Source organism: Myotis daubentonii, chromosome 7, assembly GCF_963259705.1.
Source record: "Myotis daubentonii chromosome 7, mMyoDau2.1, whole genome shotgun sequence".
In the NCBI taxonomy this organism is placed as follows: domain Eukaryota; kingdom Metazoa; phylum Chordata; class Mammalia; order Chiroptera; family Vespertilionidae; genus Myotis; species Myotis daubentonii.
Window position 1 is genome coordinate 77154981 of NC_081846.1, and position 513631 is coordinate 77668611.

General features: G+C 41.5%; 3 protein-coding genes, 1 non-coding gene and 3 pseudogenes across 21 annotated transcripts; 1 reads left to right on the forward strand and 6 right to left on the reverse strand.

The window, feature by feature from the left end:
* Positions 1–5610: 5610 nt before the first annotated feature.
* On the reverse strand, positions 5611–48127 carry UBXN4 (UBX domain protein 4). 2 transcript variants are annotated; one of them, XM_059704601.1, is made up of 13 exons: positions 47953–48127; positions 39214–39316; positions 38094–38122; positions 37097–37215; positions 36311–36473; positions 29007–29100; positions 22669–22723; positions 21770–21934; positions 19656–19783; positions 15102–15204; positions 12522–12653; positions 9906–10105; positions 5611–7909 (listed from the first exon to the last, which is right to left on the reverse strand). In XM_059704601.1, exons 1-13 carry the CDS (start codon positions 48032–48034, stop codon positions 7771–7773), a joined length of 1512 nt encoding a protein of 503 aa, XP_059560584.1. In that variant the 5' UTR covers positions 48035–48127; the 3' UTR covers positions 5611–7770. The 2 variants fall into 2 exon arrangements, with proteins under 2 accessions (XP_059560584.1, XP_059560585.1); XM_059704602.1 differs by lacking the exon at positions 47953–48127 and adding an exon at positions 46934–46955.
* LOC132238684 (small ribosomal subunit protein uS12-like) lies at positions 10112–12515 on the reverse strand (annotated as a pseudogene).
* Positions 16844–17007, reverse strand: LOC132238988 (U1 spliceosomal RNA). Its single transcript, XR_009453950.1, has one exon. It is a non-coding gene; the product is annotated as a U1 spliceosomal RNA (small nuclear RNA).
* A 19449-nt stretch (positions 48128–67576) lies between the features above and the next one.
* Positions 67577–253417, reverse strand: R3HDM1 (R3H domain containing 1). 17 transcript variants are annotated; one of them, XM_059704582.1, is made up of 27 exons: positions 253249–253415; positions 180114–180322; positions 178529–178739; positions 169475–169516; positions 168923–169012; positions 164174–164288; positions 162602–162680; positions 155860–155919; positions 155631–155771; positions 153465–153575; positions 152073–152181; positions 151886–151981; positions 147163–147200; positions 147028–147078; positions 146718–146926; positions 144338–144406; positions 141390–141541; positions 135046–135354; positions 129523–129646; positions 108233–108387; positions 102170–102321; positions 86919–87022; positions 84499–84671; positions 76021–76165; positions 70160–70242; positions 69645–69729; positions 67577–68892 (listed from the first exon to the last, which is right to left on the reverse strand). In XM_059704582.1, the coding sequence occupies exons 3-27, from the start codon at positions 178697–178699 to the stop codon at positions 68531–68533; spliced, it is 3225 nt and encodes a 1074-aa protein (XP_059560565.1). In that variant the 5' UTR covers positions 178700–178739; positions 180114–180322; positions 253249–253415; the 3' UTR covers positions 67577–68530. The 17 variants fall into 17 exon arrangements, with proteins under 17 accessions (XP_059560565.1, XP_059560560.1, XP_059560564.1 ...); XM_059704577.1 differs by having other exon boundaries at positions 144152–144406; XM_059704581.1 differs by having other exon boundaries at positions 146700–146926.
* LOC132239010 (U2 spliceosomal RNA) lies at positions 228902–229070 on the reverse strand (annotated as a pseudogene).
* A 598-nt stretch (positions 253418–254015) lies between the features above and the next one.
* On the forward strand, positions 254016–475113 carry ZRANB3 (zinc finger RANBP2-type containing 3). The gene is made up of 21 exons (XM_059704593.1): positions 254016–254345; positions 281713–281880; positions 344323–344341; positions 383376–383554; positions 384908–385139; positions 386701–386786; positions 397034–397205; positions 398321–398437; positions 423077–423196; positions 425591–425710; positions 428851–429030; positions 429784–429936; positions 446238–446625; positions 451356–451553; positions 454138–454229; positions 456796–456897; positions 458031–458173; positions 466945–467055; positions 468080–468482; positions 472313–472444; positions 474346–475113. The coding sequence occupies exons 2-21, from the start codon at positions 281720–281722 to the stop codon at positions 474442–474444; spliced, it is 3207 nt and encodes a 1068-aa protein (XP_059560576.1). The 5' UTR covers positions 254016–254345; positions 281713–281719; the 3' UTR covers positions 474445–475113.
* A 95-nt stretch (positions 475114–475208) lies between these two features.
* LOC132238685 (MICOS complex subunit MIC10-like) lies at positions 475209–476046 on the reverse strand (annotated as a pseudogene).
* Between the last annotated feature and the right edge of the window lie 37585 nt (positions 476047–513631).

The window sequence follows — 513631 nt, forward strand, 5'->3', positions numbered from 1 at the left end:
GGAACTAAGGTGACTTACTTCAGAGAAAGGGCTGGAGGGGCAAGTGGTCAGGAGAGAGGCTTCTTTGCTCCTTTGCCAAATGCTCCTCTGCAGTCAGCAGGCTGAGACAAGCACCAACTCTGGGCTCTCCATTAACCAGGCTCACACGGGTCGCCCCGCCCAACTCACGCACCCTGACCAAGTCTCTACCAGCGGCTTTTCCACACAAGTGGCCTGCTTCCATCAGCACTGTGGACTTTCCCAAAATCTCTCTAAGGGCCACAAGCCCCGAACAAGCAGTGGCTGGCCTCAGCGTGCCTTGTAGCTCTTGCTAAGTAGCTCCAAGTCCAGCACAAGCAACAAGTGGTCTCAATTTGCACTGCTACTCCTATCCGGTGGTACCAAGCACATGCAGCAGCTAGTTTTGGCCTAGATCAGTGGTTGGCAAACTCATTAGTCAACAGAGCCAAGTATCAACAGTACAACGATTGAAATTTCTTTTGAGAGCCAAATTTTTTCAACTTAAATTATATAGGTAGGTACACTGTTATTAACTCCTAAGGCTTAGGCAGAGCCACACTTAAGGGGCCAAAGAGCCGCATGTGGTTCGCGAGCCGCAGTTTGCTGACCACGGGCCTAGGCCACAGCTTCAACTAAGCGGCCCCAAGCCTGGTACAAGCGGAGCTCACCTTGGCCTACCCTCAGTCCCTCCCAAGAGGCTTCAGAACCAACACATGTGGTGGCCAGCTTCACACCACACCAGAGCACCACCCACGGGCTCCACAAACAGCACTCCTGAAGGGCCTGGCACCAAAGCCCCGCTAAAGCGACTCCTGCTCTGTGGTGTCAGCCCCCACACAAGTCTGCTGCAGTCACAGCCTGAAGGTCAACCACACCCACTAATGTGCCAACATTAATCAAGGCTCAACTACAACCTAAGGACACACACGACCCACACAAGGGACACCCACGGAACAACTGGCTCAGGTGAATAGGGAGACTGCACCATCGGGCCCCACAGAACACCTACTACATAAGGCCACTTTTCTAAGACCAGGAGATGTAGCAGCTCTACCTAATACACAGAAACAAATATAGGGAGGCTGCCAAAATAAGGAGATAAACATGTTCCAAATGAAAAAACAAGACGAAACTCCAAAAAAATAACTAAATTAAATGGGGGCAAGTAATCTACCAGATGGAAAGTTCAAAACACTGGTTATGCCCTGGCCGGTTTAACTCAGTGGATAGAGCATCGGCCCATGAACAGAAGGGTCTCAGGTTTGATTCTGGTCCAGGTCATGAACCTTGGTTGCAGGCTAGATCCCTGGCCCTGATTGGGGTTTGGGGCACGTGTCGATGTTTTTCTCTCTGTGTGTCTCTCACACTCCCTTCCACTTTCTCTAAAAATTAATGAGAGCCCAGCTGGCATGGGTCAGTGGTTGAGCGTTGACCTATGAACCAGGAGATCACAGTGCGATTCCCAGTCAGGGCACATACTGGGTTTGTGGGCTTGATCCCCAGTGCAGGACATGCAAGAGGCAGCCAATCAACGATTGGCTCTCAGCATTGATGTTTCTATTTCCCCCCCTCCTTTCCTCTCTGAAATAAAATAAATATATATATATATATATATATATATATATATATATATATATATATATATATATAAATAAATAAAATAAATCAATGGGAAAAATACCCTCGGGTGAGAATAAAGAAAAGAAAAAAAGAAATGATAGGTTAAGAGACCTCTAGGACAACATCAGCATACCAACATTTGCATTATAGGGATACCATAGAGAGAATAGAGAGCAAGGGACTGAAAACTTATTTGAAGGAATAATGACTGGCTTGGCCAGCGTGGTTCAGTGTTGACCTATGAACCAGGACGTCATGGTTGAGTCCCAATCAGGGAACATGCCCAGGTTGCAGGCACGTTACTCAGTGTGGGGCATGCAGGAAGCAACTAATCAATGATTCTCTCTCATCATTGATGTTTTTATCTCACTCTCTCCCTTCCTCTCTGAAATCAATAAAAATATATTAAAAAGCCCTAACTGGTTTGGCTCAGTGGCTGGAGTGTCAGCCTGCGGACTAAAGGGTCCCAGGTTCGATTCCGGTCAAGGGCATGTACCTTGGTTGCAGGCACATCCCCAGTAGGAAGTGTGTAGGAGGCAGCTGATCGATGTTTCTCTCTCATTGATATTTCTAACTCTCTATTCCTCTCCCTTCCGCTCTGTAAAAAATCAATAAAATATATATTTAAAATATATATATATATATTTTTTTTTTTTTTTTAAAAAAATAATGTCTGAAAATGTCCCTAACCTGGCAAAGGAAATAGACATGTAAGTCCAGGAAGCACAGAATCCAAAACAAGATGAACCCAGAGGCCCACACCAAGCTGGATCATAATTAAAATGCCAAAGTTTAAAGACAAAGAGAAAATCTTAAGAACAGAAAGAGAATAGTAGTTAGTTATGTACAAGGAAGCTCCCATAAGACTGTCAGCTGATTTCTCTCTCAACAGAAACTTTGCAGGCCAGAGGAATTGGCATGAAATTTTCAAAGTGATAAAAATCAAAGACCTACAACCAAGATTACCCAGAAAAGCTATCATTTAGAATCAAAAAGAAAGATAAAGACAAGAAAAAACGAGAGTTCATCACCACTAAACCAGTATTATGAAGAAAGTTAAAGGGGCTTCTTTAAGAAGAAAAGATAGCCCTAGCTGGTCTGGCTCAGTGGATAGAGGGTCGGCCTGCAGACTGAAGGGTCCAGGGTTCGATTCCAGTTAAGGGCACGTGCCGGGGTTGGGGGCTTGAGCCCCAGTAGGGGGTGTGCAGAAGGCAGCCAATCGATGATTCTCTATCATCATTGATGTTTCTCTCTCTCCCTCTCCTTTCCTCTCTGAAATCAATAAGAAAATAAAGTTTTCTAAAAAAAAAAAAGATAAAAAATATGAATAAGACAATATAGGAAAGAAAAAAATTCTCACTGACAAAGGCAAACACTTTATAAAAGCAGTGAATCAATTATAAAGTTAGTACAAAGATTAAAAGACAAAAGTAGAAAGATAATGTGTAATAATAAATTAAGGGATACATACAAACACACATGAAAAAATGACAAAAACATAAATGGGAAGGGGTGAGTGATTTTAGGATATGTTGGAACTTATGTGACCATCAACTTAAAATAGACTATTACAGCCATGGCCAGTGTGGCTCAGTTGATTGGGCGTCATCCCATGCAACAGAAGGTTGCTGGTTCAATTCCTGGTCATGCCCCTGCCACAGTTGTAGGCTCAATCCCAGGTAGGGGGTGTGCAGAAGGCAGTCAATTGATGTTTCATTCTCACATGAATGTTTCTTTAAATTCTCCCTCTCTCTTCCTCTCTAAAAATCAAATTTTAAAGAAGTCTTTAAAAATACTGTTACAAATATAGCTTGGTAATTATATGTAGCACATGGTAGCCACAAACCAAAAGTCTACAAGAGAAAAAATAAAGGAACACAAAATTGTAGAAAGTTATTAATATATAAGAGAAGGAGAGTAAGTGAATAAAAAAGAAACAGAGAGCCAAATTTTTTTAAACTTAAACTATACAGGTAGGTACATGGTTATTAACTTAATTGGGGTACTCCTAAGAAGCTGGGAGCATCCTCAGACTGATTGAGGTACGTTTGCTGAGGTCGACCCATTCCTTACCTGAATTGTTGTATCTATAGAAAATTCCTATGCTCCCCTGCTGTGGACCCCAACTTGGGAGTCAGAACTGTGGTACACAAACAATTTTCTCCATTAATAGATAGGAAAGGCTTATTAGATAGGGTGAAGGTGGTTCTAAAATTAATATTAAAGATGTTTCTAGCCGAAACCGGTTTGGCTCAGTGGATAGAGCGTCGGCCTGGGGACTGAAAGGTCCCAGGTTCGATTCCGGTCAAGGGCATGTACCTGGGTTGCAAGCACATCCCCGGTGGGAGATGTGCAGGAGGCAGCTGATCGATGTTTCTCTCTCATCGATGTTTCTAACTCTCTCTCTCCCTTCCTCTCTGTAAAAAATCAATAAAATATATATTAAAAAAAAAAAGATGTTTCTTAGGTAGCAAAGACTCAGTATTATAAGCTGTCAATCACACCTAAATTAATTTCAAAACTTAACCTTTTATTTGGGGGATGAGGACATGAGCAAAATATAAACTTTCATATTAAATAAACTTGTAAGAGGAGCCAGGATAAATTGGGGGAGGGGAGGAAAGAATATTAAAACATCATATAACTAGTTATAAAAAATAGTTTGGTAGCAGAGAGAGAATAGAAAGATTAACAAAGGAAAAGTAAGCCTATGAGAATAAAGTACGTGACAAAGGTGACATGCCAAATCAGTGGGAAAGATGGATTAGTCCATAAATGATGGTAGGTCAACAGATTAGATCGTGAGGATGGCAGCCACAGGCATGGGGACAGGAGCCAAAGCCCTTCCTGGGATACCAGATTTAAATGTAATAAAACATGGAAGCAGAGTGGTGCAGCAGAAGCGTGCTGGGCCCATAAATGTAATAAAACGAAGCCATGAGAATACTAGAATAGAAGAGTGAATTTTTAAGAATTACTTCCTGAAGTGGGAAAGGTATTTATAAGCAAGACTTAAGAACCAGCAGCCATAAAGGAAGACACACTGCCCTAACCGGTTTGGCTCAGTGGATAGAGCATCGGCCTGCGGACTGAAAGGTCCCAGGTTCGATTCCGGTCAAGGGCATGTACCTTGGTTGGGGGCACATCCCCAGTAGGAGGTGTGCAGGAGGCAGCTGATCGATGTTTCTCTCTCATCGATGTTTCTAACTCTCTATCCCTCTCCCTTCCTCTCTGTAAAAAATCAATAAAATATATAAAAAAAAGACACTGGTAATACTAGTATGACCTCCTAAATACTGTGGCAAAAATTACCAATAATATATTCATGGAAAGATAAACGGGAGAAACTATTTATATCACATGCTAGACAAAGGGCTGATTTTCTTAATAAACATGGAATTCTTATAAATCAGTAAGAAAAAGATGGAAAAAAACAAAGTAAAAACTGGCCAAGAACAGGTAGTTCTCAGAAATCAAAATGACCAATAATATTAAAAGATGCTAAACTTCATTTGTGTCCAACACAATGCATAAAAAATGCAGTTTTTCATCCATCATATTGAAAAAGATGAAAAGGTATAATACAATGTTGGCAAGGATATGTGGGGGTGTAAATTCATAGCGCCATAAGAGAAGGCAATTTGGTAGGATTTTTTAATAATCCAAACTGCAAACATCCTTTGTAAGTTATACAAACCTACAGGTACATTTTCACACCTAAAAAGATACCTTCACAAAGATATTCGTACCAATGTTTGTAATAGAAAAACAAAAAGAAGCAAAGAAATAATAACCAATGGCACTAGAGCAGTGGTTGCCAACCTTTTGGACCTCGGACCACCAGTTGGCGACCGCTGCATTAGAGCATGAATAATAAGTTGGGGTACATTTATCAAGTAAAATGCTATACAGCCATTAATAAGATGACGTAACTATGTACTTATAGGGAAAGATCTTCAAGATTAAAGTAAAAAGCAAGCTGCAGAGTAGTATATGTAATATGATCCCATTTATTTAAAATATAAAGATTACATATTTGCTTATTACGCATAAAAATTTTCCGAGAATTACAAAAGAAACTGTTAATAGATTAAGGTTACTTCTGGAGAATAAAACTGGGGGTGAGATTTCATTTTCATTTTATAGCCTCCTATACTACTTTGAGGTTTTCTTTACTATATATACTTTTTAAAATATAAAGTTGAGGAGGGATCCTCTTATTCAAGGATTGTGAACCATTCTTTTATGTACATTTCTTTAAGATCTATATTTGATTTTTTTCAAGGCAAACTGATGAGGTTCTCCAAGTTTTTGCAAATATATATCTAACCAGAGGCCCGGTGCACAAATTCGCACTCAGGTAGGGTCCAGCCAGCCCACCCTGATTGGGGTGGGGTGAGGGGCCGCTCAGGGTTGGCCGGAGGGGGGTAAGGGCTGTGGGCAGTTGGCCGGCCAGCCCCGCCCCCTAATCGAAATCCTGGTCAGGGGACAATTTGCATATTAGCATTTTATTATATAGGATGGGCTCACACCCATTTGCCAGGTGTTTTTTGTTTTTAAATCACATATTGCTATATTTTTTAAAATGACAAACCTTTACTAAAATGAGATGCTTCAATTTTTCTTTTTCAAAATCACTTTTTAAATTAATTATGGAAGTAATATGATCATTGCAGAAAATAGAGAAAACATATAAGGGTGCAAAAAAAAAAAGAACTAAAATCACATTTGACCACTCTTACCACAGTTAATATTTGGTGTGTTTTCTTTGCATTATGTTAATGCATAGTAGTGTCTATATTTAAAATATGTGTACAATAACTGTACCTACAGGTGTATATCCTACCCCTCCCCCCCAATATATAACAGGTACTCAATAAATATATTAAAAATTGAATTGAATTAGTATTGTACCATTTCTCCTCATTGAAAATTCTTTCTACACAAGGGATTTAGTTGATTTCTAGTTCTTAGGTAAAATAAATAACACTTAATGAATGTATTTATATCTAAACTTTTTCTGCATTTATGATCATTCCTTAGGAAAAATTATGGGATCAAAGAGTATGAAATATTTGTTACTGATGTTTTTCAAAAAGGTTATACCAGCTTTTACTTGAACCTCTAGCATAGCCTGTCTCACTATTTCCTTGCCTAAAACATTACTATTACCATTTTTAAAAGTCATTGTTATTTCATGGTGAAAAAGTTTGCTGAGAAAATTTCTCCCTCCCATTACAAAATAAAGTCCTTCTACATGTTCACTCAAGAGTGGTATCTTCCAACCTAAAAGCAGGTTAAAAGAGGAACTGTTGAGCTTACTCCCTTTTTCAAGCATTATTCGTCTAGTAGGATTCTGCTATCAAAAACATATGGATAAAGTAGCATGTAAGTCAGATTAAGAACCTTTTTCACATTATGCAAAATGATGCCTCACTGATGTAGGAGACAGTATCATAGCATCAATGTGTGTCAGAAAATTACTTCCTGCAGTGATATTTAAGGTAAGGTGGTCAGTTAACTTTCCTGAGATAGCTCCAGAGCAATACTGATGGGAAATCAGGCACATGACCTCAACAGAGCGCTGTGCAACAAAAAGATGCTAGGATAATAAAACTTAAAGCAAAAATAAGATCATTCTGATTTTTGGAAAAGATTTTTTATTCAGAGTTTAAGATTAAAAACTACAAGGATTTACTTGTAGCTGGTGAGCAGAGAGAAAAAAACATAAATCATCATCTGATTGGCTAGTTAAAATGCTCTGACTCAGAGTCAAATTACTCAGGGACATGTAGTTACTCTGTGTGGGCTTAGGAGTTCTGGAGCAAAATAGTTCTAAACAAAACGTATCATCTCAGAGCACAGGGCTAACGGGATCTGAAATACTGAGTAAGAAAGCTAACAAAGGGAGGTTGCGAGACCTTTTGATTCTTTTAGGCTTCTAGCAGTTGGTTACCATATGCAAGGACCTAGCAGCGAGTTATTTTATCTCTTGACTTGTCTGGGTTAAACAACTTCAACCCACTAAGCAGGAATAAAGAGACACTTTATCGATCAAAAACATAAAGTAGTCCCACCTCTCCAGTAGAATTTTAGTTGAATTAAATCATAAGAGAAACAATGATTATTGCACATAATGTACTTGTCACACTACATCTGTTGAGTAGAATTTCCATTCCAAGTGTTGTTTTCATCTTCACCATCATCTTGAGTCCTCAATCTATATATCTTCCCCTCTTTTTTAAAGTCTTCTCCCCGTTTCTCCAGCACTCTTTTTCTGACAGGTTCCCTGATATAACAAAAGAGGGAGAAAAGAGAAGATGTCATAAAATGAAAACAGCAGTAACACAAAGCTGTTTCCTTTATAATTCTATTAATATAGGCAACTATATTTTAAGGAAAGTTCATGGGAGATAATTATATCTACTATTACAGTACATTTTATATGTTTTTGGAAGTTTAACTTCATCTGTTCTCCAAGATAAACCAGCTAAATTGTAGTTTCTATTTCCATGTATTTCTTGATGACTTACTAAGCTTTAGAAGAGTGTGACTATCTGCCACCTAATCTTTCCTTTATTTATGCAAGCTGACATATTTACTAAAACATTTATAACTTACACAGCGCCCTAGAAGCTATCCAAAGCTCCACTCATAGCCTAATTTCCAGAAATGGCTAATTAGCAATTTTAATCATTTTATAATGTTTAATAATTTATTTGTGCAATTAAGAACAAACAGGATTTTATCTGAAAATGGGAAGGAAACAGGTGAAATTTAAGGTAATTCATTTTCCAACACTAGAGGGGAACAGAGAGAGCAAAAAGAAAACAGGAAAACTAACAATAGAACACAAAGTTTTGCCTCTTAGATATACACTCATCCCATCCGTTTCCCCAACACAAATCCTGTTCCCTTATTTGAAAAATGTTTTTAAAAACCCACATAGCAAGGTATCAAATATTACAGTACCTCGGGATTAAATGCTCCCACCTATTGCTCAGTAAGAGTTCTAAAGTTCAGCATTAACAAGGCCTCGTTTGAATGCTGTTTTAAGACAGAGAATTTTCCTTTGTCCCCTCCTTCTGAGTAATATATTAAGGCTATAATTGGTCTTCCTGCCTAACAGTTAAAAAAGAAATAGGATAAAAGCTAAATCAGCCCAATCACAATATTTACACAAATCTTCATCTAGAGCAGCGGTTCTCAACCTGTGGGTCGCGACCCCTTTGGTGGTTGAATGACCCTTTCACAGGAGTCGCCTAAGACCATCCTGCATATCAGATATTTACATAATTACTCATAACAGTAGCAAAATTATAGTTATGAAGTAGCAACGAAAATAATTTTATGGTTGGGTCACAACATGAGGAACTGTATTTAAAGGGCCAGAAGGTTGAGAACCGCTGATCTAGAGAGTCAATAAGACTAAGAATCTCCTTACTGAGAGCAGACAGGCAAGAATTTTCATTACAATTTGCTATAATGGCTATTAACAGCCTAATAGAATGTTTAACAATAATAGATATATATTAAAATAAATTATGGTATTATTAGAAGAGGGTATAATCTCACCTAGGAAAACTTTCTGTTAAACCTTAATATGTAAAACCTTAATCATTAGTGGTATCTATTAGTATTACCATTCTGACCTTGACCATCTACAATAAAAGGTAGGTCTCTTGGTTAAGGAACTAGTCCAATTAACTCTCTGAAGGAGGCACCATTTTAAGTGAATATCCAGTTTCCTCGGTTTGGTCCTTCTCTAAATGACCCAGAGAAGATAGTCAGCCAGCAGATCAAAGAACCACTAGGCTTAATATTCTCTAGAGCACAATCTCGCTAAAGAAATTATGCAAGATGACTGTGAGAAATTAATGGAATCAAGTATGTTGTCAGATTAAACATGGCTAGCAAGAAAAAATATGACTATTTAGACCGGGGGGGGGGGGGGGGAATCTGTTTTTACAGTTATGGGATAAAGAGAATCAATAAATAAAACAACAAAATGAGCAGAGGTGAAGTAGCTTTCCATGGACTAGGTTTTAAAAAGATGGCTGAGGAAACTCAAGTAAGTTGGCTTCCCAGGAGAGATGATATAATAAAATATTCAGAACATTTAGTTTTGTTCCCATATACAGAAAGAAGGCAAAGTACCTTTTACAATTTTTTTCATTCTGAATAAGGTATTGGGCATTACTAACATTTTCCAAATGGGAAAGACAAAAAATAAGTAATAAATAAAAAAGAAACATTTTGCAAATGGGGAAAATACAAACAGATACCTTTTCTCTGAATTGCTAGACGATGCAAGGTTTGAGGATTCCGAAGATGATCTCACTGAGGTCTGTGCAGGAGGAGGATTACTAAATAAGAAGTTGCTAATCAATCTCCAGATGGCAAGGAATGGGTAAAGTACTGTCCCCAACAAAGTCCAAAAGTCTCCACTGGAAGAATGTGCCATAGATGTGGTTGGTCTTCCTGCCTAAAAATTAAGAAATAAACCTAGATGAAGACTACCTCAGCCCAATTACATCACAAGGTTCTAGGTGAATCTTTTATCTGAAAAACAAAGTCCTATTAATTTTAGTTTATTGCAAGAAGGGAAAATTACCAACTTTGCTGTGTTGATATTTTTTTTTCCTTAAGTTTTTTTTTTTCCTCTTGAAACACCTCAAACTCTACTTTTTTTCTTTTTGTTGATCTTCACCCAAGGATATTTTTTCCATTTATTTTGAGAAAGAGGACAGAGAAACACCAATGTGAGAGAGAGACACTGATTGGCTGTCTACCACACATATCGAGCCTGCAACCCAGGTCCATGCCAGTGCTTTGACCAGAAAGAATGGAACCTGTGACCTTTCAGTCAACAGGCCAACACTCTATCCACTGAGCCAAACTGGCTAGGGCTGGAGCTGTACTTTTTATTTTATTTTATTTAGGCATATGAAAATTTGTTACTACTGTGATTTCACCATCAAAACTTATGATCTTGGTCTTTCCTTCTTGCCTTTATATAAGGCCAAAATAGACACATTGGCTACTTTGATAACCTGAAAGCGAACTCCAGAAATGTCACCAACAGCATGAGCTTTGTGACCAAATTTAGCAACCAGAACTTCGTCATGTTCCTCAATAAAATTGAAACCATCATCACTGGGTACAAAGTCTGATTATCTGCCATTCTTGATCGGCTGGACCCTAACACACTTCCTGATGGCAGAATTTGGCTGTTTGGCTTCAACCCCTACTTTTTCCAGCACAATTCACTTTGCATGGGACACGCCTCCAAAAGGGCTGGCCTTCGGGGCTGTGCCCAAATGGACTTTCTTGTACTGTTTATCATGCCCCTTCTGATCTCCCCGGTGGCTCCAGAGCTTCCGGGCAGTACAAAGACCGCCAACACTTGCCCATCCTGCTGGTGCCATGGGCCTTGTGCTTTTAATTTTTTAAAAATATATGTTTTTATTGATTTTTAGAGAGAGGAAGGGAGAAGGATAGAGATAGAAACATCGGTGAGAGAATCATTGATCAGCTGCCTTCTGCACACCCCACATTGGGGATCGAGTCCACAACCTGGGCATGTACCCTGACTGGGAATCAAACCAGTGACCTCATGGTTCCTGGGTTGACGCTCAACCTCTGAACCACACCAGCCGGGCTGGAGCTCTACCTTTTAAAGGAGTACTCACTACATAGAAACCAGAAGGTAGTTTTTGGTAAAATGAACCAATTATTCTTAAGAGAATGAAACTTTTATATTGAATTTATAACTTTGATAAGAAAGGTCTTTTTCTTTTTTTAAATATATCTTATTGATTTTTTACAGAGAGGAAGGGTGAGGGAAAGTCAGAAACATCAATGGGAGAGAAACATTGATCAGCTGCCTTCTGCACACTCCCTACTGGGGATGTGCCCGCAACCAAGGTACATGCCCTTGACTGGAATCGAACCTAGACCCCTTCAGTCTGCAGGCCGATGCTCTATCCACTGAGCCAAGCTGGTCAGGGCAGAAAGGTCTTTCTTGATTATTAAAAAGAAGATGGGAAGGTTTTAAATCTCAGTGAATACAACTAATCCTGATTATTGGAGGGCTAACTGTTTCAGGGGTGGGGACACTAGTTCAGAGCAGGAAAAACTGTATTAACCCTGACACAGAAGACCCAGTTCTCATCCCACTTTTGGCATGTAAGGTGGCACCTCAGCAAACTCATTTAAGCCTTCTGAGCCCCTTTTCTTCATCAGAGATTAAAATATTGTTGTAAGGATCAAATGGAATTATATTTAACTTAAAATGTTTTTTAAAAACTTGGTGAACAGTAGAGTAGTACACAAATAAAACCCACTAAGTCTGTAAATTAGACACTCTGCATTTCTTATTTTCTTCTTCCACTGGTCATTTTTTGTCCATGAAAATAGGCGAGGAGCCATGGTTTATTTGGCTCAGTGGATAGTGTCAGCCTGTGTACTGAAGGGTCCCGGGTTTGATTCTGGTTAAGGGCACACGCCCAGGATGTGGGCTTGGTCCCCAGGAGGGGGCGTGCATGAGGCAGCTGATCAATGATTCTCTCTCATCATTGATGTTTCTATCTATCTCTCCCTCTCCCTTCCTCTCTGAAATCAATAAAAATGTATTTTTTATTTTTTAAAAAAAGTATTTTTAAAAAAAGAAAAATAGGCAAGGAAAAAAGTTGAAAATTAAACTGGTGCCTCACCAGAAATAAAAATACATAAAACAGAGGATAATGGAGCCATAATACTGATTTAACATATTTGGATAATGTGGATTTTAATTATCCATAATACACCATTCACCTTCCCTTTCTGTAATTATAAGAAACAATGAAGAGTAGAACAAACAGGTCTGTAAGAATAGAATAAATATATATGTATATACATACTGGCAACAGTACCACTGAAGCGCTTGGGGCAAGTTCCAAATCCAATAATTTCTTTTTATAATCTTCTTTGGTAAATTCTCTCCTGGGAAACATGGTTGCTAATGAAAAATTACCATATGTGTTGCCAACAGTCTGTAACATAACAATAAGTTTTAAAACATTACATCAGTGCCTTTAAAAAGATATTACATACTCATATGCATCTAAAATGACTGCTTTAACTAAAATTACCTTGATTTTAAAAGTTCTTTTAAATGTAAACTCAGAAAATATTTCTAAAACCTTGGCATAGCTGAAAGCTGTCAAATCCAAATAGTTTTAAAAGCTTTCATAACTCAACAATGACCATAAAATAGCAAGAACATAGTTCCTAAAACCATATGAACAAACTGAATAAAAATGAACAATTAGGTATCTCTTAAATATAGCTGCAGTTCGCCATGAGAGTTCCCACTCTCCTTTACAAACTTATATTAACATCTCATAAATACATTTGGATTATAGGTATTCCCCATTAAAAATTTGGAATAGACCAGAATTTCCCCCATATTTATCACATCAGAAATTTTTGTCTCCTCCTCTCAAATAACATAAATGGTCCATAATTAACCCACACCATACATATAATCCTAAATCCAGGAAATTACAATGAGCAGCATCATAGCCACCCTCACACTTTTAGATCACCCATACTTGTAAAATCTTAGCCAACTGTTTATCTAGAAGATTCCAAAGAAAAGGCTAACACTTTTGTGTGTGTTTTTTTTGTAATTTTTCATGTAGGTCTTATACATAGCTTTGTTCTCACTTTAACATAAGGACATACACAAATACAAAATCAGGTCATTCTGCTGGGGAGAAGTTCTAATAGGACTGATGTTATCAAAGATCTTTTTCCCCCTCTCATGGTGCTCCCCCTTTTCACTGACTTGTGGCAGAAGCAGTAAGGCTCTGGCAAGGGCACCCCCTCTTAGGAGGCGAGGCCCCAGGTGTGGATTCAAGGCAAAAGAAGAATGAAAGTGGCTATTTGGGTTGGTTCTACTATAAAACTTAGGGGGAAAAGTTCTTAAAGTAAGTTTTTATATTGTCCAACCCAGCTCACCAGTAGAGGGAGGCAGATAGAAGGTATAAGTGAGGCACCAGGCTAAATGCAGAAAGATCTAGTGGAAAGATCTGAACTCTAATTTTAACAATGAAGTGATACATATGACAAATACTGTACATATAATGAGCCTAGATCAGGGGTGGGCAACCTTTTTGTGAGCGCGCGCCAAAACCAGCAAAATCTCTGACTCAAAATTCTTCTGCGTGCCAACCCTAATTTTTTGAGAACATGTTATGCCTACTTGGTATCTCTTAAGGTGTGCATATGTGAAGAATCTTGAAGAAATAATATTCATTAGAGCGACAAAAACACAGTATGTGATGATGAAAAATACATTCATTTTTTAATGTATACATGTACACTGATAGTCCAACAGAAAACTTTATGACTCCGTTTGATATTATCAGTGGGACTTTTGCTGCTGCATCACTGATGACAGAGATTTTATATCAGGTTTATATTTCGTGACCTTCAGAGATATGCATGAGCTACTACTTTCATCCGTCAGGCTACTCCTATTACGAGACTTAACAAAATTCATCACTGAGAACAAAGATTCACAAGCGTATGTGGATGAAACCAAAACACTGGTCGGATCTAGGAAGGCGGGGAGAGTCAAGGCACAGGTATAGAAATTGCTCTTCCCCTCTCTCGTCAATCCATGTCTATGGTCTTTAAGATAAATTGTTACGGAAAATTATTTACTTATCTAAGATGCACCTACACTGAATTTATCTGAAAAGGAAAAAAGTCGATATTAAGAAAAAAATTGTAAATGGAAGATTGTAAGAAAGGGTTTCGCATGCCAGCAAAAGTTACTGGTGTGCCATGTTTGGCACGTGTGCCAGGGCTGGCCCACCCCTGGCCTACAGGACATCTGATGCCTAGAATCCCATAAGATATCAATCAGAAAATAAAAACTAATTGGAAGCTACTCATCTTATACGATACAAAATTTCAAACCCATGCCAATTTTAGAGTAAGGCCATGTTTTGGAAGTAAATTCCTAAAGAAGATACTTGTTGCCAAATAAAGATTAATGGTCTTTAGGCTTGGACAACTGGTAGGATGGTAGGAAGATGGCCAGCTCAAAAGCATTCTAAGCAACCTAAAGGAAATGTGGAGAGGACCAAGAAATACTGCATCCTTTTTACTGGGTACAACTCCCTAAGATTAGACCTCTGGAAAATAATTTAATTTTCACTCCTCCAGTTGAGTATACTAAGCAGTGAAAAATTTTCCAGAGCTTCTTGTACAATATCAGGAGATTCCTATTTCTGCACAAGGAGATACACTATTCCCATGTGGCACTAATTCACAATGGCAGCTCCACACACCCCAGAGTTGTCCTGTGCCTCCCTCCCGGGGATAAGTCATGACTTGTTCACCTTCTTCAAATCCTGCTTAAAAATGTTCCCCTCCTACATTTAAATAACCTATTCATCTATCTTTAGTACAACTCAGGACAAATTTACCTGTGCAGCAAACTGCCTTGCCTCTTCTAGAGGAGCATCAGAAGGGAACTGATTTGTAAAGGAAGAACCATCAGGAAGACGAAATTGAATTCTTGCAACAGTGCTGTGAAGAAAGAAAATGTAAGTCAGCATCTTACCTCTACATATTCCCAAACAATATCAAAAGTTAGAGAAAAGCTGAAGTGAAAATGTACAATGAAAAGAGGGTGTTTTTTCCACAATGTCAGGTCTTTTTGTTTCTATTTTTTAAAGCTTTACTGAAATATAATTCACATAATGTAAAATTCACCTTCTTTATGCATACGATTTAGTCATTTTTAATAGTCAGAATTGTACAATCATCATAGATTTCTAATTCCAGAACATTTTTATCACCCCAAAAAGACACCCCAAATCCATTAGTATTCCTCTCTCACCTAACTGGCAATCACTAATCTACTTTCTGAATCTGTAGGTTTGCCTACTTTTGGCATTTTATATGATGGAACATACATGTGACTTTTTGGTGACTGGCTTCTTTCATGTACCATTGTTTTCAAGGTTCACCCATGTTGTAGCATGTATACTTCATTCCTTTATATTGCCAAATAATGTTCCATTGTATGTTTTGTTTATCCATTCTTCAGTTGATGAACATTTGGGTTATTACTACATTTTGGCTATGATGAAGAATGCTGCTATAAATATTCAAGTACAGATTTTTGTGTGGACATTTATTTTCAACTAGAGGCCCAGTGCACAAAAATTTGTGCACTGGGGGAGGAGGGGTCCCTCAGCCTGGCCTGTGCCCTCTCGCAGTCTGGGACCCCTCGGGGGATGACCACCTGCTGGCTTAGGCCCGCTCCCCAGGAGGATTGGGCCTAAGTTGGCAGTCAGACATCCCTCTGGCAGCCCGGGAGCCCTTGGGGGATGTCCACTTGCCAGCAGGGAGCAGGCCTAAGCTGCAGTCGGATACCCTTAGTGCTGCTGAGGAGGTGGGAGAGGCTCCTGCCACCACCGCTGTACTGGCAGCCATCAGCCTGGCTTGTGGCTGAGCAGAGCTCTCCCTGTGGGAGCGCACTGACCACCAGGGGGCAGCTCCTACATTGAGCATCTGCCCCCTAGTGGTCAGTGTGTGTCAGAGTGACCAGTCATTCCCAGTCATTCTGCTGTTAGGGTCAGTTTACATATTACCCTTTTATTATATAGGATAGAGGCCTGGTGCATGGGTGGGGGCTAACTGGTTTGCCCTGAAGGGTGTCCCAGATCAGGGTGGGGGTCCCGCTGGGGTGCCTGGCCAGCCTGGGTGAGGGGCTGATGGCTGTTTTCAGGCTGGCCACACCCCCTTTAGGGTGGGGGGTCCCCACTGGGGTGCCTGGCCAGTCTGGGTGAGGGGCTGAGGGCCGTTTTCAGGCTAGCCAAGCTCCCCGGCGATGGAAGCTCCCAGCCTCTCTTTTTGTTCTTCTTCTTTTTTTTTTAATTCTGGGATTTATTTACCTTCTATAATTGAAAATTTGTTGCCTTCAGTGGAGCTCAGAGCCGGCCACAGCAGGCGGGAAGCTTGGTTTTCTCCATCACTGGAGCAATCAAGCCTCCTGCTCGCTCCAGCTCTGTGGTTGCCGGCCGCCATCTTGTTTGGGTTAATTTGCATATAGTCGCTCTGATTGAATGGTGGGCATGGCTTAAGGTGTAGCAAAGGTATGGTCAATTTGCATGTTTGTCTTTTATTAGATGTTTGTTGTTTTGTTTTCTGGGGTTTTTTTTAGGGGAGAGCACAAACACAGTCCCCCACTACCACAAATTATGCAGTCGAGTTTCCCACATTGGGGGAAATTGCAGGGGTCAGCACATCCGGAGTGCAATGAATAAGCCTCGCCCTGGGAAAACCACCTTCATGATCATGGTATTTCCCCTGCCAGGTAAGTATATTCTTTCTTACTTTTTTAAATATATTTTTACTAGGGGCCCTGTGCACGAAATTCGTGCACTGGGCATGTGTGTGTGTGTGGGGGGGGGGGGGGGGGTGTCCCTCAGCCCAGCCTGCCCCCTCTCACATACTGGGAGCCCTCAGGCGTTGACCCCCATCTCCCTCCAATCGCAGGATCGGCCCCTTGCCCAGGCCTGACGCCTCCGCCAGAGGTGTCAGGCTTGGACAGGGGACCCCCATCTCCCCCTCCATCACTGGCTCTGGCCCCCGCCCAGGCCTGAGGCCTCTGGCCCAGGAATCATGCCTGGGCAGGGGACCCCCATCTCCCTCTGATCGCTCGCTTCACCCCCCGCCCAAGCCTGACGCCTCTGACCCAGACTTCAGGCCTGGGCAAGGGGACCATCATATCCCCCCAATCCCCGGCTCAGCCCCTCGCCCAGGCCTGATGCCTCGGCCAGAGGAGTTGACCCTCATCACCCTCCGATCACCAGTCACCGGATCGGCCCCTTGACCAGGCCTGAGGCCTCTGGCAGAGGTGTCAGGCCTGGGCAGGGGACCCCCAGCTCCCCACGGTTGCAGGCTCCGCCCCTGCCCAGGCCTGACGCCTCTGGCTGAGGCGTCCGGCTCGGGTAGTGGGGACCCGCAGCTGCAGCGGCCCCACGATCGTGGGCTCCGCTTTAGGCCCAGGCAAGGGACCCCTAGCTCCCGGGACTGCCAGCTTCGACCGTGTCCAGCTCCCATCGCTGGCTCCACCCCTACTTCCTGCTATCACTGGCCAGGGCGGCAAAGGCGCCTGATTCTCCGATCATGGCTGGGGGGCAGGGCAAAGGCAGCCCCAGGGCCGCCTTTGCCCTGCCCCCCAGCTCTTAGCTCCCCCCTGGGTTTCCAATCACTGTCAGTGGCAGGGGGCTTCTTCCTGCTTTCCCTTTCGCCTCCCTGCATTGTGCCTACATATGCAAATTAACCGCCATCTTGTTGGCAGTTAACCGCCATCTTGTTGGCAGTTAACTGCCAATCTTAGTTGGCAGTTAGCTGCCAATCATAGTTGGCAGTTAATTTGCATATAGCCCTGATTAGCCAATGAAAAGGGTATCGTTGTACACCAATTACCATTTTTCTCTTTTATTAGTGTAGATTAATATCAGAGAGGAAGGGGGAGGGAGAGAGATAAACATCAATGATGAAAATCATTGATCGGCTGCCTCCTGCATTTCCCACACTGGAGATCGAGCCCATAACCCAGGCATGTGCCCTGACAGAAATTGAACCATGACCTCCTGGTTCATAGGTTGGCGCTCAACCACTGAGCCACACCGGCTGGGCTATTTTCAATTCTCTTGAATATATATTTAAAAATAGAACTGCTGGATTATATGGCAACTCTATGTTTAACATCTTGAGGAACTATCAAATTGTTTTTTCCAAAGTGGCTGCATCAGTTTATAATCCCTTTAGCAATGTAGGAAGGTTCTGATTCTACACATCCATGCCAATACTTGTTGCTGTCTCTTTAAATGTAGAAATCCTAGAGGGACTGAAATAGTATATCATTGTGGTCTTGATTTGTATTCCCTTCTGACTAGTGATGATGAGTATCCTATCATGTGCTTATTGACTAACTTCTCTGGAGAAATGTCTATTCAAATCCATTCCCCATATTTAAGTGGATTGTTTGCTTTTTATTGTTGAGTTATACGAATACTTTTTATATTCTAGATCAGCCGTGGGCAAACTACGGCCCGCCTGCGGGCCGGATCTGGCCCGTTTGAAATGAATAAAACTAAAAAAAAAAAAAGACAGTACCCTTTTATGTAATGATGTTTACTTTGAATTTATATTAGTTCACACAAACACTCGATCCATGCTTTTGTTCCGGCCCTCCGGTCCCGTTTAAGAACCCATTGTGGCCCTCGAGTCAAAAAGTTTGCCCACCCCTGTTCTAGATATAAGTCCTTTATCAGATATATATGATGCAAAACATCATCACTGATGTTTCTATCTCTCCTCCCTCTCTGAAATCAATAAAAATATTTTTTAAAAAGTTTTTTTTTAATTTTGGTGAAGTCCAACTTATCTATTGCTTTCTTTTGTTGCTTGTACTTTTGATGTCATGTCTAAGAATCCATTGCCTATTCCAAGATCACAAGATTTCCTTCTTTTCCCTAAGATTTTATACTTTTTTTTTTGCGTTGCTTAAAGAAAAAAACTTTAATATTACACTAGTAACTAGGGTGGGACACCAAACTTGACAGTTGTAGGGCCAATCTATGTAACAGCACAGGATAGACATCTTTGGGCAATAGCCCTCAGGGTCAAAGCAAGGGTGGGAAGGAACAAGTATTAACAACAGGAAGTGCAAGAGGCAGCTTTGGGTGGTGCTGACTCAGTAGACACAGACAGTGTGCAGGAAGGTGCAGCCACTGAAAAATCCTAAGTCAAACCATCATAAGTCAGGGACTGTCTGTATTTAGTACTATCACACTGACCATTCACATTCAAATACCATTGGCAGCTGCCAAACTCATCAATATGTCCTTCTGAAACTATTATAGCCACAGCACACACATCAATGTTAAAAAGCAGCCCACAATCACTGTTCTTCTCAGCTGCTACATATACAAAGATGTTTAAGCAAAAAAATAAAGTACCTTCTTTCTCTTGCAGAAGCATCCCTCTTAACTTCCATTTCTGCCTGTTTAACCAGCAAGGCAGCAGCTTTAGCAGCTTCTACTTCTTCCTTTGTCTTTGCGAAACGAGCCGCTCTCTCTGCACGATCCTTTAAAACAGTTAGATGCTCAGTGTCTTTCACTGCCAGAATTCTACTCACATATTTCCAAACACAAGGAACATACACACACATGCATGAAATCCCTTAAAGCCATACATGTAACTTAATCAGTCTGGATCTGGTACTCTTTAGTTTTATCAACTGCCAGGGACCAGAGCTGTTATTAAACAAACATGGACTTGATTTTGGTCACTGCTGTATCACCAGAGCCCAGAACAAGGTCTAGCATATAGTACATATGTATCTGTTGAATAAAGAAATAAGCAATATAAAGGTAGACGCAATTTTCATTTTCATGTGTTACAACTACTCAATTCTAAAAGCAATTGCTGCTAAACCATCCTAAGCTTCTACTTGATGGTATAAATTCTTTGAATGTCCCAAAAAAGAATGCTCGTGACTAGAGGAAACTGCTGGGTAACCAATTCTTAGCTTCTTTTCTAGAGAATCTTTGAAAATTACCTTTTGATTACTGATAAAATTCATAACACTGAGAAAAATTAATTTGAAAAAAATAATCTCAATTTAAATATTCACTGTACAATTTCTATAAAAGGAAGCTGAGAATTGGTACTTCTTATCAGTTTTTTTTACTTCAAGAAAAACAATTTTAAATATAATGTTACATGCAATAAACCTTAATATTTCAAGAAAAACAATCTTAAATATAATGTTACACTAGTAACTAGGGTGGGACACCAATATAATCTTAAATATAATATAAATATAAACCTTAATATCTCAAGAAAAACAATTTTAAATGTTACATGCGATAAACACCAATTATTCAAGAAAAATGACGTTACATATATTACATGCAATAAACATTAATATTTCAAGAATAAAAGGATTTTAAGTATAACACCAAAACTGTACTAACATAGTATATCACAAAAGTTGTAGGAAATATTAAAAATCTGCAAATAACAGGATTACTTCTATTATATTCTAGAATATTTTTGTTCCCTCTGGCTCTACTTTTTTTCATCAGTTTATGTTGTTCATTATATTCCACAAATGAGTGAGATCATATGATATTTATCTTTCTCCAACTGGCTTATTTCACTTAGCATGATGCTTTTAAAGTCTATTTTGTCAGATATGAGTATTGCTACTCCAACTTTTTTTTTCTTTTCCATTTGCATGGAAAATCTTTTTTCCATCCCTTCACTTTCATCCTGTGTGTGTCTTTTGTTTTGAGGCGGGTCTCTTGTAGACAGCATATAGTTGGGTCATGTTTTGTATCCATTCAGCTACCATACACCTTTTGATTGGAGCATTTAAACCATTTACATTTAGGTACTTGTTTATAGCCATTTTAACTCTGTATGGGTAGGTTCCTCTGTTTCTTCTTCTCAGCAATCCCTTACAGCAATCCCTTTAGTATTTCTTGTAATGCTGGCTTGGTGGTGGTGAACTCCTTTAGCCTTTTTTTTTGGAGAAGCTCTTTATTTGACCGTCTATTCTGAATTATAGCCTTGCTGGATATAGTAATCTTGGTCTCAGGACCTTTCTTTCCATTACCTTGAGTACTTCATGCCACTCCCTTCTGGACAGTAGAGTTTCTGATGAGAAATCAGGTGTCAGCCTTATGGGAACTCCTTTGTAGGTAACAGTTTTCTTTTCTCTTGCTGCCTTTAAGATTCTCTTTCTTTAATTTTTGGCATTTTAATTATAATGTGTCTGGGCGTCGGTCTGTTTGGGTTCTTCTTCTTTTGGGTTCTCTGTGCCTCTTGAACTTGTGTGACTTTTTCCTTTACCAGGTTAGGGAAGTTTTCCACCATTATTTCTTCATACACCTTCTCTATTCCTTTCTCCCTTTCTGCCTCTTCTGGCAGAATTGGTACTTTTTGAGCCACTAAAAATCTACTATTTTTGTGTACACTGTCTGGTAATAAAGCAAACCATTATGCATGGAAAAACAATTTCATAAATGTTCTACAGTCAAGCAGTAAAAAAAAACTTAATACTCACCAATGCAATCTGCTGTTTTATACGCTCTCGAGCTGCTCTATCTTCTGCCTTTTCTCTGTTTCTTTCCTCTAACATTCTTTTTGTTAATTCCTCTTCTTGCTTTCTTTTATAATCCAACATTTCTTTTCCAGTTTTTCTCCTCTCAATTTCTTTTTTAATCTCTCTCTGAATTAAAGAGAAAGTTTTATGAGCTCAAAACATTATTTAATAATCTGCCCTAGATATTATTCTGTATATAGCAGGTTGTAGGTACATTTACTTCATAAAATATAAGAGGTCAGTAGAATCTATTAACAGCATGGGATAAAGGTCAAATTTATACATCTTTGACAATGGTTCTATTAAGAGTATGATGTGGTCAATGTAATTTGAAAACAAAGAATTGCAGGTCACTGGTTCTGAGATGAATATGTTACCCTTCAAGGACAACAAGGCAGTCATTTATTTGACTTTACTATATTAAATGATAACTTTCTTATATTAAAACGCTAAAGAGATGATGCAGATTAGGAGCGCACGGTGAGAAAAATGGAATGCAGCAACACGACAGGAAAAATTCGGCAAAATGTCTACAATTTTTTTTTTTTTTACAAAAAGAAACTAAAATTTTGATCTGTATCAAAGCAAAAATATTTTAGTTCAAGTCCCTTTATTCTTAATATAAAAAGACTCATAGCAGAGAGAGAAATAATGAGCCAATTTACTCCTAGCTATTTACAAAAAGAATACTAAAAAATTGTATACTATGATCCTACTACAGAAGACAGATAATTCCCTTCACTATGCTCCAACACTGAACTATAACCAAAAAGCCATCCTAGGTCTGCCAACTGAATAGGGAGTCAAATGTTCCCTCACTTAATGGAAGAATAAAACAATGCTAAGTGTACAAACTTTACCTGTTCTTCCTCTTTCCTTTTCTCTTCTCTCCTTTCTTCAAGTTTTTTGGTTAGTCTGTATTATAAAAGTTTTTTAAAAAATACATTAACTGAGACACATCATATTAATATAAAATATATTTAGATGATTTCTTTAGCTACAAACAACTGGGGAAATATAGAAACAACAAACAAAAAAACCTCCTTAAGACAAAGCAACAAATTATTTGCCTTGCCCCTGGCCACTAGAGAAATCCATGGTGAGTCCGGGGAAGCCCAATGGGAAGCTAGCTCTAGCTCTAAGCACCTTACCTCCTACTTACCACTGGTTCCCTTTTTATCCCCCCTGATTTATTTGATATTGATTTAAAATATATACATCTAGGCCTGGCTGGCGTCGCTCAGTGGTTGAGAGTCGACCTATGAACCAAGAGGTCACAGTTCAATTCCCGGTCAGGGCACAAACCTCAGTAGCGGGCTCGATCCCCAGTGTGGGGCATGCAGGAGGCAGCCGATCAATAATTCTCTCTCATCATTGATGTTTCTCTCTCCCCCTCTCCCTTCCTCTCTGAAATCAATAAAAATACATTAAAAAGTATACACACACACACACACACACACACACATCTACATCTTCAAACAAATATATAAATCAATGACTTACAAATGCTTTACCCCTTACACAGAAGTAAACAGCAATATGGTACAAAATTGTTAAAAAATAAAAGCAAAAAACTAAAGGCTAGCATTTATAAAAACTAATAACAAGATTAATTCTCAACTATAATAAATTCACCAATTAAGAAACTAATGATTCTGAAAGCAGACAGTGGTAATGGTTTGTACAATGTGAATATATTAAAACTCAATGAATTGTAAATTTTGAGTCTTACAGTATATAAATTGTATTTCAATTTTAAAAAATAAGGGAACTTTCTCTGAGAGGTATTTAGGTTACACAGATATATGTAGTTGCTAAAACTCAGCTGAACAACTTATGCCAGAAATCAAGGGAGTGCTCAAAGAATGATGAGATGTTTGTCCAAAGAACAGAAGACTCAGCATGAAGGGGTTCTACTAGCCAAATCTGGGCATCAAAAAGAATAAGAGAAATGAACTGTAATACATTAGAGGGGAAAAAAAAAAAAAGGATTTGTGAACCATCTTACTGCTGAGGGGAGTTATAAATTGGTATAACCACTTTGGAAAATGGCCAGTACCTATGACCAAGAAATTCCCATTCCCTACAAATTCAGCCAAAAGATATGTTCACCAAGGCATGTACAAGAATGTTCATAGTGCCCTATTCATAACAGCCCCAAACTGAAAACAACTCAAATATCCATCAACAGTAGAATGGATAAATTATACAATAGTCAAATAATAGAATACCATACAGCAATGAGAGTGCACCAACTACTGCCACATGCAACAGCACAAAAAGGCCCCACAAATACAATGCTGAGCAAAGTAGTACATGTGGTTGGTTCCATTAGATTCAGGTTAGTGGGCTCAATGCCCAGTTGGGGTGTGCAGGAGGCAGCCAATCAATGACTCTCATCAATGATGTTTCTAACTCTCTCTCCCTCTCCCTTCCTCTCTGAAATCAACAAAAATATATTTAAAAAAAAGAAAGAAAAGAAACCAAACAAAATTCAATGAATGATCCTTGAATGTGGATCTTGAATTGAGAAAAAAAGTTATAAACGACATTATTAGGATAACTGCAGAAATATGTACATGATCGAATCCGATCTAATAAAAGAGAAACATGGTAATTAGCATACGACTGCTACCGTTCCCATTGGCTAATCAGGGCGATATGCAAATAAACTGCCAGCCAAGATGGCGGCCAGCAGCCAGGCAGCTTGAAACTAACATGAGGCTTGCTTGCTTCAGTGAAGGAGGAAACCAACGTTCCCCGCTTGCCTTGCCGGCCTCTGAGCCTGCAGTTTGAAACATTGTAACAAATATAGAAGCTAAACAAAACCCCAGAAACCTGCTTTCAGCCAGCCAGGATCTCAGAGCTGGAGTTATACATTGTTTCGATTATAGAACCCAAATAAACCAGATACCTGCTTTCAGGAGCAGAAGCCTAAGAGCTGGAGCCAGAGCTAAAGCTGGCCCAGAATAAAAAAAGAAAAGAAAAAAAGGAGCAGTTGGGAGCTTCAGCCATCAACCCCTCATCCAGACTGGCCAGGCACCCCAATGGGGACCCCCACCCTGAAGGTTGTGTGACCAGCTGCAAACAGCCATCCTCCCCTCATCCAGCCTGGCCAGGCACCCCAGTGGGGACCCCCACCCTGATCCAGGACACCCTTCAGGGCAAACCAGCCAGCCCCACCCATGCACCAGGCCTCTATTCTATATAGTAAAAGGGTAATATGCCTCCCAGCAACGGGATCAGTGGAGCCGCGAGGCCTCCCAGCACCAGGATCAGCGTGACGGGGGCAGCACCCAAACCCCCTGATCGCCCTGCGGCTCTGTGTGTGACACGGGGCGGGGCCACAACCCCCCTATCCGCCCTGCTCTGTTCGCGACAGGGGAAGGCGCCCCAACCGCCTGATCAGCCCTGCTCTGTGCCTGATACGGGGGAGCTCCCCAACCCCCTGATCGCCCTGCGGCTCTGTGTGTGACAGGGTACAGTGCCCCAACACCCCCCCCCCCCCACGGGCCCTGCTGTGTGTGTGACAGGGTAGAGCCATAACCTCCCCATCGGCTCTGCCCTGAGTGTGAGAGTGGCGGCGCCCCAACCCCCTGATCGGCCCTGCTCTGTGGGTGATAGAGGGTGGCGCCCCAACCCACCCCCTCCACGGGCCCTGCTCTGTGTGTGATGGGGTAGAGCCATAACCTCCCCATCGGTCCTGCCCTGAGTGTGACAGTGGCAGCGCCCCAACCGCCTGATCGGCCCTGCTCTGTGGGTGATAGAGGGCAGCGCCCCAACCCCCTGATCCGCCCTGCTCTGTGTGTGACAGGGGGCGGTGCCCCAACTCCCCTATCGGCCCTACTCTGTGAGTGACAGGGGGGAGCTCCTCAACCCCCTGATGGGCCCTGCTCTGTGCGTGACAGGGGGGAGCTCCCCAACCCCCTAATGGGCCCTGCTCTGTGCGTGACAGGGGGGAGCTCCCCAACCCCCTGATGGGCCCTGCTCTGTGCGTGACAGGGGGGAGCTCCCCAACCCCCTGATTGACCCTGCTCTGTGCATGACAGGGTACAGAGACCCAACCCCCTGATGGGCCCTGCTCTGTGCGTGACGGGGCAGCGCCCCAACCCCCGGATTGGCCCTGCTCTGTGCATGACAGGGGGTGGCGCAGCAACCTCCCCATCGACCCTGCCTTGAGTGTGACAGGGGACGGTGCCCCAACCCCCCAATCGGCCCTACCCTGAGCGTGACTGAGGGTGGCATCGCCACCCTCTGATCCGCCCTGCTCTGTGCATGACAGGGGGCGGCGCCCCAACTCCCCAATCAGCCCTGCTCTGAGCCCGACCAGGGGCGGCACCTAGGGATTGGGCCTGCCCTCTGCCACCTGGGAGCAGGCCTAAGCACGCAGGGTGTTCTCTCCCAAGGGGTTCCAGACTGCGAGAGGGCACAGGCCAGGCTGAGGGACCCCCCCCTTCCCCCCGAGTGCACAAATTTTTGTGCACCGGGCCTCTAGTATTAGATAATATAATTTATAATTTCTTTAGTATGGTAATGGTTTTGTACTAAAATCTGAAAATGTCTTTATTCTTTCATTACATTATCACTTGCAGATGCAATTTTGTTCTAATTTGGTTGAAAAGCCTACTGTATCTTAATGACAAATGAACTATTTCATCACTTTTGCAATCTGGGAATCTACTACTCAAATGGTTTTTTAAAAAAATATTTTTCTATTGATTTCAGAGAGGAAGGGAGAGGGAGAGACAGACAGAAACATCAATGATGAGAGAGAGCTATGCCACCTCCTCGCACCACTCCCTACTGGGGCGAGCCCATAAACCGGGCATGTACCCTGACCAGGAATCGAACTGTGACCGACTTCCTTGTTCAACCACTGAACTACAATCACCAGGTTCAATTGTGTTATTTTGTGTTTTTTTAATTGACCTGAGGGATGGGGCAGGGCATGGGTTGGTGGGTGTAGACCCCAGTCTCCAAACTAGGCTGGAGGCCCTGCTCAGAGCCAACAGAAACTCAGCTAATTTTTTTATTATTAAGAGATACACACTCAAGCATTAAGAGTGAAATGAAATATCTGAAACTTTCAAATGAATCAGCAAAAAGGTGGTTGTTATACTATTCTTTAAACTCTTTGAGGGTGAAACCTTCCCAAATAAAAGGTTAGAACTGATGGTACTATATATTATCCTTCCCAAAATAATAGAAATAATAGGAGTGGATTGAGGGGATGGATGAAAAAGGTGAAAGGGATTAAGTAGTAAAATAGTCATGTGGATGTAAAGTACAAGTACAACAAAGGGGATATAGTCAATAATATTATAATAACTATGTATGGTGCCAGGTGGGTACTAGATTTATCAGAGTAATCATTTTGTACATAATGTCTAATCACTGTTGCACACCTGAAACTATTATTGTATGTCAATTATAATTAAAAATTTAAAAAAATCAAAACTTCACTTTCCCACTGAATTAAATAGCACCTGACCAAACCCCACAATAAAAGGCCACCTGTCATATTTCTTCTCATTCTCACCAAGTCTCCAAATCCTTTTCTTAATTTTTGATTTTCCATTTCACCCCAAGTGGTCCAAGTAAGAGTGCCCAGTGGTAGGTTTGGTGTTAGCAAAACAGAAGGAAACAAAAGAGGATTCCTTGGGAACTTCAGTTTCCTGCTGCTGCTCCTCCAGCCTTCCACCATTTCTCACCACTGTGAGGATCTATCCTGCTTTTCACATCAAGATCCTGACCATGCCCAACTCTTTCAAGTACAATTAGGCCCTAACTGGTTTGGCTCAGTGGATAGAGCGCTGGCCTGTGGACTGAAGGGTCCCAGGTTCGATTCCGGTCAAGGGCATGTACCTTGGTTGCGGGCACATCCCCAGTAGGGGGTGTGCAGGAGGCAGCTGATCCATGTTTCTCTCTCATCAATATTTCTAACTCTCTATCCCTCTCCCTTCCTCTCTGTAAAAAAATCAATAAAATAAAAAAAACAATCAGAATCTAGGTTTTTCTGCAAATAAGCTGATTGTTAAAAAATATGTATTTATTTAATTAATTAATGTATTTTAAATATATTTTATTGATTTCAGAGGGAGAGATAGACCCATCAATGATGAGAGAGAATCATTGATCGGCTGCCTCCTGCACACCCCTCACTGGGGATTGAACCCACAACCCAGGCATGTGCCCTTGACTGGAATCGAACCTGGGACCCTTCAGTCTGAAGACTGACGCTCTGTCCACTAAGCCAAACCGGCTAAGGAATTTTTCTTAATGTTCATATAACACTAAGTGGTTTTAAGTCAGGATTAAAAAAATATCCTGCTTATCTGTTTACCATTAACTCATATAACTTTTAAGAATCATAGTATAAAAGACTATGATTTACTTTTACTAAATCATTGAAGTATTAAACTAGAAACCACAAGCCAGACATTTGTATCTGATTATGAGACCAACCAATAACACATGACATTTAGTAGACACCCACTTATGCAGAACCCAGGCTCAGTATACAGCCATAAAATTAGCAGAAATTCTTGCCCATCTGGAACTTATTATCCTATGGTATAGAGAGAGAAAGGCAGAAGTGACAGACGGAAACCTTCTGTTACAAAATGCCAGTGAAGCCCTAGCTGGTTTTGCTCAGTGGTTAGAGTGTCAGCCCATGGACTGAAGAGTCCCAGGTTCAATTCCAGTCAAGGGCACATACCTCAGTTGCAGGCTGGATCCCCAGCCCTGGGTGGGGCATGTGTGGGAAGCAACCAATTGATATCTATCTATCTTTCTCTCTCTCTTTCCCTACCCCTTCCACTCAGTCTAAAAAAAAAAAATCAATGGAAAAAATATCCTCAGGTTCGGATTAATAAAAAACAAAATAAACAAAACCCCCCACAAAATGCAAATAAAAAATGATTCTTTGAATAGTCAGACCTAAAGCTGACTGATGACTTCAGAGATACAGAAGAACTTTACTTCCAGAATTGATCTTTAGAGATACAAACAAGTAGGTCAGATAATAAAAAGTTTTCAACCCAGAATTATTACACTTCATTTGTACAATTTTAGCTTTTTCTCAAATTAAGGAAATAACTGAAAACCACTGTCTTTTTAATAAACTACTATTCCTTAACTAATAATAATAATAATAATAATAATAAATAAACTACTATTTGCAAAAATAAAAGCAAACCTTTCCACTTTGACAGTGAGGTCCTCTGAGGGTCTTGGATTTGAACATCCTCTAGGCTCCTGAGATGAAGTGGCATGGTCTGATTTTTCTCCTCCTTATTTATTAAATATAAAGAAGAAAAATATTTCATTTAATGCCAATTTTTAAAAGATATACACTTTTTTAGTTACAACATTTGTTAATCTGGTTTCTTAAACATTACATATTTTCTCTAAGAATGGAGCAGGAGATAAAAAATGAATTATTACTAATTCTGAAGTATGGATCTGAATACAATCCTACATAATAAAAGGCTAATATGCAAATCAACCGAACGGCAGAATGACAGGTTGCTGTGATGCGCACTGACCACCAGGGGGGTGCCGCACAGCCAGATGCTGGGCTGGCGAGCGCAACGGTGGTGGTGGGAGACATACCCCGAGGGTTCCTGGACTGAGAGAAGGCACAGGCCAGGCTGAGGGGACCACCCCCCCCCCCAGTGCACGAATTTTGTGCACTGGGCCTCTCGTAGTATATAAATAAGGAAATAAGGCAGTTACCCAGTTGACGTTACCAAGGTAAAAGTTAGAAGTAAAACATGAAGAAATATTAATCTGCCATGAGGGGATATAACAAAATAAAGCATGCATGCCTGGACATGGGTAGGCTTCACTCCAAAGCAGTGGTTCTCAACATTCCTAATGCCGCGACCCTTTAATAAAGTTCCTCATGTTGTGGTGACCCCCAATCATAAAATTATTTTCATTGCTACTTCATAATTGTAATTTTGCTACTGTTATGAATCGTAATGTAAATATCTGACATGCAGGATGTATTTTCATTGTTACAAATTGAACATCATTAAAGCATAGTGATTAATCACAAAAACAGTATGTAATAATATATGTGTTTTCCAATGGTCTTAGGCGACCCCTGTGAAAGAGTTGTTCGACCCCGAAAGGGGTTGCGACCGAAAGGTTGAGAACCGCTGCTCTAGAGCAATGTTGTCCAATATCTATGGTGTCCAGTACAGTAGCCACTAGCCACATGTGGCTAATGAACATTTGAAATAAGGCTAATGCAACTGAATGTCTAAATTTTTCATTGTATTTAATTTTAATTAAAATAGCCACATGTGGCTGGGCCTACGATATTCAACAGTGATGCTCTAAAGGCCAATTTCAATCCTGGTTATTGCTCTAGATTTGCACTAGCCCAATGGATGCCAAAATGTATACCAAAATTATTCCTTAGAGGAGCTTTTTGTATGTCTCTATACTAATATTCTTTTAAGAATTTCCTGAAGAATAGAATTTTGTCCTGGCCTGTTGCAGAGGATAGTTATAGTCTGGCACTTCCTTTTAGAACCTCTACCATTTCTACCAACTTGATAACCTTTTTTAAAATATATTTTTATTGATTTCAGAGAGGAAAGGAGAGGGAAAAAGAGATAGAAATATCAATGGAGAGAGAGAATCATTGGTCAGTTGTTTCCTGCATGCCACACCCTGGGGATTGACCCCGCAACCTGGGCATGTCCCCTGACCAGGAATCGAACCTTGACCTCCTGGTTGATAGGTCAATGCTCTACCACTGAGCCATGCCAGCCAGGCGATAACTTCTTTTTTTTAGAAATTAAAAAAAAAAAAAAGTTTTTACTGATTTTAGAGAGAGAAGAAGTGAGAGGTATAGAGAAATAGAAACATCGATGAGAGACATATCAACCGGCTGCCTCCTGCACCCCCCACACTGGGAAATGAACCTGCAACCCAGGCATGTGCCCTGACTGGGAATGGAACTGGGGACCTCTTGGTTCATGGGTAGACACTCAACCACTGAGCCAGACCCGCCAGGTGCATCTTCCATTTTGATCTTTGAAAAAGCAAGGACTATGGAGCAACAAAGTCTGGGTTCAAGTCCTATCCTGGCACTTCAGTAAGTTACCTAATCTCTCTGTACCTCCTAATCTGTAAAATGGAGACAGTAACCTTGTAGAGTTGTTTTGAGAAACATTTTAATAGAAGTAAAATGTTTAGACTTTTACAAAGACTAGAACATAGTGTTTTAGTTATAGCCATAGTGGAAATACTAGAATTACTAAGTAGAGCAGTTGGTATGTTTCTTCCTACCTCTGCATTCACCTAGGTAGCTAAATCAGCCACAGTAGGAGTAATTATACCTTGAAAATTAGCAAACACTACAAATAGGGCTTTTTTTTCCACTCAAAGGCCTTTTGTTAAATATTTATCAACACACTGCTAAATGCATCCGATTCCAGCCGCAGCTCCCAGTTAGACATGCAATCACAAGGGTAAACAATAGATACTCTACAGTGTACTGCATTGCCAGTGTTTTTTGATATTGTGTTCTGAGCACATTCAAGGTAGGCTATGCTATGTTATGTTGCTTTGTAGGTTATGCATATTAAGTGCATTTTTAACTTATATTTTCAACTTCTGAATTTAGTTGGACATAACACCTTTTGGTTATGTCCAAAAGAGAATGAAAAATTTTGTAAATGATATTCAGGTAAATGTAAAACATAGCTATTCTGCTGTATACCGAAATGGATTACAATCATAATAGAGTCCCTCAGTCCTATCTGCATCCAGAATTTGAGTGCTCTATGCATGTAAAACCTTAAAATTAGACTACTAAGAAGGGACCTGATAATTTTCCCTCAAATATTTCAAAAACCTGTTATGTGTAACTCCATTAGTAGCACTAAAGTTAATGGAAAATTATATGGCATCAAATTTCAGCTCAACATTAGAAGAATTTTTCTAAAATCTAGGGCTTTGCCCTGGCTGGTGTGGCTAAGTGAGTTGGGTCGAAGTCCCATATACCAAAAGGCTGTAGGTTCAATTTCTGGTCAGGGTACATACCCAAGTTACGGATTCCATCCCTGGTCTGGGTGCATGTGGGAGGCAACTGATCGATGTTTCTCTTTCACATCAATATTTCTCTCTTCCCTTCTCTCTCTCCCTTCCTCTCTCTCAAATCAATAAACATATCCCTGGGTGAGAAATTTTTATTATTTTCAAAATTAAAATAAGCCCTAGCTAGTTTGGTTCAGTTGGCCCTCAACTGAAGGGTCCCAGGTTCGATTCCAGTCAGAGGCATGTACCTCAGTTACAGGCTCAATCCCAGGCCCAATTGGGGCACATGTGGGAGGCAACCAATCGATGTTTCTTTCTCTCTCTCTCTTCCCCCCCCCCTTCCTTCCACCCTCTCTAAAAATCAATGGAAAAATATCCTCAGGTGAAGATTAACGAAAAATAAACAAACAAATTTAAAATTAATAAAAACTAGGGTTTCAACAATAGACTAGGCTTCCCAGGTGAAATAATGAGCTTCCTGTCATTAAATGTATTCAAATAGAGGCTTGATGATTATCCAGGATCATCTTTTAGGATACTATGTTCTAACTTCTTGGTTTATCTAACTACAAAGCTGCTATTACACCAAACAACTCTGACCACAACCCTAATGGACAGTATAAAATTTATTTTGCCTTGTCCAGCCAGTGTGGCTCGGTGATTGAGCGTAGACTTATGAACCAGGAGGTCACAATTCAATTCCCGGTCGGGGCATATGACTGGATTGTGAGCTTGATCCCCAGTGTGGGGCATGCAGGAGGCAGCTGCTGAATGATTCTCTCTCATCATTGATGTTTCTATCTCTCTCTCCCTCTCCCTTCCTTGCTGAAATCAATAAACAATTTTTTTCTTTGCCTTTTCTATCAACCCCTCTTCAACTGTACCTCTTATTTCTGTAAGCGCTATTTTACAGTTATCTTTTCACTAGTAGCCCATTGAAAGGGAATTAATTAGAGGAACGTAATTTGGACTCACTATCTAATATCAATAATATGTGAGCATGAGGCAGTATGCATTTCTGAAATTCAATGACATGAATTTTAGTTATTACTTTGCCAAATAAATGGACTTTACAGATTATCATTTAAAAGAGCATTCAGCTTAATATTAAAAACTCTGGCTACCGCCCTGACCCGTTTGGCTCAGTGGATAGAGCGTCAGCCTGTGAACTCAAGGGTCCCAGGTTCAATTCGGTCAGGGCATGTACCTTGGTTGCGGGCACATCCCCAGTAGGGGGTGTGCAAGAGGCAGCTAATCGATGTTTCTCTCTCATTGATGTTTCTAACTCTCTATCCTTCTCCCTTCCTCTCTGTAAAAAATCAATTAAAAAACAAAAAACAAAAAAAACCCACCTCTGGCTACCAAGTCAGGTCTGTTTTCAACTTTTTGCCAGCGTTGTAAATTGTTAGCAGTATCTGCCCATTTGGGGTTGCATGTCATGGTTATGAATAAATCGGGCTTGCCATACTATAGCATCCTGATATTGCTGCTGCATATTTCTGGGACTACCCTAAGATGATGGAAGTATTATCATTTTACCAATCGGCACATTGTCATTTTCATATCTAGATTTGAGATAATCCATCAAACCACTATATTTTTCAACTCTCAACTTAGATTGGTTTGCTTTGATGAAATTTATCCGATTGGCCTCCTTTTTTGAATATGAATCCATGACAAACTTAACTTTCCTGCATTTAAAATAGGATTGAACATGTCCCACACAGAGAGATGAAATCCATAATACTGCATTTGTGTGACTCGTGTCCTTACATTTTGTCTAGTATCATTGTCGATTACAGTTGTCTTTGAATCTTAATGCAATATTTGTTCCCCAGCCTTTTTCACCGTGTGGAAAAAGAATAGGATATGTCATTGCATCTAGTGTAGGAAACAGTATACTGATTCGTTTCATTTTAGTGGCATTTGGATTATTGGGGAACTGGTTTACAATGAATGAGTCCCTTTCAAAAAAGGAGGTTCTCCATCTTCGTTCCTGAATATGACAGCAACCTTGGTTACACGGGGAGAATTGTATCTACCTGGGTCACTGTTACGCTCATATTTAATTGCCATTGTTACTTCTGTGGGAGCAATACCTTTTGCTGCTGCTTCAGATTGGGCTTCCTTTTCTACCTCATGTAGCATCTTGTACGATTTTGTTAATTCACTTATTTCATGCATGAGGTTGTTGATGTTGATCATGAGTCTTTCTGAGCAGCCCTGGTTTTCTGGCATTGCTAATCTTTTATTTGTAACTTCTGCTGTATCCAAAATATAGAGTTGAGCAAACTTCTGAGAAACACCATCCGCAGGATGTAAAGTTCCAATACGATAATAAACTTGTCCATGTATTCTAAAACAGTATGGCCCATAAACTGATGGCGATGCAGTATTTGCACTTATGGAAGCAAAAGAACTTTTTATGGAATGAATATTTTCCATGAAATTTTTACTGTCAGAATCTTCTTTTGTCATTAATCTTTTTAAATATGCTGGGTAATCTGGAAAATGTATATCATTTGGACAGACTTTCCTTTTGCTACAGCATCGAGTAAATTTCCCATCGGATGGTTTTTCATCAGAGAAATTTAGTGAGAGGCAAAATTCACATCAAACAGTCATTCCACCACGACCATGTTTGAGAATTGCATACTTATGTACTCCATTTTCGCTGAGAAGGCAGTTCCTACCGGTATTGGTAGTACTTGTTGATGACTGTTCTCTAGACATATTCTGTCGACACCACCGCCTTCAACTTCAAAGACATGTTGGTCTTTAGACATTTTCTGTCGATAACGCTGATGTTTTTTGGCATCAGAGCAATGTTTTTCCAGTAGCTGGTGTTCAGATACATCCTGTCGCAGGCGCCGCCTTCTTTCAGGATCAGACGCACGCTGCTCTGCAGACATTTTCTGTCGATAACGCCAGCATCTTTTGACTACAGAGCTACGTTGTATCAACAGTTGTTCTTTAGACATAGTCCCACCTCTCTACTGTCACAGTCTGAAATGCCGGTGAATGAGAGTCCTGGCTATCAAGCCGCTGAGAGCTGTCTGACCAATGGCTGATTCTGGCTGATTCTGTGGGGGTGGGACTTCCTCCTCCCTGCTGCCAGTTTCCACAGCTGTGATGAGGAAGCTGGGGTGACAGAGGGAGCCGCACCCTCCAAGCCGCCCTCTCTCTCACTCTGCTCTATGTCCAGTGGTCTCCTGCTCTACCAAGTCCTCCAAACTTCCCGCTCTCCACTGGCAAGGTCCCAGGAGCCCGCAGGCGTGGCTAGGCGCGGGTGGCCTCGGCTCCCTGACTGGCGAAAGTCCCGGAAGCCCACGGGCGTGGCTACGGCCTCGCCTCCTGGGCCGGCAATGATCCCAGGAGCCCGTGGCCGCAGCGCCGTCGCCTCCTGGGGCGCTTGACACCTATGTATGCAAATTAACCGCCATCTTTGTCAGGTTAATTTGCATAGTCACTCGGATTGGTTTGTGGGCGTGGCTTGAGCGTAGCAGAGGGATGGTTAATTTGCATGTTTCTCTTTTATTATATAGGATTCTAATTTTAAAAATACTAATATTATTCTCTTTAATATGTATTGTATTTTATTGATTATAAAGACAATTCCAAATACATTAGCTCATTTGGACCTTTCAAAATCCTCTGGCTGGAAAGAAATTTATAAAATAGCTGAGTTTCACCTGCCCGTGTAGCTCAATGATTGAGTGTCGACCTATGAACCAGGTCATGGTTCGATTCCTGGTCTGGGCACATACCCGAGGTGTGGGCTCGATCCCCAGTAGGGGGCTTGCAGGAGGCAGCCGATCAATGATTCTCTCTCTTTATTGATGTTTCTATTTCTCTCTCCCTTTCACTTCCTCTCTCTGAAATCAATAAAAGTATATATTTAAAACAAACTAACAAACAAAAACAGCTGAGTGTCATAATGACAGTCCCTGAACCACAGCACAGTAGTAGAAATTACAAATCAACTATTCTGGACTGTGGCCTATTTGGGTTTGAAGGGCTTATTCACTGACTTTATCCTCTTCTGCCACTAAATGACAAACATATGTATTTAAGACAACCCTTAAATTTTAAGTTAGATGAATGTGAGGGGGGGAAAGGCAATGTTTTTATTTTTAATGATATTAATCTAAGGCGTTTAAAATGAAGTGAAGGAGCCCTAGCTGGTTTGGCTCAGTGGACAGAGCATCAGTCTGTGGACTGAAGGATCCCAGGTTCGATTCTGGTCAAGGGCACATGCCCAAGTTGCAGGCTCAACCCCCACTGGGGGGCATGCAGGAGGCAGCAGATCAATGACTCTCAGGTGAGGATTAACAAAAATTGATGTTTCTCTCTCTCCCCTTCCCTGCCTCTCTGAAATCAATTTTAAAAAATTAAAACGAAGTGAAAGAGTACGCCTACTGTATCAGAAAGTACACTGAAAATTACCTGTTGCGGTATCAGAAGTGGGTGATGCCTCACAAAGTTCTACATTGCTTGACTGAGTGTTTTCAGAAGTATTGTTAGGTTCAAATGAGGTGGATGGAGTAGAAAGTGAACTTTCTGACTGGCTGCCATTTGCCTCTGATGTTTCACCTTTTAATGAGTGCATCTAGAAAGAAAAAACATTGAAATTTAACAGATAAGAATCTAGATTTACCATGGCAGATGAGACCAAAATAAGAGCGAGTCAAAGTATATTCTTTCTAAGTAGATAAATCTAATATATATAATCCTAAACATGACATAATCATGTTATGAAATTCTACTATAAACTGACAGGAGCATAAAAAGATTTTAAAAGTAAAATGTTACTTTTCCTTCAAATTACAATTCAAGGGGAGAAGTTAGAAGCTATCTTAGTCATTTGCTCAAAGTGGATACAAATGAGATATTGAGTAAGGTCCTTAAAACATGTCAAGCAATATACCGTTAGATATCTTAAATGTGACAGGAACTTTCTTGCAACAAAGAGTCATATACATTATGGGGCTGGGTGAGGGGAAAAAAAGAGAAGAGGAAACAAAAAGTCACTTAAGTATTAGGTACAGGCACCTCTAACTTCATAATGCTATTTTCAAAACTAGTCCAGGAAGAGAGTATTTACTATCTTTCCAATTTAATGGCATGGCAGGTCCCTGAATATAGAGAGCACTTACAAAAATACTCCAATGTCAAGTTCCTGGCTAATCATTTTCATATGTTTACACAAAGAACAATTATGTTCCTTCTCACCTGCCGGACTTTGTGAATTCTGGTAACAAGTTCATCTGCAGAAACACTTCCTGCTATTACTTCCAAAGGAATTCCACTGTCTCCAATAAAGAAACTGGATGGAACACACACTACAGGATCTGTACAGTTTAATTAAGTCTAACAATTCATGGAAAACAAGGAAATAATTTTATGAAACACTACTGATAACAAAGCAAAACAAATGATCTTTGTGAATTCCACAAAATAATCAGCTAACATGTTTACAAAATAATTTCAATTACTGCTTGTGACATGGGAATTGATTTATGACTTATTTGTATTACGTATCTGAGTGGAGAACATCTACTACATTCCCCCTTATCATAACTCTTACATTTATATTGCCTCTTGCAAACTATTTCTAACATGCCATCCATACTGCTCCACCTACTTTCTATTTTTTTTTTTTTTCCACCTACTTTCTAGATCAGTGGTTTTCAACCTTCTGGCCCTTTAAATACAGTTCCTCATGTTGTGACCCGACCATAAAATTATTTTCGTTGCTACTTCATAACTGTAATGTTGCTACTGTTATGAATTGTAATGTAAATATCTGATATGCAGGATGGTCTTAGGCGACCCACAGGTTGAGAACTGCCAAAGGGTCGTTCGACTGCCAAAGGGGTTGTGACCCAAGGTTGAGAACTGCTGTTCTAGATGCTTACAATAAACTCCCTATGATTCTATTTGCTACAATGTACTCTCAAAGGACACTTAGTAATATAAAGTTCCCATCCTATATAATAAAAGGCTAATATGCAAATTGTCCCCTCGACCGGGAGTTTGACTGGGAGTTTGACCAGGGGGCAGGGCTGGCTGGCCTACCGTGCATGAATTTGTGCACCAGGCCTCTAGTTAACAAGAAGGCATGAGTTTGTAAATAAAAATGAGTAACTTATAAATTTCATGAAATAACAAAAATAAAAGGTAAATCCTCAAGCAAATATGTAAAACCAATTCTTCATTGAAAGGATACAGATTTGTGAAAATTGTAGGCAGGCTTCACTGTAAAAAAAAAACAAACAAAATAAAACAGAAAATCACCAGATGAATGCATGTTTCCCAAATACTGAGTTGCTTTTATAAAAACTTACTATACCAATTACAAGCAATTTTCTAAAACTACTAGTTCCTTTCATAGCCAACAGCTGGAAGGGGAAAAATATAAGTCTAATTTCTTTTTTGTTTTATAATTTTCAGATTAAAGAACTTACTCTTGCTACCCACAAACTGGTGGCTGGATCTGGTGGCTAAAACTCAAGTTATTATCTGCCATGTTGCTTCCTCAGCAACAAGTATACCCAAATACAGTATCTTGTAACAAGATATTAATGCCTATGACTTACTTGTGCAAGCGACAATACTATACCGTAATAACAAAGAATTGAAAACAACCTAAATATCAACCAATAAAAACTGATTAGTTATGCAATCATAAAAAGAAAAATGGTGCCCAGTGACATGGCTCAGTGGTTGAGTGTCAACTTATGAACCAGGAGATCACAGTTCGATTCTGGTCAGGGTTGTGGGCTTGGTCCCCAGTGGGGGGCATGCAGGAAGCAGCCTATCGATGATTCTCTCATCATTGATGTTTCTTTCTCTCTCCCTCTCCCTTCCTCTCTGAAATCAATAAAGATATATATATTTTTAAATGCTAGATAAATAAGCCTGTATATATTCTCAAGAATTCTGAAATTCCTCCTTCTTCCACATTCCCAATAAAGCCCCACATTCTTCCTGCATTACTGACACTAAAAGGTGCTTCTGGAAGGTAATGGACAATATAAATGATATAATATACATTAAAATGATAGATTCTTTTAAAAAAACTATTACAGCTCAATAAATATATAGTTCAGTAACTACTGTGAAACAGACTGCACTATAATTTGCTTTATGCAGTTTGTTAATAAATCACAACCAAAGACTACAGTTGAAATGTTTTTTAAAAACAAAAGATTAGGGCATGCAGAAGGCAGCCGATTAAGGTTTCTCTCATCAATGTTTCTCTCTCTCTATCCCTCTCCTTTTCTCTAAAAAATCAATAAAAGCATATTTTTTTAAAAAAACCCAAAAGATTAAAACATTAAGCAAACCTTTTGGTATCGATTTTAATAGCAACAAAACTGTTTGAAGATGCTTCCGACACTTTCTCATCTTCCCAACTTGCAGCCATCTGTGTAGACTGCTCATCATCACCTATAAAACATTTCAAGGATTCTTATTACATAAGGCCAGTATCTGCTGATTCTTTTTCCCCGGAAATCTGGAATTGCAAACAAAATATAATCCAACAAATATTGTTTTCCTCCAAATTTGAAAACTGAAATTTTTCCATAAACTGAAAAGTATGACTATGCATTTGTTAATAAAAAGCAATAAAAAGCACAATATTGCCATTTTATATCTACAATAATTACAAACCATGGGTACAAATGTAGTGACTATTTTGGCTTTTCAACATGACTTTAGATATAAAGGTAAATTACTCCTCCTTTATGTAGCACTTTTCTGTTGAGTTCAATATCCTTCACAACATTTATTCTCCAAAATTCCTCCAAGGTAGATAGAGGCAGGTACAAGTCTGTTTGTAGTCTTGGACTTGCTTTTTCTTATAGGTATGCTAATCATAAAAGTTATGCTGACCCCAAACTAATCTATGGTGGAGGTGCTAGGAAAAGAACATGAATAAATCTGGGCTGCTGAAAATGTTTGTATCTTATCTGGATGACAGTTACACAAGTGTACTCATATGCAAAACTCCATGAAGCTGTTTCACTTAATATATCTCAACTAATATACTGTATGTTATACCCCAATGACAAAATTTTAAAGGTTTTACTTATCAAGAGATTATTTCCATTTCAATTAACATAACCACTTAGGGCTGGACAGAGGTAAACTTACCTGAGCAGGCCACTGAAAAGTATTTCTGACATTAGCAGAGCTAAGCACTTAAAAGGTGAGCAACTTTTTCCAATTTACAGATTTAAAAAAAAAAAAAAAAGTTTTCAGGCTACATTTTTCATTTTACAAAAATGAGATCATTCTACACCTGTTCTTTTGTAAGCTGCTTTCATCACCACCACCCAATTTATTAGCCTTCCCCATCTCAGTTATCTGTTCATGGTAAGTCCATCCTTTCAGGTCTCAGGCTAAAACTTTAGTTACCATTGACTTCAGTTGCTTCATCTCCAAATAGTTGACCCTTGAACACAGGGGTTAGGGGCGCAAGCCCTCCCCTCATCCCTTAACCCCCCCCTCCCCCCGCCACAGCCAAAAACCCGCATATAACTTTTAACTCTATGTATTTATTGAAAAAACACCATGTATAAAGGGACCCATGCTGTTCAAGGGTCAACTATATATCCAGAGCGTAATTATCTCTTACCACACTCATTGCTACTACCCTGACTTATGCTATCACATCTCACATAGATGATTGCAATACCCTCCTAATTGGTTTCCCTGCTCAGTCTATTCTTAACACAACAACTTTCCTTAAACTTTCAGATAGCATCAACCCTCTGCTCAAAATCCTACAATAGCTCCCTATTTTCCCTCAAAGTATAAGTCAAAGTCCTTACAAAAGTCGTTATCTCTGTCCTTATTTCCTTTTACTTTCTTGCTATTCCTTTCCTTTCTATTCCTCAAATTATGAAAGACACTTTCATTAAGGTCTTGGTACTAGTTATTTCCTCTGCCTAGAATGTTCTTCCCCCAGTATCTACATAGTTAACTATCAACTACCATATGTCCTTGCTCAAATACTATATTCTCAATAAAGCCTTTCCTAATCACCACTTTAATAAAATCATACACTCTTCAGATATTCCCAAAGATTCCTTATTTCATGTGCGTTTTTTTCTGCAACATATCACATTTTAATAGAGTATTTTTTATATACCTTATGTTTACTGTTTATTGTCTATATCTTCCATGAAAATGCAGGCTTCAGAAGGGCAAGGATAGTTTTCATTTTTACTTAATGATATGTAAAAACTCAAATGCCTAAAACAAAACCTGGCATATAAGTGGCATATAGCAGACTTTCAATAACTATTTTGCAGAATAGGTAAGTTTTTGGTACAGTAAGTATCTTGGATATTTATCATACTTGACTAATGCTGCACTTATGAGTATACTAGAGGCCCGGTGCATGGATTTGTGCACTGGTGGGGTCCCTCAGCCTGGCCCGTGGGGATCGGGCTGAAACCGGGTCTCCCACATCCCCCAAGGGGTTCTGGACTGCGAGAGGGCACAGGCCAGGCTGAGGGACCCCACTGGTGCACAATTGGGGCCGGGAAGGGACCGTGGGAGGACTCCGGGGCGTGTCTGGCTCATCTCGCCCAGTCCTGATTGGCCAGAACCCATCAGCAAGCTAACCTACTGGTCAGAGCATCTGCCTCTGGTGGTCAGTATGCATCATAGCGACTAATCGAACGGTTGAACAAACGGTTGGACACTTAGCATATTAGGCTTTTATCATATAGGATTTTGTGTGAGAAGAAACTCAGAAATATCAGGAAAAGGGGCTCGAGAAATCTGGCCATGGGGAAAAAAAACCACAGGGACTTTAATGTATCCACAGATACACACAAGACCAAAATGTTGAAGCACGACTTCTGAAGGATCAGAGATGGCAGACTGAAGCGTTCTGCGGCAAGCCAGCCTTTGCGCTGGGTGGGCGGTGGGCCAGCTTCTGGCCAATCCAGCACTTTTGCTGGTTCATGCGAGGAAGAACATTTTCCTTGACTTTTAGGTGCTTTTATATTCATCTCGAAAAGAAAAAATTCTAAACTCAAGATTTGGCAAATATTTGTGTTGTCTCCTGGGGTGGGGAGTTCTGCTTCTTTTACCCAACTACTTTCCATAATCTTGAAATGCAGATATCCCTCCTCTATGCTTTACCTCCATGATTTGGGTTGCAAAAGGCTGCTTTTCTCCCCCCCCCCCCCCCCCTCAAATTTAACACAGAGAATAGGATGCCATCATCCTGCCAACTTCTCCAGGAAGAAAGAACAACTGACATGTTTCTTCTGCCAACTGCTTACTTGTAAACAAATTATTTTGCAAGCTGAAGAGTGATGTTTAATTTGAAACTGGTGCTTAGATGGTGATATTTGTGAATTCTTTACCTTTTATTCCCAGCAACAAGACTATATAAATACCAAGTGTGGGTGTGAAAAAAATAAAAGGTTGAAGCAGCAGATGGAAAAAGTATCATTTGTTGTGACATCATTTTGAGCACCTCTTAAACGGGGAGGGGGGGGGGGGGGGGGGCGACACTATAGGCTATAGAAAGATGTAAAATTCCAAATCAATGGCATTCTCACTACAAACACTTCTTAGAGAAGACTGTGAGGCATGAGGGACCCTTTTCATTCATTCTTTCATACATTCATTGTTTTATTCCACATTTATTGTGTGCTAGGTATTGGGCTATAAACTAAATATAAAACAAGCCCAGTCAGCTTGCCTCAGTGGTTGTCTACCTATGAGCCAGGAGGTTGAGGTTCGATTTCCAGTCAGGGCACATGCCTGGGTTGAGGGCTTGATCCACAGTATGGGCATGCAGGAGGCAGGCGATCAATGATTCTCTCTCATCACTGATGTTTCTCTCTCTCTCTCCCTCTCCCTTCCACTATGAAACCAATAAAAATATATATAAGTAAATAAATAAAACAAATTAAACACTGTCTGCCCTCGGTGGAAATTAAAATATAATGATACAGAAAAAAGTATTTGTTTAGAATAACTATAAATCCTATATAATAAAAGGCTAATATGCAAATTGTCCCCTGACCAGGAGTTTGACTGGAATTCAACCAGGACCAGGGGGCAGGGCCAGCTGGCCAACCACCTTTGGCCCCTACCCCTGGCCAGCCCGGCCCAATCAGCCTGGGCCGGCCAGACCCCACCCATGCATAAATTCGTGCACCGAGACTCTGGTAATCCTACATAATAAAAGCCTAATATGCTAAGTGTCCAGTCATCCAGTTGGCCATTCAACCAATCAAAGCGTAATATGCTAAGGCCACTCAACTGCTCACTATGATGTGTGCTGACCAAGAGGGGGTAGATGCTCAACCCAGGAGCTGTCCCCTGGTGGTCAGTGCCCTCCCACAAGGGGAGTGCCGCTCAGCCAGAAGCTGGGCTCATAGCTGACGAGTGCAGTGGTGGTGGCGGGAACCTCTCCCACCTCTGCAGCAGCACCAAGGATGTCCGACTGACGGCTTAGGAGCGGGCCTAAGCCATCAGTCAGACATCCCTCGAGGGCTCCCAGACTGCAAGAGGGCGTAGGCCGGGCTGAGAGATGCCTCCCCCAAGTGCACGAATTTCATGCACCAAGCCTCTAGTTAAATAATAAATGTTGTGAGAAAAGAACCCAACTATGAGAGAAGATAATGAGACCTCCTTATACTGGTCAGGGAAGCCCTCTCTATGGTGACATTTAAGGTAAGACTTGCCCTGGCTGGCGTTCTCAGTGGTTAGAGCATCAGCCCACACACCAAAGGGTCTGGTTCGATTCCCAGTCAAGGGCACGTACCTGGGTTGTAGGTTCAATCCCCAGCCCCAGTCGACCTGTGTGGAGACAACCAATCGATGTGTCCCTCTCTCATTGATGTTTCTCTCTCCCCCTTCTCCTTCCCTCCCTTCCACTATCTCTAAAACTCAATGGAAGGCAGCTATCCTCAAGTGAGATTAACAACAAAAAAGGTAAGACTTAAAGGATGAAAGAGCTGAGTCACGCCAAGAGCAGGAGGAATTCAGGAATTTAGGTATAGGGAAAGTCCTGTGTGATAGGTGGTGTCATGAATAGGGAGCATAAGATAAGGTAAGACTGAAGAGTTAAGAGTAAGGGTTTAGTCAACAGGATATAAGGCAGTACCATTTACTTAGAGGTAGCAGCACAATGGGGGAGAAAACACAGGTTCAGGCAGTAAATATACTTTTAGGCTTGAGAATCCTATGAGGCATCCAAGGGGGTTGTTAAGTAGGTAGCATGTTAAGTAGGATCTGCTACTTCTGAGGTTGATGCTTTGCACTCTCTTATTTATGTTGTACCAGATGTCACCTCCCCACTAACAAAATCTGTCCATGACTCAGTCCAGTAGCAGCAGCTGCTACTGAACAGAATTATTAATTGCCAACTTCAAATCTTCAGTTTCTTAGTTTTAATTACATTATGAACTATGCCAAGGAGTTAGATGGGCCTAAGATTTTAATGAGAAAACAGTGTCTCCTGGTAGTATCAGCAATATCCAAAGTAAAGGTACTTTAAAAATTTTTTTTATTGATTTCAGAGAAGAAGGGAGAAGGAGTGATACAAACATCAATGATGATAAAAAATCATCAATCGGCTGCCTCCTGCATGCCCCCTACTGGGGACCAAGCACACTCCCGGGCATGTGCCCTGACCGGGAATCAAACCATGACCTGGTTCATGGGTCACCACTCAACCATTGAACACCAACCGGGCCAAAGTAAAGGTACTTAAAGAGAACAGTACAAACTCAGAAGCAAAGAACTGCAGACCCTAGTAGAGCCAGCAATTCCAACTTAGAAAACCTCCATCTATTTTAACCCAAAAAGGCAGTAAACAGTAACTGTCAAGGAAATTTTAGCTCACTAGTCAGTGAACTGACACCTCAGCTTTAGGATCCTTGTCAAATTATTCTACCTTCCCAAGAACAGAATCAAAATCTTTTTCACTTTTTAAAAAACATTGATTTGAGGCCCTAGCCAGTTTGGCTCAGCCGATAGAGCATCAGCCTGTGGAATGAATGGTTCTGGGTTTGATTCTGGCCAGCAACACATGCCCAGGTTTCAGGCTCGGTCCCCAGTAGGGGGCATGCAGAAGGCAGCCAATCAATGATTCTCTCTCATCATTGATGTTTCTATCTCTCTGCCTCTCCCTTCCTCCCTGAAATAAATTAAAATACATTTTAAAAAATATATATTTTTTAAAAAATTTGATTTGAGAGAGAGGCAAGGGGGAAAGAGAGGCAGGGAAAAAGAGAAACATTGATTTGTTGTTCTACTTATTTATGCATTCATTGGTTGATTCTTGTATATGCCCTGATAGGAGACTGAACCCACAACCTTGGCATATCCGGGGTAGGTTACTCTAACCAAATGAGCTACCTGGCCCAGGCCCAGTTTTCCTTCTTTCAATTTACATAGCTATAATACTTTGAAAATCCTTGTTAATTTGTTGGCTGAACTAGTAGTAATCTCGCCAGTCTCCTAACATCAATCTCTTAATATTCTTTAATTCATACATGAAAAATTCACTAAACAACTTGCCTAAAATGTTTCCCATTTGAGTAGTTACATGAACCAAAGTTACCCTTAAGACCATTCCTTCCAGCTATAAAGATTTTTAAGTTTTCTACTGAGTTAATGTATTATTGTTGAAGTCTCGGATCTAAGGTAATCATGAATTCTGGCTGTATGCTTCAGAGTTATGAACAAAGGTCTAGGCCAGTGGTCGGCAAACTGCGGCTCACGAGGCACATGCGGATCTTTGGCCCCTTGAGTGCGGCTCTTCCACAAAATACCACGTGCGGGCATGTACGTACAGTGCGATTGAAACTTCGTGGCTCATGCACAGAAGTCAGTTTTCGGAAAGGAGATAGACGAAACAAGTATACAAGACGAGTGTGGATGGGAGAGTTGGAAGGGGTCGACCTCAGCGAATGTACCTCAATCAGATTGAGGACGTTTTTAGCAAAGGCCAGCTTAGGAGTACCCTAATTAAGTTCATAACAATGTGCCTACCTATATAGTTTAAGTTTAAAAAATTTGGTTCTCAAAAGAAATTTCAATCGTTGTACTGTTGATATTTGGCTCTGTTGACTAATGAGTTTGCCGACCACTGGTCTAGGCAGTTCATGAAAGTATTGTCTACAAACTCCTAAAAGGACACATCTTACCTAAAATGCTAGAAAAGCCAACAGTATTGTGAAAGGGTCAAGGGACAGACTCTGACAGACTGCTAACGGTATTCCTGCAAATATTCAACAGTCATTGATACTCTAAAAGCATAAAATACACGCTCATCAGTAAAAAATTAATGGAAAAGGGAATATATATACACACAAAGCCCCCAAAACCTGTAACTTTATTTTACTATTATAATAATTAGCACTACTGTTTCCAAATGGATTTTCAAATGTTTGTTAATTAAATCTAGCAATATTTCTTTCAAATTAATTGATTAGCCCAAAAGTGCCTTCTAGCAACATTCAGACACCATCAATTGTGTTTTTTGCTTAAAACCATGACTACCATAATCCTAGGTTTCCTGATTTCTACACCAATTTCAATAATCACGTCAAGTGTACAATTGTTCAGTTTTTTTCTTAAGAAACAAACAACTAAAACCACTTCCTTTTTAAGCTGCTAAAAAAAAATATTTTGTCAAGACAATATGTAAATCCTTTTTGTGACCCTGGTGCATGTACTTAACCCCTGCATACATAAGTTTCCTCATCTATAAAAGAAGATAATAAAACCTGACTCTACCTACCACAAGAATCAACAGAGACTTTATGGAAAGAACACAACTTCAAGTGTCATAAAACTATTATTGTACTCTTAATAAGCATAGTATCTTATCATTTCACTTTCCCTTTTAATCTACTTTTTTTCCCTTACAGGATGACAGCTGGTATTTTATGTGAAATATAAACTGTGAAACAGCGTAAGAGAATACGGACTCCTCTAAATTAACAGCATTAGAAATTTACCTATAAATCTAGCATAACAAAACAATGATAAATTTCACGTTTAATGTTAACTGCAACTCACACTTGATCTACATGTTCTCACTGCAGTGCATAAAGCAACAGAGCTATTATGCAGTCTCCCAGGAGTCATGAGTTAACAATGAGGAAAACGTTATTAAACACAAATAGGTGAAATAATACACTTCCAATGAGCAGCAGCCACAAACACTGATTTGGTTCATGTAATGAGAATCGGCAACTCCCCAGAGGCATAGGTTTACGGTAAATCTAGAAGATTTCAGTAATAAAATAGGGGAGTAATAAAATACGGAGCACATTAACCCAGAGCAACCCGGGGTAAGTGAGTTAATACACATTCTGGAAATTGTAGCCATTAGACAAGAAAGACAACAACAACAAAAAGAACCAAGAACTGAGCGTCTACTCCTAAACACATGGTTAAAAACAAACAAACAAATAAATCGACTTGCAACAAGGCAATTAGTGCACATGAGACCTCCCCGCTATCATTTTTACAAGTCAAGCCTGTGTCCAGCCCCACAGTCTGCGCCTGAGGAACACGGGACGCCAGCGAGCGCGCCCGCCAGGTGGTCTCTCTTTGTTGTTGTCGATGACACAGCTTTCCGCCCGACAGTCGGCACCGAACTGCCCGCCCAGCTGCCGGCCTAAGGGCCTGGCCGTACCCACCGACACCGGGGAACTGCGCTCGGGCCTTACGGCATCCGAAGCGGGTCCCCCGGGACACAGAGCCCTAAGGGGGCGCCCGGGAGGGGCCGGGGGGCTGTGGCGCCGGCCCCCGGGAGGCGGGCGAGAGGCTGGGCGGGGAGCTACCAGGGCTGGGCCGCTCACGCGCCTCCTCGCCTGGGGCGGAGAGGGGTCGACGGGCTCAGCGCTCGGGGGCGAGGCTGGGACGGGGCCTCCCGCCAGGGCGGTGGGGACCAGGCCCGCCGTGCCCCGAACGGGCGGGGTGGCGCTGAACGCCGAGGGACGGGCAGCCCCGGCGCAGAGGCCGTGAGGGCCCGGGGTGGGAGGTAGGCCCGAGAGGTGTCCGGCCCTATTTCGGGCCCCCGCCCCCTTCACCTGCCACGAACACCACGAAGACCGCGCCGCTCCTCTTGGCCGACGCGATGGCGGCCGGAATGGCGCCCTGGAACCACAGCATCTCTCCACTCTGGCCTGGCCTCCGTGCTTTCTGGAAGCGCTGTCTTCGCGGACAGGAGCTGGCCCCGCCCTCCCCTTCGCCGGACCCCGCGGCCCCGGCAGCCCCAGCTGGCCCGCCCCCCGCCTCCGGCTCCGCAGGGACGCGCACACTCAGCGGTCTTCTGGGACACGCGCCAACGCGCGGGCGGGGAGCGCGTGGCGTCACGTGATGCCACACGTCGCTGTTGGCATGGAGTCCCATTGCCCCGTCTGGTTGGCTAGCTGGCGCGTGCGCGCGCCCGCTGGGCCTGAGGCCCGGCAGTCCCGGAAGTGGAAGGAGCCCGCGGAAAGGATGACTAAACTGCTACAGTTGTAGGCGGCGCCTTCGTGAGGCATGATGGGAATTGTAGTTTTCCTAGGCTTGTTCTCCTTCCGCGATTTCCCGGCACGGCTATGGGGACAGCAGTGAGAGCCGCTTAATCTTTAAAGGGTAGGAGAGGAAGGGGCATCACTGATGCTTTGCCCTTGTCCCTTGAGAAATTAAATGTGGAGGAAATAGTCCCCACTCCGCACGGAATCCTGCTTAGTAGGGGTCGATGTCATTCTCTGTTGCTATTAGTGGCCTTTGTGGGTTGGGGTTGGATGTCTCCTCAGTATGGAGCTAAATTGGCTTTGTAGGGGCTCAGTGAGAAGCTTTGATTTCTGAACTTAACCATTCCAACCTTGAAGAAAAGACAGGATAAAAAACCACCACTGCCGAAATCGGTTTGGCTCAGTGGATGGAGCGTCGGCCTGCGGACTGGGAGATGTGCAGAAGGCAGCTGATCAATGTTTCTCTCTCATCGATGTTTCTAACTCTATCTCTCTCCCTTCCTCTCTGTAAAAAATCAATAAAATATATTTAAAAAAAAAAAAACACAAAAAAACCCACCACAGTCACCTTCTGTCATACCATACAGCCCGTGTACCTCGAATGGAAGCCGGAGCAATTTCCTAGTCAATGACTAGAGCAGTGATGGTGAACCTATGACACACGAACTCATTTTTTTGGTTGATTTTTCTTTGTTAAATGGCATTTAAATATATAAAATAAATATCAAAAACATAAGTCTTTGTTTTACTATGGTTGCAAATATCAAAAAATTTCTATATGTGACACGGCACCAGAGTTAAGTTAGGGTTTTTCAAAATGCTGACACGCCGCGCTCAAAAGGTTTGCCACCACTGGACTAGAGCGTTACACAACCAAAAAACAACTAGCTATACTTTCTATGGCTGCTTTTTAAATAATGATTTATTTTCCAGCTACTTTCCATGGTAATATGAAAGAGAAGAATAGATAATGATTTTGTTTACAATTTTATGTAAGAATGTTTTATAATCAAGGTATGGCACTTTAGCCCTAGCTGGCTGCTCAGTGGTTAGAGCGTGGGCCCATGGACTGAAGGGTTTGATTCCTGTCAAGAGCACGTACCTTAGTTGGGGCAACCAATCCATGTGTCTCTCTCATCTCTCTCTCTCTCATCTCTCTCTTCTGCCCCCCTTCCACTCTCTCTAAAAATCAATGGAAAAATATCCTTCCTTGGGTGAGGATTAAAAATAAATAAATAAATAAATATCAACTACAATCCAACCTGCCTTTAAAAAAAAAAGGTATGGCGCCCTAGCTGGTTTGGCTCAGTGGATAGAGCACTGGCCTGCAGACTGAAGGGTCCCGGGTTCAATTCCAATTCCGGTCAAGGAAACATGCCTGGGTTGTGGGCTCGGTCCCCAGTAGGCAGCATGCAGGAGGCGGCCGATCAATGATTCTCTCTCATCACTGATGTTCTATCTCTCTCCCTCCTCCTTCCTCTCTGAAATCGATAAAAATAAAAATATATTTTTTAAAAAGATATGGCATTTTGTGGTTGGTGCCATAAAATGAAAACTGTTCCATATTTAATAATTTCATGAAATTGGCATGGTCTCTAATAACTACTAGCTAAATTCTTGTATGGTTTATTTAAAGTTGCATATGCTATCACATTATACATTCTACATCAATTAAATATCTTCTCTAGCAGTACAGCCATTTGATAATCTTTGCAAGATTAAGGAGGTGCTACATCTGAAACGTTCCCTTTCCTGCAAACAAATAGCCTAAAAACAGCTAACAGATTGCATTTCAATTTTTATTTACTTTTTCCAATCAGGTCTTTCACATAGAATTCTTATAAACTGATTATAGACAGCTGCTGCCTGTACAGGACACCTTTCCTCAGGAAGAATTCAAGTTAGTCTTCAACATCAACTTTTTAAGTGGATTTCTTAAAATTCGATCAACCTATATATTCTTTCAGTAGAGCAATTATTTTAATTATTCCTAATGTTTTAATTATTCCTTAACTGTTTTTAAGAATCATAGCCTTTCATTCATTCATCAAATGTTTATTGCTCTCCTACTATGAGGCAGGCATTGTACTTGGCACTGATAATGAAGTGAGGCGATCAAAGGCCCTGCTTTTGTGACTTCAGACTGTTCTAAAGAGGAAGCAGACATGGAACAAGTGATTGTGAATGATGATGACAGCCACAAGAGGGGTCATTTTGAGTGCTTCAGAGGCGCGATAATGCGACCAAACATGGAGAGTGGGGGTGGGAAAGGCCTTCTGAGAAAATGACATGCCAGGAGAAATGTAGGTAGGCGAAGGAGAAGACTGTTCCAGGTGGAAGAAACAACAATGTAAAGCAGTGATGGCGAACCTTTTGAGCTTGGCGTGTCAGCATTTTGAAAAACCCTAACTTAACTCTGGTGCTGTGTTACATATAGAAATTTTTTGATATTTGCAACCATAGTAAAACAAAGACATATTTTTGATATTTATTTTATATATTTAAATGCCATTTAACAAAGAAAAATCAACCAAAAAAATGAGTTCTCGTGTCACCTCTGACACGCGTGTCATAGGTTCGCCATCACTGATGTAAAGGCTGTGGAGCAAGTGAGAACAGTACACTGAAAAATGGGGAAAAGTCCAGTGCAGCTAGAACATAGGAAGAGGAGTGTAGTGTAAACGAGGCTGAAAAGATAAGCAAGGATTAGATCAGGGCCTTGGAAGTCATGTTAAGAGTTGCAGACAGTTTTCTAAAATCTGTAGAAAGCCATTGAGCTTTAAACACAATGGAGGCATTACATATAAGACTTGTGTCTTCAATATGCAGCTGTGCTGTAATCTAAATGGATTGGAGTGGAAGTGGAATGGGTGAATGTGAAGAGGGCAGTTAAGAGAATATTGTCTATGTATAAGGGAAGTGGAGAAGTGGGTACTTTTGATATTTTGGAATCAGACTGAACAGGTTTTGTTGATTGATTAGGCATGGAATTTGAGGAAAGAGTAGTCAGGAAGGCCTAGCTTGTTTTGCTCAGTGGATAGAGTGTCGGCCTGTGGACTGAAGAGTCCTGGGTTCAATTCTGATCAAGGGCACATGCCTGGATTGCGGGCTCGATCCCCAGTAGAGGGCATGCAGGAGGCAACCAATCAATGATTCTCTCTCATCATTGATGTTTCTATCTCTCTCTCTCCCTTCCTCTCTAAAATCGATAAAAATATATATTTTTAAAAAGAGTAGTCAGGAAGACATATTGGGTTTCTGTCTTGAGAAACTGTATAGAAGTGGCAGTGAGGTAGGGAACATTAAAGAAAGGGCAAGTTGATGGGGAGGAGTTCATGAAGATGTGAGTTCAATATTAGACATGTGTTTACAGTGCTGGAGAGATATTAAAGTGGAGATGTTAAATTAACTAGGTAGCCTGGCTGGTGTGGCTCAGTGGTTGAGCATTGACCCATGAACCCAGAGGTCACCAGTTAGATTCTGGGTCAGGGCACGTGCCCAAGTTGCGGGCTCAGATCTCCAGTGGAGGGGGGCGGTGCAGGAGGCGGCCAATCGATGCTGTTTCTCATCAATGTTTCTATCTCTCTATCCCTTTCCCTTCCTCTTTCTCTAAAAAACCATACTTTTAAAAATATGCAGAGCGATAATAGATTTGGAGCTCAGAAAACATTTCTTACCTAGAGAGAAGAATTTGAGATTTGTCTCCATGTAAAGGATAATTGAGGCTCTGGAGGATGCTAACACAGAGTATGCAGTGAAATAAGAGTATATGATTGAGGTCTTAAGACCTCCCAACATCTACAGGGTTGTATAGAATAATATAAACCAGAAAAAAGAGACTCAGGAAGGGGGGGGGCATGTATGTGGAGGAAAAGGGGAGAGTGTGATACCAAAGAAGCCAAGAGTAGAGAAGTTTGATAAGAAAGGATGAGAAGTAGCTATGCTGGCCGGGTGTCTTGATTGGGCATCAGCCTGTGCACCCAGAGGCTGTGGGTTTCTTTTCAGTTCCCAGTCAGGGTTGCATGCTGATCAATGTTTTGTTCTCACACCAATGTTTCTCTCCCCCTCTCCCTTCCTCTCTCTCTAAAAATCAAATTTGAAAAATCTTAGATGTCCATTGTTTTTAGTAGCATAGAGGTGATTAACACCTTAGCAAGAGGGGTTTTGGTGGGCTCTTCTGTGTGGAACCCGAATGGCAATGGGTTGAAGGATGAGGGGAGATAGGGTAGGGGCGGCAGTAAGTGTAAATGGAAAAAGGAAGAAAGGGCATTTGCTGGACAGGGATTTGGTCTGGGAAAGACAGTCTTTTTAAAGATTGGAGAGACGTGCACACAATTAAGTGCTAGTCTTGGAGAGTGAATACTCAACCGGGAGGGAGTCTTCTATGAAGACGGGAGGGAAAATGAGATATATGGCATATGTGCTAATAGCCCACTCAACAATCTTTTTTTTTTTTTTTTACCGCACCCCCCCCCCCTCCATTATTTCTTACTGGCAGAGAAGGAGAACGTCTAGATACATGTTTTATTTTGTTTTTAGCCCACCCTTGCAGCCAGTAGCACCTCTGGAAAGTAGGGGTTGACACCTCTAGGATAAGATTTCCAAGTAAAGAGAGTCATGTGGAAGAAAGCATAAACCTTCTCTCCTGGATGCGGTCATGGGCATATGAGGCCTGGTACTGCTGCTGCTATCTGTGGCCACAGGAACGACATCGCCAGCACTCTGAGGATGACAGAATAGGATGTGGGAAGCGTGCTGTCTATGATGATACAAGTCCTGTCTTGTGAGATAATAACTGTCCTCACTGGGTAGGCTGCTGTAAGCACCACCATCCTAACAGGCTGGACTGGGATCGGAGCACAGGCAGACAGAAGAGACACCCTTTCCAACTTAACAGGAAGAAGATGTGAAGGGGAGAGGGAGAGAGGAGAGAGAGAGAGAAACATTGATTTGTCCCCTGACTAGGGATTGAACCCACAACCTGGGGTATCAGTTGGATGCTCTAACAAACTGAGCTACCTGGCCAAGGCTCTTTTGTGTTATTTTCAATCCTTTTAATTTCAATGTAGTAGGAATGTGGTCCCCCACCCAGAGCCCTGCTTCAGAATCATGGCACTCATCCCCCAGCTGCTGGAGTGCTGGTGGCTAAAGGCTCAAAGCCACATGCTTCTCCGAGAGTTGCGCTCAGCTCAGCCGAGGGCACAAAGGCCTGGGTCCCCTGCCTCGTTTTGGCCTCCAAAGGGCCTCCTATCTCCAGCCCTCCCCCTGGGGTCATCCTAGGCCTCGGTTACAACTGCATTTTACTAATGTTGTTAGCCACGCAGTTCACTCCCTAATAAACTTCTGCAGCAGATCTTCTCTGCCCTTCTGTGAACCCAGATGAGACAGAACCCTAATCACTCGAAAGATTCATACAGCTTTCTTTACTCTTTCTGCCTTCTCTCCAGTCCATCCCACAAAATGATGTCATATCCATCTTTCCCCAAAACTATTTTTAGCGTCTTAATTCCTGCTTAAAAAACTTTACTAGCTCTGTAATGCCTTGAGAAATAAAGTCAAAATTCTGTAGCCCAACATTCAAGATCCTCTACAATTGGGCTCAAATGTGTTGTAGGCAGTAAGATAGACATGAGCAGAGCAAGGGTGATGGGCCAGGCACAGAAGGTTAGCAAGGTAGAAAAGCCCCAGGTGCCTAGCAATAGCCAATCAATTGTAGGATGGGACCTCACCCCCAGGGTGACTCCCCCCACACCTAGCAGATCGCTGGGTTCAGACCAGGACCCACTGACCTTTCCTCCCTGGAGTAACATCTAGGCTTCAAGTTGTATGTCAACTCCAGGCCCAAATAAGCCACAAAACCAGCCTCAGGGCCAGCGGCATTGAGTAATGACCCCCTGCTTTGGTGCCGGCCGGCCCATCCATCAGTGGAGACCACAACCATGAAAGGACACACCCGGAAAACTGCTGAATATTTCCCTGGGCCTCCCCTAAGAGCTCCACCCTTAAACCCTTAGGACAGAGAGCCCAGCGCTCTCCCTCCTGGGAGCATGCCATTCCCTTTCCAAGCCCCTCTCCCCACCCCCAGGCAGGTTACCATTAGCTTCCTCACTCCCAAGCTCCAGGGGCCCTTCCTTTACCCCTATAACTTGTTTCCTAAGCCCATGTCTTCTAGGAATTACTTCTTCTACCTCTGTGATTTACCCAATAAATGTCCTCTTACAGTTTGGGTCTCGGCTCTGAATTCTTTCCTAACCAGAACCCAAGTACCGAGGTTGCTGAACCCAGGTTTGGCCTGACCCCATGGGTCTAACGCCCAGTGCCAGTCCAGCCGCCTACAACAAACCTACTTCCGTTTCTTCTACTTCCCCACCTGAGCTCTCCAAGCTTAATTTACTCACTGTCCACGCCGTAGTCAGAAAAGTCACTCGCCCTCCGGTTTGCCACAGCCTCTCCCACTTCTAAGCTCCACTCCTTTATTTACTCTCCGGCAGTATCAAGTGTTTGAGTTTGCCAACCCTGTTGTACGCGTTTAGTTGCCATCAGACCGACGTAAGTATACAAACAGCTTTGGCCGGCGTTTCACCAATCTGCTCGGTCCCCGCTCTCACCAGAGGACCTGGAGGACAGGTGGTCAGGTAGTGTGGGCCTCTGGAGGAAGTGCAGTTTCTCACGGTTATTGTAGCCTGTGAGCACTTTATTATTTTTTAAATATTTTTTACTTTTCCATTGATTTTTAGAGAGAGTGGAGAGGAGAGACACAGAGAGAGAAACATAGATTGGTTGTCTCAAGCCTGCAACCGAGGTACATGCGCTTGACCGGAATGGAACCTGGGACCCTTCAGTCCGTGGGCTGACGTTCTATCCACTGAGCCAAACCGGTTGGGGCCGAACACTTTATTTTATACAGTTATTTAAATTTCTGGGTTTCTGTCTTTTTTCCTCTAAAAGGTGAAAAGCAGCACCTCTACGTAGTCTTCTCTCTATTCCCCACAATGCGCTGTTTCCTTTGCGAATTGAATGACTTCGTGTCTTGACAAAGGGCCTACGGCGTTTCAATTTGCACAGGTAAAACCCCTCACAACCCACATTCTTAACTCTGGCCCTCAAGTAGATTGCAATGTTCCTAAGAAAGTGAACACTCACCAAACCTTCACCACTGCTTAAAAGAGAAAGAAAAGGGCATTTCTTACTGAAGCTGGATTGGTAATATCACCTTGAAATCAAGCACACCATGGTTTAAAAAAAAACCCAAACCATTTTTTTGTTCTGTAAATATTTGCACCTGTTTACCACTAGAGGGAGCGATATGACTTAAAATATTGCATATATACACACACACATATATACCTGTAAAGAAAAAATAGTATTCTCTGCTCTTGTTTTCCTCTTGAGTGAAAAGCGTGAAAAAGTAAATTGATGACACAAAGTATAAACACTAACCTACCGACCAGTAAGAGAACAGGTTAGATACTGTACTAGTATAAGACTCATGGATACATATAATACTTTAAAAAGAGAGAAGGGACACTTGACTATGTTGTAAGCTTCACTCACAACAATTGAATCTTCATCAGTAAAGACAGGATGGTATTCCTCTCCTATAGACCCAGGTGCATAAGACAAATAAACGCAAGGTAGTAAGTAGCTGAGAGTTAAGCCCATGGACTCTTAGAGTCAGCCTGATTCATGTATGCAGACAAAACTAGGTCTGTGACTGTGGGTACATTTCCTCTGACAGTTCAGTTGCCTCACTCCTAAATTGGCATAATAATAGAACTTACCTTTTAGGGTTATTATAGTGATTAAATAGGGATCTTTATAAGTGCTTGGGCACATAGTACAGATGACCCTTCAACAATTCGGAGTCAGAGGCACCAATCCCTCCCACCTCCCCATCCCTCACTTTCCTGTGCAGTAAAAAATCTGCATATAGCCCTGACCGGTTTGGCTCAGCGGATAGAGCGTCGGCCTGTGGACTGAAAGGTCCCAGGTTCAATTCTAGTCAAGGGCATGTACCTTGGTTGCGGGCACATCCCCAGTAGGCAGCTGATCGATGTTTCTAACTCTCTATCACTTTCCCTTCCTCTCTGTAAAAAATCAATAAAATATATATATTTTTAAAAATCCGCATATAATTTATTTATTTTTTTAATACATATTTTATTGATTTTTTACAGAGAGGAAGGGAGAGAGATAGAGAGAGTCAGAAACATTGATGAGAGAGAAACATCGGTCAGCTGCCTCCTGCACATCTCTGATGTACCCGCAACCCAGGTACATGCCCTCGACCGGAATCGAACCTGGGACCTTTCAGTCTGCAGGCCAACGCTCTATTCACTGAGCCAAACCGGTTTCGGCTAATTTATTTTTATTTTTAGCAAAAGTAAAGTTTTATTACAGAAAAGCTCCCTGCTGAATGAGGGAGGGGACCCAAGCCCGTTGCCCCACATATAACTTTTGACTTCCCCAAAACTTTACTGCAGGTGAAAGGAATTTTTAGGGGTGAAATAGGCAGGTTTAGGAATTTTAAGAATTAAGGGGTCCATGGAAAAAGCACAGGGCTACAGAGCTACAGAGTACATTTCCATAAAATAAGGGAGCTGGGAGTAAGAGAAGGTACATTTCCATAAGACAAGGAAGCTGGGAGTGGCAGAATAAAGGGAAGGGAGCCCTTCAGTCAGAGAGGGAGGAAAAAAGACCAGAGGGCCGAAACCGGTTTGGCTCGGTGGATAGAGCGCTGAAGGGTCCCAGGTTCGATTCCAGTCAAGGGCATGTACCTGGGTTTCGGGCACATCCCCAGTGGGAGATGTGCAGGAGGCAGCTGATCGATGTTTCTAACTCTCTATCGATCTCCCTTCCTCTCTGTAAAAAAATCAATAAAATATATTAAAAAAAAAGACCAGAGGGAATAGGGAAACAATTAGGGAAAAGACGGAAGGTTTGAGCTCAGGAGTTGCTATAGTGACCAAATCAAAGGGGGATAGTGACCAATCAGAGGGGATAACGAGGCACAAAATACTGCAGTCTTTATAAGCCGTGGAAAAAAGAGATTCAGTGGACTCTTCCCCCTCCCCAAGCGGGAGTCTGGGCTTGTTTCTCAGTAAATTTCCACCTTTTGCTATACCACCTTTCGTCTGTGGTTTCATTCTTTGACTCCACCAGACAAAGAGCCCGGGAAGCCGTCCTGCCCAGGGGAACACCGCGGGTTCCAGTCCAATTTTCCCACATCACAGGCATCCCTCGGAATCCATGGGGCTTGGACACCCCCATGGACACCCAAACCTACAGGTGCTCAAGTCCCTTACAGAAAGTGGCATAGAACAATGCATGCAGTCCGAGAATGAAGGTTCTCATCATTGATGTTTCTCTCTCTCTCCCTTTCCCTTCTTTTCTAAAATCAATTAAAGAACATATATTTTTTAAATACTGTCTTTGATCTGCCATTGGCTGATCCCTGGATATACATACGGAGGACCAACTGAATATTTATTGAAAAAATCTTCATATAAATGGACCTGTTCAATTCAAGCTCCAGTTGAGTCAATTGTAATTATTAACTGCTTTATAAATGTTTGCTATTATTTCTGCCTGCCTACTAAAATTATTATACATATACATACACACACACACATATATGCCTTTCAGAATTCAAAGCATTTAGCTCAGCCAGATCATTTCTTCATTTAATCACTGGACAAATATTTATTGAAACAGGCCTAAGGCACTGGTGGGAGCTCAGGATGTGTTAGTAAACAAAAGCAATAGGCATTTTTCCTGCTCTAAAGATGGATAATAAACATTAACAACTAATTGGCCAATTACTCATGTAATTACCATCTTGATTAATGCTTTGAGGAGAAGGTACAGGATGTTAGTAGTTATTGCGGCGGAAATGACTTCATCCGGAGGACTGAGTAGGGAGCTCTGGAGGAAAAGCAGGCCACCTGAGGCAGTAACATGAGGTGAAATCTGAAGGGTGAGGATAAATTAACCAGAAGTTGAAGGGTAGGGCGGGAAGAATAAACTTCCAGGCAGAGGTAAGTTACATGCGGGGAAAAAATGGCCCTCAAATTTGAGTGGCAAGAAAGGTTTATTTCTCACTCACTTCACAGTCTCATGCCAGGCCAAGGAGGAAGGGCTGTTGGTGCAAGGGGCTCGGCTCCATACAGTCACTCGGGAACTCTAGAATCTTCCCATCCAGTGGCTCTTCCTTGTTGTGACACCCCACAGTTCTCCATTAGATCCTCTCTGCATGCAGCCTACAGGCCAATTTCAGTATCTACAGATCACCTGAAGATCCTATTAAAAACAGAGATTCTGCCGAAACCGGTTTGGCTCAGTGGATAGAGCGTCGGCCTGCGGACTGAAAGGTCCCGGGTTCGATTCTGGTCAAGGGCATGTACCTGGGTTGCGGGCATATCCCCAGTAGGAGATGTGCAGGAAGCAGGTGATCGATGTTTCTCTCTCATCGATGTTTCCAGCTCTCTATCTCTCTCCCTTCCTCTCTGTAAAAACTCAATAAAATATATTTAAAAAAAAAAACAAAAAACAAAACAGAGATTCTGATTCAAACAGGTCTGGAGTGGGACCTGAGATTCTGCATTTGTATCAAGCTCTCTTGGTGATACTGATAATTACTGGTGTCTAGCCTTCCCCCCTACTCTGATTAGGAAGGGCAGGGGGAATCTCTTAGAAGGTTTTAGGCGCCAGGCACAAAGGGGCATGCATCATTTCTTCTTGCATTTCATTGCCTAAAAATCATCTAGGTGCAGGAGGTGGAAAACCTTGTCTGACATTGGGCAAGGGGAGAGATACACCCACCTGTTTCTGGCAGAAGATTGCCACTGTGTAGAACCTGGAGTCAAGGCAGCACGGTATGCTTGAGGGAGTCCAGTGTGACCAGAAGCTAGGAAAGGAGAAGTGGAGTGCCTGGGTTGTAGGTAGGCAAGGGTCAGAGGATGGGAGACCTGGGAGATACTGTTAAGAATTTTGGACAGTGGTAACTCATTGAAGGGCCTTAAACATGAAAGTGACATGATTCCATTTGTGTTTTAAGAAGTTCTGACTGCAGAGTGGTGAGTGGATGGCAAGGGAAATGTGTGTGTAAAGAAAGCATTCAGAACCTATTGCAGTTGTCCAGATAAGAAATGATGGGGTTTTAGACACCACTGCTCTCCTTTGCTACCAAAGATAGGTAAGGTGACAAGTTGGCCATTCTAGCCCATCTCTCGGCATCTTTTTGAACTTGTACCTTGTTTTCACTATTTTTTTAATTAAATCTTTATTGTTCAGATTATTACAGTTGTTCCTCTTTTTCCCCCCCATAACTCCCCTCCACCCAGTTCCCACTCCACCCTCTGCCCTTACCCTTCCCACTGTCCTCATACATAGGTGTACGATTTTTGTCCAGTCTCTTCCTGCACCCCTACACCCCTTCCCCCTCCCCCCAAGAATTGTCAGTCCACTTCCTTTCTATGCCCCTGGTTCTATTATATTCACCAGTTTACTCTATTCATCAGATTTTCTATTCACTTGACTTTTAGATTTACTTGTTGATAGATATGTATTTGCTGTTCATAATTTTTATCTTTACCTTTTTCTTCTTCCTCTAAAGGTATTTAAAGAATACCTTTCAGTATTTCATATAATGCTGGTTTGGTGGTGATGAACTCCGTTAGCTTTTTCTTATCTGTGAAGCTCTTTGTCTGACCTTCAATTCTGAATGATAGCTTTGCTGGGTAAAGTAATCTTGGTTGTAGGTTCTTGCTATTTATCACTTTGAATATTTCTTGCCACTCCCTTCTGGCCTGCATAGTTTCTGTTGAGAAATCAGCTGACAGTCATGTGGGTACTCCCTTGTAGGTAACTGACTGTTTTTCTCTTGCTGCTTTTGAGATTCTCTCTTTGTCTTTTGCCCTTGGCATTTTAATTATGATGTGTCTTGGTGTGGTCCTCTTTGGATTCCTTTTGTTTGGGGTTCTCTGTGCATCCTGGACTTGTAAGTCTATTTCTTTTACCAGGTAGGGGAAGTTTTCTGTCATTATTTCTTCAAATAGGTTTTCATTATCTTGCTCTCTCTTCTTCTGGCACCCCTATAATTCGGATATTGGTGCGCTTGAAGTTGTCCCAGAGGCTCCTTACACTATCTTCATATTTTTGGATTCTTTTTTCTTTTTGCTTCTGGTTGGGTATTTTTTGCTTCTTCGTATTTCAAATCTTTGACTTGATTCTTGGGATCCTCTTGTCTGCTGTTGGATCTCTGTATATTATTCTTTATTTCAGTCAGTGTATGCTTAATTTCTATTTGGTCTTTTTTCATATCCTCCAGGGTCTCACTAAATTTATCGGCGGTTTCTAGAAAATTCTTGAAAAACCTTATAACTGTGGTTTTGAACTCTATATCCAGTCGTTTGCTTTCCTCCATTTCTGTCATTTGTGACCTGTTTCTTTGTCTCTGCATTTTTTTATGCTTCCCTGTGTTGGTAGAGTGGCTTTGTGTGCTAGGTGTCCTGTAGGGCCCAGTGGCTCAGCCTCCCCAATTACCTGAGGTGGACACTCTTGGTGCACCCCTTTGTGGGCTTTGTGCACAGTCTTGTTGTAGTTAAGCCTTGATTGTTATAGGTATCACTGGGAGGAATTGACCTCCAGGCCAATTGGCTGTGAGAATCAGCTGTGTCTATGGTGGGAGAACTTCTGTGCTGAAGACACCCTACTGGGGCAAGACTTGCTTCAGTGGGGCTTTGGTGCTGAGTCTGCCCCCTGAGTGTGTCCCTTATGGATCTGAGGAGTTGTAATCTGGATGGTCCCACTCTGACCACTGGGTACACTGGCTCTTGGATCTAAGGAGGTGCTAATTTAGCCTCTGCCTGAGGCTACCCAGCAGGAGCTACCAAGAGATCTGCAGATTCCCCTTCCTTGTTTGGGGTTTGGAGGTTCCCAGATGAGGCCCAGCTGTGAAGCAATGCAAGCTGCTGTGGGGCCTTGGGCCTTCTCTTGGAAGTTCTGTGTCTGTCTGGCCCAGCTGCACTTTGTTAGGTAATTTTCAGATTACAAAGGGCCAGGGCATTCATATGCAAAAGCCTCTGCCGCAGCTTGGGTGGGGATGGGTCTCAGGGTATCAACAGGGCGGAGCAAACAGCTATGGCTCATCCTCAGCCCTGCCCTAAGAGGCCCCGAGTCTCAGTGTCCCGGTAATCGCTGCAAGCACCTCTGAGGGAAAGCCGCCCTCGAGTTCCGAGTTCTGCCCACTGCCAGACAGTCCAGTTTTTCTCCGTATGAGTCTGGGTCCCCAGAGACTCACCCGGAACTGGAGTTCAGAGCAGTCAGGGGCTTGTGACTCCCTCCTGATTCAAAAAGACAGCCGTGTCCTCAGTTGCCAGCCCTTGCCGCATGCGCCTCCGTACCTCTGCACTTTACTTCCGCACCTCCTCTGAGTCTCAGTGTGCTTTTCTCTTTCCTTCTAGTTGTAGAATTTCCACTCAGTCAGTCTTCCTGTAGTTCTGGATGATGTCTGTTTTGTCTTTTCATTGTATTTTTGAAGTTGTTGTGGGAGGCAGCAATTTCCAGTGTTTACTTATGCTGCCATCTTGGTTTCTCTCTCTGATTTTCACTATTTTTGTAGTCTTTGTTAATCAACATGTATTCAGAGTACATAAGATTCTATTGGACATCAAAGATATAAGAGACGTTATCTCAGTTTTCTAGGACAGTGCTGTCTGATAGAACTTTCAAAAATAAATTGTTTTTTTGTTTGTTTGTTTGTTTTTTAGAGTACACCCTCTATTGCTTGTGGAGAGGATATGAGAGCTCCAGCTCCTGGGGTGGCTCCAAAGGCTCATCACCCACCAACAGTGAAGGAAGAGTTCTGTACCTGCTCTGTTCCATATGATCACATTAACTATATGGGGCTACTGAGCATTTGAAATGTGGCTATGCAACCGAGGAAATGGATTTCCATGTTATTTAATTCACAAATTTATTTAAAATTTAAAAAACATTTAAAAATATTTTTATTGATTTCAGAGAGTAAAGGAGAGGGAGAGACAGAAACATCAATGATGAGAGAGAATCATTGATTGGCTGTCTCCTGCATGACCCACACTGGGAATCCAGCCTGCAACCCAGGCATGTGCCCTGATCTGGAATTGAACCATGACCTCCTGGTTCATAGGTTGATGCTCAACCATTGAGCCACACCAGTGGCTAAATTTATTAGAATTTAAATAATTTACTAGTTATATATGGCTAGTATTACCATTTAAATTTATTTTTATTATTCTTTTAATGTTTAAAATCTTTATTGTTGAAAGTAGTACATATGCCCCCCAAGCCTCCCATTGACCAGTTCTAGCCCACCCCAGCCCCTGCCCCTGGCCTTCCATACCCCATTGTCTGTGTCCATGGGTAATACATATATGCCTACAAAAATTTCTTTTGAGAGAGAGAAACATCAACTTGTTGTTCTGCTTCTTCTTCTTTTTTTTTTTTTTTTAATATATTTTATTGATTTTTCACAGAGAGGAAGGGAGAGAGATAGAAAGCCAGAAACATCGATGAGAGAGAAACATCGATCAGCCGCCTCCTGCACATCTCCCACTGGGGATGTGCCCGCAATCCAGGTACATGCCCTTGACCGGAATCCAACCCGGGACCCCTCAGTCCGCAGGCCGACACTCTATCCACTGAGCCAAACCGGTTTCGGCGTTGTTCTGCTTCTTTATGAATTCATTGGTTGCTTCTTGTATGTGCCCTGACTAGAGATAGAATCCACAACCTGGCATATTAGGATGACACTTTAACCAACTGTGCTACTGGATCAGGGCCTATATCTACTACTTTGGATAGCACAGCTTCAAGAGTGGGAGTAAAATGTTTACATGAGAGGATAACCAACAATCTCAATAGTATGTGATCAAAACCAAATATCCCACATAGTATAGTATAAATTGTGTTTTATGCAATTAAGAAAGGGATACAGAGTTTAGGACATAGTCTTTGGAATTCTAAACTGATCAAATGACTTATTAGCTTGTTATTTAATCTCTCCAAGCTTCATTAAAGTGCAGCTAATGATATTAACATCAATGGATTATTTTAAGAATGAAATACTGCCTGGCCAGAGTGGCTCAGTTGGTTGAGCATTGTCCTGTGCACTGAAAGGTTGCCAGTTCAATTCCCGGTCAGGGGACATACCTGGGTTGCGGGTTCAATACCCAGTCGGGGCACATATGGAGGGCAACTGGTTTCATGAATAACAGCCTTCAGTTTCCAGGAAACCGCCTCACCCAGTTTCCAGTGGACCACCTACACCTGGCCCCTCCTGCACTTGTGCTGACCGGTTACTCTGAGTGACCCTTACAAGAGACATAAATATCCCACTCCCCTACTCTGCCTCGCTGATGCCGTTTTGATCTCAGCCCGTTGTTTTGATCTTGTCAGCCTGGGATCAAAAGACCTTGCAGATAACGGAGAGGAAATCGCCCAAAATATTGTTACAGTCCAGGACCAGAGAGGTTCACTAGCAGCAGTTACTCTCCAACATCGAAGAGGACTTGACCTCCTCACAGCTTAGGAAGGTGCCTATTCCTCTTCCTCTCTAGGGGGAGGACCAGTCTGGCATAGTAAGGGAGGGGCCAAGAAACTAGCTGACAGGGCCTCAAAGTCCGACCACAACTTTGAGAACCCTGGGGCACCTGGCCGCAGAATCTTAACTGGAGCTCCTGGTGTCTACCTGTGGCTGGACCCTTCATAATGCTCTTCCTTGCACTCACCTTTGGTCCCGTGCATCCTAAGAGCCCTTTCCTCCTTCCTCCAAAAAAACTGCATTCAGGCAATTACCCAGAAATCCATAGGGTAAGTGATGCTATTCAAGACCTACACTGGGTATCATCCCCTCCCTCAATCACCGACTAATTAGGGATGTCTCTACACCCCACCTAAGCACGAAGAAGTTACAGAAGAACGAGATAGGCCTCCCTCATCAATCCCAGTTTGCAGGAACCCCAGCTTATGAAGAAAAAAGAGAGAAAGAGGCAGAGGGAGAGAGAGAGAGAGAGAGAGAGAGAGAGAGAGAGAGAGAGAGAGAGAGACGAGAGAGAGAGAGAGAGAGAGAGAGAGAGAGAGAGAGAGAGAGAGAGAGAGGAATGTTTGGCACATTCTTGTGCTCCATTATGCCCACTTGGGGGTTTGGCTCCTCCCAGCCATTTTCCTGTTATTCTCATTATAGGTTTCACAATTAACGGCCTTTAGTGTCCAGTAAACCACCTCACCCAGTTTCCAGTGTACCACCTACACCTGGCTCCCACTTGCATCTGATCTGACTGGTTACTCTGACTGACCTTTAGAAGAGACATAAAATCCTGCTCCCTCACTGATGCCATTTTGGTCTCAGCCCTTCTGCTCATAGATGTAACAATAAATTTATAATTCTTTACCACTTTTGGCCTTGTGCATTCCTCCTTTGGTGACCCTATCAATAACCACCAATCAGTCTGTTTCCAAAAGTTTGCTTTTTTTTAAGATTCTACATGAGTGAGATCAATCAGATCATACCATATTTGTCTTTCTTAGACTTAATTTACTTATCAGCATAATGTCCTCAAGGTTCATTCATGTTGTCTTCAATGGCAGAATTTCCTTGTCTTTTTAAAAATATATATTTTTATTGATTATGGAGAGAAAGGGAGAGGGAGAGAGAGATAGAAACATCAATGATGAGAATCATCAATTGGCTGCCTCCCACATGCCCCCCACTGGGGATCAAGCCCGAGACCTGGGCATGTGCACTTGATTGGAATCGAACCTGGGACCCTTTAGTTCGCAGGCCAATGCTCTGTCCACTGAGCAAAACCAGCCAGGGCTCCTTGTCTTTTTAATGGCTGAATAAGAAAAGGCCTCTTAAAACCTGATGTTGGAGTCCCAGAATGTAATTTCTGATGCATTCTATTGTTTTTTTTTTTAAAAAAGGTATAGGGCCAATTCACAGCAGAAGAAATAAATTACACTTCTGTTAGGTCTGATCAAATAATTGAATCAATACCCCTCATCCTGGGAACTGACCTTCAGACAACTTCACAAACGACATTCCCTTTCTCGTAGACCACATTCCACTTGCCAAGACCATTATCCTTCCCCTCAGGACTTTCCCAGGATCCGGACACGCCCAGAGAATTCCCTGCTGAAAAAGCCCGCCTAGAGTCCTTTAAAACCTCTGACTCCCCATCCCTGGCTGCTGGTGCCATTTTGGGGCTCAGCCCCTCTGGTATCCAGATGACCTAATAAATTTTTATTCCTTACCACTTTGGCCTTGTGTGTTCCTCCCTCCGTGACCCTAACAGTTGCCAGGGGTGGCGGGATAGGGTGGGGAGCAGGGGCGTAGGGAGGGGTAATGGGTGAAGGTAATCAGAGTACAAACCTCCAGTTATAAGTTCTGAGGACCCAGTGTACAGCATGGTGAGTACAAATAAGCCCAGGCCATGCTGTTAGAGGGAAAAGCCATGTGGACCTGTTAATGGCGAATGGCACTAGAGGTTAGACCTTGGTCCTTGAGTTTGGCTAAGAAAATAATTTAAAGCCAAGGAACTCAAATACAAGCGAAATTTATTTAGAAAGTCACAGAGGTAGCCTGGCCATTGTGGCTCAGTGATTGAGTGTCAACCTATGAACCAAGAAGTCACGGTTCGATTCCCAATCGGGGCACATGCCTGGGTTGCAGACTTGATCCCCAGTGTGGGGCATGAAGGAGGCAGCTGATCAATGATTCTCTCTCACCATTGATGTTTCTCTCTCTCTCACTCTGAAATCAACAACAAAAAAGGTCACAGGTGGGGGCATTGGAAACTAAAGAGAAAATAAACAAATGGGACTACATCTGTGCTGGTCTGATAACACCTGCTCCTCCTGAGCGCCCCCACTCTGGGCTGCAAGCGAACCAGGCTCCAGGCAAGTTGTATATGGCAGACCCTCCCAGCTTTTGTGTTTCCCAGCACTTTGCTTGGCTAACAAGTAGGGAAGGCTTTTTTTTTTTTTTAATACATTTTTTATTGATTTTTTTACAGAGAGGAAGGGAGAGAGATAGAGAGCCAGAAACATCGATGAGAGAGAAACATCGATCAGCTGCCTCCCGCACATCTCCCACTGGGGATATGCCTGCAACCCAGGCACACGCCCCTGACCCGAATCGAACCCGGGACCCTTCAGTCTGCAGGCTGACGCTCTATCCACTGAGCCAAACCGGTTTTGGCAAGGGAAGGCTTTTGATACAGCATTTGAGCTAATCTGGACAATCAGATGATCAATATATTGGCTAAGAACACAAATTCTTTAACCAAACAATATTCTATTTTTAGTTATATAAGTACTAGAGGCCTGGTGCATGAATTCAAGCACGGGTGGAGTCCCTTGCTCAGTCCCGATTGGGGCCAGCCGGCTGGGGGGAGGGACTGAGGGAGGTTGGCTGGCCGTGGGAGAGCACTGACCACCAGGGGGCAGCTCCTGCATTGAGCATCTGCTCCCTCCCTAGTGGTCAGTGTGTCATAGTGACCTGTTGACCAGTCGCTTAGGCTTTTATATATATATAGATGTTCATACTCAAATTGTCTACAATTGATTGGCATTTTTTATAAATATATTTAATCTTCACCCGAGGATATTTTTCCCCCATTGTTTCTTAGAGCGGAAGGGAGGGTTGGAGAAGGGTTGGAGAAGGAAGGAGAGAGAGAAACATCGATTGGTATGCACTGGAATGGGGTCAGGGATCTGAACCTGCAATTGGGGTATATGACCTTGACTGGGAATCAAACGTGTGACCCTTCAGTGCACGAGCTGGCGCTCCAACCACTGAGCAACACGGGCAAGGTATCGGTATTACATTTATGAGAGAATGAGGTGACATGAATTGTACCCACTAAAATCACTGCCACAGGGAAAGTGATGCTTTGTAAAACGTTTTGTAAGATGAGGGGTTTACTACACAATGCAATATACAGATGATGTATTATAGAATTGTGCCCCTGAACCCAACCTATAATTTTAGTAATCAAGGTCACCCCAATAAATTCAAAATAAATGATTAAATAAATAAGGAAAAAAAGCAAAAATGAAGGGTTTACTGTCTTTCATCTTTAAGTCTGAAATTAAAATCTGCAGGACAGATTTAAAAAAGGTGATTTTAATTTACAAAAGACAAAGTGAGTCTACATTTGTAAACATTTATTCTCTTGAACTGAAAAAGGCTTGCATCAGCACACATTGTACAGCCTTTCAAATTACACAGAATTGAAAAAAAAGGTTCCTTGTAATTAGTGCAATGAATCTTTGATGTCCAGTGATCTGCTGCAAACAATGAAAACAAACTTTAAACTGCTTAAGAAGTTTCCAGCACTCATCAAATGCATTTCTGTAAGTGACAAAAAATCCACGAGGAGGGGAATGCAAATAAGTGGCATTTAGTTATTGGAAGGACTTGAAAAGTATTTTCCAGCCTAGAATGATTCCTATTCCCCTTTGAGTCTAAGTGGTTTGATTGAGAGGCCTTAAGAACATAATTTACTTCACACTTAATGGTCATACTACCTAAATGAATAAGGAAAGAACCCACTGAGGGAATTCTGTGTTTTCTGGAAATTGTTTCTGTGTTTAGATACAGGGGAAGAGTAATCTGCTTGTGGGCTCTCCTTAGTCACCCTTCAGCCCCTCAAAAGGACAGCAAATGGTTCTGACTTGGTTATTCTATTCCTGTATTCTTTTCCCCCAAATTCTATGTTGGATCACACCGTGCTGGCTGCAAAAAAGAAATACAGGTTGCAACTAATTGTAATAATTTTGAAGAATAATTTGCTGTACAACAGAGCTTTGGATCTGATACAAGAATTCAGAAATATAAAACAAAATAACTATAAAAGTCAGGAGACATTTGAACAGCATTTCCTCAGAAAAAGCTGTATGACTCCGATGTGGATTCCTAGTCACTGGGGTGCAGTGTGGATCTCCCTGCTTTGCTGGAACACCGGCCTGTCTTCAAAAGCTGTTTCACCCTGACCACACCCCCTAGGAGTCTCTATCATGTTAACAGGAGCTCTGAATACCAAGCCAATTAAAGATGGGAGAGCACAGGGGAATCATAAAGGCCCAGGGTCCAAGGTGACTGTTACTGAGAACTTGCCCTTTCCAAAATGTGAAAGTCATAGTGCTTCTTGCTTGTTCTCAGCTTAAATTTGTTAACTGAGTTAATTTGTTTCTTCAATGCATTCTGTGCAGCTGAGATGGAGGGGAATGTGGCTAGGACGGTGTACGTGGAGGCCAAGTCAATGGGTTTAGAGCGTTCAGAATTGATAGTGCTGTCCCCGCTGCCACAGCAGAGCGGGTGACGACGCAGCTGGGACTGGGACTGGGGGTCCCGCAGCCACCGGATCTTGGCGCCAATTTTAAAGAGTTCCCCAAAGAGCTTCTCGGCTTCCATGCGAGTTATTCCATCTGGTAGTTCAGTAATTTCCAAGACTTTCCCAACAACTAGAAGGGAAAAGGTGTAGGATTAACAATCCCTGTTACTGAAGAGAGGCAAAATTTACTCTAACCCCAATATGACATAGAAAATGAACAGAATTTTCTAAAACCATTCAAATCCACAAAAGTATAATTGTTATGATAATCTTTCAATCATTCCTAAGTACCCCCTGGCAAGGAGTACAGAGCTAACAGTGCCAACTACCCATTTCAGTCTTCACTGACAGCTGCACACACACAACACAGCATTGCACAGTGGCTCCTCCCAATGAGGTGTGTGCTTCTGGGCAGCTCCCTGCACCTCACGTTCCCAGTGTAAAAGGAAGATAGCAACACTTGCCCTACGCACCCAATGAAGCTGAGTAGAAAGTTCAGGTACATACTTGACAGCACTTTGCCACAGAAGGTGACATATTTGTTCATTCACACTGCCTCCGTATGGATGTAAGGGCTACTTCCTTTCTCAAATAATAGAGGCAAAGAGCTCATTCTACCTGTACTTGTCACACACATCGTTTCCCTTTGGTCCCTTCATCCCTCCTAAACCCAACCTGTACCTTACTATGCTCTCCAACTTGAGATGAAATAGCACTGAAAGAGCATATTCAAGCACCCTATATTATGGACGGCATAATTCCCTAAGACCTTTCAGGACTCCAGGGAGAGGAAAACCCATTTCTGTGCTGGGGTACAGTTTTAAAGACTGGCGACGTGGTCAACAGTTTGTAGAAGCACATCCAGCCGTCTCAGGGACACACCTGCTTCTCCCGCACCAAGGTCAGTGGATGCAGCTTTCTTAGCTTGTTTCCTTCCTCGGTTTCCATGCCTGTTGCCAGACTGACCCTGAAAACCCACCAACAGATGAGAAATAAGGTTAACAATGCTGACAAATATGTTTGTGATGTTTAAACACTTAATACCTAACCATACTCAGTCTGGGTTTTGTATTTCAGCAGAAAAATTCAACCCCAGGCCTCTTGAATTCCACCTTTGTGGCAGTGGCCCCCCGTCCCTCACTATGACCAGTCACTTTCTGGGCTTTCCTGAGCAGCATGCCCTGCACCCAGCCCATCCGGGATACTGCCCAGCCAAGCAGCACGACTGTCCCCTGGCTCTGCCCTCGATGAGGCAGTGACAACACTAAGAAATCCACGGCTGAGGCAGAGAGCTCTCCCTGTGCAGTGCCAATAGGAAGGCCCAGGCCCGCACTCAGCCACAGACGTATGATGGTCTGCCAACAACGCCTACAAGATCTGACGGCCGGCACTCTCACCTGTTGGGGTGGCAAGTGTCCATGCAGAACAGTAGGAGGGTTGTACTGCAGTGGTTGGCCAAGTAATGGATACCTGGCATCTCCTGAAAGTCAACAGAAACATTTTTATATTTTTCTCTACTCAGTTATAATATACTTCCTAGAGTTTTCTAAATTGTCTCAGTTCAGTAGGTACTGACATCGTTTTAAAAGTTCTAAATATCCTTTAAAAAGTTGGTGTAAACTTCTCAAAGGACTAAGAACTAATAAAAGTGGTTATGAAGGAGGGTAAGTGGTGGGAACTGGGGTGACAGGATAGGATGAAGAGAAACTTCTCTATATACCTTAACATTCCATATGAAATCCACCAAAATGACTATAAATACCTCCTCCAACCACTTGAGATGCTAAAATCCACATTTTCTCTAATGATTAACAATGACTATAACTTACATTTCAGAAGGAAAAGACCCTAAAAAAAACATTAAGCTCCCTAGTTCCCCAAATTCACAACTACTATAAATATTTGCATGCATGTATTTACATATATGCATACAAACATTTTTAGAGTCTTAACCAATAGGAGTATTTACACTATAAGCTCTCTTTAAAGTTTGTATTTTTAATTTTCACTTGCTTAGAAAGAGTGGCACAGTTCTTTACGGTATTCATGAGCAAGTATCCTCTTCCTGAATCAACGAGTGTGGGCTAGTCAGGAGAGAGACCCTCCAATTATTGTGGTTCACTCAAGAATGCCTGAAGTATCACATGGAAAGGGCTTAATAAATGCTGACTGCAAAAACCTTGTCCTGGAGAAGAATGCTTTCATTTGCTATATTCTCTTCTTATTTTAACCACAAATCCCCACATTTAGCACACTCCATGTTTGGAAGAGGGTGATAGGCAGGTGCTGGAAAGCCTCTTCAGGAAATGATGCATCCCCTTTCTTGACAGTTTCATAGCAGAGAGAAGCAGGTGTGAACTCCCTATCCCTCTATGGGCTCTTTTCTGATGTTGCTTGGGCAGCTCTCTGGCAGAACACACCCATGACATACTTGCTCCTTCCCAAGCACTAGCTGAAGGGCAGGTATGACATAGAGGCTTAGCACTGAGACAACATGCACATGTGAATTGTGAAGATGCATAAAAAACAGCTGTAAAGAAGTCAGAGTTAAGTTTAGGCCCATGGAGCAGTATTCTTTTCAAATATGGAGATGAGGTTGTAGTCGGCAGTAACCAAAGATTCATCCTTATAGACCGTGCTCTGTGCTCCTCTTGGGGCCGTGGTTGGCAAACTGCGGCTCGTGAGCCACATGCGGCTCTTTGGCCCATTGAGTGTGGCTCTTCCTAAGCCTTAGGAGTACCCTAATTAAATTAATAACAATGTACCTACCTATATAGTTTAAGTTAAAAAAAAATTTGGCTCTCAAAAGAAATTTCAATCGTTGTACTGTGGATATTTGGCTCTGTTGACTAATGAGTTTGCCGACCACTGTCTTGGGGCATTCATACTAGACGAGGCATCTCAATATTACTATATTGCCATATAGTTTCAACCCACATGCTATTTCAATTTCTTCTTTTATTTATTTTTAATTGTTTGAAGTAATACATATGTCTTTTTCCCCCATTGACCTCTCCCCAGCACTCCCACCCCCCAACACATACCCTCACCCCCTACTGTCTGTGTCTATTGGTTATGCTTACTTGCCGGAAGCCAATTCCAACATGCCATAATTGCAAGAGTTTCATCAAAAGGTTGATGGAACTTGGGGACTCACCAAGGGCTGAGTCACATATGTTGTCACCTATTGGGAATGGCTGATGGCATTTCCCCAAACCTGAAAAGGGATGATTGTTTGCTGCCAGGCAGCTCAGGGCATCTTAATCTACATGTTATTGCCTCCTACTGGCCAAACACCTGAACAGCCTAGGCTAATTCCCCCAATCTGACAATGGACGCTGTATATGAAACCCTGACCCTTTGAAGTGTATATTTCCACCTCGCCTCAGGACAATTTGTGTTAATAAAAAGCATGGGGTCCCGAGACGAGGAGATCTTAGTTCCTTTTAGCTAAGCTCCTCTGACCCCCATATGCCTTTCAAAATTATGCTTTGTCTCTGGACTCTTAAAGTTATACACGGCCCCTTTTCCAGATTGCTGAACCCTTCGTAATGCCGGAACAAGAACCCCGGCACTTACTAGTATATGCATGCATACAAGTCCTTTGGTTGATCTCTTACTCCCTCCTCCCAGCCTTCCCTCATAGGTTGGACAGTCTGTTCCATGCTTCTACGTCTCTGGTTCTATTTTTTGTTCATCAGTTTGTTGTTCATTATATTCCACAAATGAGTGAGATCATGTGATATTTATCTTTCTTCAACTGGCTTATTTCTTTTATTTTTTATAAGAGAAAGCTTCTTTAGAAAGTCACAGAAGTGGAAGAAGTCAGCTGTAGAAGAAATGGGCTCAGGAAACCAAGTTACAGAGGCAGAGAAGGGCCCTTGGAGCTTGGGAAAAAGGTAAGGGTAACGTGCCCGGGGGAAGAAGAGCGGGAGGGGAAAGTGTGAGTGTGCTCTTGGGAGGGAGAACTGCCTCACTTTATAACATGCTTTATTTTTCTGGGTTAAAGTAATTGGCTTTGTAGAAAATTTGGAAATAGAGTATTGTTTACAAAGGAGAAAATAAAAAGCACCTTAGTAATTCCATCATTTCTAACATTTTGGTGTGTACCTTTCCAGTCTTTGTTCTACATGTGTATGCTCACACATGTGTATATGTTATTTTATAATTCTTTTAAAAAAATGGAGACATAATTACTATGCTGCTCTAAAAAGGAAGGAACTTTTACCATTTGCAACGGCATGGATGGAACTGGAGAGCATTATGCTAAGTGAAATAAGCCAGTCAATGAAGGAAAAATGCCACATGATCTCACTCATTCATGGATAATAGAGACCATTATAAACTTTTGAACAATAATAGATACAGAGGCAGAGCTGCCTCTAACGGATTGTCAAACTGCAGCGGGAAGGCTGGGGAGGGTTGGGGGGCAGGAGGTAGGGGGGTAAGAGATCAACTAAAGGACTTGTATGCATGCATATAAGCATAACCAATGGACATAAGACACTGGGGGATAGGGGAGGCTAGGGGACTGTCTACGGCGGGGGGATAAAATGGATACATATGTAATACCCTTTGTAATACTTTAAGCAATAAAAAAAAAAAATAAAAAAAAAATAAATAATCTCCCCCCCCCCCCAAAAAAAATGGAGACATAATTAACACAAACCAAAATGCACATCTTTAGTGTTAGGTTTGAAGACTTCTAACAACTTTAAGAGTCCATGTAATCATGCCCCAGAAAAGATAACAACCATTTCCATTTCCTAAAAAGTTCCCTCAAGCTCGTTTCCAGTCAACTCCATATCCCATCCATACCATAATCTGATTTCTAACATCGGTTTAGTTCACCTTTAGTTGGAGTTCATATAATTGGAATCATATAGTATGTCTTCTTTTGTGTGTCTGGTTTGTTTTTTGCTTATGTAACTCTGAGCTTCGTCCATGTTGTTGCATGTCAGTAGTTTGCTTTGTTCATTTTCATTGCTGAGCAGGATTCCGTTGCAAGGATAGGTGACAACTTGTTTATCCAGTCTCCACTATTGGATATTTGGGTCTGTCCAGTTTGGGCTATTATAGGTTGTTATAAATGTTCTTGGACAAGTCCTCATAAACACGTTTCCACATCTCTTGGGTAAATACCTAGTAGGGCAACTGCTATATTGTAAGACACTATTAAATCTTTTCTCAAAGTGCTTTTACCATATTACACTCCCACACCAATGTGAGAATCTTAGTTGTTCTGTATCTTCACCAACAGTCGGTGTTGGTAGTTTTTTTTTTATTATAGCCATTCTAGTGGGGGCAAAATAGTATTTCACTCAGATTTTAATATTTCTTTCCCTAATGAATAATGATGCTGAGCATCTTTTCCAGGTCTTCTTTTTTGAAATGTCCATGGAACGTATTTTTAAAAATCACCCACGTTTTAATGATTTCCCCTTTAAATGATTCTTTAAAACATGATTTTTAGAAAACTGCATAGTATTCCTTATATATGGATATACTATAATCTAATTCTTACTAAAGGACATTTATGTTGTTCTGAAAAGATGTTTTGCTATAGAATAAACTCTTCTGTACACAAATCATTGTTTGCAATGATTGCGTGCATTTATCCTTATAGTAAATTCCAGAAAATAAAACCAATCGTTTCCATATTATTTTATAACTAGAGGCCCGGTGCACAAAAATTTGTGCACTCGAGGCGGTTCCTCAGCCCGGCCTGTGCCCTCTCGCAGTTTGGGAACTCTCGGGGGATGACCACCTGCTGGCTTAGGCCCGCTCCCCGGGGGATTGGGCCTAAGCTGGCAGTCAGACATCCTTCTGTCAGCCCGGGAGCCCTCGGGGGATGTCCATTTGCCAGTGGGGAGCAGGCCTACGCTGCAGTTGGATATCCTGAGCACTGCTGAGGAGGCGGGAGAGGCTCCCACCACCACCACTGTATTGGTAGCCATCAGCCTGGCTTGTGGCTGAGCAGAGCAACCCCTGTGGGAGCACACTGACCACCAGGGGGCAGCTCCTGCATTGAGCATCTGGCCCCTGGTGGTCAGTGTGTATCATAGTGACGAGTCATTCCCAGTCTTTCTGCTGTTAGGGTCAGTTTGCATATTACCCTTTTACTATATAGGATAGAGGCCTGGTGCACGGGTGGGGGCCGGCTGGTTTGCCCTGAAGGGTGTCCAGGATCAGGGTGGGGGTCCCGCTGGAGTGCCTGGCCAGCCTGGGTGAGGGGCTGATAACTGTTTTCAGGCTGGCCACACCCCCTTTAGAGTTGGGGGTCCCCACTGGGGTGCCTGGCCAGTCTGGGTGAGGGGCTGGGGGCCATTTTCAGGCTGGTCAATCGCCCCGGGCGATGGAAGCTCCCAGCCTCTCCTTTTTTTTTATTCTGGGATTTATTTACCTTCTATAATTGAAACTTTGTAGCCTGGAGTGGAACTCAGAACGGGCCAGGGTGGGAGGGAGGGAAGCTTGGCTTCCTCCATCACCAGGGGCAACCAAGGCTCTAGCTCCATGGCCACAGCCGGCTGAAAGCAGGTATCTGGGGTTTATTTACCTTCTATAATTGAAACTTTGTTGCTTTGAGTGGAGCTCAGAGCTGGGGCCGTGGCAGGTGGAAGCTTGGCTTCCTCCATCATTGGGGCAACCAAGCCTCCTGCTTGCTCCAGCTCCGTGGCTGCTGGCCGCCATCTTGGCTGGGTTAATTTGCATATAGTCGCTCTGATTGGCTGGTGGGCGTGGCTTACGGTGTAGTGAAGGCACGGTCAATTTGCATGTTTGTCTTTTATTAGTGTAGATCATTGCTTTTGGGTGTATTTCTCCAATCAGACTGAGAATTGATGAGGATGAAGACTTCATCTTATTCATTTTTGTACACCAGGGGGATAGCAAGTTCTCAATAAATGTTTAATAAATTTTTGAATAAACTCTTGAGATATATTATATTATAGTAATTATATTATAGAAATTAGAAATATAAAACAATTATAGAACATTTTTTATGGAGGAATGGAGTCTAAGGATAATAAGTTAACACCATTTTAATCCTGTCATGTAAGTAATTACTAAATTAGTAATTAATTATTAATTAGTAATGAAATATTAAAGTCAGAAGAGTATATGGTAATAAATACGCCTGGTGAAGGTGGAAATGTAGTCCTGTGGAAAACTGGAAGGTAGCAATACCATGATAAATCACAGATATTATGATTGATATTTTAAAATTCTTGAGGCTGTGATTTGTTGCGTGCACACATACCTTGCCCAGGGATAAAAGGTCTAGAGAATGGGGGGATGATGGAAAGTGGTGGTCCAGAAGAACGAACAGTTTTCAGGGTGGATAGCTGAGCTGGTGCTGGCGATGGAGCTGGTGAGATAATGGGACTACTGAGTTGAGGGCTGTGCTGTAATTACATCAAGAAAATGGAACAGCACTTTAGTCAGGCTTTTTTCAAGTTTCCTTTGGACAAAAACTTTTATTCTTTTTGATTATAAATATAATACTACAATAATATATACTTGTTATTACAAAAATTAAAACATTATGGAAATTTATAATTTCCAACTCCCGAAGATAAGCACTGGTAACAGATTGTTTCTATGCATATGTATCCACACAGCCATGTTTTACAAAAATGAAAATAGACTGTACACCCTATTTTTGAATCTTTCTTTTGTACCTAGATGATAATATTGTAGATACTTCTTGATGAGAGAATATTTACATCAACCTCATTCTTTTTTTCACATTAACTGTTTTAACATTTCATTTTAAAACAATTCACCCCTGAAGAACAGTTGCAAAAATAGTACAATTCTCAGATTTTCCAAAGGTTAATATTCTATTATACTGGATTTATCATTTTTTTCTGAGCTTTTTGAGATCAATTGCTTACAACACCCCCTATCTTGAAATACCTTGTCTATTTCCTAAAAACACAAAAGTGCCACTAATTGTCACACTAATGTACTTCATAGAAAAAAAAAAATTGAACTAGTCCAGAATCCAAACTAGAATGGAGTGAAGTGTTGCATTTAGTTGCCATGTCTCTTTGATCTTCTTAAATCTGGAACAGAGCCCCAGTTTTATTTCTCTTTCATGGACTCTGACATTTCTGAAGGTCATTCTGAAGATCAGTTATTTTGTGAAATGTTCCTCAATTTTGGTTTGCCTGCTGTTTTCTTTTTTTTTGTTTTGTTTTCTTTTTTTAAAATATTTTTTATTGATTTCAGAGAGGAAGGGAGAGGGAGAGAGAGCTAGAAACATCAATGATGAGAGAGAACCACTGATCGGCTGCCTCCACTGGGGAACAAGCCTGCAACCGGAGCACACGCCCTTGACCGGAATTGAACCTGGGACCCTTCAGTCTGCAGGTTGAGGCTCTATCCACTAATGACTGCTGTTTTCTTATCAAAATGTTCACAATAGCCCTAACCAGTTTGGCTCAGTGGATAGAGCGTCAGCCTGCGGACTGAAAGGTCCCAGGTTTGATTGCAGGCAGTCAAGGGCATGTACCTTGGTTGTGGACACATCCCCAGTAGGGGGTGTGCAGGAGGCAGCTGATCCATGTTTCTCTCTCATCGATGTTTCTAACTCTCTATCCCTCTACCTTCCTCTCTATAAAAAAAAATCAATAAAATAAAAAAATGTTCACAATAACCCTGGCTAGATAGCTCAGTTGGTTAGAGCATCATCCCAATGTGCTAAGGTTGGGGTTTAGATCCCTGATCAGGGCACACAAGAATCGACCTACGAATGCATAAATATGTGGAACAACAAATCAATGTTCTCTTTCTCCTTTCCTCCCCGCCTCTCAAGTCAATTAAAAAGAAAAAAGTTCATGATATACATTTGGTGAGGGAATACCAGAGAAGTGATATTGTGTCCTTCTCAGTGCATCATATGAGAAGGAACATGCTGTCCATATGTCGTAACAGTACTGGTGATGTTTTTATTTCAACAGCTTGGTGAAGGTGGTGACTGATAGGTTTCTCCACTGTCAAATTACTATTTTTTTCCTTTCTAGTTATAAATGTATCTTGTGGGGAGATCATATCTCTGAACAGAGATTATTTTACTTCTCTTTCCCATTTGAATGTCTTTTATTTCTTTTTCTTGTCTAATTGCTCTGGATAGGACTTACAGTATGATGCTGCTTGAGAGAAGACACTTTGTATGATATCTACCTTTTAAAATTTATTGAACCCGGCCGGCATGGCTCAGTGCATCTCTCTCAGCACTGATCTTTCTCTCTCTCTTCCTCTGAAATCAATAAAATATTTTAAAAAATCTATTGAGACTTACTAGGTGGCTTAACATATGGTCTATCCTAGAAAATGTCCATGTCACCTAAGAGAATGTATATGGTGCTGCTATCCAGTAGTGTTCTCCATATGTCTGTTAGAACTAGTTGGTTTATTGTTCTTTATTTCCTTACTTATCTTCTGTCTGGTTATTCTAACCATTATTGAGAGTGGAGTATTAGAGTCTCCAAATATTATTGTAGAATTGTCTATTTCCCCTTTAAATGTGTAGGTTTTTGCTTCATGCATTTTGCTTGTCTATTATTAGATGCATGCTTATATTTGTTATATCTTATTGCTGACTTGAAACTTTTATTAGTATACTAGAGGCCTGGTGCACAAAAATTTGTGCACTCGGGGGGGAAAAGGAGGGGGTCCCTCAGCCCGGCCTGTGCCCTCTCGCAGTCTGGGACCCCTTGGGAGATAACGACCTGCTAGCTTAGGCCTGCTCCCGGGTGGCAGAGGGCAGGCCCAGTCCCTAGGTGCAGCCCCTGGTTGGGCTCAGAGCAGGGCCGATTGGGGAGTTGGTGCACCGCCACCTGTCATGCACGGAGCAGGGCGGATCGGGAGGTTGCGATGCCACCCTCAGTCACGCTCAGGGTAGGGCCGATTGGGGGTTGGGGCACCGCCCCATGTCACACTCAAGGCAGGGTCGATGGGGAGGTTGTGGCGCCACCCCCTGTCACGCACAGAGCAGGACCAATCCGGGGATTGGGGAGCTCCCCCCTGTCACGCACAGAGTAGGGCCGATAGGGGAGTTGGGGCACTGCCCCCTGTCACACACAGAGCAGGGTGGATCAGGGGGTTGGGGCGCCGCCCTCTATCACCCACAGAGCAGGGCCGATCAGGGGGTTGGGGCGCCGCCACTGTCACACTCAGGGCAGGGCTGATGGGGAGGTTATGGCTCTACCCCATCACACACAGAGCAGGGCCCGTGGGGGGTGGGGGGGTTGGGGCGCCGCCCTCTATCACCCACAGAGCAGGGCCGATCAGGGGGTTGGGGCACCGCCACTGTCACACTCAGGGCAGGGCCGATGGGGAGGTTATGGCTCTACCCCGTCACACACAGAGCAGGGCCCGTGGGGTGGGGGGGTTGGGGCGCCGCACCCTGTCACACACAGAGCTGCAGGGTGATCAGGGGGTTGGGGAGCTCCCCCTCATCAGGCACAGAGGAGGGCCGATCAGGGGGTTGGGGCGCCTTCCCCTGTCGTGAACAGAGCAAGGCCGATAGGGAGGTTGTGGCCCCGCCCCCTGTCACACACAGAGCCGCAGGGCGATCAGGGGGTTTGGGTGCTGCCCTCTGTCACACTGATCCCGGTGCTGGGAGGCATATTACCCTTTTACTATATAGAATAGAGGCCTGGTGCATGGGTGGGGGCCAGCTGGTTTGCCCTGAAGGGTGTCCTGGATCAGGGTGGGGGTCCCCACTGGGGTGCCTGGCGAGCCTGGGTGAGGGGATGATGGCTGTTTGCAGCTGGTCACACACCCTTCAGGGTGGGGGTCCCCACCGGGGTGCCTGGCCAGTCTGGGTGAGGGGCTGAGGGCTGTTTTCAGGCTGGCACTAAAGCTCCCAACTGCTCCTTTTTTTTTTTTTTTTTAAATTTTTTTTTATTCTGGGCCAGCTTTAGCTCTGAGGCTTGGCTCCAGCTCTGAGGCCTCAGCTGCTGAAAACAGGTATCTGGTTTGTTTCGGTTCTATAATCAAAACTCTGTATCAACTCCAGCTCTGAGATCCCAGCTCTCTGAAAGCTGGTTTCTGGGGTTTTGTTTAGCTTCTATATTTGTTACAATGTTTTTTAAACTGCAAGCTCAGAGGTCGGCAAGGCAGGTGGGGAATGCTGCAGTCCTCCGTCACTGAAGCAAGCAAGCCTCATGTTCAGTTTAAGCTGCCTGGCTGCCGGCCGCCATCTTGGCTGGCAGTTAATTTGCTTATCGCCCTGATTAGCCAATGGGAAGGGCAGCGGTCGTATGCCAATTACCATGTTCCTCTTTTATTAGATAGGATAATGTCCTTTGTATCTTGCAAACACTTTTGATCTACTATTATTTTTTTGCTACTATTTTTCTAAATGACTTAAAGTTCTTTTTTGTTCCTCATTTCCTGCACTACTACTGACTTCTTTTGTGATTACTTGACTTTTTTGTAGTCAAATGTTTAAATTCCTTTCTCATTTCTTTTTGTATATATTCCATATATTTTTTTTCTTTATGATTACCTTGGGGATCACACTTAATATCCTCTTTTGGCCCTAGCTGGTTTCAGCTCAGTGGCTAGACTGTCAGTTTGTGGACTGAAGGGTCCCGGGTTCAATTCCGGTCAAGGGCACATGCCCAGGTTGTGGGCTCGATCTCCAGCAGGGGGTGTGCAGGAGGCAGCCAATCAATGATTCTCTCTCATCATTGATGTTTCTCTCTCTTCCTCCCTCCCTCTCTGAAATCAACATACATATATTAAAATAAAACAAAAAAAATCCTCTTTTGGTTGATGGTGTTATAAAATTACATTTTATACACTATATGCTCCCAAACAACCCAATAATACTTTTTTTTTTTTTTAAACTCACCTGAAGACATGCTTAGAGGGAAGGAGAGAGGGAGAGAAGCATTGATTGGTTACCTTCTGTACACTAATTCTTTTAAGTGCATTAGTCTCTTAAATAATGTAGGAAACAAAATGAGGAGTTACAAACCAAAGTTACAAAAATACTACCTTTTAGATAACTTTAAAAAATCGAGTCTCTTAAATCATGTACAAAGCAAAAAGTAGACTTACAAACCACTAGTATCACATTATTAGCTTTTATAATTGCCCATGAATTTAACTGAGAGCTCTATTTCTTCAATATGCCTTTGTGTTGCTGCCTAATGTCCTTTCATTTCACTCTGCAGGACCCCTTTGCAAATTTCATGCAGGGTAGGGCTCAGCTTTTGTTTATCTGGAATTCTGAATTTTCCCCTTACTTTTGAAGGAAAGTTTTGCCAGGTGAAGTATCTTTTTTTTTTTTAAATATATTTTTATTGATTTAGAGAGGAAGGAAGAGGGACAGAGAGAAACATCAATGGTGAAAGAGAATCATTGATTGGCCACCTCCTGCATGCCCCCTACTGGGGATAGAGCCTGTAACCTGGGCTCAAACTGTGACCTCCTGGTTCATAGGTTGACGCTCAACTGCTGGGCCAGATGAAGGATCTTGATTGGCAGTTTTTCTTCTTTTTGCTAATCCTCATCAAGCATATTTGTTTCTATTGATTTTTTTAGAGACAGTGGGAGGGAAGGAGAGAGGGAGAGTGAGGGAGGGAGAAAGAGAAATATCTATGTGAGAGAGACATATCAATTGCTTCCTGTATGTGCCCTAACTGGGGCTGGGGGTTGAACCTGCAATGCAGGTACGTGCCCTTGAGTGGGAATTGAACCCAAGACCCTTTGGTGCACAGGCTGATATGCTAACCGAGAAACACTGGCAAGGGCCAGTTCCTTTATTTAGCATTTTGAATATACTGACCTGCTGCCGCTAGCCTCCAAAGATTCTGATGAGAAATCTGATTATCTTTTTGAGGCTCCCTTTATATGATGAGTCATTTCTCTCTTGCTGCTTTTAATATTCTGTTTGTCTTCGAAAAGATTTATTATGTGTCTCAGTATAAGTCTCTTTGAGTTCATCTTAGAGTCTGTGGAGTTGCTTAACAATTATATTCATAGTTTTTTTAAAAATCAAATTTTAGAAGTTTTAAGCCATTATTGCCACAAATATCCTCTGACCCTTTCTCTCTTCTCCTGGATGCCCACAATATGTATGTTGGTCCATTTGATGTTGTCACACAGGTCCCTTAGGCTGTTTACTTTTCTTCATTTTTTTTTCCCTGTCTGTTCCTCTGACTTGGTATTTTCCACTGTACTATTTTCAAGTACACTGATTCTTCCTTCTGCCGGCTCAAATCTGCCACTGAATTCTTCTAGTGAATTTTTTCATTTCAATTACGGGATTTTCAACTCCAGAATTTACTTTTGGTTTCTTTCTAGGTTTGCTGTCTTTATTGATATTTCCATTTTGTTCATACATTTCCTTTCTCCAAATCACCCTTTAGTTCTTCAAGCACCCTTCAGACAGCTGTTTTTAAGCCTCTGTCTAGGTCCTAGACCAGGGGCCCTCAAACTTTTTAAACAGGGGGCCAGTTCACTGTCCCTCAGACCGTTGGAGGGCCGGACTATAGTTTAAAGAAAAACTATGAACAAATTCCTATGCACACTGCAAATATCTTATTTTGAAGTAAGAAAACAAAACAGGAACAAATACAATACTTGTATTTGCATGTGGCCCGTGGGCCGTAGTTTGAGGACCCCTGTCCTAGACTCTAGGAGATCTGCCATCAGATCATTTTCAGGGACAGTTTCTGTTGATGTATTTTTTTTCCTCTGAATGAGCCATAATTTCTTGTTTTTTTGTATGTCTTGTGGGTTTTTTTGTTTGTTTAAAAGTAGATATTTGACTCTGATAATGTGGTAAGAATGGAAATCAGATTCTCCCATTTTCTCAGGGTTTGCTGGGATTCTTTTTGTTATTGTTTTTGTTTATTGATTGTTGCCAGCTGTTTCAGTGCCAAGGTCAGCCTGATAGCTAATTTTACGGTCTTCCCAGGGTTTTATGGAGCCAATGTGGAATATCAAGACTATTTCCAGTTTTTCAATGTTACAATAGGGAAGAAAAAAATATCCGTGTACACATATTTTTGTATGCTTATTCCACAATTTTTACTGGACAAAATTTTAAGAAGTGAATTTGTGGACCAAAGGCTATGTACCTACACCACAATTTGGAAAAATGTCTCCAAAAAGAGTTGTAGTAATTTACAGTACCACCAAGAGTGTACAAGAGTGTGTAACTTCCTATCTCTGCTGACAGTGCAAATTAGTAATCTTTCTAAATTTTCCCAATTATATAAAAAATAACTTTACATTTCATCTGTTTAATGGCCTTTGGCTGTAGTTTGTGAGATAGCCTATAAATGATCTTTGACTTTTTATTCTGCTATGATTTTTTCATGTGCATTGTACATATTTTTTGTATAATCTTTAAAAAATATCTTTCAAAACCTTTTAATGTGGTAAACTTTCAAATATATAGAGGTGTAGATAGATGAGTATAACAAACTTCCATTTCTCCATCATCCAACTTTGTGCTTTCTCCTGCTGTTTTTTCCCTAAAGTATTTAAAGCAAGTCTCAGATATCACAGCATTGCACTTGAAAATATTTTAGTGTATAAATATTTCTAAGAGATAAAACTATTTAAAAAATAACACCATTAATCATACTAAAAATTAAAATGTTTAAATACTCGCTTTTTGTCCAAAAACATCTTTTGACTGTATCAATATCTAAGAAAGATCCATATGTTGCATCTGATTATTATATCTTTTGAGTCTCTTTTAATCTATAGCAGACTCAGCCTTCATTTCAAAATGCCTCTTATCTGTTAAAAAAATATGGGGCCAATTTGTCTAGTAAAATAAGGGCATGATATCATATAAGTTGTTTTTTTTTTTTCTTCCTGGATTTTCTGTAAATTATTAGCTCAACTTAGAGGCTTGATTAGATTCAGGTTCAAGTTTTTTTTTTTTTTTTTTTTTTTTTTTTTTTTAATAAGAGCACATCATGGGATAATGTATATTTCCTCTACACCATATCAGGAGGCAAGTAAGTTTGGTTGACCCACTTTTAGTGATGCTATGAATGATCAGTTACTTCAAGTGTCGTCTGCCTCATCTATCCATTTTAAAGTTTCCCATAGCCTTTTCCTAAAGTTTCTGGCATTTGCTGATTATTTTTTCTTTTTAATATGTTTTTATTGATTTTAGAGAGAGATGAAGGGAGAGAAAGTGAGAGAGAGAGAGAAAGAAAGATCGATTGGCTGCCTCCTGCATGCGCCCTGACCAAGGCCTAAGCCCACTACTTGGGCATGTGCCTTGACTGTGAACTGAATTGGTAACCTTGTGGTACATGGGAAGATGCTCAACCAACTGAGCCACACTGGCCTGATGGTTTTTTCTTCATCCATTATTTTAATAGGATTCCATAATGGTGATTTTAAATTCTACCACTGCTTTTACATTTATTAATTGTATTTCTCCTATGATGAACAGCATTCCCTCATCAACTTTCTGGTTACACTAAAATGCAGTTTATATGAAAAAGTAGGATAACGGCATAATTCTTTTTCTTTATCAAATTTTAGATCTAATTTATCTTCTGATTAAAAATTTTTTTGAATATGCAAAAGTTGGGAAATAATATTTAAATGTTGAAAAAATGTTCTGGATATAAGAAGTATTCAAACTTCTTTACTAATCTGTTTGAGGTTTCAAATTCAGTATTAAGGTTTTTAGGTCAATCTTCTGTGACTAAAATATTGAAAGTATTAAAATTAAGCATCTTACCTGAACAATATTGTCTACATTGCTAAATTCCACACACTTCTGTCCTCTCTGGTGATCACAGTAATATTTGTTTTGTTTCCACTGCGGGGGTGAGTGGGCACGAGACTGTGGATTGTTTGGTACATTAAGCTGCATCATCACCATTCCTCCACTAGGTGGTGGAGGTGGCACAGCTGAAAATCAGAATTAGGATACTACATTAGCAAACAGCATCTTCAAAGACCAAGATAATAGCAATAATTTTACATTTCTGAACAAAATTTTACTATAATATATGTAACATAGATTTAAACCCTAATGTTTCTTGCAAAAAGTGTTGTTTAAAATGGCATTAAAGTGGACTCTGTAGACCTAAAATATCTCACTTATCCTGAAACCAACAAGTCTATAGTTATTCAGAAAAGTCCAATTATCTATTCCAGAAACTAGTGAAGAGTAGCACAATTGAGATATGATATATAAAAGTGCTTAATTAAAAAAAACTGAATTAATTGCCCGGCTGGGGTGTGGCTCAATGGCTGAGCATCGACCCAGGAACCAAAGGTCACAGGTTCCATTCCTGGTCAGGGCACATGCCCGGGTTGTGGGCTCAATCCCCAGTGAGGGGCGTGCAGGAGGCAGCTGACCAATGATGTTTCTCTCTCATCAATGTTTCTATCTCTCTGTTCCTCTTCCTTCCCCTCTCTCTAAAACTCAATAAAGCACTAAAAAAATAAAAAATAAATTTTAAAACAGGCATTTTTATAAATACAAAGAAAACTGGGAAAAAATAACCTACAGAAACTTTGACATACAGTAGAAAAGTTATTTTCTAGTAAATCGATTTCATGCAGTATAAAAGTTTGGGACTGGAATTAATTAACAAAGCACAATTTTAGTACCCTGAAATGTCCTATGACTCCAGGAAAATTTAAGTTCTTTTATTATGTTTTCCCATCTGAAAAAGGAGGCTAGAAAGACCTCCTTGGCTGGCTTTAAAGAGCTGTGATGATTACATATATGTCATATATGTCAAAACACCTTGCTAAATGTACTGTAGAGATAAAAGGACTATTAATTATAGCTATTTCTTATCGGATTTATTTCTTTTGTGTACCAGTACTGCAGCATTGCTGGTATTAGGCACATAATCTGCCTGCCACTCACCATTTCAGTGTAAGGTAAGGGAGGATCCTGTGTCCTAGAAGGGCCATAGTTTGCACTGCAGTAACCATGGTAGTTCCAGTTCCCTGGAAATAGAACCAACCTGACCTGGCTAGGCAAACCACAGAAGGGCTGACTGCTTAAGGACATCTCAAAGTTATCCTCAGCTATAGCAGCCTATGTAGATGCAGCCACTATTGGTCATTTATTTAATAATCTTTCTTGTTTCTCATAGACTACATGTTAATAAATCCTTACAATAAATAAGATGTTATGATAAAGTATTGTTTAAAACGCTGGGGAAGTCTTTGTAGAAGAGGTAATTTTTGAGTAAAAATTTAAGGATGAGCAGGATTTTGGCAAACAGAGGATGGTGGATAGACACTCTCTAGGAAGAGGGAAGAATAGGCACAAAAGTACCTTTGGCATAAAAAAGCATAGAGTATTCTGGAAACAAAGTTCTGCATAAATTGAGCATGTAAGTATAAATAGGAGGCAAACTTGCTAGAGTTTAGATAGAGAATTTATGCAAATTTTTTATTCAGAGAAATGGCATGAAGAGACTTCTGTTTCAGGATAATAATTACAATAATTTTTGAACTGTCTGTATATGTGCTTGAGGAAGAGAAAAGCTGGGTGTAGGGGAAAAATGAAATAAGCAAAAGCACCTGATTACTGCAAATAAAACATGAAAAGAATTGACCAAAAGCAGCAGCAGTGGGGAAGGAAAGACAGTAACAGATCTGTGGAAATCATGAACATGAAAAGGGAGAACAGAGAGAGATAATTATGACTTTGAGCTTTGCTTTAGTTTATAGATAGGTAAGGAGAAATAGTAAATCTGAAGTCCCTTTGACACATCTGGGTTGGAATGTTCAGTAGATAACTGGCTATATGGTTGTGTCTCAGCAGAAATACGATTAGGGAAGTGTTGGCAAAAAGCAGTAGTTGAAGCCTAGGAGGTGTTGGATTACTTAGGAAGACCTTGAGGAGGAGCCAGGGTGCGCCTAGGAGAGGATCCTAGAGAACATCATTATCCGAGAGGCAAGGAAGGAAGAGCCCGAGGAGAAGAACAGGACAGCAGTGTGCTAATGGCAGCAGGAGGAAGGAAGTAGACTGAGCCTGCCAACTCCGATTTCACGTGGTGCCTTAAATATCTTAGGTATACCTCAGCACGTAGCAAGCTGAAACCTTTTTCAAGAAGTGCCTAAGAAACTTAATTTAATTTTTCCTCAAGTGAAAAACCATCATCCTTTTGTTCAATTATCTGTTCATACCTGCACACTGGTGGCTTTGAAGCTGCTGGGAATTACAGGGTGAAGTAGTTCGAGGAAACTGTACTTGTTCTGATCCTGGATGTTGTAAGTAACCTACTGATGAGCTAAGGAGGAAAAAAAGTAAAACAAACACAGAAGCACAGCATATTGAGACGGAGATGACTGTAAGGGTGCTTGGAACAAACAGTCCTACAAATTTATTAAATGAAATTATTCTTCAAATTGATTAGCAGTAAAAGTCAAATGCAACTCTTTTCTCTGTGAGTTATAATTATCTTTTTTTGGGGGGGTGAGGGCATGTGCCGGGGGGTAGGGGAGGCTGGGGGAAGGTCAATGGGGAAAAAAAGGAGACATATGTACTACTATTTGTAATACTTTAAACAATAAAATAATTAAAAAAATTATCTTTTGGATAATTATCTTTTAGATAATTATCATGTTTATTGCAATAATACCAATTTTTGAAACTAGGAAAAAAACAACTAATTCCACTACTCTTATTCCTTTACAAATTATTCTAAATATACCTTTTGTATTGTTCTAATAATTACTTAAAAATAACTAACTTCATAAAATAAAAAGGTAATTTATTTGGATTTCAGTAAGCTGTATTTTAGAAAATAGAATAGGTAGTTTGACAATGACCAGACTCAGAAAAAATATTATATTGTTTAAAAATGTACTATCTGAGAATAAAGCAAACAATAGAACATGATTCTGACATACTCTAACCTAAATACTAACAAAAACAAAAAAGGTGGTTAGCATAAAACCATTAAGTTATTGCCATATTTGTCAACAATAAGTCTTTTAGAGTCTAATATGCAATTTCTCATAGTAAGTCTTCAGTTTTCTTTTTATAGTAAATTCAGGAAGAAAGTTTCAAATCAAAGAGAGGTACTATTAATTCTTTCTGAGAATTCTCAAGGAGTCAGAAATCTTAATCCTATCCTTCCTATATAATAAAGAGGTAATATGCAAATTGCCCATCACTCCAACACACAAGATGGCCACCCCCATATGGACACAAGATGGCCTGCAGGGGAGGGCAGTTGGGGGCGACCAGGCCAGCAGGGGAGGGCAGTTAGGGGCGACCAGCTGGCAGGGGAGGGAAGTTAGGGGTGACCGGGCCAGCAGGGGAGCAGTTAGGTGTCGATCAGGCTGGCAGGGGAGCGGTTAGGGGGTGATCAGACTGGCAGGCAGAAGCGGTTAGGGGCAATCAGGCAGGCAGGCAGGTGAGCGGTTAGGAGCGAGTGGTCCTGGATTGTGAGAGGGATGTCCCATATTAGAGAGGGTGCAGGTTGGGTTAAGAGACGCCCCCACCTCCCGTGCACAAATTTCATGCACCAGGTCTCTAGTTGTAATATAAACCCTATTATTTACCACTCTTTTTTCATCATTTAAATAAACTTTCTTTACATAGTATTATTTCTGAACCTAGCTTTAACAGCTTTTTAATTTACATTTCATGTAATGCATTAAAATTACTACATTAGATCCAACTACTGAATTATAGGTAATACAGGGAGACATATTAAAAAACAGCATGATGACAAAATTAGGAAAATCCAGACTTTGGGACACTCTACAAATGTGTAAAAACACAAGCAATATGTATGGGGCAGTTGGAAATATCTATTAACTGGGTATTTGATATAATTAAGAAATTGTTAAAATTTTAAAGATGTGAAAAATATTATAATTATGTGGGTTTTAAAAAACCTTCAGTAGCCTAGGCCGGAGGGCTCAGTTGGTTAGAGCATCATCCCAATACACCAAGGTTGGGGCTTTGATCTGAGTCAGGGTACATACAAGAATCAACCAATGAATGCATGAATAAATGGAAAAACAAAGTTTTGCTTCTCTCTCTTTGCTCCCCATATCTAAAAACAATAAATAAATATTTTAAAAAACCACACGTTTTAGGGATATTTATACTGAAATACTCACGAATCAAATAATATGAAATCTGGATTTTTTTCAAAAGAATATAGGAGGAAGATGAAATAGAAGTTTATATGAAAAGAGATTAATCATTAGTAAATAACTGTAGAAGCTAAGTGACGAGTACATAGAAGATGAGTACACTCTCATCCTATCTAATAATAGACAAACACGGTAATTAACCATACCTCCGACATGCTTCCCAATGGCTAATCAGGGCGATATGCAAATTAACTGCCAACCAAGATGGCGGCCAGCAGCCAGGCAGCTGAAGCGAACAGGAGGCTTGCTTGCTCCAGTGATGAAGGAAGCCAAGGTTCCCCGCCTGCCGCTGCCAGCCTCTGAGCTGCACTCTAAGAAACAATGTTGCAATTATAGAAGCTAAACAAACCCCAGAAACCTGCTTTCAGCCAGCCGAGCCTCAGAGCTAAAGCCAGCTCTCAGTTCCAGTGACAGCCATAGAAGGAAAATAAATCTCAGAATAAAAAAAAAAAGAAAAAAAGGAGAGGTTGGGAGCTTCAGTCACCCACCAGGCTGATAACAGCCCCCAGCCCCTCACCCAGACTGGCCAGGCACCCCAGTGGGGACCCCCACCCTGAAGGGGGTGAGACCAGCTGCAAACAGCCATCATCCCCTCATCCAGGCTGGCCAGGCAGCCAAGCGGGACCCCACCCTGATCCAGGACACACTTCAGGGCAAACCAGCCGGCCCCCACCCGTGCACCAGGCTTCTATCCTATATAGTAAAAGGGTAATATGCAAACTGATCCTAACAGCAGAAAGGGTGGGAATGACTGGTCACTATGACACACACTGACCACCAGGGGGCAGACGCTCGATGCAGGAGCTGCCCTCTGGTGGTCAGGGCGCTCTCACATGGGAGGAGCTCTGCTCAGCCACAAGCCAGGCTGATGCTACCAGTACAGCGGTGGTGGTGGGAGCCTCTCCTGCCTCCTCAGCAGTGCTAAGGATGTCCGACTGCAATTTAGGCCTGCTCCCCACTGGCAAGTGGACATCCCCCGAGGGCTGCCGGGCTGCCAGAAGGATATCTGACTGCCAGCTTAGGCCCAATCCCCCCGGGGAGCGGGCCTAAGCCAGCAGGTGGTCATCCCCTGAGGGGTCCCAGACTGTGAGAGGGCACAGGCTGGGCTGAGGGACCCCCCCCCAGTGCACAAATTTTTGTGCACCGGGACTCTAGTCCTATATAGTAAGAGAGAAATATGCAAATTAGGCCAGGACATCACAACCAGCTCAGAGCATGCCCCCAGCCCCAGTGGATACACACCAAACACCAGGGCTAGGGGCGGGCTCCAAGTGGCCATGGCACAGCTCGGGGGCCCAGCTCTGAGGCCATTCCTGCTGGGGGTTCGCGGGCAGGCATGCTGTGCCGCCTGCCCTGGGAGCAAGGCCCCCAGTGGACCTGCCCAGGGGGGCATGCTCTGAGCCATGCTGCAGCGAGAACCAAGGCCCCCAGCGGACCCGCCAAGGCGGGGTGTGCTCTGAGCTGCCGCGGGCCTAAGCCGTCAGTAGGATATCTCCTGAGGGCTCCCAGACTGTAAGAGGGGGCAGGTTGGGCTGAGGGACACCCACCCAGTGCACGAATTTTGTGCACTGGGCCTCTAGTTATAAATATTTAAAAGTGTCCACAATAAAATGTTATGAAATGATTCTCTGATTCAGGTAATAATTCTTCAATTAATAAGAATTACAGTTCTATTGTTTTTTAGTGGCAGTAACTCAGTGTGGTTCAATAAAAGGTAAAAAGAAAGAAGTGTAAAGGGAAGATTTCATAAAACGTAAGTTTGGACCATATGACAAAATATAAAAATAGTACTTTTTGAAATTAATGTTAATTATGATTGGACTGTGTTTATGTGAGAATTAGCTACCTGTGGAAATAATACAGCAGTTTGACAATTTGTAAATTTGGCATTACTGGAGAGAATAGAAAATTTCGCCAAAAGCTGAAAGGATTTTTTGGTTCTGTTCTAACTGGGGTAAATGTACCCTTGAGCCAGGCAGTGCTTCCCACCCTGATCTTTTTCACTAAACACATTCTAATGGCCTAATCAAGTTATGAGACACATGGGTGATAGGAGGTCACCAAGAATAGGACTGAAGGGTTCTGGGCTCAATTCCGGTCAAGGGCACATGCCTGGGTTGTGGGCTCGACTCCTCAGTGGGGGGTGTGCAGGAGGCAGCTGATCAATGATTCTCTCTCATCATTGATGTTTCTGTCTCTCTCTCCCTTCCTCTCTCCAAAATCAATTAAAAAAATAAAAAGCCACGAAAAAAAAAAAAGGAAAATGAGTCAGTAGCCACTGGGATTGTAAATCAAAGGAAGATTTTATCAAACGGTACCAAGGACCCTAAAAAGCAGTTATATCTTGGAAGCAACCCAAGTGCCCATCAACAGGCGACTGAATAAAAAAGCTGTGGTACATATATACAATGGAATATTACTTGCTCATAAAATAGAATGAAATCTTACTATTTACAATAGCATGGATGCACCTAGAGGATAGTACTATGTTCAGTGAATATGTCACCCAACTCAGAGAAAGACAAATACCATATTTCACTTATATGTGAAATCTAAAGAACAAAATAAATGAACAAGACGGAAACAGACTCAGACACACAGAGAGAACTGCTGGTTGTCAGAGGGGAGGGGGGTTTAGGATGGGTGAAAGAGGGAAGGGATTAAGAAGCACAATTGGGCCAAAACCGGTTTGGCTCAGTGGATAGAGCATCGGCCTGCGGACTGAAGGGTCCCGGGTTCGGTTCCGGTCAGGGGCATGTACCTGGGTTGCGGGCACATCCCCAGTGGGGGGTGTGCAGGAGGCAGCTGGTCGATGTTTCTCTCCCATCGATGTTTCTAGCTCTCGATCTCTCTCCCTTCCTGTCTGTGAAAAATCAATAAAATATAAAAAAAAAAAAAAAAAAAAAAGAAGCACAATTGGTAGCTACAAAATAGTCAAGGAGATGTAAGTAAAGCATAAGGAATATAGTCAATAATATTGTGATGACTATGTATGTTATCAGCTGGGGTACTGGAAATATCAAGAGGAACACTATGTAAAGTATATGACTGTTTAACCACTAAGCTGTACACCTGAAACCAATACAAAATAACATTGAGCCCTAGCTGGTTTGGCTCAGTGTTTAGAGCAGGGGTCCTCAAACTTTTTAAACAGGGGGCCAGTTCACTGTCCCTCAGACTGTTGGAGGGCCAAACTATAGTTTAAAAAAAAACTATGAACAAATTCCTATGCACACTACACATATCTTATTTTGAAGTAAAAAAACAAAACGGGAACAAATACAATATTTGTATTTGCATGTGGCCTGTGGGCCGTAGTTTGAGGACCCCTGGCTTAGAGCGCTGGCCTGTGGACTGCAGAGTCTCAGGTTCGATTCTGGTCAAGGGCATATGCCTGGGGCACGCAGGAGGCAGCCAATCATGATTCTCTCTCATCATCAATGTTTTTATCTCCTTCTCTCCCCCTTCCTCTCTGAAATCAATACAAATATATTAAAACAAACAAACAAACAAAAACAACAAAATAACATTGAAAGAAAAAAATTAGAAAAACTGTTTTTATTTACTTCAGAGAGAAGGAAGAGGGAGAATGAGATAGAAATATCAATGAGGAGAATCACTGATCAGCTGCCTCCTGCACGCTTCCTATTGGGGATTGAGCCTGCAACCCAGGCATGTGCTGTGAATGGGAACTGAACCGTGATCTCCTGGTTCATGGGTTGGCACTCAACCACTGAACCACACCAGCTGGGCAGAAAAACAAACAAACAAACAAACAAACCCCAACAACACCATATCTTTAACCTGTTAATTACCCTCTAAGGACTCTATGCCATGGAAGAAATTCAAGTTGCACTGAAGATGAATCAATAAAGTGAAAAAAAAAAGGGATATGTCATACATGTCTATAACAGGCTAAATAAATTCTTGCATATTCATAAAATTGAGCAGTGTAATAATTAAAAGCTATATTTACAAAGAAAATTTTAATGACACGGGAAAACACGGTATCAAATGAATAAAAAAAATATATAAAATATATCCAATAGAATCTCAACTATGTTAAAATTATATATGAAAAGAAAAAAGACTAACAGAAAAATCTGAATATGAAAACAGTAGTCAATTTAGGGTTATGGAACTATGGCTGATTCTTTTTTTTAATTCTTGATAATTTATACTTTTAAAATTTTTTTTCCAAAGAGGCATGCATATATTTTGTAATTATAAAAAAATAAACACTAAAAATATTCTATGACAACTGCCTGAAAAGTTACTTTTAAATGTTGTATCAGTGATTTAATTTTAACTAATAATCTGAATCTCCTTCAGAAATCTTTAACAGATGGCAGGGAGTGTGGTGAGGAGAGCAATACTGATTTTCTGCAATATAAACCTTCATTTAATTTGAGGGTCAGATGCTCAGCCAGGCTTGCTGTCTTGGGAAGAATATACTAGCTTTCTGCCTTATAAGCTCTTTGTAAATCAAGGTGATTTCTACATTGTAAATTTTTGTGATAAGGATATCTATTTAGGACAATATAAATAAACTTTCAACTATTTAGAATTTGTTCAAACTATATATTCAATTAATGAAATTAATGTCAAATGAAACTTTTATTGGAAAATTTTTGGATTTTTCCCTTAAACGCAAATGGCCCATTTTTCTGGGCTTTCCAGTTAAATGCTCAAATTTACAGAAATATTTACTTATAGTTCACCTATTCCCAAATGTGAAATATTTTTAAAAACTGAATAGACTTAAAACCAGAAAAATACTTAACAAAACAAAAAGGAGTTGGGACATGTGGGACAAGATTGTTGCTTTTACTGAGAACTCCAATCTATCTCTGTGTTTCCTGACAGCCAAGATAAAATGGTGGACCCAGAGGATTCTACAACTCTGCCAGAATGATAAAGGAAGAAAGCATTTAAGCCTTTGGCAGGTGCTAGACTACAGACATATCCTAATTGTATTCTATAATTATGCTGAATTTAAAGCAAATAGTTAATCATAGAGGAATCTAGTCCTTTGAAACAAGATATAAGACACAGTTCATATTTTACTAGGGACCTGAGGGGCTGGGTGGAAATCTTGCTTAAGAGAGGACAATCTCCTATTAAATAATAGGTAGAATGCAGAAGTACCTGCAGTAAGTGTTCACATTTTCCCTAAAAATGAACTTTACATTTGTTAAGTACTTGTGTGAGACCCAAGGGTCTATACTACACATTTCACATAAAAGATGCCTTTGGCTTGAGAACTGTAAAGGCAGCTATTTTTTTTATTACTTGTTAATCCTTACCTTAGGGTATTTTTTCCATTGATTTTTTTAGAGAATGAAAAGGAGGGAGGGAAGGGAATGAGGGAGAGGGAGAAGGAGAGGGAGAGAGAATTTGAGAGACACACATCAACTGGTTGCCTCCCACAGGCACCATGACCAGGGTCAGGGGTCAAACCTGCAACCTAGGTAAATGCCCTTGACCAGGAATAGAACCTGGGACCCTTTGGTGTGAGGGACAATGCCCTAACCACTAACCACACTACCAAGGGCAGGGCAGCTACTAAACACATTCAATCACAATGTTATCCCTGGTGCTCCTGGGATTTTGAGAGGGGCCATATTCTGACTGACACAGTAGAATGAACCAGTTAACATCAAAAGCAGTTGTCAGTGGGTCTATTGGATATATAACTTCAGTAGTGCACTGAAGTGGTGGAAAACATCTCTCCAGTATAGTTGATCCTAAGCTGCTCTTTTGGAAATAATTTAGCTACTTATTAAGTCGCTTCCTGAGTGAGGCCATAAAAATGCCTTGGCAATGAGGACACTACTTATACGACTAAGAACAGACATCCAATTCCCCAAACAGCTTCGCCAAATCTTTTATGCATAATTTCAAAAGACAGGATGCCATAATACTATAATTTCATTTCTTTGAATTAAAATTTCACCTATTACAGAATGACTTCTGGCATAACAGCATGAGTTCTGTTAACCTGCACCCCAGTGAAACTGGTGAAAACTATAAAAATGCAACTACTTAAAGCCTCTGAAAATGGACCACAGGATGAACACCTTTAAATAAGAACACCTTTAAAAACATGATTAGAAACGTGGGTCTTATATTTGAACCAAGATGCTTCCTTTGGTCCCTGCAAGCTTCATTAACGTAGAGTCTACTCCAGACAACTTGTAGCCAGGAACACAGAGCTCCCTCTCCCACAGCACACAAAGGGCTTTCTTTCTAGAAGTAATATGTCAGCTTTGTCCTCCTGCCTCCAGGTACCTGTTGTTGAAGTTGATAGATGGGAACTCTTTTTCTCCCAACCCCTACTTAGGAAACAAGGTCTATTGACATACTGAGATATGACATACTGGGAATACTTGGGCCCTGATTTGGGGGGGGGGGGGGAAGAGAGAGAAAGAAACACATCGATTGGTTGATATATATATATATATATATATATATATGTATGTATGTGTGTGTGTGTGTGTGTGTGTGTCCTATCTAATAAAAGAGAAACATGGTAATTGGCCATACGTCCGCTACCCTTCCCATTGGCTAATCAGGGTGATATGCAAATTAACTGCCAGCCAAGATGGCGGCCAGCAGCCAGGCAGCTTGAAGTTAACATGAGGCTTGCTTGCTTCAGTGACGGAGGACTCCAACGTTCCCTGCCTGCCGCTGCTGGCCTCTGAGCTTGCAGTTTGAAACATTGTTACAAATATAGAAGCTAAACAAAACCCCAGAAACCTGCTTTCAGCCACCTGGGATCTCAGAGCTGGAGCTGATACATTGTTTCGATTATAGAACCCAAACAAACCAGATACCTGCTTTCAGCAGCAGAGGCCTCAGAGCTGGAGCCAGAGCTAAAGCTGGCCCAGAATAAAAAAAGAAAAAAGAAAAAAAGGAGCAGTTGGGAGCTTCAGTCACCCACCAGCCTGAAAACAGCCATCAGCCCCTCACCCAGACTGGCCAGGCACCCCAGTGGGGACCCCCACCCTGAAGGGTGTGTGACCAGCTGCAAACAGCCATCATCCCCTCACCCAGGCTGGCCAGGCACCCCAGTGGGGACCCCCACCCTGATCCAGGACACCCTTCAGGGCAAACCAGCCGGCCCCCACCCATGCACCAGGCCTCTATCCTATATAGTAAAAGGGTAATATGCCTCCCAGCACTGAGATCAGTGTGACAGGGGGCAGTGCCCAAATCCCCGGATTGCCCTGTGGCTCTGTATGTGACAGGGGGCGGGGCCACAACCTCCCTATCTGCCCTGCTCTGTTCGGGACAGGGGAAGGCACCCCAACCGCCTGATCAGCCCTGCGGCTCTGTATGTGACAAGGTGTGGCGCCCCAACCCCCCCTCCTCCCCCCACGGGCCCTGCTCTGTGTGACGGGGTAGAGCCATAACCTCCCCATCGGTCCTGCCCTAAGTGTGACAGGGTGCGGTGCCCCAACCCCCTGATCGGCCCTGCTCTGTGCGTGACAGGGGGGAGCTCCCCAAACCCCTGATGGGCCCTGCTCTGTGCGTGACAGGGTACAGAGCCCCAAGCCCCCTGATGGGCCCTGCTCTGTGCATGACAGGGGGGAGCTCCCCAACCCCCTGATTGGCCCTGCTCTGTGCGTGACAGGGTACGAAACCCCAACCCCCCTGCTCTGTGCGTGACAGGGGGCAGCGCCCCAACCCCCGGATTGGCCCTGATCTGTGCGTGACAGGGGGTGGTGCCGCAACCTCCCCATAAACCCTGCCTTGAGTGTGACAGGGGACGGTGCCCCCACCCCCAATCGGCCCTACCCTGAGTGTGTCTGAGGGTGGCATCGCAACCTCCCGATCCGCCGTGCTCTGTGCATGACAGGAGGCGGCTCCTCAACTCCCCAATCGGCCCTGCTCTGAGCCCGACCAGGGGCTGCACCTAGGGATTGGGCCTGCCCTCTGCCACCCGGGAGCAGGCCTAAGCCAGCAGGGCGTTATCTCCCGAGGGGTCCCAGACTGCAAGAGGGCACAGGCCGGGCTGAGGGACGCCCCCCTCCTCCCCGAGTGCACAAATTTTTGTGCACTGGGCCTCTAGTATATATATATAAATAATATGTCCCAACAGGGGAATGAACCCACAACCCAGGTACGTGCCCTTGACTGAGAATCTAACCCAAGACCCTTCAGTGCGCAGGCTGATGCTTGGCTACTGAGCCACACCAGCCCGGGCAAGGCATGATCACTTTTGCCCCAGCTCTTGAACTGGTGATTCCATGTCAGGAAAGGCAAGCTGAGGATCCTAGGCTGTGGTCCCTCACTCTTCAAGTGCTCAGATCATAAAGGATGTTGCCACTTGGAGAGAAGCTTACCACTGAGCACATCCCCAGCTCCAGATACCTGGCCCAGAAATTTTCTGGGGAGAAAACAGGTCATAAAACAGAAGCACCTAATGTCTTCTCAAAAGAACGGACTTCAATTGCAACAGAGAGGGAAGAATTTGAAGCCTAGTGTAATCTCAAGAACAGCACAGGTTGACCTGGCTGGTGTGGCTCAGTGACTGAGTATTGACACATGAACCAAAAGGTCCCTGGTTCGATTCCTGGTCAGGGCACATGCCTGGGTTTCGGCCTTGATCCCTCATGGGGGGGCATGTAGGAGGCAGCCAATAGATGTTTCTCTCTCATTGATGTTCCCATCTCTCCATCCATCTATCCCTCTTCCTTCCTCTCTCTAAAATCAATAAAAAAATTACTAATCTTAAAAAACACACACAAAGAATAGTACAGAATGTAGTAAACAATTGGGAGGTGATTCAAGATTCAGGCTAAATTTAGGCCTGCTGGTTTGAAGGAGGAAACCAGGTAAAAAAAGAGCTGGACAGAGCCTTCCTGAGGTCAGAATAAAAATCAAACACTGACCCCAGAAACTTTTCCTTTACAGGAGCCATATTTTAATTGGAATATATTGTAGAGCAATTTATGAATCAGGCATTGTTGAAAACAACAGAGTAATCAGCTGGCAGTTATGGAGTTTAACAGTTGGGTGTTATCAAGGAAGAAAGGAACAGAGTCCTGCCAAAACCACCGTCACCCCAGGATTACTATGAGAATACCCAAAGCTTTTTTCCCTACTTGAGAACAGCATCAGAGGCTGAACCCTGGAGGTGGGGGAGTGGGGAGCGAAAGGGGGAATTAAATAGATGTCACTAAAATAACCCAGTCACTCACTATAAATAAATACACAAGCAAACAATAGAAGATACCCAGAGTTACTACAATATATTATTAAAAGAGATGCAAAGAAACAAGAAAGTATGACCAATTCCTTAGGAAAGCAGGGAACAGAAACTCCTTATGAGAAAGAACAATTTTTCAGAAAAAGACCACAACCCAATCAAAGGAAACCATGATTAAGGAAGTAAAGAAAGAATGGTAACAATGCTGCTTTAACAATTAGAAAATATTAATAAAGACTTAGAAAAGATCTATTTTGAGTTGACAGTAATAATGTAAGCTGAAGAACACTGATGGAAAATAAAAAACCTCAGAGGCCCTGGACGGTGTGACCAAGCGGTTAGAGCATCGGCCCATGCACCAAAGGGTCATGGGATTGATTCTTGGTCAAGTGCAGTACCTGGGTTGCAGGTTCAATACGCAGCCCTGGTCTGGGCATGGGCCTCTTGCACGTCCCCGACTGAGGGCCAAGCCCACAACCCGGGCTATGTAACCTGACCAGAATCGTACCAGCGACATTCCCGCTCATGGGTTGAAGCTCAATCACTGAGCAACACTGGCCGGGCACAATACACTCTTTGATGCTGGGCAGTGGCAGTGGCTGTAGCTTCAGTCAGGCATTTGACCACAAGGGTTAATAACTGCCACTCTACAGTGTATTTGCTGTTAGATGATTTTGCCCAACTATAGATTAATTTGAGTATTCTGAGTAGTGTAAGGTAGGCTGGCTAAGCTATGATGTTTGGTAGGTTAAGTGTATTAAAAATATTTTCTACTTATGATATTTTCGACTTAGGATGGGTTTATCAGAACTTAACCCCATCATAAGTCAAAGAGCATCTATAAATGAAAATATTCCTTACATGCTCCAAAATATTTCGGGGACACAATATAATTACTGATGCTCTGTGGCTTTGAATCAGCAACAAATAGTTTAACTATTTTTAGTGTACTCTACTTAAAAATACAGGCAAGTATCTATTTTAGAATATGGAATTTCCATACACAAAGTATAGACACATAATCCCTCACACCAATCATGTGAAGTATTATTCCTATTTTATAAATACAACAACCAAAGTGCAAAAAGACTAATTTGCCAAAGTTGCACAGGCTTGAAGTCAGGTTTTGTTTAGATTTCAAAGCTGTGTTCTTAATAACCACATCATGATAACTAATGCCTAATGGCACAATATTCACTGATCCAAAAAAAGTAGCTAATTTAGACCATCTCATGCCCTGATATTATCAGATTAGTGAGATTCCATGATGAAGAGCCTCAAGGAATATGTATATCACAGATTTGGGCTTCTGATAAAATGGCACTACAACCAACCAGGCATGTAGTTCTAAGTACAGTGTGGTAAAATAAACAAACATAAGCTGGTAGAAAAAAAATCTGTATCAGCTGTAATACTAAACTACTAAATACTAATCATAAATGGATTAAACTCTCTCATTACATAGAAACTAGTGGCCCGGTGAATGGATTTGTGCACACTGAAAGGAAATTAATTAGAAGGTGGCTGGTGGGGTGGGACTGGGCGAGAAAGGCCTGACACATCTTGGAGCCAACCTCCCGTGGTACCTCCCCAGCTGGCTGCGCTGTGGCTCAAAGGCAATCTGCAGAGTGAGTGTGTGTGTGTGTGTGTGTGTGTGTGTGTGTGTGTGTCCCTCCAGCAGGTGGGATCCCTCGGCCAGACCTGCAGGGGTCGGACCTAAACTGGCTCTCCGACATCCCCCGAGGGGTCCCGGAGTGTGAGAGGGCACTCTGCAAAGTTGCTGTTGCTCAGCAGCTCCTGCGTTGAACGTCTGCCCCCTGGTGGTCAGTGTGCATTATACCTACTGGCTGGACAGTCGCTTAGCCTTTTATATATGTAGATATAGATACCATATACATAAATACAACCAACCACATTTAAAAAAGTTTTAGCCTGGCTGGTTTGGCTCAGTGGATGGAGCATCAGCCTGTGGACCGAAGGGTCTCAGGTTCGATTCTGGTCAAGGGCACATGCCTGGGTTGTGGGCTCAGTCCAATGTGCAGGAGGCAGCCAATCGATGGTTCCCTCTCATCATTGATGTTTCTCTCTCTCTCTCTTACTCTCCCTTCCTCTCTGAAATCAATAAAAATATATTTTTTAAAAAAAGTTTTAGCCCTAGCTGGTTTGGTTCAATGGATAGAGCATTGGCCTGTGGACTGAGGGGGTCCCAGGTTCGATTCCGGTCAAGGGCACATTCCCAGGTTGTGGGCTCAATCTTCAGTGGGGGACGTGCGGGCAGGCGGCCGATCAGTGATTCTCTCTCATCATTGGTATTTCTTTCTCTCCCTCTCCCTTCCTCTCTGAGCTCAATTAAAAAAAAAAGTTTTAGTCTAATTTATATGTAAAATTATAAACTCTATTTCATGTGCCTGTGTTAATTAATTTTGCTCATGTTTTCATACCCACATCTGTTAGTATATAATTAGGTGCAAAGAGAAAAGTGAAAAAGGACATAGACCAGCATAGAAACATGGGTTAGCCAGACTGCGTGTGTGTGGGAAATGACCCAAGTGGAAAGGATAGGGGGAAGGAGAGAGTTAGACAACAAAAACTGCCTGTATGACATGATCTCATTTATGTAAAATTATGTTTGTAAAGAAATCAGGTGGGAAAAAAAGACCACAAAAAAAGCATAACAGAATGTTTTACACTAATACTTATTCATCTGATATTCATGATATATTAATAAGGGAAAAATGCAAGATAATGTCTATTTCATTAGAATCTATCAACCAATTCCAATACATATAAATATATATTTTTATGCACACATGTTTGAGCAGGCCAATACAAACAATGCATAATAGCTTGTGAGCACTGGTGACCAGAGTGGGAACATGATAGTTAGCTTTCCTTTTATACATCTTTACACTGACTGCTTCACTTGTGTCAACAAGCATAATTCAGAGATAAAAAATTCTAATAAAAAATTTAAAAAGTATAGAGAGTTACAGAAACAAAATAATATTAAGGCCAATAATATGGTACATAACTGAGAATTGATTATGTGCAAGGTTGGCCTTTGTCATTAAAGAAGTGTTTTAATTTAGTATGGATTCACTAAGCTTCTACTATGGGCCAGGCCTCTTTAACCTGTGGCAGCCAGAGCCATGCGAATTCCTCGGTGGATGGGGCGTGTGTGGACTGTGTGTGTGTGTTTCTGACAACACATAAAATGAGAGCCAAGTCCCATTTCCCAGCAGATTCCCTGTGACAAGTATGTCAATCCCTTCTTTATCCATAAATACCACCTGTAAACATAACTGAGTGGCAACCTCTTGTCAGCAATGATAACTAAAGACCCCTTCTTATAAGAGCACTGAGGCCCCTCTGACAACCCCATAGGGATGGTCTTGAGAATAAATGAAGGACTGTAATACACTCTGAACAAAAACTACAGGTACCCAATTCAAAGGAAAATTACTATTTTTAACACATTTAAGTTTTTTCAGAGATGCTTCTGTTCTTCCAAGCTGAAGTAGCTAATGGAATTAATTCATGACTTGCTTTAATGCAGAGCTACTATCATTTGCTTTTCTTATATACCCTCTTTCCCCTTACTGATAAAAAATGAGCTTCCCAGAGCCTCAAAAATTTTAGTATGATATTTTGCTACTGATGTTTTATAAAGGAAACCTATTCTCATCAAACTCCTATGAAATCCTTAAATACTGACAAACAAATGCTCTAAAGTCCAAGGTCTATGGCCAACTATTTTATTCCACTTGGGTAAGTAAAAGGAGACTAAAAGAAATATTAGAAAAAGATTGTATCATAGTTATTCTTTTTAAAAATTTTTAAGTTTATTTATTTGTTATTATTACTTTAAATTCTTTATTGTTTAAAGTATTACATATGTCTCCTTTCCCCCTTATTGTGTATCATAGTTTTTCTATTCTACATTAGAGAATGATCTCAGGTAATGCCCTGAGGCAACTTTAAAATTAGCAACAGACCAAAATCATGATAAAAAACGAGAAGCTATAGGATTAGGTTTTTTAGTCATACTCACCTTAAATTATTTTGTTGGCCAGGTGGAATGACACTATAGTAAACTGGAATTCCTGTTGTGGGCATAGATCCTTGATTAGATTGATTAGGGAAAATAACAGGCTGTTGATAAGTCTGATGGGCAATTCCTTGAGAACCTTGAGGCAGTGAAACCTAAAATTTAAAAGACAATTTAAAGGGAAAAGGTTCTTCAAACTCTTGCAAATGTTAATGTCTCTAGCCTTCATAAACTTTTCAAGTACAGTAAACCCGTGATTTTGTGGACCTTGATTTATGGACAATTAAACAAACAAAATTTCGGATCCATATGTTATATGTGGAAATTAATACCCTGTTAATTTAAAAATGGCCTTAACCAAGATTTGTTCATAATTAAATTAACATATTATTTTTTGTGTTATTAATTCAATATTATTTTAAACAAATTTTAGCAAATAGGCCATATGCTGGGAAAAGCGCTGTAGTAATTTTGCCAATATAAACATTATATATCTACAACTACAGCCTACATATTTATATCCAAAAGTAACACTGCTCATAAACAATGTTCATAAACAATGTTCAGGGAATGATTAACACGTGATCACACCACATCACTCGAGGTAATTGGTTCTGTTGTCGCCTGGCATGACTTTCTGCAGCAGTTTTTTTTAAAAATATATATATTTTATTGGTTTTTTACAGAGAGGAAGGGAGAGGGATAGAGAGTTAGAAACATTGGTGAGAGAGAAACATTGATCAGCTGCCTCCTGCACACTCCCCACTGGGGATGTGCCCGCAACCGAGGTACATGCCCTTGACCGGAATCGAACCTGGGACCCTTGAGTCCGCAGGCCGACGCTCTATCCACTGAGCCAAACCGGTTAGGGCTCTGCAGCAGTTTTAACGCATGCTGGCTGATGTTCCGATGTGCACTTAGCTAAGCCACACCCCCAGCCGTGTGCATTTTTTAATTCAAGATGACTGGTGAATTCATACATTTACTAGACCTATTCAGTAGGAATTTAAAATTACAGTAATACAAATGGAAAACTTCTCTGTGAAATTTTCATACATACTTAATTTTAATTAAACAAATGTGTTTACATAAAACAGGTAAACTTGTCAACTTTTTAACATATACATTTAGAAAACCTACTTTATTACATAATGGACTTTCAGCTTTAACGGATACCCCATTGCCCGAATTAATCTGTTATATTGAGGTTTTACTGTATGACTAGTTAAGGAATAAGCTAAAACTGTTAACAGGCTGTCCTGATAAGTTAGCCATAACACTACCACTTTATTTCTATGTTTTTTTTTCACCAGCTATTGTTTTTCACTAGCATTTATCAATTGTACAGTAGACTAGATGCATTAGATTTTTTAAAAAAGATAAGATTCATGTCCCTAAGTAAAAGTTATTTTAAAAAATAAGCTGTTTCCAAATAAGGATGACCATTTGAAACAGGAAGAGTAATACAGTTCACTTCAAGTAGAGCTGAGTAAAACTCAGGTAGGGCAACAGTGAGATACCCTGTGGATCAGAAGGAGTATGAGCCTTGAAGCTTAACATATCTGGATGTGATATCAGCTTCAACACTTTGCTATCTATGTGACACTGGGCAAGCAGCTTTACTATTCTGAGTTCCCAGTCACTTATCTGGAAAAAAAAAAAAAAAAGGATGCCACCTTCATCTCACGGGAGGTATTATCTTTATTACAATATCCAATTACAGGTTCTAGCACAGTAGGCATTTGGTAAACAGTGGATCTTTCTTTTTTCTATTTTAAAATTTCTACTTATTTTATTTTTAAATTTAAATTCTTTATTATTGAAAGTTTTACTATGTCTCCCCTTCCCCCTTTGGGTTTTTTTTTTTGATTTTCAGAGAGAGAGGAAGGGAAAGGGATAAAGATGGAAACATTGATAGAGAAACATTGATTGGCTCCCTCCTGCACATCCCCTTCTGGGGATCAAGCGTGCAACCTGGGTATGTGCCCTGACCTAGAATCGAACTATGATCTCTTGGGTCCTGGATAGATACTCAACCACTGAGCCACACTGGCTGGGCACATCAAATCTTTCTAACAACCCTAGTAAGATACTTTTATCATCCTTGTTGTATAGATGGGGAAGTAGAGGATAAGTAACTTGTCCAAGTAACTCAGAGCCTCAGTTTGTGCTATTCTCTATACTTGGGCCCTGTGATTTATAAGTTCATGATTAATTTACAAGTCTGGCTTATACAGCATGTTTCTAAATGTAACCGGTCCTCTCAAAATACACTGCAATCTCTTAATTACTTTCAATTTGGCTCAATCATTGTAATGAGAAAGTTACTAGTGTGAATATCCAACTCTGTATAACACAATATTATTTCCGTCTTTTTGTCTACGGAGGCAGTGTGAAGATTCTGAGATTACTAGAGGCCTGGTGCATAAAATTTGTACACTGGGCGGGAGTGGGGTGAGGTGGAGGGGTTGGGTTCCCTCAGCCCGGCCTGCGCCCTCTCGCAGTCTGGGACCCCTCGCTCCTTACTGCCCGCCTGCTCGCTGCTCCTTACTGCTCAGCTTGCTGCACCTTAGCAGAGGTGGGAGAGGCTCCTCCCACCACCGCAGCTGAGCTTGTCAGACGCCAGCCATGAGCCTGGCTTCTGGCTGAGCGGTGCTCCCACTGTGGGAGCACACTACTATGAGAGGGCAGCTCCTGTGTTGAGCGTCTGCCCCCTGGTGGTCAGTGCGCATCATAGGGACTGTTCGTTCTGGTCGTTCTGCTGTAAAGGTCGCTTAGGCTTTTATTATATAGACTATTTCTGGTTGTGTCTAAGTTAATACATATACAGGGTAGACTTAGGAAGAACGATACAGCTCAATCTACATGATTTAAACTATAGAATCTATAGCTCAAGCATGTCAAACTTAAACGAGGCATGCAGCACACTGGCTGTGAGTTTGACATGCTTGCTGTAGCTAGTGGTAAAAAAGAAAAATGAAGTACCAAAAGAGAAAGAGGGAACAGTACTTGAGAATGTACAGCCACAGAATACACTCTACTGAGGACAGAAGAGTTTTCTGGCTTATTTTTGAGACAACAGTTTATCACCATCCAGCTTATCTATCAAATGTAGGAGGAAGTATAAAGAGGCTGTCATTCATTGCTCATCAGAGTAAAATACTTCTCATAATCATTCATTCAATGTAAGGATTACATGAAATACCATGGGAAAATAATTTATACCTTGTAAAAAAAGTATGCTATAGAAATAATAACTTAGCTCTGAAGCATTTTTAATATCTAGCTCCATTTTATAAAAGTACACCAACAGGTTATACTTTATTTAAAAATTACATTCCTTGCCCTGGCCAGTTTTGTTCAATTGTCAGAGCATCAGCCCATGGACTAAAGGGTTGCAGGCTCGATCCCCAGCCTAGGTTGGGGTTGTGTGGGAGGTAACCAATCGATGTGTCTTTCTCACATTGATGTTTCTCTGTCTCTGTCTCTCCCTCTCCTTTCCACTTTCTCTAAATACCAATGGAAAAAAATTTCCTTGGGTGAGGATTAACAAAAAGTAAAAACCAATACAAATTATATATCTTACACTAGACTGTGAGCCACTAAGGCCAAGAGCAAATCTTATCTGATGCCTGGGCATCTTGTCTAATAGATGCTCAACGTACTGGATTAGGTAGCATGACCGGGGTTCTTGAGAAGGGAGAGTTCCTTAGTACTGATCCTATAGACCAGTGATTGCGAACCTTTTGAGCTCGGCGTGTCAGCATTTTGAAAAACCCTAACTTAACTCTGGTGCCATGTCACATAGAGAAATTTTTTGATATTTGCAACCATAGTAAAACAAAGACTTATATTTTTGATATTTATTTTATATATTTAAATGCCATTTAACAAAGAAAAATCAACCAAAAAAATGAGTTCGCGTGTCACGTCTGACATGCGTGTCATAGGTCGCTATCACTGCTATAGACTGTCTAGCTATGAAGAAAGTAGAAGATGGGAAGTCTGATGAACCTAGGCTCATGCATGGAGGACAAAAGTAAAAAGCATGCAAAATATGAGAAAAGAAAGATGTAAAATTTACTTTCGTGTCCTGGCTGGTGTGGCTCAGTTGGTTGAGTATCATTCTGTGTACCAAAAGGTCTCCTGTTTGTTTCTGGGTCAGGGCACATGCCCAGGTTACGGGTTTGAATCCAGTTGGGGTACGTGCAGGAGGCAACCGATTGATGTTTCTCACGTCAATGTTTCTCTCTCTCTCTAAAACCAATAAAAATATTTTAAAAAATCTAGTTTCATAATGTATTTTTTTTCTTTTTCCTTAATTGCCTTCTATAATTAGGTGGCTTCAAGACTAGACATCCTTGAAAATTCCACATTTTACCATTTTATTTTTTTAAATATATTTATTGATTTTTTACAGAGAGGAAGGGAGAGGGAGAGTTAGAAACATCGATGAGAGAGAAACATCGATCAGCTGCCTCCTGCACACCTCCCACTGGGGATGTGCCTGCAACCAAGGTACATGCCCTTGACTGCAATCAAACCTGGGACCTCTGCGTCTGCAGGCCAACGCTTTATTCACTGAGCCAAGCCGGTTAAGCCACATTTTAGATTTTAATTTCAATTTTGACTTTCTGGAATTAAATGGAATACGCTAGCACCTTTGCTCATATACTTCCTATTCCCAGAATGTTTTCCTCACCAATTTATGCCTGTTATTTTAAGAGATAATTTAAGGTTTATATCTTCCCAGAAGACTTCTGTATTAAGTCCCTAATCTGTTCATGGTTGTACTTCATGATTCATTCAGTTACCAGTCTGAATACTATAAAAAATTTAATTATGTTTAGATAACATACGTGTACATTTATCTTCCCAACTAGATTGGTTTAACCTTGGGGAGATGAATGAAAATGATCTTTGGATTTCTTAACATTAGATTCAGTTACAGAAAACCATCTATATATATAAAAGCCTAAGTGACCAAACGACTGATTGCTATGACACGCTTTGACCACAGGGGGCAGACGCTCAATGCAGGAGCTGCCCCCTGGTGGTCAGTGCGCTCCCACAGCAGGAGTGTCGCTCAGCTGACTGATGGGTGCCAGACATTGGGCTCATGGCTGGTAAGCACTGCTGAAGCAGCACAGGCATCTCCTGCCTCTGTGGCAGCGTGCTACAGAGTGGCAGTGGCGGCAGGTGCAGTGGGGCTGCGATGAGTGGGAGTGGTGCGGCACCTGGCCACCTGCCACTTTGCACACTACTACATGCCTCAGGAGATGTTGGACTGCCGGTTTCGGCCCGATCAGCAGACCGGGCCAAAACTGGCAGTCCGACAACCCTCCCAGGGGTCCTGTATTGCGAGAGGGTGCAGGCCAAGCTGAGGGACCCCACCGGTGCACGAATCCGTGCACCAGGCCTCTAGTGAGGCAATAAAACAAAACCACTTGCAAGTCATTCCAGAAAGAAGAAGGAGGTAAAACACATTTCTGAAAATGTGGCACACTGTATTAAAAAATATGACTTATTCATGAAACAATCGGTATTTCTACTTTAGAACTATAAATTAAAATCCATGTCATTTTTAATACATGTAATTTCTTTTGGGGTTGAGGTGGGGGGAAAAATCAGTTCCAGCATGGGCAATTGCACAATCTCCTTTATTCTATAAGCACTGATAGCCTGTACTCCATTTCACTGTTTCAAATACCTATTACTATTGCTATTTTCCCTCCCATTCCACTTCCCTCAAGAGGCTGAATTATAGAGTAAGATACTTGCTTATATATTTAAGTAGTCAGAAACATAGTTAATGCCAGGCAAAATTTACTTGTCAATATCAAAGTAGCTCAATATTTTTCCCTAAAAATTATTGAAGCAAATGAATAAAGCAATAAAATGATAAAACAAAACTGCTATGACTAATAAAAGACTATAAAGTTATGTATTATAGAACACTGGGTAACCTTTTAATCCCATATTAAAAGAATAGAGACGATGCACCATAGGTATACATTTTATTTATTCTAAATCACCTCTACCCAAAGGAGGTGAGTGATAACGTACCTGATATGATGGCACTGAAGGGTAGGGGATGACCACTCCTTGAATCTGATTTCCTATGCTGTTGGGTTGGCCACCAACCAGGCTCTGACTCTGGGGTTGCTGAATTCCAACTATTCCTTGGTAGTTTTGCTGCTGGTTGGGCATAACTTGATAACCTGTAATGACACAATGAGTTAAATCCTGTTTTGAATTTATTTAATCTAATAGGGTGTTTTTGTACTTTAAGCAAGTAATTTGTGTTCTAAAATGATAGAATTTTGTTCTAAACAACAAATTTCAAACAACCTTCTATTATGAGAGCTAACATTGAAAAGATTTACTATGTAGGTAACCCAAGTCAGCTATATTTTTTTTCTCCCTTAAAATACATTCTAATGAAATTTGTGTGCAAAGATTCTCTTTGTAGCTATAGAAATTTATAGGGATACAGACTTGGATTACACAGACAATTACTATTTAGTATGTATTAAAATATTATCACAACTAGTTCCTGGGGACCAGGAGTAGTTACATAATTTGTGGGGCCAGTGCAAAAAAAAAATAAAAAATAAAAAGTAGGGCACCTTGCTAAAAAATTGAGGTTTTCGTATTGGTAATAGAACATTGCTTTAAGCATGGGGCCCCGTGTAGCTGCATGCCCATGAAGCTGGCATTTCTGGGGGCCAAAAAAAAAGAAGGAAGGGGGCCACTTTTACAGAATGCTTGTATGTTTTTTTTTAAAAAAATCACGCTAAGATATAAATCCTTATATTAGGAATGTGTCAAGGGCACAAGGAAAATGGAGTCATTTAGCAATTTTTCAAAAAGATTATTTCTTTATTGTATTAAGGTCACTAGATAGAGAAACAGATGCTTAATGAGATTAATCTACCAGAAGTCACAAATCAAAGAAAAAAGGACAATACTTCTCTACCCTGTTGGTAACTGAAGTAGTCAGTTAAGACTATAAGTTTACTTTTATCGACTGAATTTATCAGTTATTTAAATAAGAATCTGAAATAAGTTTTGAGTAGTGAATATGAATTGTATTTTGTCTCCTGAACCTAAGAAGATTCCTTATGTAAACCAATTAGTTTAAGACTTATACACATTATTAAAAGCTACAACAAATCCTGGTTAAAAAAAAAAAAAAAAAAAAAAAAAAAGGGTCCAGCTGGCATGGCTCAGTGGTTGAATGTCGACCTATGAACCAGGAAGTCACGGTTTGATTCCTGGCCACGGCACATGCCCAGGTTGCGGGCTTCATCCCCAGTGTGGGGCGTGCAGGTGGCAGCCAATCAATGATTCTCTCTCATCATTGATATTTCTATCTCTCTCTCCCCCCCTCTCTTCCTCCCTGAAATCAATAAAAATATATTTAAAAAGAAAAAAGAAAAAAAAGGAAAACCAGATAAAAATAAATAACTAACCTTCTAGTTTAAGGGTATTTAAAAATTTCTACAAAGATGAATCAAACTATGACATTGCCTATAAACACTTCCATAACTGAAAGTCAGTGAAATGATTTCTCTGACAACACCACTAATATATTTTGCTATCTTATAAATATCAGTTTACATTTTCATCCTTGTTAATCCCTACAGCAACAGAAATGGCAAAGACCCCACCTTAAGTAGTAGACAACAGTATGACTATAGTTCCCCAGAAGCCTTGATGATTCTGCTCAAAGATTAAATAACTAAATAAAATCTAGCAGTAACCTTCCCTAAAAATGTAACTATAAAGTATATCTGGTAACTAAGCAAAATATTAACAACAACAAAGTAAAAATGAAGTTATAGTGAATCCTTTCATCTTTCTATGGCAACAGTGCTTTATGACCACAATTCAAATGACTTTTCACCAATCTAACTTTGTACAAGAAATGTGTATTCTAATCCTTATCTGTAATAAGTGATTGACAATATACTGTTTCTTAAACCTTACCCCTGTGAATTTTGTATAATACTTAAACTTGTAGGCAGATAAAGGACAAGCAGAAGAAACTTCTTTCTGTTCTTTAGTATAGTTACTATTCAACCCTATTTTCAGTTTATCAAATGACAAGTATTTTAAATTAATACCCTAAATACCAAAACACTGTAAAAAAATATACTGACATACTTCCACACCTAGGGAAATAAAGGGCAGGAATTGAAAATGGGATGTGGCCAAAACTGGTTTGGCTCAGTGGATAGAGCGTCGGCCTGCGGACTGAAAGGTCCCAGGTTCGATTCCGGTCAAGGGCATGTACCTGGGTTGCGGGCATATCCCCAGTAAGGGATGTGCAGGAGGCAGCTGATCGATGTTTCTCTCTCATCGATGTTTCTAACATTCTATCTCTCTCCCTTCCTCTCTGTGAAAAATCAATAAAATATATTTTTAAAAAAAGAAAAAAAAGAAAAAAGAAAATGGGATGTGAATATAATATGTTTTCTTGTGTTGGAAGTGCCACCTCTAAACACACCCATTACCCCCCGCCACACACACACACACACACACACACACACACACACACACACACACACACACATAGAGGCATGCATGTATATATTACAGCATTAGAATTTGGGCCTAGCCCAAACTGGTTTTGCTCAGGGGTTAGAGCCTCGGCCTGGGAACTGAAGGGTTGTACGTTCGATTCTGGTCAAGGGCACGTACCTTGGTTGCAGCCCCAGCCCCAGTCAGGGAGTGTGTGGGAGGCAAGGAATCAATGTGTCTCACATCAGTGTTTCTCTCTCTCTGTTTCTCCTCCTCTCTTCCACTCTCTCTACTGATCAATGATTCTCTCTCATCATTGATGTTTTTATCTCTCTTCCTCTCCTGTCCTCTCTGAAATCAATAAAAATATACTAAAAAAAAGAAAAAAATACCATCGGCGTGAAGATTAACAAAAACAAAACAAAAAAGAATTTGGAACCAAAAGACTTGTATTCACGCATATTAGTATAACCAATGGACAGAGACACTGGGGGTGGTGGGGTGTGGATGCTTGCCCGGGATGGGAATGGCGGGTGGTGGGAGGGTCAATTGGAGGAAAAAGGAGACATATGTAAAACTTTAGACAAAAAAAATGTTGCTGACAAAAAAGAATTTGGTCTTAGTTCTTTATAGACTAACTTCTTATAATGAACTCGTCAGAATTACAGCCCACTAAAATTTAAAAGAAAAATTTGGACACCTGGCAGAATTCAGTGTAATATAATCTTACTTAAAATACCTTGACTAAGAAATCCCCCTAAAAAACTTCAAGTAATTTTCAACTTACTTTTGTAGTTTATTCACAACATTTTCAGTTACAGGATGCAACTTTGGAAAAAAAAAATTAAAAGAAAAGAAAAATGTGCTTCTGATTTCCTTTCCCTAAATTTACTAATGTCCCTCAAAAGCTCTGCTTCCTGTAAACTTAAAACTAAATAATTAATAGTTAATTGGTTATTTTAAAAATTCAATGTGAAAACTTTAAACTTATGAGTATTTCAATAAAATACTTGATTCACCTTGGAAGCCTTTCACCTAAAATTCTCTTAAGAAAAGAAAGTCTGAGTCAGAAAGCTTTCAATAGCTGCAGGTCTCATGTCATAGTGGTTTAATGTAGAGTCACTTGGGCTCTATACTATGAAATTTGCATCAGTGAATTTCCAGTGATATTTCAGATTCCTGAACGCTACTGAATCTCCATTAATATCCATGGCTACTAAAAGGGATAGAGACACACACACACATGCACATATCCACAAAACATCATGCACATTTTGAAAATGTGAAAACATAACATGACACCTAAAACATGTGACTCCAGCACCTAGGCATTTGCTACAGACAGTTGTAAAAAGAATGCTATGAGCCCAGGGTGTGTCTGGTGGGTGATATAAAGATGAGTAAGACATGGTGCCTATCTTTTCAATTAGATATTCTTAGCCATGATACTGTACAGGGTAGCAGAATAAATAGGGTCTTATAAAAATACGAGGGATAAATTAATCCTGACTGAAATGAGGTGGTGACATTGGGCTTGGACTTAAAGAAAAAGAAAAAAGTCTGGAAAAGTAAAAAAATGAATAATATACTTGAGGGACAGGGCACAGTCAGGAGGGGCTGGATATGGTATACGGAGTGAAAAGTAGATGAGGTAGAATAGAATATTGGTGGAGAACCAAACAGTTTACAAGTGAAATAACAATGAGAATAAAACAGAAGTTCTAGATTTTAAAGACTGCGAAAATAGAAAAATAACTAATATTAGTACTTTATTCAGAAGCAACATAAGAACACAGGAACATGATCTTAAATAATAGTGAAGCTATTAAAAATAAGAATGCGAAGCACTTTAAAAGAAAATATCTTCTTTAAACTCATTTTAATTTCATGATTTTATTCATTGTCTTATTTCACATCTCTTAAAACTCTATAGTTAATCTACATATATAAAAGCCCATTAACTGGAACGGTGGAATGACCAGAACGACCGGTGGCTATGATGTGCACTGCAGCAGCCAACCAGTCTGATCTGGACCCCGATCGCACCCTCGCTCCACGCACTGTCCCCCCTCCCCCCGCCTGCTCAGCCCCCAACCGGCCCCCAACATCGCGATCAAGGGCGGGGCTGGCCAGCCAATTGCCTGCAGCCCCTCCCCCCCGCCGACCCTGCCCGATGGTTCTCCATCAGGGCGGGCAGCCAGACCCACCTGTGCATGAATTTGTGCACTGGGCCTTGGGCCTTTAGTATAATTGTTCTATTTGTTTACTCATGGTTCTAATTGTTCACTCATGGTTTTTGTATATCTTTAAAAAATCCTGAAATATGGTGTGCTTTTTAAGGGTGAGATTAGAAATAAACAAAACCCCTCAAAACACTCATATCAGTTTTCAGATAGCCAAGCACTCAATATTTATGCTTACTGGTTAAACAATAGAGAAAAGCATATTCTTAACAGAATGAAATAAAAATAATATATATTAAAATCATAAGAGATATATAATGATTATAGAGGATAGGCTCTTATGCATAAGGGAAGGTGTTGCATTTAGAGAGCAGCATGGGCAGTTCACCTACAGTGACAGTGGGAAGATGTTGCATATGGAAAGGTGTCTTTTAACAGAAACATACAGGGTGACATCAGAGGAATGGTGGTGTGAGAGATCCCCTTGAAATTCCAATTGGAATAGCTATAACTCAACAAGGTCCCTGGTCAACATAAAGCATGCCTGAAAGATCTGTGCACTGAAACATGTAAAGGTGGGCAAGTGGGAATAAAAGGGGAGGCTGAGAAAGGAGAAGGGCTGAATCTAGTTGTGGCTGAAGGGGTTATGGCTGGCACTCCCTTCAGTTGGAAGGAGCCAAGAGATTAGGAGGGCATTCCTACAGGTGCAAGGGAGAGCAAGTGCAGGTGCATGGGAGAGTAACTGCAGTTTTCAGGCCATCGGCATTCTAGGCAGAGAAACAAATCCATGGAGCCCTGCCGCGCCGCCCCCCCCCCCCCGCCCCCCCCAGCCTCCTATTGCACTTGGTGTCCAGTTACGGAGCATATTACCTGCAAACCCAAAATAACTTGTACTGCAGATTCACTTTTTCCCTGAGCAAAGGTGTACTCCGTAACTGGTCCTAGGTCGGGGCATAGTGTGGGGGGGACACCCTGGAAAGGTCCAAGGTCACCATTATTGGGAGGGTAAAACAACAAATAAGCTGGCCAGTTTCTTCAGAGACCCAACCTCCATGCATCGAGGCTACACTAAGGGGTTCAGAGGACAGCACTGAGATTTCACAGAGCTAAAAAAAATCTTGTGATTCAGCCCTGGCCAGGTAGCCTTGCTGGTTAGAGGGTCATCGTGATACGCCAGGGTTGTGTGTTTGAGCCCTAGTCTGGGCACATACAAGACACAACCAAAGAATGCATGAATGGGTGAAAAAACAGATGTGTCTGGCTGGTTCATTCTCTCTCTCTCTCTCTCTCTCTCTCTCTCTCTCTCTCTCCCTAAAATATAACAACAATGAAAAACACTGAGTCAGTGTCACCTACCAGGGAAGAAGAGAAAGACCTTTTTGTATTAATCTGCTAGAAAAGCACCACTCATACCTAGATGCCTAGACAAGGATGCAATCAGTCAAATACTGTGAAAAAACCAAGGTAAAAAGGGACCTCAGGAAAAGAAAAAGTATACAGAAAAAACAAACTTAAAGACATGGAAATATGTGATATAAATGACAGAGAATTCAAGCTGGCAGTTCTGAAAATAGTCAATGAAATGGGAGACTATATATAGAGAAGCAATTTAATGTGCTCAGAAAACAAATCAAAGAACAAAATGAGTACTTTACCAAAGAGATTAAAACATTTAAAAAGAACCAAACAGAAATTCTAGTGATGAAAAACTCTATAAAAGAGATCAAAATTAGCCTGGCTGATGTGGCTCAGCGGTTGAGCATTGAGCTATGAACCAGGAGGTGACTGTTCGATTACCAGTCAGGGAACATGCCCGGGTTATGGACTTGATCCCCAGTCAGGGGTGTGCGGGAGGTGGCCAATCAATGATTCTCTGTCATCATTGGTGTTTCTATCTCTCTCTCCCTGTCCCTTTCTCTCTGAAATCAATAAAAAGTATATTAAAAAAAAAAGAAAGAAAGAATTCTCAAGGCAGCCAGGGAAAAGGAGAAAGAAACCTATAAAAGAAAGCCTTATCATTGGACTTTTCAGCAGAAACTCTACAAGCCAGAAGAGAATGGAACCAAATATTCAAACTACTGAAAGAAAGAAATTACAGCCAAGAATAATATAGCCAGCCAAATTATCCTTTAAATATGAAGGAGGAATAAAGGCTTTTCCAGACATACAGAAGCTGAGGAAATTTATCACCAGAAAACCGCCATTGCACGCAATAATCAAGAGGGTTATTCTACCTGAAACAAAGAACAAAAGGTCACAAAACTGTAAGTAAGACTACTAAAAAACTTAACAGCATAAACAGGGATAATTTATGACAACAAAAACAGAAAAGGGGAGGGGTAAAGGTATGAATTTGCAAAGGAGGATGGAGATCAGATGCATTCAGAAGAAAAAGGACTACTGTATATATGAAACTTTATTTTTCATAAAACCTAATGATAACAACACACACAAAAAAACCCTAAAACTGACACACATAGCTTACAAAAAGAGGAAACAGGAAGAAGAGGCAGAGTAGCAGATTGGATCAAAAAACAAAACACAACAATATGCTGCCTTCAGGAGACACATCTAAGCTGCAAAGACAAAGTTAGACTCAAAGTGAAAAGGTGAAAAATGATTCTCCAAGTAAACACCATTCATAGAAAAGCAGGTGTAGCCATACTTACACCCGATAAAAGAGATTTCAACAAAGGTAACAAGAGACAAAGATAGACATTTTATAGTAATGGTTATTATATCAAGAAGACATAATACTTTCTTTTTTAAATATTTTTTTTATTGATTTCAGAGAGGTAGGGAGAGGGAGAGAGAGATAGATACATCAATGATGAGAGAGAATCATTGATTGGCTGCCTCCTACATACCCCATACTGGAGATTGAGCCCGAAACCCAGGCATGTGCCCTGACTAGGAATCAAACCATGACCTCCTGATTTATAGGTTGATGCTCAACCATTGAGCTACTCCGGCTGGGGCGACATAACACTTCTTTATATGCACTCAAGCAGGGAGCACCAAAATAAATAAAGCAACTACTAACAGAATTGAAGGGAAAAACAGAAAAAAACACAATCATAGTTAGGATCTTAATATTCCAGTGACAGCTCTAGATAGATCATACAAACAGAAAATCAATAAAGAAGTATCGGCCTTAAATTAAACTTTACACCAAATGGACATAAATGACATTTACAGAGCCCATCATCCCAGAACATCAGATTATACATTCTTCTCTAGTGCATGTGGAACATTCTCAAGGATAGACCACATGTTTTGTCACAAAACTAGCCTCAACAAATTTCAGATTAAAATCACACCAAGGATATTCTCTGACCACATGCTTTGAAATTCAAAATCAACTGCAAAAAGGCAGTAAAGAAACCCGTAAGTATAAACAATATACTACTAAAAAATGACTGGGTCAAAGAAGAAATAAAAAATATAGAGAGACAAACAAGAAAGACAATAGACTTATCAAAATTTCTGGGATGCAGCAAAAGCAGTAATAAAAGGGAAGTTTATATAAAGGCCTATCTCAAGAAACAAGAGAAATCCCAAGTAAACAACCAAACATTTTATCTCAAAGAACTAGAAAAAGAACAAAAACAACCCAAAGTCAGCAGAAGAAAGGAAATAATAAAAATTAGAGTAGAATTGGGTAGCTCCTGCTGGGTGGCCTTAGGCAGTGGCTGACTTTGCACCTCATTGGAGATCCAAGAGCCAGTATACCCAGTGGTCAGTGTGAGACCATCCAGATTACAACTCTTCACATCCATAAGTGACACACTCAAGGGGCAGACTCAATGAGCACCAAAGCCCCACTGAAGCAAGTCCTGCCCCATAAGGGTGTCTCCTACACAGCAGCTCTTCCATTGTAGACACAGCTGGTCCTCACAGCCAACTGGCCTGGAGGTCAATTCCTCCCATTGATACCAAGAGCAATCAAGGTTCAACTACAAGACTGTGCACACAGCCCACAAAGGGGTGCACCAAGAGTGTCCACCTCAGGTGATTGGGGAGTAGGCCCTATAAAACACCTACTACACAAGGCCAATCTATCAAGTCAAGGAGACTTGGCAGCTACTCAATACACAGAAACACACACAGGGAAGCAGCCAAAATGCAGAGACAAAGAAACATGTCACAAATGAATGAAATGGAAGAAAGCAAACTACTGGATATAGAGTTCAAAATCAGTTATAAGATTACTCAATAATCTTCTAGAAACTTCCAAGGGACTTAATGAGACTTTCAAGGATCTTAATGAGAATGCAAAAAACAAAACAAAATAAAACAAAAAACAATAAAAAAACAAAAGAAAAGAAAAGGGACTAGTCAGAAATTAAGCATACACTGACTGAAATAAAGAATAACATACAGGGATTCAACAGTATACTAGTGCAGTGGTCGGCAAACTGCGGCCCCTTGAGTGTGGCTCTTCCACAAAATGCCACATGTGGGTGCGCACGTACAGTGTGATTGAAACTTCGTGGCCACACTCAAGGGGCCAAAGAGCCGCATGTGGTTCGTGAGCCGCAGTTTGCCGACCATTGTACTAGAGGATCCTGAGAATCAAATCAATGATTTAAAATATGAGGAAGCAAATAACACCCAACCAGAAGAACAAAAAGAAAAAATAATCCAAAAATATGAAGATAGTGTAAGGAGCCTCTGGGACAACTTCAAGTGTACCAACATCTGAATTATGGGGGTGCCAGAAGAAGAGAGCAAGATATTGAAACCAATTTGAGGAAATAATGACAGAAAACTTCCCCTAACTGGTGAAAGAAATAGACTTATAAGTCCAGGAAGCACAGAGAACCCCAAACAAGAGGAATTCAAAGAGGACCACACCAAGACACATCATAATTAAAATGCCAAGGGCAAAAGACAAAGAGAGAATCTTAAAAGCAGCAAGAGACAAGCAGTTACCTACAAGGACATGTCCATATGACTGTCAGCTGATTTCTCAACAGAAAGTATGCAGGCCAGAAGGGAGTGGCAAGAAATATTCAAAGTGATGAATAGCAAGAACCTACAACCAAGATTACTTTACCCAGCAAAGCTATCATTTAGAATTGAAGGTCAGATAAAAAGCTTCACAGACAAGAAAAAGCTAGAGCAGTTCATCACCACCAAACCAGTATTATATGAAATGCTGAAAGATATTCTTTAAGAAGAGGAAGAAGAAAAAGGTAAAGATAAAAATTATGAACAACAAAGTGACAACGAATACATATCCATCAACAAGTGAATCTAAAAATCAAATGAATAAAAAAATCTGAGGAATAGAATAAACTGTTGAATGTAATAGAATCAGGGGCATGGAAATGGAGTGGACTGACAATTCTCGGGGGGAAGGGGGTGTTAGAAGTGCTGGAAGAGATTGGACAAAGATCTTATATGCATGTATGCAGTACCTATGGACGTGGACAGTGGGGTGGCGAGGGCCTGGGGTGGGGGGGAGCTATGGAGGGGAAAAAATTAGAATAGAATTGAATGAACTAGAGAACAAAATGACTATACAAAAAATTAATACAATAAAGAGCTGTTTTTTATTTTTTTAGATATATTTTATTAATTTTTTACAGAGAGGAAGGGAGAGGGATAGAGAGTTAGAAACATCAATGAGAGAAAAACATTGATCAGCCACCTACTGAACACCCCCTACTGGGGAAGTGCCCGCAACCAATGTACATGCCCTCGACCGGAGTTGAACCCAGGACCCTTCAGTCCACAGACCGATGCTCTATCCACTGAGCCAAACTGGTCAGGGCAAGAACTGTTTTTTTAAAAAAGACTGATAAAACTGACAAACCCTGGCTAGACTCACTAAGGAAAAAAGAGAAAAGACTCATACAGACAAAAAACCAGAAATGAAAGACAAGTTACCACAGACATTACAGATATACAATAGATCCTACTAGAATACTATGAAAGACTATATGCCACCAAATTCAATAACCTAAAAGAAATGGATACGTTCCTAGAAATATATGATCTCCTTCGAGTGAATTATGAATAACTGGAAAATCTATATAGACCCATCAGTACTGAGGAAATTGTAACAGCTATCAAAAACCTCCCAAAAAATCAAAGTCCAGGACTAGATGGCTTCACTAGTGAATTCTACGAAATAGTACAAGAAGATTTGATACCTGTTCTTCTCAAACACTACCAAAAAATTAAAGAGGTAATATTTCCTAACACGTTTTATGAGGCCAACATAACCCTGATACCAGAACCTAGCAAGGATAACACACAAAAAGAAAACTACAGCGCTGGCTGGTGTGGCTCAGTTGGTTGGGCATCATGCTGTGCACCAATGGTTTGACTCCTGATCAGGGCACATGCCTGGGATATGAGCTTGATCCCCAGTGGGGGGCATGCAGGAGATGGATGTTTCTCTCACACCAATGTTTCTTTCTCCCTATCCCTTCCTCTTTCTTTCAAATCAAAGTAGCATGGTATTGGCAGAAAAATAGACACACAGATCAATGGAACACAACTGAGAGCTCAAATATAAAACCACATGTGTATGGGCAGATGATTTTTCGACAAAGGAGCCAGAAACACAATGGAGAAAAAAAAAGCCTCTTCAATAGGTGAGTAATGGGCATTTTACAAGGCTATAAGGAAGGATTTAAGTAAATTTACTTAGAATATATTTAGAGTTTAACTTAACAATCAAAGGATGAGAAAAGAACTCAGTTGATCTAAACTCTACAGCACTTTAAGGAAGAAGAATGTTTCAAGAAGCTAACAGGATAAAAGACTAAATATTTTAGAACAAACTGTAACCGTTTCTCATGTTTACTCTGGAATTCAGCCCAAACAAAAATTGAGCCCAAAATTCCTATGCCTTTTTACTTAGTATACTACATAATTTTCATTTCTTTGATGCTACATGACATTTATTAGGTTTCAGACACTGTTCTAAGCACTTTACATATGATAACTCATTTAATGTTCACAAGCTCATGAAACAGGTACAATTTTATCCCCAGTGTTCAGGTAAAGAAACAAAAGCACGGAGCTGTTCATACCTTGGCCAAGGTCACCAGCTGATAAGTGTTGTAGCTGGGATTTTTACACAGCAGTCTGATTCTAAATTTTACTTTTCTCGGGGACAAGTGTTGAAATATAAAGAATATTCCAGTAAACTGTTCAAATAAGCAGAACACTAAACACCTGGCCACTTTCCATTTTCTGAGAATTTTGGTTAATAAAGACTTTTACTGAAGTTTAACAAGATAAATTTAATTATAGGAAAACAGAAAATTACTGTAATAATCAACTAGGAAACTTTTTTTCATATGAGTTGAAAATTATTTGTGACAATAAGCATTGTTATCCAAATTAGGAATCAGAGTGAAAGGATGCTGAACAGTCAGTTCATAAGAAAAAAATAAATTTTTATTGATTTTAAAGAGAGGAAGGCAGAGGGGTAGAGAAATAGAAAAATCGATGAGAGAGACACGGATGAGAGAGAAACGTCAATTGGCTATGTCCTGCAGGCCCTACTGGGGATCAAGTTTGCAACCTGGGCATGTGCCCTGACCAGGAATCGAACCATGACCTCCTGGTTCATAGGTTCATGCTCAACCACTGAGACACTCCAGCCAGGTTGAACAGTCAGTTCAGATGGCAGGTATATGAGCTTGAGGTCTGAAAAAAGACTAGGTGTCTAAGAGATTATACGATCAGCCAATAGTGTCCTCTCCCTAGAATGGACTCTCTTTCACTTATTTTGCCCACAGTCCTGGGAAAGGGAAGAGGAGGGTCAAATGGTGACTTATCTCTTGGTCTATGCCTCTCAGCCTAATAATTGCCATGTCAATCTCCAATGTTCCTCTTTGGGCTTTAGCTTTGCTATTTTGCCTGAAATGCTGCCTTTGCTCAAAAGGTTTACCCTGTTGCCATATTTCATATGAGTAGACAAGATTTATCTAGTAGAATTTTCATAAATTTGCCTTTCTTCTCCATAATTTGAGTTGCTTTCCCGAGAAGGCAGACTTTACTATTGCAAACAAATTTTTTAAATGGTATATATAAAAAATTGAAAGAAAAAATTAATGTACTGTATTTGAGGAGGTAGGATTATGTGTGATTAAAGTAAATTCTTTCCTGTATTTTCCAGTTGTTATGGTATGTTTTACTTTTATAAGGAGAAAATAAATCTGTTTCAAAGGCAACCCCCAAAAAACAAACAAACAAACAAACAAACAAACAAACAAACAAACAAACAACTTCAGCCCTAGCTGGTTTGGCTCAGGGGACAGAGCGCCGGCCTGGGGACTGAAGTATCTCGGGTTTGATTCCAGTCAAGGGCACATGCCGGGTTGTGAGCATGATCCCCATTAGGGGGGGTGCAGGAGGCAGCCAATCAATGATTCTCTCTCATCATTGATGTTTCTATCTCTCTCTCCCTCTCCCTTCCTCTCTGAAATCAATAATAATAATAATAATACACACACACACACACACACACACACACACACACATATATATATAGAGAGAGAGATACAAGCTCAGATAATCACATTAGTTGACATATTAAATTATATAGTATTTTCTATATAAGTGCTACTGAAATTTGTATGTGGAAAAATGAAGATTTGGGTCTTGGCATACTTAATATTGGATTGTTAATTTCTGAAGCAATTGGCCAACAGATTCAGTTACTTCAAAGGTCATTAACAAAGGGGAGGATTTTTACATTCTCATCTACTCGGCCAGATCTAGTTCAGACTGTTTAAGTATGGTTAAAGGTAAGGGAGAGCTTTGGAAACAGTTGCATTAAACCTTTTTGGGGATTATGAAGCTCTCATCCCTTCCTACTTCAAACACCTCTGCAATGGACTAAATTTATGTCTCCCCCAAATTCCCATGTTGAATATGGGGGAGACAATTCCCAAGGTAACAGTATGAGGAAGTGGGGTCTTTTGGAGGAGATTAGGTCATGTGGGAAGAGCCCTCATGAATTGGATTAGTGCTCTTATAAAGGAGATCACAGAGAGATCCCTTAGCCATGTGAAGACACAGGGAAAAGGCACAGTCTATAAACCAGGAAGCAGGGTCTCACTGGACACTGAATCTGCTGGTGCGTTAATCTTGAAATTCTCAGATTCCAGAACTGTGAGAAAGAAAAGTTTTGTTGATATATATATGTGTGTGCGTGTGTGTGTATATATATATGCAAAAGAAGTCAGACTTTACCCAGTGGGGCAATGCCACTTTTAACCTGGACACCTTGTGTACAAGGGGGTATATTTTGTATCATGGGTGAAGTCTTGACGTTTAGTGAAGCACTGGCTCTTTTCTATATACTGAATAGCTTTATAATAATTTTTACATTCAAGGCAGGAAAACACATCAGGTTTGACCCACATTGAGCAGGAAGCTGTCAAGGCCTGCTCAATGAGGAATCTTTCTAAGGCTGTTACAGAAAAAAAAAAAAGGCACCATTTAACATTTGATGTTTTGTATAACTGGCACCTCACCCAGGAGGCAAATTCTATTCCCATTAGGACAGGTACCTAAACTGTTTTCCAGCAGTGAAATGAGGTGTCAGACTATTCACTATTCATTCCAATAATTAAAACAAACAAACAACAACCCAATAACTGGTCGAGAAGTATATAATTTTGGAGTACACTTTCTAAAGAGTAAGACATTAAAAGTTGCAGTAAGATTACTGAACTTTTTCAAATGACCCAAGACCATGGGCTCTATACTGTTTAAAGTTACTATATTCATTAGCAAAACTAGAAATATTCAGCTGGAAAGCACCAAAAACAAATAAAATATCCACAGCACCATTCCACTAATCCAATTAAAGATAAGAATCTTACTATTGTCTTTTTAAGACAAAATCATTAATAAAATAACTTATTAGTCACATAAAAGATCATCTAATTAAGGACATGCCTCACTTTATGCACACTTCCTTAATAAAACGTACATCTTAAAGAAGTGTTCAAGATGCTCAAATTCCTCCAAACCTGTATTTAAACATTCAGGCTGCTGAGCATCAGCTGTTACAGTGTCACTCAGAGAAGTGGCACAGTACTTAGGGTGTATTATGTAATTATTCAGACAAAGGAAAGGGAGAAACAGAGTCCTGATAATTTCAAAAGTATAGTTTGAAGACTGTCAAGTATGAGAAAAAAAATCCAATGATCTGGAAAAGAGGAGAAGGTGGAAGATTAGGAAGAATGAAGAGTCCTAGTGAAAAGTACCATTACATTTAAAATGTACTGCGGACTCAAGGGTCCCAGGTTTGATTCTGGTCAAGGGCATGTACCTTGGTTGTGGGCACATCCCCTGTTGGGGGTGTGCAAGAGGCAGCTGATCGATGTTTCTAACTCTCTATCCCTCTCCCTTCCTTTCTGTAAAAAATCAATAAAAAATATATTTTAAAAAATAAATAAAATGTACTACAAGAAGAGTATTCCCAATATTAGGACACTCAACATATGACCAACTTGGCTACTATATCTAAATTACTCTTTCTTCAATAAAAAGTGTGTTTCAGTACATAAGAATTAAAAAAAAAAATCCTTCCTGTCATATATTTGGATTTAATCTAGAAATTAGAGGAAAACAGAGTATCTTTTATAGAAATTTGTGTCAATATTGTGGGAAAACATCTGTTTTGTAAAGCAAGCAATGCCAATTTAAGAGGTACCAACAGAATAAACACCCAAGTCTCAATATAGGTGTCATTTAACAATGCCATTCTCCTTTGTTAAAGGACTATATGTTGCCATATTATTCCATTTCTTCCAGCACTTTCAGAGGAAAGCACAATCGATTCTGCAAGCTGAGAGAACTAGGACAATATAAATTGATGGCTCAGGCACATCCCTGGAGGGTTCAAAGAATATTCTATTTTTAACTCCCTTTCACATCAACAGAAAAGTGAGCAAGGAAATAGCATGTTCAGCAGAAAAGTATTGCCTAGGCTGTAACAGGCTAGTTTTATTTTATATAGGTGACCTGAACTAGCATTTGTGTTAAAGGAAAGCATTCTTAATATGGATTAGATATAATTAGAAAGATAAAAAGAATTGAAGAACTATTTAGTCAGAATAGCCATAAATCTAAGGTTTATTAAATTTTATGATTAATTTTTTTTGCAATTAAACTTGTATAGCTGAAGCAATGTGAAAGTAGTTTTTTTTGAGGAATCATTTTGCCAACTTTAAATTTATTGGCAACTAGGACAATTTAAAAGAACTGCTTCTAAATAATCAAATACTCGAGTTTTTGAGGGTTCCTGGTCTGTCTTATGTATGTGGCACTATTTTAGTGAGCAGGCAAGTTCAACTAGCCCCTTAAGTAAATTTGGAGGAAGACACACTTGCCAGCAAACCTTCACTATTCTTTCTCCTCTAGATCACCCTCTGGACTCCTACCTCTGTGCCTGAAGTAAACATAAATACAAACACCCCCCCCCCCCCCAAATATAATAAAAACAGCCACAGAGATTACAGCTCACAGCTATTTAAATGACAGTCCTATGGAAGAATCTATACAACTCAAGAAAATCTATGGGTACTTACCAGATACATTTGGCTCCAGATTTCAGTGGCGGCAGGTTAATGGAGAAGGGAAAAGGGAAATAGGTGGATTTGTAGGTATTATACAATGTCTGAATCTGTGCTGGTCATACAATACTAAGAAATGCTCACAGAATCAATGGGAAAACAATAGCCAAGGCTACCAAATGTAATAATATAAATACAAAATTTCTATTCCTATTACTCCCATCAAAAGTTGTCAGTAAAGAAAATGACTGTGCCCAGAGTCCCTACTTGCCATAGCCAAGTCTTCATTATTAGCACCCCTCCCCTGCTTACCCAACAGGGCCCTTTCTTCCTTGCTTGTCTTTTACATTCTAGTTAATTTAAATTTGCATCTTATAATGCTGCCAATATGTTGTGCATCTTAGACTGTTTATCCTAAAATGTTCCTTCTACACCAAGCATGTCAAACTCAAAGGCTATAACACGGGCTAAATAAACAAGGCATGTGGCCTGTGGGCCACAAGTTTGACATGCTTGTTCTACACAGTGCAGTTCATCAGGACCCTACTATATACAGTCTGCAGATAATAAAACTTAATCAGTTTGGAACCACATGGTTCTGAGTTATGTGAAAAGCTGAGACTGAAGATATAATGCATTTATATTCTTTGAATTTATCAACTGGTTTTACAGGGTCATTTTGCTTTCCACATGCATACAAAATCACAGTTTAGAAAAAACACACAAACGGAATTATATCCCTGGTCGGAGCCCAAGTAGCTTCAAATGATTTTTAGGTATCTTATTTTATGGCATGCTTTAATGCATAATAATCCTAAAAAGTTATATAGCAATAGGAAAAAGAGATATATTTGCCGTTTGCTAATGAGTTTGGCATACTTAAGAAATTAAATTTAAAAAATATTTTTTAATTAATTTCAGAGAGGAAGTAAGAAGGAGAGAAAGAAATATCAATGATGAGAATCATTAATTGGCTGCCTCCTGTGCCAGGGATTGAGCCCACAACCCAGGAAGTACCCTGACCGGGAATCAAACTGTGACCTCCTGGTTCAGATGTCGACATTCAACCACTGAGCCACATCGGGCAAGACATTAAACTTTTAAGAAAAGCTCCAACCAAAATGAATCTGCCATACAAATCTGCTTTGGAAAAGAAATTTAAGCAATAGCTTTCACAAATTTTTAAAAGGTAAGTTACATTAAGCCAAGGTTGTCATTTAAATTCAAGCCTCTATTGCTGAGTATGATGCATGATTAACTGGTATTACAATTACAGGAAAATATAAGCAAATGTTAATACCTTAATACAGCAATAAAAAAAAAATAAAAGAAGAAAAATATAAAAAAGCAGTGGAAACCTGAGTAAAAAGAAGCCAGGAAGCAGCTGAAAAAGAGACCGGTTCACTGTGAGAAATGTAAACCTCTCAGACAGTGCTACGGCCCCGAATCCAACAGCTCAGGAACAAGGCCAATTATTGCAAATATTAAACATATATGGTGAAGCTGCAAACTTTTCAAAAAGAGTCATAAGAATGAAAGCAGCTAGATAGAAAATAGCCAGGGCCTCACAAACCTAAAATCTTTGCTATAATCACTACTTGCAGAAAAAGGTTTCTTTATAAGTAGAAAACAAGCTTCTTAAATGTAGTATACTTTATAGTCTCCAAGCTGTAAATTTTATGATAAAGAGTTAGGATAACAAATCCTTATTGTAACTGGCAAGTAACCAGATCTTTTGAAACTGTTGTTTATATGACTTATTTCTTCATAGTAACTCACTTGCAAACCAAGTCTTCGATATTCCTATCTTTCTGAACTAGAAACGACTCATAAGATAGACACACAGAATCATGGAATTTTAGGATACACAGAGGCTTCAAAAGAAAACAGAGTAAAACTCCCTTACTTGGAAAACGAGTCAATTGAAACCCAGAGGCTTTAGGTGATACACCTAAAAGGAGTTAAAAATAAATAAGGGCTGCCAGGATTGACTATATTATTTTCTTTCATGTCATATACTACATTGTCCAAAAGCCTTATGTAGCCAGAATTTCTTCTGCTTCTGTTGACAGAGGTTGACTACCTTGTTTTGAATGACCAGGGTAGTTTCACATTCATAACAAAGGATTTGTTTATTCATTTGTAATGTAAGTACTAATTTCAATTCAGTTCCCCTAACAGACTGGTGGTTTATTGTTAAGGAGACCAATAACTGTTGTGGTCCTCTGGCACACACACGGATAAAAGACCAAAGCATTTCATCCTTTCTCTCTGTCTCCAAAAAGGGAAAATAGAGAAAATCCTGTAATTCATTGCTCATACCCTACTTGGTCTAAGAATAGCTGATTCAATTGGGTTTGTTAATTTATGGCAAAAATTTCTTTAAAGTTATGTACAAACATTTAAAAATTATTTATTTGTGCCTCAGTGAAGAAAAATTGTTCCAAATCTATCTATGCTTTCATTATTTGGATGAATGATTCACCCTTTCAGGCAATAAAAGAAAACAATATGCTTAACTAAATGTTTGAAGAAAAAATGTTAAGATGTGACAGTTTCTAATGTTAATCAGTTCAGGATGATAAAATGTAGGGAAATATAAGGAAAAAAATAAGAAAAAGAAAGTCTGATGCTTACATATAAAAATGTAAATTATTGAGACAGAAATTGCTATAAATCTGTGAAAAAAATCAGAAACAAAAAACTGCCTGTCCATTTCCCAATGCATTTCACTTTTCTATTAGGACACTGCAAACATAAATGCATATTTTCTATAAGTTTTGACATAAAAAATAGGCATTAGCTAACTAAAAAAATCTTTAGATTAGAACTTTTAAAAATATTAAAATCCTACAAATTCTATAAAAAGTTTCAATATAATTACTAACACAGCACTTGGCACTGACACTACCAAACTTTTCTTTCAAGGGAAATTTCTATTGTACTTATTGGCATAACAAAATTTCTTTCCCTTTCAGATAAGGATCTTTTGAGGGTTTATTTCTCCTCTTCTTCGAACTAAATGAGATTAAACTAACTTAAGCTGTAAGTTAAGAGGATACTACATAAAATAACTGGGAGGACCAACTCTAGTTATAAAGTGTTATATTATGACTGACTATGAGTCAAACACAATGTCAAAAACTATTTAGACATACTCTCTCTGTGCCTATATTATCTAGATGCAATCTAATTTACTTGTTTTCTTCCTTTTCACCATAACTAGCATTAGAAAAAAACCCCAACCTAAAATATGACTGATGATAAACACATGCTATCTGTTATACACATATTTGGCCTTCAATTAGGAATGTCATTTTCAGTTGTTTTCCATTAAGTGGGAATATTTTTTGCAGAGATGCATTTGTGTAAGCACACTGGTCCCATCTGTGACTAAAAGTTTTAATTTTGTAGGCAATTTGACCAAAATTTAGTCATGAAAAAGAAGAAAACGAATTAGCTCACACAAATGCAGAACAAAGGATCTTTGATTGCCTCATTAATAGGGTGTACTAACGAACTATGTTTATTAGTCACACACAAGGTGCTTGAATGGGGGATGTGAAGGTAAATTTCTTTTTTTTATTATCATGGCATCAGCTATAATCTGTATTATAATTTTCAGAGAGAAAAAAATCAAGACCAAAACAACATAAAAAGTCAGTCACTGAGTTTCTAGGAAAACTTGGAAAATAATGTCTATAAGAACCAAACAACAATGTATTAAAGCTAACGAGCAGTTTCACAACCAATCCTTCTATGTATAAAGAACAACTTTTGATGCCTTTAAAAATGATAGCATATATTAATTTACATTATAAGTGGACTATATTATTAAACTTCAGGAACTAAAGAGTCATATTGGAGACAGAGGGCAAATTCAAAGTTGGCTAAAAGGACCAATACTTGTACTCAACATCCTTTAGAAGAGTATCTGTCACACACACAGTTCAGGGCCAGTAACACACAAAAAGGAAGAACCTACATATGAAGTATAAGACAACTCCTAGGAGCAACAGAGTAAGGACTGGAACTTCTGTAGGGATAATAAGTAAGAGGCCTGTCTTGTAAAAGAAGCTGGTAAGTCACAATGATCACTGAAGATTGCACAAGTGATGAGAAGCAAAAACACTTCTCATCAGATAGTGTAGTGCAGGAGTCTTCCTTCAGAAACTGCAGTTCCCCTTCAGAGCTCTAAACAATATCACGAACAAGAAACTGCCTAAGTGAAGGTTAGGGATTATGTGGCCTCACTGAGTCACACTGACATAGTCACAGAGCCTCCAATGGTGACAAGCAGCCAAAAAGGCTCCAAAGAAACCAATAAAAATTCTACTTCAATACCTAGAGTTATGAAAAGCTGAAAAAACAAAACAAAACAAAAAACCCTTATTCAACATCCAGGGCAGAAGTATACATCTAGGTGGGAAGCATGGAGAGAAATGAGTTCAGTAAAATAAGATAGTTTTATATATTGAGATCAATTGTTTTCACAGAATGCTTAAAAAAAAATCTTTTTGAGTTTTCATATATTTGATATGCCTAGTATTAGATTGCATTTGATTTTAAAACATCTTTCACTATACAACCAGCAAACTGAAAAACAAAACACAAACATAAATATTTAAGAACATTATTTGTTTTAGAAGCATTCCTACTAACAACTGAGACATAAAAATTTTTCACTAGGCTAGAGTTCTCTATCAAATTTAGGTTCAGGAGACATTTTAACTTGTCTTGCCTTTCTTTTGTCGTTACCACTGGTGCGTTACCAGGCTGCAAAGAAGGCTTCTTCAACTACAATGGCAGTGAGCACCAAGAAGCTGCTCACCATACTGCTCAGCCTGGTACAACCTGCTCACCATGGCCCCCATCCCTTTAGCATAAAAACCTGACCATGTGGTATTTGCTAGCATGTGCTAAGATTTGCCCACTCTTTTACATCACAGGCTTGCATATTCATATGTACATACATATCTGAGACCCTTGATAGACTGAGTGTGGCAGTATCTTAATAGTAAGACTGAAATAAAGCAGGATGAAAAAAAGCAGTACCTGAGCACTAAGAATTAATGACAAAAATGCTACTCACCTGTCTGCTGTGCGGTCTGTAGCAGTGGTTGGTTTAGATGTGAATTGTAATGGACAGAAGGGACTGGGCGATACTGAGGTTGACTGGAGTGATAGTGGCCTGGAGCACAATAACAGGCTGGCATCTAGGATAAGTATTGAGAAAAAAAATCAATTTTACTTGCAATAAAACCTTTTTCTGCTATGTACATCAGAGTGTAATGAAGTAATAATTCTTTTCAACACCAATCATCTGAAAACTGATTTTCTTAGCTTTAACTGAGAAAATTTTAAAAAATTTCAAACATACAAGTACTCCTGCCAATTAGATTTAGTAGTTATTAATTTTTTTGGCCATATTTGTTTCAGATTCTCCTCTCTTTTACAAAACCAAACACTACTGATAGAGCTGAAGGATCACTCTAACACTGTCTGGCTGTACATTCCACAAAAAAAATCCATTATCCTATAGTTAGAATATATTATTCCTATAAATGTTTTAAAACGTCTAATATCTCTCTCTATATATCTGTTACCCATATATAAATTGTTGAGAATTTGAAAAATTTACATTTATGGTACTCTACTATTAAACTTCATGCAACTTATTTTGCAATTAACATTGTTTATGAAACTTTTCTTGGTTTAAACATGTACCACTAGCTCATTCAAGTTAAATGTTGAATAGCAATCATTATATAAATAAGACACTTTATCCATTCCCACATTAATGCACAGTTGAACCAGTCCCATTCCTTAATTTTTCTTATGCAAATTAAAACACCAATACAATCTTATTTGTCAACTAGAGGCCTGGTGCACAAAATTCATGCAGGGGGGGGGGGTTGGGGGGAGGGTGTCCCTCAGCCCAGCCTGCACCCTCTCGCAACCCGGGACCCCATGGCCGATCCCGCAGGGTAAACCGGCAGTCAGACATCCCTCTTGCAATCCGGGACCACTGGCTCCTAACTGCTCACCTGCCTGCTTGCCTGATTGCCCTTAACCATTCTGCCTGCCGGCCTGATCACCCCTAACCCCTCTGCCTGCCTGCCTGATCACCCCTAACCACCCTCCCCTGCCAGCCTCATCGCCCCTAACTGTCTCTGCCTCGGCTCCCATCACCGTGGCTTTGTCCGGAAGGAGAATCGGACAACCAGAAGATGTCCGGTCAAACGGTCTAATTAGTATATTACCCTTTTATTAGTATAGATTATGCCTTAATAAAGGTGGAAAAAATGCCAGTAAGACTAACTTGATTTACTGTTCCTTCCAGAGCTATTTATATCTGCTTTGAATTTCTCTTAAAGCAATCTCATCAAGTTTGGGGTGAAGAATAACCCAGTGATGTAGCAGTGTGTGACAGATTACATTATCCGGTTCACGGGCTTTCTCAGGCTTTGCTCTTCTGACTGGGTGACTATTAAAAGATAGAGATCATGGAGATCTTCAAGAGTGCCCATTTCATTAGGAAACCAGCCACGCAAAGAATTTATAGATCAGTTATAAGCCAAGAATCCCCAATATTTACTGTAATATTCTTCTGTCTTTGAAATATTAGACACAATAGAGATGTGATTCCTTAATTTTTCTTGGAGATATTAGCAAAATAGTATGTTCTGATTTTAGGTCTCATCCATTATTAAACTTTTCAGTATGTATGTATGTATATATGTATATATGTATAAATAATATTTTTTTCTTAAATAAAAGACATACTGTTTAAAGCAAAAATTATCATTATATTTTTGTTTATAATGTATATATATGACAACAATGGAGAGAGGGTAAAAAGAATTATATTGCTGCCCAGCTAGTGTGGCTCACTGGTTGAGCATCAAACTATGAACCAGGAGGTCACGGTTCAATTCCGGGTCAGGGCACATGCCCGGGTTGTGGGCTCGATCCCCAGCAGCGGATGTGCAGAAGGCAGCCAATCACTGATGTTCCTTTCTCTAACTCTCCTTTCATCTTCGACACAATACTTGCAGTTTTATTTAAACATCAATTAGACTGTGATACTGTAAAGGTACATATAGTAGTCCCTAAATAAAGTACACAAAAACAAGATTCAAATGGCTGTAGATAAGAAATCAACAGAAGAAATACAATGAAACACTAAAAGACAAGGCCAGTGTGGCTCAGTGGATTAGAACAACGTCCCTTACAACAAGCATGACAAACTCACAGCATTTATTTGGCCCATGTTAGCCTTTGAGTTTTATATGCTTCCCTTATAACAAAGGGTGGTGGGTTTGATTCCTGGTCAGGGCACATACCCCAGTTGGGGCATGTACAGGGGGCAATTGATCGCTGTTTTTTTCTCTCTCCCTGCCTCCATCTAAAGCCAGTAGAAAGCATATCCTCAGGGGGTGAAAAAAACCTCACTAAAAGTGTTCAAATAATACAAAAAGCAGGAAAAGAAGCAGATAGAAATAAAATACAGATAGGACAAATGGAAAATAAGTAGCAATATAGTATACCTGCATCTAACCATGTCAATAGCTCATAAAAGATAAAAGAACTAGGCACTCTGATCAGATGGTATAAAACAGCAAAAACAACAACTATATACTTACTGTATGTAAAAGACACTTTAGGTATAAATGCTGCTAATAAGAGGGTGAAAAAAACTAATTTAAATGCAAATCAAGTAAATGCTGAAGTCACTATATTAAAGTCAGATAAAATAGGTTTCAAGACAAAGAATAGTAATAGAAACAGAAAACCATTTCACAACATGAGTCAATATATCAGGAAGGTATAATAAATATGAACTGTTCAATGTATATTCAAATACTATGTAAAGACTGATACAACTTAAGGGAGAAGTAGAAAAACAACTATCATTTTTGCTAGAACTGTGCAAAATTTACATAAGGATGTAAAAGATTTGAAAGACACTATCAACCACAAGACAATACCAATTACTAGTTAAAGAATACTAAATGCAGCCCTGGTTGGCATGGCTCAGTGGTTGAATGTCCACCTATGAATCAGGTCACGGGTCAATTACTGGTCAGGGCACATGCCCGGGTTGTGAGCTCGATCCCCAGTCTGGGGTGTGCAGGAGGCAGCTGGTCAATGATTATCTCTCATCACTGATGTTTCTCTCTCTCTCTCTCTGTCTCAAATAAATAAAAATATATATTTTAAAAAGTCAGTGAACATAATTCAGTGCTAATAGAATAAAGGGGAGTGGTTGGGAATCACATGATTACTTCAAAAGACAGAAAAACATTTCACAAGATTTAATATTCATTCATGGGAAAAACTTTCAGCAAACTAGGAACAGATAATGTAACAGTTAGTGATTAAAGACTGAATTCTTTCCCCTATGCTTGGAAACGAGGGAAGTATATGCACTTTCAAAACATATTCAGGTTAATACATGGATTCTAGGGGAGATTTTCGCTAATGGTACATCTTATAAAGGGTTAATATTCAAAATATATGAAGAACTGGTACAACCTTGCATGAAAAACAAACAAACAATTCAAAACTGGCAGAGGACCTAAACAGACATTTCTCCAAAGAGGACATATAGATGGCTGACATATGAAAAGATGTTCAATGTCACTAATCATCAGAGAAATGCAAATTAAAACCACAATGAAATATCAATTCACATCTATCGGAATGGCTATCATCAATACATCAACAAACAATGGGGGTAGTTTGGAGAGATGGGTGAAAAAGATGAAGGGATTAAAAGGTACAAATTGGCAGGCACAAAATAGTCCCGGGATGTAATGTACAACGTAAGAAATATAGTCAATAACATTGTAATAACTATGTTTTCTGTCAGGTGGGTACTAGACTTATCGGGGGGAACACTTTATAAGTTATATAAACCTCTAACCACTACGCTGTACATCTGGACTAATAGAATATTGAATGTCATTAAATACTTAGGGGTTATAATTAATAAAATATGTGTAATATTTATATAATGAAAACTACAAAATATTGTTGAGAACAATTAAGGAAGATCTAAGTAAATGGAGAGAGATAATATGTTCCTGTACTGGAAAATTCCATAGTGTTAAGATGTCAACTCTCCCCAGACCGATCTATTCCTAACCCTTTGAGTGCCAACCAATATTCTAGGAACTATGCTAAAATTGCCAAGGCATTTTTGCTGATTTTACAGCAGTTTAGGAAAAAAATTATGAATCGCAAGTAAATGAAGTTACATATTCAAAAACTTAAGGAAGCCTTTACTACATTGACATATTTAGCAATATCATCATCACTAATAAAAGCAGACTTAGAACTGGATGCCATTTCGAAGCTTTGATAGTGCTCCCGGCACTTTTGGCGAAAGACAGGAGGAGGGGGATTGTGCTCCCCAGCACTCTAGGGGTTAAAATGCATTTTATTTTTATTTATTTACTAGAGACCCATTGCATGAAATTCATGCACTGGTAGAGTCCCTATTGGCTGGCTGCTGGCCAGGTACTCCCTCCCTTCTCCAGGTCACCTGCCGCCACAGCCTGCTGGGGCCTCCCTCCCTTCCCCTGGCCGAACTCCCAGATGAACTCTAGGTCAAGGGAACAATTTACATACTATGCTTTTATTATATAGGATTTTGGTTCAAAATATATTTTTATTATTGACTTCAGAAAAGAAGGAATAGGAGAGAGAGATAGAAACATCAATGATGAGAGAATCATCATTGATTGGCTGCCTCCTGCAGGCCCCACACTGGGGATCCAGCCCACAACCTGGGCATGTGCCCTTGACCAGAATTGAACTTATGACCCTTCAATATGCAGGCTGAAGCTCTATCCACTGAGCCAAACCCACTAGGGCTACATTTTATTTTTATAGTGCATTTACTTTAATGTGTTTCTCTTAAGCAAATTATAAAAAACAAACCTGAGTCAGAAGGAAACTCCAAGATCACGTAATTTACTCAACTGTCATGATGTTGTCTAGCATGCACTTGAAAATCTCCAGAGAAAAGAAAATGCTGACAAGTTTTGCTTACACATCCTTATACATGTTTTAAAAAAATATTTTTATTGATTTCAGAGAGGAAGGGAGAGGGAGAGAAATAGAAACATCAAGGATGAGAATCACTGATTGGCTGCTTCTTGCACACCCCCTAATGGGGATCCAGCCCACAACCCAGGCATGTGCCCTGACCCAGAATTGAGCTGTGGCCTTGACGCTCAACCATTGAGCAACACCAGCTGGGCCTGCACAAATTCTTTCCCTGTGAAATTAAAAATAAACACTCTAATGTAGCTCTAGCCAGTTTTGCTTAGTGGATAGAGCATCAGCCTGAGGACTGAAGGGTCCCAGGTCAAGGGCACATACCTGAGTTGCAGGCTCGATTCCCAGCCTTGGTCCGGCCTTAGTTGAGTGCAGGCACCAATTGATGTTTCTCTCATTCTGTCCCTCCCCCTCCCTTCCACTCTAAAAATCAATGGAAAAATATCCTCAGGTGAGGATTAACAAAAAACAAACAAAAAGACTCTAATGTTAAAAGTGATCTTAAATGAAAAGCCTCCGCGGAGAGGGAGGTGAAAAAGCAACCTACCTGTGGTGAGGGCTGCTGAATATATCCCTGCTGCTGGAGCACAGGCTGGCTGACAGGGTGACCAGAAGCAGAATAGCCAGCAGTAGGGACTGGCTGCCCAGGTGGCAGTGGGGGAGGGGGAGGAGGAGGGGGGGGAGGAGGTGGAGGTGGCAGTAGTGGAGGTGGAGGAGCCGCTGTCATGATATAACCAGACTGCTGTGGGGACTGAAGAACAACAGTGGACTGGAACATAGTAGCATGAGGGTCAGAACCATCTGCAGATGGCTGGCGGGCAAGACTCATGTGGCTAAACTGAGACCCCAGGTTGTCCTGATAAAAAAGGAAAAAGTCAAGTCAGTATTATGCCTTCTGTATACAGACCAAACTTATCAAAGAAAACTACTTTTCTTGTATTTTAAGATGAGTTGCAATAGTGTATATTATGGAAATCATATATCTTTATCAGACATGACTTAATAAAAGAACAGCTTCAAGAAAAACTCTAAGGCAGGAAGGAGGAACATTACAATGCTGTCACTACAAATTGCTTATAAAATACATATAATGGAAATGCATAGCATGCAGAAGAGTAGGGTATAACAACATTTCACACACAAACAATAAAAAAACCACTTATTTAAATAAAGATTAAAAGCACATTAGCATAGAAACCCAACCTGAAACCTGTATGTTGATGTTGACCAATGTCACCCCAATAAATTAAAAAAAAAAAAAAGCAAGCACATTAGGATGTGAAAGTGAAACTGAAAAGACTTCAAACTCCAGGTAACTAGCAATGCACAGTACTAATTATTCTTCACTTTAAATCATCACCCCTCTTCCTAGAAGGCAAGATTCACTAAAAGCATCTTTGTGTTTCCTATTATACCTAACAAATACACTAGCAGAAATTAAATAGAAAATCTATCCACTTTGTCTTTTTTTCTAATTTCTCAAAAATAATTTAGCCCTAATTCTATTCTTCCCTAATCTGTTTCAGTCTGTTCCTTAAGTCACATGTCATTCAAATGAAATCCAAACAACAGTTTCTTACTGCTCTTGCTACTTGGTGAGCAGGCAATGGTGCCCAGTCAAGATAGGGTTATGATTTATGTTACCTGACAAATGTTTCTCTGGCTCAACAACATAAATACCAGTTCTGACTAGTCTAGATAATATCATCACTGAAATGAAAATAACAGGGTTAAAATGGCATTTCCCTGCTCCTGAGGAGCCGCAGATTGGCAACAATATATACCACATCTCCACATTTTGTTAAGAAGAAAACTGAAAAAAAGTTAAAAAATTGGGCAGTGGAGTTGTCAGATCAAAGTTGACATGCCTGCAATTTCTAGTCTGCTGTTTTTTCCAAAGTAAATTAAGACTATAGCGAAGATAAGGGATGAAAATGGGAACCTGATTTAATGATTGAAAATATATGGTTTTACTCCTCCCAAATAGCTGCTCTGTTCTCCTAACTCAATGCATAGTGTCAGAAGGGAAAAATATACCTAAGTACACTAGCTGTAATTACCAATATTTTAAAAAGAGACACCATAACTGCACACCACCATTACAGTCATCTTGGCAAAAAGTCAATTTTGTTATTCCAATGATCTGCCATTTTTCAAAACATTTTGAGGCTTTTATGTTATTCCTTTTAATGTTGTCAATCTTGAAAATGCTGGCAAAATTTCACTTTTTCAGCCTGGAAGTGATTTTTGAAAATCATTAAGAGCCAAGGCTGGTAAATAAGCTTGCCTCCAGCTCTAAACAAAACTACCCCAAATAAAACAAAACATTTCTAAAAAGTGTAGAGTGATTTTAAGTTATAGCTAGTACTTTACTTGGAAAGCATTTTTAAAATGTGATAGGGAAAGAATGTTATTAGGGAGATTCATTTTAAGGGAAGAAAACTGATATTTACCGAATATGTCATGTTAGGCACTATGCAAGAAGTACTGTATATCACTGTTTCACATGGTTACTAACTACAGGTCACACAGAAAACACACAGCAGTGGTGCAACGGAGCCCTACGGGTGGTATAACTTGGGGGCATACTTGGGATTAAAGGAAGTACCATTACTTTATAGTCACAGATTAAATATCTAGAGATCTTCTTAGAAATTTACTTAGGAGGATGTCTCTCGAAGTTTTAAGTTTCAATTCACCCTAGTAACTGGAAGTAAGTATACTGGGCCTATGGCTTTGGGGATAGACTAGAAAGCCTATCTCCAGATGAAAGCTGCCATCCCAGAATTGCAGAGAGCTGCACTGACCTCAATGAGAAAAGTAGTGAAAACATGTTAGGACTAGAATTGTCTACATGAAAATTATTTCATTATGAAAGGAAGGAAAAGATTAGGGATTATACAATCACTGCAATAAGCAAATATAACAAATATTTTATGAAAGAAAATGAATTTCTCTCTAATACAGGATAGAAATACTTTTCAGTATATATGTATCCCTGACTTTAATCACATTCACGAGCCTTCATCACACATCCATCCACAAAAACAATGCAAGAGGTGAATACAGAAATAGTACCACAGAGTATTGGTGGATGGGTGAGATTGGCAGGAGTGGGGATGGGTAATGAGCTGGAGAGTACGAAATAGGCTGTGAAGAGGACTGCAGAAGACAAACAGGCTAAGGAATAACGGGTTGGCAAACAACGTTAATGTCAGAATAAAATATTAGAAGAATTGCAAAAAATGGAAAGTCATAAGAGCCAAGGCAATAGCTTAAACTAGATTTATAAAGTCATCTTCAACACAACAATGTAGGAAACAACAAAAACAATGCTAAATGAGGAAACTCTACATAGTAAAATTTTTGAGAATATACCTATGCTTAAATTTAATACACAATTAGAAAAACTTTGTCATAAAAAGATTAGATTCACTGAAACAGGTACTTTAAATCCTATTATCTAACCAAGACCCCTGGTTTAGGTCAATCAAAACAAAACCACTTTTCCTTCCTTCCTGATTTGATGAAGGGGCTGCTCTATTTAGTTATATAACACTAAATAATAAAATAAAAACTTCACTTATTTTGTTATCAGACAGTAATAACTTACATAACATCTATGCCAGCTACTGCTTTTATTTGATATGGCACAATGAGGTACTCTTTTGGAACCAAAGTGCATAAATTTTTAAAAAATTTTAAAGAAAAATGTATTAGAGGTACCATTAAGAACAACAGCCTAAAGAAACAACACACACATACATACAGGCACATGCAGACACACAAACACATCTCTTTTATATATGGAAGATAAACATACTTTTCTTGTAAGTAAAAATTTTTATTAAAAGCAGTAGCTGCCCTGGCTGGAGTGGCTCGGGTTTGATTCCTGGTCAAGGGCACGTACCTGGGTAGCAGGTTTATTCCCTAAACCCATTGCTTGAAGGAAGCAACCAATCAATTCCCCCCCCCCCCCCCCTCTAAAAACCAATGGAAAAAATATCCTCGGGTGAGGATTAACAAAACAAAACAAACAAAAAGCTGAGAAAACTAGTTCTTGCAATGTTTTTCACTACTGAAACACGCTTGCATTTCAGGGGAAAAGTTTCCCAAAGGCACTCAATAAATAGGTGTTTTAAAAAATAAAAAAAACTTTAATCATTCCTAAATTTTATGGAATATAGCTGGTCATCTATAAGCTAACATTGACATCTGATTTAGATTTCCAGTCTTATATTTACATAGTTTATTACAAAGGGGGTAAATACATATTGGCTTAAATATTATTATAATCATAATCCATTTTATATGTGGGCAATCAGGCTAAGGTGAGTTAAGTGACCTGTAGTCAGTCATGTTAGCAAGCAATGGAGGAACCCAGGCAATTTTAACTAATAAAAACTCTTACTTTTGGTCAAAATGTATATATATCAATCTCCCTCTGGAATATTTCTAAAAAGAATACTTCAAAATTGCAAAAGAAACCAACGGTATTAGGGAATAATCTAAAAAAGAAGCAATTCTTATGACAATTAAGCTGTATAAATGAGTTGCATTTTTACCATAATATCAACCCAAGAGTTTCTAAAAATATGAAAGGCTTATATTAGCTTAGAACCTTATAAGAAAATCTAGAATTAAAAAGTACTAAATAAGGTAAAAGCTGAAAGATCTTTGAAGTACCTACTGTTTCTTCACTAACTTCTCAACTAGAAATGAGCAAGCTTCCTCATGGATGACAGCACCTATCACACTAAATGAGGTGTAGCTTTAGAAGTTCCAAATACAGGGTATTGAATGTGTTGTTAAGGTAGACAATCATTAAGATATAACTTTCTTCCAGACAACTTGACCTACTATGTAGGTGCCTATTGAAAGACAAGCTTTAGCCTGCTCTGGGATAAATGAAAGAGCACTATGAGCACCAAGGGTATGTATTAATGTCTACCGGAGTGTCAAGTGGTAATGAGAAAAATGTGGGTTAAGGAAACTGGCTGATTAAAGTAAAAAAAAAGATTTTTAATGTTTTTATTATTATTATTATTATTATTATTTAGAGAAAGGAAGGGGCAGGGATAGAGAGAAACAGGCTGCTCTCTGTGGGAATAGAGCCCGGAACCCAGGCATGTGCCCTGACCAGTAATTAAACCAGTGACCTCTTGGTTCCCAGGTTGACGCCCAACCACTGAACCACACTGGCTGGGCATTTTCGCCCTAAATATATTTTTATTGATTTCAGAGAGTAAGGGAAAGGGAGAGAGAAATAGAAACATCAATGATGAGAAAGAATCATTGATCGGCTGCCTCCTGCATGCTCCCCACTGGGGATCGAGTTTGTAATTCAGGCATGTGCCCTGACCTGATGGGAATCAAACTGTGACCTCCTGGTTCCCAGGTCAATGCTCAACCACTGAGCCACGCCGGCTGGGCCAAAGTAAAATTTTGATACCACTGAAAAAAAAGAAAGCCTCAGCACCTCCTTTTCCTATTTAAAATGTATCTGGCTGCAAAACAACACCCATTTAAAGTGATTGGTTACAAGAAATGTAGCCCATCTGCAGGCTTTGGAAATCACCGCATTCTTTTGTGTGGTTATTTGAAATTCCATTGATGATTATCTCAGTGTGCAAACGATAGCTACTGAGTATCATCTGTTCATCCATTCTCTATTTTTATAACTGATGATGAATTATGAAGAATGCAAGGAAAAAGAGCCATGAAATTTGATGCATACCCTAAAATTTCAAATTATAATCCATTAAGGTATTTATTTCTAAACTAAATGGTCTACGACACCTTCATTTACAATAGTCTCATAACTAAATCAAAGTTATTTTTTTAAACAACTTTTTTTTGTCTTAAATTTTATATATGTCTTCCAAGTTATTTTTAAGAGGCATATAACCATAGATAAATCCTTAATATTTTTTGAAGCTACCAGACTAACATTATTTTAACTTAATTAAATAAAATGAAAATCAGTCCTATAAAGCTCCTAGTGAAATACACAGTGCTACAAAAACCACCACATGATAGTAAAATGAAAGAAAAACACTTTAGGATCAAGTTGAATTAAGCTAAGGCAGAGAAGAATAGGGAGGGAGTTTTAAGCAGTTTAATATGTAACTGGGTATATATAATCAAACAGGTTGGGAAGTGACTATGGGAGTCTTTGGAAATAGTTTCAGGCAATTTCCTCTACATATATGAATTCATATTTATAGTCTTAGGAATGCATCAGAAACCGTGATGTCCATTTACTTTAGATAAACTGCCTTGCCCAGTATTGGGAGTGTTAATTGCCAGAAGAACAACTATTTTCAGTCCTTCAAAATATTTGATAACTTTATCAAATTGCTGTACATTCTTCATTCCTACAATACAAATGACATAATTTGTGAGCAAAACTAATGAAAATTCTCTAGTTCAAGTTTATCGCCATACTTCTTTCACAAGAAATTACTCTGCATTTTCTCTTTAATGAAATTTTTAGTGCAGAACTTGAGCAATTCAACTCAGTTTCTTCAAACTGCTGATCTGTTGAATTTTAAAACAACACACTTTCCTCACTGGGATAATGAACAATCTTAGTTTTATTTTTATACCTCGTGTCCATTTCTTGCTGTTATGAAATAGGGATAAAATACTTACCAGAGGCTCATGACATACAAAATTCCCTTTCCCCCCATATATATTCCGTATTTATTAGCTGAAAAGCCCTTGAAGTTAACCTGCCTTCCTACCAGTAGTGAGTGGGACATCACTGGTGGAAAATATTAAAGTTCTAAGAGGTACTTACATGGGCTATCTCAATTATAATTAGTGAATTTAGTCCCAAATATGCAAAGGCGGGTGAACTTAGCATTATGTAATCGTGGATATGTGCACCTGTGAGAAAATGTGATTAGCTGGTTGTTGTTGAGGTGGTGGGGGTGGCAGAGGTGGCTGTGCAGGTCCAGGCACTTGGGTTCTAATGGGCTGTTGAGTCATAGGAGGATTATACACAACTGGACTCCCATCTGGGTTTATGAAGGGCTGACCTAAAAAATTTAAAGAGGAGAAAAAAAAACAACTCATTTACAACAGAACTTGAAAATAGGTCATTCTAGTAGCAATTTACAGTACATGTCTACAATCTTTAGTAACAATTCCAAAGCCTCAAGTTTTTGAAAACCAAAAGATTTTCCTAGCTTAGGAGGCAAAGTCTGACCTTATATGAAGCTATTAATAGTTTTTCCACACTTAGAGTAAATATTCCAAAGTTTCTGCAGTGTTTTACTGTAAGGCTGCTACTCCAGAATTTCTCAAGTTTATTTTATAATACACATTATTTTCCGAAAGCCTCTGGCTTCTGGATACATCTTGCTCTAGTTACAAGATTGTGGTGCTTTAGTGCTGCAATACATTTCAGTTTCAAGAACAAAATGCTTGACTTTGGGATACTAGAACATTATTAATTAGCCTTGATTAGGTGGTGGGAAATAGCTAATTTACAGGCCACATTGTGTATATTTAACTAATTAAATTAAAACTGAATGAAAATTTAAATGGTTGACATCATCAAATTTTAAACATAGACTTGATGGCAGTATCCTTATTTTGTAGTTTCTAACTTGTTAAAAATGGTAAATAATTTTTAAATTTTAAATTATTTTCTAAAATAATCTTTTTTAATTTCAGTGAGATTTATTGATAGCTAAGAGAGAAAACTAAAGAGAGCTTAAATATTGATTCTGAGGCTTATTTTCAGTGCTTACTATCAGAGGGATATTTTATGTAACTGAGTAAATTTTACTCTTTCTCTACACATATTCTAAACAACTTTTTCTAATATTTTTATTGTGGGAAAATAACCAACAAAGAGAGATAAAAAAGAAAATAAATCCCCATAATCTTATCATTAACAATTTGGATACCTTCTTTCAGACTTTTTCAATACACATATAGATTCAAAGATTAGTATTTTTCCTCACTATACACTAGATTATATTTTTTTAAAAAAGACTATGAAATAAATTGACCACTGACTATGATACCCATTTAGTATGGGAATAATACAGAAGAGAAGTTTGAATAATAGTTTCTTACATTGCCTTCAAAACATCGTTTCTTCCATGATAAGTCCCTACTTTTAAAAAATCTATGACATATAATAATATTTGGAAGAGAAGAATCCACTGTGCCATTGCTATCAAGTGGGAAAAGTCCTCCAAAGTCAAATTATTTTTATCAGTTTCCTGACAATTTATGTGCTGGTTATAAATAACTAAAAACAAGTCATGCTGGATATTTGCTGATTGTTCATTTTGAAAATAAGCAAAGAAGTCACTTTTGAACTCATTTAAAATTAAGAATACAATTTAATTTCAGATTGACTAGTTCCTTACTTTGTTATTCTCTACTCAATACAATCAATCATGTTACCAAAAATATATTAACTGATGTGTTTTGAATGAAAAAGAATAGGGAATAGTGAAATATTAAATCATCTTACATCCTGCACCAGGAAATAGGAAATTTAATAATTTAATAAACCTGAAGACTAAGAAGATAACTTATTAAGCAAAACCTGAATTTCTAAAGAGTCAGTTATTTAATTCAATTCTTGTATAGGAACAGATGTTTGAATACTTTTATCTTAAAAAACAAAAAAATAGATACAAATGAAATCTGAAAGCAATGAATTCAAAGCCATGGCTTTCTCTACAACAAACAAAAGGAACATTCAGCGGCCCTGACACTCTCACCTGTAACTACCTTGCTTGACTACTACCATCTTGATGTGACCAGTTTTTAAGGAAGGTTATCAAATGCTGTAGGTTTTCATTATTTTACCAAATAACTGGGCTATGTTGTTTTGAAGAGAGACCAAGACTTCCTGTGATCTTTTAAAAGATCACATTTTTTCTACATACGCCATTTTTGACAATGGACATAATGAAATGTATTATAACTGTATCTCTCAGAGGTTGTTTCCCTATCTGTAAATGAGAATTTAACCTACCAAACTAGGTTGTCATAAGGATTATAACTAATGTATTTAAAGCACTTAATACAGTATATGACACACAGTAAATGATCGGTATATGCAAATCATTTTCTAATTGCAAAGAATATGTGTTGTCAATATTAATTCATAGTGACTACCTATTTTCTTATACTAAGAAGATTTCCTTTAGCTTTTCCTCAGCAGAAAACAATGAGCATATTCCGAAGGACTATTACTTACATGTTCTTTCCATTTCATTCTAACTTCTTTTTCATGCAATGCATACTATTTTCCCAGAATAAAGCTTTAATCAACTAAAACTCTTTCTATCAAAGTTTAATCAAATAAGACTCTTTCAAAGGTGGTTGTCTCATTTCTAGAAAATGAGTTGTTTTTAGTTACAGTTAGGCCATTATTTGGCATAAAAGATGATGTCATAATGAAAAAAATACTTTCTGATATAAATATGTCCTTTAACATATTTCTAGCATAAGTGTTTTTATTAAAGGAAAAATTTTATTCTAGGAAAAGTGTTAATTACGCATGACAAGTAAATAGCTAACGACACATTTACAGACATCAGATTTAACATGTATTCTTTAATTTTCAGATAACTCCTGATATCTCAACTGAAATAAACACCTTTTTTTGGGATACCAACCTGTTTGTGGGTTGATCAGAATACTGCCAGGTGGTATGCCTGCCGCTTCCAAGGGAAGCAAAAAGAAGCTAGTGCTAGGAGATGCGACTTGCCCATTTAGGCCGCCATCAAAGGAAAGAGAACTATGAGTGCTGACAGTTGGATAGATGACAGGTGCGCCATGAGAAGACTGGCTGAGAGCTGTACCTGGAAGAGGCTGCTGGATGTGAGAAAGAGAGCCCGTAGATGACCCTACACTACCAGAAGACTCAGAACCTAGGGAGGAGTAATGAAAAATATGGATTTTTTAAACCTCATACAAAAACGCAGGTTTTAAATATGTAACAATAAAATTCACATTGCATAACATGTAGTTACCACATAAAAGCATTGGTTATTTTTGATTTACTGTACAATTTTGCTTTCCCTCCCCGCAATGAACAAGTTTAATATGGCAAACTGATCATTCAAGTTGTTAGAGAAAATATGGCTAAAGCATGCAACTATAGCATGTTTATAATACCAGCTACAGACAGTCACAAAAAACACATTACCCAAGACAATGAAGTTTTATACATTTTACCTTTCAAATTAACATCTAGGAATATACAGATTATAATTTTCCCAAAGGGAAAAGAACTTAGCACAGCCAAATGCCCAAAGCCTCTTACACCAGAAACCCCTTATCTATAAGAACACAGAAAGATTAGTAGTGTAGGAATTAAAAATAAAAGATAAATTCTCTATCAAGAGAAAACTTGTCAAGTTTCATTAAGACTTTCATTTTCAGCTCATAATTACAGCATTTTCCTATAATGTAAAGTCATCTCTCAATTTTTTATATCAAAGGGCAAAGATTGCATGAAAAATATCCAATTACTTATATTAGCATTAGCTAAAATTTATTTATCACTGCACTTATTAAATTGATAATTTATTTATTTTTAACTGTTTTATGCCTCCAATTGATTTCATTTTCTATTACACTGAGATAGAAAATGTCACTGACTTTCAGTATAATAGCCAAAGATGAATAAATAAAAAAAGAAAAAAAAAGATTTTGATAATGTATACAGTTAATCAAGTTTTGAAAAATGGTTTACTCTGGGATGGAGAATTAATCTTTAATAAATAAAATAAACAAATATGAGTACACAATACAGATTCCCTCTAAAGGACTTCTATTTTAATTTGTGCCAAAATGACTATTGACCAGAACTATATAAAATATATTTTTTCCTATTGAGTTAAATAATATTTCTTTTTATCTCTTAAAATAACACGGATAAGAAATAAATAGTATATGTTCTTAAAATGTTTTAATTTGGCAGTGTCTGAATGATGTTCTCATGATACATAAGTAGTTTTTTCTGTTATGAAGACTTTGTGGACATTTTTCAAATAAATGCATATTTGGTACATATGCGTATTTCTTATATTCATAAAACTTACCTATTTTTAGCAATATTTTATCATACACACCAAGACATTTTTAATAGCTACAATGTAAGTTAAAAATGTGACAAGTGCAATCCGCAAGCATTAATATTTAAAGCATTGACTATGGTCAGGGATTAAAAAAATACTGTCACTTTCAAATACACACCTCTCCCTTCAATTGTTATCTGTACAACACCAAATGTTTGGATTGACCCAAATAGGCTAAAGAGAGGGAGCCACTTCTGCTGCTGTTCATGCTTATTTTGGGATAAAAATAAGGATCTAAAATAGTGATGGCTAACCTATGACACGCGTGTCAGAGGTGACACGCGAACTCATTTTTTTGGTTGATTTTTCTTTCTTAAATGGCATTTAAATATATAAAATAAATATCAAAAATATACATCTTTGTTTTACTATGGTTGCAAATATCAAAAAATTTCTATATGTGACACGGCACCAGAGTTAAGTTAGGGTTTTTCAAAATGCTGACACACTGAGCTCAAAAGGTTCGCCATCACTGATCTACAAGGATCCTGAGAGCTCTCGTAGTATTGAAGCCAGTTCGTAAAAGTGTAAAGAGAATATGTTATGAGCCTAAATGTTATGTGCTCTAAATGCAAAGAAGCTAAAAGAATGAGGATGTTATTAAAATTTCCACTCATTCATGACAATTACATCATATTAATTTTTTTTAGTTTCAAGTTTCTCAAAAACTTCTCAGCAATTCTATTCATTTTTGACTGTCAAATGAAGAACTTTATCGTAAAAAATCCAATCAATAATTGTTAGTATTAGCTGAAAATGTAATCACTGTTAAATAATCCTATGTGAGAAACCATCCCCTTCCAACTATAAGCAATGAAGAATTTCCAACCACCTCTGGGTACTCAAACGTTTAAGAGATGACATTTCATTGAACCAACATGATTAAATTTATGTTACAATAGAGAATGAATCTTAATGTCAATAAACATTATCTTTTAAGTTCTTTGAAAGTGCTCAATGCACTGCTGATAGGAATTTTATATTTTAGGATAGTTATATAAACCGTATGAAACATAAAGAACTCAGACAACATTAGGGAAACTAATATTTTGACTGCACAGTTCTAGACAGATATTTATACCTGCTTTCGAAAGCCTACTTATGCTTTTGCTGCTTCCAGAACTATCACCCCTTGTCAGGACGGAAATTCCACTGAAGCTGCTGGCTTTGGTTACAGCGGGTTTGAAGTTGCGGAGAGAGCTGTCTGAATCTGTGCTGCTCCAGGGCCGTGGCTCAGAGTACTTCAGCTCATTCTCAGTGCTGCTTTGATGGCTATTGGTTGATCTCCCTGAAGCATCTTTATTAACTCTGTAATTTAGAAATAAAACTTTGAAAAGTGAATAGAGATAAAAACAAAAAGAAAAAAATGCTTTATTTTTCAATACTGTATGAAAGCATGCTTACAATACCTAAATATCTGGCGTCTCTGCTGGGTACTACTGGCATCCTCATCTTGGATTCTGTTGGCATTTTAATAAGACATTTTTATTTCTATTAGCATCAGTCAGATTGTTACCAAAACAAATGTTAAAAAATTTCCTCACCTTTTGTCAATAATATAATTCTCTTGGGAACACAGGGACTAGAAAAAAGAATAGATATATAAAGTTGAGCTTTTGCAAATACAATGCCATCTATAAACCAATGATGACAACAAAAGTCATATGTAATAATATTTAAAAAGTATTATTACAGCCCTAACCGGTTTGGTTCAGCGGCTAGAGTGCCAGCCTGCGGACTCAAGGGTCCCAGGTTTGATTCTGGTCAAGGACATGTACTTTGGTTGCAGGCATATACTCAGTAGGGGGTGTGCTGGAGGCAGCTGATCGATGTTTCTCTCTCATCGATGTTTCTAACTCTCTATCCCTCTCCCTTCCTCTCTGTAAAAAATCAATTATATATATATATATATATCTATCTATATCTATATCTATATCTATATATATATATATATATATAGATAGATATAGATATATATGGATAGATAGATAGATAGCATTATTATAAACCCATCTCCCCCGCCAAATCCACATGGTGATAAAAGTACACAAATAGATGATACTGGATTTTATTTTGGCTTGGTAACACTGTGCTTGAAGCCATCCATTTTTATGGTACAAATTAATTTGAAATTAAAATATTCTCTTCCAAATAAATGAATCCATTATTATTATACTAGTGGCCCAGTGCACAAAATTTGTGCACGTGTGTGTGTGTGTGTGTGTGTGTGTGTGTGTGTGTGTGTGTGTAGGGGGTGGCGGTGGTGGTGGTGGTGGTTCCCCTCAGCCCAGCCTGCACCCTCTCCAAACGGGTTTAGGCTTGATGCTACAGGGACCGGGCCTAAACCAGCAGTCGGACATTCCTCTTGCAATCTGGAACCGTTGGCTCCTAACTGCTCACCTGCCTGCCGGCCTGATCCCCCTAACTGCTCTCCCCTGCTGGCCTGATCCCCCTAACTGCTCTCCCCTGCTGGTCTGATCCCCTTAACTGCTCTGCCCTGTTGGCCTAATCCCCCTAACTGCTCTGCCCTGCTGGCCTGATCCCATTAACTGCACTCCCCTGCTGGCCTGATTGCCCCAAACTGCCTCTGCCTTGGCCCCGTCACCATGGCTTTGTCCAAAAGGATATCCGGAAGTTGTTCAGTCTAATTAGCATATTACCCTTTTATTAGTATGGATATTCAAGGTATACACCAGTCTGTAGATTCCACCTCATTCACTCAACAAATACTTTGATCACTTGTAATTCACCTGTCAGGTGAAGCTAACTCTCTCATTCTGCAGCTATGGCTGTTGCTGTAGAAGTGAACAAGCAGCTATGCCTCAACACAGTTTTTCTCATGCTATGAATCTAGCTCAGGCAACCATCATTTTTTTGTTTGTAATATTACAACAGTCTTCTAACTAGTTTTTCAGCCACCAGACCAGGAGTCACTAAACTATGGTCAGACCTGTTTGCAAATAAACTTTTACTGAAACACAGCCATGCTCATTCCTTTATGTACTGTCTATAGCTGCTTTCATATTAAAAAGGCTTATTTCAATTGATGCAATAAAGATTATATGGCTTGAAAAAGTCTAAAATATTTATGATCTGGCCCTTTATAAGAAAAGTTTGCTGACCTCTGCTCTAGGTAAAAAGTTTGCTGATTTCCTGAACTAGCTTTTTGTGTCATCTGCCCTCTGCTTATTTGTCCAATCTAAATGTTCCTCATTTCCTGTGTCACTTAGCTATAATCCAATCTTTCTATTTCTCATTGTCAAATTGTCCTTCATCAAATACTGACCCTCTACATGGAACACTTTAGTCCTTCAGGTCTCCTCTTGGAAGCTCACTCTCTCTCATTCCTCAGCTATGGTGTGTGGCGCTTCTCTGCTGTGTCCTTATTTTACCTTTATGCCTCTACACAAATCACACACCATATTGCCATTGTCTGGCTACCCATCAAGGGTAAAGACAGTATATTGCTTAGAAACTAGACAGAAATGTATCTCATTTAGGCTCTGAGTTCAGAAGACCTGGGTTGGAATCCCAATTCTGTCATTTTAGCTGCATGATCTTTGGCTATTTTACTTAAGTCTCCTGGAGCCTCAGTTTCTTATAAAACAAAAGTAATGATACTCTCTATCATATAAAAGCTGTCTTGGGAAAAAACTATTGTAACTTTTCATGAGTATACTCTACTATGCCCAGCATAGCACCTACTATGGGTGCTCAGTAAAACTTGTTGAATAAATATTGCAAATTCTTAACTGTTAGTTTAGATATTAATTTATGCACTGTTTGTTTTTGAATATAGAGGAAATTTCTATCTCTGGCAGTGATAACACTAACTACACACGTTCATATATCCTTGAATAGTAACTAGTACTGCACAGACAGATGATTAACAGATATTGGTAAAACCAACCTGATTTTCTTCTCGAGTATCTGCATAAATTAACTAGCCACTTAAAAGATTTCTTTCATACAAGCACTTACAAAGTGGAAAACAAATATTAATTTTAAAAATCAATTAGCTTTATTAAAAGAAAAAGTTATCTAAAAATCTCAAACCTGGAAGAAAAAAATATAAAAACTACTAAGGGCACAGTGCACAAATTCATGCACCTTGAAATGAACTGTGGGCCACGAGGCTGCAGTGGGCACAGGGGCAGGTCTTGACCTATCCTCTGTGCCCCAGCCTGGCCCCTCCTGCCGTGGTCCCTGGTCCTGTCTGTTGGCAGCCCTGCTCGTGCTGTTCCAAGGCACTAACAGCGCCAGCCTCGCTTGCACCTGCTGACGGTGCAGAGCAACTGGGGACAATGCAACAGGTGCGAGTGGGACCAGTGCCGTCAGCAGATGTGAGCAGCGGCTGATGCCCCGATAGCTCCTTAGGAGCAGGGGGAGATGGGTAAGTCCCCAGGGGTGATTGGGACCAGCAGCCCACTGCTCGCACTCGCTGATGGAGCCGAGTGATCATGCCTGGCGTCGGCAGCAGGTGCAAGTTGCAGCTCTGGCGCCTGCTGCGGGTGCAAGCAGGGCCAGCACCGGCAGCGGGTGCAAGTGGCAGCTGCCAGCACCAATCACCCCTTAGGAGCAGGGGGAGGTGGAGAAGCCCTGAGGGGAGATCGGGGCCGGTAGCCACCACTCACACCTGTTGACAGCACTGAGAGATTGGGGCCAGCGCTGGGTGTTGGCTGCGGGTGTGAATGGCGGCTCTGGCACTGGCAGCGGGTGTGAGTGGGGTTGGTGCCGGCGGGAGCAAAGAATTTTCAGTAACCACCAGAGATTTGCCTGGATGACAGCGACCAGAGTGCCGCCTGCGTCTGGCACCCCCGCTCACCTACTCCACCATCCTGCCGCAGCAGATGCCCACCATGTTACACACGTACCCCATGGTGGTCAGCGCACGTCATAGCGACCAGTTGTGTGGTTGCTCCACTGTTTGGTCTATTTGTATATTAGGGTTATACATATATATAGACAGATAGACTAGAGGCCCCTGTCTCTCAGCCTGGGGTCCCTCAGCCTGGCATGCGCCCTCTCGCAATCCAGGACCCCTAGGGAAATGTCGGACTTCAGGTTTCAGCCTGATCCCTGCAGGCCTGCGGAGATTGGGCCGAAACTAGCGTCCAACATCCTCCGAGGGATGTAGTAGGGTGCGAAACAGCAGATGGCCGGGGAGGAGCCCGAGCCCGGACTGGGCGCTGTGCCGCTCCCACTCATCCTGGCCCTGCTGTGCCTGCGGTTGCTGCTCATTAGCACTGCTGCGGAGGTGGGAGAGGCTTGCACTGCTGCAGCTGCGCAACCAGCCCTGAACCTGGCATCTGGTGCCCGTCGGTTAGCTGAGCGGTGTTCCTGCTGTGGGAGCACACTGACCACCAGAGGGCAGCTACTGCATTGAGTATCTGTCCCCTGGTGGTCAGTGCGCTTCATAGTGACCGGTCAACCATTTAGTCGACCAGTTGTAATGGTCGCTTAGGCTTTTATACATATAGATATACTCAGTCCAGAATATTACTCCCATAGTAGATCTGCTATTAACTTTTGAAAAACTTATGTAACTCCTGCAATATAGTATTTTATATACTATTATTAAAATGAATAAAACAGAGTATTTCTAAAAGGTAACTTGATATGTAACAAATGTGGTTAAAAATGTGAACAGCAGATTAAGGGAGGAGTGAGCTCCTATAATCCTATCTAATAAAGAGGCTATATGCAAATTGACCATTACTCCAACACACAAGATGGCCGCCCCCATGGGGTCAAAGATGGCTAGCAGGGGAGGACAGTTGTGGGCGATCAGGTCAGCAGGGGAGGGCAGTTAGGGGTGATAGGGCTTGCAGGGGAGGGCAGATGTGGGGGGACCAGGCCTGCAGGGAGGGCAGTTAGGGGTTACCAGACCTGTAGGGGAGGGCAGTCGTGGGGGACTCAGGCCTACAGGGGAGGGCAGTTGGGAGTGACCAGGCTGGCAAGGGAGGGCAGTTAGGGGTGACCTGGCCAGCAGGGGAGGGCAGTTGGGGGTGACCAGGCCAGCAGGGGAGGGCAGTTAAGGACAATCAGGCAGGCAGGGGAGCAGTTAGGCATCGATCAGGCTGGCGGGGGAGTGGTTAGGTGCAATCAGGCAGGCAGGCAGGTGAGCGGTTGGGAGCCAGCAGTCCTGGATTGTGAGAGGGATCCCAGATTGGAGAGGGTGCAGGCTGGGCTGAAGGACACTCCCCCTCCCTGTGCAACAGGCCTCTAGTTAGTATATATTCTAACATGAAGAGCTAAAATACATACATCTTGGGAAAATATACGATCTCTAGCTCTCTGGTACTCTTCTTCTCTTTCTTCTATAGATTTGCTTCTTCTGTCATCTTTCAAACGTATTCTTATCTAAAGAAAAGAGAACAATTAATTCTTGGGAAAATAATCTGCTAGTATAAGTCCTGCACATATAAAAAATGCTCTAATTGTGCTAAATTACCTGGTTATCATCTTTGTCAAAGCTAGAGTTATCTCTCTTGAGGATATATCGTTTCTGAAAGTCTTCACCTTTATCATCCTTAATATGTTCATTGAATTTCTGATCAGGTCTAAAAAAACAAAAACAGGGGTACAGAAATATTGTTAAGATAATATACAATATTTACAGAAAGGGTAAATATAACATTTAATGAAAAGCAATAGAAGTAATAAAAGTTACCACTCACTGGTGCTATTAATAGGTAATTACATTATTTTATTAACGCCTCATAATAATCTTCCAAGAAAATATTAACTATCCCATGTTATTTGTGAAAGGCCATATGAAATATAGTGAGAACGCTGGAATCAGACTGCTTGGGTTCAAAACTTAGCTTTACCAATTTAGTTGCTTTGGGACTTACACAAGTTACTTAACTTTTATATTCCCTAGTTTCCTCATTTGTAAATGGGAATTATAGTCTACCTACTTCACAGAGTTATTCTGAACATGAATTGATAGACAACATTTAAAACAGTAAAAGTTTGTTATTATTATAAATACTACTTAGAAATCAGGTTCAGATGCCTTAAGTAACCATCCAAGGTGAAAGGGCAAGTCCATGACTGAGCCATAGTTGAAGCCTGCTATGTAAGACCCAAAGACTATATGTCCTCTTTGCATTGCCTCCTCTAAATATAAGAAAAAATTCTAGGACAAAATAAAAGTATACAGTATCATGTTATACTCCTATAGTACCTGGTTTGGTGTTGCATAATTGAAAGTAATAAAATATTTGTGGCTGCCTGACCAGTGTGGCTCAGTGGTTGAGCGTTGACCTATGAACCAGGAGGTCACAGTTCGATTCCCAGTCAGGGCACATGCCTAGGTTGATGGCTCAATCCCTAGTAGGGGGCATGCAGGAGGCACCTGATCCATGGTTCTCTCTCATTGATGTTTTTATCTCTCTCTCCACCTCTCCCTTCCTTTCTCGGAAATAAATGAAACAAATTTTAAAAAAATATACTAAATAAGCGAAACAGAGAGCAGATCTCCATGTAAAATTACATACAGAATTAAAGAGAAAAATACAGTGTAAAAAGTTTCACGACCAAACTAATGAGAAAAAGACTGCATTTTTTAGGAGTTTGAAAGATTGTCAATGTAGTTCTGATCATGGCAGTATGTTGTTATTTCTGTCACATGATTACCCTGTTTACTTATATAAATTATTTTTGTAGCCAATAAAAGTCACATTTTCTTATTCAAGGAGTTTGTACTTAGGTGAGAGACTGTCATTCCAAAGTGAACTATATGATTTAACCAACAGCCTGGCAACTTTTCTAAGAGTAGCTGGATTCCCACACCAAGTAGCATTAGCAGGCATTTCAGCTAACCTTAAGACTGTCTTACCTCTTTTTTTTTACAGATGCCTGACTTCCCGCTCCATTGAGACACCCCAGTGGACACCGGGTTGCTGACATCCACAACACCACTGGTTCAAGGCTGGAGCGGGTAATCTGCCTATGAGGAAAAGGTAAGTTTGTTTTTATTCAATGTGGAGTAGATCTCTAAGGTTTTCTGATTTATAACATTCTTCTTATTGCAGAAGATACAAAAATACAGTGTAACTTCAGTGATTTGAAATGTCAAGTTATAATTATGCTACTGATCTATTCTTTTTTAAGTATATCACAAACATCTGTGTTTAGCTAAACTTTTGGAAACCTTGATGAAGAAAACCCCAAAGCTTTCTGACATCATTCATAGCATTCAAATAACTGAGGTTACACTGTATTGAAAACCTTAGAGAGTCACCAGTCGAAATGTTAGTCAAAATGCCTGCTAATGTGCATGTGATTGGGTATCCAGCAGCTCTGAGTAATGTTGAGAGGTATTGGTTAGATTAATTAGAGTTCTATTCACCTTCAGTTCAACTCATGCTATAGTTACTATCCTACATTAGCCATAATGTAACTAACTGGGAAAAGACTAATTGATGGGGATATTTTAAAAAGACTAAGGGAAGGGCAGAAGAAAATTAAATCAGATTCACACTTGCAGGTAAAATCAAATCCCCAAGAAAGATAGGACCCTTTCAAAGACATTTATCTTCATTAATTTAATCTTACTTATAGGAACAATTATTTAAAAATACTAAGTTCCATCTATATATCTATTATGTTGACAACATTCTATTTAAAACAGAAGAAAACCAACTTAATTCCAGCAAACAAAATGGCAGCTATAAGGGTATCCTATATAATAAAAGGCTAATATGCAAATTGTCCCCTCGAGAGTTCGACTGGGAGTTTGATCGCTCGCTATGACATGCACTGACCACCAGGGGGACATGGTGGGCGACCAGCAGCAGCTGTGGCAGCAGGGCGCTGAGGGAGTGAGAGGAGGAAGCAGGACTGCATGGTGATTGCGCATGGGTGACGAGGGATGGAGTAGGTGGAGAGGCAGGGAACCCGATTGGCCCTGATCACCGGTCAGGCCTAGGGACACTACCCATGCACCGCACCTCTAGTAGGACATAAGTGAATTGAATATAACCATGCAAACCAAAAGGTTCATAGTCATACCCTGAGAAGTCTAGCTTCAAGAAAGGCAGGAAAATAGTGAACTTTGCATTATTTATGGCATCTGTAGTTGACTGCTGCTCAATACCACAGATCCATTGTTGTCACACACAAACTGATAATAGAAAATTCTATTGATGGGCAGATCTCCACCAAAGTATAAATTTTAGCTAACTCAATTAATTGTTTTAGGATCAGCTTTACAAATAGGCAGAAGAGGTATTTTGTAGATGTTATAGTTTTAGGTGCTTCTGCATTGGGCCTTTTGCTTCCAAATGCCAGCACGGAGGATCTATTTCACCAACAGTATACAGATATCACTTTGTAAAGAAAATGGCTTTTCTTAACTCCTTGAAAGTTTTCCTCAGAAAATTACATATAGCCCATAAGGTGGACACAACATTATTAACTAATGTACTGACTTTCTGGAGATCTATAGCAGAAAAGGAGCAAAACCAGAAGTGGAAAGGATGGTAAACTGACAGAAGATTAAAGGTGATAGTGTCCCCATTTGCATTCCCTCATCCCCCAATTTGCCAGAGGTTGGACATAGCTATCTCAATTACATTAATTTAAAAATCCATAAGAGAAAGGTTACCAAATATCACTGATATTATGACCTCCGAGGGGTTTTTTGCTTTTGCTTTTTAAAACCAGTCCTCATTCATCCACCTCATTTCAGTTCAGACTGCATTTCATTTAATTTTTGTATAGCAAAGGTGGAAATTTATTGAAGAACAAGCACAGACTCCCACGTGGGGAGGGGGAAAGGGTCCCACAGCACAGACTCCCATGTGTGGAGGGGGAAAGAGTCCCCAGACTGGTGCATTTTAAAGCTAGTGATCTAAAAGTATTTTTTGGTCCAATCGTGTAAGGTTATTATATGGAGCTTAATTAAGTTGCTAAAACATATGGAAAACCTATGTAAAAGGTGCTGTAAAAAGAGAAAGTACCGTCACACATATAATGTGCACCAAAACTTCTTAATACTTACATTCTTGTATTGCTAGTTTTGTTTACTATGACAGACTTCCCACTCTGATCAACATTGTGGTCTAACCCAAAGTAAGCAGCTACTCTGTGTAACAGCATCCTATGGTAAGATGTCATGGGGGGGAATTTCTTACGTGGAGACCTAGAATTAGGAAAGAAGAAACACAAATTTAATAAATCAAGAAGAAATGTGATGATAATTTCTTTTCTTGTTAAATGTCAGGACTTACTCATTATTACCAATGAAATCTAAAATTTCTTGTTCCAATTTCAACAGCATCATTCTGTCCCTGAAACAAAATATGAAGACTCATCTGTAAAATTTAACACTGAAATAATAAATGTTGAACTTATACTACTAAATATTTGTCTTAACAACTGTACATTGACTACTATCACAAGCTTGATGCTAAAATATTTACATGCTTTCTAAAAAAAGTAATGTTTTTTAAAAATAAAAATGACTTATTTTGGTTTAAATTTTTATTATGGAAAATTTCATGCCTACACAAATGTAGAGGGAACAGTGCAATGAACTTTAATATAGCCATCACCCAACTTCAACAACTATCAACATGTTGCTATTCTTGCAATAGATTTTGACTCCACTATCACTATATTAGACTCTGTTCTGTAAATATATATGGATAAAAAGAGCATATTAGTATTTACTTCCTTACCACTCAATAAAGCTGAGAGATGGTAGCAGGAAAATATACATCTTTAGATGCATGATTGTGTTATCATGCTGAACACCACAGAAACAATGCTCTAGAGAACATGAAATGCCGGTAACAACAGGAATACTCCTATGGGAATCCTAAGCTATATATAAATAGAGCTATAGCAGAGAAGTATGAACTACATTACCAACTTTAACTCCAAAGGAGAGGACTTTACAAATCATTCTCTAAATTGCTATTATATATTTATAAGACTTCAGGAATTTTGCCCATAAAAATAAAAATGAGCCAAAAACCTCCATTAGGTAAAATAAATAGACTCTAAGGAGTATCTGCATGTGCTCCTTTAGACCACTAGGGGCTTATTTAGTGCATTTAGGCTGTAGAAAATTAATGGCACCCCTCCCCAAAGGACCTCCTTGCTCACACACCAAGAACGTTGATCAAGGGAGTATTCCTGTGTTCAGTATAAGTTTCATGTGCAAGGGGAACAAAACAAAACAAAACAAAACAAAGCAAAAGAACCTCAAAGAAACTTAAAGCTAGAAGTAGCTTTACAGAACATTTGTGTTCCTCAAATTTATAGATCAATAAAACTAGGCCAAGAGGTTATTGTTTTCCTCCCAAATAAACGTTACTTATTTACTGATTGATTTAAAAAATATTTTTTTATTGATTTCAGAGAGAGGAAGGGACAGTGAGGAAGCACAAAACACCCAACCAGAAGAGCAAGAAGAAAAAAGAATCCAAAAATATGAAGATAGTGTAAGGAGCCTCTGGGACAACTTTAAGCATACCAACATCTGAATTATAGGGGTGCCAGAAGAAGAGAGAGAGCAAGATATTGAAAACCTATTTGAAGATATAATGACAGAAAACTTCCCCTACCTAGTGAAAGAAATAGACTTATAAGTCTAGGAAGCACAGCGAACCCCCAAACAAGAGGAACTCAAAGAGGACCACACCAAGACACATCATAATTAAAATGCCAAGGGCAGAAGACAAAGAGAGAATCTCAAAAGCAGCAAGAGAAAAGCAGTTAGTTACTTACAAGGGCGTGCCCATATGACTGTCAGCTGATTTCTCAACAGAAATTATTCAGGCCAGAAGGGAGTGGCAAGAAATACTGAAAGTGAAGAAAAGCAAGAACCTACAACCAAGATTACTCTACCCAGCAAAGCTATCATTTAGAATTGTAGGTCAGATAAAGAGCTTCACAGACAAGCAAAAGCTAAAGGAGTTCACCACCACCAAACCAGTATTATATGAAATGCTGAATGGTATTCTTTAAGATGAGGGAGAAGAAAAAGGTAAAGATAAAAAATATGAACAACAAAGTGGCAACAAATATATTATCTATCAACAATTGAATCTAAAAATCAAATGAATAAAAAATGTGATGAACAGAATAAACTGGTGAATTGAATAGAATCTGGGGCATGGAAATGGAACAGACTGATGATTCTCAGAGGGAAGGAAGTGTGTGGGTGTGTGGGAAGAGATTAGACAAAGATCTTATATGCATGTATGCATTACCTATGGACACAGACAATAGGGTGGGGCAAGGGCCTGGGGTGGGGTGGGAACCGGGTGGAAGGGAACTATCAGGGGGGAAAAAAGAGGGATATCTGTAATAATCTCAACAATAAAGATTAAAAAGACAAAAAAACCCCAAAAAATACACGTGAATACATGTCATTGCCTTGATAAAATATTTACCACAGATTTCCACTGCTCTTAGGATCTGAAATGTGACTTAACAAGCAGGCATAGTCTGGTCTTTGCCTACTTCTTTAGCCTAATCTCCTGCCCTCCTCACAAAACCTATCATCTTGGCTTATCTCGGCACGTGCCAAACTCCTTCCTTTCTCAGCTTCCTTGAACATGCTGTTTCCTTTGCCTAAAACAACTTCATATATTCTTTTTTAGACTCTGTTTCTTTAATAGCATTTACCACAATGATCATTATATAGTTTTCAGAAGTACATATTTTATACACTAATTGTGGGGGGGGGGGGAAGGGATCCGAGGCAGGCAACTTATTCAGCATTCACAAAACAGTGCATTTAAATTGGTTTCCTGTGCCTGACCTAAACAGCAGGCATACAAAGAAAGAATAAATTACTGATACACGTGACAACATGGATAAACCATAAAAATATGCTAAGGGAATGACACCAGTCACAGGAACACACACACACAAATACAAACGCTATTGACATGTGAAGTCAAAACCAGGGAAATCTGTACAAACAAGCTTGATTAGTACTCAAGGCATAGAGAGGTGATAGCAACAGGGTATGGGTTTCTTTTTGGGTTATGAAAACTTTCTATAATTGACTGTAGTGATGGTTGTTGCACATATCTGAGTATATTAAAAGCCCATTAAATTTTATAATTTAAAAATTCATATGCAGATAACAAACCTTTGCATTTATATGTAGAGGAAAACAGAACTGTATAATAGAAAAATATTTTGAAGTATATAAAAATAGATTTCTAATCTTTGTCCTTATTGATGTCTCCTATAGGTTCAGCAGAAAGAAAATTTCTGCCTGTTTAGAATCCTATCTTGTTTTACTCAAACTACTTATGTATTCTCCTTCTCCCTTATTTCTCAAACCTCTGAGTTCTAGTTTCCACAATCTTACTTCATATGAAACAGCTTGCTAAAATAGCTAATAATTACTTCCTTACCATTTTCTAGAATGATTTGCCCATACCTCCCTGCTAGAGCCAGTGTGTACAATCTTGTCTTTCTTTGAGTATATCACTTTCCCTCACACACTGCTATGCCTTGGCAATGCTCTTTATCTCTACCTGGAATGCCTTTCTCATGCTTCTCTGTATAGATAGTTCCCATTTAAAGCACTCTGATTTCAAGACGCACCTCAGGCATTACTTTTCAGTGATGCCTTCCCATATTCTTTCAAACAAAGGCTGGGGGCCCCCCTTCTCTTTTACAGCCTTTGAAAAGTTATTTTACATCTATTCTATTTTAACTAGTGTCCCGGTGCACGGATTTGTGATCATTGAAAGGAAATTAATTAGAAGAAATATTTTAATATCGCTATTTGCCCTTTCTCTATAATAGAAGTGTCAATCAAATACATGACAGACAATGACAGATCGAAACACATGCATGAGATTAACGCCAGTGAGAGCTTTACATGATTTGCATGCGCGGGTCAACTTAGCCTTTTATCTCTATAGAATACACTTGCTTAATTAAACCTGCTTTCTGATGTAGCTAAACTTCTCGCAGCCAGGTGAAGCACCCCAACTTCTCTTTCAGGTAATTGTCAGCAACACAGCAGCAAATATCAACACAAAGCAGATTATTATTGTAGATCACACAGGGAGAACAAAGGGTAAAATATTTAACTGCAGCAGTGTTTGACTATACTCTGTGCAGTGAGAAAACCTGAAGTCATTTTGAAGGTCCACCATTTCTTACTTCTATTCAGGTGGGTCAAGTTGCTAAACTTTCTAAATCTCCATCTTCTGGCTAATGAAAATAGAATTCTACCGTGTCTCCTATCTACCTCCTCCAGGACTTTTGTGAGGATCAAATGAGATGAGGCACGTGAAAATGCTTCACAAACATTTGGTTAAAGTGTGAAATGTTTGCAACTGGCTATGAAGCAAGTTGGGTTCCTGGGTTGAAGAAACTCCAAGGAGGCTAGTCACTAGAGAGAGGAAGCCAGGCGTTGCTACGTGAAGTCATTTCCCGGCGCTCACAGTGACTGTTTCCGGGCTGGGCTGTGGGCCGCATTTTGCGCCATGGGGTCTTGGCAGCGTTGGGTGGAATTTGTGGGCTGTCACTCCGGGGTGGTGGTGGGGCCTGTGTCCCACTTGGGGGAAGCTGAGTGCTGGTTTGTCGGTGCCAGGTCTGTGGTGCCGTTTATTTTTAAATGGTCAGTGTGTGTCATGGCAGCTCCTGCATTAAGCGTCTAACTCCTGGTGGTCAGTGCATGCCATAGCTATCAGTTGGATGGACACTTAGCCATATATATATATAGAGAGAGAGACTAGAGGCCCAGCGCATGAAATTCGTGGGTATGGTCCCTATGCCTCGCCTGCATTCAGGGCCATTTTCCCTGGCTGCTGGCAGCCAAGCCCCGCCTCCCCACCACCCAACCCTGGTCAGGCAATTGGAGCCTCTTGGCCGGGGGGAGGGACTGAGAGGTTGGCCATTCCTGCCCACTTGCCAGCCCCGCCCCCACCACAGATCGCCCTCTGTGTGTGGGGCAATGGACACGGCGGGAACCTTGGCCTGAAGTCGCCCACGTCCCCGGCCACCCATCCCTGGTTCCCTGTTCACCATCAGGCGATGGGAGCCTGCTGGCCGGGGAAAGGGACTGAGAGGTGGTCAGTGCACCTCATAGTGACTGGTCGAGCAGTTGTTCTGGGTGTTCCACTGTTAGGGTCAATTTGCAAATTACCCTTTTATTACATAGGGTTATATATCAAGAGTTTATTCTAGCAGAGAGAGTGGATAATTTAGGGGCAGAGATGATATCTTGCACATCTTTATATCTATAACTAGAGGCCTAGTGCACAAAAGCGTGCACTGGGGGGGGGGGACGACGGTCCCTCAGCCCAGCCTTCACCCTCTCGCAGTCCGGGAGCCCTTGGGGGATGTCTGACTGACGCCTTAGGCAGTTGAACATCCTTAGTGCTGCTGCAGAGGCAGAAGAGGCTCCTGCTACCACCACTGCGCTCGCCAGCCGTGAGCCTAGGTTCTGGCTGAGCGGCGCTCGCCCTGTGGAGCATACTGACCACCAGGGGGCAGCTCCTTCATTGAGCAGCTGACCCCTGCTGGTCAGTGTGCCATAGCAACTGGTCATTCTGCCGTTCAGTCGATTTGCATATTAGCCTTTTATTATACAGAATGTTTAGCACAATACTTAGCACATGACAGATGCTTAAGAAATACCTATTCATTAGATTCCACATGAATGAAATCATATGGTACTTGTCTTTCTCTGATTGGCTTATTTCACTTAGCATAATGTTCTCCAGGTACATCCATGCTGTTGTAAAGGGTAAAATTTTCTGGAATTTAATGAACAAACTGAACCACCAAGCAAAATAAGAGACAGATCCATAGATAGAGGGCAGGTAGACAGCTTTGGTGGGAGGTGGAGTATTGGGGGATGAGTGGAGGTTGGAGCAAAAGAGAAAATAGAGAGAAATCATAGACATGGACAATAGTGGTGACTGTTGGGGGCAGGGGGGAAAGTGGAAGAGGGCATAGAGGGGATAAATGGTGATGGAAAAAAAAGAAATGCCCCAAGGGACTAATGATTTCATCTTTATTTTGGGACTTAAAATAAAAAAGTCAGGCAAAGTTGACTATCTTCTTCCTCATGTCATAACTATACTCCTTCAATCCATATTACAACAAGCTCAGTTTTCATTTAGGCAGTTCTCCTTTGAAGGTTTATGTTAAGAGTAAACTAGAAAATCAAGATGGCACTGAATACAATAAACCCTGAATTAAAATAAAGGTTTATCTTGAGGTATGATATAAGTCTCAGTGAGACTAAAGAGAGCCAGGTGTTCATGATTTCTTCCATGTGCACATACCAAATGAAACTGTTTTCTTTTTATTGCAATGTATGTAAAATAACTCCCACTCTGGGAAGTTAACACTTAGAGGATGGATTTTTAACCTGGGAGTCTTCTACCTCATGAAAGCATTGGTGAAATATTTTGTGGATAAGACTTTTTGTGGGAAATACCTTAAAGGGGTCAATGACCTGCCAAAAAATAAAAATCTATTCATTATCCTGGTAAACAAACGATTTCACAATTGGTTAGTGACTCAAATAAGCACTTTAAAAATCATAGGATTGAAGGTGTATAAACTAAGAAAAAGGGAACAAATAATGTGACTTTAACTGTTTAAACACTCACAAATGAATACACTAAGTTCTTGTTCAGTTGGGTGCATTATCCTGAGAATATTTCTCTCTCTTTTTTTTCATGATTGATGTTACCTCTGCATTTCAATTGAGTCAAAATTTCTTGGTAATTCTGTATTTCCCAAAATTCCTACATACAGCATAAATTATTTTTATATCATGCTGAAATACATATTGCAAAAAGATATTTATGCATGTGCATCTAGACCACCAACATCATAACCCTAAGAATCTAAAATGTTTCTGGTGTACTTCAAATACTGCAATCTTATTCTAATATTCTAACTCAGTAATGGAGACACACATAGCAAATTATGGTATTCTAAAAGCAATATAAACCTTATAAATCTAATTTTTACCTGGGATTGTTTTTTAATGTATTTACTAAAAATTCATGTAGATCTATGCCAGTTGAATCAGTGTATTCTTGACTGGAATCTAAAAAACAACAACACAAAAACACAGTATGAAGTTGTTTGAAAATAAATCCCATTTCCTTTTACACATGATACATATCTTAAATAAAATGAGGTGACCCACATTAAAAAAGATTAACAAAGTAGGAAAAGGAAACTTATGAAATCAGATGAAAACAATTTTTCTATTCCCATATAACGAACAGACGTAGGTTTATATAACTGCATGTACATGTACATTCTTAAAAAAAAAAATTTATGTCTTGCCTGGTTCAGTTGGTTCGGTGTCCCTCTGTGCATTGAAAGGTCACTGGTTTGATTCCGGGTCAGGGCACATGCCTAGGTTGCAAGTATGATCTAGTTGGAAAGCCTTTGGAAGGGAACTGATCAATGCCTCTCTTTCTGTCCTTCTAGTTCTCCCTTACCCCCTTACTTTCTCTAAGCATGTCCTTGGTGAGGATTAAAAAAAACAAAAACTTCTCAAATGTGACAGTAATTTACTCTGAATCCTTTAAAGATCCTATTATATACTCACCACAATCCTCATTTTCTAAAATGTCTCCTGAAGTAAAAAATTAGAATGACTTATTCAATTAACTACATTGGTAGCAAATTAAGACAGCTTAGTTCAATTGTGAACATAGGTGGAGAAAATAATTTGGGGGTAGATAGGAATTTTAGTTCTGAAAGAACACTAATTTAATTAGATATGATTAGGCCTATCACTAAAGGCTTGCTTCCAATATCCAATATACTTTTTTAAAAAAATTATGTTTATTTCTCCCTTCATGCTGTTTATAATACTGATCAGCATAATCAAGTTTGTAAATTAAAAAAGCATTTTTATAGATGTGCAATAGATGAAGGTGAAGTCCCTTAAAATTTATTATGAAAGATAAACATTCTGGTTTCCAGGAGGGTATGTTTTTTTTGATTTTTTAGAGAGGAAGGGGGAGGGGTGGAGAGAGAGAGAGGGGGAGGGAGGGAGGGAGGGAGAGACAGAGAGAGACCAATTGCCCCCCCCCAATACATGCCCTGACCAGAGACTGAACCCACAACCTAGGTATGTGCTCTGACCGGGAATTGAACCCACCATCTTTTGGTATACGGGATGACACTCCAATCAACTGAGTCACCTGGCCAGGGCATCACCACTTTGTATTATAAGGAAGAAATAATATTTTTAGTGAAATCAGTATTCAAATTATAGTAATTTTATTATTTCAATAGGAGATGGACCAGTAAGAGATAAAGACAGTTATCTTCCTCAGAGACTCTGGAATGTGTTGCAGTTTTTTAATTAATGTGTCTTACTGTGTAATTCCATTTTGCCCAGATGAGCAAATACTATATTATCCCTTCAATATGTTCTGTATCATATATATATATATATATATATATGTGTATATATATATATATATTCTGTATCATATATATATATATGGTAAGGAATGTAATTACCAACAATGACACTAAAATTTTGTTTTAAAAACCCCACAAAAATAAATTGCAAACCTCTTGATAACATTTTTCTGGGTAACTTATCACTGGCTTTTTCTTTTTCTGCTTCATCTTTTGAGGGCTTCTCCTCTTTTTCAAATGATTGTGTTAACTGGATCTGAATTTTCTCCTGTTGGAAGGTAAAATCAGTTTAAATAAAAATATAGAGCAATTTAGTTAATACCACACACCTGTAGTAACACAAAAGTATGTGGAGGGGGAAAAAAAGAAAACTATTATTTTATCCAATTAGATTCTTCAAAGTAGAATACAACTTAAAAATATTTTTACCATATTTATTGAAGTCTGGATAGCAAAATTTGAAATGTTGACTATATCAATTGAAACATATCTTAGAAATTATTTTAGAGAAAAAAAATGTTTTTTGTAACAGTTTAAATGTATCTACTTGCAAAGCTCCTGGAGAATAAGAACCAAGGTCTTTTTAACCTATTTTTGCAATGGAGATGCCAAGGAAAGATACAATTATCATCAATCATGACAACAGGAAGACATAAGTATCAAGTCAACACTTAGTAAAAAGTACTTTTTTTGAGGGGGCGGGGGGGGGGGGAAGAGAGAAATAGGTAAAATCTCATATTCCATCATTCTCTTGACATATAAAAAAACTGTAAGTACAAAATATCCAAAACCAAATTTACATGACTTTCATTATTTGAGATTTATGTATCACTGTTATTCCTCAATCACCTCAAAGTTTAGAAAGATTTCAAGCAAGATTGCTTTCTTTCCTGATACATAGTAATTCACTGTAAAGTAACCATATTATATAAGACTGAAAAGGAGAACTAATTCTACATTTCATTTTTAAAACAATCTCATTACATCCAATTTCAAAAACCAAAGGAATTAGTGAAAATTAATTCATATAGCCTAAAATGGTAAATGTCACACAGCTCTGTTTATTCGGGCAAAGTTATCAAGAAAGGCAGAATAACATCCATACCATTTCTACTAAAGATAATTGTAGACTAAATTATACTGTTGTCCATGGTGATGAAAAACATCAATCAGACAATTACTCCACTTCTCTTCTCTGGGAGATGGTTGTTGGTGGTAATACAGTAAGTCAATATCAAAGGGAATATAAATTTCAGGGTTCTTAAACTTTCAGCCATCAGGATTTCTGTTAAACAACTCTGACCCCCCAGAAAACATTATTTTTTTTTGAAATAGTAATTGGCAAAAAATTTCAGATTAAATATAGTATTTTTTCCTATAGGTTTGCTGACTGCTATTTTCATCTCTTCAATTCTGCTTCCCCTTCCATCTCAGTTCAAATTTATGTTCAGAATAAAGTGCAAAAGCTATATACTGGCAATTTTCACTAAAATTGCTGAACTTCCTACATTCATCAACTGGTAATCATTTTTCTCATTATGACTAATTTTCCTTTTTATAAATTAAATTTATCAGGGTAACATTGGTTAATAACATTATATAAATTTCAGGTGTAAAACTTTGTAATGTATCTGTATACTCTATTGTGTGCTCACCATCGGAAATCTAGCCAGTCTCCTCACCCGAGGATATTTTTCCATTGCTTTTTAGAGAGTGGAAGGGAAGCGGGGCGGGGAGAGAGAGAGAGATGAGTATCAATGTGAGAGAACACATCGATTGGTTGCCTTTGCATCGATTGGATCCCTGCCAAACGGGGCCAGGGATCGAGGCTGCAACTGAGGTATGTGCCTTTGACTGGAATCAAACCTGAGATGCTTCAGTTCAAAGGTCAATGCTCTATCCACTGAGGCAAACTGGCCAGAACTATTTGTTGCTTTTTTGTGAAATGATATGGTTCTTGTCCTTTTCCATTTGACTTATCTCATTTAGCACAACGTTCTCAAGATCCATCCATGTTGTCTTATGACTCATTTTCTAATCTACTTTCCTTATTTTTAAAGTAATTGTAAGATAGGTATTTTAAAATGAATCCCGGAAGAATGTTTTGGAAGTAGAATACTAGAAGTGTTACTGACTTACAGCTTCTATTCCTGTTACTCAAGGATAATCCATGAAATCCAGGTTGGAAGAAAAGATTTCACATATAGACCACCATAAAAGGCACTCCCAATGGCTATCAGGTTTCATTTCTAAATTCTCCTACTAAAGTTGTACATTATAATTACAGATACTAAACTATTTTATCAAGATTAATTGTATTTAAAAATCTAGAGGCTTAATGTACTGAGGTCTGGATTCGGTTGATACTGAGACCTTGTTTTCATTAGCAAATAAACAAGGCATATTTTAAATGCTGAAATCCATACACAAACTCTTCTGACTATAAATAAGCAACATCTCCATAGGAAGTTGTAATTTCTTTACTCTTCCTCACTCAGCCATTGACATCTGTTACTGGTCACTTCCCTCTCATAAGCTCTCATTAGACACAAGTAATATCTCTTTTAATTGCCTCTCAACCTTTTGACTAATGTGCTTTACTCCAGATTAATTCCTCAAAAATCACATTCTGAAGCAAACATTATTAGTTGGAAAGTGTCTCTACCCATCAAGGATTAGATACTAGGACATTTCAGGAGAAATAATTTATTTTCCTATTGCCATTCAGGTGCAGTTTAGGGAACTCAAGACTTGGAAAAAGTTCAGTGAAAGTAGGCTATTATCTCAAAAGACAAAAATTACTGTATTCAAGAGAAATTGAGAACAAATGTATTAAGTGGAATAACAGCTCTTTGAACTATGAATGCAAAAATTATAATCTGAGATCAATAGTATATACATTAATTTATAATACACTCCTGATGTTATTTTTTCCCATATAAATTTCACTAGATAAATTTATGTAGCACTATAAGAATTTCGCCCCAATATTTTTCAGATAGGTAAAATGTACTGAAAAAACAACAACAACAAAACAACAATCACATTACAGTTTTTCTTAAAAAGAATGCATTTTTCTGTATTAATAGTCTTATGAATGCCTGACACTTCTCATTTTTTCAATCTCCTTGGACTAATTAATTAGTCCATGAGGCTAGGATGGTATAACATTTTGAACAACAGAAAGAAATACATTTTTAAAAAACACTATATTATTCCATCCTGGACAGGCATAGTATTTACTCTAATTTGTACAAAAGAACTTTTTAAAATTGCTATTTCAAAAACAATTTTATTAAATTTCTTTCAGAGCGTATCATAACTCTTCAGCCTTATCAACAACTATGCAAAAGCCAAAGGCTAACATTTAAAAATGTTCTCAGGCAATAGTTCTTAGTAAAATATTTTGACTGCATTTCTACTTTTTCTTAGAAAATTCTGTTATTTTATTGTTAAAAAATATTTACTTTATAGAATGAATGCATATAGCTTTTTTCTGTTTTTAAATTGTAAATAAATCACAAATAAACTCTGAATCACTTGAGCACAGTCCAAAAGAAACTGATTTTTTGGTATTTTTTACTGACAAATAATTAAAAAAAAAATCTTCTCCTCCCATTTTTAAAAAAATGTATTTTTATTGATTTCAGAGAGGAAGGGAGAGGGAGAGAGAGAGAGAGAGAGAAACATCAATGATGAGAATCACTGATTAACTGCCTCCTGCATGGCCTACACTGAGGATTGAGCCCACAACCCAGGCATATGCTCTGACGAGGAAGCTAGCCGTGACCTCCTAGTTCATAGTTTGACACTCAACCACTGAGCAACACTGGCTGGGCCTCTTCTTACATTTTGGAAGCAAAGAAGTGTAGAGGGCATATTCTAAATATGTGACAACTATCTTCAGCATGTATAGCAGGCTTTTAAGAGTATCATCTTTTAAATCAAGACAAAGCATAAGACTTCGCCTGAATCAATAAATGTACAATTGCTATTTATTAAAAAGAAGAAGAAGAAGAAGAAATACAACTTCTCATGGCCCTTTCCTTTCTTTCTTTTTTAGTATGCTTCTTAAAGAGTCAAAAATTGCCTCAGTTCTTTGGAAACTAATTGTTGGGATATAGGAGGATTTTATGTTGCTTAAACTCGTAAAAAGTAGAATAAGCCATTAACAGCCAAAGTTATCATCACAGACAAATATTGGTAAAGGGTCCAAACATATTTCATATATAATGCCCATATAAGAGAAGGCAAACATTAGTCCATAGCTAAGATTAACAGAAAAGTAGTCATAGCATTAAAAATACAAAAGGCAAACCAAATTGTCTGCTTAAATCTCAGTTCTGTATTTTACAAGCATAGACAGAAAAGGAATTAGAAGTTTCAAGACAACTATTAGAGCCAATCTAATATAAGAATTGGCTTCACCATGCATTCAGTTTAAGTAAAATAATATATCAAGCAGAAGTCTTGGGTAGTTTCCTTTCACACACAAGCAGTATTTGACAAACTTATAAAGGCCAAAACCAAAAGAGTAAATTCCATCGCAATTCCACTAAGTGAAGGTACTACTTTATTACTTTTCCAAAATAACTTATAACTCCCTTAGAGCCATATTCCCACTTAATTATATTATCCCTAAGTTTTCCCAGAGAGAAATCATTATACTAAATTTTAGAGTGACGTAACAAGGTTTTCCCACTTTTCGTGTGTATCTTGTATCATGTATTATTAAATGAATTCTTAGTAAAAACACATATAACACACACACACACACATGCACATACAACTTAAAAAAATTTGATTTCAGAGTGTAGATACAACTTTTATTTAACCTTATGAAAAAATTTCTCCAGGAGGCAGGTTATTCCACCATGTCTGTAAATAATAATTTTTTTTTACCTGGTTCTCCTGTGATACCTCTGCTGTAGGGGGTGGTGGAGATTCTTCACATACTGCAAGGCTCCGAACTAGCTTTAACTTTGAGCTTGACTAAAGAAAAGTATTTAAAATTAACACTACATTTCACAAATCTGGGGTGTATATCCAAAAGCCCCCTAGAGTTTCTTAAATCTTTATAGTTTCTGCCATATATAGGCATTGGTGAAATGTGCAAGTTATATATATCATTAATTACCTCTAAAATCCATTGTTAAGAGGGAAAACAAACAATTGCAGTTTTGAAAATTACAGCAATAGCAAGAATGGGAATAATTCCAATTTCAAAACCCAAAGAATGGTGAGAAAGCCATTTTCTCTATAAAAAAACCATTAAAGGTACAAAAGCAATGCACAAAAGCAACTAGGCAAGACAAAACCCAAATAAAACAAAATAAGCTTTCTGCCCCAAACAAAATATGACAAAACTAAACTGATGCAGCGCTGTATGAAAACAAGGATTCATCAAGCATGAAGGACGGCCCTTGGCATGCCAGCACAAAATATTTACTATACCTTAGACCTTTTTCCTGTCTGTCCAAAGGACTGCAATGGCCGCTGAACACACAAGAAAGATTTATATTACATTTCATGTTGAAACAGAAAGTTTTCTTCTCAATTCATAATCCTAAGCCACAGAGAAACTAACTGCACAAAGAATAGAAAATGAGGAAATCAAAGTTGGTTTTAAGTAAAAATGTACTGATTCCTCCCAAAAAGCACACCTGTAAAAGATTCTCTTAAAATCCTTCTGTGAATTGGCATTTTCTGTAAGTGAGCAAATTACCACAATTTCTGTGTTAACTGAGCTAAATGAAATTACAAGGTAACTTCTAAGGTAGTAGAAAAATAAAATATATTTCTTCAGTATTTTATAACATATTACACTTTATGCAAAGTTAGGAGGAAAAATCCCTACAAAAATCCTGAGGAATTTTAAGTATCTGTGCTCAATGAAGTTCCAAACATACTAAGGAGAATGTTGCAAATGCACATTGAGTCAGAGTACAACCACCTATCTTCTGAGCATTTTCAGCCCCATACGAAGTACAGCACCAGTTTACTAGTCACAGAATCATGTTTGCCTGGTCCAGGGTAAGGCAATGAAGCAGATATAAAGAAAAGAGATCAAAGTTCCAATATACACGTCCAACATAATTGCCAAATCACCAATCACATGATTGGGGAACCCAATGGAGCAAAAGTTCTAGTGTGTGATATCGATATCAGGCTTTGGTTTGGGAAAGCAGCTGAAGTGACTCTGAACCAGAGCCAGATGGTTTTTAAACATGTTTTCCTTCCTCCAACCTCCTTCCGATCTACCTCTCTAACTCTAATCCCAGGTACCTATCATTTATACTCATTAAAGCCAGGGACCAAACATAAAACAGAGAAAAAGTCCTTAATATGTAGATTAGTATATTCACATATGAAAGAAGAGTCATCATGTCACTCTAATATCCAAAAGAGCCTTCCTTGCAGAACCAAAATTTTCTCTATTTTTTGTAGAGAAAACGCAGTACCAGTGTGTCCTGTCCCTCATGCTGAGCCCAAAGTTCTTGAGATAAGAGCATTGTATTTTTGGGATTCTGATCCTGGATTACCCACATTACATACAAATTAGTAGTAACAAACACAAAAGGAAAATAGAAAAAATAAAGAAAAATGACTTTCGTTTCTTACAGAGAAGAAAACAGTTTGTATACACCACATATACACATGGCCATACTGCCTAAGAGCTTCTGCATGTTGGTATTGTCTTTGGTTTCGATTTACTCTATAATTTGTTCAAGAAAATTTCTAATTGTAACTCATATCCAAAAATAGAACTAAAAGAAGTTATACTGCATAGAGAAAGGACTTGAAGAAAAGCTGGGAGAAAATCAATAGATGAATGCAAGCAAAAAGGCAGAAGGGAAAATAATGTGAGACTTACTCCTGTTCTCTGCTTTAATTCCTTACAATTCTAAGTATCCAGGGTACAAAACTTTCTGCTAAAAATTTTTAAAATAAAAGAGATGATTAACTGTCAAGTAAAAACTGTATTCATACGTAGAGTTGGATTTAAATTTCTGGCTTTGCTCATTAGTAGATGACCCTGGTCAAGTTATTTCAGTTCACTTGTTTTTTTAAAATGTTTTTATTGATTTCAGAGAAGAAGGAAGAGGGAGAGATAGAAATATCAACGATGAGAGAGAATCATTGATCAGCTGCCTCCTGCATACCCACCACTGAGTCTGCAATCTGGGAATCGAACCTTGACCTTCTGGTTCATAGGTCGACATTCCTCCACTGAGCTATGCTACTTGGGCCGCATTTTTTGGTTGGGAGCAGAAAGGCAAATCTGATTCAAAGGGCAAGAAGGAACGGACACACCACTGCTTGCTTTGAAGATGGAGGGGCTCTGTGAGAAGGACTGCAGGCAGCCTCTAGGAGAACAGTGGCCCTTCGCCTACAGTCAGTCAGGAAATGTGGACCTCAGACCCACAACTGCAAGCAACTGAGTTCAGCCAGTAACTGGAAGGAGCCCAGAAGCAAATTTCCCCCCAGTCTTCAGATGAGGGCCCAATCCAGCCAACACTTTAGATTTCAGCTTTGTGAAATCCTAAACAGAGAAGTTACTTGAGCCCAAACTAATTTCTAATCTACAGATCTGATATCTACAACTAAGTTGATAATTGGGTATTGTGTTATGCTCTAGGTTTGTGGTAATATGCTCTGCAGCAATAGAAAACTAATACACTACTTCATAAGTAAAGCATTATTCAATAAAAGTCACTACTTCATTTCAAATAGAAAAGGACTGAAATTACATAATATATACCAGAAAGCTTACTATACACACATGCACACACAACAAAGCAGAGAAAACAAGTTTGGTTTATTAAAGAAAATAACCTTTGTTTTATATTATTGGTGTCAATTTGATAGCTAGATTTGGCTTTAAATAAAAATATTTTAAAAAATTAAGTCTTTATTCCCCATTGACCCCTTCTAGACTGCCCCCATCCCTCGCCCCAAGCCTTCACCACCCTATTGTCTGTGTCCACGGGTTATATACGTATGTATAATGCATACAACTTATTTGGTTGATCTCCTACCCACCCATCTCAAATAGATTTTATTATTTAAACCACACCTTTCACCTTTCCCTCATTTTTTTTTATTTTGGAAAATATACAAAACATGGAATTTAACATTTTAACCATTTTCAAGTGTATAGTTCAGTGGTATTGAATATAATCATAATGTTGTACAACCATCACCACAATCCATATCTATAATTATTTTCATCTTGTAAAACTTAAACTCTGAACTCATTAAACTTAATTATCATTCTCCCCTGATCCCAAACCCTGGCAACCACTCTCTGTCTATGATTTTGACTACTCTAAGTACCTGATATAGGTCAAATTGTATGTCTTTTTGTAAATCTTAAATAGTTAAGATTTCTATAATTTTACATAGACAGACTTTTATTCAACCCTTTAAACAGACATTTATGACTGGCTTATTTAACTTAGCACAATGACCTCAAGGTTCATCTATGTTGTAGCATATTACTAAAGAATTTCCTTCCTTTTTAAGGCTAAATAATATTGCATATTTGAGGGTATTATTTAATAATGTTCAATACAATGAAATATCCTTTCATTTGCTGATGGATGCATTTGGGTTGATTCCATGTTTTAGCTATTGTGAATAATGCTTCTACGAACATGGATGTATAATTTTCTCCTCCAGGTTTCAGCATGTGTTTTAGCATCTACAAGACTCAGCAAAAAGAGCTTGAGTTTACTTAATATGCACTGAAACACAGACGATGCTTTTAGGGTAGTCAGGCCAAATAAGGTTGGGAATGGTCATGATTGAAGCAGCACAGTGCTCTGGAAAAAGCACATGGAGGTAGGCTAGGATTGAGTCCTGGCTGTGCCACTGGCTCTCTAGGTGCCATATAGTTGTGCTAATGTTAATAATAAAACAATTGGGATTATTATAATAATCATCATTATTTGTTAATCCTCACCAAAGGATATGTTTTTATTAATTTTGGAGAAAGAGCAACATCAATGTGAGAGAGAAACATCCATCGGTTGCCTACCGTACATGTCCTGACCAGAGATTTAACCTGAAACCAAGGTATGGTCCTGACCTGCATGTCCTGACCGGTAATCGAACTGCAACCTTTGGTGTATGAGATGATGCTCTAACCAACTCAGACACCTGGCCAGGGCAATAGTATATTATTAATAGCATCTACCATTGCTAGGCTCTAACTATGTACCAGTTAAATTATATACATCATTTTTATGTTAGACAAATAGCAAAATAGTTAAGAGTTCTATAATTTTACATAGACAGACTTATTCAACCCTTTAAACAGAAACTTCTTTGCATGTTTCATCCCATTTACCTAACTGTTGGAGAAGTGTGGTCTGTACCCTGAGTATTTCTGATAATATTATTGAATTGGCATTGCTTTCTTATCCCTTTCTTTCCCTTTTTAAATAAATGCAAAAGAACTTGATGTAAAGGCTCATCTTAATTATCAAAGGGCTTTTTACAGAAACTGAGAATATAGAATCCTATCTAATAAAAGAGAAACATGGTAATTGGCGTATGACCACTACCCTTCCCATTGGCTAATCAGGGCAATATGCAAATTAACTGTCAGCCAAGATGGCGGCCGACAGCCAGGCAGCTTGAAACTAACATGAGGCTTGCTTGCTTCAGTGAGGGAGGACTCCAACGTTCCCCGCCTGCCACTGCAGGCCTCTGAGCTGCAAGCAACTATGTAACAAACATAGAAGCTAAACAAAACCCCAGAAACCTGCCAGGCTTCAGCCAGCAGAATCGCAACATTGTAAACAAAGGCCAGAAACCTACTTTCAGCAGTGGAGGCCTAAGAGCTGGAGCCAAGCCTCAAAGCTAAAGCTGGCCCAGAATAATAATAAAAAAAAAAATAGAAAAAAAGGAGCAGTTGGGAGCTTCAGTCACCCCCAGCCTGAAAACAGCCCTCAGCTCCTCACCCAGACTGGCCAGGCACCCCAGTGGGGACCCCCACCCTGAAGGGTGTGTGACCAGCTGCAAACAGTCATCATCCGCTCACCCAGGCTGGCCAGGCACCCCAGTGGGGACCCCACCCTGATCCAGGACACTCTTCAGGGCAAACCAGCTGGCACCCACCCATGCACCAGTCCTCTACCCTATATAGTAAAAGGGTAATATGCCTCCCAGCACCGGGATCAGCGTGACAGGGGGCAGAGCCCAAACCCCCTGATCGCCCTGTGGCTCTGTGTATGACAAGGTGCGGCGCCCCAGCCCCCCCCCCCCCCCCCCCCCCCGCAACGGGCCCTGCTCTGTGTGTGATGGGGTAGAGCCATAACCTCCCCATCGGCCTTGTCCTGAGTGTGAGAGTGGTGGCACCCCAACCCCCTGATCGGCCCTGCTCTGTGGGTGACAGGGGGCTGCGCCCCAACCCTCTGATTAGCCCTGCTCTGTGAGTGACAGGGGGAAATTCCCCAACCCCCTAATTGGCCCTGCTCTGTGCATCACAGGGGGTGGCGCCGCAACCTCCCCATCGACCCTGCCTTGAGTGTGACAGGGGATGGTGCCCCAACCCCCCAATTGGCCCTACCCTGAGCGTGACTGAGGGTGGAATCACAACCTCCCGATCGCCCTGCTCTGTGTATGACAGGGGGCGGCGCCCCAACTCCCCAATCGTCCCTGCTCTGAGCCCGAGCAGGGGCTGCACCTAGGGATTGGGCCTGCCCTCTGCCACCCGGGAGCAGGCCTAAGCCAGCAGGTCGTTATCTCCCGAGGGGTCCCAGACTGCGAGAGGGCACAAGCTGGGCTGAGGGACCCCCTCTCCCACCCCGAGTGCACAAATTTTTGTGCACTGGGCCTCTAGTCTTTAATAAGTAAGCAGAACACAAGGTTCCTAATTTTATGTTTCAAGTAAATGACAGTAAAAATCAACAAGTAATTTACCTAAATTTAATCTGAGAAATCTACTCCTGAGAAAAATCACACAATAGAGGCCATACAAATAAGTTATACAAAGAGAAACAAAGCAACTCCCACCCCATTTATCCTATATTAAAGATTAATAGTCTAACATATTCAATTTTTTCTGGATTTAGAAGCCTGACACCTCACCAGCTCCAAATACCTAATGATCGTAGAAAGTTTAACATATAACTTAAGGTTTGCAATAGAAATAGTGTATGGCAATAGAAAAGTTACTAATCAAAAAATCTTTTCACAATTATTTGGGATCATCATCAACAGTTTAGAACAACTTCAGGTAATTATGTGGGAAAGTTACCTTCTTGACATTAACACACACTATTTGAATTAGCTCTAAAGTATTCTTAAGAAATTCTTAAGAAAGTAGTCCTAAAACTTATATAAAAGACAACTAATGTTTTTTAAAGGGTCAAGCATCACACGGTAGAATTATTTATAAAAGAAAAGGCCAAGGAGCTCTGAGATCATCTCTAGTTGGAACCATCCCAGGTGAGGTCTAATGTTTGTTGGCCTCTCTCTAGTTTGAAGAAATTATTTTTTACTAGAGGCCTGGTGCATGACTTTGTGCACCAGTTGGGTCCTTCGGTCTGGCCTGTGGGATTGGGCTGAAACTGGCTCTCTGACATCCCCCAAGGGGTCCTGTATTCTGAGAGGCCACAGGCCAGGCCGAAGGACTCCACTGGTGTACAATCGGGGTTGGGGGGGGGACGCGGGAGGTTGGCCAGCTGGGGAGGGGCTGTAGGAGGGCTCCAGGGTGTGTCTGGCCCGTCTCACTCAGTCCCGATGGGCCAGACCCCAGCAGCAAGCTAACCTACTGGTTGGAGGGTCTGCCCCTGGTGGTCAGTGCACATCATAGTGAGCGGCTGAGCAGCCTTAACCTTATCGTTAGCATACTACGCTTTGATTGGTTGAGTGGATGACCGGACACTTAGCATATTAGGCTTTTATTATATAGGACGTAAATACTTTCCTTAATAGTAGAAAATCATAAGATTTCTTCACAGTATAAAAGAAGTTATGACAACTGCTCATTTAAAAATGAGTTTTTCTAAATAAACTACTAAGGGATGGTCAGGAAATTAAGACTTGGAAATGGATGAAATCTACAGTTCTTTAGGAAAATATTTCCATTATCCTAAGTCACTTTAAATATTACTACGCTGAAGCAAGACAATAGATATGTTGTATTCATGGTAGCCGACTTTCAGAATGACAGGAGAGAAATATTTGGTTTATTCAAAATTCTTAATAGGAAACCTACATTATAATTGGTGCATACATCTAAATTTAAGTAAAAATAATAGTTCCTATTTAAAATTAAACTTTTAGGCAGTATCTTAGAGGTACCAAAGAAAGATGAAATACCTAAGTAGTATGTTAGAAAAAAGACATTTTATAATAGTTAACTCCACAGTAAGTTGAAAGGCAACTTCAGTTGATTTTATTTTACATTACATTAGGTAAAACATTTTTTTTCTAGTTTTACCTACTTCTATTCCTAATATCCATTACTTAAATCTCTTCTGTATAAGTTATTTAGACTCTAAGTCCCTTGCCAGACACTTGGCATGGAGGCATCCTTGGACATCAAAAAGCTTCAAGCAGAGTAAATAGTCTCACATGTACACTCTTAATAAACATCTGAGTAAGCTGTGCATACAGCATTCCTAGATGAACATAAAATCAATTCTCATATTCTCTGTTTCTCTTTCCCATCTTTACAGTCACCATGCTATATGGAACATGATGGCAGAAACCATGCCCATTTTTGCTTACTATAATATTTCCTTGGCATAGAATAGGTTTTCAATAAGTGTTTGGAAAATGCATGAAATTTTCCTAGAGTACCAACAACTGGGCTATACTCTAGTGGTCTATGTGATAGTAGTCATCAAAATGTTTTTATACTTATTGACAAGAGCAACACAACAGACCTGGGAGGAAATGTAATAATCCAAATTAATCGCTTGTTTGATAAGCATAGCCTGGAAGTGTGACCATCAGGTATAGAAAAGAGACTAAAAGGAAATCTTTTAGTACTTCAATCAGGAATGCAGTAAGATTTTAGCAGATTTTCTGCTTCAATCAGGATCCTGGCATGCTGCCATCACTCAGTGTACTGACTGCAGGCATGGCAATTTTTTTGTTTTAAAAAGTGCTATTACTAAGAATGACTAGAAGTAGTATTCCTCCCAATTTCTTAGATAATTACCACTGGACTGTACTTAACCAATGGGCCTAATTGCTTTTTTATAGGTATATATATGAGTTGCTATCATTTTGGCAAATAGATAATAAAAAGTTTCTGACTGAATAAAACCACCTTAAAAAGACCTTTCTTTACTTATCAGAAAAAATGAAGGTATAATTTTTAGCATGTAGCTCTCAAGTCTTTAGGATACGGGAAGAATTATAGAATATTTCTGCCAGAAGTAGAATTCTATATTCACAGGGTTAAACTTAAACCGAAGTGTTAAAGACAGTATTTTAAGATAACTTTTTGTGGTAAACTAAGGGACTACCTTTTGTAAGGGTCTAATTCCCCTTTCCTTGAATCTTGACTGGCTTTACTGACATGGGTCATCAAAAAACAATAGTGGAAGTGACATTCTGGGACTTCTGAGCCTAGTCTAAAGAGACCTTGCAGTTTTGCTTGGCTCTTTGAACATTCTTTCTGGGACCCCTGAGTCATCATAATAAGTCTGACTCCCTTGGGGTCTACATGCTGGAGGGACTGATAGGTGCTCCCAGTTTCATCTAGCCTACATTCCAGCCATTTGTCTAAAAACAGTTTTAGACCTTCCAGGCCAGCCCATCTGCCAGTTAAATATTAGGGAGGGCCTTCTTTTGACTCCTTGTGAAATAGAAACTGCACTCAGCCAAACCCTGTTCCATTTTCCAACGCACAAATCATGTTTAAAAAATAAAACACAATAGAGTTTTAGTAAATTCTGTTTTAAAATTGCTGGCCCTCTGCTGGAGCACCTAGAACTAAATACTTTAAATACTACTTGAAATAATTTTTACCTATCTTGAATCTTGACCAACTCCTCAATTTCCTTCTATACCTGAAATTAAAAGCCTTGACAGTGGTTAGTTCTAGTCATCATATATGTGTAGCATCGAAAGCCTTAGTGACTTTTTTGTCCTCTCCAATCTTTTTTCTCAGTCATGGTTGATTGCTTCCCCTGAAGGCTGTTTTTGCCAAAAGAACTTCTGCAGTTCCCCTCTCTCTATTCTTCTATCTTCTAAGAGCTCTTCAGTTAAATTCTGAACTCCCACAATACTGATTAGGGGCAGAGTGGAATGAAAACGTAGGAAGCCAATAAAAAAAGTATTGCTACACAGAAATGAAAATTATTATATGATACAAGCAAATCAAAGAATTAGACCCAACAAGCTAATACAGATGGCTCAAAAACTGGCTGATAAACATACCTCAATGGGCCAACTTATCCTGAAAGTAAGTTTTTTTTATGACGATGGTAATTATATACTGAATATTCAGCATTTGTATCCAGAGAGAAAAATCCTGTTTACCTGAAAATCAATATTGTTGTCAATACAATGTTCATTCTTCTCTGCTAAAATCTTCCCATAGTTCTCTGATTTGGTAAGATTTTCAACTCTGGCTGTATCTTTCACTTCTGCCTCCAAATCCTTCATTGTTTCAGTTTCATTTTTTACAGTAACAATATCAGACATCCTCATCAGCAAAGGTTATATTAGAATTCTACAGGGAACCTGAAGCCTTAGGAAAAAGAAAATAATAAAAAATTAACTTAACATTTCTTACATTGAGTTACTACATAATACTGACTAAGTACTTTCTGTGTCCCAGAAATAATGCTGAGTATTCCCAGAGAGAAGCAAAACTCCTGCTTTCAAGAAATAGGCAGTTTAGTGCCAGACCAGTTCAAATTAAAGAAGAAAAAAAAAGGTCAATATAATGAGATAAGAATTACAATAAAGGCATGAGGTGATTTTCATGCACAGACCACTTGTGAAAGTTCTTAAGAAACATTAGCCATATTGAGATGGGAGGCAATGGCTAATTGGGATATGATAAATGTGTATTTAGATAACATCAGAAATTTTTTTCTATCAATGAATAATATAAATATCACTGTGTCAGAAAATATTTTCCTATCATAGCTTTTGTCTGCATTTCTCAAATTGTAAATTTTTTAAATTACCTGCAATTATGAAAGGAAATAATTAAAGAAACAAACAGCAACATTTTATACAAAATACAGTTGTGCATCTGGATTAATAACTGTTTGGCTTTATGAATCAAGAATTTAAAACTCTCCTCATTTATGTGATTCAATGCCAGAGAAGATATATTACCAGACGGTCTAGTATATGGATTCCGTAGGAGAGCAAGCAGATAAAATGCCAATATATTTCATGTTTTTAGTGAGTTTAAAAAAACACTGGGGACTTTACATTGAATATCAAATAAAAATGTATCAGAGATAGCTGTCATTTTAGCAAATGTAAACTTGAAGAGCAGAAGTTGATGTAAACAACTTTTTCTTTCTAGCTTTATGATCATGTATAAGTTTAAAGTGTATGACATGACAATATAACACAAGTATATATTGCTAAATGATTACCATAATCCATCACCTCACATAATTACAATTTTTTTTGCGGTGAGAACAAGTACAACTTACTTTGAAATGCATAAAAAAATTAAGATATACTGATGGCTAGACAGAGGAATGGATATATATGAACAAGTGCAGGTTAAAGTAAGTACGATAAAATGTTAATGGTAGAATCTAGGAGTGGTTATATGTTTGCTCACTGTAAAACTCTTTTAACTTTCCTGTATTTACAAAAATTTCATGATAAAATCGAGGGGGCAAATATATCTGAAAAGTTTTAAAAAAGAGAGGGAAATAAATTCTCAAGTTACAGGTAGACTCAATTGGATAAAGAACATGTCTTCCTTGATTATATTCAGTACCAAGGTTAACTGTTTCATTCTAAAAACAATAAGCTTACTAAGGAGGAAAGGGATACTTACTAGTAAAATATCCTGGCTGCTTGCTTTTTATATGTAAGATTTAGAAGAAAAAAAAAAAAGGAATGTTTTTTTCTTAAAAAGAGAGGTTACCTGATGTGTTCTATGGATTTTGGATTGTGGTATCCCACAAAAATAAAATAAAATAATCCAAGGTTCTTTTTCACAGTTGTCAGCCAGGATGTCAATTGTATTGAACCATCTGGAATCTGGCAGGAGGAGTCCCATGTCCTTGTCACCACTGTAGATTCCTGGACTGAAATAAACTGTCGTGTATCAAATATATCATACCTTTCAGTGGCCTGAAATTAAAAGAAAACATTTTAACAAAATAGCCAAGTGAAATGGAACAATATGCAGCAATTTGACAATTAAAGATATTACTGTTGGTGATTTTATATTCTTGTCCTAAACAAGAGTCAGAATACTCAGTTTCAACTAATTCTGACATGTATTGGTTTTGTGAGCCCAGATAAGTCACTGTGGCCACTAGAGAGAATATCAGTAAAAGCAGAAGGGAGAAGAAACAGGTACTATATATATGTCCACTTCTTTATCCATTCATTATTGATGAACACCTAGGCTGCTTCCATATCTTCACTATTATATGCAATGCTGCAGTAAACATAGGGGTGTGTATATCTTTTTGAATTGGTGTTTTCTTCAGATAAGCACCCAAAAATAGAATTGCTGGGTCCTTCTTTGTCTCTTTTATATAGCTTTTGTTTTAACCCTTTGTATGCCATATGTGTCTATAGATGCAAGCGGGATGGTTTCCGTTTTGGATGCGTGGCAGTTAACTGGTTAAAGTCCATTTTGTTTGATATAGGTATTGCCATCCCAGCTTTTCTTTGGTTTTGTATCATTTTCATGAAGTATCTTTTTCTATCCCTTTACTTTAAATCTGTGTGTCCTCAGATATGAAGTGAGTCTTACACAGGCAGTGAGTCTCATATGTAAGTCTTAAAAAAATATACATTCAGTAACCCTATGTCTTTTGAATGGAACACTTAGTCCATTTGCATTTAAAGTGATTATTGATAGGTATGTACTTATTGCCATTTTAGTTGTTTTCATACTAGATTTATAAATGGTTGGTTTATTATCTTCACTATTGTTTGCCTTTACTAGTGAGAGTTTTTTCTTTTGCATATTTTATTTCTGGTTTTGAGCTTTATTTCCCACTTAAAGAATTCCTTTTACTGTTTCTTGTAATGCTGGTTTAGTAGTGATGAACTCCTTTAGCTTTTGCTTTTTTGGGAAAATCTTGATGTTTCCTTCAATTCTGAATTGATAACCCTGCTGTGTAGAATAGACTTGGTTGAAGATTTTCCCCTTTCATCATGGTGACTATATTGTGCCACTCCTTTTAGGCCTGCAAAATTTCTACTGAAATATCAGCTGATAATCTTATGAGCATTCCTGTGTATGTTGGTTTTCTAATGCTGTTTTTAAGATGCTCTCCCTTTAACTTCTAACAATTTAATTGTAATGTAATGTATCTTGGTGTGGGTCACTTTGGTTAATCTTGTTTGGGACTCTCTGCTTCCTAGACTTGGATGCTCGTTTCCTTCACCAGGTTGGGGAAGTTTTCAGCCATTATTTCCTTAAATAGATTTTTTTTGTCCCTTTATCTCTCTTCTGGAACTGCAATGATTCGAATATTAGTATGCTTGATGATGTTGTCCCAGAGATCCCTTATCCAGTGGTTCTCAACCTTCTGGCCCTTTAAATACAGTTCCTCATGTTGTGACCCAACCATAAAATTATTTTCGTTGCTACTTCATAACTGTAATGCTGCTACTGTTATGAATCGTAATGTAAATATCTAATATGCAGGATGGTCTTAGGTGACCCATGTGAAAGGGTCATTCGACTGCCAAAGGGGTCGTGACCCACAGGTTGAGAACCACTGCCTTATGCTATCCTCTTTTTTAAAATCCTCATCATTTTAAATTCTTTTTTTTTCCTGATCTTCCAATTGCATTACTTCCATTAGCCTGTCTTCCTGATTGCTGATCCATTCTTCTGCATCATCTGATCTGCTGTTGATTCCCTCCCATGTATTTTTCGTTTTAGTTGTCATATTCTTCAGTTATGATAGGTTCTTTTTTATAATGTGAAGTTCTCACTGAGTTTATCCATTTGTCTGCAGAGTTTGATGAGCATCTTTATAACTTTTACTTTGAAATCTTTAGTAGACAGCTTACCTCTGTTTAATTTAGTTTTTTTTCTTCTGGGGTTTAATCTTTTTTTCTTTTGTTTGGAACATACTCTTTTCTCTCCTCATTTTCCCTCTTTGTGTCCATGTATTAGGTAAAGGTGAGCTACAACTCCTGGTTTTGAAAAGTGGCCTAATTTAGAAGGTGTTCAATGGGGCCCAGTGGTGGAATCCTCCCTTGTCACCAAAGTCAAGTGCTCCAGAGGTGTTCCCCTGGGTGAACTAGTTGGCCTCCTTTTGTGGTTGGGCCACAACTTCTATGGACACACTGGCAGGTGACGCTGGTTCCTGACCCATTTGGTTGTGAGTACTGGCCACAACTGTGGTGGGCTCACTGGTGTGTAAAGCAGGCCTTTAGTGTGGCTGGCTGTGAGGCCTAGCCTCAAATGTTGTAAACACACTGCTATGTGTGTGGTGCCAACTGAGGCTGCTCACTGGACGTGGCACGGCAGGAGCTGCTTTAGAGGGGAGTTAGCCTGGGTGAGTCCTCAGGGATAAGCTAGGGTAGGGTGAACAGTGTTAGCAAGGTTAATGGAGTGTCAGAAATGGTGCATTCTAACATTGGACCAACTAGGTAGGACGAGTAAAGAAAGGGGAAAAATGAGCCCTACTAGCACTTGAATCAGGAGAAAATTCCAGCACATACCTTATAATTAGTCAATGTATCACCTTCACGTATGACCTAGGTGCTTTTCAAACTGCTGCCTCTGTTCTGAGACTCAGAAAGAGCACAACTGTGGTTTCCTACAGCCCTTTGGCTCTTGCTGGTTTTCAAAGCCAGATGTTAATGCTGACTCCTCTTCCTGGTGCAGGTCCCTCGTGCTGGGACTCGGACCCCTTTGCTCTTCATGGGGGACCTCTGTGGTTGTGATATCCCTCCCACTAGTGAGACAGCTATATGGAGAGTGGGGCATAGGTGGGTGACTAGACTTAATCTCTACCCATCCTACCCATCTCAATGTGGCTTTTTCTTCATATCCATAGTTGTAGAAAGACTGTTCTACTAGTCTTCGGGTCATTCTCAGTTCTGTATGTGGTTTTCTTTTGGTGTCAATGAGAGGAGCTGAGGATCTTCCTACTCCATCATCTTGAACTTGAAGCCAGAAGCCTTGCTCTTGAATGACAATTTAGCTTGTCTGTGAAATGCTGTTCCTTATAGTTGGTATGCTGCCCCATACAACAAATGTCCAGTGTCATCTGCTTTTAAAGTCAGTTTCACTTTATATTTTTTGGTGCAAGTGAATATACCATACACATAAACAACTCTAAAAATCCTATATAGCTCTTCCATCTTCCTTTAACAATTTTGTTGAGTAAGGATAATAGAAAAGGAGGTATCATAAACAAATGTCAAAATTATTTTAAATGGACAATGCCACTTTTAAATTAACAATGTCAATCTGTGCAAGGTTACTGGACTACTAAATTAAATGACTAGGTGTTTATTTTTTTAAAGTTCCACCATGAGAAAAGAGTGAAGAAATAAAATGCAGTCACTATAGTCAAGCTGCTAATGGACTAATATCAATTAGGCTGAAGCATGAGAAAATGATTCTATTTTTGCTTTAAGTAGCCTACAAACTTGACTTTCAGTAGTGTATCAATGCTTGGAGAACACACACACACACACACACACACACACACACACACACACACACACCATAGCCAATTCTTAAAAATTTAGGAAAGAATGTTCATGTGTTCAGACCACCTGACATCCATTCTCCAGACCACCGGACATCAAAGATTGTCACCTCAGACCAAACCAGAGGCTATAAATGCAGGACTGTTTCTTCTCAAGAATGTACTATAAGAACTTCCAAATGTTCTGTTTTCTTCAGAACACTCTAGGTTAGGGGTCCTCACTACGGCCTGTGGGCCACATGCGGCCCACCAAAAACATTTATCCGGCCCGCTGGGTGTTTTTCCACCGCTGTGTGCATAGGAATTTGTTCATAGTCTTTTTTTAAACTATATTCCGGCCCTCCAACGGTCTGAGGGACAGTGAACTGGCCCCCCGTTTAAAAAGTTTGAGGACCCCTGCTCTAGGTGTTTGTTGCGTGGTAATTTTTCTGATTTGCAAATCTTAAGACCCTTGACTAAATCTTTGTCATTTACTTCTAGACAAAGACTCCTGACATTTTGTGATGGGTTGACAACCAAAAACAAATAATAAAAAAATTAATTTTTTCCTCATTTTAACTTTTTCTCTCATTAAATGGTAAACACAAGATGGCAGCATTTACTAACAACCAAATTTTTTTGTTTGTAAAGTGACTTTGTGATTTACCAAAAATTCTTCAAATTTGAAATTCTAAAAAAGCCAGTTTTTCAAAAAGTGATCCATTTAAGAAATGAATAATGCACAAGCTAAGGCAATAACTGCAAGAGGTAACGAGGAAGAGGCACAATGTGAAAAGGTGAACCCTCAGAATTCTAACAGGATCAGAAGAATCTTAGGACGCCAAGGTCCTAAGGAACCGAACACACCTCAGATATCAACCTAGTCTAGTGGTCACCAACCTTTCAGACCTCACGGACCACTGGTTGGTGACCGCTGACCTAGTCCAATTTTATAATTTACCATGCAAGCTGTTAACATTCAGAGGTCAAATGATTTGTCCAAAGTTGTACAAGCAATATATATGACCAATACTTGCTAATATGTCATATTACTTGACAACAAACTAAATGAATGACTGTGTGAACCAAAATGACCAGTTATTGCCTGGAAGGAGACAAGGATATAAAGGATCAAGCATACTAATTAGCATTAGACCTGAGTTTAAATCCTAGCTCTGCAAATTAAGACTTTGATATATTATTTCACTTGTCTGAGCTATAATCTTATGACATACTAGGGGCCCGGTGCACGAAATTCGTGCACTGGGTGTGTGTGTGTGTGTGTGTGTGTGTGTGTGTGTGTGTGTCCCTCAGCCCAGCCTGCACCCTCTCACATACTGGGAGCCCTCAGGCATTGACCCCCATCACCCTCCAATCGCAGGATCGGCCCCTTGCCCAGGCCTGACACCTCTGACAGAGGCGTCAGGCCTGGGCAGGGGACCCTCATTTCCCCCCATCACTGGTTCTGCCCCCAGCCCAGGCCTGATGCCTCTGGCCCAGGCATCAGGCCTGGGTAGGGGACCCCCAGACCCCTCCGATTGCTGGCTCTGCCCCTTGCCCAGGCCTGATGCCTCGGACAGAGGCGTAGACCCCCATCACCCTCTGATCACCTGATTGGCCCCTTGCCCAGGCCTGACGCCTCCGCCAGAGGTGTCAGGCTTGGACAGGGGACCCCCATCTCCCCCCGATCACTGGCTCTGGCCCCCGCCCAGGCCTGAGGCCTCTGACCCAGGAATCAAGCCTGGGCAAGGGGACCCCCATCTCCCTCTGATCGCTTGCTCCACCCCCCGCCCAAGCCTGAGGCCTCTGACCCAGGCTTCAGGCCTGGGCAAGGGGACCATCATATCCCCCCAATCCCCGGCTCCGCCCCCCGCCCAGGCCTGATGCCTCTGGCCCAGGAGTTGACCCTCATCACCCTCCGATCACCAATCACCGGATCGGCCCCTTGACCAGGCCTGAGGCCTCCGGCAGAGGTGTCAGGCCTGGGCAGGGGACCCCCAGCTCCCCGCGGTTGCAGGCTCCGCCCCTGCCCAGGCCTAACGTCTCTGGCTGAGGTGTCCGGCTCGGGCAGCGGGGACCCGCAGCTGCAGCGGCCCCGCGATCGTGGGCTCCACTTTAGGCCTAGGCAAGGGACCCCTAGATCCTGGGACTGCCAGCTTCGACCGTGCCCAGCTCCCATCGCTGGCTCCACCCCTACTTCCTGCTATCACTGGCCAGGGCGGCAAAGGCGCCTGATTCTCCGATCATGGCTAGGGGGCAGGGCAAAGGCGGCCCCAGGGCCGCCTTTGCCCTGCCCCCCAGCTCTTAGCTCCCCCCTGGGTTTCCGATCACTGTCAGTGGCAGGGGGCTTCTTCCTGCTTTTCCTTTCGCCTCCCTACATTGTGCCTACATATGCAAATTAACCGCCATCTTGTTGGCAGTTAACTGCCAATCCTAGTTGGCAGTTAACTGCCAATCTTAGTTGGCAGTAAACTGCCAATCCTAGTTGGCAGTTAATTTGCATATAGCCCTGATTAGCCAATGAAAAGGGTATCGTCGTATGCCAATTACCATTTTTCTCTTTTATTAGTGTAGATAAAATGGGAAAAAGAATATTTAGCTCATAATTTTGTTGGGAAGACAGAAAAGTTTGCATGCCCATTACAGCCTCTCTCAGACTGTGCACTCAAAAAATGTTAGCATTCTCCCACAGTCAGAATCACCCTAGGCCAGCAGTTGGCTGAGGTTGACTTTGTTCTGGTTGCACCCTGAAGACTGATAGGAGGCCCACCATGAGTGCACAGTGGCTTTGCATGAGTTTTTTTTTTTTTTAATGTATATACCTTACAAAGATCAATAGAGGAGAATGAACACTATAAGTTTGTGTAAATGTGTGTACGTATGGAGAGAAGTATGCTTGCCTAAGTGCACAACCCCAAGGGGCTCTCACTTCAACATTTTAAAATTCACACAAACTTTGCATTCTTCTCCTAAATATTAGTGTTTTAAATAAAATGTTTTTCCTCTCCAAACCTTCAAGTAAAAGAGATAGTCCAACTTTTTGCACCCACTAAATAAAAACTTTTATCTTGGGACAAAGACTATGTTTTGGGGTTATTTAAGGCCGTGTGGGTATCAAATAGAGAGAGCCACAAAATAGACATGGCACATCATGTGTTTGCTACAACATTTATGAGTCATTTAAATGTACCACCTTAATGTAATAAATAATTACACAGTAGGTGTTTACATAGCTTGCCCTGTGGCAGATATTGCTGTAATACTTTTCATAAGGAATTCACTTAAAGCCAACAATTCTAAAAGTAGACCCTATTATTATTACCCTTGTTTTACAGATTAGGAAACCAAGGCAGAGAGAAGTTAAGGGATATGCTAAGGTCACACAGCTAGTAAGTGTCGGAATCAGGACACAAACAGGACAGACAGGTACTCCACTCCAGGCTCTTACTTACAATGCTATATCACCTTTCATGTGTACCAAGAGGGGAATTTGGGTTTATAGAGCATCTTTATTTAAAAATTACTTATAACATGCAATAACTCCTTAACACTGTTTTCAAGACAAAGTAAACATATCCTTTTAACATGGAAAGGTGCTATGTACTCTTCTTTGTACAGAGGAAGACAGCACTATTAACTTCATATTAATGATTAGTTGGGCTAATTGCTACTCAATTATCAGAACTGCCAGGTAACCAACCAGTTTCTCTTAATCTCTCTCTCTCATGATCTTAAGCACCAAACTATGTAAATCTGGCTGGCCATAAAGATGCAGTTTGTGGTTAAGAACAATGCTGAAGCCTAGTAATTTAAAAATGAAAAAATATGTACAGCTAAGTAACTTTCTCAAGGTAACAAAGCAGGGCAAAATTAGAATCAACATTTAGAAAGGCAGACTAGTATACTCAGTCTATGAATGAGTAGTTTCTCCAGTGAAAATTTCAGATAAAATTTTCAGCAACAAAAACGCAATACTGATACTGCTAATTCAAAGGATCACTTTATTATGCTTAGGGCCTCCTTTTTGATTCTACAGCACAAAATAATTGAAAAGTTAGGCAATTCATGTGAATATTGAGTGGAAAAAAAGTCATATTATTAAAGTTACCTGAATATAATATGGCAAAAACACTACATTGTCTTTCCCTTATGATTAACAGTTGTGTCATTTCATCAGATGGACACAATGTTGTAGTTCTTCCCTTAGAGAGAAAAAAATTAAGTACGTTTATAAAATAAACCAAATGCACAAGACCAACACATGTTATCTTCTAAGGTTATAATGACACGACCAATTGGTCAAAGGACTCTAGCAAAAGTCAAGGAAAACTGTTCATGCTTTATTTAGAAATTAGAGGCCTGGTGCATGAAATTCACGCATGGGTAGGCTTCCTAGGCCTGGCCGATGATCAGGGCCAATCAGGGCCTTCTGGCTGCCGGCTGGGGCCTTCCTTCATTCCACACCACCCCCTGGTGATCAGCGCACTTCATAGCGAGTGATAGAACTCTTGGTCTCCTGGTTGAACTCCCGCAGGGACGCTTTGCATATTAGCCTTTTACATATATACTAGAGGCCCGGTGCACAAAAATTTGTGCACTCAGGGGGGGGGGGGAGGGGTCCCTCAGCCCGGCGTGTGCACTCTCGCAGTCTGGGACCCCTCGGGAGATAACGACCTGCTGGCTTAGGCCTGCTCCCGGGTGGCAGAGGGCAGGCCCAATCCCTAGGTACAGCCTCTGGTCAGGCTCAGAGCAGGGCTGATTGGGGAGTTGGGGCGCCGCCCCTGTCATGCACAGAGCAGGGCGGATCGGGAGGTTGCGATGACACCCTCAGTCACGCTCAGGGTAGGGCCGATTGGGGGGTTGGGGCACCGCCCCCGTCACACTCAAGGCAGGGTCGATGGGCAGGTTGCGGCACCACCCCCTGTCACGCACAGAGCAGGGCCAATTGGGGTTGGGGAGCTGCCCCCTGTCACTCACAGAGCAGGGCCCATCAGGGGGATTGGGGCTCCATACCCTGTCACGCACAGAGCAGGGCCCATCAGGGGGTTGGGGAGCTCCCCCCTGTCATGCAGAGAGCAGGGCCCATCAGGGGGTTGGGGAGCTCCCCTGTCACGCAGAGAGCAGGGCCCATCAGGGGGTTGGGGAGCTCCCCCCTGTCACTCACAGAGTAGGGCCGATAGGGGAGTTGGGGCACCGCCCCCTGTCACACACAGAGCAGGGCAGATCAGGGGGTTGGGGCGCTGCACCCTATCACACTCAGGGCAGGGCCGATGGGGATGTTATGGCTCTACCCCATGACACACAGAGCAGGGCCCGTGTGTGTGTGTGTGGGGGGGGGAGCGCTGCACCCTGTCACACACAGAGCAGGGCCAATAAGGGGGTTGGGGCACCGCAGCCTGTCACACACAGAGCCGCAGGGCAATCAGGGGGTTGGGGAGCTCGCCCCTATCAGGCACAGAGCAGGGCTGATCAGGGGGTTGGGGCGCCTTCCCCTGTCACGAACAGAGCAGGGCGGATAGGGAGGTTGTGGCCCCGGCCCCTGTCACACACAGAGCCGCAGGGCGATTGGGGGTTTGGGTGCTGCCCCCTGTCATGCTGATCCCGGTGCTGGGAGGCATATTACCCTTTTACTATAGAGAGGCCTGCTGCACGAGTGGGGGCCGGCTGGTTTGCCCTGAAGGGTGTCCTGGATCAGGGTGGGGTCCCCACTGGGGTGCCTGGCCAGCCTGGGTGAGGGGATGATGGCTGTTTGCAGCTGGTCACACACCCTTCAGGGTGGGGGTCCTCTCTGGGGTGCCTGGCCAGTCTTGGTGAGGGGCTGAGGCCTGTTTTCAGGCTGGCGGGTGACTGAAGCTCCCAACTGCTCCTTTTTTTTTATATATATATTTTATTGATTTTTTACAGAGAAGAAGGGAGAGAGATAGAGAGCTAGAAACATCGATGAGAGAGAAACATCGATCAGCTGCCTCCTGCACATCTCCAACTGGGGATGTGCCCGCAACCCAGGTACATGCCCTTGGCCGGAATCGAACCTGGGACCTTTCAGTCCGCAGGCCGACGCTCTATCCACTGAGCCAAACCGGTTTCGGCTCCTTTTTTTTTTTTTTTTCTTTTTCTTTTTTTTATTCTGGGCCAGCTTTAGCTCTGAGGCTCCAGCTCTGAGGCCTCCGCTGCTGAAAGCAGGTTTCTGGCCTTTGTTTACCTTCTGTATTTGAAACAATGTTGCGATCCTGCTGGCTGAAGCCTGGCAACTAAAGCAGGTTTCTCGGGTTTTGTTTAGCTTCTATATTTGTAACATAGTTGCTTAGAGTTGCAGCTCAGAGGCCGGCAGTGGCAGGCGGGGAACGTTGGAGTCCTCCGTCACTGAAGCAAGCAAGCCTCATGTTAGTTTCAAGCTGCCTGGCTTCTGGCCGCCATCTTGGCTGGCAGTTAATTTGCATATTGCCCTGATTGGCCAATGGGAAGGGTAGCGGTTGTACACTAATTACCATGTTTCTCTTTTATTAGATAGGATATATTAGAGGCGCAGTGCACAAAATTTGTGCACGGGGAGGAGAGGGTCCCTCAGCCTGGCCTGCACTCTCTCACAATCTGGGACTGTTGGCTCCTAACCGCTCGCCTGCCAGCCTGATTACCCCTAACCACTCGCCTGCCTGCCTCATCGCCCCTAACCACTCTGCCTACCTACCTCATCGTCCCTAACAGCTCGCCTTCCTGATCACCCCTAAACGCTTGCCTGCCTGCCTGATCACCCCTAACTGCTCGCCTGCCTGCCTGATCGCCCTAACTGCCTCTGCCTCGGCCCCTGTCGCTGCAGTTTTGTCTGGAAGGATGCTTGGAATGATGTCCAGAAGGTTGTTCGGCTGTTTCGTCTAATTAGCATAGTAAACTTTTATTATTATATATAGAAGATAGTAGAAATTCACATTCTCAGTCAATCACTTATCAGTTACATAAACAAGAATATAAGCACCAACATTTGAAAATGCTAAATCTCTATGTGATTCATAAACAGTTACTGTCATCCAACAAAAAATTACTGAGTATCCCACAGTTCATTATAGCTGCAATATTAGCATATTTGAGAAAAGCAGAGAAAGAACTACCTTGACCTGAAAGAGTTTTTTGTTAAACCCTGAAGTGTACAAAATAATTTAAAGAGGATATTTAAAGAGAGGGGAAAAATGCTTTCTGGTAAGTTGAAGAATGAGAGGAAATAAATTTTAGTGGATTCCTAGAAGACTGTGAGACATATTGCTTGTACGGAAAAAGTTATATGAAAAGGTAAGGTTTTATACAAATACTAGAGTCCCGGTGCCCAAAATTTGTGCACGGGTAGGGTCCCTAGGCCTGGCCAGTGATCAGGTTCCTGCCTCCCTGCCTCCTCCTTCCCTCGCTCTCTCAGTGCCCCGCCGCCACTGCTTGTCGACCGCCATGTTCTGTGCCACTCTCTGGTGGTCAGCACACATCATAGCAAGCGATCGAACTACTGGTCGAACTCCCGAGGGGACTCTTTGCATATTAGCCTTTTATATATAGAGATAGATGTTGTATCCTGAGTGGAGAAATGAGGAAGGTAGAAAAGAAGCCCATTTAATAGAAACAGAGCATATGAACTGGGGAGGAAAACAAACAAAAAAAAACAAACTGATGATATCTAGAGTTAGCAAGGGCATGGAGAATGGGAACTCTCAAACACTAAGTAAATAATTTATGATATCAAGTGAAGTTTAAATTCCTCAAGTCTTAGGGCCCAATATTTCCACTTCTAAACCTACACATTAAAGAGACTCATGTGCATGAGGAGACATACACAAATATTCACTGCATTGTCTTATTTAAAAGCAAATGGGAAAGACCAAATGTCTATCAATAGAGAAACTGATTTAAAAAAAAAAGGCCTGCCCTAACCGGTTTGGCTCAGTGGACAGAGTGTCGGCCTGCGGACTGAAGAGTCTCGGGTTTGATTCCGGCCAAGGGCATGTACCTTGGTTGCAGGCACATCCCCAGTAGGGAGTGTGCAGGAGGCAGTTGGTTGATGTTTCTCTCTCATCGATGTTTCTAACTCTCTATCCCTTTCCCTTCTTCTCTTTAAAAAATAAAATACTGTTTTAAAAAAAGGCCTAAGAATTGCAGTATACTCATATTGCAAAATATAAAACAATTAAAATGAATGAACTAAAGTTATATTTAAAAGTTCCCCAAAGAATGTTAGAATGTTTAGAGAAAAAGCAGAATCATCTCTACAATACATTATAACTTTTATGTAAAAATTTAAAAACCATACAACCAAGGTATAGGAAGGGTAAATACTTATTTCATTCATATTAGTAATTATCTTTAGAGAGGGAAAGGGAGGATTTTAGGTGAGAGTAAAAAAGGAATTTCAATGATGACTTAATTATTTTATTTCTTTTTTTTTTTTTAATATATTTTATTGATTTTTACAGAGAGGAAGGGAGAGAGATAGAGAGTTAGAAACATCGATGGGAGAGAAACATCGATCAGCCGCCTCCTGCACACCCCCTACTGGGGATGTGCCCGCAACCCAGGTACATGCCCTTGACCGGAATCGAACCTGGGACCCCTCAGTCCGCAGGCTGACGCTCTATCCACTGAGCCAAACCGGTTTCGGCTATTTTATTTCTTAAAAAAATAAAAGAAATATAGCAAATATAAGAAAAGGTTAGCATCTGCTAATTCTGAGTAGTAAATACTGAATGCTTGTTATAATGTTCCTTTTCCTGGTTTTGATATATTTTTTTTTATATATATTTTATTGATTTTTTACAGAGAGGAAGGGAGAGAGATAGACTTAGAAACATCGATGAGAGAGAAACATCAATTAGCTGCCTCTTGCACATCTCCTACTGGGGATGTGCCCGCAACCCAGGTACATGCCCTTGACCGGAATCGAACCTGGGACCTTTCAGTCCACAGGCCGACGCTCTATCCACTGAGCCAAACCGGTTTCGGCGTGGTTTTGATATTTTTGATTAATATTCTAAAACAAACAACAGGAAAAGAGCATCAAAGGGTGGCTATAACTGAAGTTAAGATTAGAAGTTTAGTTCTTGATCTCATGAGGGACGTGAAAGCCCGAATAATAGGGAACTATTTTAAGAGAAACCATGGAGAATTATGTTAGCTTCAGGATAGATAAACTCTGTTCTAGCAGGTAAAACAAAAAGAAAAACAAACAACAAAATAAAAGAGAGAGAGAGAGAGAGAGAGAGAGAGAGAGAGAGAGAGAGAGAGAGATTTCATTCATTCTAATCTTTTGTTTAGAAACTATGTGCTAAGCACTGCTCTAAGTGCTGAGGACATAGCAGTGAAGCAGACAGGATCCCAGTACTCGAAGTGCTTACATTCTATGCAGACAAATAAGGTAATTACCGATTATGATATGTACTTTAAAACCAATATTAATAGCAAACTCTTAAGTAGTTACTTATTATTCACAAAGTACTATTCCCTATGTTTTCACTGTACTGATTCATTTAATCCTCATAATAACCCTATCAGGTAGGTGTTCTTATTCCCATTTTATAAACGAGAAAACTGAGGTAGAGAAAGATTAAGCAGCTTGCCCAAGATTACAAGAATAGTAAGTGGCAGAGTTAGGATTTGAATTCAGGGAGTGTGGCTCCAGAGCTCTTGCTATTTAAGCCACCACATTGCTACTAGAAATAAAGAGATTAATATAACAGAAAGTAACTAATTGGAGGAAGCTAACTAGAACCAGGGGTGGTCAGTAGTAAGGTTAGGGCAGTGATAGCAGGAATAATTATGACAGGACACAATGAAGGTGTAGGTGGTGCTTGCTACTCACTAACATAAGAAATAGTTGAGGAGGCAAAAGAAGATTTGGTGCAGAACAATCTCAGTTTTGTACACAGTAATTTAATGTGCCTTCAGGACATCCAGTTGGAGAAATCTAGCAAGGGACAGGATGACTTGGAGCTAAGGAGAAGAGGAGAGCTGATGCCATTCTTTGGGTAGAATAACTGTATTGATGGAAGCTTTGACTTATCAACATAGATGAAGTTGCCAGGAGTCACTGAGTAAGAAAAGTGTCATGGGTTAGAATCCAAAGGGAACACCAAAACCTTGAGAGATGAGTAGGGAGGTGGAGGACCAAAAAGGTCTACTAAATTTGGGAACGAGGACAGCAAGAAATGCAAAGTTGGGGAAAGTCTGTCAGGATGGAAAGTGTATAGGCCAAAGAGAAGAAGCCAGTAGAGAAAGGAGGAAGATAGGCTGGAGGTTTAAGAGTATAAATGGATGAGGGTGAGATGGAATATCTGAGGTGGGAAGAAATGAGAAAATGTTTGAGACAGAAGCAGAAGTGGAAGGATATTCCTTTAAAATGTTTATTGTCCTCAGGAAACTGAAGGGAATGTGGTAGGAAATGGAGGAAATTCATATCTCACAAACTCTTTTTATATTTTACTATAGGCCCAGTGCAAGGATTTGTGCACACTGAAAGAAAATTAATTAGAAGGTGATCGGCAGGGTGGGACTGGACGAGATGGGCCGGACACCCGCTGGAGCCAACCTCCCTCGGTTCCTCCCTGGCCAGCTGCATCTGGGGCAGCTCCGGGGCTCGAAGGACGTCTGCGGAGTGAGCGGGGTCCCTTTCGCAGGTGGGTCCCTCGGCCTGGCCTGTGGGGATTGGGCCGAAACCATAGTGTGACATCCCCCAGGGGTCCCGGAGTGCAAGAGGGCACTCTGAACTGGCAGTCAGACATCCCTCTTGTAATCTGGGACGGCTGGCTCCTAACCGCTCACCTCCCTACCTGCCTGATCGCCCCAACTGCTCCCCTACTTACCTGAATGCCCCTAACTACCTCTGCCTGCCTGCCTGATCACCCCTAACTGCCTCTGCCTGATGTCCCAACTGCTCCCCTGCCGGCCTGATCGCTGCTGACTGCTCTCCCCTAACCGTCTCTGCCTCTGTCCCTGCCACCGTGGCTTTGTCAAGAAGGACGTCCGAGCCCTAACCGGTTTGGCTCAGTGGATAGAGCATCGGCCTGCAGACTGAAAGGTCCCAGGTTCGATTCCGGTCAAGGGCATGTACCTTGGTTGCGGGCACATCCTCAGTGGGAGGTGTGCAGGAGGCAGCTGATTGATGTTTCTCTCCCATCGATGTTTCTAACTCTCTATCCTTCTCCCTTCCTCTCTGTAAAAAAATATCAAAATATATTTAAACAACAACAAAAAAAGATGACTGAAAGACGTCTGGTCTAATTAGCATGTTACCCTTTTATTAGTATAGATATGGATTTTACCCAGAATACTATCTGGTAGAAGTGAGGAAGTTAGGATGGCTGTGGGGTTTGGAGAGAACAGTGGGTGAGGATAAACACTGGAGTGAGTCTCTGAGGGGAGGCTAGTTAAGGTTGACATCAACATCCAGGACTGTTTAGGTGAAATCCTTTGGGGGAGAAGTCTGTAGACTACAAACTAGAGGTTTCTGCAATCCTTTAACTGAGGTCAGTGCAATGGGAGTAATTTAAATGAGACAGCTCAGGTACTACTTGGCCTTAGAACAGGCTGAATGTTCTTTCACAGACATTTACAGATCTAACTTTACATCACTGTGTGGTCCAGTGCTTAAAAAGCCTAATAACACCAAATCAAAATGTAAAAAGTTGGAAATTAGGAGTGCTAGTGTACTAAAAGAACTCTACATATATCTTTATGTCGCAGGGGTCCTAGTTTGAGCCAAAGCAGAAGCTAAAGGAAGTATTTTCATTAGAGAGCCAAAGCAGGGGAGAAGTGGAAAAAGCACATAGCTCCTGGTGTTTAGGCAATCAAGTCCAGCACAAAAGATTCTAGTCAATACGATACCCTGAAGACTAATTCTGCTGTAGCTCTAGGAGATAAAATCTTTGGCAAGGATATGAGCAAATTTATGGCACGCACTAGCAAACGTGGCAGTGGGCCAGAGATCAATGAAACTGGAAGAGCATGAAAGGGCTGTTCATAAGCTCACAGGAGAGACCTTGGAGAATCCTGGGATAACTTGGTGAGATTCTGAAGGTATTCAGATAATGGCAGATGACGGCAAGAGAAAATGGAATAAAGACAGGGCCATTAATATAATTCTATACCTGAAGGTTATATTAGTTATGTACCTCCTAATACAGTGCTAGCAAGGGTAAAATGAATTTCCCCTTAATTCTAAACCTATCATTGTCTCATATTATACTGGGAACTCCCTATGTAAGTGTTAAATGCAAGATTAAAATAAATCAGGTTGTAGAAAGATCTCTTGACACATAATAAAATATCTTTTAAAAACTATATGGAAGAAAAAAAGGATGGTCTTACCATCTGACCATGCTTTGGGAAATAAAGAACATTCAAAGGTTTAGATTCCGGAAAACTGGGCACAGATAATGAGGATGTGAGAGAACTTAATCGGCATGTAAGAAGTAAGAATACAGATTTTTGTTCCATACCTAGTTTAAACTTATTATAACTAATTGTTTAAACAATATATTATCTACTTAGAGATCCTTTTTAGTTATGAAACTGGCTAGAAGAAAGTGGTTATGAGAAACACTTATTTATTCTGTTGACCTAAGAATTCTCTCTTATAATGAGAAACAGAAAACCAATATAGAACACCAAAGACACTAACAATAGTTAGAGAATAAAGAATTTGGCTTGCCTTTGTTCCTTATTCCTGGTAGCTTCTAAATCTTTGGAATTTGTGAATCTTTACTGATGGTGGGCCTGATAGTTTATGCTATTGAGGTGGCTCATGGTGGGCCCTGACATAGTTTATACTAATGAGATGACACAGGGTGGGGACTCTAACCATGGTATTAGAAAGTTGGGGCTTTAGCCATGTGATATCAGTATGGCCTCTGGGAAGGGAAGTAGGGCTGAAGACTGGGTTCAACTGCATGGCCAATCATGCCTACTAATAAACCCCAACAAAAACTTTGAATGCTGAAGCTTGGGTGAGCTTCCCTGGACAGCAATATTCTGCATATTGTCATATATCATCATGTTAAGAGGGTAATACATCCTAACTCCACAGGTAGGGGACAAGGAAAGCTTTGCAATGGAGACACTCCCAAACTTTGCCCTATGCGTCTGTCCTTTTGGTTTATCTGATTTATATCCCCTATATAATAAAAGTGTAGTATGCAAATTGTCCCTTTGACCGGGAGTTATTCTGGGAGTTTGACCATGGGGCGGTGCTGGCCGGGGGATAGAAGGGAGGCCCTGGCTGGCAGCCTTAGGTGGCCAGAGGAAGGTGGCCACTGGCAGCAGGCAGCTGGGGGAAGGGAGGGACCCACGGCAGGCAGGCAGCAGCCATAGGGACCCTACCCGTGCAGGAATTTCGTGCATTGGGTCTCTATAATAAAACTGTAGTCATAAGTCTAGAACTTTTTTGAGTTCTGTAAGTTCTAGTGAATTATGAGAGGGTAATGGGAACCTTTCAATTTGTAGCTAGCTGGTCTAAAGTAAGGGTATACTTGTGGAGGACTATGCCCTTAACCTATGAAGTTTGGCCTAACTTTGGGCTAGCTGGTGTCATAAGTCACTGAAGTTACCACTATTTTGCATAGTCTCGTCTCATATATTCTTTTTTTTTTTCCAATTACAGTTTATATTCAATATTATTTTGTATTTGTTTCAGGTGTACAGCATAGTGGTTAGATAATCATATATTTTACCAAGTGTTCCCCCCAGATATTTCCAGGACCCACCTGGCACCATACATAGTTATTGCAATACTAGGGGCCTGATGCACAAAAATTCATGCAAGAGTAGGCCTTCCTTCCCCTGGCTAATGGCACCGGCTTCCCTCTGGCACCCGGAAACCGGGATGCTTCCCTCCTCCAGCCATGGGCAGGCACCCAGGACCCGGGCTGGCTTCCCTCCGGCCCCAGCTTCATCAGGAAGGATGTCTAGAATGACATCCAGAAGGTGTCCGGTCTAATTAGCATATTACCCTTTTATTATTATAGATTATTGACTATATCCCCTTTGCTGTACTTTACATCCCCATGACTATTTTGCAACTACCAATGTGTACTTCTTAATCCTTTTACCTCTATCACCAAGTATGCCAGCCCCAACCACTCTGGCAACCACCAGTCCACTCTGTGTCTATAAGTCTGTTTCAATTTGTTCATTTTGTTATTTAGATTCCATCTAACTGAAATATAGTATTTGTCTTTCTTTGACTGACTTATTTCACTTAACAAAATACATTACATTCTTTACTAATGTATTATGTGCTAGATTCATAGCATGATAGTATCTGTAGTTTATAGTTCATGAATAAATATGAACATCCTCATGAGCAAATCCCAGTTGCCTTATTAAATCATTCTTGATATCGATAATGAGGATGCATATGCTTTACACAGACTGGCAAGTGGTAGGCCATTTTATATGAAACCTTCAGTCTTTACTGCTATTTTACTTAGATTTTGCTGTGGTGTTCTCTTTGCTTCTTTAAATTCTGTTTCACTTGATTTTTTCCCTCTGTATTGCTAATATAACTAATTTATCTCTGTGTACTTTACCCCATGACTAGCATTTCATTCTTATCACAGGATCACAAGGAAAACCCTAGGAAGTGTTAAGCTCTGTCATCAAAGACTCTTAGCAGAAGTTATGCTGGACTCTTAGCACATTTATCTAACCACCCAAAGGTTCTTGGACAGCTTAATATGTTTCATCAACATGTGAAACTTTATATTCTTTAGCATTTGAGTCAGTAGGTATAACATGACCTATTTCCTTCTATGACAAAAATCTGTTCCCTTTGTAGCATTTTAATTTAGGTTACAATTGATAGAAATTCTGTTTTAGAACTACTAATGTGCCACCCTTCCCTTCCTGAATTGTAAACTACATTCTTTCTAACAAAGGATCACAGCCCTCTTTTAAGAAAGCACCTAGGGATTCAGAAAAACTGGTTAAAAAATGTTTTATTTCTTCTTTTAGTCAGAGAGTATTTCATGGTTAGTAAAAATAGCTTAAAAACAGCTTTGAGGTAGAACAGGTGTCTTTCAATTACCATCACATACCTTTAATTCATACTCTATAAACGGATGTGTGCAAACACTTTTATAGTTAGAAGATACTCCTGCTAAGAATGAGTGAACTCCACTGAGAACCTCATGATCTCTAGAAATTTACACGATACACTATATTCATAGAGTTAACAGATAGAACTTCTCTTTAGAGTACCTAAGGTTCTGTCCAATTTAATTGATTGTCAACTCCCTGTTCCTTGCACAAAATAAATACGGATTCAAATACATTTCAAATGGCTTTCTTTCATTACTTCCTAGCTATGTCCACCACATCAAATTGTTTCAGTGGTTATTAATATTTAATACATTTCTTTGGTTTTCTTTATAATTGTTTCATTGGAGCTCAATGAAACAGTGGGGGCATACAGTCTTCAACTTTTGTTGTAATTCATTTTCCATTTATTAAAAGAAGTTATGGTTTAGTTAGCACTTTGAAAGTACTGTGTACTGCTATTTCTGATGATCTCATATCTATACATATAAAAGTGTCTGCCTGACTGGTCGCTATGACGTGCACTGACCACCAGGGGTCAGACGCTCAACGCAGGAGCTGTTGTGACATGTACTGGCCATTTACAGAGAAACAGCACCGTGGACTTGGCACCCCCAAAGCAACACTCGGCTTTCCCCAAGTGGGACACAGGCCCTGCCACCACCCCAGAGCGACAGCCCACCAAATCACAGCCGACACTGCTGAGACCCCATGGCTCAAATTGTGGCCCACAGCCCAGCCCAGTCTAGAAACATAATGACGTCATGTACCAACACCTGGCTTCCTCTCCCTAGTGCAGGGGTGGGCAAACCCTGGCACGCGTGCCAAACATGGCATGCCAGTAACTTTTGCTGGCACACGAAACCCTCTCTTATAATCTTCCATTTACAATTTTTTTTCTTAATATCGACTTTTTTTTATTTTTCAGATAAATTCAGTGTAGGAGCATCTTAAATAAATAATTTTACATAACAAGTGATCTTAAAGACCATAGACATGGATTGACGAGAGAGGGGAAGAGCAATTTCTATGCCACTGCCTTAACTCTCCCTGCCTTCCTAGATCCGACCGTGTTTTGGTTTCATCCACATACGCTTGTGAATCTTTGTTCTCAGTGATGAATTTTGATAAGTCTCTTAATAGGAGTAGCCTGATGGATGAAAGTAGTAGCTCGTGCATATCTCTGAAGGTCACGAAATATAAACCTGATGTAAAATCTCTGTCATCAGTGATGCAGCAGCAAAAGTCCCACTAATAATATCAAACGGAGTCATAAAGTTTTCTGTCGGACTATCAGTGTACATGTATACATTAAAAAATAAATGTATTTTTCGTCATATACTGTGTTTTTGTCGCTCGAATGAATTTTATTATTTCTTCAAGATTCTTCACATACGTACACCTTAAGAGATATCAAGTAGGCATAACATGTTCTCAAAAAATTAGGGTTGGCATGCAGAAGAATTTTAAGTCAGAGTTTTTGCTGGTTTTGGCACGCACTCACAAAAAGGTTGCCCACCCCTGCCCTAGTGGCCACTAGCCTCCTTGGAGTTTCTTCAGCCCAGGAACCCGACTTGCTTTATAGCCAGGTACAAACATTTCACATTTTAACCAAATATCTGTGAAGCGTTTTCCCATGCCTCATCTCATTTGATTCTCATAGAAGTCCTGGAATAGGTAGATAGGAGACTCAGTGGAATCCTATTTTCTTTTCATTAGCCGGAAAACGGAGATTTAGGAAGTTTAAAAACTTGACCCAACTGAAAAGGAATGGTGGACCTTGAAAATGACTTCAGGTTTTCAAAATGCAGAATATAGTCAAACACTGCTGCAATTAAATATTTTACCCTTTGTTCTCCTTGTGTGATCTATAATAATAATCTGCTTCGTGTTGGTATTTACTGCTGTGTTGCTGACAATTACCTGAAAGAGAAGTTGGGGTGCTTCACTGGGCTGAAAAAGTTTAGCTAAATAAGAAAGCAGGTCTAACTAAGCAAGTTTATCTATCTATCTATCTATCTATCTATCTATCTATAAAGTTCTCACTGGTGCCAATCGCATGCGTGTGTTTCGATCTGTCATCATCAATTGCGAATTTGGTTGACACTTCTATTATAGAGAAAGGGTGAATAGCAATATTAAAATATTTCTTCTAATTCATTTCCTTTCAATGTGCATGAATTCGTGCACCAGGCCTCTAGTTGTCGAATAACATCAGATGTGTGTGGTAATCAGTAATTGTGTATGTTCACACTACAGTGGGGCCTTGACTTACAAGTTTAATTCATTCTGAGACCGAGCCTGTTAAGGAGCTCGTTAAGGAGTTCATTAACTCAAATTACTCTATCAACTCAATGCAAAAAATCGGCCGAGAGACAGCTGGTATCTCAAAAAACTCATTAGTCCGGACACTCGTTAAGTCAAGGCCCCACTGTACTTGAAAAAAGCTGCACATGATTTTTGTGGAAGTACTTGCTGTTGAAGGAGGAAATTATATACCCTTCTAACCAGTGAAAATAAAGGAAAAGGGGAAAGATGTCAAATTGACATAGTAGAATGAGTAAATGTAGCACCCATAGTTGAGTATGCTCACAGACAATTTAGGAGTTTCTTGGTTCTTCAGACTCCTTTATGTGAATTCTAGTTAGCAACTCTTGTTTTTTATTTTATATACTATATACGTTATATATAAAATTAGGGTTGTTAACTTGGATTAATATAAGGAGAACCAAGAACCCTATATATATATATGTGTGTATATGTGTACACATGTACAGCTGGCCTTCTATATCCATGAGCTCTGCCCCTGTGAATTCAACAAACCAAAGACTGAAATTTTTTTTTTTAAGTTATGTTTTTGCTGACTGGACTATGTATTTAGGCCTACAATGACTGCATCTGTAGTGAACATGTAGAGATTTTTTTCTTGTCATTACTTCCTAACAATACGGTATAAAAGTTTTTACATAGCATTTACGTTGTACTAGGTATTATTAGTAATGGAGAGATGATTTAAAGTATATGGGAGCACTCACCATTTCATTAAAGGGATTTGAGCATCCTTGGATTTTTGGTATTTGAGGTGGATCCGGAATCCCCTGCAGATACTGAGGGATGACACTTTTTTTTTTTTTTTTTTTTTACACACTAACTTGCTCTGGTCAAGTGAGAAGCTGGGGCTGGGTTGAGAAATAACTGCGCTTCAGGTTTTTCTCTAGTACAAAGTACATCTATGGAGCTCTAAGTCTTAGAGGAACTTAGATTGAAAAAATAAAAATCATTGTACTAACACTATTAATATTTTATATATATATATATATATATATATATATATATATATATATATATATATATATATATCAGAATGAGGGTCAGGCGGCTATGGAGGTGGAACAAGAAGTTTACAGAGATAATGATATTTTGATTCTATTTCACCCCACCCCATGCCCCACACAATGAGGAGCCTAATTATATAGCAGATAACTATACAAGCATCAAAAGAATGTAGAAGTGAGAAGTACTACATAATTTCAGAGAAGGGAGTTATAGAAAAAATGACTCAGCTCTGAAAATATTTTCATCTTACACATCTTTCTTTGCTTGTTACACATATATAATTTAACAATAAACTTAATTTTCTTCCCTGATAGTTCTATGCTAGTTATCATAAAACCACAGTGCTATTAAGATATACTATGCCTTCGTAAAATGGCTAATTAATCTGCTTTACAAAATAAAATAAAATAAATATGATGACAATTGCTAGGTTTGTGATTATGTAAATAGGTAAGTGCTAAGTTTTTGTTCTTCATATTTAAATACTGAGATATGAGATATATAACACATTGAGGACAACATTTTTAAAATATTAAAAATCTTTAAAAACACACAAGGGACTCACTGTACTATTTTTGCTACTTTCTTTGAATTTACAATTACTTAAAAATAAAAATTTAAAAATTAATGGAAAACATCCAAACATATATCCACTATAACACATTTGGAAAATATAGAATGGTACACATAAAGCCACATTGCTAAAACAAAAACAAAACAACCTGATAAGTTAATAGAAAAATCACTGAAGAGGAAACTAATTCCTTTTAATAATCTAAAACGTGTATCTTTGGAAGATAAAACATTTTAAATGATGATTTCAACATCTGATAATCTCAAGCCACTTATACGGCCTAAAACATGTTTCCAAAAATTAAAGAAATTGAGCAAAGAGTAAAATCTATTCAAAATAAATTTAATTATAAAGTGCAGAATTTAACATAAATTAAAATGCATTCAGTAACTGCTATTAATTAACAAAAAAAATTTAAAGTGCAGATTTGGTTCCAATGAAAACTGAAAATCTGTATGACAATGAAAACTTGGAGAGTGTATGTGAGTAAAGCTTGGACAGGGGAGGTAGGGTAGAAAAGGGAGCAAAATGCCAAGAGAAGAAAGGATGGAGGCATAAAGACTGACAGAAAGAACAGCAGTCAGGGAAACTGAGAGAGACACAAATAGGAACAGTGGAACAGTGAGGTAGGAAGAAAGAGAGGCAAAGAAGAATAAAAGAAGAGAGAGAGAGGAAGAAAGAAGGGGTGGGGAGACAGACGGAGAGAGGGAGAGGGAAAGATGGACTAAGAAATGGAGAGAAGACACAGAGAGAGAAACACGCCCAGAGAAACACTAGCAAAACCGAAAGAAAAGAAATGAAAAAGGTTACAAAAAAGAAAAAAGTGAAATGTGACAAAGGATGAATAAAACCAGCTGTAGATAAGAATGCAGAGTGTGTACTATTTTTTTTTCTTTTGTAGTTCTCAATATAAAATTTAAAAGAATACCTGAAGCTTAAAAAAGAAGTGATGATAAAATTCTCCTGGCATTAGGTTGAAATAATGTATCTGATAAAAGACTCTAATTTTAATAATAGCTATTAATATTTTCATGACCCTAAATTACTTACAGTTGCAAATAAGAAAAAAATAAAAGGAAGAGTGATGATATTCAGCATTGATGAAAGGCCAGTTAGTGATTTTACTGTTATCTCCTTTATAAAAAAGAAAGAGCTATTTTTCAAGCTCAGAATAACTTTCATATGGAGAAGAGGAAGATTGAAAATATCACAGCAATTTTGAATACTGTTAAAATTTTGGCTAATTCAAGGTAAAAAGCAAGGAGAACTTTTAAAATCCTTTCAAAAAGTCAGTTACACATTAATGGACATAGTTACTCAGTATCACCTATATGGTGAGATTCCAGTCTAAAAAAATCACAAAATATCAAAATAAATGTCAAAGTTTTCAGACAGTATGATTAGAAAAATCAGATAGTTCTAGAAAAATGACAGTTGACTAGCATTTGCTCTCTTTTGCAATGTGGTATCGGATTATGCTAAATATAGTAATGACAGATCTAGGTTTTGCTATTATAAGCACTTTAAAAATTATTCTACTCCCCCTCAAAAAAAGGGTAAAAAAATTAACATCAATTTCAAAAGTTGAGGGCTCTTAGTTTCCTAATTCCCAAAAGAAGGCTCTCATCCACATTGTATTTGTTTCACCATGAAAATTTTAAGATTGAAAAAGACGTACACCATGTCTATTTTAAGATGAACTTGAAAGTGAAGTCATTTTCCCAACCGACAATTTGTTCTGCTATATGCAAATACCAATGAGCACACATATAAACCATTCTATCAACAAGGTACAAGGAGTATCACAAATTTTGGGGGTAGGGGAGAAGAAATTTGTACTACAGCTGAGAAGTGGTTCCTATTCCTCATTCTGTCAACCTAAACAAATACATCATTGCAAAAATAAAAAAAAACCTTGGACATGGCAAGGATTTTACCTCATACATGTGCCTTGCAATAATTAAGGTACTACGTGAACATAAATAACTCTTCATATATTTGGTTACCTTTTGCACACATTTATTAAAGGAATTAAGAGTCACATACCTTCATTGTATTGGTATTTGCTTCCTCACACAGAGTAAATGAAAATGTACTTTCCATAGTATCTGTAAACTGATGCTCTGCCCTGCTCCTCCAGAGCTCACCACACACACAGCCGGCTGATTAGGCATTGGGAGAGCTCTGTGAAAGCACTTGCCGAGGACTCAGAGACAATAGAAAGTCAACAGCTGTATGTTGTGATGTCAGTAACACTCTAGCCAGTCACCACCCAGAATATCTGAAATGCATCAGAAGCTATATTGAGCTCTTCATCAGCAATTCACAGAAGCAGTGAGGCAAAAGACCATGAAACTGTAAATGTGCAAAGACTGTCAGGATTTTTGAGATTTCTCGCTATTAAAAATTTGTTGTACACTGATGTTTGACCTCACACTGATGAAAAAAGTTCAAAGAATATTTCCTCTAATTCCCTAAGGAATAAGATGTATAGACTCTAGGCATAGTTAATACATCAGATTTTTATTAACTCTGACACTTTAATATCACTAACAAAAAGCTTAAAAAAAAAATCAAAGACCATCTGCCTACAAAAGCTGACATACCGTGATAGTTTTGCATTTTCAAACTGACTTAATTGTCACAAAGAAAATGTATTAAGAGAATAATTCCTTATTTCTTAATTTGTTTTGCTAAAATGAGCATGCTTATTCTGCTAGGAGCATTACTTCTTTATACCAACAGATGGAGACAGCAATAGAACTGCGATCAGAGGACAATTCTGCTTGTGTCAGATGCTTGTCTATATCAGCTCAAGTGGTGAACTTACAAGAAAAGGAATCAAATGAAACCAAATTTTATAAAACTCAATGTTCAATAACTATGAGGATATAGACAAAATAAAATGAAGGAAAAACCAACTGTGTCTAATGGACAGAACACCGAATAAGCAGATGTGGTTTTTAAAAAAAATTCGAATTGATTTCTGTGATAGCTGGGTAAAGCACATGCCTGTGTTTCCCATTTCATGAAACAAAGATCCCTCTTTCTGTAAGCATATAGGAATGCTGTATAAGGATCCTATCAGACAAGGCTCATACACTACCTGTACTACTATAAGGAAAAATGAATGCCACTAACCAGAAATACTACTTTTCTTTGCCACTAAAAAGTTAAGTAAGTTTTACAGTTTATATAACCCTACAGATCAGCAGTGCCCTATGTACTAGCATAGTAAACAGCAAAGGAAGACACTGACTTTATAACTGGAAAATGACACTGCTTTTTCAAAATAGGCTCTATTTCAACCCTTTAAGTAGACTTTAGTTAACTATATATATAAAAGCCTAAGTGACTGAATGTCCGAACGACCAGTCAACCGATCACTATGATGCACACTGACCACCAGGGGGCAGACACTCAATGTAGGAACTGCCCCCTGGTGGTCAGTGCTCTCCCACAGCCAACCTCCCATGGCAGGCCAACCTCCTGCGGCCCCTCCCCTGCCGGCCAACCTCCAACGTCCCTCTCTGGCCCTGATTATGCACAGGTGGGGTCCTTCAGCCTGGCCTGTGGCCTCTCGCAATCCAGGACCCCTCAGGGGATGTTGGAGAGCCGGTTTCAGCCTGATCCTGCAGGCCAGGCAGAGGGACCCCACTGGTGCACAAATTCGTGCACCGGACCTCTAGTAATATGTATAAATCCACAAAACCTTCCCTGATTATTCAAACAACAAAGATGGTAAGACAACTAGTATCAATGATTCTTGCCTGAGAGGTTTCACAATGAAGTTTATCCAAAGACTTATTTTCCCAGTGTACAATCCTAACTAAGAAAAGAGAAACATGGTAATTAGCATACGACCGCTACCCTTCCCATTGGCTAATCAGGGCGATATGCAAATTAACTGCCAGCCAACATGGCGGCCGGCAGCCAGGCAGCTTGAAACTAACATGAGGCTTGCTTGCTTCAGTGACAGAGGACTGCAACTTCCCCGCCTGCCTTGCCGGCCTCTGAGCCCGCAGTTTAAGAAACATTATACCAAATATAGAAGCTAAACAAAACCCAAGAAACCTGCTTTCAGCGAGCCGGGATCTCAGAGCTGGAGTTATACATTGTTTCGATTATAGAACCGAAACAAACCAGATACCTGCTTTCAGGAGCAGAGGCCTCAGAACTGGAGCCTCAGAGCTAAAGCTGGCCCAGAATAAAAAAAAAAAGAAAAAAAGGAGCGGTTGGGAGCTTCTGTCACCCGCCAGCCTGAAAACAGCCCTCAGCCCCTCACGCAGACTGGCCAGGAACCCCAGTGGGGGCCCCCACCCAGAAGGGTGTGTGACCAGCTGCAAACAGCCATCATCCCCTCACCCAGGCTGGCCAGGCACCCCGGTGGGGACCCCCACCCTGATCCAGGACACCTTTCAGGGCAAACCAGCCAGCCCCACCCATGCACCAGGCCTCTATCCTATATAGTAAAAGGGTAATATGCCTCTCAGCACAGGGATCAGCGGAGCCCCGAGGCCTCCCAGCACCGGGATCAGTGGAGATGAGAGGCCTCCCGGCACCGGGATCAGCGTGACAGGTGGCAGCGCCCAAACCCCCTGATCGCCCTGTGGCTCTGTGTGTGACAGGGGGCGGGGCCACAACCTCCCTATCCGCCCTGCTCTGTTCCTGACAGGGGAATGCACCCCAATCCCCTGATCAGCCCTGCTGTGTGCCTGATAGGCGGGAGCTCCCCAACCCCCTGATCGCCCTGTGGCTTTGTGTGTGATAGGGTGCGGTGCCTCAACCCCCTGATCGGCCCTGCTCTGTGTGTGACAGGGTGCGGCGCCCCAACCCCCCCGCCCCCACAGGCCCTGCTGTGTGTGTGATGGGGTAGAGCCATAACCTCCCCATCGGCCCTGCCCTGAGTGTGAGAGTGGCGGCGCCCCAACCACCTGATTGGCCCTGCTCTGTGGGTGATAGAGGGCGGCGCCCCAACCCCCACACCCCCCCCACGGGCCCTGCTCTGTGTGTGATGGGGTAGAGCCATAACCTCCCCATCGGCCCTGCCCTGAGTGTGACAATGGCTGCGCCCCAACCCCCTGATCGGCCCTGCTCTGTGGGTGATAGAGGGCGGCGCCCCAACCCCCTGATCCGCCCTGCCCTGAGTGTGACAGGGGGCGGTGCCCCAACTCCCCTATCGGCCCTGCTCTGTGCGTGACAGGGGAGAGCTCCCCAACCCCCTGATGGGCCCTGCTCTGTGCGTGACAGGGTATGGAGCCCCAACCCCCCTGATGGACCCTGCTCTGTGCGTGACAGTGGGTGGCACTGCAACCTCCCCATCGACCCTGCCTTGAATGTGACAGGGGGCGGTGCCCCAACCCCCCAATCGGCCCTACCCTGAGTGTGACTGAGGATGGCATCGCAACCTCCCAATCCGCCCTGCTCTGTGCATGACAGGGGGAGGCGCCCCAACTCCCCAATTGCCCCTGCTCTGAGCCCTACCAGGGGCTGCACCTAGGGATTGGGCCTGCCCTCTGCCACCTGGGAGCAGGCCTAAGCCAGCAGGTCGTTATCTCCCGAGGGGTCCCAGACTGCGAGAGGGCACAGGCAGGGCTGAGGGATCCCCCTCCCCCCCGAGTGCACAAATTTTTGTGCACCGGGCCTCTAGTCCTTTATAATGCCATGTACTTTTTTGTACTCATATACTTACTTGCAAGAGGTAAAAATCAAGTACCAGTCTGAGCACCTCAAAAATGAATATCCAAAGCCCTGACTTTCTCAGAAATGGTTCAACTTTTTTATCAAAGAGTACAAATGATATAAACGATTTTTTTCTCAGATAAAATCTTTGTTATTTATGAGAAACATATACTCAAGGAAGCTTTCCTTAAAACGGTAGTAAGAGCTCTTGTTATGAAACACATGGATAAACTAAAATGCAGAATAATGAAGGAATGGACTTTCATTGTTGCAAAAATTAAAGTAAATAGTATTTCTACCAGCTAGAAAGATGAGAATAAATTCACTTGTATACATGGATGACAATATTTCAAATGATTCTATTTTTTGAGTTATAAAAATGGTCAGACCTTATAAATTCAAATAATTCTGAATTAGTAAAAGATAATAATATATTTTAAAATGTAGTTATCGTTATTGTCAAGTAGATGCAGCCATCTACCAGTAATTCTGAAGGGAAAGGGCTTAGCTGTTAATCATGAGCTCTGATAATGAACGCTTAATTTAGGAATAATCTACAAATAGCTAATAAGACACAGAAATGTCAATATTATTTTTGGCTACTACACCATTAATTACATAGGTTAGCTTTAAATGTTCAATGCTAATAGTGAAACAGATTTAGAAGATTTCTTATGAAGTCTTGGAACTGTGCTTAAAACATGCTACCAACGTCAGGTAATAAGAAAAACTTTCAAAGAATAAATCCTCAAAAAGAGAAATAGAATTGAACAGATTAATTTTGTGCTTGCGACCCAAATTTCATACTGTATTTCTTAGAATGCTCAGCAACTTCATCTTCAAAAACAGAAGCACACTGACTCAATTAACACAGTGTTTAACTATAGTTATAAGGTAAAGAGGTAATTCCCAACTGAATTATAGGAGCTGGGGCAACTATGGAAGTAATAACAGAAATTTAATTGTCTAAACCTAATTACTGGCTGCTGATAAACTTTCTAAATTTTGTGATGCCTTAGCTCTTATATGGTTTTTGAAGTACTTGAACTTTATTTGAAGCTTAATTCTCTCACATATTGTCCAAGACATTCTAAATAAGTAGAGCAAATGATTCTCATTACCAAGGGCCATCTTATGGCAACTAATTTTTAAGAAATTTAACATTTTCTTAGAAGTAGAAAATCAGTATTCTGTAACTACTAATGTAGTAACAAATCTGACAAAGATCATGAATAGATGAAAAAAACCTGTTAGAAGAAAGACTGTTATAAAACAAGACATTCTCTACCTTAACCAAATGAGAAAATTTATTATCACTAAAAATATGACAGGCTAACAGTATATGCCTCCTGATCACCTATGCAGTACTCCTCTGAAAATATTTTATTTGAATCTAATAATAAGAAAACAATTTGGTAAATTTATTAGACTGTGGGCCATTGTAGAAGATAGTTATCTTGAATTCTTCAAATATCAATATTATGAAACAAAAAAATAGGCAAAATTATAAAAGACCAGAGAGACAATACAACAATCAACAGTAATAAAAGAGAAAAATGGTAATTGGCGTACGAGCTACCCTTTTCATTGGCTAATCAGGGCTATATGCAAATTAACTGCCAACTAAGATTGGCAGTTAACTGCCAACTAAGATTGGCAGTTAACTGCCAACAAGATGGCGTTTAATTTGCATATGTAGGCACAATGCAGGGAGGCGAAAGGGAAAACAGGAAGAAGCCCCCTGCCACTGACAGTGATCGGAAACCCAGGGGGGAGCTAAGAGCTGGGGGGCAGGGCAAAGGCGGCCCTGGGGCCGCCTTTGCCCTGTCCCCCAGCCATGATCGGAGAATCAGGCGCCTTTGCCGCCCTGGCCAGTGATAGCAGGAAGTAGGGGTGGAGCCAGCGATGGGAGCTGGACACGGTCGAAGCTGGCAGTCCCGGGAGCTAGGGGCCCCTTGCCTGGGCCTAAAGCGGAGCCCACGATCGCGGGGCCGCTGCAGCTGCGGGTTCCCGCTGCCCGGGCCGGACGCCTCAGCCAGAGGCGTCCTGCAGGGGCAGGGGCGGAGCCTGCGCGATCGCGGCGCCCCCCGCTGCCACTGCAGGTCCCTGCTGCCCGGGCCGGACGCCTAGGCCAGAGGCGTCAGGCCTGGGCAAGGGGCCGATCCTGCGATTGGAGGGTGATGGGGGTCAACGCCTGAGGGCTCCCAGTATGTGAGAAGGGGCAGGCTGGGCTGAGGGACACTCCCCCCCACACACACCCAGTGCACGAATTTCGTGCACCGGGCCCCTAGTCCTATATAATAAAGAGGTAATATGCAAATTGACTGTCACACCCTCGCATAAGACGGCCACCCCCATGTGGGCACAAGATGGCCACCACAAGATGGCCGGCAGGGGAAGGAGGGCAGTTAGGGGCGACCGGCTGGCAGGGGGGGCAGTTGGGGGCGACCAGGCCTGCACGGGAGGGCAGTTGGGGGCAACTGGGCCAGCAGGGGAGTGGTTAGGGGTGATCAGGCTGGCAGGTAGGCGAGCAATTGGGAGCCAGCAGTCCCAGATTGTGAGAGGGATCCCAGATTGGAGAGGGTGCAGGCCGAGTTGAGGGACCCCCCCCCCCCAGTGCATGAATTCCATGCACTGGGCCTCTAGTATATATTATATTTGACCAGATTCTGTTTTTGTAAAAAAACTATGAATGATATTTAGAACAAGTGGGCAGTACAGATATGATCAGTATATTAGATGATAATATTTCATCAATGTGAAATTCTGGGGGTGTGATAAAAATACCTGGAAGAGGAGAGGAGACGAGAGGGGGAGAGAGAGAGAGAAAAAAAAGAGACACACACACACACACACACACCCCAAATGGGAAAAATGTTAAGAAGTGGTAAAGCCAGAGGCTGATGATCATTATATTATCCTTAAACGCTTTTGTACAAACTTTACTAGCACTTCTTAAATTTTCCTCTTATATTTATTGTAGCAATTTTTATATATTAAAAGTTTAATACATCTTTTAAACTGTACTTTTTAAGAATTTTTAATAATGTTATCTATTAGTATAATATACTAATTATATCTATTAGTATAATATACAATATTCTCCTTTTGAAAACTCAGTAATGTGAAGTAAAAATATCGTTTTTAAAATTGTATTTTATTTTTCCCATCACCATTTATCCCCTCTATGCCCTTTTCCACTTACACCGCCCAACCCCACCATCAAAACACTGTTGTCCATGTACATGAGTTCTCTTTTTTCTTTATTGCTCAAACCCCTACCTCCCCCCACCACAATCCCCTCGACCAAAGCTATCTGCCTACTGTCTATGAGTCTGTCTAAAAAAATACCACATTTTGAAGCATAAAAAATAGTCTACAGGGGTCATTATCCTGCTAAGGGAGGATTCTTTCCACCATCACCCTCATCCACTCCTTGTTTTGAGTAAGTCTCCCCAGATGGTATTCTCTGTGAGAGACATATGGCAATAGACAGGGAATACAAGATAACCAAGGCATCTGGACCCTGGTAATTTCCTCATTCCCATGAAATTTTGCTACTTTCAATGAATATAAAATTACAATAACATAAAAGGAGGTAATTAATTTCCTCTGGTCTATTTTTACCTTTCAGCCAGAATAGTTCACTTAACATGTTAAGCGCCAAGACTGTGTTGTCTTCATTTCAGTTTATCTCACGATACCCGATTTCACCGATACGCTGGTGGCACCAGTGACTGACCAGTCCAGACGGAAAGTATAGTGTCAGTCACTGGTGACTGACATAGCACTTAACGTGTTAATAAAAACACATTTCTAATAACTGTCGATAAATAATAAAAGTACAAAAACCCTGAGTTGGCTTGGTCAACATACTTTTTTTATTATACATCTTTAGTAAAATGCTTTGATTTATGAAATAACCAATAGTAATTTTACACTTGCAATGGAACTCAAAACTCCTTTATAGTTCAGGAAAGTAAAGCTCAGAAGTGAAATGACATGATGACTACCTTACAATAAACTGAACAGCAGTCTTAACATAAACTAATCAGATTCTATAACAGGTTTCTATCACATATTACTTGGACATGGCCCAACATTAACCTGGCCTAACCTGTTGACTTGTTTGCTCTTATTAGATCTGATAAATTGCAAAGGTAGCCTATATAATAAAGAGCTAATATGCTAATGGTCGTGAAGCCCTCATGCCGTAAAGACCGTTCAGCAGGAGGCTGCGTGTGTGGCGGGGAGGAGCCTCTGCGCTGCTCTGGAGATGGGGTGGGAGAGGTGCTTCCGTGTTGCTCTGGAAACGGGGCGGAAGCGGGGAGGCACCCGGAGGAGGCAAGACCATCCCGTGGCAGGGAGGGCGGAGGTGAGAGCCTGTAGCGCCCTCCTCACCAGTCCTTCGCCACCCACCTGCCAGGGGAAGGAGTGCAGCACGTGTGTCGCCAGGAAGCAGCGCTCGAAACTCTGCAGCAGGTGCGAGGCTTCCATGCTCTCCTCTGGCACCATGATGTGGTGGATCCGCCGCATTGCTCTGCAGATGAGCCTGAAGGAGGGAGGTGCCCAGAGGCAGGACCAGCCCAAGGTGACTCATGGGACTGAGGGCGGGGCTTGAAGCAGCCAGAGAAGGCCAAAGGGGTCGGAGGCGGGGTCAGGTGTGCTCAAGCTCTGGATGGAGAGGTTAGGGTGTCAAGGTGGGGCGGCAAGTGGGGCTGCGCAATTTCAAGCGCTGGGCCTCTAGTATAATATAAACATGAAGGAATTATGTCTCTCACAGCATGGATTACTTTCATCTTGAGAACCATGAAGTTCATTCCTGGACTGCTTTTTCCTGTGTCCTGTCATAATGAGTCTCCAACTGTTTTATTACTTACTAGAGGCCTGGTGCACAAAATTCGGGCACAGGTAGGGTCCCTAGGCCTGGCCGGTGATCAGGGCTGATCAGGGCTTTCAGGCTGCCAGCTGGGGCCTCCCTTCATTCTGCGCTGCCCCCTGGTGGTCAATGCACGTCATAGTGAGTGATTGAACTACCGGTCTTTCCGTCAAACTTCCAAGGGGACACTTTGCATATTAGGCTTTTATATATATAGAAGATATTTAGATGTCATGTAGCATTTTTAATGTAATTTGCACCTGATTATTTTCTCTCCTGAAGTGGAAATATTCATGACTTAAGTGCTTCCTGCCCAAGAAATACAAATGTGCAGTTAGAGTAAAAAAACAAACAAAATAAAACAGTGCTTTGGTAGTGATCACCTAAGATTAATGTCAATACACTCATTTCTGCCCTAACCGGTTTGGTTCAGTGGATAGAGCGTCAGCCTGCGGATTCAAGGGTCCCAGGTTTGATTCCGGTCAAGGGCATGTACCTTGGTTGCGGGCACATCCCTAGTAGGGAGTGTGCAGGAGGCAGCTGATCGATGCTTCTCTCTCATCGATGTTTCTAACTCTCTATCCCTCTCCCTTCCTCTCTGTAAAAAAAAATCAATAAAATATATTAAAATAAAACCACAATAAACAAGTAAATCACTTATTTGAAAAGGGGAAGGTCTTTAAAAAAATACACTCATTTCTTTCCTACTTATGTCACAAAAAATGTAGCATATGTAGTATGCCAGGTAGCAAACAGTTTGCAAAATATTAATTTAATTAGTCCTCATGACAATAACCTTAAAAGATACTGTCATTCCTATTTTGAAGGTGAAAAGACAGAGGTACAAATAGATCAAGTGACTTATTCATGTAATGATAGCATTAATGCCAAGGAAGGGTAAGTTTTTATAATGAGGCTGAAGACATGAGTAGGAGCAAAACAGAAAAGGCCTTGTGAATGGAGTTTAAGGCCTGTAACTTTTCCTGAGACTATGGAGACAATAAAGATAATCTGGTTAGTTAAATAGTTGAACATTTTTTTCACTTAGGGAGGGACAAATAAATGGATGAGCTAAGGGAGAGTATATACAGAGATTAAGTAAGGAGTTGAAGGTGGACTCCTGGGGAATAAAAAAATTCTATTTAGACCGTTATAATGCTATAACAAAAACAGCAATAACAATACATGGGTCTTGTGAATCTATATGCACCCTTAGTTCAACTAGTAAGAGTTCCAATAGTAAAGATTATTGTATTATCAAAACCTATCTGGTTTCTCCATTTAGGTAACAAGAGTTCAGGTATCAAGAGATACCTGTATCTTAAACCCAAACCTATTTTTAAAAACTGATTTGGAAATAATTTTAGACTTAGAGAATAGCAGAGTACTGTACACTTCATTCACCTTTCCTAATGATAATGATAAAATTTTACTTTGATAAACTTGGCTAAGGTGGTGTCTACCATGTTTTTCCTATAGTTACTATTTTTTTCCTTTGTAACTAATAAGTATCTTGTGAGGAGAAAATATTGTTTCTCATAATTTCACTAATTTTAGCATCCACTGATAGTTCTTTATGCAATAATTATTACAGTGCTGTTTGCCTAAAGGTGATTTTAATTTCCCTCTTCTATATTAATCAGAATTCCATTGTAAGAAAGTGCTGTCCCTACTCCCCATTTATTTATGTATTTATTTATATGCATGAGTGTCTGGATACATATTTTATTCTGTGTATTATAATCCAATACTTTCATTTTAAAAATTACATTCTGGTACTACACGATATTCCAGGTTCATCTTGTATTTTCCTTACCCCAGCCTCAGACTCAACCATTTCAGTAAGGATCCATGGTTCCTTTCTCTGGAGAATATTTAGAGAAGATCCTGGCCCGCATATGCTCACTATGACTAGGGTCTCACTGATCTTGGCCTCTCTCAGGACAGAAGTAGGACATACACCTTCACACATCTGTATTTATGAATTTGCATATATAAGAAAACATGGGTTCATATGGATATCTCTAACTCCAGTCAAAGAAAACAGGGTTCATTCTAGCCTATTCCTTTCTTTATCTGTAACTGCTTACCCAACAGCAAGAAATCACCCATTCATTATCTATAATATACTAGTATTCATTTACTCGTTCAATCTTAGTATACACAAAAGATCGTTTCAGAATTTCTAACTAATACCTCTGTGAGAAACACATTTATTACATACAGTACAATATTTGCTCTTTTTGCCTTTAACCTTAGAGTACATAATTAAAACACTGTTTTCCAAAGTAACTTAGTTCCCTTTCTTCCCCACTCAAATTAATGTGATATTTACTTGTAATACAGATTCATTTGTTAACTGTTTTTTATTCAATTTTGGACTACCTCCCCACCTATACCCCAAACACATATTCATACTGATTTTTATTTATTTTTGGTGGGTATGTGATAAATTGCCAGAGTTCTAAAAGTCAGAGAGCTATACAAAAAAGTACAGTTGGAGAAGTGTTGCTCTCCTCTCATCCCTAGTATCTCCTTTTCATTATCTCCAATCTTTCTACCCCTTTCTACCCATTCCCTGTAGGAAACAAATTTCATTAGTTTCTGGTTTATTATTCCTGTATTTCATTTACATAAATAAGCAGTTACATGTGTATACATCTCTCTTCTTAGATGAAGACTAGCATGCTAGACACTCTTGTTTTACTTAATTGTACCATAACAGTTGAGATTTTCCTCAATCTTTCTTACAACTGCATAGTACTCTGTTGTGTGGCTGTACCACAATTTATTTATTCTCCGGTATGGGCATTTCAATATTTTGCAATTACACTCTTAAAATGAATACATTTGTGATATGGAAGGATGTTTTTAGAGAAGATTCCTAAAAGTGCGATTGTTGGGTCAAAAGTGCATATGTAGATTTATTAGGTACTAGAGGCCCGGTGCACGAAATTCATGCACAGATGCGATTCCTAGGCCTGGCCAGCGATCAAAGCACGATCATCTGTCATGGAATGACAGGTCCCAGCTAACCTCTGGGCCCTGGGCAGCACTTGAGCCCCTGGGCCCCCATGCACCCCCCCCCACCCACCCGCCTGAGTCACGGTGCCTAAGTCCCCACGCGGAGATGCGGTGAGCATGGCTGGATGCCATGGGCCAGGGCACAGTGTGGGCCTCTGGGCCACCCAGCGGCGCTGCACAGAAGCTGGGTGGGCAGCACGCTCTCTCCCGGCCAGCCTCGCAGACTGGCTCCTACGCAAATCCACGGGGAGCCTGACTGGTCTCTGCGGTCCGGGCTTACCCAGAAGAGGCTGAGAGGGTGAGAGGTGGGCTCCTTGTGGGTGCCCGGCACCTGGGCACAGGGATTTCCCGGGTGCGTGAGCTTTAGCATCCTGGGGAAGGATAGCAGGGGGAGTGAGAGCGAACTTGGTGGACACCCTGCATTCTCACCACACCTCCATCCTCATCACCCCTGCCCCTAGGTAGCCAGAGAGGTCGCGTTTCGCTGACGCCAGCCATGTTCTGCACTACCTCCTGGTGGTCGGTGCATGTCATAGCGAGTGGTTGAACTCCCAGTCTCCCGATTGCCAGAGGAGACAATTTGCATTATTAGGTTTTTATTATGTAGTATTGCCAATTGCCCTCAAGAAGAAGGCCTATACCAGTTTGTACTTCCACTAACAGTGTGTAATAAAGGGTGCATACTTCCCACAGTCTTTTTTACCAATCTGATAAAAAATGTTATCACAAGGCTGTTTTAAATTGTATTTTCCTAATTTTGAGAGTTTTTTGTTTTGTTTTTAAAGGTTGTATTTATATTATTTGTGAGTTGTCCATTTATATCTTTCCCTCATTTTTCTATCATGTTTTGGCCTTCTATCTCTCTTCTGTCCTTTAATTAACACATTTCGAACCGTATAGAAATCTCTAAGACTTACGCCAGGGGCCGCACGTTTTTGGGCAAACTGCACGTTATTTAAATCATCATAACTACAGATCATAATGCACTTTAGGTGTTGTTTTTCAATAATTATAACATTTTTATTTACAAAAACAATTAAACAATTAAAATTCCTAGTACTTTTTTAACATATGGTACTGCATAAAACATTTTCCTCTATGAAGAGGGACCAAACAAAATTTACATAAGTATCTAGATTCGCTCCTTTTTCCATGTGTGGCACAAACTCTGCAGGCTCTCGTAGGAAATTTTTTCTTTCCACTCGCTGGAATCCACATAGGTTCATGCTGCTTCATATCACCTGACAACCTTTTGGGTGGATCTTTACGAGGTGCTCTCCTTGCATCCCCTGGGGAAGGGCTGGACAGGAAGTCAGGCCTGACTAGAGTGGTGGGTGGTCTGGACCTGGGCCTGACTTCCGCCCTAGGCCCCCACTGCCTCCCTGCCTGTGTCTGTTCTGGGGCCACCTGAGCCGCCACGCAGGCTTGGGCAAGCCCCCCGTCTCTGTCTCTACTCTAGGCCTCATTTGCATGTGCAACCTCTTCCTGACTGGTCATGACTGTTATGGAGTCCCAGCCTAATTTGCATATCTATATCTATATCTATATCTATATCTATATCTATATCTATATCTAGACTAGAGGCCCGGTACATGAAATTCGTGCAAGGGGCTTGGCTCCACACAGCCATGGCTGCCTCAGGCCCTCAGCCCTGGCTTCGTCTGGAAGGTTGTCCAGACAGTTGTTCTGCTGTTTGGTCTAATCCTATCTAATAATAGACAAACATGGTAATTCATCGTACCTCCGACACGCTTCCCATTGGCTAATCAGGGCGATATGCAAATTAACTGCCAACAAGATGGTGGCCAGCAGCCAGGCAGCTGAAGCGAAAGAAGGCTGGTTTGCTCCAGTGATGGAGGAAGCCAAGGTTCCCCGACTGCCGCTGCCGGCCTCTGAGCTGCACTCTAAGAAATAATGTTGCAATTATAGAAGCTAAACAAACCCCAGAAACCTGTTTTCAGCCAGCCGGGCCTCAGAGCTGGAGCTGCAACAGTGTTTCAATTATAGAAGCCAAACAAACCCAGATACCTGCTTTCAGCAGCCGAGGTCTCAGAGCTGGAGCCGAGCCTCAGAGCTAAAGCCGGCTCTCAGTTCCAGTGACAGCCATAGAAGGTAAATAAATCCCAGAATTTAAAAAAAAAAAAAAAAAAAAGGAGAGGTTGGGAGCTTCAGTCACCCGCCAGCCTGAAAACAGCCCTCAGCCCCTCACCCAGACTGGCCAGGCACCCCAGTGGGGACCCCCACCCTGAAGGGGGTGTGACCAGCTGCAAACAGCCATCATCCCCTCATCCAAGCTGGCCAGGCACCCAAGCGGGACACCCACCCTGATCCGGGACACCCTTCAGGGCAAATCAGCCGGTCCCCACCCGTGCACCAGGCCTCTATCCTATATAGTAAAAGGGTAATATGTAAACTGACCCTAAGAGCAGAACAACTGGGAATGACTGACTACTATGACACACACTGACCACCAGGGGGCAGATGCTCAATGCAGGAGCTGCCCTCTGGTGGTCAGGGCACTCTCACATGGGAGGAGCTCTGCTCAGCCACAAGACAAGCTGATGGCTGCCAGTACAGCGGTGGTGGTGGGAGCATCTCTTGCCTCCTCAGCAGCGCTAAGGATGTCCGACTGCAGTTTAGGCCTGCTCCCCGCTGGCAAGTGGACATCCCCTGAGGGCTGCCGGGCTGCCAGAGGGATGTCTGATTGCCATCTTAGGCCCAATCTCCCCGGGGAACAGGCCTAAGCCAGCAAGTGGTAATCCCCTGAGGGGTCCCAGACTGCAAGAGGGCACAGGCCGGGCTGAGGGACCCCACCTCCTCCCCCCCCGTCCCCGAGTGCACAAATTTTTGTGCACTGGGCCTCTAGTTAATATATAAGCTCTTTATTATATAGGATAATATTCCATTGTATGTATACACACATTTGGTTTATTCACTTATTAGCTGATAGACACTTGGGTTGTTTTCACTTTTGGGCTATTAAAAATAATACTATGAACATATGTGCATAGATTTTAATGTTTAGTTTACTCTTGTGCAAGATGTAGATCTTATTGTATCTCTTTCCTGGCACCATTTACTAAAAAATCCACCTCTATCTCAGTGATTTGAAATGCCACCTTTACCTTGTTTTCTTTCTGGGCTTTCTATTCCACTGCTCTATTGTTTATTCATGTGTCAAAAGGACATGGTTTTAATTGTAGGAGTTTTATAGTACTGTTGTTCCCTCTTATCCAAAGTTCCACTTTCTGTTACTCATGGACAAATGTGGCCCCACAAATATTTAAATAAACAATTCAGAAGTTTTAAATCACGTGTAGTTCTGGGTAGCGCGATAAAATCTCACATTGTACAACTCTCTCCTGCCCAGCATATCCACACTGTATGCACAGTATAGTAAGATATTTTGAGAGACCACATTCACATAACTTTGAGTACAGTATATTGTCATAATTGTCCTGTATTACTAGTTATTGTTACTTCATACTGTGCCTTATAAATTAAACTTTGTAAGTATGTATGTATAGGGAAAAGCATAGTATATATAGGGTTTGGTATTATCTGTGGTTTCAGGTATTCATTGGGGGGAGGGGTATGTGATTTGGAGTGTATCCCCCATAGATAAGGGGAGACTACTATAAATGTTTTAATGTTTGGTACGGGTAGTGCCACTTGTAAGTTTTCTTTTTATAGTTTCTTCTTGGCTATAGTTGTATGTTTGTTCTTTCATTTAACTTAGTATCAACCTATCTGACTTCATTAAAATTTTTTTGGTATTTTCACTGGATTGCATTAAATTCAAGATGATTTGACAGCTTTATAATGTCAAATATACTATTCAAGTCTACCTATATAACTTTCAAAACTTAAAAAAAAAGTTTTTTATTGATTTCAGAGATGAAGGGAGAGGGACAGCGAGAAACATCAATGATAAGAGAGAATCATTAATGGGCTGTCTCCCTATTAGGGATTGAGCCCACAACCTGACCAGAATCGGATGGTGATCTCCAGGTTCATAGGTCGAGGCTCAACCACTGATCCACGGTGGCTTGGCTGACTTTCAAAACTCTAAAAAAATTATCCTTGTACAGGTTTTGTACATTTCTTTTTAAGTTTATCCCTAAGCATTTAATCTTTCTTGTTACTGTGGTAAATGAGATTTTTACTACCATTATGACTACTAACTGGTAATTGTTTGTGTATAAGAGGCTATTAATTTTTCTAAGTTAATTTTATATCCTGCTACCTTACTGATTTGTTTTAATTGTCTATATTAATTTTACAAGTGATCCTCTAGGATTTTCTAGCTATAATAGAATATAATTTACAAATAGAGAGTTTTACTCATTTTCATGCCTCTAACTGATTTATTAAATTGTATTCGTTGATACCTCTATTATAATGTTCAGTATTGGTGTATTCTGCAGTAAACAAAAACTTGCCTTGTTTTTGTTTACTGTAGAAATATTTCCAGTTTTCCCCATTTTATAAGCTTTCTGGCTTTAGGACTAAAATTTAGATTTTAAAAAGTATTTTTAAAACATATCCTATAATTTCCATTTTCCTGAGTGTGCACATGTGTCTATTTTATTTTTATCATTAATGGGTGAAGTGTTTTTGAAGGCTTTTTCAGTGTCATAGAGATAAATTATTTTCCTTCCCAAATCTATTAATATGGAATATGATGTTAGTGGGTATCCTATATTGAACCATCTCTGCATTCCTGGAATAAATCTCAAATGGTCAAGATTCATTACTTAATAATAACAATGAGGTTATTTTACTTATTTTTTTGTATCAATATTTACAAGGGGTATTGGTTTATAGTTGCTTATTTTGTACTTATCAGGTTTAAGTATCAATACTATATTTGCTTCATATAAGGAATCAGGAATCTTTATCATTTTCAATGCTCCAGAATAATTTATATAACAATGGAACTATCTGGTCTTTGAAGGTTTGGTAGAATTCCTCTGTGAAACCATTTGACCTTTTAGTGGATGCTTTTTAGTGGGTTAATTTATTAATAACATTTTTTCTTCTATGAAAATTAGTCTGTTTAATTTTGACAACCTACATTTTCCCAGGAAATTATTCATCTAGATTTTCAAATTAATTGCTTGTATGGTCTGCTAACAGCCTTTTGTGATTTTTTAAAATAAAATTGTTTTCAATGGTTATTTTCACCCTCATCATGCATATTTTGTTATTCCTTTATATCAGTGGTTGGCAAACTGCGGCTCGCGAACCACATGCGGCTCTTTGGCCCCTTCAGTGTGGCTCTTCCACAAAATACAAACTTCTGCACATGGGCCTCGAAGTTTCAATCGCACTGTACGTGCACGCCCGCACATGGTATTTTGTGGAAGAGCCACACTAAAGGGGCCAAAGAGCCGCATGTGGCTCGCGAGCCGCAGTTTGCTGACGATGGCTTTATATGATCAAGTTAGCTAGTCATCTATTTTGATAATTAAATTCAAAATATAGCTTAATTTGGTCTACTATTTTTCTAATCTCTACCTCATTAATTTCTACTCTTATTATTTGCTTTCTTGTGCTCTCTTTAGGTTTACTTTGTTGCTGTTTTTCCAGCTTTTGTTTTGAGCTGGAAATTTAATTCACTTATTTTCATTTTTACAGATAAATGTGTTAAAGGCCATGAATTTTCATCTGATTGGGATGTTTTACAAATTCCTATTTTAATGGTGCCCTCTTCTGTCAATATTGCGAAGTCCAGATATGCCAGCCAATTATTTTGTTCTGGGATAAGTTGATTATGAGTTCTGCAATTTTGTGGCTCTCTGTTTTGTTGAATTCTCAATAATCCTCTTTTTAACCACCCAACTGCCAAAGGGTGCTTCTGTCTTCCTTATGTTCCCTTTTGTCTCCCCTAGAAGCTATACATTTTGAAGGCTGCTGCTTCAAGTTGTATTTTTAATTCCCTTTCCTAGAGCCCTTACTCCACTTTGGATCTTTTTTTCTTTTAAGTTTCATATAATGATTTTAGAGAGGCAGAGAGAAGCGGAGAGGGAGAGGGAGAAGGAAAGGGAGAGGAAAAGGGAGAGGAAGAGGGAGAGGGAGAAGGAGGGGGGGGAGAGGGGGGGGGGAGAGAGAGAGAGAGAGAGAGAGAGAGAGAGAGAGAGAGAGAGAGAAATATCGATTTGTTATTCCAGTTATTTATGCATTCACTGGTCGATTCTCATATGTGCCCTGACCAGGATAGAACATGCAATCTTAGAGTATTGGGACAATGCTATATACTTAGGAGTTAAATTGTTGGGTCAAAATGGCAACTCTGTATTTTCCTAAGTGGCTCTACAATTTTATATTCCAACAAGCAGTGTAGAAGGGTTCCAATTTCTCTACATCCCAGCCAAAATTTATTATCTGTCTTTTAAATTACAGCCATCCTTGTAGGTATGAAGTGGTATCTCACTGTGGTTTTGATTTGAATTTCCCTTTACGGCTAACGATGCTGAGTATCTCTTCATGGTTTGAGCGTGTGCATGCGTGCGTGCGTGCGTGTGCGCACACACACACACACACACATTATATATATGTTTTCTTTGGAAAAATGTCTATTCAGATCATTTGCCCATTTTAAAATTAGGTTATATATCTTTATTATAAAGAGTTTTAAGAGTTATTTATGTATTGTCTGACTGACAGTCCCTCATCAGGTAAATACAGTGTGGGGCAAAAGTAGGATTATAGTTCTGAGTATACAAAATAGTTTATTCTTGTACTATTATTTATTAGTTATTATATTTTCCATGAGAAAAACTGTAAACTTATTTTTGCCCCACCCTGTAATCCTTTTCTATGGGTTGTCTTTTCATTTTCTTTATGGTATCATTTGAGGTACAAAACTTTTTAATTTGACGGAGTTTAATTTATTGATATCTGACATATTTGAAAAAGTTCCCAAAAAACATTTTATACTCCTCATTAACAACAACAAACCATACTCACTTTACTAATTCTTGTAGTATGGGCATGTGTTGAACAACAATGTATAGGCCTTTTTGGGCTCAAGAGAACTGAGTGAAAGAATGCTAGTAAGGTGTATATTGATTTTGCTGAGGGGTACAAAGGCAAACACATTGATAAGCTGATTGCTTAACCCTTTGAGTGCCAACCAATATCCTAGGAACTATACTAAAATTGCCAAGGCATTTTTGCTGATTTTACAGCAGTTTAGGAAAAAAATTATGAATCACAAGTAAATGAAGTTACATATTCAAAAACTTAAGGAAACCTTACTACATTGACATATTTAGCAATATCATCATCACTAATGAAAGCAGACTTAGAACTGGACGCCATTTCAAAGCTTTGATAGCGCTCCCAGCACTTTTGGCAAAAGCCAGGAGGAGCGCGATTGCGCTCCCCAGCACTCTAGGGGTTAAATGAGTCTTCCTGAAAGAAAGATCTTGGTCAAAAAGGATCTACACTAATAAAAGACAAAGATTCTAATTGACCATACCTTTGCTATGCCCACCAGCCAATCAGAAGAGTATGCAAATTAACCATTAAATTTGCATACTGCAGGCGGGGTGGGGCAGTGCCATCCACCGCCTGCCCCAACCCCAGATCGGGCCTACCGTGTGCGCGACCCGGGGTGGGGCAGCGCCATCTGCCACCCGCCCCAACCCCGGGATCGGGTCTGCCGTGTGCGCGACCCGGGGCGGTGGGGCAGGCACTGCAGGATCGGGCCTGCCATCTGCCACCCAGGGAGCGGGCCTAAGCCAGCAGGTGGTTATCTCCCAAGGGGTCCCAGACTGTGAGAGGGCACAGGTCGGGCTGTGGGACACCCTCTCACTCCCCGCCAGTGCACAAATTTTTGTGCACCGGGCCTCTAATACATATATAAAAAATATTTTTGAAAATGAGCCAACCAAGACAAATCAAAGACCAAAGCACCTAGCATAATAAAAATGTACATATGATCTCATGCAAGAGCAAGAAGGCCTTTCGGCAGTACTGGTGAGAAGCTTTGTTATGCATATCGCTACAAAAATGTCTAAGAATTACATAATTTCTTTCTTCATATGGTTATTTCTACAACTTCCAAAGAACCAGATTCCCCAAAGGGAAACTGAGTCTTATTCTTGCACTAGGTGTGGGATCCAGAATGTAATAATAGGTCCCTCTCCCTTTTTTGGCAAATAAGTTTTCTGTCCATTTGGTGGTTTTCCTGGTGTTGATCACCTCCTTGGCTGATAATTAAGTTATACAAAATAGATTTCTGAGGGGCTGGCTGCCTTGAAGATAACTAACTATGATGCAGCCATCTAATCAGTAACCACAGATGAATAAAAGATAATTTTTTGTCAGGTGTACGGACCGAGGCAGTAATTGCTTACATATTCCTAAATTAGAGAGACATCATCACATGTGCAAAATAACACTTCAGGAAATGCTTTGAAATCATACATGACATTAAACACCTGCATCACTTCTATAGCAAATAGCAAAGTCAGATAACTAATCCAGAATCAAATGATGAAACACAAGCTTAAGTGGCAGGAAATAAGGATAATTTGGTTGCTTAAATCTTAAAACTACACATCTCAAATCTATCAACTGAGGAACAGATTCTTCTAATTCTTTTTTTATTTATTTCAGAGAGGAAGGGAGAAGGAGAAAGAGATAGAAACATTAATGATGAAAGAGAATCATTGACTGGCTGCCTTCTGCACGCCCCCTACTGGGGATTGAGCCCACAACTGGGCATGTGCCCTGACTGGAATCAAAGCTGGAACCCTTTGATCTGCAGGCTGATGCTATATCCCAGTGGATGGCAAACTCATTAGTCAACAGAGCCAAATATCAACAGGACAACGATTGAAATTTCTTTTGAGAGCCAAATTTTTTAAACTTAAACTATATAGGTAGGTACATTATTATTAACTTAATTAGGGTACTCCTAAGCTGGCATTTGCTAAAAATGTCTTCAATCTGATTGAGGTACGTTCGCTGAGGTCGACCCCTTCCAACTCTCCCATCCACACTCGTCTTGTATACTTGTTTCGTCTATCTCCTTTCGTTCATCCTCTCTATATGTCCAAACCATCTCAACATACCTTTTTCAATCCTTGACACTACATCTTCTTTCACTCCACAACGTTTCCTAAAATTAACTTAACTTTACTTAAATTTTTAAGTCAACTTCGCACTGTACGTGTGTGCCCGCACATGGTATTTTGTGGAAGAGCCACACTGAAGGGGCCAAAGAGCCGCGGTTTGCCGACCACTGCTCTACCCACTGAGCCAAACTGGCTAGGGCAGATTCTTCTAATTCTTGAACAAAAACAACAGAAGGACCCAGAGTTATTGCTTACAAAGGGTTTATTATGTGATAGGTATATTGAAGCATTCTTTTTTTTTTTTTAAATGTATTTTTATTGATTTCAGAGAGGCAGTGAGAGGGAGCGAGAGATAGAAACATCAATGATGAGAGAGAATCATTGATCGGCTGTCTCCTGCACACCCTCTACTGGGGATTGAGCCCGCAACTCAGGCATGTGCCCTTTACTGGAATTGAACCTGGGACCCTTCATTCCGCAGACCCACACTCTATCCGATGAGCCAAACTCACCAGAGCCTATCTAGGCATTCTTTATGAGACAAGTAATATAAGTATCCTTATTTTTAATTAAATTTATTAGGTTCACGTTAATTAATAAAATTATGTAAGTTTCAAGTGTACAATGGAAAATAGTATGGAGGCTCCTTGAAAAATAAAGAATACCATCACCATATGACTCAGCAAGCCCTCTTCTGGTATCTACCCAAAACATTAGAAGACAATTATTTGGAAATATATACACACCCCTATGTTCACTGCAGCGTTAATCATAGTGGCAAAGACATGGAAACAAAGTATCCTCTGATACTAGATGTTGGATAAGTAAGAAAACTGATCCATAGATTAAGTAACTTGTCCAAGGTCACACAACTAATGAGTGGTAAAGCAAGGATGTGAAAGCTCTCTTGAGTCCATGTGCTTAATCACTTTGATATATCACCTATTTCTCTGTGATTGTATAATTTTTAAAACATTTCTACATTCTTAGTTTAATTGAAAAATATTATCTATTATTATTTGTTCCCTGCTGCAGTACGGAGTAGGGCAAGTCTGGTCAATATAGTCCAGAATATTAAGCCACTGGAAATTTAAAAACCAGCCTCCATGGTAAAATCTTTGGGACTTGGACTGGACTGGGGAAGATAAGAGAAAATAAATGATGCCCAAGTTTCGTTTGTGAGCAATTGGGTGGACAGAGGTGAGGTTTGTTAAGATCAGGATTCCCTGGGGTGGGGGTAAGGGAGCAGGAAGTCCTCCCTTTGCCGTCTGTCCCCTAGCATATTCCTTGGCTTTCAGGGCAGAGAAATCCCAGGACTGAATGTGTAGACCTCTCACCTACTTGAGCTGGTTTCCTATGAGGAACTGTTCCCTTAATAGCTAAGTGACATCTCCTTATCTCCTTCTTTTAATAGGTCATCCATATCCCCTTTGAATAGGTTTCTTTTAAAGAAAAAGTAAATTTAAAAAGCACTGTTAAACTGACACCAACACTGAACTCAATTTCAAAGAGAAAACAGAAAAAGACAGACAAGCTATATCCAGAAATATACCCTTAAATGAGACCAGTAGATGATCCTTGGGCAGGATTTAACCCTTCAATGAAAGGAGCTGTTATGAATACCATGGCAGTTTATACATTGAATTAAAAATAAAAACAGCTATCCTTTACTTTTTAAAAGGGAATATATAACTGAAAGGAGTTTTACGGGTAAAATAGGCAGGTTTAGGGAGTTTTAGAAATTAGAGGGTCCATAGGGGAGGAGGGTTAGGCTATAGCAGAGATTACCAGATTATAGGCTACAGACTGCTAGGATGCCACTGAGTTACAGCAAATACTGACCCTTTTGATATTAAAAAGAAACATTTTAAAATTTCTTTCATACTTGGAAAAAGTTGAGAACCTAACCTTGAAGACAAGTACTAGAGACAGTAGTACCAATCCCAACAAGGGAGAAACCATCTTGCCCAGGCGTACGGATTTGAATGTTTCCTTCCCTAGAACAGGTATATTACTATTAGACCATCTAACCAACCAAATCACTTTAAGCTGAACTCCTGCTCAGCAAACAACCTTTTAACTGTAATCTGACTAGCCCTGTGGCCGGCAAACTATGGCTCGCGAGCCACATGCGGCTCTTTGGCCCCTTGAGTGTGGCTCTTCCACAAAATACCATGTGCGGGCGCACGTACAGTGCGACTGAAACTTCGTGGCCCATGCGCAGAAGTCGGTTTTTGGCCTGGGTGAGTCTAATTTGAAGAAGTACTGTTGGTATTTGGCTCTGTTGACTAATGAGTTTGCCGACCGCTGGACTAGCCCATGGAGATTAACTTGAAGACAATGCACTGGTAATGCTGATAGGAGCAGAACTCAACTCTCACAGTATTCCTATATAATAAAAGCAAAATATATTAAGTGTCTGGTCATCCGTTCAACCAATTAAAGAGTAATGTGCTAATGATATGCTAAGGCCATTCAACTGCTTGCTATGGCATGCACTGACCACCAGGGGGGCAGACAGTTGACTGGTGATCCAGTTGCTATGACGTCCACTGACCACCAGGGAGCAGACGCTCCGACCAGTAGGTTAGCTTGCTGCTAGGGTCTGGCCAATCCAGACTGAGCAAGATGGGCCAGACACGCCCTGGAGCCCTCCCGTGGTGTGTCCCCCCCCCCCCCCCCCCCCCAGCACTGACTGTGTCCCTCCCTTGGCCTGGCCTGTGACCTCTTGCAATCCGGGATCCCTTGGGAGATGTGGGAGAGCTGGTTTTGGCCCGATCCCCCAGGCCAGGCTGAGGGACCTCACTGGTGTACGAGTTCGTGCACCAGGCCTCTAGTAAATTAATACTCTGACATCCAGATTTATTTAGTCTCTGTAAATTCATTAACTTATATAACCTGAGTACCTGCTGTTCTTTTTCTTTTTAAATACATTTTTTTCTTGATTTCAGAGAGGAAGGGAGAAAAGGAGAGAGAGAAACATCAATGATGAGAGAGAATCATTGATCGGATGCCTCCTGCATGCCCCATAACAGGGATTGAGCCCACAACCTGGGCATGTACCTGACCAGAAATAAAACCTTGACTTCCTGATTCATAGGTTGACGTACAATCACTGAGCAAAACCAGCGGTTTTCTTTATGTGAGTCTACAAAAACAAAATTTTGGAGTTTTCAAAGCTGAGGACCCAAACACTAAAGTTGTATAAATCTATCACCATAAATGATATTTTGTGAGGTCTCCTGGCAGTACCACTCTTACCCCTAACTTATTCTCTTTCTAATAAGGAAAACATGAACAATAATATAAAGAGTTTTATCATATTCTAGATCAGTAATGCAATGGCCGAGTTTACAAAAAAGAAAGAAATCTAGTATTCTACTTACTTAAATAGCATGTGTCCAGTTCAGGGAGAACAGTTATTCTGGAGAGCATGTCAGATAAAATAAGATGCAAAAGTAATATCTGATTCATAAATTATTTAAGAAAGTTTTCAATTTTATTAAACTGATAAGAATAGATACTATACTTGATCTTAGCCAAAAGGCCAAGAAGTGATTCAATTTTATTACTCATATTACTACATTTATGTTTCAAACATATCTTTTTATTGCATAAGGCAATAGTTTATTCTTAAAGTTGAAACTTCAAAGACTCTTTGCTCTGTGTAGTGATTTCTACTAACAAAATTTAATAATACTATTAAAGGGAATTTTTATTTTGCAAATAAGGAAGAAAAATATGAACATACCTCTGAAATACAGCAAAAATAGTTATTTCATAGAAAAGAAATTAAAAGATATTTGAAGAAAGAAATGCAATTTTTAAAAAATAGCATTTTTCTATTGTCAAGAAGATAGAACTCAGTCAAGTGCAGGCGGGGCCCAGAAAAAAAGGGCATTCTCATATAATGTTGGGAGTGAAAAATGTTCCAAAATTTTGAGAGGTCAATTTAGCACTACCTATCAAAAGCTTATGGTGAACAACATATCCTTTAATCTAGGAGGACCACGTAGAGTAATTTTATCCTAAAGAAAAAATTACAATGTATATCATAGATAACATTGTTTAAAAGACTGAAAAACTTGCCGAAACCGGTTTGGCTCAGTGGATAGAGCATCGGCCTGCGGACTGAAGGGTCCCGGGTTCGATTCCGGTCAAGGGCATGTGCCTGGGTTGCGGGCACATCCCCAGTAGGAGATGTGCAGGAGGCAGCTGATCGATGTTTCTCTCTCATCGATGTTTCTAACTCTCTATCTCTATCCCTTCCTCTCTGTAAAAAATCAATAAAATATATTTAAAAAAAAAAAAAAAAAAGACTGAAAAACTGTAAACATTATAGGACTGGCTGAGTAAATGGAAATACACTCAAGAAGCTGCAGACACTAATTTATTGGCAGCCAAGATGATGATATTTTAGGTAAAGGAAAAAACAAACTGGACCGCAAAACAGTATGTACAATACAATTTGATTTTTTGTTAAAATAATAATAATGTAAAGAAATGATTTATTTAGTGATAATTATGTGCCAGGGAATGTGAACAACACATTTTTAAAATCTGGAAGGATACATACCAAATGTCAACATTGGTTTTCTCTGGGTGATAGTAATTTATTAGTGGTTAGTTTTTATATTTTTGTTTGTCTTTTCTTATTTGTCTTTATAAACATACTAGAGGCCTGGTGTACGAAATTCGTGCATGGGGGTGGGGAGGGAGAAGGGTCCCTCAGTCCGGCCTGCACCCTTTCCAATCCAGGACACACTGGGGGATGTCGAACATCCCTCTTGCAATCCGGGCCACTGGCTCCTAACCACTCGCCTGCCTGCCTGTCTGATCGCCCCTAACCACTCTGCCTGCCGGCCTGATGCCCATAACTGCTCCCCTGCTGGCCCGATGGCCCCTAACTGCCTCTGCTTACCAGCCTGATCGCCCCCTAACTGCTACACTGCTGGCCTGAATACCCCAAACTACACTCCCCTGATCACCCCTAACCACTCTGCCTGCCGGCCTGATGCCTCCCTGCTGGCCTGATCAGCCCTAACCACCTCTGCCTCAGCCCCTGCCACCATGGCATTGTATGGAAGAACGTCTGGAAGATGTCTGATTTAATTAGCATATTACCCTTTTATTAGTAGAGATATTATATATTATAAAAATATCAACAAAAATCTATGTGCTAGGATCTATACTTGTGGGAAATGTGACTCTTTCAGACGTATCTTACTCCGTTTTCTTTTCTTTTTAAGCACAATACTTGAGATACAAAATACACAGGCTAATACATAAAAAAGAGCCAAACAATATGCATTAAAAATTACTTTAAGGTTAGTTAGTATTGTATAGCTAACTTATTTTTAGTGATTGGTCTTTTCTCTACATATCAGAGTTATAGAGGCATTCCACTAGGCTTTGGGTACTTTTTCCACTCAGCCCCAGGTTATTTCAAAAATAGTAATGGTTAAAATTTATTGAGTGTTGAAAAGGAACCTTTATGATCCATAATAATAAAAGTGTAATATGCTAATTAGACCAGACGTCCTTCTGGATAAAGCCGGGACTGCGAGGGAAGCCTGAGTCCTGGGTGCCTGCCTGCGACCGGAGGGAAGCCCAGGTCCCGGGTGCTGGAGGGAAGCTGGTGCCTGTAGTTGTGGGAAGGAAGACTTACTCTTGCAGGAATTTTGTGCTTTGGGCCTATAGTATTATATTAAACTAGGGGCCCGGTGCACGAAATTCGTGCACTGGGCGTGGGGGGTGGGGGGGAAGGGAGTGTCCCTCAGCCCAGCCAGCCCCCTCTCACATACTGGGAGCCCTCAGGCGTTGACCCCATCACCCTCCAATCGCAGGATCGGCCCCTTGCCCAGGCCTGACGCCTCTGACAGAGGCGTCAGGCCTGGGCAGGGGACCCTCATTTCCCCCCATCACTGGTTCTGCCCCCAGCCCAGGCCTGATGCCTCTGGCCCAGGCGTCAGGCCTGGGCAGGGGACCCTCAGACCCCTCCGATTGCTGGCTCTACCCCTTGCCCAGGCCTGATGCCTCAGCCAGAGGCGTAGACCCCCATCACTCTCTGATCACCTGATCGGCCCCTTGCCCAGGCCTGACGCCTCCGCCAGAGGTGTCAGGCTTGGACAGGGGACCCCCATCTCCCCCCGATCACTGGCTCTGGCCCCCGCCCAGGCCTGAGGCCTCTGGCCCAGGAATCATGCCTGGGCAGGGGACCCCCATCTCCCTCTGATCGCTTGCTCCACCCCCGCCCAAGCCTGATGCCTCTGACCCAGGCTTCAGGCCTGGGCAAGGGGACCATCATATCCACCCAATCCCCAGCTCAGCCCCCCGCCCAGGCCTGATGCCTCGGCCAGAGGAGTTGACCCTCATCACCCTCCGATCACCAATCACCGGATCGGCCCCTTGATCAGGCCTGAGGCCTCCGGCAGAGGTGTCAGGCCTGGGCAGGGGACCCCCAGCTCCCCACGGTTGCAGGCTCCGCCCCTGCCCAGGCCTAACGCCTCTGGCTGAGGTGTCCGGCTTGGGCAGCGGGGACCTGCAGCTGCAGCGGCCCCGTGATTGTGGGCTCCGCTTTAGGCCTAGGCAAGGGACCCCTAGCTCCCGGGACTGCCAGCTTCGACCATGCCCAGCTCCCATCGCTGGCTCCACCCCTACTTCCTGCTATCACTGGCCAGGGTGGCAAAGGCGCCTGATTCTCCGATCATGGCTGGGGGGCAGGGCAAAGGCGGCCCTAGGGCCGCCTTTGCCCTGCCCCCCAGCTCTTAGCTCCCCCCTGGGTTTCCGATCACTGTCAGTGGCAGGGGGCTTCTTCCTGCTTTCCCTTTCGCCTCCCTGCATTGTGCCTACATATGCAAATTAACCGCCATCTTGTTGGCAGTTAACTGCCAATCTTAGTTGGCAGTTAATTTGCATATAGCCCTGATTAGCCAATGAGAAGGGTATCGTCGTACGCCAATTACCATTTTTCTCTTTTATTAGTGTAGACTAGAGACCTGGTGCATGAAATTCGTGCACCGGCGGGTGGGGGCGGGGGAAGTAGAGGGGGCCTCAGCCAAGCCTGTGCCCTTTCACAGTCTGGGAGCCCACATGGGATGGCATTTTTAAAAAATCACCCTGTATTTAATTTTCTTACTAACTCCTCTGTTTAAACTCCCCTCACTCTCACATTCTGTTTCTTCTTTTTATTTAACTATTTTCCTGGCTTCACCCCATTTGAGCATCCTTCTCTTTCCTTTCTTTCCCTCCCTCCCTTTGAACCTCCCGCGGCCCCTCTCCCTCCCTCCCTCCTCCCTTCATTCCCGGTGTCTGTCTCCTTCTTATTCCTCCCATCCCCGGCCCCACTCACCTTTCCCTTGTGAGCCTGAACCCTGCCTCCCTCCTTCCTTCCCTATTACCTCCCCCCCCTGCACCCCCCCCTCGCCCGCCATGTTCACTGGTTTCTCTTTTAAACCTTCCCCTTTTCTCTCTGGGACCTGCTTCCAGCCCTTCCTGAGCGCTCTTAGATATTAAAGCTTCCATTTGGGGGGGCGTTAACCCCCAGCCCAGGGCCCAGCTCCGGCCAGGTCTTTGCCGTCCCCCTCTTGCCTAGCCTCCCCGCCATCCTCCTCCTATTGCCTGGGAGGAGGACGCCCCAACTTCTAGTCAACAAAGTACATTTAATGAGCCATCAACTTAACCCTGGGCAGGGTCTTTGTGGTCCAGCCCTTGGGGACGAAAACGGTACCCTCCTTAGTGTCCGACTCCACCCCAGCTAAGCTGCGCTTCCTCTCCCAGTGCGAGGGTGGCTGAGCCCATGCAGCCCAGGTGCTGCTGCCATGGAGCCGGAGCACCTCCGCCTGGAAGGCCTCCAACCATCCACCCCACTGTCCCAACAGCCTGTGCTGGGGCCACCGCCCTCCTCCCGCGTCTGGGCGGGGCTTCCCGCTCTGCACCACCTGCGCCCTGCCCCTCGCTGGGCACAGCTTCTCTGTCCCCCCATGTGCAGCCCCTCATTTTCTTCCCTTTTCCATTCCTGCGTCTTTTTCTTGCTCCCTTCCTGTATTTCTGTTTCTCCTCTTGGCCTGTCTACATGCAGGCCTGCCTTCCTCTCCCTCTCCTTTCTTATCCCCTTCTGTTGTATCCTATCCTACCACCCCAGGCCTTGCAGCTGCCTGAGCAGGGGGCGGGGACACAGCCTGCTGAATGGTCATTACATGACAGTGTCTTGGACAATTTGCATATTCCTCTATTATTAGTATAGATAACTTGTCAAAAATTTAAGATGGCTAACAAAAAAACAGAGTATACAATAAAATCACTCTCACAAAATCATTCTCACCCAAAGGGAAGACATATGCTAACCATCAAAGGAGCTAATATAAATACTTAACTGAGTATCAAATTTGGGTCTAAGTGTCATAGAAGCAAGGACAAAAGGAACACAATATAGGCACATAGTTTTCATTCTAAGAAATGACCAAATCCTTCCGAACAGAGAGACCTTTTCTTTCTCTAAAGGGTAATTCTTGCCGAGCCACAATGGCTTGGTGGCTGAACCTATGAACCAGGAGGCCACGGTTCGATTCACCATGAGGGCACATGCCCAGGTTACGGGCGCAATCCTCAGTGGGGGACCTGCAGAAGACAGCTCATCAATGATTCTCTCATTACTGATGTTTCTCTCTCTCCCTCTCCCTTCTTCTCTGAAATAAATAAATAAATAAATAAATATTTTTTTTAAATATATTTTATTGATTTTTTACAGAGAGGAAGGGAGAGAGATAGAGAGTTAGAAACATCGATCAGCTGCCTCCTGCACATCTTCCACTGGGGAAGTGCCTGCAACCCAGGCACATGTCCCTGACCGGAATCGAACCCGGGATCCCTCAGTCCGCAGGCCGATGCTCTATCCACTGAGCCAAACCGTTTTCAGCTATATATATTTTTTAAAAAGGTAATTCTTGTATTTGCTTTGGCAGTGCATAAACAAAAATTAGATTATATGGCTCCTATACAAGGATGACACACACATTCCTGAATTAGTCCCCATGGTCAAGGTTTCAGGGAGCCCAAGTATCATCTCATAAACTACTTGCTGTTATAAGAGATAAATGAAGAAATCAGGTTGTTCAGCCAATTAATACAAGACATTTCTGCCAATCATTGCTAAAAGTGAATGATAGAGCCATGGCCAGTGTGGCTCAGTTGGTAGGGCAACATATGGTGCACCAAAAAGGTTGCTGTTTCCATTCCTGGTCACGGCAAGTACCTGAGCTGTAGGACCAATTGCCCTTAGGGGGTGTGCAGGGAGGAGCAGATCAATGTTCCACTCTCACATTGATGTTTCTCTTTCTCTTTTCCTTCCTCTATAAAAAAAAAAACAATGAAAATATATTTTTTTAAAGTGATGATTACTATGTATTACTCTCAATCATTAGCCTCAATGACTGTCTAAAGTAGGCAGGGTAAAGGGGGCATATTATTTTTGCTGGGCAAAAGGTATAAACTGGTACATGTGATCACCCTTGTTATCAACCTAATAACAAATGGTAAAGATACAAAGTAAAAAGAATAGCTCGCTTATTTCTATCAGAATAAAATGAACATTGGCCACTTATTTATTGAAGATGAAATAGGAAGTTTACTATTCCTAAAGCTGAATTTGTTCCAGCAAGACAAGGTTAGCTTACTAAAAATACTTGGCTTTAAAAAGGTACCTGCTATAAGTACTAAAGCAGGGATGAAAAGTAGAAGCACCTAGCCACTGAAGGTTTCATGAACCTGAAGGTGTAAATAAATCTGAAATGGCTAGCTTTATAAAACTAACAAGGTAATTTTTTCAAAAAAGTATAGATATTAGTAAGTGATCTCTAATTTTCAACAAATTGGTAAGTAATCTCCCAATCTTCAACAAATCTAAAGACTGATAAATTTGATGTCAATCCCCAGCAAAATTACAGACTGTATTATTAGAAGAAAAACAACTTAAAAAAAATATACGATAGCTAATTACTAAGAACTAGTCTGGACAGAGTATATCATATAATACTAAACTTCGTATTTCTTGATAGGGTTACAACATTGTTAGTAAACTATATACTACATACTATATGATTTTCAAAAAGTTATTGACCAAGCTTTAGGGATGATGCTCAAACACAAATGGAAAATGCTGTCTAGAAGGATCAAATGTAAACATAATATTCACTTTTTGGAATAACTGCTTAAAACTTACAAACTTTAAAAATCTGCTATCCTTCCCTGGCCGAGTAGCTCAGTTGGTTAGAGCCGTGGTCGGCAAACTGCGGCTCGTGAGCTACATGCGGCTCTTTGGCCCCTTGAGTGTAGCTCTTCCACAAAATATCATGTGGGGGCGCGCACATACAGTGCGATTGAAACTTCGTAGCCCATGCACAGAAGTCGGTATTTTGTGGAAGAGCCACACTGAAGGGGCCAAAGAGCCGCAGTTTGCCGAGCCGCAGTTTGCCAACCACTGGAGAGCATCACCCCAGAATGCCAAGGTTTTGGGTTGGATCTTCGACCAGGGCACATATAAGAATCAACCAATGGATGCATAAATGGGTGGAGTTACAAATCTCTCTCTCTCAATTCAATTAAAAAAGAAAAAATAAATTCTCATGAAATTAAAAAAAGAAAGAAACCTGATATCTCAGTCTATCCCAAAGCCTGGATGCCCATATGCCTTATTCCTACAGACAGGCACTAGTCATCCTTTGTGAAGATACAAAAAGAAAACTAATAAAAGATGTATTTCATTATAACCACTTGAGTATCACCATATGATGTTCAATGGCCTGTTTCTCCTTAAAACTAAATATCCCTAATTACTTTAATCACTCCCTCTGTGATATGATTTCTAAACTTAGTCTGGGCATCCTGATGACCATGCCTCTAGACCAGCGGTTCTCAACCTGTGGGTTGCGACCCCTTTCGCGGTTGAACGACCCTTTCACAGGGGTTGCCTAAGATCACCCTGCATATCAGATATTTACATTACAATTCATAACAGTAGCAACATTACAGTTATGAAGTAGCAACGAAAATAATGTTATGGTTGTGTCACAACATGAGGAACTGTATTTAAAGGGCCAGAGGGTTGAGAACCACTGCCTTAGACCATCGGAAAACACATATATAATTACATATTGTATTTGTGATTAATCACTATGCTTTAAGTATGTTCAATTTGTAACAATGAAACTGGGGGTCACCACAACATTAGGAACTGTATTAAAGGGTTGCGGCATTAGGAAGGCTGAGAACCACTCGTCTAGTAGAAAGATACCTACAACAAACAAAAAGCCAAGTACATAATTGGATTAATTTTAATTGCCAATGACTGTTTTATACTGAGTTGACAGTCTTTTTCTCATGAACTGAGTCAAATTGTCTTACCACTTGTACAACTCATTTTTCTAAACTTAAATTGGTTTATCATATTCTAGTTCATATAACTTACTTTGAGTCTAATATTTTTAAAAGTCACTTAACATTTTACTGTCTTCTCCTAAATTAACAGACCAGGGGAGACTTAAAAACTATCTTAGGATAATAAAAAGCTGCTATCAAGTATACACTTTTTCCAGAGGCAGAAGTGGAACCAACAGATAAAATGGAATCAAGACTTGGCACACTAAAAAGAGAAAAGTTTCTTATAGAGTTGTCCAACAATGGACCAGGCCAGTTCAGAGAGTGTGCTATGAGATCGATACCTGACATCAGAAGCATTCTTCAGGAATCTGTTGGGGTAAGGGAGTCAGATGAGATCACGGTGTATTAGTCAATTTATGGTGTGATCATTAACAGCTAGAGTTCACCGAGTTAACACAGAGACTTCTGTCTAACTTGCACTACACATTTGATACCAGAGAGGTGACTCCCTAGTAAAGATATTAATAAAGTATGGCCCACGGCTGTTTTTGTATGTCCCTTGAGCTATGAATGCCTTTTTCATTTTTAAGGATTTGTGGAAATATAAAACAACAAAAAAGAACATATGACAGAAATGGTACATGGCCTGTGAAGCCTAAAATATTTACTATCTGCCTTCCTTGTGGTGACTCAGAAATTCAGGCTACTTCCATCTTGTGACTGATTCCTTGTTTCTTACTCTAACTGGCTCTGCTAAACCAACACCTATCTTACATGATAGTTTCTTCTACTAACACTACAGAATGAGTCATCTGGCTCCACTAACTGCAATAGGGCTGGGAAGTGTATTGTTTCAACTGCTTAAGGAAGCAAATGACTGGCATGGAAAGCATTGATGTCTCTGTAAATTTTCATTTTTAGTATAAATCTTAATGAAATAGTTCTAAACATCACAGTTGTGGTAAAGTAAAAATGCTCTAGAGTTAGAACTATGACAAAGGAACCTCATCATAATCTGCAGCAGGTCTAGATTAAATTCTTCCGTTTACATAGCCTTCAATTTTTAATATGTCCACAATGTTACTATTGAGTCATTTGAATGTTTAACTATGAGGAACTGCAGGAGTTTTTCCAAAGTTACTATGCCATTTTATTATATTACAGCTGGAATATGAGGATTCCAATTTCTCTACATTCTTAACACTTATTATTTGACTTTTTGAGTATAGACATCACAGTGGGTTTGAAGTGGCATCTCACTGTAGTTTTTTTAAAATTTAATTTAATTTTTTAAATTATATTTTTATTGATATCAGAGAGGAAGGAAGAGGGAGAGATAGAAACATCAATGATGAGAGAGAATCATCAACTGGCTATCTCCTGCACGTCCCCCACTGGGGATCGAGTCCGCAACCCAGCATGTAGGCTGATGCTCCATCCACCAAGCCAAACCGGCTGGGCTCACTGTAGTTTTGATTTGCATTTCCTTGAAGGGTGAAGATGTTTATTTACTTTTTAAGCTGACTCTTGAATGTGACAGAAGTATTATGTCACCAGCACAAAGGAGGATGTTGTATATTTGCTAGAATAGGATGAACATAAACTTCTTCATGTTTGTACTAATTTGCAAGGGCTGCCACACAAAATCCTACAATTGGGTAGGCTGAAAAACAGAAATTTATTGTCTCACAGTTGTGAAGGCCAGAAATAAAAAATCAAGGTGCTGGCAAGGTTGGTTCCTTATGAAGTATACATTCCAGTCAGCTCTCCTTGTCATGTAAATGGCGGTATTCATGTTTATGTGGCAATTTCCCTACATAAGTATCTGTGTCCACATTTCCCTTTTTATAAAGACACCAGTTATATTGGATTAAGTGTTCACCTGCTCCAGTATGACTTCATCTTAACTAATTATACCTGCAATGACCCTATTTTCAAATTAGGTCACATCTGAGGTACTGGGGGTTGGACTTCAACATAAGAATTTGGGGAGGGGCAATTCAACACATAGCAACATTAAAAAAAATTTTTTAAAACATATATTTTACAGAGAGGATGAGAGAGGAATAGAGAGTTAGAAACATCAATGAGAGAGAAACACCGATCAGCTGCCTTCTGCACACCTCCCACTGGGAATGTGCCCACAACTAAGGTACACGCCCTTGACCAGAATCAAACCTGGGAGCTTTCTGTCCACAGGCCGACGCTCTATCCACTGAGCCAAACCGGTTAGGGCATAGCAATATTTTTAAAATTTATGGTGTAAAAAGGTAGCGTAGAGGAAATACATAGCCCTGTCTTAGATTCACTATTAAAACTAGATCTTGCGCCCTACGTGGTTTGGCTCAGCGGATAGAGCGTCGGCCTGCGGACTGAAGGGTCCCAGGTTCGATTCTGGTCAGGGGCATGTACCTGGGTTGTGGGCACATCCCCAGTAGGGTGTGTGCAAGAGGCAGCTGAATCGATGTCTCTCCCTCATCGATGTTTCTAACTCTCTATCCCTCTCCCTTCTTCTCTGTAGAAAATCAATAAAATAAAAACATAAAAATAAAAAACACCTAGCTCTTGCTCTGTTAAAATGCCTTTCCACGAACTGATTTCTACTGGTGCTGTTATGAACATTTTCCAGCAATAACAGAAGCCTGAGACCTTCATTGTGATCACATGGTTTGGCTTACAAATTGTTCCTGTCCATGCAATCAAAGAAAGCTAATAATAAGTGGAGGTTCTCTTAAAGAAAGAAACATTAGTCTGAAAAAAACCCACAAAGTACCTCTATATTTCAGAAGCTTTTGGTAGTTTCATAGGCTTTCAACTTTTTCATTAGTGCCTTACTTTATTGTACCTTAGTGAATATTTTTTTTTTCAAATACAAAAGTCCTTTATACAATGCTGTTACAAAGTTTTGAAAACTACAAATGAAAAAGAAAAGGTTTATTGAAACACACTGAACTTATTCCAGATGTGTAGATTAAACTATTTATAAAAAAGCCTACTAACACAGGCATCAGAATTTTGGTATCAGCGTTCCTTAGACACTTCACACTTTAAATTTAAAAGTGTGAAAACTCTAATTATAATATTGACATTTATATAATGCCTCTTAAAATAATTTCACTTATTAAGACAGAATTCTAGCCCTACCTGGTTTGGCTCAGTGGCTCGAGCATCTGCCTGCAGACTGAAGGGTCCTGGGTTCGATACCAGTCAAGGGCACATGCCCAGGTTGCAGGCTCAATCCCCAGTAGGAAGCATGCAGGAGGCAGCTGATCAATGATTCTCTCACATCATTGATGTTTCTATCTCTCTTTCCCTCTCCCTTCCTCTCTGAAAATCAATCTATAATAATAAAAGCGTAATATGCTAATTAGATCAGACGTCCTCCTGGATGACCTTCCGGATGAAGCCGGGGCTGCGAGGGAAGCCCAGGTCCCGGGTGCTGGAGGGAAGCCGGTGCCAGCAGCTGGGGGAAGGAAGGCCTATTCTTGTAGGAATTTCGTGCATTGGGCCTCTAGTAAAAAAAATACAAAAATACAAAGAGACAGAATTCTAATTTAATCTTAAAAGGATCTTAGATTAGGTTATAAAGAACTAACTGAAAACCATATATAATGAGTATTTTTGCATGACTTAGTCCTCTGAAAACAGCTTAGAGCTATACAGTATCTAGTTATTCTTCATAAAATAAAAGGCTAATGTGCAAATCGACCGAACGGAGGAATGACCAGGCACTATGATATGCACTGACCACCATGGGGCAGATGCTTAACACAGAAGCTGCCCGCTGGTGGTCAGTGCACTCCCACAGGGGGAGCGCCGCTCAGCCAGAAGCCCTGAGCTGGGATCACAGCTGGCGAGTGCAACGATGTTAGCGGGAGCCTCCCCCGCCTCCACAGCAGTGCTAAGGATGTCCGGGACTGTGAGTGGGTGCAGGCCAGGAGAAGGGAACCCCTGAGTGCACAAATTTTGTGCGCCGGGTCTCTGGTATCTGTTATAAATAGCCTCAATTGTTGCTAAGAAAAAAGATAGCAATACTTCTGATCATCTAATGACCTCCTGGTTCGCAGGTTGACGCTCAACCACTGAGCCATGCTGGGTTATTTTTGCTTTTATTATCGGATCCAAAAAAATTGCAGTCAAGGCAGATGTCAAGGAGCTTGCCCCTATGTTTTCTTCAAGGAGTTGTATGCTTTCAGGTCTTATGTTCAAGTCTTCAATCCATTTTGAGTTGATTTGTGTGTATGGTGTAAAATAGGGATCCAGTTTCATTCTTTTGTATGTGGTTATCTAGTTTTCCCAACACCATTTATTGAAGAGACTATCCTTTTCCCATTGTATAGTCTTATCTCCTTTGTTGAAACTTATATATGCACTAGAGGCCTGATGCACGAAATTTGTGTAAGAGTAGGCTTGCCTTCCCCCAGCTGCCGGCACCAGCTTCCCTCTGGCACCCGGGACCCAGGCTTCCCTCTGGCTCCTGGCAGGCACCTGGGACCTGGGCTTCCCTCACAGCCCCAGCTTCATCCGGAAGGTCGTCTGGAAGGACGTCCAGTCTAATTAGCGTGTTACGCTTTTATTATTATAGATATTTTAAAAAAAATGGGCAGGCAAGGAGCCTGAATAGTCAACAGAAGACTCACTGGAAGAGAACCCTGGTAACAGAGGATGGAAAGTGGAGACAGCATAGAGACTGGTAGGAGGGGTGGAGGTGCGAAAGGGATGGCCAGGCTCTGACAGACAGCAACTGAAGTTCCGGAGAGAGATCACAGCTGTGGGGGGTTTCCACTAAGAACTCTGGGGTCTAATCTCCAAGCTGCCTCATCCACCCCTCCCAGCAGAGAGCACCAGAACTGAGAAGGATACCCATATAACATTTGGCTGTGAAAAGCAGCAGAGTTGCTGTTGGCCAGGGATAGACAGCTGGAAATTCAGGCACCCTCTTAAAGGTCCAACACACAAAATTCCCAGTCAAGTCACCCACCTTGTGCTCTGGCAGAGGGAGGGCAGAGTGGACTGGAGCTGAGTGAGCAGAAGCCAGGACTGGGGGCTCCGGGGTTAGAACTCAGAAAGCAGACATCCTGGTTTCCTGTGCTGAGTCATTCCCTTGCTGCGGAGGCCATAGTCCCCATGCAGGCATTAACTATACAGTTGGCTTTGCCTGGGGGGAAGACCATTGATCCACCCTATGGGGGGGGGCACCCTGTCCCACCTGTAGAGTTGCTCAAGCCCATTAAGAGACTGAGAATAACAATTAGCCTTCAGGCAGAAGGAACAGCCCCATCCCGATGAAGAGAACTCTTGCCACACCTATGGATGATTGCCTGAGGGCAACTCATGACAAAATCCTATCAGTCAGTAGACAGAGGCTGTAGTCCCTGGAGGCTTTGAATCTTTGCCTGATCTAACTAGTCAGAAACAGCATTTGACACTGTCCTGCACTAGAGATCGAGAGGCATAGCAGATCTACCTAATGCATAGTCACAAACCAAAACAGGCAGCATGGATCCAGAGACAGGGAAGCATGGAACAGAGTGCAGAATCTCGGAGGGAAGGCGGGGCGGGGGGAGGGGTGGTTTCAGTTCGTGGTGCCAGCCTTTTAAGAGATACAGCAAAAGACAAAGAGAGAATCTTAAAAGCAACAAGAGAAAAGCAGTTAGTTACCTATAAAGGAATGTCCATATGACTATCAGCTGATTTCTCAACGGAAACTAAGCAGGCCAGAAGGGAGTGGTAAGAAATATCAAAGTGATGAATAGCATGGACCTATAACCAAGATTACTCTACCCAGCAAAGCTATCATTTAGAATTGAAGGTCAGATAAAGAGCTTCTCAGACAAAAAAAAGCTAGAGGAATTCATCACCACCAAACCAGTATTATATGAAATATTGAAGGGTATTCTTTAAGAAGAGAAAAAGATAAACAATATGAACAAAATGGCAACAAATACATACCTATCAACAATTGAATCTAAAAATAAAAATAAACGAATAAGAAATCTAATGAACAGAATGAACTGGTATATAAAATAGAATCAGAGGCATGGAAATGAAACAAACTGATAATTCTCAGAGAGAAGGGGGGTTGGAAGAGATTATATGCATATATGCATTACCCTATAGACAATAGGGTGGCGAAGGCCTGGAGCAGGGTGGGAACTGGGTGGAGGGGGGCAATGGGGGAAAAAAGAGGGACATCTGTAATAAACTCAACAATAAAGATTTAAAGAAAAACAACACCTAATTACCTAAAGTTCTAAATGGACTAGGAAAAACAGGTCAATTCTAAGGTTTCAACAAAAATGTTCAAAATTTTTAAAAGGGGGGATGATTTTAAATAATCTTTCTACTTGTTCTTCATGTTACTGAGCGTAGCAAGAAATCATAAAAAGTGTGACAGTACAGAATGGGTATCATCAAAATCAACAAACAAGTGTTGGTGAGGATGTGGAGAAAAGGAAACCCTAATACATTGCTGTGTGAATGCAGACTGGTGCAGCCACTATGGAAAACAGTATGGAATTTCCTCAAAAAATTAAATATGGAACTGTCATTTGACTCAGTTTTCCCACTTCTAGGAACATATTTTAAGAGACCCAAAACACTGATCAGAAAGAATGTATGCACCCCAATGTTCATAGCAGTGCAATTTACAATAGCTAAGACCTGGAAACAGCCCAAGTGTCTATCAGTTGATGAGTGGATAAAAAAGTTGTGGTACATTTACATCATAGAATACTATGCAGCAGTGAAAAAGAAGAATGTCTTACCCTTTGAGACAGAATGGAGGGACCTAGAGAGTATTATGCTAAGCGAAATAAGGCAGAGAAACACAAGTATCACATGATCTTACTCATATGTGCAATCTAATGAACAAAATAGATCCAGAGACATAGAAGCATTGACCAGACTGTCAAATCTCAGAAGGAAGATGGGGGGGGGGGGGAAGGTGGGAAGAGATCAACCAAGGAACTTGTATGCATATATGCATAACCCATGGGCACAGACAATAGGGTGGTGAAGGCCTGGGGTAGTGGACTGGGGTGGTCTATAAGGGGTCAATGGGAGAAAAAAAGGGACATGTGTAATACTAAAGATTTAATTAAAATAAACAAAAATTTTAAGGAGTGTGACAGTATTCTCAGCTGATATGACTTTAGTATTAATCAAAATTTAAGAACAGAACAAGAATGGAATAAAAAAACAAATGGATTTTTATGCTGCATAATGCATATTAGGCATTTAAAACATATTCTTAAATACGCTTGTGAGTCTCACAGCTTTCTTTATAATAACTAAAAAACAGAAACAGCACACAGGTAGCCTTCATCTGAACAAAAAAAGAATTGCATTGAAACCAGACCACCAACTTATACCATACACAAAAAATAAACTCAAAATGGATAAAGGACTTAAACATAAGATGGGAAACCCATAAAAATACTAGAGGAATCCACAGGCAGCAAAATCTCAGACATATGCCGAAGCTATTTCTTCACTGATACTGCTCCTAGGGCAATGGAAACTAAAGAGAAAATAAACAAATGGGACTACATCAAAATAAAAAGCTTTTGCACAGCAAAGGAAAACATCAACAAAACAACAAGAAAGCCCACTGCATGGGAGAACTTATTTGCCAATGTTATCTCCGATAAGGGTTTAATCTCCAACATTTATAGGGAACTCATACAACCTAACAAAAGAAAAATAAACAACCCAATTAAAAAATGGGCAACGGACCTAAATAGATACTTTTTGAAAGAAGACAGAAGAAAGGCCAAAAGACATATGAAAACATGTTCAAAGTCACTAATCATCCGAGAGATGCAAATCAAAACGAAAATGTGCTACCATCTCACACCTGTCAGAATGGCTATCATCAACAAATCAAAAAATGACAAGTACTGGCGAGGATGTGGAGAAAAAGGAACACTCGTGCACTGCTGGTGGGAATGCAGACTGGTGCAGCCACTGTGGAGAACAGTATGGAGTTTCCTCAAAAAACTAAAAATGGAACTCCCATTTGACCAGTGATCCCACTTCTAGGAATATATCCCAAGAAACTAGAAACACCAATTAGAAAGGATAGGGATGCATACTATGTTCATAGCAGCACAATTCACCATAGCTAAGATTTGGAAACAGCCCTAGTGCCCATCAGTAGATAAGTGGATTAAAAAACTGTGGTACATCTATACAATGGAATACTATGCTGCGGTAAAAAAGAAGGAATTCTTACCATTTGGATGGGACAGCATGGATGGGACTGGAGAACATTATGCTAAGTGAAATAAGCCAGTCAGAGAAAGATAAATATCACATGATCTCACTCATTTATGGAATATAATGAACAACATAAACTGATGAACAAAAACAGATCCAGAGACAGAGAAGCATCGATCAGACCATCAAACCTCAGAGGGAAGGTAGAGGAGGGTGGGGGTAAGAGGGAGCGATCAACCAAAGGACTTGTATGCAAGCATACAGGCCTAACCAATGGACACAGACAACAGGGGGGTGAGGGCAGGAGTGGTTGGGCGCTTCAGTCACCCACCAGCCTGAAAACAGCCCTCAGCCCCTCACCCAGACTGGCCAGGGACCCCAGTGGGGACCCCCAACCTGAAGGGGGTGTGACCAGCTGCAAACAGCCATCAGCCCGTCATCCAGGGTGGCCAGGCACCCAAGCGGGACACCCTGATCCGGATCACCCTTCAGGGAAAACCAGCCAGCCCCCACCCGTGCACCAAGCCTCTATCCTATATAGTAAAAGGGTAATATGCAAACTGACCCTAACAGCAGAAAGACTGGGAATGACTGGTCACTATGACACACACTGACCACCACGGGGCAGACGCTCAATGCAGGAGCTGCCCTCTGGTGGCCAGTGCGCTCTCACAGGGGGGAGCTCTGCTCAGCCACAAGCCAGGCTGATGGCTGCCAGTACAGCAGTGGTGATGGGTGCCTCTCCTGCCTCCTCAGCAGCACTAAGGATGTTTGAGTGCAGCTTAGGTCTGCTCCCTGCTGGCAAATGGACATCCCCCAGGGAGCGGGCCTAAGCCAGCAGGTGGTCATCCCCTGAGGGCTCCCAGACTGGGAGAGGGCATAGGCCAGGCTGAGGGACCCCCTATCCCCCGAGTGCACAAATTTTTGTGCACCAGGCCTCTAGTCTACCTATAAAAAAGTAACTAAATATTGAACTCTAGTCAATTATATGTGCCAAAGTGTTCAAGAATGAAGTACAATGACCCTTGAAATTTATTTTGAAATGCATAAAAAGTGGGTGGATAGATATGGGATAAAGCAAAAAGAGCAAAATGTTAATAAACACAGAATTTAGTAACAGATCAAATTTTGTATATGCTTGGGAAATTTCAGCAGATCTCACAAAAGCAATGCAGATGCTAGAAAACACCAGTGATATGTCTATGTAGAATGGGAAAATGATTTTGAACTTAACATTCTACACCAGTGACTTTCAACGAGTATGCAGCAAGAATTTTTACAACATGCAATACCTGACTATTTAGTCAGGAGCACTGACAGCATTTCCCTTAGATTGTTAAATAAAAAGTCAACACAACAATGGCTGTGAGGTGTGCATGCTACGTCTATAAATATATGTCATATGATAGAGTTGCACTTTATTAGTCATGTCGTCGCATAGCAAGGTTGCATCTGATTGGTTAACTCTTGGTTTAAGAAATCCTTATGTAGAAGTACAGGCATTTGAGTTTTTAAAATGTCACTTTGGAGTGAAAAGGTTAAATAATTACTATTATTATTAATTTTGTGTAAATCAATCAAAATTACACTTATTTTTTTGTCAGAGGGATAAAAAACATATTTTTTGGTGTGCCATGGAATTTTAGCAGTTACTTTATGTGTGCTGTGAGTTGAAAAAGGTTGAGAATCACTGTTCTATACTATCAGTCAAGTATGATGGCAGAATAAAGACTTCAGACATATAAGGTTTCAAAAGGTTTACTTCATACGCAACCTTTCTTGGGAAAATATCTCAGGCTATTCCCTACTAGCAAGAGTAAGGAAGAGGAAGTATCCACAGTATTCAGCAAACAGGTGATTTAAGGTAGGAAGGCTGTGAAGGGAAGTCCTAGGATGAGAGCAGGACACAAGAATCCAAGTGAAAACTTTTTAGGGAAAGAGGCCTCTATGAAACAGACTGAATAACTCTGAGGATATGTCAATGACGCATTACTGTTTGTAAATCAGAAAAAAAGAAAGACAAAATTTCCAGGAAAATGAAAAAAATTACAAGATATCTATGCTCTAACACATTACAAAACAATGTGACATGATTTTGTTAAATTGGTGAAAGCATAGAAAAGACTCCATTTGACTTCTGGTGCTATGAACATTCTAGTTATCTTAAGAGACTCATGAATCCTGGTAATAAAACGGTAGATAAGGGAGTGATAATCAGTTACAGACCCAATGCACTGTTTGTTATGTGAATGCACTGATTTTTTTTAAAAAAATCTTTTTATAAATACAGACTTTCCAAAAAGTTAATTTTAGAAATGTAATAAGTTCCACACTGGCTCAGTTTTCTATCCCAGTAAAGAAAATGTTTACAATTTTTTCAGCATATTGAATAGTAAGACACAGAAATTGGCGAAATTACTAGAGTAAAATCAGTTAAGTCTGAGCATCATTTCTCTCAAATCATCTTATTATCCAAATGATTTGAAAACAGGTTTAAAACTGTCCTTCAAAACATTTCTTCCCAGTGAGCCCTGCATCTGGCACCCATTGGTCAGCTGAGCGGCCTCCCTCTGTGAGAACACACTGACCACCAGGGGGCAGCTACTGCGTTAAGCTTCTGCCCCCTGGTGGTCACTGCACATCATAGCAACCAGTCGACAGGTCCTGCAGCCGCTCAGGCTTTTATATATACTAGAGACCCGTTGCACGAAGAGATTCATGCAATAGCCTACCCTACCCCTGGCTGCCGGCACCGGTTTTCCTCCAGCACCCGGGACCCAGGCCTTTGCTCCGTCCGGAGCCTTCAGTCTTCAGGCTCTAGACAGAGCCTTCAGTCTTCGCTCCACCGCTTCGCCCCTATGTATGCAAATTAACCACCATCTTTGTTGGGTTAATTTGCATACTCTTCTGATTGGCTGGTGAGCATAGTGGAGGGAGGTTAATTTACATGTTTGTCTATTATTAGGAAAGATAGATAGATTTTAACTGTGTCTGGGATCAGTTGGATCTCCTCTTCTCTATGCCCTCCCTTCCTACATTAAATGTGTGTGTGTGTGTGTGTGTGTGTGTGTATGTGTTTCTGTTAAATGAAGACCTCGAAACAAGGAAATGTAACCAAGTCCTTTAGGAATGTAGCTCTGTCACTAGAATAGTTCAGGCAAAGGCTAAATTATCTGCCTGATTTCTCTCCCAACAAGAGCTTGCTCAAAATGCACAAGCCTTATAGCAACTGAAAAATGAACAATATAGATGATCGATATCAGATTCTTTTTAGCTTATATGATAAGTGATTGGACAGTGAAAGGGCAACAAGGCCTAATAAAAGAAGAATGAAAAAAGAATTGGCATTTAGGGCAAATAAAGCATATAAAATGAAAATGGAAATTGCATCTTGGACATGTTTGATGTAGGGGTATTTCCACTGTGCTCAGATACATGGGAACATGACAGTAAAAATAACACAAAGGAACAATATGAAATGTAAGAACAGTGTTTTGCAAAGAATATTTGTTATAACAGACCCTCTTTTTTTGAATACCATACAGGAACATACATAATAAGTAATGGCTATTTTTTGTACTTGACTTTCTAATTTTTAAATAATCATATTGATAGGAAGTTGAATAAAATAGTATAGCAAGTCCTATGTACTACTCATCCAGTTTCCCCCAATAACATTACTTAGGTATAGTTTAATATCAAAACCAGGATTGACATTGATATTTACACCTTATTCAGATTTTCCAGTTTTAAATGCACTCATTTGTGTGTTTGTCTCTATGCAATTTTATCACCTGTACAGATTTATGTATCATCATCACAATCAAGATACAGACTATTCTATTACCACAAAGATCCCTTATGCTACTGCTTTACAGTCACAACCATCCTACTCCCCCAACACCATTCTAATGCCTGGCAACCACTAATCTGTTCTCCATCTCTATAATTTTGTCGTTTTAAGAACGTTATATAAATAGAACCACATGGTTGCTACATGTAGCAGTGGTTTGTTCCTTTTTATTGCTGCATAGTATTCCATATTATAAATATAGCACTTTGTTTAACCATTCACTGACTGAAGGGCATTTGAGTTGTTGCCAATAAAAAGATACTTGTTTTAAACATAGTTATTCTATAATAACCAAGCTTCTTTCCCAAGAGGAATTTTAAAATGAGGGCTTTATGTTCATTTAAGCCATAGCTTTGCATACATATACAGAGATTTTTTTTCCCTTCCCACATTGAAATTAAATCCCAAAGCTTCCCTTTCCAGTGGGGGCTAACGCAGCAAGGTAAATTTGCAGTTAGTTAAACTTCCATCTTATACTGTAAGGTGATATTTTGTACCAGTTATGGGACTTCTTTCATGTATAAGATAGGTTAGTAAAGTTAATTGTACAACTTCCTCACAAAAATAATTTATATCCATCACTGATCAAACTAAAGTTGGAAGAAATCAAATTATAGTACTTTAAACTCTTAGACAAGACAATATCAAATTATTGTCTTTCAAGAAGAAAGATCAAGAATAAAAACATGTAGTTTATTTCCCATGAAGGCTATAAAAACAGTAATTTAAACATACTATGTGTTCTAATATCTTGAAATAAGGCTTAAAACCTTACAACTTGCCTAGCAGTGATCTTATAAGTAATTTTTTTTTAAAGTCACAAATTTACATTTTAGAAGGTACAGAAAGAATAACACCAATCATAAAGTGTAGGCATTCAAATGGGAAAAAAAATTTAAGTTAATAGGCATGTGTGGAGACCAAGAAGGTAAGAAAAGGGAAAATATTAAAGGATAAAACCTGGGAATAAAAAAAAAAAAAACCTACTGGAAAATTAGGTAGAGAACTAGCTTTGACCCCAGATTAAATAACATCTCATTTCAATCATCAGGTAATGACTAATTTAATTGAATTCTGGAAAAATACACATGTTCACACCTTTATCAGGTACAAGCTAATTTGCTTAATTATATAACATATACTTATTGAGAAGCAAAGTTAACTTAAAATTTTCTTTGATTTTTGCACATGTCTGTACTATCAGTAAACATTATCAGAATTCAGAGATTAATTGGGAGATTATTTTACCTTTTTTTAAAAAAGGTTACTATTATATGGAGAAGAAACTGACACACTCCTTTCTCTTTAAGATAACTATCTTGTTTAGTTATCTTAAGTTATAAAAAATAAGTTATCACTGTATGCAGGTGTCACTATAAAGACAAGAGTATTGATTCTGTGGTTTGGAGCTGTAAGAACTATTTAACTGCCATTTGCAACCACACCTCTTTGACACAGACTGCCCAACATATTTACAAAATATCATGAGAGTGAAATTTCCTAAATCAAGTAGCGACAATGTTTATTATTGTAACATTTTCAAGAATGGAAAAAATAAAACATCAACTTTCAGTGCTTCTTTATTTTGAGGAATTAACATTAACTCAAATGGGTATAATCAGCTATTCTAAAGGGCAAGTACAAGAAAATCTCTTTTATTACTTGGCAAAGCATGATAATGCTTACCTTCTGCATAATAACTTGAAAAAGCTTATTTCAATTTCATAAAATTTTCTACTGCTATTGTCATGTAAGTCTCCTGAAGAAGCATCCAACTGTACTGGGTTCAATAAGTTGGGAAGTCTGCCATAACATTATGTCCCTCAGCTCACTAGTCAGCATAAGGTGCAGCTGCCTTGAGCCCTGGCCAGACATTACTGTCAGAAGACTTCATAATAAAATTGTTTTCATGCTAACCTTAAATTTGTCCAACGGTACAAACTCCAAGGACACTGTATGGGATAATCAATTTCTCACATAGCTTTAACTTTGAAAAATGGCTAGCTGCAGCCCAGGTGGCGTGGCTCAGTGGTTGAGCATTGACCTATGAACCAGGAGGTCACTATGATTGATTACAGGTCAGGGCACAGGCCCAGATTGCGGGCTCAATCCCTAGTGTGGGGCATGCAGGAAGCAACCGATCAATGCGTCTCTCTCATCATTGATGTTTCTCTCTCTCTCTCCCTCTCCCTTCTTCTCTGAAATCAATAATAAAATATATGCTGTATAAAAGAAAATGGCGAGCTGCAAACTGCCATTTAAGTCACTGTATAATGAAAACCCCCATAGTACTCCTCACTAACAGAACATTTCTGAGGCTGCAACACCTAGTGTGAATGAAAAAAAATTTTATTCTCTTAGTATGCATGAAAATAGCAACAGTTAATATTTAATCATACATACTATGTGTTAGGCACCATGCTACTTTATCTCTAGACTTCACAACTCCATGAGTTAAGAATTACCATCCCCATTTTGCAGATGAGGAAACTGAACTGAGGCTCATAGAAGGGTCCCACCGCTAGCAAGAGAATGCAGAAGCCTCCTATATTTTTATCAGCCCTTCTCTGTACATAAGGCACATGAGATCTGAAAGCATCGATTATATAATTTATTAGTTAACCCACAAGTTTTAGAAAATGCGAGGCTGAGCTATGTACGCTGTGCCTACTTCGTGGGGAACTGAGGGGCCTTACCTTTCAGAGTTTATGCATTCCGTTTTTAAAAGTGTAACATATCCAAATTTCTCCCAGGCCCTGACTAGGGATCTATGCCAATTCTGTATCTAGGTGTATTAATTATGGAATATGGAAGATCATTAAACCAGTATAATTTTCTCAAAACACTGAAAATATTGTGTAACATTTAGTCAAAACTCAGATATTTCTTCAGAACCCAAGTTTATGCTGGTAATAAGCCTCAGAAGTAGGCCTAGAATTTTACCACTCATTACAGACATGTCTACGATAAATTATAGAATCCACTGTTCGAAGACATATTTACCCAGGCAAAAAAGCAAGGAGTGAAAAGATGAGTACTCAATGTGTGAGAAGAAGCTATTTGGTCTCAAATATGGCCAAATATGCCAACTTTTGTTAAACTTAGGTGTGTCCACTTACTCTAATCACACCAGAATCCTACTATATTAAATATGACATCGGTCTTACTATTTCAAATATTATACATAGGTGGGCTTCCCGTTTGACTTTATCCTTTCATTACTTAAAAGTTCTTTTAATCAATGACATTTAAGCTAAAAGCAAAGGGTTTCTTCAGAATTACAATTAGGCAAAACCATATATATGTATATATATATATATATATATATATATATATATATATATCACACACACAATTTTCTTTTCTGTTAGACTATCTTATTAGAAAAAAATCATCTGTTATTATTTACTACGCCTTAAAAGCACCTCTTCACCTTTTACTTAGTTGACGTGCTATCCCGGGTCAACTAGACACGAGGCATGATAGCCTCAACAATCGAAGTTTCTCTAAGCAAGCAAGGTCAAAGAACAGAGGCACCTTCGCACCCAGGAACATAAAAAAGAGAACGACAAAAAACCTCACACACACCGGGCTTCGGGGGCCATCCTAGGGCTCAGGCATAACGCGTGTAAATCTGATCCCCGGAGTGCGGGGCACTGACAGTCATTCAACTTTCTTTTCGATCTCCCCATTGTGCTTGTCCTGGCACTACGGGCAAGATGTACCGACACTTCACCAAATGCCTTCTCTGCTGTCTGAACATTCTCGCGGCGCCAGGCCGGGGTCCGCGGCCATGGGGCGGGCCGGGCAGCCGGGGGCAGCGGCGGCGGCGCCCGAGAGAACCACGCGCGGCACCCGTACCCGGCAGGCCTGCTGCGGCTGGTTCCCGAGCCTCCGGGGCTGCAAGGGCCGCGGCAGCAGCCATGGCAGGGACGAGGGAACCTTTCCCCTGCCTCCTCCGCTAGGCCTCGAGGGGTTTGCTTTTCACATGGCCCCCGGTTGGGGGCGGTGGGCAGCAGGTAGTGGATGCAGCTGCACCCGCAGCGGCGGGCCGGGAGAGCCGGGCTCCCTCGGAACCCGACCTGCTGGTGGGCTGGCATCAGGCACCTTGGCGGGGCCTGGCTGGAGGCCGCCGGCTCGGTGGGGAAGGCCACCTTCTCTCTCACACACCACATCTCTCCCCAGCCTGCCTCCTTCTCCGTTAGCGCTACCGGTTGGCCGGCGGGGGAGGGGAGCGAGGCGCGTTATTCCCGGGGAACTGGAAGGGGGAGGGGACGGCATCACTTACCCGCGTTACTGAGGAGGAGGAGGCGGTTGGAGCGCGGCGCGGCGGGGCGGCGGCGGGGCTGGGTGGGTGCAAGTCAGAGTCTTACGAAAGGGAATTAACCCCATCACCAGCCCGGACACCGGCTCCAGCGGCAGCCGCGGCTGGCAGAACCCGCCCCTTCCCACCACGTACTAGCTCCGCCTATTTGTTCTCTTTGAGGGCAGTCGACAAATCATAGGCTGCATACCCTCGGAGTGACATGATGATCATCCAATCACGCCTAGACAAACGGCCTTCTCTCCACCCCTTCATCTCCTCCTGGGCCGCGGGAGAACCGTGCCAAGTCTTCCTCCACCCTCAAGGGACATGGGACCAATCGGTGATTAGTATCCGCCCTTGAAGGACGCAAAGGGTAACCAATGGAAAAACTAAGAGGACAGCCATTTTGCCCACTTGAAAAAGAGCCACCTTTTCCCACGAGTTGGAGCCTGAGGTGGGGGAGTTGTGGGAGTTTTCCCTGACCTGGAAATATTGGAAAGACAACCATTTTTTCAAGGAGCATTTATAATGCTTTGTAGGAGTAAAAGAAAATTTTCATCCTCCATGTGGGGAGATGAGAGGAACGCTGCTTAAAAGCTTGACTCCTCCCCTTAGCGGTAACGGGTTCTAAGCCGAACACCTGGTTTCTCTAAGGAAGGCGGGGTGATGGCCCTTCTTGATCTAGAAGAGCGAACTACACTTCCCAACATGCTTTGCTCCCGCTCAATCCTTTTCTCAGTTTACTTCCCTCGGCAGCCTGACGGGAGTTGTAGTTTTGGGGAGGGATCCAGCTCGCCTCCTTGACCAATAAGAAGGGACAAACTTTTGAATAATTTGGAGTTTGGGGAGGAGAGCTAGTTGAGTTGAGCCTGCAGTGAATCGGGTTCACCGCAGTAACGGAAGAGATGAGGGATAGAAGAGCAAGGTAGAGCAGAGTTTTCTCAAAACACCATAGCTGGTGTCGATTCCTGGTGTTTGAACTGCTACTTTCAGTTTGCCCCTTTGAAGTCACTTCCGCTTTGGGCGGATACAAGCCAAACGTGTGGCGGGAGTTGGAGATTCTTCAGCGGATACACCAGGTGTGGCCATCTGGGAGTGTGATGGCGGGCAAGTCGATAGTTTCTTGCGTGAGAAATAGAAAATGGAACGTAATTTAATTGCATTTTCAGAAAGAGTGGGTGAGATGGGGTAGGGGTAGTTCCTAAGTCCATAATGCCTCTCTAAACCCAACCTTCAATCCCAGAGTCCCATTTTTCTTGTGTTTGGACTTGCTCACTATTGCACGCATTTATTTGTTGTGTGGGCCTCTAATGCCTTTAGCCGCTGTCGGTACGCACGGCTTAATGCCATCAGTTTGACGAAAAAAACGGCTCTGAAGTTCTGAGCTAACTCCTTCCACTTGTACAAACGTCTGAAGACTAGTTCAAAGGAAAAAATGTTCCAGAAGGGTTCAGGATTGATGCTAAAAAAATGGTGACTTTACCTTGTTGTCGCTGAGTAAAGCATACACGTGGCGACAGGTCCAGCTGTAATACACTGATGAATAAAGATATTTATGTACTTTGGAGCCCATAGCCTAATTTTAGCACATTAGGCTCTGGTTTATGCCCCCCTTCGGATGCAAAATTGAGTGTATTTTTTGCTGTTTGACGTTTCCTTTGAGTTACCTTGGGAAATTCATTGAATTAAGAAGACGCAGGAGGAAAGAGAAGGTTTTTCCTCCCCAAGACTAAACTCATTTCTCTATCATTTTGACTAAGACTTTCTCAGATAAATTCTAAGTTTTCCCCAGGGTCTCATTGAGACTTACTTTTATAAACAATCTTGTAAATATTTATTTAGCACTTATACTGTATTAGGCACTATACCAGCCTTTGGGGATAAAGCAGTGCCAAAAAGACAGGCATTCTTCTTTGTCCAAAAGTAGTGAGGAAGACAAAGGCCAAAGAAAATTAGAGGTAATGCTTTCTTGTTTAATATTTTTAAAAAATTATTTCAGAGAGGAAGGTAGAGGGAGAGATAGAAACATCCATGATGAGAGAAAATCAGGAGTAGGCTGCCTCCTGCACGCCTCCTACTGGTGATGGAGCCAGACACCCAGGCATGTGTCCTGACCAGGAATCCAACTATGACCTCTTGGTTCATGGGTCTGTGCTCAACCACTGAGCCACATCGGCCAGGCTACTAATTTTTTAATCTCTCTAAATCAAGTTTTCATTAGTCATGTTTTGTGTATTCATTCTGTCACCTCTTTCCATTCTACCTGTGTATTAAAGTAAGCATATTTTCTCCCCCTTTTTTTTAACTGAAGCACTAAAAAGTCTTTGTCTAATACTCATAAGTTATTTATGCACCAACTAGATGGTAAATTTTATAGTTAACTAGAGGCCTGGTGCACAGAAATTTGTGCACTGGCGGGGGGGGGGGGGGCGGTCCCTCAGTCCGGCCTGTGCCCTCTCGCAGTCTGGTACCCCTCGGGAGATAATGACCTGCTGGCTTAGGCCTGCTCCCGGTGGCAGAGGGCAGGCCCAGTCCCTAGGTGCAACCCCTGGTCGGGCTCAGAGCAGGGCCGATTGGGGAGTTGGGGCGCCGCCCCTGTCATGCACAGAGCAGGGCGGATCGGGAGGTTGCGATGCCACCCTCAGTCACGCTCAGGGTAGGGCCGATTTGGGGGGTTGGGGCACCGCCCCCAGGCACACTCAAGGCAGGGTTGATGGGGAGGTGCGGCGCCACCCCCTGTCACACACAGAGCAGGGCCAATCAGGGGGTTGGGGCGCTGCCCCCTGTCATGCACAGAGCATGGCCCATCAGGGGGTTTGGGGCTCTGTACCCTGTCACCCACAGAGCAGGGCCAATCAGGGGGTTGGGGAGCTCCCCCATGTCACGCACAGACCAGGGCCCATCAGGGGGTTGGGGAGCTCCCCCGTCACGGTCACGCACAGAGCAAGGCCGATAGGGGAGTTGGGGCACCGCCCCCTGTCACACACAGAGCAGGGCGGATCAGGGGGTTGGGGCGCCGCCACTCTCACACTCAGGGCAGGGCTGATGGGGAGGTTATGGCTCTACCCCATCACACACAGAGCAGGGCCCATGGAGGAGGGGTTGGGGCACCGCACCCTGTCACACACAGAGCCGCAGGGCGATCAGGGGGTTGGGGAGCTCCTCCCTATCAGGCACAGAGCAGGGCAGATAGGGAGGTTGTGGCACCGCCCCCTGCCACACACAGAGCCACAGGGCAATCAGGGGGTTTGGGCCCTGCCCCCTGTCACGCTGATCCCGGTGCCGGGAGGTCTCGCGGCTCCGCTGATCCCGGTGCTGGGAGGCATATTACCCTTTTACTATATAGGATAGAGGCCTGGTGCACGGGTGGGGGCCGGCTGGTTTGCCCTGAAGGGTGTCCTGGATCAGGGTGGGGGTCCCCACTGGGGTGCCTGGCCAACCTGGATGAGGGGATGATAGCTGTTTGCAGCTGGTCACACACCCTTCAGGGTGGGGGTTCCCACTGGGGTGCCTGTCCAGTCTGGGTGAGCGGCTGAGCGCCGTTTTCAGGCTGGCAGGTGACTGAAGCTCCCAACCTCTCCTTTTTTTCTTTTCTTTTTTTTTATTCTGGGATTTATTTACCTTCAATGCCTGTCACTGGAGCTGAGAGCCGGCTTTAGCTCTGAGGCTTGGCTCCAGCTCTGAGGCCTTGGCTGCTGAAAGCAGGTATCTGGTTTGTTTGGGTTCTATAATTGAAACACTGTTGCAACTCCAGCTCGGACTGGCTGGCTGAAAGCATGGGGATTGTTTAGCTTCTATAATTGCAACATTGTTTCTTAGACTGTAGCTCAGAGGCCGGCAGCGGCAGGCGGGGAACCTTGGCTTCCTCCATCACTGGACGCTTCAGCTGCCTGGCTGCCGGCCACCATCTTGGTTGGCAGTTAATTTACATATCACCTTGATTAGCCAATGGGAAGCGTGTCGGAGGTATGGTTAATTACCATGTTTGTCTATTATTAGATAGAATGATACATTTAAATCTATCGTGAAAAATTTGAATGATATTTAGGAACAATCTGTGTGACGTATAGTTCTTAAGAAGTCACTTTCAGTTACTATTCATTTAGACAGTTAAGAGTCTGCAATCAGAAATCTAATAATGTCATTTTGAAAATCTTGGATCTTTACTATTTATTTGTCAGGTCATAACATATCAAAATGTATTATTCACTTTTCTTCCGACTCATTGCACAAGCATTTCATAGAGATTGCTGGATTCAGGGGTGCTCTCAAGGAGCACAGACCAACAAGCAGGCAAACCACCAGAATAATGCAGCAAGTGCAGATCTATGTACTAATGTTCTTAAAGCACAGATGGAGTATGCAAGAAAAAAATCCCAGAAATCTTCACTGAGGAGGTATTATTTGAGTTGTCTTTTAGGATGAAAATAAGTTTGTCTGGCAGGCTAGAGGAGGTGGGGAGTAGTATCTGCTTTAATCATTCTTGACTCAGTTTGCTCTGCCACTAGGAAATATATCATATATAGCAATAATGAGACAAATAAAAGGGATCAATTCATAATTTGTGTTAAACCCTTCCAATAAGTTACAGAATGTAGTTCATAAACCAAGTTATGAGTCAAATTGTAACTTCTCAGTATGTCAATATATTCTCAATTTGTGAAATTCAGTTGTTCATTTCTCATTGTTCATATAGATGTTGCTCTTTATAATATTCATTGAAAAAACTTTGAGTTATAGATCTATATTTTTTAAACAAGAAAATAAGTTTTAAGTTGTAGACTTATCTGCATGGGTAATATAAATATTCTACCACATTCTGAAATGGTTTATTCTTTGGGAAAATGTTGCAGTTTGATTTTTTTATTTCCATAAGACTTTTTAATAAAAAGAATTGCATAGTAAAATGCAAGTGAGACATTTTAATAATTCTTTTTAATTAATTGCCAGCATTGTTCTTTTTAAATTTTTAATCTTTAATTTCTTTATTGGTTAAGGTATTACATATGTGTTCTCATCCCCCCTTACCCTCACTCTCCCCCCCACCCCCGACTCATGCTCTCATCCCCCTGTTGTCTGTGTCCATTGGTTGGGCTTATATGCATGCATACAAGTCCTTTGATTGATCTCTCCCCCTTACCCCCACCCTCCCCTACCTTCCCTCTGAGGTTTGACAGTCTGATTGCTGCTTCTCTGTCTCTGGATCTGTCCCTGTTCATCAGTCTATGTTGTTCACTATATTCCACAAAGGACTGAGATCATGTGCTATCTTCAAGAGAAAACTTTCAAAACATTACTATACTATGAATAAATAAAAATTATACAATATAAAATTACTATGAATTTAAAACAAAGGCACAACTCAATAATAAGGGAAAATGTTTTTAGAGTGCACTGAATTTTTAACCTGTAAAAAGTGAAAGCTATCCTTATTATACAAAACATAATTTTAGATACTTTAAGCATTCTTGGGTAGACACTGTAGAAAGTACTAGACCTTTTAGAAAGTATTTTATAGTGCGCTTAGTATTAGGTATACTTGAATGAGGCAGAAAATGATGGCAAGCATAGAGAGGATTTTGAATCTCAACAGGATATATATACATCATTTTTTTTTTTAGAAAATGGGGGAAATAACAGTATAATATATACAAATAATACTTATTAGATATCCTATAAAAAAATAAGAATAGTAAATACCAACAATGGAATTGGTAGCATGTAAGAAATTTTATTTGCTTTGCCCATTTAACAAAATTCCTGTTGGAACAGATCAATATATATTACTTTGCAATTACATTCTAGGCTCCAGTACATGCTATCTTAACAAAGAACACTTTCATAGAAATGTTAGGGCTGAGTAGAAGGGAAGGGTATTGCAGTTTCTATTCTAAAAATTCTAAAATGTTTATAAAGTCTTTTGCATCACGCATAGATTCATGAATGGCACATGTAGGGGGTATAGTAAGTTGCATAGAGGGTAAGGCAGTATCTGGGATGTGTGGTCTGCCTTGTGCTATGTGGTATTAAAAAGGGCCGTCTGCTCATATTGCTGGGATGGTTGTAGAGATGGTGGTGGTAGAGGTGCATAAAAATGTTGGCTCTAGATCTGCAAATGCACTTTCCTAATTAATCAAGGACATAGTATACGTACTGACTACCCATATATCCCTTACTGTGTCAATATAAAGTCAGAGGAATATAATGTGTTCCTCCTTTCTAGGTTATGCCATTTCAGCTATTAAAATGGAAGAAGTTATTCTGTTGAAGCTAACTTGCATTAATTAAAGAACTTTATGTTACAAACTATAGGAAATGGCTTAGGCTAATTGAGGAAAAAAAATCAAGAACTTAACTGAACTTAGTAAAGGAAGGCTAATGACTTAGTCACAGTTTAAACAGCCCAGTATTTCAAAGGAGAGGAATTGAAGCAAGCCTCGCAGTGGAAAAACCTTCATTTGAGTTGCAGACAAAGGATAACTCACCACTACCACCATCTCTAATATCTCGCTCTCCTGTTTTACTCTTCCAAGTTATCAGTACAGATTGGTCATGGATAGATGTTTACTCGGGATAACTAGGTCGGATGATGACAGGAAAGTAGAGAAGTAATGACTTTACTTAACTAGTCTGACTTGCCTACATATTTGGCAGAAAACAGAGCCTTTTTTCAAAGGAAGAAGTAAAAAATACTCAGATAAAAACAACAGCAGCTGTAATCCATCTCTTAGCTTCTGTGTACTTGTGGACACACGGGTGCACATATAGTTCTTTTACGTGTGTTTTTATGGGGAAGAATGCAGCACAAAATGAAAAGTTACAAGATCATCTAATATGTATACATAAAGGTGTCCAAAATACCATAGTACAGGTTTAAGCTTTAATAATTTCAAAAGGGTAAAAGCTACAAATTATAAAGATCATTTAAAAGTGGATCTATTTTATTTTCCATTTTCCCGTATAGTTTTGGGAATTATAAATAATACTTTTTGAATTTTAATTTTTTGTTTCATATTCTCTGAAGATGGCAGAGAGAAATTAACATTGGTAGTTAAAAATATACAAAGTCAAATAAGTATAAATGACATGCATGTAAATAAAAATGGAAATTGTGTTTTTCAACAGTTAGCTGTCACCCTTCTAAAGTTATTAAACTTAAATATGCACTATGACATTTTAGAAATCTGTATATATACACGTTAATCTAAATATTAGAGTGTCTTGTAATTGTTCATTGTGTGCTCATCCTTCCCCATGGATACATATGTATAAGGAGTGTACATACACCTGTGTTTCCACAAGTTCATAGAAGTTTAGAGGCGGATTTTAATTGCTTTTGCTTTCATCCATGCAGTACCTTTTTATACTTCCACAATGTGTGTCTTCCAGGCACATAATGGTGCAGCTGAATACACTAGAGGAAGATATTGAAAAAAGGTTTATCTTCTTTTAAAGAAAGAGATATAGAAAAATATGTAAATTTGTAAATTTGTTAACAAAGACCAATTGCATAGAAATGTGGGGTGAATATAGGGGAGAAGAATTACAATCTGTACTATCAAGATTTTTTAGTGTTTGCAGTCTTTTGCATTAAGAGTGTTTTCATGGAGGGTATATAATAAAGTTGGAGAAAGGAAAGGCAGTATCTGGAATAGTGTGGTCTGACTTCTTGTCCGTTAGGAAAATGGTGGATGGTATTAAAAGGGACTGCCTGCTGAGATAGGTGGTAGGGTGTAGAGATGGTGGTGGTAGATATGAGTATAAAGGTTGGACACTATGTCTGCTTGAAGGGAATGAGCCTGCTTAGTGGAGTCTAACCTTCACATCCTCTCTTTTAGGGGCTGAAAAACAGTCTCTTTAGTTGTACAAGTTTGTCTTCATGGCAAAATGTTTGTCTTTAGCGTCTAAATAATGCCTTCTCTTTTTTCTCCTTCCTCCTCCTCTTACGTGCTTTGAACTTTAGATGAGAAATGGCGTTATGGAAAACATGGCAGCTGAAGCCCTCCCTGATGCCATACTCCACATGGTCCTGGAGGATTTTTAGGCTCGGGAAGACCCTGCAGCAGGCCATGCACCTGAACCCGCTGTCCAGGGCCACCAGCCACTCAGGCGTCTTGGCGCTGGGATACCCGCCCTGAGGTGGAGGCTGTGCTGGACTGTCAGCCTCCTCCCTGTTCTCCTGGGCTCTGCTGTCTAACATGGGCTCATGGGCAATTAGGTGTTTCTTCTCAGACATGTGAGAGATGGGGACATTTTTATGGATCTTTCCAATATAGGTCATTTCTTCCATTTTGATTTTTTTTGAGGGGGGCTCCCACCCTTCCTTTGTATGGTATAAGACGGCCACACCCCTTTTCAATTGTACATGCATATAGTAAATTTTCATGGGCCTTACATCTGTCCCATGTACTGGGGACATAAAGGGCTCATTATGATTAGGTGTATGGGAAGGAAAGTAGGTATGTGAATAGTCAAAGGAGTTCTCCGTTTTCTCCGAGTCCTGGGCTACAGGCTTCTCCTTGATTTCTAGGAAAGAAAATTTGAAACATAAAAAGATTAGAAAATATATGTAAGGACTGTAGGAGTTAAGGTTACACATGCAGTATGTGACCATGTGAAGTAAAAATAGATATATATGTGATATTTCAGAATTCTGTATGTGGTGTGCTATATCTGAGGTGTTTACATGGTATAACTATATCAGAATGAAGATTGGGGTTGAGTCGCATGTTCTTGTAGAGTTGTATGTATATTCTTGGCCATATCTTAGAAGTGTTTCTGTGTTGCTAAAAGAGAATGGCAAATCGGTGAATGCATGCTTGTTATGTAGTATGACAGCGCATGTGAACAGTGCAGGAGTGGCACCTGTTTTAATGTGAGACAGGGAGACTGAGTGTGTTATGTGCTTTCAGAATGTTTAGATCTATGAAGGTCTTATGGCCTGGTGGATGAAGTGACATATGATTAGTAGGGACACAACAGATGAAAGTTCATTTCCTTCAGGGCATGTGAGTATTCTATAGTTTGACCTAAAGAGGTTATCTGTGTGAGGGGAAGGAGATTACTTATGGAACTTGTGTGTAAATGGGTGAGTCTGGAAATGATTGTGTGAAGGAATGAGGGTGAGAGTGCATCTAGGTAATGCTGCTAGGGAATGGGAAATACAGATGAAGAAGTAAGGCTGTGTATATAAGAGAACAAGGGAAAAGAAGGAGAAATGGAGCCTTACCTGGTAGGAGGAGGACAGATGTGTGAGTGGGTGAGGATCGGATTTTGTGCTCATCTGAGGGGAAGGTTCTAAGGAAACTCTCATATCCATGTCAGCACTGAGCTCTACCTCAGGCACAGCTGTCCCAGTGCTGTATGCTGGGGATTTGTGCTGCAGGACTTTGCCCAGTTCTGGAAGGCGCACTCTCTACCTGTCCCTCCACAGAAGCCTTAGTCCTAGTCCTTCTGCCCTAAAGCCCTTTCCTGTTTTTGAGGGGAAAGTGAACTAATAGGGAGCAGGCTGAGGAATTGACTAACAGCTCATGACCAAGCTCAGATCCCACCTTTGTATATTCCTTACCCTCCTCATTAAGACGGGTACTCTTGGATGGGGTGGAGACACCGATAGGATGTTGGGAGAAGGAAGACTTTTCTCCTGCAGCCGGACCACAGGCTGGGGTTTCACCGGGTGACTCGGGCTGAGGCACATTGCCTTGGCTGATGCGGCGTCCTGGGCAATGGAATAAAATAGAACATTGAGATGAGGCATTTCCTGAGGTCTGTGTCAACTCACAAAGTACAGGTCAAAGGACATGACATGTGAGGCATCATTGCTACACATGACACCTCTTCTCATAGAAATTAATATGAGTTTTCCATTTAAAATTCCATTAACTCCAAACTATAAGTAAACGTACTAAATGGTGTGTTTTGTGAATATCAGTGGGATTGGGTATGAAAGTGTTATTTGAATGTAATGTGCTTGGTGTTTAAATGCATAATGTGTTGGTTAAAACTGGATTAAGGTTTAATGTGAGGTTGATTTGGTACTTGCTAATGTGAATATGGGATGAACTTTGTGTGACTGAAAAGGTTAAGGTTATGTGTGCTTTCTGTCTGGTGTTAGTTCAGCACACATTTATGTATGTAGCATGCATTATCAACAATGATGTATTTATGTGCTTTATATATTATAGTAGAGGCCTGGTGCACAAAAATTTGTGCACTCGGGGGTAGGGGGTCCCTCAGCCAGGCCTGTGCCCTCTCGCAGTCTGGGACCCCTCTGGGGTGACCACTTGCTGGCTTAGGCCCGCTCCCCGGGAGATTGGGCCTAAGATGGCAATCAGACATTCCTCTGGCAGCCCGGCAGCCCTCGGGGGATTGTCCATTTGCCAGTGGGGAGCAGACCTAAGCTGCAGTCAGACATTCTTAGTGCTGCTGAGGAGGCAGAAGAGGCTCCCACCATCACCGCTGTACTGGCAGCCATCAGCCTGGCTTGTGGCTGAGCAGAGGTCCCCCTGTGAGAGCGCACTGACCACCAGAGGGCAGCTCCTCCATTGACCGTCTGCCCCGTGGTGGTCAGTGTGTGTCATAGTGACCAGTCATCCCAGTCTTTCTGCTGTTAGGGTCAGTTTGCATATTACCCTGTTACTATATAGGATAGAGGCCGAATCACGGGTGGGGGCTGGCTGGTTTGCCCTGAAGGGTGATCCGGATCTGGGTGGGGGTCCCCACTGGGGTGCCTGGCCAGCCTGGATGAGGGGCTGAGGGCCATTTTCAGGCTGGCAGGCGACTGAAGCTCCCGGCCTCTTTTTTTTTTTTTTTTTATTCAGGGATTTATTTACCTTCTATGGCTATCACTGGAGCTGAGAGGCGGCTCCAGTTCTGAGGCCCTGGCTGGCTGAAAGCAGGTATCTGGGTTTGTTTACCTTCTATAATTGAAACTCTGTTGCCATCACTGGTGCTCTAAGCTCTGAGGCCCCAGCTGGCTGAAAGCAGTTATCTGGGGTTTGTTTAGCTTCTATAATTGAAACATTGTTGGTTCCGGAGCTTGGAACTGGGCCGCGGCAGGCGGAGAATCTTGGCTTCCTCCACCACTGGAGCAAGCAAACCTCCTGCTCGCTTCAGCTGCGTGGCTGCTGGCCGCCATCTTTGTTGGCAGTTAATTTGCATATCCGGGTGATTAGCCAATGGTAAGCGTAGCGGAGGTATGGTCAATTACCATGTTTCTCTATTATTAGATAGGATTGTTTAGATAAGGCATGTTATTAATGAGAATATACTCTGAGACTAGAGCAGTTAGTGTATTTGCAAAATGTGAGGGAATAATTAAAGGGGATGTGGAAATGAAGTTATATAAAATAAAAAATACCTGTGATTTGATAAAAAAATGGCAGAGTTCAGAGGAGGATGTATAACATTAGAAATTAAAAGTATGAAAGATTGAGTTCTGAAGGGATTAAGATAGAATATGGGAACTAAGGCCTAGCAATCTAACTCTTAAGCATTCACTGAACAGAAATGTATCCATAGTGAAAAATACATGCAGTATATTACCCACAATATCACTTTTCAAGCAGCTCAGACTGGAAGCAACCCCAATGCCCAGATAATTATAGTCAATGAAAATATAATATTCATGCAATGATAAACATGTACCAAAAAGGAGCAAATTAATGTCACACACAACATGGATAAATTCCACAAATATATTGATTAGTGAAAGGCGCTAGAAACAAAGTATATACTGTGCCCTTGTATTTCCATAAAATTTAAAAACAAGGATACTAATCTAGCATCTTAGGAGCCAGAGAAATTATAACGGCTTGCATGGCATGGACAAAAATGCAGCATGGAGAATTTAGATGCATGTGGAATGTTGTAGGGAAATGAATGATGGGGACAGTGACAGCAAAGGGGTCTTATATGAGATGAATGTAAATGGAAAACTCTGGCTATGTAAATGTATGGATGTGATGGTGTCTTTGCCTGGGTATCTCTGCACTCTACCTCAAGTTCAGTTCTTGAGGATCCTACCACGTTGGGCGTGTAATAAGTTATTAGTGCTTGCCAGGATCCTGGAAATATGACATGTGCTGGGCCAGCTCATAGGAACGTATTCTTCCATGTTTCTCTGATGAAACTCTCATCCCCTTAGGCCCTCTGCCATGATTTCCTCAAATAGAACACTGTTCTCCACTGATCTCCTCGGGCTCCCTCCAGCTGTTTTCGGTTGCTTCTAAGCAGCTGTTCCTACTAAGAAGATGTAGAATCATTGGAGTATCTGGTTGTCCCGGGCAGCTTGTTGTCGGTTAATGGACAGAAACACTCAGCTTAACCATGGGTTCTGTCTAGATCCCACCTCCCTTTGCATCCTACTCAATAGTCCCTCCTTACCAGCATCATTTTGCCTGTCTTTGGAAGAGATGGAGGGAAAGCTCTCTGAGGAAGAGGCCTTCCATGCATTCTGGCCTTGAGTTAGGGCCACTACCTTGTGCCTGCGCTGCACAGCATCTCCTGAATTCAGCTTTGCTGGGAAATTAAATAAAAGTAATAGATACACAGCCCATTCCTGTAATTTGTGTATTTACCTGTCCTTTAAACAAAGCGTCTACCATGTACCACATTCATTGAGCACACACGACCTGGATGGGTAGTGTTATGTGGTTCCTATGAAAATATTAAATGCACGGAGTAGTTATGGTGCTAATATATGTCCTGGGTGACTGGGTTTGTTCAAAGCGGCTTCTTTGAAAATGGAACCGAGATTGCTGTCTTCTTTCAACCTGGACATAAAACTATGTTCTCTTTGTTAGCTTCCCTTGAAGGTAGTTCTGACCATGAGATTACATTGCCACAGTGGAAAATGATTGGAAACGACATGTGCCATTTCAGGCTTCGCCATACAAACCTTGAATGGGCTGCTCTGTGCTCTTCCGTTTCCTGACTGGCTGGAACGCTGGCATCTCAGAGGCTCCAGAACAGGACACTTTTTGATGTGGTGGATGGAATACTGGGAAAGAAAATTTTTGACGTAAGCAAGCTAGAAGATGTGTGTGAAATCTATAGGGGTTAAGATGTCCATGACCCACACGAGAATTTGGAGTGAAAGTTCATATACATATTCTATTTCAGAATTCTATGTGTGGGATCTTTGAGGTGTTTACATGGCATATCAATGTGGTAATGAGGATGTAGTTTTGTATGCAAGTATTTTTGGAATTGTATGTACGTATTAGAATATTTCTGGTGAGTGTTTTCCATGTTGGTAAAGAGGATGGGGATGAGTGTGTGCATGTTTGCAATGTGGTATGGCAGCACATGTGAATGGTGCAGGACTGGTCCTTGTTCTTACTGTAAGACAGTGAGACTGAGAGTATTAGGGGAAGGGTGTATGAGATCTCAGAATGTTCAGTTCAGTGAAGATCTGAAGGCGTGGTAGCTGAAGTGCCATATAGATTAGAAAGGAAACAGATGAAAGTAAATTTTCTTCAGGGCATATAAGTTTATTAGACTTTGACGTAAAGAGGTTTTCTGTGTGAGGGGGTGCTGCTTATTTATGGGATTAGTGTGTGCATATTATGGAATTAGTGAATCTGATAATGATTCTGTGATGAAGTGAAGGTAAGAGTGTATCTCTGTAATGGGAATGGAGAATGGGAAAGAGAGATGAAGAGGGAAAGCCTGTGTATATGAGAGAACAAGGGAAAAGGAGGACATACAGAGCCTTACTTGGTATGGACGATGACAGATGTGTGAGTGAGTGTGTGAGGATCTGACTTTGTGGTTCCCAGAGAGTAAGGTCTGAGTAAAATGTCACACACACCCATCAGCACTGTCTATTGCCTCAGTTTCAGCTGGCGCTATGTTGGAAATTAGTGCTGAGCGACCTTGCCCTGTCCTTGAAGGCACACTGCCTACTTGTCCCTCTGTGGGAGCCTTAGTCCTAGTCCCTCTTTCCTGAAGTCCTTTTCTGCATTTGAGGGGAAAATGAACTAAGTAGAGAGTAGGCTGAGCAATTAAGCTACATCTCTTGATCAAGTTCGGATCCCTCCTTTGTTTATTCCTTACCATCCTCATCACCACGTGTTTTTCTGAGCATGTGTATCTCCATACGCCCCTTAGATGGTGAGCAGATAACGTTGATAGGTCCACCGAAGGCAGACTTTTTCCCTTCTGCCTGGCCATAGGCTGGGGCCTCCAATGGTGACTTGGGTAGAGGTGTCTTGTCCTGGGTATTGCAGGGTCCTAGGCAATGGAATAAAAAAGAACACTGAGATGAGGCATTTTCTGGGGTCTTTGTCAATTCAAAAACTGCATGTTCAGTGGACATTACAGGTCAGGCATCATCATTTCACTTGACACTTGCTCTCACAGTAATTAAGGTGACTTTCCCATTTAAAATTATATTTATTCCAAGCTATAAGTAAACTCTTTTTTAAAAAAATTTTTGTTGATACTTGCTTGACTTTATTTTTTTTATTGTCTTATTGCTTAAAGTATTTCAAAGGGTATTACTTATGTCTCCTTCCCCGCCACCCCCGCCCTTGACAATCTCCTGGCCTCCCCTACCCCCAGTGTCTTATGTCCATTGGTTAAAGTCCTTCGGTTGATCTCTTACCCCTCTCCCTCCTGCCCCGCCCCCCCCCCCCCCAACCCTCCCTGGCCTTCCCACTGCAGTTTGACAATCTGTTTGAGGCAGCTCTTATTAAATGGTATGTTTGGTGGATGTCATTTGGATTGGGTATCTTGCATGTGATATTTCTGGAGATCTATCTATACAGATTATCAACAACTTTGAATCATGCCTGAAGGATAGTATGCAGGGATTAAAAGGTGGATATCAATTCAAATTCCTCATGAAAAATTGTGCATTTAGCAGATATGCGGTGTGATTTTTATGAAGTTCTTAATGAATATCAATATATTTATATTGCTCTTTATACTGATATATATATACACATATACATACAATGATGTAAAAGGATAAATTTTTATTTTTGAGGAAATTACACACTATGTTGTCACTGTTCCTGTTTCAATCTTTGGAAGCTCACTGCTGCTTAATTCACTGTTGAAGATTATTTTCATGTCTCTGGAATGTGTGCACCATAGTATTATTCATATTTATAGCAAAATGCCATGGTGAATGTAATGTACTTAGTGTTTACATTTCTTATGCGTTGGTTAAAACTGGGTTGAGGTATAATGTGTTATTGAGTTGGTGTTTGCAAATGTAAATGTGGAATGAGCTTTGTGTGACTGAGGAGGGTATGTGTGCTTTTCGTCACTGTGTTCGTTCAGCACATATTTATTGCATAATATGTAGATTGCATTATCAATAATAATGGACTTACGTGCTTTATATATTATGTTTTGTAGATAAGGAATGTTATCACTAAGATATTGTCTTTGAGACTAGAGCAGTTAGTATATTTCCAAAATGTGAGACAATAGTTATCGAATCTGGGTATGTGAAAATGAAGGTTTATAAGAGAAAGAATGCCTGTGCTTTGAAAATAATGGCAGAGAATGCAGGGACTATTTTGTCATACTAGATATGCCATAACAAGAAATTGCATTAGAAAGCAAAGTGTGAAATATTGACTTTTGAGGAGGTTAAAATAGAATATGGCCCCTATGGCCTAGCATTCTAATTCTTCAGCATTCACCACATAGAATTATGGTCATATTGAAAAATATATGCAATAGAGTGCCCAGAACATCACATTTTCAAGAAGTTCGACGTCAAAGCAACCTGAATGATCGCAAGAGTATAATCAATGCAGAAATAATATTCTTGAAATGATATACATATATCAATAAGGAAAAAAATTAACATCACGTACAACATGGATGAATTACACAAATATAGTAATGAGTGAAAGGAACTAGACACAAAGAATTATTGTGCCTCTCCATTTCCATAAAATTTAAAAACAGGGATACTGCCGAAACCGGTTTCGCTCAGTGGATAGACCGTCGGCCTGCGGACTGAAAGGTCCCTGGTTCGATTCCGGTCAAGGGCATGTACCTGTGTTGCGGGCACATCCCCGGTGGGGGATGTGCTGGAGGCGGCTGATCGATGCTTCTCTCTCATCGATGTTTCTGACTCTCTCTCTCTCTCCCTTCCTCTCTGTAAAAAATCAATAAAATATATTTAAAAACAAACAAACAAACAAAAAAAAAAAACAGGGATACTAACCTAGGGTCCTAGGAGTCAGAGAAATTATAACTCTTTGGATCATATGGAATTTTTATCCATGTGGAATATTAAAAGGAAATAGATGATAGGGAAAGTGAGTTCATAGGAATTTCGTATGTAATGAATGGGAATGGGAAACATTGGCTATGAAAGTATATGGATGTGATGGGATCTTCACTTGGGTATCTCTGCACTCTACCTCAAGTTCAGTTCTTGAGGATTCTACCACTTTGGGCCTGTGTTCAGTTATTAGTGCTTCACATGTTTCTGGTAAATACAACATGCCCTTGTCCAGCTCATATAAAAATATTCTTCCACTTTTCTCTGATATGCCCTCTCCCATTATTTCCTCAAATAGAATGCTGTTTTCTACTGATCTCCTTCGGCTTGTTCCAGTCCTATTACTGTGGTATTACTTGTTTTTCCCTTGGCATATATTGCTTCCACTGTTTATCCTATTAAAGATGATGCAGAAGCATTTCTGTTTTTGTCCTTGGCATCCTTGTGTTGACTATTAGGCAGAACTATTCAGCTCAACCCTGGGTTCTGATTAGATCCCAACCTCCCTTTTGCAGCCTTTTCGATAGTCCCTCCTTAGCAGCACTCTTTAGCTTGTCTTTAGGAGAGATGCAAGATAAACTGTCTGAAGAAGAAGCCTTGCATATTTCCAGCCTTGAGTTAGGGCCACTGCTTTGCTCTGTGCTGCAAAGCACCTTCTCATATGTATGTTCAGCTTTGCTGAGAAATTAAAAAAAATAATAGAGATATAGTTGATGTTGTTATCTGTGTATGTTAGTATATCTGTCCATTTAACAAACAAGAAGAGTCTACTATGTGCCATGTTCAGTGAGCACACATGGCCTTCATCTTCACTGATAGTGTAATATGGTTCTCATGAAAATATTAAATGCAGAGAAATATTTATTGTGTGAATATCTGTCATGGGTGACTGGGTTTGCACAAAGAATGTTCTTTGAAAATGGACAGAGACTGCTGGCTCCTTTCAACCTGGACATACTGCTATGTTATATTTATTAGCTTCCCTTGCAGGTAGTTCTGACCATGAGGTTACATTTCTACAATAGGAAATGAAGGGAAATGATAGGTGCTACTTACAGGCATCACCATACAAACCTCCTTTGTGCTCCTCCGGGCTCTTCTGTTTCCTAACTGACTGGGATACAGGCATGTTAAAGGTTCCAGGACCGGAAACATTTCGATGTGATTGATGGAATCCCAGGAAAGCACTATGAAATGTAAAACTAGAAGATGTGTGTGAAGGTGGTAGGACTTAAGATGGCCATGACCTACATGAGCATGTGGAGTGAAAGTTCACGTACATACGGTATTTCAGGATTCTGTGTGTGGGCTACTTTGTTTGATGTGATTACATGGTATAACAATGTGGGAACGAGGATGTGCTTTGTGTGCAAGTTCTTGCTGAGTGGTATGCATATTCCGGGACTTATCTGGTTGTGTTTTCCATGTCTGTGAAAAGGGATGGTGACTGAGGGTGTGCATCTTTGCTGTGTAGTGTGACAGCACTTGTGAACAACTGCAGGAGTGACACCTGTTCAACTTGAGATTTTGAGAGGGAGCCTGTTAGAGACAATGTGCGTGCACTCTCAGAATGTTCACTCCATGAAGGACTGAAGGCCTGGTTGCTGAAGAGCCATAAGGTTAGACACACAACAGGTGAAATTTCATTTCCTTCAGGGCATGTTAAGTTATCTGTATGGATTATATATGGAATTCGTGTGTAAATGGGTGAGTCTGAAAATGATTGTGTGAAGGAATGAAGACAAGAGTGTACCTAGGTAATGCTGCTAGAGAGTGGGAAAGATAGATGCGTGGTGAAGGCCTCTGTATATGAGAGAACTAGGGAAAGGAATTAGAAATGGAGCCTTACTGGGTATGAAAGAGGACAGAAGTGTGAGTCTGCGAGAATCTTTGTTTGTACTCATTTGAGTCTTAGGTTCTAATTAAGCTTTCTTACACCGATTGGCATGGTCCTCTACCTCAGCCACAGCTGTCCCAGTGCTGCTATGTTGGGGATTTGTGCTGAAGGACTTTGCCCAGTTCTAGAAGGTACACTCCCTACTTGTCCCTCTGCAGAAGCATTAGCACTCGTTCTTCTACCCTGAAGCCCTTTCCTGTTTTTGAGAGGAAAGTGGGCTAAGTAGAGAATAGCCTGAAGAATTGAGCTTCATCTCATGACCAAACTCAGATCCCACCTTTGTGTATTCCTTACCATCCTTATCAAGACAGGGATGCTTTGGTGGGGAGAAGACACAGATGAAAGGTTTAGAGAAGTCAATTTCTCCTGCTGCCTGATTACGGGCTGGGGCCTCCACAGATGTCTGACACTGAGGTGTGTCCTCTGGGATGTTGCATCGTCCTGGGCAATAGAATAAAAAAGAACATTGATGTGAGGCATTTTCTGAGGTCTGTGTCAATTCAAAAACTACACGTTGAGTGGATATTACATGTCAGGCATCCTCACTTCAAATGACACTTGCTCTCACAGAAATTAAGGTGACTATCACACTTAAAATTCCATTTACTCCAAACTCTAAGTAAGCATTTATTAAATGGTATGTTTGTGGATGTCAGTGGCATTGGGTATTTCTGCATGTGATATTTCTGAAGATCTACATAGATTATCAACAACTTAATGTCTTGTGTGAAAGACAGTGTGCAGGAACAAAAGTTGGATATCAACCCAATTTCCTCATGAAAAAGTGTACAATTTGGAAGTATGTGGTGTGAGTTTCATGAAGCATCTTGCATGTATCCATATATTTATATTGCTACCTATAGTGATATTGTTATACAGACAGAGATACAAAAAGATAAATTTTTATTTTTGAAGAAATTATATTATTATGTCACTGTCCCAGTTTCAATGTTAGCCAAGCTCAATGCTCATTATTCTCATCATATCTCATGAATGTATATGCTATGTATATTATTCATATTTGTAGCAAAATGCTATGGTGAAGGTAATGTGCGTGGTGTTTAAGTTTATAATGTGTTGGTTAAAACTAGATTAAGGTTTAATGTGTGATTGATTTGGTGTTTGCAAAACTGAATATGGATTGGGCTTTGTGTGACTGAGAAGGGTATATGTGCTCTTTGTGTGTTGGTTCAGCACATATTTATGTGTGTAGATTGAATTTCCTATAATGAAGGATTTGTGTGTTTTTCATATCATGCTGTTTAGATAGGGAATTTTATCACTGAGAATATTCTCTTTGAGACTAGTGAAGTTGCAAAATGTGTGAGGGCATAATTAAAGAATGTGAAGATGTAAAAATGAAGGTGTATAAGAGAAAGAATACCTTTGCTTTAAAAAAGATGCAAAGAGTACAAAAAAAAAAGAGTGTGCAAATTAGGAGGCCAGTAACATGTAATTGCCTTAGAAGTTAAAAGCATGAAAGAGTGAGGTCTGAAGGGGTTAAGAGAGAATATGGCACCTTAGGCCCAGCAGTCTAGCTCTTCAGCATTCACCAAGTAGAAATGTGTCCATGCTGAAAAATACTTGTAATAGAATACCCAGAGCATCACCTTTTCATGTAGTTCAGACACAAAGCAACAGAAATGCTCAGAAAAGTATAATCAATGGAGAAATTATATTCATGCAATGCCATATAGATTCCAAGAATGAAAAAGCTAAAGTCAAATGCTACATGAATGAATATCACAAATATAACGAAGAGAGAAAGGAACCAGACACAAAGTATGTATTTTGCACTTCTGTTTACCTGAAATTCAAAAGCAGGGATACCAATCTCACAAACAAAATAGAAAGAGGCATGGACACATAGAATAGACTGACCCCTCTCACAGAGGAGGAGAGAGGAGATGGGATGAGAGAAGGTAAAGGGATTAGCCAAAGAGCACATATGCATAATTGATAGACACAGACAACAGTGTTGTGATGGCCACAGGAAAGGGGGTGTGGGTTCGGGGGAGGTGGGCAAGACTTAAGGCGGTTGGGCAATGACAACACTTGTAATAGTACCAATGATAAAAATAAAGTTAAAATATGATGTTGCCAAAGGTCCCCTGGAAGACGCAGAAATCCCAAACAAGTTGGAAAGACCAGTTCCCTTGAGGAATGTGAGCTACCATTAGAACTTTGGGGTTGGCTCCAATCTGTCTCCCTCCCACCCCTGACCAACAGTTCTTCTATATACTGGTTGTTTGTTTACTTTTAATCTCCATAGTAACCAAAGTATTCCAGTTTTCAGAAAGAGCCAAACTTTCTCCTTAATTTAACCATCATTGTTAATGGTTGTTTTTTTGTTTTGTTTTGTGAGTGTGTGTGTGTGTGTGTGTGTGTGTGTGTGTGTAACCCATTTTTTCTTACATTTCACATAGTAGGCCCACATTTACATCTTCATAATCTAAAACATAGCAATTCATTTTTACCCCTGAGTAAATAAATTCTATCTGACATTAAACACTCATCCTTGCACAGTAAGTTTCAGTGTTCAAAGTCCTTCTCCCTCCACCCCCAATTTATTGCTCTCCTCTAGGAGCCAGACTTTCTTCTTGATTAAGAGGAGAATATACTATTAAAAAACTAGTAACAACATCATTTACTTACCAATGCCCTTAGGCAGAAATCAAATACAGGGAAATACATTTCCTAAGAAATATTATACTAATCAACCACTATGTCTCTAACAGAACAACCCAGAGTGACATGCTGCAGGTAGCACATGTCCTAAACCACAGTGACGAGGCCCTGGACATCTAAGTTTACTCTCAGACTCCCTGGGCCCTAAAAAGATCAGCATGCACACATCCATCTCAGTCTCTCAATGTCTCTCTCCCTCCTCCCACAGCCCTCTCCCTCTTCCCCTGGTTTATCTTCTTTATCCCCTTCTCTTCATTCTCTCTCTTCTCTCTCCCACCCACAACTCGCTCCCTTTCCTCTCTCCTCTCTCCCATCCTTCCTCTTCTTTCCTCATTCTCTCACTCTCCCTCTCCACCATCAAAACTAGGAATTCTCTACGTCTTTCTTTAGAAAACAGCACCTGGTTACCATATGCCCCGAGAATGTGCATAACACATACCTCTTGACGTCCTTGCAGTTTTGATGAAATGCCTGCCTTCCAGATGTTTCTGTTTCTTTTTATGCTTCATGGTTGAACTCTTTAAAGAGTCACTCAAATCAGATACCTTTCTCCCCCAACAGAGTTTGGGGTTCTCCCCCAAATGGGGTTCTCCCCCAAACTCTGCTCTCAGAGTTTGGGGGAGAGTGTCAGTTGGTGATGACAAAGAATAAAATTAACAAATAAAATCAATATAAACAAATTACTATCAATAATAAGACACTTGAGAGACCTCTCCTCTCACCAAATCACTACTCTGACCAGTCCTTAGGACACCACCAGGGCAGTTATGATGCACGTCATCGCCATGGTTTCAGTGGTGTTCTATGACCTGTGCATGACATCAGTGCACCCCAGCCACCCAACCAGTATTCACAGAACTACAAGGCTGCCACACCCACTGGCCAGAGTGATCCCTATAGCCAATGGAAACACTACCATGAACTTGAATTTTTTATTGTTTACTTCATATCAAAATGAGAGGATAGGTGACTCGAATGAAACAAAGGAAATAATTTTATATGTCTAGGATAACCACATTACTAATTCTCCCCAGTGGTGAGGCTAAGCAATACCTGAGAAAAGTAGGCTTAGAACTATGCCTGTGTCACAGAAAGTGGTATTTTTATGTAGTATATGCTATTGGCAGTTCTATTTCATGTATAAACATGAGTTATATGTGAGGTATGATTGGTGAATACTAGTATGTGTGGATTTGAAAATTCCATACAACTCTATCATTTATCGAGTATCCCCCACTATGGGGAATAGTCTCATACATTTTTACAACAAGCCATTTTCTCTTTGGCTATGCTTTTCCTTATCATGTCCCCAGAGGCTTGGGGAAAGTGGGAGCCTCTGGCCCTTGTCATGAATCCTGTTCTTGTCAAGCTAGAAGGTCTCATTTTCCAGGCTCTGTTCTAGGCCCCCATCTAGATCTTCTGGAAATGGTTGGGCTCTAAACAGGGTTTGAACTCTGTAGAGTCCATTCTACATCCCACCCACCACAGAATATGCCTCATCCCTTCAGAGCAATATGTATTTACTTAGCAGTTACATTAGAACTTGGCTGTGACTTAGCCTTCTCAGTCTTCCTTATGCCCAGTAGTCCCTGCCTCTGAGTCTTACCCCATGTAATCATGGGCAGTATTTTACAGTGCTATCACCAATACACTATTATAAATAGTGGTGGAAAGAGACTGCACTTGCGGTGGTGAACACAATAGAGATGATGTATTATAGAATTGTATCCTTAAAGCATATTTTTAAACCAATATAACTCCAGTATCTCAATAAAAATAAAAGAAACTACAAAACAATAGATGTCATTTAAAAAAGTACATTTTCAAAGAATTTTGTTACTTCCAGGCTCTTCTACTTTTCTCAATGTTATTTATCTATAACTTAACACTGGACTCTTTCAAGTGTCTCTTCAGTTTTATCTTGGCACTAGGTTTCTTTGAGAAGGGATTTTTACCTTCATGTGTGAATAACTCTCTAACACCTGAATTATTATTTTTATTTTGTGCTTTTTGCTTCCATTTATCTTTTCCTTCAAAGTTTCTTGACCTAAATTATAAATGTAGAGTTTATAATCCTAGAGAATTTAGTGATGTGCTTAATAAATAAAGAAGGAGTGAGCAGGATCAATGAGTGTAAACCCTGGTCATCTGGTGTATGGTTACAATATTTTGTCTTTCCACATGGTACTTGAGATTTCCATAATAACTTAATTGCTATAGTCATCCCTATATATAATCGAAGAAAAACTTTTGGATCATCTTTTACTACTAACGATATGGGTAAGATAGGCACCCACATTAAAACACCCATTATTAGGTTTCATTATGGAGGACATAAGAATTAATAGGGTAAAATAGTAATACTATATAAAATATAATAATAAAAGCATAATATGCTAATTAGACTGGAAGTCCTTCCAGACAGCCTTCTGGATGAAGCCGGGGCTGCGAGGGAAGCCCGGATCCCAGGTTCCTGCTTATGGCTGCAGGGCAGCTGAGGTTCCGGGTACTGGAAGGAGCAGGGGGAAGGAAGGCCTACTCTTGCATGAATTTCATTCATCAGGCCTCCAGTACTATACAAAACATTTTAAAGCTAGAGGAACAAATGATCCCCTTGCAGAGAAACTAATGATCCAAAGACCTGATATTGCCTGGGTTTTGTAGCTTCCATTGTCATTAACTATTATATTGTTCTTGTGAAATTGGAGGTGATATTTACTTTCATCATTTTTGGCTCTACCATCCAATCATTTTATCTGAGGCTCCTTGGTGCCTTTTAACCAATCCATCCCACTCCTCTCTCTTCCTCTTCAGTGTGTCCATGTATGTGACCATCCACATTCCAGTTCCAGATGATTCTTGCTTTATCTATTGCAGTTACTTGCTTTTATGCTTTTCCCTTTTTGAACCATTCTCTATTCTTTACTCAGAGTTTTGTTTTTGTTGTTGAGATGGTGCTAGGGATGCCCACTCATTTGTATTTACGTATGAGGACCTTATCATACAGGTCTGAGTCATAAATCACTCCTAAATCCAGTTAGCTACTTGGGGCAGTGGTGGCTTTGTGGACTTGGCATGCCCTTTAGGAACATTTATCCCCTGCCTGTCTGTTGATAGCTTTGTCCTTCACTGATAGCTTTTGAAATGTAAGTCATATTTTATCACTCTGCTGCTTAAAATTCACCAGTAATTGCTGCCCAGTATAACTTTCAGTGTAGATAGAAATGTTTTATATATGCAAGGTTCAATATGATAGCCAATAGCTATATGTGGACATTGAGTACTTGAAACATGGTTGATGCAACTGAAGAGCTGAATTTTTAATTTTAAATAAACTCAGATAGCCTGGCTAATAGTGTATTGGACAGCACAGCTCCATTGGCATCCCTTCATTCTTAAAGTAGAAGCCAAAGTCGTAATCAAGACCTTCTATGATCTGGCTCTTGCTTATCTCAATAGCGTCATCTCATACCGTTCTTTCTCTTGGTTCAGCCACATTGGCTTCCTTTGTGCTGCTAGAAAACATCAAGCCCTTTTTAAACTCAGGGCCTCTGCTGATGCTGTCTGCCTGGAGTACTCTTCTTCTTTTTAAAAATATGTTTTTATTGATTTCAGAGAGTGGAAGGAAGAGAGATAGTGGGATAGAAACATCAACTATGACAGAGAATCATTGATTGGCTGCCTCCTGCATGCCCCCTACTGGGGATTGAACCCATGACTCAGGCATATGCCCTGACCAGGAATCAAACCATTGACCACTTGGTTCATAGGTTGATGTTCAACCACTGAGCCACACTAGTCGAGCTATTTTATTTTTTAAATGCAGTTTTATCCTTTTCTTAGAAAATATGGTGTGATATAAAAATGTACATCTATAAATTATGAGAGGATTCATTTTTTCTATAGCAAATTTATCCTTTATTTTAAAACTAGGGCCCCAGTTTCACGTGCCTGAATTCGTGCACCTTGAAAGGAACTGTGGGCCAAGAGGCTGCGATGGGCACAGGGGCGGGTCTTGGATCATCTTCTGCGCCCCTGCCCGGCCCCTCCACCGCGGCTCCTGGTCCCCTGTTTGCCGGCAGCCCCGCTGCTGCTGCCACCGCTCCCACGGGATGACAGCATTGGTCCCGCTCGCACCCACTGATGTCACTGAGCGATTGGGGCCAGCGACAGCAGCGGGTGCCAGCAGGACTGGCACTGTCAGCCGGTGCGAGCGGTGGCTGCTGCCACAATCACCCCTCAGGAGCAGGGGGAGGTGGAGAAGCCCTCAGGGGTGATCAGGCTGGGCAGCTGCCACTTGCACCCGCTGATGGTGCTGACGATCGGGACCGGGGCCGGGTGCTGGGAGTGAGTGCGAGAGGCGGCTTTGATGCCGACAGCAGGTGCCAGCAGGGCCAGTGCAGGCAGCAGGTGCAAGCACCGGGTGGGACAGCGGCACGCAGGAGCAAAGAATTTTCAGGAATCACCAGAGGCTCGCCCCGATGACAGCGCCCAGTGCCCCACCTTGGTCTGGCACCTCCGCTTATCTGCTCCACCATCCTGCTGGGGCGGATGCCCTCCATGTCCCCCACACGCCCCTCGGTGGTCAGCGCATGTCATAACGACCAGTTGTTCGGTTGTTCTGCCATTTGTTCTATTTGCATATTAGGGTTTTATATATATAGAATTATTCAGTTGGTAAAAATGTAGTTGACTCATAACTTTTCAGTAATATTGCTTAAAACAGGGTTATGGCTATATTATGGCTCAATTAGAAATACAAATAAAATAGAGGATGCTGAGTTTTTATTTTTATTTATTTTTAAATGTATGTTTATTGATTTCAGAGAGGGAGAGAGAGGTAGAAACATCAATGATGAGAGGGAATCATTGATTGGCTGCCTCCTGCATGCCCTAGACTGGGGATCCAGCCCACAACCCGGGCATTTACCTGACTGGGAATCGAACCATGACCTCCTGGTTCACAGGTTCACACTTAACCACTGAGCCAAGCCAGCCCGGTGATGCTGAGTTTTTATTTATTTTTATTAATTTTATATTTTAATTAAATCTTTATTGTTCAGATTATTACAGTTGTTCCTCTTTATCCCCCCATAGCTCCCCCACCCGGTTCCCACCCCACCCTCTGCCCTTAGCCTCTGCACACTGTCCTCATCCATAGGTGTATGATTTTTGTCCAGTCTCTTCCCGCATCCCCCACACCCCATTCCCTCCCGAGAATAGTCAGTCTACTCCTTTTCTATGCCCCTGATTCTATTATATTCACCAGTTTATTCTGTTCATCAGATTATTTATTCACTTGACTTTTAGATTCATTTGTTGATGGATGTATATTTGTTGTTCATAATTTGTATTTTACCTTTTTCTTCTTCCTCCTCCTCTTAAAGGATACCTTTCAGCATTTTATATAATACTGGTTTGGTGGTGATGAACTCCTTTAGCTTTTTCTTACCTGTGACGCTCTTTATCTGACCTTCAATTGTGAATGATAGCTTTGCTGGGTAAAGTAATCTTGGTTTTAGGTTCTTGCTATTCATCACTTAGAATATTTCTTGCCATTCCCTCTGGCCTGCATAGTTTCTGTTGAGAAATCAGGTGACAGTTGTATCGGTACTCCCTTGTAGGTAACTGACTGTTTTTCTCTTGCTGCTTTTAAGATTCTTTCTTTGTCTTTTGCTCTTGGCATTTTAATTATGATGTGTCTTGGTGTGGTCCTCTTTGGATTCCTTTTGTTTGGGGTTCTCTGCGCTTCCTGGACTTGTAAGTGTATTTTTTTCAGCAGGTAGGAGAAGTTTTCTGTCATTATTTCTTCAAATAGGTTTTCAATATCTTGCTCTCTCTCTCTTCTTCTGGCACCCCTATAATTTGGATGTTGGTATGCTTGAAGTTGTCCCAGAGGCTCCTTACACTATCTTGATATTTTTGGATTCTTTTTCATTTTGCTTTTCTGGTTGGGTGTTTTTTGCTTCTTCGTATTTCAAATCTTTGACTTGATTCTTGCGATCCTCTAGTCTGCTGTTGGAACTCAGTATAATATTCTTATTTCAGTCAGTGTGTGCTTAATTTCTAGTTGGTCCTTTTTCATAACCTCGAGGGTCTCACTAGATTTCTTGAGGGTCTCACTAAGTTTATCGGCAGTTTCTAGAAAATTCTTGAAAACCCTTATGAGTGTGGTTTTGAACTCTTTATCCAGTAGTTTGCTGTCCTCCATTTCTGTCATTTGTGACCTGTTTCTTTGTCTCCACATTTTTTATGCTTCCCTGTGTTGGTAGAATGGCTTTGTGTGCTAGGTGTCCTATAGGGACCAGTGGCTCAGCCTCCCCAATTACCTGAGGTGGACACTCTTGGTGCACCCCCTTGTGGGCTGTGTGCACAGTCTTGTTGTAGTTAAGCCTTGATTGTTGTAGGTATCACTGGGAGGAATTGACCTCCAGGCCAATTGGCTGAGAAAATCAGCTGTGTCTGTGGTGGGAGAACTTTTGTGCTGGGGACACCCTTCTGGGGAAAGACTTGCTTCAGTGGGGCTTTGGTGCTCACTGAGTCTGCTCCCTGAGTGTGTGCCTTATGGATCTGAGGAGTTGTAATCTGGATGGTCCCACTCTGACCACTGGGTACACTGGCTCCTGGATCTCTAAGGAGGTGTAATTTAGCCTCTGCCTGAGGCTACTCATCAGGAGCTATGGAGAGATCTGCAGATTACTCTTCTTTGTTTAGGGTTTGGAGGTGCCCAGATGAGGCTCAGCTGTGAAGCAATGCAAGCTGCTGTGGGGACTTGGGCCTTCTTTTGGAAGTTCTTGATCTCTCTGACCCAGCTGCAGTTTGTTAGGTAATTTTCAGATTGCAAAGGGCCAGGCCTTTCATATGCAAAAGCCTCTGCACACAGCTTGGGTGGGTGGGGTCTCCGGGGATCAAAAGGGTGGAGCAAGCGACTATGGCTGCTCCTCAGTCCTACCCTAAGAGGCTCCGAGTCTCAGCGTCCCGGTAATCACTGCAAGCACCTCTGATAGAAAGCCGCCCTTGCGTTCCACCCGATGCCAGACAGTCCAGTTTCTTCCCGTATTAGTCTGGGTACCTAACGACTCGCCCGGAGCTGGAGTTCAGAGCAGTCGGGAGCTTGAGACTCCCTCCCAATTGAAAAAGACAACCGTGTACTCAGTTGCCAGCCCTTTCCACGTGCACCTCCATACCTCTGCACTTTACTTCTGCACCTCCTCTGAGTCTCAGTGTGCTTTTCTCTTTCCTTCTAGTTGTAGAATTTCCACTCAGCCAGCCTTCCTGTGGTTCTAGATGATGTCCGTTTTGTCTTTTAGTTGTATTTTTGAAGTGGTTGTGCGAGGCAGCAATTTCTGGTGTTTACCTATGCCGCCATCTTTGTTTCTCCGGATGCTGAGTTTTTAGATAGGAAATAAGTAGTTGCTTTTGAAATTAGTGGTTTGAATTTTCTTAATAGCTAACTCTGGAAACATGATTTGTTTTATATCTATGTAGATAATTTATCAAGGCTACTGATAAGTATGCTTACATTATTATTTATGTTTAACTCTGTAATACACTTAGTTAATATTTATTTCCTTAACCCCTTCCCTTTTGTTTTTTTCTTTGATTTTAGGATCATCATGCCCAGAGTTCATAACATAAAAAAGCCTCTTACATCTCAGATTTCTTGTTTGACAAGTGAATCTTATGAACAGCTGGATTTTTTGCCTGATAAACTAAGAGCAAAGCTGCTTCCTTTTCAGAAAGAAGGCATCACTTTTGCCCTTAAAAGAGATGGCAGGTAAGGTACTTTTTTCAAGACATGCTACAAATGTTAAATCCCTGGCAAGTTTTATAAGAATCAAAGCTCTGTACAAAGCTGTGTGTGTGTGTGTGTGTGTGTGTGTGTGTGTGTGTGTGTGTGTGTGTGTTGTATACATAGTCTTTTGAGATATGTCTTATTTTACCTTCATTTGTGAATGATACTTTGGTTGGCATGTAATTCTACATTGATAGTAATTTTTTAGCACTTTGAAAGTTGTAGTCTGCAGTTTTCTGGTTTTCACAGTTGCCATTAAAAGTACGCTCCCAAGTCTCAAAATCTTACCCATAGGTGACTTATGAATTACAAAGGGAAAAATTACAAAATGGATAATGTTAGACAGGCATAATGTGGAGCACAGAAGGTGTATAGCATTCCTTAGTGGTGTTCTTCCTGGAAATAATTGACCTTATGATTATAAGGAGGCAGTCAAACCAGTTCAGAATGTGGGACATTTTTTCAGGACAACTGACCTGAATTCTTCATATGATTCAGTGTCATGAGTGAGAATGTTCTAAACTGAGAGATAATTAAGAGCTACAATATCTGAAAGTAAAGCATACATTTTGATTAGGTCCTGAATAAGTACAATGGTAAACTTTAGAGAACATTTTTTAGATAACTGAGAAACTTTTATCTGGACTCTATTAGAGTGATGTTATTGAATTAATGTTGATTATCTTAGATGAGGTAAGGGTGTTGTAGTTGAATAGAATGTTCTTGTTCCTGGGATGATAAAGAATTTGGGGGTGAAGAATCCTCCTATTTGCAGCCTACTTTCTACATTTTTCCAAAAGGGAAAGACATGTGTCTGTTTCGAAAAACTTTGAGTGTGTCAGCCAAAATGTTAACAGAGTTAATCTGCTAAGTGGTATAAGTATGTTTCATTTTATTATTGTTTGGCTTTTCTGTGAGTTTGAAAAATTTCCAAACCAAACCAAAACAATCCCCTGCCCCACCACACACCATCACACACACACACACACACACACACACACACACACACACACACACAAAAGAATCGGTCTAATTTTCATTCCTTTGTAAATCATTTGTTTTCATCTGTATCTGATTTTAAGATTTTAACTTTGTCTTTGGAGTTCTGTAGTTTTACAGTAATTTACTCAGCATTTTTTTTTAATAATCCTTCCTGGAATTATAGTGCATTTAAAATATATATATATATTTTTTTATTGATTTCAGAGAGGAAGGGAGAGAGAGATAGAAACATCAATGGGGAGAGAGAATCATTGATTGGCTGCCTCCTGCACGCCCCTCACTGGGGACTGAGCCCGGAACCTGGGCATGTGCCCTTGACTGGAATCGAACTCTGGACCGTTCATTCTGCAGGCTGATGCTCTATTTACTGAGCCAAACCGGCTAGGCGAATTATAGTGCATTTTAATCTGGGATTTGTATCATGTTAATTCTGGAAAATTCTCAGCTATTATCTCTTCAAATATTGATTCTTATCCATTCTCTTTATTATCTTCTGCAATTTCAATTAGATTTATATCTGACCTTTTTACTCTATTGTATACTTTTATTAATCTTTCTTATATTTTCTGTCTGTGCTACATTATATCTGTTTTTAAAGATCTCCCTTATTGTTCATTATTCAGTTGTTCTAATCTGCTGTTTAACTTACCTACTCAGCTTGTAAAAAACTGAGAAAAGTGTGCAGATCATTAGTGTACAACTTGAAGAATTTTCACAGTACAGCCATCACCAAGATCCAGAAAGGGAATTACATTACCAGCATCCCCGAAATCTTCCTCTTGCCCCTCCCAATCACCATTACCTCCCTCCTCTCCAAGGGCCACCACAGTCCTGACCTCTAACACTATAAATTACTTTTACGTGTTCAACTATATAATTGTAATCATCCAGGTATATGCTTTTTTGTGTCTGGCTTCTTTCACTCGACATCATTGTGAGATCCTTTTATATTGTTGCATGTGATTATACTTGGTTTATCCCCATTGCCACGTAAAAGTCCACTGTGTAAATATACCATGATTTATTTATTGATTCTACTGTTGGTGAGCATTTAGGTTGTTTCTAGTGTGGGGCTCTTAGAAAAGCAATGCTACGAACATTCTTATATAAATCTTTTGTTAAGTATGGATACATTTCTCTTGTGTATATACCAAGAAGAGAAATTGTTGGGTAAAAAAATGTGCATATATTCCACTAAGCAGCTACTGCCTGTATTAGTTTGCCAGGTCTGTCTTAATGAAGTACCTCAACTAGGTGGCTTAAGCCACAGAAATTTATTGTCTCACAGTTCTTGAGGCTAGAAGTTGGCTCTTTGCATTGCCTGTAAATTATAGAAATCATTATCAATTTTCACACAAAAAGTTGCTGGGATTGTGCATGGGATTGTTTTGCGTCTATAGTTCAGTTTGGGAAGAATTGATATATTTATAATATAGAGTATTTTAAAAGTATTTTAATCCATGAATGTGAATTCTTCCATTGCTCTCCATTTATTTTCATCTCAATGATTCCTCCTTTTATTTAATTTAAATAAGGTTTTATGGTTTTTAGTGTATAGTTCTTTTACATATATCATTAAATTTATTCTGAGGTATTTAATATGTTTGATGCTATTGCAATATGTCCTCCCAACCCCTCTTTATTTATTTTCTATTTTTCAGGTTTTCTCTTTGTTTGGCTATCCAAAAATTTTATTATAATATGCCTACATGTGGTTTTCTTTGTATTTATAGCTTAATCTGTGGGTAGATGCCATTCATTAATTCTGGAAAATTCTTAGTTGCTGTCTCTTCAAATATTATTTTGCCCCATTTTTTTCTACTCCTTAATCTCCAGTTATAACTATATTAGACCTTTTCTTGGTGTCCCAGTATCTCTTACCATCTTTTTCATAATTCTTTAATTTTTAAAATTTTTGTGGCTCAGTTGGATATTTTTTGTTTACCCATATTCTTATTTACCAATCCTATCATTTGCTGTTAAACACATCTATTAAATTCTCTTTTTTAAAAATTCTTTATTAGTTAAGGTATTACAAATGTGTCCTCATCCCCCCCCCATTAAATCCCCATCCTCCTCCCCTCCCCCCATTAAATTCTCTTAAGAAAGAGACCACCACTCACAATACCTGAAACCAAAACCTGTTCAATATGTCTGAAACAAAGAAGCTGAATTTATTACTTGTCAAGCAAGAGAGAACTGGGCTTCTTAGACAGGCTCTTTAAACAAAGCAAAGAGTTGGTATTGTATCAGGCTTTGGGGAAGTCTGGAGACTTTTAAAAAACTGCAGGGTTTAAGGATTTGCTGAATGTCAGAGTATAGTTTAGGGATTTGTTGACTAATGTCAAAGAACAGTCAGTCCTTTCCTTTCTTGTAATTGGAGAATAGGAACATTTTATTTTCTGTTCTTGATGTCATATAGTGTATTTTTAAGTCCTAGAATATCCAGCTCCTGTCTACCTGGTTATGTTGATAGTATCCTGTTTCTCGCCATGCTTTAATTTTCTTATTTGTATAAATATTTACAACATACTTATTTTATATATCTGAAGTCCTTTGGAAGCTATTTTTGCTTTTTGTTGTTTATGATGATGGTTTATTTCCCAATGTACTTTCTAATTTTTTAAAAATTTTGTTTTAGTAATTAGATAATCTTAATCTCTGGGAATCTTGAAGAGACCTAAAGAGTTGGGTAAATTGTTTTAGGGAGGATTTGTAAGTGAGTTCCTAGTTTCGGGTTTCCCAGGTCAGATAGGCAGTTTAAATTCAAAACTCCAAATTCATTTTCAGATAGGCTTATGATTATGAATTGTGATAATTAATTTTTGCCTCATGCTAAACTTTAAGTTTCCTTAGTGGCTTTAAAAAAACTAGGTGTAATTAAATTTATTGAAATTCACAGGGTTAGGTGTACAGTTCAATGGATTCTAATACATAAGTATATACCTGTGTTTTCAAACACCTCAGTCAAGATAAAGTACACTTTCATTATCCAGAATAGGCCTCTTTCTAATCAACCCCATCCCCCTAAATTAGGCAACCACTGATCTGATATCGATCACTTCTATTTGGAAATAACTCCAATATTTAGAAAAAGTTATTTTATAAAATATAGCCATACTTATCAAATTCAGGAAATTTAGCTTCTATATAATACTTTAATCTACATATATATTGTCAATTGTACCAGTGATATCTTTTATAAGCATATTTTTAGCCCAAGATTCAGTCCAGGATCACTTATTATATTTAATGACATCTCTTTGTTTCCTTTAATGTAGGGACAGATCCTTAGCCTTTCATGACACTGGCATTTTTTTAAAAGAATATAGGCCAGTTTGCCCGGCCAGTGTGGCTAAGTGGTTGAGCATCAACCTATGAACCAGGAGGTCATTGTTTGATTCTTTGTCAGGACACATGCCCAGATTGCAGGCTGGATCCCCAGTGTGGGGCATGTAGTAAGCAGCTGATTGATGATTCTCTCTCATCATTGATGTTTCTGTCTCTCTCTCCCTCTCCCTTTCTCTCTGAAATCAATAAATTATTAATATATATATATATATATATATATATATATATATATATATATTCCAGTTTATTTTATAGAATGTGTCTCAAATTTTTAAGTTTTATCAAGATAGTATTTAGATTATGCAGGCCTTGCTGGATTAGTACATAACTGAGAGCTAAGTTCTGTTCTTCTCAGGACATTGCTTTTGAAGGCACACTGTATCTGTCAGCCTCTTCCTGTTAATGTTAATTTTGATTACTTGTCCAAGTGTTATGGTTTCTCTACCATATAGTCACTCTTTTGCTGTGGTAAAATTGTTGCTTACTTAATGAACAGCTAACACGAGAGACTGAGACCATGCAAATATGCTTCTTCTTATCCAGTTTTCCCTCTTGGATTTAGCATTCAGAGATGATCCCTTTTTTTCATAGATGATTCTTATTTAAATTAATTTTTACTATGACAGTTGTAAAATGATGATTTATTAATTGGCATTCTACTGTAATGAATAGCCTTCCCTGTGCTCCTACAGTCGACCTCTCCTTCACCCACTCCTATCTTTATCCATCCATCCATCCATCCATCCATCCATCCATCCATCCATCATCCATCTATCCTTAGGATGGACTCATGGATTCCTATTATATTCATTGGATTATAACTCTATACTGTGCCATATCTTACTTTTTTCTATTTTGGAACTTGACAGACAGAATATTGATGGTTTATATGTATCTGACTTCTCTTACTCAACATTTTTTGACATTCATACATGTTTTTATCTCTGAATATGGGACAGTTATTTTGTTCATTCACTTACAGATGGACATTTGGGGTGGTTCTAGTTTAGGAATCTAATGGACAAAGATAGTTTCAACGTTCTTGGACAAGTATTTTGTGGACATATTTTTAATTCTACTGTTAGGTTTTATGTTAGGTGTCTGTTTAACTGTAACAAAACTGCCCAACTTTTTCCATCCATTAGCAATATACAGTATGAGAGATCTAGATGCTCCATCTCTTTGTGAGTACTTGGTATTATCAGCTTTTTCATCTTAGTCATTCAAAATGAATGCATCTTCAAGTGGTAGCTCATTGTATTACTAGTAGCCCGGTGCACAAAAATTTGTGCACTTGGAGGGGGGGGCGTCCCTCAGTTATTAAACATTTATCGGCACAACACTGACCACATTGGTGGTGGTGGTCTTGTCAGGATGTGTTATATTATGCAGATGAAAATCTATTTAAACAGATTTGATGTAGATATTTTCAAAGATGGAAGAATTGTCCCTGTCAACTATTTTAGTTGATTCATATCTTCACTAATTGTCATCATTGCAAAGTGTTCAGTCCCCATAAGGATTGCTGGATATAATAGGTCATACGCTGTCCCTGTCCTTTGTAGCCTTTGTTACCTTAAGGACTCTAGTTTTCCATTTATATGTTTAAGTACCAACCTTACCGGCTTAAAAATGTCAGCTTTTAACACTGCTCTCTCTGTTCCGTATCCTTCCGATGAAAAGTGGAGTTGGGTTGCAGCACAGGAGAGAAATTCAGAAGGAGAATATTGAAGTAATGACTGCAGTAGGAGAAGAGGGAACCTATTTCCCTGGCCACAGGCGCTGGCGCCCTGGACCACAGGGCTGGCACCTTCTCCAGGTGGCTGCAGCCTGGGACCTCGGGCGGGTGGCTTGTCCATCTCCTGGGCTGCAGCCAGCCGCAGGCACTGGCACCTGGACCAAAGGTGGGTGCCTTCTTCTTCTGGCGTCTTCTTCTTCTTCTGTGCTTCCAAGGAAGGCAGTCAGTTATGTGTATATGTGTGTGCATACAAACATAGCTATGTACACGTGTGTATGTGGAAATCTGCTGGGCAATTCAAAACCATAGAAGAGTTGCCCCCTATCTCTTGAATCTTTCAGAGATATCCCCCACTTTTTTATCCTATCACTATTGGAGACTCAGTATTTGCAGCCAGCCAGCCAGTGACTCTCTCAGTGTCTATTTCTGACTTCTTCTTTCCCTGTCTGTCTTCCAACCCCTAATCATATTTCTACCTGGATGCATCATTTATACTCCCAATATGCTGTATAGAGAAGGAGTCAGGATGCTGTCTTCCCATGAATAGTACTCAGTAACAAACCAATTGCATTTTAGTTGGGCAATGCCCCTACCCACCCTTCAAATCCCCTCCACCATGCATTTCTGTTTCCCTTTTTGTTTGTTGGATTGTTCTGCTGCTCCTTCTTCTCACCCCACCACCCTTGGATTGTAATGTAAAATTCTTTTACCATGTCAAGAAATTATTAAAAATACAGGTGCTTTGAAAAAAAAAATACAGGTACTTCTCTGATCATGGGGGAGTGGGGGGTGGGGGGAAGAGAGGTGGCGGCTGGCCACCCGAGATCTACGTGGCAGCACCTAGAGGCTAGGACCTGGTTTCACCAGTTTTACCCGCTCAGTTTGAAAGGTGCTTGCGATCTACATGGCGGTCAGGACCCGATCTCAGGGGGTTTTACCCCCGAAGTTTGAAGGTACTTTGCCTCGCCCCCCAGCTGGTGATCGGAGAAGCCGGTCGGGGCAGAGAAGAGGTGGCCTTGACCCCTACGTAGATCGCGAGCACCTTTCAAACTGCAAACCCCATGAGACTGGGTCCTGACCGCCATGTAGATTGCGAGCACCTTTCAAACTGCAAACCCCATGAGACCAGGTCCTGACCGCCATGTAGATCGTGTGCACCTTTCAAACGGCAAGCCCCATGAGACCGGGTTCTGACTGCCACGTAGATCACGAGTACCTTTCAAACTTCAAGGGTAAAACCCCCTGAGATTGGGTCCTGGCCGCCATGTAGATCGCAAGCACCTTTCAAACTGCAAACCCCATGAGACCAGGTCCTGGCTGCCAGGTAGATCAGGGGCACCCTTCAAAGGTGGCAGTGCCTCCTTTGCCCTGCCCCCCGCTCTTGCCTGCCGCCTGGGTTTCTGATCACCATCAGTGGCAGGTGGCTTCTTCTGTCCTTCCCCTTTAGCCTCCAAGCATTGCGCCTACATATGCAAATTAACTGCCATCTTTCTTGGCAGTTAACCGCCATCTTTGTTGGCAGTTAACTTCCATATAGCACTGATTAGCCAATGGGAAGCATAGTGAAGGTATGGTCAATTACGATGTTTGTCTATTATTAGATAGGATAAGTTTTTTATTATTTAAATAATTTTTATTTCTTAAAGTATTACAAAGAGTATTACATATGTCTCATTTTTTCCCTCCCCTTGACTTTCCCCTGGCCTCCCCTACCCCCAGTGTCTTGTGTCCATTGGTTATTCTATTTTGTGTATATATATATACATTATATATATATATTTCTTTTTTTTGTATTATTATTAGTTGAGGTATTACAAATGTGTCCTCATCCCCCCCATTAACCCCCAACCTCACCCCCCCCCCCCCCACAACCCGCACACTCATGCTCCCATCCCCCTGTTGTCCATGTCCATTGGTTTGGCTTATATACATGTATACAAGTCCTTCGGTTGATCTCTTCCCCTTACCCCCGCCCTCCCCTACTTTCCTTCTGGGGATTGATAGCCTGATCGCTGTTTCTCAGTCTTTGGATCTGTCCCTTTTCATCAGTCTATGTAGTTCTCTATAACCCACAAATGAGTGAGGTCATGTGGTATTTATCTTTCTCTGACTGTCTTATTTCACTTAGCATAATGCTCTCCAGTTCCATCCATGCTGTTGCAAAAGGCAAGAGTTCCCTTTTTTTTTTTTTTTAGCACAGCATAGTATTCCATTGTGTATATGTACCACAGTTTTCTAATCCACTCATCTGCTGATGGGCACTTAGGCTGTTTCCAAATCTTAGCTATGGTGAATTGTGCTGCTATGAACATAGGGGTGCATATATCCTTTCTGATTGGTGTTTCTGGTATCCTGGGATATATTCCTAGAAGTGGGATCACAGGGTCAAATGGGAGTTGCATTTTTAGTTTTTTGAGGAAACTCCATGCTGTCTTCCATAGTGGCTGCACCAGTCTGCATTCCCACCAGCAGTGCACGAGTGTTCCTTTTTCTCCACATCCCCTCTAGCACTTGTTGTTTGTTGATTTGTTGATGATAGCCAGTCTGACAGGTGTGAGATGGTACCTCATTGTTGTTTTGATTTGCATCTCTCGGATGATTAGTGACTTTGAGCATGTTTTCATATGTCTCTTGGCTTTCTGAATGTCCTCTTTTGAAAGGTGTCTATTTAGGTCCTTTGCCCATTTTTTGATTGGATTGTTTATCTTCCTTTTGTTAAGTTGTATGAGTTCCCTATAAATTTTGGAGATTAGGCCCTTATCAGATATGACATTGGCAAATATGTTTTCCCACGCAGTGGGTTTTCTTGTTGTTTTGTTGATGGTTTCTTTTGCTGTGCAGAAGCTTTTTATTTTGATGTAGTCCCATTTGTTCATTTTCCCTTTAGTTTCACGTGCCCTAGGAGCTGTATTGGTGAAGAAAATGCTTCGGCATATGTCTGAAATTTTATTGCCTTTGGATTCTTCTAGAATTTATATGGTTTCCCATCGTACATTTAAGTGCTTTATCCATTTTGAGTTTATTTTTGTGTATGGTTTAAGTTGGTGGTCTAGTTTCATTTTCTTGCATATATCTGTCCAATTTTCCCAACACCATTTATTGAAGACACTATCTTGACTCCATTGTATGTTCTTGCCTCCTTTGTCAAATATTAATTGAGCATATTGGTTCGGGCCGATTTCTGGGCTCTCTATTCTATTCCATTGATCTATATGCCTATTCTTGTGCCAGTACCAGGCAGTTTTGAGAACAGTGGCTTTGTAATACAACTTGATATCTGGTATTGAGATCCCACCTACTTTGTTCTTTCTCAGGATTGCTGCAGCTATTCAGGGTCGTTTTTTATTCCAGATTTATTTTTGGAGAGTTCGTTCTAGATCTGTGAAGTATGCCGTTGGTATTTTAATGGGAAGTGCATTGAATTTATAGATTGCTTAGGGTAGTATGGACATTTTAATGATGTTGATTCTACCAATCCAAGAACATGGTATGTTCTTCCATATCTTTATGTCTTCCTCTATCTCTTTTTTCAATGTCCTGTAGTTTTCTGAGTAGAGGTCTTTTACCTCTTTAGTTAAGTTTATTCCTAGGTAGCTTAATTTTTTTGGTGCGATGGTAAATGGGATTGTTTTTTTAGTTTATCTTTCTGAAAGTTCACTATTGGTGTATAGAAATGCCTCAGATTTCTTGGGGTTAATTTTGTATCCTGCTACATTGCCAAATTCGTGTATTAAGTCTAGTAGTTTTTTGATGGAGTCTCTAGGGTTTTGTATTTATAATATCATGTTGTCTGCAAATAAGGACAGTTTTACTTCCTCTTTTCCAATTTGGATGCCTTTTATTTCTTCTTCTTGTCTAATTGCAATGGCTAATGCTTCCAGTACTATGTTGAACAGGAGTGGTGAGAGTGGGCATCCCTGTCTTGTTCCTGTTCTTAGGGGAAATGGTGTTAGTTTTTGTCCATTGAGTATGATGTTGGCTGTGGGCCTGTCATATAATGGCTATTATTATGTTGCAGTATCATCCTTCTACTCCCACCTTGCTGAGAGTTTTTATCAAAAATGGGTGTTGAATTTTGTCAAATGCTTTTTCTGCATCAATTGATATGACCATGTGGTTTTTTTCTTTCAGTTTGTTTATGTGATGTATCATGTTTATTGATTTACGGATATTGTACCACCTTGCATCCCTGGGATAAATCCTACTTGGTCATCGTGTATGATCTTTCTGATGTATTGCTGGATCCGATTTGCTAAGATTTTGTTGAGGATTTTGGCATCTATGTTCATGAGGGATATTGGCCTGTAATTCTCTTTCATTGTGTTGTCTTTACCTGGTTTTGGTATTAGAGTGATGCTGGCTTCATAGAATGAGCTTGGAAGTGTTCCTTCCTCTTGAATTTTTTGTAGTAGTCTGAGGAGGATAGGTTTTAGTTCCTCCTTGAATGTTTGGTAAAACTCCCTTTGAAGCCGTCTGGTCCTGGGCTTTTGTTTGCTGGAAGCTTTTTAATGACTGCTTCAATTTCTTCCATAGTTATTGGCCTATTGAGATTTGTAGATTCTTCCTGATTTAGTGTTGGAATGTTGTATTTTTCTAGGAATATGTCCATTTCCTCCAGGTTGTCTAGTTTGTTGGAGTAGAGCTGTCCATAGTATTTTTAAACAATCATTTGTATTTCTGTGGTGTCAGTTGTTATTTTGCCTCTATCATTTCTGATTTTGTTTATTTGGGTCCTCTCTCTTTGCTTCTTGGTGAGCCTGGCTAGAGGTCTGTCAATCTTGTTTATCCTTTCAAAGAACCAGCTCTTGGTTTCATTGATTTTCTGTATTTTTTTTTTTGGTCTCTATGTCATTTATTTCTGCTCTAATCTTTATTATCTCCTTCCTTCTGCTCACTCTGGGCTTTTCTTGTTGCTCTCTTTCTAATTCTTTGAGTTGTAGAGTTAGATGATTTACTACCATTTTTTCTTGTTTTTTGAGATAGGCCTGTAGAGCTATAAACTTCCCTCTCTGGACTGCTTTCATTGTGTCCCATAGGTTTTGGATTGTTGTGTTTTCATTGTCATTAGTTTCCAGGATGTTTTTAATTTCTTCTTTGATCTCATTGTTAACCCAATCAATATTTAATAACATGCTATTCAGCTTCCAAGTGTTTGAGTATTTGGGGTTGTTTTTATTGTAGTTTATTTCTAATCTTATGCTATTGTGGTCTGAGAAGATGCTTGGTATGATTTCAATCTTCTTGAATTTGGGGAGACTTTGTTTGTGATCCAATATGTGGCCTATTTTTGAATGTGTCTTATGAGCACTTGAGAAGAACGTATATTTTATGGCTTTGGGGTGAAGCGTTCTGAAGATGTCAGTTAAGTCCATCTGATATAGTGAGTCATTTAGAATTACTATTTCTTTGCTGAGTGTTTGTCTAGAGCAGCCGTGGGCAAACTACGGCCTGCTGGCCGGATCCGGCCTGTTTGAAATGAATAAAACAAACAAACAAAAAGACCGTACCCTTTTATGTAATGATGTTTACTTTGAATTTATGTTAGTTCACACAATCACTCCATCCATGCTTTCGTTCCGGCCTTCCGGTCCAGTTTAAGAACCCATTGTGGCCCTCGAGTCAAAAAGTGTGCCCACCCCTGGTCTAGAGGATTTATCCAGTGATGTCAGTGGTGTATTAAAGTCCCCTACTATGATTGTATTGTTGTCGATCTCTCCTTTGATATCTTCCAGGAGATTTTTTATGTATTTGGGTGCTCCGGCCTTGGGAGCATATATGTTTACCAGGGTTATATCTTCTTGTTGTATTGATCCCTTTAGTATTATGAAGTCGCCTTCCTTATCTCTTGTTATGGCCTTCACTTTGAGGTCTATTTTGTCTGATATAAGTATTGCTACCCCAGCTTTCTTTTCCTTTCAGTTTGCCTGAAAGATATTTTTCATCCCTTCACTTTCAGTCTGTGTGAGTCTCTTCTAATGAGGTGGGTCTCTTGTAGACAGCAAATGTATGGGTCATGTTTTTTTATCCATTCAGCCACTCGATGTCTTTTGGTTGGAGCATTTAGTCCGTTTACGTTTAAAGTTATTATCGAAAGGAATTTGTTTGTAGCCATTTCTTTTTGTGTGTGTGTGGCTGTTTTCTTTCTGAGCTTTTTGTTTCTTCTTTTTACACCAGTCCCTTTAGCATTTCTTGCATTGCTGGCTTGGTGGTGATAAACTCCCTTAGCCTTTTTTTTGTCTGTGAATCTTCTTATTTCCCCTTCAATTTTGAATGATAGCCTGGCTGGATAGAGTATTCTTGGATTCAGTCCTTTGCTTTGCATCACTTTGTAAATTTCCATCCATTCTTTTCTGGCCTGATGTGTTTCTGTTGAGAAATCATTTGATAATCTAATGGGAGATCCCTTGTGTGTAACTTTCCATCTCTCTTTTGCAGCCTGTAAGATTCTCTCTTTGTCCTGAACATTTGCCATGGTAATTATGACGTGTCTTGGTGTGGGTCTTTTGGGGTTCATCTTGCCTGGTACTCTCTGTGCTTTTTTGACTTTTTTCTTCCCCACCTCAGGGAAGTTTTCTGATATTATTTCTTCGAATAGGTTTTCTAATCCTTGTTCCTCTTTCTGTTGTTCTGCCACCCCTATTATTCATATGTTGTTTCGTTTCATGTTGTCCCAAAGTTCCCTTAGGCTCTCCTCCTGTCTTTTAATTTTTTTCTCCAAGTACAGTACACTTTGGGTGTGTTTTGCTTCCTTGTCTTCTAATTCACTAATTCGGTCCTCTGCTTCTCCTAGTCTACTGTTGATACTTTCAATGGTGTTTTTTATTGCTGCTATATCACTCTTCATTTCTTCTTGGGTCTTACTTAAATTGTTGATTTTTTCATCTGTTTCTTCTTGCTTCTTGCATAAGTAGTTGATTTTTTTCATTTGTTTCTTCTAGCTTCTTGTGTATCTTGTTGATTTTTTTCCTCCATCTGGTTTATGCACTCTAGGACCCTTATTCTGAATTCATTTTCTGTCATGCTGCATGCTTCGGTTTCACTTAGCTGCTTTTCTGGCGAGTCCTCCTTTTCTTTCCTTTGGGGGTTTCTGTGTCTACCCATGTTTGATCTCACTGACATATCTAGACGTTGAGTTGTTCAGTGGCTGCTCCCTGGGTGGCAGTGGCACCTTGGGCTATGGTTGCTCCTCGGCCGGTTGGGGTAGCAGCTGCTCCTCAGTTGGCAGAAGCTCCTCTGGTGGATGCTGTTCACAGCTTTGGTGGCTCTTCTGGCTGGTGGGGCGAGGCTTCACGTACAGCTGCTGATCCTCAGAGGGTGTGGTGATCAGGAGGCTGCTGGTGCTTGGATCTGCTGCCTTGATTTAAGGGCACATAATACAACACAACAAGGCACCCCAACACCCTTTCTTGATAAAAACCCTCAGAAAAATGGGAATAGAGGGATCATACCTCAACATAATAAAAGCCTTATATGATAAACCTACAGCCAAAATCATACTCAGTGGGCAAAAACTAAAGCCATTTCACTTAAGAACAGGAACGAGAGGGATGCCCACTTTCACCACTCCTGTTTGACATAGTTTATACACCAAAATTGAACTATTAGAAAGGGAAACAAAGAAAACGCTCCTATTTACAATTGCATGAAAGAAATAAAATACATTGTAATAAATTTAATAAGGATATGAAAGACCTCTTCTGGGAAAATTATTAGACACTGAAGAAAGAAATTGAAGAAGATACAAATAAATGGAAGCACATACTATGCTCATGATTAGGAAGACAAACTCATTAAAATGTCCACACATTGATGTTTCTTTCTCTCTCTCACTCTCGCTAACCCCTTTATCTCTAAAAATCAATAAAAAAATATCCTTAGGTGAGGATTAAAAATAAAGGTATTATGTAGTTACTAGTAATAGTTTTCCATTTACATCATAATATTCATTACTAAATGAATGTCTTTTTCCTAGCCCAAATACTTTGAACATATATAAACATTTTTATACTGTTCATATGCATGCATTTATTTTAGTTTGTGTTATTAAGTATAATGCCATTGGATTGTTTGAAAAAATATATATACATATATATATATATATATATATATATATATATATATATATATATATGTATAATTTTTTTTTTTGCTAAGAATTCATTTGAGCTAAATTGATGACATATGCTGGGCAGCTTGTTCTCAAGTACCTTAACATATATAACTGCAAAACAATAATTTTATGAGTCCATTTATATGAGGTACCTAGAATAAGTCAAATTCATAGAGATAATATAGTGAAATAATTGCCAGGGGCTGGGAGTAGGAGAGAGGTAATGTGGAGTTACTGTTTAATTCATACAGTTTCAGTTTGAGATGACAAGGAAGTTCAGAAGCTGGATAGTGGTTACGCAACAATGGGAAGGTTCTAATGTCACTGGAATTGTACACTTTAAAATTATTTTAGTGGTATATTTTATATTATATATAACCACAATAATAATCTATAACTACTAGGAGTATTGAATGAACCAGAATATAAATTTAATTTTAAAAAGAACATAAAATGTGCTAGAAACTTTACATGTATTAGGGTACAACCCTCTGAGGTATGAGGTATGTACTTATTAGTTTTCTTTTACCCATTGAAAAACTAAAGGTCATAAAGTTTCATTTATAGCTAATTTACCAACAGCTTACCATTTGCTTAACTCTCACAATCATTTGTCTGAGAGGTAAGACCTATCCTATATAATAAAGAGGGAATATGCTAATTGACCACCACACCCTCACAAGATGGCAGCACCCACAGCCAGAAGATGGCAGCGCCCAGTCCCCTCAGCCCCGCCTCATCCAGCCTCAGTCCCCCAGTCTCCTCAGCCCCTCCTCATCCAGCCTCAGTCCCCCAGTCTCCTCAGCCCCTCCTCATCCAGCCTCAGTCCCCCAGTCTCCTCAGCCCCGCCTCATCCAGCCTCAGTCCCCCAGTCTCCTCAGCCCCGCCTCATCCAGCCTCAGTCCCCCAGTCTCCTCAGCCCCGCATCATCCAGCCTCAGTCCCCCAGTCTCCTCAGCCCCGCCTCATCCAGCCTCAGTTTCCTAGTCCCCTCAGCCCCGCCTCATCCAGCCGGAATCCCCCAGTCCCCTAAGCCCCACCTCACCCAGTCCCCACAGCATCCAGCCTCATCCAGCCTCAGTCCTCCAGTCCCCTCAGCCCCGCCTCATCCAACCGGAGTCCCCCAGTCCCCTCAGCCCCGCAGGGGAAGGCATTTGGGGATGATCAGGCCAGCAGGAGAGGGCAGTTGGGGACGATCATGCTGGCAGGGGGCAGTTAGGCGTCAATCAGGCCAGCAAGGGCGCAGTTAAGGGACGATCAGGTTGGCAGGCAGAGTGGTTAGGGATGATCAGGCAGGCAGGCAGATGGGTGGTTAGGAGCCAGCAGTCCTGGATTATGAGAGGGATGTCTGACTGTGGGATCAGGCCTAAACCGGCAGTCAGACATCCCCCGAGGGGTCCCAGATTGGAGCGGGTGCAGGCTGGGCTGATGGACAACCCCAGTACACGAATTTTGTGCACCGGGCCTCTAGTTAGCTAATAAAAGATGTTGAGATTTGGACCTATTTCTGCTTGACTCTAAGGCAGGTGCTCTTTCTGTTTTACCACCCAGCCTTCCATTTGAATATTGTAGCTTCATGTTATAGTGAAATGTTGACATGGCATTCTGTTTTACTATAGATTCTAACATGTCATGATTCAAGACCAGAAAAAAAAAGTCATACAGCAGCATTATGAACATCCTGAGATAACCCCGCGCTGAGTGTAACATCTGTGGCCTTTAATCAGGTCATGTCTAATTTGAGTAGACTGTGTAAGGTGGGAATGACTCATGTTCCGTGAGGTCATCTACTGCATTTTTTACTTTAAATTAGTTTACCATCTACACTAATAAAAGAGAAAAATGGTAATTGGCGTACGACAATACCCTTTTCATTGGCTAATCAGGGCTATATGCAAATTAACTGCCAACTAAGATTGGCAGTTAACTGCCAACTAAGATTGGCAGTTAACTGCCAACAAGATAGCGGTTAACTGCCAACAAGATGGCGGTTAATTTGCATATGTAGGCACAATGCAGGGAGGCGAAAGGGAAAGCAGGAAGAAGCCCCCTGCCACTGACAGTGATCGGAAACCCAGGGGGGAGCTAAGAGCTGGGGGGCAGGGCAAAGGCGGCCCCAGGGCCGCCTTTGCCCTGCCCCCCAGCCATGATCGGAGAATCAGGTGCCTTTTCCGCCCTGGCCAGTGATAGCAGGAAGTAGGGGTGGAGCCAGCGATGGGAGCTGGGCACGGTCGAAGCTGGCAGTCCCAGGAGCTAGGGGTCCCTTGCCTGGGCCTAAAGCGAAGCCCACGATCGTGGGGCCGCTGCAGATGTGGGTCCCCGCTGCCCGGGCCGGATGCCTTAGCCAGAGGCTTCCTGCAGGGGCAGGGGCGGAGCCTGCAGGATCGCAGCACCCCCCGCTGCCACTGCAGGTCCCCGCTGCCCGGGCCGGATGCCTAGGCAAGAGGCGTCAGGCCTGGGCAAGGGGCCGATCCTGCGATTGGAGGGTGATGGGGGTCAACGCCTGAGGGCTACCAGTATGTGAGAGGAGGCAGGCTGGGCTGAGGGAAACTCCCCCCCCCACACACCCACTGCACGAATTTCGTGCACCGGGCCCCTAGTCAGATATAAAGTTGGTGCTTCTCTTCATAATACTATGAGTCTCTAAGGGTGAAGATTCATTTTTGTAATCTATTTGCTATTTTATTTATTTATTTTAATTTAAATTCTTTATTGTTCAAAGTATTACATATGTCTCCTTTTCCCCCCATTGACCTCTTCCCGGCCACTCCACCCCCCCCCCCCCCAGCACATGCCCTCACCCCGCTATTGTCTGTGTCCATTAGTTATGTTTATATACATGCATACAAGTCCTTTGGTTGATCTCTTACCCCCCTCTCCCACCCTCCACTTCCTTCCCTCTAAGGTTTGATGGTCTGTTCAGTGCTTAAGTTGCATCCTTCATTCCTGTTTGCTTTTCTTGCTTCCTTTGGAGACTCCTTTTTAATGAAAGATCACTAAAGTTATATCATCATCTATAATCTACACTAATAAAAGAGAAACATGGTAATTGGCGTACAACCGCTACCCTTTTCATTGGCTAATCAGCGAGATATGCAAATTAACTGTCAGCCAAGATGGCAGCCGGCAGCCAGGCAGCTTGAAACTAACATGAGGCTTGCTTGCCTCAGTGACGGAGGATCGTTGGAGGGAACCAGCGTTCCCCGCCTGCGGCTGCAGGCCTCTGAGTGGACAGTTTAAGAAACACTGTAACAAATACCGCCGGACTTCAGCCAGCAGATTCGCAACATTGTAAGCAAAGGCCAGAAACCTACTTTGAGCCACGGAGGCCTAAGAGCTGGAGTCAAGCCTCAAGGTAAAGCTGGCCCAGAATAAAAAAAGAAAAAGAAAAAAAGGAGCGGTTGGGAACTTCAGTCACTCCCAGCCTGAAAACAGCCCTCAGCCCCTCACCTAGACTGGCCAGGCACCCCAGTGGGGACCCCCACCCTGATCCAGGACACCCTTCAGGGCAAACCAGCTGGCCCCACCCATGCACCAGGCCTCTACCCTATATAGTAAAAGGGTAATATGCCTCTTGGCACCAGGATCAGTGTGACGGGGCAGCGCCCAAACCCCCTGATCGCCCTGCGGCTCTGTGTGTGACAGGGGGCGGGGCCCCAACCCCCTGAGCAGCCCTGCTCTGTGCCTGATAGGGGGGAGCTCCCCAACCTCCCCCACCCCCGCCACGGGCCCTGCTCTGTGTGTGATGGGGTAGAGCCATAACCTCCCCATCGGCCCTGCCCTGAGTGTGAGAGTGGCGGCGCCCCAACCCCCTGATGGGCCCTGCTCTGTGCATGACAGGGGGCTGCGCCCCAACTCCCCAATCGGCCCTGCTCTGAGCCCGACCAGGGGCTGCACCTAGCGATTGGGCCTGCCCTCTGCCACCCGGGATCAGGCCTAAGCCAGCAGGTCGTTATCTCCCGAGGGGTCCCAGACTGCGAGAGGGCACAGGCTGGGCTGAGGGACCCCCTCTCCCCCCCCCGAGTGCACAAATTTTTGTGCACCGGGCCTCTAGTAAAAGCATAATATGCTAATTAGACCAGACAGCCGAACAACCTTCTGGATGTCATTTTGGACCAAGCCGCTGCGGCAGGGGCCGAAGCAGAGGCGGTTAGGGGCTATCAGGCAGGCAGGCGAGTGGTTAGGGGAGGTCAGGCAGGCAGACGAGCGGTTAGGATTGCAAGAGGGGCAAGCTGGGCTGAGGAACACCCCCTGCCCCCGTGAATTTTGTGCACTGGGCCTCTAGTCCAGGGGTGGGCAAACTTTTTGACTCGAGGGCCACAATGGGTTCTTAAACTGGTCCGGAGGGCCAGAACAAAAGCATGGATGGAGTGTTTGTGTGAACTAATATAAATTCAAAGTAAACATCATTCCATAAAAGGGTACGGTCTTTTATTTGAATAGCTTTATTCATTTCAAATGGGCTGGATCCGGCCTGCAGGCCGTAGTTTGCCCATGGCTGCTCTAGTCTATAATAATTAAAGCGTAATATGCTAATTAGACCGGTCGTCCTTCCAGACAAAGCTGGGGCTGCGAGGGAAGCCCAGGTCCTGGGTGCTAGAGGAAAGCCAGTGCCAGCAGCCGGAGGAAGGAAGGCCTACTCTTGCACAATTTCATGCATTGGGCCTCTAGTAATAAATAATTTAATAGAAAATGTCTCAGTATAGTAACGATTTTCAAACTACTTATGGAACCACTATTTCTAGTAATGCTATAAGGAAAGAATTTTAGCGTAAACATAAAGATCTGGACATTCCTTTTATTATTGTGGTTGATTTTTCACATTACCCTTCAGAAACGGAATATTTGCTATACTGTGGAGAAAACAAAATTGATCCTACTTTTCTTGAACCCTTAAACTATCTTGAGTAGCTATGGAAATAATTCCTCAGTAAGAATGTAATTGCTAATCACTTGATATTCTCTATGTACAAAAATTAGTAATACCTGTTAAAACATCTAGATTTTTAAATAAAGTTTTGATATTTGGGTACAGTGAAACAATTTACATATTTTCTTAACATGTTCCCTAAAACTTACTGAAACAAACTGGAATGCTTTTTTGGAAGCCAAGGTACTTGTTGCTGACATAGTAATAATTTTGTTGTTTGCAATTTTATAAAATATTTTAAAAAGTTCCGAGTTACCATGTTCCTTAAATAACTAATGGTGAGATTTTATCTCTGAAGTGTTGGCTTGTGAGTAGGTGGCAAATTATATGTTACAATGTTATATAAAACTGACTCATATGAGTGGGTGAACAGTCTCAAGAATACCAGGACACCCACACTTGAAAAAGTCAATATGTGCTGGTTCTTTTTTTACCATGTTCCAGCAGGCTGCTTAATGGAGCTGTATTCAATAAAAAAGCCTTTATAATTTCTTTCATTGCTTTGGTGAATACCTTCCTGTTTAAAAAAAGTGAAATAACATTTTTTACCATTAAAAAAATCATTGTTCAGAAGATAAAAAGTTTGATTCAGAATTTGAAGTAATTCACTTCCCTGTGCCTCAGGTTTTAAAATTAGTTAATGCCAAGAAATTAAAACATACCTCCTTTTTGTAGTATTTTAGAATATTTGTTAAATCCTGTATAAATACAATTAAATGATCTTTTAATATGTAGTATTCTAGTCTTGATAAGCAGCCCATGCTGTTTTACTCATAAAAACAGTATATATAATAATAAAAGCATAATATGCTAATTAGACCAGACAACCAAACGACCTTCTGGACGTCCTTCTGGATGACCTTTTGGACGAAGCCAGGGCTGCGAGGGCCAAGCCCCTTGCATGGATTTCGTTCTTCGGGCCTCTAGTATTGTATATAGGAATGTTATCTCAGATTCAGTCTATTTAATATTAAATTTTAATTCTGGTATTCTTCTTTTTTTTTTTTTAAATATATTTTATTGATTTTTTACAGAGAGGAAGGGAGAGAGATAGAGAGTTAGAAACATCGATGAGAGAGAAACATCGATCAGCTGCCTCCTGCACATCTCCCACTGGGGATATGCCCGCAACCCAGGTACATGCCCTTGACCGGAATCGAACCTGGGACCTTTCAATCTGCAGGCCGACGCTCTATCCACCGAGCCAAACCGGTTTCGGCAAATTCTGGTATTCTTTTTCTGGTAACATTATATAATCTTAAATATGTTTGTTATATTATCCAAAATGTTGTTTTGGTTGGATTTCACAAATTAGATTTTGTTTGTATGGGGATTTAAAAAAATATTTTAAAAGAATACTTCCTAGGTTCTTTAACCACATACTAACTAAACCTTACTTCCTCTTTTAACTAACATTCCTTGTTCAAACTGAGAATCTCAACCAGCGCTTTTTAAAAAATGTTTCTATTTTGTTGAAATCTTTTATTTGAAAATAGCCAAAGGGCACCTCTAGCTGTAAAACAGGTCCTCTAAATAGCACTTTCATTTATGTTATTTAATTATTATAAAATCTCTCTGATGATATTGGTGTTATTCCAAATTTTTGGAAGGGAAAGCAGTAGCTTTGAGAGGTAAAGAAACTTGCTCACCTAATGGCAGTGTTGGGATTTCAAGCTACACAAAAGTTCTGCTCTTCAATTTTTTGTGCTATAACCATAATATATCTGTATCTGTACATAGATTTCTTTTTGAGGGGTTGCTGTTACAAGTAGTAGTATACATAGTATATATGTGATTTCTATTACACGGCATACCTGTCTCTGATGTCATTTAAAAAAAAACCCAATGAACAAGCAATTTGTCTCTTTTGTCTTCTCCAAATGAGATTCTATTCAAACTGACATCTATTGTGATTATCTACACTAATAAAAGAGAAACATGGTAATTGGCGTACAACCGCTACCCTTTTCATTGGCTAATCAGCGAGATATGCAAATTAACTGTCAGCCAAGATGGCGGCCGGCAGCCAGGAAGCTTGAAACTAACATGAGGCTTGCTTGCTTCAGTGATGGAGGACTCCAACGTTCCCTGCCTGCGGCTGCAGGCCTCTAAGCCTGCAGTTTCAAACATTGTAACAGATACCGGGGGACTTCAGCCAGCAGATTCGCAACATTGTATGCAAAGGCCAGAAACCTACTTTTAGCCAGGCCTAAGAGCTGGAGCCAAGCCTCAAAGCTAAAGCTGGCCCAGAATAAAAAAAAAAAAAAAAAAGAAAAGAAAAAAGGAGAGGTTGGGAACTTCAGTCACTCCCAGCCTGAAAACAGCCATCATCCCCTTACCAAGGCTGGCCAGGCACCCTAGTGGGGACCCCCACCCTGATCCAAGACACCCTTCAGGGCAAACCAGCCGGCCCCACCCATGCACCAGGCCTCTACCCTATATAGTAAAAGGGTAATATGCATCCCAGCACCGGGATCAGCGGAGCCATGAGGCCTCCCGGCACTGGGATAAGCGTGACAGGGGGCAGCGCCCAAACCCCCTGATCGCCCTGTGGCTCTGTGTGTGACAGGGGGCGGGGCCACAACCTCCCTATCCACCCTGCTCTGTTCGTGACAGGGGAAGGCACCCCAACCCCCTGAGCAGTCCTGCTCTGTGCCTGATAAGGGGAAGCTCCCCAACACCCCCCCCCCCCCACAGGCCCTGCTCTGTGTGTGACGGGTATAGCCATAACCTCCCCATCGGCCCTGCCCTGAGTGTGACAGTGGCGGCGCCCCAACCCCCTGATCCGCCCTGCTCTGTGTGTGACAGGAGGCGGTGCCCCAACTCCCCTATCGCCCCTACTCTGTGCGTGGCAGGGGGCAGCGCCCCAACGCCCTGATTGGCCCTGCTCTGTGCGTGACAGGGTACAGAGCCCCAATCCCCCTGATGGGCCCTGCTCTGTGCATGACAGGGGGTGGCGCCGCAACCTCCCCATCGATCCTGCCTTGAGTGTGACAGGGGACGGTGCCCCAACCCCCCAATTGACCCTACCCTGATCTTGACTGAGGGTGGCATCACAACCACCCAATCTCCCTGCTCTGTGCATGACGGGGCGGCGCCCCAACTCCCCAATCGGCCCTGCTCTGAGCCCGACCAGGGGCTGCACCTAGGGATTGGGCCTGCTCTCTGCCACCCGGGAGCAGGCCTAAGCCAGCAGGTCGTTATCTCCCAAGGGGTCCCACACTGCGAGAGGGCACAGGCCGGGCTGAGGGACCCCCCTCCCACCCGAGTGCACAAATTTTTGTGCACCGGGCCTCTAGTTATGGTTATAGTTTTAAAATAAACTTAAAGTATTAATCATGTTTTAATATGTTAATGATTTAAATACCTCTCTTTATGACCAGAGAGTTACTTATTTTAGAATTTTTATACCATATCATGTAACTAAAGCTGTGATCAAATAACCAATATTATTTTTATGAGTTGCTTACTTGCCTTGGTAATGTAGAAGCATGAAAACATTTTAAATACATTTTCATTTCTGTGAGGTAGATATATATCATATATGTATGTTTATCTGTGGGTGTGTCAGTTTAAATTTTAATTAGACTGTGTTGCACATGTAGAAAACTATTGATTTGCCATTCTTCCTGAGTATTTTCCTAGTAAATGAAGAGTTAATTTGATCAGCAGGACTTCAGAGTTTAATATTAAATTATAATCAACCATACTTGTATCTATGGTAATCACTGCTGGGATTCAGTAGCATCGTTATTTTTCATTTACACTTTAATTTATATGGTTTCATCTTAGATTTTACTCCTACGGTATGGAGAAAGATATGTTGAGGTGGGTAATTTTTGATAATTTTCTCAGTGCTGCATGGTGTCAGAAGTAGAATTTAAGCTGTTTATGACAATGGATCCTTAGTTTTCTCTAATAAATCATTGTTTGCAAATATGTCCATCAGAGCTATGAGAATTTTTATTTTGTCTTTTTATATTAATGGTAAAAAGTAAGTCCTATAGGTAAAACTAATTTCAGGTAATAATGCCCCATTGGCATAACAATTTCATAGAATTGGACTTGGTTTCTTAAACCAGTGTTCCTCAAAGCAGGTTCCAAATGCATTTCCCTCACCCAGGTCGTTTCAAATAAATATTCACTGGTTTGGGGCACAGAGAGGCACTTTGCATACAGAATGAATAAGACATTGTCTTTTTTTAAAATTTTTTTTATTATTTTTTTATTATTGCTTAAAGTATTACAAAGAGTATTACATATGTCTCCTTTTTTTCCCCCGCCCTTGACAATTCCCTGGCCTCCCCTACCCCCCAGTGTCTTATGTCCATTGGTTATGCTTATATGCATGCATACAAGTCCTTTGGTTGATCTCTTACCCACCCCACTCCTGCCCTCCCACCCTCCCTGGCCTTCCTGCTGTACTTTGACAGTCTGTTCGAGGCAACTCTGCCTCTGTATCTATTTTTGTTCATAAGTTTATAATGGTCTTTATTATCCAGAAATGAGTGAGATCATGTGGTATTTTTCCTTCATTGACTGGCTTATTTCACTTAGCATAATGCTCTCCAGTTCCATCCATGCTGTTGCAAATGGTAAGAGTTCCTTCTTTTTTACAGCAGCATAGTATTCCATCATGTAGATGTACCACAGTTTTCTAATCCATTCATCTACAGATGGGCACTTAGGATGTTTCCAAATCTTAGCTATGGTGAATTGTGCTGCTATGAACATAGGGGTGCATATATCCTTTCTGATTGGTGTTTCTGGTATCCTGGGATATATTCCTAGAAGTGGGATCACAGGGTCAAATGGGAGTTGCATTTTTAGTTTTTTGAGGAAACTCCATGCTGTCTTCCATAGTGGCTGCACCAGTCTGCATTCCCACCAGCAGTGCACGAGTGTTCCTTTTTCTCCACATCCCCTCTAGCACTTGTTGTTTGTTGATTTGTTGATGATAGCCAGTCTGACAGGTGTGAGATGGTACCTCATTGTTGTTTTGATTTGCATCTCTCGGATGATTAGTGACTTTGAGCATGTTTTCATATGTCTCTTGGCTTTCTGAATGTCCTCTTTTGAAAGGTGTCTATTTAGGTCCTTTGCCCATTTTTTGATTGGATTGTTTATCTTCCTTTTGTTAAGTTGTATGAGTTCCCTATAAATTTTGGAGATTAGGCCCTTATCAGATATGACATTGGCAAATATGTTTTCCCACGCAGTGGGTTTTCTTGTTGTTTTGTTGATGGTTTCTTTTGCTGTGCAGAAGCTTTTTATTTTGATGTAGTCCCATTTGTTCATTTTCTCTTTAGTTTCCAATGCCCTAGGAGCTGTATCGGTGAAGAAATTGCTTCGGCATATGTCTGAGATTTTGTTGCCTTTGGATTCTTCTAGTATTTGTATGGTTTCCCGTCGTATATTTAAGTCCTTTATCCATTTTGAGTTTATTTTTGTGTATGGTGTAAGTTGGTGGTCTAGTTTCATTTTCTTGCATATATCTGTCCAATTTTCCCAACACCATTTATTGAAGAGACTATCTTGACTCCATTGTATGTTCTTGCCTCCTTTGTCAAATATTAATTGAGCGTACTGGTTGGGGCTGATTTCTGGGCTCTCTATTCTATTCCATTGATCTATATGTCTGTTCTTGTGCCATTACCAGGCAGTTTTGAGAACATTGGCTTTGTAATACAGCTTGATATCTGGTATTGAGATCCCACATACTTTGTTCTTTCTCAGGATTGCTGCAGCTATTCGGGGTCGTTTTTTATTCCAGATGAATTTTTGGAGAGTACGTTCTAGGTCTGTGAAATATGCCATTTGCATTTTAATGGGAAGTGCGTTGAATTTATAGATTGCTTAGGGCAGTATGGACATTTTAATGATGTTGATTCTACCAATCCAAGAACATGGTATGTTCTTCCATATCTTTATGTCTTCCTCTATCTCTTTTTTCAATGTCCTGTAGTTTTCTGAGTAGAGGTCTTTTACCTCTTTAGTTAAGTTTATTCCTAGGTAGCTTAATTTTTTTGGTGTGATGGTAAATGGGATTGCTTTTTTAGTCTCTCTTTCTGCACATTCACTATTGGTGTATAGAAATGCCATAGATTTCTTGGCATTAATTTTGTATCCTGCTACATTGCCGAATTCTTTTATTAAGTCTAACAGTTTATTGATGGAGTCTTTAGGGTTTTTTAAATATAATATCATGTCATCTTCAAATAAGGACAGTTTTACTTCATCTTTTCCAATTTGGATGCCTTTTATTTCTTCTTGTCTAATTGCAATGGCTAATACTTCCAGTACTATGTCGAACAGGAGTGGTGAGAGTGGGCATCCCTGTCTTGTTCCTGTTCTTAGGGGAAATGGTGTTAATTTTTGTCCGTTGAGTATGATGCTGGCTGTGGGCCTGTCATATATGGCTTTTATTATGTTGAGGTATGATCCTTCAATTCCCACCTTGCTGAGAGTTTTTATCAAAAATGGGTGTTGAATTTTGTCAAATGCCTTTTCTGCATCAGTTGATATGACTATGTGGTTTTTTTCTTTTAATTTGTTTATGTGATGTATCACGTTTATTGATTTGCGGATATTGTACCATCCTTGCATCCCTGGGATAAATCCTACTTGGTCATGGTGTATGATCTTTCTGATGTACTGCTGGATCCGATTTGCTAAGATTTTGTTGAGGATTTTGGCATCTATGTTCATGAGGGATATTGGCCTGTAATTCTCTTTCATTGTGTTGTCTTTACCTGGTTTTGGTATTAGAGTGATGCTGGCTTCATAGAATGAGCTTGGAAGTGTTCCTTCGTCTTGGATTTTTTGTAGTAGTCTGAGGAGGATAGGTTTTAGTTCTTCCTTGAATGTTTGGTAAAACTCCCTTTGAAGCCGTCTGGTCCTGGGCTTTTGTTTGCTGGAAGCTTTTTAATGACTGCTTCAATTTCTTCCATAGTTATTGGCCTATTGAGATTTGTAGATTCTTCCTGATTTAGTGTTGGAATGTTGTATTTTTCTAGGAATATGTCCATTTCCTCCAGGTTGTCTAGTTTGTTGGAGTAGAGCTGTCCATAGTATTTTTTAGCAATCATTTGTATTTCTGTGGGATCAGTTGTTATTTCGCCTCTATCATTTCTGATTTTGTTTATTTGGGTCCTTTCTCTTTGCTTCTTGGTGAGCCTGGCTAGAGGTCTGTCAATCTTGTTTATCCTTTCAAAGAACCAGCTCTTGGTTTCATTGATTTTCTGTATTGTTTTTTTGGTCTCTATGTCATTTATTTCTGCTCTAATCTTTATTATCTCCTTCCTTCTGCTCACTCTGGGCTTTTTTTGTTGCTCTCTTTCTAATTCTTTGAGTTGTAGAGTTAGATGATTTACTACCATTTTTTCTTGTTTGTCTAGATAGGCCTGTAGAGCTATAAACTTCCCTCTCAGGACTGCTTTCATTGCGTCCCATAGGTTTTGGATTGTTGTGTTTTCATTGTCATTAGTTTCCAGGATGTTTTTAATTTCTTCTTTGATCTCCTTGGTAACCCAATCAATATTTAATAACATGCTATTCAGCTTCCAAGTGTTTGAGTATTTCGAGTTGTTTTTATTGTAGTTTACTTCTAATATTATGGCCTTGTGGTCTGAGAAGATGCTTGGTATGATTTCAATCTTCTTGAATTTGGGGAGACTTTGTTTGTGATCCAATATGTGGTCTATTTTTAAAGATGTCCCATGAGCACTTGAGAAGAACATATATTTTGTGGCTTTGGGGTGAAGTGTTCTGAAGATGTCAATTAAGTCCATCTGATCTAGTGAGTCATGTAGGATTGCTGTTTCTTTGCTGAGTTTTTGTCTAGCGGATTTATCCAGTGATGTCAGTGGTGTATTAAAGTCCCCTACTATGATTGTATTATTGTCGATCTCTCCCATGATATCTTCCAGGAGTTTTCTTATGTATGTGGGTGCTCCTGCATTGGGTGCATATATGTTTATCAGGGTTATATCCTCTTGTTGTATTGATCCCTTTAGTATTATGAAGTGGCCTTCCTTATCTCTTGTTATGGCCTTCACTTTGAGGTCTATTTTGTCTGATATAAGTATTGCTACTCCAGCTTTTTTTTCATTTCCATTTGCCTGAATGATATTTTCCATCCCTTCACTTTCAGTCTGTGTGAGTCCCTTCTAATGAGGTGGGTCTCTTGTAGACAGCAAATATATGGGTCATGTTTTTTTATCCATTCAGCCACTCAATGTCTTTTGATTGGACCATTTAGTCCATTTACCTTTAAAGTTATTATTAAAAGGTACTTGTTTGTAGCCATTTCTATTTTTTGTGTGTGGCTGTTTTCTTTCTGGGCTTTTTAGGTCTTCTTTTTACACCAGTCCCTTTAGCATTTCTTGCATTGCTGGCTTGGTGGTGATAAACTCCCTTAGCCTTTTTTTTGTCTGTGAAGCTTCTTATTTCCCCTTCAATTTTGAATGATAGCCTTGCTGGATAGAGTATTCTTGGATTCAGTCCTTTGCTTTGCATCACTTTGTAAATTTCTGTCCATTCTTTTCTGGCCTGATGTGTTTCTGTTGAGAAATCATTTGATAATCTGATGGTGGATCCTTTGTAGGTAACTCTGTTTCTCTCTTGCAGCCTTTAAGGTTCTCTCTTTGCCTTGTACATTTGCTATCGTTATTATGACGTGTCTTGGTGTGGGTCTTTCGGGGTTCATCTTGCCTGGGACTCTCTGTACTTGTGTACCTTTTTTCTTCCCCATATCTGGGAAGTTTTCTGACATTATTTCTTCAAATAGATTTTCTAATCCGTGCTGCTCTTCTTGTCCTTCTTGCAGCCCTATTATGCGTATGTTACTTCGTTTCATGTTGTCCTGAAGCTCCCTTAGGCTCTCCTCCTGCTTTTTAATTTTTTTCTCCAGTTGCTGTTCAGATTGAGCTTGTTTCTCTGCCTTATCTTCTAATTCACTAATTCGGTCCTCTGCTTCTTCTAGTCTGCTGTTGAAACTTTCCATGGTGTTTTTGATTGTAGTTATATCACTTTTCATTTCTTCCTGATTCTTGCATAGGTTGTTGATTTTCTCATCCATCCGGTGAATGAATTGTACAACCATTATTCTGAATTCTTTTTCTGTCATGTTGCATGCTTCAACTTCATTGATGTCCTTTCTTGGTGACTCCTCATTGTCTTTCCTCTGGGTGTTGTTTCGTCTCTTCATTCTGATTATCTCCGGATGGTTCAAACGTCGAGTTGCGTGGGCCTGGGCCGTGTGCAGTGGGAGCCTCCCACCACCCTAGTGTCACTGAAGAGCTCTGACACTAAGATGTGTGGTTGTGGTGGGTTGGTGGGAACCAGGGTCGCTCAGAGTCAGTGTTGTCAGCGCTCAATGTGGCCTCGTGCGCGCCTTTAGAATCAGGGACCCTGCCTGCACCATGCTGAAACAGAGACCCCCCTGAAGCGTGTTGAAAACCAGAGCCCCCTTGCGTACGCCAGGAGTCAGAGTTCCCCAGAATCCAGTATCAGAGTCTCTGTTGCTTTGCGTGCCCTTGCCTTGAGAATCAGGGTTCCTGTGTGCCCTTGCACCAGGAATTGGAGTCACTGGCTCTTAGTATGAATGCACAGGGACTCAGGATCTCAGGCGCAGGTGATAATTAACACAGTCAAGTCACTGGTGTTTGGTGCTGCCTCCTGCCCAAAGAATCTGGGTCCCTGGGCCTGTGATACGCGGGACAAATTCCCAGTGTTCACGCGATTGCTCCCAGCCCAGGGCTCCGAAGCCCGCAGTGTGCTTAGGCTCAGTTCCTAGGGTTCGCGCCTTTGCTACCAGCCCAGAGCTCAGAAGCCAGCAGGGCACCTAGGCTCAGTTCCTGGGGTTCGCGCGTTTGGTCCCAGCCCAGGGCTCCTGAACCTGACCCAACGCAGGATCAGTTCCAAGGTGTTCGCGCACTTCCAGGCTAAAGTTCCTGGAGCGCTGAGGCCCTAGCAAGGGCTGGGTCTATCAGTTAGTTACTCTGGCGCTGCCCGCAAGTCTGTGGGAAGGGGGGATGGGCTCTGTTACTCACGGATCTGCCGCGGGGATTTCTGAACTTTTGGTGTCCGCAGGTCTGTAGCTGTGGTCACAGGTCTCTGTCCCTCGTGGCTGCAGGGTCCTGGTATGCGTCTGAGATCAGACTGGGTGGTGCCGAGGCCAGGATCCTAGTCTCAAGCAGCTCTGTTTCCCAAGATCTTAGTATTTCACTTCAGCACTGCGCCTCCTCTGAGTCTGGGTATGATATTCTCTTTCCTCCTAGTTGTAGAATTTCCACTCCGCCAGCCTTCCTGTGGTTCTGAATGATGTCCTTTCCGTCTTTTAGTTGTATTTTTGATTGGTTGTTCGAGGCAGCAATCTCCGGCGTTAACCTATGCCGCCATCTTGGTTTCTTCTTTGCCAAAGGGAAGGCGAGGCCGAGGGACCCTCAAACCAAGAAACTGGTCCTGGGGTCAGGATCTAAGTAAGTAATCCTCGATTACCGGGAGGTGTCCTTTTTCTGTCAGGACATTGTCTTATCTTCAAGAAGAAATACACTGCCTAGTAGCAGAACATACATGAAGAATTTCATTACAGTGTGATAGATGTCACAGTAGAAAGGTGTTCCAGGTACAGAGGGCATACTGATTGAAGAGGAAGCATGGAACAAAGGTGACCTGAGAATGCTTCTCAGGAAACTAATGTGTAAGGTGGGTTTTAAAGGACAAATATGAATTCAATAACAATGGGATATAGGTGGGAGTTTTCCTGGACTCCTGGCAAAGCAAACACGGTGTTTAGGGAACTTCCATATAGAAGAAGAATCCACATATTATTACAGAAGGTAATTTTAAACACAGTTCTTCTTGCTTCCTAAGTAAAATATTATAATAATTCAAACATGTAATAAGTATTACTTGCAGTGATCTAAGTTTCCAACCATCTTTGATTATTACTAAGCATTAATGGTGGTACTAATGAATGATAAAATAACTAAACAGCAGGCAGTAATAGGGAAATTGAAGGATAAGATGCTTGGATTATCTGCCAACTTTTTATATACAACTTTATTATAACTAACTGAAAGTTTAGCTGTGTGTTGCTTAAAGTATAAATTCCGTGCAAGATTTATTTATGTAACATATTTATATTGAGCCTGTATCCTCACTTTGAAAATGATGATCCTCCCTCTTCAAGCCAGAAAACTAAGGTACAGAGGTGAAGTAATTTCCTACCCTTACTAGAGTAACTGGAGGAGCCAACATACGTTTTGATTCCAGAGCCAGTGCTTAAAGAAATTGTAAAAAGGTTAATGGGTACGGCGTGGTGGGGGTGAGAGACAGGCACCAAAGAGGCTGGACGTCTGGCTGAAGAGGTGGGAGAGAGTGATGCTAGAGAGTCAAAGGACCAGGGAGGCATTCTTGTTTGTTTTTAAGATGGGTAATGCTTAGCATGTGTAAATTCTCATGTAAACAATTGAGCAAAGGCAGGCAATTAGAAGATAGAGGTGGCAGATAGAATAATCTATAGTGAAGGTTCTGAGAATGTAAGACAGGATGGGACAACTTCCGAGAAGGAAAGAGATGTGTGAAGTGCAGATGCAGGAGAGTTAAGGTTGGTGTTGGGAAGTTAGAGGTGGGTAATACAGCATGTGTATCAGCCTGTTGGGCTGCTTTGCTTGTGCTTTCACTATCTCTGTGTTATATACCTGAAGAGAACAACCACATATGGTAGTTTAGAAGTGCTCATGGAATTCATCCCAACTGAAGAGGATGGGATATGTTGGTATTTGGGAGTCTTAAGGGAGAAAGTTGAGACTGCATAGTACAAGAGGGAAGTGAGATAATACTCTGTTCAGTTGTTTAAAGGGAAGTGGAAGATGGAAGCCACTTAGCACAGTCTCAAACCTGGGTCTAGGAAAAGGTGTAGTAAGAAGCACAAACTGTCTTGGCCATTGTGCTTAGTGGTTAGAATGCCAGCTTGCACACTGAAGGGTCTCCTGGTCAAGGGCAAATACCTTGTTGTGGGTTCCCTCTCCGCCCCCAGTTGGGGCACGTGCAAGAGGCAATCAGTCTATAGTCTTTCTCTCATCAATGTTTCTCTCTCTCTTTCTCAACCCTCCCCTTTCTCACTTCTACTTTCTGAAAAGCAATGGAAAAACATATTCTCAGGTGAGTATTAACTAAAAAAGAAAAAAAGCACAAACTAAGCCTTCAGAAGAGGAATTGAACTGAGAGAGACATAGCTCCTACAACTCAACTACCTTAAGGGAAATTAAAACCTGATATCCACGATAATAGTGAATACATCATAGTTAAAGAATCTAAACTTTTTCTGAGAGCTTTTAAATGTAAGAACTTTTCAGATCACTAAATTATATAGAATTCTAAAACTGAAAGATCTTTATATACTGTTATTGCCCATTTAATGGAGAGGTTAAGTGACTCATCCAAAATCTGAAACAGCTTTTATTGGCAAGGTCCAAACTCAGTCTACAGGTTTTCCACCACACCATGCTGCCTTCCATTTCAGCAGCTTATTAAAACTGTTCTTGCAAGATTCGTATGTGTATTTGAGGATTGCCATCATGCCTGGCCCTTGCCTCTCCAAACGTTTTGCCTGTTCTCCAGACATTTATCTATTCTTCTTCCTATTTTGTGTTTTTTAGATTCTTCACTATCCTAGTGACTCTCTTCTGAGTTGTCAGCATTTAATTGCATTTCTCTTCAAGTACCTAAGCTAGTTTGTCAGCTACTTGATCTGCAAAATATCTGTTGGATGAAACCATCAACTTTAATTTGCTGCTCAGTAACTATTTAGACGTGGTGGAGTAAATATTCTCAGTGGATATGCTATTTTCTTATTAATATTTTAATTACCTACTTTTAAAATTATACCAGGATATCCTTTTTCAATTTCAATTTTAACTTTAATTTTTTCTTCATTTAGGAATACTTTCAAGAAAACCTTTTACAGTCTAAAGATTTAGGTCAAGTGATAGTTCAGCATTATTCTCAGAATGTAAACAGACTGGCTGTTCCAGAGGGAATTTGGTGAACAAATGCATCAATGACATTTCATATTTTTCTGAATTTCTGTTTTTGCTTTTGGTGGATTGAATCAATTTGCAGAACATGAAACTGAATATATCAAAGTTGAAAATAAATGTTTAATAACTTAGACTTATACTCCTGGATATAGATTTTATTAAGTTTTCATAGGAACGGAAGGGTAAGATGAGGACAAAAGTAGGTAACTGCCAGTTAGGGGGGGAATGTTTACTTGAACTTTAAAACACAATAGGAACTAAGAATTTCTGAATCTAAGATATTTTGCATGTGTGTCCTTTAATAGCTCTGCTTAGGGCTCATTTTCTTTAACAGTAGAATGAAGAAGTTTATCCATGCATGCATGCAGAAATCCTTACAACAGCCCTACTACTCACCAGGAACTGGGGAGAACCATTCCACTTCTAACCTTATTCCATTCTGTTCTGCTCTCCTGTTAAATGTTAACAGCTAATGTGAATTTCTGAAAAAGCACTCTTGGGTCAAAGCAGATGCTCTTATAAGCCAAACGACCAGTTTACAACCTCTGCTCTAAAGAGAACAGTGTCTTCCCAGCCAGTGTGGTTCAGTGGCTGAGTGTCAACCTATGAACCAGGAGGTCTTGGTTTGATTCCTAATCACCCACAGAGCAGGGCCGACCAGGGGGTTGGGGCGCCGCACCCTGTCACACACAGAGCCGCAGGGCGATCAGGGGGTTGGGGAGCTCCCCCCTATCAGGCACAGAGCAGGGCTGATCAGGGGGTTGGGGCGCCTTCCCCTGTCACGAACAGAGCTGGGTGGATAGGGAGGTTGTGGCCCTGCCCCCTGTCACACACAGAGCCGCAGGGCAATCAGGGGGTTTGGGCACTGCCCCCTGTCACGCTGATCCTGGTGCCAGGAGGCCTCTCGGCTCCGCTGATCCCGGTGCTGGGAGGCATATTACCCTTTTACTATATAGAATAGAGGCCTGGTGCATGGGTGGGGCTGGCTGGTTTTCTCTGAAGGGTGGTCCTGGATCAGCGTGGGCGTCCCCACTGGGGTGCCTGGCCAGCCTGGGTGATGGGATGATGGCTGTTTTTAGCTGGTCACACACCCTTCAGGGTGGGGGTCCCCACTGGGGTGCCTGGCCAGTCTGCGTGAGGGGCTGAGGGCTGAAGCTCCAAACCGCGCCTTTTTTTCTTTTTTTCTGGGCCAGCTTTAGCTCTGAGGCTCCAGCTCTGAGGCTTCCGCTCCTGAAAGCAGGTATCTGGTTTGTTTGGGTTCTATAATCAAAACAATGTATAACTCCAGCTCTGAGATCCCGGCTCGCTGAAAGCAGGTTTCTGGGGTTTTGTTTAGCTTCTATATTTGTTACAATGTTTCTTAAACTGCAGGCTCAGAGGCCGGCAAGGCAGGCGGGGAACGTTGGAATCCTCCATCACTGAAGCAAGCAAGCCTCATGTTAGTTTCAAGCTGCCTGGCTGCCGGCCGCCATCTTGGCTGGCAGTTAATTTGCATATCGCCCTGATTAGCCATGGGAAGGGTAGCGGTCGTACGCCAATTACCATGTTTCTCTTTTATTAGATAGGATATAGACACACACACACATATACAGAAGAATAATATAATGAACTTTTGTAATATATATATATATATATATATATATATATATATATATATATAGTCAGCTTTGATGTTTACCAACCTCAGTAGGTCCCCCAAACCTTATCCTCCCACTAGGTTTTTTGTTTTTAAATCAAATGCTTTTAAATACTGTGTGCTTGTATGTATGTACTCATCTTAGTTATATGGAATTGTAACCATAGATTATTTTTATAACTGGATGTAGACTTTGTGAACAAGTTTTTAAAGTGACCCTTGGGGTCTCATTTATAGAAAAGTAGGAGCTCTCTAGTACTTACGATTAACTAAAGTGAAGAAGACTCCTACACTAGTAAATTTGTTGGGGAAAGTCTCTATCGGTTCCTTTGTTTTTATCCAGTCGTAAAATGTTTATTCATGACACAACAGTTTATCCATACAAGTGTATCTGTCTGAAGATTGAATAAATAAGGAAATTCATGTTTTTATTTACTTTTAATTCCATCTGAATTTGCATCCAGTTCAGTCTTTTGCAGGCAAGAATGCTTATTGAATAATCACTTAGCCTAGAGACTCTGCTAAATTATTTACATGCTTTAGATGATTGAATCCTCTTTACAATCTTGAGACATATACTATTGTCTAGGTTTTGTAAGGAATAAACTGGGCTCAACAAATTTAATGTTTCTCAGCCAGAAAATGGCAGAACCCTTATTTGAATAGTTTATCTTAAGAACTAATGTCTTTTCGTCATACCTCAATGCCAAAGAGCCTGTTGAGAGTTGTCTGGTCGGTGTAAGTATAGCATTTTCTGTTTATAAGCTCACAGTTTTAGACCCATACTTGCTTGTAGTACAGGGAACTGTAATACCATAATCTATATTAATATTGATGATATTTCTCATTATAACTTCTCATTAAACCTAATTTACAGGTATTTTGTTTACTACTTTCTTAGTTGTGAATTATAAGCAAGAACTATTCCTGTTCTGAAGATAGTTCCCTCTAACCTTTTCTTTCCCAAGACTCAGGTAGTGTGCTCACAGGCATGCCCTGATTAATACGTAGACAAGGAGAGGACCCTCTGTAGATCTCTGGAGCTCTCTCTGGTCAGCTTTTTCCTCCTTGGTACTCTGCCCCATGAAATTTGGTTTCCTCAGACTTCCAGCATCATCTCTTCAACTCAGGGATCCTGCGACTACCAGGCTCTACTTGGGGTCCTCTTGGAGTCTTTCTCTGGGTGTAAGCTTTGGCACTTTTAGAGCTCACATTCTTTGATTTCAGTCTTTCAAGGATCACTGCCCTTTGTTGTCTCATGTCCAATGTCTTAAAAGCCATTGTTTAATTTAGTTTGCACTTTTTTTGGGTTGTTTTAGGTAGGTGGATAAATCTAGTCTCCATCTTTGCGGGAACTCTTTCTATAATTTTAAGAATAATATAAAGATGCCCAGCCAAAGTGACTCAGTGGGTGAGTGTTGACCTATGACCAGGAAGTCACGGTTCAATTCCCAGTCAGGGCATATGCCCAGGTTGCGGGCTCGATCACCAGCATGGGGCATGCAGGAGGCAGTTGATCAATGATTCTCTCTCATTGTTGATGTTTCTATTTCTCTCTCCTTTTCCCTTCCTTTTTAAAATTAAAAAGGAATAATATAAAGGCAATAAGAGAAGGCTCTGAAGCTTTATTGCTTCCGTCTAAATGGTGGTTCTTCCACTTACTAGCTATTTGACTTGGAGCAAGTTACTTAAGTTCTCTGTCTCAACTTCTTAATCTGTAAAAGGAAAATATTATTATGTATATCATAGGGCATTTGTGAGGATTGAAAGAGTTAGAATATGTGAAATACTTCAAAAATTAACTGGCATATAAACTCTCAATAAATGAGTTTTTATTATCATAGAAAAATTTTAATGCAAAAAAACCCCAACTTTGGAGTGTGGGACATCTTTATTTCAGTATCAGTTCTACCACCATTGTGGCCTTATTTAGCCTCTATTGATCTTATTTTGCTCATTACAAAAAGTGGGTAATAACACCTATTCATTAAGTAGTTGTATGGTTGAAATAAAATGAAACTGGTAGAGTGCTCGGCACAGTGCCTGGCACAGATTAGGTGCTCACTGGTTATTGTTATTTTGATTATCTACTGCTGCATCACAAATTGCCACAGAGCTTAGTGGCTGAAAATAGCAGTTATTGTTTTGTTATCTTGAGCGGTTCAGAGGTTGGGGCGCTCTCAGCTCAGCAGTTCTCACTTGGGGTCTCTCAGGCAGTTGCAGTCAGACACTGGCAGGGCTGCAGTCATCTTGAAGGCTGTCATAGTCACATGCCTGGCAGTTGATCCAGGCTCTTGGCTGGGATCTCATCACTTCCTCACTGTGTAGTGACTGAATTCCAAGAGCAAGAATCTCTAAAGGATTAGACAGAAGCTTGAAGTCACCTAGTGTTACTTTGGCTGTAGTTATAGACCCACCTAATTTTAAGAGGAGTGTCAACATTACCTTACAAGAACATTGTGTAATGGGAGATATTGATGCAGTCATTTTTAGACAATACAGCCTGTCATAGTTAGTTATTATTCATGTGCATGTTTACATATGTGCAAACATTTTACATATTTTTGGTGCCCCCAATATACACACTTTATAATTTTACCTGTACTTTTTGCAAGCTCTATTGTCCATATCTAAAGTACCTTGTGGCCAGCAGGTGGTGTTGGCATTCTTCTAGCTTCCAATTGAGACCTATAAATCATTAATCTCTCATCAGAATGCAAACTCTATCCTTTGAGGCCCATGACATCAATTCTTTCTCATTGCTGTCATTTATGAACACATTGATCACTTCTCTGTGTTTATGCATGGTGTGTACATGAGGGTGAAGTGGAGGTCTTGGCAAACCATGTTAGAATTCTGATTGCCACAAACCCCTTGAGGAATTTTTTACTTTAGTTATTGTACTTTTCAATTCTAGAATTTTCCACTGGTTATTTTTTATAATTTTTATGTTTTTATTATGATGTCCAAATTGGGTAATAGTCATCATATTTTCCTTTAACTCTTTGAACATATTTGTAATAGCTACATTGACTTCTATATCTGCTAAATTCACCATCTGGGCCCACTCCATTTTTATTAACTGATTTTTTTTTTGCTTGCTTATTTGTATGTCTAGTGCTTTTTGTTTGAAAACTACATTTTACATAATACATTATAGCAGATCTGTATTCTGTTTTATATTCTTTGTTCCCTACAGTATGCAGACAATAATATCTCTGCTCAGTGTTTTTATTTATTTTTTTTTTAGCCTACATTCCTATGGGTTGTCCCTCTGTCTACATAGTGTATTAGCCAATGATTTGGGTGGAGATTATGCTTAAAAATCTTGAGCCCTTAAGGCTTCCACCTTCTGCTTAATAATTTGTATGTGGGTTGAGGCTCTCATTCAAAGTTGCAGTCATTTCTCAGCCTTTCTTGGTTTCACTTTTCACCAGGCTCTCTGAAATCTCTCCTGTGCATGTGTTTGTAGTATCCAAGTCAGCCAGGGACTGTGTGAGAACTTATCTCAGTCCTTCCATGACTCTCTTATTTCTAAGGTACCCCATTTAATTTCTATTTTGTCTACTGCTTATCCCAGCTGGGATCACAACCTTGGATCTAGTAGAGCTGCAGATTTTCTCTTTCATTTTCATTTAAGTCCACCACTTTTATTTTCACTTGTATTTTTTTTTATTAATAGGGTTATACACTTGCAAGGCAGAAAGTCAACATGGTCTTACATAAGTATTACTAAAGCTGACACCTAAAGCTAATTCAATATATTTGTTATACAATGAAAACTTAAAATTGTTATTCTGGGATATTATTTTATACTAGGGGCCCGGTGCACAAAATTCGTGCACTGGGGGGGGAGTGTCCCTCAGCCCAGCCTGCCCCCTCTCACATACTGGGAGCCCTCAGGCGTTGACCCCATCACCCTCCAATCGCAGGATCGGCCCCTTGCCCAGGCCTGACGCCTCTGACAGAGGTGTCAGGCCTGGGTAGGGGACCCTCATTTCCCCCCATCACTGGTTCTGCCCCCAGCCCAGGCCTGATGTCTCTGGCCCAGGCATCAGGCCTGGGCAGGGGACCCCCAGACCCCTCCGATTGCTGGCTCTGCCCCTTGCCCAGGCCTGATGCCTCAGCCAGAGGCGTAGACCCCCATCACCCTCTGATCACCTGATCGGCCCCTTGCCCAGGCCTGACGCCTCCGCCAGAGGTGTTAGGCTTGGGCAGGGGACCCCCATCTCCCCCCGATCACTTGCTCTGGCCCCCGCCCAGGCCTGAGGCCTCTGGCCCAGGAATCATGCCTGGGCAGGGGACCCCCATCTCCCTCTGATCGCTTGCTCCACCCCCCGCCCAAGCCTGACGCCTCTGACCCAGGCTTCAGGCCTGGGCAAGGGGACCATCATATCACCCCAATCCCCGGCTCCGCCCCCCGCCCAGGCCTGATGCCTCGGCCAGAGGAGTTGACCCTCATCACCCTCCGATCACCAGTTACCGGATCGGCCCCTTGACCAGGCCTGAGGCCTCCGGCTGAGGTGTCAGGCCTGGGCAGGGGACCCCCAGCTCCCCGTGGTTGCAGGCTCCGCCCCTGCCCAGGCCTAACGCCTCTGGCTGAGGCATCTGGCTCGGGCAGCGGGGACCCGCAGCTGCAGCGGCCCCGCGATCGTGGGCTCCGCTTTAGGCCCAGGCAAGGGACCCCTAGCTCCCGGGACTGCCAGCTTCGACCGTGTCCAGCTCCCATCGCTGGCTCCACACCTACTTCCTGCTATCACTGGCCAGGGCGGAAAAGGCACCTGATTCTCCGATCATGGCTGGGGGGCAGGGCAAAGGCGCCACCTTTGCCCTGCCCCCCAGCTCTTAGCTCCCCCCTGGGTTTCTGATCACTGTCAGTGGCAGGGGGCTTCTTCCTGTTTTCCCTTTCGCCTTCCTGCATTGTGCCTACATATGCAAATTAAGTGCCATCTTGTTGGCAGTTAACTGCCAATCATAGTTGGCAGTTAATTTGCATATAGCCCTGATTAGCCAATGAAAAGGGTATCATCGTACGCCAATTACCATTTTTCTCTTTTATTAGTGTAGATATTCCCCTCTGTTACTTGACAAACTTTTAAGTGTTAAGTCTTCCACTTTTAAAGGGCAATGCCATGAGTTTTTGCCCTCTACCTCGGAGCCCAACCCCTTTGGGTTGTTCCTTGACTCCTCTCTTTCAAGCTGTAGGTCCACCACGTCAGAATATCTTGTTAATTTTATTTCCAAAATATACATAAAATTTGATCCTCTTCATACCATCCTTACTGCCACCACTCATTTCAAGCCACCATCATCTCTACCTGATATTATTAAGTAAGCTTCTACTCTTTTCTTCTAACTGTGCTTTCCTTCTATATGTGTTCTCAGTAGAACTGTCATAATATCCTGTTTAACATTAATGGGATCTCGTCACCCCTCTGCTCAGGTTCTTCTAACGGGTGGTATCTTATCACATTCAGAGTAAAAGCTAGAGTCCCAAGGGTTATGTGATCCCAAAAAATCTTGCTCCCATTACCTGTCTAACCTCATAACATTTACTCTCCCTCATTCAGTTCCCTTTGGTCCTTCAGACCTCAGAACCTTTGTTTTTACTTTGCCTGGAATGGCCTCCTCCCACCCCCTACCCCACAATACTTATCCTCATACCTTAGCCGTTTTTTGTTGTTGTTGTTGTTTTGTTTGTTGTTGTTGTTTTTTTACAGAGAGGAAGGGAGAGGGATAGAGAGTTAGAAACAATGATGAGAGAGATACATCGATCAGCTGCCTCCTGCACACCCGTTACTGGGGATGTGCCCGCAACCAAGGGACATGCCCTTGACCGGAATCGAACCTGGGACCTTTCAGCCCACAGGCCGACACTCTATCCACTGAGCCAAACCGGTTACGGCTACCTTAGCTGTTTTAGTTGCTTCAGATCTTTATCCAAAATTCATTTCTGTGTGATGTCTTCCTTGGTCACTCAATCCAAATTTCCATGACTTCCTACCCATTATTTTATATTCCACTTTATTGCTTTAATTTTTAACCTTAGTACTAATCACTATCTAATATATTATTTTTTCTTATTTTGTTCATTTTTTATTTTTCTCACTAAAATGTTAGCCCCATGAGTGCAGAATTTTTGTTATTTTTGTACTTTACTACCATCCTAGAACCTAAAAACAGTTCTTAGCACTTAAGCTTGCAATACATTTGGTATATTTATAGTGAAAGGTGAAGAAAGACATAAATTTCTAAATTTAAAGGTCTTCCTGAATGCTACATAGAATGAAGGAAACATATTCTTGTGAAATTTCAAAATATCAAGATTATAAAGAAGATCTTAAAAAGCTTCTAAAGAAAAGAAACAAAAGCCTACAAATTAGCAATTATGGTTTCTACAAGGCAGTGGAGCATGGATAGTGGGACAATTTCATCACAGTTTTGAAGAAACATGAATTTTAAATTAGAATTCAATACCCAAGCAAACTAGAAAATGTGAGGTAAAAATAAAGTAATTTTCATACATGAAAATATGTGAAGATAAATGAAGAGATAAATGACATTTATCACAGAGATAGTTGAGGATTTTGTTTGTCAAACCAAGGATGGCATGGGCCAGTGTTGCTCAGTTGGTGGAGCATTATCCTGTCCACCAAAAGGTTGCTGGTTTGATCCTGGTCAGGGTGCATGTGGGGGTCGACTGATCAATGGTTCTCTCTCACATCAATGTTTCTCTAAAATAAAATTTAAGAAAGTATTTTTTTTTTTTAAAAAAAGGAGGAAAACTAAACAGAGGAACAGTTAAGATCGTGGCATCGGTAAATGTGGTACTAGCATTCTCCCACAACCACATCAGAAATACAATTAAACTACAGAACAACCATCATTCAGAACCACCTGAAATCTAGCTAAACCAAAGTCCTACAGCTAAGGATATGAAGAACAGGCTGCATCAAGACTGCTAAGAAGGGTGGAGACATGGAACAGTGTGGTTCCACACCCACGTATGGCAAATAAAAGTCAGGAGGGATATCTTGGCTGTGGAGGTTTCCCCTGAGGAGCAAGGGTTCCCAGACACACACCAGGCCCCCCCACCCAGAGGTTCCAGTGCCGGGAAGAAAAACCTGAGTAAGACAGAGGACTGCTGGAGTCCCAGGCAGTTTCTCTTAAAGGACCCAAGCACAGGCTTACTCAGACTCACTCCCTCTGTGCGCCAGTGTTGGGGCAGCAGCTCAAAAGGCATCAGGGACATACAAGGAAGAACTGAAGTATCTGGCATCAGGGTGAGAGCTGGAGAGGCAGCTTTCTCCCAGACAGAAGTGCTGTCAGAGACCATTGTTCCCTTTCTGAGTCCTTCCCCAACAGAGGCAGTAGGCAGGCACCATATCAGAGTCTCCATCAACCTGGCTGTCATTGTTTACCCTGCCCCTGAGACCTCACCCCCCCAACTTTTCGGCCAACCCAAGCTGAGTCCAGTGGCTTTTCCATCTGAATGGCCTGTCTTGGCTTATGCTTCACTTTCTTAAAATCTCCCAAACAAGCAACAACTGGCCTCAGCATGCCCTGTATCTCTTGCTGAGTGGCTCCAGGCCTGGCACTAGTGGCAGCCATCCGTACTTCACAGCTTGGCGTCTCCTGGGAACCTCCAAGCCTGGCACAAATAGTAGCTATCTGCAGATTACTTTGTAGTTCATGTTGGATGGCTCCATACAGAACACAGGTGGTGACTGACTCTGAGCCTGGGAGCCTCCAGAGCCAGTGCACACAGTGGACAGCTATACACATGTCGAAGTACCCCCCAACCACCTCTACAAGCAGACTCAGTAGGCACCAGAGCCCTGCTGAAGTAAGTCCTGCTCTGTGGGGTGGGCCCCTGCACAATTGATTGTCCACCATGATTGTAGCCAGTTGTAGCTGATCAGCTAGGGGTAAATAACTTCGTGCCAACAGCAACCAAGGCTCAACTACAACAGGAGATTGTACACAGTGCATACAAGGGGTGCACCTGGAGGGCCTAGCTCCAGTGAATGGAGAGTCTGTGCCACTGGACCCTGTAGGACATGTATTACATTAGTCCAGTCTACCAAGCCCAGGAGATGTAGCAGGTCTACCTAATACATAGAAACAAATACAGGGAGGGGGCCAAAATGAGGAGATAAAGAAAAGTCTTAAATGAAAGAACAGAACAGAACTGAAAAAGAACTCAACAAAGTGGAAATAAGCAATCTACTAGATGAAGAATTCAAAACTTGTTAATAGGATGCTCAATGAATTTAGGGTAAGAGTAAATGGACTTAGAGAGAACTTCAACAGCATGAAAAATTATATGGAAACCATAAAAAAGAGCCAGTTGGAAATGAAGGATACACTAACTGAAATGAAGAATTACAGGGAATCAACAGTAAAGTAGATGAAGCTGAGAATCAAAGCAGTGATTTGGAATACAAGGAAGCAAAAAAATCACCCAATCAGAACAGCAAAAAGAATCCAAAAAAATGAGGAGAGTGTAAGGAACTTCTGGGACAACTTTAGCTGTACCAACATTCGCATTATGGGGGTGCCAGAAAAGCAGAAAGAGAGCAAGAAATTGAAAACCTATTTAAAAAAATAATGATAGGATAGTTCCCTAACCTGGTGAAGTAAATAGACATAGAAGTCCAGGAAGCACAGGGAGTTCCAAATGAGATGAACCCAAAGTGGCCCACACCAAGACACATAAAATTAAAATGCAAAAGGTTAAAGACAAAGAGAATCTTGAAAGCAAGAGAAAAACAGTTAGTTACCTATAAGGGAACACCCATTAGACTGTCAGGTGATTTCTCAAAAGAACTTTTCTGGCCAGGAGGGGCAAGAAATATTCAGTGATGAAAAGCAAGGACCTACAACCAAAATTACGCTACCCAGCAAAGCCAGCATTTAGAATAAAGGATATACAGTTTCCCAGACAAGAAGAAGCTAAACCAACAAACCAATGTTACATGAAATGTTAATGGGTTTTCTTTAAGAAGAAGAAGGAGAAAAGATAAAAAATATGAACAATAAAATGCAATAAACATATCTATTAATAATTGAATTTAAAAACACAAAATAAATGAACAAGCAGAACAACAACAAAAAGAAAACCAAGAGAGGATTCAACAACCAACCAAAATTGATCCAAAAGTTCAATGAGTACAAGCTCCAAATGGCATTTGTGTGTCAGGCAAGAGAAGCAATCAGATCCTATGAAGGTAGGAATTCAGTTGTGTCTAGGAAGACTGGAATAAAAATGGATAAATTAGAGTAAGTAACAGGCAGGATAATATTGGGAATAGTTAAATAGACATGCTTTCTTATTTCAATAAAAATGAGAAAGATGGTCAGAAAGTTGAGGAAAAACAAAATAACTAGGTAGGAATGTTAATGTCCAGAGGTAGATCCAAAGTAATATGGTTTTGAAAAATTGATAGAGTATAAGTATTTCTGACATTGAAGTAGCATAGAGAAGGGAATATAACCTGTGCATACTTCTTGGTCCTGCCGGGAACAATATTCATATAAACATTAATACTGTACATGCTCTGTGTTGATTTTAAATTTTTTAAAAAAGAATTAACTTTTTATCCAAAGTATGAAAGTCTTAAATATGATTATAGAGTATAATCTATAACTTATCCTTAAAAAATATAAAAAATAAACATGTGATAAAAGTTGGGAAGGACAGGCATGACCTCTACTACTAAAAACTTCATGCAATATAGCCATTCTCAAACTTCGTTGCGTATTAAAATCACTTTGGAAGCTTTCAAAATCTAGAACCCCAAACTGCATCATCCCAATTAAATGAAGATCCTTGACAGTGAGACGTAAGTGTCAGTTTGCCTGTTTGTTGTTTTAGGTTTGCCGGTTGATTTCAGCATGTAGTCAAATTTGGGGACCAGTGGTCTAAAGTTTATGAAACTAAAGCTAAAGCTGAAATATATTCTGTAAAGTTTCAAAAGTGATGAGTAGTATAATCATTCTTATAACTATCTCATTGGTAAAAAGAGGTAGGAGGGTGCTAGTTGTGAGCCAAATTTTCCTTAGTGGGAAGCCAAATCTATTTTAGTAGTGCGAGGTGACAAATCAAATCCTACATATTGTTTCAAAGTTAGTCTGTTAGTCATTTTATTTTACTTGCAAAGAGGAAATGCTCTTTAGTCGTGTTCCAAAGTTTATGAGAATCTGTATTGACTTTTTATATAGATTGAGTTCATTAGAGCTAGATCAATGAGGTTATTATGAATAAATTATCTGGATGTTAAAATCAACTTCCTATGGCAAACATACTTTACATTTCTTAGTGAATAGACAGTTTTCTATAAAAGACACTTCAATAAATATAGTTTCCTCCTGCAAATATCCGTGGGCTGGTGCTTTAAATGTTGAGCTACCGGCTAGAGCCCTTTTGCAAATATTTTAGACACAAAGTTAAGTGTTAGTAGTCCTTAGAACCATCAAAATAAAATTTTCAGTATTTAAATAAAGTCATTTGTCTTTCTTAACAAATTACTTAGGCAGAACCTGAACTTTCTGAATGCAAGGTACAATATAATTATGGTTTTATTTAAAATTTTATAGTAACAGGAATGTAAATGTATTCTAGCCTTTTCCTTCTCCAGTTGCTTTGCCCTTTATCAACCTTGTATATGCATTAGGATCCCCTGTAACACTTTCAAAACTAGTATTCTGTTTTTAAAAATTCTTCATTAATTAACTGGAGCCTCATGCTCGGACCTCAGAGATACTATTTAGTCAGGGTAGAATTAAAGAATATGAATTTATGCTTTTCTGTTACGTAAGATTATCAAGGTTGCCTCTCAGGAGTAGTATTGGGACTGGGGGTGAGAATGGATGAAAGTGGGGACTACTCTTCATTGTATGCTCTTCTGTACTAAGTGCTTTTTAAAAATAAAAATTATGTTAATGAACTACATTGATTAAAAATTAATGGATAGAAAAGTATCATTCCCTTATATTTTGAAATAATAAAATATTCTTTATGAAAATCAAACTTTATAAAATCAATAAATTAGGACTTTGTTTTGCATTAAAAAATAATTCTAAACTCAAAAGATAACTTCAGGAAGTTTCTTACTGAATTTTTAAAGTAGATTTTCTACTAAAGTATATCACATGTACAGAATGTGCCCTCATTATAAGTGAACAGTGCTGTGAATTTTTCACAAAGAGAACACTCTAGTATAACCAGCATCCTGTTCAAGAATTACATATTGTCCAAACTCAAAAGTCCAGGGTGTGCCGCCTCTAGTCACTGTCCTCCTCCTCCAACCACAATTCTGACTTTGAAAACCTTTGGATACTTTTGTTTTGTTTCTGAACGTTATATATAAGTGGAATCATATATTACCCACTTATTATTCTTTGCCTTCCTTTACTGAACATGTTTGTGAAATTTATCCTTTCATACTGCATAGTTGTAATTTGCTCATTCTCATTGCTGTGTAGAATTCTGTTTTAAGGATGTGCCATTCTATTGATAGACATTTATGTTGTTTCCACTTTTAGTCTATTATGAAGAGTACTGCTATTAACATTTTTGTGCATAGCTTTTCTGTTACAGTGGGGCCTTGACTTATGAGTGTCCCAACTAACGCGTTTTTTGAGATACCAGCTGTCTCTCGGCCAATTTTTTGCATTGAGTTGGTAGAGTACTTTGAGTTAACGAGCTCGGTCTCGGAACGAATTAAACTCATAAGTCAAGGCCCCACTGTAGTAGAATTGCCTAAAATGAGTTTAGGAGCTATTGTCAAGGAAATTGCAATCAGATATTAAATGCTTATGAAAATAAGTATAAAATTAGCTTTTCATTTACAAAAGTCTTGTGTGTGGTTTTAAGAATGCATATGTAGCATTCCCCTGTATCATTGGCTTCTTTCTGGGTATTGAGGTTTGAACTAATTTGTATTCTACAATACATAACTGCGTCTGTGTGGTACACTTGATATTAAATGGTAAAACAGAATTGGTGATAGTAAAGCTCTGGGTATATAAAAGTTAACCTGTGTCTCATTGGGTTTCCCAGGACCCTGGGGGGTAATAATCAAAGGATAAAGAACAACAGGCTTTGGTTCTGATATCCGAATTCTAAGACAATCTCCAGCCTTTGACATCTTCACTGCCAGCCCTATGTTTGAGGTATGCTACAGCACCATTTTAGTAGGTGGACCGTGTTCCTGTAGGTAGCTCCTTAACTACCCCTCCACTTGCCTGCAAGCCATATTTCAGGACATGTCATCAAATTCTGGCTTCACTCTCTAATCCTAGTTCTATTCTAATTTACCTCTTCAGCATTTGCACCCTTCAATCTTCTCTTGGTTTACTCATAACCTATTTTATTTTGGGGGCAACTATTGTTCCCCTTGCCAGAGTATCTCCACAGATTAATAAACAGACATGGGATTTCCATTCACTTGTCAATGTTTAGACATTAACATATGTTTCCTCGTGGCAAATCCTGACTGAGGTTGCCCTCAATCAGCTTTCCACCCAAAATTGGCTTTGCTTGCCAAATTCACCTAGTGGAGTTTTGTTGTTGTTTTTAATTTATTGATTGGAGAGAGAGAGAGAGAGAGAGAGAGAGAGAGAGAGAGAGAGAGAGAGAGAGAGAGAGAGAGAAACATCAACTTGTTCCACTTATTTATGCATTCATTGGTTGATTCTTGTATGTGCTCTAACTGGGGATGGAACCCACTACCTTGGGGTATCAGGAAAATGCTCTAACCAACTGCATTACCAGGCCAGGGCAAATCTAGGATTTTTAGTTTGAGCCTGAGAATTTTAAATTTCCACCACATGATGCTCCCTAAAGGAGAAAGTCTGTGTGCCCCATCTTTGATCACCTGCGCATGTAACTGATTTATGTCTAAAATCTATTGCAGGGGGTTCATTTCTTCCTTATCCACAAAGAATATCCTGTGATCTGCCTCAGTTTATCCAGCCCTGCCAGGATTTCAGTCAGGTTACATGGGTTAGACCCCCAGCCTTAGCACTTGATATGGTTTCCTCAACAGTAAGATATGCAAAGTCCACTGTTTCATCCAAGGATTTCTCCTTGGAGCAGGGAAGAAGGAAGCACTCCAGTCCAGCTTGGCCTGATTTTGCACTTTTTCATTTGTTCCTTCCTGGCCTTGGGTACGGCGTTTCTCATAAGACTTTCCTATGTTTCACATGTTCCTCTTTGGGTTAACTGGAGCCTCAAGGAGGGAAAGGGATAGAAGAATAGTTGGTTTAAAGGCTAAGATCTACCTCAGTGCCCACCTGTGAAATACCAGGCGTCCATACATGTTATCAGTTCAGCTTGTCAGCTACCTTTACCTCTTAAAACTGCAAAGCTTACCACACTTTAGAGCCATGCTTAGTATTGACAGAAAATCCTTATAGTCTCCTTTTACTCTCACTTGTAGATTTTGTTTTTATGTTGATTGCTTATTTTGACTTAAAATTTTAGAAAGAAAAGTATTATTTTTACAACTTGTTGACAGCACAAAAATCCCTATTTTTATATACATGTTTTATTTATTTGGATGAATGTTTATTTAAAAATTTTCTCTAGCCCTAACCGGTTTGGCTCAGCGGATAGAGCGTCAGCCTGCGGACTCAAGGGTCCCAGGTTCGATTCCGGTCAAGGGCATGTACCTTGGTTGCGGGCACATCCCCAGTGGGGAGTGTGCAGGAGGCGGCTGATCGATGTTTCTCTCTCATCGATGTTTCTGACTCTCTATCCCTCTCCCTTCCTCTCTGTAAAAAATCAATAAAATATATTTTAAAAAAATTTTTTCTCTAGAAATACTTAAATTCTAATTTTTTTATTATGGTCTATTTGAAAAATTTGAACAGCTGAAAAAAAAATCCTAATTGTGTAATCAAGAGATACTCAAAGGTACCTGGCTGGTGTGGTTCAGTGGTTGAGCGTCCACCTATGAACCAGGAAGTCACGGTTCGATTCCAGGTCAGGGGGGCATTTGCCTTGGCTGCAGGCTTGATCCTCAGTGGGGTGCGCACAGGAGGCAGCTGATCCATGATTCTCTCTCATCATTGATATTTCTGTCTCTCTTCCTCTCTAAAATCAATAAAAAGATGTATTTTTTAAAAGATGCTCAAAGGTGTTATTTTTGTATCCTTGACTTCCTGATTACTTCTTTTTATTAAATTTATTGGGGTGACATTGCTTAAGAAAATTATACAGGTTTCAGGTGCACAGTTCCACAACACATCATCTGTACACTGTTTTATGTTTTCACCACCCCAAGTCAAGTCTCTGTTCATCACCATTTATCCACCCTATTCCCTCCTCCATCTGCCTCCTCCTCCCAACAGTCACCACACTATTGTACGTGGCCATGAGTCTTTTGTCTTTTTTGCTCAATCCCTCTATCCCCATCCACCCAGTCCCCTATGCCCCTACACCCCCCCCACACACACACACACAGCTGTCAGAGTGTTCTCTGTGAGTCTGTCTCTATTTTGCTTGTTAGTTCATTTTGATTGCTTCACAATTATTCATTCTAACATCCTCCTGTTACTTTTAAAATCTTAAGGCAAGAAGACTACCTTATCTTAAAAATTACTTGAGTACATAGAACATGTTGACTTTTATTAGCTTTATACATGATCTCAATAATTTGAACCTCACTGACATTTTTATTGCTAGTACAATAATGGTTATTTATTAAAACACTTTTTAAAGACAGATTTATTGAAGTATAATTTACATATAGTAAAATTCAGCCTTTGAAAGTGTACAGTTTGATGTGTTTGGACAAATTAATACAACTGTGTAACCACCATCAAAAGCAAGATCTGGGAATTCCTTTGTGCCCCTTTGTAATCAGTGCCTCCCTTCATTTCTGACTCTTGGCAACACTGATCTGATTTCTCTCCCGATAGCTTTGCTTTTTCTAGAATCCCATATAAATGGAATCATACAGTATGTAGCATTTTGTGTCTGGCTTCTTTCTCTAACACAATACTTTTAAGATTGACCCATTTGTTGAATATGTCATTCCTGTTTATTGATGAGTAACATTCCATTGGATAGATGTGTCAAAATTTGTCTAGCCATTCACTTGTTGATGGATATTTTGGATATTTGCAGTTTTTCATGATTATGAATTAGATTACTATAAACATTCACGTGCAGGTCTTTGTGTGGACATGTTTTTATTTATCGGGTAAATACTTAGGAGTGGGATTACTGGGACATATGGTAAATGTGTATTTAACTGTATAAGAGACTACTGTGCTGTTTTTTAAAGTGGGTATATATTTTTCATTCCCACCAGCAAATATATGAGGGTTCCAGTCACTCTGATACTTGCCAACATTTGGGATTATAAATCATTTTTAATTTTAGGCATCCTAAGAGGTGTGCAATGGGATTCTATTGTGGCTTTAATTTGCAGTTCTCAGATAACTAATGATGCTGAACACTTTTTAGTGCTTACTGGCCATTTGTACATTTTTGTTGAGGTATCTACTCAAATCTTTTGCTCATTTAAAAATTAGATTAGCTTCTTATTGAAATGTAAGAGTTATTTATAAATTCTAGATATCAGTTCTTTTCTCATCTTTTACATAGTCTCCTAGCCTGTGGCTTGTCTTAGGAGTGTCTTTTGAAGAACAGATGTTAATTTTGATGAAATCCAACTTATCTTTTTTTTTCCAGTAGTTTGTGCTTTTGGTGTCTTATCTACGAAAAAGCCTAATCAAGGCACTAATGTTTTTCCCTATCTTTTGATGCACAGATTTAATAGATTTATTTTTACATATAGTTCTATAATCCATTTGAATTTAATATTTGTTTATGGTGTGAGATATAGGTGAAGAATTTTGTTTGTTTTGCATCAAATTACCTCTCTGGCTTTGTCTAAAATCAATTGACTTTGCATATATGGGTTTATTTTTTGACTCTGTTCTGTTCTATTGATCCATATGTTTATCCTTATGTAAATGCTACATTGATTTGATTATTGCAGCTCTATAGTAAATCTTAAAATTTGGTTTAATTCTTATTATGGGAAAACAAGTATTGAGCTAGGATTTTGCTATCTATCGCGTCTTTCCATTGGTCATATGTATGCCCTTTAGAATAAGATTATCTCATATTTTATATGATAGTCCTGTAGCTATTTGAATAAATGTTTACACATTTTTATTTGGACTAATGCTTTAGACCAGTGGTTCTCAACCATGGCTGCACATTAGAATCACCTGGGAATCTTTTTAAAATCCTGATTTCTGGGCCTCATCCTCTGGAAATTCTGTTTCTTTGTTACTCATGTTGTGGCCCCACCTCATAACAAAGAAACAGAATTTCTGGAGGATGAGGCCCAGAAATCAGGATTTTAAAAAGATTCCCAGGTGAGTCTAATGTGCAGCCAAGGTTGAGAACCACTGCTTTAGACCTTTTCATCTTAATATGTTTTGTGTCTTCTTATCTTCAGACCTTATCACATAGTAGGAGCTCAGTACATATTTGCTGAACTGAACTCTGTAAAATAATTGTTAATTAATATCCTTAAAGGAAGTTACTTGAATTCAACAGAGCAGAAGCATATTTCCTCTGAGATTCAAGTCTTTCAAAAATCAATGTTCTCTTAATCTAAAAATGAATACAGTGGGGCCTTGACTTACGAGTTTAATTCGTCCTGAGACCGAGCTCGTTAAGGAGCTCATTAAGGAGCTCGTTAACTCAAATTACTCTATCAACTCAATGCAAAAAATTGGCCGAGAGACAGCTGATATCTCAAAAAACTTGTTAGTCGGTACACTAATAAGTCAAGGCCCCACTGTATTTCTGGACAATTGCAATTTAACTGGTTTATTTTGAACTACTAAAAAAGTCTTTCTTTTATTTTTAATTTTACTTTTTATTTTATCAAAGTATCCTATATAATGAAAGGGTAATATGCAAATTGACCCTAATGGCAGAACAACTGGTCACTATGACACGCACTGACCACCAGGGGGCAGATGCTCAACGCAGGAGCTGCCCCCTGGTGGTCAGTGCCCTCCCACAGGGGGTGCTCCTCTCAGCCATAAGCCAGGCTGACGGCTGCAAGCACAGTGGCAGTGGCCCGAGCCTCTCCCACCTCCTCGGCAGCACTAAGGATATCCGACTATGGCTTGGGGAGCAGGCCTAAGCCACAGTTGGACATCCCCTGAGGGCTCCCGGGCTGCCAGAGGGATGTCTAACTGCCAGTTTATGCCTGGTCCCCTGGCAGGGCCTAAGCTGACAGGTGGTTATCCCTTGAGGTGTGCTCGACTGTGAGAGGGCACAGGCCAGACTGAGGAACCCCCGAGTGCACAAATATTTGTGCACCAGGCCTCTAGTTATTATATAGTTTAGAGTCAATGGCTCTTAAGGCTACTCTAAAAAATAGCCATCTCCTGGTATCCCCCAACCTTCTTCTCTACAGTTTCTAATTCCTCAGAGATATCACTTTCAACTCTTTAGCTTTTCACACCTATATCTAAATAATGTGCTTATGACACAACTTTTTTCTTTTCAGTTTTAGACATTATCTATTGGGTTATTTTCATACTTTGTTCTAGGTACTGGTTGGCCCAATTCAATATAGAAACTTGTTCCCTTTAGTTGGGGAATTTTAAAATATTTGGTTGGTTGTGTGAGAAATGGCTCACTTGTCCGAATTTTAAATTACAGACTGGGAAACAGAAGCATGGCGAAAATGAGACTTTTAATAACACTCTTGAGAGCGGGCATCCATTGTACAGGAATACACGTGGGGCAGGGAACATAGCCTATTTATTTATTTATGTATTTATTTATTTTAAGCTTCTGATTTTTTTCTTTATTGATTAAGGTATTGCATATGTGTCCTTATCCCCCTGTTGCCCCCAGCCCCCCACCCATGCCCTCACCCCCTGTTGTCTATGTCCATTGGTTAGACTTATAAGCATGCATACAATTGATCTCTTCCCCTTACCCCCACCCTCCCCTACCTTCCCTCTGAGGTTTGAGCATCTGATCGATGCTTCTCTGTCTCTGAATCTGTTTTTGTTCATCAGTTTATGTTCATTATATTCCACAAATGAGTGAGATAATATGATATTTATCTTTCTCTGACTGACTTATTTCACTTAGCATAATGCTCTCCTGTTCCATCCTGCTGTCTCAACGGATAAGAGATCCCTCTTTTTTTTACACCTGCATAGTATTCCATGGTGTAAATATACTACAGCTTTTTAATCCACTCATCTACTGATGGGCACTTGAGCTGTTTCCAGATCTTAGCTATTGTAAATTGAGCTGCTATGAACATAGGGGTGCATATATTCTTTCTGATTGGTGTTTCAGGTTTCTTAGGATATATTCCTAGAAGTTGGATCATTGGGTCAAATGGCAGTTCCATTTTTAATTTTTTGAGGAAATTCCATACTGTTTTCCATAGTGGCTGCACCAATCTGCATTTCTACCAGCAGTGTGAAGGTTCCCTTTTCTCCACATTCTAGCCAGCACTTGGCATTTGTTGATTTGTTGATGGTAGCCATTCTGCCAGGTGTGAGGTATACCTCATTGTCATTTAACTGGTGGTTCTTGGATGTATTCTAAGACAGAGGTTGGCAAACTTTTTCAGATGGTAAATATTTTAGACTTTGCATGCTATACCATTTCTGTCATGACACCACTATTCTTGTTGCACAAAAACAGCCATTAAACAATATGCAAATGAATGAGCAGGACTGTGTTCCAATAAAACATTACAGTAGTTTCCCCCTTATCTGTGGGAGATATGTTCAAGTGGGTGCTGGAAACAATGGGTAGTACCAAATCCTATATAAACTATGTTTTTTCCTATATATACATACCTATGGTGATATTAAATTTATAAATTAAGCACAATAAAAGATTAATAACAAATAATAAATAGAATAAGTATAATAATATACTGTCATAAGTATAACAATTCGCAAAGTTATGTGAATTTGGTCTTACTCAAAATATCTTATTGTAACTTGCAGTGAGTGGCTTGGTGTCACTTGTCTCGGGGGATCCTTGTTGAATTCTTCCTATAGACCAGTGATTTTTAACTTTTTTTTAATCTCATGGCACACATACACTAATTACTAAAATTCTGCAACACACCAGAATCTCACAAAAGAAATAGGTATAATTTTGATTCATTCACATCAGATGGCTATTGTTGTGTTGGCTGTTATCATTTTTTAAAATTTAGCAACAGATATCGAGTAATCCGAAAGGAATTTGGAGCAAAGAAGAAAAAGAGATTAAAAATAGGGCAGTAGCTATAGAACATGTTGGAAATCTGAATAGTGGGCATGAGTCAACAATGAGAAAGAAAAAATAAGAAAGATGACTAATAGGGACCTTAATGTGCTTCTATAATAGTAAAGCAAAATATGGCTAATACAATTTCTCACTTCATAGAAATTTTACACCACATTTGAATGAAACTAAAGTTTACTTTGTAGATGAAGGACTACCCATAATCACAGTTATCCATGAGAATAAAAAGTCTTTTTCTCCTACTGAGAAATGGCAAATGCAGTCTAAATTATAGAGACTTTAACCTACAGCTAAAAAGAAAACTTCATTCATTACAGAACATCCATTTTATTTGCCAAAACTGGTTTGGTGTGTCAACAGCTATGCAATTCACCTGACTTGGACAACCAGTTCAATTTTCCATTGTTACAAAAATAAATGATGTTATTTGTTCCAAATTCATTAATTGCTTGAATTATAGTTTATCCATATGGCTGCAGACATCAAAAAGCAGCTTTTCATTTCTCTGAGTTGTTTCCAAAACCTTGAGGCACCTCACATTAATCATCCACTTAGAATATCAAGACATATATACCCCAGTGTGTACGTAGCCATATCTTTGGATGCACACGCTCAGTGTTTGCTATTTTTAACCCAAATTGTCATACAGATAAAAAAGAGAAAACTCAACAGCAGTATACATTTCTGAGAACCATTTTACACACCAGCTAAATTTTAAATCCAGGATTCTCAGAACTAAACAATTTGTATTTAACCTGAAGCTTTTCAATTTCTTTATATTAACTAGACCACCTTTTCTATAATTAACACCCATATTTCTTTTGAATAAATAATGTCTGTAAAAAGAAAACAGCAAAACTCTCCAAGAGAATATTTTGATTACACTGATAATTTAATGAGGTGACATGTATGATACGAACACTTTGAATTATAAGCACGGGATTCTGGATTTTGTACCTGAAAACAGGGTTTGCTTAACCTATTACATGCATGTTTCAGCCTCAGAGGAGGGTTAAGTACCACAGGGATAATACCTTTTGGATATTTATATGTAAGCTGACCATTATCACTGATCAACCATTTGGCATATTAAATGGTTCATGACTTACCATATCATATTATATACCACACCACTCATTAGTATGCTATGCTAACTTAATGTCACTTTAATAAACTCCACCCACTCTCCCCTACAGACCAATCCACAGGGACCATGGTTTCAGAGGACTAAGTTATATTTTCCAGCCACAGCAATGTCTTAAAATATTTCCCCTGTAATTATAAAAATGCAACATGATAAAATGGCCTTTATTTATTTATCTTTAATATTATTTATTTTTGGGATTGGTGATACATTCGGATGTATATGATTCAGAAGGCACAAAAGTGGAAAGTCTCCCAATCTCTATTCCTCAAGTGTGTCCCAGACATTGGCTGTTCTGGAGGCAACAGAATTACCAATTTCGTGTGTAGTCTTCCAGAAATATTCTCTGTAAGTACAAATTACTACTATAAATGTTACAAATAATAACATAAGATTTATACCTTTTGTGATCTTGTGTAAAATCCCCAAAATGCACCTTATAGCATTATAACATGAAAAATAAAAGGAAAAATTTGAGGTTGAAAATTAGAAAAAAAATCTTTGTTTTTCATTACTTTGACAAATGACAAGTATATGTAATCAGGAAGCCTTCAGCTTCAGCTCTTGTCTAGCTTGGCTTCTGCGTAGGGCCTGGGGTAGAACAGCCACCTCCTGGAAAAGCCGTCCTGGACTCCCAGCAGCTTCTAATTCTCCTCACTCTATCCCTGCCTCTTTTCCTAATGCATACTCCTCTGCCCATCCTTTTCAGTGTTGTCTTCAGTCATTTTCTCTTCATATTCCACCTAAATTTCTTTTTTAAGACCTTTGATGTTGTTGTTGTTAATCCTCACCCAAAGATTTTTTTTTTCTAAGAGAGAGTGGAAGGGAGGGAGGGAGCGAGGGAGGGAAGGAAGGAGGGAGAGAGAGAGAGAGAGACAGAGAGACAGAGAGAGACAGAGAGACACATTGATACATCAAATGGTTGCCTCCTGCATGTGGCCGGATTGAATCTGCAACCTATGTACCTGCCCTTGACCAGGAATTGAACCTGAGACCCTTCAGGGTACACGCAGGTCGAAGCTATAGCCACTTAGACACACCGGCCAGGGCTCCACCTAAATTTCTAAAGCTCTTGTCCATTCTCATAATATTAAGTACCATTCACATACAAGACCTAAAGCTGTACCTAAAGCTTTTAGCATATGCTCCAGCTCCACATTTCAAACCTCTTTTTGAATACTGAGAAACCAAGATGGCGGCATAGGTTAACACCGGAGATTGCTGCCTTGAACAACCAATCAAAAATACAACTAAAAGACGGAACGGACATCATCCAGAACCACAGGAAGACTGGCTGAGTGGAAATTCTACAACTATGAGGAAAGAGAATATCATACCCAGACTCAGAGGAGGCGCAGTACTGAAGTGAAATACTAAGGTGTGGAGTGCGCACGGAGCGGGCTGGCGGCGGAGGGCGCGGTTGTTGTTTTCAATCGGGAGGGAGTTTCAGACTCTGAGCTCCAGATCCGGGCGAGTCTCTAGGGACCCAGACTCAAACGGGAGAAGCGGGACTGTCTGGCTTTGGTCGGAACTCGAAGCCAGCTTTCTCTCCGAGGTTTGCAGCAGTTGCTGGGACTCTGAGAGGCAGAGTCCCTGGGGACAGGACTGAGAGCAGCCATAACTGCTCGCTCTGCCCGCCCTGTGGATCCCCGGGGACCCGCCCCGCCCAAGCCCTGCGCAGAGCCATTTGTCGGATAGCCTCAGGCAAAGGCTAGATTAGCACTGTCCTAGAGATCCAGCACAGAAGCTCTCCCACTGCAGACACAGCTGACTCTCATAGCCAGTTGACCTGGAGGTCAAATCATCCCCGGTATTACCAACAACAATTAAGGCTTAACTACAACAAGACTGCGCACAAAGACCACTAGGGGGTGTACCAAGAAAGCATAAAAAATGCAGAGACAAAGAAACAGGACAAAACTGTCAATGGAGGATATTGAGTTCAGTACCACACTTCTAAGGTCTCTCAAGAACTGTCTAGAAGCCGCCGATAAAGTTATTGAGATCTACAAGAAATCTAATGAGACCCTCAATGTTGTGATAAAGAACCAACTAGAAATTAAGCATACACTGACTGAAATAAAGAATATTATACAGACTCTCAACAGCAGACCAGAGGAGCGCAAGAATCAAGGCAAAGATTTGAAATGCAAAGAAGCAATAAACACCCAACCAGAAAAGCAAAATGAAAAAAGAATCCGAAAATACGAAGATAGTGTAAGGAGCCTCTGGGACAGCTTCAAGCGTACCAACATCAGAATTATAGGGGTGCCAGAAGATGAGAGAGACCAAGATATTGAAAACCTATTTGAAGAAATAATGACAGAAAACTTCCCCTACCTGGTGAAAGAAATGGACTTACAAGTCCAGGAAGCGCAGAGAACCCCAAACAAAAGGAATCCAAAGAGGACCACACCAAGACACATCATAATTAAAATGCCAAGAGCAAAAGACAAAGAGAGAATCTTAAAAGCAGCAAGAGAAAGAAACTCAGTTACCTACAAGGGAATACCCATACAACTGTCAGCTGATTTCTCAACAGAAACTTTGCAGGCCAGAAGGGAATGGCAAGAAATATTCAAAGTGATGAATACCAAGAACCTACAACCAAGATTACTTTATCCAGCAAAGCTATCATTCAGAACTGAAGGTCAGATAAAGAGCTTCACAGATAAGGAAAAGCTAAAGGAGTTCATCACCACCAAACCAGTATTATATGAAATGCTGAAAGGTATCCTTTAAGAAGAGGAAGAAGAAGAAAAAGGTAAAGATACAAATTATGAACAACAAACATGCATCTATCAACAAGTGAATCTAAGAATCAAGTGAACAAATAATCTGGTGATCATAATAGAATCAGGGACATAGAAAGGGAATGGACTGACTATTCTTGGTGGGGAAAGGGGTGTGGGAGATGCGGGAAGAGACTGGACAAAAATCGTGCACCTATGGATGAGGACAGTGGGTGGGGAGTGAGGGCGGAGGGTGGGGCGGGAACTGGGAGGAGGGGAGTTATGGGGGGGGGAAAAGAGGAACAAATGTAATAATCTGAACAATAAAGATTTAATTTAAAAAAATAAATAAAACCTCTTTTTGGTCATTGTTTTTTCTGGATATCCTGAAGTTATTATGATGTACTTGCATGTTGATATTTGAAACTAAAGCTAATTAAGACCTAGATTTTTAAAAAAATTTCTAAAGGGGTTAATTAAACAATTGATTTAAGTATGTGATTCTTACCCTTGGGTCAGAAATTTATGTTAAAATAAAATCTACAAAACAACACTATTTATTTTGGTTGCTTATCAATTCAGTCTGCTGCATTTCTCTAAAAGCTTAACGTGCTGCTCTTATTTGCAAGCATATAATTGACAATATCTTAGGCCTCTATATCCAGCTTCTTAGTCTCATCTGATTTATGGATTGACTAAGCAAAGCCAGGGAAGCTGAGCTGTGATCAGATGAGGTAAGAGAGCACATTATAAATGCAAATATACCATAAAAACTTTATTGTTGTTATGATGCTGAAGTTACATTCTATTCAATAAAATCCAAATAGCTGTGTTCACTGTCATTAAGTAAATACTGGCAGTGGATGTGGGGGAGTTACAGAGGAGAGTAAATTTAGCAGTTACAAACGAAAGGAAATGGGATTGACATTAAAAACTGGTTTTATAAACACTGTTTCCATTAGGATGCACTGCAGGAATAGAAATTCAACTCAAAATGGCTTAATTACTAAAGAGAATTAATATATCATATACTATGTAACAAGAATCCAGGAGTAGATGGTTCCAAAGTGGCTCCTCATTCAGTAGCCTCCTCATGTCTTCTTTCTACTGTGTCATCATAAGTAGTTCTGGAGAACATATTCACCCAGCAATGTTCAGAAGCACATGGGAGATATACCTAGAAAATTCCAGAGTCTGTAATAGAGAAATAAGAGTAGAAAGACTTTGGTAAAGCAACCCACATTTGCTGCATATATTATGACTATGGAAAACAAGTTACAATAACGTTTAGTGTTTTTGTTTTAGTTCTTTTACCCATTATGAAATACCAGTCACATACTGGAAGGACATAAAAGTCTATGATAATCTCAAAGTATGTAAGAGATGCGGGTTTTATAAGCAAACCCTGTGTATGCCAAAATCCAGATGAAGTTCTTAAAAGAATTGCTTTTTCCGTTCATGAGCTTTAAAAAAAATTAAACTAGTCTCTAATTGCTAGATTATATCTTAAAAATATTATGTTTCATTAGTCTGACCGACTGCAGTAGCACAAAATTACCCTATAACTTTTACTAATAAAGAGAAAAATAGAAAATATTCTCTGTATCCTCCTAAATAGCTTTTTAAAAAAGGTCTGTTTCAGCTGTTTTCAGGGAATTATTGTTTTCAGGATGTATAATAATTCCTATTGGACCATTATATCACGTTAGCTTTTATATAATTATTTATTCTTGTTTTTAAAGCTGCAGGCCACAAACATTGATTATTCCTACAACAACTAGTAGAGAATTTTTAGGGCTTAATTAGACAGTAACATTCATTATAATATTTTGGAGTTACAAACAAACAATATAGTTTATATGAAAAGCAACTAAGAAGTAAATCAGGTCTGCTTGGTCTAGTCTAAAGTGATTTTATAATTAGTAAAAATTACTACCAGTATTAAATTTGCTTTCTGAATAACGACATGTACATCACTGAGACTTAAATACTGATAGGAAGATGGAGAAATAAGTTAAATAGTTTTATTACAAACTGAAAGCCTATTATACCTTACTCCATCTTGTGGAGATGTGGAGGTGAATCAGGCCATGTATGTACATGTATCAAATTGTTTTTTTAATTTCAACAACCGTCAGGTACACATTCATTTAGTCAATCACAAAATATAGCTTTGAGCACTAGGCATAGTTCTAGACCGTTAGTCTGAGCAAGAGACAAAATATAAACAAGTAAGTGTACTAAATGTTACTGATGTTATGGTAGAAGTCCTTTCAGGGCAAATGCTGTAAGGCAGAAGAGGAAAGTAGTTACTTGTACCCAAATGTGCAATGAAGGTTACAGGGAGAAAGACCTGGTGAACATTAAGCAATTGCCTGGATTCAAAATGCCTCCTCCTCACCTTCAAGCAGGTCCCTGTACCCGAGTAATCATGACACTCATTTCAAAGGAAGAAATTCCCTTAAACCCCTATTGTTTATTTAAATAGTTTTATATTAAATATAAACCCCAAACTAGGTACAACTCCCTTATACATATTGATTTTAGAAAATATTTTTTTAGGGGAAAACACATTTATAAAATTAAGAGTAAACCAAAAGAACGAAGACAATTCAATTTAACAATATTAATTTAATATGATGGATGGTCTTATATTGTGGAAACTAAATTGATGCTTGTTGGGTTTTATGGTGAAAAGAAGTATCATTTATCCTGTATTACCTTTTAATGATAAGGAATTGAGTCCAGCTACGCAGAATAAAAAATCAAATAGTAATGGCTAAAATAGATAGGACTGTTCTGCCCTCGTTCGCCCAACAGGAAGTTTGGAGTTAGGTAGTCCACGATGTCCGAGCCACACCTCTGCAGTCCTGGTGTCCTTTCCTTTCTGGTAGGTCAGTTCCAGGTTTGGCAGCATTGTTTTATGCAGGAAGAGAGGAAGAGGACAAAAAGGCACTTGCCAACTGAGTTGACTCTATTTTAACAAGTTTTTTTCAGTTACCACCCAGTGACCTCTGCTGTCTCATTGGCCACACGCTGTGTCCCGTCCACACCTGGCTGAAATGGAACTTGGAAAATAGATCCCATCCTCAGGGTTGTATTATTGAGGGAAAAGGGAAGAAAAGATTTGGGGAAAGCAACATCAGGCTCTGCGCACATTCCAAGGCCAATTTTAAGGAGTGATTTAGAAACACAGTAGCTACCTCTATCACATAAAGACCAATTCATCCGCGAGGCGTTGCTAAACTGTATCTAACAGGTCTATAACAATGGTTAAAAAATTCTTCATTTCATATTGACTATCATGGTTACTGATAATGAAGTTTAACGTTTGGAGCTAAAAAAAAAATCAGCTCCCTCGAGATCTTTCTACAGTTCTCTCTTATAACTATTGTAAAAATATTTACCCTTCAGTATTTCACAGTAAGAAGTATCTGGTGCGGGGAGAACATATGCCTCATACAATCATAAATGCAAAAGAGAGTACCAAATATACACACACGTAATTTTAAAGTAGTTATTCAGATAATCCAGAATATTCCTATTTTGGGGGATTATAATCTAAATGAAAACTCAGCATTTAAAGAGAATTCTGACACCCTTAAAACAGGAGTCTGCAGATTACTCTCCATGGGCCAAGCCCAACCTGTCATTTATTTTTGTAAATACATTAGTCCCCATCCCTTATTTGAGGCGACTGATAGTTCCAGTTGTTCTGGTCGTTCCACTGTTCCAGTTGCTTGGCTTTTATATACAGTGGGGCCTTGACTTATGAGTTTAATTCGTTCCATGACGGAGTTCGTAACTCAAATTACTCGTATGTCAAATCAATTTTCACCATTACAATGAATTGAAATGCTGGGCTGATGTTGTGGTGTTCACTGTGACGCTCGCTGCGCCAACTAGCTGTGGGGTATCTGAAGCTGGCTCGTAACCCAAATTTTAGCTCGCAACTCAAAGCAAAAAATCGGCCAAGAGACGGCTCATATCTCGAAAAACTCATTAATCGGGACACTCATAAGTCAAGGCCCCACTGTACTAGTATATAGATAAGCAACAGCAGTCTTTTTAAAAAGGTAGTATGTTGCTTCTTTCCAAAGGATTCAAAGAAAATCCAAACTCTATGCCATTGCTTATAAGGTCCGTCAGGGTCAGGGGCCTAACTGCCTTCCAACATTATTATCATTAGTAGTAATATTACTACTGTTTTCATCTCACTGCACTTCACTCACATTAGCTTCCTTATCCTTTTAACTGATATTATAACTATCTCATATCAGAATCTTTGGTCTTGCTGATCACTTTGTTGAGAAGAATCTTCCTCCACATTTTCTCATAATTCCCTTTCTCATTAAATTTATGACTTGCTCAAATCTGTCCAACTTGCCTAACATAAAGTCTGTTCCTGACCACTCTATGAAATGTATTTTCCCCTATATTCCTTATTCTGCCTTACCTTGTTTTAGTGTTTTTAATAGAACTATCACCACTGGAACCGTATGCTTGTGTATTATCTTCTTCCAGGCAACCTCTATGAGGGAATGACTTTAATTCACTGCTACATCTCTAGCACTTAGAACAGTGCTGGGTAAATAGTAGATGCTCAACAAATAATATACACTTAAAATGACATCTTCACCAAATTTGAGTTGGGTTTTAAAATGAAAAAAGGAGGCAAACACATGAATTTTTCAGAAATAATCATGATTCTCAAAGTATTGCTTTTTTTATTTCTACTTTTAGTCTTCTGTGTAAAAAATGTAATAAACTTTATATTCTTGCATATGCTTTAAATTTCAGTTAAAATATTTTTATCTTATTTTCCCATAAAAATACTTATTAGGTAACCTGACATGTTTTTTTCTTTTTAAGAACAAAATTCCATTTTACCTGTAACTTATTCCTTGATAATATATTTATTATCAAATTTTTAATTTGTGTTTTATGTTAAAATAAACCTTATAAAATTATATAATGTCAAGACCATTGGTGAAAAAGGAAGAAACTAATAGAAGTAGGAACTTTTTCTTGACATTTATTTTCTTGTACGTTAATACAGTATTCTTATCTGTAGGGAAGACCATTTTAAGGTTTGATGGTAAGGAGGACGGAACTCATTGGTACAATCACTTGCCATTTTGCTCACATTTCTGAAGCGTCACTGTAACTGTCTCCATGGTGGGCAGTGGTGAACAGTGCAGCTGAGGCTGTGACAAGCCCACATAGTCATATGCCGTTGACAAACAGAGAGTCTCATCAAGTCAGCACTGGCCCCTGTTCTCAGGCACACATACAGACACCTGTCTCCGGCGTAGTACTTTATCATCCGTAAACTATTTCGTGGCAAGCTACTTAATCAGAACTTTTAAATGGTTGACTTTGATAATTAAGAAATTAACTTCGTTTTGTTTTTCTTTTTTCCAGGTGCATGGTGGCTGATGAAGTAAGTGTTTCCATGACTTTTATTAAATTTCACAACCAATTTTTAGTGTCTACTATTTACCATATACTCTCTGTCTCTCCATATGACTATGTTTCTATAGATGGAGAAAAGGAGAGGGGGAGACAGAGAAACGTGGGGAGGGGTGCAGCCAGGAGAATAACAATGAGAATAGCCCTGGCCGGTGTAACTTGGTTGGAGCCTCGTACATATAAGGTTGCAGGTTATGTTCTGGGGTTAGGGCACATACCTAGGTTGCAGGTCCATTCCCAGTTGGGGCATGTACAGCTCATCTGTGTTCTCTCTCACACTGATGTTTCTCTCTCTCTCTCCCCCCTCCTCTTTTTCCCCTCGCTGTAAAATTAATAAGCATATACTTGGGTGAGGATTTTTAAAAAAGAATGAGAATAAATGTGTGTGTGTGCAAGTGTATGCAAGGTGTACACTTGGAACATTTATCAATATTAGTGATCCAAAATTCTATATGATTAGCCAAAGAAGCTTGAATGTGCTTTGAAATGCAGTCCCAAATGAAACAACTATCTTCTACTTGTCATAATACTGCTTGCTAGAAGCTAAACTTGGAAGATTTTTCTCTAAAGGTTAAATGTTTCATATAAAACTTAATGTTAAAATAGTATTTATTATCACTAAACAATGATACATTTAAGTGGCATGCACTTGTATATATTCATACTCATGTTTTCTCATTGAAATGAAAATTCTTGTTATATAAACAATGATACTCTTTACCTTCATTCTCAGAGTAATATTTATCTACACTAATAAAAGACAAAGATGCTAATTGACCACACCTTCGCTATGCCCATCAGCCAATCAGAAGAGTATGCAAATTAACCCAACAAAGATGGCCATTAAATTTGCATAATGCAGGCGGGGCAGGACAGCACGAGCCCCCGCCCACTCCGCCACTATCCGGGCCTCCCATGTGCGACCTGGGCTGGCGGGACAGGCAGTGTGGGATCCAGGCCTGCCATCTGCAACCCGGGGAGGCAGGGCAGGCAGCGCCAGACGCCGCCCGCCCCGCGGGATCAGGCCTGCCATCTGCGACCTGGGGAGCAGGCCTAAGCCAGCAGGTGGTTATCTCCCAAGGCGTCCCAGACTGTGAGAGGGCACACATTGGGCTGAGGGACTGCCCCTCACAGTGCACACATTTTTGTGCATCGGGCCTTTAATATATATATACTAGAGGCCCGGTACACAAAAATATGTGCACTCGGGGGGTGGGGGGGTCCCTCAGCCCAGCCTGCGCCCATTCACAGTCCAGGACCCCATGGGGGATGTCCACCTGTCGACTTAGGCCCACTCCCTAGAGGATCAGGCCTAAGCTTGCAGTCAGACATCCTTCTAGCAGCCAGGGAGCCCTTGGGGATGTCCAACTAAAGGCTTAGGCCCCCAAGGGATCAGGTCTAAACTGTTAGTTGGACATTCTTAGTGCTGCCACGGAGGTGGGAGAGGCTCCTGGCACCACCACTGCGCTGGCCAGCCATGAGCCAGCTTCTGGCTGAGTGGCACTCCCCATATGGAAGTGCACTGACCACCAGGGGGCAGCTCCTGCATTGAGCATCTGCCCCCTGGTGGCCAGTGCGCATCATAGCAACCGGTCATTCTGTCGTTCAGTCAATGTGCATATTAGCCTTTTATTATTATTATATAGGATGTCCCTATTTTTCCCCTTTTGCCCCCTCTACCAGCTCTTGCCCCCCACTTTTCTCTGGCCATCACCATACTGTTGTCTGTGTCCATGGGTTGTGCATGTATTTTCTTTGGTTAACCCCTTCTTTAAATTCACTTCTTTAAATTTGTATTTTCAGATAAGTGCTTATAACTGCACTATTATATATTTTCTATTATATCATTTAGAATTAAGATATTTTCTAATTGAACCCTTGTAAATTTTAGCACAATTTAATAAATTATGCTAGAAGCAATTAGGAGATTTTTCATGTAATGCAGATACATTTCAATTAATATTTTATTAATTTTTAAATTTTTTAATATTTTAATTTGAAATAATCTCATACATCTAAAAAAACTATAAAATATTACAGCATATTATATGTACCCTTCACCCAATTTCTTAAGTGTTAATAATTTAAACATAACCATTATACAACTAACAGAATTTGGAATATATTTTTCTTATAATCTCTTTAATGTTACTTAATCCATTTACTTTGTTTTTGTTAATCTTCACCCAAGGATATTTTTCCATTGAATTTTAGAGAGAGTGAAGGGAAAGGGAGAGACACATTGATTGGTTGTCTCCTGCACATGCTCTGATAGGGACTGGGGATCAAGCCAGCAACTGAGGTACATGCCCTTGACTGGAATCGAACCTGGGACCCTTCAGTCACGGGCTAATGCTCTATCCACTGAGCAAAACAGGCTGCAGCTTAATTCATTTACTTTTAATCTGTATGTGTCTTTATATTTAAAGTGAGTTTTGTTTTTGATTCACCCTCATAATCTGTCCTTTAATTGGTGCATTTATGCCACTGACTTTCAGAGTGTTTACTGATAGAGTTACTACCATATCAGGCGGCTTCTGGGTCTTCTGGGTCCCGCCCTGCCTTGCCTTTTTTTCTTCTTTTTTCTAAGACATGTCAATTTATTTAAAAGAAGCCAATATACAGGATATAAAGGGTATGATATTTACAACAGTACAGTAAATAGGTTGGTTTCCCGGTAGGATCAGTAGTCTTTCAGTGAGTATTAACCCCCTTTCCCCTTGATGCTCGACCCAGCTGGCAAACAGCAACAGTGGGGTGGGATAGGACTGCAGGATAGAAAGTCTCCCTGAAGGGATTAAAAATCACATAGATGCTAAAATGTCCACGAAGGGGTCTTGGGGATGAGGGGCGCCTCTGCCTCATTCCTTTGAGGGCTTGGCAGCAGGAATGCTGAGGGATTTACCCCAACTAACACACGGCCCACCCTGAGCCTGTAAATCTTCCACCCATGGAATATTCCCTTCCTGAGAGAATCAGCCCTAATCCCTCAGCCAGGGCCTGGAGGAGCAGCCCAGGCCATGGCACAGCCAGGACTGCGGACATTTCATGGCCTTTCCACTCCCACTCCAGCTGCCTAACAACTCTGCACTGCTCCCCTCGCCCACCTCCCCCGTCACCCCATCAGGACGCCGTGCACAGGAGATTACGCTGGTTTTCCCATGCCCATTGGGAACTGGCTGTTTCTGTTTTCTGGAGTAAAAAGGTTCCTGTGGGTCAGGTAAACTCTCTGCTTGGCAAGAAGCTCTGTAACAGAGCCACTGACCACACCCACCTCCTCTGGGCATGGAGCAGCTCCGGCCCTCAGAGCTCATCTCTCCAGCAGAACTGAAGGGAAGACCGTGTGTACCCTTCTGTCCCTCACCCTTCACATGCCCAGAACCATCAATGTCACACTTCCTAATTCCTATCACTTTGTTTCATTAGTTCCATACTGTTTTATTAATCCTGAATCTAAGCAGATTGGTTCTAAAGGATATCCTTCTATTTTTAAAGTAGCTGGGGCTTCTTGGGGCGGGCCTTGCCTTGCAGCCAGGATCCGCTGATGGGCGGTTCCCGGGCCTCAAGGCAAGACCGGCTGCTGGGAGAGGGCCTTGCCTTGCAGCCTGACCCGCTGATTTGTGGTTCCCAGGGTGCAAGGCAAGACCGGCTGCTGGGAGCGGGCCTTGCCTTGCAGTGCTGACCCGCTGATGGGCAGTTCCCAGGCTGCAAGGCAAGACTGGCTGCTGAGGCTTCTGGGTACGGTCCCCACTGGGGTGCCTGGCCAGTCTGGGTGAGGTGCTGAGGGCTGTTTTTAGGCTGCCCGCACCCCCTTTAGGGCGGGGGTCCCCACTGGGGTGCCTGGCCAGCCTGGATGAGGGGCTGATGGCTGTTTTTAGGCTGCCCGCACCCCCTTTAGGGTGGGAGTCCCCACTGGGGTGCCTGGCCAGTCTGGGTGAGGGGCTGAGGGCCGTTTTCAGGCTGGTGGGTGACTGAAACTCCCAACCTTTCCTTTTTTCTTTTTTTTCTTTTTTATTCTGGGATTTATTTACCTTCTGTGGCTGTCACTGGAGCTGAGAGCCGGCTTTAGCTCTGAGGCTGGCTCCAGCTTGAGGCCTCGGCTGCTGAAAGCAGGTTATCTGGGCTTTGTTTAGATTCTATAATTGAAACTCTGTTGCCATCACTGGCGCGCTAAGCTCTGAGCCCACTGACAGCTGAAAGCAGCTATCTGGGCTTTGTTTAGCTTCTATAATTGCAACATTGTTGCATCTGGAGCTCAGAGCTGGGCTGCCGCAGGCCGGGAACGTTGGCTTCCTCCGTCACTGGAGCAAGCAAGCCTCCTGTTCACTTCAGCTGCCTGACTGCCGGCTGCCATCTTTGTTGGCAGTTAATTTGCATATCCTACTGATTAACCAATGGGAAGCATTTGGGGGTATCGTCAATTTGCATCTTTTTCTTTCATTAGTGTAGATAAGGCTAAGTGTCTATCGCCTGACTGGTAGCTATGATGCACACTGACCACCAGGGGGAAGACGCTCAATGCAGGAGCTGCCATGATGCGCACTGGCCCTCTATAAATAAACGGCACCACAGACCTGGTGCCAACAAACCAACGCTCAGCTTCCCCCAGTGTGACACAGGCCCCACCACCACCCCAGAGTGACAGCCCACCAGATCGCAGCCAATGCTGCCAAGACCCTATGGCGCAAAATGTGGCCCACAGCCCAGCCCAGCCTTGAAACAGTGGCTGTGGGTGCCAGATAATGACTTCAGTAGGTAATGACTTCACATAGCAACGCCTGGCTACCTCTCTCCCTTCCTCTCTCCCAAGGACTAGCCTCCTTGGAGTTTCTTCAGCCCAGGAACTCAACTTGCTTTATCGCCAGGTGCAAACATTTTACAGTTTAACCAAATGTTTGTGAAGCGTTTTCCCATGCCTCATCTCATTTGATCCTCACAGAAGTCCTGGAGTAGGTAGATAGGAGATTTGGTAGAATCGTATTTTCTTTTCATTAGCAAGATGCGAATAGCGATATTAAAATATTTCTTCTAATTAATTTCCTTTCAGTGTGCACAGATCTGTGCACCAGGACACTTTTAGTAAATCAATAAAGTTCTAATTTTACCATCAGTTTGAGAAATGTGCTGCTCCTTTCATGATACCTTTAAATCATATGTTAGCAGAACATATACACTTAAAACAATAAAAAAAGAGAAAATGACTACTGAATTTTAAAAAATATAGGTGGAGCCAAAACCGGTTTTGCTCAGTGGATAGAGCGTCGGCCTGCTGACTGAGGGGTCCCAGGTTCGATTCCGGTCAAGGGCATGTACCTGGGTTGCGGGCACATCCCCAGTGGGAGATGTGCAGGAGGCGGCTGATCGATGTTTCTCTCTCATCGATGTTTCTAACTCTCTATCTCTCTCCCTTCCTCTCTGTAAAAAATCAATAAAATATATTTAAAAAAAAATAGGTGGAACCATAAAAGATTCTGTCAATTAACTGTCTTTTGGCTTTGGTTACATATAGATTCACCAATGGTTTGTCTTTGTAGTCTCTTCTTTAGACGGGGGGAAAAAGATTAAGATGTGAAAAGGTTTCTTGGGTCATGCTGATATTTACCTAAATTTTTAGTTTGAATTTGTTATTCTATAGACATTCATTGAGACTAGATGTTATAGGTAGAAACATAGTCATTGCCCTTGAAGGACTTTGACAATACAATTGAAGAGATAGAACAGACATTTGGGAAATGACAGAAATTTCCATTTTGGAACAGGATGAATTCCAAAAGGCTCTTAATAAAATAATAAATTTGAGAACCTAAAATAACTGAAAGAGGTATATGTTTTACTCCCTGAATATGTTTGCATCCAATAGGAATATAAACTCATCACCCAAAATCTCAATATTAGGCATAACCATTCTATATAACATCTGTAAAAATATATTTGTGGTAATTTATGGATGTGTATATTAATAATTTTGTAACAGAACAGGTTTATATTTACAGAAAATATATTATAAAAGGTAACGCCATCTTAATAGTCTCCACAAGCAACTCTTGGGGAAAGTCAGCAGCTATGGCATGTCATTGCTACTTTGTTCTTCATTTTGATATCTTAGAGCAGGGGTAGGGAACATCTGGTCCGTGGGCTGTATAGGGCCTGAGAAATCATTTGGTCTGGCCCTGCCAAGGCATCAGTAGGGGTGAGTTAAATGTTTGACCAAATATAGCAGGCTCATTTTTAAGTTGATAATTTTGTTTGGCCCTCAAATGATGTTATAGCTATCCATCTGGCCCTTGGCAAAAAAAAAAAAAAAGTTCCCCACTCCTGTCTTAGAGATGTGAATAGGCCTTAAATCTATGAAATCTTTCATGGATTGAAATAAACACTTAGTACCTTAACTCTTCTATTTTCCAACAAACTTGTATCTTCTCCTCAGTTAACATTAGACTAAGGATTATGGAGAGTTCACGATGAACCCTTAGCTAGCAAGAGTTTTTTTTTATTATTGCTTTTCCTCAGTTTCTATAATTTACAATCACATAGTACTTGTCCCATGTTGAGTGATTTGTGATCTTCCTTTCAAAGCCTTTCTTATTTTTTAATTTAATTAACTTAAAAGAACCATTTAATATTTCCTCAATACTTAAAAAGCAATTCTCCACGTTTGTGTCCATCATAATTACTTCTCTCTTTTCACCAGCATTTTAAAGATTCATTCTTTTACACCTATTCTACTTTATGCGGCTTATTATATGAAATCCTGTTAATAAAGAACAAAATCCTCAACTTTACAAATGAATACAAAAACAGGCTACAGAAATAAACAGTATTATGTACAAGTCTAAGATCCCCACCCACAATCACTGATGTCCTCTGGTAGTGGTAGAGTTAAAATGCCATTTTTATGAAATCTTTACTGAGCTAGTATGGATAAAAGTTAGTTAGTAAATTGAAAGTATTGAAGTAGAAAGAACTTGTATGTGTGTAAATTATATGAACTCTGGTTTGACCTTCATTCTGTTTCCTAATTCTGTTCTCTTTCTCTTGTTTTTATCACAAAATTGTGAAGTCAGAGAAGGAAATGCAGTTTATAATTTGGAGGTCAACCACTTTTTGATTTTCAAATTAAAAAATATAGTTTGATATGATGACTATTTGACTCATCAAGTCTCTAAAAGCCTTAGGAGAGCAATTTTGCATCTCTGTTATTGAACTTCCTTTTTTTAGATGCTTGAATACCCACTTGGAGAATTGTGTAATTTAGCTGTCTGCTGTGATGTTTCCTCCTGGCTTTGAAAACAAATGGCTTCTTTCACTGGTATTACTCCCCCTTCTTCTACTGTTTTTCCACTATTATCTTTTTCTAATGTATCCAATCTTCGTGGAATTATATAATCTACTGTGTATAAAGTAATCATTAACTTTAATTAGAATGATGATTTAAGTGCTGTTTAATTGTCTAAGTGTATGATCATTGTGTATTTCAGTTATAAAACAATACTTCAAATAACCAACAGAGCTATAACTTTTAATAAAATTAATTTTGCAACATAGCTTAACCTTTTCTTTAAAAAAAAAAAAAGCCTCACTGAAGGATATGTTTGTTGATTTTAGAGAAAGAGAAAGGGAGAGAGAAAAAAACATCGATGTAAGAGAGAAACATTGATCGGTTGCCTCCCATTCACGCCCCTACAGGGTATGGAACCCTGACCAGAATCAAACAGGCAACCTTTTTGGTGTAGGGGATGACACTTCAACCTACTGAGCCTCCCGGCCAGGTCTAGCTTAAACTGCTTTAATTACTTCTTTTCTCCCCTTCTTGGTTTAATGCAATTGTTTCAAGGGCTATGTAGTGAATGTACAGAAACTTGTGAATTCATATGCCATAAATGATGGACTTCAGACCATAGTCTGTAGTCAGGCTGTTGCACTATTATCTTAATTGCTTTCAGTAATTACTTTTGAACCACTGTGTGCTTGTTTTGTTGTTCTCCAGTTGAAAATTATTGAAAATGTTTATTCATAAAAGATTTTAATAGTGAAAAATAATTTCACATTAACACAAACCAGGTAATTTAGTTGGATAAATATGGGGAAGCCCTAACCGGTTTGGCTCAATGGATAGAGCGTCGGCCTGCGGACTCAAGGGTCCCAAGTTCGATTCCGGTCAAGGGCATGTACCCTGGGGGTTGCGGCACATACCCAGTAGGGAGTGTGCCGAAGGCAGCTGATCGATGTTCCTAACTCTCTATCCCTCTCCCTTCCTCTCTGTAAAAAATCAATAAAATATATTTTTTAAAAATATGGGGGAAAATATTAAACCTACACACTTCCTACCTTATTTGTCAAGTGTTGAAAGGCTATTGTTCTTTATAGAAACTTAGTATTTAGAAAACTTTATAATGTTAGTTATAAGAAGAGTTTTTACTTAACGAGATGGGATTACCATCTTGGATTTACATCAATAGCCAATAGTGTGTCATAATGGACAAAACATCATCAGTACATGGATTCCGTATTCTCTTGTCTATAGTATCTATTATCAAAGTCAGAAAATTCCTACTTTTCTTATATGTAACATTTTTTTCTAGTGCTTTACTTTAGCCCCTCTCCCAAAATACACATACACATATAAATATATATATATATTTTTTAATTTTTTTTCCTGACACCTGAGAAAGCATTTGCGGGGTGGGCAGGATGGGATACCAAATAGAGCATTGTTTTCCTTCCTTTTTCAAAAGAAAAGGAAACCTTTTGTCAAGGCCAAGCTACTTGGTGTGGCTTCTTTTGTGGCTATTTTGTGCCATATAAGTAGATAAATATTTGGAAGAAAGGCCCTATGCTCATCATTATGGTGGCTTTTCTTTGGTCAGAGTGCTTCTCTGGAAGAGGAGTTTGGATGGGGGAGGTGGTGGGACCTGCTCAGTGCTGGCAGAGCATGTCTGCAGGCTGAAGTCAGCTTTGGAAAACCTTGTCAGTTTCTCTGCAGGCAGAAATGTGTAGGTGACTGGAAACACTGGAGACCCTTTGGATGGTTATTTCTACACAGCAGACCTCAGGATTGGTACTGTTATACAGACTTTGCCAACATTAATTTACAGCTTTGAGGACTAAGAAATTAAGCTAGACGTGAATAATTTTAGTTTTCATTTTATGTAAGCCTAGTCTGGTTTGACAAAGTAAGCTGAGATGGAAATTTTTATTCCATTTGCTTTTACAAATCCTACTTTCCCTTTACCAGGCCAAGTTGAATTTAACATATCCTCCTTTGAGCTCTTAATCTTTAGAATTCATAACCCTTCTTGGTTGTTACTACATTTTTGTTGAGTGAATGAACTGATTAAATTGTTAACAATTAACACATACATACCAGGTTCTAGTCTAGTTCTTTACATGTATTAATTTATCCCATGCTCACAACAATTCAATGGGGTATTATTATTATTATTATTATTATTATTCTCATGTGAGAAAGCTGAGGCACAGAAAGGTCAAGTAAATTGCCCAAGAATATATAGGAGAATATGCTAGAAGCTAATATTAACCTGAAATAATCCAGTTCCCAAGTCTCTCTACCTATTACTATTCTATATAAGGTCTCCAGGTACCAGACTTGCTATATTTTGAAGCAGGATTCTTGGTCACAGAAGAATCTGCAGGACACAGTGTACAAATCAATGAAGCTGAATGTTAGAATGAAGGAGATAGCATTAACATTTTGTGCTATCTGTACTCCTTTAAATCAGTATCACTTGCCTGCTTCCTTCCTTTCCTTATTTCTAAAGCCAGCTTGATTAGTTTTTGGATGTCCTTTCTTAAAAATTTTAAATTTTATAATGGTTTTACAGTCCTATATCCAGTCCCCTATTGTTAATATCCTAGATTAGTATGGTCTACATGTCTCAATTAAAGAACCAGTATTCATATATTGTTAACTAAAGACCATACTTTAGAGTTTCTCACCTTTTTTCTCATGTCCTTTTTCTGTTCCAGGGTTCCACTCAGGATACACATTAATTTAGTAGTCATTTCTACTTAGGCTGCTGTTGGATACAACAGTTTCTCAGACTTACCTTGTTTTTGAAAATCTTTACAGTTTTGAGAATTAATGGTTCAGTATTTCATAGAATATCCCTTAATCAGGATTTGTCTGATGTTTTCAACAGACTGGGGTAATGTAGTTTGGGGAGGAGGACCACAGAGGTAGTGTTATTGTCATCATGTCATATCAAGCACATACAATTAACATGATTTATCACTGTTGATATTGACCTTGATCACCTGCTTGTCAGGTTTCTCCACTGTAAACTTACTAGGGTTTCTTTTCTCCTTTTCCATACTGTATTTTTTGAAAGAAAGTAACTATATGCAGCCCATGTTTAAAGAATGGGGAGTTACAGACCACTTCCTTAAAGGTGGAGTAAATACATGAATTATTTGGAATTCATTCATTTATTCATTTACTTTATTATGTATATTCAGTATAGACTCATGGTTATTCATTTTATATTTTGGGTTATTATCCAATACTACTTTTTATCTCTTTTGCTCAAATTGTTCCAATTTTGTTTGTGGGTGCTCTTTAAATTCACTCCTGTGTCCCTTTGACATAAATTCTGCATTGTGAGCTGTTTTGTTTGGGATTTGGGGTGTTTTGTTGTTGTTGTTGTTTATTTGTTTTTGTTTTTTAGCATTTTCTTCTTTCTGGCAGTACAAGATGTTCCAGGCTCATATTGTATATTTCCTGAGCCAGTACCAGAATCAGTCATTTCTCCAAGAATCCCTGTTCCTTTTATTGGGGAATATTAGAACCAGGAGCTAGGTGCCAGGTGTACTCATTTCTACTCGCTTACCTCAGCTGATAGAGCAAGGAGATAAATGTGTTTATACTAATATGTGTATATGCATATATTTATAAATACATATTTAACTATCTGTATCTGTAATTAAGCTAAACATGAGTTCATACTGATGTTTCTAACTAATCAATTACTCATGGATCATTGTAGCTCCTCCCCCTCACTTATCTGTAACCTCTCTGGCTCATACCATCTGCCATCCATTTATTTAATTGTTAAATACCAGTATACATCGATGATGGTTTCAGCATTGTTCATCTGTATCCTCATGAAAAAGAAAATTAGTAACTAGGGTGCAGTGCTTAAGAACAGTTCCTTTTACCTTTATTCTTACAAATTCCACTCCTGAAACTGCATAGGTTAGCACCTTATTCCTCTACTCCCTTCAGTGAGGTTGTTTCATATATTTATAAAACATTTATATATGGATGCCTAGTTATTCCAGCACCATTTGTTGAAAAGACTATTCTTTCTCCACCAAATTACCTTTTCTTCTTTGTCAAAGATCAGTTGACTATTTGTATGGGTCTGTTTCTGGGGTCTCTCTTCTGTTCCATTGAGCTGTGTCTATTATTTCAGGAGTACCACACTGTCTTAATTACTGTAGCCTTATAGTAATTCTTGAAACTGGGTAGTGTGAGTTGTCCAACTTTGTTCATCTTCTTCAGTACTATGTTAGCTCTTTTACGTTCTTTGTCTTTCTATATATATTTTTTCTAAATTTTATTTTTTCAATTGTAGTTGACATTCAGTATTATTTTATATTAATTTCAGGTGTATAGCATAGTGGTTAGACAATCATATACATAATTTACAAAGTGATCTCCCAATATTTCAAATACCCATCTGGCAACCTACTTAGTTATTACAATATTATTAACTATATTCTCTATGCTGTACTTTGTATTCCTGTGACTGTTTGTAACTACCAAACTTTTTTGTACTTCTTAATCCCTTTACCTTTTCCATATACATTTTAGAATCAGCTTCTCATGTACAAAACAGCTTGCTGGGATTTTGATTGGGATTGCACTGAAATAATAGATCTAGTTGGAAATAAACCTTAACAATGTAAGTCTTTGGTCCATGAAAACAAAATTTGTCTCCATTTATTTAGAATGTCTTTGATATTTTTTTTTATGTTTTTGTTAATACTCACCAGAGAATATTTTCCCATTTTGTTGTTGTTGTTGTAAGAGAGAGTGGAAGGGAGAGCAAGAGACAGAGAGAGAAACATTGATGTGAGAGAGAAACATCAATTGGTTGCCTCCTATATGTGCCCAGACCAGCGCCAGGGATTGAGCCTACAACTCAGGTATGTGCTCTTGACCAGAATCAAACCCGGAACCCTTCAGTCTATCCAGTGGGCCAAACAGGCTAGGGTTGTCTTTAAATTTTTTCATCAGAAATTTTCTATTTTTCTTTTTTTTTTGTGAGGTATAATTGACATATAACATTAAATTAGTTTCAGGTATACAACTTGACATTTGAAATGATCGCCACATTAAGTTAATTAACATTCGTTACCATATAGTTAACTACATTTAATTGAGAACTTTTAGGATCCATTCTCTTAGTAACTTTTAAATATGTAGTATTATTGAATGTGCTTACCATGTTATGCATTACATCCCTATAACTTATTTATTTTATAACTGGAAGTTTGTACCTTTGACTGCTTTCAGCCATTTCACCCACTCACAACCCCCCCACCTCTGGTGACCACAAATCTGTTCTCTGTATATGAACTCAGTTTTGTCTTGTTTTGTTTTTTAAAATATATTTTTGTTGATTGCAGAGAGGAAGGGAAAGGGAGAGAGAGATAGAAACATCAATGATGGGAGAAAATCATTGATCAGCTGCTGCCTGCACGCCTCACAGTGGGGATAGAACCCATAACCTGGGCATATGCCTTGACCAGGAATCCACGTGTCACCTCCTGATTCATAGGTCCATGCTCAACCACTGAGCCATGCCAGTTTTGCTTTTTTATTTTAATTTTCCATATAAGTGAGATCATATGGTAATTGTCTCTCTGTCTGACTTATTTCACTTAGCACAATGCCCTCAAGGTCCGTCCATGTTGTAACAAATAGCAAGGCTTCATTCTTTTCATGGTTGAACTAGAGGCCCAGTGCACGAAATTTGTGCATGGAGGTGGGGGGTCCCTCAGCCCAACCTGCACTCTCTCCAATCCGGGAGCCCTCAGGGTATGTCCTACTGACAGCTTAGGCCCGCTCCCCGTGGTTCTCTGCTCTCTGTGGGCCCTGCCTGTTCCACACCACAGCGACGGCCAAGCAGGCCCTGCTGGGTGCTGCCTGCTGGCTGCGCTTGCCTGCTCCCGGGTCGCTGCGGTGACGGCCAAGCAGGTCCTGCTGGGTGCTGACTGCAGGCTGCACTTGCCTGCTCCCAGGTTGCCACAGTGACAGCTAAGCAGGTCCTGCTGGGTGCTGCCTGCAGGCTGCGCTTGCCTGCTCCCGGGTTGCCACGGCACTGGACAAGCAGGCACTGCTGAGTGCTGCCTGCGGGCCGTGCTTGCCTTCTGGGCTCACGTTGCCAGGGTGATGCTGCCAGCATCCTGCCCTGGCCGCTATGGGCGCTGCCATCTTTGTCACAGAATGATGGTTAATTTGCATATTACTCTTTTATTAGATAGGACTAGAGGCCCGGTGCACAAAATTTGTGCACTCGGGGGTAGGGGGGTCCCTCAGCCCAGCCTGCGCCCTCTCGCAGTCTGGGACCCCTCGGGGGATGACCACCTGCTGGCTTAGGCCCGCTCCCCGGGGGATTGGGCCTATGATGGCAACCAGACATCCCTCTGGCAGCCCGGCAGCCCTTGGGGGATGTCCACTTGCCAGCGGGGAGCAGGCCTAAACTGCAGTCGGACATCCTTAGTGCTGCTGAGGAGGCAGGAGAGGCTCCCACCACCACCGCTGTACTGGCAGCCATCAGCCTGGCTTGTGGCTGAGCAGAGCTCCCCTCTGTGAGAGCGCACTGACCACCAGAGGGCAGCTCCTGCATTGAGCGTCTGCCCCCTGGTGGTCAGTGTGTGTCATAGTGACCAGTCATTCCTAGTCTTTCTGCTGTTAGGGTCAGTTTGCATATTACCCTTTTACTATAAAGCAGGGGTCCTCAAACTACGGCCCGCGGGCCACATGCGGCCCGCCGAAAACATTTATCCAGCCCGCCGGGTGTTTTTGTCGCCGCTGCCTGTCCTGCTTAGCAGCCGACTCATCCAGGGCCCGCAGTGCGCATGTATGCAATGTCTGAGGGACAGTGAACTGGCCCCCTGTTTAAAAAGTTTGAGGACCTCTGCTATATAGGATACAGGCCTGGTGCACTGGTGGGGACCAGCTGGTTTGCCCTGAATGGTGATCCGGATCAGGGTGGGGTCCCGCTTGGGTGCCTGGCCAGCCTGGATGAGGGCCTGAGGGCCGTTTTCAGGCTGGCGGGCAACTGAAGCTCCCAGCCTCTCCTTTTTTTCTTTTTTTTTTCTTTTATTCTGGGATTTATTTACCTTCTATAGCTGTCACTGGAGGTGAGAGTCCGCTCCAGCTCTGAGGCCCGGCTCCAGCTCTGAGGCTGCGGCTGGCTGAAAGCAGGTACCTGGGTTTGTTTAGCTTCTATAATTGAAACATTGTTGCCATCACTCTTGCTCTAAGCTCTGAGGCCGAAGCTGGCTGAAAGCAGGTATCTGGATCTTGTTTAGCTTCTATAATTGCAACTTTGTTACTTAGAGTGTAGCTTAGAGCAGGGCGAGGCAGGCGAGGAACGTTGGCTTCCTCTGTCGCTGGAGCAAGCAAGCCTCATGTTCACTTCAGCTTCCTGGCTGCCGGCCGCCATCTTGGTTTGCAGTTAATTTGCATATCTTGCTGATTAGCCAATGGGAAGGGTAGCTAATTTACGGTTAATTACCATGTTTCTCTATTATTAGATAGGATAATATTCCATGTTTACTTTTGGCTTTATGCTTTCAGGTCTTACATTCAAGTCCTTAATCCATTTTGAGTTAATTTTTGTTGATGATGTAAAATAGGGGTTCAGTTTTATTCTTTTGCATGTGGCTGTCCAGTTTTCTCAACTCTATTTACTGAAAAAACCTGTTTTTTCCACATTTTATATTCTTATTTCCTTTATCATAAAGTAATTGACCAGATATATGTTGGTTTATTTCTGGGCTCGCTACTCTGTTCCTTTGATGTATGTGTCAATTTTTATGCCAGTACAATGCTGCTTTAATCACTATAACTTTGTAACATAGTTAGGAATTAGGGAGCATGATGCTTTCAACTTTGTTTTTTCTCAATATTTCTCTGGCTATTTGGGGCCTTTTGTGGATCCATACAAAGTTTAGAAATTTTTCTATTTCTATGAAAAATGCCACTGGAATTTTGATAGGGATTGCACTGATTCTGTAGATTAGCTTTAGGTAGTATGGACATTTTAACAATATTAATTCTTCCAATTCATTAGTACAGAATATCGTTTCATTCATTTGCATCTTCAATTTCTTTCATTAATATTTTCTGCTTTTCAGTATACAAATCTTTCACCTTCTTGGTTAAATTTATTTCTAGGCATTTTATTGTTTTTGATGCAATTATAAATGGGATTGTTTTCTTAACATTTCTTCCTGATATTTTCTTATTAGTGTATAGAAGCACAACAGATTTTTTTTAAATATTGTTTTTATATCCTGCAACTTTCCTGAACTCATTTATTAGTTATAAGTTTTGTGTTTTTTTTTATTTTTGGTGGAATCTTTTGGGTTTTCTAAATATTATATCATATCTACAATCTATATATCTTTTATTTTATTTTCTTGTGTATATAGGTCTTCTAGTACATCGTCGAATAGGAATGGTCAGACAAGACCACTTTCTCACCATTAAATGTGATCTTAGCTGTAGATTTTTTTTGTAGATGCTCTTTACCAAATTGAGGAAATTCCCTGGTGTTCCTAGTTTCCTGTAGCTTTTGTTATGAATGGGTGTTGAAGTTTATCAAATTCTTTTTCTGAATCAATTGATATGATCATGTGTTTTTATTTCTTCTTTAGTCCATTAATGTGGTGGATTACATTTATTAATATTCAAGTGCTGCAACAGTCTTACATGCTTTGGATACATTCCACTTGGTCATGAAATAGAGTTCTTCTTATACATTGTTGGATTTCCTTTGCTAATATTTTGTTGAGGATTTTTATATCTATGTTCATGAGAGGTATTATTGGTCTATAGTTTTCCTTTCTTGTAATACCTTTGTCGGTTTTTGGTGTTAGGGTATTGCTGACCTCAGAGAACGAGTTAGAAAGTGTTCCTTTTGTATTCCCAAGGTCAAAGCTAAATCAGATGAAAACAGCTATTGTTTATTGCACCAGAGTTATATTCCTAAAATTGTCCATTTTTTCTGTTGCCTATAGACTAAAGCAGTGGTCGGCAAACTGCGGCTCGGCAAACTGAGGCACGCGAGCCACATGCGGTTCTTGGCCCCTTGAGTGTGGCTCTTCCACAAAATACCACGTGCGGGCGTGCACATACAGTGCAATTGAAACTTCATGGCCCATGCGCAGAAGTCGGTATTTTGTGGAAGAACCACACTCAAGGGGCCAAAGAGCCGCATGTGGATCACGAGCCGCAGTTTGCCGACCTCTGGACTAAAGCATTTTACAAGCTAGCCACTACCTATTTCTTACATTTTCTCCTGCTCTTCTCCGGCATAAATTTTAGTAACATTTTCATCTCTCTACTTATGGTAATACCTACCACTTACTACTATTGTCGTATTGGACAGGTTAATTAAGTTCTCTGAGCCTCAGTTTCCTTGTGTAAAGTAGGGAATAATGATACTTTTCTCATGAGATTACTTACGTAAGGAACAGGACGGATATTTCTCAGCTATTCATTTCCCCTTTTCTCCTATCCCCAAACACCATGACTTTCTATGCTTTGATATCTCTATATAGGCTGGGATTTTTTCCCTGATTCCTTTCCATTTGTATTCAGTCCTTTGCCAAGTCCACCTAATGAAATCATCATTCAAAATCCTCTCTAGTTATCACTTCCTCTTTAGCATCACCATAATTGATGCCTTTTGGTTGCTCTCTGCTCTCAATTCTCTGGTTTAAATTATGTTCTGCTATGCTTATCTGGTTCTCTCTTATAGATTGGAGCGCCTAGGAATCAAGTGATGTCCACCTAGCAGTGCCTAGGAAATAGTAGATTTCCAATTAATTTCTTCTGAATAAATGAATAAGAGAGAGAGAAACAAAAAGAACATCTGCTGTTTTATTAAGTTATAGTGTTGTTGACTTGAGACCATGTGAGCTTATCAAGAGATACCTCTTCATCTGAACAACAGGGACATCTTGTCTACTCGTCACTAGTACTTTAAATCAGGTCCATAACCCACTGCTGCCCACCTCCAGTTAACCTAGGACAGTGGTCGGCAAACTCCTTATTCCACAGAGCCAAATATCAACAGTACAACGATTGAAATTTCTTTGGAGAGCCAAATTTTTTAAACTTAAACTATATAGGTAGGTACATTGTTATTAACTTAATTAGGGTACTCCTAAGGCTTACGAAGAGCCACACTCACTCAAGGGGCCAAAGAGCCGCAGTTTGCCAACCACGGGCCTAGGACATGAAGGTAATGGAGAAAACACTCTTTAATGTGAGTTTGGGGGCATGGGGGCCTTTTTAAAAAAAAGTTTCTAAAATGTCTAGTATAGAGTCCTCTTGCTGTCCTTCAAGTCATTCTTCAGTCTGAAATTTTTTATCTTGAACAACAGCAACATACAAATGCAACTGATTACATTTTCAATTTTAAAGAAGTTTACCCTAATTTCTTTGGTGGCAGATGTAATTTTGTTTAGGGCTCCTGCTGTTTTGCCCAGCTGTGTTATTACAATGTTCTCTCAATAGTCTTGGACAAAATTCAAAATGAAAAGCAGGGGTGACAGTAATGGTGAGTTAAATCCTACCCAGATAGAACCAGACACAAAGCAACTTCCTGGAATATCATGTTTACTATTCACATAAGCATCTTAAGGCACAAAGCACTACTGCCGTTATCTCCCTGGGAATCACTGTTATTATACATTAATACTTCCAAGTTTAGTATAAAGGAGGATGCTGCAAACATTTCTGCCTCACCAGTTTTTATTAAATGCATTGTTCTTAATGAATAGAAATGATTTAAAATTAAATATCAGCCTATAATCTGCTTTTCCTTTTTTGGTAATGGGCTTATGTTTCCACAAAACTTAAAATCCCAAAGGGACCACAGCTGCACTGGGAATTGGGCAACAACTATGAATATTTATAAAGCTCCAGACTTTCCAGAGAGCTGCTAGGGTTTGTTATCAGTCCAGGTCTTATTTCTATACATTAGAACATTTTAAAGCCATTTTTTTCCTTCAGGTATTGATTAACGTACCTTTTACTCCTATATTCAACAAATAAATATTATCAAGAGTCTTGGGAATATAGATTAAAAACCATGCCCACCTCCTGAGAAGCTTCTAGTCAGGAATGAAAGGGTAAGAGTGGTGTATGCCTCTGTGTGGTCAGTGTAAAAGGTAGGGTGCTGGGAATGCTGGAAATGAAGTTTACAAGATAAATTCTGTGCTACTTTTGTAGAAGTAACATTAATTCCAGCTTAAGTCAGGCTTTGTGAAGGAGGTAGATTTGAGGTGGGCCTTCAGGAAGAAATAAGTAGAAAACCAGCACTGAAAATCCCCCACAAAAACCCTGAGGTTATTGACTGGGGAACCTTTCATGGTTTGTGAGCTGCATTTCACAGAACTCTGTTTCACGGAACTGAGGTTCGATGCAGGATATGGGGCCGTGAGGTCCCTGCTTTACTTCAGCCACAGCTGCTGCCTCACTTTTGCAGCTTTATAAATGTTGAGTTTCTGTGGAATGTTTTCTTTAAAAAAGGATTACACTGCTTTTTAAAAGTTTAAGACTGCTTTTCTAGATTTTTAGTGTCTTCTTTTTATATGTTACAGTGATGTGAAGTCGGTATCTTTCTTAACCTTTGTCTAATTTTATTCATAAGTGATCCACAATTTTTAGTAAAATTATTCAACCTTTTTCATTTTCTGAAAGGTTTAATATCATTTTCTTCTTTCAAATTCTAAAATCAGACAGTTTAATTAGAAATTTATTTCTTTAATGATGATGGTATTTCCCTGTTTGAGCTTTTATGTATTTAAGCCTAGAGGAAATTAGATGTTTCTAGAGTCAAAGTTTTTAGGACCACCAAGCATCCAAATTTTTTTACCATCACAATTTTTAATGGAAGATTTTTCCGTATTCTCTCTATATTCTTGCTTCTTTAAACATTATACACTACCCATAATATAACCTTTTTTCAGTTAATCGAGGTTATCAACTACTGAGACAAGTTAGGCCCCTTCCTTAAATCTCTTCGTTTCAAATTGTATCTGCTTCTTATTCTTCATTTTTGGTACTCGAAGGCCTTTTTCTTCCCTAAAAGTTTCCAAAAATGACTCTATTTTTATTGACATTAGTAATGAGGCTATTAATAATAAGTGATATTAGAAAGGATAAATGAATAAATACTACTAACTGAATATTCTTGTGATTTTCAGTACATTTTCATTAAAATCCATATTTTAGGTTATTTCATAATATGTCATTAATTGTTATTTTACTTTATAAATTCTAACATTAATTCCTAATATTGATTACTTTTTTATTCTAAAATATTCATAATATTTTTTATTTTCTTTACCTTATTAGTATATGAAATAGTGTTAACTATGACTTAAGTGAACTATTTTCTCTACTTTTGATGTCACTAATACTTTAGTAAAATAAAATGAAGCCCAGGTTTAATCTTAACATTGCATTTTCCTCATAAAATTTACCCTTTTATTATTTATATATGGCTATAGTCATTAATACTTTGGAGGTAACCATTTATTTTGATTCTAAACCAAATTTGAATTTATTTCTTAGAAAGATTTTCTTAGATGCCATTTTCATTAAATTTTCTGAAATTGAGATATATTACATTTTTTCTCTAGTCTACTGGTTCCACAAAACCAGTCATTTTGATATGGATAATATTTAACAAATGAGGAATGTTACTAACATATGATGCCATTATCATAATTTTGAAATATCTTATTTCTTTTTGTAGATTAAAATTGATGGGCTAAACACTTTTGAGACTTTTTTGCACATGGATTCTTTTGAGAATTTTTTGAACCAGTATTAGTGCTAGCAGAAGACAAATGAAGGGAAATAGCAGAAGAATTATCCAATAACATAGTTAGTTATATTGAGAAAACAAGGGGCATCCCTAGCCAATAAAAATGTCAGAAACCAAATATTTCATCTTGCTATAGTAATTCCCTGTGGTTCATGTAACATTGTGTTGTAGGAGAAAGTATCTGTAACTTTGTCTATATAACTTCTACTCTAGAGAAGTAAACTATATAATTTGGACCCAAGAAAATCTACCTTGTGGTTGTTTCCAGACCAAAAAAAAAAAAAACCACCCCAAAAATCATCTCTGTAAATATTCTCTTAAACATAAAACTTAATTTTTAAGTAATAAATACTTTTTAAAAAGATCCATGGTTTTATCCTTCTTATTCTTTGGTAGTCCTTTTTTCCCCTTTATACCTGTTAAAAAACAAAATGCAACCAAGTAAATGTGAAGATCTAATTAGCTTTATTAAGTGATTCATGAATCTGGCAGTATCCCATCTAGCAATTAGAAGGACACTCTCAAAGGTTGTACAAAATGGAAGGTTTTTTATATATGTATTCATTTTTATTTTATTGATTTCAGAGAGGGAGGGAGAGGGAGAGAGAGATAGAAACATCACTGATGAGAAAGAGTCATTGATCGGCTGTCTCCTGCATGCCCCACACTGAGGATTGAGCCCACAACCCAGGCCTGTGCCCTGACTGGGAATTGAATCATGACCTCCTGATTCATAGGTCAATGCTCAACCACTGAGCCACAGTGGAGGGGCCGAAATGGAAGGTTTTTATAGGAAGGATAGGGCAAGGGAGGTATTAACAAAAGAAAGGATTATTTTGGGGCCTGGACATCTTTTCTTTGGGGGAAGAGAATTGAAAGGGTTTTTATCATGTAGACTGACTCTTCTTTCTATGGAGGATGGAGAGAGCCCACAGTGACAGACTACCTTATTGGTGCTTGGCCAGGAGATTCCAGACTGGTTGATTATGTTTCTGGCCTTGCTAGTGTGGCACAATGGTTGAGCGTCAACCTATGAAGCAGAAGGTCACGTGTTCAATTCCTAGTCAGGAATTCCTGGAGCCTGAGTTGTGGGCTCCATCCCCAGTGCGGGGCATGCAGGAGGCAGCTGATCAATGATTCTTTCTCATCATTGATGTTTCTATCTCTCTTCCTCTTCCTTTCTCTCTGAAATCAATAAAAATATGTTTTAAAAAAGATTATGTTTCTGGGAGAGGTCAAAACTGCAATTAAATCAGGTATTATCTCTAAGTTTGGTATCATTGGCCTTTACTATGAGGGATGCCATATTGAACCATTTTCTTTATAAGACTTAAGCAAATTTAAACAGCAATGTTAATTTTTTGTTAACATTCCATATCTTTTTCATAGAATGATATGTTGACGTCTCAGACTTATGTGGTCATGTTCTTGCTTCAGTTTCAGTAATAATACTCCAGCCTATTAGCTTTGGTGGCCATCCTGTACTTTTTAACCTTTGAAATTATCTACCCAACTTATTAGGGCTCCATTTTTAGTCTGTAGTGGCATTTTGGCAACTGGTAGAAGTTGTGATTAGCATTTTGTTTCTTCTTGCTGTTTTCTTTTCATTTTATGTAATCATTTAAGTAAGTTAATTCTTATTTGTATAAAAAAATTTTATGAGACTTCCTTTTTACTTTCTTTGTAATATATATGAGATCTATCTTAAAAGGGTCTCAGTTCTGAATCTGAGTAGTGAATCTTTGACATTGCATAATAAACATTTTAAAAAATTACTGGGTTGAGATTTCAAGTTGCTGTGTATCAACACATGAATTGACTGATTAATACAAGTACTTGTTCAACTGAAAGCATTCTAATAGTCTTGCAAAAACTTTGCCTCTGAAGCTATTGATTGATTTGCTTTGGTTGATTTGCATTTGACCCCTTATTTTAGAAGAAGTAATTTTCCCCTTGTCACAAATAAGTGGTGGCATTATTTATTAACTTCATTTCCAGGACAATTTTTTCTATTGTATAACTGAAGAAAATATTATGTACATATGCTGGTATGGGTTTTAACATAAGATTCTTTATTCTCAATTCTGATGTCTTCAAATTAATTATAGTGTTGCCACATTAAAAAAAAAAAAGAAGAAAAAAAAAAAAAGAGCCGAAACTGGTTTGGCTCAGTGGATAGAGCGTCGGCCTGCAGACTGAGAGGTCCCAGGTTCGATTCCGGTCAAGGGCATATACCTGGGTTGCAGGCACATCCCCAGTAGGAGATGTGCAGGAGGCAGCTGATCGATGTTTCTCTCTCATCGATGTTTCTAACTCTCTATCTCTCTCCCTTCCTCTCTGTAAAAAAATCAATAAAATATATATTTTTTAAAAAGAATATAAAGCACCACACTCCTTGTTTTCATGTACTTTTGAAAGATTGCTTTGTTTACAGTTGTGATCAGCATATGTACAATATTATACTACATGAAATATTTTGTAGTTTTCATATATTTTTCTTTCCTTTAAGGATGCATTATATATGATTTCTCTGTGTTCATTATTAGAAATTTTAGTGATGGCAGTTATTTATTCTTCCAAATGTTAAACAATTAAGTTTTGCTCATAGCTACTTAAATATAGTACCTTAATTGATCAACTCAGCAGGTAATCAAAGCAGTGTACCAATTAGATTCCCTTTTTATTAAACTTTTAAAGTCAATCTTTTTCACCCTGGCCAGTGTAGCTTAGTTGGTTTGGCATCCTCCAGTGTGCACTGAAGTGTTGCCAGTTCTATTCCCAGTCAGGGCACATGCCGAGGTTTCGGACTTGATCCCTGGTCTGGGGCATGTATGAAGCAGCCAATAGATTTTTCTCTCTCACACACACTCCCTTCCTCTCTCTCTAAAAATCAATCAGAAATCTTTTTTTTAAAAAAATTAGCCTTTTTCAGAATTGCTGCAGCTATTTGGGGTATTTTTTTATTCCAGATAAATTTTGGAGAGTTCATTCTAGGTCTGTGAAATATGCCATTGGAATTTTAATGGGGTGTGTATTGAATCTATAGATGGACATTTTAATGATGTTGAGTCTACCAATCCATGAACACGGTATGTTCTTCTATCTGTTTATGTCTTCCTCTATCTCTTTTTTCAATGTCCTGTAGTTTTCTGAGTACAGGTCTTTTACCTCCTTAGTTAAGTTTATTCCTAGGTATCTTATTTTTTTTTATTGCAATGGTAAATGGGATTGTTTTTTTAATCTCTCTTTCTGTAAGTTCACTATGGGTGTATAAAAATGCCATAGATTTCTCGGCGTTAATTTTGTATCCTGCTACATTACCTAATTCATTTATTAAGTCTTAACAATTTTTTGATGGAGTCTTTAGGGTTTTCTATATACAGTATCATGTCATCTGCGAATAATGACAATTTTACTTCTTCTTTTCCAATTTGGATACCATTTATTTCTTCTTCTTGTCTGATCACTGTGGCTAGCACTTCCAGTACTATATTGAACAGGAGTGGTGAAAGCGGGCATCCCTGCCTTGTTCCTGTTTTTAGGGGAAATGGTTTTAGTTTTTGTCCATTGAGTATGATGTTGGCTGTAGGTTTGTCATCTGGGCTTTTATTATGTTGAGGTATGATCCTTCTATTTTCACTTTGCTGAGCATTTTTATCAGAAAAGGATATTGGACTTTGTCAAATGCCTTTTCTGCATCAATTGATATGATATTTGTCTCTTAGTTTGTTTATATGATCTATCACATTTATTGATTTGCAGATATTGTACCAGCCTTGCATCCTTGGAATAAATCCCACTTGGTTATGGTGTATGGTCTTTCTAATGTAATGCTGGATCTGGCTGGCTAGAATTTTGTTGAGGATTTTAGCATCTATGTTCATCAGGGATATTGGCCTGTAATTCTCTTTCTTTGTGGTGTCTTTATCTTGTTTTGGGATTAGGGTAATGCTGGCTTCATAGTAAGAGCTTGGAAGTGTGCCTTCCTCTTGAATTTTTTCATATAGTCTGAGAAGGATTGGTTTTAGTTCTTCTTTGAATGTTCGGTAAAACTCCCCTGTGAGGCCATCTGGTCCAGGGCTTTTGTTTGCTTGAAGCTTTTTGATGACTGCTTTAATTTCATCAGTAGTTATCGGCCTATTCAGGTTTTTTGATTCTTCCTGATTGAGTTTTGGAAGCTTGTATTTTTCTAGGAATGTGTCCATTTCGTTGAGGTTGTCCAGTTTGTTGGAATAGAGTTGTTCGTAGTACTTTTTTACAATCCTTTATATTTCTGTGGGGTCTGTTGTTATTTCGCCTTTTTCATTTCTGATTTTGTTTATTTGGGTCCTCTCTCTTTGCTTCTTGGTGAGTCTGGCTAGAGGTTCATCAATCTTGTGTATCCTTTCAAAGAACCAGCTAGAACAGGGGTGGGCAAACCCTGGCATGCGTGCCAAACATGGCACGCCAGTAACTTTTGCTAGCACGCGAAACCCTCTCTTATAATCTTCCATTTACAATTTTTTTCTTAATATCGACTTTTTTATTTTTCAGATAAATTCAGTGAAGGTGCATCTTAGATAAATAAATAATTTTACATAACCAGTTATCTTAAAGACCATTGACATGGATTGACAAGAGAGGGGAAGAGCAATTTCTATGCCTCTGTCTTAACTCTCCCTGCCTTCCTAAATCTGACCAGTGTTTTTGTTTCATCCACATACGCTTGTGAATCTTTGTTCTCAGTGATGAATTTTGTTAAGTCTGTAATAAGAGTAGCCTGACGGGTGAAAGTAGTAGCTCATGCATATCTCTGAATGTCACGAAATATAAACCTGATGTAAAATCTCTGTCATCAGTGATGCAGCAGAAAAAGTCCCACTGATAATATCAAATGGAGTTATAAAGTTTTCTGTCGGACTATCAGTGTACATGTACACATTAAAAAATAAATGTATTTTTCATCATCATATACTGTGTTTTTGTCGCTCGAATGAATTTTATTATTTCTTCAAGGTTCTTCACATACCTACACCTTAAGAGATATCAAGTAGGTGTAACATGTTCTCAAAAAATTAGGGTTGGCACACAGAAGAATTTTGAGTCAGAGATTTTGCTGGTTTTGGCACGCACTCACAAAAAAGTTGCCCACCCCTGAGCTAGAACAAATGCTCCAAAAATTCATCTGGAATAAAAAAAGACCCCGAATAGCTGGAGCAATCCTGAGAAAGAAGAACAAAGTTGAAGGGATCTCAATACCAGATATCAAGCTGTATTACAAAGCCACTATTCTCAAAACTTCCTGGTACTGGGATAAGAACAGACATATAGACCAATGGAATAGAATAGAGAACCCAGAAATCGACCCAAACCACTATGCCCAATTAATATTTGACAAAGGAGGCAAGAACATACAATGGAGTCAAGACAGTCTCTTCAATAAATGGTGTTGGGAAAATTAGATAGATACTGCATAAAAATGAAACTAGACCACCAACTTAAACCATACACAAAAATAAACTTAAAATGGATAAAGGACTTAAATGTAAGACGGGAAACCATAAAAATATTAGAGGAATCCACAGGCAGCAAAATCTCAGACATATACTGAAATAGTTTCTTCACTGATAATGCTCCTTGGGTAATGAAAACTAAAGAGAAAATAAACAAATGGGACTACATAAAAATAAAAAGCTTCTGCACAGCAAAAGAAACCATCCACAAAACAAGAAAGCCCATTGCACGGGAGAACATATTTGCCAATGTTATCACTGATAAGGGTTTAATCTTCAACATTTACAAGGAACTCATACAACTTAACAAAAGGAAGATAAACAACCCACTCAAAAAATGGGCAATGGACCTAAATAGATACTTTTTGAAAGAGGATATAAGGAAGGCCAAGAGACATATGAAAACATGCTCAAAGTCACTAATCATCTGAGAAATGCAAATCAAAACAACAATGAGGTACCATCTCACTCCTGTCAGAACGGCTATCATCAATAAATCAAATGACAAGTGCTGGCGAGGATGCAGAGAAAAAGGAACCCTCTTGTACTGCTTGTGGGAATGCATACTGGTGCAGCCACTGTGGAGAAGAGTATGGAGTTTCCTCAAAAAACTAAAAATGGAACTCCCATTTGACCCAGTGATTTCATTTCTAGGAATGTATCCCAAGAAACTAGAAACACCAATTAGAAAGGATATATGCACCCCTATGTTCATAGTAGCCCAATTTGCAATAGCTAAGATTTGGAAATAGCCTAAGTGCCCATCAGTAGATGAGTGGATTAAAAAACTGTGGTACATCTACACAATGGAATACTATGCTGTAAAAAAGAAGGAATTCTTACCATTTGCAACAGCATGGATGGAGCTAGAGAGCATTATGCTAAGCGAAATAAGCCAGTCAGAGAAAGATAAATATCACATGATCTCACTCATTTGTGGAATATAATGAACAGCATAAACTGATGAACAAAAACAGATCCAGAGATAGAGAAGCATCGATCAGATGCTCAAACCTCAGAGGGAAGGTAGAGGAGGGTGGGGGTAAGAGGGAGCGATCAACCAAAGGACTTGTATGCATGCATATAAGCCTAACCAGTGGGGTGAGGGCATGAATGGGAGGGTGGGGGAATTGGGGGGGGGGGGTAAGGGCACATATGTAATACCTTAATCAATAAAGAAAAAAAATTAGTCTTTTTCTATGAAATTGTTAATTCATCTAAATAGATTAAGTTCAAGCCAAACTAATGGTATTTTCCCTTTAGCTTCATACAGGTAATGGATATTTATTAAAAAAAAATTTTTTTTTTTTTACAAAAAATTATGATCTTTATTTATTGACATAGAATTGAAAATTTTCTTACAATGGTGAAATCAAGACTCCAAATTACAAAACATGATGGCAGCTGAGATTTATAATCTGTGTACTATATAACAAAGTAGAAAGCACTGTGTTTATCCAGCCTGGGAGTTGTAACTGAAGATCAATCAAGGAACAAGATCCCCCAGGAATTAATAAAAAATTCAACAGTAAAATCCTAATAGTGTTTATTCTGCTTTCATCTTTCTTTTTCTCTTGAGGAGAAAATGGCTAAAAATTAGGCAAAGCATTGAGATTTTTGTGCCTAAGGTTTACCATTCAGAATAGTTATTCGCAAGTACCACCTGAGAACCATCCACATAAGAAGCACTTTAGACATTTTTATTTTAAAAGTCCAATTTCATTGAATCAGAATTTGGGGTGTTGGTGTCCTGAAGTCTGAATTTTTAACTCGTATTCCAGTAGTTCAGAACCTAGAACATGAGCAAGCAAAAGATTGGGCCAGTATTTTTTCCCTTTCCTTCTTTTTCTTTTTCTCTTTAGCACCTTTAATTGTGTTCTCTATGTTGTGTTTGGCTCTTATTTTCAAGAAATCCCCTAGACACCAATTCCATAATATATATGAAAAAAATGGAGTCTTAATATAGTTTGTTCACCTGATTTTTATTTCATAAAACTGATTTAAAAAGATACAAACATATAAGGAAAATCTACTTCTGACCTTGAGCATTTCTAATCCACATTATTCTGTCATTATCTCTTATTTATTCACATTCCATCTTAGGAGTGGTACTGTTTGAATGAATAATACATATTCATCTGAACATTTCACATTATAGTTAAGTATCTCATTTTTACTATGCCTTGTGACTCCTTAAAATTAAATATGAATGTAGAGGAGGAAAAGTAATTTTCCCTTTACCCTTCTGAGTTCTTGGCTGAAACTCCCTGTAATAAAAGACGGATGAACAAGAGAAAGAAACAAGTTTATTAACATGTATATTTCATGTACATGGAGTGATACCCAGGAAGGATGAGTAAACTCCCTGAGTTGGCCCAAGCCACCACCTTAAATACCATCTTCAGCTACTAGTAAACAGAAGAGAAAGATCCATGAGGGGGCAGTTACCAGGATTTACCAGGTAAACAAGAGGAAGGTTTGTTGTGCTGATTTAAGTCAGGGCCTTCTCCATTGCTAAGAGTTCTTTGTGATTTTGAGTCATCCCTCCCTTCCAGGTAAAGAAAGAGACACTCTTATAAATAGAGATTTTCTTCATAAATGTAAGTTTTCCTTAGAAAAGGGTAACGTCTACTCTATTTTCCGAGTTTTTCCTGTATCTGCTGTTTCTCAAAGATAATCAGCTCAAAGTAATCCTTATCCTAAGGAGACATGTTTTGGGGTGGCATATTAAGCTACCCTTTAGTAAACATCACTAAAGATTTTCTGTTTGGTAAGAACAGATTGCTGTCCACATTAGAGATATAACTTAAAACTCGTCTAAAACATTTTAGTCTGCTTATTGTGCTGTTTTCCGTGTTTTGAAACTCAAAATAATGGGGTTGTTCTTTCTTTTATTGAGTGAAATTGTTTTTCCCCAGGAAACACATAAATTATGCCTTGTACATCTTCCCACTTATTCCCTTGAAATGAGTAATGAAATACAAAGTCTCCACATTGTTATAGATAGAAAATCCAAGCATATTAAAGAAAAGTGACTTACACTGAGTCTTGACCTAATAATCATCAGCAGACAGAATCGTGCAACCCAAGGTTTCTTCATATTTTGCTTCTTATCTTCCTGTGTAGGTTTGACCAATTTTTTTTAAAGCCCTTTTCCCCCCATTCTGCACGTACATATGTGTGCTGTTTGTCTCTCTCCCTGTCTTCATTCCTGTCTCCCAGCTTTTCCTCCCTCTCCCTCCTCCAAACCCTCCACCACATATCAGAATAGATCAGTAGACTGTGACTTTATAAAAAAAAGGCACAACTGATGTCCCGATTTTGTCAGAAATGAGCTATGTTTCAGTGTCTCTTGGATATTTTTAAAAGAAGTTTCTCTCTCTGTCCTTTCTTGCTCCCCCTACAAATAATATTTATTCAGCGGGAGTAAATGGAAGACATAATATCAGTTCAAAGTCTGTATTTTCCTTTCCTCTCTATCCCTTCAGTCCAACCTTCCAGGGGTAACACTATTAACAGTTCCTTCTCTTCTTCCTCCTTCCCTGATCCCTTCTTCCCCTTCTCTCTTCTTTTCTCTCACTTTCTCCCTCTTCTGTTCTCCCTCTAAAGTCTAAATATTCATGATACTATTCATAATCACCATACTATTTTTCTTTTTAATATACTATTGTGCAGCTAGTGATTAATAAATCTTCCCATAGCAGCCTATAGATATATGCTCATTTTTTAAAAGATGATTACATAATGGTATGGATGTTGTTGACCTTAAACAAGAAGTCAGCCAGATATTTCTCCAGCAAGTGGGTTTATTGGGGAACTACAAAGAATTGCATTTGGAAAAGGACCCATGGCAGTCCATGAACATGGCTGCTAAAACAAAGGCTAGGAAACTCTTATCCAAGGGAAGTGGAAGCTGGGAGGGCTACCACCAACAAAAAGTTCTTCCTGTTCTGTTTCAAGATCAATGTAGGGCCTCCTTACTTCATTGTAAATAAGGTTTCTATTTACTCATTTTTTAAAAGAATGTACCATAATTTCTCTTTATCAGTTTAGTGTACTGTGCAATTATGTCCCGGAATAAATTCAAAGTCTTGGACTTGCTGGATAGTCAGACCAATATTTATTCCTAGGACAGTGTTTAAGTGCCTATCTCCCCAAACGTTCTCTAACACTATATTATCAAATCTTTCATTTTTATTCTTATTCTATAAGTGAAAAAAATCATTTCTCATAGTTTTGATTTATTCATCTATAATTATGAGTAAGATTGATCATCTTTTTATGTTTGTTGAACATATTTGAGTTGGTTATTCATTTCTTTTCTACATTTTTCTATTGGATTGTCTTTTTTTTCTTTTTGGTAGGAACATTTTATAAATTGAAGAAATTAGCCTTTGTCATTTGTGTTATAAATTTTTTTGTTTCCATTTGTTTTATTATCTTTGTGGTATATAAATTTAAATTTTTCATTTAATTCTATTTGTATTTTTTTATGTTTTCTGGATTTGATGTAATGAATATAAATGTCTACTCTGAGTTTTTCTTTTTATGTACTTTTTTCTATAACTTTTATGTATTCCTTTTTAATATGTAAAATTTTGTTCTATCTGTAAATGAGGTTTTATAGTGAGGCAAAGACCCAGCTTTATTACTTTTGAAATGGTTACTGTAGGGGCGGAAAAAATTTTCCTTGACCTTTTTAGAGTCCCTGTCTGAGTCTGAAAATTAAATGACAAAGATATCTTACCAGGAAAAAGGCACACAAATGTTATTGTTTCACAAGAGAATGAAGACTCAAAGAAGTGACCAGATCAGGAAGTTTTTATGCCTTTAAACAAAGAATTGACAAGACAAAGGGGTTTGGGTTAGGGGTAGTAAGTTGTGGAGAAGTAACTAGGAACGTAAGCCTAGTTACAAGGTTTATTTACAAATTTCTCTGGTGCTGATAAGTCTGCCTCTGGTAAAAGGAGAATTTATTTCTTGCTTTTAGGCAAAAAAGGGTGAGCTTTTTCTGCATTTATGGTTTCTTAAGTGCCTTCAACTCAAAATAATTTTTATGTCCAATAGGAATATTTGGGAATAACATATTCTGTTTTCCATCATGAGCCAATTTTTCTAATAGCATTAATTGAATAAACCATTTCCCCCCACATTGACTTAAAATGCCACCTTTATCGCATACTCAATTCCCATATGTATCTGGCTTGTTCTGTATTCTCTTCTGTTTTATTGCTCAGTTTTCATTATTCCTTTGAAGTATCAAACTTTTTTTTGATCATAACCTGGAACTAGCCTATTACCTAAATTCTATAGGTGGTATTAGGTGTTACTACCAATAGTAGTAATCATTTTTCTGTTGATTCTTATGGTTTTTAAGTATTTGGTCACATTATCTGCAGCTAATACACTTATTGCCTATTTGTTCTAATATTTCTATCTCACATTTCTTTCTCCTGTTTCTGATGCTAATAAGAATGTATTCTCCTCCATTAATGGGATAGATATATATATTCCCTCATATGGGGACATTATCCATCCCTTCAGTAATAAAGGGCTTTTATCAAAATGAAAATTGAATATTTTAGTTGCCTTTTTGACATTTAAAGATTATCATATGATACTTTCCTTTTTGATTTATTAACATTATGAATTATAGTATCAGACTTTCTTATTTTGAACACTCTTTTTATTCCTGGACTTGAACTTCTCATGGTCAAGTTATTCTTTTAATGGTCTCCTGAATTCTATATTCTAATAGTCTACTTAAAATGTTTGCATCAATACTCACATGTGAAATTGATCTTTGATTATCTTTTGTACTGCCTTTCATGTTTTAGTATCAGTGTAATGTTGACTTTTAAAAATAATTTTCAAATAATTTAGATGTTTTTCTTCTTTCAGCACTGTCTGAAATAGTTTAGTGTCATTTTCTTTTGGCCACTCCTTTTGAAATAGGACAGCCTTTTTGTCCTTCCTAGCACGACCGATACTAGGTTGTGCTGTAGACCTGTAACTTTCTTTTTCCAGCTTTTTATTTGAAAGTTATTTCATCCTTATAGAAGAGTTGCAAAAGTATGAATAGTACAGAAAGCATCCATGTACCCTTACTCAGATTTATCTATTGAAAATATTTTATCCCATTTGTAAAGATGTGTGACTTCTAATAAAACTTTCCCAGAGCCCTAGCTGGTTTGGCTCAGTGGATATAGCATCGCCTGCAGACTGAAGGGTCCCAGGTTTGATTCCAGCCAAGGGCACATGCCCAGTTGTGGGCTCAGTCCCCAGTGTGAAGTGTGCGGGAGGCAGCAAATCGATGATTCTCTCTCATCATTGATGTTTTATCTCTCTCTCCCTCTCCCTTCCTCTCTGAAATCAATAAAAATATATTTTAAAAAAACTTTCCCAGAGACTTGGGAAAAATAAAACTATAATATTAAAAGTATAACATTTACCAGCTAATATGAGAAATGACTGTTGTTTAAGTACATTTGCTCAGATCCAGCTTCTCTGCTATTTCAGAGCCTTTTCACTGCTTTACTTTTGCTCTCCCCTACATGGACATCAGTAAGCTGTGCTTGGAGCATAGTCCTACTTAAGTTTGGCTAACAACCTCAATTCTGTTCCTTGTCCTTTGAGATGCCTTATCTCATCCTGCTGCCTGCTAAGGCCGACCTCCTTTCACACCTCACATTATCCAGTGTTTTCCCTTCAGGAGAAAGCTTGCTTATGCCCATGAAGAAGAGCCAGACCATCAGGGAAGTGTGGAAGTATATTTCCCAGAGTGTGGGAAATAGTCATTAAAAAAAAATTATTAAATTTATTAGTGTGACATTGGTTAATAATATTATATAGGTTTCAGGTGTACAATTCCTGAAATAATCTGATATTGTATTGTGTGTTCACCACCCAAAGTTAAGTCTCCTTCCATCACCATTTATTCCCCTTTATCCTCTTCTACTTCCCCAGACCATACTGTTGTTTATGTCTATGAGGTTTTTATTTTTATTTTTTTGCTTAATCCTGTCATCTTTTTCATTCAGCCCCCCAGTGCCCTTCCGGTCTGATAGCTGTCAGTTGGTTTCTATTTTGTTAGTTTATTTTGTTCATTAGATTCCAAATATAAGTAAAATCATATGGTATTTGTCTTTCTCTGACTGGCTTATATTACTTAGCATAATACTCTCCAGGTCCATCCATGTTGTCACAAAGGGTGAGATTTCCTTCTTTTTTTACAGCTGAGTAGTATTCCATTGTGTAAATGTATCACAGCTTTTTTACCCACTCATCTACTGATGGACACTTGGGCTGCTTCAAAATCTTGGCTATTTTAAACAACGCTACAATGAAATAGGGGTATATATGTTTCGGAGGTTTGGGATATATTTCCAGAAGTGGAATCACTAGGTTATAAGGCAGTTCCATTTTTAAATTTTTGAGGTAATTCTATACTTTCCACAGTGGCTGCACTAATCTGCATTTCCACCAGCAGTGCATGAGGGTTCCCTTTTCTCTATCTCCTTGCCAACACTTGTTGTTTGTTGATTTATTGATGATAGCCATTCTGACAGGTATGAGGCGAGATCTCATTGTGGTTTTAATTTGCTTTCTCTGATGATTAGTGGCATTGAGCATCTTTTCATATGCTATTGGCCAGCTTGTATGTTCTCCTGGAGAAGTGTCTATTTAGGCCCTTTCCCCATCTTTTAATTGCATTGTTTGCTCTCTTTTTTTGGTGTTGAGTTTTATAAGTTCTTTATAAATGTTATCTTTTATTTTGTTATGATTTCCTTTGCTATTCAAGGACACTTTAGTTTGATGTACTTCCATTTGTTTATTTTTTCTTTTGTTTCCCTAGTCTGAGGAGAGAGATGAAAAAATATTGCTATGAGAAATATCTGAGATTTTACTGCCTATGTTTTCTTCTAGGATTTTTATGATTTCGAGTTCAACATTTGCCTTTAATCCAGTTTTAATTTATTCTTATGTATGGTGCATGTATCTGTCCAATTTCCCCAGCACCATTTATTGAATAGACTCTCTTTAGCCCATTGTATGTTCTTTACTCCTTTGTCAAATGTTAGTTGACCATAAAGGCATGAATTTATTTCTGGGCTGTCTGTTCTGTTCCGTTGATCGATATGTCTGTTTTTATGCCAAGACCAGGCTATTTTGATCTCTATGGCTTTGTAGTGTAGTTTGATATCAGGTAGCATGATTCTTCCAACTTTGTTTTTCTTTCTCAAGATTGCTGAGGCTCTTCAGGGTCTTTTGTTGTTCCATACACATTTTTGGAACATTTGTTCAAATTCTGTGAAATACACTATTGGTATCTCGGTAAGAATAGCGTTGAAATCTATAGATTGCTTTGGATGCTATGGACATTTTAATGGTTAATTCTTCCTATTCATGAACACAGTGTATGTTTCCACTTATTTGTATCTTGCTCAGTTTCTTTCTTTATTATCTTATAATTTTCTGAGTACAGGTCTTTTACCTCCTTAGTTAAATTTATTCCTAGATATCTTTTTGTTGTTCTTGTTGTTGCAATTGTAAATTGGATTGTTCTCTTGGTGCATAAAAATGCCATCAATTTCTGAATATTAATTTTGCATTCTAATTTACTGAATTCTCAGTTCCAATAGTTTTTTGGTGAAGTCTTTAGGGTTCTCTGTATACAGTATTATGCTATCTGGCAATAATGACAGGTTTAGTTCTTCCTTTCTTAATTTAGATGCCTTTTATTTCTTCTTCTTGTCTGAGTGCTATCATCACACTGTTCTCTGTGTCTATATGTTATATTTATAACCATTTTTCTGAACACTGTATCTGATAAGTTGCTTGGCTCCATTTCATTTTGCTATTTTTATGGAGATTTCTCCTGTTCTTTCATTTGGGGCATGATTCTTTGTGTCCTCATTTTGACTGCCTTTTTGTGGGTTTTTTTGTTGTTGTTTTTCATGTATTAGGTAGATCTGCTATAGTCAGGAGGAGGCTAGCAGAGTTTATCAGGCCTAAACAGACCAAGATTTGGCCATGTGAAGGGAGGGCTCTGCACTGTCAGGTGTCAGGCAAAAAATATAGTTCTTCATTAAGATTTTAAAACTGCGTACCTAAAATGATCTTCCAAAGGAGCCTCCTCTAGAACAAAGAGGCCACCTATTCTTAAGGCAATCCCACCTCTCTGTCCTAAGAGTTACAAGCTGCTATAGCTTTAAAAAAATTATTTCTTAAATCTTTATTGTTGAAAGTATTACATATTTCCCCTCCCCCTTGACATCTTCTAGCTCACCCCTCCCCCTCAAGCCTTCACCACCCTATCGTCTGTGTCCATGGGTTATGCATATGCATACAAGTTCTTTGGTTGATCTCTTCCCACCCACTCACTCACCCTCCCCACCTTCCCTCTGAGATTTCAGAGTCTGTTCCACGATTTTGTCTCTGGGTCTATTTTGTTCATCAGTTTATTTTGTTCATTAGAGTCCACATATGAATGAGCTCATGTGATACTTGGCTTTAATCAGCAGGCATCTTCTGTATACAATTGGTACATAAAAGCAATTGCAATATAAAAAATTAAAACTGAAATTATATATGTCATTTAAGATCATTATTATTTAATTGCCCTTAATAATTTTATAGAATAAGTCATTAAGAGAACCTAAAATTATTCTCATAAGTAAAAGTGATTTATTATTTTGAAAACATTGATAAAATGTACCCTTGAAGTTAATGCATTCTATTTAATTCTTCTCATGTAGTTATCTAGAGACTTGTAATACTGTAGAGTAAAGGCTTTGGTTCTTAATAGGTGATTTAGCCTTAATTGTGATGAAACACTGGATGGTTCCACTTTAACAAATTCTAGTGCAGTTAGAGCCAAGAGCTTTGACCCACCTATTGGGTGTAGTTATTTCTTTATACCCAAATTACTTGACATATGTTATTGCTTTTATAATTGAGTGTTATGCTATTTAAAATTCTTTGCAAAATACTGAAATCTAAGTACATGTTTTAAAAGTTTGTTTCTAGGGGAAAAATAATTCCAGATAATTATTTTCCTATTTACAAATTGTATATGGAACTCAGCTATCCTATTCTATGCGTAATTTCTTTCCTTTATGGGAACATGTGATTACACTCATATACTTTTACTTTCTGATTTGGAATCATGTTTTGTTTGAGTTTGTTCCATCAAACTTTATCTTTTACTGGGTGATGCCTTCAAAAAGAGCAGTCATCAACAAATACATAAGAAAGCAACTGACTGCTTTCCTTTGTGTTGATAAGTATTTTACTAATTTCCATAAAATACTATTAGTCATTTATCTACATGATCTTTTAAGTGAAGAGATGTTGAATATAAAAGGTTGGGGGTTACCTGGAAAGATAATAGATAATTTAGAATCTCATTCGTTAGGTGAATTCCCTAACCAGAATAGGCTATTATCTTCAGGTATGCAGATTCAGAAAATCCTTCTCTTTTATTTATTGTTGTTAATCCTCACTCAAGTATGTTTTCCATTGATTTTTAGAGAGAGTGGAAGGGAGGGGAAGAGACTGAGAGAGAGAGAAACATGGATGTGAGAGAGACACATCCATTGGTTGCCTCGCTCACTGGCCCCAACCAGGCCTGGGGTTTGAGCCCGCAACCAAGGTACATGCCCTTGACCGGAATTGAGCCTGGGACCCTTCAGTCTGCGGTCCAACACTCTATCCACTGAGCCAAACTGGCTAGGGCCAGAAAAATCATTATTTTCATGCTTCCATGTTGGTCAGATTTTGAGATTTCACTCAAGCTGACAAAGCTCAAGGAAATCTTCTCATATAAATCACAATGCCTGCTTGTTAACATATATTGAGGAATGGTGTTTCCTTTGCTGTGGTCTTAGAAGTGGTAGGTGGACTCTGCCGCCAAAATTTGGTTCACATGTCAGGAATGATGATGCTACACAGATGACCATAGGATATAGAAACATTTATTACTCAGATAATAAAGCTTTCTGGGGAGAGTAGGATCATAAGCAGATGAAAGTGGCTTGAAAAAACAAGAAATGTAGATTAACTTGGATTTTTATTGGATTTACAAGGCGGCCTGAGGGTTCTCATAATGTGGGTCAGGCTTGTGTGCTTGAATTTCCTTCAGGTGACAAAGAAAGTAGCACCCATGTTTGTTTATATATATACTAGGGGCCCGGTGCACGAAATTCGTGCACTGGGTGTGGGGCGGGGGGGAGTGTCCCTCAGCCCAGCCTGCCCCCTCTCACATACTGGGAGCCCTCAGGCATTGACCCCCATCACCCTCCAATCACAGGATCGGCACCTTGCCCAGGCCTGATGCCTCTGGCTGAGGCGTCCGGCCCGGGCATCGGGGACCCGCAGTGGCAGCGGCCCCGCGATCGTGGGCTTCGCTTTAGGCCCAGGCAAGGGACCCCTAGCTCCTGGGACTGCCAGCTTCGACCGTGCCCAGCTCCCATCTCTGGCTCCACCCCTGCTTCCTGCTATCACTGGCCAGGGAGGAAAAGGCACCTGATTCTCTGATCATGGCTGGGGGGCAGGGCAAAGGCGGCCTTTGCCCTGCCCCCCAGCTCTTAGCTCCCCCCTGGGTTTCCGATCACTGTCAGTGGCAGGGGGCTTCTTCCTGCTTTCCCTTTTGCCTCCCTGCATTGTGCCTACATATGCAAATTAACCGCCATCTTGTTGGCAGTTAACTGCCAATCTTAGTTGGCAGTTAATTTGCATATAGCCCTGATTAGCCAATGAAAAGGGTATCGTCGTACGCCAATTACCATTTTTCTCTTTTATTAGTGTTGATATATATATATGTATATGTATGTATATATATATATAAATATATATATATATGTGTGTATATATATATATATATATACATATATATATATATATATATATTGTTGTTGTTGTTGTTGATTTCAGAGAGGAAGGGAGAGGGAGATAGAAACATCAGTGATGAGAGAGAGTCATTGATTGGCTGCCCCTGCTCGCCCCCCACTGGGGATCGAGCCCTCAACCCAGGCATATGCCCTTAACCAGAATCGAACCCGTGACCCTTCAGTCTGCAGGCTGATGCTCTATCCACTGAGCCAACCCGGCTAGGGCAGCACCCATATTTTCTTATCACCTTCCCAAAATTTGGGGAGAGTGGTAAAGGGGACTGATGATGTTTAAAAGCTGTCAGCATTCAAACATTAAAAATGGAGTCAGACTCTTTACTATACCTTTTTCTTTGCTTCCATTGTCTTTTCTTGTATTCAACATATTATCTCCTTAAATTAACCCTTCCATTGGTTAAACTCAAAACTTCTTGGCTTGGGACCAATTTTTCTTTTTAAGATGTCTCCTTATTTTGTAATTGATACTTAATATTTTAAGTTTAATAGTTTAGTTCTTAAAAGGCAATCATAATTTTATGTTATTAGGAAAGTGTGTGATAAGATAGCTGGTAATAGTAAGAAATTATTTAGAATTTTCCAAACCTAATAAAGTAGTACATTCATAGCTTGCAGAATTGGCTTTCCCTTCTTCTTCCTCAGCTGCCTAGATGCATCACTGATTGTCCAATTCTTTCTATTCTTAAAGCCATAAGCTGCATAGTTGAAACAGGCTGCTTATACCTGTTTCTATCACAGACAGCTGCTCTGTCTAGCTCCCAAACTATGTATTGTGCGATTGGGACATGAAGAGAAAAATATCAGAAAGGAAAAAAAAAAACTTGAGTAAAAGACCCCAAAATCCTGCATACTTATTATCCTCAAGTCCTCGGCCATTTCCTAAACTGCAGTGCACAGGATGAGGCCTTTATAAACATTCATCTAGTAACTAATTTCTAAGTGGTACAGCTTAGAGATGGGGCAGTGTGCTGTCAGAGTGGAACCATCAAGTGGGAGGACTCCAGACACCCGGGCCCCAGACATCATGCTAGTGTTGCAACCAGTTAAGTGTTAAGATGAACAAATAATTTAACTACTCTGTGCTGACTTCCCCTGTAAAATGTACAGGATTTAGAGCTTATTTTAGCTTTGAAATACCATGATTTTGTAGTTTAAAGGTAAGGCATTTGCTCTTGTGTTCTCTAAGAGGAGAAATTATAAATGGTAACATAAATCTTTATAAAATTAAGTTATATGAAACCTGTATACTAATATTTTTGAGTAGGGGTCATTTTGTCTCTAAGTTCAATCACAAATGGTTTGAAAATAATATAATTTTTCTAATGGCTTTTAAGTGTCATCATAATCTTGAACATTTAATTAACTGTAATGTAATTGAATTTACATTTGAAAATTATTTTGATAATAATACTCTTAAATAAATAAAATATTTTATATTTTCTTACAAAATATTTTAGCCTTCATATTTGTTTATCTGCCTATCTATTTATTTATTTTCAATTTAGATGGGTCTAGGAAAGACAATCCAGGCAATTGCCATCGCTTACTTCTATAAGGAGGAATGGCCTCTTTTAATAGTGGTCCCTTCATCTCTGCGGTATCCTTGGACAGAAGAAATAGAAAAATGGATCCCAGAGCTAGATCCAGAAGAAATCAGTGTTATTCAGAATAAAACTGATGTTGGGTAAGAACAACTTTCTGGTATTTATGGGGGAAAAGTGCCAAAATTGGTATATATCAAATAAGTCTGTATATTAAGTAGATTTATCCAGAGCTGAAAATGCATTTGTCATTATGGAAAAAAAAATGTGATTGCTGTGTTGGTACTGGGTGTTTAGGAGCCCTTCCTTTTCTATTAGGGGGTAGAGAACTGCAGAAGATTGACTCCCTCCTGTATCATCACTGGAGGTATATAGAAAGTGCAAAGTGACATGTCTTATTTTCAATGCATTTATTTGTCTATTTAATTTTACAAACTCCTTAGTATCATAGCACTGTACATGCAAAAATGAATAAGACACATCCCCTGCCCTCACCTATCTTATTTATATATATGAAAGCCTAAGCGACTGTCCAACCGCTAGCCATGATGCACGATGACCACCAAGGGGGCAGACACTCAACACAGGGCTGCCGAGCTGAGGTGACTTGGCAGCTGCAGTTATTGGGTGACACACCGGAACCAGAGAGGAGGGAGCCCGATTCTGGGGTGTGTCACCCGATAACCACCCTCTCGCAATCCGGGACCCCTTGGGGGATGTCGGAGAGCCGGTTTTAGGCTGATCCCTGCAGGCCAGGCCGAGGTTCCCCACCTGTGCGCTGGGCCTCAAGTGATATAATAAGGGGGATAAATATGTAAATGAATAATTTCATTATAGTATGATAAAGAATATTATAGACATTTGAATTATAGAGGCAGTTCAAAAGATCAGGGATCACTTTAGCCCAGTGTTTCTCTGCGTGAGGTGGTAACCCCCTCTTTTCCTTATACTTCATCGACCTAGAGCCGGGGGCATTTTCGTTGTCATTGTGACAGGGAATCTACTGGCCTTTAATGGGAGGGCCCAGGAATGTGAGATGCCCTTCAGGGTGCTGGACAGCCCCGAGTACTAAGTATTGTCCTGCTCAAAATCCCTGTAGCACCTGGCTTAAGAAACTGCTATCTTGTTTGTGGGAAGGCTTCCTGGAATAGCCGACTAATATTTGAGTATCCACTTTCTTCATGATCACAGGTGCATTGAAAGCAAATGTTCTCACAAAGTTATCTTCTTATCCTAGTAAAATATAGTTTGCTGGATGTCAATGCTTCTAAAGAGCATTTAACCAAAAAAAAAGGTTAGATTTGATTAATGAAATTTTAAATTTTGGATTAGGGTTTATTACATTTAAAGACTATAAAGTCTTAAGAGAAATTGGGTTTCAGTGGTGGTACCTTCTGCTCTTACTTTTCCTTGTATTTCTTCCCAAAGAGTTGTATTGTTTATGATAAGTTGGTTACTGAAATAGTATTTTTAAAATACATGGATTTCTTTTCTAGGAGAATATCTACCAGCAAAGTGACAGTTCTGGGGTACGGTCTCTTAACGACAGATGCAGAGACTTTGATAGATGCACTGAACACTCAGAACTTCAGCGTAGTGATAGTGGATGAATCACACTACATGAAGTCCAGAAACGCAACTCGCAGCAAGGTTTTATTGCCAATAGTACAGAAAGCCAAACGAGCCATTCTTCTGACGGGAACTCCCGCTTTGGGAAGGCCTGAAGAGGTATTAAAATCCTTATGCTTGGGCTTAAAAAACAAACAAACAAACAAAAAAACAACAACCTAGAAAACAGAATCAGTCACCTGTGAAATGTTAAATAAGATTCCTCAAATGCCAAAAGAGTACTTTGGGAATTTCTAGACTGCTCTTAATGATTAAATATATCTTTTACTGTGACTTTTATCTAGTTACATGTGATCCTTAGCCATGCTTGTATTTGCTATAAAACACACACACAGTTTTACCTTTATTACAAATTTGTAAATAACACTTGTGTTCTTCTGGTTGTTCTGTGGCCTTAATCTTCATTTTATCCAGCCTATTTTACATTATAAGCTCCTTAGGATTGGAGTTGAATCAGTTTTGTATCTTTTATAAAGGTATATCTTTATATATTTTATACATTATTGCATAACCTCTTTCTGTTTCTTTTTCACTTTAAAATCCATGTTTGGGAAGATAGAGAACTTAGGTGTAGACCAAATAGAGTATCTAATTAGAATAGAGGAATCAGGCATTTGAGTGATGTCCGATTTAGCTTTTACTACTGTGAGAGGCAGGTGGGGTATGGAGTGATTAAAGGGTTGGGAAGAAGAAAAAATGAGTGAAACTATTATGAGTCTAAGGATTATTATAACCCAAGGAAGCCCTGTCTATTAAAGCATTTATCTTAAACCCACATTTCAGTTGTTAACATATACCCTACAAACCTATCCAAAAGAAATACAGATGGATGGATGGATAGATGATAGATAAATGTAGATGTAGTACATATACCTTCACCTACATATACTAGAATATTTTATATATGCACACATACACATACAGATCTACATTGTCATTAATTTTTGTAATTACATAAAAGCTAGAAACCGCCTATATATCCATTAATAGGAGACTGTTTAAGCATTTTACAGTATGGCCCAGGTGGCGTGGCTCAGTGGCAGGAGGTCATGGTTCGATTCCAGGTCAGGGCACTTGCCCGGGTTGTGGGCTTGATCCCAGTAAAGGGCATGCAGGAGGCAGCTGATTAGTGATTCTCACTCATCATTGATGTTTCTGTCTCTCCCTCTCCTTTCCTCTTTGAAATCAATAAAATCAATTAAAAAAAATTTTTTTAAATAAACATTTTACAGTACATCTACACAATGGGTTGCTATGTAACTTTTAAACAGAGCTTTGTTATTATAATACATTGCTCAGAATTTTAAAAACTAAGTTAAAAAAAGCAATATATATGTACATTATGTCAAAGACATGTTTTGGGGGGACAAATTCTAGTTGTGTATATATAATAGGACCCTATTCATGTGAATGAGAGAGAATATGTACCTATACTTATGTAGACATAGAAAATGCATAAATGTATGTTTAACAAAAGGATGGCAGTCATCCCTGAAGAACAGGATGGCAGGAATGGGGGGTGGAGGGGAAGGAGGGACCTTGAGGAAGAAGAGGTAGATTTCCTTTTTTACTTTTTATTATTTTATTAACTGGATTTATCATTGTAATAATTATTGACTAATAATATTTCACCATATTGAGAACACTTGCATTGTTACAGCTTTTTATGCAGATTGAAGCTCTCTTTCCACAAAAATTTGGAACATGGACTGAATATGCCAAAAGATACTGTAACGCACATGTCAGGTAAGACAAGCTATTTTCGATAAGCGTTAATCCTCACATATTTACTGTGCACATGCAGCTTGATTAGTCATTCCTTGTTCCAGTGTTTTTCAAACTTGTGCAATAATTTCTTCAAGTAAAATCTTATGTATGTGATGACCTATGTATGAAATTAAAAAAAGGAGTAGATAATGGCAATTTTTCTTCATTTTTAACCTTCCACTTACTTTATTTTTGGAATGATTTTTTTTTTTTTATTGACTTGCTGAGCATGTACATTATGGGAAAGTGACAGACAGCCATTTCCCTTTCCAGGTAACCAGGGTTGGCAGTTTCTTATGTATTCTTCTGGAGGTACTCTATGCATGAAAAAGCACACATGATTATATATATATATACACACACACACACACACACACAATAATAGTTCACTTTATTTCTACATATACAGTAGTATAAGCTACATACTGTTCTGCAGTTTTCTGCCTTCATCTCATGTATTGGAGATTCTTCCAATCAGTTACTGAAAGAGCTTTGGCATTCTTTTTAAATATTGCTCGTGTTCCACTGTTTGGATGCACTATATTTTATGTAACTAGCCTACTGCTGATCGGCATTTGTTTGTGATAGATAGCTGTTGCATACAATGCAGCAATGAATAACTTGCACATGGCCAGAGGCAGTGTAGTGGCAAAGAGCATGGGAGACTAGGGGAGATCAGCAGTGTTTTATTTTCACGTCCAGTGTTTACCAGATATTTCATGTAGGAAAGTACCTTTACCTCCCTATACCTTAGTTTCTTCAGGTCTAAAAACAGAGAATGATATTTCTGCCTCAGAATTATTATGAAACTGACATGAGCTAATATTTATAAAGGGCTTGAACAGTGACTGGCACATAGTGAGAACTCAATAATTATTAGCTATTTTAATATTTCATGTCACACACAGGAATAAATCTGTAAGATAAATTTATACAAGTGGAATTGCTGGTAAAAAGGCCAAGTACATTTTTATATTTTATATATTTTTTGACAAATTATGCTCCACACAAGTTATACCAATTGATAGTCCCACCAGCAGGAAGATTGTCTCCCCACACTTTGCCAACATGTTCTAATATAAAATGTTTTATCTTCCTAATGTGATCTGAGAGTACTTTTAATGCATATTTGTTTTCTTATGTTATTAAATGTAGTCAAGATTTTTTTATACATGTAAAAGTCATTTGTGCTCTTTTTCAGTTAATTGTTTATGTTCTTTGCCCTTCATTCTACTAAATTTATTGGCTTTTTTTCATGTTGATATACTATAAATCTTTGCATAATATAAAAATCAGCTCTTTGTGATATGAGTTCCTCAGACAAGATAGTACAACAAAAAAGAAAACAAGGACCTTTTCTACCAAAGACTGTAAATGTAGAAATCTTCAATATTAGTATAATCAAGAAACTAATTAAAAGGTCCAATATACTAACCATATGCAAATGGAATTTTATAAGGAATGCAAGCATAGTTTAATATTAGGAAAAGTGTTAATGTAATTTAGCATGCTAACAACTCAGGGAAAAACTTTATCTTCTCCATATATGCTGAGAAGTAATTTGATGGAATTCAGCATCCATTCTTGATTACATATAGTCTTTAATAATAAATTTAAGGTGTATATATGTGTGAGTATAATTATAACTGTATATACATATACTAGAGGCCCACTGCATGAAAATTCATGCACTGGAGGGGGTCCCTCAGCCTGCCCTGCCCCCTCTCACAGTCTGGGAGCCCTCAGGGGCGGGAGGCGACCCAGCGATCAGGGGAAGGTGTCACCCCATCACACCTCTGCTGCTGCCACTGCCGGCAGCACAAGCCTCGGCTGGCCCTGGTTACCTGAGCCTTGGGCGACCCTGGGTGGCTGGGGGCTGAGGGAACTGAGCGCCACCATCTTGTGGCTTTGGGTGCCGCCTTCTTTGAGGGTGGGACAGTCAATTAGTATGTTCCCTCCTTATTGGCTGTGGGTGCCGCCATCTTTGAGGGCAGGACAGTCAATTAGCATATTCCCTCCTTATTGGCTGTGGGCGCTGCCATCTTTGAGGGTGGGGCAGTCAATTAGCATGTTCCCTCTTTATTAGATAGGGTGCGATATATATGTTTATGTATATGTGTGCGTGTATGTTTTTAAGCCCAACGCCACATCACATGAAACACTAAAATAAAGGCAAGGAGGTTCACTGTGACCACAATTTACCTTTATTTTAGAGGTACTATCAGTTGTTTCTCAAAAGAAAAATAAGAGGTAAATACTGGAAAGAAAAGCAAAATTATCACTATTTGCACTGATATTATTCATTTGCAAGACCTGAAAGGATCAGCTGAAAAATGTTCAAAACAAAAAAGAATTCATTAAGGTGTCCTAGCACAATGTTGCTGTTAAAAATTCAGTCTTTCTCTACATAAATAATAAATAGTTTTAAGGTACAATGCCAAATAGGCATGATACCAGATATTGTTGGCAAGCACTTACTCACATTTCCTGCAGACTATAAATGTCAAAGTTTGCCTACATAAGCAAACACTAACTGGATTAGGACTTGTCATAAACAGCAGAAGTATATGCCTGTTCCTTTCTTGGTTATTAATACCAAAGTTGTTTCAAAGAAAAGATTATCTTTATGAAGTGCTTTATGATGGGGAGATTGTGGGCTATTTCCTGTTTACTAGAGAGAGCCATTTCAAGATTATTGTTGTGCTTCTCAAATGGCATTTTCTTCCAGATTCCATTTCAAAAGTTTTATGTTATTCCTTTACTTCTTTACTTTGAAAGCACTATGACTTCATAGACTCTGATTCAAATCAAGTCACTTCCTGGCATTCTGAGTTAGTGTGTGGATTGTTAATTTTCCCCCATAATGTTTTGATTCTATGAAGGTGTCATTTTCACACTATAATTTTGCAGAAAGCTAAATTAGCTATTCAGTTCTAGACTCATTTCATATTTGAAATGTCACGACCATATTCAAAATAAAGTTAAGTGAAGCTTGGGCAAAAATATAACTTTGCCATTATAAAGTTTATTAAAAAAAATAAGTGATAACAAACAAATATGCTAATGTGAATGTGGTTTGGAGAAGTCTAGGTATAGGTAACCACCTTTGATTTGAGAGGCACAGAGAGAGTATCACTCAACCAGAACATCCCGTACCCAAAAATCCCTTACATCATTCACTCTCCTGGGTTATATTTAGAGGAAGCTATAAATACAAAGATGACTTGGAAAAGGCAGCACATTCAGTTGTCAGCCATTAGCACTTAGATCACCCAGCCCCCTCTGTCATTTTGCAGACATCTGCTGAGCTTAATGGCTTGCCCTGGATCTGACTTCCTCTTACTTTTTCACGGAGAAAGTAAGAAAGTCTTAGGGAATGGTAACTTCAATAAATGTCCTTTCACATAGAAAGAGAGGTCACATAGATAATCCAGCCAAGCAACCTGTTATCAGCAGTCACCTTCGAAAGCCACACTGTGGGAGGACATACTTGCCTTCCCTGATGTCATGCTTGAAGGTTAAGAATATCCCAGAATATCTTTATAGCCATTTATCAAATTTTCCTAAACTTTCTTTTTTTTAAAAAATATATTTTATTGATTTTTTACAGAGAGGAAGGGAGAGAGATAGAGAGTTAGAAACATCGATGAGAGAGAAACATTGATCAGCTGCCTCCTGCACACCGCTACTGGGTATGTGCCCGCAACCCAGGTGCATGCCCTTGACTGGAATCGAACCTAGGACCCTTGAGTCCGCAGGCTGACGCTCTATCCACTGAGCCAAACCGGTCACGGCTAAACTTTCTTTATCACTGTTATTTTGTGCTGGATTCACCTCATAGGAGAAATAGTTGTTTAAATTTTTATGAGAGGGAAAATTCTGGGTAGTAATACATATTAAATATATTTATAGCCTTTCCCCAAAAGTGTTAATTAATAGGTCATTGTCAGCTTCAAGAAATGTCTCTTATGAAATTGCACAGTTCTTTGTCCTCAGCACTGTCACATTTAATTCTCATCCATGGCTAAATAGAGGTCAGGTCTATTCCATTTGAAAATGGTTCAAATCTGGGAGAAATAGTTAATATCCTATATGGCAGAGACAAGTTTGAAAAATAATTAGATAAAAATTAATAGCATAAATTCTGCACTTATGCTTAGAAAAGTCTATTTTGTGTGGAAGGGATTTGAGAAATTCCCACCTATTATTAGTAGTTCAGTTCAAAAAGATTTATGGTTTTGAATAACCCTACACTAAATGGAAGTCAACTGTCTGTCATAACTGATAAAAATAAAGTAATATTAAGACACATTAATTAAAGAAACAGAGTAAGGCCTGGCTCTACTCCACTCATTGATTAGAGTACATCTGGATTATGGTTTAATTTTGAATTAATCCATTCATCTAAAAAATATTTATAGGTTATCTGTTATATACGATGCCATATGCTGGGCATCAAATATACATTCAGTAACAAGACTCAATGGTCCTAACCTTCACTGAGTTTTTAATTCAGGTAATTAGGAAATTATAGTTGTGATGAGTCATAAAAGGGAAGTAAAGGATGTTATGGCCGAGTTTAGCAGAGAGAACTGATCAAGTACAAAGGACAGAAGGAAGCATCTTGCCAGTGGTAGATCCCTGTTTGAGGAACTAAAAGAAATCTGGTTCAGTTGAATACTCTTGAGCTGATGGTGTCTTGGTCAGAGCCTTGTCCTCGATCATAATAGCAGTAAGAAGCATTCGGGAGTGTTTTGTTTTGTGTTTTAATTTTCAGTATTGTGGAGCTTTTAATTGTAATAAAATATGCATAAGAAAATTTACCGTTTTAACTATTTTTAAGTGTAGAGTTCAGTGACATTAAGTACATTTACGTTATTGTGCAAACACCACCATCTCCAGAACTCTTTCATCATCCCAAACTGAAACTCTGTGCCCATGAAATAATACATAATTCTTTAGCTACCCCCACCGAGCCCATGCATTGTGGGATTTTAAAGCACGAAAAGGACGTACATGATTATATTTACTAGTTTTGTTTGTTATTTTGGGGGGGCAATATTTTCGCATGGTTCAAAATTCCAAACCAATAGTACTGAGTATTTACTTTGAAAAATCTCTTTCACCTAGTTTCCCCCCTTTTAAGCAACTATATGTAGTTTTTATTTTCTATATTTAGTTTTTAATCTTTCCACAGAAATTGTGTGCATTTTCAAGCAAATGTATATTTTTACATAAGTGGTAGTATGTTAAAAACATAAATGTTTTGTGCTGTCCTTATTTGTTCTTTTTTTGGTATATATAAATAACTTCATTCTTTTTATGGCTGCATGGTATTATTGAGAATATATAATAGTTTCTGAGGTGGTGGGAAATTTAGGGAATTTGGATATGGTGATTTATCTTCTCTGTGAAATGGGAAGGACAGTCATGTGTTCAGAGAAATGGAAAACATAGAGGGTTAAAAGTTTGATGAATGTTGACATGGTTTGAAATTTTGCTTAATGGGAGAATGAGGTAACACGACTAGTGTTTTAGAATTGGTAACAGCACTGAGTAACCACTTGAGATTAGTAATTCTAGATCTATAGAGGAAGCAGTCTTTTCTAAGGTACAATTTCTCCAGCAGCCTAGATACAGGTTTGGAGAAGGCGCCATTGAAGATTCTTTTCCCCCATGAGCTTCTGATGCATAGACTGAAATTATGTTATATTGATTATAACAATGCTAATGTATGGACTCAGAGATCAAAACAAGGTGAGGATGGGTGTGAAGGCAGGAAGGAATTTGTGGATATGGTGAAAGTGGAGCAGTCAGTTGCCCGTAGGTCCTGATGAAATAGTAAAAATGTAGTGGGTATAAATGAAAAGGTGGACTAATTTAATTTATCAGGTAGAGCTATTTTTCAGCACTGTTTATAGCTCTAGGAGTGGAATGAATGGTTGGAGCAGATTTTAGAAGGTCATTGGAGGCAAGGAATACAAGGAATTGAGAGGGAACTATAAGTCCTATTTTAAGAAGCATGTTAACAGATGAAAACATATCTGGGAAAGGGTGACCAGAATAATGAGGGGATTTCATATTCAGCTGAACAAATACCTAATATTATTGATTGCATGCTATAATTAAGACATTATTTCAGAGATGCTTGCAATAGAAAGATGAGAAAGACATAGTGCCTGATCTTAGAAAGCCTGTAGGAATTTTTTTTTTAAACAAGAAAAGACCTAGACGGAGTCTGTCTTTAAATATTTAAAGATCTGTCATTTTGAAGAAATTAGACTTTTGTCTTTTTGGCCTCAGAGGGCAAAGCTATTATCAAGGAGTGAAACTTAATAGGCAAGTAGATTTTAGTAATATGAGTAAGAACTTATAAAATATACATACTCATATATTTGTACTTTTGAAAATAAAAATATATAACACTGTAGCAATAAAACTGGAAAGGAAAAATACCATAATCTAACTATAGTAACCAGTAAATTATTTTCATTTTTTCTTTATGTCTACCTTGTCTGTAGATCTAATAATTTTTACATAGTTTTAATAGAACCTGATTGTAATGCTATCATCTGCTAATTTCACTTAGCATCACCTTGTCTCATGCTTTAAAATTATCTTTATAAGTTTATTTCCTTTATTTTTACTAATTTATAAGATAGTTTACTGCTTTGGGGGAAATCATTTATATTTAATAAATCAAACAAAGAAAAAAATTTTTAATTAGTAAAAAATCAACTAAAATTGCACTGTCCAGAGATAACCATTACTATTGTGTTTTGATAACTTTCCCTCTAGGTAGCTTCTCTGCTTAAGTACATAAAGATAGATAATAGATAGATAGATAGATAGATAGATAGATAGATAGATAGATAGATAGATAGACAGACAATTTTATCTAAATAGAGCCATATTATACATACTCTTCTGTAATATGCTTTTCCTGTAGCACTATTTTTAGGATATCTTCTATATCAATAACTAAAATATATCATTTTCATGGGCTACATGATATTACCTTTTATATATAAGATACTGTGCCATGTATTTTAGATGTATTATCTAGAGTAAACTGAGATTTGGAAAGGTTAAGTAACTTGTCCAGATTACAAAACTAAAAGGTAAAAGAGCAGTAATTAACACCCCCTCCCCCCTTGACACCACCTTCCTTCCATTCTCTTTCCAGTGTTTGAATGATTTGGTAGTTCAGTGTCCATGTTTATATTGACTGAATAAATAGAATAAACGGATTAAATAAAATAACATTCTCTAATGAATCAAGTAGTTAACTGTTTCTTTCTTGGTTGACTTTTAATCTTATAATTATTTCTCTCTCCCCCACCCCCAATCTTTTGGTTTTCTATATAGCCATCACTTCTTTTTTTTTTTTTTACTCAAAGACACCAACAGTTCTGTCAACTTCTGAAAGGTCTTACAAGCACATAAATAATCTTTTTTCTTTTTCCTGGAGGCCTCCCATCCCATAGCTTCTGTTCTCCTTCAGTCTGGATGGTTTTTCTTTAGGTACTAGAGGCCCAGTACATGAAATTAGTGCATGGGTGTGGTCCCTAGGCCTGGCCAGCAATCAGGGCCAATCAGGGCCTTCCAGCCGCCAGCTGGGGCCTCCCTTCCCTGGCTGCCAGCTGCTGACTAGGGCATCCCTTCCCCAGGTGCCAGCTGCCTACTGGGGCCTTCCTGCCTTCCTTCCTTCCTTCCTTCCTTCCTTGCCACCCCCTGGTGGTCAGCGCATGTCATAGAGAGTGATAGAACTCCTAGTCTCCTGATGAACTCCCATGGGGACACTTTGCATATTAGCCTTATATATATATAGATTAGAGGCCCGGTGCACAAAAATCTGTGCACTTGGGGGGAAGGGGGGGTCCCTCAGCCTGACCTGTGCCCTCTCACAGTCTGGGACCCCTCAGGGGATGACCACCTGCTGGCTTAGGCCCGCTCCCTGGGGGATTGGGCCTAAGATGGCAATCAGACATCCCTCTGGCAGCCCGGCAGCCCTCAGGGGATGTCCACTTGCCAGCGGGGAGCAGGCCTAAACTGCAATTGGACATCCTTAGCAGTGCTGAGGAGGCAGGAGAGGCTCCCACCACCACCACTGTACTGGCAACCATCAGCCTGGCTTGTGGCTGAGCAGAGCTCCTCCCATGTGAGAGCACCCTGACCACCAGGGGAAAGCTCCTGCATTGAGCATCTGCCCCCTGGGGTTCAGTGTGTGTCATAGTGACCAGTCATTCCCAGTCCTTCTGCTGTTAGGGTCAGTTTGCATATTACCCTGTTACTATATAGGATAGAGGCCTGGTGCTGGGGCTGGCTGGTTTGCCCTGAAAGGTGTCCCGGATCAGTGTGGATGAGGGGATAATGGCTGTTTGCAGCTGGTCACACACCCTTCAGGGTGGGGGTCCCTACTGGGGTGACTGCCCAGTCTGGGTGAGGGGCTGAAGGCCGTTTTCAGGCTGGTGGGTGACTGAAGCTCCCAACCTCTCCTTTTTTTCTTTTTCTTTTCTTTTTATTCTGGGATTTATTTACCTTCTATGGCTGTCACTGGAACTGAGAGCCAGGCTTTAGCTCTGAGGCTCGGCTCCAGCTCTGAGACCTTGGCTGCTGAAAGCAGGTATCTGGGTTTGTTTGGCTTCTATAATTGAAACACTGTTGCAGCTCCAGCTCTGAGGCCTGGCTGGCTGAAAGCAGGTTTCTGGGTTTGTTTAGCTTCTATAATTGCAACATCGTTTCTTAGAGTGCAGCTCAGAGGCCGGCAGCGGCAGGCGGGGAACCTTGGCTTCCTCTATCACTGTAGCAAGCAAGCCTCCTGTTCGCTTCAGCTGCCTGGCTGCCAAACAAACACAGATACCTGCTTTCAGGTTTTTATAACATCTAAGAAGCTCAGTGAGCTCTAATTAAGATGAACTCAAAGTGACACACACTGAGATATTAAAGTCAAATCTTCAAAAGACAAAGAGAATCTTGAAAGTGGCAAGAAAGAAGCTCATCAAATACAATGGAGAGCCGCAGGCCAGGCCAAGGGAACCCACCTGTGCACGAATACGTGCACCGGGCCTCTAGCTATAAATAAACTGATTGAATTTTCTTATGCTAACAGTTTCTTTTTAAACAAGTCAATTTCTTATTGATGACAACTGAATGGTGTCTTTCATTTTATCATACTGTAGCTCCATTCATTCACTGTACTTTTCTAATTGATTTTACATGCAAGTACGGTACATGTCTTTAATGTTGTCTTACTACTCTAGTATGTTTGCTATCAAAATTTATGTCAACAAGTTTTAACTTTCTCAAATTGACACCAATTTGTCCTAAAATACCACCAAAATCCTATTAAAATTATAGTTATTTAATTATTAATATTAGCAATGATGTAAAATTAATAACATATTAATATGATAATACAGCCTAGCAAGAATTTTTCCTTTGTTAATTTATTCTCTAACAGCTCATTTTTAATAGTATGATCCCTTTGAAGATGATTGGGAATTTTGTGGGGAAATGTTTGAGTTGTCACAGTGATAGAGGGATGTTTTTAGGCCAGCTGTCCTGATGCCTAAATTTAGTAGATCCACCAGATCTAAATATTTATATTTCAACCCTTGCCTTAACACCTGTCCACAGTCCTTGGTGCTTCGAACTCCTGATTTTCGTGGAGGTCTAGGGGGAAAGTAACCTTTTGCAAGCATTTTAAGTTGTAGCTTCCCTTCTTTACCAAGTCAGCGTCTGTCTGCATTGACTTCTACCAGTAAACAATGTATCCTCCCATTCTGTCTTTCGCAGTGGGTTGTTGTTGTTTATTTCCTTTGCTGTGGGTGCCAGATAATACCTCCTAGGGTGTGGAGATGTTTCAGGTGGTTTTGTTGCTGACTGGCTGGGGTGCTGGCAGTGAATGCCTAGTTAGGGCTACATCTGATAAACTCACTGCCTGCCCTGGGAGCCCACCCAGAATTGCCAGTGGTCGGCACAGTGACCAATTCACCCAGTCTGGCATGAACTCAGTGTAAACAGTCGTGTAGACACTAGTACTTCCTATAGCTGAAAGTTATGTGTAACCTTATTCATTACTATTTCTCAAGCTGAGCTTTTTGAAACTAATTTGCATTAAAAAAAATAGCAGTAAAAGCAGTGCCATGGCTCCTATCATTTAAAGGAAGAACACATTGGATAAATTGTTTTCTTACTGCATGTTCTTTTCTTCATATTAACAGATATTTTGGTAAAAGGTCTCAGTGGGATTGTAGAGGGGCGTCAAATCTTAATGAACTTCATCAGTTATTAAGTGACATAATGATTAGAAGGCTAAAGACTGACGTTTTAACCCAGCTGCCCCCTAAAATCAGACAGCGTATTCCTTTCGACCTTCCATCAGCAGCAGCCAAGGTGAGAACCCTTTTTGATTGAAAGTCTTATTTTAAATCATTTTAAACTAAACTAAGAAAGGTTGTACATATTTCATATTGTACAGGAGGAAAAGTCTGCTTTCTTAAAATAGATTTAATTAATAGAGCATATGTATTGGCTTTGTATTATTTTGAGAACCGAGCAGTAAGAATTTAACTTTAGTCATATAATGTGAAAAGATTCAGTATCCTAGTGATTAAAAAGTATATTTCTGCTGAATATAGAAAAAAAGTAATTCAATTACAACGAAGATTTAGTATTAAGAATTCTGAGTTTCTGTAGGGTGTGAAGCAAGGGAAGTTGTGTTTCTTCTTCTAGGATTTTTTTATTTTTAAGTAGCTGTCCTTTAAAATAACTTAGATACAGCCCTGTTCTTGCAATCTTAAAACTCTGTGATCATGTAAGATGTGAAGTTAAATATATCAGAAAGCCAAATTGTATTTAGCAAATCTTTATATACATTTTTGGTAGTGCAATGCTTATATATTCTCTGAAATTTCTTCAAATCTTGGCATAACTTAGTTGACAAAGATTATTTATTGCATTGTTTTATTTTGAAATCTTAGAATAAGCATTCTATAAACATTGAGCAATATGTTATTGGAAAAATAAGAATAATCCAATTTCCTTTATCCACTATTTTAGCATTTGAAAGAAAAATAAGAGAATGTATGATTATATTATATTTTTATTTAACTAATATCCCCCAAGTCTTTTGTTTGATTTTATTTAAGTAACATCATACCTTTTTATAAAAGTACTTTGCTACCATATACATCTTCACTGCGCTTTTTTCTTATGTATTTAAATTTTTATGTTTACTTTACAAAATTTTTTCCCTTCAGAGGAAGCTGCAATTGTTTGGTTTATGATGTTAGCAAAGGTTTTCACCTACAGCTTATCATTAGTTTCTGCCATTGGTGAACATGTGACTAAGTTGCCTCCATGTCTTTAAATGAACACATTGGCATCTTAGGGAATTTTCTTTTTATATTTTTATATATATAAAAGAAGTTAGGACATGATTCATTACTGCATTAATTGTTCTGTTCTTTATGCTTCATGTCTAAACACTGTTGCTTTCTCCCACACAGGAATTGAATGCCAGCTTTGAAGAGTGGGAAAAATTAATGAGAGCTCCAAATTCTGTTGCCACTGAGACTGCTATGGGGTTGATTACTCGCATGTTTAAACAGACTGCTATTGCCAAGGTACTCATTGTTGGGCCATCATGTATGTGTCTTGATACAAATTATTTAATGTACTTTGATGGTTTTACTTAAGCAGCTTATTTGCATATTATAACATTTCTGCCATTTTATTTGTTAACTCTTTATAATGAAAAACATTTAGACATATTCAAAGTAAACAATAGTATATTGAACACCATTATACTACTATCCATATATTGACTCTTTCCTATAAAAGGGTACACTTTGATGGTATTTTATACTTTAAAGGACATACATATATTCATCTTCATTATCAGCCTTTTCTATGGTTCTATTGCATAATTGCTACAACTAATCTTTTTAATTTCTCAATTATTTTTTATCGGTATTATGTTTTTAGTTCCCTACAGACATAAACGTGCGCATGTTCTGTTTGTCTAAAAAGTGTTAGAGTTTTGGTCCTGGCCAGGTGGCTCAGTTGGTTGGAGCATTGCCCCGTACCCCAAAAGACTTCAGGTTCAATTCTTGGTCAGGGCACATACTTAGGTTGCTGGTTCAATCCCTGGTCGGGGCACATTTGGGGTGCGCACCCGATCAATGTTTCTGTCATATTAATGTTTCTCTCTCCCCTCCTTTCTCTCTCTCTGAAGTCAATACAAACTTATCCTCGGGTGAGGATTAAAAAATGTTTTTTTAAGTGTTAATTTTTAAATCTCAGTGTGCCCATGAATTAGACTCATCACATGTTGTTGTTTCCACCAGCATGTGGAACTTAAAAACATCCTAAGGAGTGCTATCCCTCTCCAATTCTGAAATATTTTATAACATAATTTTTAAAGTGAGGTTTATTAAGGTACAATTTACATACAGTGAAATTTTTTCTTTTAAAATGTAGAGATTGATGAGGCTTAACAAATCCTATATAATAAAAGGCTAATATGCAAATAGACCAAATGGCAGAACACCCGGAACAACTGAACAATGGGTCGCTATGATGTGCACTGGCCACCAGGGGGTGTGCGCAGAACATGGCGGGCACCAGCCGTGGTGAGATGGTGGAGCAGGTGAGCGGGGGCACCAGACCAAGGCAGGGCACTGGTTGTTGCCATCAGGGCGAGCCTCTGGTGGTTACTGAAATTCTTTGCTCCCACGCGTTGCGGTCCCACCTGGCACTCGCACCTGCTGCTGCCGCGCTGGAGCCCCCGCTCGCACCCACTGCCAGTGTCGGCCCCGCTCGTACCCGCAGCTGGCACCCGAGCCACCGCTCACACCCACTGCTGGTGCCTGGCACTGGTCCTGATTGCTCAGCGCCATCAGTGGGTGCAAGTGGCAGCTGCAGGTCCTGATCGCCCCTGAAGGCTTCTCCACCTCCCCCTGCTCCTGAGGGATGATTGGGGTAGCAGTCGCCGCTCGCACTCGCTGCTGGCAGCAGCCCCAATCTCTCCATGCCTTCAGTGGGTGTGAGTGGCGGCAGCAGGAGAGGGGCTGTATGCAGACAGGGAACGGGGCGGGGGGGGATGGGGGGAAGGGGGGGGCCTTGGTGGGAGGGGCCAGGCAAGGTCGCGGAGGATAGGCCAAGACCTTTCCCTGTGCGTACTGCAGCCTCGTGGCCCACAGTTCCTTTCAAGGTGCACGAATTCGTGCACTGGGCCCCTAGTGTGTGTGTGTGTATGTGTGTGTGTGTGTGTGTGTGCAGGTAATTACCACTACAATCAAGATAAAGAATAGTTTTATTATGTACCTTTTATTTTTCAATTAATTTCTGAAATAGTTTCCTAAAATAGTTTCCTTATGTACCTTTTATTTTTCAATTAATTTCTTTCTTTTTCTTTCTTTTATTTTTTTCCATCACCATTTATCTCTCCCATACCCTCTTCTACTCCACCCACCCACCTCCCCCTGCAATCACCAGACTGTTGTCCATGTCCATGAGTTCTTTCTCTCTTTTTCTTTTTTTTTTGCTCAATTCCTCCACCACCACCCCTAACAGTCCTCCCACCCCCAGAGCTGTCTGCCTGCTCTCCATCTATGAGTCGGTCTATTTAACTCAGGGGTCCTCAAACTTTTTAAACAGGGAGTCAGTTCACTGTCCCTCAGACCGTTGGAGGGCCGGACTATACTTTAAAAAAATACTACGAACAAATTCCTATGCACACTGCACATATCTTATTTTGAAGTAAAAAACCAAAACGGGAACAAATACAATATTTGTATTTTCATGTGGCCCGTGGGCCGTAGTTTGAGGACCCCTGAGCTAACTTGTTAGTCCCTCATGTGCCTTTGCAGTCATTTCCCTCCCATGCAGCCCTCGACATGGGCAGTCACAGATCTGCTTCTGTCACTCTAGTTTTGCTTTTCCCAGAATGTCACAAAAATGGAGTCACATAGCAAGTAGCCTTATGTCTAGCTTCTTTCATTTAGCATCAGTAAAGCTTTTGAATGTTGACAGGTTTTTGCATGTCATTAGTTTTTTCACTTTTATTGCTGAATAATTTTCTAATATATGGATACCACAATTTTTAAAAATTTCTTTACCAACTAATGGCCATTTGGATTGCTTTTAGTTTCAGCTATTATGAATAAGCCTGTTATAATCATTCATGTATAGATATTTGCATGGACATTGTTTATTTTCCTTGAGTAAATAACTGGAAATGGGACATCTGGGTCATATTTTAAATTTTAGTTTATCTTTATAAAAATCTGCCAAATTGGCCCTAGCCCCGTGGTCGGCAAACCATGGCTCGGGAGCCACATGCGGCTCTTTGGCCCCTTGAGTGTGATTAGTTGCCTCCTGCAACTGGGGATCGAGCCCACAATCTGGGCATATGCCCTGACTGTAAATCGAACTGTGACCTGGTTCATAGGTCGATGCTCAACCACTGAGAAACACTGGCTGGGCTGTTTTCAGTTTTCTTGAGTATATTTTGTTAGATTTATTTTTAGGTATTTCATGTCCTTTTAAGCTCTTGTAAATAGTATTTCTTAAATTTAAATTTTTATTTTTAAAGATACAATTATTGATTTTTGTATATTGACCTTTCCTGAACTCATTTATTAGTTCCTATGCTTTTTTGTAAATTCTTTGCAATTTTCTACATAGAGTATCATTTTGTCTACACATAAAGACACTTCTGTTCTTTCCCAGTAATCCATATGTCTTTTCTTTGCCTTGCCTGTTGCACTGAAGGCACACAATATAATTTTTAATAGAAGTGATAGGCTTGAACAGCTTTGCCTGTTGCCAATCTTAGGTAGAAAACGTTTGATCTTTCATTATTAATCATGCTGTTATCTTTATGTTTTTCATAGATGCCCTTTCTTAGATTGAGGAAATGTCCTCCTTTTCCTTGTTTGTTGAGAAGAGAGATGAGACATATAAAATTCTTTCCTTTGGCAGATTGAGTTAGGAAGAAGGTAGCTTCCATAAAAGTGGATAAGAAGAAAGCCAAAATTTAACAAAATTATAAAGGCTGAGCATGGATTGTCATGACATTTCAAAATTTTGGGGGTCCTGGCATAGGCAGTCCACCTGCACACACAAGCTTTACTTCCACTGGCCTCTACCCGGTGCTGACCAGGAGATCAGAGAGCATCCCGTTGGTGGAGTATAAGCATAATCCCATGCTTATTTCCAGGACTCTTTTCTCATATTAAGCAAAAGCCTTAAGCCATTGTGGGAGAGGCAAACCCCCTCTCCCAGCCTCCAAAACCCAGTCCAGGATCAGCTGTTTCTGGGGGCTGGGTAGAAACAACAGCTGTCTACCACTGTAGATTGGGCAGGAAACCCTGTTGAAATCAAGACCTTGCACTTGGCAGAGATCTGTTACTGCAGAAGGGGCGAGAACATCTTTCCTGCCCTGGAGCACTCACAGTTATGAGATATAGATTAGTTGCCACAGGGGAAAGGGATAGAAACAGCAGGAAAGTCCCATCTCCGAGATTCAGCTGGAGCAAAGTTGCCTTATAATGAACACATTTGTGCAGTGAGAGGACGTCTCTCAGCCCAGCCTACACCCCCTCACAGTCCGGGACCAGGGAGCGGGCCTAAGCCAGCAGTTGGACATCCCCTGAGGGGTCCTTAGCACTGCTGTGGAGGCAGGAGAGGCTCCCTCCACCGCCGCTGCACTCGCCAGCCAGAACCCGGCTTCTGGCTGAGCGGTGCTCCCCCTGTGGGAGTGCACTGACTACCAGGGGGCAGCTCCTGTATTGAGCATCTGCCCCCAGGTGATCAGTGTGTGTCATAGCGACCGGTCATTCCACCATTCAGTCTATTTGCATATTAGCCTTTTATTATATAGGATTGTTACCAGGAAACCCAAGAGATTCTCTCCCCTACCATTAACTTAACACTGAGAAATCATCAAGGTCAATCTACTCGGGGAGAGAGACACCTATTTATAGTGTAGACATGAAGGACTGATGAAAACTAAGAATACAGCTGAAACACTTAGAAAAACCCTGGGTTCATACTATCACAAAATAGGGAAATTCAAAATTTTTGGTGTACTGAAGATAAATGTCATAGGAGAACCTAAATACAACTCAATACTGTCCAGATTGTCTTAGTGCCTCCCATACTATCACCCTGGCAGGAAGAGAGGCATGCCCATTTCTGGGTGTAAGCATCATTCATCTCAGTCAGTCCTGTTCTTCTAGATATGATTTCTAGCATTAAATAGAATTTATGAAATTTTAAAATAGAATTTATGAGAAATTTTTTAAAAGATAAGACAATCAATAATGCCAATTGAAGAAATGACCCAGATTGTAGAACTATTACACAAGGAATTTTTCTAAAGCTGTGAATAATATGTTAAAGGATGTAGTAGGAAAAATAAACATGAAAAGGAGAATTTCAGAAGCAATAGGAAAACTATAAACACAGGAAAATGGAAATGCTACACATAAAAAAAAGAAAAACAGTATCTGGAAAAAAGAAAATTCTTTCAATCAGTTTATAAGCCAGTAGTGGAGATAAAATATGGTCATGAAAATATGGGAAGCAGTTGAGAGCTTGCTTCCCAGCAGTGTTGCCAGTTTGGTTCAAATAAACTTATGAAAATTATCTAAAAAAAATGTGTGTGTGTGTGTGTGTGTGTGTGTGCGTGTGTGTCCTGGATAGTCATCCTAGAGAAGTAAAAACTTAGATTTTTACTTGTAATAGTACATCAATGAGAGATGATAGTTTTTCAACAAACAGTATTAAGACAATTGGATGTTCTTAAAGAAAACAATGAGCCTTGACCATTATTTCACATCATACATAAAAATTAACTTGAAGTAGGTTGAAGACATAAATTAAAGCTAGTTTATAAAAATTTTAATAGAAAACATACATAAAAATATTCCCAAACTTTGGGTAGCAATTTTTTTTTAGATTGGATACAAAAATACATACTTGTTTGTTATTAAACTTAATGAGACAACATTATTTAATAACATTATATAAATTTCATGTGTACAACATTTTAATTCAACATGTGTAAAAGCACATACTTTATTTTTTTTATTTTTTTAAATATATTTTATTGATTTTTCACAGAGAGGAAGGGAGTGGGATAGAGAGTTAGAAACATCGATCAGCTGCCTCCTGCACACTCCCCACTGGGGATGTGTCCGCAACCAAGGTACATGCCCTTGACGGGAATCGAACCTGGGACCCCTGAGTCCTCAGGCTGACGCTCTATCCACTGAGCCAAACCAGTCAGGGCAAGCACATACTTTGAAGGGGAAAAATGGGACTCAAAACTAAAATTTTTAGTGCTTAAAAAAGTATGAAATATGAAAGACACTTATAAAAATGCAAATGTAAAATACACATTAGGAGAAAGTATTTGCAATACTTTCACCCAGCTTCATTTTCCCATATCATAATTTTTGGTTTGATTAGTGTTCATTGTTTACCGTGTAATGACTCAGTTAAGCATTTCACAGTTGACTATAATTACATTTCCTTTTTTTTGACAACTGTTGTTTTTCATAGAGTTAATAGCTGTTTTGTTTGCTTGCTTGCTTAGCTTTTTTTTTTTTTGCATGTAATAGTGAGTACAGAATGCTTGTTTAAGGAAAAAGAATATATATGAGAATCTTGTTTTTAACTTCCTATCTGTGATATAGGAAACCCTTGTTCGAAGTCGGAAGTGTTGACAGTCAGTAGGAAGTTGGTATCTAATTCCTAGGATTCTTGAAGGAATAGAGGAGAGATGAAATGTCAGTTGATCCAGATTAGAACATTTTCCCAAAGATTAATGGCAGCAGACGACCAATCCTTGCCACCCCCAACCCCTAGTTTTTAGTCATTTTTCATTCCCTCCCTATTAGAACTTCTGTCCTCAACCAGTTACATAAATTAGTAGTTTATGGCATTACTAAATTGGAATTCTTCATACATTTTCCCCCAGAACCATTATTGTTATCCAGTAGTTAGAGTCTATAGTAACTGTAAATATACAGGTTAGCTACATTATAGATGAAATAGATTTTGGGAAGGTAGCTAATTATCTACTACAGTTAATATTGTTTTTATGAGAAAGTGTATTCAGAGTTCTCCCAAGCCAATTTATAAATGAACTTTTGAACTACCACAGATTATAAATTGACTACTATGTTATATGCAAATGAGAGTTGAAGAATCCTTTCTTTAGCTGTTTTCCTGATGAATTCAGCAGATCCTTATTGAGGGCCCACTATATAGCAAGGGTGTTGCTTGGTGCCAGGGAGGAATAGTGTACAAGATACCAGCATCTACTTCTCAAAAACACTGGAGTATGTTGGGGAAGACAGCAAAATAAACATTTAACTATAATAGAGTATATTTAGTGCTTCAAACTGTGGAAGCACATGGGAGAAGACAGCTGGCCTGCCTTGGGGTGGCGGGGAAAGGATGGGGAGGGTGAGCCAACCAAAAAATGAGGGAGTGAAATAGGAAGGGGATGAGGCTGGTGGAGTATATTTCAGACAGATGAATAGTTTTTGCAAACTCACAAAGATTATCTAGAAGTGGCATATTTAGGGAACCAAAAGTAGGTCGTCATGGCTAAAACATAGAATGTCAGGGAGGAATTCTGAGAGAGACTAGGCTGGAGACCATAGAGAGCAGTAACCATGTCATGAAACTCGCAGTTCATGGTTTGTAATTTTCCACAGGGTTCTGGGTAAGCTGATATAGTGGAGTAGAGTAAAAGGATCAGATTTGAGCCTCAGGGGGAGAATGCACTGGAAGAAACAAGCCTGTAGGCAGGGGGTCCAGCTGGGATGCACACTGGTAACCCAGTACGCAGTGGGTGGTTTAACCCAGGACAGTGGCTGTACCACATGCGCACTGGAAAGGAATAATTCAAGAATTATTACAATGGCAAATCAATGAACATTAATGATTGGCTGAGTATGGAGGGGAGGGACAAGGTAAAATATAGATTTCTTGCTTGGTCAACTGGGTTGATGTTTGTGCCATTCAGTGAAACTGGGAAAAACAGTCCCCCATTAAGTATAATCTGTGCCAGACTCAGCAAGGCATAAGCTGTTAGATAATAGATTTCTTTGTACTGTGCAGCATCATATTAAATACTTTTCTCTTTATTGAATCATTTGAACAATTATGTTGAGGAATCCTATCTAATAATAGACAAACATGGTAATTAACCATACCTTCGCTACGCCCCCCATGGGCTAATCAGCACGATATGCAAATTAACCACCAACAAAGATGGCGGCTAATTTGCATACTGCAGGCACTGCGGGACAGCACCATCCTGCCTGCCCCGCCGCCATCTGGGCCTGCTATTTGCGACCCGGAGCAGTGGGGCGGTACAGCGCCATCCCACCTGCCCTGATGCCATCCGGGCCTGCTATCTGCAACCCGGGGCGGCAAGCGTCTGTATGCGTCCTGACCCGGGGTGGCCAGGCAGTGCAGCAGCGATCGGTCAGCCCGCCTGACCTCCATACAGGCATCCCGTGTGCGACCTGACCCAGGGCAGCCGGGCGGGGCGGCAGCAATCCGCCAGCCCGCCCGGGTGTCCCGTGTGCAACCCGCCCAGGGCGTCCTGTGTGCGACCCGACCCAGGGCGGTGCCCCAACTCCCGGATCGGCCCTGCCATGTGCGACCCAGGGCAGCGCCCCAATCCCCAGATCAGCCCTGCTGTGTGCGTGACCCGGGGAGGCGGGGCAGGCACCGAGGGATCGGGCCTGCCATCTGCCACCCGGGGAGCGGGCCTAAGCCAGCAGGTGGTTATCTCCCTAGGGGTCCCAGACTGTGATAGGGCACAAGTGGGGCTGAGGGACACCCTCCCACCCACCTCCCCCACCAGTGCACAAATTTTTGTGCACCGGGCCTCTAGTCTATATAATAAAAGCCTAAGCAATCGTTACAGCGGAACGACCAGTCGCTATGATGCACACGGACCACCAAGGGGCAGATGCTCAATGCAGGAGCTGCCCATGGTGATCAGTGCGCTCCCACAGGGGAAGCACTGCTCAGCCAGAAGCCGGGCTCATGGCTGGCAAGCGCAGCAGCGGTGGCAGGAGCCTTTCCCACCTCCGCGGCAGCACTAAGGAGCAGTGAGCAGGCAGGTGGTAAGGAGCGAGGGCTCCCGGACTTCAAGAGAGCACAGATTGGGCTGGGGGACCACCCACCTCCAGTGCACGAATTCCGTGCACCAGGCCTCTAGTTTAAAGATAAAAATCTAATGATAGTTTATCTAAATTTGAAAACCTTGACAAGAGTAAGAAGATTTTTGAAGAAAATAATGAGTATTCAAGTAAATGCATTTGTGTGAGTATATAGTTACTTACAAAATATGCTATTTGGAGACACATATCTTTATTATTTGTGGTATTTAATTATTTTAATCCTCACCCAAGGATATGTGTATTGATTTTAGAGAGAGAAGAAGAAAGGAAGATAAGAGAGAGAGAGAAACATTGAACTGTTGGCTCCTATACGCACCCTGACTGGGGATGGAACTTGCAACCTAGGTATGTGCCCTGACTGGGAATCGAACATGCAACCTTTTTATATATGGAACGATGCTCCAACCAACTGAACCACCCAGACAATGTTTGTGGTATTTAATTTTTAAAAGATTATCACTATATAATAAACAATGTGTAAAGTCTTTTTCTAGTCAGCTCTTCTGAGGAAGCAAATCCTTCCCACATCCATTTATATGACTATTTTAACACTGTTCATTAACTGTTATTAGAGAACAGTGAGCTAGAAAGAACCTCTGAGGGTCATCGATCCTCTTCCTTTGCTCCAGGCCAAGTTATGTCTGAAGCCTTCCCAACAAATGTGTCTCCCTCTATTCAGGTTCATAGAGCTCCAGGATAGGTTGCCTGCTCTGCTCTGATGTTCTCTTCTTTTTCTCGTGTCCTACAGTGTCTTCTAGGCAGACAGGAATACAGCGCCTCAAACTAGGTCATGTCAGCAAATTAGGTTATATGGATATGATCATTATTATTATATGCAGTGCTAAAGTCCTATACAATTATGGTACTGATGTATATCCTCCATGTGCTGTGAAAGCATTTATGCTGGTCTGTCTTTTGAGATTCAGAACTTGTACGTAGGATAGAGGCTATATAAGTTTTAAGTATGTTTATTATCTTCTTAGTTTATTATCTTCTTACTAGAGGCCCGGTGCACAAAAATTTGTGCACTGGCGGGGGGGGGGGGGTTCCTCAGCCCAGCTTGCCCCCTATCACATACTGGGAGCCCTCAGGGGATGTCCTACTCCCTGCTCCCTGTTCCCTTTGGGGAGCGGGCCTAAGCCACAGTCTGGCCTCCCTTTTTGGGAGGCGACCGGGCTGATCAGGGGAAGGCATCAGCCCCATCACCCCGCTGTTGCAGCCACTGCCAGTCACCGCAGCCACCAAGGTGTTTTCATCAACACGGACTCCAGTCCCTTTACCATGAAAAAATGACAACTTTCTTTAGGCCTTTTCAAGATGTGTCTTTCATAGGATATGACATTTCTTTCTTTCTTTCTTTTTTTATTCTCACCTGAGGATATGTTTCCATTGATTTTTAGAGAATGTGGAAGAGAAAGGGAAAGACAGAGAGAAACATCAAAGTGAGAGGAACACTTTGATTGGTTGCCTCCTGCATGAGCCCTGACCTGGGCCCAGGCCAGGGAGGAGCCTGCAACCTAGGTACATGCCCTTAGTCAGAATTGAACCCAGACCCAGCAGTGGGCAGACCAAGGCATTATCCACTGAGCAAAACCAGCTAGGACAAGATATGATATTTCTTAGCCCTCCAGCAGCGGACCTTCCTTTTTTTCTCCAGGAGTGTGGTAAAAAACTCTAAATCACCTATTTGGATTCTTTTTACCCAAGTTACTAAGAGTATTACCAGTGGCATACAGGGAGCTAAGCCAATGAGCAGTCAGAAAAGGTGTTTCCTCTGTAGTTCACACCAATTGCTGGCTTGGCTCCTGCCCAGGCCTAACGCCTCTGGCCGAGTCATTAACCCTGGGCAGGGGACCTCCAGCTCCCTCAATCATGGGCTCAGCCCCTGCTCCCCATGATCGCTGGCTCTGCCCCTGCTTCCCACCACCGCCAGCTCCCTCCCTGCTCCCCGCAATCGCTGGCTCTGCCCCTGCACAGGCCTAACACCTCTGGCCAAGGCATTAGGCCTGGGCAGGGGACCCCCAGCTCCAACCATCGCTGGCTCCACCCCTGCTTCCCGCCATCGCTGGCTCCGTTCCTGCCCAGGCCTAATGCCTCTGACTGAGGCGTCAGGCCTGGGCAGGGGACCTCTCAGCTCTGATTGCAGGCTCCGATAGCCAATAACTGCTGGGCACCTATGTATGCAAATTAACCGGCATCTTTGTTGGTGGTTAATTTGCATATCGTGCTGATTAGCCAATGGGAGGCGTAGCGAAGGTATGGTCAATTACCCTGTTTGTCTATTATTAGATAGGATTGAGATCTCTTTTTTAGATATCTCTTAATGATAAGAAGTTTAAGAATGATAATAAGCAGTAAATAATTATGATAAACACTAAAAGGAAATGAAAATAATCAGTGTTATTGGTAAAAAGTCTATTAGTGAAGGATCTCAGGTTATTAAAATTAATTTTCCTTCATATTACTATTCTTATTCCTTTTAATACTTACTGAGAATACAGTGTATACAAATGCACAGACTCTTTAGATTTAGGATCAGTGTAATACTCTCCTAGGGAAAAAAACAGATATATGTGGTAGTATGGCTTAGCCAATTTTTAGCTATTTTCTGGTACATTACAACAACATCTCATTTTTAGAGAAAACCATTTTAAGAGAAATATCAGTTATTTTTCTATGATTAAACCATCCCATAATTTAAATTTTTGTTATTTGGAGAATGGCAGCATTCCTTCGTGCCTTAAAAATTTTCCAGAAGGCAGACTGCTTTAGACACAGTTCCATTATGCACCAGGTGTGTTTCCTCTTTGCCGTGTCGCCTCAGCAGCTTAACGCAGGTAGAATGCTATTTATAATCTGCAGCGAGATGTAAGGAGGCCACCGGGATCGGCTCTGCCGCACAGGGCCTGGGATACTGTGAGACTGGAGCGCACCGCTTCCCGGGCCACTGCTGTTCAGGAAAGGGTCTCTGGCTCCGAACCAGGCACAGTCTGCCTCCTTCCTGTTCATTAGTAAGATGGTCGGTGATAATAAGTGCTAATAAAACAATAATGTTCTTATGTGAGAGGAGGAAAACAGATAGTGGAATGTGGAATGGAGGAAGGCTCTGTCAGACTGCAGTATCCCCTTAAGAAGGAAAGCAGTGTAAGGATTTTGAGGTGTGAGGAATGGTTAAGTTTGGAACCACAGGTAGAGGGATTTGCCTTAGAGAAGAAAAGAAAAATCTCTTGTTACAAAAGGGAAGGAAGTTATGATGAATAAAAGTAAGAAAAGGCAATGGAATTTTCAGATAATAAATTCTATTTTTCTCTGGACAGTGGGAAGTTTGAGAGCCATGGGGGGGAGGGGCAGAGGTTCTGATTTCATAGAAAGTGATAAAGGTTGAAGTTGTTTCTGCAATTTACTGGAGAATTATAGTAATATTAATATCTAACACTTTTACAATATTTACAATGTCCTAAGCTCTATTCCAAGTTCATATTATGTGCTAACTCATTTACTTCTCACCACCACTCTTTGGGGAATAGGTACTTTTTATCCCTTTTTATGGTTGGAGAAACTAAGACAGTTTAAGGGTGTTGCTCAAGAGTACATGCACTTAGCTACCATTCCCATAAGATAGCTGAATACATATAATATTTGTTAGTGACCGTGGGTTTAAAGTGGTGCCCATTTCCCTGTTAATGATTTTTCAGCATCCTTGCACAGGCATGGAGAAGATATAGAATTTTAAAACCTGCATGTTCTATGTGTTATACTTTTTAACACCCAATAAAGTTTATTCATGTATACTTTAGTAGTATAAAGTTGATTACCAATGGGTAGAGTTAGGAGAGAAATTGAGAATGTTTTAAAATTGAATTCAGTTTTAAAAGACTTAGATTCACTGTTGTGATTAGTGACTTTTATCACCAAACTACCACGAAATCAACTTTTATGAAAACAATTTTTTAGAAGTCCATATACTATTGGCTTTACAGTGGGGCCTTGACTTACGAGTGTCCCAACTAACGAGTTTTTTGAGATACCAGCTGTCTCTCCGCCGATTTTTTGCATTGAGTTGCTAGATTAATTTGAGTTAACGAGCTCCTTAACGAGCTCGGTCTCGGAACGAATTAAACTCGTAAGTCAAGGCCCCACTGTACTTTCTAACTTTCTCTAAATTTGAGTAAACCCAGCGGAGTATGCCATTAATGGGAATATCCTTGCTCACCTATTCTATATTAGGCAGAATGATTAGATAGAGTGATTGCTTTATTATATCTTGTTCCAAAAAGTTTTATGGGAAGGTTGAATATCCCAGGTTCTTCTGTAAAATCGTGTTGGTTAAGGTATTAAATTGGAGTTGTTCACTGTGCACTATTTTGTAGCCCTTCCGCTTCTCAGTGCGAAGTGGGCTGCTTGTTGAACTTGGTTAATGTCAAAAGATTAGATATATTCGAAGTGTTAGATTCCTATTTATAGATATAGTCATGAACCTGCCTAAAGGTAAAATAACATTCACAATGGTTCACCCAAACACCTTTGGAAGTGAAACTATTGTTTTCTATGAGAAAATGTGGGCATGTGAAAATTTCCAAAGCACCAGTCTTTCCCTGAAGGCTGTCTTCTGCCAGATTTAAAAATATTTTTTCAGGTTGATGAAATGGTTTCTAAGTTAAGAACCATGAACAGCCGTGGTCGAGTGGCTCAATTGGTTGGAGTGTCGTCCTGCACACCAAAAAGTTGGAGTTTGATTCCCGGTCAGGGCACATGCCTAGGTTTCGGTTTCTATCCTCTGTGGGGCATGTAGGGGAGAAAACTGATCAGTGTTTCTTTCTCTCTCTCTCTCTCTCTCTCTCTCTCTCTCTCTCTCAAATCAGTAAAAACATATCTTCAGGTGAGGATTAAAAAAAGAACCATTGATGGATGCACAATTCGGTGAAAGCCAAATTGAATCATACACTTTAAATGGGTGAATTATGCCTTGTGAATTATATTCAATAAAGCTGTTTTTTGTGGGGTTTTTTAGAATCCAGGCTTTTCTGTCTTTGTCCTTTGGTTGACCCAGTTTACCACTTGTCCTCGGTGGCTTCCATCATAACCCCAAGATGACTGCTCATTTCCTGTGCCGGGCTCAGGCCACAATGTCTAAAGCAATGAAAAGCTTTCCCCATAGTCCCTTTGTCAGTGAGGGTTTTTTTGAAGCCTGCAGCACACTTTCTACATTTCTTATTGTCAGAATCACTTGCAGGGGCAATGAAAGTGCTAGGCTTGCTTAGACCAGTCACAATTCACCTCTTATTGACTGAGAAGAACTTGAAGAGCTTTTCTGAAAGTATGTGGCCAGAAGTATCTAAACAAAACTTCCATTTGGTCTGGGGTCTGAGGACTTCAGAACTTAGAGGAGCTTCTTTTAGACTCATACTCCCTTAGCTAGAATTTATAGCAGTTAAAGAAAAAATTATTCTGACATTTGTTAAAATGGTAAGAAAGACTTTATTCAGGATCATTGCAATGGGAGTGAACTCTGTTGAAATTGAGGAGAGAGCTTGCTCAACTCTAAATACAAGGACAGGTGGGGATTGGTAGCCAACTAGCAGGATAAGGGGGTTGGTGGATGGAGACATCCACCTAAGAGGAGACATCCAGCACAGGGGGATTCTTGCTAAACTGACCTAATAGCATTCTTGCTAAAGAAAGGTCAAGAACTTAGACATCAAAAGTAGGCAATAAAAACTTGATCAGATATCAAGAGTTGATCAGTTATCAAAAGTGGGGGTTCTCGCCCTAACTGGTTTGGCTCAGTGGATAGAGCATCGGCCTGCGGACTGAAGGTCCCAGGTTCGATTCCGGTCAAGGGCATGTACCTTGGTTGTGGGCACATGCCCAGTAGGGGGTGTGAAGGAGGCAGTTGATCCATGTTTCTCTCTCATTGATGTTTCTAACTTTCTATCCCTCTCCCTTCCTCTCTGTAAAAAATCAATAAAATATATTTTTTAAAAAGTGGAGGTTCTCAATAACTGACTTAGCAAAATTTTTGGTAAGAATGGACTATGCGGGCCTGGCAAGGACTGGCCAGATTCAAGGCCAAGGGTAAGGCCTAGTCAAGAAGACTAAAGTTTGGTCAAGGAGAGAATTTTTGTCATAGCTCAGGTTTGATGTCTTTTTCATTTTTTCTTTCTCCTTCTTGTTATTTGATTAAAAACTGACTATTTAAAAAAAGTAAGTAATTTTCAATGGGTCTTTAATGTAATCTTTACATTCTCTTACTTCAGAAAGCATGATGCGCACCTAGTCACTGAGAAAAAAATGTAAGAAACAAATTTTACAACATATTCTCTTCATTTCTACATTTCTTTAAATGAGATGTAGTGGGTAGTCTTAATTATTTAAATGAGATTTTTGACTAACAAACACATTACTAACAGGCCAGGTTCAATAAAATAAAATAGAATAGTCAGTACATGCATTTTCTGTTACCTCTATAAAATATGAACCAGCATTAGCTGTCATTAATAGAACCTGCCGTCCCATTTAATGTGCACTTAAGATAGTTTGAAAGCAAGTTTCTGCTCAGATGACTTAAAACATGACAATGAAGTGATAGTTTTAATCTGAATAAAATCAGGCCCTAGCTGGTTTGGTTCAGTGGATAGAGCATCAGCCTGTGGACTGAAGGGTCCTGGGTTCGATTCCTGTCAAGGGCACATATCTCGATTGCAGGCTCCCAGGCCTGGTCGGGGGCATGTGGGAGGCAACAAATCGATGTGTCTCTCTCACATAGGTGTTTCTGTCTCTCCCTCTCCCTTCCACTCTAAAAGTCAATGGAAAAAATATCCTCGGGTGAGGATAAAAAAAAAAAAAAGAATAAAATCAGAATAGTTAAAATGCATGTATGGTATGTTTTAGGATGCAAATCTATGTAATCCCAACCTATGACCCTAAAATAATCCTAAAGTATGTTTGTACATAGTTATTTTGGTTCTCCAAATGCATTTTCTCCTAGGAAGCAATATCACAAAGATGATTAAGTTACTAAATTTAGTCTCAAGAGACTGTTTAGCCCATAATATGATTGAACTTTATAAAATTAATAGTAACCATAAATTATTCTGAACCAGTGATTGGAAGGAGTCAGGAGTAGGGGGCTTGCGCTTTGGCATCAGCAGTTTCTGGTTGAAATGGCTTTCTTATGAAGAGGCACGGAATGCGTCTGATGCTGGGGTACAGTGATTAGTCTGCAGTGGATGGGAAATGAATGTACCTTAAAAAGACTCCAACTTGCCATGTACTTTTTGAAAGGCTTATCATGGTAAATATAGCTCTTTAGGCAAACATGAAGTTTATTAAAGTGGTTCAGTTACCATGGCAACATATCTGGAATTTATAGCTCCTTATTTTGAGAGGGCTTCATTTCCACTTTCTGAGGCACTGAAACCCAAGGCTGTTCTTAACAGCTTCCAGTCTCATTGTGTGATGAATAACTATTGTTTGGGAAATTTAGACATACAAAAATGGGCTTTCAAATCAGCTTTCAATAGGTATTTTTCAATTTTGAAATGCCCCTGTTTTAATTTTTTTTTTACTACTACCAAAGCCACATAGGGTCATAGTTGAATGGGGAGAAATAGCCATTTCAAAATATAACAGTTCCCTAACCTTATTCCCCAAAGGCAACCGCTTCCTTTTCTTGTAGCTGATCTTTTTAGTATTTATCTCAAATCCCTCAGCTACATGTTTATCTTGCTTCTTGGTTTGTATTACTGTTTGTTTATAATTTTAGCTGTCACCATTTGGCTTCCCAATGGGGAAGATAAAATTTTAGCTCCTTCACCCCTCTTCCCTCCCACACACCTACGTCTTTTCTGAATTCCCCTTCTCCCAACAAAGAGACAGGTAGGTAGGTGGGTACATGGATGGATGGATGCATGGATGCATGGATGGATGGATATAGTTATACTTTATTAATTTTATAGTAACTGATACTGATTTTGGCTTGATCAGTATTCACCATGTATATTATTAGAACCATGTTTATAATATTTACAGGAGAACTGTGCAATATACTATGGGTATGTTTTCTTCTATATATCATTTTTAATAGTTTATCTTCAGACTTTTCCCTGGTGGTTTAATTTTCTCTCAATATTTTTTTTAATTGAATCTTTATTGTTCAGATGATTACATTTGTTCCTCTTTTTTTTCCCCCCATCCTCCCAGCTCCCACCCCACCCTCCGCCCTCACTCCCCACCCACTGTCCTCATCCATAGGTGCACGATTATTGTCCAGTCTCTTTTCGCATCTCCCACACCCCTTTCCCCCCCAAGAATAGTCAGTCCATTCCCTTTCTATGTCCCTGATTCTATTATGATCACCAGATTATTTATTCACTTGATTCTTAGATTCACTTGTTGATAGATGCATATTTGTTGTTCATAATTTGTATCTTTACCTTTTTCTTCCTCTTCTTAAAGGATACCATTCAGCATTTCATATAGTGCTGGTTTGGTGGTGATGAACTCCTTTAGCTTTTCCTTATCTGTGAAGCTCTTTATCTGACCTTCAATTCTGAATGATAGCTTTGCTGGATAAAGTAATCTTGGTTGTAGGTTCTTGCTATTCATCACTTTGAATATTTCTTGCCATTCTCTTCTGGCCTGCCAAGTTTCTGTTGAGAAATCAGCTGACAGTCGTATGGGTATTCCCTTGTAGGTAACTGGGTTTCTTTCTCTTGCTGCTTTTAAGATTCTCTCTTTGTCTTTTGCTCTTGGCATTTTTTTTTAAATTAAATCTTTATTGTTCAGATTATTACATTTGTTCCTCTTTTTCCCCCCCCCATAACTCCCCTCCTCCCAGTTCCCGCCCCACCCTCCGCCCTCACTCCCCACCCACTGTCCTCATCCATAGGTGCACGATTTTTGTCCAGTCTCTTCCCACATCTCCCACACCCCTTTCCCCCCCAAGAATAGTCAGTCCATTCCCTTTCTATGTCCCTGGTTCTATTATAATCAACAGTTCATTCTGTTCATCAGATTATGTATTCACTTGATTCTTAGATTCACTTGTTGATAGATGCATATTTGTTGTTCATAATTTGTATCTTTACCTTTTTCTTCCTCTTCCTCTTCTTAAAGGATACCTTTCAGCATTTCATATAATCCTGGTTTGGTGGTGATGAACTCCTTTAGCTTTTCCTTATCTGTGAAGCTCTTTATCTGACCTTCAATTCTGAATGATAGCTTTGCTGGATAAAGTAATCTTGGTTGTAGGTTCTTGGTATTCATCACTTTGAATATTTCTTGCCACTCCCTTCTGGCCTGCAAAGTTTCTGTTGAGAAATCAGCTGACAGTCGTATGGGTATTCCCTTGTAGGTAACTGAGTTTCTTTCTCTTGCTGTTTTTAAGATTCTCTCTTTATCTTTTGCTCTTGGCATTTTAATTATGATGTGTCTTGGTGTGGTCCTCTTTGGATTCCTTTTGTTTGGGGTTCTCCGCGCTTCTTGGACCTGTAAGTCCATTTCTTTCACCAGGTGGGGGAAGTTTTCTGTCATTATTTCTTCAAATAGGTTTTCAATATCTTGCTCTCTCTCATCTTCTGGCACCCCTATAATTCTGATGTTGGTACGCTTGAAGCTGTCCCAGAGGCTCCTTACACTATCCTCGCATTTTTGGATTCTTTTTTCATTTTGCTTTTCCGGTTGGATGTTTTTTGCTTCCTCACATTTCAAATCATTGACTTGATTCTTGCGCTCCTCTGGTCTGCTGTCGGGCGTCTGTATAATATTCGTTATTTCAGTCCGTGTATGCTTAATTTCTCGTTGGTTCCCCAATATAAGATCGAGGGTCTTATTAGTTTTCGTGTAGATCTCATTAAGTTTATCGGCAGCTTCTAAACAGTTCTTGAGAGACCTTAAAAGTGTGGTTCTGAACTCTATATCTTCCATTGACAATTTTGTCATGTTTCTTTGTCTCCGCATTTTGTTATGCTTCCTTGGTGCACCCCCTAGTGGTCTTTGTTCGCAGTCTTATAGTTAAATCTTGATTGTTGTAGCTAATTCCAGGGAGGGTTTGACCTCCAAGCCAAGTGGCTATTAGAATCAGCTGTGTCAGCAGTGAGAGAACTTCTGTCCTCTAGGGAGGTGCTAATCTAGCCTTTGCCTGAGGCTATCCGGCAAATGCCTTTTTGCAGGGCTTGGGCGGGGTAGGGTGGGTCGCACAGGATCAGCAGGGTGGGCCAGAGAGAGCAGTTATGGCGGCTCTCAGTCCTGTCCCCAGGGGCTCTGCCTCTCTGAGTCCCAGCACCCGCTGCAAAGCTGGGAGAGAAAGCTGCACTCGCTCTGACCGAAGCCAGACAGTCCCGCTTCTCCCGTTTGAGTCTGGGTCCCTAAAGACTCACCCGGATCTGGAGCTCAGAGTCTGCGACTCCCTCCCGATTGAAAACAACAACCGCGCCCTCCGCCGCCAGCCCGCTCCGCGCACTCCGCACCTCAGAATTTGACTTCAGCACTGCGCCTCCTCTGAGTGTCCGTGTGCGTTTCTCTTTCCTCCTAGTTGTAGGACTTCCACTCAGCCAGCGTTCCTGTGGTTCTGGGTGATGTCCCTTCCGTTTTTTGGTTTCACTTTTGAAGTAGTTGTTCAAAGCAGCAAACTCCGGCGTTAACCTATGCCGCCATCTTGGTTCTCCCTGCTCTTGGCATTTTAATTATGATGTGTCTTGGTGTGGTCCTCTTTGGATTCCTTTTGTTTGGGATTCTCTGCGCTTCCTGGACCTGTAGGTCTATTTCTTTCACCAGGTGGGGGAAGTTTTCTGTCATTATTTCTTCAAATAGGTTTTCAATATCTTGCTCTCTCTCATCTTCTGGCACCCCTATAATTCTGATGTTGGTGCACTTGAAGCTGTCCTAGAGGCTCCTTACACTATCTTCGTATTTTCGGATTCTTTTTTCATTTTGCTTTTCTGGTTGGGTGTTTTTTGCTTCTTTGCATTTCGAATCTTTGACTTGATTCTTGCACTCCTCTGGTCTGCTGTTGGGTGTCTGTATAATATTCTTTATTTCAGTCAGTGTATGCTTAATTTCTAGTTGGTTCTTTATCACAACATCGAGGGTCTCATTAGATTTCTTGAGGATCTCACTACATTTATCGGAGGCTTCTAGACAGTTCTTGAGAGACCTTAGAAGTGTGGTTCTGAACTCAATATCCTCCATTGACGGTTTTGTCCTGTTTCTTTGTCTCCGCATTTTTTATGCTTTCTTGGTACACCCCCAAGTGGTCTTTGTGCGCAGTCTTGTTGCCTTTAAGCCTTGATTGATGTCGGCAATACCGGGGGTGATTTGACCTCCGGGCTAACTGGCTATGAGAGTCAGCTGTGTCTGCAGTGGGAGAGCTTCTGTGCTGGATCTCTAGGGCAGTGATCTGTCAATATTTTTGAAAAATATATTTTTATTGATTTTAGAGAAAGAGGAAGGGAGAGGAAGAAAGAGAGAGAGAAACATCAATGTGAAAGAGAAACATGGATTGGCTGCCTCCTGCACCCCATAACTGGGGACTGAGCATGAAACCCAGGCATGTGTCATGGCGGGGAATTGAACCAGTGACCCTTCAGTGCATGGGACAACACCCAACCAACTGAGCCACACTGGCCAGGGCTCCTCTCAATATCTTTAAACATTAGCATTCTATTAGTTTTAATCTATGTAAAAAAAATTGCCCTGTAGCCTTTGGTTCACTCCAGTCGGGACAGTTGCTCATCCAATCTGCTGCAGAGCTCTCATCCTGGGGATTTTCTCTATTTATTCCTGTGCTGAATTACCTCTTTATTTGATACTTAGGGGCCCAGTGCATGAATTCATGCACCTTAAAAGGAACTGTGGGTCATGAGGCTGCGGTGGGCACAGGGGCGGGTCTCGGCCCATCCTCTGTGCTGGCCAGCGCCATCAGCAGGTGCGAGCGGTAGCTGCTGCCCCAATCACCCCTCAGGAGCCGGAGGGGTGGAGAAGCCCTGAGGAGTGATCGGGGCCCGCAGCTGCCACTCGCACCCACTGACAGCACTGAGTGATCAGGGCCAGCACCAGGCGCCAGCAGCAGGTTTGAGCGCCAGGCGGGACTGCGGCATGCGGGAGCAACGAATTTTCAGTAACCACCAGAGGCTCGCCCCGATGGCAGCATCCAGCGCCCCGCCTTGGTCTGGTGCCCCTACTCACCTGCTCTACCATCCCACTGCTGCTGACGCCGGCCATGTTCTGCGAGTGACCCCTGGTGGTCAGCACACATCATAGCGACCAGTTGTTCAGTTGTTCCACCATTATTTCTATTTGCATATTAGCCTTTTATTATATAGGACTAGAGGCCTGGTTCACAAAAATTGGTGCACTCGGGGGGAAAAGGGGGTCCCTCAGCCCGGCCTGTGCCCTCTCCCAGTCTGGGACCCATCGGGAGATAACGACCTGTTGGCTTAGGCCTGCTCCCGGGTGGCAGAGGGCAGGCCCAATCCCTAGGTGCAGTCCCTGGTCGGTCTCAGAGCAGGGCCGATTGGGGAATTGGGGTGCCGCCCCCTGTTATGAACAGATCAGGGCGGATTGGGAGGTTGTGATGCCACCCTCAGTCACGCTCAGGGTAGGGCCAATTGGGGGGTTGGGGCACCGCCCCCTGTCACACTCAAGGCAGGATCGATGGGGAGGTTGCGGCGCCACCCCCTGTCATGCACAGAGCAGGGCCCGGGGGGTGGAGGGGGTTGGGGCGCCACACCCTGTTACACACAGAGCCGCAGGGCGATCAGGAGGTTGGGGAGCTCCCCCCTATCAGGTACAGAGCAGGGCTCATCAGGGGGTTGGGGTGCCTTCCCCTGTCAGGAACAGAGCAGGGCGGATAGGGAGGTTGTGGCCCCGCCCCCTGTCACACACAGAGCCGCAGGGCGATCAGGGGGTTTTGTCGCTGCCCCCTGTCACACTAATCCCGGTGCCGGGAGGCCTCTTGGCTCCGCTGATCCCGGTGCTGGGAGGCATATTACCCTTTTACTATATAGGATAGAGGCCTGGTGCATGGGTGGGGCTGGCTGGTTTGCCCTGAAGGGTGTCCTGGATCAGGGTAGGGGTCCCCACTGGGGTGCCTGGCCAGCCTGGGTGATGGGATGATGGCTGTTTGCAGCTGGTCACACACCCTTCAGGGTAGGGGTCCCCACTGGGGTGCCTGGCCAGTCTGGGTGAGGGGCTGAGGGCTGTTTTCAGCCTGGGACTGAAGCTCCCAACTGCTCCTTTTTTTCTTTTTCTTTTTTTATTCTGGGCCAGCTTTAGCTCTGAGGCTCCAGCTCTTAGGCCTCCGCTCCTGAAAGCAGGTATCTGGTTTGTTTAGGTTCTATAATTGAAACTCTGTATCAACTCCAGGTCTGAGATCCCGGCCAGCTGAAAGCTGGTTTCTGGGGTTTTGTTTAGCTTCTATTTTTGTAACTTTGTTTCAAACTGCCAGCTCAGAGGCCTGCAGCGGCAGGCGGGGAACGTTGGAGTCCTCCATCACTGAAGCAAGCAAGCCTCATGTTAGTTTCAAGCTGCCTGGCTGCTGGCTGCCATCTTGGCTGGCAGTTAATTTGCATATCTCGCTGATTAGCCAATGGGAAGGGTAGCGGTCGTACGCCAAGTACCATGTTTCTCTTTTATTAGATAGGATTATTTTCTTCATTTGCTCCCTTATTTTGCTGGACCACATTCTTCAGTAGCCTTCTAAAAAAGTGTATATTAGAGGTAAATTATTTTAATCCCTGCATATTTGAAAATGCTTTTATTCTGTTTTTATATCTGATTTTTAATTTGGCTAGATATAAATTCTTAATTGGAAATCATTTTCTCTTAGAAATTTTAGTATTGATATTCAAGTATCCAATGAAGTTCAAAATTTTTATTCTATTTTGATTTTGTGAAATCTTTTCCTCTCCTTTCTGGAAGCTCATAGAATCGTTTCTTTGTCCCCAGTATTATAAAGTTTCATGATGGACATTGCTCTGGGTCCATTTTCATCCATTGTGCAGAATCTTCTTAGGCCTTTGCCATGTTCCATTTTGGAAACTTAAGTCCTTAAGTTCTGTAAAACATTTTTATTTCTTTGATTATTTTCTTTCCTCTGTTTTCTCTGCATTGTTTTCTAGAACTTTTTATTCATATATTGCCCTGATGGCCTGGTCATCTAATTTTCTTATATTTTAGATATTTTAAATAATTTTTCTGGAAGACTTTCTTATTTTAATAACCAGTGAATTTTTTATTTCTATTATTATAGTTTTTACCAAGAATACTTCCCTTCCTCTTCATTACTTTTTTTTTTTTGTAGCATGCTATTCTTGTTTTATAATTGTAATCCCTTCTAATTTTCTTCTCTTTGTACAGTTGATCTGTTCATATAGGTTGCTTTCTACAAATGCCTGCTGATCCTTGGTTCTTTGCTTTTATTTACAAGTAAGACACTAAATGATGGCTGGAAACTCTATTTGTGGATATGGCTTGTAAACTATGGATTAAAATAAAAGATGATCTGACTGGGATGTTGTGCTGAGGAACCCCCAATATCAATATCTTTAGTCTTTTCTCTTTGGTTAGTCAGATTCCTCAGAAAAGAATCATTTTATATGATTCTGTTCTCTGCCTAGAGAGTATAGGCCTGTGAGGGGTAAGAAGATTGAGAGAGAAGAGCAGATCTCAGCATCTATTATGTAACTTTCATTTATTCCCCAGGATTTTTATTGGATAGCCTACCATCGATGTGGAATTCCTCCATCCAGATACCTTGCTTTACCTACTCTAGAAAATAAATCTCTAGTTTTCTGCCAGGATGGGATAGGAAGTCACTATTGTATGGAATGGTAGAGACAGCATATGGATGAGTGTTGCGCATAATCAACTACTAAACATTCTTTCAACCAATCTTCCTGTTTTAGACACATCCCCTTCCTCCTTCCAGAGGTGTCATTTCCCGAACTTTTTAAGATTACAATATTGCAAGCCAGGTGCTTCTCTTCTGGGTTTTTCATACTGACAGTTTAGGAACTGTTGTTAGGTGCTGATCAGTTACCAGGCATCTGTCTACTTTTTAGCTTCCAAAGTTTTATTGCTATTGATCCCTCTCCAATGCTTTCTCCCTATATACTTTGCTATTATTTAAATATAGCTCTGAGAGGGATGGAGATTAAATGTGTTCTGCCTACTGTTTTTTCCCAAAATGTAAAAGTAACTAGTTTTTAGCAGTTAAGAGGCTATATTTGTGTTTTAGATTTAATTCATGCTATCCACTTTAAATTTAAGTCTTATTTGATTCATCTCAGATTGATTTCTTACTTTTAATAGGTAATTTGGCCTCCCGTTAACTAAGAAAAGCCTATTCAATTTGCACTTTTTAAAATTTTTTCCTTTTCTACCCAACAATTTCTTTCTATCTCCCTGCTCTCTCAGACCTCCCTTCTATACTCTTAATCTCATTACTCCAGCCTCTTCTGTGACCTTCTCCATCCTGAAGACAAACTGAAGCCTCTCGTTTTCCATTTCTCCCTATAGTGCCCTATTTGTAAATCTACTTAACTTTTTAGCTTAAACAATGAATAAACCAACTTTTCTTAAGCGTTAAGCTTCAGTCCCAGCTTTCTCATTCTTTTCTAGTCTTCCCTTTTTTTAAAAAAAATAATGCTATTCATCTAATTTTTTACCTTTCATTTTCTTCTTAACTCTATTCCACTTAGACTTCTATATGAACTTTTTTGAAATTACCTTCAGAAAAAAACCACCAACCTCTTCTTGGCCAGAGTCTACTTTCCACCTAAACTCTTTTGTCATCTTTTTCTTCCTCCTAATTTCTATATTCTTGTTTTCTCAACAAGAATATATTCTTTTTCCTCTTTTGTCCCTTTTCTCCCACTCAATATTATATGTGAGCTTCTATTTCCTTAGGCTACTTAGAACACAAAGCAGTTAGAAATTCATAGAAATGTATCAATGTTTGAATTTTTCTTGATTTATTGGAAGAAAGTAAAATGACTTTTAATAAACATTTTTATGATGTTAATAAGGTTTAACTTTAATATTTAGGCAGGTGCTGTAAAGGATTATATTAAGATGATGCTTCAGAACGATTCGCTTAAATTTCTGGTTTTCGCTCACCACTTACTCATGCTCCAGGCTTGCACAGAAGCAGTCATAGAAAACAAGGTATGTTACCATTTGTCTATAAAGTACTTTCAGGATGCCATCAGTTGTCTTATAATTGAGTTGTGTTTTTTTGCCTGTTTCACATGATGGTATATAAATTAATATTAGATATTTTTCTTAAAAATTATCCTGATATTGTATTACTATTGTGTTGATGGTATCCTATTAAAGTTTGCCTTTTATACCAGTCTCATAATTTTCCACCAATCAAATGATCTGAATTGATTAAAGTATGTTGCTTTAATAGTCTATGTTCTGAATTTAGTTTTTGTTCATGGATGTACCGTTTGAGAGTGGTATAGTAGGCAGTTAAAAGTTAAATTTTTTATTTACCCGAAAGGCACTCCTGGAATGGGGGAGATGTTGAAGGGACAGGAAGGATGAATTCCATTGATTTTTGTGCCCAGCTGTAGTCAGACCTTTCAAACTCCAGGCAGCATGCTCTATAGGATATGATTACGAAGACTTACTGGTAGTGTAAGTGAATCTATAGCTTAGGGCGAGGCGGTCCACCGGGTAAGCTCCAGCAAGCCTGCTGGCCTTCCTGCAGGGTTCTTAGGCCCACCGTGTGCCCTGGCTGTCTGTCAGTGACAGCATCTCCCATTTTCCCTTCCAAAGTTGAAACCTGCCATCCCTTTCTGTGCGAGGGCTTCTAGCGATGCTCAGAAGCAGCCAGATAAAACCTCCTGACAAACTGCGAGCTCGATAGACGCCTAGCAGCAGAACTTCTTGCCTGTGTAGGTGGATTTTTTTAAATGGAGGAATAAAGCCATATTTTTTATTACTTCGTACAGTATAGATTTATCATTATTAATTCATTATTACCCAAAAAGTAATGTCAGTGTTTCCTTCATTGAAAGATTGATGATGATAAAGTGCTGTACATTGAAAGGTGCTTTCTCATTGATTACCTCATAGTGACTGTAAAACACCTTCTGAGGGAGAGTGAACCTTACAAATAACTTTGAAATGATTGGGCCTTAATATTAGACTCACAGTATTTTCTTATTCGGATTCCATTATACCTTAAAATACTGGAATCTATTCCAAGAGGAGCAGTCTGCTTCTTTTCCTCACTGCTGCTTTACTGCTGGATTTAGAATCCCATTTACATCACTAAGAATGAAAAATGTAGGTATCCTGGTGTTGGAGGTGAACTGCTCAAAACAATGTGTTTTCTTTAGAAAGACTCTCTGAAGATTTTATAATCTCCCTAATGGATAGTAAATGGATCACTGGTCAGTTTATATCTGTTTTGTGAAGACAGAGAAAGTTAATAAGGGACATTCTATTTAGTGATTAACTTGACTGTCTTCTTATATAAGTGAATAGTTCTGTCTCAACTATTTAAGACTAGGTTTTCCATAAAAGTGCACATACGTATGAGATTATTTGAAACTTGGGGCTTATACTTGTTTTACAAAGTTGAGAAATAAATTATTTTTAGCTGTTCTAACACAGGATTGCTTCCTTTTCTCAACTCACATCATTCTTAAAACTCAGAACTGTTCAGTTAGGCACTTAATGTTTCCCTGCTTCTTAAAAACATGGATGCATGTCTTGTTCCCCACCTCAATGGAGATGCATATTTCTTTTAAGTTTAATAATGTGAAAAAAGAGAACTCAAATGGTGCATTAAAAAAGATATTTTCCCAGTTAATATTGGGATATTTCAGAAATAGATGTACTGCTTTTCATGAATTTCTAATACATGGACAGAATGCTCTATTTTCTTTCTTGCATGTCTGATTTTACTTTTACTCTGGAGTTAGTGGTCCTATAACTAGAAAGTTATTCTGATACATTATTCAATTGAAAATTGGCATATTAATTTACATGGAATTTTACTGAGACAACATTAGTAATTCAGTCATGATTTATGGAACTCCTGTTACGTACAGGCATTGCACTTGGCAATGATGGTATAAAGATGAATTAGGCATAGCTCCTACCCTCAAGTAGCTTAAAAGATTAAAAAATATATAATTGCTAGGCCCTAGCTGGTGTGGCTCAGTTGGTTGAAGCATCGTCCCATACACCAAAAGGTGGTGGGTTCGATTCCCGGTCAGGGCATTTACCCAGGTTTCGGGTTCCATCCCCGTGTGGGAGGCCACCAATTGATATCTCTCTCTCTCTCTCTTGCCTTTCCTCTCTCTAAAAATGAATAAATTGTTTTTAATCTTGAAAATAAAACTCATTAAAAAAACATAAAATTGTTATCAGAAGCTATTAAGAAATTTGGTTAAGATTCTTCTTATATGATATTTACCAACCTGTCATCTTAACCAGTTTCTATTTTATTATGTGAATATAAAAATAAGCTGTAAAGTATATAAAATAAGATGGGTACATACAGGCTTGTCCTAACTTTGCCGTTTCCTTTGTTAATGCTAGACTCGATATGTTAGGATAGATGGAAGTGTTCCATCTTCAGAAAGAATACATCTGGTTAATCAGTTTCAAAAGGATCCTGAGACCCGTGTGGCTATCCTAAGCATTCAGGCTGCTGGTCAGGTAAGAAATTTCTGGCCTCAACTTGATAATAAAATGTCTTTGAAATCATAAAAAGGCCATTACTTATAGTGATAACTTTATATCTGGTATCTAGTGTGATCAATGTTCATTCTATGTTGGAGAGTGCTGGAAAGTATAATAGGAAACCTCAACACCACTGACTGAAATCCTCCTAAATTTTAAAGGAAAGAATTTTCTAGAAGAATATAGTACATTTGATTGTAATATTGTTTCATGACTGTTTTTCCTTCCTTTGAATTTATCTGGAATTTTCCCATCCCTTCCTTATAGAATTTATCTTACTTGGTTATTTCCCTCCGAGTCCATTAGGTAAGATGGCCTGAGGAATAAGAACTCTGTTTCTGAGAACTTTGTATGGCATGCCCTGGTTTGGTCCTTAGAATTACATTTGGCACCCGGCTGGCGTGGCTCAGTGGTTGAGCATCAACCTATGAACCAGGAGGCCAAGGTTTGATTTCCAGTCAGGGCACATGCCCAGGTTGTGGGCTCAATCTCCAGTGGGGGGGCATGCAGGAGGCAGCCAATCAATGATTTTCTCTCCTCATTGATGGTTCTATCTCTCTCTCCCTCTCCCTTCCTCTCTGAAATCTCTCTCTCTCTCTCTCTCTCTCTCTCTCTCTCTCTCTCTCTCTATATATATATATATATATATATATATATATATATATATATATATATTTTTTTTTTTAAGAATTATGTTTGCCTGCAAATAAATGGAAACCCTTATTAAGAAAGACTTAAATACTTTGTTCTTTCATGTAGACAGTCCAAGGCTAGCATGGCTTTCTTCTTCACCACTCATAGCAGGTCTCCCTTTCCTAAGAGGGCTGCTCGAGCTTCTGCAGAGCTGCCATCCAGACAGCTGGCTGGAGAGAGGTATGCTACCTCTCACCAGCCTGTGGTCAGTCCCATGGCCACAACTAGCCGCTGAAAGGCAGGCTGGGAAAAGTAGCCTTTTTTCCAGGTGCTAAAAGTCAGGTGTTCCTTTGCAAAGGAATAAGACAAGAATAGGTACTGGGGAAGGCAGTAGCAGTCTCTGCCACACTGTAGAAGAAGGGAGCCTTCTGGATTTTTTTTTTCTGCTAATATTCTGAAATACTTCAATATAAATGTCTAAGCCACGATATTTAACATCTGGAAAAGTAATTGAATATATAGCTGTGCGTCCAGCCTGGTGTATGCCTATCTGGCATCTTCCGTGGACTTGAATCTGAACCAGAGCCAAAGATCTGCTTTTACCCAGCAAACGAATGTGTGTATATAAAATTGTATATACAGAGAAACTCCATGAGGATTTACCCAGATGGTTCTAGAACTCACTAGGAATTCTAACCCAAAGGATGATTGTCTCAACACTTCCATGATCATGTTGGATTAAATTTCCAGTAATCTGAGTTTTCTATGTTAGAATATTCCAGACATAGAAAATATCACCAAAAAGCTTAAAATTAGAAATGGAGTGCTTGTAGTATGGGAGAAGCAATGTAGGTGGAGCCAGGCAGGATAGCTTAGGAGTGGCCTGAGAAAAGACTTTAAGATCGCACAGCGCACTCACATGATATTCTAGGCCAGTGGTTCTCAACCTTCCTAATGCCGCGACCCTTTAATACAGTTCCTCATGTTGTGGTGACCCCCAATTTCATTGTTACAAATTGAACATAATTAAAGCATAGTGATTAATCACAAAAACAATATGTAATTATATATGTGTTTTCCGGTGGTCTTAGGCGATCCCTGTGAAAGGGTCGTTCGACCCCCAAAGGGGTTGCGACCCACAAGTTGAGAACCGCTGGTCTAGGCTGTATTCCTGAAGACCTTGCATCATTCAAAACTCATGTATGTGGACACGGTATCTTCATAGAAAGAAAGGAAACTAGAAAGAGAATTGCTCTCGGGTGTGTGAATCTTCCGTTGTAGTTTAGAAGTGTGTTAGAAGGATGCTGAGCCTGCCAGCATGCTCCTCCTTCATTTTCATAAGGTCACATGACACTTTGTACGTGTTTAAAGGTGTCCCTCTTTAAATACGACTTCTTATTTTTCGACATCATCGCTAATATTTTGTGGCATTCCCTGGCCTAAACAGCAGCACAGGCTAGCATGGTGGTGGTTTGGCTCTCTCCATATTTTTATTACTTCTAACTTCTGTTCCATAGTGATTGATCCTCAGTGAATTTTTCGACTTGAGAACTAATGCCGCCGTTGAATGAAGGTTAGCATGATGTTGTTATGAGATATAAAAATAGTTTAAGTTAAAATCACATGTCAAAATAACAATACAGCCGTCATAAGCGTCCCTCCCTCCAAGTTCCAGTGCATGTGAGCATCAGCATGGATTGGATGTCACTCTCAGAGGGCGGCAGGGGTTTCTGTCGACCACCTGCCTGTGGCAGTATCATAAGCAGGGGTCGCAGTTCACGCAGCCTGCCAACTCTAACATCATGCATTTTTTACTCACTTTTAGTTTGAGGAGATTTGTTTATGTCATATATTATCTATAAAACAAGACAGTTAATAGTTTTAATGTTGCACTATTTCAAACTGATGTAAAGTGCAATTGCATAAAAAATGAAATTGTGTTATATATATTGAGATACAAGCTAGTAGACTTCAGAGCCTTTGGAATGTAACATAAGAAATGTCACAGGAAGAGAGCAGTACGACTGGAGACATGATTTTCTTGCTTTATAGAACAGCAGTATGAATTAAATGAACAGAGGATGTCATTTCTTTCTCCTAGTTGCTATGGATACCATGTGTTAGAAATTATCTTCTCATTTATAATGTATTTTATTAGATTTTACAGTGGTAATGTGAATCCATTACTCATCAGACGATAAAGTAATTCTGTGTGTGTGTGTGCACCAAGCTGACTTTTGAAATATGGAAATACATTTTGAATGTGTGTTTTGTAGTTCACCTGGCTGTCTTGCAGTAAGCAGTCTTCATCTGCCTTTCATGAATTATATTTTCTTAATTTGGCTTAGTATGAAAAACTGATCTGTTTTTAAGTCTTCCGCGTTCTCTTCTCCATTTAATATGTTCAAAAGACTATTACACATGGCTCTATTTTATATTCTCAGTTTAGTTACATCTTGGTTTCTTCACTTTATTTTGCTAAGGGTTTGACATTTACTGCTGCCACTCACGTTGTATTTGCTGAGTTGTACTGGGACCCTGGGCACATAAAGCAAGCAGAAGACCGAGCTCACCGAATTGGACAGTGCAGTTCTGTGAATATTCACTACCTCATTGCAAATGGGACTCTGGACACCCTCATGTGGGGAATGTTGAATCGCAAGGTAAGGCTTGAGTTTATACCAGGTTCCCAGCTTTGGGTTACCCATAGTCTACATGAGTGAAGAGGATGAGTTTTAGTGTTTTCAGGCAAAGGATACCTAAGTACACCAAGATACTGATGATAATAGAAAAGGTAGTACCGTACCTGCTATCCTTTGTAATAGAGACAGGCATGAATTTACGTGTACTCCTATTGTATTCACGCCCTTCTACCACTTTAGAGGCTAGAGGAGAAGGGATAGCTAGCAAGGAACCATAATGCTTTCAAGCACCAAGTCTTTTTCGTAAGTAAAGAATAAACCCTTTCGCTGAAGGATTCTTGAATCCAGAGCTAATATTGGATAGAGGACACCCTGCACCCAGACTCTAGAAAAGGTAGGAGGGACATTGCTTGCTCTGTCCCCTGAGCTGTCTCTTCTCCCAACCTTGCGGAATGTTTATAGAAAGGATTTGACCACAGATAGTTTTCAAGCACTGAGTATAGATATTCAAAATGGCCATTCATATGTAGGTTCAAAAGTTTATAAATATTAGAATAAAAGTTTTTATGAGAAAAGCCAATAGGATAATTTGTCTAGTGAAACCTAGTAATTTGGTTGTGATTTTGAATAATTATATGACTACAGCACATGATATGTTGAAGCAATATGATTTTCTTTAATGGATTGTGATTCAGATGCAAAATCAAGATATTGCTTAGCAAATATCAGCAGTGAGGCGAATGTTACGAAGGTCACTGCTTCTCCCTCCTACAGGCGCAGGTTACCGGGAGCACATTGAACGGTAGGAAGGAGCGACTTCAGGCTGAGGAAGGGGAGAAGGAAAAATGGGATTTCCTGCAGTTTGCTGAAGCTTGGACTCCCAATGAGAGTTCGGAGGAGCTCAGGGATGAAGTTTTGTTCACTCATGTAAGACGATTATATGACTTATCCTTTTCTATTTTTTAATATCCTGAAACTATAACTTTATTGTGTATTGTTTTAAATAGCAATCTTCAGTTATTTGTGCTATTGAAAGCTAGCCTCCACATAAAGCTGAAAAAGTGCTTAGAACCAAAAAATAACAGATGGAAGGAGGCTGCAGCCATGGCTTGTATCTTCCAACAGTTAATGTCAGTGCCTCACTGTTCAGTTCCTTAGAAAAACAAGTTAAGTAGAATCCAACTTCAGAGGAAAATACAGGAGGCTATCTTTATGACCCTGAGGGTTGGGAAAGATGTATTAAATTTCCACAAAAATGTAACATAAGCAAGTTACAGACCCCTTTGGGGGCAATATGGTATGAGAATTATGGGAGTTTAATTTTAATTTTTGGAAGAATTGATCAGAAATTATAAGAATAAAATTAAAATCTATACATGTTTTTTCAAAGTGCAAATTTAAAAATTTAATATAAAGCTTAGTTCCATAAAAACATAATATTTTTATGTATCTTATTTGCAGGATTAGGTTTTTTTTCTAGGATGCTAGAATGCCATTCTGTCAAATGTTGCTAAAAAAAAAAAAAAAAGAATCCTTTATATAAGAATTTTATATATATATATATGTATATATATTTATACACACACGCACATAGATATATAGATATGTATATTTTTTTAATTAATTTCATAGAGTAAGGGAGAGGGAGAGAGAAATAGAAACATCAATGATGAGGGAGAATCATTGATTGGTTGCCTCCTGCACGCTCCCCTCTGAGGATCGAACCCGCAGCTCGGGCATGTGCCTTTGACTGGAGTTGAACCTGGGACCCTTTGATCCTCAGGTTGATGCTTTATCCACTGAGCCAAACCAGCCAGGACTGTAAGAATTTTTTTAAATTAAACAACTCCTTTTAGTAGTGTTTATTACATTATATTTTGGTCAATTAAAAACCAGGTATTCTAAGTATTGAAAAAATATATAATTCAAACTATAAAAATAAAACTATTATTTGTAGTTGTCCTTTCTCTAAAATATCCTAATTATTGAAATATGTTTAAAGTTCATTTCTATGACAAGTATTAAGAATTTGACATTTAACACACATATTACATGTTTATTGAGTTCATGTGCATCTGAAGATAAATATATATCTTTGTATACAGTTGAAGATACCCCGTCACCCTGACGGAAGCTTGCTTTCCTGAGTGAGGTGCTTGTCTCTCATGGGTTACTGTTACCTCGCACAGGTTTTCCAGTGCCTGGCACATGTGGTATCGTAGAGCGTTCTGCCCACATACCTGCAGGCTTGCTTTCCACTGTTTCAGGTACCCATGGTCAAGAGTTGTCCAAAAGCATTAAATGGAAAATTCAAAAGTAGACACTTCCTAAGTGTTAAATTGTGCCACCGTTCTGAGTAGCGGAGAAATCTGCCACTCGGCTCCAGTCCAGCAGGACATCAATCAGCCCTTTGTCTCCGCGTTGTATATGCCCCGCCCGTTAGTCACTTAGTAGCCGTCAGGATTATCAGATTGACTGTCCCAGTATTGCAGCGCTTGTGTTCAAGTCACCCTTATTTTACCTAATAATGGCCCCAGAGCACAAGAGCAGTGATGCCAGCCACTCAGATATGCCAAAGAGGAGCCGGAAAGTGCTTCCTTTACGTGAAAAGGGGCGTGTAGAAAATCATAGTGCGTAGAGGGCTTGGTGCTGTCCCCGGTTCCAGGCATCCACTGGGCGTCTTGGAACATGTCCCCGTGGATAAGGGAGGGTGTGTGAATCGGAACCTTATAACAGGCCATTTGTCTTGCTTTATATTTGTTTGGTTTTTCGGGCCCGCATGTGAAATGTGCTTGAATGACTTTAGGTGGGAATGCCACCTAGCACTTCTCTTTACATCCTCCCGCTTCATGCATTTTTAAGAAATGTTCAATTTGTTGAAAGGTCCTAAAAAAATTTAGTCTACTGACAAACATATTTTTCTTCTGAATGTTGCCAAAATCAGCATTTCCTATGGGAATTTTTCTATTTATACGGATTTCTTTCTGATCCTTTTAAAAATCCTTTTAAAATTTTTTCCTACATTTGGCATTTTAGGCTATTTCTACTTTTGTTAATTAAGCTTTGCCAAATTAACTAAATTTGTCAATTGTCATTAAAAAACAAACAAACACGTGTTTAACTGGAAAATTTGTAACAGTTCTAATTAGATGGCTTTGAACAGCTTGTGACTGTTTTGGTGGTGTCAGCATTTTAAGGAATGTTCGTATTATCTCCGCGCCAGCGCTCCGAGGCTGCGGCAGGTCGGAGCTGGGGCAGAGAACAGGGGCCTTCCCCTGCGAAGGACAGACTGCGTGTGTTGGCACACGCTCAGCTCCGCCTCAGCCCTGGAGAAGGGGAGGGAGAGGGAGAGAAGGGGAGAAGAGCAGGAGCAGAGGGTGAGCCTGAAGGGCAAAGAAGATAAACCGGGGCAGGAAGAGAGCCAGGAGGCTCGAGTCCCCCGGGTCCCCAGCTCCCAGTCTTCTTACCCCTGCCAGCCCAACACATTCAAAAGATGTGAAGTCTATGAATGATTTTTTGGAAAACCAATAAATATGGTCAGTGTGACAGATTGGTCTTCAGGGAACTGACCTAGAGCCTAACTTTAGTATGATGAGGGACCCTGGGGACAGGAGGCCTGTGGTTAGGAAGAAGAGGAGGAGGGAAAGGAGAGAAAATTTTTGTGGATAAAATTTTTCTATTCATTTTTATATTTCCTGCCTTCTTTCTCCCCTGGTGTTCACTGCCCTTCAGAATGGTATCATCTCTATCTCCCTCCTCTCTTCATCAGAATCCTCTTTCTGTTATATAACCCAGCTATTAGGATGAAAAGATCTGTGGAATCAGGATGGTGTTCTACCAGCAGATACCAGAAGTGTGCTGGTTGTTAAATATCAAATATTTGGGTGATGGTTGGTAACTAGCCACTTCCTCAGTCCCCTCCTGTGTGTAGGCCCTCGCCTCACTACGGGGTCTCAGGGACCTCTGTGACCCGGCAGCATGGGGCCCTCGGGCTCTGCTTTGACCCAGTACTGGTCACTGCCCCTACTATAGCTGCTGTTAAACGTTTAAATAATCACCTGCATGGCATTAATCCACACAAGTGTATGAGTCACAACTCTTCACCCATCCTAGAGAGATTTACATTTTTAAGACATTATTTGTTAACCCAAATGAAACTCGAATTTAAGTCCAACTCAGACGAGAGCGAACATCCCAGGACCACGAGGAAGGGCACCTTTGCGCAGCCCAGGTGGCTGTCTCCGCAGGAGTCGTCCTTCCACCAGGGTCGCTGCCTCAGCCCGGGTCTGTTTTCTCAAGCTCGTTCATTTCTTCTCGTCTGAATGCGCACGGCTTCTGATTCTCTTTTGGCTTTGAGATGCTTTCATTTTCCTACATTGGCTTCCACTGAATGATAAAGTAGGTTGTCTCCAGATGGAAAGAGAGAAATGTGGACTCTATTAGTCTATGTTGTCATTTCCAAATAATTAAAGGCTGCTTCATTTTTGCCACCATCATCTGAGGGATATTCCTTCCTTTGGCTATAGCTGTGGTAAACTGGGCCCTTCCCCTACCCTCTTCAGGGACCTTTCCCATCCTCTTTTGGCCCTTAATGGGTAATCAGCATCATCATTTATTCAGCCATTGTGTTCCTAGATCACTAGATGGCTTCCAAGGTCCTTTCTAAGTATATAACTTATACTTCATAGTATAATAAAGTATCCAAAGAGAAGCTTGGTGCATAAGTGATTCACCGTTGAGCAAAAGAAAGGACTGATTTAGCAAGTCCAGCTCCTGCTGAGGACAAGTCTTCCTTCTGCCTGATTTCTCTTTCTCAGATCTCAGTGAGCCAGAGCTGCTTCCCTCTGGTCCTTCAGACAGCAGTTCTCTTCCACATGGGAACAGATTTCCAGATAGCTCCCAAGTCCCCACTCCTGCACTCTCTGCGCTCCTTGCCAGTTGTCTTCACTTAGTGGCTCTTAGTTCAGTGTCTCCCAGGTTTCCTCTATCATTGGCCTCTTCCTGGCTGTCTGACCTTCCTTACCTCCCCAGGGCTCATGTCTCTGCCCTGGCTCATAGCACTGCCTTTTCTGTCATGACCAAGCTCCAGTCCCTGGCCTTTGTCCTCCAGGCCTTCTCGGGCATCCTTCACCCAAAGCATATTTACCTTTCAGACACCACATTGGCATTGGGAACATAGGATGGCTGCCCTGGCTGGTTTGGTTCAGTGGCTAGAGCATCAGCCTGTGGACTGAAAGATACCCGGGTTCAATTCCGGTCAAGGGCACATGCCCAGGTTGTGGGCTCAGTCCCCAATGGGGGGCATGCAGGAGGCAGCTGATCAGTGATTTTCTCTCATCATTGATGTTTCTATCTCTCTTTCCCCCTCCCTTCTTCTCTGAAATCAATATAAAAATATATATTAAGAAAAAAGAACATAGGATGGTTGCTGGTTTGCTGCAAAAATAGTGTATGTAGTTGGAAAGGATAGCTCTCCAGCACAACTGTGAAATTTCAAAGTACGCCCTCAAAATTCATAAACTGCATATTTATTAAGTTACAACATTGTGTGAAATATTTGTTTTCTTGTGGGCTAAAAAGTACAAATAAGAATCTGTCACAAATATATAAGAAATAATAGCCTTGTTTCCCACATCGTGTCTCGTTGAAAAAATGGTAACAGCAGGAAGTAAGTTCACGCAGGAACTGTGGCATTGGTGAAGTCTGAATTTGTCTCATCCAAGCCTCTTGTTTCTGAATATGCTAAAGGCCTGGTTTCTTGAAGCGAACACACCTCACATTTGATATTTATTTAATATGTATTTTAGAATTCAAACCACTCTGTAAACGTTATTAACTAGTCTGCATAATAGCCTAATGATAAGAATCAGAGGCAGCCTCATTGTCATGGAGACATTCAGATATCTCTGTCATCGCTTACATCACATAGTGCTATTACTAGGCAGTTGTCTTGTTTGCCTCTGTGACTTCAAGTCACTCAGTAATAATAATTAACATGTAGTAGTAATCATAATAATTAACCGAGTGGTTATTCCGTGCAGTCACAGTGCTACACCATGAGGCGGATACTATTAACACGTCCCACTAACACCCAGAAAGGTTAAGTTGGCTGCCACAGTCAGTATGTGCAGAGCTGGGATTGAGCCCATGCCTCTCTGGTCTAAACTCTACTTTCATTTCCTTGCCGAACTATACTAGAGGCATTAGAACCATTGTACTGTAGACCCTCAATTACTTGTGGAATGCATAGGACATGAAACACTTCATTTTGGCTTAGCCAGTGTATATGGAATGTGTACTACACATAATACATTCAAAGAATTCATTATATATAAAATGTTTATATATAAATATTTATTAAGATTATGTGAAATGCAAATCAAAACCACAGCAAGATACCACTTCACACCCAGAAAGATGACAAAAATTAAAAAGTCAGACAGTAAGTGTTGGCAAAAATGTAGAGAAATTGGAGCACCCATCCATTGCTGATAGGAATGTAAAATGCAGCCATTTTGAAAAACAATCTAGCAGTTCCTTAAACTAGTAAACATAGCAGTTCCACTTCCAGTGAAATTAAAAAATGTCCACACAAAAGTTTGTACTTGAATATCATAGCAGCATGATTCATAATAGCCAAAAAGTTAGACCAGTTCAAATGTTCATCAACTGATGAAAGAATAGTGCTGTATATCCACGTGATGGACTATTACTCGGCCATGAAAAGAAACAAGGTACTGGCACATGGCTACAGTATAGAGGAACCCCTGAAAACATTATGCAAGTGAAAAGCCCCATATTGTCTGGTTCTGTTTATATGAATTAGCCTGATAGGCAGACCCACAGAGAAAGAGTAGAGTAGTGGGAGACAGGCCTTGGGGGCCGCAGGGAGGGACTGGCTGCTTCAGTGGCATGGGGTCTCTTTGTGAGGGTGATGAAAATGTTTTCTAATTAAACAGTTGTGATAGTTGCCTAATTCTGAATATGCTAAAAAAAATCACTTGAATGGACACTTTAAAGGAGTGAATTTTATAATTAAACTATCTCATTAGAGCTCTTATTTGTAAAAGGATGTATGCTAGGTGCAAAGGTAAGGAAAACTGCTAGCTTTCCTTTGGAGCTTCCTCCAATTGAGAGAGAGTATCGTAAGCACGTCATTTTAATGTAATGTGACAGATGTGAGAACAGATATGTGAGGCGGGCTCTGGGCACACCGGACGGAACAAATGGCTGCCCCGGGCAGTGGGAAGCTTTCCTTCGCAAGTGGATTCTGAGGATGAGCTCAGAGAGAGGCTTAGCTCAGGCATGGAGAGCCCCAAAAGCACCGTGAACAGACGTCAGTGTTTCTGGGAACGCTATTCCATGTGAACGTGCGGGCAGAGGGCACACGGGGAGGGAGTTACAGGAGAGGAAGCCCGAAACTGCAGTCAGGCGGAAGCCACACGGGCCGTGCCCGGCAGTTGGACATTATCCCGGTAACAGCAGGTCATTAGAGGTTTTTATTTTTTTCCCCCACTGATTTTTTTTTTTTTTTTTTTAAGAATAGTTCATTGATTTTTAGAGGAAGAGTGAGAAAGGGAGAAGAGAGAATCATGGGTTGGCTGCCTCCTGCATGCTCCCTCCTAGGGATCAAGCCCACAACCCAGGCATGTGCCCTGACTGGGAATCTAACCAGCAATTGCTCAGCCCATAGGATGACACCCAACCAACTGAGCCACACCGGCCAGGGCTCATCAGAGGCCTTTAAGCAGATGAGTGTCGTGATCAGATTTCCGTTTTCAAAAGGGGCAGTGTGGGAAATGAATCCTAAGAGGAGACAAGTTCTTGGAGGCAGTGGTACTTGGGGAACCGATTCTTTTCCTGCCTCCCTCCCATCCAGTTCCAGGCCAGCCGCTCCCTCGCGGCTTTCTGCCCTGCCCCTGGAGGAGGAGCTGTTGGTCTGATTTTTCAGAGCCTGAGAACTTGGTTGGGCCACAGTTCACAGCTAATGGGCTCCTGTCCTCTGCACATGTGTTCTCCACCGGCCCTGTCCGGCCCCACAGCCTTCTCCACTGCTGGATGTGGGGGGAATGGCGGGAAGTCTCGCTGTGGCCTTCAGATGGTTTTTGTAACACACCTTGTACTGAAATTTTACTGTGGTGCTCTCAGGTACGCGGGTCTATTGATAAAGCAAGTTCTTTCTTACTGGTAAGGTTATTACTAAATAGAAGTGTCCTTGTCAGGGATTCCCAAATGGGATTTGGGTACTAAACATCCTGAACTCCTAACAGTGGCAACGGTAATAGAGTGAAAGAGAAAAATTTCACGCCCACCAGGGGTAGAATCAATACAGGGAGGCCTGTGTGGCGCCCTGGTTAATAGCATCGTGTTCAGGAAGGGGGAGGGGATTGAAACAGCCACGAGCAGAGGCATGTACGTAGGTGAGGGGAGGGCCAGCTGGAGTGGTAGGAAGTGACCCAGTTCAGTCTACGGCGGGAGGATCCATAGCAGAGTCTTCAGGGCTCACCGGGTAAGCAGTGGAGCCAGGAGACCGAGGGCAGGAGAGGAGCTGGCTTACAGGTGGCGTGAAGAGTCCATGTGCGACCTTGAGTGTGAGGAGCCTCTGAACCACTCAGCGGACGTCCAAGAGGCATATGGACATCAGGCCTAGACCTTAGGGAGGGACTGTGGCCCGTGGGCTCTGAACGACTTACCCCGCGTCCCATTCCAGCGATCCGTGCATGATATTAGGTAACGTTTTGCTGTAAATTCTAATTGTCCTTGGAAGAGAGCCACCCCCAAAGACATTTGCCTGCACTGCTCTTGATGTCATCTTTAGAAATAAGTAATAACATTTTTTATTTTTACCCTTTTTTATTTTTATTTTTATTTTTTTTATTTTTTTTTAATATATTGTATTGATTTTTTACAGAGAGGAAGGGAGAGAGATAGAGAGTTAGAAACATCGATGAGAGAGAAACATCGATCAGCTGCCTCCTGCACATCTACTGGGGATGTGCCCGCAACCCAGGTACATGCCCTTGACCGGAATCGAACCCGGGACCTTTCAGTCCGCAGGCCAACGCTCTATCCACTGAGCCAAACCGGTTTCGGCCCCTTTTTTAAACCAGAGCGTTTTATTTTGTTTGTTTTGTTTTCTCTCTGCCCACAGAGAAAAACTTGCGCCTAAGAGTTGATCACTGTCACAGTTTTAACTACATGGGAATGAACGTTTTGCAAAGTCTGAAAAATTCAGTCATTATTTTTAGGAGAATTAAAAAAATGTATTTTCCGTTTGATGGTGAGACGACGTTTGTCACTCTGTCTCCCCTGACTTGGTCATAAATGGTAGAGAAGGCCCTTGTCTTAGTGCCAGTCCCAGTCATCAGTCATCAGCCGTTCAGGAGACCAGCACCTGTCCAGGTCCCTCGATCACACAGCAGTTTCGTCAATTCTTTTGGGATCATCAGTATTGTGGTGAGATGACTGACACAAGGCGGTGATGGTTTCTACCAGAGCTGTCCTGGGATCGAAGTCTGGTCAGCCCGCCCTCAGTGTCTCTGCTGGCGGTGTGTGCTGAGCTGGACTCGCACCAGGCTTTGAAGTCCTTTATTGCTTTTTATGAGTTTTACTAGATTTTCTTTTCCTCTCCTTCGGTTCTAGCAACTGACTTAATCCGGTCATCGTGGCCAGGGGCTTTGTCTCTAAAGACCAGTGGTTTCCCACGCTGTAAAACAGAGCAGATGTATTAGTCGCTGCACCTTTCAGAGAAAAGCGTGCACTTCGTCACATTAAGCATTTTGCAGTTTTTATGCCCAGCACTTCTCAACAAAAGCAATATTTTTTCTTTTGTTTTTTCAAAAACAATTGGACAAAAGACAGCAACACAATAACTGGGTGTCAGCAATATAACTGAAGAGAGGAATATGTCCTTCCATTTTCCACATTGCCTATGATACGGGCGTGTTGACTTAACTATATTTCCCCAAAGCCTTTTGATAAAAATTACTGTAAACTCAGATCACTCCTCCTATTTAGAAACATATACATGTAAGTTTCTTATCACATTAAAAGGGTCACTTAAAACCGTTATTTCTTTACAAGGACAGTCATGATGAGTTAGGACATTTGTGAATAATTTGTTACTATAATGTCTCTTATTAAGGCAAGAAGGTAGTTATAAAAGAAAGACTTTTTAGCTTACTCTCGCTATTAAGTAACAAAGCTTTCCTAGGCCATAAAAATATTTTGACTTCCTGTGTTCCTGCTTTTCTTTACCACTGAGAAGTGCTGTAATATTAATAAGTCAGTAATTTTTGAATGTCGACCTGCCGCCGCAGTGAGGGTGCTGACTATGTAACCATCAGTATTGTGGTGAGACCGAGAGAGCTTGCTCCTGCAGGGGGTCATGTTATTGTGAAACCTAATATTTCTGACAAACATGTTTATTTGGGGAGTGTTTTGTTTACAGTTATTTTTTTTAAAACTTTTTTCTCAGATGCAGTCTTCAGTGGATCCATGATCACTTTTTAAAAATTAATTTAAATTTTAAAAGAAAAGCTATTAGAAGCAGCTTAACAGATATAGGAAGTTTGCGTTCATGTTTAGTATCTGTGCCTACAAATCTTGCTCGAGGTCACTTCCTTCTTGTATTAACCAGACATGTCCCCAGTGGACTCTCCAGGAGGAGCTGTTGGTGACCTGTCCCTGGAGGGGGCCTCCCGTCATCCAGGAGAGGGTTTTGTTTTAGGCTGACTTACGTGACACCTTTGAGTCCTGCCAGCACAGTAATGTCTCCTGAGTCCCCTCGCCATTGCAGCCCAGGCACTTCCTTCTACTCACCTCATCAACGTTTCCCTTTGGGACGCATGAGCACTCCCCTGTCATTGGCTCTTATGGGAGGCTGTTCAGAGCCCAGTTACAGCGACAGGCAGGTGAGCTAAGTGAGCATCTTTCACGCCTGCACGGAAGTTACTGTGTCTTGGCATTATTCAGGTGTTTTTTTTTTAATTCTTTGAGATCAGCTAGAGGAATCCTCATTATTTAAGAGAATGTATGCATTTGTTTCCTCTTAAAAAGAGTTCACCACCCATGTGTACATTCACGTATGATCCTTCAATCTCTCGTTATCTCTAGAAAAATAAGGAACGAAATGGAGCTACTTGAACCATGTGTGCATCTTCAGGCATTTTATTCTAATCCAGTGGCTTTTTAAATATATATATATTATTGATTTCAGAGAGGAAGGGAGAGGGAGAGAGAGAGAAACATCAATGAGGAGAGAGAATCATTGATTGGCTGCCTCCTAAATGCCCCCTACCGGGGATTGAGCCTGCAACCTGGGCATGTGCCCTGACTGGGAATCAAACCGTGACCACTTGGTTCATAGGTCAGTGCTCAACCACTGAACCACACCAGCCGGGCATAATCCAGTGGCTTTTAACCTCTGTTGGGGCCTGAATCCCTTTGAGACTATGGAGAAAACAAAGAACTGCTCTCTGAAAATGCACATACAATACAACCTTTTCTAGACAATCCCGGGCTTTCTCTGGCTCCCTGAAGGCTCTTCAAGGTCTAGTGAGAGGCCCATGAATCTCATATTGAGAACTTGTATTCAGCAAACCTGTGACTCTTCTTGTTCCCATCCAACATGGACAGTTCTCACTAGGACATGTCAGAGATTTTCTCACCTGTTTCTCAATAGCTCAGTGTCAAAGAAACCTCGTCAGCCAGCTTCCTGCTCAGAGGCTACAATCAGAAAACAGAACTGGTGATATGGACCAGTTTCTTTTTATTTTATTTATTTATTTATGTTTCTTTATTAATTAAGGTATTACATATGTGTCCTTATCCCCCCATTCCCCCCCCCCCACCTCCCTATTTATGCCCTCAGTCCCCTGGTGTCTGTGTCCATTGGTTAGGCTTATATGCATGCATACAAGTCCTTTGGTTGATCTCTTCCCCTTACCCCACCCTCCCCTACCTTCCCTCTGAGGGTTGAGCATCTGATCGATGCTTCTCTGTCTCTGGATCTGTTTTTGTTTATCAGTTTATGTTGTTCATTATAACTGAGGATCTCAGAAGAAGTTTTTATTCTGTTATGCCTCACAGCTTCTGGCAGCCCCATGGCCAGGGTCCTAACTTGTAACGCTCACTCTCTGTAACTACATACATCATTGTCTAATTTAGCCATCATAACATTAGCTGAAGTCATTGTTACAGATTAATCTCATCCTTTCCTTTTTTCTAAAATTATGTTCTGTGTATCCTTGGTTTCCTGAGATGATATAAAATGATTCCCTTTCTGCCTGCCCACTCCTTTTCTGAAATTTACATGCTACAGCCTCAATTGATGATTACCCAAGTGGCTATAGTTTCAAAATAGCACCTATACTGATTGCTCCCAGGCACTGTGAGTACACCTGAGCAGCGCAGAGGGTGACTTCAATTTCTGATCACCCCTAGTCACTGCTAACCTTGACTTTCAACCTGCCTCTAGCAGAGAATGAGAATTTTTCAAATGCTAATTTTCAAAATTAGTCATTACTTAACTAGTAAAAGAAGTTCTTTTAAAAATAGCTTAATTAAATAGCTTAATTGAAGAGATCAACTATAAAAGCTGATATTTTAAGGCCCTGAGAATTTTCTTAGGTTTTTGTTTTGTGTTATTGGAGAGAGGGTTGCTTTTTTAAAAACAAATCTGAAAAAAAAATAAAAATAAAAACAAATCTGAAACAGTTTTGTTTCATTTTATCTTTTAGTGAAGAGATGGAGAAATTAAAATGTTTTTATAGAAACAAATTATTTAAAATGTAGAATGAGACAAAAGTTTTGTTTTTATTTAAACATTATTCAGTATAAGCAACAATAGCCTATTATTGTATACTAGAGGCCCAGTGCACGAATTTGTGCACAGGTGGTGTCCCTCAGCCTGGCCAGTGATCAGACCCCTCAGCTGATGGGGGCTGTCTGGCCTTGGGAGGTTGGCTGTGGGAACACACTGACCACCAGGGGGCACCTTCTGTGTTGAGCGTCTGCCCCCAGATGGTCAGTGCGCATCAAGCAACTGGTCGTAATGGTTGCTTAGGCTTTCATATATATATAGATAGATTTTGTTTTATTTTTTTGGTATTTCATATTTATTTATTTAGCTGTTTTATTTGCTCTTCTTTAAAAATGTCTTTAAAATTATATCTAGGAAGAGAACCAGTTGAGGGAGGGGGTTAAGGCAGTATATTGAAAACAAGCACGTTAGGTGAAAGACTCCTTAATAATGGTGAAGTGCTTGGTACCCATTTTCTCCCATCCAAGTACTAACCAGGCCCAACCCCGCTCAGCTTCTGAGATCAGATGATATGGGGAAGTTCGAGGTGGTATGGCTGCAGACATCAGCACCCTCTGATCGACTCCCGGGTCCCTGGTAGCCAGCACTGCATCCTCCGGGCAGGGGCCTGGAGGACCCCTTTCTGGAGAAACTGGACTAAGAAGCAACAGTGGAGACTGAATGGGATCCCCAGGCAGTCACTGCTGACCCCAGTGAAGTTTCCCACATGGAACTTCCAACAGTAGCATCTTAGTGTCTTATTTTTCAATATGAATGGACAGCAGGGCTACTGGGTGTGAAAGGAAGGCACTCAGATGAAACAGAAACCAAAACAAGCATGTGAGCCCAGAAAGGGGTAGAAAAGAAACCGACAATGCAATGAGCCGAAGGAAACTTTAAAAAACACCACAACTGCCATTGATATTCACAGAGAAGAAAAAGAATGTCTTGTACCCATGAAACAAGAGCAAGGAGGGAAAAATCAGAGAACAAGGAAATGCTCTTAGAAATTGAACCTGTATCTTAGGAAGGACTAATTCAGCAAGGATGGAAAGGAAAATGAGGAAATCACACAGAGTAGAACAAATAGAAATGGTAAAATGTGAGAAAAGGTGAAGAAAATCATATGATCTGTTCAGAAGCTTTTTGCCTAATAGGAATTACAAACAGAGGACATAGAGGAAGAAAAAAACTATAAAAAAATTTCCCAGAGCTGAAGGACTTGAAGTTTTCTGATTGAAAGCACCCACTAAGCACTTAGTAGAATGAATGGAAAACGAAAGTACACATACACTAAAGCCACTACTCTCCTGATTTCCTACCATTTTTACTGTTCCCTTTCTGTTTTCTTCTCGGTATCTCTTCCTCATTCCAGCCTTCATGCTGTTCCTCTGCTTTCTGTCTGTGGCTTTCCCCTCCCCCCTTTCCTCACTTCCTGCCCCCTCCACTTGTGGTGACATCCAGTCCAGTGACGTTAGCGACCTCTCTATGCCAGTGTTCCCGGATGGGTAAACCCAGCTGGCTCTTCCAGACCTATTTCCTGACACTTCCCCCTCCCCACACTCCATACCCAGTCCCCCCAGTCCCCACACATGTCAAAAAGTGGGCTTATTTCCTTTTCTCTTTGTGCCTTCTAATGAACCCCGTTCCTTTCTGTGTTCCCTATTACAGTAACTGAGAATGTCATCACTACAGTGTTACACATCATAAACGAGGAGGCTGGGATCACTCTGGGCCCTTCCATCTACCTCATCCCTCCCATTCAATCACTGTGTCCTATCAGACCTTCTGGTGATAAGCCCCTGTGTCCTGAGTTCCCAGGCAACCCTTCTATTCCTTCATTCTTATGTAGGAAGGGACAACAAAGGTCATTGGACATTTGAGGAGAAAATCTGTAGCTAAAAAAGTGAACAAAATAATACAAAAATTTATCCTAAGGATAACTTTTTAGAAACTCCACTTAGTAGCCTCAGGTTTGAAATAATATTGCCAATATGAGTAAAATCAATAACATGAAAAAGGAACAGGGAAGAAGAAGGAACTTTTAGAAATTAAAAATATTACTGCCAAAATAAAAAATTCTCCAGAAGGTTTGAAAGATAAAATAGAGGAAACCTCTGCCCTGACAGGGTGCCTCAGTGGGTTGGAGCATCGTCCTGTATACCAAAAGGTCAAGGGTTTGATCCCTTTTTGGGGGCATGTACAGAAGGCAACCAACTGATGTGTTCTCTCTCTCTCTCTCTCTCTCTCTCTCTCTCTCTCTCTCCCCCCCCCCTCCTCTCTCAAAAATCAATCAAAACATCCTTGGGTGAGGACTTTATATATATACACATACACATACATGTACAGGAAAACTCCAAGAGTTTAGAAAGTAAAAACACCAAAAAAGGGGAATATTAGAATAAAAGATATAGATGTCTCAGTCCTACATTTTGCTAACAGGAATTCCAGAAGAAGAGAGAAGGAATGAAAGAAATTATCAAAGAACAATGGAAATGTCCAAGAGCTAAAGATAATACTGTTCAAAACTGAGGAATCCCGAGTGCTGAGCAGAAGGCATGTAGATGGAACTGGAGAGCATTGTGCTAAGTGAAATAAGCCAGCCAGAGAAAGATAAATACCACATGATCTCACTCATTTATGGAATATAATGAACAACATAAACTGATGAACAGAAACAGATCCAGAGACAGAGAAGCATCGATCAGACCGTCAAACCTCAGAGGGAAGGTAGGGGAGGGTGGGGGTAACGGGAAGAGATCAACTAAAGGACTTATATGCAAGCATATAGGCCTAACCAATGGACACAGACAACAGGGGGGTGAGGGCATGAGTGGGGGGATGGGGGTAATGTGGGGATAAGGACACATATGTAATAACTTAATAAAAAATAAAAATAATAAAAACCACTATAATTCAGGTACAAAAAAAAAATGAAACAGATATGGATGAGTAAGTGCAGACCATTGAAATGGTAGAACACCGGGGATAAAAGGCCCGGAAAGCGTCTAAAACAAGCAAAAAGCTTTCATCTATAAGGGAACAGCCTCACCCTCATCGAATGTTGGAAAAAGTAAAGGGATGTCTTTAAACATTTAAGAATCATTTGCCCAGTGAAACTACTGACTAAGGGTTAGGACAAAACCAGCTACTTCCAGACATGCAGAGACTCGGAGAGCTGACCTCCACCTTAAAATCCTCATCGCTTCACTAGCAAGAGCTGATCGAATCTGTTCATGTTTGCTGAACATTTGCTAATATTTTCAAAATCCTGCGAGGCCTCTTTGCAGTCCTATTATATGGGTAGAACATTTTCTTTAATTTTTTTAATCTTTGTTCCCTCATTTCTCTTATAAACCCCAAACTCTGTTAAGTCTGCTAATTTCTCTGCTTTTCTCCATCCTTTTCTTATAATTTCCTTTGGGCGTTGTTTTAAAAAATTTGTCTCATCGTTAATTATTTCATTTTTATATTTTTATCTAAAATCTGTAACTTCCACAAGTAATTAGACAATTATTTTATAGCATGTGAAAATGTATACTAGTAAATACTAGCCTCATAAACTAAAAGTAGTACATTATTGGGGGAGGAGCTTTTTTCCTATAATATGTGTTTTAATTTCACTAATATGGGAACAGCCTAAACCTTCCTACCTTCCATTTTTTTGGAGGGGTTAGGGGAAGGGGATTGAAATTTTTTAAAAAGTATGAATACATATATATATGTGTGTGTGTGTGTGTGTGTTATAATCATAAAATTTGCAATTTTAACCATTTTGCGATTTACACATTGAAAAAGAGATAAAAAACGTGAGATGTCGCTGTTGTTAGAAAAGAAAACAAGATAATCATTAAAATGTGTCTGTTAAAGTAGCTGTGCTAATTCTCCTTGGTCAAGAAAAACAGTTTAATATGAAAAACGTATATTTTATGAACATTGTGTTTATGGTTTGAGTGAAATACATTTCTCTAGGTTCTTGATTGGCCTGAAATATTTAAACACACAGCACCTCTTTCCCTGATTTGCATGTGGAAGCCATAGTTTATGAAGTACATTTTAATTACATAAGTCCTGTCGCCCATTCACCTAACCTCTCCAAAGCTGGGTGTCCTCCTCTGGAATATGGGAAGACTCACAGTATCTGCCTCACACAGCAGGCGTGAGGATCACATGAGTGAATAGAATGGAAGTGCTTGGCACGTTGTAAATGCTAAAATAAAATAAGTCACACGCAGGGAGTGTATGGATGTGTGAATGGTATTCTGCATCTACACATATATGAAGAGTCCCAGCAAAACAGGAATCATTCCCAACAAGGTACTCAAAAGAGAAAAGACAGGGCTCCTGAAAGCAGGTTGTCCAGCTGTTTCGTTGGGAAGCGCATGCCAGATTGCTTGTTAAGTTGATAACTGTTTGTTTTTCCCAGTTTGAAAAAGAAAAACAGCATGATATCCGATCCTTCTTTTTACCAAAACCTAAAAAAAGGAACTCGGTGACCTCCTGTGATGACTCAAAGCTATTCCACGAGAAAAATACTGTAGTGCCACTAGGCCCTGGAAAAATACCTACAAGAGATACCACTGATTTTGAAAACAGTTTTGAACCTGAAGCTAAAAGACAGAAGTCAGTCACCCCCGATGACCGCGGCAGCCCCCCACAGGCGCAGCCGGCCTGGCCCCGGAAAACCACAGCTCTAGCCCCGGCCACCACCCCGGCCCCTCCCCACGGGGACTGGCAGTGTGGTTTCTGCACCTACATCAACAACGCATTGCTGCCTTACTGTGAAGTGTGTGGGAATCCTCACGGCAGCGCTGGTGAGTAGACAGGCCCCGACAGGGGTGTTTCCAGATAGCCTGTGGTTTTTGAGACCACGGCTGCTTCATAGGGCAGTGTGACTCGGCACTGCCTTCAGCTTTTAAGCTGGAGGAACAGCTGCACATGTGAAGTGAATGTATCCCCTTGTGGAATGTGGAAAGCTCCTGGCTCCGTCAAGAATGTGGACCCCCAGCGTCTGTGGCCTGGCATTAATTTGGCACAAATGGACATTTCTGATTAATGCCAGCAGGATGTGAATTCAGTGGGCAGGAATAGAAGCTCTGTTGCTATGGCAGCAAATATGCCTTATAGCCCTAGACCTGCTGTTTTCTTTACTCAGAGGATAATACTTGATTTTACAGAAATTATAGATTATTTTTATTCAAATAACAAAATAACCCAATGTCGCTTCTTTGTCTAGTAAAATATACACTGGGCCATGTTTCTTGCATGGCAATCATAGAAATTCCTCTCTAGATCTTTTTAAAGAACCGATTTGATATGTTTTATGAGTTTATTCTTTTTTAAAGCATGCTATTTTAAAAGTAGACATCATAAACATACCTCAGAGTATGTTTTCATAGCATGAGATGACATTTCCTGATGCTTTGCTTTTGGAATGATTATTCATACCTGGTTGTCTTAAGAAAAACATCACTCGTATGCCTTTGTTGCCAGTTCTCCTGGGTGAGAGGTCTTTTTTTATGGTAACTCACATGCCAAGTTGACAGTTTTGGAACCTGGAAGAAGTCATTTTGTTTCATCAAGTGTAATAATTGTTCACATCTACTTTTCCATCATATGTGAACTCTTCAGAGTAGTAACATTAACAAAGACGCAGCTAAGTTGAAGCTGAAACTGCAGGTCCTTCTTGCCTGCCATGCGTCCCTCCGTCTTAGCTTTGATTTGAGAGAAAGTGTAATCAGTAGCTGAGTCTTTTCCTCTTTCAATCCTGGGTGTTCCTACCCAAACTGACAAGGCTGCCATCTGGGTGGTTATATTTGTAACGTGGACACCTGTTGTCTGTGAACTAAATTGGAACCACAAGCTTATCCCATATCATCTCTCTCATAATTTGCATTACCTCATTCAATTTCCAACTGCTACAGGCAATAAAAATAAAGTATCTTGTGACTACAAAGTAATGTCAGTTCACATTAAGTATATAAGTTGAGCGATTTAGCAACAAAAATTATACTTTAATAGGGTTTTATAGTTCTGATTTCTCTTTGTGATGATACCAAGAGCAACAATGAATGTTTCTAGACCCGTGATTTAATAAGCAAACTCCCAAGCAATCCAAACAAAAACAAAATATCTTTTGTGAACAAGCAACTATCTGTTCAAAGAGAAACATAACAATGATATTACTGTATATAAAAGTTATTAGGTTTATGTTACTGTAATTTGGCATAGTGATTTCCAATCTTAATTTGGATATACCCCAAAAGTATTGAACCACAGAATTATTTCTAATCCATCTAAATTTTTAACTCCTTGCCTGCCATGTAACACTTTGAGGGTATGGTGGAATCCAAAAATCAAAGGAGCCGTCTTAGGATATTACATTCCTGTAGAGGTTGCTAATGCAGATTCTAGCACATTAGATGAGATTTGGTACAGTATACTAGTGAGCACTAATATTTGTCAACTAGAGGCCCAGTGCACGAAATTCATGCACCAGTGGGGGGAGGAGGCGTCCCTCAGCCCGACCTGCACCCTCTCCAATCTGGGAGCCCTCGGGGGATGTCCAACTGCCAGTTGCAATCTGGGACCTCTGGCTCCTAACTGCTCACCTGTCTGCCTGCCCTAACCACTCTGCCTGCCTGATCCCCCTAACTGCCCTCCCCTGCCAGCCTGGTCGCCCCTATTAACTTTTTTTTGAATCTTATTCCCTTCACACACACAATTGCAGTTGACTTCCTTATTGGCTTCTCCCTCTCACACAGTTTTTCTCTCTCCTTTATGTAACACTTTTTCCTACTGACTTATCATTTATAAACTTTTCTTTCCTCCTTATTTCTTAATTCTGTTCCATCATCCTTCTTCCCATCTTTCTCCTACCCTCCCTCCCCACGTTCCTTCTTTCCTTTATCTTTATTCCTCCCTCCCTCCCCTTTTCCTTCCTTCCCACCTTAATTTTTTTTCTTCACTTCCTCCCTCGGACCTGCTTTGCTCCCTCCCCCATTTCTTCCTTCTTCCCATTCTCCTTTTAAGCTCTACCGGCTCCCCTTTAAAACTTTCCTTCCCTCCCCCTTTCTCTCTCATCCACATCCTTCTTACTTCCACTGTTTTAATATCTATCTACCTGCCTAATTATTCACTATCATTTATCTTTTTTCTTTTCTGACTCCTACTTTTAAAATCTGTCCCCAGTACACAACTATACTTGATTTTCATTATAGCTCCTACAGTTCACTCACACATCCTCTTTCCTTCTTTAACTCTGCTCTCTACTGACTCCTTTATAAAGTTCTTCCCTCCCTCCTTCCCTTCTTAAAGATTCTGTTGGGGGAAGGGGGGGGGGGCGGGCATTAACCCCCCAGCCCAAGGCTCAGCCCCAGCCAGGTGTTCGCTGCCCGCCCCCCTTCCCCGGCCTCCCTGCTGCTGTCCTGCTCTCATTCCCTGCCTGGGATGCCGGGCCCAGCAAAAGTGGCCGAGGCCTGGGCACTGCTGCCACAAAGTAGGAGCACCTCCACCCAGAAGGCCTCCGACCGTCCTCCACTCTGTCCCAGACCCGTGGGCGCCTCCCCGCCAATGGCCGCCACCTCCCTCCTCCTGTGTCTGGGCGGGGCTCCCTGCTCCACACCGCCTGCGCCCCACCCCTTGCCAGGTGCACCTGCTCCGCCTCCTCCTCCCTCACCCCCCAGCGGTTGTCACCCCCTTCTGCATGCAGTTTCCTTCCCTTTTTCATTCCTGCATCTCTTTCTTGTTCCCTTTCTGTATTCTGTTTCTTCTCTCGGCCTGTGTGCATGCAGGCCTGCCTTCCTCTCCCTCTCCTTTCTTATCCCCACCTATCGTATCCTATCCTATCCCAGGCCTTGCAGCTGCCTGAGCAGAGGGCGGGGATGCAGCCTGCTGATCCGGTCGTGATGCTGTAACAGACAAATTTGCATATTCCTCTATTATTAGATTAGATGTGTAACACTTCTCTTGTGCTTTGTTCTTAAAATTGATAGTTTTCGCTTGACACTTTACAGTTATACGCCCAGATTTCTCTCTCACTGGATTCAGATTGGATGTATCCAGTGGTCTCTAACATCTATTTCCACCTGGACATCTAATGCAAGCATGTCAAACTCAAAGAATAACACGGGCCAGATAAACAAGGTTTAAGTTTATGCGGGCTGCAAAAAAACAAAGCTTCAATTTTCATAGAAACATAGGTTTATTTCAGTAGAGACATATGAATACAAAGGGTTGAAATAAATGAGTAATTGTTAACATAAAATAATAGAACATTTTAATAAAAATTAATATTTTTTCTTGAACATTAACTTATCAGACACTGAATAACTGCACAAATTAATAAGCATAATGCAAATCGACCTATTTTTCTTGTTCTTCAAAAGCGAAATATTTCCTGTTGCGCACAACAAACAAGTGAGTCCAAGAGTAATGACATGGCAATTAGCTGCTAAATTATTTGCTGCTAGTATTAGTGGAGAGAAATGGTGCACCTGTGCATAAGGTGCGTAAGAGAAATGGATGCAACACGATTATAGTAATCAGTCATTAGTGAATGTTGTAGTTCGTTATTAACAATTATATATAGCAGGATATTATAAAAATTAAGTTATGAAATTTTTATTAAAACATTTCTTACATACCATTATATTGGCTGGGCTGCAAAAATATTCGTTGTGGGCAGCATGCAGCCCGAGGGCCGAGAGTTTGACATGCTTGGTCTAATGGGTACCTCACGCTTAGCATGTCCAAAGTGTAATTGTTGATTCACCACCAATACCCAAATCTTCTCTTCCTCTATCTTCCCTTTATCATGCTAAAAACCTAGACAGCATTCTTGATTCCTTTCTCTCTTCCCACACTTGATCCATCAGATTCTGCTGGTGTGGCCTCTAAAATATATCCTGATTCTGGCCCCTTTATCTTATTGGTACCACCCACTGGAATCCACGGTTTTCTCTCTCTCATACCTCAGTGGCCTCTCTACTATTCTCCCTTGTGGCTCTTCTCAATACAGCAGCCAGCGTGAGCCTTTAAAGACTTAGGCCAGTGTCTTCCTTTGCCTAAAGCCCTCTAGTACCTTCTAGCTACATGTAGAATCTAACCCAAGAATATAGACCCGGAGCCAGGCTTCCTAGACTCAGGGACACTCTCAGCTCAAATGGGGCTCTTCCTAGAGCTTGGCCCTGCTGACCATGCCCTTACTTACCTTCAGATAGAACCCTGTTTTATATGAAAGGGCCCTATTCACTTGTTTACCTGCTTATTGTCTACTTCTGCCACTTAGAATGGAATCTCCAGGGTCGGGGGACGCATCTGTCTTGTCCTTGCTTCCCGTCCAGCACTAGCGTAGAACTTGGCATTTAGTGTCTTCCAATACATGTTTCCAGAGGATGAGCAAACATCGTTGACTTTGTTTCTTTCTGTAAGAACTACTGTGACTTTTTTAAACTTTCCTTTTCAAACTTGGCGTAGGGTAAATAATGACTTTATCTAATGTATGTATAAATTATTTGTTTGATTTTTATAATCCTACAAATAGATAGCCTACATTATACCCTGGATAAAAACAGAAATGAGGAAGATGAGTCTCAGAAAGACACGTCCAGAAACGTTTGCACTGATTCTAACTGTGAAAAACGAGTGCTTGGAAAGACAGAACCGGAACCGTTGGCTGAGAGCAAGGAGGAAATATCGAAAATCGAGAGAGAAGATGGACTCGCGCCCCAGCCAGGTGATGGTAAGTTTGCTCCGATTTCCATTGTCCAAATAATACCATGTGCTTAGACACATGATGCTGTTAGTAGATTTGTGATCACTGCCTGGTTCTGGGTTCTTCGTATATTCATTTATATTAAAAATATAAGCCACACACTTAAACACCAGGTGGCGGGGAGAGCAGAGCTGCTGGCACTCAGACATCACCAGAGAGCAAACCAGCACCTGGCTTCCCTGCTCCAGACCTGCTGCCCGCCTCAGCCCCCCGCTTCACACAGCGACCCAGTTCCCTTCACACAGCAGCCCAGTTCCCTTCACACAGCGACCCGGTTCCCTTCACACAGCGACCCGCTTCCCTTCACACTGCGACCCGGTTCCCTTCACACAGCGACCCGGTTCCCTTCACACAGCGACCCGGTTCCCTTCACACAGCAGCCCAGTTCCCTTCACACAGCGACCCGCTTCCCTTCACACAGCGACCCGGTTCCCTTCACACAGCAGCCCAGTTCCCTTCACACTGCGGCCCGGTTCCCTTCACACAGCGGCCCGGTTCCCTTCACACAGCAGCCCAGTTCCCTTCACACAGCGACCCGCTTCCCTTCACACAGCGACCCGGTTCCCTACACACAGTGACCTGGTTCCCTTCACACAGCGGCCCAGTTCCCTTCACACAGCAACCTGGTTCCCTTCACACAGCGGCCCAGTTCCCTTCACACAGCGGCCCGGTTCCCTTCACACAGCGACCCGGTTCCCTACACACAGTGACCCGGTTCCCTTCACACAGCGGCCCAGTTCCCTTCACACAGCAACCCGGTTCCCTTCACACAGCGACCCGGTTCCCTTCACACAGCGACCCGGTTCCCTTCACACAGCGGCCCGGTTCCCTTCACACAGCAACCCAGGCCCCTTCACACTGCAACCCGGTTCCCTTCACACAGCGACCCGGTTCCCTTCACACAGCGACCCGGTTCCCTTCACACAGCGGCCCGGTTCCCTTCACACAGCAACCCAGGCCCCTTCACACTGCAACCCGGTTCCCTTCACACAGCGACCAGGTTCCCTTCACACAGCGACCCGGTTCCCTTCACACAGCGACCTGGTTCCCTTCACACAGCGACCCGGTTCCCTTCACACTGCGACCCGGTTCCCTTCACCCAGCGACCCCGGCCCCTTCACACAGCGACCTGGTTCCCTTCACACAGCGGCCCGGTTCCCTTCACACAGCGACCTGGTTCCCTTCACACAGCGACCCGGTTCCCTTCACACAGCGGCCCGGTTCCCTTCACACAGCGGCCCGGTTCCTTTCACACAGTGACCCGGGCCCTTCACACAGCGACACAGGCCCCTTCACACAGTGACCCGGGCCCAGCAACTGGATGGTGTGGATATTTGGGAGATTCTTTGGGGCCAAATGGTAAGGTTGACAGATTAACAGCCATTAGCAGATAATTTATTCTTTACATATGAATTCCTTTTAAATGCCTACAACTAATTGGCATAATTTAATTTTAGGTTTGGGGTTTTGTGTGTTTTTGGTAAAGAAAATTTTTCTGAGGAACATAATTTCAAGACTGCATGAATCAAGTGATCACTTTGTTAAGGATGTAAATGTTGAATAACTCTGTTGTATGCTGGAGACTAATATAATGTATATGAACTATAGTTTAATTTTTTATAAAAGACTATATGAATCATGACTGCACTTGGAGCCAACCACATAGTGTTTCAGATTTATTTACTTTTGGGTTGATTCCACTTATTATTTATAGCTGTGATAGTTGGCAAATACTAGTCTATATGTCATGCCTCACTATCTTTTTGTGCCAGCTGGCAAGAGATTGTGAGTGCTTTGGGGTTATTTTCTTCGTTACTCAGTTTGTGACCACAGTAACTCACTGGGCTAAGTCCTCTTACTAATGGCGTGGCCTTGGGCAAGTGAATGTGCCTCAGTTTCCCCCTCTGAATAATGCATTACTTATTTCTGAGAAGTGTTAATCTATGTGTTGAGACCAGTGCATGGAACATGGTAAGTACTTGGTAAGTGTTAAGTATAATTATTATTTAGGTCAGTGTTGATAACCCTGTCTTTCCTACAGAACATGTTGGTCAGTGGAACTGAGAAAGGAATAAATGAAAAGAGATTGTGAGGAGAGAAGGTATCCCTTCGTTTCCCTTTGTGAATGTGAGGCGAAGCCACAGGGAGCCGGGCACTTATGGGGCCCTTGCTGGATGGTACTGTTGCTGCTGATCAAGACAGTGCCCTTTCAGCCTCCACTTAAATCAGCTCTAGGAGAAGTCTAGATGCCACACTCCTTCCCTCGTGGTGGCAGGAAATGCTCCCTTAGGCCTGACTTGGAACGCTCAGCTCATTCTGAATGTGTTCCTTTCTTCCTGGGTCACTAGTGAAAGTGCAGGCCCCTGGTGCCGGGAGGCCATGCTCCGAGCTGCCTCCCTGCGTCCTGTTCAGGCCCAGGCCATGCTCTCCGGCACAGATGTTGATATACTTGGTAAAACTGGTTTATCAGCCAACCCACAGAAGACTGGATTGAACTATTTTGGATAGAGGGTAGATGGGCCTTCAGGTTCTCTTTCATCTCCTTGTTTAGAACGGTCGAAGCGCGCAGACCCTCAGCCAGTGTACAGCACCCTCATGTTTCGTGCAAGTAGGAACACCGACCGGATCCACCTCTACACCAAGGTAAGCATCATGCCGGTCATGTGGCTTGAATCATGCAAAAGGCTTCCTTTTTTCCTGTTTCAATGAGATATTTAATTTTATTAGCCAAGAGATTGGCACCTAGTTCCTCTTCTCCTTGAAGCTGGTCCTCAGATCCCGATGGTAAGGCAGAGAGGCAACCAGCATAGTAGGCAGGAGCCCAGGCTGCAGCACCAGAGCCTCAGCTCAGATCTGTGACCAGCTCTGGAGTCTTGGACTGCTCACTTCATTGCTCCGTGCCTCAGTTTCCTCGGCTGTGATACGTGGAGAGGAGCTGTACCAGGATCAAAGGAGCTGATTCCCGCAGAGCAGTCAGCACAGTGCCCGCCACAGTGCCCTCTCACAAAACGCCAGCTCCTGCCTGGCCACTTGGAGCAGCAGCGACAGCAGCGTCTGTGCCGAGCCTCCACCTGTCCATCCGTGCACTGGACTCCATGGCGATGTCATGAAAGGGTTGCTCAGGTTCTGCCCTGAGCCTAGGCTGGTGGGGCTCAAACTTTCATCTCAGGACCTCTGTGCACCCCTAAGTTCATTGAGGACCCCAAAGACCTTTTGTTTATGTGGCTTATATCTATTGATACTTACTATATCTAAAATTAAAATGGAAACACCTAAAAATATTCATTTATTTTTTTATTTAAGAGTAGCCATAATATAAATGTACATATTTATATCAGTAGCATATTTTCATGAAAAACAATTGTGTTTTCCAAAACAGAAATAATATTTAATGAACATTTACATTTGTAGCAATTTTCTCTGAAGTCTTAATAGAAGACAGTGGGATTCCCAGATCTGCCTGTGCATGGAAAGCCACTGTACAGCTGGGACAGAATGAGAACGAAAGAGGCAAATCATGTTTTACTGTTTTCACATCAACTCTTTGACGTGTGGATCCCCGGGAAGGAGCTGGGGCCATGTGAGAACCCTTGGCCTCAGTTAACTGGTCTGAATATTTGAGGAAAAGTTGCTGACATTATGAATACTTTTGTTTGGACTACAGTTTCAAATCCTAATCTGTATAAGAAAATGATATTTATAACTTTCTAAACTCATGGGCCATTCTACCGGAAGAATGCCTTTTCGAAGATAACTGTGTTGGAGCTGCGCAAACTCAGTGCCATGTTATCTGCTACACCAAACATAGGTATAGACGGATGGCGCTCCGTGTAATAATTTCCAGTTCTAACGAAGACTGGAAGAGCTGGATCGAAGAGCAGGAGGTGGGGAGGGTCGTGAATACAAACTCGCCGAGCAGCCTCCTCATTGGCCCACAACCTCTGTCCTGGGGCCACACCGGGAGAGGGACCCGGGCAAAGCCAGGCAGTCCGCAGCGCTCCTCTGACAGCCGGACCCCAGGCCTGGACCCCAGGCCTAGACGTGGGGGGAGCGCCACGGGCGTCTCTGCTCCCCCAGGCAGACCTGAGCCTGAACCACCCTCGCCCCTGGGAGCGAGTGCCAGGCCACGCTTCCCTGACCATCACATGGGAGCAACAGGGAACTGACCCCAGGTGGGCCTGAGGGTCAAGAAGCCAAAAGTCGGACACCGGGCTGAGCACACACAGGAATTCAGAAGCCCTTAGCTCGTTACTCTGTGCAGTGGAAGCTGTGCTTCCTGAATCATCTGATTGGTGGTTCTCCCCTTGGGGTGGAGGCGGGGGAGAAACTGCCAGCTCCTGGCAGGGGCACAGGGGCCGGCTGCCGGGCCAGGTGCAGCCACAGCCTCGCCACCCCTCCTGGCTCAGCCACCGGCCTGGCAGCGTGGCCACCTCCTGTTCTTGACATCTCTCTTAGCAGTTTCCGCTGCATTTGTACAACCACTCTAAATACTTACATGCCCCTTTACCATAAAACATTATTCAGTTATTTCCTATTCACGAGACCCGAAGCAGATGGAATGCTAACAGGTCTTTTCACAGCTACAGCAGAGTTGAGATGAGATCTTTCCTTTTGACCTTTGAAGAGCTGAACTAGAAGCTGGATGAAAACCAGCTCGCTGCCTAAAAGGACACCGCTTAAAAGGAAGAGCAGTAACAGCCATTTAGCCATTGATGTCATTAACATGTAACTCTAAAGAACTGTCCTTGTAGCCAGAATCCCAAGTCTGACTGAGTTTAGAATAACAGTTATGTATCTAAACTTTGAATCCGCATGTAATTTCTTTTTGTGTTTTTCCCAAAACAATTGTGGGAGCTGGAGCCCTTCCTTTTAGCCGAGAGAGTTAGAATATGATTCGACTCTTGTTGCTATGCTTTCATAATCAGAGATTCTTCTCCCCCTTTTTAAAGAAGTACTTCCTGCTCCAGCCTTGTGTTAGCTGACTGCCCCTCTGCGTGGTATTTTCCCTGAGCAGCGAACGCACTGAGGCATTCAGAGAGCCCCGGGGAGCCTTCCCCACCCCTCCTCTCAGCATCCTTTCTGGGGGGCTGTGTGGGTGGGATCTTGGGAGACGGGGCTATTATGTCATAATACAATTCTTTACTTTTAAAATAAGTGCTGGTGCCTACAGACAAAATGGATTGACAATGCCTTCTTAATCTGTAATCAGGATGGGAACCAGATGAACTGCAATTTCATTCCTTTGGATATAAAATTAGACCTCTGGGAAGATTTACCAGCAAGCTTTGAGCTGAAACAAAATCGCTCCCTGGTAAGAACAGTTCTGTGAATTTGTTGTAAATTAAAATCTGAGCAATGTTAATGACCATTTCGAGTTTAATAAAAGCGGAGCACTCGCGGCCTGTCACAGAATTCCCGTCACCGGCCGCGCCGGCAACTTACCCCGCTGCTCAGAATAAATGTGAGCTCCGTTTCCGTGGTGAGTGATCACACCCAGGGTGGCTGCTCCTGCGGATTGAATCATCCTCACATTTAATGCCTCGTTCACGGGAGCAGCAGCTGTGATCGTGGCATCTGTCAGATCACACTTTATCTGTGAGGGCTCAGTTCTAACCTGACAGGTTCTGAGAGCGGAGCTGAGACCATGCGGGGTGACTCTCGATTCCTTGTGAGAGCACCAGTCTGCAGTGCCGGCCGCGCACCTGCCAGGGAGGCCTTGGTGCTCACCTGCGGCCCGTTTCCCTTCCCTGCAAAGGAGGGTCAGCGTGTGCAGGGCGGACCCAGCAGGCAGTGTACCGCTTTCTACAAGAAAACAGCGATTACGTTTTGCCCTTTGAGTAGAAATCAAACATTGCCCGTAGGGGGCTGCACCTGTCTTAAAAGGAAAGGTAGCACTGACTTTCTTCAGTGTCATCTAATTGTGATTCGCAGATTCCCAGAAGATAGCCAGCTGCATATATTTGACCAATAAGTAAGATGAATGTTACTCTAATAAAAATGCCCAGGTTTATTGATGGCTGCCTTCCTGCGATTACTTAGGTCATGGGGTTCAAAGCGATTCTCAGGTGTTGCCGTGCCTGTCGGTCATGACTGCCACACCTGCTGTCCCCAAGACCAGCTTTGCCTTGGTCACGGCTTCCGCCCGGGGCCTCTGTCGGCCTCACTGAGCACATGGCTGCAGCTGGTCCCTGGGTGCCAGGGACATGTGCCAGGTGCCCTGAAACGTGCCTGCAGAGTCTCTGGATCAGGAGACGCCTGCAGAACTGGCTGTAGGGGGTTCACGAGAAGGAGATGAACCATCAAACCGAAGAAAGCTTTCACTGTCCCCCAAGAAGCCTGTTTGGGGTATATAAAACTCAGGTGCCCGACATTGTAAGTAGCCCCACTTCAAAGGAAGGCGTGCGGTGCGCCGCGTGCACTGTTTCACCTCTCATCTCCCGGCAGATTTTGCGGTTTGTGCGCGAATGGAGCAGCCTCACGGCCATGAAGCAGAGGGTGGTCAGAAGGAGCGGGCAGCTGTTCTGCAGCCCAGCTCTGGCATTCGAAGAGGCCACAAAGCAACAGACCAAACAAAACAGCACAAAAAGGTATGGGCAGTCCTTCTCTTTCTGTTTTGTATTTTAATATATATATATTGATTTTAGAGAGGAAGGAAGAGGGAGAGATGGAAACATCTGTTTTGTATTTTATTACTTGTCATGGTTATTTCTTAGTGGGGAGGTGTGGGGCGGGGGGGGGGGGGTGGGGGGGTGGGTTGAAGCATTTATGTAACCACTAAAGAAATCCAAGATTCGGTTGTCCGTTCTTCTCAACATGAGTTGCACTCACCCAGCCCTGGACCCTGGCTCACAGGAAGACATTTCCCTGTGAGGACAGCAGGACACGCCTCTGGGCCCGTCTTCCCTGCATCCCGGCCAAGGGTCTCGGTGCCATGCACAGGGAGGCTGGTCCTGGTGGCCGCACCACCAACCAGGTGGTGGAGATAACGGTTACGCCTGTGGTTGGAAATGAAATGAAAGGAGAGGTTGGGTGTCTCGTGTTTGCAGCTGTTTGCCCCTGTCATCACAGATGATAATCTCTGTACATGTCCTTTCCTTTCTTGGCATCATAATCATCTCTGCCTCACTTAGGTCTCACATCCCCTTGTGTGATCCCGCTCTCTGTAGATTCTTTCCTCAGCACGAAGCAGGTTCCGGGAAGGGAAGGGCAGGCGGCTGTGTGCTGCCCTCTCTTCTCTGAAGGGATCACAAAGCACCAGCGGCCACATGGCAGGAAAACCCCCTGGCCCTCCTGTCTCCATACACCTTACCCCCCTCCACCCCCACATGCCATCGTTTTGTGATCTCCGGCCTTTCCTGTGCACTCAGGTGAAAAAAATTCACCAGTGGTTTAGGAGAGGATGTGGTTGATTAAATAAATGATATCCCCACACAGTGAAAAGTCTCGTCAGCTGTTTCAGAATATGGCAGGTGGTATATTCATATGGGAGAACAAGGAATGACACTTGTGATAATTCATTAAGGATAAAAATAAGTATATAAAAAGGATGAAGACACAAATATATGTAATTGCTGCTATTGACGTAGAAAGGATCTGGAAGGATACCTCAGAAAATCTCCCCAGAGCTTTCTCTAGGACAGTGGTTCCGGCTGGGCCAGTTTTACCCCCAGGGTGACAACTTTTAGTTTGTCAAAATCAGGGGACACAGCAGGGGAACACCTAGTGGCCAGAGGCCTGGGGTATTGATAACAATCCTGCAGTGAGCAGCACTGCACTCCCCAGCAAAGAGTTTTCTGTTTCAGAGTGTCAGGAGTGCCACCACTGAGCAATCTTGCTGTAGACCACAGATCAGGGGACTTGGGGAGATGGTAGGAACTTTGTACTTTACTCCAGGATCACAAACTAATGACGAAAACAAAGCAGGAATCGTAAATGAACAAATGAGGTCAGGTGTAAAACTAGAAAAAGATGGGGCAGGAGATGGAACTATGGCAAATTGTAAAGTGCACAGCCCATCTAACATCATTTAAATTCAGATTTAAAAATAAACTACTGCATGACTCTGCTGAGTTGGTTTATTTATGAGCTGCCAGTTTTGGACTCTTGCTTAATGTCTTCTGTACTGAATTTTTCTCAGGAGCATGTATTACTTTATATAAAAAATACATTTAAAATATGTGTGTGTTTATACATAACGCACACCTATACATACATATATACACACACATATAACAAAAAGCATGGTGCCTATTTTATTTTTCTCAATACTTATTCTAGTCCTATTTTCTCATTTTTATAACCACAGTCAGAGTTAACCACAGCCATTTCTAGTTTCTTCTCCATCAGACATGGATGACCACTTAAAGAATCTCTTGAGAAAGATGACTGGTCAGGCTAAAAGCAAGTCTGATAAAATTGATACAAACCAAAGTTACTTATAAAATTACTAGAGGCCGGCGTGCGGAAGTCGTGCACAGGTACAGTTCCTAGGCCTGGCCTGCCATCTTCCCAGGCTGCCAGCAGCCGGTTCCCGGGTCCACCCCGTGTCACCACCCACCCCCGGTTCCCCTTTCTCCATCAGGTGATTGGAGCCTGCTGGGCAGGGGAAGAGACCGAGAGGTTGGCCCCGATTGAGTGATTGGGGCCTTCGGGCTGGGGGCAGCTCCTGTGTTGAGTGTCTGCCCCCTGGTGGTCAGTGCAGGTCATAGCAACCAGTTCTGCCATTTGGTCGATTTGCATATTACCTTTTTATTATATAGGACTAGAGGCCCGGTGCACAAAAATATGTGCACTCAGGGGGAATGGGGGGTCCCTCAGCCCGGCCTGTGCCCTCTCGCAGTCTGGGACCCCTCGGGAGATAACGACCTGCTGGCTTAGGCCTGCTCCCGGGTGGCAGAGGGCAGGCCCAATCCCTAGGTGCAGCCCCTGGTCGGTCTCAGAGCAGGGCTGATTGGGGAGTTGGGGCACCGCCCCCTGTCATGCACAGAGCAGGGCGAATTGGGAGGTTGCGATGCCACCCTCAGTCACGCTCAGGGTAGGGCTGATTGGGGGGTTGGGGCACCGCCCCCTGTCACACTCAAGGCACGGTCGATGGGGAGGTTGCGGCGCCACCCCCTGTCACACACAGAGCAGGGCCAATCAGGGGGTTGGGGTGCTGCCCCCTGTCATGCACAGAGCAGGGCCCAACGGGGGGGGGGGGGGGCAGGTTGGGGCTCCGTACCCTGTCACGCACAGAGCAGGGTCGATCAGGGGGTTGGGGAGCTCCCCCCGTCACGCACAGAGCAGGGCCCATCAGGGGGTTGGTTGGGGAGCTCCCCCCTGTCATGCACAGAGCAGGGCCCATCAGGGGGTTGGGGAGCTCCCCCCTGTCACGCACAGAGCAGGGCCTATCAGGGGGTTGAGGAGCTCCCCCCTGTCACTCACAGAGTAGGGCTGATAGGGGAGTTGGGGCACCGCCCCCTGTCACACACAGAGCAGGGCCGATCAGGAGGTTGGGGCGCCGCCACTGTCACACTCAGGGCAGGGCCGATGATGAGGTTATGGCTCTACCCCATCATACACAGAGCAGGGCCCGTTGGGGGGGAGGGTGGTTGGGGCACCGCACCCTGTCACACACAGAGCAGGGCCCATCAGGGGGTTGGGGTGCCGCTCCCGGTCACTCACAAAGCTGCAGGGCGATCAGGGAGTTGGGGAGCTCCCCCCTATCAGGCACAGAGCAGGGCTGATCAGGGGGTTGGGGTGCCTTCCCCTGTCACGAACAGAGCAGGGTGGATAGGGAGGTTGTGGCCCCGCCCCCTGTCACACACAGAGCCGAAGGGTGATCAGGGGGTTTGGGCGCTGCCCCCTGTCATGCTGATCCCGGTGCCGGGAGGCCTCGTGGCTCCGCTGATCCCGGTGCTGGGAGGCCTCGCGGCTCCGCTGATCCCGGTGCTGGGAGGCATATTACCCTTTTACTATATAGGATATTGGCCTGGTGCATGGGTGGGGGCTGGCTGGTTTGCCCTGAAGGGTGTCCTGGATCAGGGTGGGGGTCCCGCTTGGGTGCCTAGCCAGCCTGGGTGAGGGGATGATGGCTGTTTGCAGCTGGTCACACACCCTTCAGGGTGGGGGTCCCCACTGGGGTGCCTGGCCAGTCTGTGTGAGGGGCTGAGGGCTGTTTTCAGGTTGGTGGGTGACTGAAGCTCCCAACCGCTCCTTTTTTTCTTTTATTTAAATTCTGGGCCAGCTTTATCTCTGGCTCTAGCTCTGAGGCCTCTGCTGCTGAAAGCAGGTATCTGGTTTGTTTAGGTTCTATAATCAAGACACTGTATCAACTCCAGCTCTGAGATCCCGGCCGGCTGAAAGCAGGTTTCTGGGGTTTTGTTTAGCTTCTATATTTGTTACAATGTTTCTTAAACTGCAAGCTCAGAGGCCGGCAGCGGCAGACGGGGAACGTTGGTTTCCTCCGTCACTGAAGCAAGCAAGCCTCATGTTAGCTTCCAGCTGCCTGGCTGCCGGCCGCCATCTTGGCTGGCAGTTAATTTGCATATTGCCCTGATTAGCCAATGGGAAGGGTAGTGGTCGTACGCTAATTACCATGCTTCTCTTTTATTAGATAGGATGTGCAGTGATATCTTATAGATACCACGTGTGTTAACAAGCAGCAAAGTAAGTCGTTGGACATGTGTTTTTAAGAGCTCACTCTGGCAGCAATTAGAAGGTTAGATTGAAAGGGTGATACTAGAGTTGCGGAGATGAGTCGAGTTAGTTTTCTGTTGCTACCATGACAAATTATCACAAACTCAGTGGCTTAAAGCAACAGTGGTTTATCATCTTGGGGTTTTATAAGTTGAAGCCTGAGTTTCTCTGCTGGTTTCTCTGCTCTGCATTTTATAAAGCTGAGAACAAGATGTGGGCCAGCTGGGCTCTACTGATAGTCTGGGAAGGATCCATTGCTCATTCAGGTGGTTGACAGCATTCAGTTCCTTGTTGTTGTAGGACTTAGGTTTCCTTGCTGGCCCTCAGCTGGGGGTTGCTCTTAGCTTCTAGAGCAGTGGTTCTCAACCTTCTGGCCCTTTAAATACAGTTCCTCTTGTTGTGACCCAACCATAAAATTATTTTCGTTGCTACTTCATAACTGTAATGTTGCTACTGTTATGAATCGTAATGTAAATATCTGATATGCAGGATGGTCTTAGGCGACCCTGTGAAAGGGTCGTTCGACCACCAAAGGGGTCATGACCCACAGGTTGAGAACCGCTGTTAGAGGCTTCTTCCTAGTTCTAGCACAAGGATCCCTACATCTCAGGGCCAGCAAAGTTGTGTGAACTCCTTGTGCTTGGAATTGTTTACTATCTTAAGGTCAGCTGATTAGTAAATTTAATTTCATCTGCAAAGTCCTTTTACAGCATTACCTAGATCCATGGTCGGCAAACTGCGGCTCTTGAGCTACATGCGGCTCTTTGGCCCCTCAAGTGTGGCTCTTCCTAAGCCTTAGGAGTACCCTAATTAAGTTAATAACATTGTACCTACCTATATAGTTTAAGTTTAAAAAATTTGACTCTCGCCGAAACCGGTTTGGCTCAGTGGATAGAGCGTCGGTCTGTGGACTGAAGGGTCCTAGGTTCGATTCCAGTCAAGGGCATGTGCCTGGGTTGCGGGCACATCCCCAGGAGGGGGTGTGCAGGAGGCAGCTGATCGATGTTTCTCTCTCATCAATGTTTCTAACTCTCTATCTCTCTCCCTTCCTCTCTGTAAAAGGTCAATAAAATATATTTTTTTAAAAAAATTTGACTCTCAAAAGAAATTTCAATCATTGTACTGTTGATATTTGGCTCTGTTGACTAATGAGTTTGCCGACCACTGACCTAGATGAGTTATTGATTGGATACTGGAGACAGGAATCCTAGGGAGATGTCTTTAAATTCTGCCTACCACACAAATTAAAAGACTATTGTAGTAGACATGGAAAGAACAAAAGATGAGGGCTTTTTATGAAGTCATTAGCAATGGGAATGGAGAAAAGAAAATGAAGAGCGGTGCTAAGGAGGTAGTTCTGAAGACCTTGGTCATTGATTAGAGAGGGAGGGCTCCAGGGAACCTGACTTAGCAGAGCATGACAATGAAACTGCATCCCCATAGAGGGCGGTACTTTGAGGAAGCATGCCGACTCTCACCGAGGAACCCCACTGAGTCTCAGAAAAGTGGAGTAACCACGCCTCTCTGGAAGCAGGTGTGAAGGGCAGGGCTGTGTGAGGAGGGTTAGACACTGGACGCCTTTCCCCGACTGTCCTCCCAGTTTACTTTCTAGAGAAGTGGAACCAAGGTTGGCATCAGGCTCAGTGTGTTTCCATATTCTTCTCTCAACTTCCAGATCACCAGCAGCCACATTTCATTCCCAAGGCAGAATATTCATCTCTGAAAAAAATGGAATGGCCTTAGAATAAAGACAAATAGGTACTGCTTTTTAGGAATTCCCCCCAAAAGCAATGGCTAACCCCCCAATTAGATTACCCTCCAGTGCTGTCCACCAGTTTTCAGGCTCATCCCAGCTCAGGGCCTGCAGTCAGCTTTTGAGCAGCTCACTCTTCAGTGTGAATAGAAGCCAAGGTCACCAGCCATTGTTTGGGTTCCTAAGTGAGTTCTCATTTGGCAGAGGCAGCCCTGGTCCCGTTGGAGCCCTGTTGAGTTTAGGATGCCAACTAGTTATCCTCCAGCCACAGCTGATCTCCAAAGCAGGTGGGCAACCTGGAATCAGCAGGGTTTTCACTGGTGTGGACCACTTTCCACACACACTCACTCCTCTCTTCTTACCCAACTTGCCATCCTCTGTCGCAGCCCCATCCAGGAAGTAGGTAGCAGACAACATTCTTCCTTCCCTATTTGTCAAAAGTGGGAATTACTATAATCCATTTGAGAGTTGATGTACTTACATGAACTTCATAGCAAACTCAGTGGAAAATTAAATATTGGTAACTCACAGCTATGTTTGAAAAGTTATCCCCCTGCCCCCTCCATTTGGAGTTGATTGATCTGTTCCTATGGTTTCCAAAAATCTGTGCTAAAAACTCTTGTAGGAAAGGTTATTTTTAGTTCTCAAATCTCTGAATAGATTTCGCAGCATCTTTTAAAGTTACTGAATTAGGTTTCTAAGCTTTTAAACATGGAATAATACCTAAGGCAAGACTTAATATCCCTTCGCCCCTCAAAGCTATGAAGCTTTTTAGTTCATTTAGAATCCACTGAAATACTTTCGTGAAGTGTTTTTGTCAAGGGAATAAAATGGTAATGGTTGAAGAAATGGGGGGGGGGGGGAGAAGTTTACAAAGTAAAATTAGAGAATTTTAAGGGAATTCACTATAATTCTTTATTGCTTTAAGAAAGACACACAGTAGAAATACAAATGTATGAAAAGATAATCACCCTTACTCTTAACAGGAGAAATGCAGACTTAAAGCTATAATGAGATACCTATCACCATTAACAGAGAAATTTTATTTTAAAAAATATTTTTATTGATTTTTAGAGAGAGAAACATCGATGTGAGAGTGAAACATCTATCGGCTGCCTCCTGCACTCCCCCTACTGGGGACTGGGGATTGAGCCTGCAACCCAGGCATGTGTCCTGACCTGGAATCAAACCAGCAACCTTTTGGTGCAAGAAGTTTTCAAATGACATACCTGGTACTAGTGGAAGTGTGAGGAAACAGGCACTCCCATTCATTGCTGGTGGATCTGTATTTGGAACAAACTCAAATGAGAGCAATGTGTCAGAAGCTACCCAAATTTAAAGCGCCAAGACTTTGACCTGGCAATTCTACTTCTGGGAATTTATTTTATATCTATTTCATGTGTAGAAAATATCATGTATAGTGATATTATGACAGCGTTGTTGTGACAGCAGAGGCTGGGACAACCAAAATACCCATTAATCAGAGGCTGGTTAGATACATGGTTTGTCCAAATAATGGAATATTGCAGCCATTTAAAACACAGGGCAACTCTGTGTGTACCGAGGAGAGATCCTGAGATGTATGGTTAGGTAAACAGAGCAAGGTGACGACGACTATGTATGTGATGCTACCATTTGTTTTTAAAGGGAACGGGTGTAATGGGGAGTGTCTGCTAGTGAGTTCAGGTTTCTTTCTGAGGTGATAAAAATGTTCTGGAACCAAGTAGTGGTGATGGTCGTGCATCTGGTGACCATACCAAAATGCACTGGATTGTAAAATTTAAATTGTTAAATTTAGTGCTATGAGTTATGTGTCTGTAAACATACTGAGGTAAGTAAATCAAATGTATAACCTATATACAGAAAAAAAAATTTTTTTCTAAAAAGATTTGTTAAAAACTAGCAGCAGAGATAGCTTTGGGGGAGGTGAAAAGGATGGGAAATACACTATTGCCTGTCATTTGAATTTTGAAATATGTGCAGTATGTATCACCTAATTGAAAAGTAATAAAATACTTTATAAGAAAAAGGAAATCTATTAATTGTTAAATCTACTTTAACAACATAAAAGCAAATTTCTAAAATTTACCTAAAATTGCAGAACTATTCCATTGTGATTTGAGTTTGATTTTGTCAAGCTCCCAAATGAAGTACTCAACAAATGAAGAAATTTATGTTTGAACTGATTTTAAAAAAAAAAAAAACTATAATAGGTGTTAACTACCAGAGAAACTGGGCCATGCTAATTAGAAGGACTTAATTGGGTAATTGCATTTCACCTACTTACATTCCCCCATCACCTTTAATTGGAATAACTTTCCTCCTCACTTCCAGCCCCTACCGTTGTGTGGGATTGGTGGTGCCGTGAATCCCACAAGAAGCAAGAGTGGCTTCACTTCAGTGGCAGTTCTGTAAACCCAGATGGGCTGATAATAATGGGAACAACCTTGAGATTAGGGCAGATGTGATTGAACCTGTTTAACTAAAAAGAGAACCACTTTACCTGAAATGCTGATTCTCTATTACAACTGACCAAGGTGATTTGTGGAACCATGAAGAGGAGGCCAGGAGAGGGGAAACACTGTTAGAGATTTCCTGCACTCTACCCAAGGCTGTCAGTGTGCATGCGCTCCATCATTTCTCATCCCTACGCCCACTCCTTTTTCCCCTCTAAGGAAAATGGGTCCGTAGAACGCTGAATGGCTCTTGAATTTCTTAGAAAAACAAATCTAATGTGGAAGAAAGAGATGTGTTTCCCACACGTGGTGACCAGTATAAAGGGAGAAAATGTCATCCCCTAACTTTGGCATCACACAACCAATAGACTTAGGTCTCGCTTTTTCTCTCCTATCGCCTTTGCAAGGAGCGATGTGAACAGGAAATGTCTTACCAGGGAGAGAGCATCTACCTAACAGGTCACTGTTTTAGGTACATAACTAAAGAAGATGTTGCTGCAGCCTCGATGGACAAAGTGAAGAATGAGGGGGGCCATGTCCGTCTGATCACCAAGGAGGCTGGGCCGCAGGACACTTCTACAAAGTAAGGCCTGTTTGCTAGTCGGGCACAGCAGCACTGAGACCACTGCTTCCCATTTTTGCATTCATTTTTGTAATTGTGCTTTTCCCTTGTGTGGCCACCTTACAGGTTCCAAAGAGTTTTCACAATACAGTAATTCTTCAGTTCTCATAGCAACCCTGTGAGGCACATGATGGCCTCATCTTGGAAATTAGAGACAAGAAGGTTGGTTATTTTGAGGACCCTGAGACCAGGTAGAACAAGTGACCTGCCCCCAGCCACTAAGATGCTAGGAGGCCTGTGGTCAAATTGGCCTCTGCCCCCTAATACTGAGCTCTTTCTTTCCTAAGAAGTTTTCTTCTAACGCTTCTAATAAGCAGCGTAGAACATAGGCAAACAGCGGTTGAAATTCCCATAGGCCTTTTCAACACAATGGAGTAACGCACCTTTTTCTTTTATCCTAACAAATTGAGCACAGGTCCTACCACGTTTCATTTCTAATTTTAATTCAGTCAGACTCTGAGTTTACCTGTAGGAGGCACATGCTTAGCAAGTCTTCGGTTACAACCCTATGGACACTGTTAGCTACTTGGCTCGGTCACTTTACGGATGTGACTGTTTCCCGTGGGCCAGCGGAGCCGGAGGACAGGTCCACGGGAGCCTTGGGAAGGGGCTGTGTCCCAGGGAGGTGTGCACCGATGGGAGAGCTTCAGCTGGGGTTTCACAGTAGCCAGTCCTGTCCCAGCCTGAAGAGCATTTCTAACTTCTCCAGATGTTTCCAAGCCTGATTGTTTACCTTGATGATATCTAAATTCCCAAGAGATGTGGCGCATTTGTATTCAAATTAACTTTTTTAAACACACCATTCTTCCCTGTATTTGGCATCGAGTGGAGAGTGCTGACTGTAGTGTTTCATTTCCACATAGAATCACAGAATCTGCGGGTTCTATGTTTACTGTTTATCAGCATAGAAATCCTGAAGACCATTACATGAAGTTAGGCTTATTTAGACTAGTGTATTAATTAGCTATGTTCTGTTCAATTCTAGGGAGTGTCTTGAAGACGGAGCCTCTGCCCCTTCTCTGACTCCCTGCCTAGCGCGAGCTGGTCTCACTGTGAAGCCTCCTGCATCCAAAGGCTACCTGCAAGCTGTGGATAATGAAGGGAATCCACTTTGCCTCCGCTGTCAGCGGCCCACGGGCCAAACTAAGCAAGAGTGCAAAGCGAACGCTTGGGATTCACGGTTTTGCTCTCTGAACTGTCAGGAGGAGTTTTGGATTCGTTCTAATAACAGTTACCTGCGAGCCAAAGTATTTGAAATTGAACATGGTGTGTGTCAGCTGTGTAATCTGAACGCACAAGAACTCTTTTTACGTCTGAGAGACGCTCCTAAAAGTCAGCGGAAGAGTCTTCTGGGTGTTACCTGGACCTCAAAGCTCCCTCTAGATCAGGTAAGTTATATAATTGTGTGGCAGACAGAAGGCAGCGTTGTACTGAGGGGTGGATTCTGACTCGCTCTCCTTTTAACTTTTCATATGGGAAATCTTGAATATACACACAAAAGTAGAGAGAATGATGAACCCATAACCCATCACCCAACTTTAACAGTTATCGACATTTTTGCCTTAATTTTCATTTGTCCCTTACCTCAGTTCTTTTTTTCTCCTGGAATTATTTTAAAGCAAATTCCACATCCTTAAATATTTTCGTTATGTATCCCTCATAGATAAAGACTTCCTTCTTTCCCATCCTCTTTCCTTCCCTCTTTTTTTTTTGTGTCTGTCTTGGAAATTTAATGCCATACCCCCAATAGCCATTACCAAAACAATGGTAATTTCTTGATTATAATAAGTCTGTGTTTGGTTTCCCACCTAGATTGTCTCAAAAATATCTTTTCAGACAATCTGAAAATGCCTTGTTCAGATTAGATCAAAGTATGGCCCTTTGAAGTATGACATGGCGTTTAGTCATGCCTCTTACGGTCTTTTTACTCTGTATTGCCCCATTCTTTCTTACACCATAGATTGCTGAGGAAACTGGATCATTTGCCTATAGGATTTCCCACATTCTGGATGTGTCTCCCCGTATTCTCGTGGTATTATCTGACATGGTTCTCTATCCCCCTGGTTTCCAGAATAATGGTTATAAGATATAGTGGCTTAATTAGATTCTTGTTAAATTATTTGGGGAAGAGATCTTAACAGATGATACATTGCATCAAGAAACACCTTTGAAGTCCCTCGCCGGTTTGGCTCAGTGGATAGAGTGTCAGCCCATAGACCGAAGGATCCCAGGTCTGATTCCAAAAAAAAAAAGAAGCACCGATGGGGAAACCTCATACTGTTTTCCATAGTGGCCGTGCCAGTTTACACCCCCACCAGCAGTGTACAAGGTGTCCTTTTTCTCCACATCCCCAATAAATTAAACACACACACACACACACACACACACACACACACACACGCAACTATGGTCCAGTTGCTCTACTTTTCATGATGTTAGTATTGAATGACAAAGGGCAAACAGATAAAATGCAGTTCATTGCAATGAGAAGGAAACATATTCATCTGTTGTAAAATCAGATGTTAGCAGAGCAATTTATAACAAAATATTGTCTTTAGACTCATCAATATTCGATTTGATTCCCAAAACTCAATTGGATTTCTAATGTTGTGATTTAATCAGTTCTAAACTTCAAACTAAAGCAAAATGTATAATTTTATAGTGAGCTGAGTTTTTTTGTTGTTAATCCTCAACTGAGGATATCTTTTTCATTAATTTTTAGAGAGAGTGAAAAGGAAGAAGGTAGGGAGAGAGAGAGAGAGACAACCATCGATGTGAAAGACAAACATCGATTGGTTGCCTCCTGCACGTGCCCTTCAGGGCCAGGGATTGAACCTGCAACTCAGTTACATGCCCTTGACCGGGAATTGAACCCATAACCCTTCAGTGTACAGGCCAATGCTCTGATCACTGAGCTATCCCAGCCAGGGCAGCGAGCTTAATTTTTTAAAAAATCACTCCTGAGCCACTCTCTGCCCACTAAAATATTGTCAAATCATATATTTTTATTTACCTATTATTGCTGAATTATGACAGAATTCATTAATAAGCATTTCTGCAAAGATGAATTCTTATAACTTTGAGAACTAGGGAGATACACTATTTTTTAAATGGTGTCCTGAGTTCCTGAAATATCCTTTGGTCAACTGGTGAAGGACATATTGCACCCTTCCCAGAGTGTCACCCGGACTTGTTACTGTCTGCTGCCTCAGTGAGGAGGCTGCCAGGAGACACACGTGGCAGGATTGGAGGACATCCTGGAAGCAGCCTGTCCAGGAAGTAGCATAGTGACACCCAAAACAAAAGTGCTCAGAGGACAGGGAGCACCACAGGTTCAGTTCTGGGAGGACCACTCAGAGAGGGGGTAACTCTTTCGACTGGTGAATTTAGGATGTTGAAGATGTCCCCACGTGATTTGCAAATTATTAGGGAGAATAAACACCTTCTAGACCAGTGGTTCTCAACCTTCTGGCCCTTTAAATACAGTTCCTCATGTTGTGACCCAACCATAAAATTATTTTCGTTGCTGCTTCATAACTGTAATGTTGCTACTGTTATGAATTGTAATGTAGATATCTGATATGCAGGATGGTCTTAGGCGACCCCTGTGAAAGGGTCATTCGACCGTCAAAGGGGTCACGACCCCCAGGTTGAGAACCGCTGTAATCTAGACCATAGAGCAGGGTTGGGCAAACTTTTTGACTCGAGGGCCACAATGGGTTCTTTTTTTTTTTTTTTTTTTTTTAAATATATTTTATTGATTTTTTACAGAGAGGAAGGGAGAGAGATAGAGAGTCAGAAACATCGATGAGAGAGAAACATCGATCAGCCGCCTCCTGCACATCTCCCACCAGGGATGTGCCCGCAACCCAGGTACATGCCCTTGACCGGGATCGAACCCAGGACCTTTCAGTCCGCAGGCCGAGGCTCTATCCACTGAGCCAAACCGGTTTCGGCCACAATGGGTTCTTAAACTGGACCGGAGGGCCGGAACAAAAGCATGGGTGGAGTGTTTGTGTGAACTAATATAAATTCAAAGTAAACATCATTACATAAAAGGGTACGGTCTTTTTTTTTTTTTTTTTTAGTTTTATTCATTTCAAATGGGCTGGATCCGGCCTGCGGGCAGTAGTTTGCCCACGGCTGCCATAGTCTGTCGGAGTAGAGACTGTTCAGAGCAAAAGAATTGGTTACAAAAGGCAGAACCAAAATGGATCTTTTTCCTAAGAATGCGCCATTTGCTCGATGCATCGGACTTCTATTAGTAGTTGCTTCCCACAGTGCCAGCCACAGCCGGACAAAGCTTGCCACTCCAACTCGCTGCCACTTGGGGTGCCTCTCAGGCTGGGCACTGCTGACCGGTCCCTGTGCCCACACAGGTCTGCAGCTTTTCTTAAAAGTGCTTTAGAACTGCAACACAGGTTGCCATGGCTGACAGCAGGAAGTTGATTACAACTTCTTCCTTGTTCAAGACCGAGAAAATAAAACAACCTTCACACTGATCTTTGTGATATTTAAACAACTGCACAGCTAGGTGGTGAGCTGGTTTTACTACCTTAGGTAAAATGTTAAAATACATCCCGTTTGAATGTAGGTCATCAGTGTTTAAATATGAAGTGTGTGTATGTGGACTGGCCTAAGTCATCCCTACTTTAAGTGGACATCTTTGTTTATTCAAAATATGCAACTTATAGAGGTTGTTCTAGAAATATACCAGTCCATGTAAACTGGCAGATTCCCAGGTGACTAGCATGGAAGTTTCAGGTTATAGCTATTAATATTAAACTGTCATTGGTATAGTAATAAATGCATTTAGGTCAACAATTAAAGATTTTTTAAGTTAGTAGTAATATTCAGACGTTTTAAGTTTTTAATCTGTTCTTATTCTTTTCTGTTTTGTTTTAGTGACTGTATAAACTAGCTCAAAAGTGCAAAAACAACTAATATTTCCCAGTTTGTCAGGAGTCTTGGTATTTTCTACTTGCTTATAATTTTTTCTCAAAATGGTTTAGGTAAGGAAAAAAGAACTTTTTCAGAGACATTTTATTGTTTTCAAATTGCTAACCTAGAAGCTTTTTCCTGTTCACAAAAAAAGGCTATAAAGAGCCATCCTAACGTATTTTTCCCTGATTCTGCTGTGTAAACATGATCGCACAATGCAAAACCCACAGTTCCGCAGTGTATGTACAAAAATGCTGATCCTGGGTTCTGCTTGCAGCTTAACGAAATGGTCAGAGCCCCCGGGGAAGGGCACTTCTGGCAGGTGGACCACATCCGGCCGGTGTTCGGAGGAGGAGGACAGTGCTCCCTGGACAACCTGCAGACTCTCTGCACAGTCTGTCACAGAGAGGTCAGTGCCCCTCCCCTCATCCCACTCCGTCCCGGGCCTCAGTGGCATCCTGCATGCCGGCGTGGGAGAGGACTGGGGAAGCTACGTCCTGGGCTGGGATCCAAGACACATTTTATTTCTTTCATCATCTAACACTGTGTTTCCTCTCGAGGCCTAGGTCTCAGTCACAGATGGGAGACAGGCTGCTTGCCTTCTGATTCATCCCAGGACCCGGAAATTTCCCCACCGCCTAGCAGAAAAGAAATACAATGTAGTTTGCATGGTCTTGAAGAGACCCAGACCTTCCAGCTGACGTTTAGTGAATTGGGGCAGTGACGTGTTTGCATGTACGGCTAAGGATGTCATGAAATGTCTAAGAACATTAATAAACTATCTCTAGGACTAACTCAGTTCAACATGCAAACATTGCACTCTTGGCCAAAGTATAAAACCTGTTAACCTCGGCACATCTTTGAGCAATTAATGACTTGTTGCTTAAAACGAGCGGGGAAAAATGACACAGTATTTGTTTATCAACTAGGATGAATTTTTAACGGGCAGTCAGCAAAGGGAAGTCAGGCCTACCTGTTGAGATAATCTTCGAAAGAAACACTTACTCAATACGCAACTTTGCATCTGACTTATTTTTCCCCTTTGGCAGATTTAAGCATTCTCCCACGTTCCCATGATAAGCATTCATAATGTTATTGTCTAAAGTGGCTACACATGATTCTGTTGAATAGATCTCTACTGTAGTGTATTTAGCCCTTCCTATGCGAATGCACATTGAAGTTACTTACATTCTTTTTCATTCTTATACATATTGTTGCCACACACTTTTTTTTTTTAATGTTTTGAGGTCATTCCTTAAGATAGATTCTCAGATCTAAAATATCACTGAGTCATGTGTTTGGATATTTTTGAGGCTGATGTTTTTATCTCCAAGTTGTTTTCCCAAAGGTTATACTGTTAGCCGCCCCCCCACCCCCACCCCAGCGCGTCAGTGAAGAGCGTGCCCATCTGACTGCATGGATTGTGCCCGTGCGGTGGGCAAAGTGGCCTGCCCAAGTTTGTTTACTAAAGACCCTGATGGTTTTTAAAATGCTAATCAATTGTATTTACAGTTTTGAGATCTGTTCCGATCCTTTGACAATGTTCATATTATGTGAGCATTTTCTTAGCCTTTTAATATTTTAGATTCCTCTCTTCACAAACATAACGTTTACACGAACGGGGATTGTTCCGTTTGTTCTTCATTTGAACCCTCTTTGCTCTCCTCACCCTTCCACCTGGGTCACTTCACAGGTGCATGGACTCCAATCTGGGGGAAAAGTCCTCCGATTTCTCCGCTGTGCAAATTAGTAGCACATTTAAGACTAATAAGAGAATTAAGATATAGCAAAATGCTGCCCCTTCTGTGGTCGCTTTTTCAGGTTCTCGTGAAGAGTCTTATCTGCGGGACTGGCAGAAGAATCCATTTCTCGCCTGTCCCATTCTGTTTTCCGCCTCGGTTTGGCTGCTGGGTTGGGAATTCCAGAGAAGAGGAAAGGGCCGGCCTTGTGCACACTGCACTCTGGGAAATCCCAAGATGGCCTGACGCTCCCACTTGGATGAGGAGAATCATGGCCTCCTCCCCGAGACCCCAAGGGAGGGATGCACGGACCTCCCTGGGTAGCATCCCCCCAAACTCTGTGTTTTCTCCTCAGCACCTGCTCCTAAGTGAACCCAGGACCTCGGCGCTCGGCAGAGCTGCTGGCGTTCGCTGCTCGTGGCTTGGCGATGCCCCTAATGGCAAAGCACTGGGAGTGGGTGTGGCAGTCACGTAGCTATTTCCCGACTAACAGAATGCAGGGAGTGTTTGAGTTTCTGTAGCCAGTACTTTTCTCCCCGCGTGTGAACACATTCATGTTTTTAACTTTTAGAGAACGGCCAGGCAAGCCAAGGAAAGAAGCCAGGTGAGGAGACAGTCTCTGGCAGCAAAGCATGGATCCGACATCACACGGTTCTTGGTGAAGAAATGAAATTTAACAAACTTGGAATGGATGACAGATGGCTTGCATGTGGAGGAATTTAACTGGTGTTTTTCATGTTTGTCTAATATTTTAAGAGTGAAATTTTTAAGAAAGTCAAGACTTCAACTTCCCTTTTCATATTAAATGCTTTTAGCGTTCAGTACCTTTTTAAAGTACCTAACAGAAATCCTGGGATGCAGTACTGTTTCTGTGACCTTGATTTCATGCAGACTCTCGATTGTGTTTCTGTAAGGTTTTGTTAAGCTTTCATTTCCTACTACTATCTTAATCATGGTGTTATGCATGGGTTGTATTTAAAAAATGTATTCTCGATGACTTGCAAAATGCTGCTGGATTGGGATTGTTTCAGGATTGCTGAGCGTATAGAATGGGGCATGGCAAGACCATAAGGGAAGTTTTGGGAGCAAATCCTCATTATTCAGGAATCCTGGGCAAAGCGTGACCAGCCTGCTTAATATGCAAGAGAGACTCGTGTTCACTAAATCCTCCAAAATGGGCTTGGGGTACACATTTTGAGTGTTTTTTTTTTATTTCTTCGCCAGTTGTCTTTATTAAAGTGATGCTTTAAAAAAAAAAAAACTAATTGGACCTATAGTGTTTGTGGACAAATCAGGGGTTCTGGGTAAAGTAATTGTTAAATATATTAAAAAACTGAAAACATAAAATATAAAATGCCACTTATACTTCAATTTTCAGTTAGCTGTTTTTTTGTTTTTGGGGCTTTGTTTTTTTGTTGTTGTTGTTTTGCCTATTTTTGTTTAATTTATTTCTTTTAAGACCACCTCCTTGCAATTTCCAGAGAGAAACTACAAAACAAGAAACAGACTTGGTTTCAAATACGTGAGCAGGGTGCTGGAGTTAAAGCACTGCTGATAACATTGTTACAGAAGAATGTCAGCTGGCTCCGGGGCACTTCAGTGTCCTGAGGGATAAACATGACTCCTCCCACTGACATGTTCTCAGGTAAGTCACTGCTTCTGCTCTTTCACATATTTTCCGCGTGGAAGATATGGAGCCTGGAAATGATGCGGACAGCTGGAGTAGGCCATTTCCAATCCCATGCCAGAACCAAAGGCCAGTGGCCACATTCTTCTTTTAAAGAAGGTAAGTGAGAAGACAAGCCCTAATCCAAACCAGTACCTACCTTGACGACCGTATCCGCCAAGCACCGGTCCCACTTCCTGCCGAGCTCTGAACCTGACATGTTTCCCACTGGAGCTCGGCTTTCCCCACGGCCGGCCCCGCGCTCCGACTCCAGGCAGAGCTGGTTTGTTTTTAAGCATTAAAACTAGGCTTACTGTCAAAGCACCTTAGTCCCCCAGTTACCACGTTTTGTTTTTAAAATCCTGTCTTATTAAAAGCGTATGCCAGACACCTATTTTAAAAGGAGTGATGATGATGATAAAACACTTTATATTAAAGCATGAGCTGAATGATCTGATTGAGATATATGTTAAAAAATAAAATGTAATTGATATAAAAAAGTAAAAGGGTGATGATGAAACAAACGCAGAGCATAGCCCTGTAATATGTCAGAATCATGAAAGCAAGAGTCGGAACTACACAAATCACAGGTTCAAGGAAGACATACACCACAAAGACTGTTTATAAAGGCTGTATGGATGTGACCTCATCAGTTTGAGACTTTCCAATTTTAATTCATAGCTGATGTTTCACAATGCAGAGCACTTGATTTTAGAAAGATTATACACTCATGAATTTTTGTAGAATTCTTAAGTTTATAACTATTTTGCTGTATAAGGTCAAATAGTGTTGTTTATTATACGAATTAGGTTGGGTTTTCTTTGGCCTTTTTTCTGCTTTGCTGGTCAAGCTCTTTGCAGTTTTCTGCCTCATTGCCAGAATAACCCAGGATTCCTCACGGCTGAGGGCTAAGGAGTCTTCACACTGTTTTTCCTCCAGCAGCGAGTGTTTGCAAGTGAGAGTTTGGTGTAAGTAGGTCAGGTTTGAGTGGAGCTTGCTCTATAGATCAAATTAAGTTGGTAATTCTAGGGAGAACATTCTCAGATGGAGGGACTGTGTGATGGTTTCAGGTGAAATGACCCATGAAGGTAGTCTCTCTCTTTGCCAGATTTCAAAATTCCAACTAAAAACATTAGGAGAGCATCAAGAAGAATAGAATACAAATACATTTAACCATGGAGGTGAAAGATCTGTACACTGAAACTACAAGACTATAATGAAAGAAATGAAAGAAGACACAAATGAATGGAAAAATTTTGTGTTCATAGACCTGAATAATTAATATTGTTAAAATATCCATACTGCCCAAAGTAATCTACAGATTTCATGCAATCCTTATCAAAATTCCAACGTCATTTCTCATAGAAATAGAAAAAAATCCTAAAATTTGTATGAAACCACAAAAGACCCTCAAATAGCCAAAGCAATCTTAAGAAAGAAGAACAAAGCTGGAGACATCATGCTTCCTGCTTTCAAACTATAGTACAGAGCTGTAGTAACCAAACATTATGGTATCGGCATAAAAACTGACACATAGGCCAATGGAACAGACTAGAGAGCCCATCCTATCTAATAAAGTAGTAATATGCAAATTAACCGTCACTCCATCACAAAGATGGCGACAGCCACAGAGCTGGAGCGAGCAGGAGGCTTGGGTTGCCCCTGGCGATGGAGGAAGCCAAGCTTTCCACCTGCCCTTGCCGGCACTGGGCTCCGCTCAAGGCTACAAAGTTTCAATTATAGAAGATAAATAAATCCCAGAAAAAAAATAAAGAAAAAAAGGAGAGGCTGGGGCTTGGGTCGCTGGGGAGCGTGGCCAGCCTAAAAACGGCCATCGGCCCCTCACCCAGGCTTGTCAGGCACCCACGTGGGGACCCCCACCCTGAAGGGGGTGTGACCAGTCTGAACATGGCCCTCAGCCCCTCACCCAGGCTGGCCAGGCACCCAGAGGGACCCCCACCCTGATCCGGGACCCCCTTCAGGGGCAAACCAGCCGACCCCCACCCATGCACCAGGCCTCTATCCTATATAATAAAAGGGTAATATGCAAATTGATCCTAACAGCAGAACGACTGGGAATGACTGGTCACTATGACACACACTGACAACCAGGGGACAGACCCTCAATGCAGAAGCTGTCCTCTGGTGGTCAGTGCGCTCGCACAGGGGGAGCTCTGCTCAGCCACAAGCCAGGCTGATGGCTGCCAGTACAGCGGTGGTGGCAGGAGCCTCTCCCACCTCCTCAGCAGCGCTAAAGATGTCCGACTACAGCTTAGGCCTGCTCCCGCTGGCAAGTGGACATGCCCTGAGGGCTCCCAGGCTGCCAGAGGGATGTCCAACTGCTGGCTTAGGCCCAATCCCCGGAGCCGGCCTAAGCCAGCAGGTGGACATCCCTCGAGAGGTCCCATACTGCGAGAGGACACAGGCCAGGCTGAGAGACCCCCCTGAGTGCACAAATTTTTGTGCACCGGGCCTCTAGTCTATAATAATAAAAGTGTAAAATGCTAATTTGACCACATGCCCTTCCGGACGAAGCTGGGCTGCGAGGGAAGCCTGGGTCCCGGGTGCCAGAGGGAAGCTGGTGCTGGCAGCTGGGGGAAGGAAGGCCTACTCTTGCACAAATTTCGTGCATCGGGCCTCTAGTGCATATATAAGTTTCAACAGGAGCTAAGACTATACAATGGGAAAAGGATAGTCTCTTCAATAAATGGTGTTGGCAAAACTACATAACCGCATATAAAAATTGAAACTGGATCCTTATTTTACACCATACACACAAATCTACTCAAAATGGATTAAAGACTTGAATATAAGACCTGAAAGTATACAACTCCTTGAAGAAAACATAGGGGCAAACTCCTTGACATCTGCCTTGACTGCAATTTTGGATCTGATAATAAAAGCAAAAATAGCCAGCATGGCTCAGTGGTTGAGCGTCAACCTATGAACCAGGAGGTCACCGTCATGGGCTCGATCCCCAGTGTAGGGTGTGCAAGAGACAGCCAATCAATGACTCTCTTTCATCATTGATGTTTCTATTTCCCTCTCTCTTCCTCTCTGAAATCAATAAAATATGTATTTTTTTAAAGCAAAAATAAACACATGGAACTACATCAAAAAGCTTCTGCACAGTAAAGGAAATCATCAACAAAATTTAAAAAACAAACAAAAAACCTCCTCAATGGGAGAGAATATTGGCAAACCACATATCCAATAAGAGATTAGTATCCAATACAAATAAACTCATACAACTCTATAGCAAAAAACAATCACTAAGCACCATGGAAATGCAACTCAGAACCACAATGAGATATCATCTCACTCCTGTTACAGGGACCATTATAAAAAAGACACAAGCCTGGCTGGAGTTGCCCAGTTGATTGATCACCATCCTGTGCTCCTAAAGGTTGCAGGTTCAATTCCTGGTCAGGACACATACCTGGGTTGTAGGTTCAATCCTCAGTCAGGGCAAATACGGAGGACAACCAATCGATGTCTGTCTCTCTCTCTCTCTCTCTCTCTCTCTCTCTCTCTCTCTCTCTCTCTCTCTTCCTCTAAGCATGTCCTCAAATGAGGATTAAAAAAATTTTTTTAAACAAACATGAGATGGCAAATGCTGGTGAGAATGTGGAGAAAAGGGGACCCTTGTACACTGTTGGGAATGTACATTGGTACCGCCACTATGGAAAATAGTATGGTGATTCCTCAAGAAGTTAAAAATAGAACTATCTTGTGATCCAGCAATCCCACTTCCAGGTATATATGCATAGGAAAACAAAAACATTATCTCAAAGAGATATCTCTACTCCCATGTTCAGTGCAGCATTATTCACAGAGCTAAGGCATGGAAACAACCTAGGTGTGTGTCGACAGATGAATGAATAAAGAAAGCACAGCACCTGGCCAGGTAGCTCAGCTGGTTAAAGTGTTGTCCCAGAATGCCAAGGTTGTGGGTTTGATCCCCACTCAGGGCACATACAAGAAGCAACGAATGGATGCATAAAGTGGAACAACAGATCAATGTTTCTCTCTCCCTCCCTCCCTTTCCCTCTCCCTCTCTAAAAATCAAAAAGGAAATATAGTAGATGTATACAGTGGAATATTTTCCAGCTTTAAAAAAGAAGGAAATCCTGCAATTTGTGACAACATGAACCTGGAGAGCATTATCCTAAGTGACATAAGCCAAATAAAGACAAATGCTACATGGCATCACCTGCTGAATCTTTTTTAAAATGTTGAACTCATAGAAATAGAGAGTAGAAAAGTGGTTACAGGGACTGGGAGGTGCAGGAATAGGGAGAGTTTAATAAAAAGGTACAAACTTTCAGTTATGAGATGAGTAAGATCTGAGAATCCAACACATGACATGGTGACTACAGGTGATAACATGTACAATTGAAATTTGCTAAGAGAGTGAAACATACATGTTCTCCCCCCACCACGAAGGTAAATACGTGAGGTGATGAAAGTGTTGACTAACTAGACGGTGGTTATTCTATCTGTGTACCAAATGACCACACTGTGCACTTTAAACATCCTACAATTTTATCTGTCAGTTAGGCCTCAATAAAGCCGGAGAGAAAAACACTCTAAGGAGGAATGAGCATTGGCCACATGGGGCCTTGACCTACTTTACTTGGGGGCACACTGAGGCGGAGCATTGTGGGCCTGAAAATAAAGGTGGCCGGATCGATAACAGCCAAGACCACACAAGGTCAATACTGCAGGGACGCTGAGGGAGGCTGTCCTTCGTCCACACAGTCTGCAATTAGCTGCCCCATGTGGGTTGCAAGTGGGAAGTTCCCCGGAGGGCAGGGGAGGTGGGAGGTGTCGGGCGAGGGGACCCTGCACCCTGCCTGCAGGATGGAGTGCAGAGCCGCCCACTCCCACCCCCACCCTTACCCCCACCCCCAGGAAGAACATAGCAGCTACCACATAGGAAACGGAGACAAGTGCAAAACCAAGAGGCTGGAGGTCTGCAGGAGGAGGCCTCAAAACACTCCCCACAGGTTCCAGACAGAAGAGGGAGGGCTCTGGGCCCAGGGAACAGAACGGAACATGGGTCGCCAGGGATGAACCAGTTTGGAGCTGGGAGACATGGTGGTGGTGTCCTGAGGCCATGCCCGCTTCGGAGTTGGGGCCATTTGGAGCCAGTGGGCGGACTTCCTAGGCAGGTGGCTCAGTGCCCAAACCATGCCTGTCCTTCCTTTCTGCTTGCCCCCTGAGTGACCCTGATCCCCAGAAACGCTAATGACCGATAAAGCTGCTTTAGCAACCCCAGGGCCCTAGGGAAGATGCCATTTGGGATTTCTAAGGAAACCCACCCAGCCACTCGGCATTGATCACATTCGAAGGTACATTTCTTGGGGAGACTTTCCTGTGACAAATAAGTACCGTTTTACATTTTCTGAGCTGCTGATGGGAAAAGCATTTTCTGCCCACATGTCTTACTAATACATCTTCAGATTCTTGAGCAAAACACTTAAAGTATCGTTTCTGCGGAAATAAAAGCAGGAACCACTTTAAATTATATATCTAAGCCGTCAACATTCTTGAGCTCTTCAGAGTGAAATGGGAAAATTGTGTTTACTTAAAGGATACAGAGCCATGAATACCAAGCATCAAGAATAGGTTGTGGAAATAGTATCCCACTTGTTGTTGCATATTATTAGCCTGTCTCTCATTCTGCCTTTTATTCTTTTAAACTGGAAAATTGTCAGCTCCTATTCAACACCCAGATCTATCTGACTCACCAACCCCCGAAAAATGCCCCATCTCCTCTCGTTTGTCAGTTGCCTTTTGCTGCCAAGGGTGTTTTGCTGCCTGGGTTGGGTTTCTATTGGTTGTGTTCCCACTGATGACCGAGAAAGGCCCAAGGTCGGAATGCACGCTGGTTCTGCTACCATGCCTGCTTTAACAGTCTTCTCCCAGCTCTGAAATACTGCATGGCTCTGTCTCATTAGAGATGCTAACTTCTTTTTTTTTTTTCTAGAAACTGGCAGATGGAACATCTTAAAAATATTGTTAATTCCGCATTTCCTAAAGGGTACATATTTCATAGTCTTTCTGTTCTTTGACATCTGCCTTCTCTCCACCAGAGTTCACTGAGTTACAGAAACCCCAAACATCGTTCTGTGTGACAGCTACGGTCTTTTTAAGAAAGATCTTCACACAGTTTTGACTTAACCCATAAAATGAACTTTAAGAGACAAAAACACAACACAATCGCTCTTCCTGGCCGTCGCAAGTGCTCAGCACATACACTTGACACACACAGTGTGGGTAGCCAGGCCGCGCAGCCACCTCGCTGTAACTCCAGATTGCGCACCCCGCTTAGAATCACCTGTGCAACCCTGCAAACCGCCTCCCCACTGTCCGCACAGCAGGTCTTCTCCGGCTGTGTCTCAGCCGGTGCCTCCGCTGCCATCACATGGGCTTTTGCAGAGGCCTGCGGGGAACGGCTTTGAGGGCGCTCTGTTGTTGGTTTGAAAGCTGCTGTTAGAGGATTGGGGAGGGTGATTGTTAAATGCCTCTCTCCACACATCAGCTGGGAAGCAGCTGAGGCATGAGCCTGAGAGTCAGAAAATGAAATTCAGAAGATCAGTTCTGAGGTTGATAAAGTAGGGAGAGTGTGGCCTGGCTCTGCTCCTCAGCCAAGCTGACACTCGCAGCCCCATGTTCAGGTCGGACACGGCAGTCCCTCCGGCAAAGTAGGAGCCGGATCTACTCTGTGAAACCCTGCCCCACTGTCACTTGGCCTCATCGTGGGATCGATGAGAGAAGGACTCCCAGGGCTCCTCAACTCATACAAGCAGCAAAGCAGAAAGCCCCGATCTGGTAGGCAGGCTGGTCAGAGACGGGAGGAGCAGGTGCTTTATCCTCTGTGCCGCCTGGAAATCTCCAAGGGCCTTCTGCCTCCTTCAGGGAGGAGGGACTAAGGGCAGAGAGACAAAGGTTTCCCCATGTAGCAAAGTGACAGGCATTGCGTGTCACTGCTGTGTGCCTCTTCCTTACAAAGCACAAAGATAAATTCATTCCTAAGGGATGTTAGCTTACCCTGCCCCTGGACTGGAAATGTATTCGCTAGTCCCTAAGCTCCCCTGGGAATTGGGAGCCTCTGCCACCCGAAATCCATGCCTGCCCTTGGCAGCCTGATGGCATCTCTGAGACCGTTCGATTCCCCCATGCCGACAGCAGCTGTAGGCTAGAATGACTCACTGTAGGTGGTGTTGACATCTTAATAGTATCAAGTCTTCCGATTCTTCCTGGCCGAGGAACTCGGCTGGTTGGAGCGTCTTGCCGATATGCCACAGTTTCGGGTTCAATCTCCAGTCAGGACACATTCAAGAAGCAACCAATGAATGCATAAGTAAGTGGAACAGCAAATCGATGTTTCTTTCTCTCCTCCCGCTCCTCTCACTCTCTCAACTCAATAAATTCAAAAAAATAAGTCTTCCAATTCATGGACACAAAACGTCTTCTTATTTATGTCTTCTTTACTTTCTTTGAGCAATGTTTGTAATTTTTAGTTGACTATTCGTTTCTTTCCTTGGTTAATTCTTTGTATGTTATTCTTTTTTACTTTATTGTAAATGGGATTGTATTTTTAATTTACTTTTCAGATTGTTCATTGTTAATGTGTAGAAATGTAACTGATTTTTACAAGTTCATTTTGTGTCCTGCAACTTTGCTATACTACTCATTTTTTAGTTCTAACAGGGTGTGTGTGTCTGTGTGTGTAGTCTTTAGGATTTTTTAAAAATATATTTTATTGATTTTTTACAGAGAGGAAGGGAGAGGGATAGAGAATTAGAAACATCAATGAGAGAGAAACATTGATCAGCTGCCTCCTGCACACCCCCTACTGGGGATGTGCCCGAAACCAAGGCACATGCCCTTGACCAGAATCGAACCTGGGACCTTTCAGTCCGCAGGCCGACGCTCTATCCACTGAGCCAAACCAGTCAGGGCAAGGATTTTTTATATATAAAATCATGCCATCTACAAGGAGATAATTTTACTTTTTTTCCAATATGGATGCCTTTTATTTATTTTTCTTGGAATTGCTCTTGCTAGAACTTTCAATACTCTCTTGAATAGAAGTGCCAAAATTGGCATGTCTTAGCCCTGATCTTGGAGGGAAAGCTTTCAGTCTTTCACCATTAAGTAAGATGTTAGCTGTGGGCTTTTCATATATGACCTTTTTAATATTGAAGTAGTTTCCTTCTTTTCTTAGTAGTTTCATCCTTATGATGAAAGGGTGTTGAAATTTATCAAATGGTTTTTCTACATCAATTGAGATCATGTCGTTTTTGTCCTTCATTCTGTTAAGATGGTGTATTACATCAATTGATCATTTTATGTTGAACCACCCTTGCATTTCAAGAATAAATCCCACATGAACATGGTGTAGAATTATTTTAATATGCTGAGGAATTGGGCTTCGTAGTATTTTGTTGAGAATTTTTGCATCAATTTGCAACATTATACCTTAAGGAACTAGAAAAAGAAGAGCAAATGAAGCTCAAACTCAGCAGAAGATAGGAAGTAATAAAAGCAGAGTGGAAATAAGCAAAATGGAGAATAAAAAGTCAATAAAAAAGTAATAAACAGAGGAAATGTTCTTTGAAAAGATAAACAAAATTGACAAATATTTAGCTAGACTCACTAAGAGAAAAAGAAAGTCAGAAATGAAAGAGAAGTTACAACAAATACAACAGAATTACAAAGGATTATAAAAGAATACTATGGAAGGCTATATAGGCCACCAAATTGGACAACCTGAGAAACATGGACAGATTTGTAGGAGCCTACAACTTACTAGACGGTATCATGAAGAATTAGAAAACCTGAATAGACCAATCACTAGTAAGGAAATTGAAACAGCAATAAAAAAAACTCTCCTTCTTGCCTCCCCTCCCCCTCCCCACCGCAAAAAGTCCAGGACCAGACTTCACTGGTACATTCCACCAAACATTCAAAGAAGACTGCATACGCCATGGTTTCATTTACACGGTCAAAGACTTGCGCCACAAGGGAGGTAGAGGAAGGGCCTGTGATCAGGGAGGGGCCGTACGGGCCTTTAAAAGTTCAGTAATGTCCTCTTCCTAAAGCCAGGTTGCAAGGCACAGGTAATAATTAGCATTCATTCTTTGTACCTTCAAACATATACATACATGGAAATCTGAAATATTTTATAGTAAAAATGGCATAGCCCTGGCCAGGGGGCTCGGTTGGTTGGAGCTTCGCCCTGTACACCAAGGTTGTGGGTTCAATTCCCTGTCAGGGCATATACCTAGGTTGCTGGTTTGATCCCTGGTCGGGGCACATACAGGAGGCAACTGATCAATGTTGCTCTCTCACATCGTGTTCTCTCTCTCTCTACCCCCCCTTCCTCTCTCTCTAAAATCAATTTTTAAAAAACCGTATCCTTGGGGTTTTTTAATGTCATATAGCTCAGGACCCAAAGTAAATGTACTTTTGTATCGTCTCTTCCACTTGTTCATTTAATAGTTACATGTAGTGCAAGGGTTTGATGGGTGAAAGAAAGATGGAGTGGTGTCTGGGAGACTCAAGGAGCTTGCCTGTGTGTTGCACAGTGTGCTGTGACATTGTGGCCCCCTCTGTGCTGACCTGAGGTCATTCCTTAGATTACCTGGCATAAAGGCTGGGAGGGATGGGTCAATGTATTTGTGGGAGGCTTGCGAGAGGGGTAGTGTATCAGGAGCCGGCCTGACCAGTTTAGGCAGGTGGGTGGGATTCCCCACTCACAGGCTTTCAGGTAAGGCTCCGCCCACTGCTGAAAGTCCGCCCTGAATCTGAGGAATTCTGTGGAAATCCACGGCAGGCATCATCTCCTCCCCTTGCCCCCGAAGAGCTGCGAACCCTGCGCAGGAGTCCGGGCGGCACAGGGGTACCCCGAAGAGGAGGAGCACCGTGAGCTAACGCTTCAGTGTGTTCCCGCTGTGTCCTGGGGTTTAAAGAGCAGAGCGGACTAATCCTTGGGAAATGCCGGCTTCCTGGCTGCTGGGGGCATCGCTTTGAAGCTGAGCCCATTATTATTTTTTAATATGTTTTTATTGATTTCAGAGAGAGGAAGAGAGAGGGACAGAGAGATAGAAACATCGATGAGAGAGAAATGTCAATGGGCTGCCTCCTGCACTCCCCCTTCAGGGATTGAAACCTGCAACCTGGGCATGTGCCCTGACCAAGAATCCAACTGGTGACCCCCTGGTGCAGGGGACGGACGCTCAACCAACTGAGCCACCCCGGCCGGGCTGAGCCCATTATTTTGTTGGTAACTTTTTCATCCGGCATCCTGCTCCCTTCCTCCCCAAACTGTCGCTGATACTGAGCAGCTGTGGGCCAGCCTGTGCACCTAGCAGGTACAGTGGGGCCTTGACTTACGAGTTTAATTCGTTCCGAGACCAAGCTTTTAAGGAGCTCGTTAACTCAAATTACTCTGTCAACTCAATGCAAAAAATCAGCCGAGAGACAGCTGGTATCTCAAAAAACTCGTTAGTCGGGACACTCGTAAGTCAAGGCCCCACTGTACATCTTTATTAGGCTTATTACTGAAGAGTCTCAGAAGTCCACGGTCTTCAAGGGAAGCTATCGAGATAACTGGGGAACAAAATAGCAATTCCAGTGTTCAGCAAATGCAATGTATAAAACCCCTAAGACATCTGCTCTATGAACTGTTCCATCAATCTGAACTAACAGCAGCCAAATGAATCACCATGGCTAATTGACATGATTTCTGTCTTCCCGTGTCACTTTTATAAATGTTTTAATTAGAAAGGGGCCTATTGTTTCTAGTAAACTTAATAGAGATGATAAATAGCAGCCTAACAGCTCAGGCTGTCTTCCCAAAGAGCCTTCAGCTCTCCTCTGAGGAAGGAGGCAGCATCAATTCCGAGCCGCTGGCTCCCCTCCCCCGACAAGCCTCCAGCGCCGGGCACAGAGGGTGACTGTCTCTCGGCTCATCACTGGGCTCCTGCCATAGGTCTGTTCTGGTGTCAGTTCTTGGATGCTCTTCCAGAGGAGAATGGTCTTTCTCCATGGAGCCCAAGGGCATTTCCTGTTCCTTATGGGGGTGGTGGCAGAGGGACTGCCTCCCTGCTGAAATGTGAGAGTCCCAAGCCGTCTGCACCGCTGGTTCCTGCATAGAACTGCGTGTTTTGTCAGCAGCTCAGCCCGGGCCGATGAATCATGAGGCACAAGGTGACCTTGAGAATTGAAGCCATCAGCCCAGGTGGATGAATCATGAGGCACAAGGTGACCTTGAGAATGGAGGCCAGCAACATCAGGGCCGATTCCCATCCTCTTTCCAATGAGGAAAAGTCCCCAAAACTCCTCGTAGGAGCTGTGAGCTGTGAGCTGTGGCCGAGAAGGACACAGGGCTGCTGTGTGGAGTCTCCTTCTCTGTCTAGGTGCCCTTCTCATCCTGAGCCCAAGGTCTGTTCTCTTGAAACACACACGCCATTTTCCCGCTGTCAAAGGGCCCTCCGTGGAAGAACGCCAGGCCAGGTCTCCGTGGGAAGCCTGCCCCTCGCCCAGGAGGCCTCCTGCTGGCCTCACCTGACCTGCTTCCAGGATCTGAGGGAGCCGGCGATGGGCTCTCTGAGGAACCCCACGACATTGCCAAAGGCTGCAGGGAAGGTCTTTGCTGAGAGGGCTCAGAAGGCCTTCTTGGGTGGGGGCCCGGGCAGCCCACCCCTGTCGTTGTGAAAACTTCCCTTTGCATGTTGCCCCTGAAGGATGGACATACCCGGGGAGGAGGCAGCCCTGCCTGAGCTCCAGCCCTCGCGCACTCTCGGCAGCCTTTCCTGAACCCCCAGCATCTAATATTCTCCGTGAGAAGCAAGCCAGCGGCACTGGAATTGTTTTGGCAACGCTTGCTTACCTTGGGCTCTGAGACAGGTGGCATCCAAGTACCTGGATGGCAAAGGGCCTCCCGGAATATCCCCGGAAGCAGGCCTCCAGCTCGCCTCCTCTCACCCCTCCACGTGAGCGCCCACGTGGTCGTTATAAAATAAAACACCTGTGACCCCTCCCTTCGTTCCCCATGGTTAACCACCCGAGGACACTCAGCATCTGCCGCCTAACACAGTATCCTACAGGGGGAATCCTGACCAGCTGAACCAAATCAGGCTTACTCCTCACCTGCAGAAGCCACAGTGGGCCCGCTGGCCCGAGCTGCTCCTGGGGGGGACGCAGGGAGGACAGGGACGGGGCCCTGGGCCCTGGGCCCTCCTGGCTTCACTCACAGGCCATGGCCTGTGCGCCTCATTGCCGGGAGTTTCGGGGAGAGCTGACTCCCTGCCTCTCAGGGAGTGTTTTGCAAACTTTTCTCCCCAAGTACAGCCCCCGCTCCCCGCTTCTGCCCCCAGGAGCAGAGCAGAAAGGACATTTACCCCCTGAGAGGCTGAGGGACCTGCCAAAGGAGGCCCCAACCAGCCACTTCCAAGTTGTTAAAAGCCCAATGGTTTGCACCTGTTCCTTGTGATGTGCAGGCTCGTTTCTGCGTGCAAGTCTCTCCTGACCACGGGGATTGCCCCGGGGACGCCGCTGGTGGGGGGGGGGGGGGGGGGGCGGGGCTTACACGGTCAGTTTCCGCCCAGCCGGCGGGATTGTGGAGGCTGACTGAACTCAGGGCGCCACCCCCAGGCTGCTTCCCTCTCCGCCAGGATCCATCCAGGGCATTGGGAACCCAAACTCAAATTCCAGGCAGGTGGCTGCAGCGAGCAGGTGTTCTCCCTGCTCAGTGGTCTCCAAACAATCGCCGCCGAGAGAGGCTGCACTCAGCACAGGGGGCTCCCCGGCCAGACGCTCCTGCAGGCGGGTCTGCGGCTGGGTCCTGCGCCTCTCGTCACGCGGCTGAACAGCCTACGGACCCTCTCTCCTTGTTTTAGGGAAATAGTTATTACAAGTATTTTTTAAAACAAAAAATAGATGACTTTTCCCAATCTTTTGAAAATCCCAAAACAACAGGAATGAGGAATAGCAATTAGGATTATCCCTGGGCCCCTGAATCCGCAGCTGAAAATGTAGCATCTTGTGCAGGGAGGAGCCACCTGCACTGGGGAGGACATGGAGGACAGGAAGGCAGGGAGGGAGGGAGGACAGGGAGGGAGAGAGAAAGGGAGGGAGGACAGGGAGGGAGGATGGGAGGACAGGGAGGGAGGGAGGACAGGGAGGGAGAGAGAGAAGGAGGGAGGACAGGGAGACAGGGAGGGAGGGAGAGAGAAGGAGGGAGAGAGAGAAGGAGGGAGGACAGGGAGGGAGGGAGGGAGGGAGGGAGGGAGGATGGGAGGACAGGGAGGCAGGGAGGACAGGAAGGTGAGGAGAAAGGCTTCCAGCTTCTGAGGATCCGGGTTCAGCCTCAGCCTCCCACCATGACGTCATGCTCTGGTCCCAAAATAGTTGACAACGTTTTGGAAATTCACACTCTAAGAATATGTCCTTTTTTCTCTTGGCAAGACAGCGCGGGAGTGACAGTGGGCTGCTAAGAATGCACTTCCCTCCTTATGTAACACGGACAGAAATAAGGAATGTTCTGGGCCAAAAGCGGGGTGAGAGGGGCATGTGAGTAAATAGCACTGGGAGTTACTGACGCACAGGGCGAAGGGCTGAGGAACTTCAGCAAAGTGTTGATCTGTCCCCTCACTCACCCATCAGGGCTGCCTGCCCCGGGGGAGCCACTGTCCCCACCAGTTGAGCATGAACAGGTCCCGGTGTGCTGTGAGGGGAGGCTGCTGAGGAGGGGCGGGCGGGCAGCAGGCTCGCTGTCCTTCCGTCATCAGCAACCGGGAGGCAGGACACAGAGGCCGCACGAGGGACTCCTGGGGCCTCACCCACAGGGGCAGCGAGGAGCTAAGTCGTCATCCCAGCCACAGGCACTGGCTGCCTGTGAGGAAGGCAGATGTGGGGAGGAAGGCAGCCGTCTAAACAGAGGCCGATGCCCGCGTCCCCTCCGTCCCCTCCGGGAACAGGAGCGAGGGTGGTCCGTGTGCTGGCACCCAGGCTCTGCCCAGCTGCTGAGGGAGGACGCGCCTGCTGGCCCAGGCCGGGCCTCCTCTGCGACAGCAAGTCCCGGCCCTGGGCAGCCAGGGCGAACACTGGGGAGGACAAGGCACCCGTGGGGTGGACAGGAAAGCCCCGCAGACCAGCTGAGGGCAAGGGGTGGGGGTGGGGGAGTCGGCAGCCTCTGGATGGAGCAGAGTTGGAGGGGCAGCGGCTGGGAGAGGCTGTGCATTGAGAACGGACTCGCAGATGACTGTTTCCTCAACAAACCAACGACATGAAAGGAAAAGAGAAAGAAGGGGAGACTCACAGAATGCAGTCTGTGCCTTCGTGAGGGTCCTGCCCTGATTCCAATGACCAGCTATTGAAAGACTCTCTGAGGCGCCTGGGGGATGAGCATGGATCCGGTGGTGGGGACATTAAAGGCTGGCTGTTACAGGTGTCAGCTGTGATAATGATGTGGTGGTTGTATTGGAAAGTGTCCTGGCCCAGCCCGTGTGGCCCAGTGGTTGAGCGTTGACCCATGAACCAAAAGGTCCCCGGTTCGATTCCTGGTCAGGACACATGCCTGGTTGCAGGCTCGATCCCCAGTAGGGGGCGTGTCTCTCTCTCATAGATGCTTCTCCTATCCATCCCTCTCCCTTCCTCTCTCTCTGAAATTAATGAAGACATTTTTAAAAGTGTTCTGAACAGCCCTGGCTGGTGCCTGTCAGTGGTTAGAACATCAGCCTGCCCACCAAAGGGTTGTGGGTTCAATTCAGGGTCAAGGGCATATACCTGGGTTGCAGGTTCGATTCCCAGCCACAGTTGGAGTATGTGCAGGAGGCAACCAATTGATGTTTCTCTCTCTCCCTTTTTCTCTCTCTTCCCCTCCCCGACTCACTCCCTTCCACTCGTTCTAAAACAGTGGCTCTCAACCTTCTGGCCCTTTAAATACAGTTCCTCATGTTGTGAGGAACTGTAAAATTACATAAAATTACTTTTATGTAATTATAAAATTATTTTCGTTGCTACTTCATAACTGTAATGTTGCTACTGTTATGAATCATCATGTAAATATCTGATATGCAGGATGGTCTTAGGCGACCCCTGTGAAAGGGTCGTTCGACCGCCAAAGGGGTCGCGACCCACAGGTTGAGAACCGCTGCTCTAAGCAGCAATGGGGAAAATATCCTTGGGTGAGGATTAACAGCAACAAAAGATTTTTTAAATAAGTAAATAAATGCCCTAGCCAGTTTGATTCAGTGGATAGAGCTTCGGCCTGCGGACTGAGGGTCCCAGGGCACATGCCCAGGGCACATCAAGGGCACATGCCCAGGTTGTGGGCTTGATCCCCAGTAGGAGGCGTGCAGAAGGCAGCCAATCAATGATTCTCTCTCATTGATGTTTCTAATCTCTCTCTCCCTCTCCTTTCCTCTCTGAAATCAATAAAAATATATTAATAAATAAATAAGTGTCCTGAACAGAAGAGATGCCCCTGGAAGTCACTGGGCTGAGAGACCCCGAGGTCAGGGGGTGGGTGTGAAGGGAGGTTGGCGGAAGTTGGGGTGGCAGCTGGCAGGGGTTCCCGATGGGGCAGGATGAGGTCCTGCTCCTCCCGGCCCACACCTGGCAGAGGTGGGAGCCTGCAGGCCAGCGCGGTGGGCCCTTGGGGACCTCCTGAGTCCTCAGGACCAGGACAGGGGGCCCTCAGGGGTTTTATAGGACCCTATGGAGGTTCTCTGAAACACACCTAAAACCGGGAGCAGAACATCTTCCTCATAGTCATATGATTCTCTAGGGAACCCCAAAAAGTAAACGAGAATTCTAGGCTCATGCTGCACTTTGCTCAGCCCACCCCCTGTGCCCTTTCCCGTGTTGGACTTTGCTGCATTCTATTCTTTAACAGCCCCATTCCCTTGGCCATGGTTCCCACAGATCCCACGCAGATGGCCCCCGTTTCTCCCCCTCCCTGACATGTTGTTGATATCCCTTCCTGGAGAAGGGGTGAGAGTTTATATCGATTCCCCTGCCTAAATCAGTGGTTCTCAAAGTGTGGTCCAGGCAGCCTGAAGGGTTCCTGGGACACTGTTAGGAAATCCACAAGCTCAAAACTATGTTTATACTCTGAGGTCCTTTTCTTCACGTGCCCTCTCCGGAGGGTAGAGTGGAGTTTTCCAGGGGCCGTGTGATGTGGGTGTAGCAGCAGACTGAGTGCGGAAGCTGAAAGCGAAGGCCAGCTCTACCTAAACCAGGCGTCCGGGAGATGGGGCAGATTGGAAAAATATGCCTCTCTGTTCACTATTTAATTTTGTCTTGGAAATTATATTTTTCGTTAAAATGTTATTTATACAAATATTTACATTTTTTTCCCTAAAAAGAAGTTTTTATTGCCTTTGGTTCACAGTTGCTATTTCACAATATATTTTGAACCCAGGTTTCTAATATACTAAATACTCACAGATATTAACTATGTGACTAAGAGTTTTGGGTCCTTAATAACGTTTCATGGTGTAAAGGGGTCTGTGGTCACATAGCTTGAGAGCCCCTGGCCTGCCGTGACGTGGCAGAGTGCAGGGTCAGCTGAGGACGGCTGTGTTATTTTTTTTATTCCTCAGTGATATGTTCATTGATTTTTAGAAGAGAGAGAGAGAGAGAGAGAGAGAGAGAGAGAGAGAGAGAGAGAGAGAGAGAAGCATCAGTGTGAGAGAGAAACATATCGACCAGGGATCAACCTGCAACCTAGGTATGTGCCCTGACCAGGAATCAGACCCCCACTGTGTGTGTGTGTGTGTGTGTGTGTGTGTGTGTGTACAGGACGATGCTCCAACCAACCGAGCCACCTGGCCGGGTGTGTCGATTTCACCATCACCTCCCAGCCTGTCTCCCAGGTGAGGCCCCTGGGACAAAATGTAAAGCAATTCTACATTTTTCCCTTTTTATCTCTTCTTCCCTGCTTTTTTTTTTTTTTCCTGCTCTTCCTTTTTCCCCTTTATAGCTTTTCTCTTGTTTTTCCTTTTCCCACCCTCAGCCTCAACTCTCATAACAAAAGTTGCACATGACACCTTCCCTTCTTCATATGAATTGACATGTTTCTCATACTTAAACAGAGACCTAGTGACATTTGAAATAGGCTTTTCATGGTTACTCATCCTGAGTGTAGAGTGGAGTTAATAAAAGAGCGAATATGCATATTTTAAAAATACATCTTCTTTGCATGTAATCAAAGAACTGAAAATGAAAAAGAGATTTTTTCTTATCCAATTGGCTGAGATTGAACACAGGGCGAGTCTTAGTGCTGCTGGCAGAGTTGACAGGGAGGGACAGCCTCCACGTTCTAGAAGCCAACTTGGCAACACTGATCAGCAGCCTACATGCAGGCTCCCCTTGACCCAGAGAAACGGGAGCTATGGACTCCAGGTTGTGCCAGTTGCAACTTGGAACTGCCTGGGGTCCTGAGAACCGAGAATTAGGAGGACTTTTTCCTCCTTTCTTTGGGCCCAGAGAAGGTTAAACTGGGAAGGGAGGAGCTTGCTGGACTTGGGATAGAAATGACAAGGGCAAGTCCTCCTGAGGCAGCAGGCCAGGCCTGCAGAGGGGCAGCCTGGGGGCGGAGCTGGTGTGCCCGGAGCCCGCAAGCCTGACCAGGGCTTTGGAGTTCTCTGTGCGGGAACGCCCTCCTGCCCTCCCCAGGCCTTTAGTAACATACGATTAAAGGCACAGGCTGCTCTTAGCTGTGAGATCCCGAGGTCAGCTGGAGTCTCACCAGAGTCCTGCCACCCTTGGGCTCTAGCTGAGGTTGGCTCATCTGGACCCCGAGGGGCTGGAGAAGAACAAAGCCCACCTGGATGTCCTGGTCCATGCGTTTCCTGGGCCACTGCTCTCTCAAGTTCTCTGCGAGCTCCCAGGGCAGGGCTAGCTGACACCTCCATGGCCTCTGGCCACCAGGCATACCAGCTTCTTCCCAGAGTTCCCTCGGGGCCTCCTGCTCACAGAGAGTGATGAGCAGCCTGGGCTTCATGAATTTTCAGGGAGAAGAGAGGATTCATGTCACAGCTTGTCAGTCATGCGTCTCCACAGCTAACATGGCCCACAGACACCCTGTCGCTGGGAACAGCCTCAGGCCTGATCTCACAGGAACCCCAGCCCCGTCCTGGCAGGTCCTCTCTCCTCTCCTCTCACCTCCCACGGAGCACTCGGAGCCTCTGAGTTGTGGTCAAGTTCCCACATTCTGCTCAACTGCTGTTGGTGTCTCCCTGGCCAGGAGACTTCCGGTGCCTGTTGTTACCATGGCGTTTTCATCCCATTGCAACTACTAGACCTTGGGGAGCGAGGAGGATGCCTGGGCCCATACTTAGGGTGCAGCGCTCATGGAGAATGTGCGCCCCAGAGGAGCTACTTCTGAGGTGGCCAGAGGTGAGGAAGGGGAGTTGCTGGCTAAGGTGACCAGGAAGGTTTTGTGGATCCTGGAACATTCCTCGGGCTTCTGAGGTGGACAGGATAACGGTTCCCCCAAGGTTGTCCACATGCTGATGCCCAGATTATGCAAATATGCTCAATTACATGGCCCAGGGAGCTCAGGTTCCAGAGGAATTAATGTTGCTTGTTGGCTGCCCTACAGACAGGGAGCTTTTCCCGGATTATCAGGTAGAACCCAAGCAATCACAGGAGTGATGAAGAGGGAGGCAGAAGAGCAAGTGAGAGGGGTGCAATGTGAGGAGGACCCAACCCACTGTTGCTGGCTCTGAAGATGGAGGAAGGGGCCATGAGCCAAGGACTGTGGAAGCTGGAAGAGAAACAGGCTCTTCCTTGGAACCCCAAGCCCTGCCAATGTCTTGATTTTAGTCCAGTGAGACTGTTGGACTTCCAACCTACAGGACTATCAGACAATCAATGTGTGTTGTAATATGTGGCTTTTTGCCACCGGGGCCACAGGAAACTAATATGGCTTCCCAGGCACTATCCGAGGAAGAGAACCTGGGAATCCTGAACACTGTGGGTCACTGGCATTGTAATGAGGGCATCGAAGCGCAGGGTCAGCTGGGGCTGGAGAGGCGGGAGACGTCGTGGGTACACAGACCATGAGCTGGTAAGTGTGCATCTACGTTCCACCAAGAAGCGAGGCTGCCAGTCCCCAGGGCTCCTGGAACACCGGTCCTTGGCAATTCCCAGGGTCAATCCTAGGTGTCAGAGGCTCAGGGATCAAAGGGCAGGTCTCCTGGAGTGAGCGCATGTTAGCTACGCCCAGGCTGAGAACCGCGCTCTCAAGGCTGGTGGCCAGCTAGCTTCTGACCAAAAGGCATTTATCTCACTTGAGCCAAGACAGTGAGGGAGTCAAATCATAACCCAAAGATAAGCTCTGAGCCCATCCTGTGAAGGAAAACCCCTATTCTGTAAAACTACTGTTTGGAATTCTCTGCTATTCTTTGGACGGCCTCTTATTCTGAAAAAGTAACTTTGCTTTCTAGCCTGCTTGAATAGTGGGGGAGATAAACTTAGCTCTCTGACCTTGTAGGCCAGAGACTAGATACACCCAATGCCATGCCAGGTGCATTTTTTTAATTGGATAGAACTGTATAGTTTTCAAGGCCACCGCCAGCAAGCACACAAAGGGCTGGCTCTTCTATAAAAAGGAAAGTTCTGCTTGTAGCTTTGCTTAGATTTGAATTCATTTCCCTGAGCCCGCCACGGTGAATAAAGTGTAACTCCAAACTCTCAGAGCGCTGTTTGGTTCTGGTCCGGTTTTTCTGTAACATAATTGGTTCCCTGACATTTCGGGAAGACCAGGAACCACCCATTGTGGCCTCTTGGCCTCCGGTGTGGACTGGGTTTGAGGACCGGGGGAGCTGGATAGGCCCCCGGGAGGCGCCGCTCTGCTGATTTAGCAGAATTGAACCGGGGGAACTCCGGGCACTCCCGGGCCTCAGCCCAGGACCCGGCCGGCATCTGGAGAGCGTAGACGGACACTTCTGGACCTGTCTGCAGAATCTGTAAGGTAGGGGCCCCAATCCCCTACCGTCTGGCCCACTCGAAATGAGTGAAAGAGGGGCTTGATCACCTCCTGGGGAGCCATAGAGCTCCCCCAGGTTTTGGGAATCCCTCAGGGATCTGGAATCTGTCAGGAATTGGGAATCCCTCAGGAATTGGGAATCTGTTTTGAATTTGGAATTTGTTAGAATTTAGAATTTGTTAAAATTTGAAATTTATTTGGAATTTGGAATTTATTTGAACTTGGGAATTTGTTTAGCATTTGGGAATTTGTTTAAGCTCTGAGTGAACAGCTGTTTGTTTGTATGGGACTAGCCAATTTGCTACCAAGAAGGGGGACTGGACGCAGTCTTAACTCCTCCGGTAGGTTCTCACCAAGACGTTGGTTGAGAATTCTGTTCTGGGACATGGGTGCCAGGAGTGCCCCCACGCCCATCTGGGGAGTTGGGCATTGTTTTGTTTATCTGCTCAGCTCCAGTCTGGGCTAGTCTACTGAGAAAGTGTGAATACAAGTGTTTGGCTGCTTATTAACTCGTCTGTGTAAAGTGAAAGCTACTTTGATTTATTTTGCATTTCTGTTAATTCACCTGGCTGAACGTTTGGACTGGACCCACGGTGGGCTGCAAGAATCTCTAGCAGTTCTCAGAGTCTTTTGCTCGCTATTACAGAAGGAATCAGCCCACTTCGCTAACAAAAACATCTATCAGTTGCTCTTACCTGGGTTATAAATTCGCTGTATTAAATTGAAATTTTGAAGTGCTAGGGTAGATTTAAAGGCTAAAATAAAGGCTGGCTATGTTCCAAGATTGCTTGTAAAAAGCAAGAGATAAGTCTTTTCAAGTTAACTATTTGCTTAGTAAATTAACAAAGTAGTAAATTTCAAAGAACTTGTTATTTATGGTTTTCTTATCTCTTTGGTGGACATGGGGGGCTTGCAGCTCTGCAGGACGGAGAGATTTACTGGCCCTGACCCTAAGGCTGAAGTTATTATTAACTGTCTATAGACCCTGTTAACCCCTGATTGTGCGTCTCATGTGGTCTGTTGTCTTTGTCTTTGTGATTATGTGTTTTATTTGACTTGCCGTTTTCAGTTATTTATTGGAATCCTCATGGAGGACAGGGGAATTGGTCGGAGAGATCAAAAGTAAAAAGGGAAATCTGTGAGGGAACAATGGGCCTGGGCTGAGACAAAGAAGGGGGGTGTTAGCAGTTGTGTTACTGGCTGCAAACTGCTAGCAGGTGCATTATCAACTAACTTCAAGGTCACAACAAGTTTTCTGTAAGCACAGTCTTTCTCTGCCCTGGTTTATTCTTTTAACCCTTCCAATGCTAAATTAAACCAATACCTGCTCTTAGTTTTATTACAAAAGGTCTTAGATATATCTTAAGAGTAAAAGTACTTTAAAATATGTTCATAAATATTAATCTAAAATTGCTGACTGTTCACTTTTGGTAATCATTAAAAGATTAAGGTTTCTAAGAATAAAGAATTCTAATACGTTAAAAACAACTAAACTCCCAGGAGAAAAGCGGAGGAGAAACAGACCTGAAATCCGCAGCCGCCCTGGTGATTTAGAAGTTAGAACTGTTTGCTAGGCAGACTCAGCCCCTGAGAGCCAGGTCAAAGGAGGCGGCTGGATGCCTGAGCTGCCTGCTGCCCTGAAAGAAGAAGAAGCAGTGAGAGAAGTAGGGAATGCTGCAGATAGAGCTAGCAAAAGCTCCCTGTTTTGCAAATATACTGAAAGGGTTTAGTACCTGTTGCTGCTGTTACAGGAGGGGCTAATATCCCCTTCCAGTGCACTCCCTTGGAAGAGGCCTGGTTGCTGCTCTGCCACAAAGGGGAATGGTGGAAAGTCAAGGATAGCAGGGCCCTGTAACTAATAAACAGGGTTAACAAAAGGGCAAAGAAAAGAGCACTCTCCCTGGACCTGGGAGCCAGCAGGACTTTGAAATTCTCCAAGAGAGGAGGAGTCTGATTCAGAGACTGGCTGAAACCTCCTTGGGTTAGGAGAACTGGAGGCTGCATATTGAACTTATAGACTGCAGTTTGCTGGGCAGATGTCCGAGCCTAGTTGTGTAGAGGTTAGCTGCCTCTGTGCAGCAAACAACTTTCTTCTGTGCCAGAATGCATTTTATGAAGATTGTTCAAACTGTGTTTGCAGCTAGAGAGGAGAAGAATAACCACCGCACACAAGCCCTGACTGTGGCTTGCAGAGAACTGAGCATGATGACTCCCCTGCTACATTCCCAGGTGCTGGTTGCAGCAAAAGAGCATGAATCACCCTGTATGGCATTAGAGCAATGCCTTACGTGATGAACTTGGCTGGTGCCTTCTTCTCATAGACATGGCTCCAGAGAGTCCAGGACAGTTTTGTTTTGTGTAGGAAGGGTCAACAATGAACTTTAGTTGCCCTCCCTCAAAGGTATTTGTATAGCCCTACCATGTGTCATGTTTGGTAGCATGAGATTTGGCTCCTGAAGCAGCCATGCTGCCAATATTATGTTTCATTATATTAATATGTTGTATTAACCTTTGATTCTCTTGCAGGTTTGAATGTAGCTACCAGCAGTTGCTGTAGACCTGTGTTGGTCTACAGTCCTTGGTAGTCTTTGGGAGTAACTGGCAAGTGTTCAGTTTCCCATACTAAAGGCCATTGTTATGGCCATATGTTAGCTGTCCTGGAAAGGGACTATATGGGTGAACCCCAAAAATAAAGGATGTATAGCTGCCAAGAGAGCAGGTGCCCAACTGGGCAAAGAAGAATACCCATCAGGTTTTGGTCTCTATTAAGAGACAGTTAACAGTTGGCAGCCTGTACACTGTCTGGCAGGCCTGTGTGACCATGCCCATGTCAGGGGTGGTACAAACCTCAACTGTAGGAAACTGGGGAAGGCCTGTTTGGAACAGAGGGAAGTAATAAAGGGATAAATAGTAGCCCTCTGTTACAGGAATTACAGACCCTGTGAGGTCCTGTGACATGTGAGACCCTATAAGGAAATAGAGCTCCTTTAGTCCGTTCTGAGAAAACAAGTCAAGTGAGGGGAACCCTACTACAGGGGGAGCTATAACTATCTATTTGAATATAGACATATTGTAAATTTCTTCTTGCCATTTAAAGACAGTTATATTACTCTGAAAAGTCCATGAAAAAGGACTGGCAAGGAAAATCAGGAAATCTTGGAGCATATCAGGTCAGTATGTTTTTCTCCTTATATAATTCCTCTGAAATTTAGCAATGCTTAATAAATCATGGCAATACATTTCTTTGCATAAATTCAATAAAACTGGTTCCTAATAGTGATTTTATTAACGGAAAACTTTGACTGGAATATCATGTTTTAAAGAAACCTATCTGGACTCTGAAGACTTGAAGCCAATAAGAGTGCCACGGGAAAAGCCTGGTATCCTTCTTAGGAGCCCTGAAGATGGCTGGTGCTGGAGCCTCAGGCCCGTGCCCTACCATCACTGGCAGTTGGTCAGAGTAGAAGGGGAGCAATAGGATGCCTCTGCATCCCTACGGAACCCCCACACACTCTGGGCTACAACGAATAGGAGGGCTACTGAGATGGGCTTTAAAGCCTAGAGCGTGGGCTCAGGTGGAGTTGCTACAGGTGAGGGATTTACCTAACTCAGCAGATACTGCAGGCAGGCCTGATGGCAGCTGGATGGCTTGGCTTCCTGGCCCTACGGAGTACATTAAAATTCAATCATGAAATTCCGGCAAAGGTAGTCAGTTACCATTCTTGTTGTGTTTATGCAAACATCAGGCCAAATTAAATACAGTAGATAAATTAGTCTTGATTTGGCTTTTTGATAACCGAGGAATTTTAAAGAGAAAAATCCTATTTCAATAAAAATTGTTAAAACTGAAATATTTTCTTTCCCTTCCACCGGATCATTTGTTATAGTTTGTCTCTGCCAGGTCACAAGCCCAGGACAGCAAGGAGCCTGACTGGAAGGTGACCTCTGACCAGACACACCCGCTGCAGATCACCCTAAAGAAGACAATGGACCTGGCCAATCAACCTGCTCCAAAGGATTCAGAGAACACCCTGCTGAATTCTTCCTTACACTTTGTTTCTTATCTTCTCTTAAAGGCAAAATGCTCTGGTATTTCTGGATAATCATTGCTTTTATCTTTCTAGTAATTCTCATTTTGTCTTTTTATGAGTGCCGCAGGAACCCGAGGCTAGTCCCAGGAGGAGAACTCTTCTGCCCTTGCTGGAATACAGAAGCACCATAAAATTACTGCTTCCTACACACACAAATAAAGGAACAAGATGAATAAAACAGGAGTTATCTGAGACATGAGCTGCATGGGGGGGATCTGGAAATGACTCCTTCCATTGACAGGACCACTGTTAATGCTACTCATGGCCATAATCCTATGACCATGTCTTCTAAATATGTTAACTTGATTTATCTCATCCTGTCTAGATGCCTTTAAACTTCAAATGGTCCTACAAGCCAGAAGAATTCCCTACAAACCTCTCCAAGAGGAAGAAATGGGATGTTAACCCCTTGGATGTCGCCCTTTTTCAGCAGGAAGTAGTAAAAGATCGGTCAACGCCCCTGTTCACCTTAACATCCTGTGGTTGTTGTACCACAAGGCTGAAAAGCTTGTGGAACAAGGGGGGTGGGGGGGGGAACGTGAAGGAAAACCCCTATTCTGTAAAACTACTGTTTGGAATTCTCTGCTATTCTTTGGACGGCCTCTTATTCTGAAAAAGTAACTTTGCTTTCTAGCCTGCTTGAATAGTGGGGGAGATAAACTTAGCTCTCTGACCTTGTAGGCCAGAGACTAGATACACCCAATGCCATGCCAGGTGCAATTTTTTAATTGGATAGAACTGTATAGTTTTCAAGGCCATCACCAGCAAGCACACAAAGGGCTGGCTCTTCTATAAAAAGGAAAGTTCTGCTTGGAACTTTGCTTAGATTTGAATTCATTTCCCTGAGCCCGCCACGGTGAATAAAGTGTAACTCCAAACTCTCAGAGCGCTGTTTGATTCTAGTCCGGTTTTTCTGTAACAATCCCATGACTTGGATGTCTCACAGCCTCACAGCCATGTCCACAGGAGCTGCCCCAGCACCAGGTGCCCTGTGTACATCCCATGGTCCCCCCATTCCCACCCTCGACAGAGCAGCCAACACTGGGTCCCTGACATCCTTTTCCAGGGTTTCCTTGACACTAAGCCCTTGCTCTGGCCATGGCGCCATTGTGTCTCCTGAAGGGGCCTGGTTTAACTCTGATCGTCAATTACCTGTTGCTTTCAGAGCTTAGCTTTCAGACAGCGACCTCATTTCCCTCTCTCCACGTGACTGGCAGAAGCCTCCCGGTAGTTTGTGTGCACTGAGAATAGCTCCCAACTGATTTGCTCCTGAGACAAAAAATATCCTGCAGATAAGAGTGTGGCCACAGCTCCAGGTGCCCTCGGGAGGCTGGCAGGGTCCTGTCTCCCTCCCAGAGGCCGCAATGACCCGGCAACCTCTTCCCCAAGTTGCACCTACTCTGTGAGTTTGGAAGCTTCTTTGGCTTGAAGACCAGCTGCTGCCTTTCTGTTTTACCCTCAAAGTCTGTAACCTCGGGTTCTCCGTAGCTTCTGGGAGAATAACAACCTGAGCTCGCCCCTCACCCATCTGTCAACTCCCTGTAGCTGAGTGACCTTTGCTAAGGTATTTACTCCTCAGCCTCATTCTTTCATGCACCGGGGCTTACTGAGCACCAACTCAGTGCCACGCAGTGACCAGTGACTGAGGAAAGTTGTTAGAAATAGTGCCGCATACAAAATAAACAGAATCCTTGCCCTCAGGAGCTCACATCCTAGCGCAGTGATGGCGAGCCTTTTGAGCTCGGCGTGTCAGCATTTTGAAAAACCCTAACTTAACTCTGGTGCCGTGTCACATATAGAAATTTTTTGATATTTGCAACCATAGTAAAACAAAGACTTATATTTTTGATATTTATTTTATATATTTAAATGCCATTTAACCAAGAAAAATCAACCAAAAAAATGAGTTTGCGTGTCACCTCCGACACGCGTGTCATAGGTTCGCCATCACTGTCCTAGTGGGAGGGACAGACAATAAACAGATAACATATATAGGTTAGGTGGTGAGAAGAGTCAAACAGGGAAGGGAGGTGGCGAGTGACCGGAGTGACTGTTGTGCCCAGATTTCAAGGTTCCCAAAAAGCCCACCAGGGAGCCAGCGAGTCCGATGCAAAAGCAAAGAGCCCTTCATTTCGAACTAGTTCGGCTCCCCAACCACACTCACCAATGCCACGGTGAGCCCAGTGGCAGAGAGCGGGAGGCCTGATGGGATTGTGGGTTTTATAGTAAGGGCAGGGGAGGGGACTGTGGGCCCCACTGATTGGCCAGGCGCGAGTCGGGTTTTGTTACACAGGATGTGGTCATCTCTATGGCGCGCACGTCCCTTGATTGTCATTGGTTAGTTTAAAGAAATCCCGGGCGTGGCCAGCAGGGGCCTGGGCTTCCGGGAAGAAGGTACTCTCCTGAGCACATGGCGGCTGCCCCAAAAATGGAGGACCCAGGTCAAGGTGGAGGGCGCAGTCCTAGCCCCCCCAGGGCGAGCTGAGCCCGGGCTCCAGGGGCCAGTCCGGTTGCCGGGGTCCAGCAGATCGACCAGTTCCAGCCCAGACAGGAAATTCACATCCTCCGTCTCGTCCCCAGGGGCGCCAGCGATCGCCTCCTCTTCTATCTCCTCCGGCGAAGGCACGCCCCCCTCCCCGCCGCCGCCGCCGCATGGGTCCGGTCCGGGTCCGGTCCGGGTCCGGTCCGGGGACGGCGGGCGGGTGGCGGCCTGCGCCGGGCTCCTGCCGTGGGCTGGGGAGTCGGTGCCCGAGGCCGCCAGCAGCGTGGTCAGGCTGTGCCTCATGGGGCCCGGCGGCCGGCCCACGTAGGCCCCGCGACGACTCGCCCTTTCAGTGACTAAGTGACCGGGACAGGCTCTGACTCACTGAGGCCTGAGCCCCATGGCGTGGTGTCCGTGGGCTAAGGCCCCGATTAGCACAGCAGGTTCTGGCTGAAGAATTCTCCCGGGGGGGGGGGGGGGGAGGGCTACTGGGAGAAGGGCTACTCCCCCGACTCATGTGGTTTTCTCAGGAGGCCTGGTCGCCCCAGCGTACCTTCACCACAAACATATTGTAGGTGTGAAGAAGTCCTATAGCCCGCCTGTCTCTAAACATTTCACATCCCTTCCCCAAGTCAATATCCCCTCTGCTTTACTGCACTCCCTCCCACAACACATTGTGAGTGTGTCTATGTGCTGGCAAAGTTGGTTTCTTTGAGAATTTTTTTGGGGGCAAACATTCAGCTCACATCATGGTTAGTATATACCAGGATTCCCCTCCTATAGCTGAGTGTCCCTGGGTTACCAACTTAATGTAAAGATAGCAAAGACTCGCCTGGCAGGTGTGGCTCAGTGGCTGAGCATCAGCCTATGAACCCGGAGGTCACGGTTCAATTCCCAGTCAGGGCCTATGTCCAGGTTGTGGGCTCAATCCCCAGGGTGGGGCGTGCAGGAGGCAGCCTATCAATGGTTCTCTCCATCATTGATGTTTCTATTTCTCTCTCCTTCTCCCTTCCTCTCTGAAATCAATAAAAATATATTTTTTAAAAGGATAGCACAGACTATTTGATTGACAGGAAAATGGAAGCTTTCAGTAACCTCATGAGACCAAAGGGCAACACTAGAGCCTATGAGGGGCCCCCTCAAGCTTGTGTCCAAAAGTGTCTACTTTGACCACTTGCAACACCAGGATGATTATAACAACACACACAGAGAATACGTGTTGGAGGACCATGGGCTTATTGTGGTCGGGCTGGAGGCTACAGGTAAGTAACCAGTGCCTATGACGATTCCTCCTACACGTCTATGTGAGGGTTAGGAGTGGGGACCCTTGGTCTGCAGGGAGCAGATCTCCTTTGCCCAAAAATGCTTCCCTCGTCTTCGTCTCCCAAGTTTATTAAAATTTAAAACCCATATGAACAAATTGAACACAAAGTTAATACAATTTTAATTGGTTTCCTTGAATACAGATGACCCTATGGGCCTTATGGTTTAACATTACTTAAAAATCGAGTCGATAACAGCGAACAGCTGTTTTATGGATTCTGGGTAAAATGTCAGCCATTGAGAAGCATCTTGCCTGATTCATTCAGAAAAAAATCAAGCGGCAAGGCCTCATCTTGGAAAAGGTTGCTGCTAATTTCTCAAACTCTGTAAATTATGCAGCATAGACGCTGTGGATCAGCAAATACAATAGAGAAAATGGACCAAGAAGAGCAAGATGCTTGAATTTTTTACACGTTGGCTAGTGGTCCTCACACTGACGGGGGTCATGGATGGAAGAAAGGGCCTCAGGAACGGGGCTATTTGGAGCCCCAGATGCTTCCCAGAGAAATTTCCAAATCCCGAAGGGTGGGTGTGGTCCAGGGTGGTGTGCATACGAGCAGCCCACGGTCCACATTCCACAGTCCACAGTCCACTTATGTTGTCCCGAAAAGACGGAACGTACCCTCCAGACTGCCCGGCTCCCCGGGGCAGTCTGGGCCTTGTAGCACTGGTTCCATCACAGTCGTCAAAGCCGTATCTTCTAGGCCACTGAGCAGGAGGTCGAAGGGCTCCTTGACCCCAAAGCACATGGGCCTGTGGGCCTCTGGTAGTAACCAGGCCCACATGTGCCCATTTCCCCATCAAGAAGGGGCCAGGGGTACAGAGCCAAGCGTGATCCGAAGGCAGCCCTTACCGTATATGGCGAGCTGCTCTGTGCGTGTAAGCATGAGGCCCTGGGGGCCATGAATCAGGTGAGTCACAGGTGGCCTGGCGGGCAGGGCAGGCCGTTGTTCTGAGCGCAGGGTCAGGGCGTTGCTTCTTGTCCTGCCCCTGGGTCCGAGGCCTGGAGTCCTGCCTGTAGGGCTGGGACGCGGAGCCTCCGGGGCAGGTTTGGACTTGGCCCTTGGCCTGTTCCTGGCCCAGGCCCAGCAGAGGCTGCCCTCGGGGCAGAGCGGGTGGAAGGGGAGAGGACAGGTCCTGGGGACGGGGCCTGACACTGCCCATCTCCACGCCTGCTCCTGGCACAGGAGGTGAAGCTGAAGGCCTGGGCCCTGACAGGCTGCACTCACTGAGGAGTGACTCACGTGTAGGCCGTGGGCAGGAGAGCTGAGCTCCTGTGGCCTGCGGAGGCTGCGGATCCTGAAGGGGTGCAGTCCCAGGTGTGTCTTCAGAGCGTGACTGCACCCTGCAGGCATCCGGCTATCAAGGCTGAGACGCCTACAGGGCCAAAAGAAAGGCCATCCTGGACGCTGAGCACCCAGCCTGCATCCAGAAAGCCAGCCAGACTGCGTGCCTCGGAGGGGCAGGCAGCTGGTGGCTGGTGAGTTTTTAGGGGTCCCCTCCCCACGCTCAGTCAGCACCCTCAGACTCACCTTTCGAAAGGGAAGGAGGGAGGGCCGTCCTCCCGGCTTCCGGCCTTCCAGTTTTCGGCCTTCCAATCTCAAGCTGTCTGGCCCAGCCGGGCAGACAGAGGGGCTTTCACGTGGGTTGCCCCTTCTCTGGCCAGTCTGGCCAGACTGGCCTTTCTTCCCTTGTGCCACAGGTGGGAAGCGGGAGTAGCCCTGGCCGCCAGGGGCCCTGCAAGGGGGCAGGAAGGAGAGTGGAGGCACCAAGGCCTCAGAGCGGCCCCTCCACACAGCCCTCATCTCCCTACAGCTCCCCCCACCCCACCCCCAGCGCTTCCTTCTGCCCTCGGGGCGGCTGCGGGACAGGCCCTGACCAGCTGTGTGGAGGGCCGGCCACACTGAGGACCACAGTGAATGGGCACTTTGCCCAGAGGGGTCCCAGCCCCTCCCTCCTCCAGGCCCCAGTGCCTCACAGCAGGGCTCCGCCTCACCCCCATGGCCACGCCCCCAGCCCTGGCTCTGCCCGAGGGACCCCTAGTCATTGTCTCCCAGGGAGGCTGGTTTGGGGAGTGCGTTTTGTACCAGGCACGGGGCACTCGCTCCTTCTGAATGAGGGACTGTGCGTGGCCACATGGAGGGGAAGCAGCCGGCAGGGAAAGGTGCCCAGAGTCCGCCCAGCCCAGCCACCCCCTCAGTGGCGGCTCTGAGAGCCTGGAGGGCCCACAAGTGGACACACAGGAGCTTGTTGCATTTTCTTTGGCCTGTGGCCCAGCCTCCACCAGGTGACACAGGCTCGCCCGGCGACATGGCTAAGAGCTCACTGTGGAGCTGGGGCTCCCTGGACAGCTGGGGCCCCCCAGGATTACCTGTGGCTGCTGCCCACCGCATTCTGCTCCCTGCGCCCAGAAGGGGCCTGTCGCCTGGAAGCAACCCAGCTCTCGTAGGTCTGGGTGCCCATTGGCAGGGACTCCTGGCCCCTGGCACAGCTGGCAGGGTAGCCCAAGGGAGGGACTATGGAGGGAAGTGGGGACTGGGCAGGAGGGGAGGGGCTGGTGACCCATCTGTCCAGGCGGCTGGAGGCCAGAGGACGACCAGAAGGGGGGTGTGGGGCAAAGGAGGAGTGGGAGGTCAGGCGGATAGAGTGGATGGAAAGGGGGGAGGGGGGGTTGGCAGGGCAGGGGGAGCAGGGTACCCTAGGGTACCTCTGTGGCTGGCCAGCCTTGCGGGCTCCCGTGATAGGAGGGAACCTGTTGGCGCGAGATGGGAACCTGGCTGGGCCAGGTTGGGGAGTAGGAGGAGGGCCAGGCCGGTGGCCCAGAGTGGGGGTCTGAAGGCAGGGGTGGAGGGAAGCAGAAGAGGAGGAAGAGGCAGGGGAAAAGGGAATGGGAGAAGGGGGTCTGGAGACCCCAGGAGAACAGAAGGACTGCTGCTTCTTCATCGTCACCGAAGCTCAGAGTGAGAGTCTGCCCCGAAGGCAGGGTTCTTATATCTGAGGTGCCCCGCCCTTTCCTTTGTGATGGTCTCTGTGACCTCATAAGAGAACTCTAGAACCGCCTGGCTGCCCTGCTGCAGCATAGCCAGTTATCTGTAGACATAAGCAAACTGAGGCAGTGCCTGGGCCAGAACCCGGCAAGTCCTCTCCGCAGCCTGGGTCAGCCAGGGTCAGGCCCCTGGACTGTGGGACTGCCCAGAGGCTCCCTGTGCCCCCTGCCTCCCCCTGCCCCCCGCCCCCCCACCGCCCCATGGCTGCCTGAAAGGCACAGCCCCCCTCCCAGCAGCCGCTCTGGGGAGGGTCAGGGCTCAGCCATTCCTGTGTGGGTGCCTGGGAAATGTCTGGGCTCAGGGACCTCCTAGAACAGTGGTTCTCAACCTGTGGATCACAACCCCTTTGGCGGGCGAACGACCCTTTCACAGGGGTCGCCTGAGACCATCCTGCATATCAGATGTTTACATTACGATTCATAACAGTAGCAACATTACAGTTATGAAGTAGCAACAAAAATAATTTTATGGTTGGGTCACAACCTGAGGAACTGTATTTAAAGGGCCAGAAGGTTGAGAACCACTGATCTAGAATGAGCGGGCACAGCCATGTTTGTCTCGGGCATCCCGGGTCTAGGGGTTCAGGGCCAGAGGCAGCACTGCTGGTCAGGAAGCAAGAGCCTGGAGGGCCGGGCTCCCCAGGGCTGTGCTGGGCCAGCAGGCGGCACAGGCCCCGAGGCTGCGCCCGGCCCTGGAGAAGGGCAGTGTTAGCGGCCAGGGCGGAAGGCCCTGTCAGCCCCTGCCACCCCCGCAGCCACAGCCCCGCGCCCATCACAGGATGGCCTTGAGGAGACTTCCCGGGACAGGGATAGAAAGGACCAAACGCTGGGCACCAGACTGGGGACGCCTGACAGGGAACGGGGCAAACCCACACCCTCCTGCACAGGCCTGGTTTTCCTAGAACTTCCACGCGTTTGACGGCCTGGGGTTCTGGAGTCTTAGTGGACTCGCCTGGCAATCCAGTGGCCCCTCTGTGCTAGGGGCAGGGGCCTGACAAAAAAGAATTACTAAGTAGGCTGAGGGGCAGGGACCATGGGAGAGAAAAATTGCTAATTATCTCGCTAGAAAAGCAATGTGTTATGATTGAACCCAGCCAGGTGTGACCCTGCTCGTAAATTTTATGTAAACTTTTTACCCTGCCAGTACCAGGAACGGCTAATGAACTGCTTTGCAGTTTTTTTCTTTTTTTTTTTTTAAAAAAAAATACTTTGTAGTGTTGCAGATAAAAGGTCTTGCTGTACTCTTGGTCTGCACTGCAAGCTGTGGGCTCTTATGGGAAGGACACGGCCAGCAGTCAGCTGGTCAGCTTAATAAAGGCTCTTAAAATTTAAATTCTGAGTCGGTGGTCTATCTCGCTGAGCTAACCCATAACATTTGGAGGCCCACAGCGAGATCCCCGGCAGGGGTGAGAGGGACCCCTTATTTAGGGCAGGAGGCTCTCCCCCGGCAGGGGTGAGAGGGACCCCCTATTTAAGGCAGGAGGCTCTCCCCCAGCAGGGGTGAGAGGGACCCCTTATTTAGGGCAGGAGGCTCTCCCCCAGCAGGGGTGAGAGGGACCCCCTGTTTAAGGAAGGAGGCTCTCCCCCACTCGTCGCCGGGCACGCAGCGAGATACACCACATCCCTGTGGGGAACGACTACCAAGGAGGCCTCCAGTCCACCCAAAAACTTTCAATTCGGAAACCGAGCCACCTGGACTCTCGAGAGAGGTAAGGACCGGTCGTTAAACAGGAATTGGGACGTCCCACGGAAGGACCTATACGGAGGGCTGGACGCAGCGGTACTCCTGGTCCTGACCCGCGGCCACGACGGTGGCCGGGGTCCCTGGTTCGTGCGGCTGTAGGCTGCACCGGGTTTGTCTGTCTGGTATTTGTTTGTTTTGGTGTTTATTGTCAAAAAGTTGTCTGCTTCTGTGTGTACCCTGCTGCAATGTTTTTTGAAAATTTTCAGGACTTCAAGGAGCGAGCTGCAGGTTCCGGGCAACCTTGGGTTGCATTTGGCTGGTTTGTTTTGTCTCTGTTCTTTGTTGTCTTTGTCTTTGTCAAATGGGATAGGGTCAGTCATCTTCCTCGACCCCCTATCAATCAGGCCCACTCCGGGTGAGTGGAAGGGGAGCTTGATCACCTCCCGGGAAGCTATAGAGCTCTCTCAGGAATTGGAAAATTGTTAGGAATTAGATGGATTGTTTAAACTCTGAATGAATGTCTGGTGAAAGTATGTGAGTTTGGAGGGAGGGGGCCTGCCCTCTCCTCTCCTTTGTGTGGCTCCATGACTTCAGTCAGGCGGGCATCTGCGTGAGGATCTGTAAAAACAGGTCACCCCCTCCCTTGTCTGTCTCTCGCCACCAATCATCATGGGGTCCGGACAAAGTTTGTGTGGGACTAGCCAAATTGCTACAGAGAAGGGGGACTGGATACAGCTCCAGCCTGGGCTAGGCTACTAAGAAAGTGTAAATCATTACTGGTCTGTGTGAAGTAAAAACTACTTTGATTTATTCTACTTTCTATTGATAAGCTTGGCTGAACGTTTGGGCTGGCCCCTTAATGGTCTTTCAAAAGCCTCTTGCAGCTGCGAGAATTATTTTTTTCTCAGAGTCTTTTGCTCACTATTAAAGGGGAATCAGCCCACTTAGCTAATAAAGATTTCTATCAGTTGCTCTAACCTAGGTTGTAAATTTACTGTATTAAACTGAAGTTCTAGGGTAGATTTAAAGGTTATAATGTTAATGCTTTTGATTTACAGCTATTCTGTAAACAGGAGTGGCCCACTTTCCAGGAGGGGTGACCAGATGCAGGGTCTTTTGATCTGACCACTGTCTACTGGGTCCATTATGACATATACGGCCGCCCAGGGCATCCTGGTCAAATTCCTTATATTCAGGTTTGAATTGACATATTGTCCAAGAAACCCCAGTAGATGAGGGCTTTCCTCCCGAGGGGAAAATTGGGACAGAGACAGACAATTTTTTGGCCGGGCCCCAGAAGGGAAAGGCTCCCCCAGTCCTTCAGGGAGAGCAGGAAGAACCCATTAGCCGGCCGCCCCCTATGGTCCCCAGGCGCCGGATCTGGGTGAGCCCCGGCCTCAGGCCCAGGCCACGCCACCAGCTCTTGACCCGGAGCCCCTGCCTCCCCCGATGCCAATTGTCTTCCCTCCGCACCCACCGACGGGAGGGGCTTTGTCGTCCTTCAACCCCTTCAGTCCACCCCATACTAGACAGGGACAGCGTATGGAGGGAGAGAGAGAGGGGGGGAGAACCTGCAGGACCCTGCGACATCTGCCAGTCCTGCAGTTCCTATGTTGCCACTACGGCAGGCCGGCCCTCTAGATCTGGGGCCAGACGGGCAGCCCTCTGGGATGCAAGGCGGATCAAGATGCTATTCCCCAGCTCCAGACTAGATTGGGGAGTGAATGATCAAAGAAGGGGGGCTGGATGCCTGAGCTGCCTGCAGTGGCCCTGAAAAAAAGCAGCAGCAGCAGCAAGAAAGTAGAGAACAGCAGAAATTTACCTGACATGAGAGCTGCCCTGCTGCTGCCCAGTAAAAAATGAATGTGTTACAACAAGCAATACAAGACTTAGGCCTTTGGCTTGCAGGCTACAGCAGTTAAGCCAGAAGCCAGTGACTAGTACTAGCCTTCCTACAGCCCCAGAAAGCGTAGCAAGCCTGAGATCTATGAAAGCTGCAGATAGAGCTAGTAAAAGCTCCCTGCTTGCAAATGTTCTGAAAGGGTTTAGTACCTGTTGCTGCTGGAAGAGGAGGGGCTGATACCCCTTCCAGTGCACTCCCTTCAAAGAGGCCTGGTCGCTGCTCTGCCATAAAGGGGGCTTGTGGGAAGACAAGGAAAGCAGGGCCCTGTAATTAATAAACAAAGTTAAGAAAAGGGCACTCTCCCTGGACCTGGGAGTCATCAGGACTTTGAAATTCTCCAAGAGAGGAGAAGTCTGACTCAGAGACTAGCCGAAACCTCGTTGGGTTAGGAGGACCACAGGCTGCATATTGAACTTATAGACTGCAATTTGCTAGACAGAGGTCCAAGCCCAGTTGTATAGGGGTTAAGCTACCTGTATACTGTCTTACAGGCCTGTGTGACCATGCCCATGTCAGGGGTGGCACAAAACCTCAACTGTAGGAAACTGGGGAAGGCCTGTCTAGAACAGAGGGGGTTAGTAAAGTAGTGAATACTGGCCCTCTGTTATAGGAATTACAGACCCTGTGAGGTCCTGTGACATGTAAGACCCTATAAGGAAATAAAGCTCCTTTAGTCCGTTCCGAGAGAACAAGTCAAATAAGGGGAGCCCTACTTCAGGGAACAGCTATACCTATCTATTTAATTATAGACACATTGTAAATTTCTTCTTACCATTTAAAGATAGATTAAAGGCTGTGTTTCCCTCCAGGCAACCCAACTGAAACCCCAATAGTGACAGGGGAAAGGAGGCTCTCGGTCGGTATCGCCAGACTCTATTAGGGGGCATCTGAGCTGCTGCTTGGAGACCCACAAACCTCTCTAAAATGACAGAGACAGTCCAGGGGCCTAACCCTGATGCCCCGGAAAATCGGAGGGCTGTCAATGTTACATTTGTTTCCCAGTCGACCCCAGATATTAAAAAATTACAGAAGTTAGAAGGCTTTGAGGAGAAATCAATCTCTGAGTTGGTTGAGGTAGCCCAGAAGGTTTTCAACAATCGGGAGGACCCGACGGCAGGTTTAAACACCCGGATGGCCAACGTCCTCCTGGCCTTAAACGAAAAAAAAAAAAAAAAAAAAAAAGGCCCAAGAGGCCAGAGAAACAACAAGGGCCAAGAAAAGCCTCGCAGGAGAAAAGGAGTCCAACCCCGGCTTGGGAAAAATCAATGTGCATTTTGCAGAAAGGAAGGACATTGGAAACAGAAATGCCCTAAAAGTGCGAGGGAACCGACTCCCATGTTGGTGAAGGAGGTGGATTAGGGTTGTCAGGGCTCAGCTGGCCCCCAAGAACCCAGGATCACCCTGACAGTTTGGGGGCCACAAGGTGGACTTCCTTGTGGAACTCATAGCACTCACTCAGGTCCTCTGGTGGGAAAAAGGAAAAAGAGTGAACATTTTAGCTTCCTGAAAACAGCTGCCTTGAACCCTGCCACACTCCTCCCTGACGTGGAGGCAGAGGCCCCTTTGCATGACTGCGAGGAGACACTGACTACCCTCACTCCCCTCCGCAAGAACCTTGTGGACCAGCCCCTGCAGAATCCAGATGAAACCCTCTACACGGACATCACCCGGTATGCGGTATACGGGGGCGGCAGTAGTAAATGAGGAGGAGCCAGGGGAGATCTAAGAAGCCCTGGTGAGCGCCCCGGCACTGGCCCTGCCAGACCTACCCAGGGACTGCAAGGATATATCTCCTTACACTGCCCTTACAGGAGGCCAAGGAATTGGCTAAAAGACCAGTAGGGCCCCTAGAAGTTCTCATAGCCCTGCCAGCACAAAGGCTCCCAGAGAAGCCTACTCATCTGCTGGAGGAGCAGAGGCTAGCTGAGAAACTAAGGGCCCAGGAAGAAGAGGCTGGATGGTTAATTCTGCCAGATGGGAGGCCTATAGTGCCAGAAGCCCTGAGGTGGACCATCGCTTCCCAGACCCACCAGAGTACCCACCTTGGGGGAACGAAACTATCAGACTTGATTAGAAAGTGCCAAGTATGTGCCTGAGTAAATCAAGGGCCCCCTGTTGTGGCCATGCCGGGTTAGTGATTCCGAGGTCAGAACTCTGGAGAACACTGAGAAATGGACTTCACTAAGATACCAGGAGGACAAGGAAGGTAGAAGTACCTGCTGGTTTTCATTGATACCTTCTCTGACTGGCCTGAGGCATATCCAACCAAGGCAGAGACAGCACAGGCAGTAGTTAGGAAACTCCTCACTGAAATTGTCCCCCGGTTTAGCCTACCACTATACATGGGGTCCGACAATGGCCCGGCGTTTATTGCCAAAGTTACACAATCCATAGTTAAGGCCCTGAGAGTTACTTGGAAATTGCATTGTGTTTATAGGCTACAGAGTTCTGGACAGGTAGAGAGAATAAATTGGACCTTAGAAAAACATTAACTAAGTTAAAATTAGAGACTGGCGAAAACTGGGTAAGTCTCCTTCCTTTTGCTCTCCTCAGAGCTAGGTGCATCCCATATGTTTGGTAGGTCGCCACCTCTCCTTCCCCGCCTAAGGGAGGAAAATCTTGCCCGGCTATCTACCCGAAATTTGCTTAAGTTCTTACAGGCTTTGCAGAGCAGCGCCATGTCGGCACGACGGGTGGTGAGAGCCGTATGGGAGGAGGACGCACCAAGAACAGTCCAACACAGCCTGCCTTCTCTCCGGGTGATCTCGTCTGGGTGAAGCGTCACGACCCTGGCAGCCTGGAACCTAGATGGGATGGACCCTACCAGGTGGTGCTGAGCACTCCAACCGCCATCAAAGTTGCAGGAAAGAGGCACTGGATTCATCGCACCCAAGTGAAGGCGGCTGACAGCGGTGACAGCCCCCGGAGGTGGAAAGTGAAACTAACCCAGGACCCACTAAAGGTCAAACTAGTACCTGCATCATGATCTATCTACTGCTGCTCGCTGTCATGTGGAGGTTCGGTAAGCCCCTCTCCCACCAGGTCCCACATTATGCCTGGGGGGTGATCCGCACCACGGACGGGGTAGTACTGGCCCGAGAAACTGGCACCGGTGAACCGACTCTCCGGTTTGACCTGTGTAGCCTCTTCAGGGAGGATTGGAACCTGCCCCAGGACAGACCCAGGCTCATGAATTTGGGCCCAGCCGGGTCGCAGCTGGAGATCCCTGGGGAATGGCTATACACAGGGCTGCAACCACCTATGGCTGCGGGACCCGAGGGACTGAGCAGCAACTTTGGCATACTCCCCTATATGTCTGCCCGCGCCAGCCCCGGATTCCCTCTCTGAAGTGTGGGGACCAGGAGGATTATTATTGTGGACAGTGGGGCTGTGAAACCTATGCCAAATGGTCCCCCGAAGCTTCCAGAAAGGGACATCCGATTCACCCGACAGGTGCGGCCAGGGGCCCCGGAAAGGAACTGTACTGTTGGAAACTGCAACCCCATTGTCATTAAACCAGTGGCATATTGGGCTAAAGACTGGACTGGGGGAAAGACATGGGAATTGAGGCTATATGTCTCTGGACCAGACCCTGGGGTACTATTTACTATCCAGCGACAGGAAATACCCCGACTGCCCAACCCAATT

Bases quoted from the DNA above. Each gene is read 5' to 3' on its own strand.
- ZRANB3 (XM_059704593.1), top strand. From the start codon at position 281,720: ATGCCCAGAGTTCATAACATAAAAAAGCCTCTTACATCTCAGATTTCT. The intron at 398,438-423,076 runs GTACTCATTGTT...TTTAATATTTAG, and splicing joins AACAGACTGCTATTGCCAAG to GCAGGTGCTGTAAAGGATTA. The intron at 458,174-466,944 runs GTATGGGCAGTC...TCACTGTTTTAG, and splicing joins AAACAAAACAGCACAAAAAG to GTACATAACTAAAGAAGATG.
- R3HDM1 (XM_059704575.1), bottom strand. From the start codon at position 178,699: ATGAGGATGTCTGATATTGTTACTGTAAAAAATGAAACTGAAACAATG. The intron at 144,407-146,699 runs GTATAAATATCT...ACTCCTCCCTAG, and splicing joins AAGTAGGCTTTCGAAAGCAG to GTTCTGAGTCTTCTGGTAGT. The intron at 84,672-86,918 runs GTATGAACAGAT...TCTGATTTTCAG, and splicing joins TCAAAGCCACCAGTGTGCAG to CTGTGCCACCTCCACCACCT.
- UBXN4 (XM_059704601.1), bottom strand. From the start codon at position 48,034: ATGCTGTGGTTCCAGGGCGCCATTCCGGCCGCCATCGCGTCGGCCAAG. The intron at 39,317-47,952 runs GTGAAGGGGGCG...AATGTTTTATAG, and splicing joins CTTCGTGGTGTTCGTGGCAG to GTGATGATGAGCAGTCTACA. The intron at 22,724-29,006 runs GTTTGCTTTTAT...TTTATAATACAG, and splicing joins CTCACTGTCAAAGTGGAAAG to ACTAACCAAAAAACTTGAAG.